General features: G+C 38.4%; 2 protein-coding genes across 3 annotated transcripts in view; one reads left to right on the forward strand and one right to left on the reverse strand.

Annotated features, from left to right (window-relative positions):
* Nucleotides 1-4,629: 4,629 nt before the first annotated feature.
* LOC134535646 (nephrin) lies at nucleotides 4,630-362,547 on the forward strand. Its single transcript, XM_063374832.1, has 13 exons — nucleotides 4,630-5,281; nucleotides 127,987-128,116; nucleotides 175,348-175,559; nucleotides 180,188-180,298; nucleotides 183,449-183,652; nucleotides 205,984-206,135; nucleotides 207,412-207,556; nucleotides 224,904-225,034; nucleotides 274,378-274,537; nucleotides 299,288-299,590; nucleotides 324,872-325,279; nucleotides 335,849-336,265; nucleotides 361,314-362,547. Exons 1-13 carry the CDS (start codon nucleotides 5,188-5,190, stop codon nucleotides 361,379-361,381), a joined length of 2,535 nt encoding a protein of 844 aa, XP_063230902.1. The 5' UTR covers nucleotides 4,630-5,187; the 3' UTR covers nucleotides 361,382-362,547.
* A 14,764-nt stretch (nucleotides 362,548-377,311) lies between these two features.
* The window catches only part of LOC134535946 (nephrin-like), a 325,160-nt gene continuing 125,755 nt past the window's right edge, over nucleotides 377,312-576,716 (reverse strand). The window contains exons 2-14 of one of the 2 annotated variants that reach the window (XM_063375364.1): nucleotides 522,469-522,601; nucleotides 494,571-494,779; nucleotides 458,335-458,445; nucleotides 457,322-457,525; nucleotides 440,753-440,904; nucleotides 435,437-435,581; nucleotides 432,688-432,818; nucleotides 429,763-429,922; nucleotides 425,942-426,235; nucleotides 408,267-408,569; nucleotides 399,713-399,997; nucleotides 391,014-391,156; nucleotides 377,312-377,653 (exon numbers count right to left, since the gene is read on the reverse strand). In XM_063375364.1, coding sequence (XP_063231434.1) covers nucleotides 377,498-377,653; nucleotides 391,014-391,156; nucleotides 399,713-399,997; nucleotides 408,267-408,569; nucleotides 425,942-426,235; nucleotides 429,763-429,922; nucleotides 432,688-432,818; nucleotides 435,437-435,581; nucleotides 440,753-440,904; nucleotides 457,322-457,525; nucleotides 458,335-458,445; nucleotides 494,571-494,779; nucleotides 522,469-522,601 — 2,426 coding nt within the window. In that variant the 3' untranslated portion in view covers nucleotides 377,312-377,497. Of the gene's footprint in view, nucleotides 377,654-391,013; nucleotides 391,157-399,712; nucleotides 400,001-408,266; nucleotides 408,570-425,941; nucleotides 426,236-429,762; nucleotides 429,923-432,687; nucleotides 432,819-435,436; nucleotides 435,582-440,752; nucleotides 440,905-457,321; nucleotides 457,526-458,334; nucleotides 458,446-494,570; nucleotides 494,780-522,468; nucleotides 522,602-576,716 lie in introns of both variants that reach the window. The other variant, XM_063375362.1, reaches the window with a different exon arrangement.

Consider the following 576,716-nt stretch of genomic DNA (forward strand, 5'->3'; position numbering starts at 1 on the left):
CACTAGCTCCCGACAACTCAAACACCACGTCCGAAATAACTACACCCCTCGCGACTTAACCGCTCACGAACCGGGGTATTTACCTATCCTCTTTTGAAGTGAAAATTATTTGGGCGTGATTAGAGTGAAATTCGAAGCCCGATTTTTAATTCAACGTTTTCGCGAAATATTGCCGTTAAACGTTTCTGACGCGAAAAGAACAGCGAATAGGTACTTGGTCAGATATTTAAAGAGAGCACTGTACGTATTTTTTTTTTCACGATAACTCTCTTTGATTTGCAATTAGCTCTCTGGTTATGTCTCAGTATGTTTGACATTATTTGGCAAGCTGTAAAACTATAAGAAAGTTATAACGTTTGCTCGGTATTTACACATATTATATTACATTTCCAATCTGTGTTATTCTGTTAAGGATAAGACGATGATAGGAAAAGTAGGAAACGAATGGGAGTGTTTCAATTTTAATGTGCCTCGAAAAAGTCAAATCGATGGTTGTTCCAATCGAGTGGAAGAGAGATATATGCGGCGCAAGCGTACAATGAGCGTAACGGGACACAGTGTAACGGGACAATGTGCGTAACGGGACACTTTTTAGTGCGTGCAGCCGGCGTTCATCGATTTATTAGACGTTGTCACGTCAAAAAAAAAAACAATGGGTAGAGACCGAAAAAATTTGCGGATTCATTTCGTGGTATGCTAAAATTCGAATAATTGTACCTTTGTGCTAGTTCTGCTATTGGTTTACTGTTAGTCTGGCGGAATCTTGATAAATTAGAGATCCTCAGTCCAAGAAGTATCGAGACGCCCCACAAGTCAGCAGCCAACGAACAAGCGTCGTTTGACCGAGTATGCAGCGGTACGCGGAGGTAATTGAATCAGCTCATTTTTCCAGACCCACATACCCGTGGCATATGTGAGACCGAGCCATAATGGAACAGTTTTCAAATTCTTCCCCACCGATAATTGGCGGTGGTTTTTGCAGCTTTGTACTCGGAGCGATATGGTTTGAAAAAAAGTCACAAAAGCCTGCGATGGCCGAGTGTGTAGTTCATTCCCAAAGCTGCACACTCGTGTGCGTTATTTCGGTCGGTGGAATTCCAAACTAAAACAACAGGAAAATAGCTGACATAAAAATAATTTGCCATTGGAAAATGTTTATGAGTTTGGTATAAACTACAGTTATTGAAGGGGAGGGTTTTCAAGCTGACACCACTTCAGCGCTAGGCGGCAAAATTACAAATATAAGTAATATAAGGACTGCTAATTTTAACCAGCATTATCAGTACTGTAAATGCAGGAAAAAAAACCACTGTTAAATTGATAAAATTCTATTCTAAATACAGAAAAAAAATCAGCACAAGTAGAGGACTTTATGAAAGAACAGCTCTGTCTCGTCAAGGACTTATTTTTAACGTCACAAATTATGTATAATTAGGTGTTATTAACTGCATCGAGACACATTGCAGAATACAATCAAGGAATGTCTTTACAGTAATAACCTACACCATAATTCAAAATATTTATGATTTCAATTGTAAATGAATGTATTGACTGTCAGATAAAAATATGTAACTCTGAAGCAGTGAAATAAAGTGGTAAATAAAGCGTGTCTCATGTAAACATTACAGTTCTGTAAAGTAGTACTAGTGGTACCCAGTTCTCATGTACAAAAATACTTATAGCTTCTTGTTTTGTTTATGAGCTCTGAAAACCAAATTAAGTTGTCCACAAACAATTTTTAAGAATAAAAGTGGCAGAAGGACACCGGTTAGTGATTGCTCACAATGTAAAAAATTTAAAGTAACTAAGCGATAAATAGTGTTAAAGGGGGGAAGGAGGAATTATCTTCAATATCCTCAGGCTTAGTTACATAATAATAATACTGTAAGAGTTGAACTGACACATACGTTCAAAATAACGACACTGTTAACCTTACAATTGTTTGGCATCCTGATATTTTAAAAATCTACATGGTTAAAAATACCGCATGTTATACGACACGTTAAGGAAAAAATGTACATATTTGAAAACACAATTCATGTACTATATTTATCACACTAGACATTAGTTTAAAGAATTCTAGGTTAAATTTCGTGTCCGAATTTCGTGTTGTAAGTGTATTTGCAACACGAATGTGCTCATTACCGTCGTTAGATTTTACATATTTCTGTCGAGTACTGAAAGACTTGCCCACATTTTTTTTGGAGGGGGTTACCCGTCCATTTAAGCAGAACATGCTCGGGTATCATGTACGGAGATGAGTGGCGAGAAATCCCCCCTTCTTTTTTTTCCAAACAAAGAAAGAAGAAGAAAGGCACTTGAATGAAAAGGAAGATACACTCCGGCCACCGAGTATGTGGCAGCGACCTGCAGATGAATGGAGAATGGGGTACAATGTTTTCCCTGATCTGACAAGCAACACGGCCCTATCAATGACGAGAGCAAAAAAAAAAAAGGGGGGGGGAGGGGGGGGGTGTTTAGGGGATTGAAGCGGTCACTCACATCCTCCCCACCCCAAACTCGAAGGCTCGTTAGACGCCCGTTTATATTCTAGGTCAAGCAGAGCTTCAGCTCATATTTAATTTTTCACGAGGGAAAAATAATTTCCTCTACGAATTTTCACGTTAACAATTACTGACCATTCATTCAATGTTTACACCTGAATGCTTTATTACTAGAAACATGCATAATTAAGTTTTATTTTATATCCCCAGGTTAGAATCAATATTCTTCAAACAAATCATGACTGCGTAACATTTTTTTGCAAGTTTTTTTTTTGGCTTTTTGTACTTTGCAGAACAAACGATTCAATTAAGAAGGGATGTTGAAATATCACACAACAACACAAATCCATTGAAAATTTGTCACCAGGTCAAGCATTGTTATGGAATTGTGGTAAATTACATTAATTTTATCGTTACTTTCATCGAGCCATCATGACATGGATACAATTCGATTGCGAAATGACTCGATGAATGTAAAAACAACAAACTTAATGATCCCTTGGTATGTACTACGCTCGCTTGAGCAAGTTCGAGATATTCGATTACCTCACCTCTCTTTGTGACTCGTGGGTGTTCTTAACTTCACAGTGGAAACCTTTATTTATTTAAATAGTTAATACTACCACAGCATAGGCTCTGGGATAGGAAACAAGTCAAGTTACTTACATAATACATGCACACTGTAAGAAATTACAGTAAATTTACGGACTTTTAAAATATGTAGAATAAATTAACCTCAACTAAAAGAAGAGTTCTTCGTAATTTAAAATAACTGAATCTTCTTAGAAACTGTTGGATGTTTCTTTTCTAAACAAGGATAAACTAGCACGTGGACAAAAGAAGAGTGTTCTTACCAAGTTTTTTTTTAAAGGTTTGTTAATACAATACCAAGAATGTTCTTTTGGATTCATATTCAAAGAAAGTGATCTCAGTGTCCGTAAATTTATGAAGATATTTGCATAATATGTAACCAGAGTTCTTAATAAATTATAGCTGAAAATGTTTTAATAGTGTAAAAGTTAATTTTCTTTTAACACAAACTTAGCTTAAAATTTGATATAAAAATAAAAATCACAAAGTAACAGATTTAACAAACTTAGCTCAGCAATAATAATGTAGGTAGTTCATATTAACACATCTAATTTAATGGATATTAATATATGTTATGATGTATAAGAAAGGAAATATAAATAAAAGTACCACATAACGTAGGTACAGATCCAATTCATATCGTACTAATGAAATACAACTAATTTATTTAATTAGTTTCAATGACTTCGTGACCTCTCGTTCATTAAGCGATAGTTTTAATAACTTTCTACACAGTGACGTCATGGAATAAAACTGTTTTTTTTTTACGAAAGCTTCGGGAAAGAACGACACATTTTATCTTAACGATAAAATTAGAAATACCCGCAAATGCATTTCATTGAAAGTGTGTCGCCTTAAAAGTCAGTAAAATACATTCGCCTCATGACACGAAAGTTACGAACGGAAGTTCACGATTGGCAGGTCAGTCTGCTATCCAACCGCTGCGCCGCTGAAAACATTAACTCGTCACATTTCCCGCACTGCTACTCAAGCTTTCCGCTAATGTATCGCGCTTCTTTTTTTTCTACTTCCCGCTATTAGTTTAAACTGGCGCTCTTCCGAGAAACTGTCATGTACCACGATACCATCCCAGCTCCCTCCCTTCCCAAAACATACTCCCAGAACCATCTCCTGGTCAGGACTACAAGTCCTCGCCGTAGTGTATAAGCGCGCAAGCACACAAACACGTGTGTGAGAGTTAAGGAGGAAAAAAAGTTAAGAGAGAGAGAGAGAGAGAGAGAGAGAGAGAGAGAGAGAGAGAGGGTCAGAGATGTGGCGACGGAAGAGAGGACGGAGGAAAGAAGCGAAATAAATAAAAAAAAGCAGAGGACAACTTCCCGAGTCGTAGAAGACTGTGTGCTCTCCTAGAGGAATAAAGTAGGGAGCGGGCGTGGGCTTGCTTTTTCCGAAAATAGTCCCCGCGGCAGGGAAAAGTTCTTCTGCCCGGCAGGCCGAGGGGGGAAGGGGGGGGGGAGGTAGAGAAACAAGATCGGCCGGCGACGCAGCCTTTAGTCGCGTCCCGGCCCGCGTCGAGGTGAAACGCGCGCGTCGCGCTGCTGGAAGAGAGAGCCTGGGTTCACGCGCGGGGGGAAGTTCGACGGGGCGCGACGAAAAAGGCCCCCTTCCTCCTCCGTCGCGGTGGTCCGGGGTGGGGGGGAGAACCCTTCGTTCCATCTGCCGGATCCAGCTTTCGGTCCTGATCGGGCCGAACGACGCGTCCAAAATTTTTTGAAACAGTGGGGGAATAACCGCTGTTGGAATTCCGTAAGTGATTACAGCAGCATGTTCGGCTTGGGAGCGTGGATTCTCGCGGTGCGATCTGGCGTGTCTCTCGGCGACGTCGCGGCTTAGTTTCCCGGCGGAGCGTGTGTGACCGTAGGGGAAAAGAAGGAGGAGGGGGGGGGGGAGGAGGTTCTGCAACTTCTCGGTTGTGCGGAGCTGCTGCGTCTTGTGTTCGTCGCGGAAGACCTTGGTCGGCGAACCTCCGCGCGCCGCGGGCTGGTCCCTGCGCCTCCCACTGCCGGGACATGAGCCCGGCGCTCGACGGGCCGCCGCGAGCAGCACCCGGGGACAGCCCCGACGCGCCGCAGCCATGGCCGCCCCGCTGCCGACCTGCCTCATGGCCGCGCTGACCTGCCTCCTCGCCGCGGCCGCCGCCGACGACTCGTCCGCCTTCCAGAGCCAGCGTGAGTCTTGTTTCTTGTCCCGCGCACAGCTACACAGGTTGTCTGTAAAGTATCGGTTTACGGACGACAGTTTAACGTGACAACGTCATAACAAAACATTGATGAAATGATTGCATACTTTTATGAATAAAATTGAATCATTTTTATTGAATTATCACTATTTTGTATGGATACAAAGAAGGAGTGAAAAGAAATCTACAATTTAAATGATAAATTTTACTTTTATTTGTACTCATTTATTCAAATATGTTTATTACTTTAACGAAGAGATTATTTTAACTATAACTTTTATACATGTTTTGCTATTTAACTTCTTACAATCTGTGTTATTCTGTTAAGGATAGGACGATGATAGGAAAAGTAGGAAACGAATGGGATTGTTTCAAGTTTAATGTGCCTCGAAAAAGTCAAATCGATGGTTGTTCCAATCGAGTGGAAGAGAGATAGATGCGGCGCAAGCGTACAATGACAGTAACGGGACACAACGTAACGGGACACAGCGTATCGGGACACTTTTTCGTGCATGCAGCCGGCGTTCATCTATTAAATAGACGTTGTCACGTCAAAAAAAAAACTGCTCAAGATATCCGAGCGGTGTGCGCTTAAGAAAAGCACTTAAGAAAACGCCGAGGGCAGTTGAGTAGTTATGTTCACATAACAATTTTTTTTAGAAGAGTGAAACTGGTGTAAACGCGTGTTACAGAGTCTTGAAAACATTCAGGGGCCTTGAACTACAACTTTATCTTCATTTCACCTCCATGTAATTTCATGGTTACCGCTCAAATCTCATGGCTGCACGACGAGAAGACTGCGCGCCAGTTCAGAGCCTTGCGCCTAGAGGCGACAGCGCACTAGAAGCACCAGCAAACGTCTCACTTATCATCTTGGCTCAATAACTCTAGGCAGGCTCCTTAAGGCGAAGCGAACTTGTTAAAGGTTAAAGCGAGCTGTATTGTACACTATAGGCCTACTACACGACCCTGGAGCGAGGCCGTATGTTCTACTTAGGGTCACATACGGGGGACCACATTTTACACAAAATTATATGACGTTCCTAAATATTAATAAATATTTTGAATATCTCTTTACGAAATAAATAATATTGATTTAATAAAGCATTAAAAAAATTTTGATCAAGTTATATATTGCAATTTAAAAAATATTTATCTATCTGGCACATGTGTGTACGACTAGGATGTAAATTGAGCTAACGTTTCGGGGTAGATATTGTTATTGTCTAATGTGCAAATTGGTTTTGGTAATGATAAAATGGATTTGTTCAAATGATGTTAAGCTTAAACTGTTAGACAACATTACTAGAGAAGCCTCAGCATTTTATTTAGCCAAGACTTAGGAATACTTAATTCATATCAATATTATTATTCTTTGGGTAAATGAAAAATAATTTTAACATTTATATTACGGAAAAGACGCTAAACTTGAAATTTACTATTTTTAGTCGTACTCTTGTAGACAGCGAGGTCATTCGAAACGGTAAATGCACAACACACACGGAGAAAAAAATTTTCTGTACTTTTTTAAAAATTTCTTTGGAAATCAGTTGCCAAGACATAGTTTGTAAGCCTACATACAATAAAAAATATTGTAACTTTATACAACACATGGCTATGGTTATTTTTTCATATATGAAATAATACCGAGTATTAAATACAAAGATTGGCGCATATTTTTTTATATTTTAATTGAAGTTTCATTCAACCATATTTTTTCTAAACATGGAAAAAAAAACGAGTATTCAATATTTGGACTTTATTTCGTTTTATTACGCTTATTGATTTGTGCAGGTATTATTGGAAAGCTATTCAGGGAACGGCTTTTCAAATAAAGGTAGCCGGGCTAGAATACGAACCCAGATTGCTGCGAACTCTTTATTTTGCAACGACACAGTTTGTTTTCATGTAAATGTTTCGAATTTAAAAATACCTGTAAATTTTACAAGAACATTTCTGTTCCATTAACAAAAAAAAAAAAAAAAAACAGTGCACGGAAAACAAAAGTGAGAATGATTGAACAGGTAGCGGCACACAAACTGTGGCATGCAAGTCCACTGTCTTACCACTGACGCACCACTTGCAAGCAGTCCCGAGTGCAGGTACTGAGGGCGATATGACGACTAGCGCGTAAGGGCTGCGCGGTAACACGCGCGCATGTGCGTCCCCAGCCTATCACGGCTCCTCCTTGGTTTTTTTTTTTTTCGCGAAAAGATCCGAGTTCCCGTTACGCTGTAGAAGGCAATGCCCACGCCAGTCGTTCCTTACTTGTGATCGGCGGCCTTTCTGCAAGTAAAGCAAAGCCACTGCCCTGTTTGATATCGCGGAGGCTTCCGCAAAAAACGGCCGTGATTTGTGTGCCGACGGCTGACGCGTTCCTGAGGGAAAACTCAAAACCAGCCACGAAACACAGACAACGCAAAAAAGAAAAGTTTTACCACATAGCTACACTGTAATAAATTTTCGTGTAAATTGAACAGAAATATCAATGTAAAATTACAGATATTTACAATTGTTTACATTTACATGAAAACGACTGTATCACTACAAACTAGTGTTCGGAGTAAAACTGTTGTTCGGATTCTTACAGACATTTATGCTTTGTGTTGTCCCAGTACTTTCAATAGTTTCAGTTATTTGTAAATAGTTCCCCGGATAGCTTTCTAGTATTAATGAAGCACATTAATAAGAATAAGAAAATAAATTAAAGTCCAATTATTGAATGTATTCGATTTTCTTTTCCACGGTTTAAAAAAATACATATAAACGTTATCGAATCACGGGCAACACAGTTGAGATGTCTCACAAGTAAGTAGCCAACGAACAGGTAATATGTGATCGAGTATGCATGTGACACTGGAGGATATCCTACAGATCACTGAAAACGCTAGATTTTCCGGTCTCTAGTTAAAACTACTTACTACAAAAAGTTGATTTTCATTCAAACAAATATCTCAGACATTACATCCTCAACTTAGTTACATTTTCAACAATTCTCTTGCCAAATGATGCGTGTTAGGGTTATGGTTACAAAAAAAAAACAATAAAAAAGGAATTAAAAATAACAATTCTTTGTGGTTGATAACTTGTTAATTTGACTAATATTTTTTTTTCCATGGCCGTAACATTTTAAGTATCATGGTTCCTTATTAGTTTCTTTATACAAAGAGCAATTTAACTTAGGTTTTAAGAACTTTAGGTAAAAGCAAAGTAGGAAACATTTCGATGAGACATTTAGAATTCCGGATTACTTACTTCTCTCTCCATTATTTTCCTATGAGTGTAAAAAAAAAGAAAGAAAATTTTGATTGTCAGTTAAAAGTAGAAAAAAGTATTTTACTCTATCAGAAACTAAAACATATATGCATCAGATGCGGTTTTCAGCGTAACTTTCGACAGAACCCGACAGCTGAATTTTTGTGGGACGACTAATTACGTCTCTCTCCGAGCTCGTGTTGACTGTTGAATAGAAGCCATCAGATACTTCCTCTTTATCTTCCCTTCTCCCCAGGAAGCTTAATATTCACTAAGCCTCGATCCGTTCCCTACTTATTTAAGTTCTCTTCTCGCTCGTGCAAGTTCACGGCAGGGATTAAAAAATATATATTATTTTTTAAGTAATGCATACACCTTCACTATATTAAAGTATTTCAAATGTCACTTACCTAACCACACTTTCATAATGGTTATATCACCTGATGTTGAAAAACCTATCATTCCTAAAAATATATGTATATATAGACGAACAAATTTATCAAGAAATTTAATAATTAAGAAATCATTTTAAGTATTATTTATGTGACTGACATAACCTAAGAACCTTTCATTTTAGCTAACGATACCTAGACGTGCGAAAACATCCGCTCCCGAAAAAATTACAGAACGAGCTTTTGAGAGTTTTTAATTTTTGCAACAGACCTAACCTAACCAAACTCTTACATTTAAAACAGTAAAAAAAATTAGAAATAGAAAAATGAGAGAGCTCAAAATGGACGAACACGGATTATTCGGGTGTCTGACTTGGGGTCAATGAACCTCAGGTTTTTCCTACCCCGGCCCTCACTATCTCCCCCACTCTTTTTTTTTCTTCACACCCAACGGCATCGAAGCCGCGTGTCAAATGCAGCAACCATTAACAAGCAGCTATAGAATTATCTTCTATTCAACGTACAAAAAAGTGAGCTTCTTTTTTTGTACTTGTGCAAATTTATTTATATTTTACTAGCTAATTACTAGCATGCGTTGCAAGGCCTCGTTATTTTTTTTTTGTAAATTGTTTCAAGTAGGTACACACATACAAAGCATCTTTATTTCTCTAATTATGTATATATCTGCATATCAATTTCAATATCTCTTTTCATTTCTATCTCTCTACATCTCTCTACATGTATATCTACCTATCTCTATCTCTCTATATCTCCCACTATATCTCTACATTTCTACTCTATATACCCATACCTCTATATCTTTCTGCATATCCCTCTACATCTCTACATATGTGTCTATATATATATCTCATTTTGTATACTCTCTCTCTCTCTATATATATATATGTATATATATTTATTGTGTGTAGCAACACCTGCAATAAGCGCAGTGCGGAAACTCGTTACTGACCGAGATGGCTTCACTCCGTGGCCAGGAAAGCAGGACGCAGCCAATATCGGCGGCATTCACACGGCTAACCGCCTGGATATTAAAGCGTCGTGCTCAGTTTCAGTTAAAATCAGTTTTAGAAGATTACTTTTAAATGCTGATTGCCAAAGAGGATATTTTTTTTTGGTATATTGTTCGAGATTGAAATTCTTGGTGGGTTTAATCGGCTTAATATCCATAACTATTGTTTACATGATTACGAAACATTATCAATGAAAAAAAAAAGAACGAAAATTCCCTTGTATGTATGCGAAGAAAGATAGTTACGTTAAAAAAAATAATAGTTCAACACCCCCCCCCCCCCCCCCAAATGAAGGGTGAATTCGTCTAAAACTTATGTGTATATATAATAGGCTGTATACACTCTCGCTTGTATTGTTAGTATATTGCTGTACGGCATTAGTCTCTAGTGTATTTGGTTGTATAGCGATACAGCGCCAAAGCGGACTCTACCTATTTCTAAAGACGAAAAAAAATTACTCATCCATACCAAAAATAAGTTTAGGAAGGTGGTCACACTGGTGCAAGGCGATAGCTTAACACGCAGTTAGTAGTGTCGAGGTAAATGTCACTATGTACCTCACCATCACCACAATGTATTTTTTTTTGTAAATTGAACAGAAATATTCACGTAAAATAACAGATATTTTTTTAATTTGTGCATTTACATGAAAACAACTGTGTCACTACAGAATAGTGTTCGCAGCTGTACTGGGTTTGGATCATTACCTGGGAATTTATTTTTCGCGTTGTCTCAGTACCTCCAATATTAAAGTTATTTGCGAACCGTTCCCGAAAAAGCTTTCCAGTATTAACTGGGTACATTCATAAGCATGGTTAAATAAAATACAGTGGAATTGTTAGATATTCGATTATTTTTCCATGGATAAAAAACAATTGTGCTAGAATGAAATATCAATTAAAACAAAAAAAAAACTATCTGCCAATATTCGTAATAAATACTCAATATTACCTCTAAAACCGTATTTTACACACGCAAAAATAACCAGAGCCACGTGTTGTAAAAAGTTACAATATCTATACTGTAATATTAACAACTATTTCGTGGCAACTGGTACACAAAATAATCTTTTGTAAGAGTAAATATTTTTTTTTCCTGTATGTCGACTGAAACTTTAGGGATTGGTTTTTCCCCATCAGAAAATGGCGACGGAATTTCTGCGAACTTCATTTAAAGCTGCAAAAACTTACGGACTTTCTAATGCCAACATGACGGAAAGATCAAACGCACTGCTCTACCATACTCACTTCTATAAAAATTTCACTAGCGACAATTTGTTTGAAGGTCGTGGACTGTATACAGCTTTAAGCACGTTGCCGTTCTCTTCGGAAAACTGGTTCCGAATACCGATTAGAAATAATTTATAAAGCGCGTTTTCTGTTCACAGTACGTCTTGCTGCATGAGTTACGGGTATTTCGGGAATATCGATTTTCTTATAGGCTATCTTCGCTCTGTGAATATAGCTCCGTGTTCAGACGAAAATAAAAGTCAATTACGATAATATTCTTCTCAGGTGCACAAATAGTTAGAAATTACAGTAAATTTACAGACTTTTCAAAGAAAAATATATCTTTAATAAACGAAGGGTTCTTTAAGTTTTTCATGACTCGATTCCTGTAGAAACTACGCCGATTTTGAATTTCAAAGTTCTTTGTTCCTTTAAAATCAGAGAAAACAGGCGTGTGATAAGAAGAAAAATCAATTTGCTGTGGATTTGATAAATTTATAAATTTGATAAATTTACAAAAATTATTCTAAACTGTTGATGTTTAAAGGGGGCGACGGAAGACTACCATACTGGAAAACTACCATAATGACAGTATTACACCTGGCCTCTTCGAAAAAGGCGGAATGTACCATAACTGAAAACTGCCATGATTTTAAAGGACGAGGCGGAATATTTTCTTATACATTCCATGGAATGAGTACAGCTACGTTTCTCTCGAAGTAGTGAGAAGAATACATCGCTAGGTAGCGCTGTAAACCCCCTAGTTGTTTGCTTAGGTTAACTAAAAAAGTTACACATAGCGCTTCTGACGGCGACTTTCTGTAGTTCCAGTCATAAATTAACTCAACAGATCGCGCACTTATATAAACAAATGTTTCCAAAAATGCGTTTTAGGAAGCTGCATTGTATACATATAACTACGATCTGTAAAAATAAAAATATGGTAGCTTTAAATTATGGCAAATTTCCTCCTGTTTTGACAGGGGTCGACGGAAGACTGTCATAATGGAAGACTGCCATACTGAAACACTACCATAATCGAAGAATTCTGCCGGGGGCGACGGAAAAATGCCCTAATGTAAAACTACCATAAGTTAAAACGCGACCATACAGTCGTAATACTCGAACGACATGATAATAGGTAAATTAATTCAGGATGTAGTTTCGGACATACACTATTACTCATTAAACTGTGTGTCATGAGAAACCTCAGTCTGTTTGTGCCTTAAGAAGGGAACAGATCTCTCTCCAGAAACGTCGCAACTGTTGTCTTGGGAATAACATACTGTGTTATTCTGTGCTACCATCGTTGTGGTTTTCAAAATATCTGTTTTTTTTCTCTCAACTGTGTCTTACGGTGTTCGTCTTTGCTGTCGTCGCTGTTTTGTAACATCGCCGGGTTCACCTGTGCGTCTTTGTTAGCCAATGTTTTTTTTTTTAATTTTTATCTGTTAATTTTCATCGTTTGGTTATTTATTCTGTTTGCCGTTGTGCACCTTAAATTTTCTTTTTAAATGGAACAGTACTTCATGTAAACTTACATATTTGTTAATTTGTACAGTTACATGAAAATAACTGAATCATTACAAAATAGTGTTACCATTTATGTTTTGTGGTACCCCACTACCTCCAATATTTAACAGTTATTTGTAAAGCCTTGTTTGAATAGCTTTCCAGTATTAACTGCGCATATTAAGCACGACAAAACAAAAAAAGCCAAAAGTGAAATAACAAGGTTAACTTTACTGTGGCTTTAAAACCAAATAAAGAAAATATTATACAATAACTTCATGCTTGTAAGCACACCCATATTTTAACTAACACACTATTTTAATATCTTATATTCATTTCAAAATAACTTTACCATCGACTGTGAAAGCTCTTTACATATTTTTTTACTAGTCTATATTTCTATATGATTACTGTACAGCGTAACTGTAAGTTTTTTTTTTGCAGAAAATCAACTAAAAAATTGTCAGACTAGTTATATAAATTGTATTTCACTGTTATGAAATTACACAATTCATGTTGAACGAAGAACATAAAAATAGATTAATTTGTTTTTTACCGAGGTTAGATGTTACTATACTTACTGCACGTGTTGACACACGAAACTATAGTAACCTCGTGGAATAACATCATGTCAGTGTTAAGAAGACTGCAAGTATCCGCTCTACCACTCTGGTTCTGGGGTAGAGCGCCTGCCTTGTGACTTGTAGGACCCGGGTTCGCGCCCCGGCTCCTCCAAGGCGGATTGCCCAGACAAAATGGTGGCATTTTCTCTGGTAGGAATACAATCCTTTGTAACAAGTCAGGCTACCAAAGAAACGGTGGGTGGAACAGAAAAAAACCTTCCAGGTGGCTTCCGAATGGGGAGCCCGTTTCGTTTCTTGGCTCCCCATGCGGTGGCCATTCCGGGGGTTTCTCCGGGGGAACGGAGTTTTGCAAAAAAATTTTTTTTTTGTTTTGTAGCGTTTTAGTTTTTAGTAACTGTAGCATTATCATTTCGCCATGTTATAAATAAAGCTCAAACCAACATATTTATTTTCTATTGTACATACATAAATATTTGAATAAAGTGTGTATCAGTCAGTGAGTGGTTGTATACCGATGGTGTGTGTTCAACCATTTATTGGTATATATTTTCTTGGAGTATTATTGATAGTTTAATTTTAGTCACAAACTATTGACCAATACCTCTGTTATGTAGTATTTGAGACGTTTTTGACGAAAAAAATATTTATAGGCGCATGAATGTTATTCCTAAAAATATTATTTTTGAAAATCAATCAGGAAGATCGTCTTTAACACACACAGTATTATGTGTGTAGATATATATGTTTTAATTATCTTACAAAAATACAAAAATTGGTTGTCTGTAAAGTCGGTTTACGGACGATAGTTTAACGTGAGAACGTCATAACAAAACATTGATGAAATGATTGCATACTTTTATAAATAAAATGGAATAATTTTTATCTTAATAATAAATGAATAAATACTTGATATTATACTAGTAATCAGATTTTTAAAATGCAAGAATAATTAACCTTTATTGCCGAAATTGTTGTTGTAATAAGCAATGAAAACCACATTAACTTTTCACTTCACTTTATAAACAGTCGACGAATCAGTTCACGTGTAGATGACTTGTAATTAATTTTAATAACTGGCGTTTAGCTATAAAGTTTAAATATAATTATGAACAATTTTTCATATAAATAAACTGTAATCAAATATCTATCATCAATTATATGAATCACCATAATTTTTTAGTCAATTGTAACATAACATATTATTACTGCACTCGCCGACAGCGTGACGGAACAATGAGCGTAACAGGACACAGCGTAACGGGACACAGAGTAACGGATCAATGTGTGTAACGGCGTTAATCGATTTATTAGACGTCACGTCATAAATAAAAAAGAGTTACGTATACTTTTGTAAAATGCGTATTTGAAACATTATTGAAAACAAATTTCGCGCACTCTCACACCAGCCACTTAAAAAAACAACTCCAGGATTAAAATTAAATTATTTACAATATTTTAGGTTATTTATCTTTCCTTTAAGCCTTGGACGGTGGCAGTTCTAAACGTCGTGTCAAATAGAGGACGATGTTTCAAATTATTTAGTAAACGTCGTCTGGAGTTCTCTGGGTATTGCATAATGTGGAAATTTCAAACATTTGAAAATTCAATACTTAAAGGAAAATTATTTATTTTTAAGTAGCATAAACACTCTATCGTAAAAGAAGCATAAGTACCACAATTCTTGAATTTTACTGTGTGGTAAGGCATTTACCAAATAATTAACTATCTGTGATTGTAAATTAAACGAGGCGTACCAACCCTCATAACTATATTCTTATTTATAGTTGTTTACCTTGGCACTCGCTACTCCGCGAACGCGTTAACTCTGCCCGCCAATATTTTCCAGCGGAGTTGATTTTTAGCCTTCCCCAAGGACGTAGAAGCCTATACATTACATCTTCTTCAACATTCGCGGACGTCTCTCTTTGCCGCCTGAGCGTTCACGACTTCCTGAAGGAGCAAAATAATATTTTTAAAAAAACTTCTCCTTTTCGAGGCGTTGGAAGTCGGCAAACAATTCCGGCCCCCATGTGCCGGAGACGCCAGCGAAGCGAACAGTAATAAAAGTGGCAGCTAGTAGGGCCAAGTTAGGCGAGGACCTAGGCGTGTCTCAGGCTCAAAGCCTACACAACACCCTATCTCGCGGGAAAGATCACGTGCAAACACGAGAGTTCAGGCACTTTCGTGTTGATGCGATCTCCCTCTTCACTTGCCGCTGTGGTTGTAGGTAGCGGAGCGGTTCCAGACCCGTATAATTGTTTGGTCTCTACATATTGTGTCAACCAAAAAAAAAAATAGTTCTTAATATTTTATTTTGCAATATATATAAAATTCATAAGAAATATTTACATCAATTACAAACGAAAGGTGCTGTGATTGAGTGGGTTCGGCCTACGTAGCGTACAGTAAATGGGCTCTGGGTTCGAATCCCGGGTAAAACATAATCTGTTAACGAAGTTTAAAAAAAAAAAAAAACGTGCCAGAACAACGAATAAAATTAAATTTGGTTTTACGAAACTCCCACTAAACCCAATGTCAAGATTGGACTAAGCTACTACTAGCGCCGTTAGTTCGCAAGTTGCCGCGAGCTCCACTAAGCGGAGTCACGCCAAGGATAGCAATTTGCCAGAACTATCTATATGACCATGTCCTAGGGGAAGCAAGGTCTGCAACTATATCCTTGCTTGAAGTATCAATGTGTACAGCAGTCGCACTTACGGTTTTATAAGTACGCAAAACGTTGTGTACTTAACAAATGAGATTTGTAATCATTCTTGATGATAGTAGCACTAGCTCTCAACCTCTCAAATATTCTGTTTTTTTTTATGTGTAGGTAATCTTAGCTCAAGGTATACGTCATTAGGTAGGAGTAATCTTGTGAATAGAACGGAAGTCTATTGCAACGGAAATGTGTAATCAATCTCTGAAATCTTGAAAAGATGGTGGACTCGCGTGATTCATCAGTATATATTGCTTTCATGAACATCGCAGAATTCATACTAAGCATGGATATTAAAAAATAAAACTCTATAAAGGTATAACTATTCTTTAATACTTTATGTTATAATTTATAGTCATAAACTGAAATAATGACAACCCTTAAAAAACTGAAAAGTTAAGATAGCTCAGCTTTCATCATATTGTAGAGACACAAGAAATTGTTAGCCTATATATTTTTGATGCCATGAAAAATAAAAGAATTTTGTAGTGAAATTGTTCTGTTAAATCTTAAATGTTGAATCAGCTCAATAAGTTAAAGGTTTGTTTAAAGGAAGTATTTATAGTCTGATTTCTGTCGTTTAAGAAAAAAATAAATATACAAACGTATACTTAGTGTTATAGTATGAGTTTTTTTAAATGTTTATAGTAAATATTTAGTAATGCCCAAAAAGTATAAGTTCTAACGTATGTACCTAAGTACACACTTACTTTTTTGACACCAAAAAGTTCAATTATAACACATACTTTCAATCTTAACTATAAATTAGTAATGTTCTAAATTTTTGAATATGTATGATTTTCATAACTCAAGGACATTTTAACTATTTTAAAAAAAACTCTACGTTAATTTTCGTATCTCCGTTTCGTATTAAAAGTTGTAATTGCAACACGAGAACACATAAATTTCCTCGTTACTGAGGTTAGAATACACATCTCTAGTGAGTACTAAAATACTTGTTCACATTTTTAAAGCTTTCAAAATTTGGCTGAACACGTTTCTACAGGAATATCTGTAATTTTTTTCTTTTGTATAACTGTGGTTTCAACCGCATACTTACCTAACATATAACTGTACTTACCGAAACGTGGTTAAAAAAAAAAACATTCGTTGTTCTTAGTGTAAAGCATAATATGAGTTTAGCATTGTTTTTCCAGTGTGTTCAACCGGCCGAAATGTTACTAGTTAATACACGGAAATATCTTTTATTTTTAAGCGCACGCAAATGTTGTTACTTTTATTTTTTAGTGTGCTGGGTTTTTATTACGGCCGTGTTTGTTTACTCGTGGGATAACTGGCAGGATGCCACGGCGATGGGCACAGAATCTGCCCCGCACAGAGTCTGTGTCCGGGACCCGCGACCTTATTCTGCGGCGATCCCCGGCTTCGTGACATCTGACGCGCAGACTGGATGCCGCACGTCTGCTTGCGCCTGCCGCAGTCTGTGGCGCGTTCAGGGCTCACGTCCCGTTATATTTACCTTCTGCAACGTTAAACCTGCTCACTTTATGAGATGCCCAACTTTCACAAGATAATTGGTTGTCTGTAAAGTCGGTTTACGGACGATAGTTTGACGTGACAACGTCATAACAAAACATTGATGAAATGATTGCATAGTTTTATGAATAAAATTGAATCATTTTTATTGAATTATCACTATTTTGTATGGATACAAAGAAGGAGTGAAATGAAATCTACAATTTAATTGATAAATTTACTTTTATTTGCACTCATTCATTCAAATATGTTTATTACTTTAACGAAGAGATTATTTTAACTATAACTTTTATACATGTTTGCTATTTAACTTCTTCCGATCTGTGTGTGATAGGAAAAGAAGGAAACGAATGGGAGTGTGTCAAGTTTAATGTGCCTAGAAAAAGTCAAATCGATGGTTGTTCCAATCGAGTGGAAGAGAGATAGATGCGGCGCAAGCGTACAATGAGTGTAACGGGACACAGGGTAACGGGACAATGTGCGTAACGGAACACTTTTTCGTGCGTGCAGCCGGCGTTCATCGATTTATTAGACGTTGTCACGTCAAAAAACCAAAAAATTATATCACATACTTTTTCGCACGGTGTGGATGGCCATAAGGTCGATCCGACAGTACATCCTCGCCTCTGTGGCCGGGTGCAGACCTACAGCTGTGTAGCGGTACCGTCTGGTCGGTGGGTGACGGCGGAGTTTAGAGATACAGTTTGATCGCAACAGTAACGCAGGGGGCGTGTGTCCTAGGTTTTCATAGACGCTTTAATAACTTGGCAAAGTTGCATTTTTGACGTGACAACGTCTAATAAATCGATGAACGCAGCTGCACGCATGAAAAAGTGTCCCGTAACGCACATTGTCCCACTACGGATGTGTCCTGTTATGCTTATTGTACGCTTGCGCCGCATCCCTCTTCCACGCGATTGGAACAACCATCGATTTGACTTTTCAATCATGTTTTCGTCGTTTGAATTATTAATATTATATAATAATTTAACGATCGTCCACAGATTTTCAGCACAATCGGTACGGTTATTTAAAAGTATTGTTGAATTTTCAAATACGTTTTTAACCATTTTAATTCAAATTACACCCGGGATCTTTGCACAATGTTTTAAAAAATATTGTAACACATTATAAATAAGTTTGGTGTATTTGAGATTCGTATTTGTTATAAAATCGTATTATAAAAACAAAATAATATTATTCCCCTACGGTGTAGTTATCTACGGTGACGGACGCGAACCGAACGAATCGCGCTATCTATCTGCTTCTGCGGCAACCAGGCACTCGTTAATACATATTTTCCTTTGTTTATCGCGAGGGGCGTTATTATTAATGAATTATAAATAAAATTTCGTGCCCGGGGCCACAATTGCATATCATTTTGAGCACTGAAAGACATAAAAACGTAAAATATTTTTGACGAATTTTGATATGTGGTTTTCATTCCTTATTACAACAACAATTTCGGCAAAAAGGTTAATTATTCTTGCATTTTAAAAATCTGATTACTAGTACAATTTCAAGTATTTATTCTTTTATTAACAGACCGTTGTGAGTCAAACTCTATTTATTTCGCATTAGACAGTTCTCCAAAGTAGTGCCAACGGTCTACGTTCCCCGTGCCACTGTTGAGATGCAAACTGTGTTTGTAAACGACTTTATATGGTTGTCGGTCTTCGTGAATAAGCATCATGGAATGCCTTGCAAGAGATATTTGTGAAATGGGTAACCACTCTTACTACACAGAAAAGAAAAGTTCTGTACGTTTACATAAGATTCCGTCGGAAACCAGTTGCCAAGAAATAGTTTGCCATATTACAAGAAAGATATTGTTACTTTGTACAACACATTGCTATAGTTATTTTTGCATATTAAACAGACTTTTTGGAAATATTACTGTGTATTTCTTAGGAAAAAGGGGGCATGATTTTATATTTGAATCGATGTTTCATTCAAGCATAATTTTTTAAACCAAGGAAAAAAAAATAATTTTTAACAATTTTACTTAATTTTTTGATAATGCTTATTATGAGCGCAGTTAATACTGGAAGACTATTCAGATAACTTTTTAAATTAACTTTAACTATTTGAGGTACAGGGACAACACAAAGTATAAATGCTCGGGCAACAATCCGAACCCAGTACTACTGCGAACCACTATTTTGTACGCTAATGTACAAATTTACAAATTTCTAAGTTTACATGAATATTTCTGTTCCATTTACAAAAAAAAAAAAGTGCAAACGCCTCGAATGTGGCCAATTCTTGGAATTTCGCCCGTTCATGGGTACGGTGGAACAAATAATTCAAGGCATTACTTATTTGGTAACCAAATTATGTATTTATGTTATTCTGTTATTTTTTAAAATTTTATTTCTATTACTTCTCTGACTAATCTGCGGCTACATCATTTCCATCCGGTTGTGGCCCATACACAGAAGCCAAAACAAAGAAGTAACGACAAATTACTAGGGACCGGAAAAATTCGCGGATTCAATGACCTCTAGGATAGCCTCCATTATCTTCTGCATTTCTCAAGTAAACACGCGTGTTAATTGGGTGCTAAATTGTGAGGCGTCTACACTGGGTAGCTTGTGATTCGACGCTTCTTTGGTCGATAGTCTCTCATAGGCCCAGAGAGCTCCAGTTAAAATGCGAGCCAATAGCAAAACCAGCAGAATTGTACAAGAGTTTGAATTTCAGCGTATCACGAAATGAATCCGCGAATTTTTCCGATCTCTACAAATTACAGATGTATAAAAAAATAAAACACCGAAGGACCCGTTTCCAGACTGTCGTTTATTGAACGAACGGCTTCGAGGCAGCGGTAGATGGGACAAGGTGGTTCAAGTGTGTCGCGAAGGCATCTTCGCCCGCGGTAGGAGGGTGAAAGGGAATTACTATATTAGTTTTTTTTATTTGCTGGAACCCTCTGCGGTCTGAGGGCCTCTGGTGGAACTGGCAGCGGCCCGAACATGTGCGAGCGTCACGAGGTGGCGCGACGACCGAGGAGTTGAGCATGTGCGGAGTTGTTTTGTGGACTCGCTCGTCGGAGCATCTGGCCCCGGCGACGGTGGTGGGGAGGGGTGGCCACGTCTCCATGGTTACGTGGTCACGTTTTTTCGACGTGACAACGTCTAATGAATCGATGAACGCCGGCTGCACGCACTAAAAAGTGTCCCGTTACACTGTGTCCTGTTCCGCTCATTGTACGCTTGCGCTGCATCTATCTCTCTTCCACTCGATTGGAACAACCATCGATTTGACTTTTTCGAGGCACATTAAACTTGAAAAACTCCCATTCGTTTCCTACTTTTCCTATCATCGATCTATCCTTAACAGAATAAAACAGATTGGAAGAACTTAAATAGCAAACATGTATAAAAGTTATAGTTAAAATAATCTCTTCGTTAAAGTAATAAACATATTTGAATTAATGAGTGCAAATAAAAGTAAATTTATCAATTAGATTGTAGATTTCATTTCACTCCTTCTTTGTATCTATACAAAATAGTGATAATTCAATAAAAATTATTCAATTTTATTCATAAAAGTATGCAATCATTTTATCAATGTTTTGTTATGACGTTGTCACGTTAAACTATCGTCCGTAAACCGACTTTACAGACAACCAATTTTTTTTTAAAATTTTCTTCAGCTAATTGTTGCGCCATATTACTAGCCTGGATAGCTAACAGAGGTTGGATAGGCCTCCACCGGACCACGGGTTCACTGGGTGTTTTGAGGGGTCCCGGTGTGATGTGAAAGATCGGGGAAGGCTCCAGGACTCAGCCAACTGTCCGGTTAGCTGAGTGTGGTAGAGGGGCTGAGGCGGCGACTATGCTGGGTTGGTGGCCGCAGCCGCTGGTCGGTGCCGAAGCTGTAACACCCGATCAAACATCAGGGAGAGATCCCTAACAGTTTTTTTTAAGAATGCTCTGGAATGTATATGGAAAGCGAACTGGAACGCTACTCCCACCCGACCCTATTAGGGCGCATATGTGGGAGGGGAACGTGAGGATGCCGGCCGTAAGGTCGGAATAATCCGTTGCGCCATATTGGTTACACGCCCAAAAACAACAGCTGAAATGTAGTGTTTGCACTATGGCAACACTTTAAATGACTTTCTTTTTTTTATGGGAGTGACTTTTAAACGACGGAGATTCGGATTCGTACTTACTAACCATCACCAGACGTGGTCAAGCACCGTTCCGGGCAATTTTTTTTTTTTGTTTTGGACGGGAAATTATGGCGATAGTGAGGTTCAACTACGTCACAGCATGATGTCTCCTGAAAATTCCTAACTCAAAAAACTTTTCAACACATCGATATATCGGTCTTTCGATTCGTCGCTTGAATTATATCAATACCAGTAAAGTATCGGCCTGGAAAATATCAATATTTTTGATACATGATCTGTTATAATATAAAAACTTTACCCATGCTTTACTTATTATAAAATTATTTTAAGTATATGGTATATTGAGTTCTTGGTACATCTAAGCTAATGTAAAGGAATTACCTAATACAATGCGAATATAATTATAATTTTTTTTAATTTTTGTAGTTATTTTTCTTCCGACGCATTGTGAAATATATGATAAAAGTGAATTTTTATGATGCGCGCACACCATGCAATAAAATTTTCATGGGATTTAAAAAGCCTCTATACAAATAAAAATTATACATATGCATTCAAATATTATACTTTAGTGATTGATATTGAATACTAGTCCATATCACTAATAACATTAATTTGTGTGATTCAATAATACCTTATCTATATGTTTCGATAGCTTTTTGCTCAGGTGTATTTTAATTTTTAAGTAATTTTTGTGGATTGTTATTAATTTAGACTTCTGAAGGTTTTAAGAGTAAAATAACCCAACAAACATGTAAAAAAGAGATTAATTAGTAAAATAAAAATGAAAAATTACCTATTTGTATATAATTTCGCTTTTTTTCCTGCTTTAAAATATTAATTTGGTTATTTCCAAAGCCTTAGATTCACCATTTAATTATTTTTTTGCCAAATTTATTAACACATAATTTTAATAATTTTGTTTACTTGAAATATATTATTTTATTCAAATTCGATATTATAGAAAAAATATCGATATCAAAATAATATCGGCACTTAAATATTTACAGCAAATTATTGATATTTTGAACTTTAAATAGCGATATTATCGATATATCATTGTCATCCCTACATTAGATGCCGGTGCTTGAGCGGTGAGCTTAGTTCCACAGTGGCAGAGTGAGCCTATTTTATACCATGCGCTTTTTGCTGTCGCTCGCTCAGCAAAACAATATAAACTACCGTTAGTAAAGCAATAAACGGATTACAAACAACAATCACGAAAACTATGTACACGTTCGCGTTGATCCCGCGCTTGCTATTCCATACCACAAGACTGTAAATAATTGGTTGTGTACGGTATTTGCGCGCTCATAAAATACTCTCTCACCTAGTTTACAAACGATACTGCACGGTTAAAAATTTTCACCTTCAATTTACGAAGAAAAATGGTTTAAAATTATCCAGGAATCTTCGTATACTTACGTTTATCTTCGTTAATTTACCGACACTGAGACCACTTTCTTTGAAAATGAATCCAAGAGAATATTCTTGGTATATTAAGAAATCTTTTAAAACCTATTAAGAACACACTTCTATTGTCCACGTGTTAGTTTATCTTTGTTTAGAACGAAACATGCAACTCGGAAATCAAAATACTGCGTGGTTTCTAAGAAAATTCAGTTATTTGAAATTACGAAGAAATCTTCGTTTATTTGAGATTAATTCTTCGTTGTAAAGTCCGTAAATTTACTGTAATTTTTAACAGTGTGGCACTCGACTAACAGTTTCTCTCTTTCAAGGAGCAAGACAAGAAAGCAAAAGCGAGAGAAAAATATGTCATATTGGTTCCAAGAAATGTTGTGGCATAACAATTTTTTTGTCGCTTGATATTTGAAATTTGCCTTCGTTAAGGCAGATATCAAGCAATAAGTTATTTTCAAAGACCACAACACCGTGACCTCTCACGGTATCATTACCTACTAAAAGCTAATGAATTTACAGGAAAAAATTGTTTTATCAACCAGTGACTTTCAACTTTAGGCTTCCTTCTAAATAACATACTATGATCAATGAAGCCAAATGTGCAATACAAACACGCTACAATGATTTTTGGGGGAAAGAAATGTTTAAAAAAATGAAGGCATTTTTAGGTTTTCGGTTGCTATCCCTCATTTTTACACTAGACAAAGAAAACTTGATTATAAAATGGTAGAGTGGTTTTACACTCCATCCTCTGCCAGTTTTTGACGTGACAACGTCTAATAAATCGATGAACGCCGGCTGCACGCACTAAAAAGTGTCCCGTTACGCGCATTGTCCCGTTACGCTCATTGTACGCTTGCGCCGCATCTACCTCTCTTACACTCGATTGGAACAACCATAGATTTGACTTTTTCGAGGCACATTAAACTTGAAACACTCCCATTCGTTTCCTAATTTTCCTATCATCGTCCTATCCTTAACAGAGTAACACAGGTTGGAAGAAGTTAAATAGCAAACATGTATAAAAGTTATAGTTAAAATAATCTATTCGTTAAAGTAATAAACATATTTGAATTAATGAGTTCAAATAAAAGTAAATTTATCAATTAAATTGTAGATTTAATTTCACTCCTCCTTTGTATCCATAAAAATAGTGATAATTCAATAAAAATGATTCAATTTTATTCATAAAAGTATGCAATCATTTCATCAATGTTTTGTTATGACGTTGTCACGTTAAACTATCGTCCGTAAACCGACTTTACAGACAACCAATTTTTTAAATTTAATTTAGGGGGGACGAGTAGTATGTAACAGTAGATCCTGCTACTGGTGTCGGGGTGAGGTCCCTGGTGCCGATCCGCCATCTTGTATTGTAACACCATGGCGGCCATCTTAGATGACCTGGACCTTTGATCTTATAAGTTTGCCCAAAATTATTCCGGAAATTCCAATTATTAGGAAGAAAATTCCGCCAAAAAATTTACTAAAAAATATAAATTTCCTATTTAGAGGGAAATATTCCCGTTCTGAGGGAAAATTTACCGTTTTAGTCTTAAAAAATGCTAGAGGTTTGAATAATTTATTGTTTGAAATAATACAGGTACATGAATGCAACATCATGCGCAAAGTAAGAAAAGAGTTAAACTGAATTTAAATCAAATAAATTTCTGATCACGTATACGAGGCGTGGCTAATGAAACCGAAACCACTGTACTGTGATTGAAGTTACATCGAGCGTAATGCAAACCACCATTTAAATAAACAAGTCGGTATAGCGCACGTTAAAATATCTGACATGAATTTCGAAACCTGCGCGTCATTAACATATTCAGCCGTTGATAAAATAAACAAATGTAAATTAATAGTTATGATAATTATCGTACACGGGCATGCACCAGAGAAGACGTAAACGCGAAGAGCAGCATTGATTATTTAAATCAGAGAAGCAGGCGGTGGCTTTACCGTACAAATTGTTTGAAATGTTGCTATGTATTCGTGTGCTGTCAGTAAGTTTGATGAATGTTCCTTTCTACATAGGTAGGGACCGGAAAAATTCGCGGGTACAATGACCTCCAGGATGAATTCCATAGTTCTGCGTACAATCGGTCAAATGTCACCCACTCATTGGCTGCTGTCTTTTGAGACGTCCCAACGTAGCAGCCTGTGATTAGATAAAGCTTTGGTTGGGTGTTTCTCATTGGCCCAGCGTCATCCAGGTGAGTTGTGAGCCAATATCAGAGGCAGCACTGAGGTATAACTATTTGTATTTTAGCCTATCGCGAAATGAATTCGCGAATTTTTCCGGTCTCTATACGTAGGTAGCGTTAACATTTTGCTGACCCCTGTTCAGCCTCTTTTAATTTTTTTTCCAATTTGACCGTTTACGGTTTCTGCTGGCTAGCTTAGATTCCCTAAACAGCTCAGTAATGTGCTGCAACTGATTCTTTAAGATCCACAGAACTTCACAGTAAATTATAAGAGTTCACCGTTAATTCGGTAAAACTTTCATCTGAACAGTGACTTTCATCGAGGTCCCTCAGAATTTTTATGAGCTTCGCAGTAAAAAATGTTCTTGAATGTAAGCAAATTACAGTACTATCTGAATCTAAGAATAATTTTAAATGTTTTTTGTATGTATAATACATAAAGATACCAGGCTATATAGTTGAGCATAAAACCTTGTTTTCAATTTATTTTTTAGTCAACTCCTGCCGACTAGGTTTCCTCTAAAAATTAATTTAATCTAATGTCAATATTATATGAAGGTTAAAATACAATTTTTGTGGGGGATATGTTGATAACTATGACGATACAATTTTTGAGGGTACGATTTTCAGATATATTTATAACTAGGGACCGGAAAAATTCGCGGATTCAATGACCTCTAGGATAGCCTCCATTATCCTCTGCACTTCTCAAGTAAACAGGCGTGTTCATTGGGTACTAAATTGTAAGTCGTCTCCACTGGGTAGCTTGTGATTCGACGCTTCTTTGATCGATAGTCTCTCATTGGCCCAAAGAGCTCCAGTTAACCCGCGATCCAATAGAAGAACCAGCAGAATTATACACATGTTTGAATTTCAGCCTATCACGAAATGAATGCGCGAATTTTTCCGGTCTCTATTTATAACACTTTATCATTAAAAAATAAATAACTAAATTAATGAGCCGCGTATGTAACGCATATATGGATGAACTGACTTGAGAGATTGCTATTGAGAAACAGAATGCAAACACACATGTATTCAGTAAAATTGAATGATCTATTTTAACATTATCCGCCATGTTAGAGTTTGATGTGTAGGTATATCTTAGCTCTCGTTATACGGCATTTGGCAGGGGTAAATTCGTGAATGGAACGGAAGGTGAATGAAAGGAAAGATCCACGGTGCTGCCAACTGTGGCGGATAACATAGAAATCTTAAAAAGATGGCCGACCCGCATGATTCATTAGTAAATATTGCTTTCGTGAACATAGCAGAATTTACACAACGTATGACAATTAAAAAATATAACTTTATAATAGTACAACTATCGTTTAATACTTAATGTTATAATTTATAGTCATAAAAATAAATAATGACAACTTAAAAAAATACGCATTACAGTTTTTATAACCCTTAGTAAACACTGAAATGTAGAGATAGCTCAGCGTTCATCATACTGTAGACACACAAGAAATTGTTAGCCGACTTGTATTTGACGTCATGAAAAATAAAAGAATTTCGTGATGAAATTGTTACAGTTAAATCTTACATGTTGAATCAGCTCAGCAAGTTTAAAGTCCGTTTGCAGGAAGTATTAATAGACTGATTTCTGTCTTTTAAACAAAAACAAAAATATTCAAGTATATACTTAGTGTTATAGTATTTGTTTTAAAATGATTCAAGTCAATATTTTTCATTAAATAATTCTACGTTAAATGTTTGCGTCTGTGTTTCGTATTATAAGTGTACTTGCAACAAGGGAAAACGTGAATTTTTCAAGACTTTTTCGATTCTATCCGAGCCATTTCGTTGTATTGTTTAAAATTTCGCTCTGCAAAATGAATTATTCGATAGTCAACGTAGCTGAACCGGTAGAGAATTCTAGAGGCGAGCGCGGAAACTACGTCAAGAAATGTAGCTGAAATAACTGCATTTTTCTATGTTATTCACGCTCGGCATTATTTGAAAAGACTTTTAACGTTAAATTTAGTGTCCGAGTTTCGTATTATAAGTGTATTTACAACATAAGGACACATGATTTGCTCGCTACTGAGGTCAGATGTAACACATCTCTGGAAGGTACAATGTTTTTTTTCTTGTACACCTCAGTTTCAGCAGCACTCACGGGGTACCCAAACGAGATTTCCCGGAAACGTAAAATGTGATTATGACGTCAGTCAACTCGGAAATTGGCTCCTTGCCTTGAAAACCTATCAAACTTTCTGCTTCGCTCCATAGTGCACTCTGTTTCCGTGAGGAGTTGAAAATGAAATTACGGCTTTCGCGTCGTGCGCACATGTACTACACACGAGATGCTAGGTTAATTTCCTATTCCAGCCATTTACGTCAAACGTTAAATTTACGCTTGCAATTTATTTTACATTTCCGCTTTATTAAAATGAATCAGCAGCACCAAACTTTCGTATCAGAGATATCCGGTCGAATTTTTCTTTTTGATTCAACGTGGACGTGATGAAATATTTTTTAATGCATGGGTGTTATATGTCACGAAATTCTGTCTTACCTATCCGAAAATTGACCATTCCAGATGGTCTTTACTTACTGACTCTACAGAAACGCGAGAATTAAGTGCAATATCGTTATGTATATTTAAACTATCCACATATAATTAAAAGCTATGGTTTTTGTCTCTAAAAATTTTTTCTATTCCCAAGAATTTATTTACCTGGGTAAAGTTTAACAGGATATTTGTTGAAATTATTTTTTGATAGTATTAAATAACTTGCTGTTTACTGGCCACATCTTTCGGAGATAAACAGGCATTTAATGGTTGGCTTTTGTCCATAGCACTGTGAGAGGTGGAAGATTGAGTTGTTGAAGGTCTACTAGGTAGCACTGCATTGCAGAGGGCGAAGGAAGGGAAATAAGCTCTATCGGACCAAGGTTACGAGACTTTCGGTTCACGACAGCACATAGAAAAATAAAAATTCGGCAATTTAACAAAACATTCATTTGTAAGCCAGTTCCCAAGAAATAGTTTGTTATATTACAAGAAATATATCGCAACCTCGCACAACACATTGCTGTGGTTATTTTTGCATGTATGCAATAAGTTTTACGAGATAATACGAAATATTTCTTACTAAAATTGGCGTATAATTATATATATATATATATATATATATATATATATATATATATATATATATTTGATGTTTGATTCAAGCTGAATTTTTTTTCAAACCACGGAAAATACAATTAAACACAAAACAATTTGACTTTATTTTGTTTTGCAATATATATTATTGTACGCGGCTAAAACTGGAAAGGGTAACGGTTTACAAATATCTTTAACTATTGTTCTGGTTTGGAAATTTTGAATTTACTAGCTCTGGGAATAAACAAAACAATGTGAGCTAGTTTTTCAGTACTCGCCAGAAATGAGTAACAACCAACCTCGGTAATAAACGAATTCTTTTTTTTAATGTTGAAAATACACTTGTAATACCAAACTCGGCCTCGAAATATAACGTAGAATCATTCAAATAATTTCGAGCGTGATGGATGTACACAAATTGTATTTTAAACTTTATTATGGACGCGCATTACACTATTCTATGCACCCGTCGCTAGGATTCGTTGTCAGGAGCAGCTACTCCAACTGTTGAATCACATGACTAGCACACCGAAATTTTAAACTATATAATGAAACGGTTCCGATAAAAACTAAATAGACTTAAAAAAATACTAAACCCCGGCTTTGGACTTGATTTCGACAAAGCGTTTTAATAAACTACTGCCCCTCGTGTTAAAATTAACCAAACAGTTAACACTGTAAAGTTTTTTTTTGTCGTTGTGAACTTCCGTTCGTGCCATCCGCCACAGATGGCAGCACCGTGGTTATTACACATTTCCGTCCCTTGACTTCCGTCGCACTCACGATATCACTCCAACCAAATGCCGCGTAGCCCTACCGATAGCTAAAATGTTACACATCAATAATCTACTAATAAAACATCAATCACCTCACCTGAAAGCTTGAAAATGGGGAAGGTAAGTTGGGCCGAGCCTCTGTATCAGCCACTCATACTGCGTGCGTATCAGTAATTCAGTTATATTACACACTAGCTGCAGTACCCAGCGTTGCCCGGGCTGAACACAGGGTGAAGAGGAACTGTTTAGAGATCAGATGAAGGTAGTAATTGTCTTCTTAATTTTAATGTCAAGTGTGCAAAATAATTTTTATCACTTTCAGATCCCGACACACGTTGTTCTGCCAGTTTATAGTTATTTACCTGGTCTGTATGTAATCTAGACTCTATAAAGCAATATAGAAAAAAAAAACTGAAAAATAAAGGATTACTAATATTGAAAAGATTCCATTATCTAGCTAATGCTAGGCATGCATTGCAATGCCTCACTCAGTTTTGTTTTGTTATATGTTTGAAGTAGTTACACATATACAAATAATCTATCCATGTCTCTAAATATATATTTATCTCTATCTACATCTATAGTACTATATATCTATGTATCTCTCTATCTGTATTTATCTTTTTATATCTACATATATACCTCACACTATCTCTATGTATTCTATATGAGGGTACTGATTGCTTCGTTGTTAATATCACACGGTTTTTTTACTTGTATGGGAAAATTAAGAATGATAAGGCATCTAGTGCGTGGCAACTTCTAGCGCCTGCGGCATTGTCAACACACACTTCGTACGTGTACTGCATGTTGTATCTAACCCCCTCCAACGCATTTGATTCTAAATTGGACTTTTAGTAAGGATCCCTAATGTTATTGATAATATAATATAGCCTATAGCCTTCCTCGATAAATGTACTATCCAACACTGAAAGAATTTTTCAAATCGGACCAGTGGTTCCTGAGATTAGCGCGTTTAAACAAACAAACAAACAAACTCTTCAGATTTATAATATTAGTATAGATTCAACGAAAAGATTTTTTCTCCTTACGTGTCTCTTATTATAGAAAATCAGAATGGTATTATAGTAATTTATTTAGCTGCTATAATTCCCGTACAAATTATTTAAAGTTCTTAAGTGATATTAATATATATGTATATACATATTTCACGTAAGAAAGCAGTAAAACTGTAATCATTTGTTCAGAACTATACTTAACTAATGTATGAGCATAATGAAAAATTACGAACGGTAAAGATTTTTCCAATGAATCCAATTTGTTATTCCAAAATATGCTTGGAAACACGTTAAAAGCGTACGAAATTCACATTACAATAACTAGGCTAGTAACTACCATAATATATATATATATATATAGATTGCGAAGAGATTTCGGCACGTCCGGCACACCAATCACAACAATTAAGCGTGTAAGCAAACGCCTCCTGAATGGCCAGGTCAAATAAGGCGGTTGCAGACGACCGCCAAGCACAAGAAAGAAACAACCGGTGCGGACACACAATACCTACTGCAGTATCGTGGGTGATAGGATTTTTTTTCCGCGTAAAATGCAAACATCTAAAAATAGGCTATACTTAGGCTTACCACCAAAACGGACAAGTCAGGCAGTATCTTTGATTATTTGGCTTCTATAATTTGAAGTCATTGCACAAGCTTATAAATAAATTCTAGTATAATTACCATTATTTATTTATAAATTATTTCACAAATGTAGTGAGAGGTCACTTTAAATTTCCACCCTAGCATTAACTAATATCATTAAAATGCGTTGTTTACAGTTTTATTATAACCAATCATCTGTAGCATTTGTCGTAAAGTATTTTTATTTCATCACATCATTTATTAAGAATTACAAAAGATTTACAAAAATAATAAGAATGGCTGCAAACAAAATGTTATTTCATAATATTGTAGATCACACGCTTTCATTTTCTCAATTCATGCTAGGAGTGAAATTTAAGGTTTTTAAATACAAATAAAATGTCTAAATTTAATATAAAATTTTAATAAACAACAAAAGGTAGCTATATTACAACTTATTAACAATCATAGGAAAATTTCGTAACTAGCCTGTGTGTGTGTGTGGGCAAAATAATTTAGGATACCACCGTTTAATTCCTCGCATCTGGCTGCTACACGTATAAGACCGCGAGTCATTTCCTTCCCCCACCCTCCTTACCGCCCGACGGTTCTAAACCTTGTGGCAACAGGTGCTGCTGCTCTCTCTCTCTCTCTCTCTCTCTCTCTCTCTCTCTCTCTCTGTGGGTGGTTTGTAAACTCTGCGGCCAGGAGCTGCGTGTCATCAGCGGTTTGATGTCTGCATCTCGTCAAGACCTCTCGCCTCCGCAAACATGGCGGCTGCTGTAGCGAACAGTGGCCGGGATGCCGCCCCGAACCCCACGAGACAGCAGAAGCGCACAAACATGGCACTATACTCGAGCAGTATATAAAAGGGGCTACGAGCTCAGGGTTCAAGGAGAGGAACCGCGGAGTCGTCCGCCATCATGGATTGTAAAGTCACGGTGGACATCTTAGATGACCTTGATCTTTGAAATTTAACTTCAAGAATTGCCAAAATTGCCAAAAATGAATAGAAATTTGCCCAAAATCCACCAAAATTTCCGGTGTATTATTATTATTATTTTAGAAAAACAATTCTTACAAAATCTCGAATAGTGTGAAAACACCCGTTTTGAGGGGAAATTCCTCATTTTAGTCCTCAAAAATGCCAGTGGCTTAAAAAGTCCACAAAGGGGCTTCAAGTCTGCATATACAAGCTGCCGTAAGCCGCCGAGGTCATGACCTCGACCATTAGGACGATACATATGGACACCATTTTACCTAGAATAAACATTTTTGGTTGGAGCAAGGATTGAACCAAGATCTGTAATCGACCGGGTTGATTATTATTTTAACAAGTAACTTTTTTGATGAATTTTTGGAATCTTTTTTGAATTTCTAGCTAAAAAAACTACAGATGTTCAAGATGTCAGAACCCAAGATGGTGGAGGCTGTGGCAATAAATGATAACTGCACTCTAGCAGGTAAAAAATCAAACTAATATGTCGGTGGCGCTCTCTAGCAGACGTAAACAATATGTCGAATCCAATATGGTGGCCTTCAGCAGGCGAAAACAAGATGGCGGGAATGACGAATGACATCATACTAGCTGGCAGTATATATAGGCCTACCTTGGCATTAGTAGTGGACTCCTAGCTCCATGAAATAATTGCGATTTGTAAGAAAAAAATGCTATTAAAATTGTATTTAAATATTTTTTTTATTAAATTTAAATTATTGATTTTTAAGATGGTGGCCGTCTCATCATAATCCAAGATAGCATAATGTTTTTTATTAAAATTTTAATTAATTGTTTAAATTAATTCTCATATTAATTTTATTATTTTTATCGAATTTATAGCATAATATTTACGGATTTTCAAGGTGACGGGTACATAAAAATTTCAAAATGGTGGCCATGGCATCCTAATTGTCAATGTCATGACCTCAGCGGCCAATGGCGGCTTGTAGATGCGGATTTTAAGCCACTTTGCGGACGTTTTAATCCACTGGAATTTTGAGGACTATAACAGGGGTTTTTTTCCCCTTAAAAACAGGAATTTAATCCTTCGAAATAGGGAAATGTTTATTTTTACGATTTTTGGAATTATTTGTCAGGATATTCTTCCCTATAAACTGGAAATTTTGGTGGATTTTGGCGAGTTTTTGTCAAATTTTGAGTAATTTTTGGCAATTTTTGAAGGTCAAGGTCAAAAAACAAAGTTATCCAATATGGTTGCCGTGACGCCTTAATCCAAGATGGCGGTTGGCTTCTCGGCTCCTCTCCTGGAACCTTGGATTCAGAACCTCTATTATATACTACTTCCATGGTTAAAAATTACAAATAATAATAATAAACAACGGATTCTTACTTATAAAATGAGTGCTGTTGTATACAGGTTAAACGAAAGCAAATGGAAAGAACAATTATCTACATTCCTTATGGTCTCATCGAGCTGTTAAATTAATCCCTAGTAATTCGAAAAAGTGTTTGTCCGTTTGTTTCTCACGCAGCAACGGAGCAACATGATTTTTTGCACACAATTTATGGGCCAGAGAGTGACAAAGACTACATATTATAATTATGAAAAAGGGCTAACTTCAGTTCTACAATAGAAAATCATAGGCGGTAGTTTATAGACACACATACAGAGAGTTTGTCATTTCTCTATGTCCGCCGCACGGTCATATATTGGGGTCTGGCAACTTTGTGTGCTTCTCCTTGGCGAAACCCACCCGCTTAGTGAAGCTCGCGGCTGCCAGAAAATTAAAGGCGCTATTAGCAGTTTAGTTCAGAACTTCGTCAGTAGAATGCGTTGCCCTGAATTTGTAACGCGCTATCGTTTTATGTGTCCGTCACGTCTTAACTAGGGGTTACCTGCCTTCCCACAAAATGAAGCTGAAGATTGGCGTCTAGGTTTTGCAGACGCGTAGCCTTGAAGCACCGAGACTGTGCGATCGATGGGATTTTTATAATCAAAATTTCTCGTTTTTCATTTGTATGTCCTACAGAATTGTCTCGGTGGTGAAGTTCCTTATATTTCCACGTGTTTAGCCCGGGCAACACCGGGTACGTTAGCTAGTAAATTAAAAAAAAAAAAATACCTTTGTTATAAAATGTACAGTTTTTTTTACTTGTAACATTAAAATAAAATACTTTGGCAGAAATTCACCAAAAATTTTCTTTGTAATGTGTACACGTACAAATTGTTTTCCTCGCTGTGATTCGCAAATGCTCCGGCACGGTGTCGCCGCACAAGGGAGCAGATCGAACCGCGGGCGGCGATGTAATATTCAACGTGTCCGCAGCGCGCAGCTAACCGGGCCATGATTACAAGAGGGGGAGGGGGGCAGTACTTTAGCGAGCTCGTTGGTCGCTGACCGCAGCGACGGACCGACTTCCAACCCTCCCCCCCCCTTCCCCTATTCCAGCCTGCCGAGAGACCAAGTTTCATTTTACTATGGGCTACAACGTCCCCGTACACACAGGAAAAAAATAATTTTGGTTAAGTTCACAAAAGATTCCTTCCGAAATAAGTTGCCAAGAAATAGTTTTCAACACTACAAGAAAGATTTTGTAATTTTGAACAACACATGGCTATGGTTATTTTTTCATATATAAAATTTTCGAAATAATACTCAGTATTTCTTATGAGAATTGGCGCATATTTTTATATGAATTGATATTTTATCCAACCATAATTTTTAAACAAAAGAAAAGATAAATAATGGATTATTCTATAATTGTACTTCATTTTGTTTTATTGTGCTTATTAATGTGAAGCAGTTAATACTGGAATACTATTCAGGGAACGGTTTATAAATAACTTTAACTGTTGGAGGTACTGGGATAACAAAAAGCATACGTGCCCGGATAAGAATTAAAGTGTAGGGAGCTGCAAGCGTAAAAATAACGAAGTAGGTGAGAATAAGGAAAAAAATTTTTTTTTTTTTGGTCACAGGTCACGGGCAAGGAACCATCCTTCATTTGCTTGGAGTGAAGTATCCTCATACAGAATACAAGATGGCCGGGAGCTTGAATCGAACCCAGTTACTCCCGAGTGTAAGTCCAGTGTTATACCATTGCACCACCTCGACAAATACAAGCACCCTTTTATGAACGAAAAACTAGGTAACTTTCAGTACACAAATAAACATCCTACTTTCCGGGCTTGTGTGGTTTATTTGCTGGAAACCCCTATATTGTGGTCCAATCATAAAAGCAATGCCCGTGGCTTCACAAGAGTATGACTCGGAAGATGATTCCGTGGGTGTCAACTACTGTCTCCCTTTAAGTATGGAGGTGAAGGGACAATACAGGACAGTACTAAGGTAATTTTTTTCTTCAAAAAATTAAAATCCATGACCCCGGGCGGAATTCTACCTTGGATCTTTGGCTCGATATTTGGAAGCTCTAATAACATAACCAACAGGGCAGACAACAAAAAAATAATAAAAAAGATTTAGATTTTAGCTTATAGTATAGGACTGTGAAATTTGCAGTTTACCCAGCGGCCAAAACAATCCGAAACATTTCTGTGTCCCTACACTCTTAAAAATTACATTAGAATTACGGACTTTTCTACAAATAAATTCGCCTCAAATAAAAGATGAGTTCTTCGCGATTTCAGACGGCTGGATCTTCGTATAGCTACACTACGCCGTATTTCGACTTCCAAGTTCTGTTTACGAGTGGTTTTGTAGGAGACTTAACCGGTTTTCGACTGTTTTCATATTATCACAGGATTATTCTTGTGGATTCATGTTCAGAGTAAGTAAACATGGCACCCGTAATTTAACGAAGATTCCTGTAAATTTATGAAATACCCTGGACGATTTGTGCATCAGCGTTCTCCGTATCTTTGAGGAGAAAATCTTTTGAAGGTGCAGGTACACAGAGAAAAAGGTTTGTTTGAATCAAACAAATATTTGTTTATATATGGCGAAACAAATATTTACATGGTGGAACAAAATATTTCGTTAGCTTAACCAAACTCGGTTTTGAGTTGACAAAATCATTTTGTTGGGTCAACAGAATCTTTCCTACTACACAATATTTGTTTGAATTAACAAAATATATTTATTTCGCCATATACCTACAAACGAATATTTTGTTGAGGCAAACAAACCGGTGTATAGTACACGGTTTCTGGACTTTTCTGCAGTCGGTGGATCTCTAGGAGGTTGTGGACTCCCGCGAGAGGTGGGTGGTGTGTTTCTGGGGCAGGGGGGGGTAGTGAGGGAGGGGGGAGGTGTCAAACAAGACGCGTCTGCCTCGGACGTCCCGTCATGGGCCCCCAGACGTGTTTACTCCCCGGACGCCGCGCACAAACAGCGACCGGGCCCTGACACCGCGGCGTAAACCCGCGGGGGGCGACTGCTGCGAATCGCGGCCTCTGAAGTCCGACAGCTTGATTATTTTATCGTGTCCGGCTCCGAGTGAAAGAGAGAGAGAGGGGGGAGGAAAAAAAAATGTCTTGCCGCGGTACCGCCGGCTATATGGAATGTTGACGTCGTGATGGTAGCACGTTTCGTATTATACAGTTTCTCCTTCGCCAGAATTCTCATTGCATTCAAATTGGGAAGCATACGCTTGGGCATGAGTATGGGTTTGAATTTTTCGCGAAAAAATTCTAAACACTCATTAGATTGCTATGACGTATGCCTGTGCCAGAGGTTTGTGGTGTGTTATTGATGGCCGTCTGCAAGATAAGACATTACTAGGAGTAGTATGATAATGTACCTCCGAGGGCAGTGGATCGTGGATCCGGATTTTTGATCCGTTACCTTTGACCTCTAACGTCACCGTTTTCCCGGAAATTCCCCTATTTTCCCAAAATTTTATAGAAAATTCCCGTTTTTTCCCTTAAAATCTCCCATTTCCCCCAACATTTCCCATTTTCTCTCAAAATTTCCTTACAAAATTTAATGTATCACACAATTTTCTAAGGAGGCAATCATTTCCCCGTAGTGGTATAGTATCACCTTACCAACCACCCAACAACCCACTTAGGGGAATGGAAAATGCTTTCTGATTGGTTGGTTCATGCATTAAATATTTGTTTCAAAGGTGTCCATCGTATTGGTTAGTATTAATTTAATTGTAAATATTAGATTTATGGTTTTGTATATCCCTGAACTGCTATATTGAACGAAAATCGGTCGTGATCTTGTATTATGCCATTCCGTCCACCATCTTGTTTCAACTTTCTCATGCTCTATCATTCAACTTATTTTGCAGCCATCTTGGATTAAATAATTTCCGTCCATCATATTGGTTTATGTCATTTTATGCCGCCCTATTGTATTACATTATTTTATATAGCCATTTTTTTATAGAACCTTCCACTATTTTGAATTCTATAAATTTCTGACAGTTTTAAAAAATTAATAACACCCATCATATCGCAATCGAGTGTCCCTCTCCTATTTGTTGCACATTTCGTTACAATGACATCATCAAGCACCCAAACTCGTGTGCATTGCAATTTTTCGTTATGTGGTTATACAGCACGCTCTAGAGGAATCCCCACTGCCGATGGGTGGAAGCGGTGAGCGGCGAAACAGTCCCCGGCACTAGTCTAAAAAGCAAGTAGAGGTTGGATGCACCTCGGCCAGATCACAGGCTCTCTGGGTTTACTGAAGGGTCCCAGAGATGTGTTAGGCCTGGACAAACGCTTTCCAGTACTCTTAGGCCGTCTTATACACAGTCGTGACTTGAGTCAAAGTTAAGTATTTCTACATTTGATTAACCTGCCAATTTTTTTTCCCCTTAGATTTTCCTTACCCGTCTCTTGGGATAGGGTTGTCCTTTGGAGTCAACCACAGGTTAGCCGAATGGGTTTCAATGATGCTGGGATGGGTCACCTTCACCTAACACCTACAGTCACGATTAAATGGCGAGTCAGTTTAGTTTCCCATTACCAGGGAAGTGTATACTGGCCCTGCCAGGTATTTGTGATTCGCGTGTACTGAATTTTGGAACAGGGAAATCGCGCGGGTGATCTGTCGTTTTCGGGAAGCAACACATCATGTTTGTACACGAGCACAAGACTGCCGCAATGTCGTGACGCGGAAGGTTGAATACGACGAGACGAGGGACGCCGGGAGAGCGACGCACATCCGCGGGGTTCGCGTCCAAGTGGCGTGCTTCGGAGCGGTCGTCTCCCCCTCCATCCCTCGTGAACCGCACGACCCACGTTCACGTCTTCAGCTGAGCTCCTGCCCCATCGAACGACACACACACGCAGGCTCCACGCCTCGCCCCGTCCATTAGCAGGGACCCTGGGGGAGTAATTAGCGGCACTCGCCACCCGTGGGTGCCACACCACGCCGATATCTCGTGGTCCCAGCTTGCGCGCGCATCCTCTGCTGACACACATCGAGCAAGGACCCCCTTTGCCCCCTGCCCGCCATGCATTGTATGTCATGGAAACGTAGAATCGCACCGAGGGAAACATTTGTTTACCTCTCGTTGTCTTCGGCTTCCCGGGGCACGAAATTGTGGTCGCCTGGTGTTCCTGTACAAACATCTCGAAAAGTGACAGATTACTCACGCAGTTTCCCCGTGCAAATTTGCTACATGCCAATCACAGAGACCTTGCGGGACCAGTATATACTTCCATAGCAATGGGAAATTGATACGCCATTTTTTTTATATATATAATTTTGGAATCTTTTCGCGAAAAGAAAGACGTGAACCTAGGTATGAGTGGAGACTTGTGAAATTCGCGCGATTTTATGGCTCCGGGTTAGACTCCGTACATATATGTGTGATACCAAGTCGATTCCGTGAGACCCGTCTTCGTTTACGTGTCGTTGCTGAATGAGCCTGAGTCTTGTGTACATAACCTACGCAAAGATCGCAAAGACCACAAGTGCGAACAACGGTCGATTATAACGCATTACGCTACACGTTACCACCGTCGCAATACGTTACCATTAATTTCTTTGAATGACTGTTGCAAATGAGAAAATATTTCAGAACATTATTATTTTGTTCATACGTCATTGCTAGTATGTAGGTATAGAGGAAACCTGAAGAACAGACAAAGCGAGATGGATATAAAAACACACATTAAACAAGCTAAAAAAAGTCCGTCGAATTATAAATGCATATACAGTATAGCGAATCCCGTGGAGGCAATTACCCAGAACAATATCACAGCACAGAACACAGTGGGCTGGAAACAACGCGACAGTCTGTATTCACTGTTTTTGAAGTTATACTTCTTTAGGCGAGTTATGAAAAATGATGAGAGTGAAATTTTAAGAAGCGCGCGCATCACCGTAACACAAAATTATCAGGTTGAAGCTTCCCGCTGAACAGCTCATTAAGTCTCGAAAAAAAGCTACCAACAAAATAGAAATAGAACCTCTATTAGTCGCGTATGTTGGCACGCTCGTCGCCTCTGATCACTGTTTTCATATTTATAATATTTATCCACATGTTTCTAGTTTCTACATTCAAAACAAGTGTTTTAGTTTCATACACGTGTGAATTATATATGTGCTAATAACTTATATTAAGTAGTGATTTAAATTGAATATTTTGATTAATATTATTTATTATTCGTAAATATTAGTAAAAAATTGTGCCTTTATACTTTTTCAAGTGATCCAATATAATTGGGGTTAACTATCCGTATGTATGTATTATTTATTGATATAAATTATAATATTATTATTTAATATAATTAATAATAAATATTATTAAATTATTAATGTTCAATATTTATTAATGATTATTTGATATTTACAAAATAAATAAATAAATTTAATGAAAAATTTAGTAAAATATTTGTGATGAAAATTAAAATCAAACATCAAATAAAAAATTATATATAATATTTATTATTAAATTGAATAAATAATAAATATTTATAAAAATAAATGAACAAATTTAATAAAAACTTTTTGATAAAAATAAAAAGTGAATATTAAATTGAGAAAATAATAAATATCTAAAAAATGAATAAATTTATATTAAATTTTTGAATTTATTATTCAAATTATTTATTTTCTTTTAAAATCTTAAACAATCAATAATATATATTTAAAATTAAGAATGTTATAATATTTAGTATAAATTATGTCACTATTTATTATTCTCTAAATTTTATTTATTTAATTTTTCAAATTTAATATGAACTTTATTGACTGTGTTGACTATCTTTTCCCAGCCCTTTTATTATTTTATTGTAATTAATTAATTGCATGCAATTAAAAACTATTTTTAAATGATGCCAAAGAAGTATAACTTCTCACGCGTGAACATAAGTACACGCACCCATTTTTTTAAATTTTTTTTTGGCATTGTCAAGCCGGCAGTGTACATTTGTGCTGTGATATTGTTCTGGCTGATTCATTCCACCAAATCCTCTGTGCTGTCTTTACGCTTAACATTTACATCGGCTGATTATGGCACATTTTCTGTGTTATTTGTATTCATCTTTCTTTCGTCCGTTTTTATGATTTTTCTTTCTATGACATACAATGCATACTAGAAATGGCGTATGTCTAAAATAGTGATTTTAATCAATCTTCCTCGCTGCAAGAATCATTAAAAGGTATATATATACATACACACAACTACTACAAAATTAACTTGCTCTAAAGATGCTTCTTAAGTTCCAGCCCACTGCCACAGAAACAGACAAATATTCACCTCACTATGGTCACATAAATTGCTTATGCGTTACTTTGCTTCCACCAAAAACTATTAAATCGTTAGATCCTTTTATAAATCCTCATTAATTATGTCTCAATAATTTTAATACGCTTTCATGAATTTTTTCCCCTTGTTATTTGACCGTCATAAATGTAGGTATGCAGCAGGTAAGGCAGCCTGGGTGACTGTCGGAGGGGGGGGGGGGCAGGAATGGGTATCCTCTCGTCAAAGGGAATAAAGTGATGCTGCTCTGACAACTCTATAAACCCTTAGAAGAACCTAAGTTGCTTATTATTATGATTATTAGTATTTAATTTTAGTGATATTTATATTATTATCTACAGGTGATATACTAGGAATGCATTTTAATCATGTATTACTTCGTAAATAATATAATTTTAGTAATAGGTAATTTATGTATTCATTATTTTCATCTTAAAGTAAAATTTTTTTTGTAATGTTTTGTGGCTGATAGCTTGTATATCCGCTTCTATCCTTCACATTTGTTTCCATTCTCATTTTCTTTCTATGTTTATGTTGTTTGTCTATGTACCTGGGTTTTATATTTGTATAGTGCCAAACTTTTTTTTGGATTATGTATGTTTGCTTACGCTTGGTAAAAAAATACATATACATAAATTACATTATACTATCGCATATTTCAAGGACTCACGTTTTAATTTTTACAATTTTTGAATTAACTTGATCTACCCACGATTAATGTGCGTAATTTTTTAGTGGTTAGGCCTAAAGAATATTGATATTAAAATTTTCATTATATCTGACTGTAAAAATATGTTTTCTCAAATATCTCGTAGATCAGACAACGTGCCCGACAAGGCGGGTCTCTTAATTTAAATTGAACAGTAAAATCGGAAACGCGCTATATGAGCATGTCTCAGCGTTCGTTACCGGAAATGGCGCTTCTTTCCCCTTTTGCCATAAAAAAAGGCTTCGCGAAATATCCTCCTTACCGCCTTTTCGCTTCCCCAATCCTTCTCCATCGGCAATAAATTCTGTACCGATTTTCCATATCCTTGATCCTCTGCCTCGCCATACCCCTCCTCTCTCTCTCTCTGTTTTTACCTCCTTCCCATATACCTTCTCGCCTCGTAAGTGTCGGTCGACGCGAATTTACGATCTTCCGCGGCAAAGGCGAAAAATGTATATATATACATATACATACATGGCACAGCTTCTGCACGTTCAAGTCCGTCGTAGTATACATAAACGCGCACACGCTTATGGTGATTCACGTGCAAAACACGCCCAGGTTAACTCATTACTAGAATCGTTTAACGATGTAATTACACGCACGTAATATCTAACTATGAAGGATGAGTGTGAATTCGACCTACAAACTTCGGATGCAGCTGATCCCGACAAAACAAATTGAAAACATCTGTACGACTTGATATAAAGTGTATCCTAAGGCTAGCACACGTCTTTGGAGTTGTGGCTGAACAACATATTCATTGTAAACTATCTAATGCCCAGCATGCGTTGCAATGCCTCAATCATTTTTTTTGTAATTTGTTTGAAGTAGCATCTCTCTATCTCTCTATCTCTCTTATTCTCTGTCTCTCTGTATATATATATATCTCTGTGTAACTCTCTGTCTCTATATCTCTATCTCTAACTATATATTCATATCTCTTTGTATATCTCTATCTCATTCCACTATATATATCTATACACCTCTTTATACATTTATACATGTCACTCTATAGCGATGAAAATATTAAAAATCTATGTTTTTACCTATATATATAACCTGTCACATATGTGAAATAGATATATAAAACACGGACGTATTCGGATGCAACGTTGTGAAAATTTGAAAGCAATCGGTGAATAACTTTCAGAGATTTAAGATTTTGAACGAACGAACATTTATTTTTTTATTTATATAGATAATACAGAAAGTATTTATGATAGACCACTGATCGTCTGGATTTTTTTGAATTAAACACATTTCTACAATCACCGCATAGTTTGTTGCTGTTGCAAGATTATTTCATTGAAATAATTGAGAGTTAGTAACACGTTTCAAAAGCATGTGAACAATAAAGGGGTTACTCCCTATTATTTTGACGAAATATTTTAAAGAAAACTGTACAATTTGAGATAAAGTTACGTGACATAGATTATATTCGAGCTATGTAGTGCCTTCTTGTTATATATTTCTTAATTGCTGTTACTCTGCCACTTGTCAAAGTATTTTTAAAAAATTACAATGTTTTTGTTAACAAAAATTCTAACAATATATTTATTTCCAAATGCGTTAGATGTTTAACATTTTAAGTAGCTCATCTAATTGAGCACTAATGGATACGCTGAACTTCAACTTGAATATTTTAGTTACTTTGGTAAAAACTCATTATTTTGTTCCAAAATCTTAATGTAATTAATATTTTGAAAACATTTTTGTTCTAATCTGTATGCTACAGTCAAAATATGTTACCTATAAATGGTTATTTTTTAAATAGCTGAGGAAAAATCCTAAACTATACATGACATTTGTCCTCATATATTGATTGGGGAAAGGCTAATATCAGAATGAAAACTTCTTTTAAGTGAAAAAAAAATTTAATTTTTGAAATTGTTTGGATTCCAGAAACATTAAAGTAAGTTTTCTGGTAAAAAACATTTTTCATTAAAAAAAAATAAGCTAGCTTGCGACAAGACAAAAGGAAATGAAACCTTATCACTATGCCCCACATAAGTATTTCACTTGCTAGGTGATCCCTTAAATAAAACGTTTCTTCTATAACACGTGCACGCAAATGCGAATGTTTTAAAGATATGTATACTGTTAATACAAAATTGAATTAGTTCGACGGTTGAAAATTATTAGTATTGCTGTGCTGGGAGTTAGCTTTATGAAATCTCCAGTTTCTAGTCTTCTCGCAACGATACATTTTTTTTTTTTCATTAAAAAAATATCCATTTCGTATTTGCACCCATGTCAGTGAGAATTTTACGGGCGAAAATTTTATTCCAGTCAGTTTACGGTTTCGGTTTTACGGTTGTGAAATACATAAAAAAATATACACTCCCGGGTTGGACCGTTTCTAGTCGCAGATTTCACGAACTGGCTTGGTGAACTTAACACGTACATAACTCATAATAAACGCGGACTGATTTCAGCACTTGGTAGGATCAAATCAGCCTTCGGACTGGTGTTCACACCACATATTTTATAGACGTATCACCTACATAGCATAACGTAAATATATACATAAATTACTTAATCCTTTCAGTCACACTTTACAATGTCCTAACCTAAAATTAAAAAAAAAAAATAAACAAGATGTATTTTATTTTTCATATTTAAATATTTATAAAATATAATAACAAACAAAACAATACTATCATGATATGAATAATAATAAAACACTCTCATAGCAGTAAAGTATGTTGTAGAGTCTCACCCACGAAAGTGTGAGAAGTAGCAGCGTAAGTAAACTACATATGTCTCCGATTAAGATATAGTGAAACCAGCTTAGCACACAGCAAAAATGTCAATCTCGTCAGTGATTGACAGTAGTAGTCACGTTATCGGAAATTGGGCGCCATTGCAGACCCTTGATACTATTTAATATTAACAAAATTAATTTACTCAGAAGGAAATGAAGTTAATATAATTCGTTCAGTAAACAACAGCTTTATGATTTTCAATCTAAATCTGCACAGAACTGACATTAATTTACACAAAAGAAAATTGAGTTATAAACTACCTATTAAAAATATGGGATTATGTACTAGATAAATATAGCTAACATTCAAATGATATACTATTGCAGTGGCGCAATTGATGAGACAGTTACCAATAACAGAGTGTTTAAATATTAACGTTAAATATCAGTTAGTCTACAAAATCCTTTACTTCAAACACTTGAATATCAACATTTAAAAATTATTCGTCTTAGGAAAGTCGATGAAGACGTTATTCAATAATAATGTTACGGATGACATGCACATACCATCATTATGCCTACATCTGTGTAAAATTATCTGTCAATTATTCCATTAAATGTCTATGAAGAATTATTTACACATAATATGGCAATTTTGATTGCTGTCACATAGTAAAACACGTTTTTACAACTACTCGTGTAAATTAGATTAATATTTAGTGGTACATAATAGCTATGAGTTAAGCTCCTAAGACATTACATACATGTATTTACACATGTATGCAAATTTTAAAAACTACATAGAGATAGTTCAGTTAGTGAACCATCGCATAAGCCGGAAGACATCGCATAAAAAATCGAACTGCGTAAAAATATGCCAGTTAGGTTGGGTCTGAAAAAATAAAGATTTTTTTTTTGGAACAGACAATCGACCTGTTTATTTTGTTCATTTTATGGTTCAATAAAGTTAAGTTGGTATGAACCTTATTAATATATTATATTCGTCAATTTCTATAAACTTTAAGTGTTATGTGTAACCAGAAAATAAAAACTTTTTTTTTTAATTTTACCTTGTTTTACTTCTTACTTAGAAATATTGTCCGAACTCTCTAAAAAGTATTTGCCTGGACCATACTATTCATCTTTGATCAACTAAATGAACGAATTAAACTACATTTTGACACTGTTGCGTGTTTTATGTTTCACCGAATATTTAATTATGACTAATAATTCTAGTTCTGCTCGCGTCCATTGCTTAAAGAGGTCTCAAACGCAGGGTACAAGTTAAACAGCACTTGAAAGTAGAGCGACACGTAGTTTGTTTTCATTAGAAAAAGAACCTTTCTTTATTTAAAAGCAATCTAAAGAACCCGCCGCCTACAGCGACTACAAAGGCGTAAAACATTTCTCCATTAGGAGCGTGTTTGTGATTGCAGGGTGGGAGACGGCTTTTCAGACTTCAAAGGGTAAACTTACAAGACGAAAATAGAAGGACCAAACGTAGCTTTGATACTTTTTTAAGGTGTGATTTATACTTAACCATCATGCTGAGTGTATGTGCACACACACACACACACATATATATACACTTATCATCCTCCTTTATTTATTTAATTATGTTTCGGATACTACAGATAAATCACTATCTTATGTCACGGAAGATCCTCAGCTCTTACGTATCTCGTATGGTGTACAGCTGCGTATTTTTCGTTCCTTAGTATAAGAGTAATTTAAGCTTCATGTGTAAATATCCACACGAAAAATCCACATATATTATAGAAAGGATTTATTAGGGAGTATTTCACAAAAAATAACCACGCAAAATAAAAATATCTTTAGCAAAATTGTATTTTTATTTTGATACAATGCTAACAGATGTATTTATACTTTATACATACTAGTTGTAGGAAATTTTGTAGGCAAATAAAATTTTTCGCCCAAGTTCTTTGCAGGTCCACTCTTCGGCTAATATTTCATATCCTTTTAACAAGCACATTTTGCATGTGTTACAATCTACGTTTTATGTTATTTTTTTTTCAATATCTATAGTTTTATTTACCTTAATATTGTTTCCTGAGTTTCAAATAAACTAAACAATACAGATGTAAAAATATTTGAAGAGTCAATCTTTTTTACTTCACCCAACATCACTCCAAACTTTTGGCCTTCGTTATCTTTCTAAGATTTCCTTTTTTATAGACGTTTAAAGGTGTTTCCAGAACTCAGCGTTAGCAGAAAGCAGTTGTTAGGCAAATTAATGACTGCTCTGCATGTAAAATAAAACTAAAAACATTTCGTAGTTTTTGAGGTGTGTTTATTTCGTAAGTTTGAAAATGCCTATCCTGTTAAAATTTATTACATTCTGAGCCTACACAATCTTGAATAACCATGCGATAAATAATTCAAAATAAAAAAAAACATTTTAATAGGGTGAATTTAACTATTAGTACTGTAAAAAATGTTCACTGCTAACTTGGCAAGTTATTTCAAAAGTTTGCTCATTTAACCAAGATTTCAAAATACTACAACACTGGCCAATTCTATTTAAAATGGGCTAGATGCGTCAAAGAATCACACAGATAAATAATTTCTGTACTTTTACAAAAGACTCCTTTGGAAACCAGTTGCAAAGAAATAGTTTGTATTACTACAAGAAAGCTAATATGCTATTTATTTTCCCTTTGTTTTGACCATTAAATTTTATATTATGGCCTAATCAACAAACCGCTGAAATATTACAGCAAGAAAATAACGGATCATTATAGTCTCAGTCTAAAAAATTAACTGCTACAGTACCAAAATTTAACATATTTAAGACAAATAAACGTAAGTGATTTACCTCACTTTCTGACACAATAATTTAACACACTAACAAAGAAATATGACATTTCGTATGAAGTGTAGATAGAAGTGGTACGCGTGTCTACAGATATTAATTATCAGCTTTCAGGCAAATAATCATGAACGAATTTAATTCTAAGAAGAATACTTACTGGCTCTTAGGATCTAGTATGTAAGTTATGACATATCTATCCTCTTAATGATAATGTTACCTAGAGTAAAATAACAGACACCGTGAAAAAAAATGAAAACGAATCGGTATTCCTTAATGATAGAAATTTACTAAATAAGCTGACAAACACTTAACAACACAGTTAAGTTTGAATAATTAATTTTAACAGTGAATGATCTATAATGTACATGTCAATTACTGAAAATCATTATGTTTACGTATTTTTTTTATCACAAAACTGCACAGAAATTGCGAATAATTTCAAAAGAACCAGATTTGCAAATAATACATAAGCACCACAAGTATTCCACACAAGTAATCAAGACATTGTGTGGTCAACGACACAACGGAAGCGCATATCAGAGCCGTGTAGGCCGGGAGCCAGCTAATAATCAGCTTCCAGAGCGTTGTTCGCTGCCGCTGATTAATACGCGCAATCTCTCGCGCGGTGGTAGGTACGTGTTACAGACGAATTTACGACCCCGCCGACCCGCGGTCGAATTGGGTTCCGAACGGCAAAACTTCCGCAACGGACACTCGCCAACTGCTTCCGAGACTTGTTTCCTGCGCCATTCGATGCCGGAGGCGGCGGTGTTCTGCGCAGGAGGTGTCGTGGAGGGGGAAAAGGCATGGCCTATATTGGTTTTAGTGAATGGCAGCATGGGCGTTTATCCCTCCGGGAAGGGGGGGGGGGGGGTGGCTGGGGAGTAGATGGGCAGGGGGCCCGGGCGCCCCCCCCCCCCCCCCCGGAATTAAAAAGCCCCTCACAGAGGGGACCCGCTTGGAAAATCGTGACAGTGAAACGGGTTTTTATGTCAAAACTATGCCTTACGAAAAACTTGCTATGTATTTTAAAGTTCCCTTCTCATTAAATTCACATAGGCCAAGTATGGGCAGTATATACAACATACAAGCACCACATCCAAAGATAACTCGTGTCGGTTAAGACCCACGCACAAAACTCTCGGGTCTATGCGGGGTCCCCTTGCGAATCACGCAGATTCGCGCCCCTGACTGGCAGGGTTGAGCGACAGTGCCCTCACTCACTTTTGCAAAAAGAACATAAGGAACCTAAGTGTTTCAGTCCCATACATTGATTGAATGCGAGTGTTTACCACCATTTTTTTTCCCAACATAAACAATGGACTTGCATTTTACTTGTCCACGCCTCACATATAATTTGTCAGTATGCGCATGATTATTTTGTCATTGCAGGTTGGACAGGTCTGTCCCTCGGGTAGGGCAGCCGGCTCACGTGAGTGTCAGCGCCATGGATTCCATCCATGCAGACCTCAGCGCTGTGGCGTTCAAATGCTCTGGTGGAAGCAGGCGACGTATTTGGGAGAAAGATCCTAGTTTCAGGCAGTCGTTGATTAAGTTGTTAGGTTTTCCTATTCGGTACACGTCTTTTGTGAAAGCGCCCTTTGGCAAATGCGCACTACTCCTGATGCATTTTTTTTCTCGACTGGACATTCATCATTCACACATCTGACATCTCTGCAAATGCAAAGTCTGTCGTGCTATTGGTGTTTATCAAATCTGTAATCACAACATCGTGCTCACTAACAGTAAACACTGCGCTAATCACACAAGGCCAAACATGCGGACGTACCCCGACCGACCATCCACTGTGCTGTACACCAGACTACTGGTTTCTTGTGCATCTGAATAACTCTAGACGTCTGCAACCAGCTCGTAGCCTATGGTTCACGTGGAGTGTTTGAACCCTCTCTTCGCTGCGATCGCCCGTCCTCTCAGCCAATGGAGTAGTTCCCTCGAACCCCCGCCAAATTCAAAATTTGCGTGCTAATCTTTGCGTCTAGAATTTAGTAGGGTTTCGTTTCCAGGCATGTGCTCCTGAACATAAATGCTTGTTTTGGCATTCCCTCCCACACATTAAATTTATCCTTCCCTAATTTGTGAACACTTTATATATATATACACTACCATCAAAAAACTTACGTTATACTGTCTATGTTTATTAATTATTATTAATTTTAATTCTATATTATTTTCTCTTCTTTATTTCATGTATCAGTTAAGGAATTACTACAATGTGTCATTATCTTAAATTTTCTTGAAGCGGCCCTGTAAACATTGAGACATGTTTACATGTTCAGAATTGTTTTTGTCTCATAGTTTTATGTTTACTTCGTCATATATATAATCGTAAGACAGATATGGCCAGGGGAGAACTTAGACATACTTACGTCGGCAAATAGCAAGTCAATTTTGCAGGCCCTGTGAGTATAAGACAAGGATCAGAAATGGACCTAGTCATATCATTAGACTGTGAATGGAAATATAACCCCTCACCCCCCCACCAACACTCCTCATTGACGAAGGAAGGAACAGAAGGCAGCAGGAGGTCCCGAGGCGGACGGCGAATACAGTCGGCGTGGCACCGCGCGTTGCGTGATGAGAGGGCCGGTGGAGGTAGTGAAATGTGGTGGAGGGGAGTAGATGCAGAGAGAGAGAGAGAGAACGACCGGTCGACCGCCATTAATCTGCGAGATCGTGAACAATAGCGCGGCTAACGACGACGTGCGGCGATATTAATGGACCGCTAGGCGCCGGCACCACTGTTTACGTCACTCCGGTCCTGAAGAAACATCCATTGTGCCTCCCCCTTTCCCCTCCCCTTACCCACCTGCTCATTCTCCTTCCCCGCTCCCCTCTTCCAACCCTTATCACGGACGAGGCCAAAGTGAATAATAAATTGAAAACATGAAGGATTCCGTGCAAGGGGGGGGGGGGGGGGGGGAGAGGTGCTACAACCCCATGTCGCGAAGCGTGCGAAAAGGTACGGCGGGAGATTGAGAAGGGTTGTCGAGGCATCACGCGATTGAGCAATTACAAACGCTGCGGGGGAAGGGGGAGGGGCGGGCCTGGATCGGACACGCGAGTCTCGAACCTCGAACCTGCGAAAGGCTTAAGGATGCATTGTTTCCGTCGGACGACCCCCGCACCGTCTGACGCCATTGTGCCGAAAGAGGTGTGCCGGCCGAACGAGCGAACGAGATACCATTGGTATAGCCCTTTGCCAATTCGATTGTCTAAAGTTCTATAGTTGCCGGTGGTACATATTTCCAAACCGTCGTCGCTTGCGCAATGCAACACATGGTGTACGTTTACGAGTAATTACGACCCATTGGAACAACTTCTGAGAACTTTGAAAATTTCCAGGCAATATAACTTGAACCAGACTATATTGCGTTAAATTTAGCCCCATCAACGAGAAAGAACAAATGTCCGAAACACGTCTTCTTTGCCTGGCCTCTTTTTGACGACCCACAATGAGCGAGCGAAGTACAACACAATCGGCTTTCATGACTACCTGGATCAGATGATTCACTGACAACTAGAAAGAGATTGTCCTGTATATTTTCCAGTTCGTTCGTCTGGTCTGATTTCCAATCAATTATTTTTCCTGTAGGATGTTCACGTCCCAAAATCTTGTTTACAAGACATCTGTCAATGTGCTGGAAGAGGAGTGGTTTTTTGATGTGTAACATCTTAGCTCTCGGTATACTGTGTCTGGTGTAATTCCGTGAATGCAACGGAATTAGGATGAAAAGGGAAATGTGTAACCAGCTGTTGACATCTGTGGAGGATGGCGCGTATTAAGGTTCACAAAGCCAAAGAAAAACTTCAAAGTATTAATTGTTCAATGAATTTTAGCAACGTGGGCAGTATGATAAGAAAATTCCTTCTCGAAAATTGCATCCAAATAATGGTTTTAGTATTTTTTTCACGTCTTTTTCGTTTTCATCGGAGCCGTTTCGTTATATAGTTTAAAAATTTGGCCTGCAAAATCAAATGATTCGATAGTCTACGAAGCTACTACAGCAACGAATTAAAGTGTCTGGTGCGGAATATATGTGTGATTCGCGTCAATAAATGTAGTTGAAAACACAATTTGCTTGTATTTATTACGTTTGGCATTATTTTGAAGAATTTTATAATAACTTTCATGTCCGATTTTTTTAGTATAAGTAGATTTGCGACATGAAAACACATGAATTCGTTCGTTACCAATGTTAGAAGTTTACATATCATTGGCGAGTACTGAAAGAGTTGCTCAAATATTTTTTTTGGCAAGAATCCTAAAATGAAATAAATTGTTCGGAAATGTTCCATACTTATGTGCGGGCATAATAACTAAATCCGAACTGTAAAGATAGTCCTCACGAATGCATGGTAGCTAGGTGGAGCAATGATAAAGCACTGGTATCGCATCCTGAAAGACTCGTGATCGAAGCTTGGTTCGTAACTAATTATTTCTGGTACCTACCCCTCGGTTTCCCAAACATCCTCCCAGGCAAATTCCAAAATTGTCCCTGCAAAAAAACTATGAGCTGAGTTCCCTCATGTGTGTGTGTGTGTGTGTGTGTGTATGGTTTTTATGTATTCGTACGTGACGACCTCTTTGTTGAAGACACGTAGCTTAAAATAGATAAATATTAATAGCCGCAAATTTGAAGAACATAAAAGAAAGTGCTGGTTGGCTTTCGACAGCAATTCGCGGTTGGTTTACACAGCCAACCATTTCCGGCGGAAGAACATAAACCGTTATACGGCGACTAAATACCGTTTTAAACGAGTTCTTTTTTTTTGTGAAAAGCCTAGGTAGGAAAGGGGGGGGGGGGAAGTGAAGGAGTAGCCTAGCGACCGGGCATGCAAAGGGAAGGAGGGAAGGGGGACCACATAAAAAAAATATATATCCTGCAAGCCGTATAGCAGAGCTGTGCAGTTGAAAATAGTGCAAAGAGGGTAAGGTTTGTTAGACGTACTATTATCAAGATACTTAAACCATAATGGACTTTCCTTTACCATATGTCACATGGTACCACCTTTTATATTAGAATGTCGTGGGTTTTACTAAGGACATAGGAAAACCCTAACAAGGAAGAAAAGGGACGTTTGCGGGTGGTTATGAAATTAGTTGCTAAGTTAAATTCGATCCAATAACAATTTATTGACAAACTTAATAACACCAAAAGGAATTGTATGGATTCTCAAACTGACATTACACTTAAACAAGTCGGGTTCTCGTGAAGACGAACTGCTGATGCAAATTCGCTCTAGAACACAAAACGTACGAATTAACGCTAAGTGATCGCTTCCAGAACAATTAAAACAAAACAATACCCTTAATTGTGGCGAGCCTTGACCTCGTCACAGCTAACGATCTAAAAGCTGTCAATTTCAACTACTAAGGCTATACCATTTACAAAGTTACAAGGACCATACCTAATCTTAATATTACTGAATGTTACACGTAACACAAATACAGATAGTTACTGCCAGAGGTTATAATTATATACACGCTGTCAAAGTTTATAGGTTGGTTTTAGTTACTCTTCCCCCGGTACCATGTGAAGCTCTCTCCGCATTCTCGTAGTAACGCATAAGTCCGTTATCTTGTTCACTGTCTCTTGTGGCTACGATTCTGCGTTACCGGCGGTAGAGTTAGTGTCCAAACTGTGTAGCGATCTGGTCGCGATAGTGTCCTGATAGTGTCGTGATTGTGTCAATACTTCCGCTCGCTCGGCCCTCACGGAGTTTGCTAATGCCCGCCGTCTTTGCCCGTGTGGCTGAACCGTCGTTTTTAGTTAATGTTCGTTCTGAAAGATTTTATGCTTACTCCAGCGACGCTTCCACTTGAACTGTCTATATCCTGGGTTAAAACTCGGAGAGGTCTCACCCAGTCGATGTCTTGTCGGTCCTCGGGCGGCAGCAACTCCGCGGCGATTGACGGTGTAGGCCGGCGAGCGGTGTCGGAGCAGCGAGGCAGCCTGCTGGCTGGATGTCCCAGTTGTTCTGCTTATCGATAGATTTCTTTTTTTTCCCCTAACCTAAATTAAAACTAAGTGTGTTTGGGAGGGGTCTGGATTAGGGACAGACCCTAAGTGCGTCTCAGGCCAAAGCCTATACGCTCTAATCATGCAGGGGTTAGCCATGCGGGAGAGGGTGCATGCATCGTGTGCTAGGAGGGGATTGGCCAGCCATGGCAGCGATTGGCGCCATGACTAACTCCCCTCACTGACTATTCTAGACTAAAACTAGATAAGTTGGGCCCAGGTAAAACCTGCATAGACACAGGGAAAACCCTGGGCACTTACATGCGGGATGCAAAATTTCATGCATTAATTACATGCGGGTTGGCTACGGGAATAGAAGGATGGCTCAGGAAGAAGAGTTGGAAGAGTAGAAAATATCTACTAAGCAAGGGCGGGCACTTGGACATTTTTGTCCGCATTTGGGGGTTTGGGCATGACTGGTTTTTAGGGGGCGACTTTCGTCGTTTCCCGCCAGGCTGCCAGCCAGCCATTATCGATGGTCCGGGCGCATGCCCTTTTATACTCGCAGGCTTCCCTGACGAGCTGGAAGAAGAATAGTCTCGTCTATTCGGGGGAAGCCTGCCCAGCTCACTGTGTTGCAGGTGGTATGCCGTGAAAAGTCAGGGGTACAATACTTTGCGTGTGTACGCAGGTACACACGTTACAAGAATGTTAATAAAATATTCCTATCCGTACAGCCTACATGCGCAGGTAGCTTTCGTAGTTCATATTTCTTCTGGAAATATCCTGGTGACTTCTATAAACTTTTGGAACATTTTAAGAACTAAATGTACATAAATCATACATCTCCAATATTTCAAAACTATCGATTGAACATTTTCTTATATTCCATGCAGTGAAAATGTTTGGAATTTTTTTAACTAAATGCATCCAGCATTGTGCTTGGAACTTATTTGATGTTATGCATTTTTTGAACTTAATCATTACTTTTCATCCCTTGCACTAATACGTGGTGGCATTAAAATTTACAAGGTTTAAGATGATATTACGAATTGTTAGATATATATTCGAACGAATTTGATGGTAAGTAAGTATTGATTTTTTTTATTGCAACCCTTGTTTTTACGGTAAAAGTTTTCCTCAAAAAATGGTTTCAGCCAATGGTTTCAGAAACTATAAATTATTTCAAAAACAAATTATAACGGGTTTGATAGTATACCTACTAAATTTATTTACCAAAAGTTTCCCTTTGGCTTTGTGAACTTTGGTTCGTGCCGTCCTCCACGGATGGCAGCACACTGGCTGCACATTTCCGTTCCGTGCGTCTTCCGTCTCGTTCACAAATAATGTCGTGCGCGCGAGAGCTAAGGTGTCACGCGTGGGAAACAAACGTCAAAAAAAATGTATCCTCGACGGAGGCGTCCCAACGTGAGTTGCCGTTGTGCGTCCGTCCGTCTGGGACGTGTGTGTCGTGTCCGCGCCGGGAAGGCTGGTCGCGGAGGGAAGCAGTTGGCGGGACCGACCCGGGTTGTTTCACTGCTTTTACAGCGAGCCTGACGGCCAGCGGCGCGCGTGAATCACCCCGCCGTAAAACAAGAGGCCCCCCCCCCACCCCGGCCAGCCCCTCACTAAAACCCCGGTCGACGTGTCGGCTGTTGCGGGGAAGATCCCGAACAAAGAGGAGGAGGAGGAGAGAGGTACAAGAAGCGCGCCGAAGAGCAGCACTCTCCCTTTCCGCCACACTCTGTCATTTCTTCAGTCATCCTTTAATTTCACTTATCTTTAACTAAAGCGATTTTTTAAAAAAAATATATTTAACGTAGCAGTAATCCTGTTGAATGACCAAAAAAAATAAAATTGTAACTCCCTTAGTAGGCAAACTATCAAATCCGTTCAAATTGTTTTTAAACCTTGTCAATTTTAATCCATAACCTTGGTCTGAAACAATTTTTGATAAGGCGAACCATTACTGCAAGGGGTTGAATAAACGTATGAACAAAACTTCCATATTATGTACACTATCGAACCTGTTGTTATTTTCTTTAACGTCATAATTTTATCTAAAACTTTTGAATAAAGTAAATTTTTATGTAACCAACCATTACTACAAGGGGCGAAAATAACAAGGTTTGAAAAAAAAAAAACACTTTCTTTTAGTAGATACACTATCAAATCCGTCATAATTTACTGTAAAAATCCTATAATTTATCTAAAAATTTTATATGAAACTAACTATTTGAGTAAATACTTGGGAGGGGGGGGGGAAGGGAAGGTTGCATTTAAAAAAAATTTCAAACTTTTTTACTATCAAATTTGTTCGAATTTATTTTAATAAACCATGTTAATACTATCCTAAGACTTAATCCACAGTAAGGGATAAAAAAATATGCGTTTAAGGTCCAAAAATCACGACTACCTTAGTTCTAATCTATTCAATGCTGGATGCATTGAATAAAAAAAACATTCGAAACATTTTTGCTGCATGGAATATGAGAAGTTGTTTGATCGGTCATTTTGGTATATTGGAGAACATTGTAATGTACATTATGTTAACATGTTCCAGAAGTTTATAAAAGTTTTTAGAACGTTTCCAGTAGGTACTTTGGAATCTACCTACGCCTGTAGGCTGTGCCGAAAAGTTTATTTTTTATTTATTTTTATTTTATGTTGGGGACGCTCGTTGTTAAGCAACGTGAGCGCTTCATGCAATCCCTACGGACGCTACAAGATGCCTTCCAAGATCACACGCTCTCGAAACAGCCGGCCGTTTCGTATATCTAGTTCTGCCGATGTGGCGACGAGTTGGCTGTTGTTTTCTCCGGCTCCCTCTGGCGCCGTAACAATCCTCCGTGTTGTTCCTTTCTCCATGGCGAATATATATATCGCCTCCAACGCGTCGGTAGCCTAAACGCGAATTCACAACTGGAACAATAACAGTAGCATGAAACATGGGCCATGGGGAAGCCTACAGTTCACAGGGATGTGAGACACACCCGAACAGTTTCGAAGTTCTCCGAAATTTGCCGATCGCTCGTGAAAAAAAAAAAAAAACACCATAATGCAGTGATTTATATATTTTACGGTCATAGAGTATTTTAAATAACTCTAAGCCACCCTAACTAACCTTTCATTTTAATCACGATAACCTAACCTAACATAACCCACCCTCCCCGAAAAAAAAGAACTATTTTTATTACACTGACTGAACCTAACTTCACCTAACGTTTTACTTCGGTAAACTTCGGAACTGTTCAATTGTGTTTGTGGCATTCATCACTGTGTACTGTAGGCTGTCCTGGGTCGTGTGTACATGATTTGACCGCCATTACTTCTAATTTACTACACATAATAAGGTAATGCGCATAGGAAGAAGGTCTTCCGTACAGAAGGAAAATGGCTGTATTTTATTTCTGTCGCGGATGCATGGAGCAACAGCCAATGAGAGTAGCGTAGGAGAGCATTTTGGTGGGAGGTTTTGCGGCAAGCAATTGTCAAGATATTGCATTTTTAAAATAATTTCAGCTTCGAAAATATATTATTGTGATTATTATATAAGTGACTCGTAAAACGTAGTAAAACATTTATTTTTTACTTCCCAAAATAATGTTTACCAAATCTTTTGCAAAATATTGTTAACCTAATATACATAATTTATGAGTTGGAATAAAGTGTCTATTGTATGATGCTCAGCTGTGGTGGGAGGACCATACTTTAAGGGGATTGGTGCAGGACAAAAAACAGTCATTCGTCAGAATTTGTTGGAAATGAGCTTAAGTGTTTCATAAATGCTTGTTTATTACTACTGTACGGCCAGCCAGCACGTATATAAGCTAGCGGGTGAGATTTGGCAAGTTAGTGGCGAGAGAGCTTCCGTGAGGGGAGGTTGTCGAAGACTGCAGCTCTGAGGCCTGCCATCTAGCGGGAATCTTTCGAAGGTCTTCCACAATATCGCCTTTCTCTCTCTCTCTCTCTCTCTCCCTCTCTCTCCCTCCAACACGGACACCCAACCAGCTCTTATCTTCGCTTCCCATCTCGCCCTATCCTTCATTCTCGGATCAGGTAGCCGCCCTTCCCCGCGTAGACTTTCGTGTTACTCCAGGAAACCAAGACAACCTGTGAAAAATTTGTCCAAAGCTGAATTTTTGTACTGTGGTAGAGTTGACTATGCTTAATAACATACCGAAAGTTTACCGCTGTAGACCTTGTGCGTTATCACCGAAAATTTGCATTTAAGTCCTAGGTGACAGCAACTTGCATCAGTCCATTAAAATACTACCCATTTATACAGTTTTTAATTTTGACTGTCCGTAAACTTACCAAAATAATCTAGAAACTGTAATACACCCATTAATGTTAGAAAAAATTTAAATATTTAATATTTAAGATATGATATAAAGCGATTAATTCACGACATATATTTTTTTATATTTGCCAACCAGATAAAAATACGATTTACACCGATTTGAAGAGCCCAATGCGAAAAAATGTCTAAATAAATGTTTTTAATTATACTTTTAGCTTTAAGATAGTATATTTATAAAGAGTCTAGCATAATTAGTTGCCTCATTAAAGCTGCCCGAGCGTTGCAGTGTACTGCAGCCCTACTGATGTTTCACGGCCGGCGGGCTTTGAAACACGCTGCGTATTGCGACACTCAATAAACTTGGTCTTATTTAAGGATTACTTAAAATATATTTAATGCATATGATAGGGTGTATTCATGTTACATCTATTGAGATATACATATTCTTTTTTCTTATATGAATGATTTTTGATACAATAAAATTAACAATAAACAATTTCTGCTTGGAACTTGTAAATCAAAATTCTAGAGGACCTCTGGTTTTATATATGTGTGTTCGTATTTTGTTACAAAAATTTTATTATTAAGAATTATTTTAATACCAAAAAATATAATTATTTTTTTATTTCTAATACATTATATTATTTTAGATCAGAACTGTGCAAAATTTTAATGTAGCCTATATTATAATATATATATATTTAACTGTATGAAATTAATTTACTACATAACAATTGAAGAAAACGATACACCGTAAATGTGCTTATTGAGTTTTGTCACTTTTATAACATAATTCGTATGATAATATTTTTCTTCCAGAAAATAAATAAAACATAAATTGTGTTGTAAAATGTATTGATAGAATTACATATTTAGTATTTTTTTCTAAGTTAATTCATTGGAGTGCTGCGCCTAGCTTACTTCGTTGAATTGCTAGTGACAAAGAGCAGTGGTGGATGTTTTTGCAAGAGTTTGACCGTATTTTATAACCCCAGCTGTGAGAGGATGTTCGTCCCAGAAATTCTAACGGTCAAGGAAAATAGCCTTTCTCTGTAGTCACGTACGGGTCTGCTACTCGCGTAATATCGTCAGTTCATCACAACTTTCCGGGAAGTTTTATTGTTTTTATTTATTTATAATTTATAAATTAAAGAGTCGATCATACTAACATTTTTACCTAAGCAAATCGCATCCTGGAAGATTTTTATCTACGTTTGCAGCAAAAATCACTTGCAGTTTGGAAACTTTTATTCTTTCAGTCTGGAATTACCATACATTAAAAACCTTAGTTTTCTGGAGCAAAAAACGTCCCAGCACGAGCGACTTTAACACTGCTGCACACACACTACGAAGCTTGAAATACATCAGTGGTCAGACTATTATACCAGACACTCAAAATATATACATTTAAACCTTACAAAAAAAACACAGACAATATTTATGAAGTGATTTTGACGCTACGCTCAACATATTTATGTAACATGCAGTCAAATTTCTATAAAAAAAATATATATTTCTTACCTTTTATTATTAAAATTACCAATTTTAATAATAGCACGTTTAAACATTGAGGTGTTTATCACAGTTTCCATGTAGGACATTCTTTTATATTACTTTGGTGCCATAATGATAACCGGCTTAAAAAAGTATTAAAGTTATTAAATTTACGAAACATTTTTGTGGATCATTGTAGAACTTATCATTAAGGACTCAACTGCTCATTATTGGTGTGATCACAAGTTTTCATCGGTAAACTTTTGACGTGTTACTAACAAATGTTCATTCTACTACTGTACAAAATTTTTGCTTTGGGATAATTTTCCATGTATTAAAATTTTTTGTTTCCTTACAGCGAAATTTGTCCCGACCCGAGCCTACTTCGACAACCTCGCAGTAGTATACACTACGCGGCTCGGATCGCTTTAGTGGTCAGACTAATTGTATGAGACACTTAAAAAATATACCAATTTAAAGATGAATAAATATGCAACAACGTTTACTCTAAACGATTTCCACGTTGGGCTCTTTAAGTTTATGTAAGATGTATTTATATTTCCTTAAAATTGAATGAAAGTGAATTAGTTAACTTTAATGATTTAAAAGGTCTATTTCATAGAAACATGTTTAAACTTTGTGCTTTTTATCACTATCCTCAGATAGGGCAATGTTTCTAGATTATTTTGGGTTCCATACTGACGGTCTACTCCATAAACTGCATTTTCAATATCCATTATTGTGGATCGTTGCAAAAAATTGTCATTTTGGACTTAACTGCTCGTTTTTGGTGTGACGCACAAGGTTTGCGCCAATACTTAAACTTTTGACGTGTTACTAAGAAATTTTCATTCTACTACTGTACAAATTTTCGGCTTTGGGATAGTTTTCCATGTATTAAAAACCTTTGTTTCTTCACAGCGAAATTCGTCCCGACCCGAGCCTACTTCGGCAACCTCGCAGTAGTATACACTACGCGGCTCGGGTCGCTTTAGTGGTCAGACACATTGTACCAGGCTCTCAACAAATAAACTAATTTAAAATTTAAGAACTAAATCGTGATCGTAATGTGGCCGCCATGGTGATTTGCGAATTTATGGAGAAATAAAAGCAGCTAAAATCTTATGTAGTTTCCAAGAGACATTATTACATCACCAATCAACTAAAGTAACAGGTTTGCAAAATTTCAACATATTCAGTAACTAGTCAGTTTTTCAAATGTGTTAGTATTAACAATCTGGACCATATCTAGTCGGTGAGGTCTGTATTGTTACAGACTATCTGTATTCTGGTATTTGGATTTTGAAGCTACTTAATGATTCGCTTTCAATGTCTATTAAAATATACCTAATGCTAATTGCAGGAATATTTCTACTCGATTTAAAAATTATAATTCCTGAACATTTGTAGCGGACACATTTCAATGTAACACTAACTGATTTTCGAGTTATGTTGAGGTTTCACATGCCACTTCGTGTACACGAGATGGCCCCTGCTCTGGTAATAATGAGTCATCACAACCGGTGCCGTCTGTACGAGCGTCTTCACAAGTTATCCTGAAATATGTTCTTAAATATTAATTCAAGTGAATTCTTAAAATCCTACACACCTTATCTTAAGTTTCGTAAATGAATCGTTATATTTTGTAAATCCATATAATATAGGAGCCAACATGGCGCGAAGCGATGGACGCGATACGAATAATATTTTTTTTTACCAACCACTACATCAGTAAATATTTGTGGTTTCCATTCGCTATGAATTCAAGCATGTAACATGTGTACTGCTTCTTCAATTCGGCCACAGTTAAATGGGAGGCTCTGAATCACTGAAAACTCCTCAACAAAATCAACGATGAATCACAGGCATTACAACAAACAGTTGTCACAAGTCAAGTAGCCAATGAGCAGGTGACATTTTTCGAGTCCGTAGAGGATTGTTGAGACTATCCTACAGGTCAATGGCAACGTGCCCTTACGCGCATGGTTAATACCCCGCATGAGTAGAGTGTAAAGGCGTAAGCCTGAGACACATCTAGGTCCTCATCTAACCGCGCACACTTAGATTGAACTCAGGATAGGGTGAAAAATATTTACTAATTTTGCAGTCCTAACAGTCACCAACGAATAGTCAGCAAAATACATAAATAAGCTCACGAATATTGTTCGTGAATGAAGGCGAAGCTGATACTTTGTAAACGTTACCAGCAGATATTAAATAATGTTTAACTATTATTTACGTAGCTTACTTCTAAAAACTGCATTCATGTAAACAGATTTTGTGTGAGACTATGTTGAGTGTTTTCTGCTACACTTAGTTTTCTGATAAAAGTCTATTGTGGCTTAATAAACTTGTTAACATTGATGCCTGTCATAAAAAAAATTCAAACGTAATTATACGGATACATGTTGAGTATAGTTTATGAATGGTTCACGCATTGCTGAAAAAAAAAACATGTTTACAATTTTACACATCTTTTTGTTGTCACATCGGGTCCATCGCGTTGTACATACGCAACTCTGAAAAATAAATATATGGTAAAAAAAGCTATAATAAAATAATCTCTTATCTTACGCTTACAACAAAAAACATCTAGCTAAATCACTGTGCTAAATAATAACAGAGAATAACCATTCAATTATACGCTGAGCTCGACCAAACACGTTCTCTTATCTACTGAAATTGAGTACGTTGATCTTCATATCAGTTTCCCGCGAAATCCCGTCTCCCCTTCGTAAAAGGCAGACAGCTGTGGCAGGGTGGCAACGAGCTGCAAAAAGTTTGGAAAACTGTCGCAAGGTGTCACTACTGTCCAGCGCGCTCTATAATTCCTCGTATCCGAGCTTGCACGCTGCTCAAATTTCTACAGCTACGTTTTTACTTTAGGTCCGACTACAATAAGCTAAAGATTAAAATAAAGTCAATCATTCAGCCGACATATATGTAGGAGTTTGAATTACAAATGAAAACGCGAATGTTATTAAATTCGCAAATGAATATCACGCAATTTCGTAGCAGCTCATTTATTAAAATTCAAATTGTAAATACGTTAAATTAATAATGATTACAGATAAAAAAATGGTCACAGTCATATCTCCCGTGTCTGAAAATTTATCTGCGAAAGTTTTACCACTGATTTCTTTATAGTTTTTTAATAAAGCTTGAACTTAAAAAATTCCCGAAAATCAGCAATAACTTAATTAAAATAAAAAAATAAAAAAATAAATTTTTCACCAGAATGGTTCAAATCTTCTCTAGCAGCTGAATCATTAACAAATATATTGTTTTTTTTAATACGATGCTGGTGCACCAATCCCCTTAAGTATTTATTTACTAACACTACCAACTAAGCTAGATTCTTAGCGAAATTTAATCGGCTTAAATAAGCGCATAAAATTCGCACAGGTGGCAAGTACAGTCATGTGTATGCTCTCTCTCTCTCTCTCTCTCTCTCTCTTTTTTTTTTTTTTTTTAAGTTTGGAACCTAGCTAAGATTCACAAGCCCTCAGATACTCGCCCGACATCTATAGTTTTAAAACCCCACTTCCCCTGCTTCCCCCCTCCCCAAAGTTCACAGCCCCACCATCCCAAGCCATCCGGTGGCCAATAGACTAGGAGATAATAACTAAAGTGAATAAATATTCAGGTTAGGTCAACCGCAAATAAAATAGGCAAAATTCGCTCTGTTTCCCCCCCCCCCCCCCCCTCACAAGTGAGCGCGAATCCGAAGTTGGCGGACGTGTGCGTAACTTGGGTGCATGACTGAAGTTCTGTGAATCTTATGCTTTCTCCATTGCGATGGCATTCGTGCCAAGAAAATGCTCATTGATAGAAATCACAGTATTTTCGGTGGGCTTTTCAACTTTGAATTAATGAAGGGTTCTTCAGAGTTCCACACAACTGGATCCTCATACTGATTCCGACTTGTGAGTTCTATGTTCTCTTGTAAACAGATTAAACGTGCACTTGGAATGAAGAGTTTTTTATTTTTTGGTGTGTAAACGTCTTAGCTCTTGGTATTCAGCATTTAGTAGGAGTAATTTCATGAAATGTTTCAACGCAGTAGTTTGCATGAGTAGGCTAAGATGTATTTGTTGTATGTTTGAATATAATCTTAACAGAAACAGCATGATAGAGAAGAAACTTCCGAGGACAGGAACATTGAAAAAAAAAAAAGGGGTGGAGGGGGTAACAATAGACACGACCAAGCGTAAGCGAAAGAGAAAGAAGGAAAATAAACTCCTGGCAAGATTTCAAAGTGGATTAAAAAAAAAGGTTCGATAAATAACGAAACACTCGATTCAGTCCCTACTGAAAGATTTGGCCTCCTTTTCATCCTCATAGAATTGAATGAATGAAAGGGGAACTTTTGTCAGAGGCAGCTGACTCCAAAAATCACTGTCTTCAAGTATTAATTAGGACGAACAAATGATAAATGTATGCGTTTTTAGCAATGTCGTGCTCATAATTAACTGCTGCGCAAAAAAAAAAAAAAAAAAATGGCGTTGCCGTAAATTTGTTTCGGGAATATTTTGCCCAGACTTCCAAAGATACATTCATCTGTCTTCGAATGCTTCGGAAAGCTTTTCAAACCGCATAATAAATTACGGCAAATCGCCACTCTTCTGTGTGTATTGAAAGAAAGCTCCGTCAGTACATTGGTACCACGGTGGTTGGTTGGGAAGATCATACGTCTCCCACCTATACTCCGTCGGTTTACCGAACCTCAGAATTTTAGTCGCAATTTGTAAACGTTCGGTCGTTGTCTCAGCAGGTTTTTTTTTTTTTTTTTCCAGCGGTGCTCCTATCTCTGATATCGTCTCGTCAGGGACGCCACTCTAAAAGATTTTTTTGTACTTTTACAAAAGATTGCTTTGGAAACAAGTTAAAGAAATAGTTTGTAATATTACAAAACATATATATATATATATATATATATATATATATATAGTAACTTTGCACAACACATGGCAATGGTTTATTTTTTGCAGGTATGTTAAACGTATTTCGAGATAACAGTACTTCTTACGAAAATCAGCGCATAATTATAAATTTTAATTGATGTCTCATTCAGGCATAATTTTTTTTAACCATGGAATAGATAATCAATATCCGTCGATTTGACTTTATGCGTAGCATACCTTATTACAAATACCTCCCATTATTTAAGGTTATTTGATAAAATCGCATCTTTATTTGCAATGTAAAGTACGGATATCCAATTTATTATCCAACGTTTTTATTAGTTGATTCTTAATTTGATTAGTATTACTTAAACCAAATCCTCAATATTTTTTACTCCTCTTGTCTTTTCCCATACGGATTCAAATTTAAATATTCAAAACTAAGTTAACATGGCAATATACGTTCGCAAAAAAAAAAAAAAAATCAAACTAATCCCATTTTTTCTTTTAACCACAGATTTGAACTCCAAAATAATTATAATAAACTTATGTAATTTTGATTTTAATTTTATCTGACCAATAATGATTTAATAGATTTAATAATTTTTTTATACATAATAGTAACCCTTGATAAAACGGAAGAGGTAATAAACTAACTTTAAAATAATTCACCTTTCAAAAAGTAGCACTTCACCAAACTGTAAAAAAATAGTTGGTAGATTTTGCAAGTTTATAAATCAAACCACATATCTTACATCTTGCTTGATTAGCTTTAGATATACAACTTTTATAATAAAATATTTTATCGTATTTTCACCACTTTTGCAGTCGAATACAAAAAAAAAATGGCGACAGTTAAAGCGTAATATTAAATCAAAATTTTGTATGTTATTCTTGTTCAGTTTTATACCTTCACTTAATTTGATGGATATTATTAATTACTACAAATACAAACGTTCCCACGTTCCACTGCCTTTGGGATCGCACATAGAAAAATGGTACTCTACGTAATTATTTACTTACGTTATTCATGCTAAGTATATTACATCCACCTTTATTTGCTATGGATATATGAATCTTTTAGGAAAATACAAAAATTACTTTTCACACCCTAAAAGACAAAATCCGGAAAACTGAAAAAAAAAAAAAATAATCGTAACTCTACATGCTTGTTTTTCATTCTTAATTTCTAACCTTTACATTTAATAGATTCCGGAATTATGCATTTTTTTCTTTAAACAAAATCTAAACCCATTACTCGCAAATTAGTAAAAGAAAAATGTAGTTTATTATTTTTACAATTTAATTTACGTCTTACTTAATTAGTTGATGAGATACGAATTTTTAAAATCAATCAAAATTTGTCCTGTTTTCACCCTCATTTATAAACGCAAAATTTTTAATAAAAGTCAAAAAAGCACTCCATCAATCTAGATGCAAGTATTTTATGGTTTATTCTTCTAATTCTAATTAATTGGAAGTGTTTGTTTATTGTTTTAAAAACACACCCACCTCATTAACCAAGATTAGAGTATGAATTTCGCAAGATGGTAAAATTTTAGATGGCAGTTTTCATATGTTCATAATTGTTACTCTTTTTTATTATTTTGCTTGATTTATTTCAAAGTTAAAATTATTTATCTAAAAACCATATACATCCTTTTTTCACATCTTACGGCTAGAATTTTAGAAAAATGTAAAATTGGTTTTGCTGTTTTTTTGTGTGTCTATTATTGGTCCCTAGTATTTTTTATTTATTCTTGGTTAGCTTCGGAGGAATATTTAAATATCTTCAAACCATATTTACATCTTTTCACCCCTAGGGGTTGAATTTTATAAAATGGTAAAATTGTAGTTGGTTATTTTCATATGTTTATTATTGTACCCAAATTAATTTATTATGTTAACTTTTAATTTGAAGATATAATTATTAATACTCACACAGTACTTATAATTTTTCACCCCGTAGGAGTTGCATTTCGCAAAATGTTAAAATTGTGGTAGGTAGTTTTCTTATGTTTGTTATTGGTACCCAATACCATTTATTACGCTTTATTTAAGTCAGATATAGGTATAGTTAAAATCATAAAACAAACTAAACACTTTTTCTTACCTTAGAAGTTTAATTAATTTTTAGTTGGTAGTTAAATTCGAATATGAAATTATTAATCAAAAAAATACATACCATTTTTCAATCCTTAGAAATTGAATTGCGCAGATAATAAAAATATTGGTTGGTAGTTTTCCTATATTTATTATCGGTACTTCGTTACATTAAATAATCTTGATTACATTTGGAGATATAATTATTATTCTTATAAACATTTTTAACCCTTTTTCATCCTTTATGTTATGAATTTCACAAAATATAAAAATGGTGGTTGGTAGTTTTCAAACATTATTGGTACACAATATCATTTAATATGGTGGATTAAATTTGTAGAATGATATATTTATTAATCTTATCCCTTTTTCACCCTTTAGGGGATGAATTTCACAAAAACATAAAATATTGTTTGGTATTTTTCGTATCTTTATTATTGGTACCCAATATCATTTATTACGCGTAATTAAACTTGGAGATATAATTTGTAATACTTAAAAAATATTCACCTCTTTGAACCCCTTATGGGTCGATATCTTTAAATTAAAAAAACTTAGGTTAGTAGTTATCATATGTTTATTAATTAATGATACCCAAAATAATATATTACGCTTAATAAAAATTTGAATATATAATTATTTATTTTAAAAACATACTTACCCCTTTTTCAACTCTTACGAAATGAATTTCGCATAGTATAAAAATTGTGGTTGGTAGCTTGCCTATGTTTTTATTGGAACTAAGTATATTTTCTAATACTTTATTTATTAATTTTAGAGATATAATAAATTATTTATATTTCCTCCTTTTCACCCCAATAGGGGTGGATTTTTGTAATTATGTATAGACTGGTTTTTAAGTTAGCTAAAGACCTACCTAATCAAAAAAAAATCATCAAAATCCGTCCAATAGTTTATGATAGATGCTCGAACAAATGACAAACAGACAACATTTAAAATATATATATATTTTTTTGAGTTCTTAATAATGTAAATAGCCATTTGCAAAAGTTTTTACTGTCATTTAATCCACAGTTTTTTTTGTCTTGAACAGTTGCAAAATAATTGCGTAATTAGTTGTCGAGCAGCAGTAATAATGAGAAATCTTTTTATGTTTAAATGCGATGCTATTGGATAGTTCGTGCTGTTTTTTTTAAAATTTCTTTCAGGAAAATTTACTTAAATCACCCAGGCTTCAAACATTCTCTTAATTGCAACATGAAATAAACAAAAAAAATCCGAAATAATATATTATGAAGCAGCCTTTAGCGCATTTAAAATATAAAAGGTTTTTATTCTGTAATTTCAATATTATTCTTCTAATCGCGACTGCACAAAAACGTAAAAAAATTCTTTGGTTGATGATTATGCAGTTTTGAAAAATACTGTAAATATATACATCTTAAATTAAATACAAAATAGCGTGAACGTGATAAATGTCTTACACATTTTCTCGTTATTTATTTCCCTTTCATGGTCACTCATTTAAAATATTTTCCCGTGTGTCCACAGCTGTGACACATAGCATCTTTGATATCATTAAAAATATATACCTCAAAAAATCCTAGAATCAGCAAGAGTCTTGGGTAAAGGAATTATTTACTTAACGTATGGTTTAAACCTAATTTACTTTTACAACGGAGGACTCATTGACTTAAAGAAACATTACATCTTAAAATTATTTTCTGGAAATGTTAAGAGATAAAATTAAATTCTGCGCAAACAGTTTCATAACTTCTTCTTGCCTAAAGCGAAGAACGTATTTTAGAATTTGTCGATGCCTTCTCCCTTTGTAGGAATGATATCCAATATTGGGCAGAAACAAATTACGTCCGCAACAATACGACGACAAAAATCTAATGGGAAGAACATTTTATCTTCAGCATTCTTTTCGGTGAAATCTTAAACTCTAAATCCCAATACGCCATTTTTTCTAACTTTTTTTTTTAACCCCAACGAACATTTTGGTCGTCGACAGGCCCCAGAAGACCGATTACTCTTTCCCACAAGAAAGTCAAACAATCTCTCTCTCCTCATTCTCCACGCTGTTTCCTTCTTAAGGCTTCAGGGAGAGGACGAAGGGGTAGTTTTTTCTATCATCCCCTGCGGAGATTTCCCAATAAAGGATTTAATAAATGATGTGCATTTTCGACGGCGGGGGAACAGCGATGAAGTTGTGAGGGGGAGGCGAGGCAGGTTGTAAGACCTCATCTGGAGGACATTCACCCCCTTACTCCGCGAGGGACGGAAGAAAAATATTTAAGCCATTGCACCCTTGGAAAGAATGGGGGAGAGAAAAAAAAAGGATTGGCAGTTTGGTGAAGCTGGAGAGACGCAGGAACGATATTCGGGACGGAGAAATGAGAATTGAAGTGAAAGGGGACAAGAGAAAAAGAAAAAAAGGACCATAAAGAAGAGAAAGCAATGACCATTGAACGTTTCCTAGATGAATAAGGGTGGCCCACAAAAGTGGCGGGCACACTTTGTCCCTTCTTGATCTTTCCTTTTGTTCGTTTGGAGGGTTATTTCTTCCATCCCGTGATAACCGTACCTGTTTTTTTTTCTTCCTGCGTCAACCAATCTTCAAGGTCCTCATTCCGACCTGTCTCCCTGGTCGGCGGAAAAGAATTGGCGTCCGGGTACACGCGTGTCGGCTTGCAAGACGCCAACGGTAGCAATCGGCCACACAACTCGCGGCCTTCCTCCACGAAGTAGTGATCGTTTAATTTCAAACCCTTCAGGGTTGGCTTTCGGGCATTGCCTTGATGAGATATTAGACGTGTCGCGTTAGGGCCGGGTCTCACAAGGGGCTGGTGAGAGAGAGAGAGAGACAGAGAGAGAGAGAGAGATAGAGAGAGAAGGGATGGGGAGAAACACCCCGCTCCCCTGCTCCGACGAGGGAAGAGACGCGATGTTACGACCAGCCCGATGGGAACCTCGGGGCAGATTAACTCGTAATTCTGCCGCCAGACCGCACTCTGCGAAATTGTGCAACAGCCCCCCCCCCCCCCCCCCCATGGGAGGTGGTGCCAGTACAACCCGCGACCACCAGGGGCGCATGCGCCCGCGGGCAGTGGCGTTAACTAGAAATATTTGGGGGGGGAAGGGGGGAATGGGGTTAAGGAGGAAGGATATAAAAACCCAGAACGACTTTACATCCGATGATGCGAAACAGCGCAAGAAGTTACTGTTACCAAAACCTGTAAATTTCCCATTCAACCCCTCCTATCGTTAAAATGAAAGAAAAACTAAAATTGTAAGCGTTTGGCCGTTTAGTTCAGTGTTCAAGAATTTCCATTGGTGAATTAAAGGGCCCTGTTCTGATTCTCTGCCACGTCGGGATTATTTTTCTTTTAAAATTTTGGAAACAGCTTCTCTGCAATTTAAATACATCAATTATTTTCCTGACTTAACATAAAGCTAAAGTATAATAATTTTTTAAAAGATGAGTCCCGGTTAGGGAAGGACTTAAGTACGTCTAAGGCCTTAAGCCTATACGTATAATCATCCTGGGTATCAGCCATGCAGGAAAGATCACGTGCAATATTTTGTGCTTCGTTTGGGGACTGGCCAGCCATGACAGCGATTGTCATCCTGAACCAACTCCACTGTATTAACTCTAGATTAAAACTAGTCTGATTGTAAACCGGCATAGACACAGGTAAACCTCTGAAACCCTGGACTCAGTCGTACGATGTGGCAGTATGTCATGCGTTAAAGAAAGCAGAATAAATACAGGACAGGAAGATAGTACCGTAGAAAAGTTGGACGGTCAGAGAAAATGTACCATGCACTGACCATTTGGGCCAGCATTAAATTTCTCTCCACGCTCGATTAAGCAACCTGGATTGCTGTTATGAAATATTTCTTCCGACCACAACAGTTAGACGAAGTTTCAGTGTTTAGCTAACTTTCTATGCATGAAATATTCTTGTGATGGATCTTTGTCTCTACCCGTTGCACGTTTCAAGCAAATTAGTATTTCAAATACAGGACAGGTAAAATACAAGTAAACAACGTTTCAAACATCTTGAAAAGGGATAGCCTATGAGGTACGGGGTACTACCCTATTGGGTGAACTAATTAAATATACGTGTGTATATATATAATATTTGGGTCACAGTAAAAGTGGATGATGATATTTTGAATAGCATTATTTTCTAATAAATATACACTGGAGAAGAATACCCATACGCTATCTTTTCAGTGTAAGGTCACTGCAATTAAGCAATAAAAAGTCTAAGAATTACAACGCAATTCAATTACACACAAGCGTAACAATCCCCCAATAAAATTAAAATTCAAAATTTCTTAAATTATTTACCAATATTCTTTTTATTGATTTTTTATGTGCCCAGAATTGTCATTTTCATTGCCATAAAAGAGAAACTACAAATATAGTACCTTCAAGATCAAACTTTATAACACGTATTATACACTAACATAATTAAACATTTTTTGTTCACATTCGTATTGGTTTCACAAATGTAAAATATTTATGTATAAATATGCGTAACAGTTCCAACGTTTTTCAACACGGTTTGAATATACATATTTTAACAGCATGCTGATCCGAAAAAAATACACCAAAGCTGTTGATGCCAAGTTATGCGGTTTTCATACTGAAAGTTTACGGTGATAATAAATTGGCAACATAAGTGACTCACTTGGCAGATATATTTATAGTTCGTTTCAGCTCCCAGAAAGATAATTTGATGAAAATAATCTACAGAGAAAGAGAAACTAAGATCTGGAAAGCAAGTCACTACTCAAACGCGGGACGAAATTGGCACGTGTAGTTTTGTTAAACGATACCATTAAAACAAAAGGAAAGAATGGTAACTCTTGGTTTACACAATGTTCCGCCTGTGAAGATAAACATTAGTCAACTAAATGTTTTATTACTCATCGTTGTACCTGCTGGTTCAGGGGTTAGAAATTCTGACTGTTTAACCAAGGATCCCAAGTTAGATTATTGGGCGGAAAATTTAATTTTTGGGTTCAGGTTGTGCGTTGTGAGAAGCACCGCAGTATGACCTAGTCTAATTCTCCCCATTCACGCCATGGCAACATCTCAGTGGAGATACCTGGGGATAAAATAGATAAACCCACGAACATTACAACTCATCAGTAGAGACCTCCAAAATTCGCGGATTCATTTCAATTCAAATAATTATACCTCAGCGCTGCTTCTACCACTGGTTCACTGTTAATCTGGAGTAATGAGGGCCAATTAGAGACCCTCGCTCAAAGAAGTGTCGAATCACAGGCTGCCCAGTCGAGACGACTCACAAGTCAGCAGCCAATGAACAGGTGGCATTTGCCCGAGTGTGTAGAGTGTATTAGAGTCTATCCTGGAGGTCACTGAATCCGCAAATTTTGCAGGTCTCTACTCATCAGTAAGGCTTATCATTATTCGCGAAAAGATGTAACGAATAGCTGTACGTTAAAACACTAAAGCATTTATTTAAAACGTATTTATTGTATACATATGACATCGCAGTTCACCCTGAAATGTCATAGAGAAACATAAACAACGAACAAAATATATGATTACTCAAACACACAGAAAACCAACGACTGTAAGCCGATGTCATGGTTAAAAGCTTAGACAGTACAGAGAATTAATTCCGTGGAATGAATAAGCCAGAAAAAAATGTCAGCACAGACGAACAAAGTGAACTGACAACGACGAGACAGTTACAACAAGAACAGTATATAAAGAGAAAAAAAAAACGGCCTTTGACAACACAGCGATGATATTCTGGACGTCACAACGACGACAGAACAAATGAACACCGCATGCTTCCTAAGAACAAAAATAAAGTTGCCGAGCGTGGTAAATAATATATATATACAAATTTATTGTGTTTTCAACTACATTTCTTGACGCGAATCATACGTAGTTTTCGCACCCGCTGCTAGAATTCGTTGCCGAAGCAGATATGTCGACTATCGAATCATTCGGTTTGCCGAGCAAAAAAAATTAAACCATATAATAAAACGGCTCCGATAGTAGCGAAAAAGACTTGAAAAAATACTATACCTCGGCTATGGATCTGATTTTCAGCAAATAATTTTACTAAAACACTGCCTATATGGTTAAAAATCATTAAACAGTTAATACTCTATAGTTTCCCTTTGGCTTTGTTAAATTTGGTTCGCGCCATCAGCCACAGATAGCAGCACCTTGGTTACACATTGCTGTTCCATGCGACTTCCGTTCCATGTACGAAATTACTCCTACCAAATACCGTATACCGAGAGTTAAGATGTCACACATAGAAAAATAAAACAAAAATATATAATTTTGTTCTTTCATTTATTATTGTGTATTCTTGTATGACACCTAGGACCCTTCTCGAACAGGAAAGAGGTTTTATTCCAAAAATGCCCCCCTTCTTTCCTTTTAGCTAGATACGCCTTTGATCACTTAGTTGTATTAAATCGTGAACCAAGAAGTTAACTTTTTCAAATATAATTGTTTTTGTAAATAATATATTTCGTTGGTACTTTACGAATATAAAACAAAACAAAACTATCTACAAGTAGGCACTATTGAATCACAAACCCTGGTTTAAAACACTTGAAGAAAACTTTATAAGAGTATTTGGGCATATTAAGTCCACGCGTGATTTTGTTGTCAGATGTTTTTGTGTTAGATGGTAGCGAGAGGAGTTAGCTCTCCACACCCTTGCCTGTGAATTCTTAAAAAAATAATGACACAAATGTAGGATAGCTACCGCCCATGTTTTTCACTGTTGAATAGGGGGTAGCAACACGTAATGCAAACACATTAATAATCTTCTTTGTGGCTTCTTTCCTTTTTAAAAAATGCCGCTCTCTTATATTTTGCTTCGCTCGCCCCTTTTACGCCTTTTGTTGGTAACATCAGGAGCCAGCCTCTCTGAACTTTCCTGTTTCATTCTTTACCAAATGTGTGTTTTTTTACAAGTTATTTCCTTTCCAAAATATGAAACACCAGAAAACATTAACCACCAGAAAATATGTTTCGGGAGTGTATGCAGAAAGGAAATTTCTTTCTAAGGTATTTTTTTTCGTAAAAATTTTAGTATCTTATCTTAATGCGCATAAAAAAATATTACAACCACGAATGGAAATTTATTTAGCATGTATTACCATGGTTACCTTCACGTGGCTTAAAATTGGAGGACATGATTATTTTAGCTATTCTTGGTACTTTTATAATATAAGGCGGAGCTTGCATAATTCTACTGATATATAAATGTGTAATTTTGGATGTTTGTTACTCAATGATGCCTTGAATATAAAATAAAATAGCGTAAACGTTTACGCAACTATGATGATATCCATATTGCAGTGATTTCAGCGACTTACCAGAACTAAACCAGTATGCATTGATGTCACGTATCTGAAACGATTACAAAATATTTATACTACACGTATACTGTCTCTACTCCAAAACTGTAGTTGATTCACTTGCAACCCTCCCGCAAAAAATATAATTTCGCAGATATATTAGATTACCTTAGTAGTGTTATTTTTTTCATATACTGGCTTTCTCGAACATGGCTATAATGATTTCGTTTAAATTTACATTACAGTTGTTTCCGGGGGTCACAGATAAACGAAAGAAAACATCCTTTTTTAGGTATATTTTTAAAATTGAAAGACGTAAACACAACAATAAAATTTATAAATCCATGAATGAAAATAAATACGTTACCAAAAATGACAGTAGTAGTATAAATAGGAGAGAGGAAGCTATCAATGCGCTGCGATTATTGTTCACAAACGATTGCCTTATTCCAACATCAGATTTTTATTCATACTGAAAGCTGATACATGATTAGTATTTACTAATGTGATTCGTAAACAATCTTTTATTTTAATTTCTTAATTAGAATAGTGTAACTCGTACAGCGTTTTAGTGCTGAGACAATCATATTAAAAGTGTTTTAAAATAAAGGTGCAAATTAAATTTTTTTTACATAATCAGATTTGGGTACCTGTTTATTTAAATCATCGTGCAAGTTCGTTTGATTCTGTACGTGTCTGTCTAATGTATTTATAATTATAAATATAATTAACTATTAAAAATGTGTAGCACTTCAAAGGTTAAGTTATTTGAAGATCTCGGTAAACATATAAGTTCAAAAATACAAACATTTATGTTGACTTTGTATTCCTATGCGTTTGTTTAAATGTAACAGTTGATTCGTTTAAAGTAATAGTAAATAAAATATTATATATATAATATATATATTTGCGGTATTCGTAACCACTAATTTAAAAGAAATCCAATTTATATATATTATATTAGATGGACATTAAATTCCTGACAAATGGTTAACCTGACATTGTTACTAAACATAATTAACGAAAAACATTAATTATCTAATAAAACTTAATGAAAATCCTTCCTCTTTTCTTTAATATCATTTAAAATTACAAAGTATTATTTAAAACGTAAAATAATTATTTCAGTGACCTATATCATTAATGTAAATAAATAACATAATTATAAATACTATAAATAAAATGTATTATTTATATACAATGCCTATAAACTGAGCCTAAGGAATTCTGTGAACTGCCTAGATCCTGATAGCGTTCGGGACAAAACTACATTCCTTTAATTATATGCCGTGTGCTTGGTAATGTATAAATCGCTTAAAGCTTTTTTCAGGGGGGAAAAAATCATTTGGTTCAACCTGGAAGTGAAATATCTGTTTACTTTTAAGGACCTTGCTTGGAAACAAGCACAAGTACAAATGCCACACCATATAGATTTATATATAACTAGCTGCCCGACCCGGCTTCGCACGGCTTTACTAATGGAAAAAAATTAAGCCACATCTCCCATTTACAGTAATGGTAAATAAAAAAAAATCAGTGAAAATTTATTACAATGCTGTATAATGTACCGGAGAGAAAATGAATGGCACCGATGGTTTCCCGACTCGTGCACGCAACGTACAACTGATGTACCCGTACTTCGCTACAGCAGTCTACAGGCAGATCACTCTTGCGCCGCTCATTATAAATGCCCCTCCTTGTGGGTACGCCACTGCCGCGCGATGCCCGTTGCCATGGAGACACAGAAGGCATGAACAATGCAAACTCGTGTTCTCATGCAGACAAAGTACCCACTGTTGCCTGGTTTTAACCACCCATGGGATATAATTTTCGGAAAATATCATCCTACGTAACATAAGGAACATTACTGGGAAGTTTCAAGTCTGTAAAATATATATACTTGAAAAAAAGGGCAATAAAAAAATAAATTAAACACACAGGAAAAAAAAACAATAGTTTAGGTTGGCGATTTAAAGTGATGAAAAGTATTTAAATACTAATTGAACTCTTATGAGGGTACTGATTGCTTCGTTGTTAATATCACACGGGTGTTTTTTACTTGTATGGGAAAATTAAGAATAATAAGGCATCTAGTGCGTGGCAACAATGTTAATAGGCAATAGGAAATAAACTTCTAGCGCCTGCGGCATTGTCAACACACACTTCGTACGTGTACTGCATGTTGTATCTAACCCCCTCCAAAGCATTTGATTCTTAATTGGACTTTTAGTAAGGATCCCTAATGTTATTGATAATATAATATAGCCTATAGCCTTCCTCGATAAATGTACTATCCAACACTGAAAGAATTTTTAAAATCGGACCAGTGGTTCCTGAGATTAGCGCGTTTAAACAAACAAACAAACAAACTCTTCAGGTTTATAATATTAGTATGGATAGAAAATAGAAGTTTAAAAGTAGACAAACCATTGATATACACAATGGAACTCAAATTTACTTGCAGCCACGCTGTCTGTACTGTTAGTATGTGGGCTATGGATATATTTGTTTTTTATACTACATAACAGTTTTTTAATGTTGTCGACTGGTGATGAAGGTGTTTTTATGGATTTAGTTTCATAATGCAATTTCATGAAAACAAACCTTTAAAAAAAATACATGGAAGTGATATATCTAAAGCAAGTTTATTATAATGATTTTTCTTTATTTTTTAGTGTGTTCACATAATTATAGTTAATGATCATCACTTCTTACTGTGCAAAACAATTTAAGTAGTAGCCGGTTTAGTTAAATCTTTCGTATAAACTAATTAAAAAAAACATGCCATCAAATAAAATAACATTTGAAATCGCTAAAACAACTTTTTGTGGTTGATTATTGTGTCATTTTTTATCTTCATCACACTACAATCGCGTATGCCCTAATATTCTCGATACCGACGCGTAATTTTCTTCAAGCCAAAATAGTATAATATAAATGTACATCCTAGGACAGGGTGCAGGGTGTGGATTGTCGGTCCACCAGCTTGGATTATGACGTCAAGGTTGCCATATTGGATGAACTTGACATTTGACCTTACCTGGACCTCGGCGGCCATCTTGGACACCACTGTATTGGATATAATTTGAAATTGTGGACATTTGCAACTCAATTATGTCTCTCACATTGAAACTATTTTTATTAATTAAAAAAAAAAAGATTTTGTACTCATAGTGATCAAAACCAGGGTAAATTTAGTTCAGAAAGGAAACTGCCGTTCTCCAGCGAACATGCATTAAAATCCATTTACTTAGATAAACAAGGGTGTCACAGGCGATAGCAATAGGCAATAGCTTACTACCCATGTTTAAAGTTTTAATAAACATTTAGTTTGCAATACTATTTTGTTGAGATTCTATGATAAAAAAAAATCCAAAAGATTTAATTTTTGATTACTACTATACGTTGATCATAGAATGGTTGTCAATTTTTTTTGCCTTAAAAAAATATCACAATGCATTTCTTGATGCAGCTCACGCGTAGTTTACGCACCCGTCGCTAGAATTCGCTGCCGAGCAGCTTCGTCAACTATCGAATCATTTGATTTTTAAACTATATAACGAAACGGCTCCGACAAAAGCGAAAAAGACTTTAATAAATACTTAACCTCGTATTTGGACCTGATTTTCGACAAATAATTTTATTAAAATCCATCAAACAGTTAATACTATAACGTTTCCTTTGTCTTTGTGAACTCTGGTGCGCGCCTTCCGCCATAGATGGCATCACTTTGGTTACACATTTCCGTCCCATGCGACCTCACGCTTTCACTCCTACCAAATGCCGTATACCGGAAGCTATGATGTTACATACATAAAAAAAAAGCAATATTTTGTGGTTTCATTGGCTCAAGTGACATTTTATTTAAAAACCTCACTTTTCCAGACCCTAATACTGCCCACCCGTTTATTTGATTTTGGCCACGGAACTCAGCCTAACGGAATAATTATCATTAATTTTAAATAAAATTAACCTCCCAATTTTTTGAGTAGCCGTCTTCAAACCGGTGAAAATATCGAAAATTGGAGTACGCGTGAGCTTGCAAGCCACTTTTCATAATGACGCTCTGCCGTCAACTCATTATAAATCGTTTCCGTCACGCAACGGCAGAATGCCAGTTATATCTGCCCAGGTGTGGAGCTCTAATATATTGCGCCGTAATCCACATAACAGCCTTTGCACCGTAAAAGACCAGCTCGTAGCTGACTGGTCGAACGACAGCGAATTGTGGGCAGGTGTGTGTGTGCATGTGTGCATGAACTGCGTTCAAGCTCGAGCTACTGTTGCATGCATCCGCGTCGGGGGTTGTCACCAACCAATCGTCGGGCGTGGGGCTGTTCCAAGTAATCAACTTTGCGCAAAAATTTCCTATCGACTCGGGTTCAATACTAGTATACTTTTTTTTAACGAATTTAATCGTTAACGTGAAAATTTATATTTATTTATTGAAAATTATATATTTTTTTCTTTTTTTTTACTACAAATGTTTAACTGCTAGGGTTAAAGTAATATGAAAGAAGCAAAACACCGTCAATGTAAAACATAATAGGTATATGTTTCAAACACATACCAAAGTGTGACAATATTTACATATCGCTGTCACAATCATTTTCTACAGATTTTGTGCACATTTGTAGGTGATCCTTATCATAAAAACACGCACATAAATGGATAACTCAGAAACGTTTTTTTTTTAACAAATGCAGGAGGCTACCTGATATTAGTCCAACACCTGATTTCCCTATTTTTTTAATTAGAAATACAAAGCTTTTTCTATATTTACTGAATTTTTTTCTAATTAAGTACAGTTTGTTTTTTGATAATCTTCCATTGCCAATACACCTTCCCCATTTTCCTTTAAGATTGAGCTTAAAAGGAGACTATAAGATAAAAAAGACGATGTTTTCAAAATGTCTCAAATAAAAATCTAAAAGTAGGCACTGCAACGTATAAGCAAATTATTTTGGATCCCTGTTTACCGTAGTTTCTGACACGACACGTACTTTCAAACGAAGAGGCACGTAAAATTCAAATGATATGACTAGTTCCACATAAATTTTATCTCGTATTATTTGCATTGCGCTCTTCAGTTTTGTGTATATTGTATTTTTATCTGGGTGGCAGTAATAAAAATAAGTTATTTAATAATAATAATCAATGCATATTTTATTGTTACGATTTATTAATTTGGGGAGGACTGGGTTTGTAATGGATAGCCCAATTAAGATTTATTACAGTTTTATTGACTACCAATATTTACACTGAACACAAATCACTGACACTTAAAAACGTTCATCAAGTCACTCAATGTTCGGAAGTTCCGCAGTTCGCACTCCTCACGGCACTCGCCACTGTGGGACTCTTCGCGGGACTCACGCGGCACCTGTCGCCAAACTCCGTCACCGAACTCCGTCGCCCAGTCAAACTCCGCGTCACACCATTCTCAATGGCGGGGGATGTGGGTGGGGGAGGGTCATCTCACCCTCTTCGCCGCTGTTGCACTTCCCTCCGCTCGGAATCCGCTCGGAACTGTCACGGAGGCCGGCGTCGCGGCTCTAGTACCCCAGGGTAGCCCTTCTCGAACCGACGAGAGCATCTGTGACGAGTCGCGTCATCCCGGGCCGACCCGACTCCCGAACAGTCGAGAAGGGCGTAGTTAGCTCACGCGACGGCCCGCGGAATTCCCAAGGCCGCTCAGCGACAGCTAGCGGCGCCGAGGCAGGATGATGCGCGGGGAGCGGAGGGGGGTGGGTGGGTAGCGACGACCCTTGTTATCCGGTCAGGAATGCGTGGCATGCCTTACGTCAGTGGAGACCACGTGACACGCGCCTGACGCCAGCCAGCTCTGAACCCGGCCCGCTCTCGTGTCCGTAACATTATCTTTAAAATAAATACTTGTGATATTTTTCAACATAAATGTTGTAGATTATTTTGGTAAGTTTATGTAGAGACTACGTTAAAAATTGCATTATTGGAAAGCATGTTAACTGGACTGCTGTAACTGTAAGTCGCTGTCATCTAGGACTTAACTGCACTTTTTTTGGTGATACACACAAGACATACAGCGGTAAATGTTTTTAAGCATAGTCGACTCTATCCATGTGAAAAATTTCAGCTTCGAACAAGATTTTCACAGGTTTTGGTGCCTTTTTAAGTCTTCGTTTTCTGGACTGAACAAAGAGGCTACACCGGCGAGGGAAAAGTGTGTTTGTGTGACAAGTGAGTGGCAAGCGCTGGAACTACGGGAGAAGGTTTATCTACTCTCTCTCTCTCTCTCTCTCTCTCTCTCTCTCTCTCTCTCTCCCGCTCTTGTTTTTAACCCCTGTCCGCAGGTCTTTGTTTAGTAGCGGAGCGGCGGAGGGAGACAAGGCGCGCGCTTGTTCGGCGCCGCAGGGGCGCCAACGTAAACACCGCACCCCCCCAGCCCCCTCAGAGCGTCAATCGCGCGGTTTTAAGTGGCCACGGCGAGGTTGGCAACCTTGCGAAGACTCGCGCCGTCGACGCTAGCCTACAACTCACGTAGTTTCGGTTCCCTACCACGTTCGTGCAACTTCGGATTTCTCTCAAAAATTGAAATAAAAAAAATCGAAGGGTTAGGTTAGGTTAGGTCAGTCACAACATGCTTGTTTTCATTGGAAACTTCTGATTTAGCGGCTGAAGTGGTGTTAATACCAAAACGCAAAACTTCGGAAATCTTCGGAAATTCTTGCAGGGAACCGAAACTATGTGAGTTGTAGGCTTCCCCGCCGTCGAAGCTGCAGTTGGAAAACTCTACCTGGTGCGCTAGAAGTCAAGCTGGCGTCAAATCAGGCAAAATATCGCAATGCTTTTTGCATATAATTTTTATTCTACGAATTAAGAACTTTTTACACCTTGTTTTAAAATTCCATCCTAAAGAAATTTTAATTAAAATCATTTAAGTTTTTTTTCTGCCAAAATAATAATATACGCAACATTAATTTCATACTGTACAATATAAGTAAAGCAAACTAAAGCAATCGTAAGAGCAAAAAAAATACTTGAGATAATTTTATTTTTAAGAAGCATCACTGAAGTAATCTACTTGAGATCAGGAGTACAATTTTCATTAGATTTTAAAATAAATGGATAGGTAATAAAAATTGCTGGAATTTCTCGCGATTAGGTAATCACACCCTTATTATGTAACTAGCTAATAACCCGCGGCTTCGCTCGTATAATTTCTGAGCATTGTTAAAATCTTACCATTAAAAAACGCTATGTGATTAATTCCAAACATTTTTACTGAATAAATAGACAAAATAAATTGTCAGATGCATAAAATATTTATTTTATAACGTAACAGTTTAAGAATGATATTATTGGAGTAGTTATGCGCAGGCCCTTTTTTTAAGTACCTATAGATTAATTGTCTGACTTTGAAACTTCTGTTTCAGAGTGTTCGAAGATGATGAAATCACACTTGCCTCCTTTTCATTTCATAAAATAGACCATTAAATTTTTGTTTTAAACTAGTACCTAAATTATTTAAACAAAGTTTATGCCATGGTTAGAGATATTCTTAGAACCATTAAATAATTGTACCTTATTATATATACTTCCCATTATTTAAGGACATCTGATACAATCACATCTTTATTTGAAATATAAAATACAGACATGAATTTACTATACAACATATTAGTTGACTCTTAGTTTAGTTTGTATTACTTAAACAAAATCCCTAAATAATTTACCTCTCACCTCATTTACCACAGGGATACCAATGTAAAAATTAAGAACTAAGTAAATATGGCAATATCTATCAACAAAACATAAACCAAACTCAACCATTTTATTTATTTGATCGCATATGTGAACTCCAAAACGATTATATATATTTTGCCAATACTTATTTTAATATATACCGTATTTTTTTTAAAAATAATATTAACCCCTTTACAACTTTAGATGGAATATTTCGGGAAATGTTAAATAAGAAAATGTAAGAGAGTAGGTTAAGGAATGTTTATTATAATACATATATATTATTGGTACCCAAAATTATTCATTAAGTTTAATTAATTTCGGAGAAATAATTTTTAACTTTTCAACATACTTACCCATTTTTTACCCCTTAAAGGTTGAATATCACTAAATAAAAAAAAATAGTATGAAAGTTTTCGTATGGTATTTATTGGTACCCAAAATCACTCATTTTGCCTAAACAAAATCGGATCTTTTAAAACATACTTACCCCCTTTTCACGCCTTAGGGGTTTTAATTCACAAAATATATAATTGTGGTGGGTAGTTTCCAATTTTTAATTATTGGTACCCATTATCGTTTATTAAGCTTAATTATTTTCAGAGATATAATAATTAATTCTCTTAAAAACATATTTACCCCCTTTTTTAAACCCTTAGGCGTGGAATTCTATATTTATACATTACTTAGTTTCTAAGTTTTCAAAAGAGCTTTTCATTAAAAAAACCTTAATCAAAATTTGTCCAGAAGTTTTCGATTGATGCTCAAACAAAGAGACAGACAAACAGACAGACAAACAGAGAACAGACAAAAAATTTTAAAAACTATATTTATTGGGTTCTCAATAATGTTATTAGCCATTTGCAATAGCTTCTACATCATTTCATCCTATGTACAGACTTTTTGCCTCGAACATTTTTAATTATTAGTGTAGATTGTAGCAGTAATGTCAGTTTCTTTACTTTGATAATGATAACGTTAATGGTTGGATGCTCGGCAGGTATTGCTAAACGCATCTCAAACTTAGCTGTTTTTTTTCTTCACGGAAACTAAACTTAAATATTAACTTTACGACAAACTAATTGCTCATTTATAAATAAATACCATTAAAGCAACGACTGACTTTCACGGTAACTACCTGTATATCATAAATGATCTGACATTTAAATTTTCGCAGTGAACACTAGAAAAAAAGTTGTAATTTTACAAGGAATATCCGTGGAAACTCAGTTGCCAAACAATATCACGTATAAAACTGCATGTCAGAGCTTTGTACCATTTAATTTGGTGTAAAGCTCTGTCTTGCAGTTTCAATGTTATAACGTTGACAACTGAGAGAACCCAAGGATATTCCTTGTAAAAGTACAAAAATAATTCAGTGAAGTAATGACATTACCAACTATACTTTTATTGGTTTTTACAACCTTTCTTTGACCAAAAACTATCTAGAAAAAAAGGATTTACGTCCTTTTTCTGATATTGTTTTGTCAAAAAAATCGTTTGTAATTATTTTTTAAATATATCTGTAGCAAACTATAGTTACATTATATAACACTAAGCTAAATACAGCTTGTATATTCAATATCAGATTTGTCTTCAAAAACATAGTTTTTTCAAAACAATAACAATCATAAGTAGCTTGGCTTCTGGGTTGTACGACACGGCTACAACCCAAGAACACGGCTAGAACCCAGAAGCCAAGCTACTTCAGACCATGGCCGTGAAATTCTGCGAACATTATTAATAACCATAATTTATTTTACGCTTTAAACAACATAAATCACTTAAGGATAGCTAATAATGAGAATACAGCAAAAAATGGCTAAGAATAAAGTTAAGAGAATTAGCTTTAAAATACCGCAGGTGATTTGGTTGTCTGTTCACAGTTCACAAACAGAAAACAATTTATGACTGAATTCGCTGTAAAGAAGTTTTAAAAATATACGTTTGAAGTATTAATTCGTTATTTTGAGTAATGCACGAGAAGCTTTGGTAGTTTGCGTAGCAGCACTTAACTTTGTCGAGAGTTGCGCACACATATTTCCAGGGTCGAGCAATCTCTTTTGTCGGAGAAAATGACAGTCAGGACGGCCAACGAAAAAAAAAAAAAATCCGTACCTGCGGTGACAAAAAAAACAAAAACAGATGAACTTCGTCTGTTTCGATTACACGAGGCGAGAACATCGATACACTGTCGCTTCGAAACGCAACAGCACATTGCACTCAAATCGAATATGTTCCCATGTCAGTCGCCTCGAAGAATCGAATTGAATCATCCCGTTGCAAGAGCCCGTTGCAGCTGGTCGGGTGTGCAACGCAGGCTGTTCGTTCACGTCGAACCAACTTCTGTGGAGTTCCATACGTGCATCGCTTTTATCGGCGAGGACCGATGTCACCGCGTCCCTGCTGAGGCTTAGCATTCTCAACTCTCGGTATACGTAGAGACCGGAAAAATTCGCAGATTCATTTAGCGATAGTCTGAAATTCATATACGTATAGCTACCTTTAGGCTGCTTTTGCTATTGGCTCACCGTTCGTCTGGGCGACTCATGGCCAATGAGAAACTCTCAACCAAAGAAGTAACGAATCACGGGCAAACCAGTCGAGACGACTCACAAGTCAGCAGCCAATGGACTGGCGTTATTTGCCCGAGTGTACAGAGGACTGTGTAGACCATGGGCGCAAATCTGTAGGATTTCCAGGGGGGGCCCGTGAATTCTGTGGTTTAAGAATTTTGCGCTAGAGGTCAACCGAAACAAGTCTTCTCTGGATGATAAGCTCGTATGTTATACACTTTATTTTTACGTAAGTGATATTAACAATAAAGCAGAGCAACATATGTTTTAGTAATTATTAATTAATGACTATAAGAAATGATCTCTCAATCATGTTTGTATAATTTGCTAACCTAAATACATAAAATATCCATGAAAAAATCTATTAAAATAATATACGTGAATATAACGCTGTCCGTCCGTCTGTCTGTCCGTCTGCCACCAGGCTGTATCTCATGAACCGTGATAGTTAGACACAAATACTAAAAACATAGTAAAATAAATATTTAAGGAGGCTCCCATGCAACCAACGTGATTTTTTGTTCGTTTTTGCTTGATATTGAAAACGGCAACAGGTAGACGCTTGAAATATTCACAGAATATTTAGTTATATATTCACTTTAAAATAAATGATTAAATTAAAATAAAACAAATTTTTAAGGGGGATCCCATACAACAAACGTGAAAACAGAATAAAATTTCACAAATGATGTATTTCTGTTGCCGCTATAACAAGAAATTCTAAAACAGAATAAAATAAATATTTAAGAGGGGCTCCCAATCCCATACAACAGACATGATTTTTTTTGCCGTTTTTATAGATAATGGTACGGAACCCTTCGTGCGCGAGTTCGACTCGCACTTTGTCGGGTTTTTTATGCCACATCACATAATTACTGCGATTCAAATGCTGTTCGTGAAATTCTTTGTTCACAGTTTTTGATGCGCCGTAAAAACCCAAAGCTCCAAAGCTAATAAACGGATCAACATCAAATGAACGATCGAATCATATTAAAACCCTTAAAGACTCTTTTATTTAGTAAAGGCATCAACCAGGTAAAAAAGAAAAAAAAACTTAATGACACAAATGAAAAATCTCGTAGATAGAACTATGAAATTTATCCTACAGCTAATTGAACCACATACATTTCTCGGCTTATTTTTAGTATAATCAGTATTTTGGCAGTGAATATTATTTAGTTAAAATATACCGCTTGATTAGTTATTAAAGAGACGCGTTTGCTTCCTTATTAACTTAAATACGGATGTGTAACGTTTAAATACTTCTTTCTCAATCTTACTTTTGTTTACTCGTGCAGTGTTGCAGTTATCAAATAACAAATGTTATAAAGTGATTATCGGCCATGAATTGTGAAAATTATCGTTTGATAATAAAAGGGAAGTGATTTTAAATTCCATATTGACGAGGAAAAAAATTATTCCCTGTATATTCACATGTAACGTACAGAGCAGCTAGCCTTACAGAATGGAGATGAGCTAAAAAAAAATTCAGTAATGGTATATAAGTTTCAGTTCGTAAATAAACTAAATTCTGCTATAATTACTGTTAAAGTATTAAGTTGTTTATTTACTGGAAAAAATAACGTTACATAATCACTTAAATAAAATATATTACCTAAATAATAGTCACTACTTATAAAACAATCAAGCTTACCAGGTGAGAATCAGATTCTGTTTTCCGTTTCTTCCGCGTCACGAAATTATCCATGTTGATGTTTGCCAAGAAAGCAGAAGACTGGCGCACACGAGAGCAAAACCACTTTAAAAACAGACTACCTGAAACCTATAATACTGTCGTTTCAGAGGACAAGGTAGTGTGGGTATCAATGGGGAGGAAATGCTAACGGAACCCTACCCTAGCTTCGTCCTTTGGAATGAACGGTTTCTAGGAATTAAGGGTTTCAAAGTTCTCACTGGAAAACTCCATACCATGGCTTTCGCAGAAGAGTAGGGGAAAATAACTACGGAACTCGAAGTTAGGAATGTAAAGCATGTCAAAGTGTCTGTCGTCGTTGTAAATAATAATCTGATATATATGTTGTGTACACCATTAACTTTAAAATCACGAAGTGGGCCCCCCCAAGGAGGGGCCCATTAATTCCAGGGGGGCCCGGGCCCCCCTGGCCCCCCCGGGATCTACGCCCATGGTGTAGACTATCCCTGAAGGTCATCGAAACCGCAAATTTTTCAGGTCCCTAGGTATACGGCATTTGGTGGGAGTAATCTCGTGAATGCGACTGAAGCCAAGGAACGGAAATGTGTTACAATAACGGTGCTGCCATGTGTGGCAGATGGCGCGAAAGAAAAGCTCACAAAGACAAAGGGAAACGTTTCAGTATTAGCTAACGGTTTGATGAATTTGAACAATATAGGCAGTATTTTGATATGTTTCCGTGTCGAAAATCATGTTCAAAGCTGGGGTTAAAAAAAATTTTCTTCAATTATTTTTCGATTTTATCGGAGCCGTTTCGGTATATAGTTTAAAATTTGGGTCTGCTAATAAAATGATTCAATTATCGACATAGCTGATCCGACAGCGAATCCTAGCTGCCGGTTCGGAAACTTACGTGTGATACGATTAAAAAAATGCCTTTCAAGCAGTTTACCTTTATTACTGATAACTTTTTACCTACTTTGAAATACTTCAACATTGCGTCCAGAAATGTAGTTTAAAACATTTAATATGCATATATCTATCACTCTTGGAATTATTTTTTAAAGTGAAACTTCATTGCAGCCGGTTGTGTAATTAGAGACGATGACGTAAGCGTAACGTTCAGAGGGAAAAGGTAAGTGCAGCGATCAGGAATGGGAAATTCGATAACGCAAAGAAGGAGGAGAGCTCAGACGTGGGGACTCGATTGCATATTTGCATTATAACATCCTTTAAATATTTGAGCACTCGCAACCTTTAAACATTCTTACGTTCGTGAGTAGTATATAATAGGGGCGCCGAGCGCACGGGTTCTGGGTGTAGATTGTGATTGTCGGTCCGCCATATTGGATTGTGTCGTCACGGCGGCCATCTTGGAGGAGTGTAACGGGACACAGCGTAACGGGACATAACGTAACGGGACAAGTAGATCACGGCGGCCATCTTGGATCCGCCATTTTGGATGACGTAATTGTGTTCTCGAAAATTCCGGCATTGTGTTTTCCGCCATTTTGGATGATGACGTCACCGTTACAATTTTCGTTACGTCCACCATCTTTAACTTTTTTATTTATTATCCGATTTTAACGAATTTTTTTTTTTTAAATTTATAAAAAATTCAAATAATAAAATTTTAATAAAAAATATTTAAAAAATAAACTTTTACGACACGGAGTTCGGAGTCCTCGGTTCGAACCCGGTGAGGGCAAAAAAATTAAAAAAATGGCGACCGATCCTTCCCTCACAGTGACTGCAGGCATACTGACTCCCACCACTTTTTTCATAGCATATATATCATCCGGCAGTATGACGTCATGTACGCCATCTTGAAATTTGGACGCCATCTTGAAAATCTTTATTTATTATCCGATTTTAATGAAAAAAATTCCAAAATTCATCAAAAAATTAACGTATTTAAATTCTGTTTGATTATATCGATGTACGTCCTTGGTTCGATTCCCGGCGAGAGTAAACGGTCGATCCTTCCTCCATGAAAGCTACCTAGACTGATCTACCACCAACAATACCAAGGTATATATCGTCAACTGGTATGACATCATGTCCGCCATCTTGTCTTCATCCGCTGGAGACCACCATCTTGTTTTCGTCCGCTAGAGTGTGCCGATACCATGTAGTATAATTATATGGTCACCATACTTGTGTCCTCAACTGTTGACATTGAACATTGACCTTTACCTTGAACCTTGACCTTGAAAATTGACCCTGACCTTGAAATTTTACCTTGACCTTGAAATTTGACCTTGACCTTGAAATTTGACCTTGACCTTGAAATTTGGCCTTGACCTTGAAATTTGACTTTGTCCTGGAAATTTGACTTTGCCTTGTCGACCATCATGGATCCGACATTTTATGTTCAGTACATGCTACCAGAGGATACCACCTGCTGGAGTACGCCATCTTGTGTGTGTACTTGTATTATAGAGTACATTTCCATCTGGATAATTTTATTCTAACCCGCTACAGTGCAGTAATCATTTATTACCGAGGTGCCCCCGCCATCATGAAATTCGACCACCATCCTGAAATCATGTAATAATGTAGCTAGAAAAGCGGGAAAAAATCCAAAATTCATTAAATAAATCACTCTTTAACTTACATATCGATTCGATCCGCTCCAGTCCTTGGCTCTATCCTCGATCGATGCAAAACATTTAATTTTATGAAAAAAAATAATAATTCCAATAAACCATGTTCAACATTCGTAAAGAGACTTTAAATCCTCTACTACCATCATCATATCAGACGACAAGACTACCATATTGAAAATTCGTAATTGTAATGCTAGAGATTCGGGAAAAAGTTCAAAACTCATTAAATAAATTTGTAATCTATATACTGATTGATTAGATCGACTAAGGTCCTTGGTTCGATCCCTTGTCGATACAAAACAACTTTAATTTTAAAAAAGTACCAGAAAAGTGTAAGGTTCGAGGAATAAAACACCTAAAAGTCTTTTACAAACATAATATTTATTACACAATTTCTATCCTACTACAGAATCACTTGCGAAAGCCAGCAATCTTATAAAAATTTAGCCCTGCATAGACGTACAACGACTACTTCTTAGCTCCAAATGGCTCCAAATGCTCCAAAAGACTCCAAATGGCTCCAAAAGCTCCAACAGCCTCCAAATGCTTAACACAGTTCCAAATGGCTCCAAATGCTCCAAACGGTCTCCAAATGCTTGACAGCTCCAAATGTTTCCAGCAGCTCCAAATGCTCCAAATGCTTGACAGCTCCAACAGCTCCAACAGCCTCCAAATGCTTGACAGCTCCAAATGTTTCCAGCAGCTCCAAATGCTCCAAATTCTTGACAGCTCCAAATGCTTCAAAAGGCTCCAAATGCTCCAAATGACTCCAAAAGGCTCCAAATGCTCCAACAGCTCCAAAAAAAAGGCTCCAAATGCTCCAACAGCCTCCAATGCATAACACAGCTCCAAATGGCTCCAAATGTTCCAAACGGCCTCCAAATGGCTCCAACAGCCTCCAAATGCTTAACACAGCTCTAAATGGCTCCAAATGCTCCAAACGGCCTCCAAATGCTTGACAGCTCCAAATGTCTCCAGCAGCTCCAAATGCTCCAACAGCTCCAAAAAAAGGCTCCAAATGCTCCAACAGCCTCCAAATGCTTAACACAGCTCCAAATGGCTCCAAATGTTCCAAACGGCCTCCAAATGCTTGACAGCTCCAAATGTCTCCAGCAGCTCCAAATTCTCCAACAGCTCCAAAAAAGGCTCCAAATGCTCCAACAGCCTACAAATGCTTAACACAGCTCCAAATGGCTCCAAATGCTTGGCAGCTCCAAATGCTTCAAAAGGCTCCAAATGCTCCAAATGGCTCCAACAGCTCCAAAAGACTCCAAATGCTTCAAAAGGCTCCAATTGCTCCAAGAGCTCCATCTTCAATTGGTTCCAACTGATTCCTATTACTTTTATCGAACTTGGCATGATTACTAACATGTCTTTATCAGTATACATTTTGACTGGCAGTGGTAACGTTTTTTACACCTTTAAGTTATAAGTTTTATTTAGAAATCAGATTTCGATAAATGATAGCTTCCATCTGGAAAGAAAATATATTAATTTATCTTCAAGTTTATACGCATACATTTAATTTAATCCATTATTGTATGTAGCCAGCTTCCCTCAGTTCTTTGAGTATGAAGGATATTTCTTTAATGTTCGAATAGTTTCCTGCACAAAGCGATCCATGTAGTAGTCGTAGCCTGTTAACCAATATGTTAGGATCTTCCCATGAGGTATAATCAATCTCTTCTGCTGCCTTCATCATCCTTGCATGTTTATAATAAATATTATCTCTGGTGTCTATCGTTTTAACACCAACCACAAGGTCACTTTCGTCATCTTGCCAGTGATTATCACAAGCTTGATCAGGATAATTTATTTTATTACGTCGTTTCCATCGTTTTGGTCTCAAACCACCATCACAGTCTTCGCTCTTGCATGCTTTTGGTGCTTCAGTACAGTACTCAATCATGTCAGCCTCAGATGTGTCACCACAATCTTCAATCATGCCAGCTTCTGATGTGTCACCACAGTCTTCAATCATGTCAGCACCACAAACTTGATCAGGATAATTTATTTTATTACGTCGTTTCCATCGTTTTGGTCTCAGACTGCCATCACAGTCTTCGATCTTGCCTGCTTTAGGTGTTTCAGTACAGTACTCAATCATGTCAGCCTCAGATGTGTCACCACAATCTTCAATCATGCCAGCTTCTGATGTGTCACCACAGTCTTCAATCATGTCAGCACCACAAACTTGATCAGGATAATTTATTTTATTACGTCGTTTCCATCGTTTTGGTCTCAGACTGCCATCACAGTCTTCGATCTTGCCTGCTTTAGGTGTTTCAGTACAGTACTCAATCATGTCAGCCTCAGATGTGTCACCACAATCTTCAATCATGCCAGCCTCAGATGATTCATCAAAGTCTTCGACCTTGTAAGCTTCAGGTGGTTCTCCATCTTTCACATTTTCATGGAGACGACTAGATATTGGAGTAAATATATTTTCATTTCTAATGTGGTTACAACTTCCTTCGTTTGTTTTAAATTTTAAATTATTATCTTGATCTAGATCAGTAATTTTAGCATTAGCTTTTTCGCCTTCGTTCCTCTTCCGCGATGTTGTAGCCCAGTCTTCGTTATCTTTATTCATCTTAATTGTACAGGTCTTGTAATGTCTATCCAAGTAATATCTTCTACCAAAGGATTTCTGACACTGACTGCAATGAAATGGTTTTTGACAAGGACCCAAATTACACTCGCTTCTCTCATGTCGTTTAGCATTCTTTCTCAAGGTAAACACCTTGCTACAGTATCTACAGTGATGACGTTTTGATACAGCAACAAATCCCGTTTCAGGATTCATATTAGTTATTGAGACTAATGCCAGATGCAAACTAAGAGTTTTAAATTAGATATATTACTTAAATAAAATTTTTTAATTATTTCATCAGCGAGAATTAATTTATCTCATTCAAAGGTACTTGTTGCAAGTAGTTCTGCTTTTCAACAACAGATGTCGCCACATGTTACTTGCAGGTAAATAATATTTAGTTCTTTTATGCGGGATGCGGGATGCTCACTAACGATCGCAAAAGAAGGATGGCTTCGCTAGACTCCAAGGAGAAGGAAGTTCGTCCATCCTGTTAGTGCTTCTTAGATTTCTCAGAGATTATTTGACTCAGTGATGATATTTTTTTTTTTTTTAAATTTCCACCTGATAAAAATATTACAAGTGCTGATTTATTGGCAGAATTTCAATAATTAAATGCAACCTTGAATAAAAAAAATGACATGACTCATTAAGTAAAAAATTCTTCATGCAGAGATAAATTCCTCATCAGTAACCAGAAGCACTCGGAGAAAACCATCAGATGTCTAGTCAGGAATAATCAGAAGCACCCAGAGAAAACCATCATAATATTGTCAAGAATAAACGGGAGCACACGGAGAAATCCACCATAATATTGACAAGAATAATCAGGAGCACACGGAGAAAACCACCGCAAGTTTTCTTTGATATCATACAATTTCAGGGGAAAAAAAATAATAAAAAATAAAAATAAATTAATAAAAAATTAAAAAAAAAATAAAATAAAAAATACATAAAATTCTGGCTTGTACTAGAACTCTATCTAGCACTCGGAGAAAACCATCAGATGTCTAGTCAGGAATAATCAGAAGCACCCAGAGAAAACCATCATAATATTGTCAAGAATAAACGGGAGCACACGGAGAAATCCACCATAATATTGACAAGAATAATCAGGAGCACACGGAGAAAACCACAGCAAGTTTTCTTTGATATCATACAATATCAGGGGGAAAAAAAAATAAAAATAAAAATAAATTAATAAAAAATTAAAAAAAAAATAAAATAAAAAATACATAAAATTCTGGCTTGTACTAGAACTCTATCTTTGTTCAACAATGAGAAGTTCACAAGCTAGCAGAATATATTTATGTATTTTTTATTTTATTTTTTTTTTAATTTTTTATTAATTTATTTTTATTTTTTATTATTTTTTTTTCCCTGAAATTGTATGATATCAAAGAAAACTTGCGGTGGTTTTCTCCGTGTGCTCCTGATTATTCTTGTCAATATTATGGTGGATTTCTCCGTGTGCTCCCGTTTATTCTTGACAATATTATGATGGTTTTCTCTGGGTGCTTCTGATTATTCCTGACTAGACATCTGATGGTTTTCTCCGAGTGCTACATAGAGTTCTAGTACAAGCCAGAATTTTATGTATTTTTTATTTTATTTTTTTTTAAATTTTTTATTAATTTATTTTTATTTTTTATTATTTTTTTCCCCCTGAAATTGTATGATATCAAAGAAAACTTGCGGTGGTTTTCTCCGTGTGCTCCTGATTATTCTTGTCAATATTATGGTGGATTTCTCCGTGTGCTCCCGTTTATTCTTGACAATATTATGATGGTTTTCTCTGGGTGCTTCTGATTATTCCTGACTAGACATCTGATGGTTTTCTCCGAGTGCTTCTGGTTACTGATGAGGAATTTATCTCTGCATGAAGAATTTTTTACTTAATGAGTCATGTCATTTTTTTTATTCAAGGTTGCATTTAATTATTGAAATTCTGCCAATAAATCAGCACTTGTAATATTTTTATCAGGTGGAAATTTAAAAAAAAAAATATCATTACTCAGTCAAATAATCTCTGAGAAATCTAAGAAGCACTAACAGGATGGACGAACTTCCTTCTCCTTGGAGTCTAGCGCCATCCTTCTTTTGCGATCGTTAGTGAGCATCCCGCATCCCGCATAAAAGAACTAAATATTATTTACCTGCAAGTAACATGTGGCGACATCTGTTGTTGAAAAGCAGAACTACTTGCAACAAGTACCTTTGAATGAGATAAATTAATTCTCGCTGATGAAATAATTAAAAAATTCTATTTAAGTAATATATCTAATTTAAAACTCTTAGTTTGCATCTGGCATTAGTCTCAATAACTAATATGAATCCTGAAACGGGATTTGTTGCTGTATCAAAACGTCATCACTGTAGATACTGTAGCAAGGTGTTTACCTTGAGAAAGAATGCTAAACGACATGAGAGAAGCGAGTGTAATTTGGGTCCTTGTCAAAAACCATTTCATTGCAGTCAGTGTCAGAAATCCTTTGGTAGAAGATATTACTTGGATAGACATTATAAGACCTGTACAATTAAGATGAATAAAGATAACGAAGACTGGGCTACAACATCGCGGAAGAGGAACGAAGGCGAAAAAGCTAATGCTAAAATTACTGATCTAGATCAAGATAATAATTTAAAATTTAAAACAAACGAAGGAAGTTGTAACCACATTAGAAATGAAAATATATTTACTCCAATATCTAGTCGTCTCCATGAAAATGTGAAAGATGGAGAACCACCTGAAGCTTACAAGGTCGAAGACTTTGATGAATCATCTGAGGCTGGCATGATTGAAGATTGTGGTGACACATCTGAGGCTGACATGATTGAGTACTGTACTGAAACACCTAAAGCAGGCAAGATCGAAGACTGTGATGGCAGTCTGAGACCAAAACGATGGAAACGACGTAATAAAATAAATTATCCTGATCAAGTTTGTGGTGCTGACATGATTGAAGACTGTGGTGACACATCAGAAGCTGGCATGATTGAAGATTGTGGTGACACATCTGAGGCTGACATGATTGAGTACTGTACTGAAGCACCAAAAGCATGCAAGAGCGAAGACTGTGATGGTGGTTTGAGACCAAAACGATGGAAACGACGTAATAAAATAAATTATCCTGATCAAGCTTGTGATAATCACTGGCAAGATGACGAAAGTGACCTTGTGGTTGGTGTTAAAACGATAGACACCAGAGATAATATTTATTATAAACATGCAAGGATGATGAAGGCAGCAGAAGAGATTGATTATACCTCATGGGAAGATCCTAACATATTGGTTAACAGGCTACGACTACTACATGGATCGCTTTGTGCAGGAAACTATTCGAACATTAAAGAAATATCCTTCATACTCAAAGAACTGAGGGAAGCTGGCTACATACAATAATGGATTAAATTAAATGTATGCGTATAAACTTGAAGATAAATTAATATATTTTCTTTCCAGATGGAAGCTATCATTTATCGAAATCTGATTTCTAAATAAAACTTATAACTTAAAGGTGTAAAAAACGTTACCACTGCCAGTCAAAATGTATACTGATAAAGACATGTTAGTAATCATGCCAAGTTCGATAAAAGTAATAGGAATCAGTTGGAACCAATTGAAGATGGAGCTCTTGGAGCAATTGGAGCCTTTTGAAGCATTTGGAGTCTTTTGGAGCTGTTGGAGCCATTTGGAGCATTTGGAGCCTTTTGAAGCATTTGGAGCTGCCAAGCATTTGGAGCCATTTGGAGCTGTGTTAAGCATTTGTAGGCTGTTGGAGCATTTGGAGCCTTTTTTGGAGCTGTTGGAGAATTTGGAGCTGCTGGAGACATTTGGAGCTGTCAAGCATTTGGAGGCCGTTTGGAACATTTGGAGCCATTTGGAGCTGTGTTATGCATTTGGAGCTGTCAAGAATTTGGAGCCATTTGGAGCTGTGTTAAGCATTTGGAGGCTGTTGGAGCATTTGGAGCCTTTTTTTGGAGCTGTTGGAGCATTTGGAGCTGCTGGAGACATTTGGAGCTGTCAAGCATTTGGAGGCCGTTTGGAGCATTTGGAGCCATTTAGAGCTGTGTTAAGCATTTGGAGGCTGTTGGAGCCATTTGGAGGCCGTTTGGAACATTTGGAGCCATTTGGAGCTGTGTTATGCATTGGAGGCTGTTGGAGCATTTGGAGCCTTTTTTTTGGAGCTGTTGGAGCATTTGGAGCCTTTTGGAGTCATTTGGAGCATTTGGAGCCTTTTGAAGCATTTGGAGCTGTCAAGAATTTGGAGCATTTGGAGCTGCTGGAAACATTTGGAGCTGTCAAGCATTTGGAGGCTGTTGGAGCTGTTGGAGCTGTCAAGCATTTGGAGCATTTGGAGCTGCTGGAAACATTTGGAGCTGTCAAGCATTTGGAGACCGTTTGGAGCATTTGGAGCCATTTGGAACTGTGTTAAGCATTTGGAGGCTGTTGGAGCTTTTGGAGCCATTTGGAGTCTTTTGGAGCATTTGGAGCCATTTGGAGCTAAGAAGTAGTCGTTGTACGTCTATGCAGGGCTAAATTTTTATAAGATTGCTGGCTTTCGCAAGTGATTCTGTAGTAGGATAGAAATTGTGTAATAAATATTATGTTTGTAAAAGACTTTTAGGTGTTTTATTCCTCGAACCTTACACTTTTCTGGTACTTTTTTAAAATTAAAGTTGTTTTGTATCGACAAGGGATCGAACCAAGGACCTTAGTCGATCTAATCAATCAGTATATAGATTACAAATTTATTTAATGAGTTTTGAACTTTTTCCCGAATCTCTAGCATTACAATTACGAATTTTCAATATGGTAGTCTTGTCGTCTGATATGATGATGGTAGTAGAGGATTTAAAGTCTCTTTACGAATGTTGAACATGGTTTATTGGAATTATTATTTTTTTTCATAAAATTAAATGTTTTGCATCGATCGAGGATAGAGCCAAGGACTGGAGCGGATCGAATCGATATGTAAGTTAATGAGTGATTTATTTAATGAATTTTGGATTTTTTTCCCGCTTTTATAGCTACATTATTACATGATTTCAGGATGGTGGTCGAATTTCATGATGGCGGGGGCACCTCGGTAATAAATGATTACTGCACTGTAGCGGGTTAGAATAAAATTATCCAGATGGAAATGTACTCTATAATACAAGTACACACACAAGATGGCGTACTCCAGCAGGTGGTATCCTCTGGTAGCATGTACTGAACATAAAATGTCGGATCCATGATGGTCGACAAGGCAAAGTGAAATTTCCAGGACAAAGTCAAATTTCAAGGTCAAGGCCAAATTTCAAGGTCAAGGTCAAATTTCAAGGTCAAGGTCAAATTTCAAGGTCAGGGTCAATTTTCAAGGTCAAGGTTCAAGGTAAAGGTCAATGTTCAATGTCAACAGTTGAGGACACAAGTATGGTGACCAGATAATTATACTACATGGTATCGGCATACTCTAGCGGACGAAAACAAGATGGTGGTCTCCAGCGGATGAAGACAAGATGGCGGACATGATGTCATACCAGTTGACGATATATACCTTGGTATTGTTGGTGGTAGATCAGTCTAGGTAGCTTTCATGGAGGAAGGATCGACCGTTTACTCTCGCCGGGAATCGAACCAAGGACGTACATCGATATAATCAAACAGAATTCAAATACGTTAATTTTTTGATGAATTTTGGAATTTTTTTCATTAAAATCGGATAATAAATAAAGATTTTCAAGATGGCGTCCAAATTTCAAGATGGCGTACATGACGTCATACTGCCGGATGATATATATGCTATGAAAAAAGTGGTGGGAGTCAGTATGCCTGCAGTCACTGTGAGGGAAGGATCGGTCGCCATTTTTTAATTTTTTTGCCCTCACCGGGTTCGAACCGAGGACTCCGAACTCCGTGTCGTAAAAGTTTATTTTTTAAATATTTTTTATTAAAATTTTATTATTTGAATTTTTTATAAATTTAAAAAAAAAATTCGTTAAAATCGGATAATAAATAAAAAAGTTAAAGATGGTGGACGTAACGAAAATTGTAACGGTGACGTCATCATCCAAAATGGCGGAAAACACAATGCCGGAATTTTCGAGAACACAATTACGTCATCCAAAATGGCGGATCCAAGATGGCCGCCGTGATCTACTTGTCCCGTTATGTTATGTCCCGTTACGTTATGTCCCGTTACGCTGTGTCCCGTTACACTCCTCCAAGATGGCCGCCGTGACGACACAATCCAATATGGCGGACCGACAATCACAATCTACACCCAGAACCCGTGCGCTCGGCGCCCCTATTATATACTACTTTCGTGTACCTCTATCTGTACTGTTTCACTTAGGCCTACATCGCACGTTGCAGCCACGCACCAATGTGATTTTATTTTGGCATAACGTCTAGTAGAGAGCGAAGTCTTTAGAAACGGCCACACACAATAACGTAAGCCGGATCTTTCAGAAAGAAATCGTCCATGGCCTACATAATGAGGAACCATCCTAGCATTCACCTGGAATGATTCCTGGAAACCAACGAAGCCACGCATAGATGGATTGGGATTTCAGCCCGGTCCCTTGGAATCCGAATCCAGTGCATTATAATACTATATTATTTTTTGAATTGAAACTTCTTTGAGCGCGTAGGAAGTAAAATTTCAAGGCCGAATTTTAGTGGAACGTTTTCGTGAAACATTACTGTGAAACGTTTCAGATGTGAAAAATACAGAGAAACGGTAGGTACTTGTTTATAACCATTGTGAAAAATGGCATTTCAATATTTTAAGTATTTTACAAAACATTAAGAGTTTAATGACTTGTTTAGGTTAGGTAAATGACATTAAAAATACTATGGATGCAAACTCTCAGATAGGTTAGGTTAGCTACGTTAAAAATATTGTAAAAAACGCGTGAACGGTTGCTTACGTACTTTTCATATTCTAGTTACCATAAGCTGTAACATCAACTTAGTGTAAATATCGAGGAAATAATTTCAGTTTTTCAAATATCTTTATGTTTAATTTTTTTACAGCTTTCTCAAAAATATAGCAAGTATACAAATACATTACATATTATTATATATAACCTACATGAGGTGAAAAAACTTTACTCTTTAACCGTTTAAAATTTCACTTCACCGACAGAGTACATGGATATAGTTCAGAAAACAATTAATTGTTACAATCATGGAAGCTGTCGGCAATATTCCGCAGCGGCATTTAGGATTCGGGATTAATTTAAGTTTGCTCTCCAAAACCATGCAGATTTGATTCGCGGTTGTAGCTGTGAGCAAAGCCCCCAAAAGTTGACTCCATTAAAACAAAAGGGGTTTTAGTCGCAAACAGCACGCTAAAAAGTAAACTAGCCATAAATAATTTGGGGAAAGAAATGAAGCTATAGTTTCCTCTTTTTATAAACAAGACTAAATAAAATGCATTTCAATGCCATTAAAATCTGCATTCAATTGCGACAGTCGAACAGTGTTTTTGCAGGTATCATCAAGCAGATTAATCTGAACATAAAGATTTAGCGTTTGGAATTAATACTGCCCTTTGTCATTGAAAATTTAGATAAACCACGACAGAAAGAAATGAGAATAAGAGACTTATATGACCATTAGTTATATTTTCTACGAGACCAAAAATCATACGGTTTCTATCATTATACTTTTTTGAGTGCATACACCTTAAAAAATTGACTTCAGTTGCACTGTCAGCGCACTCAAAGCTGACAGCAAAACTTCTTACGGAAAAAAAATGAAGGTATTAATCAATTATCGGGTAAATGTTTTGAAGACACTCTGGTTAAAACAACCGTAGTTGTATTTTGGCTAGTAATGGAAGTTTATTTAATACCTTCGAAGGAAGAATCGTAAAAATTCCATCAATACATGGACAAGGAATTCGAACCATGGTAAAGGCTACAATATATGTAGTCTTTCTTCGAAATTTACCGTAAAAAAAACTCCAGCCAATAGTTATGTCTGGTGTGAGCAACCAGGCCGGGTGTTGAACTCGGTAACTCGGATCGCTTCGGGGGACAGAATGATGCGGGGGATGGTGGGTGATGCGTCAACATAACGCCGAGTACTGACGTGGAGTGAGAGCAATCCTTCCCGGCGGACAGAACAGGCCGGAATGACGAAGGGGGGGGGGGGAAGCACTTTCCCTCCCCCCCCCCCCTAACTGAGCCACCCAGTCGAGGTGACGCACGGCCAAGATAACCAATCCACTTCTCCAACCTCTAGCTTGTCCCGCCCACCTCCCACGAAAATGTATGCGCTGAACCAGCTCTTCGGAGTTTCTCCCTGTCTGTACAGGCCTAGTTCACTTAGAAAACCTAATTTCTTTTTCCATTATATATATATATATATTTTTTAAATTCGAGCCCCTGAAAAGACCAATGTTCTGCAAACACTACACACACACACACACACACATACATGACAAGTCAAGGCGTTGCAATCGCGTGACCTCTCAGCCACTGGATTGACGCCTGGATGCGCACAAAATTTCAGATTTTCGCGCTGGCGTTCACACCTGTAACTCTGTAGGATTGCGTTCCCAGACATATGTTCCGTAACAAAACCTCTTGTTTCAGCATTTCCTGCCACTGGATTTGCTTGGCTTGGATTCTGGGTTGTAGCCACGTCGAAGGCGAAGATATCACCGACGTTTCGGTTTTCGTTGCAGTCGCCATCATTAGGGAGCAGTTACCTTCTGAGGTTATTATGATTTCATCTGCCTTTTTAATACTCACGCCTGAGAGGGGAGTGTTTCCCGATTGACTGCAGCCGTGAGCCAATTAGAGTCTTCCTTTCTCCTGGTTGGCCAGTTGGTTTGGCCAATCGGAGCAGCACTCCCAGCGAATCATAGAAGCAATGATGGCAACTGCAATGTCGACCGAAATGTCAGTTGTACCTTCGCCTTCAACGCGGCTACAACCCAGAATCCAAGCAACTCCAGACAGTGGCCGCGAAAACCTGCGATCTTTATTTCCTGCCACTAATTTAAATTTATGCCCAGAGATTTTTCGATCGGCTTGTATATGGCAAAACCAACCTTACATTGTCATAATTATTTACTCTATAATTAAAACCGCGCAGAAACTTTATTTATGGCTAAGTTAAATACTTTTTAGATAAATAAAAAACTTATAAATTAAAATATTTTACTAGCAGATTATCTTGTAGCTTTATAGAAAATAATCATATTATAGATTATGTATGTTTACTTAAAGACTACTCTGGATATAATCCTTTTTATAAGGTTTGCAAGAGTAGTTTATTTATATTTATTGCACACATGATTATATTTTTAACACACATATATATATATATTATATAATATAATACAGTTTATATTATATAATAATTCATATCCTTTTAGCTTGCTTATACAGGTTTCCAGGGCGTTATTCTGTCATAATTCTTATTCTTATTTTCAAAGAGAGATCTGGTGTATATTTTTAATTCTCTTATTCTTAATTAATTCTTTTCAGTTCATTTATCTAATTTGATATAATATTCCGACTGTTCGATTACACTATACACAAGAAGAACAGCCAAAGAAACTTGTGTAGGAGATTCAAAGAGTTATTTTATTTTTCTGTAGTAAGTTATTCCGTATCGGAAAGCAGATCTTCCATCAGAGATTGTTCGTGCATCCAACTATCGAAACGCTCCAGTCTCTTGGATACTTCAAAGGTGTAATTTCTCCATATGTCATAAGTCTTCTTATCTCTCACAATTTGATTAATATCCTTAATATCAACATCCTCCATAGCCATCTTCCTTGTGTACTTGTTTCGTATGTCTTCTATTTTAACGCAATCATTTAGAACATGCTCTACTGTGTCTTCTTCCATGCACACAGGGCACATAGGGCTTTCCACTAAGTTAAAAGAGTTTAATTTGTGTTTAAAATTCCCGTGACCTGTTAGGAATTGTGAAGTGTAGTGGTCAGTACTTATCCATGAAAATTTCATCCGTTCTTCTATTGAAGGGAATATATTGTGTGTATGCCTTCCCTTGTCAGAGTTTCGCCACCTTTCTTGCCAGATTTCAATATTTTCTATGTGAATTCTGCGATATTTTGAAGCAGTGTATTCCTTGTTCATCTTTAATATCACAACTTTTGCTCTTTCTTGTATTAGTAGGTCTATAGGTAAGGCTCCAGCGATAACCTGCAGTGCTTCTAAAGACGTAGTTCTGTAGCTTTTTGTTACAGCAATTAGAGCTGTTCGTTGGGATGAGTTTAACCTTCTTCTTACATGTGAATTGCGTAGTAGTTCATACCAGACTGAGCAAGCATAGGTAAGTATGCCCAGGTATACTCCATTGTACAGTGTTGTCATAGTATTAGTGCTCAATCCTACATTTGTAGGTTTATGACTCCTTATTTTTTGCATTAACAGTAGGGCCTTTTGTGATGCTTCTTGTATGTGTTCTTGGTATCCTGTTCCCGTTGTGATTTGTACCCCTAGATACTTAACTTTTTGTTTTATCTTCACTATTCGTTCTTGAAATCTTATTAAAGGTGGTCTGTCTTTATGTAATTTTCCCTTTAGTAATACGCCTTCAGTTTTTTCAGATGATATAAGAAGTCGGACACTGCTTGCCCAGGTGTTGATAGAGCGTAGAATAATTTCTGCTGTCTGCTCTAATTCGTAGCGTGAAGTAGCGGGTATAATGAGCAAGCCATCATCTGCATAGCCATATATAATGTTATTTACTGGTAACTCAATTTTCAGAAGCTCATCAAATATTATATTCCATAGTAGCGGACCAAGGACTGAACCCTGAGGACAGCCCATGGAGAGCTTCTTTTCCACAACTATGTGGCCCAATCGACATTCACACTTTCTATCTTGCAGAAAGCCCCTTATGGCGGCATACAGGTTCTTAGGTGTGTTAAGATTCTTTAAGCGCCATAATACTTGAGGCCACCAAGCGTGGTCGAATGCTCCTGCTATATCTATCGTCACTCCAAGCACATATTTTTCTTGTAGGTTTTTAATATATTGATTTACATCGTATAGCGCTTTTTCTGTACTATACCCTCTTCTGAAGCCATACTGCTGTTTATCTATTCCCTGTATTACTTCCAAATAAGCTGTTAGTCTTGCATTAATGAGCCGCTCATAAATTTTTCCCATGTTAGGCAGCATAGTTAAAGGCCGGTATGACTTAGTTAATTTCGGGTCCTTAGCATTTCCCTTGTATATGATTTTGAGAACTCCTTCCTTCCATATTTTTGGAAATGTTCCTGAAGATAAGCATAAATTATACAGATGTAACAGTACTTCCTTGATTCGAGGGTAAGCTCGCCAAATTAACTCAGTTGTTATATTATCTTTACCTGGTGCTTTTCGTGGTTTTAACTCTTTAATGATCTTGTCAAGCTCTTGGATGGTGAAAGAAACTGTGTCTTCTGTATCAGGCAGTTCTTTCATCGCTTCTCTCTTCATCTTTTGAATATTCGTATCTTCATCTGGGTTGTCATTAGGTAGTAAATCATGTAGAATAGTTTCCAAATTTTCTGTAATGTCAGTAATTTGTCTATTTGCCATCATCATCCCAGGGATTTCAAAAGAACTTCGTACTTTGCCAGCCATCACCTTGTACACATATCCCCAAGGGTCCATATTCCCCTTGTTAAGGACAAGTTTTTCCCAGTATACCTTCTTCTTTAATAAAATATCTTTCTTATATTTCTTTCTCCTTATTCTGTACTGTTGTAAAATTAAAAGTTTATAAAATCCATTTGCCGCTCTCTTCATGATTCTTCTTAGTCTTTCCAGATCTCTTCTAGTTTCTTCTAATTCAACATCCCACCAGGGATTTCCAGGAATAATTTTCGTTTGTTTCCTAAAGCATTTCTCACAGATATTCTGTAATATAATTGTTAATCTCATGGCGAGTGCTTCTGCGGAGTTATATACATCTTCTTCATGTGATAATTCATTTATTTTGCTTGTTATTAATTCATCAAACTTCTTCCAATCCGCGTTCTTATGTATGTACCGTGGACTTATTATTATGGGAGGCATCTCAGTTCTTTGCAATTGGATTTCATAAGTCATCAATCTGTGGTCACTTGAACTGTCCAGATGAATCTTCCATTCATTGACTCTTTCTTTCATGTTGTTATCAGTCAATGTCACATCAATGAAAGTCTCAGTATTAGTTGCTGGTGATAGATATGTTCCTGTTAATGGATCATCATTAATAACATATAGATCTCTTTCCATGATAAAAACGTTCATGATCTCACCTTTTTCGTCATTCACTGGTGAATTCCAAAAAGAAGATTTTGCATTTGTGTCTGCACCAATTATTATATTTTCATGTCCAATTGTATCCAATATTGAATTAAGCTTATCAATATGTACTTCAATAGGATCTGAGAATTGAAAATAGGATGAGATAACGTATATTTTCATCATCCTCATCTGCATGATCATGCAAACATGATGTTCATTAGAAATGCCGGAGAGTAACATCGTAGTTAGAGTTTCATTTCTAATCCAAATTGCCGATTTCGGATTATCTCCTATTGCATATATTAAACCATGGATTCCTGCAACTTGCCCACGTAATACATAGGGTTCTTGTAATAAGATCACATCAAGCTTCATTTTTTCTGCAATCTTATTTAATTCAGCACTGACAACAGCTGAACGTTGTGCGTTTAGTTGCCCTATTTTTATGTTATTTTCATATTTCACCATAATTAGTTCTTTCTATTTCTCTTTCGTAAGCTCTCTTATAGGCAGGGCAATCAGTGCTATCTACCCTATGCTCGTGTGGTTTATTCTCTCGTCTGCAATTTGCACACTTATTTCCTTCATTTTTCTTACTACATTCTGTATACTTATGCCCATCAAGTCCACATATAGAGCAGATAGTTTTGCTTTTACATTTATGTGCGGGGTGTCCGTAATTCTGACAGTTGAAACATCTAGTTATTGACACAAAATCCCTAATTTTACATGCAGAAAAGCCAATATACATATGTGTTCTGCTTAGCAATTATGTTTTTAAATATAACTGATTTGATATTAGAATTGTTAATTTGAAGTTATAATTCTTTAAGATATAATTTTTTTTTCGTTCGCCACTAAGCAACTAGCTTTAGAGTCCATTGATGATATAGGGTTCAGGCAACATCCAGGAGATGTCCAGTGATAGTCTCAGGGTATTCAGCAAGGTTCCAGGCAGTGTCCATTGTGTGTGTGTGTGTTTGTTGATTGTCTTAGCATGTTCGCGTCTTCTTGTTTTGGAGGACAGCACGTGATAGCAGAAAGGACGGAGGGGGCAGAGTTATCGACAGGAATTGTGATGAAAGGTGGAAGACATGGTGGAAATGAGAGGGAGATAGAGAGTTGTGGCTGAGTTACGTGTCAATATTCGGGCGCACACTTCGCAGTGGTGATGAGGGGATGTGGTGTCTTGGCCTCCGGCCACGTCCCAGGAACCTCCACGTGTTCTTGGCAGAGCACGCACCACCTATCCGGCCCCGGTGGTGGCACCCGAGCACCACGCAGCACCAAGGCCCGCTTACACCGTCAAGGTAACACGAGCTTAGCATAAACCTTGCAGATTAATCAAATTTGAGAAATAATTTACTTTGCCTGAAGACACAACTGTGGAAGTTTGCTTAAAGGTCCCGTCTAGTCATGGGTGTATTTGTGTTAATTATTAAAATATCGTTAACACTATTTCCGATAAAAAAAATTAATAAACAGTCTCAGGACGCAGCTGTGCAGAAAAAGAGACTCAAATATCTGGCAAGAAAGTGATGGCACTGGCAAAACTTTGAGGACACAGGTGTTATCGTTGGCATTGTGCACCAGTTGTGTTACATCACGAAGTTAAATCCCGAGTGGCAAATTTACATTTTCCGTCACTGAATCTTTACTACAGTTAATTTATTTATCCTTGTTGGAACACTGTTAAAAAAATCTCCACGTTTAAATTTTTGAAGGAAACAAGTCAAAAGTATCCAGGGATTTTCGTAAACCCTCTGATATCATTAAACTTATAGGAACTACAAAATGACAAATATAAAGCAAAAAAAAAACACTTCATCTTCCTCCCACGTGCCTTTTTAACCTATAAACAACGGAAAAATGAGTGGTAAAGTGGCGTAGTTTCTAAGGAGAATCAGTTTTCTGGAACCAAGAACAATGATTAGAGACTGGAAAATTTCGTGGATTGATTTTGTGAAAATATCAAATTCAAACTAATATACACTTGTGCTGCTTCTCCTATTGGTTAACTGTTGCTTTGGAGGAGTATTTGTCAGTTAGACACCCTCAAAGAAGTGTCGAATGACAAGCTACCCAGCTGAGTACCTCACAAGCCAGCAGCCAATTGAGGGGTTGACAATGAAAAGGAGGTAAGTGCCATATTTCACCACACGGTCGTTTCCCGAGGAAAAGAAGGATCTACTGAAGATGCGAAAGTGAACATGAACCAAAAGTACCACACATTTTATCATAATACAACAAAATAATTCAATGGTTGTGTATTTATACTCCTCAATTAGTTTTTCTTTTCCTGAAAAAAAAAAAAACCCGCATTAATGGGAATTGCCTCCATTTCATTGTTAACGCCTCAATTAACTGGCGACTTTTTTTTCCTACAAGTATGCAGAGATCGTGGAGTCTATTTTGGAGGTCATTGAAAGCGGGAATTATTTCTGTCACTAAAAATGGTTCATTTGTTCATGGTGCATTCTACATTTAAAAAAATCTGTAATTTTACTGTAACTTCTAACAGCAGAAGTACTTAAAACGGTGCGTGTTTTTGGTATTAAAAAATAAGGGTAGGGTACAACCCATAGAGTGTCAGAATTCTTAAATTCAGGCACGAAATCGTTTTCTGCTCTCCGAATGTCTTTCGTAACCTGTGCTTGGAACTAGAGCGCTGTGGTGGTGAACTGCTAGGTTAAGCACGTTTTCAAACGCAAATTTTACAGCAAGCGATGAATGCGCTCAAACGTACGCGCAATAGCGAGGTGGGAGGATCAAAACTTTTCGGATGGTGCGTACGCAGGGCTAATGTACCTCCAAAGTTATTAATACACGCACCTGCTTCTGGCGAAACACACTCGCGCGCCTTGGAGGGCGGCAGCATCGTTTGGCCAGAAAAATGTTATTTTTTTTTCCCTATCCTGGGGGGTAAAACATGGTAGAGAAAGTGAACTTTAAACATGTTTTATTTTATACGAAGCAGTTGTACACATTGAAACAAGGAAGGCGAGGGCTGTAATAGAAATGTGGAAGAGGAAACAACATTAATGTTATGAACTCAAGTCTTGTGTATTTTAAATGGAAAGCAACGTGGAAATATTTGCCGTGGGAAAATAGTTACATAAACCAAAATAATATATACTATTTGTGTATCATTTTTTTCGAAACAAACTATCTCGTTTTAAATAAATTTCAGTATGTGAAGGAATATTGCTGATAATTCTGGTGACTTAATCAACATTCTCAACTGTAGACATAATAATATAACAGTGCATTGTAAATTAGTATTAGATTTTTTTTTGTAAAACTACAAGTAAAAAAAAAGGTTCTTTTTTCATACAAGTTACTGTTTAAACCTCATAATTAATAAATAATTTTGTAATTCCTATTTGTTTAATTAGCTTGCTGTCGTCACTTAGAAACACACAAATTGGAATTGTCATAACTTAGAAACACATAAGATAGAATTTTCTAAGTTATGCCTGTTTCAAGTTTTGTGGTTCTAAGTTATGACGATTCTAAGTTGTGTGGTTAGGCGTTGTGTGTTTCTAAGTTTTGACAGTTATAACTAATGTGTTTGTAAGTTGTGATACTTATAAATTGTGTTTTTCTACATTTTACTGATTTTTGCACGTGAAACTTGCATTATATGTGTCTTTAGGCGGAGGGACCCAAGACACCATATTGGTTTCAAGAGTTTTTCAAATTGTTTCAGTTAATATAGAATATTTTCATTGTTCGCTCGCTAAGCGGGTTTTAAAAAATGTATTTTGGTTTAATAATAAAATATTCATGTCCTTGAATCTATTTTAACAGTATAAAATACATAGGTCAAGATAACTACACAAAAATACATCTTTTGTATGACTATTTAATTTATTTTTTATTCTTATTATAGAAAAATGAAGTTATATTTGTTTTATAAAATCATACTTCAGAATACACTTAAGCAGGAAGTAATAGATTAGGCACTAGGATCTCAATTAAAAATTCAGGACAATTTATATTAAAAAAAGAACTAAACTTTTTACCCCGGAATTAGTAAATACAGGCATAAGTTTGGCTTTGTTAGAGCAACGGATATCACTCTATATCTATTCCAAAGATGTACTTGTGACTTTATATATATTTATCAAACAAAAAATAAAATTAGCAAATTTTTACTTCACCCCAGAGGTTGAAATGTTTGAGATATTTGTCTCTTTCGGTTCAAGAACGTCGCTGAAGTCCCATAAGTACCCAGACTTTGTTTGATAACTCTGGTTTGCACTAAAATGTTCAAAAATTGAATCTGATTTTTAAATAAAAATTGAAATGTTTTGGTTTTATTAATTATTTGTGTGTAGTAGCATCAAATAACCAGGATATTTAAACGTTTGCATGATTTACATTCAAAAGTAATATGGCGTGTTTTATCAATTTCCCAATCGCGTTTCATAGCGGAGTTACTCAAGTTATGTACTTTTTCGAGTGTACTGAAAAGAAATATTATAAATCTGCAAATATATCAAACATTAAAATTAAAAACGGCAATATACATCCACTTTTAATTTTTTTTTTTCAAAATATTACTGACGTCTTGCTGACATTTCACTGCGTCTATTGCGTTTCATAGGATTTAATTAATTAATCACATTATGTCTACTTTCTTCCAGTGTTACAATATTAGTACATCAATCATCATCAGTCATCAACAATCACACTAATAATCATAAATTATCATTATTCACCAACAATCATCAGTCATCAACATTCATACTAGTACATCAATCATCATCCGTCATCAACAATCACACTAAGAATCATAAATTATCATAATTCATCAACAATCTTCAGTCATCAACAATCATCAGTCATCAACATTCATACTCAATCATCATCAATTATCATTAGTCAACATCAATCATCATGCATGTGCGAAGCCGCAGGTGGTAAGTTAGTCATGAATAAATGTACGTATCAGGCCCTGATTATTCGCCTCTGGGCAGATTATGTCAAGATTCAAGGAGAAAGCTTTTCCCCCCCCTGCGGAATTCCTGAGTCCCGAGTCACATGGGAATGTTAATGGGCGCACCAGGCGCACCGCCTATTCCCGCCGATCAGCTGTCACCGAGGTATCCGAGCGACTATCTGCCTTTCAGCCACGCGCTATTTCCGACACGCGCTGGAAGTGTTGTCCTTGGCGCGATGTTTGTGTGTGAGACATCGACCCTGGGGACACACCGCGAATGTTTTTTTATTTTATTAAATCTTGACAGTGGTTTGTCATTTACGTGCATTCTGATGTAGTTTCATGTTAATGGAACTTCTCTACAGCACATGAAAAACAACAACAATAAAAAAAATGTACAGAAAATTATAGCTTCTTCAGCTTTAACCGCTACTGCAGAATGACAAGATTCGAAAAAAAAATCAACTAAAAATAAATGTTATTTTTTTTTTTTGGCATGCACAACTTTATAAAGCAACAACGCGGTGTGTATTGATAAAAACAGTATTTTTCGTAACTTAGCATTATTTACACATGCCATTCTACTACCTTAATTTAGAGGAAAAAATGTGTTAGTCAGGACTTTAATTATATTAATATATATGACTACTTCCAATTTATACAAAAATATTTCATGGAGAAAACACGTTATTTTGATTCAGTAGTACAATTATCTGTATTTTTAGTTGCACATGGAATATTATACTTTTAAAATAAATTGTTTATGGTCATATGACCTTTATGTTATTATACGCGAATTATTTGTCGTAAGATGTCCACACATATTTCTTTCCTAGACTGTTTTTTTCACAGTTTATTGTCAAAATCAAGATCTTTATGTTATTGTGTGGTACGAAGACAAAGATGTTAACTTATTATAAAACTGAAACATTGTCTTAAATGTACTAAAATTGGCAATCCACAAACAAACGTTGCAATATATATTTTAAATTTTTTTAAGATGATCTTAATAAAAACCGTAGTGCGAATAAAATATTGCCTAAATATGTATATAAATCAATCTGAGTATCTTTCAGTTGATGACAACTATAATTTTCAGTAAAAAATACATTTTGACAAGAGTTCTGGTTGTTTTTATAAGTTTGAAAACATTTTTTTAATATATAATTGTCATTATTGATTTTAATTTCATTCATAACATACTAGTTTCCTTTTTGAGGCTTCACTTTCGGACAACGAAAAATATCAATTGAAGATAACTCTTAAGATATATTTTTAATAATGGTGGAAAAAACTTGTATAAAATAGATGATACATGTCGAATACAGCGTTTCTATGTGTTGTGTGACGTTATATATATATACATATTTATTTAAAATTTAGTTTGGAAACGTCTGAAACCTTAAAAAATATATTTGTTTTATTATTTTATTTTTTATTGTAAAATATATATTTTCGAACCAAGAGACGGAAGATAAAAACCTTTTTGTTTCTCTATTATAAAATATTTAAGACTAAAATCAAAGTCTTGTTTGAGTAGCTTAACTTGCTCTTGACGGTTTTTGCCGAGAATTGAATATATGGTTGTGATATGAAAATAGCATGAACCTACACACGCGCGCGCGCGCATACACGATGATGCCTTCTCCCTTCCCCTCTTTCTAACACAGTACGCACGAACTAATAATAGCCCATTAGCGGTGCCCATGTGTCTGTCTGCTCATGTGTCCCTCCCAACTTGTGAACGAATTCACATTTAACAAATCTAGTACACTAAGCTTTGCAAAAAAAAAAAAAAATAAACGCATCTTTAAATGTTGATATTACGTTTTCGTGGACATAAATTTGAAATAATTTTATTTTTTATTTTTATTTTTGGGTAAAGACCACGTCTAATAAAATATTTAAGTGATTTTTTTTTTTTAAATTTTTATCCCTAACCTAACTAAAACTAAGTGTATTTTGTAAGAGGGGTCCGCCCTAGTAGACGTTATCAACTTTTGTAGTATATTCCAGCTAGATGTCCTCAGTATTAATGTTTTATATTCTTTGACGTCATTTCTGCACGTCTCTTCTTGCAATACCCGGAAATGTGTACAATGACATAAAATATATTAAATTTTAATACTCTCACATTCAGTGTTTTCATATCACCTAGTAGTTACTAATTTGAAGAAACTACGTAGTTACTAAAATATTTTCTATAGTTTCAGAGTTTTCAAATGTAAGTGCATTCCTGATTTATTTAAGTAAAATTAACATTAAAATGATGCCAGTGAATAATTGCACCAGAAATGTTCTGGAAAATCTGTCCTGAGAATGTTAGGACGTTGCTTAATATTTATATTGGCCTTTCTACTATTTTCCGCGAGAAGAGATGAATATTTTAAAATAAAATATCTTCAGTACAACAAAGTAAAGCCACATCTACCGGGACTAAAATGATGAAATTCCTAGCCAACGATAAGTTGTCCGTTTCCTATAGTACAACATTTTTAAATAATGGTACAGCGACTTAAAGTATGGCATGTTTCTGACAAATCTTAATAAATTATTACGTTAACATTAATTCTTGAATAGGTAATTGTCGAATAAAGATAAGATGTCAGTAAGTAAATACATTTTGTGCTGGATTATGTAGTAAGGAAAATTAAAAAAGTTTTTATGTATTTACTTAGGCCTTCTTGAAGTAGGTATTATCCATATTATTTAAATCGCATTAGAAAAACACATTTAAGTACATTCATTTACACTGCTGGCAAATTATGATACAGTTGCCTACCATGACTGCTTACTCGATTATGGTTCAACGTTAAAGGTATATTGTCATGTAAAACAAAACTTATTATGAGCATACGGAATTACTTTTGCAGGATCGCTTTCCGTAGTGCGTTTCGCATGTCATTTTCCAATTTGCCCGCAAGGCCCTTCTGTTTTTGCGGCTATTCATATTCCTGAACATCCCAAGGGCCTTCGTGGGGAGGAAAAAAAAGAGGAAAATGAGAAGAAGGTAAAAAAAAAAAAATTCAGCTCGCGGTTATAGCCACCGTTAGGCGGGGAGGGTTGAAGGAAGCTATGTATAGCGCGGTGGATGCCAGCATACTGGATGTCACCTTGCCGGCTAAGTATAGGCCGCGGCCATTTCACGAGAGATACACGCGCAGTTTGAGTGTGGGCGACAGCCAGCAGATATCCTTTCCCCTCTCTCCCCTCCCAGGCAACTTGTACCCATTCCCCCTTCTTCCAAGAGTTACTCTCCCCCCTCCTCCTTCTACACAAATGCTCGGAGGTGCCCGAGATGCACTAAGAGACTAATACCAGACAGATTCGTGATTTAAGTGTGACACAACTACTGTTTTTGTCTCTCTAGTTCGATATATGGCAGAACATATGCGCAGTACTGACATTGTATTTGTTTAAAATGTACGATACCAACTTTACTACTTTACTTTTCTCTCAGAAAACTGATTTTTATCGGTGTAAAAATATTATGTGTCTATAAACAACCAGTGCTTAACATTTTCTTATAGAATGGAAAAAAATGTTAATCGCTTGAAGTATAATATATTAGTTAATTACTTAATAATGAAAAGTTAATGTAGTGACATTCCATACCACCAGTTTTTTTCCCTTCACAATCTCGCCTGTGTTGCTAGTATAGGGCCATCGGGTATTAGTCTTTAGTTTATCTGGAAGTACACTCTTAAGCGCTCCTGCTTTCTTTTAATGGAAATTCTTTACGGACGGTTTGGTAAGCGGAGGCGATGACTCATCACAACGAAACAAAGAAGAAAAATTGCAACTCTCAGAAGTGTGGCGATCGATGCCATGGAAGGGAGAAGTAGGAAGAATATTGAGTAAACGAGAGAGCCAGAGAGCTACAAGGCTCTGAAGATTTCCCGTTACCATGTTTGTGACGATTGTGAGCATCCATTGTGAAACTGTATTATTTACTTTATTCTTCGTTTTATATCTGTCAAGTGATTCCGATGGCTGCAACAACGCATGCCAAAACGTCACAATATCATTTCCAGAAGCCAAGAAAATGTAGGTAAGCGATTATTAACAATCACCAGTTTTACGTCTCGGTTATGCTCCCTTATATGCAGATGACACGTTATTCACCTAATGCTTGCACGAATACATGCTATATATAAATAAACAACGAAGTGTAGCATAAGGAACATTGTATGTCTGCTTAAGGCCCCCACACACGTTCAGTCCGAACTGTCAATACATTTCGGACTGATCAGTCGTAACTTATCAGTCGGAACTGCTGTGTGTGAGCAGGGACGGTGGACTATGGCTTTCCGTCAAATTGGACTGTGGGCTCAAATTTAACCCAAAAACTATTCCCTGTATTCGAATCATTGTAGTGACTCATTAATTTATTCGAAATAAATAAATAATTCTGACTTTTTTTTTCTAACAGAGGAAAATTTTCCCCAATATGTAGCTCTACCAATATCAGCTTGCAAACATACACTAACTAGAATACACATTGTTTCCGCAACTGCCACTAAAATTCGCTACCGGAGCAGCTACGTCAACTATCGAATCATTTGATTTGCAGGGCGAAAGGTTAAACTATACAATGAAACTGCTCCGATAAAAAGCAAAAACACTTGGCTTTGGACCAGTGTTTCGACAAGGAATTTTATTAAAATACCAATCTTTTTAAAATTCATTAAACAGTTAATACTTTAACGGTTTTTTTTGTCATATGAATTCTGGTTCGCTCAATCCGCCACAGAGTGCAGCACCTTGGTTATGCAGTTCCGTTCCAAATTCCGAATACTGAGAGCTAAGACGTTTACACATCATTAAAATCCACATGGCGCGTGAGATTAAATATTAACATCTCACCTACAGCGAGATCATTAAAGACGGTAACACACGGTGACTGACACATACGTACCTGGAACCAACTACCCGAGTCAATCAGACTTCAAAATTACCTTTTCATGTTAAAAAAAAGACATTATTCAGGTACTTGCTAAATTCCAATGATGAGGTTAGCTGTGGTGTTAGCAATGTGGGCCTGAATATGCATGAATGTGTATGGATTATTATAAAAAATTAATTTGTATTTATAAAATTAAAATAATATATTTTAATATATCTATCATAACATATTTTAAAACCGTTCATACTATCGATAGCATTAAATAGAATTAAAAAAAACAATCTTTAACATCTTATACTTATAGTAAATAATGTTTCTTTTAAGTGCTATTTTTTTGTTATTTTATATTTGCTAGTGATGTTATTAATTTAGTTTTTATTTTTTATATTTGTGAGTACTTTGGTTTTTCTAAGCTATAGTTTTTACTAAGCTTAACTTGCATGTACCTACTTAGTGAATCTGTATGTGGTAATGTGTAAGACAAGGCGGCCTACCGTAACTTCTCAACTTAAAATAAAACAATAAGAAAAAAAATAGGTGATGGGTTGCCATGAGGAACCGAGGCAGCACTTTGACTGGGTGTTGGCTGTCTCTCGGGCTGCAAGCTTGCCCATGTGGACTGTGGGACCGCCCAAGGCCAGCGGTGCCTGGGTGATTCAAGAAGACCATCCGGGGGTGACTCGACTCGGCAGTGCCCCCATCAGCTGCCAGCGGCGTGACTTAGAGTGTCCAGCAGCAGTCCGCGGACCGCTCGCAGACCTGGTCGGGCGTCGTCGGCAGCGAGAGACAGTCCGTGTGAAGACCCTTCTCGGGAAAACCACGAATAACTTCCTGAATGAATCAGAATGGCCGGACCAGTATTCGTAACCGGGTCCCCTCATGATTGCTAGTCCGGTGTCTTTACATTGCACCATCTTACCCCATAATCAATCGCCCATCGACCGTTTTTATTATTACAGACTTTACCAACTAAACTCGCCCGTTGGTGGGAGCAGCTTTGATTTTGGAAAATGGGAAAATATGGGGGTTCGGGTTACTTGAAGCTTTCAGGTGTTTAACCTCACAGTTAAATTACAAAGTTTTGAAAAAAAAAAATTGTAAAACATTATAAAACCATTAGAAACACATTTGTTATGTCTTGAAACGTCATCATTAAAACCATGGGATATATATATATATATTTAATTTTTGGTTCTATGGGGGATTGTGGGGGAAATGGGAAGTATCGCCCTCGTGTGATCTCTCACAGCATCGCTGCTGAACTCACCCGACAACAAAAACAGCGCGTGCCCATAAATCGGCGTGGCGAGACACTCCACATACCCCCCCCCCCCCACCCCCCCCCCCCCCCCCCCCCCGGAGCCGCTCGATCGGAGAAACTCCCGAAAGCACTGTTCAACCCTCTACACGCCGGAACCCTGACCACGCCTATTGTTCGGCGCTACCGAGTGGATTCCGAACAGAGATAATAACTCCCCTTCCGCAAAGCACGTCAATGCACGCGCTTGGTGTGCCCCGGAGTTAGGCCACGGCGTGTGTCGAGTATAGAGAACCGCACGTCCCTTCCTTTCGAACACTATGCCCTCCGCTTCCCCGGAAAGGAATTCCTACCGGCGGGCGTGTGTGTGTATCGGAGACTTTGGGTGCTTCCGCGAACGGCCATGTCGAAAAGTCCCTTCCTACGTCCACGGGACTTCCTCCGTTTCACTGATGTTTCACAACTCCTTTTCAAGGACTTAATTAACTACCAGCATCCCTTTCTCTCTCCCCTCTTCCATTTTGCGGGCTTCCCAACAACAACCACCGCAGATTCACGCACCAATACTCCACCATCGTGATTACGGCTCCGCGATTGACTCCATGAACATTTCTACGAGATAAGCCCGCGAGCTGATTTCGCGTTGACGTAGTTCGACGACAGAGGTCCTGCCAAGCGTGAACCAAAACGACGAGCTATTGTATTTTGGGCACAGCGCGGCTTTGTGACGAACTCCTGGGGTCTGACGCTCCTGCACACGAGCTTTGAATCGGAGGATGATTCACTACCCGCCGGTGTTTGTTTTGAATGGCTGTCACGCGCTTCACTATCATCCCAAACATCTGGGAAAATAATAATACAAAATACATAAATTTATGGACACCATAGCGAAGTCACGCAGCACACGAATAATTTTAAGTAAGGAACTTTAAAGCAAACGTGTAGGTATAAGCGCTAGAATTTTTGTGGAAATAAATTAATACATCTTAAATTATTTCTCGATCTCACACACCATTTTATTTAATTTTTTTTATTTGGGACAGAAAACTATTTTCCAATACTTTTACAAGAGTTTCATTTGGAAATCAGTTGCCATAAAATTGTTTGTTGTACTAAAAGAAAATTTTTGTAAATTTGTTAAACGCATGGCTATGGTTATTTTTGCATATAGGATGAAGTACGTTTTCAAGATAATAATAAACATTTCTTACTATAAATGGAGCATAATTGTATATTTTAATTGGTGATTAAAGCATGATTATTTTAACTACTGAAAAGATAATCTATATCCAATAATTGGACTTTTTTTATTATTTTTATTAATGTGCACAGTTAATTCTGGAATTCTATTCTGGGAACGGTTAAGAAATAACTTTTAACTTTTGGAGGTACTGGGATAACACAATGCATAAATGCCCGGGCAATAATCCGAACCCAGTATTACTGCGAACACTATTTTGTAGTGATAAGAGTTATTTTCGTGTACATGTACAAAATACAAATATCTGTAAGTTGATGGCCGCTGTGACGACAGAGTCCAAGATGACGGCTGACAATCTCCATCCTCACTGCTACTCCTGCCGCCGGACATACCAATATATACTATTAGTATTTTATAAATTTTAAATCTGAGCATCGAACTTAACTCACCACACATTTAGGAGATTAGAGTTCAGTAGTCAACGAAGGCCATACCCGAATGTTTTGCAAATACCAAGCTTGACGACGCTTTCTGTCGATACTGTACCTGCCCCCCTCCTCCGATAAACCACTATTGAAATTTATCACGAAAAGACAACCATTAATTCCTTCAGTTAATCTGGAGTCCTGTAAAAGGAATACAAAAATATATATATTATTTTATATATTCAACGGTTGTATAGTTACCGCGAACTCGGTACGCCTGTGTTTTTTTTCCTATGTATAGATGGGCAAAACTATGATTTCCAAATATTGACCTGTTACCGTTATTGTTACTGATCCCTACCTGTTCTATGTACCTGCCATTTTTAACATAATATTGTAATCGGAATGATTTCACAATTTAAAATGTTAAGATCTTATCATTCCCATAAAAAATATATATTTCAATATTAAAAAAAATAAAAATGAAAAACAAATTGACTAAAATATGAGCTCGTTTAGTGTTAGTATTTAGATGAAAGGATTTTTTCGAGCTCGAAATTCGCAATTCTGTAGTTCTCATCAAAATTGTTTGTGCACTTTTCAATCAAGAATTCATAACTACATGAAATTATCATATTACAAACATCTAGTAGTTTTTGGCACACATTTGTGAAACTATGAAACAAAAAAGTCGTCCATTTAATAAAATTTTACAATACCCCTGTTGTAGACACTAGGTAATGGACGAGTATTAAGTATTACATTGCCCTGTTCGTGTTACTTTCTACTTCACGATGTAGAGAGTAGCTGTTTGGTTGGGTTTGGTGGGTGAGGAGGGGGGGGGGGAAATAGGCAAAGTTGCACTGTTCTCTTAAGGAACAACATTTAGATACTTGCGATTTCTTCTTATAGCACGTGGCTACTGCCACTTCCACGTAAATGCTAAAATATAACGGGTTCGATACCTCGCGGTTCCATCTCCGAAATCTGCGTTACGGTAGAAAGTTGCGTCACGTTGTGCGGTTCGAAGTCACAGACCATTAAACTGCACCGCAAGATGGTGGTCGAGCTGCGGTTCATGGGTGATCCGCGCAATGGGGTTGGGAAGGATGGCGGCCATGACAAATTAATCCAATCAGTATCGAGATACGCGACGAGTGGACCGCGCCGCTGACCGCTGTGTGTTTTGACCGCGACCCCGTAACGAACACACGGTGATTATTATTCCATCTCCGTCGGGGAGTCGTCGCTGGCTGTGCCTGCCCAGGCGTCAACTCCGAGTGCGGAGAGTATTGCGGACTGAATCGCCGGCTCCCGACATACCTGTGCGCAGGAAAAAAAATTGGTTGTCTGTAAACTCGGTTTACGGACGATAGTTTAACGTGACAACGTCATGACAAAACATTGATGGAAATCATTGCATACTTTTATGAATAAAATTGAATCATTTTTTATTGAATTATCTCTATTTCGTATGGATACAAAGAAGGAGTGAAATGAAATCTACAATTTAATTGATTAATTTACTTTTATTTGCACTCATTAATTCAAATATGTTTATTACTTTAACGAAGAGATTATTTTAACTATAACTGTTATAAGTACATGTTTGCTATTTAACTTCTTCCAATCTGTGTTATTCTGTTAAGGATGGGACGATGAATGGAAAAATAGAAATGAATGTTTCAAGTTTAATGTGCCTCGAAAAAGTCAAATCGATGGTTGTTCCAATCGTGTGGAAGAGAGATAGATGCGGTGCAAGCGTAAAATGAGCGTAACGGGACACAGCGTAACGGGGCAATGTGCGTAACGGGACTTTTTTTTCGTGCGTGAAGCCGACGTTCATCGATTTATTAGACGTTGTCACTTCAAAAATCTTTGGGTACTTATGCACAAGATTCCTTTGGAAACCATTTGCCAAGAAATAGTTTGAAATATTAAATGAATATATTGTATCTTTTTACAACACATGACTAGGGTTAATAATGTTCGCAGGCTTTTACGGCCATTGTCTTGAAGTAGCTTGGCTTCTGGGCTGTAGCCGTGTCCTTGGCGATAAATTCACCGACGTTTCGGTTGACGCTGCAGTCGCCACATCATCAGTAGGCAACACTACCCTGATGATGACGACTGCAGTGTCGACCGAAACGTCGGTGAATTTATCGCCAAGGACACGGTTACAACCCAGAAGCCAAGCTACTTCACATGACTAGGGTTATTCTTGTATATCTGAAATACCTTTTTTCGAGATAATACTGTGTATTTCTTACAAAAATTGGCACATAATTTTATATTTTAATAGATATTTAATTCAAGCATATTTTTTTAAAATCCAAACCATGGAAAATATAATCGAATAAATTCAATAATTTGACTTTATTTCGTTTTCTTATGTTTATTAATGTGCTCCGTTCATACTGGAAAGCAATTCAGGGAACGATTTACACACGACTTTAACTATTGGAGGTAATGTGACAAAACAAGGATAAATGTCCGGGTAAGAATCCGAGCACAGTATTACTGCAAACACTTTTTTTTGTAGTGATACAGTTGTTTTCATGTAAGTGTAGTACAGATTTACAAATATCCGTAATATTTACATGAATATTATTGTTCCGTTTATAAAAAAAATTACAGTGTGCATTGTCAGAAAATGCGTTAAGTGTGTGGAAAAATGATGAGAGGTACATATGTATAAGGGAGTGAGGAGGTGGAGGGATGATAAAATGAGTAAGATTAGGACATGTTTTTTTTTTTTGGGTTGGGAATCCCCGTGGAAGCTCTTTCCAGGACGTGACGTGCGCATGACCCGGCCGATATTGTTTTCCCGCCTCGCGCCTGGGTGGCACGTATCAGATGACGGGGCCCCCGCGTAATTAACGGGCGGCGAAATGTTGTTGATGGGGAGTGGTAGAGAGAGAGAGAGAGAGAGAGAGACAGAGAGAGAGAGAGAGAGAGAGAGAGAGAGAGAGAGAGAGAGAGAGAGAGAGAGAGAGAGAGAGAGAGAGAGAGAGAGAGAGAGAGAGAGAGAGAGAGAGAGAGAGAGAGAGAGAGAGAGAGAGAGAGAGAGAGAGAGAGAGAGAGAGATATCTCGGCGGATGTGCGTCTGGTGTGCGTTCGCTCCAGCGACGCAGCGTCGGCGCCGCCTTCGACCATTGTTCGCGAGAGCGTGATCCTCGCGGGACTCATGCCTCAACCAACTCCCACCCCCCACACTTCCCACTCCCCCGCCGACAGAAGGGTGTGAGACAAGAAAAAAAGAGAAGGGAAGGAAGGGTGCGTAAGAGGAAGGGAGGGCTGCAGGAATGAAACTTTAACTGGCAATCAGCGTGGAGATACACAGCCGGATGTTGGGACGGGACGTCTTCCTCCTACGCTGTTACGCGCGAAGAAAGAGCGCGCCCCGTGGCGGCGACGGAGCAACGAGCCGGAGGTTTCTGGAAGCGAACTCCTTCCCTGCAACTCCCCCTACCACCCTCTTTAACCCACCTTCCTGCTCAACGCAGAACAAGAACTTCTGCGAGACACTCGCCCCGGCCGCCTACAGATCTCAATTTCGCCTTCGCGACAGATACGTCTTGTGCTAAAGCCTGGGGAGACGAACTCCCCCCCTTCCCCTCCACACCCCCTCTCAACATCATCACCGGATACGCGACCTCCTTATCCGACATGCAGCCCCCGTGGAGAAGGCGTGAAGGGAAAAAGGGATGAGAGGAGAGGGTTGTTTAATTATAGAACAAACGAATTTCACGCCCTGAAAACCTCTTCCTCCATATTCCCCCCCCCCCTCACCCTCCCGCTCCTTAGTACAGTATCTCGCGAGGTTTGGTGGGTCTTTACCAACGCGTATAGACCGGCTTCACGAGCAGAAAGGCGGGTATCGTTCTCAATCTGGTTAAGTGATTCGGATACGTGCTAACGAGCTGTTTGTTACTGAATAGTGAAGCACTGGCAATAGACTGGTAATACTGTGTTTATACTAAGGATATAGTTACCATCACCACTGTAGGTGTCAAAGACTACCCTGTTTATATTAAAATAAACTATTAAAAATGTTTATATCTGCCATCTGCTACAATGTTCTGTGATTTTTTTTAATAGATCAGGGAAAATATTTTATTAAAATATTAATTTGTTTATATCCTAAAACTCAAGAATTAATTTTTTATTATTTTTAAATTAAACGTTTCATGAGTTGAATGATTCTACAAAACTTATTTCCTTCAGTATTTTTCACATATATAATTTTATTTCAGATTCTTGAGATCTAGATTCAGACTCGAACAACTCTTTTAAGAATCGAAACCTAGGTTTCTATTCTATTCGAACTTTTGTGACATAGATTCTGATTCGAGGAACTCTTTTGAGAATCGAATAAGAGGTTTCCATTCTATCGAACTATTTTAAGAATCTACTTGATGTAAGTTTTTGGACATACGCCATTGCTAAGCACTTTTTCTGTAGAAGAAAACTTAAAAATAAAAAATAAATAAATACAAATACCCAAAAGACAAAAAACACAACATAAGCAAAAATTGCTGTTGTCAACAGGATATAAACACCACAAAATATTCCGTAACAGGAATATGGTCAACAAACAAAGAAAAACGTACTAAGAGAACGAAAAAAAAACAACACAAATGATGACGACACAAAAATATTGAACCGTTGTGCTGAATTTTTTTGGGTTCAATATTTTTGTGTCGTCATTATTTGTGTGTTTTTTTTTTTCGTTTTCTTAGTACATTTTTCTTTGTTTTTCTTTGTTTGTTGACCATATTCCTGTTACGGAATATTTTTTGGTGTTTATATCCTGTTGACAACAGCAATTTTTGCTTATTTTGTGTTTTTTGTCTTTTGGGTATTTGTATTTATTTATTTTTTAGTTTTTAGTTTTCTTCTACAGAAAAAGTGCTTAGCAATGGCGTATGTCCAAAAACATACATCAAGTCATGCACTCCCATTGCACAAATCTTTCAAAGTTAAGAATATAAGTCGTTGTTTTCATTATATGCGAGTGGAAACCTCGAATTCTATTCTTAAAAGGTCTAGATCTCAAGAGTCAGAAATAAAACTAAACACGTTGTGTAAAAATAATAAAAAAATAAGTTTTAAAGAAACGTTTAACTAATTAAGCGTTCAATTAAAAAACCAGAATATTTACGTTTTACGACATAAATCATTTAAATTTTTTCATCACAAATGTTATTTGAAGTGTTAAGAAAAATATTCCTAGAGCATTGTATCAGGTGGCAGACACAACAATTTTTAATAGCTACTTTAAAGATAAATAGGGTAGTCCTTGACAACATAAATAGAGCTGGTAGTTATTATTTCTCAAATGTAAATTCTTATTGAAACTTAAAAATTGACGGTATTTGAAAATTGGTTTGACCCATAATTAATACTTATCAGTTATAGTCATTCAAGGAAAATCAAATAAAATTAATAAGTATAATCTTATCTAAAAGACTTTTTACTATTCACAATTTAAACTAATAATAATCATATTGGTTTGGTTCAGAAATAAATAATAAATGAAATTTTTATTGTTGCATAGGGAGAAACATCAACGTAAATGAAAAATTGTATTTTGATTGAATTATTTTGGGCAGAATTGAGAGTTTAATGAGAATGAATTGCTATTCAACAAATAGTTGACTAGAAGACACCTGAAAATATTTGCACTATTTAAAACTATAAGTTATCACATTGACGCAAGAAATGTTAGCCATTTTAAACTGTGTAGATTAATAATATCGAGGAATACTTTACTTGTCTACGAGTTGAGCCGGCCAAAGATTGCCGCCAGAAACAGGTACGTGTGTGTGTATTTCTGGTGTTCTACGTTCGGCAATTGTGGTCCAAGACTACCAACCTCTGGAAAGAAAATTTTGGTGAGTAGGCATCAAATTTTAAATTATCTAAAGGATACTTTCAAAAAACCCATAAAATGCAACATCAATTAAAGAATTAGTTATTAAAAACTAATTTTCATTGCTTAAAACAAGGATTATAAATTTAATAATATAATCGTTCCGATCTAAACTTAAATAGGGCCAACAGAAAACTGTATTTACCACTAGGGGGAAAAATTATTCGTATTAAAGTTTGAATTATGAGGTGGTTATTAAGGAAATAAACTTGGCGTGGTGTTCTAGAAACACTACATAAACCCCTTAAACAAAAATTTTATTTTTGTGGCAGTTTGAACGATAATACATTAAATTTACGTATTTGATGATACCAATAAAGACGTCAATCCAACCGTAAGTGCTTGCTTACATCGAGATTCAGAACACTAATACAAATATATCTGCTAAAAATTATAAATTTTATTTTACTTATATGTATATACACATAAAAACATCAAAAACAAAGTTGTTTTTTTTAAATTTCCAGTAGATTTATATAAAAAGTGCAAGCACCTAAATAAAATTCATTGATTCGTATGGCCTCAATTTAGAATTCTAAGTCATAGGTGTGCTCAACGCAATGTTTTTTGCTTCCCCATCGGTTGATTTCGTAGCGAGAATATTTTTAAACTTGTTAATTGACACTACCCGATTCTCTTACTTCTCTGGGCATCGTTGGCTCACGGTCATAGAGGGGCGTGTCCAAATAACTGCGATCCAATCATGAAAAAAGTGCGAGAGTGCGAAGGTTTTCTTGCATTCTAACTTGCGACTTAATGAATGCGCGAAATTTCCGTATCCCTGACCATGGATTTCGAACAACGCGTTAACATTAAGTTTTGTTTGTTGAACAGAGAACAGGAAGATGGGTCGTACTAAAAGGGAAATGTTTTGACTCCATTCCCGATATTCAGAGGGCCATGACGGAGCAGCTGAAAGCCCTTTTCAGAAATGCTTCCAGTCATGGAGTCAACATTGTGATGGTGCGCATCGCTAGACAGGGAGATATTTTTAAGGAAATTAGTTCAAATTTTATGCAAGCTTATTACTTTGCTCGTAATAAAATTATTCACCGTATTTTTCTGATTACACCTCGTATTTTTCGCGAGACAATCTGGCCGCTCACCAGACATCAATAAGATATGTCCCAGTAATTTCCGTATTGCTAAGTATAAGTACGCCATGAGTAGGGACCTGCAAATTTCGCGGTTTTGATTACCTACATGACAGTCTACACAATCCTCTATGTACGCTCGGGCGAATTACGCCAGTTCATCGGCTGCTGAAACTTGCGAGACGTCTCAAAACTGTTTTTTTTTTTTTGCCTGTGATTCGATACTTCGACGGGCGAGGAATTCCCATCGGGGCCAGAGTCGTCCGGATGAGCGATGAGCCATGGTGCATATGCGTATTTGACTGTCGGCCGATCGCGAGACGAATCCGCGGAAATTTCCCCGGTCTCTGGACACGAGCCGAACGTAAAAGAGGTTGGCCACCCTGGTTCCAGACCACCCACAATGCAACACACAGCCCACCGCTCCTCGAGTTCCCGAAAAGGCGTCCATCAGTACGTCCGGGATGCGCGTTTGCCTGCAGCGTCCAGGCCTAGGGTCCGGTGACGTCACGCCGACAGCACCGTCTTCGGGGCGGGTGGAAGCGCCGGGCCAGGGGCGAGGAAAGGGTGAGGATCAGACGGGATGACATAATTGGTGAAGGGAAGGGGGGCGGGCCGCGCGGAAGCAGCTAATTTGTGTTATGCCCCACCCGGAGCCGGGGATACTTATTCCGTCGTGTTAGAGCTTATTAGGCTCTGAGCCGGGGACTCCGTAACCTGGCTGGGACGGGCCCAAGGGGGGGTGAGTGTTGCATGGTGATGTTAGCTCCCCTGGCGGCGGATCACCGAAGCTGAGTTTACATCGTCCGTCCGTCCGTCGGCGAGGCAAGCGATATAAAACCCTTCATTTACCAAACACTACTACATGAATTATTAAAACTGCAGAAAATATTTTCTTCGTCGGACTTATTTTCACATAGATACAAAACTTAATATTTTGATTTAAAACGTCATTTCCCGTCGCTGAACGACATGCATATGATAAAAATAAATTGGCAGCCTTCTATACTCATTACATATCTATCTTTAAAATTTTTTCGGAACAATTCTCTTGTACGTCCGGCTTGGTTTTTATATAGGTTTTTGTTACTAGCGTCTTTTTTTTGTTGCGTTCTTTCGTTTCTTCCGTAGTTTACAAACCCGACTTATGGCCTCCAAGTTAAAGGTGGGCTTCGGAACACACAGCAAAAAAATAAATGTATTACATTTAGTGTAAAATTCTAGTTGCTATGGACGGGTATATTGGTGTACTTTTACTCTGTTATGTAAATTTACAACGGCATATGTTAATTTATTACAACTGCAAGTTAATTTTACTGCAATTTTACTAAATTTTCACCAATAACGAACATGTTTATTTATACCTGTCCCTAGAATTATTTATTTTTTGAAGCATGTAGTGGTTACTGAACAATGTGTACCTTGCTACGAAAAGAAACAACACACAAATTTATGAAAACAAAAAAAAAATTGCAACCACAGTACCAAACCAAGCTCTGGAACTTTCGCTACACAACTACAGTAGATGTCCTAAAATAATGTGAAAAACTTTAAGAACTGAACCATTCGACAATAAGAAAATTTATCTTCAGAGAATCACAGTCTAGGTAAATTTAATTATTCTCTATATTGTACGTAAATGTTCACTACCATTGTTCATAAGAAAAGTAACATCAAATAAAATTATCTTCCAAGTAGATTAATTTATAGAATTGTAATTTTTGGAAATTATAAGATTTTTTCTCAGATAGCACTTGTTATGAAAGATAAAGGAAAAATTGTCTCATATCTGTGATGACTTGAGTTATTAGTTTTAGAAGCAGATTGCTGGAATAGCTCTAGTTAAAATAAATAATAAACGCGAGATTTCCTCTAACATGATATGGTTTTACTTAACGTCTCGTTAAAGGTTTAGTGCCAAAATTACTTTTCAAGCTGTGGCAAGTAATAGTAAAATTTTTTAAGAAGACTGGTATATGTGATTATTACGCTCCTTTCAAAAATTGGCATTCGCTCGAAACAGTAATGTTTTTCTTAGTCAGAAGTTTTTTTTCCTCTGGGCTAGCCACGTTCGCTGAAAGGAATACATTAATACTTGTTACTCGGGCGAAGCCCAGTTTCCCGTGCTGCAAAAACCGCGCGCGACTTAGCGCTCGGAAGCCGGCAAAACTAAGGGTTTTGTTAGTCGGGTCTTCATGGAGTGGTGTTAGGATGTGGTCCGAGAGTGGGGTGGCGGGGAGAGGGGCATAATTAGGGGCCTCGTCCGCTCATAAATAGCCAGCAACTCGTGTGCAAGGAATTATGGGTGGAAGGGTTAAAACCACGTGGTACTCGGCCGCCGCCGCCTTCTCTCTAATTTCACACGCATAGTATGAATTTGAAATTACAGAAATAAATATAGTCGGTTGGGAGAAAGTTCTAAATTAAAACAATCGAGGATCTACTAATTTTCGTCCTTAAAGCCACCATTAAATTAAATTTAAGTACACCGAAAAGTAAGTGGTTTAGCGTAGATGTAGGCTGTTATTTTAAGAAATGGTATTTTTTTCCGAACTGAAACTAACTCACTCCATAGAAATTGACCTTCTTGTAATAAGCAGCATGACAAAAGAGTCTTTTAAAAAAATTGAACTAAATTTAAACATGGTCTTTATTGTGATTGAAATTACCCTTAAATTTATCACGATAACTTACTTCATGCATTCTGTATTTCGTCAGAATTTTCGTCGTCAGATAACTCAGTACATTTATTAATAGTGGTAAAATGTCACGCAATAGTTTATTAACTATACCACCTGTATGGCATTTTACAGCTTGCAGATAAAATCTAGTAATATCCAAACAATTACATTTGTGACGAAACATAAATTTTTAAGTTGCTATTGTGACATTTTAAGGAATACCTCGTAGATAATAGTAATGACAAAATTATACAACCAACATGGAGAGACATATAAGTATTATTTTTACGGTGTGTATGCACACGTTTATAGTGTTATTTTTATATAAAATGGGAATATATTTTGATGTAAAATGGTATGAATATAATAAATAAAGTTACAGCTTTGATATTTGCCAACTTATACAGAATAATAAGTACAAAATTTCTAATAATTTAATTTTTATGAACAAACAAACCTAAAACATTATGACGATTAGCAGAAAAAGGAATTAATTTATCAGTATTAATAGCCAAAATTTAAGAATCGATTATGAAATTCAAAGGGAACTAAAAATTATCTAAATAAATTTTGGGAAAAATACTGTCCCGGAGATTTTTTATATTTTGTGATTTTTTACTCTTACCCTTATCATTACAGATATACAGAGGCTACAAAAATCCGATTGCATATATGAATATACATAACATATTATATATAACCCCCTCCCTCCAGTGTGGCTCATTGACTTAATGACTCACTGATTGACAGACTTATCTAGGATACAAATTCTGACCAAATTCTATGAGTGTCAGAAATTTGAATTACAACTAACTATTTGTTTGGGAATATTTAATAACACGTGAAGAAAATCGTCTGCAGAAATGTTAGATGAATTCGGCTAGGATTGAGTCAAAAGTATTATTTGGTCTGTTTTTTTGACTTGTGCTACATGACTTCATGAGTTCAATTAAAAATAATTGATATGAACAGTGGATTTAATGTGCTACTATACAGTTATGTCAATATTTTTTGGTTTTCTCCTGGTGCTTCTGTTGGATTTATCCCTGTGGTCCTGGATATTACTGGCGAGACTTCTGCTGCTATTCTCAAAGTGCTTTTGGTTATTCCAGAGAAAATAATTCCTGTATTAAATATTTTTTTATATGATACATGCAATTTTATTCAGAGTTAGGTTTAATTTATGAATTTATGTTACCAAAACAGCACTTACAATATAGTTTTTATCAGGTGGAATTCAGATAAAAATAGATTTATTTCTCAGGTGAATACTTTGACTTAAAACAGCAGAGAATCACTATCATGCAAAATAAAAAAAAAAACTTATTTCTCCTTGATGTCTAGCGAAGCCTTTCTTCCGATCGTGAGTGAGCATCTCGCATCCCGCATAAAAACAGTGACTGTCTGTACTTCACATCAAATAAAAGATTCATTTCTGAGTCGATTACAATGTCTTGAGACAGATGAGAAAAGCTATCATGCAAGACGAACTTCCTTCTCCTTGATGTCTAGCGAAGTACTCTATCTCTTGCGGTTGTGAGTGAGCATTCTTAATCCCACATTAAAAATAAATAATTGTTACCCAAACATAATATGCTGCGAAAACTTTTGATAAGAATTGGAACTACTTGTGAAAAATTTTTTGTAAGAGATAATTTAACTCTCGCTGCTGAATAGAGCTATTGTAGCCATTTGGATCCTTGTAGCCTAGTAACCTCGTAGCTTCGTAGTTTAGTAGTCTTGTAGTTTTGCAGTCCTGTAGCCTCGCAGTCTTGTAGTTATGTTGCCTCGTAGCCTTGCAGTCCCGTACCCTCGTAGTCCTGTAGCCTCGTGGTCACGTAGCCTTGTAGACTTGTAACCATATAGTCCTGTAGCCTTTTAGTCTTGTAGCATTGTAGCCTTGTAGTATTGTAGCCTCGTAGCCATGTAGCTTCGTAGACTTGTAGTCCCGTAGCCATGTAGTCTTTGAGCATTTGGAACCATTTGAAGTCAAAGACTGTAGGAGCATTTGGAGCCAAAGACAGTTGAGCATTTGGAGCCAAATACTGTTGGAGCATTTAGAGTCAAAGAGCATTGGAACCATATCCTATCGTATCCTGCGACTGATCGTATCCTACTAACAGGGACGTATCCTACTGAGTTTATTGTTCGTGTTAATGTACGTTATTTTCGTTTAATGCGCGTACTCAAGTCTGTAGTATCGTGTCCTACTGATGGGATCGTATCATTGTGACGAGATAGTATCCCTGTGACGAGGTCGTATCTCTTTGATGAAATCGTATAATATCAAATTGAATTTTTGTTCATATGTGCATACTTTTCATTAAATGTGCTTCTTTTTTGATGAATGTGCTTCCTTCTTGTCAAATGTGCTTCCAAATGTACTTTTCTAAAAATTTGCTCTACAAATTCATGTAATTTTCGTTTATGGTGCATCGTAAAGTCTGTAACCAGATAATGACTGGTCTCGTGGTTCGACATCTTACTTGGCCTGTTTAAAATGTTCGCCGAGTATCGAAAAATTAGACCCTTTGGCTGCTGACTGTATGAATGTGCCTGACCACCAAATGGACATGTCTGACCAATCTACTAGATATGCCTGGAAAACTTGTTAAATTTGTTTGTCCAACCTATCTGACGTGCCTGGCCACCGGCTGGGCGTATCTTCCACTGACTGGATGTGCCTGGCCAACAACTGGATGTGTCTGACCACCAACATGGACGTATCTAGCCAACAACTGGTCTTGCCTGGCCACCGATTACGTGCCTGGCTACTGAATAGACATGCTTAGCTACCAACTGGAATGCTTCTTGTCACCTACTCGATGTGTGTTCATGGACACATGTCTAGACCGACTGGGGTGTACCTTGCCACAACTGGCCAACTGGCCAACCGAATGGACGCACGTGTCTGGACAACCTATCTGACGTTCCTAGACAACCAATCGGATGTGGCTGGCCACCAACGGTATGTGCCTGGCCACTTATTGGACTTGCCTTGTTATGGTAGGAAATCCCTACCTAACGAGAATTCTCTAAAAGGCAGGACAACAGCAATACACAGGAGTCTAAGAGGTTGCATAACTCCTAAGCCCCAGGAAACCCGGGATTCACAGGCAGAGCCGACCTGAGGCTCACAGGCGACCGAGCCCTTAGCAACAACGTGACAGAGCGACTCGAACAGAGTTGCCAAGGGAGATAACTGTCTTGTAACCTCCTAGTTGTTAATAAGAAGATTTGTAGATTTTTTTGTTTTTGAAATGGACCGCTGGTGTGGAGAGGGTGTAGAGTTTTTTGTTGCGTTGTGTTGGCAGTTCCCGAGGAGGTGGTGTGGGCGGTGAGCGGCCGGGACGCCGAGCTGCCCTGCGACCTGACCCCTGACCCCGGGGACAGCGTCAACATGGTGCTGTGGTTCAAGGACGCGTCCGGCATACCGCTCTACAGGTCAGCCGCGAGCGCTTTCATCTCCCGTCGCCAATCCAAGCCCCGCTCCCACAGGCAATACGAGGTGTGATCAGAAAAATAAAATGTGAGCGAGTCTTTCGGTACTAGCCAGACATCTGTAACATCCAACCGGGTCGTTTCCACAACGCCGAAATACCACAACGCCGAACGTACAATAACGCCAATACCATAACGCCCAAATTGACCGCAACGCCGACAGCTAGAAAACTGCTGTGTACCACAACGCCGAAATACAGTAACGCCGAAAAATGTACCACAACCTAACCTAACATAGGCTAGCCTAACCTAGCCTAACCTAACCTAACCTAACCTAACCTTACCTTACCTTACCTAACCTAACCTTTGTGGCAGTCCTGCAATGACATTTTTCGGCGTTAATGTATTACGTCGTTGTGGTAATTCGGCGTTGTGGTACACAGCAGTTTTCTAGCTGTTGGCGTTTTAGTCGATTTGGCATTCAGGGTTATGGTTTTTGGCATTGTTGTACGTTCGGCGTTGAGGTATTTCGGCGTTGTGGTGCGTCCCCCATCCAACCTCCTTAACGATAACATTAACGTGTTCGCATATTGACAAACACACGAAATTCGGACACGAAACTTAACGTATAGTTATTTTAAATAATGCCGAGCGTTATAAATATGCGCTGATTGTGTTTTCAACTACATTTCTGGACGCGAATCACACGTAGGTTTTCCGCACCCGCCACTAGAATTCGCTGCCGGAGAAGCTACGTTGACTGTTCAATCATTCCTTTTTGCGAAGAGAAAGGTTAAACTATATAATGAAACTACTCCGATAAAAATTTAAAGAAGACTTAAAAAAAAAATCAACCAAGGTTTTGGACCTTATTTTCGAAAAAAAAAATAGTTATTAAAATACTGCCCGTCTTGTTAAAATGCTATACAGTTGATACTGCAAAGTTTCCTTTAGGCTTTGTGAACTTTGGTTCGCGCCATCTGCCACAGATGGCAGCACCGTGGTTACACATTTCCGTTCCATGCAAGTTCCGTTCCACTCATGAAATGACTCCTACCAAATGCCGTATACCGAGAGCTAACATGTTACACATCACTAAGGTGAATACATTTTGATAGCAGCAACTGCTGAGGCTACACACATTTGAAGCAATAAGCCCGCTAGCCTGATCCGTCGTGGAAGTTACTGCCAAGTTTAAACAAGTTGTGACTTGTCAGAGTCGGCTTCCAGAACCGGAAGAGCGAGGTGGTGATTACCGTGTCTTTCGCGTATCATGGATAGAGAGACCCGAAAAATTCGTGGATACGTATGGCCTCAGGGTATAATTCGAAGTCATCGGTATGTTAAACCCATTTATTGGTTTCACATTGCTTGATTTCTTAGCGAGAATATTTTTATTCTTGTTAATTGTCATTACCTGATTCGCTTACTTCTCTCCTAGCTGGGCATCGTTGGCTCACGGTCGTAGAGGGGCGAGTACAAATAACTTCGGTCCAATAATGAACACAGTGCGAGAGTGGGAAAGTTTTCATTCTAACTTGCGACTAAAATAATGCGGAGAATTTCTGTATCTCTAATCATGGATTTCAAACCACGCATTATTATTAATTTTTGTTTGCGAAACGGAGACCGGTAAAATAGATCGTGCCGAAATGACACAGTTGTCTCGTACAAACGGTTTTTATTTATATCAATATTGACAGCTTATATTATTTATACAATTTTTCTTCTATCATTATTTTGTTCTAGATGGTATACGTGTCTATTACACTGAAGACTCTATGCCTACACGTAGTTCTGCAACAGTTCAATGGTATAGACCCCTCTTTTACTATCTCAAAAATGCACTCCTTAATACAGAGTATTGCAATTTCAAACGATTGTATTTTTAAATTGATAGTTTTTGGGATGTTTACAGTTTAGTTGTTATGCCTGAGTTCTGTTCTGCTACGACTGGTAATCTTTATGAGCGTACCAGTCAACCAATGGGAGGACCGCATTTTGAAACAACGTTAATTTAGATTAACTTAAATAAAGAACCTTTGGAGTAGTAAGTGATGCCATCGAAAAAGATCATTATGAGGACAGGTATTGTGAGGAATTTTTATTTTATTAATGCAATTATATATATATATATGATACCATTATAAGGCACTAAAAACAATGCTCCACTTTAAAACATACATATTATTTTTTTAAATATGTTCAATTCGTCGATATTAAATCCTTGAAGTTTAAACTGAGAAAAAATGTTTTAATCTGATTAAAGAAGTTCGCAGCTTTCGAATTAAAACAAACTGTTAAAACAAGCTGGAATCGTTAAAATAACTTAAAAAAAGCTTAGGGTAATATTGACATAAGATTTAAATTTTTTATTTATTCGTTATACGGACATTTGAAAATAACATAGTAATGACGGGCGACTAGCATACAACATGCAATATACAACTGTGCAATACTGTGTGTTACGCGGAAGGCTTTATGGTGTAAAATAAAATGCGGAAGGGGAAAATTGCGCCAGTGTGCGTAAATGAAAACGTACCGTGTGCTCCGACCTCGTAGCTCCTTTTATTGGGCCCCAGCTGCCTGTGAGCTGGCGAGCATATTTCTGCGGACCCTCAGCCGCGCACCCCCACACACGAGCTGAAGTCGTGTGCACCATTCACACAGCCACCCGAGGATGCGTGCGTAGTTCTCCGGGCTCCCGCCTGGCACCGCTCTCCTCTGCTCTCGCTTCCCTTCATCGCCTTGCTGTCTCTCTTTCTCCGTCTCTCGCGCACTCTCCCAGCCAGCGAGGCATCGCGAAGCTGAAGCCTGCCGTTTTGGTTTCGGGGAGCATTCGACCATTTTCAATTTAATAACACACCAAGTTGTATGTGAAAATAACGTAATTACTAGGAGCATACGTAGGACAACCAAAATTAATCCAAACGGAAGTCCACAAACGCATGATCTGTGATTGAACATTCATGATTATGCTTATGAACTAATTTATATGTATTACCTATGCATTTGGTTTCATAAGGGAGCCTGGTGCAACTTCAGGAAAATGTTACCTCTAGTTTTTCGTTTCGTGGTACCTTGACCCCCCCCCAAAAAAAAAACCTTTCGTCCGCAAGAATTTCCTCTAAGTCACGAACCGTCAGTAGTTTGTTTGTTTACTTTTGTTGTATTTTGATGACCAATCACAATTAAACATGATCCATATGCAATTCATCACAAATGGTTTAAATTCACGCTGGTATTTCAGTGAATGAATACCCAGTTTCGGCTCTCGCTTATGTTTGTCAAATTAATTTTAAATTATTATTTTGCTATTTACCTTTCTTTTTTTATAGAAATCATTGTTACAGCTGTTAAAAAAGTATAAAAGTGATCGACGTGTCTAGTGGATGTTTTGTTTTGTTGTTACTAAATTACTTAAGTATTTCGTATCTTTATCATAATTTACTATAGAGATTGCTACTTATACATGAAATTTGCACAACTATTATGCTTATGGTCATTTACATTATTTTTCGGCTATTTTCTCGTCGGAATTTTTCACCACGCACTTTTATAGTTCTAGCAGCCATCAATCGTCGCTTCTCATTAACGATTTATTTCTCTTTTAATTCCGGGCCAAACTTTGGTAGCGTTTTTTTGTATGTTTTATACAACTTGGGAAATTAACTTCATTTCACCTATTCAAATGGACTGGATTATCGCCGTCTACACTTTAATTAATTTTTATAAACGGAACAGAAAGATTCATGTAAAATTACAGATGATAATTAGTAAATTTATACACTTATATAGCTACAAATTAGTGTTCGCAGTAAGACTGGGTACGGCTTCTTACCCGGGCATTTATGCATTGTGTTATCCCAGTACCTACATGATTAAAGATATTTGTAAACTGTTCCCTGAATAATTTACTGCGCTCATTAATTAATTTTAACTTCACACATTATTTTTCATGGTTTAAAAAAATTATGCTTCAAAGAAACATTAATTATAAATTGAAACTATGCGCCACTTTTTATAAGAAATACTCAATACTATGTCGTAAAACCCTGTTTCATAAATGAGAAAATAACCATAGCCATGTCTTGTACACAGTAGAACTAAAAACTATTTCTTGGCAAATGGTTTCCAAGGAATCTTTTGTTAAAGTACAGAAAATTTGTTTGTGGACACTCTTGACTCTAGAGTGAAAGTGCAAGGCACAGGGTTTTGAACGAGATTTCTTACTGTAGCCTGTCAGTTTCTCTTTTAAAATTTACGAAGAACACAGTTTGCAAATTATCCAGGGATATTCTTAGTCACGGATTATTCGTAAATAAATAATTATGACATGGACTTGTGTTGAACATGAACTCTCGAGAATATTACTCGTGTTTTAATGAAACCTTCGAAAGCTTGTTAATCCCTCCCTCTGTGTGCATAATCGTACTGTTTACAACGGAAAAAAACAGAACTCGAAAGTCGGGACACGGTATATTTTCTACGAAGCGACTAAAAAGGTGTTAAGGGGGGAGAGGGGTGGATTAGAGGAATGCTGGATGGGTCCAAAAATATTTTGTATACTACAAAAAAAATTAAATGAAAGGCGACTATATGTACCTTGGAGGCATAAGACACTATGTGACAAAACCGTATTTTTCACGAGAGCAGTTTAAAGAATTTTAAATAGTGCCTCACTTATTTACCCAACTATTTTCTGCATGAAATATGTGAAGTGTTGACATAACGTAGATCGTAGTGTTTTTATGCCACTAGAAATAACGTCAAACGGTGGTCAAGTTTAAGGTTAAAAGTGTATTTGGCCCAAAAGTTGACATAGTGTTTTATGCCAATGAGGTACATATATAATTTACTAATATTTTGATTTTACTCATTATCAGTAACCATGTTTTCAGTTGAGAAGTTGAATGAAATCTAAATTAAATGTACACAGTTACAAAAACCATTATGCCTGGTATGATCATTTCTTTAGGGAAGAGAGAGGGCTTTAATCACAATTTCAGCCTCGGGTGAATGAAAGCCTAGAGCTGACCCTGAGGTACTGTTATTTCGAACTTCTTGAAGTGTATTCTTCACTGAAAAATATTTTTTCATTACTTAAATGTCTAACAGTGTATAATCATGCATTTTGAGAACTACTAATCGTGCAGTGTTTACACTTTCTGTGAACAACTTGGCATCTAACATTCATCTTCATAAAAATAGCTTTCTCGCTAGCGTAAACATATTTTGCCTTGGAGCACTGCCACTTCCTGTTCAGGGTGAATGGGTGGGGAGGGGGGGGGGGTTGTGTTCCGGTGGTCGAGATCATATTTACTTGGCGAGGCTGTCGGATCCTAACGGAACCTTCAAGCACGAAATCGAGTCCTCTAACTTCCACAGTTTTTCTTTTATACTTCCTGTTACGTCCTGGAACAGATACAAAGCTACTTATGTAAATTTTTTTCTAAAGAAGTTTAGAAAGTAGTTAATTTAGTCTGTGTCATATCTGTTTTTCATAATTGGCATTAAATAAATCATAAGAATTTTAAATTTAGCCGTGATTATAAACACGTACTTATAAAATTAGGGCTACGTATAGCAACTGGTGGATATAAATTAAAAATCTTGACTACCCTAACAAGAACACAAATATTTCTTTGAAAAACATGAATTGTTTACAAAGAATTTTACACTGGCACTCACGCAGCTAAAATATTAAAAATTAATCCAACCAATGTGTGGAACATGGATAGCGCTGATTCATTTGCTTTTAAAACACAAGTTCTCTTTCTTTTGCGTTAGTCTTTACTGACCTGCCATAGAGAATTCAAATCATCAAAATAATATTTTTTACCTTGCTCATGTTTGAGAGTTTTTAATTTAAATTATCTCAGCAGTATGATTTTCATTAAAAATAAAAAACAAACATAACAGAGTAACGAACATGATTAATAATAACCTGAAAGTCATTGCTAGGCGTCACATATGTCGTTTCAAATAAAATTAGTTCAAATAAAGTACAAATGAAGTCCTGAGCCATACTTTTATAAAAAATAATTTTTTTCACGAGTGTGGAATATTTCAAAACGGTGATGGCCCTTCTGATATCTCTTGAAATCTAAACTCAGACATATAAAAATAGTCATATAAAATATATATAAAATAAAACGATAGACATATAAAAACGAAATATATTAAAAAATAATTGACCTTTGACAAGACACATTATTTTGAAACTTTAGCGGTGACAGTCAAAGAGAATTCTAAGAAAAACTTACAAAGAACTATTCAGTGTGGCTTTGTTTGGATCATAATCTTTCGTGACCAGAGCCACAACACGTATCTTGGCCAATGGATTGGAGGCGACGTCTGTATACCATTTATCCCTGACTGTTTGGCCTGCTCTATTGCACACATTTTTAAAGGTAGACTGACACTTGATGATTTTTCAGTGTCGATTGAGCAAGATTGTCCTGGTTTACTGTCGAAATTTGATCAGTCTGGAAGAAATTTAAAGTTGTTTCAGTGCGTTGCCACGTGCAAGCCAGGTTCCAACAGTAATATACAGTGATCCCGCAATCTGGGGACCACATCCATACAGGATGAGCGTTTTTGCCGGATTTTCGAACACCACAAAAGTTTTTACGTGGAATTAATAGAGTAATTAATTTACAGCACAATGTGAATTATGTTTATTTTATTAATGCAATTATACCTTCATATTGTTGATGCCAATATAAGACAATAAATAAAATAATGTACCTACTACCTTAAAATATACGTATTTTTTTTAATAGTCTTTAATTCATCAGAATTATTTCCTTGAAGTTTTAAATGAGAAAAAAAAATGTTATAAGTCCGATTAAATAAGTTCGCAGCTTTCCAATTAAAACAAACGTAATTGCGAAAACAAGCAGGGCTCATTAAAATAATAAAAAAAAAGCTTAGAGCAATATTGGCATAAGATTTAACAGTTCACAGCTCCAGAACAGGACAAGCCGGGAAACTGCCCAGAGACCCACGCCATCTCTATTACTATTTCGACGCACCTGTAAAGGAATGTCTTAACCAGGGGAGGGGGGGGGGGGTTAGGTGTTCTAACCCCCCCCCCCCCCTTTAGCCCCCATTTTTTCTTATCTGAAAGCAGGTTAGCTAAAAGCCTGGGTGTCTTACTGCTATCGCTGGCCACTGCACTGGAGGGGAAGAGTAAGCGAGCCCTACCGATTCTCCTTCTCTTCCCCTACCCCTGTCGCGAGCAGGAGTTATAAGGTTGTGACGCCGTGACGGGTCCCAAGTTTTCAAATATATTACACCTATTGTATTTAACCAGCGCGGTAATTATAAGGAGGTGGTGACTGGGTATTCCAGCTAAAGCTAATTGTTTCCAGGAATAGGCCAGTTCTGCCGAAACCCAACCATTTTTATTCATTTTTTTTACTGTCGAGTTTTGAGCATGATTTATGATTTTGAGTGGACGTGGACAAGGCACTTGGATTGATTAAAATATCTTTAATTAATTTTTTACTTCATCACTGAAAATGTTTTTTTAGTAAAAAATTAATTATATTTTTACCATTACAGTATTTAAAGTTAAGTACCGTAAACTGCTCAAATAGCACTATTTTACATCTTAAAATCCAAAATTTTCCGGAGGAGGACCACCGGACCCCCCGCTTTAATAGGGGGGGGGGACCATGCTTCTTAACCCCCCCCCCCCCCCACAATTCACAAATCCTGGATACGCTACTGCTGTAAAGTACAGTTTGTCCATAAAAGAATGTCCCAGTTATATAATTTTATAATATCAAGTGTGAGCGTTGTAGAGTGTTGATTCAAGAGCACAACTAAATAGTAGGTAACTCAAGACAGTTTTAGGTAAGAATACGAGTAAAATACAGCTTTGTTGTTTTCTTGTTTGTTGCAACGCGAAAGAATGGCGCTTTCCCCAATTGCCAGAGGGCGGACCTGTAAACTTTATTTTGCAACAATGTGGAGCCCCTTCCCCCGTTGGAATCTCTTTGTACTAAAGTGGTTGAACGTTGAATCCCATGACCGTTGGATTGGTCGTAATGGTCGAGAGCTCTTTTTCGCTGGACTCCACGTGCACCTGACATTACGTCAAGCGATTATTTTTCCTTTGGGGCTTTATAAAAGATCGTGTCTACGTTCCGCCGCTGCATAATAATTTGCCAGAGTTGAGACACAGAATTGAAGATACTATTTTTTCCATTACTCTGAACGTGTTAACTAAAGTGTGGGAAGAATTGGACTTTAGAGTGAATGTGTGCCATATAACTAAACTTGCACATATTGATTATTTGTAAAATAAACTACGTTCGCTATCTTAAGTATAGGTATTTTTTTTTTGTAAATAGTCTAAATGAAACTGCTATAATATATCATTGAAGCTGGGACTTTTTTTATGGAAAACATAAAAATTGTTCGTTATTGAATTGCAGAATCATATTAAATACATTGAGTAAACATAATTTTTTATTAATTTGTTTTTAATTAATTTTTGTACTTTAGACGCACAAATAAATTAGAAAAATCATCGCAAAAAAATTTAAGCCAATGGTTGGCGTAAAAACTGGATTTAAAGAGTTTATTTTAAAAAAGTATTTCTGGGATTACCCTGTTTTCTCGTAGGCTTTAACAATAACCAAAAAGTGGTCGGGGGGGAGTGCACTTAGGTAAAGCCACTCTCCAAAATATTAGAGCCCCGCAAAAGTGCCCTGGGGCCTTGCAAAGTCTCTGGCAATTTTAAAGCAGCTGTAGTTAGCTACTCTATGGACTGAAAAAAAATACAGAGGATCGTTGGTATACTTAAAAAAAATTGAGGTTAAATAACCGTAAGATTTATCCCGCTAGAAATCAGCAAACGCACAACCGAAATTATTAATACCGAACAGCAACGCCACACTCTTAAGCGTGCTAAAAACGCAGGCGACGAATTAATGCGATCTGGTGGTCAAGGTCCCGGAAAAAAAATATATGATCGATTTGTGCCGGATCACGGAATGCTCCAAACCACAGAAAGCCGAATTAAAGACCTTTCACCACTTTGACCATTAGGAGGGGGGGAGGGAGGGGGGAGCGTGATGTAAAACCAGGAGCTGGGTCTCTTCGTAAAGGCTGGTGAGACCGATACTTCCGAGCACGTACCGGCGATGAAAACTCCCCTCCGCTCCTCCCCACCTCTCCCCCCTTCATGGATACCCCTGCGGTGCCGAGCCAACCAGCGAGCGGGACGAGTCCAGGCGACCAATCACCGCGGCGGAGCCAGGTGCCGCTTCGGCCAGGTCAGCCAACAACGGTCGGCACTGCTGCCAACGTTGCCTGCAAACAGATTGTGCATTGCGATCACTTTAGACGTAAGGTATTAGCTGTATCAGAGAACTAGCCTAATGGATCCCTTACCTAAGGGATTCACTACAAGTGCATCGTAGTGGAAGCGGCCATCTCTTTGAGTTACTTCCGAATTCTCACAAGGGATGGATGCCAGTGCATCCCTTCATGCGTCTACTAAATCAAGATTTCTAAGATTGCGACACTTCGCATCCACTAATGCGCCCCTACGTCCATTAGCTTCGGAATCACGTTTTATTTAGTTTTTATGTAATATTAGTTATTTTTTGGCATAATATTTGTTTAAAACGCAATAACCGCAAGTGATAACTCAAACAGGGACAAATGAAAACGTCAGTAAAAATTACCGAAAGTTAAACATTATACTTATAGGTGTATTTTAATGCTCATTTTAAGTACTTTTTACTAATTTGGAATTCATAAAAAAAACATTTTCGTTTTTATCGTTAACATTTCTAACCACTACGCTATATATATATATATTTTAATTGGTCGTTGTTATTTACGTTTTGCTGAATATATGTATAAATCACGACTAGAAATGACTACGTGTACATTAGTACGACCAACTGTAAACAGATGCTGCTAGCAGAAAAAGTATTCTGATGCTATCCATCCATTATAAATGTGTCATTCACATTGTGGCTGCATTTGCTAAGGGAATGTAGGGATGTGTTGAGTTTTGGACGCATCCCTCTGTATTCGGATACAGCTATTATCTACCATCCGACGTACCCGTGCAGAAAAACGCTTTCCCTGTTTGATATAGACATATACCTCGTTTCCTTGGAGTTGCCAATTTTTTTAAATTTTTATTTTGCTATAACAAGGCGTTCAATAAAACTCACAAACATATTTTCTGACTTCGTCAGCCTTTTATAAGTTTTTTCCTGGTCAAAAAAAGTAATGTTTACATAGCAAAAAACCAATCTTTATTTTTTTCAACTCTTCCTAAAACTGCAAAATAATCACAATGTACTAACGGATACCTAAATGGCTTGGCAAAACTGTTCATGACAGCCTGTAAACAAACCACATCCTGATCCTAATTTACATTTGTTCGTTGACTATTCCTCGATTTCTCCTGAAATTTAAAATTCCCCGACCACTTCACTGTTTTCTCTGTTTTCCTGGTGCACGTAACTAAAAAAAAACACTAAAATGATAAAAAAAACCGTCAGTGGCGAAAGAAACATTTATGAGCTCATGTGTTATTTTACTTTTGGTTTGAATTTTCACATTTTGTAATACAATATTATCTAACTAAATTTTACAAAATTTAATTTTTTTGTAAAAATTACTGAAAAAGCTTAAAAAATTGTTTTTTAAACTTCTTACTAACAGACGATTTATATTACGTTTTTAAGTTAAGAGTAAAAAAAGTCTAGCAAAAACACTCTAATTGTACACATACAGAAAAATATTAATGAAAAAAATTAATAAGGGCTTAACATTTCATTGGAGACGATGAAGGGCGAGGAGAATAAAATTGAGCCTTTAGTGTAATGTATTATCCTGGGAAACGGGAGTGTCCGAAAAACTGTAACGTTTCACAGCAAACTTCCCAACTCTCCCCGATTGCAAAATAAAATATATATACTGTTTTTATTCACCCCTTCTCCTTCCAAGAAGCGAACACGTGTTTCCTTTGTAGAAGGCGAGTAATCTGACCAATCAACCACTGTGGCATCTATAGCTGATAATTGAACGAGATGAAGAATTACAGATGACATCAGCAATTTGCTTTGTTAAAGTATAGTTTAAAATTAAATGCAGAAAATATTTGTGACTGCTATTACTAGAGACCGGAAAAATTCGCGGATTCCCTTCGAGACAGGCTGGAATCCAAACTCGTTTAGCTTAATGCTGCGTCAGTGATTGGACCGCAATTTCCTGAAGGACTCTGAGCCAATGGCAAACACTCAACAAAATAAGTATCGAATCATAAGAATCGCAGTAAACAGGTGTCCCGAGTCGGTAGCCAATGATCAGGTGATAGTTGCCCGAGTACATAGAGAATCGTGGAGTCTATCCTAGTGGTCATTGAAACCGCGAATTTTTCCAGTCCCTAGCTATTACAAATATGTTTCCCCCTTCTCCATGGAAGTCACTGCCCTTTAGCATTAAATGAAATTTTTTTTATAGTTAGTGCAACTGTAATAATAATACTGTCAGGAGACACTATGCTATGGTATATGAACATCTCTCACTGTGTGATATCTGCATTAACCATGCCATATTTTAAATACTCAATGATATATCATTGTTATGGAACGAAAACACAACTGAAACCAATACAACGTCTTTCGGTTATTATTTCTCTCCCTTAAGCATTTTAAAATAAATCGTGTAACACCAAAACCAGAATCTGCACGTCAAAGGCAAAATAAACCATTTAAAATACATTTAATCTGCAATAACTATGCTGTAAGATTAAATATATCCACGTATCCTCAATTAGAGTATGGTTTAGTGTTATTCATTTCGCGCTACGAAATCACTATTTTATAACATAAAATTTTTAATTAAGGCCTTTTTTTTTTTATCAAATGTGTACCTTGCCTCCTCCCCTTTTTCTCTTATGTATCATTTGAGTGTAGTTTTTCAGGTCAAATCACGCCTCCGAACACGAGTTGACAATGAATCATAAATGGCTGTAGAATTATATGAAACATTATCAAAAGTCAAATGTTTATAGACTAACTTTAGATGGTAAATAACTACGTACAATTAACTGTAGGACCGATTCAAGTGGTTCGAAAAGTATTTTTTACCCGTGGTACATTTACAAAAGACATTTTCATTTAATTGCAGTAACTAAATGTCGAACATTTGTTTGTTTTAAAGAAACTACACCTGAATATCCATTTTTTTGTACAAATAAATCAATTGACTCGTGTAAAGTGCTGTTAAAAACTTCGGATAAAAAGGTTTTTTTTTTTCAAAGTAAAAATACTATTGCGAAGACTAAATAGTAATGCAGTGAAAATTTAGAGTTCTATAACGGATTCTATTCACTCCATATTTATTCGAGGTTTAGCTAATGGTAACAAATATTTGCTAAATTTAATACATAATTAATTTTAGTTTAACATGTTTTGCATGGTTCGAGTAATTTTAAAAATGAACGATATCTTATATTTCCTGCGCTGTATGGTTGTTAAATCATATTTTAATCAAACTATTATTACGTGGCATACCTAAAAACATAACATTGCACGTTTTTTTTTATAAAATAGTAAATTGGAACGGGATGCAACATATAGAAAAGAACAGTCAATTATTATTTTTGCATAGTAATTTACAGTAAATAAAAAACACGCGCAATTTATGGGGCTTTGTAGCAAAGTCTTGAAAACTAATTCATATAATTTACACGACGAGTAATTGGTTGAGAATGGGAAAATTCGCGAATTCATTTAGAGATATGCTTAAATTCAAATAATTATACTTAATTTTTGCTGCTTCTTCTATTGGTTCACTGTTAAATCTTGAGGACTTTTGGCCAATTAGAGACATTCAGTCAAAGAAGTATCGAATTAAAGTCAAGCAGTTGAGACGCCTCACCAGTCAGCAGCCAATGAACGAGCGCCGTTTGCCTGAGTATGCAGATGATCGGGAGAGTCTATCCTGGAGGTCACTGACCCCCCAAAATTTTTTTCCCCAGTGCCTAGTTCTCGGCTATGATGATAGCTAGCGTGGTGAGGGTCAAGAGTTCGATCTTTACAGACACAAATGGCTCAAATTTAGGGTCACAGAGTGTGCAAAAAAGTTGTTCGCAGGGAGGGTAGAAATTGGGGAATACCCCACGCTCCCCTTAAATTAAATTCTGTTTCTCTCCCTTGTTAGGAACTTACCATATACTTAGAGCCCTCATTGCCGTAATAGGGGAGATATGTATAGGATTCAAGGTACGCCATCTTGGTTTCAACAGATTATAGTTCATAACAATTTTCCATATTTCGATTTTAAAAAAATGGCTTTGTTAAAACATGGTTTATAATTAAATGCAGAAAATATTTGTGGCTGCTGTTACAAATACTCCCCCCCCCCCCGGGGGAAGTCACTGGCCTTTAGCATTAAATTAAATTTTTTTAGAATTAGTGCAAATATAATAATAATGTCAGGAGACACTATGGTGTTGTATATGAAAATCTCTCAATGTGTGATATCTGCATTAACTGGGTCATATTGTAAATACTCAACTATATACTATTGTTATGGAAAGAAAACACTACTGAAACCAATACAACGTCTTTTGGTTATTATTTATCTCCCTTAAGCATTTTGAAATAAATCGTGTTACGCCAAAACCAGAATCTGCACGCCAAAGGCAAAATAAACCATTTAAAATCCATTTAATCTGCAATAAATATGCTGAAAGATTAAATATATCCATGTATCCTTCATTAGAATATGGTTTAGTGTTATTCGTTTCGCGCTACGAAATCACTATTTTATAACATAAAATTTTTAATTAAGGCCATTTTTTTTTTAGTGTACCTTGCCTCCTCCCCTTTTCTCGGGCAGAAAAATAATCTTACTTCATATTTCCGCCGTGTGAAGTAAGTACCGTCACGCCAGACGCGGGATGGTGGACCGGCGAGCAAAACCAAGCAGTAACTTTCTCTGAGGTATAAAATTTGTCCACTCGGGAAGTTCAGTGCGTCTCTTTACTGCTGTTCAGGACGGCCGTGTGCAGGCCTACACATAGCCGACGGCAGCGCTGAATCTCCGACCACGGCTGCGGAAATTACCCAAGACGTAGATCCGTACTCCTGAAACTGATATCCGAACGGTCCACGATCAAAAATAAAATATCTCACTGTAATTTCATTGAGATAGTTATATTATTATCTACATCGTGCGGTACGTGCATCGCAAACATGCCACTTATATTACAGAGTTAAGGCCGTATAAAACAAAAATTACCACGTGCGGGAATATCACGTTCTATCGTTTTCCATATTCATTACTCAAACCGAACATTTTCATCGCTTTAAATATTATATTGAATGGATTTTTTTTATGTAGCTAGTCGCGAAAAGATTTCGAGACTGCCTGGGAGTTTATAAACCCTGTGAAATGGTAAATGTTTATTGATCGGTCGAGTTTATTTCAACTGATAGAACACCAAGCACGCTGAATGGCGCAGTCAAATAATGCAATGGCTTCTCTTGCTGACCTATTAGGTACATACAAGGTAGTTTAGTGGAAAGATGTAACAAATGATATCACCGTTTCACAGTCACGATTTTGCAAGCGCAAGTGGGCACCCTCAGTGAGGGGCTTCTGAAACCCAGGGGGGGGGGGCGGACCCTCCTACCCCCACTGGGATCTATGCAAATGGAGGGAGGTATGCCGTAAAACATAAATCTGAAGCTTTCGAAGACCTTGAGTTAAGGAATTCTAAAAGACTGGCTAACGATCGATCTATATTATCAAGGTAATCGATTCTGGGAATACAACATACGCTGTATATAATACCTGGACCTGTATGAGAGATATGTCATGGATTCCATTGTTTTCCTAAACAATTTGAGATTGGGTAAAATGACTGCCAATCAAGGCAACTTCTAAACTTCTATGTGAAAGGTGAAGAGTGCCTTTGTGCGGAGAAATATCCTGGGAATACGCTAGCATATCATTTTTCATACTGTATTGCCAACTACAATTACATTTTAAGTTTTTAGTTATTTGGAGCTTATTTCGTTATATCCAAATGTTGTTTTGAATTAACTGCTTCAAAACACATGTGTGAAATGCAGCATTCGAATATAATGTAACCTTTTCTTTATAAACTATAGCTAAAAGCTGTCATAAATTCAATGATTAATAAATTAATTTTACTGAAGAAGGTTATCCTAAAAGTTAAATGAAAGAAATGTTATGAAAAAATTCTAGAAATTTAAATAAGTTTGTGCACGGACAGGTTTGACACTCAAATTACCATTTTAATTATAGCAAAAAATTAAGAAAACTTCCGTTAAATTTACGCAGCGTTTTAGGATTTGTTTAATCAGCATGTTACTCTTAGCAGCATAGAGATGCGATGTTCATTGAAATGGGCAAAATATTCCTTATAATATCATTTGTTATCCTCTAGCACTTTTCCAGTGAATAATTCTACGCATTCGAGACAGAAAACATTCATAGCGCGTCGTTTTTAGAGCCCTAATAGGACATTAAAAAACCGAAACGAAAATAGCTTTGAGTTCGCCCTTTTCTTCGGTCGTGCAGATGTTAAAAAAAAAGGAAGCCATTTGCGTGCCAAAATAAAACTCCGTTCTAAAAGAGCACAGAAACGTAAATCATCTCCTTGGCATTGTTTCAATAGTGCAACAATTTTCTGGGAATATGCTCGCATGCCATTTTTCATGCTATACTGCCAAGAGCAATTAAATTTTAATTTCTCAGTTATTTGGTGCTTATTTCGTTATGTATAATTCTACCGAACCACGGGGAATAGTAATACTGTAAAATGAGAGACAATCAGTTACCGAGGTGTAGTGGTGTAGTGATGCTGGAACTGAGCTCCGGAATTGGCAATGAACATACGAGGCGTGTCCGGAAAGTTAATACCGTTTAGTCATAAAATTAAACTCATGAAAAAAAGTTTTTATTGAAAGTTTCATTTTAATACATATTACATAACATTTCCTCATATTCGCCATTCAGTTACAAACACTTTTCGCAACGTTCTACCAGTTTATTTAACCCCTCTTCATTGAAGTTCGCAGCCTGTGAATGGAACGGACGCCTCGGCCGTAGGCATCATGGACTTCGAATACATAATGCGTGTAGCCTAAGTACAGGCGCTTAGTAAACATCTCCGGAAAAAGTAAAAAAAAAAAAAAAAATTCTGTACTCGAGTAGAAACATGATGATTGATACTTTTTTTTTAGGTAGAAAAGGGATTAATTTTGATTGATTTAATGAGACATAAGTAAACAATTAAAACAAAATGTACCAAATTACGATTTTCAACTGGTTTAATTTACAGGCTGCGAACTTATATGCAGAGCGGTTAAATAAACTGGTAGAGCTTTGCGCAAAGTGCTTGGAATTGAATGGAGACTATGTGAAAATGTGATGTAGATATGTAGTAACCAAAAACTTCCAATAAAACCTTTTTTTGTGAGTTTATTTTTTTTAAGGACCAAACGGTACTTTATTTTCGGACACGCTTCGTAAAAATTATCACAAAATGCTAAGGGAAACTCGTTAAGCAGAATATACAAACAGACTTGTGTGGCGTTTCCGCCACATTATTTTCCCTACTTATGTTTTTAAGAAGATCATAATTTTTTGTATTGATTATTTTGTTTCAGAATAGTTTGTATCGATTTTAATTATTTTAAGTTAAGTGGTTTTTACGGTTTTTATTCCTGGTTGGTCGATAGGCTCTGGCCGAAGGCCACCGCTTCCAGAAAGTTTTAGTTGCCTCTAGAAAGTTGAGTCAAGTTTAAGGGAAGCCTTCATTTCACAGACGAGAGAGCCACACCCGAAGTTCCCCGAAGTTCATGCTCGCTTTATTTCCCGTACCACAACAGATGTATTTATTTGGGATGTAGCTTACTCATACGTCATACGCCGTTCTATTTCATTGTATAAACCGGTGTGGCATTAAATTTTGCGGTCGATTAGGATATACTAGCTACATTATAAATACTTTAAAACATTGTGGATGGTTGGTTAAATTAGGTAAGTATAGCTACATTAAAAATACTGTAAAATCATTTTATGGTTGCTTAACAAATAACTTTTTAATATGTAGCTATCCAGGGCTAGGAAACCGTTTACATGATTTCACAGTATCTTTAATGTAGCTAACCTAACCTAATTGACCATTAGTTATCTTGAGTTGTTCAAATAAACATTCACGGACACACGGCAAATGAAAAATACGGCGGCGTACAAATAAATACCGTTGCCTGGTTTATGATCTTTCCTTTTATCAACACCGCCATATTTATTTACAATGAACAAAAAAAAACCGAAGATGCACGATCGGGCGTTTGGCTCTCTCGTCTGTGAAAAGAAGGCTTCCCCAAGTTTAAGCTTGTAATATATAAAATGTTGACAGTAATTTTTATGAAGTTTTTAGTGAATTTTTATATGTAATTTTGTGCTACGTATATATTAGGGATAAAAATATTTGGACTGTTACGAGAAATGAATCGGGCTCAGAACTTTGAGTGTGTCGATGGCCGTTAGAGGGCGTGACGTCAGCGGCGGTTGACCGCGGCAGTGCAGACAGTGATGGCTGGGTCGGCTAGCTGGACGCATTAGGCGCGCTGTTGCGCGTGCGTTTCGGGCACCGGGTTTACAACAGTGGCGCATAACATGAAACACTTTCAGTCGCGTTGCGTCCACGTGCGTTGTGCTATGCTTAGAGACCTGAAAAAATCGCGGATTCCATTCGCGATATGCTAAAATTCAAACAGTTATACACCAATGCTGCTTCTGCCATTGGCTCACAACTCATCTTCAGGACTCTGGGCCGATAAGAAACACTCAACCAAATCTGTAACGAATCACAAGGCTACTACGTTGGTGACGTCTCACACGACAGCAGCCAATGAGCGGGTGACATTTGACCGAGTATACATAGAGCTGTGGAGTTCATCCTAGCGGTCATTGAACCCGCGAATTTTTCCGGTCCCTAGCTATGCTTGATAAATAATTCCGTGGACGATCGAGTGAGAGAAGGGTGCTACGCCATGCAAGTTGTGAACTGTTGCGCGGATATCTGCGCGCAGATGCTTCGCTCAGGTGAGAGGCAGAACCGAGGACGACATGTAAGTGTGGCCACGGACTTACATATGGTTTTGAATGGTTGTTTGGAACCCGGGATCGGTAGCGCGGTGATTAAAATAAACCGATTTAACAAGTAGCGGTGCGCTGATGTGTGTTTGGATCCTGTCAAAAAAAACCTCGCAGTCGAAACCCGTAGGCGTAATGAAAAGATTTGAAGACTTAGCACGAGTGTATTGCGTGCATTGATAAAGTTGTGGAGTTAGTGACGTCACGGCTCTTTTGAACTGGTTGGCAGTGCGCTTAACGAACTTAGACTTTGCCCGGCACAGAACTGTTGTCAGGTTTTTTTTAAAGAGAAAATAAAATTTGTAATTTTTCTTAGCACTGTAAATTACGTCAGTAGCAAGACGTCTTGCGGTATTAAAGTAGGGAGCTCCCAGAATGTTGAGATTATTCCTTAGTAAATTTTTATATGAATATTTATAAATATTTTATCGTAATATAATTTTAGTATGAAATGGAAGCAAGGCCAAGTTGTAATATAGTTAACGTGAATATAGCAGATAATATTTGATATGCTACGAGCCTTGTTATCATAGCCTTTACTTACCATTTTAATATATATTTTATATATATTTTTATGAATGTTTACGTATATATATATTTTTTGGGAAACTGTCTCACGGTCTGATATTTCTGCATTTGAAAATAAGTGCTTCTAATGATTTCAGAGTTTGTAAAAAATATACGAAATCAGTCCATAAAATAAAGTGGAAAAAAGTCATTAATCTTTTGTAGAATACTGCTTCAAAAAAAACAACTTGCCTTTTTTCGAAAGTAATTTTTTTAAGTAATTTTAAACGGTATATGTTTTTCATTAATTTTGCCTACACCCTGATATGATGGGTTTTGTGTCAGAATTTTTGCACGATTTAAATAATTTTAGGTATCAGCAATGTTGTGCAAAATAGACGCAAACTCAGGCCGGGTGTGGGAGTAGTCTCCCTTTATTCTGGAGCGGAGAAAAGGGGACACTTGGTAGCTATGACAAGTGTCGAGATGGAAGTCAAACAACATAAAAACATGCTCCAAACGTAATTTAAAACAAATTAATATTACTCTTAGAGCTAGAAAACAAGTGTTATAATTTTCTAGCATTCATCAGGTGTAACTAGGTATAATCTTTGAATATATATACTGTATAGAAGTCGCGAGTGGATAGGATTTACTCTACGTTTTTCAGGAGCGTATGATGAGCAGCTTGGGAACTTCACCGCTGCAGTGCGCTGCCGTAACGCCCTGTATCGTCTTAGTTGTTATTTGCACGTTAGAGCGCAGCACTGTCGCCCGCTGTCATTCCCCGCACCCCCCATCCATCATTCACTGCTGTTCAAGGTCGTTCAGCGGGAGGGGAAGGGGTGTTTGAAAAGTTCGACACTTCTCCGCTAGGGACCACCACAAGTCGATGCCCTAGAGATGGTGGCGATTGCGGCGGTGAATTAACCAACTACCTCAAACCGTATTAGAAATTTTAACCTGGGCTGGCGACATCTATACAGTATATATATTCAAAGGTATAATGGAAAACTAAAATCCCACAATTCAAGTTAAACTGTTTAAGAGGGGCATCCTGAGTGTACCACTTATTTACAGAATGACTATGCGGGCTTTTGAAGAGATCCCGCCAAGTCAGGGCTGTATTCGTGTTAGTGAGGCGGAATGTCAAGATAGCGCTGTATTCATTTCTAAGCTCAAGGCCGTGGACTAACGCGCAGTATTCTCGTCGTGCAAAAGGAAACATTGAGATTCGAGCGGTAACCGTAGCATGATATGGCACAGATGTTACGACGTTCCGCGGTGTTCGGAAACAGGCGAAGCGGCCGCCTAAGTGGACGGCTGAGGAGGAGTGAGCGAATCTTGAAGCGGCCTATCTGTAGGCGAGGAGTCAGAACCAACAGCTGCTTAAAACGCGCGCGTCACACGGGAAGCCTACAACTCATGTAGTTTCGGTGCCCTACCACGTTCGTGCAACTTCGGATTTCTCTCAAAAATTGAAATTAAAAAAAAATCGAAGGGTTAGGTTAGGTTAGGTCAGTCACAAAATGCTTCTTTTCATTGGAAACTTCTGATTTAGCGGCTGAAGTGGCGTTAGTACCATAACACAAAACTTGGGAAATCTTCGGAAATTATTGCAGGGAACCGAAACTACGTGAGTTGTAGGCTTTCCGCGTCACACAGCTTTTTTTTAAGTGAAACTTCTTTGCTGAGTGTTAGGAAAATTCAGATCGCACGAGGAGAACGGTTAGGTACGTGGTGGGGAGGAGGAGAGTGCGTCAGCGGCGACGCCACTCCAATGCATGAGCTAGCGGTCGAATGGGGCTACGGCAGGGGAGAGGTAGAAATGACGCAGCAGTGATGCTACGGAATTCTCGTAACGCTGCTTGTCTTTTGTCTACTCTTCAGTTTTTATAACGACTAACGACTGACGCTACCCCATTGCTTTTATTTTATTTAAACTATCTACTAACTACGTGGAAAAGAGTTATTTTTTGTGCAAATCTTTATACATATATTTCTTGTGTGCGTGTGTATGTCACTGAACTCCTCCTAGACGGCTGGACCGATTTTGATGAAATTTTTTGTGTGAGTTCACGGGGATTCGAGGATGGTTTAGATTCACAATTGGATATTTTATCTCGATTCTGAGTTAAGAAAAAACTAAAAAAACACGCTTTAAAAGCAAAAAAACTAAGCATTGTTGATAATTAGCCTCCATGGCAACGGGCTTTTGCATTGTTGTTGCCTTCTGCGTAACCATGGGAAAGGTTTTTGGTAACGGCAGTGGCGTGTCCAAGAGGAGGGGTATGTATAAATGTCCAGCGTAGAAATACTTACCGCCATATCCATATCTCACAAAAAGTACATTTGGGCAGGACAATGTCTGTCGGGTCCGCTAGAAAGATATATAGAGATATATATGTAGAAAGATATATAGAGAGATAGAGATATAAATAGAAAGATAGAGAGAGTTATAGAGATATACATAGAGGGATAGAGAATTAGAGAGATTAAGAGAGATGCTTAGTATACGTTTAAAAAGTTACAAAAAAAATTGATTGAGGCATTGCAACGCATGCCGGGCATTATCTAGTAACTTTATAAGTATCATTCATTTTTATGTGAATAGTGTGATTTCAAATGTAAAAAAAATTATCTCTACACCTAATAAGAAAGAAGTTTTACTTCTGTCGCGCGTAGACACCACGCGCACAAATTTTTAATGTGTAACATATTACCTCTCGGTATACAGCAATTGGTAGGAGTGATTTCGTGAATGGAATGGAAGTCCCATGGAACGGGAATGTGTAACCACGGTGCTTTCAAACAAAGAAAAAAAAAATGGTTGTCTGTAAAGTCAGTTTACGGACGATAGTTTAACGTGACGTCATAACAAAACATTGATGAAATGATCGCATACTTTTATGGATAAAATTGAATAATTTTTATTTTAAAATAAAAGAATAAATACTTGAAATTATACTAGTAATCAGATTTTTAAAATGCAAGAATAATTAACCTTTATTGCCGAATTGTTGTTGTAATAAGCAATGAAAACTACATTAACGTTTCACTTCACTTTATAAACAGTCGAGTGGAAGAGAGATAGATGCGGCGCAAGCGTACAATGAGCGTAACGGAACAATGTGCGTAACGGGACACTTTTTCGTGCGTGCAGCCGGCGTTCATCGATTTATTAGACGTTGTCACGTCAAAAAACTTTGTACTATTTTATTTGTCCCACAGAGATGGAGCTAATGGCACGTATAAAATTTGTCACGTGCTCAGTTCAAATTCTTTTCTTCCCACGAAACGTCAGTACGTCATCACGTTGCACCAGGCAGTAGATCTTGGTGGGAAAAAAAGGGGGAAGGGAGAAAGGGTGGCGAAGAGGGGATGATGATTTCCTCAGCACTCATTTGTCTTCCGTTGCTGACAAATAACTCTCTTGCCTCACACCCTCACCCCGCTACCCTTCGGTTGCCAGTTTCTATTTAGGCTGGTGTAGCCTGTGTCGCATGGCTGGTCTCAAATATGACAATTCTCAAAAACGTATTTTCAGTGGTGTACGTATCATTCGGCCACTGTTGTATCAAATAGTTCTTGTGGATGATTTGAAGTGATTGTCAATTTCTGTTAAGTTTTGAGCAAGGCTACTTGTCACAGACTATGCTTACGCCACCCCTTTTTCCAGAAGTTGGTAATATGGCTGGTATTTTACTTTACTTCTGTTGAAATGACGTCAAAAATTCGTTGAAATACACTTTAATATGACCAAACATGAATCTTAAGCCCATCACATCCGTCAGGTATTCGTATTACAATTGAAACGTTCCGCCAGATTTGTGCAGATTGTTCGTGCACGGAAACCAACAAACCGATTTCATGTTAGTGTTGGATTATTATTAAAAAAAAAAGAAAGAGGTTTTCTAATAATTGCAAATGCAGTATTGCAAAATCGTCAACAGCCAAGTGAAACGGAACGATTCTCGTTCGACTGGTAACGCGGCGTATATCAACGAGCGAGAGACGGATTAACGGCACGCAGCCACAGATTTAACGTTTGCCACAATAAAATATATGTATATACATATATATTTTAGCATATCTATAAATTCGCCCGGGTGAGAGCGCAGGCCAGTTAATCATAAACCCCCCCCCCCTCTTTTTCCTCTTTTCACCCATCATGAACGCAATGTACACCCCACCCCGTGGACCGGCCGCGTTAACGTAATAACGCCATGAATTTATAATTAGACGTGTTGATTCACCGACGAATAGCACCGGCGGGCCAGCCCGTACTCCAAAAACCAGCCCACCTCCCCTACTCTACTAACGCCACCGCAGTTCCCCACAATCCGTCCGTCTATTAGCAACTGTTTAAACTGCGCGCCATTTACATATCGGCGCGGCGCGGCGCAATAATTAGTTTAATAATATATTCCACAGGATCGGCCGACTGCGGCGGGGAATCTTGTTTGTGTGGGGGTTGGGGGGGGGGCGGTTGTCGGCCGGGGCTCATTATCGACTGATCACCGCTGCTACCCCCCTCCCCATCACTGTCAAAACACACACGCACACACATGTATCCTTTTCCAAATCACAACAATCCCCCTCCTACTTTCCCACCGGGAGACACGTCAGATTCGCGAAGTCAGATCACGTCAGTTCATCGGTGGGGGGAGGTTTTCTTTTTTTAGCCCGTAACGCCAACGGTAAGAGATAACTCGGCCGAGTGGCGTAACACGTTTTCTGTGAGATCGATATTTTACAAAGACGGCTGTGGTAATTCTTACAGTAAAGTTACCAATTTATGTATGTATGCATTTTTCACGTGACGACGTCTAATAAATCGATGAACGCCGGCTACACGCACGAAAAAGTGTCCCGTCACGCACATTGTCCCGTTACGCTGTGTCCCGTTACGCTCATTGTACGCTTGCGCCACATCTATCTCTCTTCCACTCGATTGGAACAACTATCGATTTGACTTTTTCGAAGCACATTAAACTTGAAACACTCCCATTCGTTTCCTACTTTTCCTATCATCGTCTTATCCTTAACAGAATAACACAGATTGAAAGAAGTTAATTAGCAAACATGTATAAAAGTTATAGTTAAAATAATCTCTTCGTTAAAGAAATAAACATATTTGAATTAATGAGTGCAAATAAAAGTAAATTTATGAATTAAATTGTAGATTTCATTACACTCATTCTTTGTATCCATACAAAATAGTGATAATTCAATAAAAATGAATCAATTTTATTCATAAAAGTATGCAATCATTTCATCAATGTTTTGTTATGACGTCACGTTAAACTATCGTCCGTAAACTGACTTTACAGACAACCAATTTTTTATCAAGACTAATCTTTTCATTTTTATTTAGTTATTTAGTAAAACGTAACGTAAAGTAAACATTTAGAAAATTTCCAACAAGCAGAATACTGAAAAACGTATGAAGCCCAATTCAAATTAGTCTGCCTATACAATGCCTTATATTTTCACACTTTTAACTCAAATTCACGTAACTTTAAATCCTGTTCTGTGACATTTTCTAGGAGTAATTAATTCAACGACAGAGGAGCGACAAGAAAGTAAATTTATGAAAACCGTTGTTGAATCATTTGATGCCGTGAGGATATAAGTCTATGGTTTTGATGTCTGTTCTAGAATAGATGCCGCTGTGGTTAGCAATTGTTTGGCAAAAAAAAAAAAAAAAAAACACTAGCGGTGTACTAACTTGAAAGTAACTCAATAGTAAGAAGTGTAAAAATGCGATCATGAAGTGTATGTTCACATCATCATGATAATTTTAACTATATAACAAAAATTGTGATTTTATATCTTGAAGGGAAAAAGAGGGTTGAGTCGTTCCTTAATTGCTTAAGGTATTAATACGTCAAAGATTGCACCATCTACTACTTAAACTTATATTTGATAGTTAAAACAACATATTTAATATTTTAGCACGTTTTTTTATTAGGTACTAGCCAATACATCGCAGCTTCGGTCGCGCAATTCAGGGTATTGCTGGTATCTTACCATTGGAAGGAAAGTATGCGATTAATTCCAAACATTTTTAATAAAGAAATAGACACACTAAAACCTCAGGTGCATAATTTAATTAATAGATAACCCGTTTAAGAATTATAATTTTTAAGTGGTTATTCGTAGACCTTTATTTTTTTGTATAACTTTAGTACCTATCTGATTTTATAGCATGATTTTTTTCTGTGTGGACTTCAGGATTGGACCCAGAGAGGAATGAATAAAGAGTTAATTTAAATTATATAAAAAAAAGATATGAGAGTGATTTGTAATCCATTTTTGCGTTTAGTTGACATGGTAGAGTCGCGAAATTTATATTGTTTCTCACTCTTAAATTTATTCCAATATATTTTTGTAGACACCATTATATGATTTATTATTTCCCGCAAGTATATATATATATAAGTTTTGGGCATTCGACACTCTTAAACAACCACCATAGAGCTGACCATGTCTGCATCAAAGTTACGCAGCAGCTAAACCGGGACGCCAAGATTCAGCTCTAGTTTCAGGGAAGGCGGAAGTGACGGAAGCACCAAACAGAGATACACTCACTGTTTGTATTGCACTTGGGTAAGCAATTTAGGCACGAATAGGTAATTACAGAATTACCCTCTAGATATATCTCACAGAAACGTGCACTTTTCCGGAATAAAAAGTAGCCTATGTCTTTCTCTGGCCCATAAACTATCTCTATAAAAAAAACTATGTAGATCCATTGCTATGTTGCTGCGTGAAAAAAAGTACAAACCAACAAACACACTTTCACATTTATTATATTAGTAGGGATATTGAAAGTATTCAATTTACAGCATGGGCGGAATCTTTACCAACCACGATAATTTAAATACATAATTTAAGGCTGAAATGAAAGTGCGAGGCTGAAAAATAGAGACAAAAATGGGATAGGTCTATTTCTAAGGCACTTGAGCGTATGAGACAAAAATTTCAGCTAACCATTTTTATTGAGTGATGCTGATTTACGAAAGCCGATTTAGTAAAAAAAAAAAAATAATAATAATAATAATCTGAGAGTCAAATTTCCTTGTATAAAGTTCTGAAGAAATGATTACTGCTTATGACATTATTTTAGAAAGTAGTTATTTATGGTACCGTGTGATGGACCCATATACCGGAAATATATGTTTTTAAAATATGTTTATTTTAACAGAATTTTTAAACGTTCTTTTAAGAGGCAAAAAACCCATACCAAAATGCTACCTGCATTGAAACGCTTCCAGTAGTAGCCCACGGATAAAAAATAATATAAAAGTACCAAAAATAAAAGTACCAAAAAAAAAGTACCAAACACCATTCAAAAAATATAAAAAATCTCTCCATTGATAAACTTGGAAAAAACCTTTAATTTGTAAAGAGGATGAGGAATCGAAAAAGTCCATAAAAATGTAAGGGTGGAAGGTTTGTTTTGGGGAAAGGGAAAAGGGGAAATTTAGAATTTTTTGAAACTGAAAAATTAATTTTGGTACAACAAAAGGCAAGTAAAGCATGATTTTTTTTAATATTATTTTTTGACGCTGGATCGAATTTAAACAAAAACAGGACGATAAATACACCCTAGAAAAGATTAGATTCATTTTTATAGACGGAAATACAGGTAAAAAGTGAGGAACGGTAAGAAGAAAAGGGTGAAATGCGCCAGAGAAACTGAGATTTCTTTCAAACAACCAATATCAGTGCACCCTATTTTATTTTCCCGTTTTCATTTTTATAGAATGTGTTATACTTCGTGAACCCGACTATGTCTGGAATAGAAGAGCCAATTGTTACAATAGTTCTCAACCAGCCGATATTGCACTCAATGAAATACATTTAAACTATAGATACTACAGTCTTTATGTTTATCTGTTTAAAATCTTGAGCAATTGTTATGTTACGTTACTTGTCGAAACTTATGAACTGACATTGTCACGATGATACATATATGGTTGGCAAGTTTAGAAATCTCCTGGATGGTACTTTTTTTTTTGTTTTGGAAAATTAGGTACTGCAAAAGGTTTTTGTCACTTTTGACTTTCTTTTTCATGATCGCTGTTGATGTGATTGTCTGTTCCACCTGATTCACCATTCAAGAAAGTGATTCCAAGATTAGGATGTTTCCATATAATCGTCATTTTGACGAACCATACAAAATTGCTGACAGTGGCTTGCATGAGTTATTATCAGTAATTTATACTGGAAACTCAGTGAAGCACACCTACGCACGAGCAAAACGTACTCATAACCTCGTGTCTACTGGTCTCAGTTGGTTGATCTTCAAAAATGTCAGTATTACTGAAAAAGAAGTTGCAATTGTATAGAATTTACATTGGAGTATAAAAAAATGCTTTAAAACTTTCTGTGTAAGACGATGTTGTTCAGTTACGTGGACTAACATCGTCATAGAGCAGACAATTTTTTTTTATTTTGCGAATTTTTACTCGCCTTGAATACAATTTACATTAACAAAAATAAAGACATCATAACAAAAAATTATTGGCATTTAGTTAAAGTGTGTTTCGTCACAACCAGTTTGAACTATTTTTACACAAAATCCGTCTAAAATATGAGAAACACACATTTTAATGAACCATTTTATCTCGAAACATGATCATTCAAATAGGTTTTGCGATTTCAAAGGTAAAAAAAAATGGATAAATTTTAATAGCACCATTAATTTCAAACATTGATCCCACACAAAGCATGTTTTTTCCCCCTTATTTTATTTAGATTTATGAGCCTATTTCACTACATGTTGTACATAAGAATGTATGCACCAAAGTATTTCGTATAAAGTAATACATAAAAATAAATATTATAGCCATTTAGTTTGGCGTTAGCATATGATAATAATTTTAGCTCTTAAGCTGGAAATCAGGATAGCTCGACGAGCACGACGCGAATGAAATTATTTCCCAGCCAATCAACGTTCGAAGCTTCCTTTAAGTCAGCGCGAAAAAAAAAATTCGTGAACGCTACAGGTTTTTCGATTAGAAAGATATTCTGTTTTCTTCGTGTTGCGGACGCTATGATACATAAATGTTGGTTCAACTGGTGCCTTAGTAATACAATTTTCTATTGCTAGCATCTACTAAATAACACTCTAAACACTCACTGACTGACAGACAACGTACAGCTTAAACCGGAGACTCTAGAAGCAAGAAAGTATTTTTTTTAAAATTCATCTCTTAAGGGAGTTAAATGGGGGATGAAATTTTTTATGAAGCGAAATACCACCTACTAACACACTCATCACGAATTCTCCGGAACTATAAGACTTACAGATTTGAAATTTTTGCGCGTATAGCTATTCATTTTGCTACATAGAAATTCGATAAGTATATGATTTTGGGTTGCGGGGTCGTTAAAGATCAAAATATCCCTTTTTATCAATGATATTGCATTGTTAGTGCTTTCTTCGTCTCCATTGAAATGGCTTCCTTCTACGTCTACTGGCGATGTCTTTTACATTTTAATTCTTTACTAACTTTCAGATATCAATCAGATCACCTATCAAGGCGGGTTGCGAAGGCGTTTAAGATTAAAAATTTCCTATATTTCAAGTATATGTCCAACAGACTTGACCTGATGTGTAATGAATGATGTGCAAATCCCGGGCAGTACCGGCATGATGTGTAATGAATGATGTGCCGGGCACTTCAGCTAGTTTTTAAAAAATATAAATTTGTTTTCTAAATTGTCTGCGAAATACAATTAAATACGTGCACGCCAAAATTATATTTCTACTCAACATAGAATTTGGATTCAACCAACTTTTCTCAATCAGGCCAGTTAAAACCAAACTATAAACATTCATGCCGGTCGTGTATGTGGTGCGAGTGCAATGGCAAGGTAAATTTTATGCCTTAGTTGTTGGTTTCAGTACTGTCGCGTGGTTGAAAACTTAATGTTCATACTAATCTAATATTTTGCTGTCGCATCGCATCCTTTGCGTTACCTGCAACATGCTATCTTATTATTTAAAACCATTAACACAGACAATTTTATTATTTTGTAAATTACGTGACTGCAACATTTTAGTAATTTTTTAAAAAATAATAATTTATATTTTTTTTCTCTGTGACGTGCAAGGTTATTTCCACGCAGACACTGTAAATGTTGGTAATTTTTTTATTACCAAACAAGCTGTCCTCACCACAAACCACGAGCCCAGGAGTTGGCTGCAACGACCCCCTGCCTTACGTCACTGACTGAAGACCATATTTTAGCGCTCATCCGTGCTTAATATGGGCATAGATTTTGCCCCGATGATATATGCACCCGTGGAAACTCGCTGCACATGACAGGGAAAATTGATATTACACCCCCTCCACACCCACCCCTTTCTAGCCGAGGATCGCTCTTCGCCGTGAAACTTCTGCTTCGGCACTCTTCCTCGGCCAAAACTTTATCCGAAAATTGATCAGACAGACGTCTTAACCATCAAGAGCCAGAATATTCATTTAGTCCGAACAATTCATCCACCAAACTCACATCTTACGTTGACATATTCCTGCAACTTGCAGTGATACGCTTATCTTTTTAGAGATTTTTATTGCTTCTAACTGTAAATTTTGTTTTAAGTGAAACTTATATTCAACCGTTAGGATAAGTCGAGGCCATGACGTCATCAAGGCGTAACGGAAAGTTTGTAAAGGAAAGAGTAGGTAACGAAAAGCGTAGGCAACGAAAAATGTAGGTAAAGAAAATTTTAAGTAGCGAAAATTGTAGGTAAAGAAAAGTGTAGGTAACTAGCAGTGCATATAAAGAAAATTGTAGGTAACGAAAAGTGTGGGTAACGAAAATTGTAGGTAACGAAAATTGTAGGTAACGAAATTTGAAGGTAACGAAAATTGTTGGTAACGAAATTTGAAGGTAACGAAAAATATAGGTAAAGAAAATAGCAGGAAAAGAAAAGTGCGTGTAACAAAAATTGTAGGTAACGAAAAGTGCAGGTAACGAAAACTTTATTAACAAAAAATTGTAGATAACGCAAAGTGTAACGATCTGAATGGCTCGATGGCATGTTTGCGTAGTGACACATTTGAAGCTTGAATACTTACGCACTTGAGTACTTACGAACTTGCATTTTTGCGCACTTGTATACTTGCTAACTTGCTCAATCGCATACTTGTTCACTCGCGTACTTGCATACAATCGTATACCTTTGTGTATAAAGTTTTACTTCCAACGCGAGTGACAGCCCCGAACTCATGTGTTTCTACTTCTTTAAAATATACTTACTTGCAATAATATATTTACTCGCATTGCGTGGAATACTAATGAACTTTCTAGACTAAATACTTGAATCACCAATGTACGTTTGATGAGTTTTTCTGTGTAACAACTGCCCGTTTGAACAGTAAAGAACTTATCGATCTATTGCAAGTTTAACAAAAAGGATGAAATCATGTGAACATATTATTACTACTTACCAATTTTTTTTAACACTCTGTGGCGCTCTTAGAAATAAAAGACTCTAAGTAAAAGTTAAAGGACTAAAAAAATCTCATTATGAAAACAAAAAAGTTTAATCGTGTTCATATTGTAAAATAAATACCACCTCGTTACTTATAAACACGCAGTAAAAACCCTCCAAATTTCCTAGTTTCTTACAACAATTAAAGATACCCTAGCACCTAAAATATGCATTCATACTATAGTAGGAAAAGGATAAATTAATATAATTTTCTGGTAGAAGGAAGATTCCAGGCAAAATCCGCCCATTAAATTTACATAGTGGAGTATAAACAATAAATAAACAGGTAGAAAATATCTGGCATACAAAATCGTCAGTTGTTGCTGGTTCTGGCACGTAAATATTTTTTTTAAGTCAAAGTTTACATTGACAAATCTTACTTTATTCTTTCTGTAATTTAATCAAGCGTTAATTTGTTCTCTGAAAAATAAATCTAATCAAAACACAGCGTAAGAAAGCAGAAAACAAATATCTGACAGAACGCAAAAGGGTATGAAAAATAAATATATATTCTGTGAATTACAGTCTTTTTTGGATTAATAAATTATATTCAAAACGTGTGAATATTGTTCATTGATTAAACTTCTTTCATCACATCATGCTGACAGCAAGAAGAAGGAAAAAAAACACGATGTTTCGTATCCAGAATAAGCTACATTTTGATTCACGGCGCACGCCTATGCACAGATTCCTAAGCCGTAGAAACCTTCAAGATTATAGTCGACTCTGAACCATTCGGCCACTCTGTGTTCACGAATTTATGTGTTACGATCTTTACGCAGCAGCTATCACGACCTCCAAAGTTCAGTGCTCTCACAGGAAGGACAATAGTAGAAAGGACGTGTGGTTACTTGAAAAATTTGGTAACAAACGTAAAGAAGAACAAAATTTTTTTGTCAACAAAAAAGAAAAGAACTGTACTTGTCAGATTAGTTAAAGTCTAAAACACCTACAATTAATACTGTTTTCTCTTCCATGCCCAGAAACAATTTTCATTTCCTCAGATATCACAAAACTACTTTATTTCAAGTCCAGTCAAGGTAAGAAACTGGATGTAACCAACTTTTCCCAATAACCGTATGATATTTACTTTTATAGAGATCTCGGGCTTTTTTCTATTGACCAGAGAACCCATTAAGTATTTCACACCGTGTTTTAGACGAAATAAGACATGCGTACATTTCTTTCTTTTGGGCCAGTATGCCATCGAAAACGCGGCATGCTCTGAGCCAATTAAAAAAAATTAATTACTTGCGACGGTAAGTCGAAAAAGAAGTCTGAAGGACTTCTGAGAGATGCAGCAGACAAATGCGTTCATGTTGACTCTTTGTTTAAATAATCGTACGACTATTGACGCCAGGGTGTTAGCAGTAACACGCATAAATCATATCATGTTCACCCGTGACAGAAACTTGAAAGTGCTCATTGCTTTAGAAATTTATGAAACATCGTTGACTGTCGTTAGTATCCAGCGAGACACTTATTAAATTGTGTAGGTGTTTGTTGATGTGAAACCAAGACTGGTGTTTTATTTGCAAATATCGCGAGACGAAACGTTTGGCCCATCGTAACAGTGTAATTTCGAGCAATTTAAGACAGTTTCCTTACAGCGACGAAGTTTGACCCAGAACTTGCAGTAATCATAATGAACGCAGTTGAAACTTTAATTGCAAACTTCTCAGATTTAAGGCGTCTTTACTTCGCATCGTGCACCGAGAGAGGATACCACCTTGGTGGTTCGTAAAGGGTCACACGGTTGCCCATCAATAATCGGGAAACTTTGGTTTATGCACCAAGTAGTAGGCCATTGGAGCTTCTCGGAGAAGAGACACTGTTCGTGCACACACCTTCAGCAGCGGCGGGACTCTGCGAGGAGTTTTCCCTCCCAGCTCTGAAGAAAGGGAACTTTTGTTATCAAAGTACGACGTCGGAAATGGAACAAGGAGTCGGTGTAAGGGGACGGAACGGGGTGGTTATGATAAATTTCGCCCCGGCCGAAATTTGTGGCGGGATAAAGGCGGATGAAGTTGGACGGGGAGAGAGGGGTTGCAAGAGTCATAAGACCTTAACTGCAAGAGTGGAAGAAAGGGGTGGAAATTGGCCATGGAGGGTTGGGAGGGGGTGGGCAGTCCGCGGAAGAAGTTACGGCAGTTTTCACATTTCTTCCCGCACGGGCGCAAACTCTAAAGCGACTCCTTTCGTCCACCGAGCGCCCTTATTCGCGGAAGTAAAATGATGTGGACTAATTTCTCGAGAAAAAAAATCATTCGGGTATTCACTTAACTATCATGCTTAGGTGTACTGGTGGTATCAGTAATGTGCGATTAAATATGCATGCATGATTATTAGAGAATTAGTTAGTCTTTTAGGTATAGTTATGTCTCTGATAATTTTTTTTAAATTTACAATATAAACATGTTTAACCAAGGTAGATATTAAAGTATTACGTTGCATTTAAACTTTTTTCTGATATGAAAATTGAAATAGTCTGTAATAATATATCAGTTTTTTTAAATTCAGATATTATTTTCTTAGTGACTTGCAAATATATTTTTTATTATGTTCTAACAAATATGTTTTAGTTAACTTTATAGTAATTTGTTTATTTAGTTCGTATCGTACCGTAATCATCGACAAGTTTTTTTTTCATATTCGTTGTAATTTTTTTCATTGAGGTTAGCTTAGTAGGTAGCTATAATATAAGGTGAGAAGCCTGAACTATGCCCCCCCCCCCCTTCCCAACTTTTAATTCCTTCCCCTGAGGGACTTCCAGTTTGTATGGTTGGCACTACTGCTGTAACAATGGTCGAATGCGAGGCGGCATGTAAGTACTTGTGAGAATTTTTTTTTGCGTGTATGACATGTGGTTATGTGGGCACCATATATTCATAGATAAATATTTTATTCGTGTAAAACAGTGTGCTACAGTTCATTCTTATGGTTTAATTAGTGACATTATATTGATTTGAAGTGAGTTGTAAGCGTGGTTAACTGTATCAGGAATTAAAATTTATCAAAGAATATTCGTAGTTTTATCACAAATTTCCAAATTTTGTTCCGGGAGAAATTCGGAACTAATAATACTGATTATTTATAGATGGTAGAATGTAAACAGTGGTATAATGAATCTACGAAGATTGTGACTGACGCTGTAAAGAAAAACATAAAAGTACTATAAATGTGCAAATCCTTTAGTTTTTCTAACGTATCTTTAAAACTTTTTATCAAATAAGGGCAAAGGTTTCACAGTTGAAGAATCGGTGGATAATGAAATCAGGAGAAATCCAGTTTTTCTATATACCATAAATAATCTTTTTTTTTAATTACTTGATAACCGTAAAGTAAAATATTTGTGTGAACCCAAAATTCAGTGATCACTGGGTTTTACTGGTAAATTTTAAATCAGTCTGCTAAAATATTTTTTATTATGTTAGTCTTTTTGCTGGTGATGCAAAATCAAAAATTAATTTCTAGCAAAACATTGAAACGTCATAAAATGCAGGTATTGTAACTGCACAAAATTCAGACGATACTGGTTTTCATCGAATAAAACTACACCCATGGCGCAGACGAGAGCTTCAGAATTTAGGTTCTGAGGCTACAAGGATTTGAACTCTGTTCCTTTAAAAGGTACAAAGGTTGAATGTGATTTCATGTAATACTAGCTGTTCTCGTGAAATAAATTGCATGGAAGGAATAATTCACACATATTATTAGGTAGAAAATATGGACGCTTTTTGTTTATTAATGTGTAAAATAAAGTTCAAGTTAACATTGCATATTTCGGTTAAATGTTCAATAGAAGCATAAATAATTTAATCGAATCACTTAATCTTAAACTTGCAACGTATATCTAGTCATTACCATACGTAATTAATTTTTGACAAAACTGAACTAGTTTTATAAACCACTTATGATAATTAAGAAAAAAAATATTGAAGTTTTTTTTCGGGGTTTACTAATAAAATTGCATATATATTTTTTTTTTGTTTTTGAAAAAAATATTTATCTATCAAATTGCGTACTAACATTTTTACTTTACAATAAATATATAATACCTATTTGTTATTAATTTTTAAAATAATAAATGTCATAACATCGGAACCGTTTGATATAGGTATAAAAATAAAAATAAAATAAAGTAAAAATTAATCATAAATAAAAAGGTACAGAAGTTTTTATGTTAAATTATTTCGTATCTATAAACAAACAAAAAAAATTGCGTTATATTTCGTTTATGTTTTGATTTGCAACAGGTAAAACATATAATTCTAATTCTAAAATCATTAACATACATTTAATTTTATTTATTCGTAAGAATGATAATGGTTACATGAAGTATTTCAAGCTGGTAATGTTTTAATGAACAAAGATGCAGCATTTAGAAAAAAGATTTGGTATTGTATTTAAAAGACGCTATTTTTCCCGAACTACGATTACATATATTAGTAACTTTACTTTGTAATAAAATTATTGCACTTCTCTATAGTTTTTTTTTTTGTTTTCGGAGTGAAGTAGGATGTTTTCCACGTGTTAAACAAAAATAAAGCATTCGACTGAAACTAACTTAGAAAAACTTAACTAGTGTTTTTGTTACTGAAATTATGAAATAGCTTTCGTAAATATTAATAACAAATAAATTATAAAAATTATGTAATAAATTGTTGAAATGAAATTCTAAAGATATAGACACACGGAAAAATATAGAAGTCTACTTGTTTAGATTAAACTTAGCTAAAAGTAAATCAACTTTATAAAAAACAAATTTACGGTCTCTTAAAAATAATGATGATAAAAACTTATACCTATATATTTGAAAACTCTCAAATTGGTATGCATTTAGAATATTATGGTACTATTAAATTCTTTACCTTTCTTTGTTTTGTGTTGTATTTTACAAGAGACGCATAAAAACAAATTTCATTTGATATCTTTGGAATTTAATTGTAGGCATTCCAGCGTTTTCTATTGCTTTGAAAAAAAGAAAAAAGATGGGCGTAATGAGAACAATCGCTGAAACACGCAAAATATAATCAAAAGAAGAGTCAAGCAACATAATACAATACGAGTGAAAGGAAAAATTAAAAATTATTCAGAAAAATAAACTCTACTGAAAGACAGATTGGAGAGACGGATACAGCGAGTTTCCGTTATTTCCATATAGATTATCACTAAAGAATTGAAAATATCCACAAAAATACATTTACGAAAAAATAAACTGAATAATTTATGGAAATCGTGTTTACAATAAATTGGATTAGTAAAAAACGTAACTATTAAATTGTACTCTCAGTACAAAATATTTACTACAGTATTGGAAAAAAATTGTACAATTATGGTTGTGACTGTGTGTATGTGAGTGGTATGTATTTGGTTAAAATGACTCGCGTAAATCTAGCAACTGATGCGTTCATTATAATTGTAGGGAGAGCTCTGGGTAACTCAGATCGATACTCTGGGTACTATCTTTAGCCTTCTAGCGACCTCCAGGTAAGTAAAGAAAGAGAGAGAACGAGATACAGAGAGTTCATTAATTTCACTAAAAACACGGGTTTCATGTATATAGCCCTACTTCTGTCCACAACTGCCAGTTGATTAACGTTTATAATAAAAGTGCTTTAGTTGTAAAATTTTATTATATTGTAAATAATTCAGATTTTAAAAATCTTTTTATTAACTTTAAGATAAAAATTTGGCTAATTATTTTAAAACTTTACGCCCTGAATCGCTTGAAACAAAGACCAAGATTTGTACGAACAAAAGAAGATATTCGTAAACCTCTCTGTATTTCAACCATAATGCTTACAAACTTATTGAAAATGAAATTTTTTTAGCTTGTTCGGTAACATTATTTGACGTTAATAATTCCTCTCACACAGTCACGCATTCATAACACTTTTGTGACGAGTTTTTAAGTGATGAGTTACTGAATTTAGAAAGAGCAAAGGAAGCCAATGAAACTGTATGGTTATTTAGTTGGAACAATTTTCTCCTAGAATTTTTAAGTTATTGCATCCAAAAATTCAAAATCAGGTGAAAGGGGAGTGAAAAATAAAAACATCATAGTTAGCTAACGGCAAGAAATTTACGTTGGAATAAAAATAGAATAAAAAATTCTGGAAAAGGCCTAGAAATGAATTTATTACAAATAATTCAGAGTTTCACGCAAACAGAGAGAAAAAAAAATAAGGAGAAGAAGAAAGGTGGCACACATGAAAAATTGAAGTAGGTAACTTTCCAACAACCAAATGGAGTGTCGAGACAAATGATTGTCGCGACCTGTGACAGTCGATACTTTCCAACTCGATCATTGCCCATTAAAAGTCTTCAACCCTACGTGTATCCCATTCGTTTTTGTTTTCCACACTCCTGGATAAGGATGGAGGATTTTTACGTTGAGTTTTTTTATTGCTTTTTTTTTTTTTTTTTTTTTTTTTTTGCGTTTTCCGCAGCGACGGCAAACAAACGGCATTCCGCCCCGTTTGCTCCCGCGAGGCGCGCACGCCAGCCAATGAGAGAGCGCTATGCGATCCACCGCTGACTCGAATGGCGTATCGAAGCGAGCCACCCCTGTCCCCCCTCTCCGGGTATATTTTTATTCATTCGCGGGTCGATGAGTGCGGGTGCTTTTTTTTTCTTTCTGTTTCGCTTAGTTTTGTCTAGTGGCAAAAGGTTTCAATGCGGCTACCTACCGTTCGAAAGTTATATATATATGTGTGTGTGTGTGTGTGTGTAAAAGTTTCTGTTTGATGCAGCCCAGTCACTAATGAAACCACAAAAAAAATCAAGTAGAAACAAGTATGTGTACCTATTCACACACAAACTCAAGAGAAAATATTTTTCAATAAAAATTACAGGATACCGACAACGTCCGACACGTGAACGAGAGAAAAACAATTTTACCATTTTTTTTACCTAAAGTGACTTAACGCCTCAAAAAAAAATTAGTTTTGCTTTATAGGGAAATATCAGAAACTACCTACAGATAAGCATCTAAAATGCGAATAATGCTTCTAATAACGGAATTTTTACATATGTAACAACAAAGTCTGCAGTTTTATTCATTATCATTAATTATACGACAGTGCTTACCACTCATATTTTTGCATGACGCAAAATTTTAACGCTAAACTGTAATCAATTGTTCATGCAATATTGTTTAAACACAATATTGAAACTTAGAAAAATAATTGTAATTTTGTTTTACAGGAACTTTTATTTTTGGTAAAATTAACATATAATATACTTATGTGAGAATCACTTGTTGTAGATCGCGTTTTCGGTGTTGTTCTTAAACGGGTTGCATAAACATTAATAATTTTTGAGCTTATGTAAAATCACATTATGGAACCTCTAAGTTCTGCGTTATAGTAAACATAGACTCATTAAATATACAGCTCTATAGAATTTTGTAGTTATAACGTAGTCTTAAACCCAAAACTACAATCATGATTTCACTTTTTTATAATATACATCCATCAAAATTTTAGAGTATTTTGGCACTAAGACCACTTACGGCTAATTTAATTGGGCTGTTTCCTTTCTAATGCATTAACAACGGAGTATACGTTTGTTTGAGATGTGTTTAAATATAAAATATAAATTATTAGAATTATTTACTTATCGTTTTCCGAATCCCTTTAAGCTGGCGTGTTCATAAATGTAGAATAATTTATGGACGTTATAAAATACGATTTGAGTTCTTTTATTCGCGGTGGCGCAGCTAATGCTTGTTACATCATATTTTGCAGCTAAATGCTATGCGCGCTGTTGGAACACAGTTCACAGAATAACTATTTAACTTAACTAAAAGCTTGTTACATAAATATTACCTTATTGAATAACTTCACTGTAGAATGTACTCCTCTATTTTTCTTCATATTGATACGAATCCTGCAATCTAATAGTGCCTAAACTATAAAAAAGACATTAAAAACGAAGAATATATGGAATACTGCTGTTGAGAAAATAAAGAATTATATATTCAGTATCGATGTAACTAATAATACTTATCACTGAGGGAAAAACTTCAGTGTTATCCCCTGCTTCCTAGCAGCTACACCGGTACATTTATTTTGGTCTCATTTTGTTACAGAATTCACATTATAATTAAATAGATCACTTAAAAATAATTGCTTTCACGAAATTATGAACGTTTTATTTTATGAGTGTTGATTACATTGGGCAATTAATTTTTTTTCCAGATCATAAAACAATATAATCTTTTAACGTCCTTAATATTGACTCTGAAAATAAATCGTGACTGAAAACAAACTGTAATTTAAAAAAAGACCGAGAGTTTTATTTAACTTACAATTTTTTAAGCCGTAGTGTTAAACGCACGATGAATTACCTCGAAACTTCAGATAATTTAATAAAAAATCGGGGGAGTCTTTCCAATAAGAAAGTAGCATCTGTTTTTTTGTAAGTTGCAGTGCAGGTAACGTCACTTAAATTCTTCTGTAAACACAATTCATATTCATTTCCCTTACGAAACCAAATTAAATTATATCCTTCAAATTTATATAAAAAAATTATTTTAGATATTTACGAGCCAGATAAAGCGTTTCCCAAAGTTTTTCTCGTTACCAACTTTTTGAGTAGAAAGTTTGCGGCAACTACGAATAATTGGCTGGCTTCCAGAAACGATAGTCGTCCGTCTTATAAATTTATTCTTAATGCTACTAAAGAGTAAGGAACGAGGAAATGCTTATTTCAGAATCTGGAAACAAATTTAAATGAACTATAACGAGTGTTCTTACGACTGTAAAGTATCAAACAGGATAATTCGACCGCTCTCAGACAAACTTACAAGGGCAGGTCAAGCAATACAGAGCCATATAATTTTTTCCAATAGAAATTAGGGTTGCAAAAGCAAAGAGAGTTATAAAGATAGTGAGCTGAGACTTTTCACTGCAGGACCATTCAAGACGCGAACGTTTCCCATGTACGAATGGAAAGTTACGGTCATAGGTTGGTATGGAAGCATTTAAAGTATATGGAAGCAAAAGGAAATGAACGTACAGCCAAGTGTCATCAGTCAGCAAGAGATGCATTCATAAGAGAATTGCATTTGCGAACTCGTGATAAACTGTATAAATTGCCGAAATACGAAACTCTGACACGATATTTAACTTAGAATTCTTTTGAAGAAATACTGATTGTGATAAATATACGCAAATTGTGTTTTCAACTACATTTATAGACGCTAGTCACACGTAGTTTCCACACCCGCCGCTAGAATTCGCTGCCGGAGCAACTACGTTGACTAAGTATGTAATCGTTCTATTTTCCAACTGAAATTTTAAACTATATAGTGAAACGGGACCCATCTTGTTAAAATTCATTAAACATTTAACACTATAAAGTGTGCATTTGGCTTTGCGGACTTTAGTTAATGCCATCCGCCATAGATAGCAACATGGTTCTTTTACTTCCGTCGCATTAACGTTTCCTGATAGCTAAAATGTTACACATCAATATATTCTATTCTGTGTTAATACAATATCAATGCTTATTTTGTAATTTATTTTGATTGTTTAGATCACACGCGAATTGTATTTTTCAGGATGGCATATTAATGTGTAAAGACAAAGTGATTAAAAAATATATAATTTGCCGAAATATAGTCCTGATTGAACTCCTGGTAAGTGTGTCTTGATTTTCTGTATATTCATGTAGGAGGGTTGATAAGCATTCTGAAGACAGTAAATGGATATTGTGAAATTTCAGTGTGAGTATATGTACGATGGTTTTGAAAACAAGATTAAAGTCGGAAAACGAATCAAAAATCAATAAATTGAAAGGTATTTAAACTAACCCGTTCAGGATTATTAATTTTGCCGGAATATCTTAAGTCAATGTATTTTTTGAGAATTACTCCTCTTATAAAATTTTTATATTTTGCAATAATATTTAAAACAAGTTGTTTTAAGCTGCTGCGTAGAAAGAAAAAAATAATGGGTGCGTGTACTTATGCACGAGCGTTATAGTTTATGTTTACATGGTGTAGTTAAAAAACAATTAATTTTGCTTCCAAATAATTAATATAAATAAAATAATAAAAGTACTGGAGTGATATTATAAATACATCTGGTGAAGTATAAATACAATCAAATTATTTTTTTTTAAATAAATGCACAGTTTTATTATTCATATAAACATGTATATAAAATAAAACATTAATTAAAAATAATTTTAATTATTTTTATTTAATAATAAAAACAATAAATATGCTGAATGTTATTTATAATTTAATAATTTTAATTATTTATTAAATTATAATGTAATAATGATTAATTTTTAATGCAAATAAATTTTATGTACCTGAACATACCTTACTTATTTAAATATAATTGAAAACTAACTTCAAAAAATTTATAAACACAATTTCTATCACTAATATAAAAACATAGTTTTTATATGGACCAGTATTCAATATAAAACACTAAAGTAAATAATTTAAAAGCACAAATATATTTTTTAATTTTACGTATCTTTTTTTGTATGTAGCCTTTTATTCATCCTGTAAAAAATTCGCAGCATAGTGCGCGCGTATTTTAAAAATTAACACTCATAATTTTTTTCAATATGTGCCTAAATAAGTATAACTTCTAAAGTACACATGAGAATTTGTCTCCTTCAACATATCATTACGGATATGTACCCTTGAAATGTAAAATGTAAACCATTATTAAATAGGAAACACTACAGTAAAATGAAACTCGATATAAACGACTAACTCTCAGAGAACTAATACGCTGGCAGCGCTCCAATGAGATCTGGCAACAAAGGTTCAACAAAAATCAACGCAAGTGGCTAGATTTGTGGCGGATTAAAGACTGTGCCGAACCATATAATGATGAATTAAAGTTTATTCACTGTTAAGAATTTTCGCTTTTGCAGGATAACTTTTTAATCCGCTATGCGACGACGGGGTTCCAATGAAATGGTTTATTGCAACAGATTAAAGAAGGGTTGTTTTGATTAAAATCTTATATTGTAGCATACATTTTCCTACACGTGGCTATAAAATAATTTAAAATCAAATGGTTTTTACTAAAATTTAATATGTCTGTAACTCGGAGGAATTATACATTATGTCACAAAAAAACTTATTATTCAAGAAGGTGTTTTAAAGAATTCCAAATAGTGCTTCACTTACATGCTCAACTATTTTCTACCCAAAATATGTAAATTTTTGACTTACTGGAGAACTTAGTGTTGCATAGCATTGAAAGAACTTCAAACGGTGGTCAAGTAGGTATATGGTTAAAATTACATTTTGTCCAAAAGTAGACATAGTGCCTTATGCCTCTGAGGTGCATATATACATACATAGCATAGTGTCATGCATTGCCTCTTTTTTTTTTCTGAGAAAACTTGCTCGTTTTTAATTGCGAAAAATCTCAAGTCTAGGTACGAGTTAATTTGTTAAGCTCACATTTGGAAAATGGTCCACAGTTCACTGAGCGTTGAAGGCCACACGCACGTGCATGGCAGTGGAAATATCTTCGCAAAGATTGTGATTCCATGGAGGCGGTGTCGGATGTGACGTTGGTACACCTGGAATGGCGCAGCCTCGCCATAGAAGAAGCGCATGCAGAGAATTCTTTGGCCTCACGCTACAGGCAACGTGGGTTGGGAAAGCTGGATATGAAGAAAGCCAGCAGGGGAAATATTACGAGTGGCGGCGGCGCAATGGAAGCGGTACGCCTGCAAAGGGAGAGAGAAAAGGAAAATGTTAAAGCAAGAGGGATGAACTTAATAAAGGAGAGAGCGCTGTTTTCCTACTATAAAGAATAAGAGTTTTCCTCGCCTGTTTTTGTGTGGAGGAAAAAAAAAGTCGTGAGTATGTTGTAGGGGAAAAAATGTAATATTGAAGAGAAAATATGAATTAATAACGGAACGACCCACAAGTGTGACAGAAAAAAAAAATGTATTTATACATGCAGCTTCTTCTTCAAAGTTTTTTTTATTTTACTTTTCAGCACGTTTGTCGAAACAGCAGTTGGATTCGTCGTAAGCCAAATGCTGCTCGTTTAATTATTCGCTTTTCAATTTCATCCTGCATATCGCCCCGCAGCGAAAAAGTAGTCACCCCTTTATAACATCCTATTGATCAAGATTCTCCTCAGAATTTCATAATATCTTACACTCCACTGGCGTTCTTCTATCTATCTAAATGAAGAGTGTATCAAAAATGATTTCTGAAATTAACTAAACGTGTCCACTATTAAATTAATTGTTCAAAAGCACTCTCTGTGTGGAGGTAATAAATGATAATTTCATTTTAACACAATTATTTTGGTTATACATAACTAATAAGCAATCTTTTAATAATTTAAAAAGATTTTCTCATAAAGAGAAAATACTCAAGAGTTAATGAGTGAATTGAAAACCAATCTTTCATTGTCATCAGGGCCCAAAAATACGAATTAAAGTAACAACAAGCATCAACATCCTGTTGATGTCAGCTGTAAGCTGCAGCGAAAGGTCGGCTAAATTCAACATCACCTCACAACTTTGACACAAAAGCGAAAACTGCCATGACATGAGAGTTTTTCAACCTAGAACATGTGCTATCTGCATCTCTTAGACAAGTGGTTTTTGAAAATTATCCTTGTAAATAAGATTTTCAATATATGAGCTTCAAACTTGTTACTGAGCAGGATGAAGATGAGAATGATGATTATTATAAGTGTGGGGATGACTTGGATTATGATCGATATGATATTCAGTATAATATACATAATACCAAAATGAATAAGATGGTTTTAAGAATTATGTAGGTGGTGAACACGATAGAGATAATCTTTAGAATGAAGTAGATTATGTCAATTTTGGTTTATATGATGTTGGAAATTAAGTAAATGCTGAAATTATGTCAAGCATGAATGAGATTTGTGTTAATGATTGTGTGAACGATAAGGGCGAAAGTGATAAGAACAATAATGAGAAGTATGAGAACGATGCTGGTAAGAATGATAATGAGGATAAAGATAGTGATGATGGGATTATGGTGGTGAGGATGTTAGAAATGATAATGAATGTGAGATACTGTTGAGAATGCTTTAGATGATGTTGAATACGAATGAGATTGTGTTGACGATGACTTGAATAATGAGAGTGATGTGGGTGAGAGTGACAAGAAGGCTATCACAACGAAGCTGGTGAGAGTGACGAGAGTGAGGACAGTGAAAAAAACGAGCACAAAGATGATGGGATTATGGTGGTGAGGATGATTAAGTGAGATGTTGTTGGGAATGATGGAGATGTGTTGACGATGATGTGAATGACGAGCGTGACTAGGGTGAGAACGAAACTGGTGTGAGTGACGCTAGTGAGGACAGTGAAAATAAAACGAGTACAAAGATGATGGGATAAAGTGGTGAGGATGATTGAGTGAGATGTTGTTGAGGATGATGGAGATGTCGTGTTGACGATGACGTGAATGACGAGCGTGACTAGTATGACAACGAAGCTGGCGAGAGTGACGACAGTGTCAAGAACGAGTACAAATATGATGGGAATATGGTGGTGAGGGTGAATGAGTGAGATGTCGTGAATGTCGGGCGTGACGAGAGTAAGAAGGGAAGCAGGCGAGAGTGTCGAGAGTGAGGACAGTGTCAAGAACGAGCACAAAGATGATGGGAATATGGTGGTGAGGATGATTGAGTGAGATGTTGTCGTAAATGTCGGGCGTGACGAGGGTGAGAAGGGAAGCTGGCGAGAGTGTCGAGAGTGAGGACAGTGTCAAGAACGAGCACAAAGATGGTGGTGAGGATGATCGAGTGAGATGTTGTCGTGAATGTCGGGCGTGACGAGGGTGAGAAGGGAAGCTGGCGAGAGTGTCGAGAGTGAGGACAGTGTCAAGAACGAGCACAAAGATGATGGGAATATGGTGGTGAGGATGATTGAGTGAGATGTTGTCGTGAATGTCGGGCGTGACGAGGGTGAGAAGGGAAGCTGGCGAGAGTGACGAGAGTGAGCACAGTGTCAAGAACGAGCACAAAGATGATGGGAATATGGTGGTGAGGGTGATTGAGTGAGATGTTGTCGTGAATGTCGGGCGTGACGAGGGTGAGAAGGGAAGCTGGCGAGAGTGACGAGAGTGAGCACAGTGTCAAGAACGAGCACAAAGATGATGGGAATATGGTGGTGAGGGTGATTGAGTGAGATGTTGTCGTTAATGTCGGGCGTGACGAGGGTAAGAAGGGAAGCTGGCGAGAGTGTCGAGAGTGAGGACAGTGTCAAGAACGAGCACAAAGATGATGGGAATATGGTGGTGAGGATGATTGAGTGAGATGTTGTCGTGAATGTCGGGCGTGACGAGGGTGAGAAGGGAAGCTGGCGAGAGTGACGAGAGTGAGGACAGTGTCAAGAACGAGCACAAAGATGGTGGTGAGGATGATCGAGTGAGATGTTGTCGTGAATGTCGGGCGTGACGAGGGTGAGAAGGGAAGCTGGCGAGAGTGTCGAGAGTGAGGACAGTGTCAAGAACGAGCACAAAGATGGTGGTGAGGATGATCGAGTGAGATGTTGTCGTGAATGTCGGGCGTGACGAGGGTGAGAAGGGAAGCTGGCGAGAGTGACGAGAGTGAGCACAGTGTCAAGAACGAGCACAAAGATGATGGGAATATGGTGGTGAGGGTGATTGAGTGAGATGTTATCGTGAATGTCGGGCGTGACGAGGGTGAGAAGGGAAGCTGGCGAGAGTGACGAGAGTGAGCACAGTGTCAAGAACGAGCACAAAGATGATGGGAATATGGTGGTGAGGGTGATTGAGTGAGATGTTGTCGTGAATGTCGGGCGTGACGAGGGTGAGAAGGGAAGCTGGCGAGAGTGACGAGAGTGAGCACAGTGTCAAGAACGAGCACAAAGATGATGGGAATATGGTGGTGAGGGTGATTGAGTGAGATGTTGTCGTGAATGTCGGGCGTGACGAGGGTGAGAAGGGAAGCTGGCGAGAGTAACGAGAGTGAGGACAGTGTCAAGAACGAGCACAAAGATGATGGGAATATAGTGGTGAGGGTGATTGAGTGAGATGTTGTCGTGAATGTCGAGCGTGACGAGGGTGAGAAGGGAAGCTGACGAGAGTGACGAGAGTGAGCACAGTGTCAAGAACGAGCACAAAGATGGTGGTGAGGATGATCGAGTGAGATGTTGTCGTGAATGTCGGGCGTGACGAGGGTGAGAAGGGAAGCTGGCGAGAGTGTCGAGAGTGAGGACAGTGTCAAGAACGAGCACAAAGATGGTGGTGAGGATGATCGAGTGAGATGTTGTCGTGAATGTCGGGCGTGACGAGGGTGAGAAGGGAAGCTGGCGAGAGTGTCGAGAGTGAGGACAGTGTCAAGAACGAGCACAAAGATGATGGGAATATAGTGGTGAGGGTGATTGAGTGAGATGTTGTCGTGAATGTCGGGCGTGACGAGGGTGAGAAGGGAAGCTGGCGAGAGTGACGAGAGTGAGCACAGTGTCAAGAACGAGCACAAAGATGGTGGTGAGGATGATCGAGTGAGATGTTGTCGTGAATGTCGGGCGTGACGAGGGTGAGAAGGGAAGCTGGCGAGAGTGTCGAGAGTGAGCACAGTGTCAAGAACGAGCACAAAGATGGTGGTGAGGATGATCGAGTGAGATGTTGTCGTGAATGTCGGGCGTGACGAGGGTGAGAAGGGAAGCTGGCGAGAGTGTCGAGAGTGAGCACAGTGTCAAGAACGAGCACAAAGATGGTGGTGAGGATGATCGAGTGAGATGTTGTCGTGGATGTCGGGCGTGAAGAGGGTGAGAAGGGAAGCTGGCGAGAGTGTCGAGAGTGAGGACAGTGTCAAGAACGAGCACAAAGATGGTGGTGAGGATGATCGAGTGAGATGTTGTCGTGAATGTCGGGCGTGACGAGGGTGAGAAGGGAAGCTGGCGAGAGTGTCGAGAGTGAGGACAGTGTCAAGAACGAGCACAAAGATGATGGGAATATGGTGGTGAGGGTGATTGAGTGAGATGTTGTCGTGAATGTCGGGCGTGACGAGGGTGAGAAGGGAAGCTGGCGAGAGTGACGAGAGTGAGCACAGTGTCAAGAACGAGCACAAAGATGGTGGTGAGGATGATCGAGTGAGATGTTGTCGTGAATGTCGGGCGTGACGAGGGTGAGAAGGGAAGCTGGCGAGAGTGTCGAGAGTGAGCACAGTGTCAAGAACGAGCACAAAGATGGTGGTGAGGATGATCGAGTGAGATGTTGTCGTGAATGTCGGGCGTGACGAGGGTGAGAAGGGAAGCTGGCGAGAGTGTCGAGAGTGAGCACAGTGTCAAGAACGAGCACAAAGATGGTGGTGAGGATGATCGAGTGAGATGTTGTCGTGAATGTCGGGCGTGACGAGGGTGAGAAGGGAAGCTGGCGAGAGTGTCGAGAGTGAGCACAGTGTCAAGAACGAGCACAAAGATGGTGGTGAGGATGATCGAGTGAGATGTTGTCGTGAATGTCGGGCGTGACGAGGGTGAGAAGGGAAGCTGGCGAGAGTGTCGAGAGTGAGGACAGTGTCAAGAACGAGCACAAAGATGATGGGAATATGGTGGTGAGGGTGATTGAGTGAGATGTTGTCGTGAATGTCGGGCGTGACGAGGGTGAGAAGGGAAGCTGGCGAGAGTGACGAGAGTGAGCACAGTGTCAAGAACGAGCACAAAGATGGTGGTGAGGATGATCGAGTGAGATGTTGTCGTGAATGTCGGGCGTGACGAGGGTGAGAAGGGAAGCTGGCGAGAGTGTCGAGAGTGAGGACAGTGTCAAGAACGAGCACTGAGATGGTGGTGAGGATGATCGAGTGAGATGTTGTCGTGAATGTCGGGCGTGACGAGGGTGAGAAGGGAAGCTGGCGAGAGTGTCGAGAGTGAGGACAGTGTCAAGAACGAGCACTGAGATGGTGGTGAGGATGATCGAGTGAGATGTTGTCGTGGATGTCGGGCGTGAAGAGGGTGAGAAGGGAAGCTGGCGAGAGTGACGAGCACGAGCGCGAGGCTGCCCTGGTCTCTGCCGCAGCGTGGACAACCGGGGCGGCGACCTGCGGCGCGCCAACCACTCGTACATCTCGAGGGACATCGGCGCGCGCACTTTCTTCCAGACGGTGGGCGCGCGGCCGGCGCGGCTGCGCGTCAAGAGCGTCGGCCTGGCGGACGAGGGCGTCTTCCGCTGCCGCATCGACTTCCTCAACTCGCCCACCAGGAACTACCGCGTCAACCTCACCATCGTCGGTGAGTCCCGGGCCTCCGCCGCTTCCCCTTCGAGTCCCCACAACAACGAGGTCTTCACTGACCGGCATATGCAACATACCCTACCTTTCCAAAGATTTTGACGTGACAACGTCTAATAAATCGATGAACGCCTTCTGCACGCACGAAAAAATGTGTCCCGTGACGCACGTTGTCCCGTCACGCTCATCGTACGCTTGCGCCGCATCTATCTCTCTTCCACTCGATTGGAACAACCATCGTATTTGACTTTTTCGAGGCACATTAAACTTCAAACACTCCCGTTCGTTTCCTACTTTTCCTATCATCGTCCTATCCTTAACAGAATAAACACAGATTGGAAGAAGTTAAATAGCAAACATGTATAAAAATTATAGTTAAAATAATCTCTTCCTTAAAGTAATAAACGTATTTGAATTTATGAGTGCAAATAAAAGTAAATTTATCAATTAAATTGTAGATTTAATTTCACTCCTTCTTTTTATCCATAAAAATAGTGATGATTCAATAAAAATGATTCAATTTTATACATAAAAGTATTAAATCATTTCATCAATGTTTTGTTATGACGTCACGTTAAAATATCGTCCGTAAACCGACTTTACAGACAACCAACTTTTTTATTGATTGTACAGTTACTACTATGTGTAAAAGTAAAAATTAGTCAAATTATACAGCTCATATGTATCCTACTTGGCATAAACTAAACATAATTTACTTTTTTTGCTCTTCATCTCAAAACAATCTCACAGAGATTTTTTATCATTTTGCTTCAGAAAATGGTAAAACTGAAAGTGATGTTTAGTTAAAAAATATATCAATCTATATTTGGATAATTTAACTGATGTGTAATTTAGTTGATAATTAAGATTTTTTTCTTTTTTCTCCGGTAGCTTAAGTTTATTTATTTATATTTTAATATTAATTTTAAGTTTTATATGATTTGAATCAATATTTCACTTCATACTTAAGTTACAACCATTGTATTTATTTAAATATGTAGCTTTTTGAATAGTTAATTTAATCTTAAATGTTTTGTTGCTATTTGGTATGCTTGATGAAATTGATGGTTGAATCTGAAAAAAAAAAAAAATAATGTTTGTCAGTGTTCCAAAACGTTCGGGTAAGGTATCAAATAAGCACTGCCTTGTTGGGACACAACCGTAACCCAACTCGCGAGCCGTATTCCAGATTGTGTCCAAACCGTATACCAGCAAGGTAACATATAAGCAACTGTTTTAACAAACGGTGCCCTGCGCGAGGCTAGAAACTGGTTACAATGCATTCTAGCGGACGTTTAAAAACCATTGATACAATTGTTACGGCAAAAATACTAGAGATTGCAGCACCATCGCGAAAAATAGAACTGCCTTTCTAATTTCTCAAGTACTTTTTATTTTACGATTAGCTTATTTCTTGTTATGACCATTAAGTGTACAGAATGTATTTCAGGATAGTTTCGCTATCATAAAATTTCTTTTGGCACACCAACACGCATGTTACGTCTCCCTATTATCATAAAAATGACTATATACCAGTTAAATGCCAGACGCGGATGAAATCAACGAAAAAGTGAGCTCTGCGCATGTGAGGAATTTGGACAACAGCTCGGCAACGGATAAGATACCAAAATACTTTCATTAAAAATAAGGAACTTGGCCGTTCCTATTGTGCGTTAAGAATACGGTTTGGGTACAGGTGTGGCATACTCAACAACTAAACTTTTTTTTTGTTATCTTAGAATACCGGCCTAATATTTCTATAACTTAATAATAATGTCCGCCAAAATAAAGGGTAAAACGCGAAACTAACGTAATTTTAAAGCAGCGTTAATTCATTAAATAACTTTCAAAACTGTGTAGCTTGATCTTAAGAAAATAAAACGACAAACATAATTTAAAAATTAATTAAGTATTATAATTACCTTTGAATGTTTTTTTATGTATAAAAATTCTAAGTTTTCTCTGTTGTAACTCACTCCGTGTAGTGCTAAAAAATGTTAGAAACAAAGTGACGTTTATACTACGTAAAACTTTCATCCAAGACTTTGGTGCTGTTCTATCTGTAAAAAATTTTTTTGCTTATGGCATATGCCTTAATCATTACAGTAGCAATATTATACTTTAACTTCACACTCCTCCTGTACTCCATTTTCCCACGCCAAACATTGCGACGATTTAGAATGCATTGTGTCATAAATTACGCAGTGATCTTTCCATGTAGGATCCCAAATAGGATTTTTAAGTTGTTGTTATTGTGCTTTCAATTTTTCATAGGCACTCAGAATGTTGCAACATCTACAGTATTCACGTTGTGCTCTGATCACTTCGACATTGAACGTTTTTTTTATTTTGGAGAGACATAAGCCAACGATTAATTTAAGGGACGATTAATTTTTAACAGGTTTATCGCTGTCTCTGTTGTTATCATATTGTGTGTAAGCTAGCTAAAGAGTACAAATTTACGATTTTTTTTTACTTTACGAGTGAAGTTAACTTTGTACCAGGGAGCAGAGACTGAAAGTGAACACATGTAGTATGAATTTAAAAAAAAAAATATTTTTTTCTTAAATTCTGCTAAACTTGAACTGGTGGATCTGATCCAAGGTAAACGATGATTGGGGTTTGCTTGTTAAAATGTTATAAACATATTTTGTGAAGCATTAGTGATTTGCAATAACTATTGGTTATAGATAATGTCTTGAAAATCGGCTAAACTGAGCAATGATATATAAAACGCAGACTTCCACAGTTTTCAAAGATTCGGTTTATACTGTTATACTGCTAGCCAAAATATATACGGATTCAGATCTATTAATAAATATTAAGATCAAAAGTTTTAGGAAAAGTTGTATTATATTTAACGTCAATGACTTATTAATTAAGTGAAACAGAAAGTTCGTTTCTAGGAAATTAATTTATTAATGTAAGGCATTAAATTTCAGTGGCTTATTAATTTTAATAGTCTCGAAGAAAAAGAAAACATATTGCTGAGATTTAAACTGTAAAAATTGTCTCCTAAGGCAGCGAATTACAGAATTAAACTTCAGGGGTGAACATTGATGTAACTCATTGGTATAAATTCGATATTTTCTTTTGGTTATGTACGATTGAAAAATTATATATTTAGGTACGGTTTAACATTGACTTATTTCTCCTGCTTGTTTGTTATTAAATTTAGATACGGTTTTTTTTTGCCACATGATACCTATGGCTTCAGTGACGTATATTGCTAATATTATATCATATAACATGGACAAATGTTTGTGTGAAGCCTACAAGTTGGGTTCTGAGCAGAATGCAATTAGTGCACTTCTATATTCTTGATCCACCGTTAATGTGGTTTAGTTAAATCTCCACGACTCTTAATAAATATCTCGTAGGCTCTCTCAGTTTGGTGTTTGGAACGTTTTTTTCACGACAGAACCTCACAGGGAGAAATCCATATGTGTGAAGTCTGGCAAACGTGGAGGCCATTTGTAAAACTATTTAAGAATTATTTATTTCTAGAGACGAGTTTTTTATTTCGTTGTCTAAATAAGGCATTGACGTAATACGATAATTATATGATTTCTGAAAATTTCTGAGATCTTGATCGTAATTACCAGTGTAAATTGAATGATTGAAAATTGTGGAAGCGTGCGGATTGTATCATTGCCCAGTTTTGCAAGTTTGAAAGTTGTTTCTAGTTACTAGCGGCTAAATAGAATACTATCTAATAAATAATTGTTATTGTAATCAGGCACTGATTATTGATGTTGCTGGATTACGCATGCATGAGAAAAACCGAAACCCGTATAAATAATTTAATACATGCAACAGGAGAATATTATATATTTATAACTCTGTACGAAGCTCTAGTCTATCCTAGATAGTTCAATTATTACTGGGGTTTATTAAAGCCCTTCCAATTGTATCCCAATATAATAACGTGGAATACATAATGTTGACTTACGTATTACATTTAGCTCTCACTGCATTGTATTGCAGTCATAGTTTCTTGTAGTATTATAGGATACTTTTGTGCATGTTCATACTACGTTAATTCCAAAACCATAGGATTAAAGCAAACACTTTCATACATACACAAATTAAGGCTAGTGTACTATTTAATACCAAGGAATTAATAGTAAAATTTAGTACTATCCTTAAAATAAGACTCTTTGTTTGCGAGTGCAATGTTTATGATTGTCTTTAACGGGAGTGAGCTACAATCACAAACCATTACACTTGTATACACAAAGTTATATTTTTGGTACAGTACATTTTTAGGATGTGCTCCTTTCCGTAACATCTCAATATTCATGAACTCTAACTGTAAAACTTTAAGTTGTTAATTATAAACATGCATTTAATGCCATTTTTTAAATGATGGATGTTGAGGTTTTTGGCTTGTGGGCTTTAACAATTTTTCGTTAGACACTAGTCACTATCATCAGGATAACATTCTCCTGGTGAATAAATTATTATTACGCTGATGATAGCGACTGAAATTTCAACAGAAACGTTCGTGAACTCTGTATGTTTGACATATCTAAAACCCACTAATAAAAATACCTCAGATACTAAATCATTCGATCCTTATTTCCATATTTAAGAGCTAATGTGATATTCTTTTTTGACTTGTTGCAGTGCCTCCTTCAGAGCCTGTCATATATGACCACAAAGACAAGGAAATAACAGGAGTGGCTGGACCATTCCTGGAAGGATACAATCTTTACCTCGGGTGTAAAGTCACTGGTGGTAAGTTCAGCTGCTTTACGTTCATCGTACTCCTTCCCGTAACATCCTCAGATTCGTGAACTCTAATTTATAAGACATTTATGCTGATACAGTATTTATTTAAAATGAAAAATTGTTCACAATGTCCAAAACTGTACACTGCTCAAGGACGTATTCATATACGTAGTGGCAGGCAAGTAATATATTTTGTACATGTAGGGATTTATTATTAAATTTTCCAAATTTTTAATACAAAAAAGCATGCCCAATATATATCCAGAGCATAGCACACAATTTTGCTCTGGTTTTTTTTACCAATTATTTTGGATAGAGTTAGCATATTGGACTCACATTCCAGAGAACACGGATTCGAATGCCTGCTGGTCATCCTGGTTTAAGTTTTCCATGGTGTTCTAAAACCACTCAATGAAAATACTGGATGATTTTCCTACTATTTATAAGCTATGACAGATTTATTTCACAATATCCCTGGCCAGTGTCATTGACTGTTACCATCTCTAATGACGAGAATTTATTAACAACGAAAGTAATTTGCGCGTTTGTCATAATGCAACTATAAAGCTGTTGGTCTGAACAGCATAATTGAAAATAACACTTGAGTGCCTTGGTGAAATACATGCGATCATATTAGACACGTAAAGATCGCAACAGATCAAGTCAAACGTTTGTTACCAGTTACCAGTTCGTTGTTGAAGGAGAATTCACTCGAGATCGTTTTCCTTCCCACGCCAGACGAAAGCAAACAGAACTGGAAGTATTTATTTTTTCAGACATTATCTTCTTGGCAGGCGATGCCCTGAACAGTCTCCCGGCGAAAGCAAGGGCAAGGCGACTGGATGTATTTCAAGCCAAAGTCGCGGGATGGACAACCCTGAGAGTCAGGACATCGCTGGGGCCAGGGTGACCAAAGGCATCGGTCCCTGATTTGGCTTCGCTCCAGTACGCCAGGAGGCGAGTCGCAATGTCGAAAAAATTTTTCCCTGGGTTGGACCAGCCAGGAGAGAGGGAGATGCACTATTTTCACAGAACTTTTCTGCTCAGCCTGCAGGAGGAGACAAATGACATATTTTATTCGCCCCCTAAAAAACTGCAATCTGTAAATTTAAAGTTAACATTAGAACGTTTTTCAAAACCACTAGGATAAATTTAAACTGGTCAAAATAATAAAGAGATCAAAAAAATTATTACACGATTAATACCAGAGCCTTGCTGGGTTGTTTCTGTTTTCTAAATACCCTCCAGATGAAGACACGTGGATTATCAGGTTCCTCAATGAATTGCGGCTCTTTGGAGAACATGACGGATCTTCCATTCGGGGTGTCTTCCCATACTCGATGTTCCTCCGCCCAGTTTACACGGGCTATACGGTGCTATCTTGTTAGTGGGTCACACAAATTGGACCTAAGTGCATAGAGCGTCCTGTTGCTGTTTGCAACGCATGCTGCAGTAGCGTTACATTCTGCCCCCCTGTTCCGTCAGGTTGTCAATACTCTGCTTGTAGCTCATGCGGCTGTTGAGAACACATCTTGTGTGATCCCCTAATTCTAGAATCTTGTGATTTTGTAATAAGCAAGGCAAGGCAAATGATTTTTGTTTCCCGATTATTTAATATTATTATGGATGTTTATGACATTTAGACATTTTAGTAAGTACAAAGTTGTCTCATTATTGACAGAAAAATACTTGGGAACTACTCTTTCTATTTTTTCTCCAACATTTCTCTTTAGGAAATATCTAATGTATTAATTTATTATATTTGATGTATTAAAATTTATTGCTTGGTCTACTATTCTTAGTTTTAACTGGTAGACGAAAGGTTTCGATTCGGGAATGGTTCACTAAATATTCCCGGGTTAAGGATCGGGATTTGTGTTGTCCCTTTACCGCCAAACTGCGGAAAGCAATGGCCCACGACGGCAGGATCACACAGCCGTGTTAGCCTAAGCACATTGCTGCGACTTACACCACAGCGATTGTAATTGAGCAGCAAAGACTCATTATCAAACAAATATTAATTCCTCAGTTCATGTAAAAAGAAAACATTTATCAAAATATTTTCCCCCTCGCCAATTTTATAACCCAGCACAGGATCTGTATTAATGGTTTTTATTTTCTTCTCGAGCTAAGTTTCGTCGACAGCGAGGTCGTAAAAGTTAGTGGTAACAGTCAGCACAAATAAATAAATTGGCAATGGCTTATATCTGAACCTCAGAGGTATAAGAAACTATGTCCACTTATGTGCAAATTGCACTTTTAACCATAAACATAACCATTATTCTTTCTAGTGGCATACAACACTAAGCTCTACGATGTGTCAACAATTCATTTTTTTTTGGGTAAAAAATACTTAAGTACATAAGTGAGACACTATTTAAAATTCTTTTTACTGCTCTCTTGAAAAGTATGTTTTTTTTGACATAGTGTATTTTGGACAACCCAACGACGACAGCGCAGACAAACACATTCGAACTTAATATATCAGACAGCACAAAGTTCCCTGGAAAGAATACCTGTTTAGGTTCATAGTTGGGTCTTTCTGTTTGACAAAAGCTGATTTAGGTTTGTTTTATGTGGGTTTTATTTTTTAATTTTTATTTATTATTATACATTTATTAATTTTTTCCATGACAAACAATGCAAAACTGCAACGGCGTTTGTTCAAGAAATTGTATTAAATCAAAATTTCCCAGTGTAAGAATCATTTAAAGAACACAACTGTGTATTACCAATTGTTTTATTTAACCAATGTACTCTTTGTTAATTTTTTTGGTATTCCAGTTGTAATTATATTGACATGGGTAGCCTATAATTCACGCGGATGGGAGCCACACCCCTACAGTTCCAAAAATTCACCGAAATTTGCCGATCTCTCACAAAAAAATAACCATATTGCAAGGATTAATACCTACATTTCATGGTCATAGAGTATTTAAAAAAATGCTAACCTAACCATCCTTTAATTTTAGTTACGATAACCTAACCTAACCTATCCTCCCGGAAAAAATAAAGAACTGTTATTTTGTTACACTGACCGAACCTAACCTAACCTACTATCTTGTGAGTTCTGTTCCGAACGAAAGTGGGCAGAGATAAGTTGTTGTTGATGCAGGTGTGGAATGTTCGGGGAATGTAGCGCGGGTGTTCGCGCAGGCCGGCCGGCGCCCCAGGTGAGCTGGTGGCTGGGGGACCGCCTGCTCGACTCCGCGGTGGAGTCCGCCGGCGACGGCTGGACCGTCAACCAGCTGTTCCTGCCGAGCGTGGCTCGGGGCTTCCACGGCCGCCGCCTCGAGTGCCGCGCCACCTCGTCTGAGCACCTGGCGCCCCGGGCGCGCTCCGTGCCGCTCGACGTCTACCGTGAGTTGCCACCCTTACTCCCCTCCCTCCCTTCCGTGTGTATCTGTCCTCACCCGCTCGACGTCTACCGTGAGTTGCCGCCCTCCGGGTGTCTCTGTCCTCACCCGCTCGAGGTCTACCGTGAGTTGCCACCCTCCCTCCCTTCCGTGTGTCTCTGTCCTCACACGCTCGAGGTCTACATTCAGTTGCCACCCTCCCTCCCTCCCTCCCTTCCGTGTGTCTCTGTCCTCACCCGCTCGAGGTCTACCGTGAGTTGCCACCCTCCCTCCCTTCCGTGTGTCTCTGTCCTCACACGCTCGAGGTCTACATTCAGTTGCCACCCTCCCTCCCTCCCTCCCTTCCGTGTGTCTCTGTCCTCACCCGCTCGAGGTCTACCGTGAGTTGCCACTCTCACCCCCCTCCCTCCATTACGTGTGTCTCTGTCCTCACCCGCTCGAGGTCTACCGTGAGTTGCCACCCTCACACCCCTCCCTCCCTTCCGTGTGTATCTGTCCTCACCCGCTCGAGGTCTACCGTGAGTTGCCACCCTCCCTCCTTCCCTTCCGTTTGTCTCTGTCCTCACACGCTCGAAGTCTACCGTGAGTTGCCACTCTCACCCCCCTCCCTCCATTACGTGTGTCTCTGTCCTCACCCGCTCGAGGTCTACCGTGAGTTGCCACCCTCACACCCCTCCCTCCCTTCCGTGTGTATCTGTCCTCACCCGCTCGAGGTCTACCGTGAGTTGCCACCCTCCCTCCTTCCCTTCCGTTTGTCTCTGTCCTCACACGCTCGAAGTCTACCGTGAGTTGCCACTCTCACCCCCCTCCCTCCATTACGTGTGTCTCTGTCCTCACCCGCTCGAGGTCTACCGTGAGTTGCCACCCTCCCTCCCTTCCGTGTGTCTCTGTCCTCACACGCTCGAGGTCTACATTCAGTTGCCACCCTCCCTCCCTCCCTCCCTTCCGTGTGTCTCTGTCCTCACCCGCTCGAGGTCTACCGTTGAGTTGCCACCCTCCATCCTTTCCGTGTGTCTCTGTCCTCACCCGCTCGAGGTCTACCGTGAGTTGCCGCCCTCCGGGTGTCTCTGTCCTCGCCCGCTCGAGGTCTACCGTGAGTTGCCACCCTCCCTCCCTCCCTCCCTTCCGTGTGTCTCTGTCCTCACCCGCTCGAGGTCTACCGTTGAGTTGCCACCCTCCATCCCTTCCGTGTGTCTCTGTCCTCACACGCTCGAGGTCTACCGTTGAGTTGCCACCCTCCCTCCCTTCCGTGTGTCTCTGTCCTCACACGCTCGAGGTCTACCGTTGAGTTGCCACCCTCCATCCCTTCCGTGTGTCTCTGTCCTCACCCGCTCGAGGTCTACCGTTGAGTTGCCACCCTCCATCCCTTCCGTGTGTCTCTGTCCTCACCCGCTCGAGGTCTACCGTGAGTTGCCACCCTCACACCCCTCCCTCCCTTCCGTGTGTCTCCGTCCTCACCCGCTCGAGGTCTACCGTTGAGTTGCCACCCTCCATCCCTTCCGTGTGTCTCTGTCCTCACCCGCTCGAGGTCTACCGTGAGTTGCCACCCTCACACCCCTCCCTCCCTTCCGTGTGTCTCTGTCCTCACCCGCTCGAGGTCTACCGTGAGTTGCCACCCTCCATCCCTTCCGTGTGTCTCTGTCCTCACCCGCTCGAGGTCTACCGTGAGTTGCCGCCCTCCGGGTGTCTCTGTCCTCGCCCGCTCGAGGTCTACCGTGAGTTGCCACCCTCCCTCCCTCCCTCCCTTCCGTGTGTCTCTGTCCTCACCCGCTCGAGGTCTACCGTGAGTTGCCACCCTCACACCCCTCCCTCCCTTCCGTGTGTCTCTGTCCTCACCCGCTCGAGGTCTACCGTGAGTTACCACCCTCCCTCCCTTCCGTGTGTCTCTGTCCTCACACGCTCGAGGTCTACATTCAGTTGCCACCCTCCCTCCCTCCCTCCCTTCCGTGTGTCTCTGTCCTCACACGCTCGAGGTCTACATTCAGTTGCCACCCTCCCTCCCTCCCTCCCTTCCGTGTGTCTCTGTCCTCACCCGCTCGAGGTCTACCGTTGAGTTGCCACCCTCCATCCCTTCCGTGTGTCTCTGTCCTCACACGCTCGAGGTCTACCGTTGAGTTGCCACCCTCCCTCCCTTCCGTGTGTCTCTGTCCTCACACGCTCGAGGTCTACCGTTGAGTTGCCACCCTCCATCCCTTCCGTGTGTCTCTGTCCTCACCCGCTCGAGGTCTACCGTTGAGTTGCCACCCTCCATCCCTTCCGTGTGTCTCTGTCCTCACACGCTCGAGGTCTACCGTTGAGTTGCCACCCTCCCTCCCTTCCGTGTGTCTCTGTCCTCACACGCTCGAGGTCTACATTCAGTTGCCACCCTCCCTCCCTCCCTCCCTTCCGTGTGTCTCTGTCCTCACACGCTCGAGGTCTACATTCAGTTGCCACCCTCCCTCCCTCCCTCCCTTCCGTGTGTCTCTGTCCTCACCCGCTCGAGGTCTACCGTTGAGTTGCCACCCTCCCTCCCTTCCGTGTGTCTCTGTCCTCACACGCTCGAGGTCTACCGTTGAGTTGCCACCCTCCATCCCTTCCGTGTGTCTCTGTCCTCACCCGCTCGAGGTCTACCGTTGAGTTGCCACCCTCCATCCCTTCCGTGTGTCTCTGTCCTCACCCGCTCGAGGTCTACCGTGAGTTGCCACCCTCACACCCCTCCCTCCCTTCCGTGTGTCTCTGTCCTCACCCGCTCGAGGTCTACCGTTGAGTTGCCACCCTCCATCCCTTCCGTGTGTCTCTGTCCTCACCCGCTCGAGGTCTACCGTGAGTTGCCACCCTCACACCCCTCCCTCCCTTCCGTGTGTCTCTGTCCTCACCCGCTCGAGGTCTACCGTGAGTTGCCACCCTCCATCCCTTCCGTGTGTCTCTGTCCTCACCCGCTCGAGGTCTACCGTGAGTTGCCGCCCTCCGGGTGTCTCTGTCCTCGCCCGCTCGAGGTCTACCGTGAGTTGCCACCCTCCCTCCCTCCCTCCCTTCCGTGTGTCTCTGTCCTCACCCGCTCGAGGTCTACCGTGAGTTGCCACCCTCACACCCCTCCCTCCCTTCCGTGTGTCTCTGTCCTCACCCGCTCGAGGTCTACCGTGAGTTGCCACCCTCCCTCCCTTCCGTGTGTCTCTGTCCTCACACGCTCGAGGTCTACATTCAGTTGCCACCCTCCCTCCCTCCCTCCCTTCCGTGTGTCTCTGTCCTCACCCGCTCGAGGTCTACCGTTGAGTTGCCACCCTCCATCCCTTCCGTGTGTCTCTGTCCTCACCCGCTCGAGGTCTACCGTGAGTTGCCGCCCTCCGGGTGTCTCTGTCCTCGCCCGCTCGAGGTCTACCGTGAGTTGCCACCCTCCCTCCCTTCCTCCCTTCCGTGTGTCTCTGTCCTCACCCGCTCGAGGTCTACCGTGAGTTGCCACCCTCCCTCCCTTCCGTGTGTCTCTGTCCTCACACGCTCGAGGTCTACATTCAGTTGCCACCCTCCCTCCCTCCCTCCCTTCCGTGTGTCTCTGTCCTCACCCGCTCGAGGTCTACCGTTGAGTTGCCACCCTCCATCCCTTCCGTGTGTCTCTGTCCTCACCCGCTCGAGGTCTACCGTGAGTTGCCGCCCTCCGGGTGTCTCTGTCCTCACACGCTCGAGGTCTACCGTTGAGTTGCCACCCTCCATCCCTTCCGTGTGTCTCTGTCCTCACCCGCTCGAGGTCTACCGTTGAGTTGCCACCCTCCATCCCTTCCGTGTGTCTCTGTCCTCACCCGCTCGAGGTCTACCGTGAGTTGCCACCCTCACACCCCTCCCTCCCTTCCGTGTGTCTCTGTCCTCACCCGCTCGAGGTCTACCGTGAGTTGCCACCCTCCCTCCCTCCCTCCCTTCCGTGTGTCTCTGTCCTCACCCGCTCGAGGTCTACCGTTGAGTTGCCACCATCCATCCCTTCCGTGTGTCTCTGTCCTCACCCGCTCGAGGTCTACCGTGAGTTGCCACCCTCACACCCCTCCCTCCCTTCCGTGTGTCTCTGTCCTCACCCGCTCGAGGTCTACCGTGAGTTGCCACCCTCCCTCCCTCCCTCCCTTCCGTGTGTCTCTGTCCTCACCCGCTCGAGGTCTACCGTTGAGTTGCCACTCTCACCCCCCTCCCTCCATTACGTGTGTCTCTGTCCTCACCCGCTCGAGGTCTACCGTGAGTTGCCACCCTCCCTCCCTCCCTCCCTTCCGTGTGTCTCTGTCCTCACCCGCTCGAGGTCTACCGTGAGTTGCCGCCCTCCGGGTGTCTCTGTCCTCACCCGCTCGAGGTCTACCGTGAGTTGCCACCCTCCCTCCCTCCCTCCCTTCCGTGTGTCTCTGTCCTCACCCGCTCGAGGTCTACCGTGAGTTGCCACCCTCCCTCCCTTCCGTGTGTCTCTGTCCTCACACGCTCGAGGTCTACATTCAGTTGCCACCCTCCCTCCCTCCCTCCCTTCCGGGTGTCTCTGTCCTCACCCGCTCGAGGTCTACCGTGAGTTGCCACCCTCCCTCCCTTCCGTGTGTCTCTGTCCTCACACGCTCGAGGTCTACATTCAGTTGCCACCCTCCCTCCCTCCCTCCCTTCCGTGTGTCTCTGTCCTCACCCGCTCGAGGTCTACCGTGAGTTGCCACCCTCCCTCCCTCCCTCCCTTCCGTGTGTCTCTGTCCTCACCCGCTCGAGGTCTACCGTGAGTTGCCACCCTCCCTCCCTTCCGTGTGTCTCTGTCCTCACACGCTCGAGGTCTACATTCAGTTGCCACCCTCCCTCCCTCCCTCCCTTCCGTGTGTCTCTGTCCTCACCCGCTCGAGGTCTACCGTGAGTTGCCACCCTCCCTCCCTTCCGTGTGTCTCTGTCCTCACACGCTCGAGGTCTACATTCAGTTGCCACCCTCCCTCCCTCCCTCCCTTCCGTGTGTCTCTGTCCTCACACGCTCGAGGTCTACATTCAGTTGCCACCCTCCCTCCCTCCCTCCCTTCCGTGTGTCTCTGTCCTCACCCGCTCGAGGTCTACCGTGAGTTGCCACCCTCCCTCCCTTCCGTGTGTCTCTGTCCTCACCCGCTCGAGGTCTACCGTGAGTTGCCACCCTCCCTCCCTTCCGTGTGTCTCTGTCCTCACACGCTCGAGGTCTACATTCAGTTGCCACCCTCCCTCCCTCCCTCCCTTCCGTGTGTCTCTGTCCTCACCCGCTCGAGGTCTACCGTGAGTTGCCACCCTCCCTCCCTTCCGTGTGTCTCTGTCCTCACACGCTCGAGGTCTACATTCAGTTGCCACCCTCCCTCCCTCCCTCCCTTCCGTGTGTCTCTGTCCTCACCCGCTCGAGGTCTACCGTGAGTTGCCACCCTCCCTCCCTTCCGTGTGTCTCTGTCCTCACACGCTCGAGGTCTACATTCAGTTGCCACCCTCCCTCCCTCCCTCCCTTCCGTGTGTCTCTGTCCTCACCCGCTCGAGGTCTACCGTGAGTTGCCACCCTCCCTCCCTTCCGTGTGTCTCTGTCCTCACACGCTCGAGGTCTACATTCAGTTGCCACCCTCCCTCCCTCCCTCCCTTCCGGGTGTCTCTGTCCTCACCCGCTCGAGGTCTACCGTGAGTTGCCACCCTCCCTCCCTTCCGTGTGTCTCTGTCCTCACCCGCTCGAGGTCTACCGTGAGTTGCCACTCTCACCCCCCTCCCTCCATTACGTGTGTCTCTGTCCTCACCCGCTCGAGGTCTACCGTGAGTTGCCACCCTCACACCCCTCCCTCCCTTCCGTGTGTATCTGTCCTCACCCGCTTGAGGTCTACCGTGAGTTGCCACCCTCCCTCCTTCCCTTCCGTTTGTCTCTGTCCTCACACGCTCGAGGTCTACCGTGAGTTGCCACCCTCACACCCCTCCCTCCATTACGTGTGTCTCTGTCCTCACCCGCTCGAGGTCTACCGTGAGTTGCCACCCTCACACCCCTCCCTCCCTTCCGTGTGTATCTGTCCTCACCCGCTCGAGGTCTACCGTGAGTTGCCACCCTCCCTCCTTCCCTTCCGTTTGTCTCTGTCCTCACACGCTCGAGGTCTACCGTGAGTTGCCACCCTCACACCCCTCCCTCCCTTCCGTGTGTATCTGTCCTCACCCGCTCGAGGTCTACCGTGAGTTGCCACCCTCACACCCCTCCCTCCATTACGTGTGTCTCTGTCCTCACCCGCTCGAGGTCTACCGTGAGTTGCCACCCTCACACCCCTCCCTCCCTTCCGTGTGTATCTGTCCTCACCCGCTCGAGGTCTACCGTGAGTTGCCACCCTCACACCCCTCCCTCCATTACGTGTGTCTCTGTCCTCACCCGCTCGAGGTCTACCGTGAGTTGCCACCCTCACACCCCTCTCTCCCTTCCGTGTGTATCTGTCCTCACCCGCTCGAGGTCTACCGTGAGTTGCCACCCTCCCTCCTTCCCTTCCGTTTGTCTCTGTCCTCACACGCTCGAGGTCTACCGTGAGTTGCCACTCTCACACCCCTCCCTCCCTTCCGTGTGTATCTGTCCTCACCCGCTCGAGGTCTACCGTGAGTTGCCACCCTCACACCCCTCCCTCCATTACGTGTGTCTCTGTCCTCACCCGCTCGAGGTCTACCGTGAGTTGCCACCCTCACACCCCTCCCTCCCTTCCGTGTGTATCTGTCCTCACCCGCTCGAGGTCTACCGTGAGTTGCCACCCTCCCTCCTTCCCTTCCGTTTGTCTCTGTCCTCACACGCTCGAGGTCTACCGTGAGTTGCCACCCTCACACCCCTCCCTCCCTTCCGTGTGTATCTGTCCTCACCCGCTCGAGGTCTACCGTGAGTTGCCACCCTCACACCCCTCCCTCCATTACGTGTGTCTCTGTCCTCACCCGCTCGAGGTCTACCGTGAGTTGCCACCCTCACACCCCTCCCTCCCTTCCGTGTGTATCTGTCCTCACCCGCTCGAGGTCTACCGTGAGTTGCCACCCTCACACCCCTCCCTCCATTACGTGTGTCTCTGTCCTCACTCGCTCGAGGTCTACCGTGAGTTGCCACCCTCACACCCCTCCCTCCCTTCCGTGTGTATCTGTCCTCACCCGCTCGAGGTCTACCGTGAGTTGCCACCCTCCCTCCTTCCCTTCCGTTTGTCTCTGTCCTCACACGCTCGAGGTCTACCGTGAGTTGCCACCCTCACACCCCTCCCTCCATTACGTGTGTCTCTGTCCTCACCCGCTCGAGGTCTACCGTGAGTTGCCACCCTCACACCCCTCCCTCCATTACGTGTGTCTCTGTCCTCACCCGCTCGAGGTCTACCGTGAGTTGCCACCCTCACACCCCTCTCTCCCTTCCGTGTGTATCTGTCCTCACCCGCTCGAGGTCTACCGTGAGTTGCCACCCTCCCTCCTTCCCTTCCGTTTGTTTCTGTCCTCACACGCTCGAGGTCTACCGTGAGTTGCCACCCTCACACCCCTCCCTCCATTACGTGTGTCTCTGTCCTCACCCGCTCGAGGTCTACCGTGAGTTGCCACCCTCACACCCCTCCCTCCATTACGTGTGTCTCTGTCCTCACCCGCTCGAGGTCTACCGTGAGTTGCCACCCTCACACCCCTCCCTCCCTTCCGTGTGTATCTGTCCTCACCCGCTCGAGGTCTACCGTGAGTTGCCACCCTCCCTCCTTCCCTTCCGTTTGTCTCTGTCCTCACACGCTCGAGGTCTACCGTGAGTTGCCACCCTCACACCCCTCCCTCCCTTCCGTGTGTATCTGTCCTCACCCGCTCGAGGTCTACCGTGAGTTGCCACCCTCCCTCCTTCCCTTCCGTTTGTCTCTGTCCTCACACGCTCGAGGTCTACCGTGAGTTGCCACCCTCCGGGTGTCTCTGTCCTCACCCGCTCGAGGTCTACCGTGAGTTGCCACCCTCCCTCCCTCCCTTCCGTGTGTCTCTGTCCTCACCCGCTCGAGGTCTACCGTGAGTTGCCACCCTCACACCCCTCCCTCCCTTCCGTGTGTCTCTGTCCTCACCCTAGCGCTCCCCCTCCCCTACCTGGCGCATCGCTCCCCGAACACCGCACTCATCCACGCAACCAGACTCCAGAATCATTTACATCCAAACACATAAAAAAAGGAAGGTTGTCTGTAAAGTCTGTTTACGGACGATAATTTTACGTGATAACGTCATGAGAAAAAAAATTGATGAAAAATTGCATACTTTATTATTTTCAATTATTATTTACAGTTTTTGCAAATTTAATTTAAATAATTTGTTTAAATATAATCACGTACAATTAGTTTAAAGAGCCCGCCTTAACCTGTTTGATTTTATAAAAGATTTTCTCGCACGATGGTTGGCCGGTTTTTGCACGCTCGGCTCAGGTGGAACGTGACAATGAGTCATGCTTTTTCGTGCGTGCAGCCGGCGTTTTCGATTTATAAGACGTTATCATGTCATAAAAGGTACACACAGACACAAGACAAGAGGTGATGTGCGGCACCCCGCGAGCCCCCCTGGTTCGATGCCACAGACAGGCACAGACAGGCACAGACAGGCACAGACAGGCACAGACAGGCACAGACAGGCATGCGGACCGGGCAGCTATCCACCGGCAGTGATGACAGCGACGCACTGGTCGCTGACTGTGCTGTCCGCATCAGCAACTGATCCGAGCAAAGTCACACTAGCGATCTTCCTCTCCGCGTGACAGTGAACTGCACATGCATAACCAAATCCAAAAATTATGAAACTATTAAAATAAATTACCTAAAACTAAATTTTAAAATACCATGATTTGACAAAATTAAGTAGGTTCACGCGCGTAAATAAACCGTACCCTACCATCTCCTATAAAAAATAGGTATCTATCTTTCCAACAAAAAAATATATTCTCATCAAATGGTAACTAGCATTACCAACTGATGCCGAACATCATCACGAAGTTTCATCGGCTGAATTCAACGATAGGATTTCAATTGGGAACCCATTCTGCACTGGTGGTGTGCACAGACGTGTGGATGGCCTGATGTAGACTTGTGAACCCATGCTTAAACTACGGCCACACAGGGCGATATGCTCGCCGTGTTCGCGATGTTCGCTAATATATGTTCTTTTCTCTTCCGTGCGCTTATTCTCTTTCCCATGCACACTATCGTCACATGCGCAAGGAATAATAAATGTTTTTTTTATTACCGTGTAATTCAAAGTTGCTGCTCGATACATTTTGGTTTCAATTATTTTTCCTTGAATTCGTAATAGAAAAACTTCCAAAGATTTTATTTTCACGTACACCTAATGACGCGATTTCACTTATTTTGACATTTGGTATTTATAAAACTTACCCATTTATAATTTATCAGGAAAGAATAAGAAAATTTATTAAACGAAATTATCGCCGAAATTTTAGTTAGTTTTTGGTTTAAAAATTTTGTATTTATTTATTTATTTATTTATTTTTCAATTTTACATGAAGGTCTTCCTAATATCACTATTATCTGGGGGGAGGGGGTGTAATACCATACCTCCAGCCCCCCCTTCCTTTTCCAAATAAGGTCCCTTCCCAAATATTAAGGTATCGCAGAAGTGATTGCCCCAGGTCCACTGAATGTACAACGGTATGCATTCCAGCCTGTTTCCAAATAACAACGGGGAATCAGCAGGCATAGTTGTAACTAACCAATGACGCGCCAAGGAAGGCTTGGAGGAAGGTGAAGGAACTCGATGGTCTGCAGTGACACCAAGAGTCGGTCCCTCGAGGTGAGTCTCTCTGCGAATTTCGGTTTCGGGAGAGAACATTATCCGGGGAAGAGTTCAGAGACCTGGGAGAAAGTGTTAGGGAGTGTTTTCGTTTGTCCCTCGGGATTGTTAAGCTGGCAGGAAGGAAAGGGTGGTGATGGCTGGGGGATGGGGGGGGGGGGGGGAAGGGGGGGGGGGAGGATTGGCGATCGGAAAGGGGGCACGGTAGAAATTTTAATCAGTGAATTCCCGGGGCGTCGCGTCGGTCGGGTCGGCAAGTTCACCGACGGTGCCAGACCGGCGCCAGAACTTAAACCGGCGCGGCGTGAACAAGGTGGTTGGAGAAAGTGTTTGTGGAGGATTGGGGGTGGTTGGGGGGGGGGGGAGGGGATCTCAGGACCGTAACTCACGAACTTTCAAGGGACCTTTACCTCACCCCCCCCCCCCTTGACCGGACAATCCCTCGCCATCCCCCTAATACCCCCCCACCCCTTCCAACCTTCCCCGCAATTAAAGTTACATCTTCTTCTACTTTCTGCAGAAATATCGATCACCCGGTAGAGCAGTCCGTCTACCCTGCACCCATCTCTGCTCGTTATCCGACATCAGTCCGAGAGTTGTGTGACGAGCGAACATTTAAAGTTAAAGTTAAAGTCACCAGAGAGATAAGTATTTCATTTTTAAGGCCTACTCGTAAAGATAATTAAATAAATGACAGAACCTGTAATATTTCAGATTCAAAGTCAGCTATTTTTGTCTACTTCGTTACATAAAAATAAATTCTCGAATCTAAATATAATTAGCCTTATTATAAAATCAAGGTATTAAAGGGATTTCAGAAATAAAATATAGGTACTTAATTGTATTTTTTTAGAAATAAATTAATACATCGATAATTCAAAGCGTCTCAAACTGTAAGTCAAGAGTTTCTGAGGGTTACTGATCCAAGCTATTTGTTATTAGGTAACCTATATTACTTTACATCATTTTTTATCACACGTTATATAAAAAATGTTTGACAGTGTTGGTTTGGTTCAAGGTAATACTACCCTTGGTGTAGAAAGTAAACGCCTGTATCTTTATACCAACTTGGAAAGTTATATCAAGAGCGCGGAAGTTGCTTCATCATTCCTTCAGCGGACTTAAGTTTGGATATGGGGAAGAAAAAAATAAATAAACTGTCGACGGCTAAGAAGCCCCGCGTGAGAGCTTGCTCCAAGTGACTCAAGTGGAAGCCCACCCGCATCTCCGCGAGACTGGAACTTGTCAGAGATCTCTTCAACACCGCTCCTCCCCTCCTGTCTACACCCCGTCGACGAACCTCCCAGCGGGCAGTCGCGTCTCCGATGAACTGCGAGGAATGGGGTCGCTGGGTGGTCGGCGGCAGAACTGCTTCTCAGGCGCGGCAAAGTTACGAGAGATGGAGGTAAAGAAGGGGGAAAAAAAACTTTTCCTTATTAGTCCTGAAGCGGCGGCGGACATGAGCAGGAACATCGAGCGAGTACATAACGAGAAGAAACAACTTCAGTACATCACAACAGGATAAGGTATCTTACGTTTCGTACGGAAAACTTTTTTTTCTAAGTTCCCAAGAACAGGACCGAAAGAGGTTACTAAGAATTGCTAGAAAAAAGAGGGGAAAAAATACGGAATCAAGTTTCAAAATTTTTAAAATTATATATCAAGCTTTTTTTTATCATTCACGTAAAGATAATACGGATTTGTATGCACGTGAAACGTAAATAATGATGTTGGTTTGATCCGTTCAGCCATCGTCGCAGCGTGATTGGATGCCTGATGATTCTGCGGTGGTTCTAGATTGCCTCCCGCAAGTGCGGAGGTGAAGGTACAACACTCAACGAACGAAAATTTACATTTTATTTATAGAAACCAAAAACATAACATCAACGATGATAAGCTTAAGAACACCAACACATTGAAAAAGCAAAAGTCAAGTCGTTAAAAAAACTAAAATTGCGGTAACAGTGCTGCATTGTAAAAATAAGTTTCCTGATTTTACTCAGAATATATGTGGCAGCAAACAGTGTCTCCATATCTACCGGCGACGTTAGTGGGATTTCACACCTTCACGTGTTGGCTTATTTTTACTCTTGCGCTCAAGTTAACCACTATATAACTCAGCGATGGCCAGCGACATGTCGTATGGCCCTCTTAAGTAATCCTTCAACAAAGCAATATATCAATATTTATTTTGTTTGCATATGTAGAATAAGTTATGAAGCCATCATATATATAAAATTTATTTTTGAACATGATGCAATGTGTAATGGTTATTTTTCTTTTTATTCGATTAATTTTTTTTGTAAATACATGAGAATTTTTTTTTTCATTCATAACTTACCTCGTATTACATTAATTGGTAGCTCAACAGAAAAATACGGAATTAAAAATTTGTCGTAAGGCATTCCATATTAATTAAAGTGTATGTGGTCATCAGATAAGTTTTAAAAAATGATATCTGACTCTCGAAAATAGTGATTTAGGTAACGTCCCTGGACGGAATGATTAGGGGATCAAGCAAAAATAATTAGATGATTTATACGGAAAAACCTTGCCGGGTTGTTCCATGTTACACGCTCCCTCCAGACGAGAGCACGTGGATTACCTTCTATTTTGGAATCGCGACTCATCGGAGAACAGAGTGGATCTCCACTCGCTGTGCCGCAATCCACGATGTTTCTCCGACCAGTTGCTGCTGGCCGTGCGTTGCTCTATTTGTCACTGGGACACGCGCCGCGGGCATACGTCACAGAGGCCACTGCGGGAAGATGGTCACGGACAGTTCCAGAACTCCCTGTGTCCTGTTGCTGTTTGCAAGCCACGTCGCAGTAGCTTTGCGTTCTTCCCTTATGTTCCGACGGGCTATCAATAGACGCTTCTTGTAGCTCAAAACACATTTTTGTCTGATACCCTAATATATCATTTTTCTGAATCCATAATTTTTTTTATTCGATACCCTAATTATTTTAATAATCTATATTACAGCGTTGGTGTTTACTTCACTCCGTTGCATGGAACGCGCATTAGATAATTTACCACACTGCCAGTAAATTTACACAAATCGCGAACATGAAAACTGGTAGGTACTACTTCCAAACACAAAAATTTTTTTGTATGTAAGATCTACATGAAGGGATTTTTTTTTATTAATTTATTTTATATACATTTAATGATCCAGAAAACTGTTCTAACAGTCTGAGGGAAATAGCGGATTATCCAAAACTCTTAGTTGGTCTTCAACCATGTACACTGTAGATGCCCCGCTGCAATGCGGAGCGAAACGTCGGTACGCACATCAACTGCGACGTGTGGTTCTGCCTCCGAAAAAAACCAAGATGGTATTTGAAACTCAAGTATTTTTTTTTTTTTTTTAATAATTGAAATGCTCGTGTGGGGGGCGGAGCGAACACCGGGGTAAGGTTTATCCTCGGAGTGGACCGCATCTGGCCGCGTCGTGCTGTATTCTCCTCCCCCACCCCCCTCCTCGTCAGTGCGGCGGTCCCGTGAGCCTCTCTGTTATTGCGGATAATATAACCAACCGCCGCCCTGCCGGGGAGGTGCTACTAGAAGGGGTGAAGGGAGGGGGCTCCGGAGGTTCGCGCGAGGCAGTGCGGAAGGCGACGCACGGCGCCCGTTTGTCTTGCGCGACAGTTCCCCTGAGGGGTGGGGCGGGCCTGGGGTGGTCTGAAAGGCCAACTCTCCCAGGGTGGCGGGGGGGGGGGGGGGGAACTGAAACTGCGCGCGGCCGTAGTTCCTCGCCGAGAAACCGCAAGTCCCTCTGGAGCCAGCCGACACCCTGTCCCTCCTCCTGCTAGCCGAATCTCTCTCTCTTCCCCCCCCCTTCCCCCTCATTCTACCCCTTTCGCTCGTACGGCAAACTCCCGGGTGAAACTCTCTCTTCCCCTCCACCCTTCCCCTCCCCAACCCCCCAACACATCTTCCTCAATTCCGAAAATTTTCTGCCACCTCCCCATCGCCACCCTGAAGTGCTCCGGTGAACATCTTACTGGTGTTGGCCGACCACGGAGACCCACCCGCAGCTTTCTGCACTGACGCCACGCTGCTAATTCCCCCTCCCTTCCCCCCCCCGGCGAGTTGTAACACGCTCTAATTAACTAAGGCGGCGAGGAGGGCCCAGGGAATAACCTCTCAAAACTCTACGCCTCGCTGACAGCTACGGACGACAATCGAAGCAAGCCTTACTTAATTCCCGTCAAGAATTTAAACTTCGAAAGTGAAATTTCTTGATGGGACGGTAGGATGGGTCGAAATAAGTTGCGGAACGAAGGACGAAAAGTGCGACGATCAGGGAAAGGGGGTTCTTTATAACGGGGATGGGAACAGGTTTAGTAAAAAAAAAAAAAAAAAAATTCATGAGTCGGACAACTCTTATCAAGTTTTTCTTCGCCATGCTTCGTGCAATTGTAAACATCCAGCGCGAATATTTACTACCATCAAATTGAATGTCAAAAAAAAAAAAAATTGATGGCAGTAGCAGCGCTCGATGACACGTGTTGCATTGTATCGCATACTTGCTCACCTGCATACTTCAGCACTAGAATAGTTGCATGCATTCTAATACACTCGCATATACGTACACTCAGCTGTCCGCTTGTGTACTTTCTTTAACACCTGTACATGTGTTTCAAATATTTGTGTGCCCATTTTTTTTATGTGTTAACATCTTAGCTCTTGGTATACGGCATTTGGTGGGAGTAATTAAGTGAATGGATATGGTAGTAACTGTTCATTGAATTTTAACAAGACGGGCAGTATTTTGATAAAATTCCTTGTAGAAAATCAACCTAACGCCGGTGTTTTCTATTTTTATTTTTAAGTCTTTTTCCCTTTTTTTTCGAAGACGTTTCATTATATAATTTAACCTTTCGCTATTAAAATCGAGTAATTCGATAGTCGACGTAGCTGCTCCAGCAACTAATTCTAGCGGCGGGTGTGGAAACTAACGTTCATATATTAATCATGCTCGGCATTATTTTAAAGAATTCTAAGTTAATTGCCGTGCCTGAGTTTCGTATCATAAGTGGTTTTGCAACATGAGAACATTAATTTGCTCGATACCGAGGTTATATGTTGCACACAATGTTATTACATTAGTAGGTAATTAACTAAATATAGTATTTTGTTTTCATAGGGAATTAATTTTATTTCCTTATCAACTGTAAAAAGCCATAGTTAAACTTGGCAATGATAAAAAATTAAATTAACAAATATGGAAAGTAAGTTATTGATTGTAAATTAATTTTTCTTATTTTATATTTAAAAGGCAATTTTTATTATTTTACGATTAATATTTCGAGAATTTCACCCACGTATATTAAATTATATATGTATGAATATGGAAGTACATCTTTTCCATAGCTAATTCCTTCTTACTTAAGTCATATTTAAATTAAGTTGAAAAATCTTATAATTATTGATGACATAAAGAAGATAACCACAGATGATGTCGAATCTGAAAATCTATTAGCTATTGTAGGAAGTTATAAATACATTTAAAAATATACATGATTTAGTCATAATCTATTTTGTTTAACACAATCGTTGAATAGTGTTAGTGTCATTAATAATGTTAGTTGCCCTGAAAACTCTTTCTCCAGCGATGCCCCTTGTATACCCTGCGTATGTGACCCGCCTAACATTCTTGCTACGCAATTTGCAGCGTTCCGATTCTGGAGGAGCATACAATTAACCTACTTCATATCGTACGGGAAATCCAAATTAATTCAGAAAACTAACAAGTGATATTCTTGCCATCGCGCAAGACTCCTCTCGGATCAAGCTGGAATGGTTGCCGCAAAAAAAGATAAGCTCTGCGGAACTTTAAAATAGTAATCCCGTGCGAGATGAACTTTATATAAAACTAGCTGATGCGCCTCTGCTTCACTACGTCAGTCTACAGGTAGAACACTCCCGCCCATTACATTAAGTGCGACGACAGCCATCGCCCTCGTTAACATGAACCGACAACGTAACTGATACTTATGTCCTATTAATTACACTCAAATTTTCCCTATCTCCTAGTCTAAACTTAACCACCACCAAATTTATCATCGAACAACTCAGTTCTGATATTTGTTTTATGTATATTAATTAAATAACTTAGTCATAAAACTATTATTAAGGGTTATCCTTACTTCTGACATCAAATGTTACGAGTGGGAAAAATAGGAAACGGATTTTTTTATTAGCTAATGTTTCAACTATGAAATAAATTATAACAATCTTAATATCAGTCCACCGATTGATCACACCTTTGTAGGTTCGCTTGCTACTCTCTCCACTGGAGCTCGGCTCGACAGTGGTTTCCTATGCTTTTCGTCTCTTGCCGAGCTCCTCGGTCCCAACAAACTGGCGCGCAGTGCTCGCTAGTTCGCCGCGCCGTCTCTCGATGCTCTGATCCTCGTTGATCCGATCTTCGCACATGAAAGCCCGTCGTTCGTCACCCGCTATCGCTCGCCAAGGCGGTCTCTCGCCCTCTTCACTTCACTGTCTTTGCAGCTCATCTTTTTGTTTTGTTTATATACATCTCAGCTCCGCCCTGGAAAGTTTTCGTAGCCGTCCGGAGTGTCACGCCATCAGAATTCCCAGATTAACACCCGAAGCTGCAAGAACAATGACGTGCTAGTTACGACGCTAAACGCAGAAAGGCTCTGGGAACTTGCCGAACCCTCGAGGGAGGTAGATTTGCGCCGCGCCAATCGGTTTGCCGCAGAGGCGCGGGCGCTACCTGCATCGCCCCCCTCCCGCAGGCGGTTACAATTATGGTATAGTGCCCGTCAGAACGTCATAGAGATGGGCTTCACAGTTCGATGGAATCTATTTGCTCGGAGCGAACTGGGCTGAGCGTATTGGAACCGATTAGAGCCGACTCGGCACAGACTGTCCTGAAAACATGAATCATAGTAATGACGCTGGTGCATCTATCTGTGTATCGCTCGCTATGTGAACATATTGTTACGAGGCTGCTGGTGATGAGACAGGCCAGCTAGCTGGTGCGCCAGCCTGCGGGAGGAGCTCGATGCAGGTAGCGCCTGTCAATCCCCTTCTGGCTGCACGCCTAATCCTAATGGCGGCCTTCCCAAAGAGTCCGCAGCACCTCAATAATTTCTTGCCTGGAGGATTCTGCGGGCTGCCATAGCCCGCGTGAAGTGGTGTAAATAGGACGCCATTGTTCTAGCACCTTCGAGTGTTGTTGGGGATTATGATGAAGGGCTAACGAGGGATTCGAAGGGCTACGAGACCTTTCCAGGGCGGGACTGAGCATGCATACCTGAGTGAGAGAGAGTGTGTGTGTGTGTATGGGTGTGAGAGAGATCGGCTGGTAGCGACACAAGAAGCATCAGGGAGTGAAGAGCACGAGTGATCCCTTGGCGAGCGATAGCGGGTGACGAGCGGGTTTCGTGCACGAAGGTTGCTGCATCCGGGAAGGTGTCGCGGCGCAGCAGTGCGAGTAGTGCGAGGCAGTGTGCTGTGACAGAGCTGCGAGGTAAGAGACCGACCGTAGAGGGAGCGACTGTCGAACCGAGCTCCAGTGGGAGAATGAACAGTGGACCTATGAAGGGGTGAGAAATTCGCGGACAGACATTGACATTGTTTTAATTTCAATTAATAGTGTAAAAATAGCTTATAAAACTGCAATTATTTAATTGATCTTTCCGGACCTGTTTTTCCCCAAATGTAACAATATTTTGAGCAGATATGGCACATGAATAATACAACATTGCCCAAAAATATTTTTCAAATAACTTGGCTGTGCCCCACTGATGTATTCCTTTTCCCTACTTCTCCTTCACTTACCTCTTACACATCTCACCCCTGAGCTGAAAGCTCGCAAGAATTTTGGCGTATATAATATGTATGCTGTGTTATGCTTTTACTAAAACAATTCTTTGATGGCTTGAGTATGAATTTCACTCTTGTTTTAATTACGATGACTCATTTCTTCAGCTTTTTTGTAATATCAAAATTTTTCTTAATGCTCTTTTCATTTACTGTTGCCCTTTTTAAACATGTGTGCAGAAAATAATATGGGTGCCTAAATTATGTATATTTCCTGTTTTATATTTGGACTTAAAGTCCAAAAAATGTTTCTTTTTTTTTTAGTTATAGGCGCGACCACCCAAGTTTCAACTCTTTTAATATTAGTCTTAATTTGCGACGGTCGTTTGTTGTTCATCAAAGTAATTCATGGTATTTGGGATGAATTTCATAGACGCGAAGACCGAATCTGAGGATGAAAAAAAATTAAGGGATGACGTCCGAAAAAATGGGGTATTTTAAAACACAAGTAGCGAGTGGGGAACCGGACTTCGACGGTGGTCCCGACGCAAGTGAATGGTCTCTGGGAAGAAGTCTCCCTCCTCTGCCCTTGCCAGCTCGAGAGTGGAAAAGGGGGGGGGGGGAGAGTTGATGAAGATAACCGCCGGTGGGGTGATTTATTGCTTCACACTTCGTTAGTCTCCGGCGCTGGACCCCAAGAGGATCGGTCGCTGGGAGGGGGGAAGCGTTGGAGGGGGGAGAAGGGTCAGGAAATTCAGTTTACAAGGTGATCCGGTCCCGTGGACGCGAGCTGCTACCCTTGGAGCCGGCGGGGAACACCCCCTCCCCTCTCGTCCCATTTACCCCCCAAGATGGCGTCGTTCGCACCCCCTTTGCAAGTCGACCCCGTCTTCTGACGCCTCTCGCTCGAATAACCGGCGCGTTGATGGGCCGGCTTCGCCTAATTAAAAAACCCCGCGGTGATAAAATGGAATCCTCCAGACGTCGCAGAGATAACTATTTCCTCATCTTCGGAGTGCTTCGCCCTTCATTAAGTAATTACACTACATAACGTTTTGTACGTGGACTTCAAGAAGTTTTTTTTGAAAAACATTTTTAAAACCTGAATTAATCAAAGGAATAAGTAAATAAATTAATGTTTTTAAAGTTATTTACTCAATTTACTAATATCAAATATCAAATTTTTGAGCGACCACTGTTTCAGAACTTAGTGGTTGTTCAATATTATATAAACACATACCAGGTTCATAATGAGGATTAGTTTTTTTTTAAACCTTTTACAAGTCTGTTGCCATATTGTTTGCAAAGGTTTATAATGAATACAAGTTGTTTTACAACGCATTGTTATAAAAATAATGAAGATATGATTGTATATATATTAATGTACAAGTATTATAATATATAAAATAATGAGATTTTAAATATATTCGGGGTCACTAAAAATATTGCAACATATGAGCTTTAAACCTACAAGTAGGTTAGCAGTTTCAACCCGTGCGATTTATTTACATGTTAATAAGTGAGCACTGATTTAGCATTGACCTATTCAAGCGTAAAAAAAAAAAAGGCTAATGCTTGCGTTTTAATGCATCTTTATTTTATAAACATTTATTTAAAAAATATCCGTTATTTAATGTTTTGCGTACTGAAAATTCTTGTGCTCTTATGTTTCTTAGGCAGTTTTTAAACCTGGCATAAGCGTGATGCTTACAGTTATTGAGCAGTCACTTATTTTGTTTTTTTCTAAAATCTTTAAATTCAAGCAATGGAATAAATATTTCTGCATCTCTTAAAAAAGCTGTGACTGGTTCACACATAAATGATCAAGTTCTGCCTTACAAAAGCTTGGAGATCATTGTGTGTCTTTTTGTTTACGTGTGCGTGAACTCGACCTTCACGAAATAAGAGCGGCGGCAACATGTGCCGCTTTCTTCCGACCAAAACTTCTGCTCAATGGAAAAAAAAGGAACCAGGCTAAGAGCTTTCCGGGTGTAAACATTTGAAAGCAGTGAAGGATAACTTCTTTCTCTCTCGCGCTCTTTCTCTCTTACTCTCTCAAATAGCGGCCTCGCCATACGATGTCTCAAGAAATTTGAGCAAAGCTTCCTCCAGAGGAATGTAAGCTCGTTTTTGCGGTGGAAGGAAGATTGCTGGTCCCCCGCCTTCCCCCCATCCTTCGTACGCCATATTTTTCTACCTTCTCCAGAACTCTCGGTCGTTCTCGTATGTTCGTACCTCCTCTCTTTATGGGTAGTTTGCCGCAATGGGTGTATTACTGGCTGATGAGCTTGCAAAAGGGAGGGGACGGGGAAGAAAGTAGGGATAAACGGTGACTGGGGACAGACAGTATCCACCCCCCCCCCCGAACTGGTGCGAGCGTTCTCGTCCCGGTGTTGGGCTCGGTACGAAGGGAAAGGAAAATAAAAAAACCTCGCTGCTCCCGAACCCACCATAATCCTCTACTCTACCTCTCTTTCCAGGGCCTCGCGCGGTTACTCCGCGCGACCAACGCCAGATTTTTATACGCGGATCGGGAGGTTACGCCCGCGAATCGACGCGGAAGATGAAAAGGAATGGAAGCGGGAGGAAACCCTGGAGGGAATTCGGTTTCCTTTCCGTCCCCAAACTCCAAACCCTACCCCCCCCCCCCCCCTCTCTACTCTCACCCATCACTGGAAAAAATTTTGCTCTCTGCAGAATTTTTACCCTGAAAGTACCCGCGTGACAGGCATCTTAACGTCGTAGTCGAGAACTCAAACAGGTTTCTTTCTGGGTAAGTTCTAGATGTTTCACAATGGCGTCTAGCAAATGAACCGAAACAATTTCGAATCCTTACTTAGTACATTTTTTTTTGTGCTTGATAATGAATCTCGTTGAAAACCTGAAGCAGATATTTTTTTTTATAAGTAGCCACTCAAGAAATTTATAATAGGCTTACGCCTGTACTGGAATGTTTTGTTAAAAAATGAGGGACTCGGGAATACGCAAAAAAAAAGTTTATTTTGAGAGTTATTATTAACTGAATAATTTAAACATGTTCTGAAAAGTAGGCTTACACATTAATTTAAAACAAAAACAAAATATAACGAAATTATTTTCATCTTCACTCCATTTTTAAAAATTGAAAATATGAATATTATTCTTGTTACGGTGAGTTTAATCATCTTATTTATTCATAAGTGATACCAAATTGAGATAAAATTAAGCTTTTATGAAAATAACAATGATGTCGAAAATGTAAATTTCGTTATTATAGGTAAGGTGGAAAAGTGCTACGTTAATTTTTACATTGGCTGATCTGTGAGGTGTGGTGAACTGTAGCCTCGTTTAGAACTTACTTGGATGTTACGTATGCACTGAAGAAGTGACTGAAATAAATAATCCAGCAAGAAAAATGGTAATTTTCATTCATCATGATAATGAAAAATAATCAAAAGTCTTTCAAATACGGACTCACTGTATTTGAATCTGTCACATTGTAAAGCATGCGTAAAATGGCCACAGAAAACGTGTTCACAAAAATCGTCAAAGGAAATTAGTAATTTAAAACACTGTACATTTAAACAACCATTTAAATCCACAATAATGAAATTTGAAAGGAAACTTATAGAAATTAAACCTTAACAATGCCTAACCATGGAGGTAGTTAATTAGCAGTTGTATGCAATGTTTGCCACTATAATAACCGCGGTCACACGGTACACCTAAATACTTCAGGTGAACACGTTTCAGTAAACATGTTTTGAAATGATAAAGTGTACGGTTACACGTCAGTTGGTTTAAAGTGTCTTCAACTCCAAAAATGACTGTCTTCTGTCATCGAATGAATGTAGGTACTTTGAATCCTATTTTTTGAGCAAGTGTATCTCTGTAACAGGTTTACAGTCAGCATCAATTTTAAAATGATAAAATATTTAATTGTTCTATCTTTTTTTGTTGCTGTAAGTAAAATATTACCCGAATTTGTGCCAGAAACATGTTCAAACTGTGTGTAACCGCACGCCGAATTTCAACACGTTTACCTAAAGTAATTCAGAGTCCTGTGTAACTGCGCCCTAAATTAGAAAACCCCCAACCAATTTGCTACATGGCTGTATTGTAGTATTACAAATAATTTATTGGCTACTGATTTGCAAAAAAAATAAATAAATAAAAACTTTTGTGAAAGAACAAAAAAAAAATTGTGCGTATTACTTATGTACGCGCGTTAGAAATTATACTTACTCGGCGTAATGAAAAACTAACTTTGAATTTGCATGAAAATATTTAATATAAATAAAATAATAACATTACTGGAGTGATATATATACTGTTGGTAAATTCGAAAATCAATCAAATTAAAAAAAAAATGAAATCAATAATCAGGATTTAATATTACTACAAACACGGTATAACATTATTATTTTTAGTTAAATATTTAGGATAAAATTAAATTCATAATTGTATGTTATTCTAATTTATTAATTTTAATTGTTTATTAACGAAATAAATAATAATTTATAATTCCAATAAATTGTTCATACGAGAACTTAACCTATATTATAAAAAAAACTTTATATTGCAAATGTTCACAAAAATATATAATTTTTTTAAAATTTTATGGATCAGTATTTAATATCAATCACTAAAGTATAAAAGCACATATATAAAATTTATTTGCATGTACTTTTTTTTTGTATGTAGCTTTTTTTTTTTTCATCCTGTGAAAATTTCGTCGCATGGTGCGCGCACATGGACAAAAATTCACTCTCCTCATTTAGAAGTGACGCGCCCGAGGAAGTGTGTACAGGTTGCGGTGCGTGGCTGTCGTAGTGAAGCCGCTATCCGTGCTGATAACCACCCCGGGAGACCTGCTGTCGGCGGGCAGGCTGCACTCGGTGCAGTGCGTCTCCTCGGGGTCGTATCCCTCCGCGAGGCTCACGTGGCTGCTGGACGGCGAGCCAATCAGGAGCGCCGCGACCACGGTGAGCGCCCGCCGACCAACAGACGTGATGGGAAGCCTTCTTTTTCCACAGACGAGAGAGCCAAAAACCCGAAGTTACCCGAAGTTCATCCTCGCCTTTTTTTCTTTTCTTCTTCCCGTATCTTTAACGTAGCTTTCCTAACCAAATCAACCGTCCACGATGTTCCAAAGTATTTATAATGTGGCTAACCTAACCTAATTGACCATTAGTATCCTTTTATCAACACATTTACAATGAACCAAAAAAAAAAAAAAAAAAACGAAGATGCACGATCGGACGTTTGGCTCTCTCGTCTGTGAAAAGAAGGTTTCCCAAAAAAACGTGTTCTGCAGTCGCCCGGGCCTTCTTTCTGGGTTGCAGCCGCGCGCGTCCAAGGCGAACATTCACGCCTTTGAAAAATTTAAGCGAAGTTTATATACTAGTTAAGTTTCACTCTGGTCATCGGCGCAGTGGCCTAGTTGGTAACTATTATTGTTATCCAAAAATTTTTATTTTATCTTTGAAAGAATGAATCATTGCAATAAATTAACCATTTCAGTGTATTCGTCAACTGAAGTAGACAATTTATTGTATCTAAGTGATACGTTTCCGGCTGACCTCGCAGTCGCCATCGTAAACAGTACACCGTTGAAAATTTTTTCTCCTTCAACTTACAAATAACGCTGGTTACAAATCATCCAGGGATATTAGTAAATTTACGGCTATCTTTGTAAACTTACGGACACTGGGTTCACTTACTTTGAGCATGATTTTTTTTAAAAAATAAAAAAAATACCATCGGTATATTATCAAAACGTTTAAAAAATGGTTATGTCTTTTGATCACCTCTTCCTTGTCCACGTGTTGAGAACGTAACATACAACTCTAATATAAAAATAATACGGCGTAGTTTCCACAAAGATTCATTTACTTGAAATAACGAACAACTCTTCATTTGTTTGAGTTAAATTTTATGTTGAAATATCCGTAAATTTTGTAGCAGTTACCTACTTTGCCCTGATGATGGCGAATACAAGGTCGACCGAAACGTTGGTGAAACTGAAACGTTGGTGAAACTTTTGACACGACTGCAACCCAGAGTTTAACAGAGTAATTGACGGAAATACTAGTTTGTTGTGATTTGTTTTTGTTGACACAACATTATTACGAAATATATAAATTAGTAAGGGTTGACGGACGATGGCTTCTCTTGCCGACGCAGACCCTACTTAAACACTTGTTTTGCCAACTCGAGCTCCTTGCAGACAGACTTAACACCTCGGTGATGTGTTCTCAGATGCTGGAGGGCAGGAACACGACCACCAGTTCGCTGACCTTCCAGCCGGCGTCCGGAGACGACGGCAAGGAGCTGGCCTGCCGCGCCGAGAACCCCCACTTCCCCGGGGGCATCCTGGAGGACCGCCGGCGACTGCGGGTCGCCTGTAGGTGCACGCCCTCCTCTTCCTCCTCTTCCTCCTCATCCTCCTCTTCCTCCTCGTCCTCCTCCTCCTCTTTCTCCTCTTCCTCCTCTTCCTCATCTTCCTTTTTTCCCTCTTTTTCCTCTTTTTCCTCTTCTTCCTCCTCTTCCTCTTCTTCCTCCTATTCCTCCTCTTCCTCCTCTTCCTCCTCTTCCTCCTCTTCCTCCTCTACCTCCTCTTCCCCCACTTCCCCGGGGGCATTCCTGGAGGACCGCTGACATCTGCGAGTCGCCTGTGGGTGCACGCCCCCCGCCCCGTTATCCTCCTCTTCCTCTTCATCCTCTTCTACTTCCTCTTCCTCCTCTTCCTCCTCTTCCTCCTCTTTCTCCTCGTCCTCCTCTTCCTCCTCTTCCTCCTCGTCCTCCTCTTCCTCCTCTTCCTCCTCTTTCTCTTCTTCCTCTACTTCTTCCTCCTCTTCCTCTTCTTCCTCCTCTTCCACTTCTTTCTCTTCTTCCTCCTCTTGCTTTTCATCCTCTTCTACCTCCTCTTCCTCCTCTTACTCTTCTTCCTCCTCTTTCTCCTCTTCCTCCTCTTCCTCCTCTTCCCCCACTTCCCCGGGGGCATCCTGAAGGACCGCCGGCGTCTGCGAGTCGCCTGTGGGTGCACGCCCCCCGCCGCGTCATCCTCCTCTTGCTCTTCTTCCCATTTTTCCTCTTCTTCCTCCTCTTCCTCGTCTTCCCCCACTTCCCCGGGGGCATCCTGGAGGACCGCCGGCGTCTGCGAGTCGCCTGTGGGTGCACGCCCCCCCGCCTCGTCATCCTCCTCTTCCTCTTCTTCCTCTTATTCCTCCTCTTCCTCTTATTCCTCCTCTTCCTCTTATTCCTCCTCTTCCTCTTATTCCTCCTCTTCCTCTTCTTCCTCTTCTTCCTCCTCTTTCTCCTCTTCCTTCTCTTCCTCCTCTTCCTCCTCTCGCCACGTATTTCGTCCTGAAAGTAATTGGACTGGCACTGGCAAAGACAACATGACTTACGTTTCAAAAACTTTCAAAGTAGGACCTTAAGTGGAGTCATACAGCGCTGGCAACTTTCTGCTCGTTGCTCGTACGCCGGCCGCTTGGAACTCCTTCTCCGAGATGCTGCGGTTTCCCTCGTCGTGGCGTCTTGGACGATTGAACCCTCAGGATCGCCGACAGCTGTCTCCTCTAACCTAGCGACCAGGGAGTGTTTGGCCGACCTGCGTAAAACTTAGCCCTGTCTCCGTGCGACCTTTTATTTCCCCTGTCCCCCCCCCCCCCCCCAGGGCTGAATGATAGGACACCATTTTAGACCGTTACAGTCATTCAAGACGACACGACGAGGTACCTCCGGAGCATTTCAGAGAAAGAAGTTCCAGGTGGAGTACGAGCAACAGGAAGAGAGTTGCCAGCGCTGTGTGACTTCACTTAAGGTCCTACTTTGAAAGTTATTTTAAAACGTAAGTCATGTTGTCTGTAATAAATTGTCTTTGCCAATATCAATTACTTTCAACCCTGTACACCTTTAGATATTCCACCCTCCAAGTAAAACAGCACTGGCTGGCCAATTCCGAAAAAACACGCCTTTGAAAATTTTAGCAATGTTTATAATACTACTCTCTGTTCATCGGCACAGTGGCCTAGATGGTAACTATTATTATTACAAAATTGGTATTTTGTCTTTCAAATATTGAATCATTACGAATCGTCAAATTAAGTGGACAATTTATATCTTAATGATACACGGATTAATTAAACTTTGAATGTGTGGGGCGTGGTGTAGCCTAACCTAAATTATAGTCGACATCATTCTTTAGAGCATTGGAAAAAAATTTAAAAAAAATTTATTATGCTGTAATATAAAATTTATGTTTAAGTGTGTATTAAAATTTGAGATAAAATTATTATTACTACATGAAATATAAAAATTTGTATAGTTAAAATAAAAAAAATATATTATCTTATAAAATGACAAGGTGTGAAAGAAACGGTCAGATATCACGTAATATATAATAAATAAAATTGTACTGAATAGAATGGAATAATTTATATTTAAAAAGTTATATTTGTCAACAATAGATTGACTAAAAAAATAATAAGCAAGAAGCAAGAATCGAAACACGTGCAAGTGCCGCTGAGCCACTGATCAGTACGAAACGTAACTAGTGAATATACTGTTCTTAAATTTTCAAAGCCTTTTTTTTCTCTGGAGTTGGCTGGCCAGCGTGATTTATTATTTTAAGGCGTGAAAACCCTAAAGGTAAACTACTGATACACCAAGTCTCGTCCCAAAGAGGATTTACCAAGTCGTACGCTGTCATAGTCAGTGTTTATATGTAGCTTCGGGCACGGGGTGGCAGCTCAGACCAGAGCCGGTATTCCAGGACACAGAAATAAGGGTTTTAATTTGGAATATGCTACAACTGCACCCTAAACGTATTCCTAGTGCACTATGGGTACGGCCAGTCCCTGATTTTCAGGCAACCGATTTCGGTGCCCTGTCTGTTGCCGTTCTGCTGACTAAATCACGCTCATGCGCAGAACTCACTTTTTAGTCGATTTAGTCCAGATGGCTGAATAGCACCTGGCGCCGTCAACTCGTATATAGTGTCAAGCGTTTTTGGTGTGCCAAATTAATTTTTATGTTTGCGAAACTATTCTGGAATACATTTTGTACACTTCAATGGTCATAAAAACCAATAATTGCAACTTGGACACGTTCGGGAATACGGTCTGCGAAGTCAGGTTCCAGTTATATCCCAACATTGTAGTGCTTATTCGCTACATTACCCGAATGCCTTAGAATACCGCTCTTAGGACTTGTTTCTTGGTAGGCCACACCGCTGCAAGAGCGTGTGGGCTGCGACTGTACTGTCATCACAGACACGTGACAACCGACTGACACAACAGGGTATCGAACCACGGAGTCGCGGATTACTGTCCCGCTTCCCCTGTTCACACGGTTAGCAAACTAGGTTTTGATAGAGATTTTAATAGAGGACGTGGGAATGGCTTCGAGGTGTGTTTGAGTTCAATGAATATGAGCTCGAGCCCAAGCCATAGCGATAGCAAAGTGTGGGAGATAAACAAATAAATAAATAAATGTGATTCGAGAGCACGGGTTCGAATCCCGCTGGTAGGTACCTGCAGCAGAATGCCAGATTCGAGAGGTTGATTGTCGACTTGAGTTCAGATTGGTTGCGTGGATTAATTATGCAGCATGTTTGTGTATTTGAGTAAATGAGTAAATTTTTAATTGTGAAAATGGGTGATTATATTTATTAAGAAACCCGGCATGTGGGAGTAATAGACCACGCCCTTCAAAGCACCAGTTAGCATTGGAATACAAGTTTGGAATCTGGCCAAGGATGGAAAACACAAAGGATTGTTTAGTTCGATCAGTTTTTTTATTTTATTTTATGTGTAACATCTTAGATCTCCGCATACGGCGTTTGGTGGGAGTAATTTCGTGAATGGAACGAAAGTCAGATGGAACGGAAATGTGTAATCACGGTGCCGCCATCTGTGGCGGATGGCGTGAACCAAAGTTCACAAAGCCAAAGGGAAATGTATAGTAAAATGTTTAAAACATTTCAAAATGACGGGCAGTAATGTGATAAAATTCCTTGACGAATATCAGCCCAAAGCTTGGTATTTTTTCAAGCCTTTTTCGTTTTTATAGGAGCATTTCGTTATATAGTTTAAAAATTCGTCGCAGTAACTGCTCCGTCAGCGAACTCTAGCGCGAATACGGAAACTACGTGTGATTCGTGTCATGAAATGTAGTTGAAAATTTATCACGCTTGGTATAATAATTTTCAATAAACCTACGTTAAATTTGGTTGTCCAAGTTCCGTATTATAATTATTGTATTTGCAACATGAGAACACGTGAATTTTCTTGTTACCGAGGTTAGATGTTACGCATCTCTGGCGAATACTGAAAAACTCGTGTATGTATATATGTATATATATACGCACACACATATATCAGGGTGCTCTTTCGCGTTTTACCTGCCGGAAACCGCATGGTGACTGCGAAAGTAGGGCGTTTGGTTGCGTTGGCAACGCCCGAAGTCCAGTGTATGTAGATTCAACCGTATGGAAAACCGAAATCGAAATTTGAGTCTGATGAGTCATGTGGAATAAATAGTGTAGTTTGCACTGTGCCTCCCTGCACCAAAATGGGGAGGTATAAAATTCACCTGAATTTTAACATTAGAGGAAAATATCCGAATTTTTTTTAAATTAAATATTATTCCAAAATGTAAAGAAGTATTTTCCGTTTGTTTAAATTGGTGATATACTATTCTGAGGTGAATTACATACACGGCCAGGAGACTACTAAGCCACCACAGACAATTCCTGCCAGTGAAAATGGAAGCTTATAAGCAACCCTATACGAACGGGAACATACATTACTTATATAAAAATACACTTGAAAAGTTCACAAACTCAATTTCTATTACTAATATTCACAATAAATAAATATTTTTTAAATTATGTAGACCAGAATTCAAAATCATAAATTTACACATGTGTTCACGACTGTAATTTGAATGTTTACCACCGATACCTCCAAGACTGGCTCGGCATTGACTGGCGTCAACTTCATTAACAACTGCTCCCAGGCACTAGCCAGCCTGCTCCTCAGCCTATCCAGTCACGCGCGCATCCTGCCGACACGTAATTAAGGCCTCTGCTCGAGAAATCCATCTTACTCCCGACTCCCCTTTGGGAAGGTTTGAAGCTAAAGTCTGATTTATGTGCTGTGCGAATTGGCACAAATGCGTACGTATTTGTTTTTGGGAATTTGTCGACGATTCGGGTACAGCGGTAAAAAAAAAAAAAAAAAAAAAATGGACACAAGCGTGAATCCAAAAACTTCTAAAACCCCAAATTAATTTCTAACTAAGTTTCATTAATGATAACAAAAAATTTGGCACATGTAATGCATTATAGAGTTATTGAAGACAAAACATGAAAGATAAACAAAACAAAAATTTGTTTCGGGAAACGTTACGTCAGCGTACTAAATTTTTTTTGTCAAATACCATGGTTCATTAGGAGTTGAAATTTGACCTCACGTAAAATACATAAGTTTTAAATTTCTTTAATTTTTTATAATACAAATCATGTCAAGAAAATATATAATTATCAAATAAACATTATGACATTAAAAAACACCGTTTATTTTTATTTATTTTTGAAGTTATACTTCTATAGAAGCGTTATGAAAAGAAATTGATGAGAATTAATTTTTACGATGCGCTCACACGATGTAAAGAAATTTTAAAAGGATAAAAAATGCCACATAAAAAAGCCAAAATATAAAAATTATATACGTTCTTTAAATTATGTACCTTAATGATTGATATTGAACATTGGTCCATATCTTTAAAAAAATTTATTTATTGTAAATATAAGTGATAAAAATTGTGTTTATAAATATTTTGAATTGTATTTATAATTGTGGTTAGGTTACACTTCTTTACGGGCGTTATAAAAAATTATGAGTATGAATTTTTACGATTTGCGTGCAGCATACAACAAAAATTGTCAGGATTTTTAAAAAATCTACATACAAATAAAAATTTTATATCTACTTTTTAATTACATAATTTAGTAATTGAATTTTGAATTCTGGTCTATATAATTTTAAAAAATATTTATTTATTGTGAATATTAGGGATATAAATTGTATTTTGATTGTATTGTATTGTATTGTGATTGAAAGTGCCTTTTTTTTATAAGTAAATTTATGTTCCCGTACGTATAACGATATCAGGTTGCTTGTAAGCTTCCATTTTCACTGGCAGGAATATTGTCTGTGGTGGCTTAGTAAGTAGTCTCCTGGCCGTTTTCATGGGAGAGTTTGTGAGGTTATTTTCCTGCATGTATAATTTACTGGCATTATTAATTTTAAATTAACTTAATTATTATTTAATAAAACAATTAAAATTAATAAATCAGAATAAAAATCCCATATGTTTATTGATTTTCATTAGTAGTTAAAATTTATCTCTATTATTTTACTAAATTAAATAAATAATTTTATACATGTGTTTATATTAATATTTAATACTGAGACTTTATTCAAATTTTTTCATTTGGTTGATTTTCATTTTTACCAACCCTGTTAATAATATAATTCCTGTCCTTTTAATATTTTATTTTTATTAATTTTTTCATGCAAAAATAAAGTTAGTTGTTTGTTATATCAAGTAAATGTAACTTCTAAAGGGCGAACATAAGTACACGAACCTTTTTTTCCTAATTTGATTCTCTTGGAAATAAATCTATGTTTTTATGATTATTTATTCTCTGTTCAGTCATTGCTGATGGGGTTACAATAGCTGTTTATAATGCATTGGAACATAATCTTTCAGGAGAAGGACTAGGGAAAAACGAATAAATCCAACAATAAATCATTGTCATAGTGTTCTTATATTTTGCCTGTTTTTTTAGGGCTTTCCGAAACCGTACAGAAACAAAACAGACCACGCCAAAACAGACTGCACTGACAAAAAAAAATCAACCCTCATTACGAAACTGTAATCGTCCTTCAGGTGGCCATATAGTGTTCTTAGAAGCACCTGCTCTGTGAAAACCCTTTAATAATCGGCGCACGTAGGTTCATTAAAACATCTCCAACCACCTTCCCGAGATTTTTTTCTCTCCTTTCCTCTCTATAGCATGTCTCATCTGTAGTGTGCAGTGTGCATTTTAATGGGGATTTACTTAATTTTTTTTCGATGTGCTCATTGAATTTATTTCGTAAAAAAAATAATTGGAATGAAAATTTGGGAAATACATTTTCTTGTTGAATTTTCTCAAGAGCATAAACTCAGAATATTCAATTTTTACTTCTAAAGAAACGTAACTGATTGATGCCATCTTGGTTTCAATCAATTTTATAAACAAATAGTTTTATATTGTATAATATGTAAAATGTTTGCGCGTTTGAACATAGAACACAATTTAATAGAACACATTGTTATTAATAGTGACCGACTAATACAAAATTTTTTGTGTGAAATAATGATTGGTGTTTAGATTTGATATATTTTCTTTCAGAATAAATACAACTGTAATAAAACTGCCAAGACTCTATTTTACGGTCTTAGAAAAATAACAAATAGTAAAAATTAAAAAAAAAGTGAGCAAGACTCTCGGTACTAACTACTGATGTGTTCCATATAACCTCGGTAAAAAGAAAATTCGTGTGTTCTCATGTTGCAAATAATCTGGTTAGACGAAACTCGGCCACGAAATTCAATGTAGAATTATTTTAAATAATGCCAAGCGTTATAAATATACGCAATTTGTGTTTTTAACTACATGTCTTGACGCGAATCACACGTAGTTTCCGCACCCGCCACTAGATTTCGTTGCCGGAGCAACTATGCCGACTACTGAATCATTCGTTTTTCAGAGGGAAAGGATAAAATATACAATGAAACGGCACCAATAAAAATAAAAAAGTGCTAATAAAAAAATCCTGGCTTTAGACCTAATTTTCGACAAAGAAATTTTATTAAACTACTGTCCATCTTGTTAAATTTCATTAAACATTTAATTCTACAAAGTTTCTCTTTGGCTTTGTGAACTTTGGCTTGCACCATCCGCCACAGACAGCAGCACCGTGGTTACACATTTCCGTTTCATGCACGATAGTACTCCTACCAAATGCCGTATACGTGAGCTAAGTTGTTACACAACAACAAAATTAATACTAATTCAAATTAATGATGATATACGAGGCATGTCAATAAAATAAATACCGTTTGTCATTAAAAAATAAACTCATGAAAAAAAGTTTAATTGCAATTTTTTGTTTACTAAATATCTGCATTACATTTTCAAGGATTCGCCATTCAATTCCAAGCACTTTCCGCAACTCTCAAGTTTATTTAACCGCTCCGTGTAGAAGTTCGCCTCCTGGAAATTAAACCAGTTGAATAATCGTAATTTTGTACATTTTGCTGTATTTGTTAACACACGTTTCATTAAATCAACCAAAATGAAGCCCTTTTCGCCATAAAAAGAAAAGGTAACCTTAATTTTTCAACTTGAGTACGGAGATTTATTAACTTTTCCCGGAGATGTTTACAAAGCGCCTGTGCTTAGGCTACACGCATTGCGTATTCGAAGTCCATGATGCCTATAGCGTAGGCGTCCGTTCCATTCCCAGGCGGCGAACTTCTATGCAGAGCGTTTAATAAACAAGTAAAACGTTGCGAAATATGCTTGGAACTGAATGGCGACTATGTGAAAATGTGATGTAAATATGTAGTAAGCTAAAACTGTCAATAAAATCTTTTTTTCATGAATTTATTTTTTTAAAATAAAATGGTATTTACTTTATATATGTAGTAAACTAAAAATTCAAATCAAACTTTTTTTATGAGTTTATATTTGTTAATGACCAAACGGTACTTACTTTCTGGAAACGCCTCGTACGAAATAAGATATTAAAAGTTTAACATATTGGGTGGTGCCAATTTGACAACAGCGGGGGTGTCATTTGCTCTGTACTGTCTGTACTGCAATCTAAACGTGAGGCAGCCTGAAGCTTATTCGACCTGCCCCAGCAACGAGTGCATGACAAGGAGCCAGGCGGCGGCAAGAGACAGAAAAGTGTCTGTGCGAGGTCGAGTTTGTTATTCCAACTTGTTTACAGTTCGAGAAAGTGGCTTCCGCCGCCGGATAGCAACACTCTTCACGCTCAGACACACACACAAAAAAGAAACGAGTATACAAATAAAACTTAACCCCTTCCTCTCATTTCTTTCCTTTTTTTTACTCTCCCTCCGGAGAGGTAATACGTCTTCAGAATACAAACTGCTCCATTAAAAACAGATATATGCGAGCCACGTTTCCCGAAAGCCAGACGCCAGATATCTCCGTGGTTGTTTCGCGCCTTCTAGCGGATAAGCTACGATGTTCGCTATCAGCGGAACTGCTTTTCCGTGCGCGATCCCATGCGTTGGTGGTGAGATTTTTTAATAATTTAAATTTAATTTTATTCTCTATGGCAACACGGGTTAGGTCAATGGGATTTAAGTTTGAAGGTAAAATTTTCACAAAATAATAAAAAAAATCATTTCTATGTAACATGTATTAATTTAAAATATTGCCAATTATTTAACCTTTTTTGTTTGCATTTTATATTTTATCGAAAAGCTGAGAAAAGAAGATGCTTTCCGTTGATTCTTCTTTTTGAAACACCGATCTGGCGCGAGGGTAAAACTTCCATTTCTTCCAGTAAAAGATTTCTGATTTCGGTTTTATCAAGGTTTTCCATAAGTCACGCCAGGAAAATGCTCGGATATTTTTTTTTACTGTAGGGCTTTACCGCGTTGTAGACCAAAATGTAAATCAAAATAATAATAAATGTCTTGACATATAGAAACATTACTCAGTAGTTGGTACAAACCGATGAAAAGTTAGATTCGCGTAACTTCGTGCTTCGCAGGTTGGTATCTTTCAACTGAAATTTGATGTCTAACGTATCTTATTATGAAAGGAAACGGAAAGAAATATCTCCTGAAACAATCTATTTTTTAAAAAATGCCTTGTAAGCGTTTTGGTAACTGGTAACTGTAAAAATATTTGTGGAACCTCGTGTTTATATTCTTAACGTAGATTTGTTGTTTCATACTGTATCATAGTTGTCCACCTGTGTCTTAATTGCAACTGCAGGTAGAACTGTGACATATATATGGAAGATAATATTTATTAATCCAACTTACTTTTGCGATGCTTAAGAAATCGTTGTTCTAGATGCTAAGCAGCTGGTAAATTAATCACATTTCTAACAGATAATGTTCTAATCTGAATTATTTCTGTTAATGGAAATATGCTTTGACCACTATTATGCGCTGAAGGGAACATACAGTTAGGGGAACGCGGAGTAACTGCACGCACTTAACTTTGACACATTATATTTATGTTAATAAAGTTTAAAAAGCAATGTAATTAATTTGTATCAAAGCGACATTAAGTCAGTTTAAATATAGCCGAGTATTAGTACATTGTTTAAAAGGGAAGTGTGGTTTTTTACATAAATTATTAAAATATGTATTGCGTACGATTACCCGACTTGAGTGGGTAATCGTACGCACTATATTTATGTTGCCTACTATTACCCTCTATGTCAATTCTGGTGCATAAAAATTTTCCCTAATATTCCCTGAATGGAAATATATATTTTTTTAAATATGACAATGTACCTAAATAACAAAATACACTTTTTGTACTATACTGGGGACATAAAATTTTTTTTTTTTCAAATTAAAAACATACATGATTTGATATTTATCTACAGTTTTTTTTTTAATTTTTCATAGCCTCTAATTCAAGTTAAGTATTTTAAAAATATTTTTGTAGGTACTTGAATGAAATTATATATAGTTTAGAACGTAGCTTACTGATTATTTGCATTGTTAATGAACAAATAGGGAGAGCTAACACAAAAAAACACCCTTACACACTGACAAACCATAGTTGAAAATATATGGAAAAATTAAATTTTCATCAAAATAACTCATCACAGTTTTTTATTTGACAAAGGAGTAGACTATTTCAGCATTAAAGTTATTGAAATAATTATACTTTCACTTGAAAATCGCATACAAAATTTGAATGATTTTCTGCAGCACTACAGTCTGAATGGACCCAGCCCGAACACCTGCCACAGCGGTACCACAGTTCTCTGTACTTACCAAGCTCTCCACAAAACATACAGATCTCATTAGTACTATTTTTGTTGGAAAAAGAAGCCACCATATCCCAATCTTCAATGTCATCATCTTGACAAAGATCTTTTGTATATCCTTTGTTTTTGCAAGAAAAAACGGACGATTCGCTGATAATATTTTTATTTGTTTTCTTCTTTTTAATTTTTTTAGCTTCCCTGTATCATGTTCAGCTTGTGTTTCCTTTTATTTTTCCTCTTTGTTTCCACTTCTTCCAGCACTATTTTTTTCTTGGAATGGCTGTTAGAATTTCTGAACGCCGTTTTCGTGTCGGCGCCTTCCTGATCCCTGCAGTCCTTGATGTCGATGGTTTTGTAACTGGGGAAATTAGTATACATATTTGTTTGTTATTTTCATAATGTACAAAACCATTAATATGATCCATTTAAACATAACAGTTACCAAATTTCGCACGGGTGAATGAAACGCAGATGGGGAACTGGTACGCATCCCTGCGTACGAATACCCCAAACGACGCCATGTCAGTTTACTGACAGTCACAGTTGAAACGATCACAAAGTACAAGCCCTTACCGCGTTAAATTATAGCAAAAGCACCACTAATTATTTATAAACATCTAAAATTCTACAAAAGTACACAGTTTTTCCCTTACCTCGAATGCAATTAATGCAGGATTTTATTGGAAAAATCTCAGATTTAAAAAAACACGTATATCCGACACAACTTCAGCCGCACGCCATCGCCACTCGACTAGAACGAAGTTACTCCTTTCGCCGCATAGTAGTGCCAGTACTCCTGCGTGCGTCTCCTCTTCTTTAGACAGATACTGACGTGCGTACCATTACCCACTGCGTCCAGTTACCCCGCCTTCCCCTACTCCAGTTACATGTAAAAAAAGTCAAGATGTTTGCTATTCCTCGGTGTAAATAAGCAGTAGTTTCTGCTACAAATGTTTTCCGAATATTTTTCTTGTAAGGTGAAATTATCAATTCTAAAATACGCTCAAGAGGTGGGGGAGAAATCTTATAGGAAAATAAAATAACTTAATTTTTAATCTTCACAATTTAAATATTACATAAAATGATTTTCGTGGTAAACCATAACTATTTAAAAATATATTTTTTAAACTAAATTAAAATATAAATATTTTACCAGGAAAATTATGTACTATAACTTAATGTGTAATACCTTGAAGTAAAATTATTATGATATTTAATTTTTATAGCTTATATTATGGTGAATAATAATATACTATTGTAGACATTTTCTGGGATATGTGTACCTATATGTAAACTTCATTGTAAGAATGAATTAAATTCGTTATAAATCAAGTACATAGCTTTTACGTAAAATTAATAGTACATAATTGTCTAGCTAGAAAAATATAACACTTTTCAGTAGCAAAGATCAAAGTGTTAAATACATCTAATTACAGTATCAATACAGTAAAAATTATTTTTATTAATAAAATACTATTCCTTGAGTGGTTGCTGAAAAACACGAACGTTGGGGTTTTCCTATTCGATAATGTTAAAAATCCTTGACAAGAGTTATGAACCGAAATAAATGCATATCATAGTGCACAAATGGACACACAGTCCGCGTAATAGTACCTGGATACATGCATGTAATGAAACTGTAACATAGTTGTGTCTGTACATGGAGTATAGGCCTATTGTCAAAATATTGGTAGATTTGTTAATAAAAGAAATTACAAAATTAAAAAAATTAAAATTTAACCGATATGTTATTTTTGTTACAGGAATTCGCAACAAAAAAAAACTAGGCCTATTCAATAGATTTTGATCAAATTTTCCCTTACAAAAGTTTATGGCGTGAAGTAACATTAAGGGGCCCGCCTCGTTAGGGGTGTATCTGTGTTAGTGAGGCGGGTTGATAAGCGCGACGCCCGCTGGTGATTCTGACGCGGTGTCGCCTCTAAGCGCAAGGCTGTGGACTGGTGCGCAGTCTTCTCGTCGTCACAGGATAACTGTGAAATTTGAGTGGTGACCGTAACGTTATGTGGTATAAAAATGAAGATACAGGTGTAATGCAAGTCCCTTAAGTGCTTTTAATAATCTGTACCGGATGTTTTACGCCTAAAAATTACTCTGAAAACATGCGTTTTAGCCATTTTAACTCTTCTTAAAATATAGTTTAAAAACTTAATCCAAAATCGAACGTACTTTTTGGTCCTCAGCGAACTCTTAAATGCTTTTCGTAAGCAGAGTCCACTCGGATATCTCGAGTAGTTTTCAAATCGCGTTGTTTACCTGAAGCTCTGCGCACCGTATGTGTGCCCGGGTAGGCGGAGCCCTTAAGGACAGTTTTCATCCCGCAGAACGTATGCCCCCTTTTTTTTTTTTTTTTTGCGCGCAAGGCTTTTAACATTATTCCACGCGAACGAACTCGCGGACGCAGCCAGTGAATGAATATTGATCGCACAGCATTGCGTTTATATTTCATCGCCTGCTTCATCGGACGGACGATCAGGGGGAAAATAAAAAAAAAATAGGCGCATGCGTGTATGATGCACGGTGAGTTATTCCCCGTCCTCTGGCGGGGGGGGGGGGGGGGTGGGGGGCGGGGGTTTTGGTTTGCGACTACTGCAGAGCACTGTAAACCGCGGTCTGGTAGCGTCAAGCTCACTCTCACTCTCACTCTCTCACACGCACGCTCTCTCTCTCTTCCTGCGCTCACATCCGACGTGATCCCGCACCGCTGCAGATCAATAGCGCTTCATCGGCCGACGGCTAAACTCTTGGAAGCCGCCGCAACAACCGACGATACAAGCTGCGAACGTTTGTTCTAGCCCGGCGGGAGAGGGCCAATAGCAACTCCGCAGGCGAAAGAAAAAAAAAATTTAAACGCAGGCCACATGCACAGCAAAAAAAAAATTGGTTGTCTGTAAAGTCTGTTTACGGACGATAGTTTAACGTGACAATGTCATAACAAAACATTGATGAAATGATTGCATACTTTTATGAATAAAATTGAATCATTTTTATTGAATTATCACTATTTTGTATGGATACAAAGCAGGAGTGAAATGAAATCTACAATTTAATTAATAAATTTACTTTTATTCGCACTAATTAATTCAAATATGTTTATTACTTTAACGAAGAGATTATTTTAACTATAACTTTTATACATTTTGCTATTTAACTTCTTCCAATCTGTGTTATTCTGTTAAGGATAGGACGATGATAGGAAAAGTAGGAAACGAATGGGAGTGTTTGAAGTTTAATGTGCCTCGAAAAAGTCAAATCGATGGTTGTTCCAATCGAGTGGAAAAGAGATAGATGCGGCGCAAGCGTACAATGAGCATAACGGGATAATGTGGGTAACGGGACACTTTTTCGTGCGTGCAGCCGGCGTTCATCAATTTATTAGACGTTGTCACGTCAAAAAAAATTGTGCAGCACACATGGCTATGGTTATTATTGCGAACATGAAATACGTTCTTCTAGATAATACTGAGGATTTGTTTTTTTTAGAAAAATTCGCACATAATTTTATATTTTGATGTTTCATTCAAGTATAAGTTTTCTATATCACGTCGAACATAATCTAATATTAAAAAATTGGATTTTATTCTTTGTTTTGTTATGCTTATTAATGTTCGCAGTTAATATTTAAAAAATATTCAAGGAACTGTTTACAAAATACTTTAACTATTGTTGGTACTGGGACAACACAAAAGGTTAGTGTCCGGGTAAGAAAACGAACCCAGTATTACTGCGAACACTTTTTTTAGTAACGATAAAGTTGTTTTCATGTAATTAAAAAAATACAATTATATCTGTAAATTTACAAAAATATTTCTGTTCCAATTACAAATAAAACAACAAAATTTGACCCAAGCTCAGCAGCTCCTGGTATGGTTGACCTTTTCTGCCCCAACTAACTGTTTACTGGACCATCCTCTTGTTCTGTGCGCTGTTATAAATTAGAGTTATATTTACTGTTTTTTCAACCAAAAAAACACCTTAAAAACACGATGAGTTCTTCTTAGTTTCAGGTAACTTAATCTTCGTAAAACTTATACAGTATCTTAATTGCTCACAATGAGAAAAGTGGTTTCAACCAACGGGTTTTTATACAAGATAAGAAGAACTACCAATATTTGTAAACTATTTTTGTAACTTTATTTTATGAGTAAAAAACTAATTTAATACACTCAGCAAAAAAATACAGCTGAGGGGACGAAATTTCGTTTATTGGGAAACAAAACTTTGCGACAAATAAATTTGTATTTAGTCAAATCTGCATGTTTGTATGGCCGTAATAAATATTTTACTTTTTGGCAAACAAAGATTTTTCTCGGTGTGCGAGGAATATTTTATTTATTTTTTGTGCCTGTTTCGTAGTACATGCTACTGCACCCAAAGAAAGTTACATATTGATGTGTCAGCTTATCTCACTCCGTTAAAAAAAAACATGAGTTCTATGTCATCTTAAAGAGTTATGACCGGGAAAAGGCAAATACTTGAGAAAGATATGAAGCCTTAAATGCCTGAACGGCTTCCACAGACGAATCTCACGAAGTTGGGAACAAAAACGTACTTTTTATTCTAGGTTATGTTCCGCTTGTTTCTGTCTCCAGTGCACTCCTGGAAGTTTCATGCCAGTGTTTATGGTTTTCTTTCCGACGGATGATCCGAGAATTTTATCGCTAGCAAAATGCCCGTTCCGGGTTTATGATCCATAAATCCGAGCGGAATAGAGATATCAAACATTAAAAGGTTTTATTAGTTCCTTAAAAATAATAAAAATAAAATTGATTACATTTGACGCACCCACAATGAAAAATGCAAGATAATCAGTGCTACGGTAAACTGTTTACAATATCTCGTAGTATTTATAAGTTAAAAATATTAATCATTTTGTTTAGTTATATAAATAGGTTAAAAAACACTCTTCGGGCAACAAATAACAAGTGTATACAATACGTATTCGGGCATTTTATACGTAGGTATAACATGTGCATATCAAATCTCCACACCAAAATTTATAAAAAAAAATTTTTTTGTGTTTAAGTAAAAACTTTTTTTTTTTAACTTCATGAATTTCTATCAAGGGAGTGGATACGCCGTAAGATTTGCATTTTGTAAATAATCATAAGAATAGTAAACCTATTAAAAATACAATGATATTTTTACGCTTTTCCAAAAATCTTCCCCCAAGAAGAAGAAAATAGGGTATGTTAAACTATACCTAAAAATAAATATACAATTAATTCTACTAAGAAGGAAGTTTAGTAACTAAGAATGCACTGAATACTTCTAATTGTCGTAGTTGTCCTCTTTAAATTTTTTGACATTCTACTGCTTGTTGAGTGTAAAAAGCTGTAAGTTTGTATTTATAATATCAAAACATATTTCCTAAGATAATCAGTGAAAGTTAAAATACAACACAACACTAAAATGGGAAATACGAAAGTGGTGTAGTAATGTACATTAAGAAAGAGGTTTGTGTACATTAAAACTTTTGAAGTATCAACTGAAAATGGTTTAGTATATATACATATAATTAACCAACATCTAGTGTGTATATATATATATACACACACACTAAACATTTAATTGCATATATTTCTTTACTTAAGGATTTTGTAACTTGACACATACTTTTCATACAATGCTACAATATAAGCACTATCACGATATCTGTGCAAGCTAAGCCACGCATGGTTAGCTAGTATAACTAAGAGAAAGCATTGTCACGATGATACACAACGTTTAATCGCATTCGAACGTCAAACCGATTAGGTCAAAACTAACTTAATTTATACACAGTGAAGTAGCTTTAACCTCAACAGATAAAACTTTAATCCAAATAATACGAAAAAAAACATAATAATAAGAATATAAGTCAACTTATGGAAAGTTCACATCTTCACAAATTTTTTTTCTAAGTAGCAGAAAAAAAACTTTCTTACTTTTATGTATGTGTGTACTTTTCATGATGTAAGTGAATTTTTTTCTAAAACAAAAAAAAATTGTCAAAAAGTCGGTATACGGACGATAGTTTAACGTGACAACGTCATACTAGAACATTAATGAAATGATTGCACAATTTTATGAATAAAATTGAAACATTTTTTATTGAATTATCGCTATTTTGTATGGGTAAAAAGAAGGAGTGAAATGAAATCTAGAATTTAATTGATAAATTTACTGTTATTTGCACTCATTAATACAAATATGTTTATTACTTTAACGAACAGATTATTTTAACTATAACTCTTTTACATGTTTGATATTTAACTAATTCCAATCTGTGTTTATTCTGTTAAGGATAGGAAAAGTAGGAAACGAATGGGAGTGTTTCAACTTTAATGTGCCTCGAAAAAGTCAAATAGATGGTTGTTCCAATCGAGTGGAAGAGAGATAGATGCGGTGCAAGCGTACAATGAGCGTAACGGGACAATGAGTCATCCTTTTTCGTGCGTGCAGCCGGCGTTCATCGATTTATTAGACGTTGTCACGTCAAAAGAAAAATGTACCGAGACTAGTTCTCGGTGGTGGTTGTCGTTGAGGGCACTCTTGCACGGTCGATGGAAGTGCAGCGCGTGTCTGTGGCCTGGGACGGAGCGACACTCAGGCCTCGGTGGTGGTCGGTGTTGCCTGCAGACCCGCCCGTGGCCGAGGTGCGCCTGGAGGAGCGCCGGCAGCTGGGTCCGCTCAAGGAGGGCGACGAGGTGCGCATGACGTGCGAGGTGCGCGCCAGCCCGCCCGCCGGCGCCGTCGCCTGGTACCACGGGGTGAGTGTGCCTGCTGGCGGTCCTCACGATCAGGGTCTTCCGACTGTGATGGTCCCGGCAACTGTGACCACGACGACTATGATGATGTTCGTCCTGACGATGATAATCCATACAATGTTCTTCCTGACGACTATAATCCTGACGATGGTGGTTTTGACTATGGTGTGCCTCACGTTGATGGTCTTCTGACTGTGATGGTCCCGGCAACTGTGATCACGACGACGATGATGCTCTTGACAATCATGATGTTCGTCCTGACGATGATAATCCATACAATGTTCATCCTGACGACTATGATACTGACGATGATGGTTTTGACTATGGTGGTCCTCACATTGATGGTTCTCTGACTATAATGATCCTGACAACTATGATCACGACGATGATGATACTGATGATGATACTTTCAACAATGATGCTCTTGACAATTATGATGTTCGTCCTGACGATGATAATCCATACAATTATTCATCCTGACGATAATAATCCACACAGTGTTCATCCTGACGACTATGATCCTGACGATGATGGTTTTCACTATGATGGTCCCAATGATTATACTACTGACGATGATGATCCTGACAATTTTTCTACTGAAGACTATGATCCTGGAGATGATTTTTAATGATCATTATGTTGATCTTGTTTGAAAAGTAAAGTTTTATTGTGTGTCAATATTTTCGTACTGATGGTGAGGATACTGATAATCATCCTGAAGGTGATCCTGATGACCATGATCTTGGGCTTGATTCGGATCATAAAAATTATGTTTATTGTTTTAATGATTAACAATATGAACATCCTGGTCAAATGATCATCCTGAAGATCATGATGTTTAGGAGTACTTGTTGTCTCTGCTGTTCATCGTGCTTTCACAATTGCATACGTTTTAAGAAGAAAGTTTCCCTACTATATCTAATTACCTCGCCAACAAGATATTAAGCCCTAAACTGCTATCACACTTGCTGAAACAGAAGGTATAGGTCAGGTGGGGTCTGATTTTTGTTTGAATGAACTCTTCTTAAAGGCAAATAATAGTTAACAAATCATTTGTTGGATATTAATCAGCTAACTTAACATTATGGCCTTCTGGTCAATAAATCTAAAATGGTTTAAAACCCCTTCTTTTCTGATTTCTGTTTCCAACAACTGTCCACGAGAAGTAAATCAAACTAAAATAATTTATCTGGCTCATAGAAATGGAATTATCAAACACGTCCTCATAAGGCGTAGATAGTCAACGAATAATACAGTCAATTGTAGCTGAAATACGTGAGAATTAAAAATTTGGCTAAAATAAGAACTAAACTAGGTGTTTAGGATAACTTGTTTTAACCTACATCAAGGTTCAGAAACACAAGTTGTTGTTTTATAAATCCTTCAACGTTAACATAACTCTTCGATGTGCACAATCCAAACAATTTAATTTTGCTAAGAGGAACCTTGAATTTTAAGTAGACTTCGGAGAAATAATTTATTGTGTTGTAGCCGTTACCGTAGTGCATCTTCCGGAAAACATTTATATAGTCCTAAAACCATCGTCAACTCAAACGTTTATATATATATATCACATTTTAATGGATCCGATAACTGCTGTATTTTTTTTACAAATCACTTACAAGCTGATACATAAAATGTAGTAATGGAAAATCTAGGTCGAGTTCGTTAACGGTCAATATCCGATCAAACGGGTAGAAATAAGAAAGGGTTTTTGAAAAACCTATAAACCGCTATAACTCGTATAATATTAAAAATATTTCATCGTAGGATAAATATCAACTACCTTTGTTTAAATAAATTTTTTATTCGACCAACCGTAACTTCAAGGAATGGAAAAAAAACAAGGGTTGGAGGACAAAAATATCATAACTCCCTTCGTAGTCACACCATCGAGTCTGTTCAAATTGTTTATAAATCTTACGATTTGTATCTAAAACGTTTTTCACCAACCATTGCTGCAAAGGATGGATAAAAAGGAGTTAAAATTCAAAAATAAATTCAAAACTACTGCAGAAATCACACCATAAAATCCGTTAAAATTGTTTGTAAATCTTGTAATTTTTAGCTAAAACTTTTGTCTGAAACAGTTTTTACTAAGATGAGCCATTTATGCAGGGGGTTGTAAAAAGCAGGGGTAGAATTTTAAAAAGTATCATATTTTCCGTATCATGTCATTATTAAATTCGTTATATTTTTTTTATAAAACCATAAATTATTATCTACAACTTTCGTCTGAAATAATTTTAATATGACCTACCATCTCTGCAAGGGGTGGAATAATCAGGGGTTGAATGACAAATAAATTCTGAAATCCTACAAATATTATATAAAACTTATATCTGAAAATTTTTTTGATAAAACCAACTACCGCAAAGGGACAATAAAGAGGGGTTAAAATAATAATAAAAATCTTCCTAACCCCCTTAGTAGGCACAGCATCAAATCCATTCGAACTGTTTGTATATCGAAGAATTTTATCTCAAACTTTTCCCTGAAAGATTTTTTGATAATACATACCATTATTGCAAGGGGTTGTAAAATCCTGGTGTTGAAATAAGGGAATAAATGAAACTTTTCTACCATGTACACTTTCGAAACCGTTCATACTTTTGTTTAACTTTCTAAATATTGTCTAAAAGTGTTGTAAAAATGTATTTTTATATAACCTACCATTTTTGCAATTGGTGCATATAACAAGGATTGATAGTAAAGAAAAATCATTACAAGGGATTAAAAATTGTGTTTTAAGGTCAAAAAATTGATTAACATCCTTAGTTCGCATAATATTAAATGGGTTTTAAACAGTTTAATGCTTGATGTAATTAGTTAAACACATTCATAACATTTTCGCTGCTTAGAAAATGAGAAAATGTTTAATCGATTATTTTGTTTTATTGGAGAACATATAGATGTTATGCACACGAAGTTCTTAATATGTTCCAGAAGTTTATAGATGTTTTCAAAATATTTCCAGGAGAAAAAGTTATTCGTAATCGACCTACGGCTGTAGGCTGTGCCGAAAGGGATTTTTTTCTTTCTTCAAACATGTCATGCTTAACAATGCTGTACAGGAAGATGTAAAAAAAAAAAATTCACTAAAGCATTATTTTCACCAGTGAAATTTTCATTGAACCTAATTCCGTGAAAACCACGCCATCCCCTTTAGCAAAAATTAATTAAAACTGTCTTGGAGGGGAGGTGTCGCCGTGTTTTACACGGCGATTGCGAGACATTTACGACCGCTGGGGACGCGAAGCTAAATAATGGCGGAATGGTGGGGGCGGCAAACGAAAGGGGAGAGGGGAGGGTGTAAATCGAGGCCACGAGAGGAATAGAAGTCACCACATTTGGCGACAAGAGCGGGAGAGCCAACCCGAGTTCCATCTGGTTCCCCGCTATCATCCCTGCTGGGGTAGGGAAAAAGGGGGTAGGATTGGGTGAGCCGTGGAAGGAGGGGGGGGGGGGGCAAATACAACCAGCCAGCAGCTTCACGGCTGGGGAAATTCAAATACCGGCGCCATTTATTCAACGTGTAAAGAAGGGTCGGGAGGTGGTTGGTGGGCGGACTTTCCGGCGAGGGGTAGCGAAAGGGGTCGGGCTGGGATGATGAAGCTTATTACGTATGCGACCAGAGGAGTAGGAGTGGGCGAGAGACAGCAGTGTGTGAGGGGGGAGGGGAGGGTAAGACGGGGTAGTAGCAGACGAAAGAAGAAAAAAAAATAGATACATATTACGAGAAGGGGTAGCCGCGAGGAGAAACATAACAGATAGCATTTTTATTCACTACAAGCCAGCGGGGCCCTGGGTCGGATGAGTACCAGGAAGGGTTGGTAGAGGGATGAGGGTTTCGGAAGACGGGCAGGCTGAGAGCGATGGATTGCGAGCGTGAACAGGACGTAGTGGAAAAAGGGAGGGGGGCAGTTGAAAAGGGGAAGTGGGAGTAAGGAATTCGCGACGGGGCACGCTCAAACACAACTGCTGAATAAACAAATTTCCCTGGAGCAGAAGAAAGGAAGAGAAACGAAAGGAAAAAAAAAATAACTTTTACAGATTAAAAAGAAAAAAAGCGAAATTGAATTGAAAATTCAGTGAGAAGAGATCCTTTCTTTCATTTAATATATTTTCATATTGCTAATATTATTATTATTATTTTTTACTCCGTGGCGAACGCATTGTCTGTTTCCATTCCCGTGGTTCGGGGCCGTATCTTGTTCTCCATTACGACGAGAAGGACCCGCGCTCCGGCGGGAAACGAAGTAACGCGACGTTGCTTCGGCCGCAAAGCTGCGGAACATTGGCTCTGCGTCTTTCAGCGGTCGAGGAAGCTTGCTCCATCTTTATTCTTTCCCCCAATAACAGTCTCGTGCCGCGAACCTCCGACACTGAACGTCTGGAGCGAAGGCACCGAACAACACACTCAGGAGAACAGTTGCGCATTCGACTTCCGAGAAGAGAAGTACCCGGTAATACGATGGCGTGTAAATAAGTAACGCACGCACATGTCAATTTTTTGACGTGACAACGTCTAATAAATCGATGAACGCCGGCTGCACGCACGAAAAAGTTTCCCGTTACGCACATTGTTCCGTTACGTTATGTCCCGTTACGCACATTGTTCCGTTACGCTGTTTCCCGTTACGCTCATTGTACGCTTGCGCCTCATCTATCTCTCTTCCACTCGACTGTTTATAAAGTGAAGTGAAAAGTTAATGTGGTATTCATTGCTTATTATAACAATTTCGGCAATAAAGGTTAATTATTCTTGCATTTTAAAAAACTGATTACTAGTATAATTTCAAGTATTTATTCTTTTATTATTAAAATTAAAATGATTCAATTTTATTCATTAAGTATGCAATCATTACATCAATGTTTTGTTATGACGTTGTCACGTTAAACTATCGTCCGTAAACCGACTTTACAGACAACCAATTTTTTTAAGTAGGAAAATGATTAGTTAAATTTAAATTGTTTACTAATACCAAAACTGGAGGGCGCAATGCATGTTATTGTGATTCCACGCACATAGGTAGCGTTCGTCAGTCGCCGGTGAATTGGCGTTAGTGATTACTTACGTCGTCAACTGTTGAGGAGCAGCGTGCTGCGTTAAGATTTCTTTGTGGAACGGAAAGAAATTTGGAAAGTTCCATTCGAAGATGGCGCAAGTTTACGGCAAAGACAGTGTGTCTCACCCGGTTCGTGAATAATTTCAGGGATACGTTTGTGACGATTTGGAGCACCCAGCCCACAGTCTGGATCTGGCACCATCCGATTTGCATCCGTTCCAACTACGAAGACGTTCCTCAGCGGCGAGAAGTTCAACTCCGATGACGAATCACAAACGGGCTGAGCGAATGCGGCTCTTTTCGCAGCCAATGGTGTTCTATGAGACCGGGATTTTCGAACTGATTCATCGTTGGGACAAATGTTCTAAAATGCATGGAAGTTATACGGAAAAATTATAAATGGGTGATAATTTCAATCGGGTTTCATATCGTCATTAATTTATTTATTCCTTATTTTTCTTTTTTTACATTATGTGCATTACTTATTGATACGTCCTCGTATTATTCAAATTTCAATATTTGATGTATTTAGGTATACATCGTAATTACCATGCTCATGATATAATAACTATTCGAAAGTTTAATCCCTGTGTTATTTTTTGACTGTTACTACCCTGGTTGGTTTTAAAATTTAAAGTAATAGGTAATCTAAAACCTAATTTAAAATTTAAAATTCCAAGAATAAAAAAGAGATTTGATAAACGTTCTTAATTCACTTGAAAAAATTTTAAACTCAATAAAATCTTAACTCAATAAAAAATTTCATTAATGCACATTTATTGTACAATTGCTTATGCTGGCACAAACATTTACAATATCATAAAGAATATCTAAATAAAAAATAACATAATAATTAAAATTAAATGCTACAAAAATTAAATGTTGTGTTACCATGGCAATAAACTAATTTTTATAAGTTTAAATAACTATTTTTAGACTGTTAGATATGCGACAGCAGCCACTGTAAACAGTAGTATAGTTTTTATTTATTTGTTTGTTTGATCGTGTTTTACGTCATATGCTTGTGCAGAGACTTAAGTGGGTAGTTTCCTAAATTGTTTTTTATTCTAAAGATGAAAGTTATATTCTTAATACAATGATATTTTAATGTATGTAAGAGCTTTAACAAAGAAATAAGTGCCTCTTTTTGGTTAAAAGATCCTTAAAAATAATTGTTTTTGAAACCCTAGTATGAACTAAGAGTCTGAAATCAGGCCATTTTCATTTTTAAATTAACCACTGGTAGGTTGCCTTTGTGGTAAAATTCTTCAGATTTAGACCACCATTCATAAATCTTTAAAATTGTTGTTTTCCCAAAACATTTTTTTTTCAGTATTGAAGATATCCTGAACTTAAAGATTTATCTGGCAAAGGTTACATAAAAACAGTTAATTCATAACTGTATACCACACGATTGCGTGCAATCAGTTTACTAGATTTGAAATTTTATTTGATATTTGAGGTTATTAAAATAATTAAATGATCACTTATTTAATGGGCGAAACCATTTATTAACAGGAGATATTATTTTTAATGTCAGTTATATCTTACAACCATAAAATTATTAAAATATAATTATTAAGAAGAAGGCATCCCGGAACACGTGGTTTTCTACCGAACCTGTGCTTATACAATTTGTGTGAAACCGGGGTTTTTTGGACTCTAACCCACGACACTTTGGCCACAATTAGCGAGGCGCGTCATCGACCAGACACAGGGCCGGATTTAGAGGTCTGGAGGCCTCGGGGCAACAGAGGAGCGGAGGCCCCCTGGCCCCAAATTATTTTCCAAACAAAATGAACAATTTTTTTCAGTCGAGTTTTCCAATAAATAATTTATTGTGAAATCAAGTAGATTCTCTTAGTATTTAAAAAAAAACATACATAAATATAATCGGAGACAAGAATTATATGAAATTAAATTTTAGTGTTAATGAATATTTCTGTTAATATTTCACAATAATATAATCATGTATGTACAAAGTACTGTAGGTAAAGGTAAAACAGCGAAAAAAGAATATCAAAGGAAAATATGTTTACTAGTGTTTACTTGTCGGAATTTGAAAGATCTTTTTTTCCGAAGTCTCTATTGTGGGGGCCCTCCGTTTGTGGAGGCCCCGGGGCTTTCGCCCCGGTTGCCCTCCCCTAAATCCGGCCCTGGCCAGACCTACATTCAGTAATTTCAACTAGTCCAATAATGTCCGCTGGAGTGTCGTTTTGTGAACGAGGAGATGATGATTATTTGGAAGTCGGATTGCCGGGCAACCGTCGACACCACGCGCAGAAACACAAAGAGTCCTCCTCCTCGTGTGTGCCTTGTTGGCCTGAGCGCTCGCCGCGACTCCGGGACGTGTAAAGTTGCCGAGCGAGCAAGTACGCGCAGTCCCTCGCTGCAGCCCACGCGGAAACCAGCAGGCTGTTTGCGTTCCTTTGCCCCCCCCCCCCCTTGTTGCTATGGCAACACAGGTCTCTGTCTCTGTCTCTTTCCGAGTCTCGTCCCCGGGGATGCTGCATGCCGCACACACGCGGACCCAACAGCGAGAAAGTCGGCGGTCATAATCCCAAGACTAGCCACGTCTCTCCCCATTTTCTTGTCATTCCAGTAACTATGCTCAACACCAGAAAAAAAAATTCTTTTTTCTGTTCTTTTTTTTACAAAAAGATTCCTTTGAAAACAAGTTGCCAAGAAATGGCTTGTAATACTACAAGAAAATTATTGTAACTTTGTACAACACATGACTATGGTTGTTTCTGCGTATATGAAAATACTTTTTTTATTTTCGACATACATAATACTGAGCTTTTCTTACGAAAATTGGCGCAAATGTTTATATTTTAATTGAAGCATAACTTTTTAAACCATTGAAAAGGTAATCAAACATTAAAATAATTTTACTTTATTTAGTTTTATTATGCTTATTGACAGTGGTTTTCATGCACATGTACAAATATACAAATATATGTTGTTTGACATGAATATTTCTGAAAATAATATTACTGAAAATAATTTACAGTGAACAGTGGCCGTCACTGCTGCTAGTCAATGTGTTGCTATATCAACCAGTAAAAATACAACTGTGGCCAGTAAAAGTGTGTAACATTAATCTTTCTTCAGCCATTAACGTCCAAGAAGAAAACACTCGCATCCGCGACAAGCCCTCCTATTGTTATATCACATGCTTGGTCGTAAGTCCCGCGACAGATTGGGTTCTAATAACTAAGGGTTGAAATCAGCCGGCTGGTCTTTCACTATTTTTTTTTTTTTTGCATTTTAAAGGTTAAAAAAAAGTTTCTGTTACAGGCTGTGTGAAAGTATGTGTAAAAATGTGTGTTAAAAGCTGTGTTAAAGGCTGTATAAAAGTGTATATTAAAGGCTGTGTTGAAGCCTGTGTAAAAGTGTGTGTTAAAGGCTGTGTTAAAGTGTGTGTAAAAGTGTGGGTTAAAGGCTGTGTTAAAGACTATGTAAAAGTGTGTGTAAAAGTGCTTGTTAAAGGCTGCGTAAAAGTGCGTGTGTAAAAGTGTATATTAAAGGCTGTGTTAAAGCCCGTGTAAAAGTGTGTGTTAAAAGTGAGTGTTAAAGCCTGTGTGTGTGTAAATGTGTGTGTGAAAGTGTGGTTAATGCCGTCTCCTCCTCTTCCGGTTCCCCCACCACGTACCTATTTTTCCTCTCCTCTCCCAATTCCCTCACCACATGTGATCGGATAATTTCCGTAACGCTCGAAAATTGTTACCCCTCAGCAAAGAAGTTTCACTTCAAAAATGCTAAAGAGAAATAAATATGTGCCCGATGATTAAGACTGTATGACCAATCGACGCATACGTCAAATATCTTGCAATTTTAATATTCTTGCTTATATTATGATGCAAGTTTTCTCTTAAAAGTAATGGTTATTTTAGAAATAGAAATACCACATATATTTGTAGTGTTTTCTTTTCCAACAAAAGTCAAAATTCTGTTGTCAAGCTTTGTATTTTAGATATTCTTTCCTACATGTTGTATGCTAATATATATATTTCTCCAATAGGTTTACAGTAACATGCGAAAAGATTGATAGTAATATAAAAATGTAATATTTATATAGGTTATAAAAACATAATGGATCAAAAATTTATTTTACTGTCCTGTCATGCTTATAGCATTAATGAGAATACATAGATAAGAGAATTTATTAAAAAAACAAAATTGATCAGTCAGACGTCACTGAAGTCATTGTCAGGTATAGTTGTGCCCAATATGTTTGAAACCTGAGTGCATATAAATCAAAGAACCTCACTCTGATAAACAAACCAGCTGTTAGATAATGTTTTATTTGCAGTTAATGTGGAGAAAACTCATCCAAGTGCCCATTCCACAAAAGTACAAATGTGTAACTAAGAAGAAAAATTGTACAAGTTTGTTAAAATATACTGTTACAAGTGTTTTACCAAGCATTCTTGTAACCTTTATGTGACAAGCGATGTACTTGTAGGCTACCCAAAAAAACTGTGGTTTATTGACAATAATTTTTTTACTAACTAAACTGTAGTTTACGTCTGTTATCTACTACTGAATTTCTCCGTACCTTAACTGGTACCTTGGTTACATTTACAAGTTTAGGCCCACTAATAATTTTAATAGAAAAATGATGTCTAGTTTTTCCCATACTGAGTTAAAATAAAAAAAGGACAGGTGGAATACAATCACAAACCAATTTGCGCCACAACTAAACAATAATAACTTTTACCAGTACACTAGATTAGGCTATGTTGCCAAATCTTCCTAGGTTGCAAGTGTACCATCTACTACACTTGTTACACACTCACACACACACCTACACACACACAAAAACCTTTACGTGTTTGTAACAACTTTAGAAATTCTATTTTAAATGCCTGGTCGTAACATCTTGTAATTACAAGTGTTGAATTCAAATATTTTTTACTTACCAGACTTGTGCCTTTTTGAAATGGGCCCCTCAAGTCCAACGCTGTTTTCAGAACACGTTATCGCGCACTGCTACACAAGAAACAGTCTCTGCCACATCAACAGAGGATGCGTTCTGTAAGTTTAGCTCTACCAAGTCAACAATACCTAGATGCGGCATAATGTATAGCTATTAACTTCTAAGTAGGTTTTTTAAGTATAAGAACTGATTTATTTTATCTATGGAATGGTTTGTACTACATTTTTTTCTCTCATCAGATTTCTTAATTGGTTTTAATTGAACTGATATTTTACTTTTTGTACTGCGTAAGTACACGAGAAAATTGTCAACCAGCCCAAGTGCTGTATTTTTTTCGTGTATAAATAAATATGTAAATAAATTAATAAGACTTACTTGTGATTCGAGACGCCGCATTGTGTACCACTCTAAGAAACAACCGCGGGGAAAATCAACTGCAACCTCCCACGCAGAATCACGCAAAATGTTTTCCCCGAACGCCAGGTTTATTTCAGTTTCGCTTGCAAACTTTCCAAAGGCGAGCAACTTCAAAATCATTTCTTCCCCTCCCTCCCTCCCCCTCCCAAATGAAACTTAGTCAGGGCCCCTTTTACTCGCAAGCACAGACCAGTAAGTTCTCCACGTCAGCACGTTGACTCGAACCGACGTTAAATTATTTTCGCGTAAAGTTTTAATGGTTGGCGCCATCTTAATTTAGCCGGGGTTAAAAGAGCAGGGACTCCCCTCTTCAGACCAAGGGGAACCCTAGGTGAAAGCAGTAGATATCTGTAACAAAACAGAATCGCAAAACAAGCAGAGTCGTTAGGAGTTGAGGAATTCCCACGCGATATAGTACCCATCGAATTGAATCATTTCATGTCAATGTACTGATTTCGAAGACATGCGTTAATGCACTTAGAAGATGGAATTTAATAAACATTGAAAACTTTTATTACATGCATAGTACATACTACAAAGTACATACTTAAACTGTGTGGTTTAGTAAACTAACATTTTTTTTATTCTAAAAGATGATTTATTTCTGCTTATTTCTGGATATGAAATGCATTGAAACACATAAAAAATATTATGTTAAAAATTTAAAAATACTTTATCTTTTTTTGGTCGAATATACTTAAAATTATTTCTGTAAATATACATAATTGTTTACGAGACACGTGAAAATTGCCGCAAAAAAAGTTTATTATAAAATTATATTAAAATTTGGACAAATTCCACATTAAAGAAAATTTATTAAATGGGTGACAATGAGTACGATGTTTTAGTGACGTCATGTGCCAGTCAAGGGATTTAATCGGATGAAAATTTAATTTTCCTTGAAACAACATCTCGCCGTGTGAATCATCCTTTAGATTTAGTCTCTTATGAACTCAATTCAGTGGGAATGTGTACAAGGTCGTCCGACAAGCTTTTACCAAGCGCATCCTAGCATATGTGGCTGTCGAGACCACACTTTGTGACCTTGAAGCGATAAAAGTTTTTAATCGATCTGTTGGAGCAGAGCAAAGAATAATCTTTGTTTCAGATTTCATAGTTCAATGCTTACTGTTCCCAACTGAAGATTTGAAATTGTTTGAAAATACTTTCTTGATTCATTTTTTAAATAAAACATAGTTTCAACAATAGTTTTTGAAAAACAATTTTCTTGAGGAAACTTGTACAAATTATTTCAATAAACTAGTTTTTAGTTTAATTAAATATAAATCCTTGGCTCGAGTAAATGCATAGGTTTTAAATTTATCACTTAATATTAAAAATCATTTTGAGAAACATAATTTTGAAACTACAGTTGCTTCAAACGCACGTAATTTTTTCAACGGCGTTAAAAAATCTTGATTGGATTTATTTTCTACCAATGTGAATATTTATGCTAACTGAAATAATAGATCTTACACTGGAACAACATAAAATAAACTACGGAAACAAAACAAGCATCGCTTTTAGAAAATGTTTGTCATCATTTTTACTAGTAGAGAATTTTACGATAGTACAATGGTAATTGGTTCAATCAATTAATTATTTGCTATAGGCCTCTGTAGATTCAACTTCTCTGTGATAAGAGCCCTTCTTTGTGTACTGATTTTATTTTAAAAGAGCCAAACAGTATTATGATTAAATTTTTACTTCTTAGTAAAATCGAAGACAACTTTTACAATATTTAGAAAAAGTGTAAAGTTAGCAAATATAATTTTTTTTAATCTACGTTGTTTTAATTAAATCATTTAGACCGGTTTCAAAAGAAAAAAAATACTGTACACTTTAGAATATGAAATATTAATACTTTTATTTATTAGAATATTCTTTGTAAAATTATATATATTATTTACATTTAGTCAAATATAGAAACAAAAAAATATATAATCCGATTTAGTGGTCTAACGTGCGGCTAGCGGCACGCTTGTATCTACTGTTTGCGATAAAACTGAAACACTGTGTATTAACGAAATGTTATTGTTGTAACAAGATGTGTTCGTTTAGATTATCTATTTTTTGAAGGAAAGCTTGGTTAATAATAACCCAAAAAATTAATTATCGAAATAAAATAACTAACAAGCTTTAAAGGTGGCGTCAGATAAGACTGTTTTACTGTTAACGAGAAGATAAGTCGTGGTTTAGCAACGAAACATTCATATTTTCGAAGGTTGCTTTGTCCTGGTTAGTGACTTGCAAGATGTGCACATACGGATACAACTCTTAATTTTTTTAATGAAAGTAATAACCTAGATATTATTAAAATTTATTTCAGTTAATTATTAGATTGATAAAAAATTTAAGGGTAATGAACAGGATTTTTTTTAAAATTATATAACTATTTTTAATAGAATTTTATATTCTGGTCCTTAAATACATGATCCATGGAGACATACGTGTAACTTGTTTAGGACTGCTGGCATTGGTAAACCTTGACATATTAAATAGTATGAAAAATTAATAGAAAATAATTATTTCAGTGTAATTAATGGTTTTTCTCACCTTCCGCGTGTCATTTTTTTCCACCCGAGCTGCGAATCCAAGAATCGCTCACTTAACTTATAAATCCACTTAAACACCTTTATAAGAATTATAGTAGGTCTTGAAATATAGTTTAAAAAAAGTGTTATATGACTATGCGAGTGCAACTGTACATACTGAATCAATGCAATTTTACGTATCAGGTGATTGAAATTTGGTTTCTTGATATGATTTTCATGTAGTGAACGATCACCAAATTTCGTATAAAAATAACTTCGATCTAGGAAGAGAGTGTGTGTTGCAAATACGAGATTTTTTAAGTGAAACTCTTGTACAGCCGGTAGAGTATGTCGGAAAAATAATTCATCAAGGCGTAACAAAAAGTGCAATATCGGAGTGGGACGCTCGATGGTGGTGAAGGCGAGGGAAGGAGAAAAGACAAGACAATTTGCAGATTTTTCTACGCCATGTTTGTCACAATTTTGAACTGTGTCTGTAAACTTATATTGTATACTTTATTGTTAAGTTTCACCATTCTAGTGAAATTTTGAATATTTTATTTTCTCGTTCAAATACATTATGAAAGTATAAAATTTCACTTTCAGCGCGCGTGGTATTCCCACACCATATTTTCCTTGAATATTTGGCCAGACTGTATGTATTTTTTTTTTGTAATTCGAGCAGAAATATTCATTTAAATGACAGATATTTGTAAATTTGTAGATTTACATAAACACCACTGTATCACTACAAAATAGTGTTGGTAGTAATACTGGGTTCGGATTCTTGCCTGGGCATTTATTCTTTGTGTTGTCCCAGTACCTCCCAATAGTTAAAGTTATTTGTAAACCGTTCCCTTAATAGCTTTCCAGCATTAACTGCGCTCATTAATATGCATAATAAAATAAAATATAGTTTATTATTGATTTTTCTATTGATTTTTTATTATTTAAAATAAATTATGCTTGAATACAACAATTAAAGTATAAATTATGAGCTAATATGCGTAAGAAATACTCAGTATTATTTCAAACTATTCCTCGGCAACTGGTTTTCAAAGAAATCTTTGCTGAATGAACAGAAACAAATTTTATGTGCGTAGTAGGTATATGCAGGATATGTGGTAGGAATATGTAAAACTACAAATAAAGTAATTTTCATTTTATTTTTTAAGAGTTTTACGAACCTTCATAGTCTGATTGCAATTTTCATTGACTCTACTTGCTTTCCTTTCATGTCTGCGGTGGTTAACCCCGTCTGCGCCCTTCTTTCTCGGATTCGAATTCCGGCCAATAATGGCCCGAAGCGCAGAACACACCAGACATTGTTGGAGTGGGCAGGTTTCAGGTAGGAAAAAAAAACTTATGCCAAAAAAATACGGAGAGGGAAAAAATATTTTCCTCCCCCCGCCCCCCCCCCCCTCCAACCCGTTTTTCGTACGTGTGTACTTGTTACACGTTTATATCGCACCCTGAACGTGCGCGTTTGGTCACGTATCTGCCCAACGTACGTTTATGCGATAAAGAAGACGAAAAAATAGGATGGTGTCTGGAAGCTTTTGGGGCAAAGATAGCGTTTGGAGAGAGAATGATAAAGAGAAAAACAAATGTACAAAAAAAATATGGGCTATGCTGACGAGAAATAAATTATATATATATATATATATATATATATATATATATTAGATAGGTCCGAATTATAATGAAAAACTTCAACTACTTTTCATCATGAAATAATAACTTGAAAACATAATTCGACTTATGGACTGAAGTGCTTCAATGGCTAGTATAAGCCTTGGAAATTGAAGCTGAAGGGAAATGTTTAATTGCATATCATAAAAGTATTTGGGATGTAAACTAAGTGAACAAATATCTACAACTACAGAAAAACGTGTCGCTGAACTTAAATAATTTAATTAAAATAATAGAGGTAAAATCATTATTTACATACTTCAATCCCTTTCTAAAGATTTCAAAGAAATCATTTTACGACACTATAAAGTTTTGCGATGGTTGTAAAACTTTGTTCAATGAAACATTATCCAGAATCTTAAGGAGTGATTCAGTTTTAATATTTTATTTTATTTTAAATAAACCAGTTGATCACCTCCAACTTAAATAGCCTTGGGAACCACGTTAGGACATATGTATTATAAGGTTTGGATTATTTTTATTTTCACGATGAACCTGATGCCCGTAATTTCTCGGTAAAATTTTAACTCACACTGTATGTACATTAGTTTCGTACTAGTCTGTTCTGTCTAGCCAGCTGCTGTGATAAGTATTCTGTAATGATGAAGTGTTCCTTTTTTAGTCCTTTCTGGCTTCGCTTAGGCGTGCGACGAACAATGGACACACGCAGCTTATCATTGATACGCGGAGGACGGGGGATAAAAAGAAAAGTAAGTACAAAGAAAGGGAAAAAAAAAAAAAAAAAATTGCGACATCACGTAGAAAAAAGAATGGCTGCTCTGTGAAAAAAATAAAAATACCACACGGGTAAAATTTTTTCTCCAATCTCTAACGCGGCATTATTCATGTTATGAATGTTTAGTAGGACGTTATGTTGAATTATTTTTTTAACTAATTTAGACTAAGGCAAATCTAAAATTTGTGATGCATATTCTTTGGTTTACTGAAACTAATGAAAGTTAATTTTGACGTTTTGGGTTTAATTTTCAACAATATTATAAGAAAATAATGAATACAAATCGAGTAAGGGAAATGACTTTGAATCGCAGAAAGGAATAAACAATACAATGCTCTGGAATAACTTCTGGTAACATTAAAATAAAAATAAAAACATTGGATGGCATTGACGGTTAGTTCAAAATCTCATCTCAACAAATAAACATAATATCAGCTTATTTCAGCTTTTTGCCTTGTCAGTTTAGGCCATATGCCACTTTGATAATATAGACCTAACTGTTCAAATAGTCTCATCCACAACTAACCATGCCGTAGCTTATGAATAATTACTAATAATAGTTTAAGCTAACATTGTAGAAATCATAAGATATATCGTATGTCTACTGCATGGAAGTTATTAAAATAATATCATCTGAGAATATCGAAACTTATTTTAAGTTGTGATAGTTTTTATAAATAGGCAACAACGTTGAAAAAGCTATGCTACGTTCAAGAATGTATTTTCTTAACTTTATTGAGTGATTTCGTTTTACGTTTCTTAAGATAAGCGAGAAACTATCAAATATGGTTTTAAGTGCTTCGCTTTCTTGTAGCCCTGGATTTATTTTATTCGTCTCTTTTTAAATGTTTACTAATCAATATCAAAGTGTCTTATCTATTTTTTAGTGTTTTAATTATTTAATAAAAATAAACAATTACATTAGTAAATATTATTATACTAAATGTGCTCGTTCACTTTTTTTCCTCAATATTTCGCCGAAATTGAATTTTAAATTCGTAAATATGGTCTCCATTAAGTCCAGCAAATCGAGAAAATTAACGAGAAGTTAGTTTCATTTTTTTTTTTCACTTCTTGCCGTGGAAAATGAGTTTACATTCTGATTGAAAATAAAAGGGCTGACTTTAGAATAACGCGTTTAAATTACTCATCTTGCAGCCAATTAGCGCACGATGATGTCTCTCAAGTCTTCACTCCTTCGCTTTCCTACACCCCTTGCCCCTTGCTGCCTCATTTCTTTTTCCGTCCTATCCGGCGAGAGAAGCTAATTTATATTGTTTTCGTAAATTTTCAACTCTTCCTTGCATCATGTCTACGCGGGCGGATGGAGACAGATGGAAAGAAAGAGAGAGAGAGAAAGAAAGAACATCTCTAGCTCGCGGGCACAGAGTTCAACCGAGAAACTGGAATCACTATTCGAGGCGGCAGGGGAAAAGAAACCTTTCCTGCGCGGCGAGATTCCGTATTCACAAACGATATTGAGAAGGTTGTCGCCAGTCGAAAGGAGTACGAGGAAGGAAAAGGAAGGGGGAAGGGTAGGATAGTAGAGACGAGCCCAAGAAACGGAGTGTGCGTAATAACAGAAAAATTGCAAGAAGAAGGGAGTTAAAAAAAAAAAAAACAGCGTCATAGACACACATATAGAAATGAATTCGCGGCGTGATAATAAAGGTGCAATTTTTTTTTCCGAAAGGAAAAAAAAAAAGAATGGAAAGGCACTTGGAGAAGCGACTGGGAATAAAAAAAATGGCACCGGCAGAGGAGATAAAAGGAACTCTGCAAAAAAAAAAAATCTTCCTTCTTTTCGAAATTAAAATAACGGTACCATTAAATTGGACCCGGCGTCTTTTGTGTCGGCGACCTTGACGACTGATGAAGGGGTACAGCCCTTGGGGATCTTAGGAAAAAATAAATTGGGGGGGGGGGAGGGGGGTGTTGTGTGAGAGAGATTCCAGATGCAAATAGAGACCCAAAGTTCACCTTATTCCTTGTGCAATTGCAGAGGAGGGGGGTGGGGTGGGGTGGGGTGAAAGGAGGATCAGGGCTTGTTGCTCGACAGTGTATTGTCTAGTTACCCCCATACTGTTAGGGGGGGGAGGGGTGTTGCTACCACCTCCCTTTCCCCAGCCATCCCCGCATGTCGCCAGAACTCCCGATATCAAATGAAGGAGGAGAAGAAGAAGAAGACCGTTTGGCACCATCTGCGATTCTTCTCGCGAATCCACCAGATACAGCCGACGCTCTGGGAACATCGTGGGAAGTTGGGAAGAAGAGGAAAGAAGAAAGAAGAAGAAGAAAAAGGGGTTGAATTGGACGCGGGAATGGTTCGACGAGAAATATTAACTAGGAACGAAAAAAATAAAAAATAAAAAAAGGATTTCATGAACCATTTCCAGTCGGCGATGAGAGGGGTCCGGTTCTTCTGGAAGCAGCGCGACGCTCGCCAAAGATAAATATCATCGCGCGGAAGACTTCATTAGAGGAAGGAAGCTCCATTAAGCGCCTATGTTTCTTGAGGGCTGTGGGAACTGCATTAAACTTGGGAGTTTTCAAGATGTTTTCAGGAAATGGAAGTAAAGTCCCCCCCCCCCCCCTGGACTCAGATATTGTTTTTTTTTGTTTGGGGGGGAGGGGTAAAAACCTGCTACAGTACTTTATTAACGGTCCTGCGCTTGAAAATAATAATAAAAGAAATAGTTTCGTGACCACGAACAAAACATTTTCGTCTGTAAAAACTATACCAAGTATTTCGAGGAGACAGCGAAATTATTTGTAACATCCTCAGAGTGGAATGTTATAGTGAGATAAAACCTTTTTCCACTACGTCAATCACGCTTAAATTGTAGTACACAGTAAATGGTGCCTACCATTGCCAAATTAACACTATCCGACGTGTTAACGTTAGAAATCTTTTTTTATACCATCGTTAATTATATGTTTTATTTTTAAATTTTGTATAGGTTAATTTATATTAGATCATAAACTAGTGTCTATTAACACTATTACTGCAATAGTAGTCATTAAAAAATTAATATTCATTGATAATAATTAATTATTATTTTACATGGAAGAACCTATTTTTATCAGTCGGTCACGATTAATAACAAGGCATTCCATTAAGTCATGTTCTATGTCCAAACAGAACAAAAATTTTTAGATATTAAATGAATAAAAAAAATGGTTAACGTAAATGGTTTAAACCAAGATGTCATTCAGTTACGTAACCTTATTATAAAATGATGATGTTTATGTAATACAACAATAAAGTTTTTTCCAAAATTCTCATTCCAAATATTTCTTTTTTTTTCAGCTTTATTTACATAAAAAGTTCACTTTATTATGGTGCTCTATGGCTTATACTTCCATTTGGGTGATTGCATTTTCACGATATTAGTTCCGTCTACGGACAATTGCTTCGCGCTTATCAACATACAAGCTCCGCAATTTTTTTTGCAAAAATATTTGCAATGTATACGCTAAGCGTTATTTTATATTTAAAGTAATTTGAGCAATTAAAGCTAGTAATTTAAAAAAAAAAATCCTGTTAACAAGTTTCGTCACGTTCACTCTCAGCAGTTGGATATTATACATCTCCACAGTTGAGCACTTCATGTTATTTAAAAAAACATATTTCTTTATATATTTTTTCAAACAGCATACAACTAAAAATATATATACAATGTTGCAACCGAGCCTCAAAACTAATGGTTTTATAGAACCCCAAGACAAAAAAAAAAAAAACAATGTTTGAGGTTGGAATGCTCTAGAATTATACGGGTGGAAATTATTTCACCACAGTCGTACCCGTCTGTGGAACGTCATCATTCCGACGGACAACATTCAACATGTTGCCGACTTGTTGAGGGCGGGCCAAGCGGCGCGCGAACAAAGGAAACTCATGACGCGGCTGGCTGTGAGCACTCGTTCGTGGAACGAGTTCGTTAAAAAATCCAAAAGCTGAAATAAAAAAAAGTGTAAAAAACACATGAAAAGACCCCGTAGTGCATCGGGCGCCAATTAATTATTTTTTTAAAATTTCATATGATTGTAAATTGGCGTGTGTTTGTATGTTTTTTTTTTGGAGTACACTCAAACATTCTACCGCCTTTTAGATACATCCGAGAGATAAAAAAAAAATTGTCTTCTTTTAAAGCAAATATTTTTTTCTGAATCGGATTTTTTTTTTTGCCACGTGTGTCTGCCAGGATCGTTTAGAGCGTCAATGAACAAATAAAAAATTTATGTTTGATATAAAAAAAACATCCTTGTGGAAATGGTACCAGAAGTAAAATTTTAATTCTTGATTGAATGTTTACCGTGTTGGTTAAAGTGGTGTTCAAATTGACATTACCATCGAGTGCTCTTATGCTCTGAGATTCTAAATGATGTTTTCCCTCGAATCAACTGTCTTACCAGGAAATTACCGGAGCTGCTTAGTAAGATCCAAACCTAACTATTGAAAATTTGAGTAAATTTACGGATTTTTGACGTGATAACGTCTTATAAATCGATGAACGCCGGTTGCACGCACGAAAAATTGACACGTTCCACCTGAGCCGAGCGTGCAAGATCCGGCCAACCACAGTGCGAGAAAATCTTCTATAATATCAAACAGGTTAAGGCAGGATTTTTAAACAATTTTTCGTGATTATATTCGAACAAATTATTTAAATTAAATTTGCAAAAACTGCAAATCATATTTGAAAATTAAAAAGTTTGCAATTTTTCATCAATGTTTTCTTATGACGTTATCGCGTAAAATTATTGTCCGTAAACCGACTTTACAGACAACCCCCTTTTTTGTTATTTGATTCGAAAAAACACACACTGTGTTCTTGTGCAAAATGCCTACTATTTTGTGTAGTGTTACACCAAAAGTAGATATATGTTATAAAAACTCAACATTTGTGTAAAAAAAAACATAGTTGTCGTGTAAATAAACGATTCTTATGGTAGTTTTACACCCCCGATGTCCTAGTAAAATTTTATCAACATTAAGTAACATAACACGTTATGTTATGATAATACGCCAACGGGTTGTGTATCATTTTACACAAACTGTTTACATTTTAAAACATTATTAGCAAGAGTAAATTTACTTACTTTTTTCCCTGTGTGCCATTCAAGAAACATTCCTTGTGCAAAATTACCACACCATCATGTAGGTTGATATTCCAAAACTTAAGATTGATGTAAATTATGTTTAGTTTACCACGTTTTCAAAATAGATGTAAAAGTACAAAATAATTTCTCCTAGCCCCATACAGATTTATAAACCCATACAGATTCATAATCCCATATCGATTTCGTTGAAAATATTATGCCAACTTGCGAGGATATTAAACAGTATAACAACCCTCCCCCCTAATGTTATTTGATGGCCGGGCTGACCTTAAATTTTCGCCGCGTAATTCGTTTGCTCAGATTACTATTTTTTTTGAGCTTAGCATTCATAACTATATTTTTAATCGTTATCAATAGCACCATTATTCAGGATTGCGTTAAAAAAAATTAGAACAGTAGGCTATAATATGGAAACATGTAAGTAGAGTATTAAATAAATTGGAGCATATTGGGGATTTGAAAAATTTTTGAAAAATAAATATCACACGTTTTTTCTTTGTAATTTTGATTCAAAAACTTAATTATTTACTTATCAACTGTTCTGGCTTGACGTTGGGTTGTGAGACACGATCTTTATACCATTCCACTTAAAGTGACACCATGTCATTATCGTAACTGCGTACAAAAGAAAGAAACAAAAACATCACAGTGATGTGCTTTGCCAGTGGGGTGAAAAAAAAATTGCCCTGGCATGCCATAGAGTAACGACCTGTATCTGCGCGAAAAAACAAAAATAAATTGTGGTTGCTGTGATAGTTTATTGGCATTGTTGACACCAAGCATAGAATCACATGTTGTATATTTTCTTAAAAATTTCGCTACTCCACCTTTAAGGTGTGAAAAAGAGGTAAGTTTAGTTTTTTATAAAAAAATCCTACCTTCATAGCAAATCAAGTGGGGTGTAAGAAATTGAGCACGAATCACTTATATGATTTACCTTACATGTTTTTGTATTCTCTCGAAATAATACCGCAGAGGGTAAAACTGGGGTAAGTTATTTTTTATAGTATTACTACATATGTCCAAGCACATTAAGTGGGAGGTAAGAAACTAAGAAAGAATAACGTACATTATATGGTTTAGTGTCATATTTTTACCTTCACCATTGTTATAAATTCGACCGCAAAAGAAGTGAAAATGCGGTCAGTTTTATTTTTTATTTGCTATAAAAGTAACATCTCTGAAGCTAATGAAGCGAGATGAGAGTTTTGTGGTAAAATTTATAAACATACACAATTTACCAACTCGCTTTTACTACTTGCTGAAATTCTACTTCTATTGGATGAAAGTGTTATAAATGTGATTTTAACTTCAAGATAATATCTACTGTTTCAATAAAACTTAATTTTAGATACCAGAAATGATTAATGAACTTACCTGAAACTACATTATATTATTCAACGTATTTACAAACATCACCTCAATTTTGTAACAGGAAAGAGGTGAATAGTGAAAAAATTGGAAATTTTGTTTAAGTAGGCTTACCTAACATAACTACTAATCAGAATAACTTCTAGTCAACTTCTACGTTAAATAATATATTTGATACCTGTATTCTACACGTCAAATAATGTAGGTATCTGTAATGAGTTGAAAATATTTATTTTTATGACTATATATATATATATATATATATATATATATATATATATATATATATATACATGCATACATCGAAAATAAAAGAAAGTGTAGGTGAAAATGATGGCATAATATTACTTGAGCTTAAAAAGACGCGTGTTTCACTATTTGTTTTAATTTGCTACATCATAACATGGAAAGGAGGTAAGTGTGATTTAATCAAGGTAAAATCTTTCCTCCCGTGTATGCTAAAGCGGGCGTTCTAAATTTGAATACGTAATCTAAATCTATACTACAAATTAAACAGGCTTACGCATTTCCAATGTAGAAGATATAATATTCTTAAACATTATTTTTATAAATTAAATCTTATCTACATCAGACATTTTAATGTGTCTATTTATTTAGTAGAATTATTTGAAATTACTTTCATTAAATTAGTACAATATCAGAAATACCCTGAAATTTGCGCGAAAAAAGCCACGGCTTATAAAAGAGTGTTTAAATAAAACATAGTTAAATGAAACATAATTATTTGTTTGACGCTTAGCGTTTCAAAATTTAAAGATTTTTTTTGTCTGAGATTTAGTATAGAAAAAGATTTTTTTTTTTAAATAAATGACAATAATTCATAATTCACAGTGATTCGTGTGCTTTAAAAAAGAAAACTGTTTTACGTAGAATATGCTCCACAATTCAATGAATAGTACACATTAATATGCAATTTTTTTTACTGAAAATGTGGTATAAAAACGAGTAATCAAGGAAAACAAAGCGAATTAAAGCAATTTTTCTTAACACCAACATAAGGGTGGTAATTTTTTTTTAACTCAAGTAATATTTTTAAGAGGATGATAAAGAGAGAGGCCCAAAAAAAAAAGATTAAAAAAATGTTGCTACGTGGCCGCCTCGAAATTAGGCGTCTGATGATTAACAAAACAAGGCCTTATTGCAAATGGCTAGCCAAAACTTAAAAAAAAAAAAAAAATCGCATGAGCGTATAAACGCGAGGCGAACGTTCTTGTTTGCGTCTCCGCTACGCGGAGCGAATTTCGTTGAAAATATTATGCCAACTTGCGAGGATATTAAACAGTATAACACCCCTTCCCTCCTAATGTTATTTGATGGCCGGGGGAACAAAGGGTGTAAGGAGGGGGGGGAATGTTCGCCCCACCCTAAAACCACCCACGCGTATCCGCCCATGCACCGCTGCTGTGAAGCCGACCCCGAGATGAACGCTGTGTGAAGAGACTTGATAATTGCCACTCGCCCGCAGAAACCGCTCGCAGCTATAATTGGAACGGTTCGCCGCTCCTCTCCACCATTCGGCAAACTCCTTTTTTCCCTGTACCGTCGCGTTTTCCCTGTATATATCCCCTCCCCCCTTACTGTCCTACAACCTCCGGGCGAGCCGCTGCGCTCTTAGGTATTACAGGGGACTGGACTAATTGCGCTGAGCGGCCATTACTGCGTGCTAGGTCACTCGGCGGTATGCGACATACAGGCCGACATCCTTCCCCCTCTCTCCCTACTAAACATTCGTCATCTTCTTCCCCCTCTTCTTCGTCCTCGTCTATGCCTCCCAAGCGTCTTCTTACAACGTCTGGCACGAACCCCCTTCTCCACGCTCGTCAAGGGGTGCATTTGAGGCGGGATGATAAGCTTCTAGCGCGGTTTCGCCTCTGGAGCTGGCGCGCAGTCTTCTCGTCGTTCATAGCCCAAGTATGATCCTTTCAGGCATAACCACAACATTATTTGGCGCAGAAATGAAGACAAAGGTGTGATGTAATTCCCTTGAGAGTTTTCAAGAATGTGTAGCCTGTGTTGCATGCCTAAACACGTGTTTAAGCAATTTTTCGAAAACTTAAAAAAAAATAATACATTTTTAAAAAAAATTGGTTGTCTGTAAAGTCGGTTTACGGACGATAGTTTAACGTCACAACGTCATAACAAAACATTGATGAAATGATTGATCCCGAAGAAAAGGAAATATCATATTCGGCCTGAGACTGAGCCGTAATAGGTTTTTGCAACCAAACCATTTAGGCATTAGAAATATTATATTCTTCAAGGAAGAATTTTTTTTTAATTTTTCTATCTTTTGTATGATAAAATCTACCTCTGCATACTTTTCTGAATACAATTGAATCATTTTTATTGAATTATCACTATTTTGTATGGATACAAAGAATGAGTGAAATGAAATGTACAATTTAATTAATAAATTTACTTTTATTTGCATTCATTAATTCAAATATTTTCGTGCGTGCAGCCAGTGTTCATCGATTTATTAGACGTTGTCACGTCAATAAACTCAATACGGGAAACAGAACCATACATCCTCGTATAGACACCACTCTTATACCTTGAACAGTTTTCAAATCGCATGGGTTTTTCTGAAGCTCTGTACGTGTGCCCGTGTGGGCGGGGCCCATGAGGAATGAGACTACCCAGAAGAAACTATAGCCGTTTGGAAAGCCACAAGAAAACGCTAAGGGCGAAAATTGCCTACGTGTCAAGTGGCCAGTCGTCCCTACGCCCCTGCGTCTTCACGCCGTCTTGGCTGAGGGCATTGGCTGCCCTACACTTTGTTGGGAAAAGGGGGGGGGGGGGGGGGGGCTGGTCCATTTATTTTACGGAGGCACACTATTTTGGAAAGTGGTATTTCAAGGTGGCCAGGAGGGTGAGGTATGGCACTCAGGCCTTCGCCTTAAAACACAGAAGATTAATTTTTTCAATAAACTTTTAAAATTAAAGTTAACTATGAAAAATATTGTTTATCTAGTCAGCTATGAACACACTATAATTAAGTAAAAAAAGGATATGCACACTACGGCATGCCTTTGTGACAAATTGTTTACACTCGCGCATGCAACCACATCAGACATTCTGCTTGCAACGAAGTTGGAGCAGTCTTTCGATGTTGTCGCCTCGTGTCTGATCGGAACTGTTTTGTGGCTTCGTGACGCGTTTGATTCTATGTGCGTGGTTTTTTTTAATGTAAATGCATGCACGGCAACTACTGTCAGACGAAATGTCGCGTCGCGACGCGTCGTGTTGTGCCTCATCCTGTGTGTGCCCGGCCTCATTAAAGAAGGGTTCTTCGAAGTTTTGGATCACCGTTTATCCATAGTAACTACGCTGGCTTCGGACTTGCAAATTCTGCGTGGTTTTGTGAACGGGGTAAACATGGACCTAAATTTAAAAATTTTATCGGAGGTTTTTTTAACACTTGGTTGTTTTTGACGTGACAACGTCTAATAAATCGATTAACGCCGGCTGCACGCACGAAAAAGGATGACTCATTGTCCCGTTACGCGCATTGTCCCGTTACGCTTTGTCCCGTTACGCTTTGTCCCGTTACGCACATTGTACGCTTGCACCGCATCTATCTCTCTTCCACTCGATTGGAACAACCATCGATTTGACTTTTTCGAGGCACATTAAACTTGAAACACTCCCATTCGTTTCCTACTTTTCCTATCATCGTCCTATCCTTAACAGAATAACACAGATTGGAAGAAGTTAAATAGCAAACATGTATAAAAGTTATAGTTAAAATAATCTGTTCGTTAAAGTAATAAACATATTTGAATTAATGAGTGCAAATAAAAGTAAATTTATAAATTAAATTGTAGATTTCATTTCACTCCTTTGTATCCATAAAAAATAGTAATAATTCAATAAAAATGATTCAAATTTATTCATAAAAGTATGCAATAATTATTCAATGTTTTGTTTTGTTATGACGTTGTCACATTATACTATCGTCCGTAAACCGACTTTACAGACAACCAATTTTATTTTTAAAATGTGGATATACTCATAAACCTCCTACCACCCCTCCCCAACTCCCTTCTTCTACGAAGAATACGTGAAATGACTAAAGTTCCTGGATAATATGTAGGTAACTATCATTCTTCGTTAATTTAAGGTGATAATTTTCAAAAGTAGGATGAATACATCCAGCCCGCTCAGTTAGCAATATGTACTTCGTAACGTCCTAGGTTGTACCCAGCTCAAAATTCAAGGGAGGACATTTTTCAAAAATTAACCTCTTTCTTGGGAGATGATGAACTGTCCAGGATGTCATAAAATAATTAACAATAACAAAAGGATGCACAGCATAAAAAATTAACGTAAGTTTTTTAAGGTTTAGATAACAATATAGCTCCTTTATCTTTTTTTTTTTTCACTTCGGAAATGGTTTTGGGGGGTGGGCAACTAACCCCTTTTGACCTACTCTATATTTGACTTGGGAACGTCCTGAAGTATCTAGCTACGGGGTCGGTTGCCCACTTTTATAGGAGAAAAAGGCATATTCCTTTGTGATATTCTCTGGAGCAGCAGCGTCGCATGAATATATGGATGCAACAGAATTTTTGCAAAATCTCGCATCTGCGTGTCAAAAGTTTTGGGGGACAGTTCCCTTAAAATTTTTTAACCACGCTGATATTCGACGGATCTGGGATCTTTCCGAGTATTTTACGGCTTTTAGGTTTCTTTTTCTATTTCAATTTTCTCTCGCGAGAGACTTTTCGTCTCCGTTTAGCTTTGAGTTTTCTCCACCTGCCACCATTCTACTTACCACAAATAAAAAAGATTTCTTCAGAAACTTTTGTAATAAAATAGCTGCAGTATCATCCGAGGGTTGAGATGGCGGCTTTTCTGTGTCCATTGTGATGGTGATGAATCTCTGCTTATTTTTTTTCTCCTTCAACGCCCGCTTGTTCACGAGGGGGTTTACGTATTTATTCTTTTCTCGATTTCTGTTTCGTTCGGAGCTTTCGCACAATGGAAACGTACGTTGGCGAGCTAAAGTACAAATTTCAAGGAGAAAGAAGGAAAGCGGATGAAAAGAGATAGCATTAAGATAAAGAAATGAATTCAAGTTATTTACATCGAGAATCCAGGGTATAAGCGGGCAGTAATATTGTTTTCGTTTGTTTCAGTTGATCTAAATGGAATCTAAATAGTTGCTTGGTTATAATCTTTCAGTCGACAATGCGTACAAATAATACAAAACGCTGTAACCGATCCGGACACACCAGGTCGGCTACAACCACTAAGCGGACATATCACCCTTATACACTTCACAAGTGAAACACTAGTTCGGCAAGCACGGTAAGTGTGAGTTAAAGACGTAATGGGGCTGACCCTAACGAACAGACTTAATACAAGAGGTACCAAAATATATATTTTATTTTATAACAATTCAGAACAATATCATCACAAATAACAAATGTATAAGATATTTATATAGTGGAAATAGATACATTCATATAAAACAAATTTATGTTAACGCCCATGTCTATATGAGTTGCGCTACAATTACGGGCGCACAGTCACATACGAATTACAAATGCAACACACAATATATGGCTGCAAAATCTGATTTACTTCCTCTAGACCGTAGCCTTAATAACCTTAGTAATACGATAAGTTAGAGCGCATATACAGATCAACGCACTTGTACAAACAGTACATGCCTTAAACGCATACTTATGTACGCCATTCAAGTGTTTGGTAGGTAAGTAAATTATCATGAACAAATATAAATATACCCGTATAAATATCTGTAATTAATAACTCTTAATACACAACACGAATAAAACAGAATGCATCTCCTACTAAAGTTAGATGAGCCTAACAGCCCCTAGCAAATTTAAGAACGTAAGGAGGCACTATACCCGAAATTACAATAGAAACACCGGACATGTGTAGCACAAGGACCGTCAAAGACAGACACCGAAAAACGGAAAGTCCAAGTACAACCTCAAACTAAAAAACACCTAATGAAAACGCACCCGAAGAAAACCGCACATCCCGAACACAGACCACTGCTGTGTAAACAAAAGGAAAAGGGCGCAGCTAATAAAGCGTAGTTAATAAAGACGCAGCTCTATGTTCAAACATAGTAATGCCCTACAACCACTGCCATAAGGGCGATCAAGGAGTCGACGGGCATAGTAACGGTGTCAGAACGAGCTCGTAGTGCACATGTCGGTGGACAGCCTTGCTCAGAGGGAGCGAGGACTGCGAGGAATAGCCTCAGGCCAGGGGCTTAAATACCAGCAAAAACTAAGCCGATAGAGGCGCTAAAATCGCGGTACACAGGGGAAAGGAGGAGAAAAGAGGGGAAGGAGGGGCGGCATTGCTGGACTAGAGGTGGGGAGGACAAGTTTAAGAAGGGGAGGGCGGGGAAAGTATTGGCGGGCCGCCGGGGCTTGCAGAAATTGGCTACAACTCATTATTTTAATATTCTTTCAGATGAAATAAGTATGATGATCAGCTATTTCTAGCTTAGTTATTATGTATCTATTGACAAGCATGATTGACATGATTTGATTCCAAAACTTTTAGATAAACTTGTATGCTTATACAAAATAAATTAATATTAACCATACGGCCATATTACCTGTCAAAATAACGATAATTAATAGTGATCAATAAAATTTACTGTCGAAAATGTTTATATTTGCCATATTAACATCAGCACACATGAAAATGTTAGTTACCAATGTTAGATGTTTACACGTCACTTGCGAGCAATGAAAGACTCACTCTAATGGCAGCGTAAATCGTCAGCCGTTACGAAAACTGAGTAGTAGACAAACACAAGCAGCGTTACAAGAATTCCGTAGCATCGCTGCTGCGTCATTTCTACCTCTCCCCTGTCGTCTCCCCTTCAGGCCGTTACACCTAGCATATAGCATGCTCTGCTACGTACCTATCCCATCCTCCCCCCCCCCCCCTCCGTTTTGCCGTCTTCCTATTCGTCCGCTAGTGCATGAGTTGGAGTGGCGACACCGCTGATGCACTCTCCTCCACTACCGGTTCCCCCACCACGTACCTAACTATTCCCCTCGTACGATCGGAATTTTCGCCACGCTCGAAAATTGTTACCTCCTCAGCAAAAAGGTTTGACAAAAAAAAATTTAAAAACTGTAAAAGTTACCGTAGCCGTAAGTGTAAAGGATATCTGTGTTGTTGCATTACTTGTAATCTTTCCTGTGAATTCTTTAAACAATAGATTTGTAGTTCGCGTATTTTAGAGGTAAACGCAAGCATTGAAATAATTTCGGAACTCATTTGTTGGCTCCCTTGTGTCCGTGCCCCAGGATTCTCCCCTCCTTTTTTTCCCTGTTCCTTTGCGACTGGCTCGGGAACGCAACATTAGGTCGAAAATCACTAGACCAAAAAACTTAAAAACAAAAAAAAAAAAACAATCGCTGGGAATATGTCTTAACTCTGATTACATGCAGTTGACCGAAATGCACTAGACCGAAAAAATTCAAAATTTATCTCGCTGGGAATGTGTCTTAGTTCTGGTAACAGGCAGTATCCCGAAAGGCACTAGATCGAAAAATTCAAAATTTATCTCGCTGGGAATATGTCTTAGCTCTGGTAAGAAGCAGTTGCCCGAAATGCATTATACCGAAAAATTCGAAAATTGTCTCTCAGGGAATATGTCTTAGCTCTGGTAAGAGGCAGTTGCCCGAAATGCATGATACCGAAAAATTCAAAAATTATCTCTCAGGGAATATGTCTTAGTTCTGGCGACATGCAGTTGACCGAAGGACACGAGACCGAACAGGCACTAGACCGAATGTAATTTCTCCGAAATTTCGGTCCAATGACTTTCGGTCCAGTGCCTACTACACGAACTACGCGGTCTTCAGTGTCGGGTTCGACCAGGGGTGAGGAGGAAATCGACCTGGCAGTCAGCGGAAACGAGCAGGAACAGGAAGAGAAAAGAGGGGGGGGGGGGAAGGGAGGGTTTTGTGGTGGTCATCGTGTACTTCCGACAGACGCGACGCCGGGCTGCAGTTGTTTGCGAGCTTTGCTTCTTCAGTCTTTCTTCTTTCTTCTTTTTTCTTTTTTGTAGATCGAGGACGGACCGCCCTTCCGGAATGGCGCAGCGCTCTCGTAGGGAAGTCGATAACCGGCTCGTCGCTAACTCGACCTCCAGCTCCCACCACACCCCACACCCCCTCCTTTTCTCCAGACCGGATTGTTGTTCCAGTTCTCCGTGTTCATGGTGGGAGGCCCTGGTCGGGCCGACAAACAACGCGCAGAGCTCCGGTTGTTAAGAAAAACCCCACCATTTACGAAACTGGTCAAGGTGTTTCTTAAACTCGTCCGATTACGAATGGCATACAGGAGCAAATACACTTGCCAATACAACTTTTGACTGTGGTTTCCATTTTAATAAGTACCTTAATTTTTTTTTTAAAGTTTTAAGAGATAAAAATTAATTTGTTTATTTTCACATACGGTTTTAGGAATGTTTAGATATGGCAAATCGATGGGCAGTATAGTTTATTTAAATTACGATTGTACCTACTGTTAAAATATTTCCTATTATAATTTTTTTTTTGCAGGAAACTCCATGATGTAGTAAACTAACATGGTTACCAAGATTGAACAAGGATATAATACAAAATGAAAATTTTTATATGGATTCATAAAAAAGTTAACATTTTTTGTTAATTTTACAGTAAATATTTTAACATTTTTTTTATTTTGGCAAAATACATATATAAGAAACATTTTTAAGATACATAACATTATTCTGAGTAATATGAAAGTATAAATATAATTATAATTTTACATTCATTTTGCACCACTACTCTTTTAGCCTTTCATCCCACGTGAAAAGGCGGAGTCATAATCGAATTACTCCATTTCATTTCAATAGTTTTTTTTCTTTCAAAATACATATTTTACTTTTTTTTAATTTTGCTTTGTTGAAGCAGCTTATACAATTTAAAGGAGTGGTTGAAGTTAATAGTTACTGGTTACCAAATATAGTTTTCCCTGTTTAGTTGTTGGTATGTTATATTGAATTAATTTTTGAGAATTTACATAAAAGTAATATATAATACTCTGTTCGACGCTGTGATATAGTCTTTGGTAATAATCAAATATGGGATTTCGAAGTAAACAAAAACAACATTTTAATATTATTCAATAAAAAATTATATGGCATTAAATATAATATTTGTTTTTCATTTTTCAAACCCTCCTCTTATATAGATAAAAAAAATTCCTATGTAATAACTTCCCGTGGTCTTTAAAATCAGGCCCTTGAATATCATGAATTTCAAATACTTTAAACACCTAAAAATAGAATATCGTTACAAATATTAAAATGAGAATTATTTTTAAGAAATAAATAATATTCAATCAAAAAACTTGTTTTTAATACTATGGAAATAAAATTTTGATGAAACGACCCAGAGCCAAACACATAATATAAAAAAGCAAAAAAAGAATCCTTTTTGGCACACTCTACAGGCGTAGCTAGATTTGAAGTACCTATTTCTTCTGGAAATATTTTGGAAACTTCTATAAACTCCTGGAACATTTTAAGAACTTAATGTAGCCTACATAACATCATATATGTTCGCCAATATTAAAAAAAGATCGTGATTTAACATTTTTTCATATTCCATGCAGCGAAAATATTTTGAATATTTTTAACTTAATTCATCCAGTATTGAATATCTTAACGAATATGCCTACTAAGGTAGTTATGCAATTTTTTTTGATCTTCAAACACTATTGTTCATCCCTATCAATAATACGTGATCATATAAATTTTTTTGGACAAAGGTTTAAGGTAACATTAAGATGGTTAAAAATAAATTCCTACGAATTTGATACTAAGAATTGTTTTTCAACTCCTGTTTTTACAGTAATAGTAAGTTTTATGAAAAATTATTTCAGACGAAAGTTGTTGATTTAAGGTTTTACAATAAAATAGAAAGGTTTTAACAGTGTACATGGTACGTAAATTATGAATCGTTTTTTAAAATTCTACCCCTTTATTTTTTCAACCCTCTGCAACAGTGGTTCGTGTTATCAAAAATTGTTTCAGACAGAAGTTTTATATAAAAATTATAAGATTTACAAACAATTTGAACGGATTTGGTAGTGTACATACTAAGGTAGTAACGTATTTTTTTTCTTCAAATTGTACCCCTCACTTTTTCAGCACCTTGCAGCAATGGTTCGTCCAATTAAAAATTGTTTCAGACAAAAGTTTCAGATAAAAATTATAACCTTGACAAAATATCCAAACGAATTCGATGTTATCCCTACGAAGAGAGTTATGATTTTTTTCCCCTCTAAGCCTTGTTTATTGTACCCCTTGCAGTAATGTTTGGTCGTATAAAAAACGTGTTTAGACAAAGTAGTTTGGTATCACTCCTATGAGTTATATTACGTTCAAATAAATGTGATATTTTCCATATTATGGGAGTTACAGCGATTTTTCTGTTTATCAAAAAACCTTCCCTATTTCTACCCCGTTGGTAGAATATTGCCCATTAACAAGCTCTACCACGATTTTCCACTACTAGATTTTATATATCAGTTTGGAAGTGATCTGTGAAAAATTGCGACAGTTATCGTGAACTAACGATGGTTTTGGGGTCTATGAACCACGAAACGAAAACTATTAAAAAAAAAGTTAGTCGCGTCATGGTAGTGGCTATAATATGTAATATATCTTTGATATCTAACTTAAAAATAAGTAACAGTGATCTGGTAGCTTGCCTCAGAAAACAATTATCATTTTATTTTTTCTCGTTTCTTCTTCAAACCGGTGAGTTCTTTCCTCGGATATCGAACATCCCTGTTGTTGATACAGCAAAGTAACGCCGCTGTTTGACGAAGTAAACAGCACCATAAAAGCAACGGGACGTCGGGAGAAAACGGAAAAGACCAGGAGAAGAAAGTAAAAAAAAAAAGCGCACGAGAGTTAAGGGGGAGAAATGTTTGCTCGCTGGAAGCCCGGAGACCCAATAAGAGCCCCCGATGACCATCCAATGGTGATTAGGACCACCGACGCAGTAGTTCCTCGCGGGTTCAACGTTATTAAGCGCGAGCAAGCGAGAGAAACAATTCGATGAGAAGCAATAAAACCCTAGGTTACATTGTCAAAGTTACGCCCCCTGAACTACACCTTACAAGTTTTTTTTAATGGTTCTTACTATGATAAAGAATAATTTAAAACATTTCTGTGGACGTACACAATTGCTAGTATACACGGTATGTCAATGGACGAAAAAAAAAAAAAGATTAATATACAAACACATTGAAAATAAGATAAAAACAGTTACGGCAAATGTCGGATTTGATTTCTCTTAGAAATCCTACTGTAATCGCCCATGCTGTCGTCATTGTATTGTCCAGACTATCTGTTTAGTTTCATAGCTGGGTTCGCTTGTCCAGCTCTATGCTACCGTTTTGTTTTCTAGATTGTATGTTCAGTGTGAATTTTAGGTTCATCTGTTTTCGCTTGGGTTGTCCAAGAATGTTGTTTGTCCATATTTACTGTTATTTTTGTAACTGTCACGTTGTTAGTCCACGGTGTTCGTCTGTGCTGTGATATTTTCCTTCCACGGTATTCTCTGTGCTGTCTGTACATTTAACATAGTCTGATTTTAGCTTTTTTTTTCCTGTGTGTTTGTGTATTCATATATTTTTGTCTGTTCTTGAGGTTTCTCTACGACATAAAGTGTAATCCAGCAATGGATTATGTCCACAAAAAAAAATTTTAAATCACGTTCCAATAAAGTTTGTCAAATAATTTTGGTGGGCTTGACCTTCGGGTTAGGAATCATCAGGAGATGGCTTGGTGTGACGTGATTGAAGTGACTTTCTGTAATACTATGTCCAAATTGCAACCCTTAAGCGTTGCGGAAATGTTACCTGATAACGCCCGATTATGGTTAATAAGCATGAATTATTATTAACGTCATTAAACACAGTCGCTTTCATAAAACATATTATTTACAACTTTTCCCACAATGCCAGCACTTAAATTCAACCAATCTTTTTGGGAATCCGGCAAATTTTGTGCAGACCATTAGCTGGACGAAAATAGACTCCACACAGTTACATACAGTAATGCATGCATAACCACCAAACTGTTTGTAACTACACCAAACACGTTACTAGCGCAGCTGTATTTCTCTGACTAGTTGGATGGTTTGAATTTCTGACAAAGTTTTCTACATAAGTCTGGTTATAAATTATATCGGATGTTTGACGGAATCAGCCAATCAGAACCGTGCTTGGCTTAAACGGTACTGTCAAACGTTTTCATCGCAATGAATCTTTAAATTTTCTAAGTACACGTCTGATATTGAAAAAATATATATGTATGCAGGGAAAAAAATATGTTAAGGTTTATTGACGTAAGTATATCAATCCACCTTTAAAAACAAATAATATGTCTATAAATTTTGAGAGATGCAGAAAACTGAGTTTTATATAAAACGGGTAACAATAATATTTAGAGTTAGTTTAAAAAAAAAATTAAATTACATAAAAACCATAAAATTTTGAATTTCTTTTTAGCTATGTGATACGCTACATAAAATTTAAAAGAAGTTTAAATTTGAAGAGTTTGAACTTAATATCACCGCAAGTATCATTTTCGTAAAAGTTTACTACTGTCTCCGAAGAATGATCTCTGACAGAGCTGTCGACGAGTTATCGCCTTCAAGACCTCGTGGGCTGCTAGTCCTTGAACGACTTTGGGAACAGCTTCTAGTGTTAAGTATTTCACAAATTGTATTACAAAGAACGTAAAACGCTAGGGCTCAGGAAGACAGCGGTTTCTGAGGCAAGCTATAAATAACAAAGAAGGGGTTCGGAAGGGGTTGTCGAGAGAGAGAGAGAGAGAGAGAGAGAGAGAGAGATAAAGAGCAATGTTGCAGACGACTTTTTTTCTCTCCTTCCGTGATAAACTACCCCAAGGTAAATCACGTTACGTGAAAAGGGGTCTGCGGTAAAAAAGGGGAGGGGGATAGGGTAGTAGTAATTGCAGGTTACGGTAACCTCAGAGCTGCGCGATCTGGTGTTATTTTGTTAATGATAGCCGTAATTACGAGCGTTCGCCAAAAGAAAATACCTCGCTCCCCCTTCAAACAGGTAGCCTCTTGCATCAACGTCACATAAATATTTGCCCCTGTGGGGCGGCTAGAGTGTAATCCCTTGCAACCTGCGCCCAACAAGGAAAAAAAACGAAGTGAACCGGCAATAAGAAACCGATTTGATAAAAAAAATAAGTGAACAAATTTTCAGTTCTCGCCAGAGATGTGTAGCATCTAACCTCGGCAAAGAGCAAATTCATGTGTTCTCACGTTGCAAATACATTTATAATATGCACTCTGACACGAAATTTAACGTATGATTCTTTAAATAAAAAAAACATGTATACTTCTATGCACAAAGTGTCTGCGTGTTTAAAAGTTTTCGAACACAACTCACTTTCAACATGGACGTCGAAAACGCAAGCCAAAACTTAAGGAAGTTGGAATTTGAACAATATTTGCGTTATTGCGCCTTGCATATTATATAAACCGGTACTCTAAAATTTGGTTGCTGAACCTTTTTGTGTCTTGCGTTTCTTGCATTATTGAGTTTCTCGAATAGTTTATGATCCCGGCCTTAGAAAAGCCACAGGTCAGTGTATCGCGCTTATCAATGCCAAGATTGATAAATATTAGCAAAATATATTTTCAAGCACCAACATTTCTGGACACGATTCACACACGTACTTTCTACACCCGCCGCAAGAATTCTCTGTCTGAATCGTAAACGTGGCTTACCAACATCAGGCACAGATAGCAGCGCGAAACATCGAAACTTTGTATTAAAAAGACAGAAATTTTGAACTATTATAAATGGCTCTGATAAAAACGAAATAGACATGAAAAAATTTGAAACCCCGGTTTTGGATCTGTTTCTCGACCAGTAATTTTCCAATCATTTTGTTAAATTTCAATAAAAAGTTAATACTATGACGTTTTCTTTTGGCTGCGTGAACTGTGGTGGGTGTACGCGAATCTCACGTAGTTTCTGCACCCGCCGCTAGAATTCGTTGCCCGAGCAGCTACGCCCACTATTGAATCATTAATGTTAGCAGACCGAAATCTTAAACTATTTAACGAAACGGCTCCGAAAAAGCTTTAAAAAAAAGAAGAAGAAATACTAAAGCCCGGCTTTGGACCTGATTTCCGACAAATAATTTTTTTTTTTTTAAATTCTGCCTATCTTGTTAAACTTCACTAAACAGTTAAGCCCATCCCACACGATGCCCAATTTCTGCTGTGCATTGTTATACCCATCGGTATAAAAGTGGGCATAAAATTTGGTTTAGTAGAAGAGAATAAATAATGCATTACTTGACTAGAATTCTAACAGAAAACCAGCCAACGCAGTTGCCGATTAAAGCAAGCATATCGGGTTAGCATAAACATACTGCTGTCTATTTAAAGAAAAAATACCTTATAAATATTTATATGAAGAATGCAGCTGTTTATTTTAAAAATTATGTAACCTTGTGTATTATTATTTTATATTTTATCTTCAAACACTTTACTTTCAAAACATATATAGCAAAGTTAAGTACTTAAATCTTAAGTGATTAACAACCATCTCGCATTTATTATTTAGGCTAAAGGGTATGGAGTTTTGCTATGAAGTTTTAGTGCATTCATTAATAATTCATGAAAATCTATTTGATAATAAACTAGGATGTTTTAATTAGAGAATTAACTTTTTTATTTAAATTACTTGAGAAAATTTTAATTTATTAAATAAAAGTAAAGGATAAAGTCCTACTTAGTATGAATTAATCAATACAATGGACTGAGCAATGAAATTAATAATATAATAGCAATAATTAAACAAATATAAATGCATTAATACATATTTTCTTAAAGTTAGATTTGTATATCCAATAATTTGTTGTGAAAATAAATTGCAGTGGTGAGGTTTGAATCATGTCACGAATTACCCCGTGTACTTTTCAACCACGCACTCTGAGCCGCGCTACTGAGACTACGAAAATAGACTGTTTATTATAAACATTTCAATGCCACTTTCCTTTCTCTTTTTTAACTAGTGATCTTTTTACTATGACTATTTTAGTTCACTAAATATCTTACGGGGTATTTTCACTATCACAAAGTTTTTTTGGCTCTCCAATAGGTTTGTTATGTCCCCTTATGTTTACGAAAGTGACAATAAACAGTTTTATATTGCTACACGTTAGTCTGCCATCTTGAAGACTTCGGCACTGTGTTTAAACATTTAAGTTCCATGTGATTTCCGTTTCATTCACGAAACTACTCCCACCAAATGACGTGTACCGAGTGCTTAGATGTTACACATCAGTAAAGTTGAAATATATTATTTATGGATTGGACGAGGGTAAAAGAGAATAACGAATGAGGTTTTAGAACACTCTTGTTATAATTGTGAAAATCCAGTGCGAACTTCAATTGTGTTCTTATTTAATAACTTTTTCGTTTAATTTGATAATTCAATATTTGAATTGTTAACATACAGAAGACACTCTCTATAACATGTCCCAAATTGTGGTAGCCAAATTGTTCTGTACTATCATGAGCATAAAATAAAAAATATATATAATGGGTTTGGGCGCCTGGTATTATGGTTAACATAACCTAGTGATCATTAGTTGAAACACCAAATGGTAGTTAGTCATAACAATAAAATAAAAACATTTATTTTTAAAGAATACTCGACAAGTGTAATATACATGAACTTTGTAACAGATTTCTCGAATAGGACCAAAATAAAACAATTATTTCCAAATCTATGTTCCGTTGCGGTGGGCACATGTGTAAAAGTCTATTAATTTTCAAAAGTCTATTTATTATTTGCCTCCAGCTAGTCAGACACGAAACCCTGACTACTAGGACCACTGGACCTGTGTGTGACAGTTTGTTAATATAGTTCGTTATATCCAATAAAATTATTGAAAACACGTTAATCTCTTATTATGTGCGAGATATAATAATGTTCTCTGAGACGGAGCTATCGACGTACGACGTTAACGTCACTAAATGTTGGAGCAACCGGCCATACCTGAATCCTGGTACAAGGAAACTTCTCAACCTTATAATTCGCGGCAAAGTCGTTACCGCGCGCTGCCTGCATTTGCTGACGTACGGAGTAATTAGTTCTCGCGTTTAACTACCACTTCGTAGCTACACGCGACGCTGATCTGCTACAAACGTCCGAATTCCTCACGGGAATTATCGCCGAATCATTCCATCTTCCCGGCGTCAGAATCACTTTTTTTCCCCTTTATATTTAAATTTTGCATTGTCAGTAATAGCCAACCAATCCAAACGTCGACGCTAGGCGTCTTTATTATAAGCGACCAATCATAATGATATGGTTTCGAACGCGGCGGAATGTTGTTGATTTGATGCGTCGTCATGGCAACGTCCGAGGCCGCTGACGCTCGTGACCACGCCAAACAAAACACTGCCGAAAGTCCGGGAAACGAAACAAAAACAAAACTAATGAGCATCAAAAACAGTTGCAGTGAACCTGTAAATACCGTAGTATTACAGAATTATTTGTTCGATTGGATTATCGAAGTGTGAAGTTTCACTACTAAAACAGAAATTGCTTAAAGGTAAAAATGAGACAGCAGTAAAATTGGGAATTAGTAAACTGTATGAAAACTCTTAAAAAAAACAATCCAAGTTAGGTTTACACGGATAAAGGAGACGGAAAAAAGTTCTAGTGTACAGAAATATTTGAAACACATGTAGATGAGCATTGAAAAAAAAATATTTTATTTATTTAAAAAAAAAACTACCACTGTAATAAATGTATCTACAAAATTACTCAATACTAATTTTATTTAATTTTTTTAACGAGATAACCTTTATTTAGTTTCCAGCTTAGCGAAAATTTCAGCACTGTAGCGTCACTTAACCGCTTGCCCCAGAGCGGGGAATGAGAGGGGGGCACTCAATATCCACCCTTCCCTTTTCTTTCGCCATATCACACTCAACTTTGGAGCGCTGAAATGTGTGTTACTCTCTGAGGAGTCGTCACCTCGTCTTATATTACCGTTTGTAAAGAGATTTTATTTATTATCTTTGAAAGATTTGTGAAATGGGAGTGCATGGTTTGATGTAAGCTTTTGGACATACCCCATTTCTAAAGCACATGTATGTCTGTAGAAGAAAACTACAAAAAAAACACAAAAGACAAAAAACACAAATTAAGCAAACAACAGCAATTTTTTTTTGCCTAATTTGTGTTTTTGTCTTCTGTGTTTTTTGTAGTTTTCTTCTACAGGCATATCTACATGTGCTTTAGCAATGGCGTATGTCCAAAAGCTTACATCAAGTGAGATTTTATTTATTAAAATAGTGTAAATTAGAGATGAAATTTGAACGGAAGGGGAAAAGGAGAAGAAAAAAAAGTGTGTGTGTGAAATTGTTTAGCTGCTGTCAGTCTAGGAACTAGGAAACTGGGGCTTTCTGCACGAACCAGCCTCTCCAGTGATGTTAACACACTCCCTGGCGAGCCTAAACAAACAAACCTCTCTCGCGCGAGCGTACACGCCTGATTCCTCAGCCGCGCAGCCGGCCGCGAGGCCACGCGAAGTTCCCGCCGCTCTAGAAGCGTGTTAACGTAACGTTAGCGTAAGCACTCTGCTTTCCGAAACAACCGGAGGACCGCTCGGAGAACGGCTTTTGCAAGCTGTTCCAGAACTCAGCGTCAGGACTAAAACTGCGTTTATGGTGGTGAGATACGGAAAATTATTTGAAAACATTGTTAATTAAAAAAAACACTTTTAAATATTATTAAAAAATATAATTGTCAGTACTATAGATTTTTTTTTACTGGCCCTCATTTAAATTGACTTGCTAAGTTAGCATAGTACATTTATTTGACAGCATGTAAATAGCCTAAAATATCCGATTAAATATTTTTTTTTCAAATAAGTCGTGCAGGTGACAGGTTAAAAATAGTTTCCTTGAAATAAATAACATGGTTGCCTGGCCACCACGCACGTTAGGAGTGAAACTTCTATTTCCTTCCAGGATTTCCAGGGTTCTCTAACATTTGAAACACGCGTACTCTTGCATTTAAAATTGAACTTTATTGACTAGTATCTGTCCATGTCTCCAATGGAATCCAAGAATGAATCAATGGGTGTTTTATACATATCTCTGTTGGTAATGTCCATACAAGTTGTCACAATTCCAATGCTGACACCAGATCCAAACTCAGAAAAATACGAGTTGCGAAAAAAAAGTAGGCAAAAGTAGACAGAATTATGAAAACGTATGCAATAGTTTGCAGAAGTATGCTGCAGTATGAAAAAGTATGTAAACGTGTACAGAAGTATTGGAAAGTATACGAAATCATGCTCTGCTGTTGCCATCTGTAACCGGCCTACAAATGTTTCAATAAAACATTTTTTTTTTTTTTAACTCTGTGCCATCAAGCAATATTCGTTACATACTTTAACTCAGTAACCTACTCACTTCCGTTACCTTTTGATTTTTAAATTGTTTTACAGGCTGTAAAAAAAATTCACTTTAAAAGAATAAATATTGGTTTGACTTTGGTCCTTAGATTTGACGATAAAGGGCATGCGTTGGTCTCTCAAGGCTTCCAAACATGATCAGTCCAGCTCCCAGTTCGGGACTACTCAGCCCTAACTGGCAGAATAGATTGAATTGAGGCCCTTTGAAGACACGATCAGTCCAGTTGCTCAGCTCGGACTGAATTGAAGCGTTCCCCTTCACACGATCAATCTTGCGGTTGCTATTGCTGTTGGATTAATCTTTTCATCGTAGAATATGGAAGAAACTTGGGATGCTACGATTGCATTTGCCCTTTTATTTAGAAAAGGTAAAATAGGGTTTTAAAAAAAAGATGTCTGCCACGACACTCAGCTGATGGACTGATGGACTGATTGTTTGGACTGGAAGTTTGGACTGAGTGCTCTAGAGCCTACTGTCCGTTGTGATGGGAACACAATCAGTCCATCAGTTTCGACTGATCAGTCCACCGTCCTGGCGCGCACACGGCAGTTCCGACTGTTAACTTCCGACTGATCGTATGTGAGGCTCTCTAGTCTTCAGGGTTCCGTACCCAGCTACTACACGGATAACTATCGCAACGACGACTATTGCGCGAACCAAATGTTTTGCGAGGTGTCAGCTTGGGTGAGATGCGTGAAGGGTATAAGCGGGACGAAAGAGAAAGCAGGAAAAGGGAATACGTATTATAATATTTTACCGTGCGGTGTTTAGCGACCGATGGAAAACTTGGAAAATAGGCGACTGCTCCAACCAACCAGGCAGTTAGAAAGAAGCCCATATGAAGCCCGAATACATATTCAATAACCTATTGGAACTGATACTTTACACGGTCATCTCAACAGGCATAAAAACCACTTAAGAGTTCTAGCACATAGGAGTACAGTTTAAAGAAAAATAATTTGCGTACACTACCAACCAAATATTTCCATTAAGAGTATTATTTCATAAGTGCAATGGAAATGGAATTTAGGTTAGTTATGGTATAAATTTATATATAGCTGTTTCAAATATTTTGTTTTTATTTATTGCAATATTACTTAAAAGATCAATGATGACTGATGTTTTATAGCTTTCGATGTGTAACTGGACCGTGTCGAAACATCACTATTTGGTCCTGTAGGTATCGGTCTACTATTGGGCTCTGATGGTCCCTTACAAGCAACGGGTTTCCCTGGGACCATGGAGCTCAGCTCGCGAGAAGTTCGGTCCGCAACATCTGTTTGTCCGTCGAGATACTACAAGCCTTTTTTTCTTTTAAATGGCACGAGACAGACAGCTATCATTTCAACATAATAAGTTCTTTTTACCTAAAAATATTAATATAGAGTACAGGTGCAGTAGCAGCTGGGCTGGAGAGTGATTTCTTTTGTGGTCGTAATTTATGAGGGTGATGCATGAGGACTGGAAAAATTCGCGGATTCAGTGACCTTCAGGGTACATTACACAGTCCTCTGTATACTCGGGCAAATAACGCCAGTTCTTTTGTTGCTGAACTGTGAGCGGTCTCAACTGGGTTGTCTGTAATTGAATACTTTTTAGGTCGAGGATTTCTCATTAGTCGACAGTCCTTCAGGTAAACAGTGAGCCAATAGTGAAAAACAGGTCAAAGGTATATATTTATTTGAATTTTGGCCTATCGCGAAATCAATCAAGAATTTATCCAGTCTCCAGTGATGCATATATACACTTAACTTATTGTTTTAACCATTGGCGTCAACACATAGCGTAAGTTTAACAGTCGAATGTTGATACAGGTTGTTAATAAAAATATTAATTTATTCCAAAATAAATATATTGTTTAAACTTGTAAGGATCGGTTTGACACATCATGTAGATTATATATATATATATATAAAGTCATTAGTGTGAATTAAGGTATATTGCTTTAATGATGTCTCGAGAGATCTCCTGCAATTTTATTAAACTGTCATGCAAGTAAACATAATTAATAATTCATGTGAGACTTTTTACCGCTATTGTAAAACACTCATTAAATTTCTAGAGTCACAAATGCAAGAGAGTTATCCATAAAAAAATTAACAGCAATAGAGAATAAATATAAGCAATTACAAACAAAAATGAAAATAACTATCAAATTGATCGATACCGAAAAAAAAGTAAGATACGAAGCAAGGATTGGTTCTAATAGTTTTACAGGTAAATGCATCCTTTTTTTTTCTTTTTGTACAAAAAAAAACAGCACCGTTTACGTCGGCGGCTCATCAGATGATTGGCTCTCCATTTGAATATTCATGGTAAACCGAATTAACAATCAAATTTCCAGTCGGGGATGGGGAGAGAAAAAAAAAACAATAATTGATGGGCGGCGGTTGGCCCCGTGGGCCGAAGGGCAGAACAATTGGGAGTGCGGATGCGCGGATGCGCGGATGCGGCGGTAGGTGGGACTGCTCAGCCTGGACACCAGCGTGCCAGCTCAATGGGGCCTTAACACCGTGTCGACGAGAGATTGATTTACTGGCCGTGCCCGCCGCGAGAGCACCGCCGTCGGCAGGCTCTGGTCTCGACAAGAGATGCTTCCCTCCCACCCCTACCCTGCCCCCTACCATCCGCCTCCCCCTCACCACGTCAACCCAACACATCAACAAATCCATTGTCCAGATCCTGCAATACACGTTTGGCCTCACCACACCCCGGATTTTGGTCAAGCGACGTCATCGGAAAAATAATAAAAAAAAAAGAAACGTTCAATAGAGACAATGAGACAAAAAAAAAAGGTTTACCCACACATGTTTTTTTTTTTTTTTTTTTTTCGCGGGAGGGGATGACCTAATTTAATCACGGCCATTACACATAGTCCTTTTCCATGTTCTTGTTGCTCGCGAACTAATTTACAAGCTGCGGGGGTGGCGTCGATATCGAGTCGTTTTGCAGCCTCCGCTCGAGTGTTGTGAACCTTGGGGAGCTTTCACGATTCAGTACAGGATACCAGTGTTTTTACAGCAAATAATATTCGACAAATAACTGTAATGCTATTGGGATGGATACAAACCTATACTTGCGATATTATTTCAAAATATTTTATGACGTAATGTCTTTATTGTTCATTATTGGAAATTTTCTCTCTTTAAGGAGTAGCTAATATGTTATCGGATTTTTTTTTTTTAATTAGCGCGAAGCTAGCTGGTGCTTTTACTGCAGTATCGCCTCTAAGCGCAAGGCTCTGAACTGGTGCGCAGAGCAAAGAGAAACTATGATATTTGAGTGGTAACCATAAAATATGACGTAGAAATGAAGATAAATGTGTAATGCAAGCCCCTTTAAGTTCTTTCAAGGATATATATACCGGTTGTTTTATGCCCAAAATTTACTCTGAAAACACGCCTTTTACCATTTTATGACGTGACAACGTCTAATAAATCGATGAACGCCAGCTGCCCCCACGAAAAAGTGTCCCGTTACGCACATTGTTCCGTTACGCTGTGTCCCGTTACGCTCATTGTACGCTTGCGCCGAATTTATCTCTCTTCCACTCGACTGTTTATAAAGTGAAGTGAAAAGTTAATGTGGTTTTCATTGCTTGTTACAACAACAATTTCGGCAATAAAGGTTAATTATTCTTGCATTTTGAAAATCTGATTACTAGCATAATTTCAAGTATTTATTCTTTTATTATTAAAATAAAAATTATTCAATTCTATTCATAAAGTATGCAATAATTTCATCAATGTTTTGTTATGACGATGTCACGTTAAACTATCGTCCGTAAACCGACTTTACAGACAACCAATTTTTTTTTTTTTTAACTATTCTTAAAATGCAGTTTTAAAACTTAACCCAGGAAACAAAAACTATGTAAATATCGTCCCTCGGCGAATTCTTAAATGCTTTTTTTTCGTAAACGGACACCACTCGGACATCTTGAGAAGTTCTCGAATCGGGTGGTTAATCCTGAAGCTCTGCGCACCGCGTGTGTGGGGGGGCGGGGGAGGGGGGGGGGGCTTAACTTCACGTCGGTGAAGGAGGCGGTCAGGAACCGGAAGTGCGGGTCCGGACAACTTCCTGTCTCGCGGTCTCTGATAGCAGGAAGTGTCTGCTCACTGGACTACAAGGAAACCCCACCGATTCTTCCGACACGCCTTTTTTTATTCTTCTTCTTTTCTTTTTTTTCGTGCGATCGTCGCGTGCACCAGAGAAGACGCCTTTAATAATTTTTTTTTTTTTTTTCACTTTCGCGTTTGCTCATCTTTTGTGGGGGAGGGGTGCGGTTAGGGGTAGGAACGGGTGCGGAAGGAAAGTGATGGTTATCTCTTTAAGACGCGCGGAGATTACGTTGATGGATTGCCCGGCTGGAGTTTTCTCCTCCCCGAACGCTCCTTCACACCTCGTCGCTTCCCGTTGAAGGGGTTTGGTGGCTGCAGGAGTTGATAAGGGTGCGGCAAGGGGGGGGGGGCGGTTGTAGTGACGTGGTGGGGTCTTTGATTGGAAGCGGCGAGGAGGGTGGAGAAGGCTCACCTTCCACCTAAAACCCCATACTCACCGTGCTCTCTCTCTCTCTCTCTCTTGCAAAACCCACGCTTCACCGCGGTTTTATAGCGGTTTAACGCGCTGACGAGGAAGAAAACACGCATAATGAGGGTGGCTTTCCCTCGGGTGTTATAGCTGATACCCTCCCACCCCTCTACCGCGAACCCCCAACCACGACTGTGACCGAGAATTCCTCCAGCTTATCTCCTCGGGAAGAAAAATATGGAACGGACAAAAAAAAATACTGGAAAGGGAGAAGGGGAAAAAAAAGGTAAAAACATTCAATTTCGTGAGGCGTGAAAAGAGAAGAATAAGAGGAAGCGATAAAGAGAGGTATCTTCTTTTTTTTTTTTCCCCATCCTCTTGTTTTAAGACTGTCGTAGAATTCTTCGCCCTGTCTGAAAAAAGGGTTTTCGCCAGCCCGCTCTCTCTGTTCCATTAGCGTCGATGTCAGAGAAATGCGACGCCATGTCTAAGGGTTCTTAATTTTTTAATACTTGATATTTCCCTGAAGCTTCGGCAAATTATCTCTGATATTCTCAGAGCTTTTTGCTCACAGTCAGAGACAAAGTTCGAATAAACTAAGTTTGTTTCAACTTTAGATAGAGTGATATCATCCGTTACGGTATTGGCACCAAAAAGTGGTGTTTACATACGTATTTATAAAAATTTATTGAGAAAACAATGTATTAACGTAATGCTAAAATAAGCTACTTTTTTATAACTTGTATTTTTTTTAAATAATTAAAAAAATTATATACCTACCTAGTGTAAAATAACCAAATTAAGCTATGTTTAAGAAGTTATTTTAAAAATTATTTGAAAAATAATGTAATTTTCTGTATATTTAGTGATTATATGCAATAGTAAGTTCAATAACAAATTTAAAGGTTTTTTAATAATTAAGGTTGAACCCGGGAATTTTTATTCCAGAACTACACATTTTGCACTGAATTAATTTGCCACGATTGAAATAAGGAAAGAATATATTGTAATAAAGTCATTACCTAGACTTACAATATGACGTATTTCATAATTTTAATATTTTTGTGAGTATTTAAAGTTTGTAAATGTATTTAAGAATTGCTTTGCTATCACAAAGATTTATTTTTTCACGACGATACGTTTGATAAATCGCTGATGTTCACGAAAGCCATTATAAACAGGTTAATGCCACACGCAGCGGCTATATGGACGACTTCCTACTAAATCAAGGTTCAAGGACAAACGCGCATGCGCTTTAGCCTTCGTCATGTTAAACTTCTGAACGCGTTGCGCGCGTAGTTCATTGCAATTTCACTGCTTGCTAAAATTTCATCCTCAATGCACCTAAGGAAGTATAACTTCAGAAATAGTTTTATTTTGTTTGGTCATGCTTCGATTAATGAATTGTTTGGTGTGTGGTAAATTTTGCAAGCCGTTTAGGTGCCTGGAGATCTATTTTTTACTGTACAGCGCGATTGTATCCTAGAACATGCTTATTTTGTATATTTTGTAATGAAAAGTTGGAAATGTGTGATATATCGCACTCCATATTATATATATTTTGGGGTTATTTAATAGTATTTAGTTGTCACCTTCGTTGAATAATTGTTATGAATGAACATTATTATAAAAATTAAAACAATAACATAGAAATATCTTGTTTTAAAAACGAGATTGGTTTCTTATTAAGATAATAAAATCTGGACTTGCGGTACAATGTGACGAAGTAATGGGTTGATTGCGGTGATATTAAGGGAAAGAACAACCGAATGATGCCATCTTGGTTTCAAACAATTTAAGGTAGGTCGTTAATTGATAATTTTGCTTAGTTAAAGAGTATTATATTACCGACTGGCTGCTAAAAATAGTTTCTCAGAAAATCTTATATACCCTTTGCCTTAAAGAAATAAAATATTCTAGTTTAAACGTTAAATAATTATTGTTAAGGTCAAATAATTCTTAAAAACCAAGATGGTGGCTTTAGGGTTCCCTTCTGTCCCCGCCTCACTGGGTGCAATATATCTGAAATTGCGGGGTCGCTAAAGGTGACATTTGTTTGTGCTTCACATGCCTTTTCACCTCTACGTGCCAGGCACCAAACTGGCGTGCCTTCTTCTGCGTAACTTCACGGGTACATCCTGAAGGTTTAAGCTGGATCATTACAGACACGCGTTCTCTGCACGTACCCATAAAATTAACAAAATTGTGTAACAAATTTTTAATACCTAAAAACGCGTGTTAAATTATATATTTCAACATTTTTCACCGTAAAGAAAAATACATTTTGGAGTTCAAACCATACAACGAAACTTGTATAGGCTAGTGCAATAGCTCTTGAATACAATTCGTAATCAGATACGTGTAAAAATGTGTGCGTGAAGTCCACGTAGATTGACTTAAGTATATTTTATAGATTTAACTCAACGGGTGACGGCGTTCACAATTGTAATAGTTAGGAGTAAATTGAAGTGGAACTGAAGTTAATGTCTAGACCTTATTTTATAACCCCTTAATCCCTTCAAGCCCCATTAGAGAGAGAAGGTAATGAGGCTTTCCTTAGGAGAGATCTCGCCATAACAACGTGCGAACTATTTGCTTATTAGGTATGAATGTAGATAAATTACTAGTATTTTTTTATTGAACAAGAAACCATAATTGATAATAGTAATGATGTGGCTATGATCTAAAAAAAAAAGTTCATTTTTCGCGTCCGTACTCTCATATCCGTTCACTGGACTTTTATGGCACCACTTTTGGTGGTTTATTTTCACGTTATATTTTGTAATACCTCTTATCTGCTTCTGCCTTCTTATTATATAACATGAAGTTAAATCACGACGTACAGCTGAATAAAATGAAAGTACAAAAAAAACACTCAAATCTAACTTTTATAAAACCTATAAAGTCTATCCCAAAAGTCTATACGTTCTTTTGACATTTCAAATCACAGTGTTCACATATCAAATATAAATTACACTTTTAAAGCTATTGGCTTAAGTCTATACGTCGTTTTTACATTTTCAATCACAATAGCTATGCACATAAAAATGAATTATGCTTATAACGTTAATTGCACAAATCAATAGCTCTTTTCCATACTAATATATACATCGTAGATACTTTAAATAAAATAAAATAAATACGGTAGCGTTAATCGTTAGCCATTACGAAAACTGAGGGGTAGACAATCACAAGCTGATGTACGATGATTCCGTAGCATCACTGCTGCGTCATTTCTACCTCTCCCCCGCCGTTTAATCAGCAAATTGTGTTTTTTAAACTACATTTATTGACGCGAATTTCGTGTAGTTACCGCATCCGCCGCTAGGATTCGTTGCCGAATCAGCTACGTCGACTATCGAATCATTTAATTTGCAGACCGAATTTGAAACTATATAATGAAACGTCTCCGATAAAAAAAAAAACTCGGCTTTTGAATTTTCTTAAATGAAGTTTTTCTTTTGGGTTTTGTAGTGAATGTTGGTTGGTTCCCAATCATGGAACGACTGTCGCCAGATGCCGCGAGAGGGTGAGGGGAGAAGGCGGGAAGCCTTCTTTTCACAGACGAGAGAGCCAAAACCCGAAGTTCCCCGAAGTTCATGCTTTTTTTTCCCCGTATCTTTAATGTAGCTATCCTAACCAAATCAACCGTCCACGATGTTTTAAAGTATTTATAATGTAGCTAACCTAACCTAATTGACCATTAGTAGAGACCTGCAAAATTCGGGGATTCATTCGGTGATAGGCTAGAATTAAAACACATATTCCTCTTAGATAATTTTGCTATTGGCTCACTGTTCATCTGGACGAATCTCAACCAGTTATAAAACCCTCAACCAAAGAAGGATCGAATCACAGACAAACCAGCTGAGACGGCAACCAATCAACTTGCGTTATTTGCCCGAGTGTACAGGGGTATGTGCAGTTTATCCTGAAGGCCATCGAAACCGCGAATATTGCAGGTCTCTAGCCATTAGTAGAGACCCGTGAATTTCGTGGATTCATTGACCTCCAGGATAGACCCCAATATCCTCTACACACTCGGGCAAATGCCAACTGTTCATTGGCTGCTGTCTTGTGAGTCGTCTCGACTGAGTGGCCTGTGATTCGACACTTCAATGAGTGAGGGTCTCTAATTGGCCCTCAGTCCTCCAGAAGCAGCACTAAGGTATAATTATTTGAATTTTAGCATAACACGGAATGAACCCGCGAATTTTTCGGGTCTCTAACCATTGGTATCCTTTTATCAACACCGCCATATTTATTTGCAAAGAACAAAGAAGAAACCCCCGAAGATGCGCGACCGGGAGTTTGGCTCTCTCGTGTGCGAGAAGAAGGCCGCGTGGCGACTCAGGACGTGTGTGTGCGCAGGACCGGCGGCTGAGCTGGGACGAGGCAGCGGGCGTGTTCCCGGCGGGCTCCAGCCTCAGGCTGAGGCCTCTGACCAAGGAGTCGGCGGGCGAGTACTCCTGCGCCGCGCGCAACGATGAGGCGGAGGTCCGCAGCAACCCGGCGACCGTGCGCGTCCAGTGTGAGTACTGCTACATCACTGTAGCGACCGGAGAAATTCGCGGATTCAATGACCTCTAGGATAGCCTCCATTATCCTCTGCAAGTCTCAAGTAAACACGCGTGTTCGTTGGTTACTAAATATTGTGAGTCGTCGTCCACTGGGTAGCTGGTGATTCGACGCTACTTTGGTCGATAGTCTCTCTCATTCGCCCGGAGAGCTCCAGTTAAACCGCGAGCCAATAGCAGAACCAGCAGAACTATACACATGTTTGAATTTCAGTCTATCACGAAATGAATCCGCGAATTTTTCCGGTCTCCATACATCAGTCACCCCCACAGGCACACATCCGCACCCCCTCTCCAATCCTCCGTCCCTGATATCAAGAAGTCTTTCGTCGACGGGGGCCTGTCTGCACTTGCTGAAGCGTGACTTAGAGAAGGGTTCCATGTCAAAACTACTTCGTATGGAAAAAAAAAACTTTCCGTATGTTTTAAAGTTTTCTGCTTGTCGTGTGCATGTACGCCAAAATATGTTCGGTATCCAACTGTAATGCCTACAGGCATTAGGACGGGGTGGAACGCCATAGCATGGCAAGGATTGAGAACGGGTATTTGTAACACTACGACAACATTAACAGTAATAAAGTTTTAATAAAGCCAAACAAAAATAAATAACAAGGTGATCATTTACGTAACAAAAAAACCAATATGGTTTTTTAAAGTGCTTATCACACGCAGAAAAAGTGAACGAGCCATTATCAAGGCCACAAAAAAGGCGAGAGTTTACGCTGGCGCAACGTGGTACAAAACATGCGCGGTGCCATTAAGGGCCATAAAAAGGGACGTCACAAGGTAGACGCATTGAAACTGCTAAATTACAACATTGTCAATATAGAGGGAAAACCCACTACATTATGCGCATTACGTGCGTTACAAAAGCAAGTTACATTTTCTTAAAATGAATTATTTACGTTACGTTTTACGTACGTCGACGGCTCAGGGGAGAACAGTTACCAACAAAGTGAAGTGAAGTTAAACATGAAAACCAAACGTAAATTTTCCAGGTGGCGATCGGAAGGGAATTTAGACAAAATACACAAAATTTAACAAACGTTTACATTATGGCAAGGGCCACCGCCTCACTCCAACTTACATTTTCTTTCCCCCGAGGACGCGCACGTCCTACAAAGTTAAAGCCTAACTGACTGACTACATGCTGGCCAACAACTACTCGAGCTCTCGAAAGAGACTAAAACGAGATCAGACGAGCTAGTAGATACAAGACGAACAAGACCGAATAATTCGAACTCTCCAGGTTTTATAACATAAGTGCCGCGCAGCGCGCATGCGCCGAACGGAGGAGGAGAGGGGAGGGGAGAAGCAAGCAGGCACACACTTGGAGGGGGAAGGAAGCAGGGGGCGACGTGCCGCCGCCCGCGCAGACGCGCGGATTTTGAAAGAAGCGGCGATCATACAACATACAAGCACCGGACGTGTCGTGTTAACCCCGCATGCAGAACCCTTGGGCAGCACCCGTTCCTCCCCTCCCCTCCGGAAATTTCTGCGGATCCGACAGTTTTGAGCCCTTGGTCCGAACTATCAGTTGGAACTCAACAGACGGAACGGCCGCGCGCGTGTGTTTGTTCAAGGACGGTGCACCGACCAATCGGAACAGATGAACTGACGAACTGGTGGTTTTCCACCAAATCGGACCTTGGTCTCGCTCGAGAACCCTTCAGTTCGAACTGCCGTGTGTGGCATTTTTTGACGTGACAACGTCTAATAAATCGATGAAAGCCGGCTGCACGCACGAAAAAAGATGACTCATTGTCCCGTTACGCTCACTGTCCCGTTACGCTCATTGTACGCTTGCGCTGCATCTATCTCTCTTCCACTCGATTGGAACAACCATCGATTTTACTTTTTCGAGGCACATTCAACTTGAAACACTCCCATTCGTTTCCTACTTTTCCTATCATCGTCCTATCCTTAACCGAATAACACAGATTGGAAGAAGTTAAATAGCAAACATGTACAAAAGTTATAGTTAGAATAATCTCTTCGTTAAAGTAATAAACATATTTTAATTAATGAGTGCAAATAAAAGTAAATTAATTAATTAAATTGTAGATTTCATTTCACTCCTTCTTTGTATCATACAAAATAGTGATAATTCAATAAAAATGATCCAATTTTATTCATAAAAGTTTGCAATGATTTCATCAATGTTTTGCTATGACGTTGTCACGTTAAACTATCGTCCGTAAACCGACTTTACAGACAACCAGTTTTTTAATACCCTTTTTTTGTTGATTTGCTATTTTTTCCCCTTTTATCTGGCTATAAGTGCAACTGTAATTCCAATATCCAAAGTTCCTTCCACAAGATTGGTCGTGTTTGGGGGGGGGGGGGGGGGGGGGGTAAAGACTCCAGTTCGTTCCGAACTGGGCGCCTGGGCTGATGGTGTGTGCACGGGGCCACACAGTTCAGTCCGATCCGCGAGCTGGAGTGATGGCGTGGGCACACACAGTCACGCCAGTCAGTGGCCCGAACATGTGCGAACTTGGTCGGCTTTTGTGCGTCGACAGCATGATCTCTGCACGCGGCGCCGTCTGGTGCGACTGCTTCTGGCTTTTAGCTGAAAACACGGCGCATATACTCCTACAGAACCTCAGCAAATGCAGGCACAAGGCTAAGAACGCAATTTCCAAAGGGATGGATAGTATCCGAATACTTTCACTGCTAGCACCGCGTTTTGACAGTATTAACGAATGTGTATGTAAAAATTCATTAGCAAGACGGGAATGCATTTGCGTAAAATAACACAAAGCAGGAACGTATTTAAAACACAATTTTACAGCGGGTAAAGTACGTTGGTTACCTATAGGTAGACTCTTAGTGATGAATTTAGATTATGAGTCCTACTTCCAGCTTTCGACGCCGAGTAGAATTGCGCCCAAAGTGAAATGTGCAAAATATGTCTTTATCATAAGTAACAAGCAGCAAATCCAGATCGCTCCACATGCAAACTTTAAAGTGGTCCACCTGGTCAGGAGCCTAATTTGTGTGAGGTGGAGTGATAAGGTCGACACTCGCGTGTGCGTTCAGCGCGGTTTCGCCTCTAAGCGTAATGCTGTGGACTGCCGCGAGCGTAGTCTTCTCGTTCTGCATAAGGCAAATATTATATTGAGCGGTGACCATTAAGGTAAATGCGGGATAGATGCCACAGCGGGAGTGATGCCACACTCAGCGTAGTTCTCAGTTCACTTACTATATGGTGCGGTCATTGCTTCCATAGTATCCCGACATATGGCACAGTAATCCTCTCGCAGTTAGAGGCGCTTCTGTGAACGAGTAAGAACTGCGCTGGCGTTTATTCACTCGTAAGTATTGTTTCTAGCTTTGAAATATTTTATTATCTAATCATTATTTTGCATTTACTAAACAAAAATTAAAATATATCTCAATATTATAGTTGTATGTGTTTGTTCCGTTGTTGGAACATACTATGGTAGTATATATTGATATATCATCACTGTTAACACACTTTGTTGTAGTATGGCGTATTTCCTTAGATTTTGGGAGAGATGCCACAGCTTGTTTTGGGGAGAGATGCCACATCGGCTATATAAAATCACGCCTAGGGAGGGATGCCACATTTTTTATATCACTTAATATTCTATGGAAAGAAGTCATGGTTAGTCAAAATTTGATGGATAAGCCTCAAAATATTTTCAACATAAATGAAAGTGGTATCCAGTTGACAAACAAACCAGGGAATGATTTGACAATGAAAGGTGCCAAGGATATCCACATTTTGACTCCTCGTGAGAGAGGCGAAAACATAACTGTAATTGCATGTTGCAATGCAGAAGGAGTATTTCTACCACCAGTTATTTTGATGAAAGGAGTGAATAAGAAAAAAGAATTCGTAGATGGACTCCCTCATTGATCAGATGTTTACATGAACCCAAAGTCGTCGTTCATAACCACAGAATTGTTTTTCAAATGGTTTGATGAGCATTTCCTACCCCGGAAACCTCCTGCTAAGACTGTTTTAATTTTGGATGGCCATGCATCACATTACAATGGATTCGACATGTTGAGTCTGGCTGACAAGAATGATGTGATCATAGTATGTTTGCCTAGTCACACAACACAGGCTCTCCAGCCACTGGATCGTTCATTTTTTGGTCCGCTTAAGGTCTATTACAACAACGAGGACAAAGTGTGGATGCAACATCATAAGGACATAAATATCGCTAGATATCTCATTGGCAAAGCCTGGGAGAAGGCAGCATCAGTTGGTAATGCAGTTGCGGGGTTCAAAGCAACAGGAATATATCCCCTTAATCCCGACATTGTACCAGAGCACTTTTATGCAATATCTGATGCATCTGTTTCCACATTGACAACTATCAACACGCCACTTACTTCTAGCAGCCCTGTTTCATCAGCTTCCACAACTCATTCTACAGCACTTTCAGCTGCCATTCCTTCAACATTTAGAGCCTCAAATCCAACCCCATCAGGATCTTCCACATTTGTTTCGACAACTTTAACCCCTGAAAGTGAATCTCTCCATACACCAACGAAATATCTTCATGAGGTTAGTCCCGTGCCAACTGCTCCAGTTTCGCGCAGCAAGAAAAGAAAACAATCTGCAGCAGTTTTGACATCGTCAGAACACATTAAGAAATGCAAAGATTCCAAAGAGAAGAAGCAAAAGAAACTAGAAAGAAAGCTCAACACCAATAAATGTAAGAAGAAAGTACCAAAGAAGAAAAGTAAACATGCGAAAGTCGAAGAAGCAAGTGATGTTTACAAATTTGGTATCTACGAGACACTTGCTACAAGTAAAGATGATGTGAGTACCAACAATTGTGTATAATGCTGGGAAAATTACTAAACCACCAAAGAGAAGGCAGACTGGATTCTGTGCAAGTTGTGCCACAAGTGGCTCCACGAGTCATGTACGATGTATGGGCCCATGTGCAACACTTGCGGAAGAGAAGTTAAGAGACAGGACGTGAATAAAGTAAAAAAAAATCAAGTGAGGCATCTCTCCCGATTTCGGTGGCATCTCTCCCTTAGCCTGTGGGAGAGATGCCCAAAAATAACTTTCATTGTTATTTTTTATTGGGTTTTTTAATTATGTTATTATCTTGTAATATTTTATCACATTTCTCTGACATTATTTGAGAATTTTTTTTAACGTATTAAAAATAATTTTATAGAATTTGTGATTTGTTTTCAAAATGTGTGGCATCTCTCCCGCAATTACCCTATACGGCGGTCAAATTAAAATAAAGGAGTAATGAAAGTTCAATAATCTGAAACCAGCTATTTCATGTACAAATAACATACTGAAAGCACGAGTTTGGGCTATTTGTACTCATATAAAAATACAGTAAAAAACGAAGTACGGAAACAGAACTAATATCTGTTAAATTTTAAACCACATGTTTTTTTTCTGAACCGTATTTATGCGCAGGTAGGCGGGGCCATTAATGTTTCAACCAAGGTAAGGGTCGTTAACGAAGTATATTCTAGAGACTTTTCAACATGGGTTGGGGTGGCTCTTAACTTCCTTGCCAGCGCATAAGTATGACGGAGTGCTCTTTACTTACAGGTCGTCTCAGCGGGCTTTCAGAGGCCTGTTTTACCCATAACCCACCGACACGCCTTGGTGTAAATCAACACACATTCACACAAACACAAAAAAAACTACGTCTTGCCTCTCCGAACAATTCTCCGGGGATTTTTACACTGATGGCCGGGCAAGCTGGGAATAAATGTCACTCACTCTTCGCAACCACTTCCTACTCGTGGCAAAGTCTCGCAACAGCACCGTGGATCGATTTATCTCGAAAGTTAAGCGTCAGCAGTTAAGCAGTTACATTGGCCGAGCTTGGTAGCCACTCGTCAGCTTTTTTTTTTTTTTTTTAACCTTTTCAGTTTGTAAGACGTGTGTGTCGAGTACACAGGGAAACCAAACGTCGCATACTTACTCACTAACCATTTCCACATGGAGTTATATTTTAATTAGTTAATCACATTGATATTAATTTTTTTTATCCAAACCTAACTAAGACATAAAAATTGTTCCAACAGTTAAGTATTTAAACTCTTTACTAAGACTTTTAACCAACAATCAAACCTCAGTTTACCAGCAAAGTAGATTGGATTTCAACTTCACTATCTAGAGATAAATAAATGGTGGGCTAGCGAGTCACCGTTTTTGCACTGAGCAAGTTCGTTCATAAATAGTGGATTCGGAGACGATTATCTAGTGAAATTGCTCAGTGTAATCTACACTTTACTCAAAGAACGCGTAACGCACATACATACAGATTGCTGAGTAATGAACCAGAGCAGAGAAGGACTGTTTAGATTTGACCAGATATGACACAAATCAGAATACTTCAATACTGAAAACTAACTCAATACGGTGAAATAATGCATCACTAATCGAAACAAAAAAATATAAACATAAGTTCATTACAAGCCCATTAAAATAAGAAAAAAGTGAAATTTGTAAGAACACATTATGGACAAGTTATTTCTTTTGAATGTCTGAATCCTTAAAGCACCCATAATACCTGAATTGGGACTCAAATCGAAAGCATCCTCAATTTTCCTATTCTTCCCCTACCCCCTTCCCAAACGCTGGGGAATATTTTCTTTCGAAGAGTTCCTTTTAAAGCGTTTGAAAATTCCATTCTGATTTTCGGCTCATAAATTATTCATTGCATGACTCACTGAGAATTAGGAATATTCTCCTACTTTAACAGCTACCATTTAAGAGAGCTTCAAATGGCTATAAGGTTTAATAAGGTTTATTTATTTGGTTCCCTTTCAGTGTTTTAGCTATAGCGTACGAAAATTTATGTATTTAATACTAATCACAATTCTTGCTAGTATCTGAAGAAGATAGTGGACAACACACACCACAGTACAAGTTCATCTCCATATTGTAAATATTAGGAATGAAGTAAAATTTTGTACTAAATTGGATTTATTTATGCATTCATTTTCTGAAAAGTACTGAAATAAATGAGCATGTGAAAACAAATGTTTTATTTTAATTTCTAATGCTGCTATGAATAATTTTTTTTGCAAACAATGAACTTTTACAAGAGAGATGGAAAAAAAAATATGATTATATATATATATATAATATTGTGGAAGTTCGCCACTCAAAAATACCTGGAATGGGACATAATCCCCAAGCAGTGGAAAAGTAATGTGATGTTATTTTCGCATGTTTTACACTATTGAGATAATTTTGTGATATTACTAAAGGAACTCAGAATATTAAGTTACTGAGCACACTGCATGGTATACAAGTCCTTCTACACTAGTGGCTAGCATACTTGGTGGCCGTTCACGCGACACAAGGTAGTTTAAAAAATTAGTCTTGGATAGTTAAAAATTTATGAGTGAGCCGCGGGTTTCAATAATATTTCAAAAAGCTTATCCTTTTCCGGGCGACGTTTTCTTGTATTACTTAAGCGGGTAGTATTCTAAATTATTTTGCTTTCTAATATTTCATGTCTTTTCACATGATTTTAAATATATTCATAACATTATCACAGTTTCTACTAAACAAGTACTTGTTTAATGTTTTTGATTAACTTGAAAGCCAAATATTAATGTCGGTCCTAGAATACACTGAAAACAAGGAATCATATTTTGGGGAAACCGATCGTATGTAACCTTTGGCTTCAAAGACTATATATATATATCTTTATATATATTTATATAGAAGTTTATATTTTTAGTATATAATAACCATATACAAAAAATATTTTGTTGTCGCAAACAAAGATTTCTTTCAGTGAACAATCACTTCAAACTGGATGGTCTTTTATTGGTTCTTACACTAAGAAATATTGATATAAGTGTTTTTTTGGACATATGCCTATGCTGGTTACACAGTATGCCATAAGAAACTTTAATAACTGAAACAAATATAAATTTGCAAACACATATAAAACAAGATATAGTCCGCTATCAAAATGACTAATTGATTCCACTGAATTTTCTTTGCTTTAATAGGTAGGTATGTCTTTAGTTTTTTGACATCGGCTTATTTTGGCATAATTTCTGCGCGTATCCATATTCATCTTTTGTGTCCGTTACTGAAGTTTCTTGTGACGTATAGTGTAATCAGCATTAGCTATGTCAAAAAAAAATTAATATCACTTCGAACCCTTCTGTGGAAAAATCTTGCGTTGAGGAACTTATTTTCTTCCAATCTTTTGACTCAAATGTGAAAGCAGTGTGGATACAAATTACTGTGTAAAAAAAATTGATGCGCCACTACTGATTTATTTAAAACTGAATGTGATGCGTACAATAGGCCACGTATAGAAAGCGAGAACTTGACGTCCATATATTTTTTTTTTTACCCAATTCGTGCGCTTAGAAGCTCCCGCGCTTCAGAGCCTTTTTTGGCGAACGTGTGAAGGCGGAACCTCGCGCACTTAAAAACCAAACGTAAATTATTACTGAAACCGGGCACCAAGCACACGCTTCGTTCGGGATTACATCCCCTGGATCCCGCCAAGCGTAAGCTGATTTGTAACAACGACGTCAATGCAACAGTTCTCCACTGAATTAATTATGTTCATCCCTGCAATGAACAGGGCTCCTGCTATAGTCGCTTCTCGAATCGATTATTTTCTCGTTTCGTTGCCTCAAAGCCGACACAGTAATGTGCACAGTTTGCATTAACCGATGGAGGTTTAGTGTTTTTTTTTTCCACCGACATCAGTAAGTGGCTTATAATAAAAGGCTTAAGTGATTTTCTTTTACCCTTACAATGAGATTCGTACATCGGAGCCTTCTGTACAATTTTGGAAGTCTTAACAAGGCATAAGTCAAGTTTTAACGATATACATTTTAACAAGTGATGAGTGAAATTACAATTTTCTCGAATCCTAATCTTAAATTTGAATCCCAAAGATGACTTAAAATACACCCCTAGAATACAAATCTAGGTCTCAAGTGTCAAAAATACAATAATGTACAAGTGATAAAAAATACTAACTATGGTGATGGAACATTTAACCTTTTAAATGTTTTAATCATAAAATATCGAATACTAAGGAATTTGATGGTATTTGAGGAATTTTTTTAGCCCATCCTTAATTTTAACATTTACTTGACATCCGCATGCATAATAATATGCTTAGCATACATCTGTTAAAAATATACGTATGCATAAAAGTATATAGCTATGTAAGGAAAATTATTATTATATTAAATATGTAAGAATATAACCAAAAGTAATCACTGTGCTGGATTTTCAAAACTTCATTTGGTGTTCTCCGTGTGCTCCTGGCTATTTCTGGGATAGAATCTGCTGGTGCTCTCAGGTTATTTCTGAGAAAACAATCGCTGTATTTTTTTTTTCGAAATGAGACATGCAATATTTGTATTCAGATTTTTGTTTGATTGACGATTTCCTGTTACCAAATCAACACTTACAATTTTTTTATCATTTGATATTCAAACGAATTAGTTTACATTACTGAGTCAATTATTGTGCCTTGAGACAGCTGAGAAATACTATCGTGCAAGACGAACTTCCTTATTCTTGATATCTAGCGAAGCTCTCCTCTTTCGTCCGTGAGAGCCTCCCGCAGCCCACAAAAAAAAAGTATTTATCTTGACACAACACGTGGCACCAACTATTGGAACGAATAGGAACTACTTGCAAAAAGTTTCTTGTATCAGATAAATTAAATCTCTCTGACTAAATATTAAAAATTCTCTTTACTAAAAATTCAATTATAAAATCCTCAGTATGTATCTTATATAAATCAAAGAAGCTAACATGGACCCCGGTTCGATGCCTGTAGCATTATCAAAAGTTCACCGCTGTAGATACTGCAGCAAGTATAGTTTACCTTGAGAAAGAATGCTAAACGTCGTGAGAGTACCGAGTGTATTTTGGGTGTTTGCCAAAAACCATTTTGTTGCAGTCAGTGTCAGAAACCCTTTGTTTGAAGCAATTGGATCATTTGGAGCGCTTGGGACTTTGGAACACTTGGATCAATTGGAGCTTTGGAGAATTTGGAGAACTTTGAGCTTTTGGAGAAATTGGAGCATTGGAGCACTTGTATCAATTGGTGTATTGATGCAATTTGAGCTTTGGAGCATTGGTGCAGTTTGAGAAGTTGGAGCAGTTGGAGCGATTGGAGTACATTCGTCCGTTTTGTTGATTGTGCATCATCAAGTCTGTAGTCAGGTCATGATTGGCCTCGTGGTTTGGAGACGCCTCGTCTTTACGTTTGACATCTTTCATGGCCTGTTTATAATGTATGCTAAGTATCGAAAATAAGGCATCTTGGCTACTGATACCTAACCACCAACGGAATGTGGCTAGCTATCAACTGGCGGTGTTAGGCACACCAAGTGGCCGTGTTAGCCTCACCAAGTGGCTGGTCGGGTCTAGTCATCTATCTGGATTTGCCTTGTTTCTGACTGGGAGTGTCTGGTTAACCAACTGTCATGCAGAACTATCCTAAAAAACACATGCAAATTACTCGCTTTGCCTTGTAAGAAGACAACAGAAATGGAGAAACACTAGTAATTACTTTGTTTATTGTACTTGAGGAATTTACGTAAAAATCTTGTGATGTTTTATTTCTTGAACCTGTCGCTATTTATATTAATTTTAAGTGATATTAAATTTAATTCAATTATCTTGCAAGTGTCAAGGATCGAACCAAGGATAGGAATCGATCTAAACAATCAGTAAATTAACGAGTGATTATTTTTTTAAAAAAAAATTGGGATTTATTTTCAATTTCTAGCTAAATAATTGCAGAATTTCAAGAAGTTGGTCAGTATCAGCTTACTGGAAGATGGCAGATGAATTTAATCCTCTTTTAGAATTTTTCACCATATTAAATTGCATGAATATTTTTTACCTAGAATAAACATTTTGGATCGAGCAAGGATCGAACCAAGCACTGTAATCGACCGAATAAATAAGTTAATTAATTGCTGTTTTATGAATTTTGGAATTTTTTCAGTATTTCTAGGTCAATAATTACGAATTTTCAATATGACGGCCACGACGGTCGACAAGATGGCGGATGTCAAGGTAATAAATAATAATATCAATCTAGTGGGTAAAAAATCAGTATCGCAGCAGCACACTCTAGCAAACACATATGTAGAACGTGACACTAGCGCTCCTTGTATAGATTACTGAAAACAAAAGGTCGGCAGCACTCTCTTGCATATGATAAGTGTTAACTAGTGCTCCTGGTTACCTACACATATTTAAAATAAAGATGGCGACAACGTCCTATGACAGGTGGTGCTATTATTCCTTCAAACCAAAAAATTATAATTCCGAATGTGCGTGTTATTTTTTTATACATAATTAATTCTCGGTCTGGTAAATTTCTCGATGGCCGTGCAATAAAAGGTGTTTGTTTTAATTTCAACTATGTTTTGTTAATTGTAAAAAGAAAAATGAATAAATATTATAAGTAAAATTTGCCAAAAGAGTTTTCAATGATGGAACGTCTCTGCAATAAAGGGTGCATACATGTTAGTAAAATCTATTGAATTGAGTTGAATTCAAACTCAGAGGTCCAAGCTATCGTGGTTCAAATCACTGCGGTTCCAAAATATTTTATATAAAAAAATTTAATTTCATATGTTGATGAGGACCACGATAGTTTAGACATGGAGTGAAAAATGGGTAAATTTAGTTTTATAATAAAAAAATCATAGGTGGTAGGTCATACACAAAAACAGTGAGTTTGTGTCATTTCTGTATGTTCGTCACACGGTCATATAGTAAGGTATGGCAACTTCCTATACTTCTCCTTGGAAAAACTCATACGCTTAGTTAATGAAGCACGCGGCTGCTAGCGAACTAAGATGGCGGACATGTTCCAAGATGGCGGGCGTCCTGTAAATAAATGATTACCATGACGGTTCAGTTTTGAACCTCGTCAATAGATGGCGTTGCCTTGAATTTGTAAAGTGCTATCGTTTGTTTCGTCCGTCACGTCTTGCATAAGGGTTACTTATTTCCCACAAAATAATCTGAAGATTGGCATCCCTGTTTTGTTTATGAGTAGCCTTGTTGCGCCGAGATTGTGCAATCAATGGGACATAAAAATCAAATTTTTCCGTTTTTCAAGTGTATGTCCTACATACTTGTAACTCGGTAGTGATGTTCCTTATATTTATGATGTTTTAACCCGGGGAACGCCGGGTTCTTCAGCTAGTAATACATGGGCACACGGAGAACAAACCAATGATCAGCTGATGTCGAATGTTACATGCCTAGACAGCACGGATCTGTTTGGGTATTCATCTTTTGTTTGTCCGTTATTGAGGGAGTTTTTAGTTTTATAATAACCAGTGCTAAAAAAAAAAACAACGGCGTATGCCAGCGTAATTTTAAAGCAGGAACAAAAACACGAAAGAGGACATCGCAGGGAATGACGGACCGAGCCACCATCCGCTGGTTTCGGCTCGGCTCCTGAATTCGTCTGAACGCAATGTCCTTTTCGCAAAGAGCGCACCGCCTGAATATCCCACGCGATGCGACGTCCTAACGCAGCGATCGCCCGTCGCACCTCATTCGTCGTCCCACCTTGACAGCAGGGAAGAGGGGGTGGAAGGGTTTCCGAGAGAAGGGGAGAAAAGGGATTTCCCGCTGAGGAATAGTTGGCGTGGGGGGATGGCAGGGGCTATTAAAAATTCACCCCGTGTTCCCCCTTTCCTGCTCAGAGGAATTTCGCAGTGCTGGCTCCGAACATTATTAAACGGACGGGGGGGGGGCGCTGGTTCGTTTCTTCGGTCGCGTGCAAGATTTACGAGCACCCCCTTCCCCCTCCTCCCTTCGACGTCGTAGTCACCTCCCTCGCCTCCCTCGCCGGAGGAAACTTTGGGGGTAAGGTTTCTGGGAGTGGCGGTGTCGGGGCTGGAACTTGGTAGTGCCCTGGCGGCACGGGGGTAGGAGTTCGTCACTCAAGCCACGAGAGATCCCCGCGTCTATGGATCGCTCTGTGCTATTCGCGCATCGGCTGCGGTTTCAGAACCAGCCAATGGGATGTCCGCTAGACGTCGGAGACACCGCGAGCGCTGCCGAACCAAGGCTGATCCCTCCGCCGTAGAATTCCCCATCGAAAGATCTGGTTCCGGTGAACAATCGGCAAAGACATTTTTAGCAACCTTCCAGAGAAGATAAACCCCAAATTTTTGAAGTGCATCATCTTAGTTCTTGCTTTACGAAATTTTGAGAATGCGACGGAAGTGATGGAACGGAAATGTGTAACAACGGGACTGCCTTCTATGCCGTATGGCGCAAACCAAAGTTCACCAAGCCAAAGGGAAACGTTGTAGTAATAACCATTTAGTGAATTTCAACAAGATGGCCAGTATTTTGATAAAATACCTGGTAAAAATCATGCCCAAAGCCGATGTTTAGCATAGTCATTTTCGTTTTTATAGGAGTCGTTTCATAATAAGTTTACCTTTCGCTCTGCGAATAGAATGATTCGATAGCGTAAGTAGCTGCAGCGACAACAAATTCTGCCGGATGGTTTGGGTTATTACCACCTTGTTAAAGAGTATTATAGTTAGGTTTTAAAAATAAATTATATGCGTATATTTATCACGCTCGGCATTACTTTAAAGAGTTCTAGGTCAAATTCTGTGTCCGAGTTTCGTATTAAAAGTTTATTTGCAACATGAGCATACGCGAATTTACTCGTTTACTGGCGTTTACTGGCGAGTATTAAAAGTATATATATATATTTATATATATGGAGGGTGGGGTTCGCTTTGACTTGCATTAAATTATATTTTACACGGCGTGAAATTCCAAACGTTCCAGGAGTAACGGATAAATAGGACCACCGCCACTGTCTGTCTGTGCGCGCGTCCAGAAGACTTGGGGAATGCTTTCACTGGGACGTAGCCTCCATTTCAATACTAGCATCATTATTGTTATTAGCTTCTTCTCTTCTTTCCCCCCTCCTTCGTGTTGCGTGCGGGCGGCATTCCTGGGGTTGTACGGACGAGCTGAAGCAGGCCGTTATTGTGTGCGATATAAAATGGAAACGATGGCTCGGAAGGCAAAAAAGGTTGGGGTGGGGGGTTCAGGGGTTAAGACCACGAGGAGGAAAGAAAGGTTGAGGAGTTAGAGCCTCTCTGGAATATTGAACGATGAGACCATTTTGTCTGATCAATTGCAGGGGGGGGGGGTATCCTGACTGTCCCCCCTATCCCCCTGTTTCTTCCACGCGTACCACGACCGCTCTCTGCTTCAACTTTCGCGAGAGGGACGAACCTTGGGGTGGAAGGAGGAGGGGGAAATCGATGTCCTGGTGGTTTTAGGAGGAGAAGAAAGCGTTTCAACTCCTTAGAAGGAGGATAGAAAAGGGGGGAATGGGCATCTTCTTTCATGGCTTGCGCGTCTTTCATTTCGAAGGGGGCGCGGGCGAAGCAGGTCTAAAAGCGAGGCGGCGGTAAGGAGCCGCGTAGAAGATACAGAACGTATCAAAAGGAGAAGGATCAAACGTTCCAACCCCTCGGATTTGGACCAAGTAATTAAGGAAATCGTTTCACATTTTATATGCCAAAGTAAATATTCTTCTTGTTTCAATATATCTGAAGCTGGAAGTTGATATATAAATAAATATCTTATTTTGGGTTGAAAATAGATGACTGAATAAATGAGGTACAATTTAAAATTCTTTAAACGGCTCTTATAAAAAAAATATGGTTTATGTGACAACAACTGTTATCTCCTTAATGTTCACTTTATTAGTAGAGGCCGAAAATACTTGAAGGTGGCCTTTGCAGGAGTACGAAGAGAATAAGGGAATTTTTTCTGGAAGTTAATGAACCCACGACCTTTATCAGTCCATATTATTTGAATTACAAACTAATTGGTACATATTTCAATTAATTGTAAACATTTACTATTACTGCCGTACAAAATCAACAGCATCTTCCTTACCTTAAAAATAAATTGGAAATATATTTTAACATACAATAAAACGGTTTCGATTAAAGTGAAAACGACTTGAAGAAAAATACTAAACCCTGGATTGGACCTGATTTTCAACAAGTAATTTGATTACACTTTTCCGTTCATTGTCTTCCTTCGCACTATCCTCGAAATTTTCCCCACCAAATGCCGTATACTGAGAGCTAAAATGTTACACATAAAAAAAAACTATACACAGCAATAACTTTTCAGACGATACATATTGAGTTATTAATGTTTAAAAAACTGTATCAAATATAACTACAGGTAGACACACGATGATTTCGTGGCTTCATCGGGCAGTGAATTAGGCTTAAAGCCTAATATAATATCTGCTTCACGTTTATGACTGGACTATAGTGCTATTGACACGCCCTAGACGACAAAGAGAGGTAGTGGTTTAACCCATTCACGTGCAGCCCGCGAAAGTACCTATATGACCTTGTTATCGACCCATGAGAGTTCTAAAAATTAGTGATTATATATAGGCAAGGTGGGTCTAGCCTGGAGTAATGTGAATCCAAGAAATTATAGTCGATCTAACTGCTGCGAATATAAATATGAAAACCAGAGTTGGCGGCAAGTATTGATCATCTCAACCATATCTGGTTCTCCCGATCTCTGCTGGTTATTAGTTTAATGATAGATTTGAAGCGGTTCTTTGATACGCCTCACAACATATGTTCACTAATTTTTGTCATATAATCTCTGTGTCGCCCAATTACAATAATTGAGCCGTAAATAGAACGAATACTAGTAGATTTCAGGAGAAGCGTACGTTATGATTTTCAACGTAAGTTGAGAAAAATGAGCAGTAGAAAAAAAAACATTTTACCATGTATTTCATTATTTATCTAAATTTATGTTTGGAAACGTCTGCGTATCAACACGTGTTAATTAAAAGAGAAACCACATTAATTTATTTCATTTAAAATATGAACACTTTATGAACGTATAGCCTTCATGAAACTTGATCTGGTAGAACATGTATATCATAGCTAAAGAAAAAAACTGGCTGCAATACAAAAAACAATCCCTTTTGATGCAGCCTACAGGCATAGGTAGATTTTTTCTGGATATGTTCTCAACATTTCTATAAACTTCTGGAACAATGTAAGAACTAAATGCATATGACATCCCACATTTTGTCTAATATTCCAAAATGATTGATAAAACATTTTTTTCATGTGCCATGCAGGGAAATTGTTTTAAATGTATTTAACTTAATACATCCGGCATTGAATAGCTTAGAACAAGTTTCATATTATGCCTACCACGGTAGTTATAAATTTTTGACCTTCAAATATATATTTTTTCCCTTGCACTAATATGTCGACATATAAAAATTTATTTTAGCCAAGGATTAAATATTATTAAGATGGCTTGAAATGTAGTCGAACGACATTTTGGTAAGGAAATATCTATTTATTAGTATTATTTTAACCCCAGTTTTTACAGTAATAAGTAATTTATTACATCAAAAACAATTAAGGTGAAGGTTGTAGATAATGTTTAGAATCTTACAATGAATTATAACATATTCGTAATAAACCTACTAAACAAGTTATGATATATATTTTTTGTTTTTCAAGCCTACTTAATTCCACCACTTGCTGTAATTATTGGTTACATAAAAATTTACTTAAAACAAATGTTTTAGACAGTAATTAACAAGGTTTAAAATAAACAGGAATGGATTAGATAGTGCACATGGTACAGAAGTTCTATTTATATTTTTATTCCAACCCCTGTTTTTTTAACCCCTTGTAATAATACGTCTTATCAAAAATTGTTTCAGACTAAAGATTTAGATCATTATTAGAAGATTTACAATTAATAAGGGAGTTTTTTTGTTTATTTCGTCTTTAGCAGCAATTGTTGTTTGTATCATAAATTGTTTCAGAAAAACGTTTTAAATTATATGTTTAAGGTTTACAAACAGTTTAAACGGATATAATCGTGTACTTACTAAGGGAGATGTTATTTTTTTGTCTTTCAACCCCTGTTATTTTCCACCACTTGCAGTAACGGTTGGGCGTATTAAACATTATTTCGGACGGAATTTGTAGATAATATTTGAAGGTTTTTGCAGTATAGGTATAATAACGGATTCAATAGTGTAAAAGTTACGGATATTATGAATTTTTTTTAAATTCTTCCCCCTGTTTTTTCAACCATCTGCAGCAATGGTTCGTCTTATTAAAATTGTTTCAGACTTAAGTTTTAGATAACAATTACAAGATTTACAAACAATTTAAACCGAATTGACTGAGTCCTACTAAGAAGTTAAAATTTTTTGTCCACCAGCCCTTGTTTTTTCACCTCTTGCTGTTATCGTTAATTTTATCAAAACTGTATTAGGACACATATTTTGGTATTACTCCTACGATTTATAATACGTTCAAACGAAAACGTTATTTGACATATTATGGAAGTTTTAACGATTTTTGACGTGACTTACGCATGCGTGGCATCTCTGGTATATTGCGGACGGTACAGAGAACTCGGCCGGCACGTGGCGGCAAACCGAGGTTATTGTTGAGCACCGCGCCACGGGAGTATATTCGCAAGGAAATGGCGTTCTTTCAAGTACGTATTATTTTAATTACTAGTGTAAATCAGTATATTTAAACAGTGTTGTATGAGTATTGTTTGGGCTGTGTAACTAAATATTTATTGCTGGTATGATACTTTTCACGCTTTAGTTTGACATTGGTAATTACTTGTCATGAGTTATTATTTGATCAACTAAATCACACACCGTATTATAGTTATGAGCCCACGAGCGTGTAAATATTTCGAGTCCAACAGAGAATATGCTAGTTAAAAGAAATTCAAACAAATATCGTGCGTGGAATATTATTAATATATAACATCTGAAACAATTGTTCCCAATATGGCCTCGTGGCTGTGCGTTTAGCAACGCTGATTACCAATCGACAGGTTGACAGATGAAATCTCGGCGAATGTTTTTTTTTATACTTGTAAAAATAAATACGGCGCACACGACACTTCAAAAGTAATAAATATTTTTGAATTAATGAATGCAAATAAAAGTAACTTTATTAATTAAATTGTAGATTTCATTTCACTCCTTCTTTGTATCCATACAAAATAGTGATAATTCAATAACAATTATTCAATTTTATTCATAAAAGTATGCAGAGGTAGATTTTATCATACAAAAGATAGAAAAAATTTCTTCCTCAAAGAATATAATATTTTTAATGCCTAAATGGTTTGGTTGCAAAAACCTATTACGGCTCAGTCTCAGGCCGAAAATGATATTTCCTTTTCTTCTGGATCAATAATATCATCAATGTTTTGTTATGACGTTGTTACGTTAAACTTTCGTCCGTAAACCGACTTTACAGACAACCAATTTTTTTTTTTAACTTCACCATTTCTACACTTGTGGTAGGATTTTGTCCAGTTACGAACGACGGAGATTTTCAATAACTTAATTTTATGTATGAGTTTGGAAGTGATTGGTACAAATTTACGAAAGTTATCGAGTCCATAAAAATGTGATATATTTAAATAAACATTTGAATTGACTATTGTTTTGGAGTCTATAAACCATGAAACGAAAAACTATATAAAAATTTTCCGGAAGTCTCACCATGTAACGGTGAGAATAGATAGTTTTTATTCGAAATCTACTTTAAAAAAACAGTAATTTTTGGACAAAATCTGGCTGGTTATAAGCATAGAGTCAGAACTCTACAGAAAATCATAGGCTGCGAATGCGTCACGAAAAATTATATTAAAAACATGTGTACGACTCATGGTTGAAATTGATCTCCAAGGCTTTCTTACGGCTTTGAAATTGGATCTGAAAGACTGTTTATTATTGCATGCACGCAAGAAGGAACTATGAGAGTATGAATTATTTTTAATTGAAAACACTTATACAGCCACTACAAAACTTGCGGCTTTCCCAAATTATTTCATTGAAATTAAATGTGGGTAGCAACACTTCAGAAAAATTAAAGGCACATAAAGGTGTTTACCAGTAATTATTATTTCAATTTAATTTATTTAGCGTCAGCAACAAGTTTTGAGGTGTAATTGGAACTTTATTTAATTAAAGGTTATTCAGACCCTCAGTGTTTTCCATCGTAAATATTTTCTCTTTTTCGCAGTAAAAAGTTTTCATCTCCAGCTTTAAACCATTAGTAGTTTATACGTTTTTAACTTATTTTTTCGTGGTAAATTTGCAGCCGAATTTTTTTTAGGTTTGAATTATGACTCTACCTGCATAGTCGTTAAGTTCACTCTAACCCTGAGTGTACAAGTAAACAAGCTAAAGTCAATTTTACTGGCTGTTATGTGCTATGGTTTAATTTCATTCAGAAAAAAATATTTAATTTTAGTTAGCCTTTGAAAATCATCGAAATTTTTATGATTTTTAAAGGTAAAATAATTTTTTTTAAGGAATTTCGAACCATACCACGCAGTAAACACCAGCATTTCCTTTTAAACATAATATTTTCACTTATTTATTCGATTTGGTTCTCCTAATACTCACTGCACAAAAATGTTAGAAATTCAACTTCGCCAGCTAATTATGTCAAACGTATGTGCTATATATACTTTTCTTTTTTAATTTTGTTTAAGTTCGGGCATTAAAACAGTCTGCAAGTGTAACCACATAAACGTAAAAATAAAATAATGACCTGTAGCGGCACATACCCTTATATTCATCCCACTTTCAAAAAGTAAGTAAAGCATTCCTTCATACCCTAAAGCTGATTGAGATACTTCCTAAATCAATCAGATTCATTATTGTACGTTGTATTTGCATTACCTCTACACGCGTAAAGAAATAATAAATCTATTTAAGCTCTAAAACTGAACTATGACAATAATTAAACCAAGCAATTTTTACTAATTACCATTACTGGAATGGGAATAGGAACCAAAATACACAGAACATTTTATGACATAAAAGGATTAACTTTAAATATGCTTCCATTAAAGCAACATATATAACTTAATGAACTTCTTGAAGTTATACGTGAACGGCTTCTACAAAACCCTATGATGCGATTTGCATTTGGCAGTGATATAAATTATGGGAATAATACTGTCAAAAGACCCTATGTATTGTCTATGTAAATTTCTTAATGTGAGATTTTTGCCTTAACCAAATAATGCAATTTAATTTTTAATGTTAAATTAATTATATTGTTAATACACGAAAAAAATCGTTAAAAATAATGTGTTTTAGTTACCTACACTATATTTCATCCTTGATTAAAACTAATCTTGAACTTATCGTCCTTAGAGCTTCCAAAGAGAGAGAAGTTAAGTTAGGTAGTGAACTCTATGACTGAATCCTTACGTTACAACTCACACTATTTAAGCAAATTAGTGACACATGTTGTGCCGTTCGTTTTAACTAGTTTCGAATCGTTTCTGCGTCATTTAATTTGTCTAAAATTTGGCAGTTTTCAAAAGTAATACCAATGCTTTATGTATCCTTATGCCACAGTGTTTCTGTTTCTAGTGTTCTTAACCAAGGTAATCGTTCTTATTGCGTACCGAGTTTATATAAAAAAAATTTGAAATCAAATTAATTTTGTTTATAGTAAATTACAATTGGATATGTTACGCAGAACCATTGCTCCGGGAACACTGGTCCTCAAAGTCTTAAACATAATTTCAAAATTAATCATATTTCGGTAACTTTACAGCTTTGCATCTCGAATTTTTTTTTATATATTATGTTTAAATACAACTGGCTACGCAATAAGGAACAATTACTTTAAACTACCATCATGCCGTTGTGACAGCAGTTGAGGAATGTATACTTCTGGCAGGGTACTGCTTTAAGGAGTGGTATAATTTTGAGACAAGTTGCATGACACAGAACATACACTTACAACCTTTACAACGCTGCATTTTTTTTTACCAAGGGTTTCCTGGAACGAATGCTGAAAAAAAAAAATGCTTGCCATTCGAGCCGGATTTCATTCGCGACGAAGCGAACCTTTCTCGTGCCGTGAGATTTTTCCAGTGTCCACGAAAACGCCGGGCGGGTTTTCCCCGACAATGGAAAATTCCACGTCCGTTCCTCCCTGCGCCTTCGTCGCGTAGTCGTTTATTCCAGAAGAATCCGTCGCGAATTATTCGCTCGCCAGGCGACGAGATAACGGGCCGGACAGGACAATTCCTCTCTCCTCCAGGAATCCAAACGTTTTTAATTAGAAACTTTTTAATATTATATATTCACATGAATGCGTTATATTTTTTTATTTTCACGCGAAACTTTTTTTGCAGTGTCTTTCGCGAGGACGAACGAACAAAAAAAAAAAAACGAGGAAAAACGAGTTCACGTTCCACGCAATTTCGCTTAGAGTTTTTTTTAAATGTCTTGTAACAAGATAACAAATATTTTTTTTTCTCGCTCGCTCTTAGTAGTGTTTTCCCTTCAAGAAAATGAAGGAACGGAGATGAGCATCTTTCTTGTTTCTGTTTTTTTTTTTTCCACGCTATTATTCTAACCGTAACTGGGAAGAGTTTCTCATCCCCCACCCCTTATTCTCCTGTGTCAAGGTTAGCCGCGCGAATTCAACGCACATAAATTACTCGTTTCTTCCCTCTTACTACAATTTATACTATTTTTTTTTGTCCCATCCTTAGCCAGCTAGTCTCGGCACTGTCGCGGCAACGAAAGGGACAGAATGAATTCGCAAAGAGAGAGGCGGGGAAGTTAGTGAAGAGGTGGAAGAGGGGAAGATGGGCAATATTATTTCCTCCCCTTCTTCTTGGACCTTCTGCCCTAAGTAGAAAATAATTACATGCTTCCCGGGAGCATCGCATTTACGCGCACCTGGCGATGTAATTTCAGATTCGTAACGGCTTGGGAGAAACTCGAGATTAATTTCTGCTGCTGTGTCCAACAGTTCAGGTGGGTAAGGGAGTCTCGGAAACGAGATGGCTCTAAATATGTCAAAGAAAAAAAATTTAAAAAAAGACGATAAATGAATTTCAAGTGGACTCTCTGGAATTGGAGTGAGGAGATGATTTTCTTCCTTCTAATTATGACGTAATTTGATCACTTAAGATTTTGAACCTTCCAGTGCTTTTTTTTTTCGTATCATTTTTATAATTTAAATTTTGTACTTCGGAACGTGCTGATGTTAGATGCGTGACATGTTACTTAACAAAAAGGGAGTGCTCACATGTACAAACAAAGCGTTGTACGTGTACATATGTACAAGAAATGTGAAAACAACAAAGACTGGAAAAAGAGATTAACTTTAGGTCTGCAAACAGCTACACTATGATTAGTGAACTAAATTTAAAAATAACCATATGGCGTGGAGATAATAGTTTTTTAACTGCAGGTTGTTTATCCAGCATGATGACTCTTGTCATTACGACACGCCATATAAGTCCAATGGTCAGGACACTTGGTATTATGGGAAAAAAATACGTATCTATTGTTTGATTACCCGAGGAGATCTTGGGTAATGTGTTGTCCTTCACCTCTGTACTACAAAATGTGAAGGTAAACCGCTGCAGACTCATCCTTCCGAAAGAAAAAAAAAATTGACAGCACCGCGACTTTTTTTGCCATCCAGTTCAAAAAAATAAAAGCATAAATAATTTAACTAAGGATTGATGTCTCGTTGACATCGGGTCTTTAGCTACGATAAGTGATTACGTACGCGAATGGAGCATTAATGGAATTATCTGAGGGAATACGGGAATAACCCGAGAACCCGCATGCCAATAAAGTACATCCATTTAAGAATGTCCCAGTTATAAATTTTAATACTAACAACTGTAAGCGTTGGAGTTTTTTGGTTCAAGGTCGCCATTTAAGAGTAACTCGAATAGTTTCAGATAAAGCGCATGCGCGAGTACTGCTTTGTTGATTTTCTCGCTTGCAGCGGCACCTATGCAAAATGGCGACTCCTGCGAGTAAAGCGGTTTGAGTTCTGCAGTTTGCTAAGAGTGAATATTTGATTTCAGTTCAACGAACGCTTCTTTTTAAGCTTAATTGTGATCTTCATGTGGCAAAAACTTTCGCCAATGGTATAGGCAATTCGAGACGACATAAATCTTTTTTCGCTGGCATCTACGTTCACCTGACATAACGCCATGCAATTTGTTTTACTTTAGGGCTTAATAAAAGATCGTTTCTACGTTCCGCCGCTACGTAATGATTTGCTAGAGTTTAGATACAGAACTGAAAGGGTTATTGCTTCCACTTCTCGGGAATTGTTAACCAAAGTGTGGGATGAATTTGACTTTAGGTTGTATGTGTGATTTTTTTTTTGTAATTTGATGTATGATTTGTTTAAAATAATCTAAATAAAACTGTTACAATATACTGGAAAATTATTTTATGGGAAACCTGTATTTCGGGGTTGACAAGTAGGCAATCAGCCCCAGATAGTCTTAAAAAAGCTCAGAATCGAGGAGTAACAACTCATCATTAGATAACTGCAAAATTGTGTTAATATTCGGTGACACTCTAGAACACAGCAGTGTTTACATTCAAATTACGCTTGTCATTGGATGCCGGGGGATATTTACCACCGCACTAAGCGACTAACAGGCAAATACTAGAGCCATGTACGTTCAGAGAAAAAGATTTTCAGACCAGCTGCGTGTCAAAACTTTGTACAATTTTCTGTGCTTCGTGGGTGGCTATGTTTTATTTCAAGTACATGCCCACTTGACAACACACCATTCTAAGCCATCCATTGCGGAAGAAAATGCATCCCAGCCAATTAGTGTTATGGCTTCTCTTGCAGACGGTCGCAAATAAAGAAACAATCCCTAGCACAGGCACATCTTACACATGTCGGTTTTAATTACAAGGGACTGGAAAAATTCGTGGTTTTGATGACCTCTAGGATAGACTCCACGATCCACTGTATTCTTGGGCAAAAGTCGCCGGTTATTTGGCTGCTGACTGGTGAAGTGTGTCTCATCTGGGTAACTTGTGATTCGATACTTCTTAGATTGTGGTTGTCTAACTGTAAAATGCTCCTTCAAAGTAACAGTAAACCAATAAAAGAAGCAGCACAACAGTTTATTAATTTGAATTTTAGCATTTCACGATACGAATCCGCAAATGTTGCGGTCTCAACATCTACAAAAACATCTGATCGTATCATTTTCGAACAAGAGAGGTGGTGGAATGTTGCATCAGTCAATGAGCACATGATAACGACTTGACAATGCAAACGATTGAATGCAGAAAAACAAAATTATGTATGTTCAAAAGATTCCTATAGAATCCATTTGCCAAGAAATAGAAATAGTTTGTAATACTAAAAGAAAAATATTGTAAATTTTTGTACAATATATGGCTAAATACATTTTCTGAGATAATGCATAGTTATATACCATAATTCATGTTTCATTCAAGTATAATTTTTTTTTGTCCATGGTAAATGTAATTTAAAATTTAGTAATTTGACGTTATTTTTGTTTTACTCTGCTCTTTAATGTGAGCAGTTAATATGGTAAAGCCAGTCAAGGAACGTTTAACTAATAACTTTTAACTATTTGCCCAACTGGGACAATGCAAAGAATAAATGCCCGAGTAAGAATCCACGCCCAGTATTATTTAGTGATACGTTTGTTCTAAAGTAAGTATTCAAAATTTAAAAATAAATGTATGTTACGTGGATATTTCTGTTCCATTTCCCGCCCAAAAAAGAGAGTATTGTGGTCCCTGATCAACATGAATACCGATGGTTCGCAGACGCGCCGAGGTGCCGGACCGGGTTCGAGTCCCAGCGCGTGGGCGCCATGCTGGACGACCCGGTGACGGTGCGCTGCGAGGTGGACGCCGACCCGGCCGACCAGGACCTCAAGTTCAGCTGGACCTACAACCGGTCGCGGGACTTCCTGCACGTGCCCGTCGCCAACGTCAGGAGCTCCGGGCCCGTCAGCCGGCTCGACTACACGCCCGCCGCCGAGGAGGACTTCGGCACGCTGGCGTGCTGGGCCAGCAACAGCGTGGGGCGCCAGAAGGTGCCCTGCCTGGTGCACGTGGTTCCGGCTAGTGAGTATCACCGTGTGCTGCTAGAGACAGGGATGAAGCACATCTGCACGAGCTCCCAAAAGCAATCGCGATTTGCCGGCAGTAAAGGACAAGTCCGTACCAAAAGGCCGAGGCAACACGTCTCAGCATTAGCACCCCACCTGCCCAAACCCTTCACGTGCTGCTAGAGACAGTTGCGCATGTACTCCGTTAGGGATGAAGCACATCGGCACGAGATCCCAAAAGTCATCGCGATTTGGCGGCAGTAAAGGACAAGTCCGTACCGAGAAGCCGAGGCAACACGTCTCAGCATTAGCATCCCACTTGCCCAAACCCTTCACGTGCTGCTAGAGACAGTTTCGCATGTACTCCGTTAGGGATGAAGCACATCTGCACGAGATCCCAAAAGCCATCGCGATTTTGCGGCAGTTAAGTACAAGTCTGTACCGAGAAGCCGAGGCAACATGTCTCAGCATTAGCACCCCACCTTCCCAAACCCTTCACGACCTGCTAGAGACAGTTGCGCATGTACTCCGTTAGGGATGAAGCACATCTGCACGAGCTCCCAAAAGCCATCGCGATTTGGCGGCAGTTAAGTACAAGTCTGTACCGAGAAGCCGAGGCAACATGTCTCAGCATTAGCACCCCACCTTCCCAAACACTTCACGTGCTGCTAAGATAGTTGCGCATGTACTCCATTAGGGATGAAGCACATCGGAACGAGCTCCCAAAAGTCATCGCGATTTGTTGGCAGTGAAGGACAAGTCCGTACCGAGAAGCCGAGGCAACACGTCTCAGCATTAGTACCCTTGCATACCCATTCAGCCAACCAGCAGTTGGAGTAGATGAAGTCCCCTCAACTAGCGACTGACTGGCGCCTTCCAGATCTATCACTCTCAACCTGGAACTAATCAGTCACCCAGATCACATAGCCCTCCTCCATCAGCTGTCCCAGCCTAGTACCCGAACTGTTACGCGATTTCATCAAAGGGATGTGCGATCATTTACACAGTTTTCTTCCGGAGGGAGTACGACCGCCAGTGCGAGTCCTACGCAAGTCTGGCCAGGCCGGAGAGAACCTGGGCGAATGAGGAACCATCCCGCATTACTACTAATTTCTCATTATCATAGCACTTGTAGGCTGCCCGGACCAGTAGCTTTAAACAAGTGCCATCCTGCGCCTAATGTACTCCCCTAATCGCCTTGGCAAACCTCAGAGTTTCTACCACCTCCAAGTACCATGGCCCAGGGAGGTTGCAGAGGATTGGCCCTGTTGGACTCGGATCCAGAGTAAAAGGACAGAATCTTGTCTTCGCTTATACTACATACTGGGCTTCTACGCAAAGCTGATTTTTTTTTTGGATACCAGATAGATATAAGCCGCATCTGCTGTAGCCCACAGATTCTTTCCCTTTCAACATCTTTGATACCCTTTAATACAAATGAGGATGCATGTGGCCAGGGTGCTACCGAAGGAGCCCTCTTTGGTACCACGAGGAGACAAGAGAGTCGCCATAGGTGTCGATAGACTACATTAGCTTCAGTCACCCTTTCTGTGGACTGATTGGATTTTTGTATTTTGTCTCGGATACAAGAACTGGCAACTATTCCGACCCCTCAAGACACAGGCGCATTCTTCCTAAGGAGTACAGCCCAAACCCAGGCATTACAAACACACAGGTAGCACTCGCAGACCATCCACTGGCTGATTCTCTACATGCTGTTGTTGTTATATTCCTTATCTCGCTGGAACAGCAATGCCAGATGCATGTGGTGACTTCTAGTGAGTATCAGGAGCATATGATAAACACAGAGGTAGCACTTGTGAACCGCCGACCACTGGTTGACCTACATGCTGTTATGTTCTCTATAGAATAGTTGTTTATCTTTTCCATGATTTAAATAAAATATGCTTGAATTAATCGTCAAATAAAGAATATAATTTTATGCCCCGTTTTTCTTAAGTAATACTCAGTATTATCTCGAAAAATGTATTCATAAATTCACAAATAACCATAGTTATGTATTTTTAGTAAGTTACAATAACTTTCTTGTAGTATTAAAAACTATTTTTTGGCAACTAGTTGCCGTTGCCAAAGGAATATTTTATAAAAGTACAGAATTTTTTTTTCTGTGTAGATTAATATATTTCATTTCCTCACATTCACGAACTGGACGAGAACAATTTACAGGCCGAGAATTCCATTTACATGATGTGCCTGTGGTCACTCACGACTTCAACAATTCACCTTGCAGTGGTGTGATTGTCAGATGATAAAAACATGTATGGGTACAAAATCAATATTTATATCATATTATACTTCAGTATTTTCGTCTGATTGTGGTACAAAGTCAGCGCAGGGATATTACTTTTTGCCACGTGACCAAATATTCATCGTAACATATTCAGGAATATTTTGGCGCTAGAAGAACACTTTAGTTTTACTCGCGTTTCGTTTGATTTTCTTCCGTTGAAATTTGATTTTCGTGCGTACATTTCCTGTTGTTATTATTATTCGTATCCAGAATTGTGTCTTTTTTTCAAACCAAAGGATAATTTATGACGGGATCATGGACATTCTTCCCGGAACAGGAAGCACACAATCCCTATCGGGCATGCGATCTTGGCAGCGTGCGACAAGAGATTTTATTTCTCTTTTTTTTCTTTTTCTTTTTCAAAATGCCCCATTGAGCCTCCTTTCATTTCTGGCCCAGAAACTGGTGCTGAATCATAGATGACTGCAGTCGGCGGGGTCACGTGGAAGAAGGTAGCAGAGCTTCTAACTCCGCGCCGGTTGTCCAGGTAACTTCCGCGCGCGCGTACTTATACAGTGCATCCCAGCAAGCCTGAACGCTTTCGGAATACGAATATGTATTTTTTTTTTTTTTTCACTCAGGAAGATGGAATGAAGAAAATTAAGAAATGCGCAGTTCGTGTCCGTGGCGTGGATTTTTTTTCCGTGAAATCGTCGGGATGGAATAGTAACAAGTGTTTCGTATTGACACGTCATCTGATTATCAATCATAACAATGACGCATGCGCCTACACTGGTACGATGACGTCACAGGCGAAACAAACACAGCGCGACAAACACGTACAGACACGAATCCATCCGTTTCGGGCTCAATCATTGTTGATGCATTATTGGTTTTTTTTTTTTTGTTCTCTTATTTTTCGACGATGCAGTAGCTCTCGCATTCGCTCGACGCTGGACTTTTTAGGCTTTTTTTGGATTCCTTTCGAAGCGAGCTTTCCTCTGACTTGGGTGTGGTACAAATTCAGCGCATATTTACTAGTCATATTAGACGACGTATTTAATTATTTTGTGGTTTTCTTTTTAATACCCATTTTCACTTATATTCCGACGAATATTTATATCATCTCGCTTTGGGTCCTAGTAGTGCTCAGCAAGCTCTTCACAATGACACCCGAATCAATGTCCTGACTGAACGCGTTTCCAAGCTACATCAGTTTATAACTTTACACAAAGCTAATTCCTAACAATCACTCGCATTCACTTACCCAGGCATTTATGTTTTGTGTTTCTACTAGTACGTCCAATAGTTAAAGTTATTTGTAAACTGTTCCATGAATAGCTATTTGGTATTAACTGCGCACATTAATAAACACAATAAAACAAAATAAAGTCAAATAGTTGAATATTCGATTATCTTTCACATGATCTTAAAAAAAATTTGCTTGAATAAAACTTAAATTAAAACGCAAAATCATGCACAAATTTTTTTAAGAAAATTAAGAAATACTAAAAAAAAAAAAACGTTTTTCATATATGCACAAATAACCATAGCCATTTGGTGTACAAAGTTACATCTTTCTTGGCAACTGTTTTCCTGAGGAATCCTTGGTAGAAGTACAGAATTTTTATTTCTGCGCAGTATCCCTTCGGCGGATGTATTAACAGAAGGGTATAGCTACATGGGGAAAGGGCGAAGTATAAAAAAAATGTTTGCGATGGGGTTTGAGTGGCGGTGTACCCAGAAATATCACGGTCCACTCGTAAGGGAGTGCTGGGTCGTACACGTGTGTGTGTGTGCGCGCGCGCATACGAACATGCTCAAGACGAGGAAGGTTATGAAATTTAAAGCAGATGCGATTCGTATGGAAATAAGAATGTTCGACAAGGGTGGGTTGGGGGGGAAAAAAAAGATTGGTGAGGGTTGTGGTGCTGTCATGTTTAGAATGCGGCCCGCATTTTTTTTCGGCATCATTTTCGTGTGTGTGTGTGTGTACGTTTGGCGCTCAGGAATCTCACACTCTCGAAGGGAAAGGGTTTTTCGGTGAAGGGGCTAGCAGGCAGGCGAGTGAGAGGGAGTGAGAAGGATGGTAAAGGCAGGGCCTATAACTCAATCCCCGACGGCGGGCCTGCGAGAAGGGTAAGAGTCGGCCCGGCTGTATCCGAGCAGACAGACGTGTTTCGGTAGCATGTTACGCCCCGCGAGAGCATCTCCAAAGTGAACTGCTTTCCACCCCGACGCGTTACCAAACCTCTCCCTCGCAACATCTTTTTTTTAAACCCCCCTCTCCCCACTCGTTCGAATCGACGTGTTCATCGATCACGGAGTGAAAACGACGTCGCCATATTTCAAATTGGCGCGCCGTGGCACCGCCACTCCAGAGATGTCTACCGTGTCTCATCTTCACACACCGCCTCTCCCCTCCTCGAAACCCAAACTTTCAACGCCCGTTCCGTAATCCACAGGGTTGCGCGCGTATTCCAACCTCAGCTGGCGATATTTGTGTTTACAACTGAATCGCTGCCTTCACGTTCTACAAAATTTTATTTAAAGTGAAATCCAGGCATTCGTGGCCTTTCTTCTCGTAGTTCGTCTTGGTATTTGGCGTTTATTTCATTTATTTTTTTAAATTTATTTTCTTTAACGTCTTGCCGACAGCAAAGTTATTATAGAGACTTGTAACTAACAACGACACACGACCAGAGAATCGTGAAAAGTATCAACCATGGATTATAGGGAGAAACAATCTTGGCATTGGCCTGTGGAGTGATCTGGAAAACCATGGGAAACGGAAAATTAAGGGCGCGTTTACGCACAGTCTGAACATGTTTCGTTCGAGGCCATTTCTCATTTAACCCAAATATGTTGTGAGAGTATTTCAGAACGACATCTCCTCTACTAGTCCTCTGATTTGCTGTTAATTGTTGAGAGTATAATCGGTTCTCTGCGGAAGATGCAATATGGAGAACATTCCTGGTAGAAGTTCGTTTAATATTTTACCGACTGCAACGAAAATTACTTTAGTAAAAAAATTGAATGAAAAAATGCTGCTACGCATAAATCAGAGTATGTTATTTACAATATAACTGGAATAAATATTAATAGTGCAATTTATTATAATTTTTTGCACAACATTTTGACCATGTTTATCAAAGTAAAAAGTTAAAACTACAGATATTTATCTAAATTTCTACTTTAATATTTATGATTTTTTTATTTCCCAATTTTATTTACTTATTTCACATAAACGTTAGTTGCCCGTTAGTTTGCTCTGGTGAACTTCAAGAAATTGTTGGCATGTTTTCACGGCACGAAAATTTTCAATAAGTCAATGTTGGCTGCTTTATTTTATGCAACGTAAAAAATAGTTCGCTAATTATGGATGACCGTCACCAGTGACCAGGTCTAGAAAGGGATTTTTTTTCAAGTGACTTTCAGCATTCAGCTCAACAGCTAATCCCAATGGAGGTTTCACACATTCGCCTAACGGTATCGGAATTTTTTTTTCTTTCGCGTCACGGACACGTCGCCAAACGGCTACTTCTCTCTGAACTCAGTGTAAAGAAGGGGGGGCGGAATATCACTTGATTGACGTGGCAGATTATGTGAGAAGTGCTCCTCACAGCAGCTGCAGCCGCGCAAATCTCTCTCTCTCTCACACTCACTCTCTCTCTCTCTTTGCCTCTCGACGGAGATGTTTGTCAATAAACGTTCCCACCAACCCCCTCCTTTTCCCCTTCCTTCGTCATGTCACCAATTTTCCCGTAAAGCAATGTCAACCTCAGGAAAGGAAACATTTCAGGCGGTGACGCACAAATAAATAGGCGGTACATGTTTAGTCCCCTAAATTATTTTGGTATTACAATTTCAACCTTTTGCTTATGTTTTTTTTTAAATAAATTATAACATGACATTAGTTGATTTTTAATATATCCTACATTGTAATTATGAGTTCATGTGCATAAGTAAGAATTTATACGCAGAACATCTTTAAAAACCACTTCATATATAAACATATTTATGTACTTATTCGTACTGGAATAACATGTACGCGGCTGGAAATTTAAATTTGTTAAACCATAAAATAAGCATAACACACTATAGAATGTAGATCGTGGGGTTGAAAGTAATATTTAAAAGTATATAAATAAAAGGCCATATCGATTATTTCTGTAAACATCTAGTACTATGCACATCTGGAAGATTGTAAAACTTATTTTAAGTTTTTCATGTCGTTTTATTATTATTAATATTATTACTAGACGTCAATCTTTCGAACTACAGCTGTTAAAAAATGTAAATATTTTTCGACAGACTCCAGCGTTCACGTGTAGCACGAGACTGCAGCGGCGCTGCCTGTGTCTAGGTGTGTAAAATTTAAAAACCAAAGATTGTGGAATGTTTTTTTTTTTTTTTTAACAAAATTTTCTTTGCCTATAAATTTCAATTATTTTTAGTGTTGTAAATCATTTTTTTACTACGAGTATTAAAGTTAACAACGTTTATTCCAGGATAACTCCACTGTCATGGCGTTTAGCACACCAGCACGCTTAGTCCCTACGTACCATGACGTTCACGAAAGCGAATAAGTACGGGTTTTTTTTTTGCTGCCGCACGCCTGTTCGCTGTCTTAATGACTACGGCTAAATAAAACACAACATAAATACTATTGTAAAACATTGTTGAGAATTTACTCCAAAACTTCAGCAATGAAACATCGATAAAAGTTTGATGTAGTTAGTGCACATCGGGCGAAATCGCGGCACGCAAGTTCAGAGAGCTCTTGACTAGGTTACCATGACGCGCTGCCGAAAATTGTGTGTCCGGTTTGAACACAAATGCGTTTATTGCGCATTTCGTTGCGCACTAAAAATTTCGCCCTCGTCGCTATCCAAGGAAGTAGAACTTGAGAAGTGCCACTCGGGAGTGCGGTGAGGGTAAATGGCTGCGTGTGTGTGTGTGTGTGTGTGTGTGTGTGTGTGTGTGTGTGTGTGTCGGGAGAGGTGGTTTTGCGCGGTTCAACGGCCGGAAACCATTCAGGGAAGACTCGAGGTCTCCCGCGACTGCCGGGGCCGCCGGCGAAGAAGACTCCGCTTCGCCCGCACGTCGGCAGAAAGGATAACGGCGAAGGCAGAAGGTAAAAGGCAAAAGATGCAGGAATTAAGGGTGCACGTCCGTTTTACTTTGAACACGATTTATTTGTAGACATTTGAGGGGTCGAACTTCAAAAAAATAATTTTAAAATATTATGTAAGCTTATACAGTGATTTGCGTGATTAGATGGCAAAGTTTAATTTTTAACCTTTTTTGTGCAGTATGGGTTAAGAGAACCAAATGGAATAAATAACTGAAATTTTTTTTGGTTTTAAATGCAAGGCTGGTGTCTACTGCGTGGTATAGTTTAAAAAAAATTCATAAAAAGTATTTAATTTTATTTACCTATTTTAAAATCATAGAAACTGGTGATTAAAAAAAGCCAAATATAATTAAATAATTTTTTTATGAAATAAATTAAACAAAATCACATAGTAACCATTAGAATTGACCTTAAACCTAAAAAATTTTAGATTTATATTCCATTTTACTCTCCTATCAATGCTGCAGTTTTCGCTTTAATGCGCAATGACTACACAATAAAGAGCAATCACATCGTCACAAACCACCATTATGTATTTTAAACCGTGTGTGATGAATGGGCTATACGAACAACGGCCTACGCTGTCAAAACTTTCCACTTTGAATTTAGTATGAATTCTAGCTACAGATTATCCTGGGATGTTTCTAAATTTCCGTTTTTTTTTTTGTTTTTTTTAGTTAATTCATAGATACTGAGTTGAATCACCGTGGATATGAACTCATGCAAATAACCTTTGAATATTAATGAAAGATTAAAAGGTTTCTTAGGTCTGCAGCCTAAAAAAAATAATATATAATACTTTTCTTAAATTCACCAGCATGTTTTGCTCAGTTATTAACAAGACTCTGAAGTCGAAGAACCAGTAATCTGGAAGTACGATGACCTCTTCGCTTGTTAGAGGGGCATATTTCGTTGAAAAAGTCCAAGAATTTAGTATAATTTATAACAAAAGATGTCTCTAACTCGCGTGGGTCACACGTGCTAAGTTTGGTTTCCGAATGTCAGTCCTCGCAACATTTTTTGGCGATGCGTACCGGGGTCGAAACGCCCTTAGCTCTTCACCCACATACGGCCGCAGCACACGGAGAAAATGTCCCACCCCTAGCCTCCACCCCCACCCACCGAGGGAAAAAAAAAAAACATTTTCTCTTCGGAGAGCTATCGCCGATTCGAAGCACGGCGGTCGGAAGTGAAGTATGGTCGAACAGTTCCCTGGCAGTTCACTCACTACCCGCTGCGCTGCGCTGCCCGCGTGGGGAGGCTCTGGCCTCTACACAACCCTCCCCCTCTACAGTGCACACCCCTCCCATCCACCCTCTAGCAGCACCGCGGGGTCACGACCGATTCGCAGCACGTCTTATCCCCCCCTCCCCCCTCCTCCCTCAACACACATACCAACTCCCCATCGCGTTCCAACCCTTCCGGCCCTCGCCCCGCTGAATATCAATCAGCCCGAGAATTGTGGCTGGCTTTGTAGTCGAGTCGATACATCGCCGGCGGCGGCGGCCCGCTCGAGATATCGAACTCTCGAACACAGCGCCTCCTGGTCGACCGGGGTCGAGTCAAAGGACATCCCCTCGCGCTCCGCGGGAGAACTCACGCACGATCGCGTCTCGATCTTCTAAACTGTTCGAAATCTCTCCGCGCTAGGAGAAAAAAAAAGGTCGTGATTTTTGGAAATTGTGGAAAAAATAAAGGAGGAGGAGTCCAGAAAGTTTCTTACGAGAGGTTTGTCAGGGCAGAAGTGCATAGGTCAAAATAATCAGGGGATCAAACAAAAAATTATCAGGGTATCAGGCAAAAATTATAAGAGGATTTATGCCATATCCTGAACGGAGACTAGTTACAAACAGGATGCACTGACGGATACAGAAGGACATGCCTAATGTTGGCACGAGACAGGATACGGCGTCAGCCGAACAGCACACAAAACAAGACACCAACACGAGTTCCTGCACCCGATCTCATACCCATGTTTGACCACCGGAAACAAAGGAACACTGTGCCCAATGGAATTCTCTGGTGGCTCACAAGGGCCGGAAACACATACGGAACCGCCTAGTACAGTAATCATTAGCCTTCCGGCTCAGGAACTCTTAAAAAATTATCGTTTTCTCTCAGAGGGGGATACTGCCTTAGAGGCTTTCAGACGTAATCCCTCCAACAAAAGCCAGTACCGCTAAACACCTGCTGTTGGAGGACAAGTTGCCACTCTGCCATGAGTTGTGGGAGGAGCTGGTCCATCTGCAATGCTAATGCATCCCTGATGCGCTCAGAAGGATGGAACTTTTATTTTCGGGGCATTAGACGCTGCTGATAGCTCATACTGCTGCTGCACATACATAATGTCTGATAACATAATTATTTTTGTCTGATCTTTTAACTATGTGTGTCTGATGCCCTTATCATGCCCTTTTTGTAATTTAAATTTTGCTACATGGAGGAATCCTCTCCTCCCCAAGGTAGGTGAATGGAAAATTCTGGGTTCGATTATCGCCGTGGGTAAAAATCACAAATATTTTTATTCCTGTGAGCAGGAAACGTGGCGGTCGTTAATGTGAGCCGACACTCGGAGGTCGGTGCATTCTGTCGTTGCTCCCGTCTCTGCCGTATCCGCTAGGAAAAAAACTCGTCATGCGGGAAGAAATAAAGTCTGGCCAATGAAGTCTCAGGAAGTTGAGAATACGAAATTTGAAACATCCGTAACTTTTCACTGTGCGACCAATATGACGAGACAGAAAAGCAACGGGACTATGTGTACAACACTTGTATTTATTTAAAAGCAAAAAAAATAATATTAACTCTTTCCGTATTGCAAATTCAACCCATTATTATATATACATATCTTCACTATGGAGGAAATAAATAATTTATTTGTAAGTTAAATAATGCCTTAGAACTTGCTACTTAGGCTACGTGTTCCCAATTTCAGAAACATCACATAACTTAACGCTTTCATAAAATATTTGCTCAAACCTGATATTTGTATTATTCACTGGCTAGTTTTAAAGATACAAATTCACGCGGGAAGTTTTTTTTGAGAAAAAGACCTGGAAAGATAAAAACATTTTAAAATGTTATTAGTTTTACAAGAAAGAAATCTTCATTGTAGTTAAAAGCAGCATAAATGGTTTTTATGGCCAATTACTTCCCTAAGAATAGGGGGGGGGGTGAAGAAACGACGGAGCTTTAATAAACAAAAGTGAACATGAATTAGTTTATAATATTATTATCAAACTTAAGCATGATTATTAAAGGCAAGAAAGAAAGTCTGATGTTAATAACTGGGTTTCTTATACTTGAACTTCTTTAAACAAAAGATAGCCCACTCTTCAGATATCGAAGAGAAGGAGAGCTATTCTTTACAAGAAATATATTACAAAGTTTCAATAATTACTTTATCCGGAAGAAAACTGTAAGACATCTAGAAGAAATTTACTTGGCTTTACTTTGAAAACTTTTCTTTCGACTCTCCTCTTTCGTAAGAGGCCTGCAGGAAGGAGCTATGAACAATAAAAGTTTTACGTATTTCAGCTACAGATCTGGAAGGGGAGTGGGGATCCGGAGAAGTTAGGGTTTCCTCCAAACAGAAATGAAGTCCTCCCCCTTATTGATAATCGCATTTCCTAATAACTTAGGGGGTTGTTTCAGAACCAAGAGTGGAAACGCATTCTCTATAGGTTGTTCCGTAGGGTTGTTATGAGTCGTGTATATAAGGCCATGGTTACGCGGCATTTTGAACCACTTCACTTGATTACCTATGTTAAACTTAGCAACTGGTTACGTATATTTTTAACATTTTCTGATCTCAGTCATGTCTCATTAAAACTTAAAAGGTTTTTTTAGTTAATTCAGAACGACATATATTATATAGTTTCTTGTGATTGGCTGGTAATATGTCAAAAAAACTATACATAGATTAAAAAAAAGGCTGATGGCAATTCGTGCAACAGCGTAAAATTGAACAGGTGAAAAAAAATATGTGGACTCATTTGTTTTGTATAAGTAAATGGTAATATAGAATAGCTGTATGTTATGACAGCTTTAAGCATGCATGAAGACAAGCATGCTCTAAATTAATAAATATATATATGCTGGTTTTTGTCGGAAAATTTGTGATTAGATTTCAAACGACCTCGTATCGCTAAATTACGTGTCTTGTTAAAGACGATGGTCAAAACACCAGTGTGTTAAATCAATTGAAACACGCTTCACACAGTTCCTAGTTAACGATATGAAGAGTTTTTGCACACCACTCAGTGAATGAATAAAACATTGCACTGACAAACACAACGCTGACAGAAACTAGTTATTTCATAAATTTTCCTTTTTCATTCCCTAAATTTATGAATATTTAAAATTTTTAATCATAGCATTAACTATTAAAAAAAATTATATTCAAATATAAAATAAGTGTTTTTAAATCAACTTGAATGAAAATACTTTAGTTAAAATAAGTCCTTCTTGTCCGAAAGTTGAGTATTTTGCAAAACACGATTTGTAACAAAGTTATGTAAATGTGACTATAGTTCATATGCTAATCTTAGCTTAGAATTTTTTACGACCTTTTCAATCTGCCATTTATGTATATATTGCCAATATTTATAAACGATAAATATTCCTAAGACGTTGTATTTAAAAATTAAATGAAATTACTAAGAACGAAGGGAGGCAAGCTACAATTATCAGCAGTGGCTTCCTACCTAGTATTAGTAAAATTCTTGATATTAACCGTATTCCACTAAGACCGTTGGAAAACACGTCGCAGAAGTTAGGAAAAAAATCCCTCTAATTATAATTAGTTACAGATGTTCATACTTTACACATTAACAAGCATTATAAAATCAAAATAAAGTCAAATTATTGAATAGTCGATCATCTTTTCCATGGTTTAAACAAAAATATTGTTGCAAGAAACGTCAATTAAAATATAAAATTATGCACCAATTTTCGTAATAAATGCTCACTATTACTTGGAAAATCGTATTTCATACATGCAAAAATTTGCACAGCTATGTGTTGTACAAATTTACAATACCTTTCTGGTAGTTTTGAAAACTGTTTCTTGGCAAATTGGTTTTCAAAAGGAATCTTTTGTGTAAAAGTAAAGAAAAATATTTTTCTGCGTGAAAATCGCCGTCCATCATACATGCGCAGTGAGATCAATTCGCTCTGAGCTGTGATTTATTCGTGTTGCAGTGAAATGTTAAGCGCGACCCGCGAAATTATTCAACACGTCTATACTCGCCGATATCAAATATTTACCACTGCCAGGCGTGGCATTCCTGTGATTTACACCGAAAGCATCCGGTAAAAAAAAAAAAAAATCGATATTCGATAACCTCTGGAAGCTGCAATAGATGTTCGGGAAACACCGAAGTCTGGTAGGGGTTGGAAGGGGGGAATAAAAAGTTTTCGCTTAAAGCGCGCATGTTGTGTGTGTTTGTGAGTGTGTGTGTGTGTTTGGTGCTGTCGAATTGTTGAGACAATAGCTAGCGCGCTGTTTCCTCCCTGCTGACGTCACACGCTGCTGTGTCGTCAATGGGAGACCGCGTGCAGCCTCAAAGCGAACCCGGATGAAAGAACTCGACACGAGCGGTCGTTGTAACGAGAGCAGGAATTACTTTTTTTTATATATATACCCTCCCCATCGCGTCGCTTTGAAATCGTACCCTTTACAATGCTCGATCCTGAATCGAGTCGTTCACCGCATACACTTCGATCATATCCTTTCATTCTGGTAGACGATTTTTGTCTTGGAAAAATTTTTTTTTTTTACTTCGTCATCGCAGTGATACGCGTTGAAAATGCAAGTATAATCAATTTTATTTTCCCACGCACCACTTCAGACTATTGATTGCATTTAAAACGCATGAGTAATGTTATAATGTTTTTAAATTTTAATGAAATAAATGCTGATCGATGAAACTCGCAGAATGAAATACCGCTTTCACCTTATTTATGACAACTTTATCGTTAATTCTTTGACTTCCGAAAGTGTGTGTATATGTATATACATATTTATAAACTCCTTGTTTTTTTTTAACTTCTGTTATCGAAGCAGCAGTTTGTCAAATTAGATTCAATGGTTGGTTTTCCCCGAAGTCACAAAGATTTCTAAACCTGATTCAGAAATGATGTTTTTATTCTTTCACAAATGACAGACTCCTACTCTTGGAAATTTGTTTCATGCCCTAAATTTACTAACAGGTGATATATCATGTAAAAAAATGGTGTCTGTTTTATCACGTCCGAATCCAACCCTCAAGTTGAGAAAGGGGGGAAGGTGGGTGATATTTACGATGTTTACAGCACCACCAAAAGAAAATAGAGAAGCGATAAGGTTTAAAAGAGATTTTTTTTCCTTTCTTTCAGAAAAGTTGAAATTCCATTTATTTTGTCCTCTCCTTCTTCCGAATTTCCTTGCACTCATTACACAAAAAAACCTTTAGATAAACGCACATAGAATCATTCTGAAGAAGAGAGGTGAAAGTAAAAATTGTATTTTTACAATTTAATTTTTTTTTCAGTTATCTTTATAATGGAACGCGCCATGTGGCGTTAGTAGTATAGGATAGCCGGTCCGAGGACTGGGTTCTGGGTGTGGAGCCGAGAGCCGGCTCCGCCATATTGTATTGTGACGTCACGGCGGCCATCTTGGATGGTTGTGACCTTGACCTTTGACCTTGACCTTGAATTTGATCCTCAAAATGTGTCAAAATCCGCCAAAATTGGGCAAAATTTGTCCAAAATTCCTCAAAAATCGCCAAAATTTCAATTTCTGTGAAAAAAAATTCCGCCAAAAAATCTCAAAAAATTCCACAATTCAAAAATTCCCGTTTTCGAGAGAAAAATTCCCGTTTCGAGGGAAAATTTCCCGTTTTTAGTCCTTAAAAATCCCAGCGGCTAGAAATGTCCATATGTAGGCTTAAGCATCCATGTCTACAGCCTACGATAAGCCTCTGACGTCATCATGGATTATGACGTCACCGTTGTAATTTCCGTTACGACCGCCATCTTTAACTTTTTTATTTATTATCCGATTTTAATGAAATTTTTTTTAAAATTATAAAAATATTCATTTAATAAAATTTCAATAAAATTTTTTTAAAAATCATACATTAACGACACGGAGCTCGGAGTCCTCGGTTCAAACCCGACGAGTGCAAAAAAAATAAAAATGGCGACCGATCCTTCCCCCCGCGGTGGCTGCAGGCATACTGACTCCCACCACTTTTTTTCAAAGCATATATATCGTCAGGTAGTATGACGTCATGTCCGCCATCTTGTCCTCGTCTGCTGGAAGCCATCATCAGTGTATCGTCGGCGAGAGTGCGCTCACGCCATGTTAGTTTAATTCTTATCCGCTAGAGTGCAGTAATCATTTATTATTGCTGTGACACCCGACATCTTGTCATTTGGCCGCCATCTTGAAAATCCGTAATTATTTAGCTAGAAATTCGGGAAAAATTCCAAAATTCATTAAATAAATTTGTAATCTATATACTGATTGATTAGGTCGACTAAGGTCCTTGGTACGATCTAGGACGATGCAAAAAAAAAGGAAATATAACATCAATTTAACATAATAGTAACATGTTCGAAAATAAAAACACTGCAAGTTCTTTTACAAACATAATATTTTATTACATAATTTCTATTTTACTACAGGATCACCTGCGAAGGTTAGCAATCTTACAAACATTTAGGTCCGCATAGGCGTGAAATGACTAATTCTTAGCTCCAATCGGTTTATACAAGACAGAGTCCAGCCAGATCCTTTACAGACATAGTCCTCCTCTTCTTGACAGAGTTTCTGGATACCTTGTTTAACAGTTTGCTTGATATCGTTAGAACTGTAAATTACTGCAGCCGATGTCTTGAATGCACACTTCTTCACTTTGTCATCGAACGGATAAGGCTTTCCATATATACAGTCCAACCACAAGTTATATTTCAAAGGTCCGTTTGTTGCTACGTCATCAGTAAGCTGATTGATTATGTCCTGTCTGATATCATCAAGAAAATTACAAATGTCCTTTGACTCACTTAACGTACTTGGATAATAGTAGTCTTTCAATGTTCCACGAAATGCAGACTGCGCCAAGTAGAAGCCATTATCGTTCACTTGTAATGCTCCGATCACAGTCTTATGTTTATTTTCATGTTCAGATGCCACAGCAATCGGTTGCTGCACATCAGTTTTTTTACTTGTACGCTCACGAGTCACCAATCTAAACTCAGGAGTCGTAATTGCTGCAGGTAGTTCAGCAGTAGGCGCACTGACTTCACCTTTACAGTTTATCGAATGTTGGCGCAAATTATCAATTCGAGTAAACCATTTATGACACTCGTCACAGCGAAACTTCATGCGAGAAGGATTCTTCGTACATTTACTCCTCTCATGTCTCCGTACATCATGTGCAAATGCAAACGTCATGTCGCAGTAGCCACAAGGATGCCTAGTTGAAGACAAACCCGAACCAGATGTCGCTGTTACTGCAACTGAATCATTTCCAGGCATACTCTTATGCACATCAATGCATCGCTGTTGTATAGAAACCTTTACTTTCTGCCGCACTGCAGGTCCTTTACATGTCTCCAAGTGATGCTTCAAATTAGCATTTCTTGTAAATTGCTTGCGACACTTAATACAACCAAACATTTTACGATAAGGGTTCTTGGCACATTCTCTCTTCTCGTGTCGACGAGCATTGCTGATGTTTGAGAAAATCTTGTCACAGTAACGACATCGATGTTCGTTAGTTGACGATTCGCCATCCATTAAAGTCTCCATCGAGGGCGAAACAGCGTTCGTCGAGGTTTCCTGTACAGTCAGCACTACCGGCATTAAAGTCTCTTCTGCTGGTGGTATCACATCTGTTGAAATCCCCTCCAATGTTGACGTCATCGTTACCAACGGGATCTGCTCCTTCTCCGTCGTAGCTGTCGATAAGGTTCCCGTAGTCGATGGTACAACCTCCGAGTTCAACGTTAAAGACGGTAAAGATGCCATCGAGTTCGCAAGAACAGGTAATTACGCGATTTATGCACCAGATTAAACAATCTAGGTGATCCTTACACCGCCGTCGTCAGAAACAAACTGAGCGTCCTGCTGTCTAGGACTCGCTTATATACATGCACCGGATGGAATAATACGCTAGTCAAATCAAGAACAATTTATTATAATACTAGAGTCAAAACAACATTAAAAAAATAGAAGCACCATCAAAAAAAAAAAGGAAGCACACTTGGAAGCACCGACAACGAAAAGGCAGCACATTTGGAAGCACCGACAACGAAAAGGCAGCACATTTGGAAGCACCGACAACGAAAAAGGCAGCACCATCATCGAAAAGGCCGCACATTTGTCATTGGCTCCAATATTCATTGGCTCCAATATTCATTGGCTCCAATATTCATTGGTTCCATCAGTCTATTGATTCTATCAGTCTAGTGACTCCAACAGTCATTGACACCAACGGCCCTTTTCTTCATCAGCTCCAATGATATTTGGCTAGAATGCTACGAGTCTAAGAGACCATGAGACTACAATTCTACGAGTGTACAAGACTCCTCCAACTACCTTCAAGTGTATAAAGCTCCAAATGCTCCAACAGCTCCAACACGCAATGTACGCGCAATACATGCAATTTACACGCAATAAATGTAATGATTACACAGTACACACACACACACAGGAAACGGAACGTACACACAGTACACACAGGAAACGGAACGTACACACAGTACACACAGGAAATGGAACGTACACACAGTACACACACAGGGAACGGAACGTACACACAGTACACACAGGAAACGGAACGTACACACAGTACACACAGGGAACGGAACGTACACACAGTACACACAGGAAACGGAACGTACACACAGTACACACAGGAAACGGAACGTACACACAGTACACACAGGAAACGGAACGAACACGTAATATTCATGCAATTGACACACAGTACACGCAGAGTACACGCAATTTACGCAAAGTACACCCAATGTACGCAATGTACGCAATATATTTGTAATGTACACACAATGACTACGCTTCGTTCGCGCAGGACAAGCATTTAATGAAAACGAAGCACGTTTGGACGGAAATTCTATAAAACGAAAGCTCATTTAACGAAAAGGAGGCGCATTCTCTCGTTCATTCAACTTGGTAGGATACGATCTTCAATGATAAGTTAGGATATAATCTCTCCAACAGTCTATGAATCCAACAGTTTATATTTCCATTAGCCATCGACTCCAACAGTCATTGGCTCCAACAGTCATTGGCTCCAACAGTCATTGCCTCCAACAGACATTGTCTCCAACGGCCTTTTGGTTCATCAGCTCCAATGATATTTGGTTAGAATGCTACGACTCTAAGAGACTATGGGACTACAATTCTACGAGTGTACAAGACTCCTCCAACTACCTTCAAGCGTACAAAGCTCCCACTACTTCAGCAGCATTATGTTATAATAGTACAAGGCTACTTGACTACGAAGCTACAAGTCTACATGGCTCCAATTGCGGCATCTGTCTTCGTCTGAATTTTCTCTTTGACTCCAACTCCGCCCGCCAGCATCTCTTCGATCTGCACCTCGATTATGTTATAATAGTACAAGGCTACTTGACTACGAAGCTACAAGTCTACATGGCTCCAATTACGGCATCTGTCTTCGACTGAATTTTCTCTTTGGCTCCAACTGCTACAGCAGCATTATGTTATAATAGTACAAGGCTACTTGACTACGAAGCTACACATCTACAAGGCTCCAATTATCACATCTGTCTTCGTCAGCATTTTCTCTTTTGCTCCCACTGCTCCAACAGCATTATGTTATATGATTCCATGGATACTTTGTTACATAGCTACAGGTCTACGAGGTTCCAATGCATCATGTTTACGAAGCTTCCAGAACACAGGGTTACGAGACTGCGAGGCTACAGGACTACGAAGCTTCCAGGACACAAGGCTACATGGCTACGAGACTACATGACTCTAACTGATTACAATAGCACCACTCAGTGGTGAGAGTTAGGTTATCTCATGCAAAAGTACTTTATGCAAGTAGTTCTGCTTTTCAACAACAGATGTCGCCACATGTTGCTTGCAGGTAAATAATATTTAGTTCTTTTATGCGGGATGCGGGATGCTCACTAACGATCGCAAAAGAAGGATGGCTTCGCTAGACTCCAAGGAAAAGGAAGTTCGTCTTACATGTTGGTGCTCCACAGATGTCTCATGGCGTAATATTAATTTGATTGAGTAATGATATTTGTCAATTCCACCTGATAAAAATATTGCAAGTTTTGATTTAGTAGCAGAAATTATCGAATTAAATGTAACTCCAATTAAAATGACATGTCTCAATAGACAAAAAAAAATCCATGCAGAGAGTGGTTCCTCAGAATAGTCAGAAACACTTGAAGAAACCACAGGAATGATTGCAAGAACACGGGAAAAACCATCAAATTATTGACATTAATAATCAGGAGCACACGGAGAAAACCATCATAATATTGGCAAGAATAATCAGGAGCACACGGAGAAAACCATCATAATATTGACCAGATTAATCAGAAGTACTCGGAGAAAACCACCACATGTTTTCCTTGATATCATAAAATTACAGGAAAAAAATATTTTAAAAAAAATAAAAATTAATAAAAAAATTAAAAAAAATAAAAAAAATCATAAACAGTTTCTGCTAGCTTGTAAACTTATCATTGTTGAGCAAAGATAGAGTTCTTGTACAAGCCAGAAATTTATGCATTTTTTTATTTTTTTTTATTTTTTTATTAATTTTTATTTTTTTTAAATATTTTTTTCCTGTAATTTTATGATATCAAGGAAAACATGTGGTGGTTTTCTCCGAGTACTTCTGATTAATCTGGTCAATATTATGATGGTTTTTCCCGTGTTCTTGCAATCATTCCTGTGGTTTCTTCAAGTGTTTCTGACTATTCTGAGGAACCACTCTCTGCATGGATTTTTTTTGTCTATTGAGACATGTCATTTTAATTGGAGTTACATTTAATTCGATAATTTCTGCTACTAAATCAAAACTTGCAATATTTTTATCAGGTGGAATTGACAAATATCATTACTCAGTCAAATTAATATTACGCCATGAGACATCTGTGGAGCACCAACATGTAAGACGAACTTCCTTTTCCTTGGAGTCTAGCGAAGCCATCCTTCTTTTGCGATCGTTAGTGAGCATCCCGCATCCCGCATAAAAGAACTAAATATTATTTACCTGCAAGCAACATGTGGCGACATCTGTTGTTGAAAAGCAGAACTACTTGCATAAAGTACTTTTGCATGAGATAACCTAACTCTCACCACTGAGTGGTGCTATTGTAATCAGTTAGAGTCATGTAGTCTCGTAGCCATGTAGCCTTGTGTCCTGGAAGCTTCGTAGTCCTGTAGCCTCGCAGTCTCGTAACCCTGTGTTCTGGAAGCTTCGTAAACATGATGCATTGGAACCTCGTAGACCTGTAGCTATGTAACAAAGTATCCATGGAATCATATAACATAATGCTGTTGGAGCAGTGGGAGCAAAAGAGAAAATGCTGACGAAGACAGATGTGATAATTGGAGCCTTGTAGATGTGTAGCTTCGTAGTCAAGTAGCCTTGTACTATTATAACATAATGCTGCTGTAGCAGTTGGAGCCAAAGAGAAAATTCAGTCGAAGACAGATGCCGTAATTGGAGCCATGTAGACTTGTAGCTTCGTAGTCAAGTAGCCTTGTACTATTATAACATAATCGAGGTGCAGATCGAAGAGATGCTGGCGGGCGGAGTTGGAGTCAAAGAGAAAATTCAGACGAAGACAGATGCCGCAATTGGAGCCATGTAGACTTGTAGCTTCGTAGTCAAGTAGCCTTGTACTATTATAACATAATGCTGCTGAAGTAGTTGGAGCTTTGTACGCTTGAAGGTAGTTGGAGGAGTCTTGTACACTCGTAGAATTGTAGTCCCATAGTCTCTTAGAGTCGTAGCATTCTAACCAAATATCATTGGAGCTGATGAACCAAAAGGCCGTTGGAGACAATGTCTGTTGGAGGCAATGACTGTTGGAGCCAATGACTGTTGGAGCCAATGACTGTTGGAGTCGATGGCTAATGGAAATATAAACTGTTGGATTCATAGACTGTTGGAGAGATTATATCCTAACTTATCATTGAAGATCGTATCCTACCAAGTTGAATGAACGAGAGAATGCGCCTCCTTTTCGTTAAATGAGCTTTCGTTTTATAGAATTTCCGTCCAAACGTGCTTCGTTTTCATTAAATGCTTGTCCTGCGCGAACGAAGCGTAGTCATTGTGTGTACATTACATATATATTGCGTACATTGCGTACATTGGGTGTACTTTGCGTAAATTGCGTGTACTCTGCGTGTACTGTGTGTCAATTGCATGAATATTACGTGTTCGTTCCGTTTCCTGTGTGTACTGTGTGTACGTTCCGTTTCCTGTGTGTACTGTGTGTACGTTCCGTTTCCTGTGTGTACTGTGTGTACGTTCCGTTCCCTGTGTGTGTACTGTGTGTACGTTCCATTTCCTGTGTGTACTGTGTGTACGTTCCGTTTCCTGTGTGTACTGTGTGTACGTTCCGTTTCCTGTGTGTGTGTGTGTACTGTGTAATCATTACATTTATTGCGTGTAAATTGCATGTATTGCGCGTACATTGCGTGTTGGAGCTGTTGGAGCATTTGGAGCTTTATACACTTGAAGGTAGTTGGAGGAGTCTTGTACACTCGTAGAATTGTAGTCTCATGGTCTCTTAGACTCGTAGCATTCTAGCCAAATATCATTGGAGCTGATGAAGAAAAGGGCCGTTGGTGTCAATGACTGTTGGAGTCACTAGACTGATAGAATCAATAGACTGATGGAACCAATGAATATTGGAGCCAATGAATATTGGAGCCAATGAATATTGGAGCCAATGAATATTGGAGCCAATGACAAATGTGCGGCCTTTTCGATGATGGTGCTGCCTTTTTCGTTGTCGGTGCTTCCAAATGTGCTGCCTTTTCGTTGTCGGTGCTTCCAAATGTGCTGCCTTTTCGTTGTCGGTGCTTCCAAGTGTGCTTCCTTTTTTTTTTGATGGTGCTTCTATTTTTTTAATGTTGTTTTGACTCTAGTATTATAATAAATTGTTCTTGATTTGACTAGCGTATTATTCCATCCGGTGCATGTATATAAGCGAGTCCTAGACAGCAGGACGCTCAGTTTGTTTCTGACGACGGCGGTGTAAGGATCACCTAGATTGTTTAATCTGGTGCATAAATCGCGTAATTACCTGTTCTTGCGAACTCGATGGCATCTTTACCGTCTTTAACGTTGAACTCGGAGGTTGTACCATCGACTACGGGAACCTTATCGACAGCTACGACGGAGAAGGAGCAGATCCCGTTGGTAACGATGACGTCAACATTGGAGGGGATTTCAACAGATGTGATACCACCAGCAGAAGAGACTTTAATGCCGGTAGTGCTGACTGTACAGGAAACCTCGACGAACGCTGTTTCGCCCTCGATGGAGACTTCAATGGATGGCGAATCGTCAACTAACGAACATCGATGTCGTTACTGTGACAAGATTTTCTCAAACATCAGCAATGCTCGTCGACACGAGAAGAGAGAATGTGCCAAGAACCCTTATCGTAAAATGTTTGGTTGTATTAAGTGTCGCAAGCAATTTACAAGAAATGCTAATTTGAAGCATCACTTGGAGACATGTAAAGGACCTGCAGTGCGGCAGAAAGTAAAGGTTTCTATACAACAGCGATGCATTGATGTGCATAAGAGTATGCCTGGAAATGATTCAGTTGCAGTAACAGCGACATCTGGTTCGGGTTTGTCTTCAACTAGGCATCCTTGTGGCTACTGCGACATGACGTTTGCATTTGCACATGATGTACGGAGACATGAGAGGAGTAAATGTACGAAGAATCCTTCTCGCATGAAGTTTCGCTGTGACGAGTGTCATAAATGGTTTACTCGAATTGATAATTTGCGCCAACATTCGATAAACTGTAAAGGTGAAGTCAGTGCGCCTACTGCTGAACTACCTGCAGCAATTACGACTCCTGAGTTTAGATTGGTGACTCGTGAGCGTACAAGTAAAAAAACTGATGTGCAGCAACCGATTGCTGTGGCATCTGAACATGAAAATAAACATAAGACTGTGATCGGAGCATTACAAGTGAACGATAATGGCTTCTACTTGGCGCAGTCTGCATTTCGTGGAACATTGAAAGACTACTATTATCCAAGTACGTTAAGTGAGTCAAAGGACATTTGTAATTTTCTTGATGATATCAGACAGGACATAATCAATCAGCTTACTGATGACGTAGCAACAAACGGACCTTTGAAATATAACTTGTGGTTGGACTGTATATATGGAAAGCCTTATCCGTTCGATGACAAAGTGAAGAAGTGTGCATTCAAGACATCGGCTGCAGTAATTTACAGTTCTAACGATATCAAGCAAACTGTTAAACAAGGTATCCAGAAACTCTGTCAAGAAGAGGAGGACTATGTCTGTAAAGGATCTGGCTGGACTCTGTCTTGTATAAACCGATTGGAGCTAAGAATTAGTCATTTCACGCCTATGCGGACCTAAATGTTTGTAAGATTGCTAACCTTCGCAGGTGATCCTGTAGTAAAATAGAAATTATGTAATAAAATATTATGTTTGTAAAAGAACTTGCAGTGTTTTTATTTTCGAACATGTTACTATTATGTTAAATTGATGTTATATTTCCTTTTTTTTTGCATCGTCCTAGATCGTACCAAGGAACTTAGTCGACCTAATCAATCAGTATATAGATTACAAATTTATTTAATGAATTTTGGAATTTTTCCCGAATTTCTAGCTAAATAATTACGGATTTTCAAGATGGCGGCCAAATGACAAGATGTCGGGTGTCACAGCAATAATAAATGATTACTGCACTCTAGCGGATAAGAATTAAACTAACATGGCGTCAGCGCACTCTCGCCGACGATACACTGATGATGGCTTCCAGCAGACGAGGACAAGATGGCGGACATGACGTCATACTACCTGACGATATATATGCTTTGAAAAAAAGTGGTGGGAGTCAGTATGCCTGCAGCCACCGCGGGGGGAAGGATCGGTCGCCATTTTTATTTTTTTTGCACTCGTCGGGTTTGAACCGAAGACTCCGAGCTCCGTGTCGTTAATGTATGATTTTTAAAAAAATTTTATTGAAATTTTATTAAATGAATATTTTTATAATTTAAAAAAAAAATTTCATTAAAATCGGATAATAAATAAAAAAGTTAAAGATGGCAGTCGTAACGGAAATTACAACGGTGACGTCATAATCCATGATGACGTCAGAGGCTTATCGTAGGCTGTAGACATGGATGCTTAAGCCTACATATGGACATTTCTAGCCGCTGGGATTTTTAAGGACTAAAAACGGGAAAATTTCCCTCGAAACGGGAATTTTTCTCTCGAAAACGGGAATTTTTGAATTGTGGAATTTTTTGAGATTTTTTGGCGGAATTTTTTTTCACAGAAATTGAAATTTTGGCGATTTTTGAGGAATTTTGGACAAATTTTGCCCAATTTTGGCGGATTTTGACACATTTTGAGGATCAAATTCAAGGTCAAGGTCAAAGGTCAAGGTCACAACCATCCAAGATGGCCGCCGTGACGTCACAATACAATATGGCGGAGCCGGCTCTCGGCTCCACACCCAGAACCCAGTCCTCGGACCGGCTATCCTATACTACTGGCGTTCTATTACTTTCCTTAGGATTCGGTCATATAGCCAGATTAGGTTGTACCTAGATATTGATTTTGATTAGATAGTGTGTCACGATTAGCAAAAAGGTCGAAAAAAAACGGGGCTTCCAAGATGGTTGTGCGACAATTCCGACCACAGATGATTCCGGAAATGGGAAAAATTCGCGACAATTCCGGCCGCTGACTCGCCAAGCTTTTCCAATTTGTACACAGTCAGTGACAATTGCGGACATGTGCACCTGTTGTTGGTTTGTTGACGCACTACAAACCTCTCCCCTCCCGAATCAATAAACCAAGCGTGAAGTCTGTTATATCAATCCGTCAGTCTACGCTGCTCTTTCTTTGTTGACGCACCGCAACGTTGTGATGGAAGCTCTTGAAACGGAGAAAGGGAAGTTTGCAGTGCTTGTGCATGCTGCAGGCATGTGAGATGCAGTTAAGTGGGCCCTTGTTCATCCATGGTTACCGCCCTTAAGAATGTCACAACGACACCCTGACCACTTAAACAGTTCGGAGTGTATGCATGATGTGAAATGTGTTTAGCCTTAAGCACGCATACACCCTTACTGCTAATGCTGTGTTTTGGTGTTTTAAGTTAACTTCATGTTTATATACTGGATGTTACCTTTCGCAATAATTATGTGCTAGTATTATTTTTAACTAAATTTGGGTTAAATATTTTTTTTTTTGCTTAAAGTGGTATTTTAAACAAAATATCAATGTCAATCTCAACCTTGCTGTAGACACCATATCTATAGCCTGAGATCTACTGTTCCAACAGAACTACGCACTGCTCTGTGATTGGTCCCAACCCAGGAGTCGTAACTTTCAAGTATTCGTGCGAGCTTGAACTTCCTGATTGATTAAATGGTGGACATGCCTACCGAAAGAAGCGTGTCGATGTTGACGGTGCCGTTGACGTGGGTTTCGCTTGCGAGACGGGACTTGAAAAACTGCAAGGGAAGATTAGTTGGGGGAAATGTGGAGGTTTTGAATGTGTCACATCGCGAATTGTGTTTGGCGGAGAAAACTTTGTTGGTTTGAGTGTTCGTGTTTGCTTCTGCTGAGAGAGTGGAGTGTGGAGCTGTGATGGACTGTCCGCAGGCCTGCCCGAGCCGCCGCGCGACTGCTCGCTGCTCAACGACACGGGAGAGGGCGAGGTCGAGGTCGAGGGCGAGGGAGAGGTGTTCGAGGCCCGGCTGGCCGTGCGCTGCGAGCCCGGCCACGACGGCTACCTCCCTCAGCACTTCCTGCTCGAGGTGACCGAGTCTCCTCAGGACCCTCCTCCTCCTCCTGCCCCACGAGTGGCGGGTCACCGCGAGCAAGGCGACCAGCCGCGAGGCGCGCGCGAGTTCCGCGAGGCGCTGCCGACCTTCTCGCTGCGCCACCTGGAGCCGGGGCGCCGCTACCAGCTCGCCGTGCACGCCGTCAACGCCCTGGGCCGCAGCTACCCGCCCGTACTCATCAGCGGCGTCAAGGTCGCCGCCGGCACGGAGCGGCTGCTCGGCGTGGGTGAGCGTCAACCGACGGAGAGACAGCACCCATGGGTGTCGCAACTGGGGGGGGGGGGGGGACACGTCCCCCCTCCCCCCCCCCCCGATAATAAAAGTCTTCAATTTCGTCCCCTCCAATAATACTTATATTTAGGTTCGTAGTTTCGTAGTTTTGTGTGGATATAGCACCAGCAGATATGTTAACTGTGCTTTTACAAATTTGTTCTCTGAAAATATTTTTTTTATAACAAATAAATTATATATTGCAACCAACTATAGTTAGAATATTTAGGAAAGAAAACATCCTTAAAAAAAACACCTCTTTGCACCTTCAAACCCCAAATTTTTCCGGGAGGCCCCCCCCCGCTTTTTTCCCAGTGGATGGATATTCCTCAAATAACTAAATCAATTGAAGTCCCCCCCCCCCCCCCCCCCCCAAAAATATATCCTTACGACGCCCATGCAGCACCTGCGGGCTAGTGAAGCCTATGATGTACATAAATAATATAATATAATTTACAACAATAATATAAATTTGTACGTCTTGTGTGTAACGTGCCAGTTGTGAGTGTCGGCTCTCAGACATTTCCTCCAGCTTCCCACGAGCTAGCCGTGGAGCTAGTAGAATGTTAGCCCTCTCACATTTTTTTTTTTTTCCACTTCCAGAGAGCTGGCTGAAGAACTATATGTATTCCTCGCTTGATTGGCTCTTTTTCAGCTTTGTCTGTCCCTGCCCGAACACGCCTGAATATTCACCTTCGGCCAACCTCGGGTTTATATATATATATATATATATATATATATATATATATATATCTGTTTATTTTAATGCAGCTACACTAACCCAACTAACCGTCCATAGTGTTTTAAAGTGTTTTCATGTAGCTAACCTAACCGACCACTTTTAATATTTGAATTCATTTTTTTCCTGCGCAAAAATGAAACAAATCCCGAGGTTGGCCGAAGGTGAATATTCGGGCGTGTTCGGGCAGGGACAGAAGTTGATGTACATCTTAAGGCTTCTCTACGGGAAACTGTGGGCGATCCACCGCAGTGCTTTCACTCCGCGCCGCTAGGTGCCGCCACACGTTGTGGAGTACATACACCCCGCACCGCCAGGTTCGCTGACATCACTCGTCTCGCGCATTTCTTAAGGGGGTGCCTCCCATTTCAGGTCATGATTTCATATATATATATATATATATATATATATATATATATATATATATATATATATATATATATATCATTGATCGACTTTTAGAAATTTTCAATTGTTCAACTTTCACGAAATGAAAAATATATATAGCGCATACTTTTTGCATAATTAGCTGCCAAAGTTTACATTTTTAACGTTTTTTTGGTTGTACAAATAAGGAGAATTTTAATTTATTGCAGAACTAAAACTTTTTAGGTTTAACCGCAATGCCGCTGACTACTTCATGATATGGTTTTAATATCTACCACAAAAACTCATTTCATGTTTCTTGACTGTCAAAATCGTAACAAATTTGAGAATTTTGAAATACCAGGAAGAATTAATTAATATTTTCTGAAAGAAATTGAAACCATTTCTTGAAGTAGCCAGTGGCAATGCAGTTAAACCTGAAAATTTTCAGTTCTGCAATAAATTAAATTATCCTTATTTGTACAACCCAAAAAACTTAAAATTGTAATTTTGGCAGCTAATTATGCGAAAAGTATGTGCTGTATATATTTTTCATTTCGTTAAAGTTAAACAATTGAAAACGTCTACAAGTTTATCTGTAATTACTGTAAATATAAAATCTTGACCTGAAATGGGACCTTTGTAGGTAAGCCCTGGCTGACAGAAACCGCCTCCAACTTTCATATGACAGCCATATTTTCTTGTGGTATTAGTATATACTGGTTTTCTCAGCAACCTGGTGTAGCTAAGGCAACATATAGTTTCCCGCGGGGGAAAAAAAACTGCATTCTCTCAATCATATTCCGACATACTTAATATTTATTTATAGTGACTGCAAACGATAACTTCTCAGGAATGATGTATCCTTTTAAATCTAAATGGTAAATCTTGTGTTTGGGCGTCGTCGGAATGCGAGGTATTAGTACCGTTTGCCCAAATGCTGGCCCAGTCGAAAATCTAGCTGCTATGACATTGTGTCTAAGAAATTTCACTTGAAGTCTCGTTCCGTTACATAAATTTGGTGATCTAAGGTTAAGTAATAAAATAATTGGAATGCCAATTTTTTATTTTAACGAATGTGGGGATAGCCCACACGGATTCAATGAATTTAAAAATTATTGAGGGTAATGTAAGATGTCTTCTTGATCCATGACGGTATCAATGGCAAGGTGGTATACGATATCGCTTGGTAGTTTAGACATTATTTTGTCGTTGATGGATCAACTCTTATATTCCTAGCAGTTAAAATTAACCTCTCGCACATCCATTTATCATTTTTTTCCGGGATATTTGCCACATACGGAAAGACTGTAGAAATAAGTTTTTTCAATGTTGGTCACGATCTCACCAAGGTCTTTATCAATGGCAATTTTTTTGTCTGATTCAGGTAATTTTACGTCACCAATCAAAAGGAGCTGTTTTAGGAAATCTGTGCTTCCTCCACCTAAGTGACTCCTGAAGTAAGGATTCAACAGTCCTTCAGTACTCGCTAGTGTTATTATTAAAAGGGGTAAAAAATTTCCTGTGAATATATATATACTTGCTTAAGGCGAAGTTCGCTGTTTTCGACATGTGCCCTTGCAGACATTTTCGAAGATACAATTTGTGTTGCTTGAAATCATGCTCGGCGTGTGGGGACTGAGTGGCTATTTTTCCAGTTGGGTAGATTTTATTGATGAAGGGGTCTAGTTAGTCAACATAATTTTCTTGACCGTTTATGTATATGGCCGAAAACCGTGTTTCAGATGTTATTTCATCTATAACTAATTTCTCTGCTGAAACTTCAAGAAGCAAATATTGCATATAAATGACCACAGCCCAGAAGCCAAATAATACAAAGTCTACTTTGGTGAAAGAACTTACGCACGTGGCATCAGTACACTTTTGAAAGACACGATTTTTTAAATAACTGGACATAAAACGGCGAGCTCCCGTACCTAGGCATCGTGAAGCGGACATGCACGAATGTGCCCGAAGATCCACGAGTGACAAGCAACAAAACTTGAGGCCCATAAGAAATATATTAGGCCAGAATCGGGACGATTACACTGTTACACAAATAACATTACCGGCAATATCTCCGAAATAAAATGTAGCTTTACGGCAAAAAAAAAATGGGACTCAAAACTAGATTATCTTCTTCCCTTTTTGCTCGCGTTGACACTGCAGAGCCGTTGGATTATCATTAACTACATTCGAATAGGGGAAGGGAAAAAAACAGACGTCTCTGGTCGTTAAACTTCCCCGAGAGTGCCTAAGAAGGAGGGGGTTGGAAAAATAATGGAGGAGGGTTCGTTGCGAAATGGTTTCAGGTCAAGCGGTGGAGGGCAGTGTCACGTGATACGCTCGTTAGCTCGGGGAGAGGGTTCTGAGACTTGGTTGAGGGTTTTTGGGGTAGGAGGAGGGGAAGCAACACCGGGGTTAGGCATCGGTCCGGCGTGACGGGTGCCACAGAAGAGATAGTTGCGGGCAGTGACTGCCCGGGACCCCTTTCTGTTTCGTCGTCGTCGTTAAATAATTCAGCGCCCGCCTGACAGAGGTCGACCAACCACGAAGGCCAGACGCCTCCCCTTTTGCCCGCTGTCCAGTGACCCTTCCCCCCCCCCTTCACCACACGTACCCCCGCCCCTTAAAGGATGCTGCATGGTTTCCCCGGCGCTCGGAATACTCCACGGCCCCTGGACCTCAACTGATTGGCGGCGTTTTCGCACGAACCTCCTCTCGCACGTCGTCCTGGGAGCTCGCTTCACGCGCGGAGGAAGGGGAGGAACAATACAAGTTTTCTGGCACACCACACACAGAAGCAGTAGGAGAGACGCCACGCTTGATCCAACTCCGATTGGCCGAAAAACGAATGAAAAGAGGCCATGCGTGATTTGCCGATAGAGTAGCCAATGGCAGGAGAGACATCCTGTGATTGGCTGGCATCAGAGCCAATAAGAGGGGCCCTCTCGCCAACCTCATGGTTTCGTCGACGAATAAGAACTAAATCTAGCCTGGCAAGTCATAATTACGCATAAGATGCAAACATTTTATTGTCGAAATTAGTAGCATTTTGGTTGGATGAATAAACTGTATCTAAAATCAACTTTTTTGCAAGGAAACTTTCGACTTTCTACTTGTTTTTATTTGACTGCCATGCAACAAATATAATTTTCAAACATGTTTAATGTATCTGGTGCATTAAATTTTTGCTGGTATTTGTATTTAAAAACTAAAAAGAAATCACCAAAATAATTTAAGTTAAGTGTTTTTTTTTTTAATTTCAAAATTATTTTTAATGATTTTATACCGCTTCTGACTTGATAAATATCACCATGGTTTCACTTGTACAAACTAGGGCCATTAGGCATACACAAACAATTAAAGAAAACATATCTTATAGAGCGCAGGTTGAACTTTGAATACCAGATGAAATAAAGTTAGTATTCTACTTTGAATAGAACATGTGAAATAATTCAACAAAACAAGTTTTCTAGTGGTATCATTCATGTGTATGGTTTTCTTTCCTTTTGGGTAGCAAACAAAACAGATTCTCTAAAGACGTAATATTTTAGTCATTTTTATTTTGACGAATGTGAGGCAGCATATTTTTATAAAAAATGTTTTCGAATATTATTTTTCTTTCTAAACGTTTATTAGTCTGCATCAGTAAAATTACGATACACAGAATGTGTAAAAGATGTCAAATAATATCAACATTGAAATGTTTGTTTGATAAAAATTATATTGTCAAGCAGTTCGAAACCAAATTAGAATTGGTTTTGCGTAGTAAATATATTTTACAATAAATACTATGTTAGACTTACTCAGTAAATGGTATATACACTAGCCTATACACATATTTTATTTAAGCTAAGGAAGCTTTTAGTACAGGAATGTGGAAGCGTTAATATTTAATTTTGATGGTGAAGAAGTATCAGCTGGGCTGGACGGTGCACAGACATCAGTGTTCAATAAAACCATACTATTCGACTTAACCACATTCTCCCGCCACTAACCTCCTCCGCACTCCCTTTCACCAAAATAACTCCCTCCATTTACATTTTAGTTTGGCAGACCACGCTACGTCATTCTCACGTCAGGGTCGAAGAAACTTCCAACCTACACCCTCGCACAGAGCTTGCAGTACCTACAGTGTCTATCATTACATTTTAATGGCTTCCGTGATGATGCAAGTCTTCATTTTTCTTCACGTAACTCAAGATAAAATATTCATGATCGTGCAAATTTACATCATCAATGCAACATCCAAAATTAAGTCACACTATAATCACTTCATATTTCCATACACTGAATTTTTTTTTTTTTGTAAATGGAACAGAAACATTCATGTAAAATTAATGATATTTGCACTTTTTTACATTTATATGAAAATAACTATATTATTACAAAATTGTTTTTGCAGTAATACTGTGTTCGAATTTTTACCCAGGAATTTATGCTTAGTGTTGTCCCAGTACCTCCCATAGTTAAAGTTATTTGTAAACCGTTCCCTGAATAGATTATCAGTATTAACTGCGCACATAATAATCATCGTAAAACAAAATGAAGTATAATTATTAAATATTATACTTTAATGAAACATCAATTAAAATATAAAATCATGCAACATGTTTCTTAAAAAATACTCAGTATTATTTTAAAAAAAAATATTTAATATATGCAAAAATAAGAGCAGTCATTAAATGTACAATGTTAAATTATATTTCTTGAGGTTAAACAAAACATTTCTTGGCAAATGGTTTCCAAAGGAATCATTTTTAAAAGTACAGAATTATTTTTCTTTTGGAATAAATTTTTTTTAAATTTTATTTAAATTTTTTATGGTATGATGTGTAAATTCCCTTTACACTATATAGAAATTTTATTTATATTGCATTTAATGTTCTTTAACAAATATTTTCAACATGAATTCGTAATTGTAGTATCGTTGTTGTAAAAAATGTGCAAGTGTTCGTAATTATTATCACTATTGGGACTATTTACACGCATTATATTGCACTTGGTAAATATATGTTGGAAATATTTGTTAGAGAACAACAAATGCATCGGAGGTACTGGTTAAAGTTTATTTCAGAAACAGCCCTTGATTAATAGTATTGATAGATAATGAAAAATTGTACACGGCGTGTGAAAAAGATCTTCCAAGTGTATAGAATGCTGCCTTTTTTATTTTTATTGCAAGCAACAAGTTTTCATTTCTAAATTTTCTTGCACTGTAAAAATGTGTCCCATTTAAAACAAATTAATAATATATTTCAGGGTTTTTCGTGATAAACATGAACTATCAAAAGAAGCCCGAGAAAAAATTATTCCATCAGTTTTTTTTAATGTTAGGCAGTTTTATAGAAAAGACAAACAAAGGATGAATACAAAAACACATACACCAAAACAAGAAAAAATCAGCCGATTTCAAATGTCAAATGCATAGACAGCACGGAGACTTCCATGGAAAGGAATAAGTCAGAACAATGTCACAGAGCAGACGAACCCAGTTGGCTGACAACGACGAGGCGGTTGGGACAAGAACAGTAAATACAGACAAACAACAACTTTGGAAAACACAGCGACAGAAAACCTAAGGAACCCAACGATGATTAAAAAAACAGACAACCTGGGCAGGATAATGAACAACAAATATTCTAGCGACACAACGACGACAGCGCAGACGATTACATTATGTGCGAAATGTCGGGATCTAAGATCTGTTCTCGTCATGAGCGACGCTGGCGCTCTCTAGGAACAAATAACAGAAACAAAGTCGACGGTATCCAAGATGGCGGCCTCCAGCGGAACAGAAAAATAATCGATATGGCGGCCGTGACGAAAATTTCATCATGAGTGAGTGGGGCACTCGATTTAAAGATTGCGGATCCAATATGGCGGAATGGTGATACTGTAGCCATTTGGAACCATGTATCATCTAAGCCACGTAGCCTTGTGTTGCATTTTAGAATGCTTTTATCGTTTGGAATTAAAAATGAAACATCCATTATTCAGTAAAATAATATGCCATGCGACATCTGGGAAGCACTAACATGCAAGAAGAACTGTGACACGCGGTGTAAACTGTCAATGGCGTATGTCCAAAGTGATGCTTTAAATCATTATTTAAACAATAATCATTCAAAGAAAGTGTTCATGACGTGTCTCACGAATTTCCCGCGCTTTTATAGACGAGAGTTGTTGACTTGGCGTTGGTTACGTGTAGCGCTCTTCTGTTCCTTGTGGAGTTTGCAAACAAGGTCTCAGAAAGGCAGATTAATCCAAATTAAAAAGGCTTTCTATATTCTACTAGCTGTTAGAGCCAAACCCTGAGGTGAGTATGCTAGGCATTTAATATTCAATTTGGCTGTTATCTCTCATACATATAAGGGCCAAAGCAGGGGAGGGGTTATGGTGGTTTTAACCCCCCATTAAAAGTTATGAAAAATTAAAAAAATAATATCAGTGAAGACAATATTTTAATGTGTGAGAAGCCCTTTTACCTACGCTACTACTGTAGGTCCATATTTGAGTGTGTTAATAGCAAAAGTAATGAGAGTTTTTTTTAGATTACACGTCTTCAAACTTTTAATATAATTTCTATTTTTTTTAATCCTTCCCCCCTTATAAACATTCCTGTAGCCACCACTGCTCACATACACAACATAATGATAATATTATAAATACTTAAAAATTTATGTTTTTTGGTTGCCCGTTGTTATTGTATTAGCATTCTTGACATTTATCGTTCCTATCCGATATGTGATATTTATTTGTCTGCTGCCATCGTTCACCTTTTTAAAATCTCATCATTATCCATATTCTCAAGACCCTGTCACACTGTTAAACTTTCGCTTCCAACACCTCCCAATATGTTTTACCAAATAAAGTTGGACGTTTATGACACCACCGTAAACGTCAAAAGCACATCACTTATTTTGCATATAGAACTGGTTCTAAAATATGTTAGAGGTTGGATGCAATCCGCCAATCAAAATCGTTTCTAGCGGAAACTGAAATTACGTCCGTTTCCATCGCAGCAAATCCTTGAAATCACAAAAAAAAAAAAAAAAAAAAAAAAAAAAGACCGATTAAAAAGGGTTGTTAGGGTGAAATAACTAAAATAATTTTAATATTATTAATTGTCGTATGAAAAACGCAAATTAGGCGTAAATTTTTTAAAAATATCACTGAAGTTTTTTTTTATATAGTTAAGCACAAAAACGTATAATAAGTAAAACATTTAATACAACACTTTTATGCATCATTTAATTTCAAATTGGGATTAAAAATGGAAAGTATGAGATAACTTAGTCTAAACACAAATTTTAATACTTAGTGTGACATGATTTAAAACATACTCAAGCTAATCTGCACAACTTTGTTTACTGGAGAAGATTGCCTCTTGAACGCTATTGTCAAATGTAGTTGAAGAAAACAATTGGCCAGATTATCTTGAAGCTTATAGAATAATTTATATATTGTAGGTTATATATATTTGTTTAAAGCTACTCTTGATATAATCCTTTTTTAAGGTTTGCAAGAGTAGTATGTTATATTTATTGCACACAGATTATAATATTAACACACACAATAATATATATATATATAATATAATATAATACTGTTTATATTATATAATAATTCATTTCCTTTTAACTTGCTTATACAATTTTCCGGGGAGTAGATTTTGTCATCATTTTATTAATTTTATCAGAGAGAGATCTGGTGTATATTATTTGTTCTCTTTTCCTTACTTAGTTCTTTTTAAGTGCAAGTGTTTTATTCAATATCCGGCCGTTCGATTACACATACACAAGAAGAACAACCAAGAAACTTGTGTAGGAAATTCGAAGAGTTATTTTCCATAATTATTCTGTGTCGGAGAGCAAGTCTTCCATCAAAGATATTTCATGCATCCAGCTATCAAAACGTTCTAGTCTCTTGGATACTTCAAAGGTATAACTTCTCCATATTTCATAAGTCTTCTTGTTTCTTACAATTCGATTGATGTCCTTAATGTCTACATCTTCCATGGCCATCTTCCTGGTGTATGTGTCTCGAATGTCTTCTATTTTAATACAAACATTTAGAACATGTTCTGCTGTATCTTCTTCCATGCATACAGGGCACATAGGACTTTCCACTAAATTAAAAGAATCTAATTTATATTTAAAATTTCCGTGACCTGTTAAAAATTGTGAGGTATAGTGGTCAGTGGAGATCCACGAGTATTTCATCCTTTCTTCTATTAAAGGGAATATGTTATATGTATACCTTCCCTTGTTTGAGTTTCGCCACCTTTCTTGCCAAATTGCAATATTTTCTGAATGAATTCTACGATTTTTTGGAGGCAGTGTATTCCTTGTTCATCTTCAAAATTGCTACATTTGCTCTTTCTTGAATTAATAGATCTATAGGTAAAGTTCCAGATACAACTTGCAATGCTTCTAATGATGTTGTTCTGTAACTTTTGGTGATTGCTATTAGGACCGTTCGTTGATATGCACATAGTTTTCTTCATACGTGTTGATTGCGTAATAAATCATACCATACAGTGCACGCATAGGTAAGTATACCCAAGTATACTCCATTGTACAAGGTAATCATAGTATTGGTGTTCAAACCCACTGATGTAGGTTTATGACTCCTTATTTTCTGAAAAACCAATAGGGCCTTTTGAAATGATTCTTGTATATGTGATTGATATCCTGTTCCAGTCGTTATCAGTACCCCTAGATATTTAACTTTTTGTTTTATCTTGACTATGCGTTCACAAAATCTTATTAAAGGTGGTCTATCTTTATGTAATTTGCCCTTGAGAAGTACACCTTCTGTCTTTTCAGTTGAGATATGTAGTCGAACACTGCTTGCCCAGATGTCAATAGTACGTAGAATTGCTTCTGTTGTCTGCTCTAATTCGTAACGTGAAGTGGAAAGTATAATAAGCAGGCCATCATCTGCATAACCATAAAAAATACAATTACCCGGTAATTCGATTTTTAGTAGTTCATCAAATATAATATTCCACAGCAGTGGACCGAGCACTGATCCCTGTGGACAACCCATGGAGAGCATCTTTTCCACCACTATGTGGCCCAATCTGCATTCACACTTCCTTTCTTGCAGGAAGCCCTTTATGGCAGTATACAAGTTCTTGGGTACATTCAGATTCTTCAAACGCCATAATACCTGGGGCCACCACGCGTGGTCAAACGCTCCTGCTGTGTCAATTGTCACACCAAGCACATATTTTTCTTCTAAATTTTCAATATATCTCTTTAGATCATATAGTGCTTTTCCTGTGCTGTACCCTCGTCTAAAACCATACTGCTGTTTGTCTATGCCATGTGTAGAGTCCAGGTAAGCCGTTAATCTTACATTGATAAGCCGCTCAAAAATTGGCCAGTGTGACGATGTGTTGTCCGGCAGACTCGGAGGAGGCGGAGGACGCGGCGATGAAGCAGCCGATGAACATCGCGCTGGCGGCGCTCGCCGCCGTCGCATTCGTCGTCCTGGGCGGCGTCGTGTTCACGGCGGCCACCGTGATCTGCCGGAGGCGGCCGGCGCCCTTCCCGCCCCCGGCTCCGCCGCTACCGCAGCCGCCGCCGCCGTCCAAGGCGCCGCTCTTCCACGACGAGCTGCTCAACGTGATGGTGGCGGTCCCGGTGGCGGTTGCGGCGGCGGCGGAGGCGGCGGGCGGCCGCCCCCAGCCGCGCGTCAGGTTCCAGGACGAGCTCTGCGCCGACGACGAAGGGGGCTTCGAGTTGGCGTCGCGGCCGCCGTCCAGGGTCGACCGGCCTGCCGACTCCGGCGCCGAGACGCGAGGCCACGGACGGGCTCTCAACGGTAAGACGCGCCGCTCCGCCCGCTCCGCGTCACACGTCTGCACACTGGAACAATTCCGGTGCCTCGTTTCCCTACGGACTCAAATTTAAATACCTACTTTTACATGGAAATAAAATATTTCCATTCCCATTTACTAAACCAATAACTCACGCGCTTACAGTTAGAGACCCGAAAAATTCGCGGGTTCATTACGTGTCGTGGTGAAATTCAAATGATTATATACTACCTTGGTGCTGCTTCTGTCGTTGGTTCACTGTCAGTCTGGAGGACTGAAGGGCCAATTGGAGACCCTCACTCATAGAAGTGTCGAATCACAGGCCCACCCAGTCGAGACGACTCACAAGTCAGCAGCCAATGAACAGTTTCGCATTTGCCCGAGTGTGTAGAGGATATTGGAGTCCATCCTGGAGGTCATTGAACCCGCGAATTTTTCGGGTCTCTACTTATAGACAATACTATCCTATATAAGTAAAAAAAAATATGATAATAAACAATTTGTAACGAATTTTACGTTTAAAGTTAATGATTATCTTCAAATTTATCGCTTGGGACATAGTGAGGGAATGGTTTTTCAGGGTACTTTCTTGGACATATCTTTTTTTGTTTATCATATAAAAAAATAAATTTGTTTCATACATTCGTACATCTAGTACAGTAGTTTTATTTAAAAAAATCTTTTCATAATTGACGATCCTGGTTTATAGAAATCATTAAGGACATCCATTTCGATTATTTATTTTTTTTGAGAATCAGTCATATCGCATTTATGCTTCGTGTTGTCTCAGTAGCTCCAATAGTTTAAGTTACTTGTAAATCATTCCCTGAATATTTCCAGTATTAAATGCGCACGTAATAAGCATGATGCAACAAAACAAAGTCAGGTTGTTGAATACTCGATTATCTTTCCCATGGTTTAAAAATTTTTTTGCTCGAATGAAACTTCAATTAAAATACATAACAATGAGCCAATTTTCGTAGAAAATACTTAGTATTATCTCGGAAAACATGCAATAATAACCATATTAATGTGTTGTATAAAGTTACAATATGTTTTTTGTAGTGTTACAAACTATTACTTTGCAATTGGTTTCAAAAGGAATCTTTTGTAAAGGTACAAAAAATATTTTTTCTGTGTAGCCTACTGTTTTTTGTGTTCTCACAGTTAATGCGGACGACTCTGGGCCAATGAGAAACCCTAAACCAGATAACTGTCGAATCAAAGACTAACAAGTCACCCGCCAATCAGCTAGTGAATTTGCCCGAGTGTGCAGAGGACTGTGGAGTCAGAGGTCACTGAACCCGCGAAATTTTCCAATCCCTTCACTTGGACACCTTTGAACTTGTCCCTTAAGAGTGTTCAACAGGATAATTCTGAACTCTATCGAGAAACTTCGTCTGTGGTTACACCAGGGGAAAAAAGTTCAAACCATATCTGTACTTCGGGGACAAAAGCCATTATAAGCGTATTATCCAGTTCATTATTTTATATTTACGTTCCACATGGTTGAACTTGCCGACTTCTTGAATGGCTGAACGTTCACAAAACTAAAACATGTATATGTATCGCACACATTTCGCATAATTAGCTGGAACATTTTCATTTTTAACGTTTTTGTGCATTATGGGTAAAGAGAATGAAATAGAATACACCTAAAACTGGATTTTTTTAGTTTTAAAGTCGATTTTACTGGCTGCTGTGTTTAATTTATTTCAAAAAATATTTTATTTAACTTGACCTTTTAAAATCATAAAAATCTTTATAATCTTAAAAGTCAAAGACAAAAAAAATCATTAAATTGTTCTGATATAACTTTAAACTATAAAACGCAGTTGCCCCCAACATTGCCTTTAAATCCAAAAATTTTCAGTTAGTTATTCAATTTGGTTCCCCTTATCCATAGTTGTATGCCTATAGAAAGAACATCAAATGGTGGTCAAGCCTATGGTTAAAAGTGAATTTTGCCCAAAAGTGGACATAGTGTATTATGCCACTGAGGTTCAAATATACATTTTTGGTCTAAATTGCTTCCCAAGACTTGCATATACGCCTTTGAAGTTGGAACTGAACAATGTGGTTTAATAACAATGGAATGGTTTAATAACAATAAAACAAAAGAGACGTATAAACGATGCAATACGCAACGTCTGAATAATGTTTAACGGAGCAAAGTCTACAACCACTGCAAAATTGGTCACTCTTATAAAGAACAATTTCATCAAAACACACAATATTTTTCCTTATCACAGTTTTTAAACCATAAGTTTATGCATATTTTCAATTTGTGTGTATACTGATACATATTTATATATATATATATATTATATACACACAAATATATTCGTATTGAACATGCAACCAATGTTTTTCTGTCGAATAAAGACCAATCAACTCGAAGTTGGCTTTCCAGCGGGTGGACTTAGTTTTCTAAGTTTATTTGCTGGAGGTGTCCTGGTTAGGGATTTAGATGTAGAAAAACTTTAAAAAAATAATCATGTATGTATTTAATTTGTGTGTTCCTAAGTTTTCACAGCAATCCCTGCCAGCGTATATTTCGTTACAGCGGGGCGGACACCCTTCGTTACCCGCGTCATAGCATGCCTTAAGCTCCGGCTTTCTCACGTGAAAGCTGCCTCCCAACCGAAGGGTCGTTACCACAACGCCGAACGTACAATAACGCCGAATGCCAAATTGACCGCAACGCCGACAGCTAGAAAACTGCTGTGTACCACAACGCCGAAATACAGTAACGCCGAAAAATATTGCTGCGGAGAGGGGGGGGGGGGGGGGGCACAGGAGAAAAATGAAAAACAACGGAATGAATTTGTGTGCTAACCTTGCCTATCCTAACCTTTGTGGCAGTCCTGCAATGACATTTTTCGGCGTTGATGTATTTCGGCTTTGTGGTAATTCGGCGTTGTGGTACACAGCAGTTTTCTAGCTGTTGGCGTTGTAGTCAATTTGGCATTCGGTGTTATGGTTTTCGGCGTTATTGTACGTTCGGCGTTGTGGTATTTCGGCGTTATGGTGCGTCCCCGCAACCGAACACATAGCTAAGGTTTATAATGCAATTCTGTTCGCTGCGCTTGTAATATACACCACCGATAATTTGGCAGCCGTTCGATCTGCCTTTTAAGTTTTTAAATATTCTAAGTTTCCTTGTCTTTATTATTTCGGGTTTTTGCATTTATTTTAATTAATTCATAACATGCCTAAATTTGGTAAATTATTTATATTTTTTAAATTTAACAAGGGCTGACAGAATTATTAGGCAAAACACAAAAAGACTGATTTATATTTCAACCCCAGCTTTAACTAAGATATGCAATCGTGTGGTATTCAGTTTTTAATTAATCAATCGTAAAAATATTTATGATAATTTAATATTTAATAAATAGTTTATGTTTACAAAACCCTGAAAAGCCACGTTTTTATAAACTTTGGAAAATATTAAATATCCACGTATTAAGGCTAAATTAAGAATTAAAATAATTCCAATATAAAAGAGAACATTAGTTACTTTCAGAGACCATTTAATTATTATTATTTTAATAAACAAATCTTTTGTTGCACATTTCTGTAGAAAAAACCGTCAGATAATTATTTTTACTTTTATTTTTTTTGGACCCCAAGCTGGTGAGAGATCAATTGTGTTATATATAACGTGGAAATATAAAGAGTTCAAAAATAATAATTTAACTGTTATTGATTGTGCAGGAGGGAAAAAAAAATATTGCAACCGCGCCAGCACTAGGAGTAAAAAAAAAATGTGGCAAAAAAAGTTTCCTTCACTGTAGCAGGAAAGTTTAGAAGTCAGAATGTTTCTTCTCCCTCATCTATTGCCAGTCGAGGGTGAAATGTTTACTTCGTGGGGAGGGATCGACTCCCGTCTGCATATTTGTTCACGGATTGGATCGCGCGCGTCAATACCGTATCTGCGGATTCGATTCCGCCGGTACAAAGGTCTGAACGTACACGAACCCCGTGCCTGCATCAGAGACTGTTTGGCTTCCGGCCTATTATAATTGAAAAAGTTAACTTTAAAAAAAAATAACATTTCAGTGATGTATAAACACTCTGTCGAGTATTTTTTTTAACCATAAACACTCGAAGGATACTGTTGACGAGCTACGCAGAAATCTTTGTAAATATTTACAGTTACCGTTGTAAATTGACGGCCACTAAGTTTACATGCTGTAACTATATACACATTGTGAATATTTTTTTTGTAGCCATCCACCAATAGAGGTGCACAGGCCCCTGGTTAAAATAATCTAATAATCTCTATGAGGATAACATGTAAAAGCGTTTTCCAGCCCCTACTCAGTCACACTTGTGTTTTCGTACCATGTGCGTCTCTGCATGAGGACGGGAGCAGATAGCAGTTACCGAAACGTCGCTTGTTTCTGTTTTGGAAAACTATTGTGTTTGTTTCGTCTATTCGTTTTGTTGTGTTTTTGTCTCGTTTCAACTGTTGTGCTGAATTTTTTTTGGGGTTCAATTCATCATTTGTGGGGATTTTTTTTTAGTTCTCTTAGTCCATTTTTCTTTGTTTTTCTTTGTTCGTTGACCACATTCCTGTTATGGAATGTTATGTGGTGTATATATCCGGTTGAAAACAGCAATTTTTTCTTATTTTGTGTTTTTTGTCTTTTGTTTTTTTATAGTTTTCTTCTACAGACATACATGTGCTTAGCAATGGCGTATGTCCAAAAACTTACATCATGTAAAAGTGAACCTAGCGTCCGAGTGCCCAAACCCCGCATGGCAGATTCTTTTGCTACCCCGACTATCTCTTCTCTTGGATCATCCTCTCAGTCGCTGCCATGGCTGGCCATCCCCGTGCCAGCACTCAATGCATCCGACCCTCTCCCTGATTGGCTAATCCCTAACACGACTAGGAGTATCGGCTTCGGCCAGAGACGCACCTAGGTCCATCCCAAACCCGGACCACTCCTGCAAAATATGCTTGATTTTAGTTTGGTTACGAAATAAAAAAAAAATTGGTTGTCTGTAAAATCGGTTTACGGACGATAGTTTAACGTGAAAACGTCATGAAAAAACATTGATGAAATGATTGCATACTTTTATGAATAAAATTGAATCATTTTTATTGAATTATCACTATTTTATATGGATACAAAGAAGGAGTGAAATGAAATCTACAATTTAATTGATAAATTTACTTTTATTTGCACTCATTAATTCAAATATGTTTATTACTTTATCGAAGAGATTATTTTAACTATAACTTTTATACATGTTTGCTATTTAACTTCTTCCAATCTGTGTTATTCTGTTAAGGATAGGACGATGATAGGAAAAGTAGGAAACAAATGGGAGTGTTGGAAGTTTAATGTGCCTCGAAAAAGTCAAATCGATTGGAAGAGAGATAGATGCGGCGCAAGCGTACAATTAGCGTAACGGGACAAGCGTAACGGGACAATGTGCGTAATGGGACACTTTTTCGTGCGTGCAGCCGGCGTTCATCGATTTATTAGACGTTGTCACGTCAAAAAGAAAAAAAAACATTCCCAAAACATTTTTTCTTGAGGTTGATTTAACCTTCAAATATATGTTATTCTTAAAACAAAAATACATTTTTTTTCATTACACGTTATAGTTTACTCTGTCCGTCTACGTCGCTCCGTGCGACCAATAGAAGCCGAGTACTTGGCTGCTGTGGTATCCATGTTTGTTTATGTTTGTAAAAACGTTAAAAATTGTTTCAAGGAGAAGAATAATAATTTAATAATAATTTCATACTTCATAACCTTGAAATTTGTTGCCATTTGTAACGTTACTGTATTTTTTTAAGAAGCAGCAGACGCGATAGCGAAATTTGTTCCGGAAGATCCGTCTTTGTTTACGTGATCCGTCTCCGTTTACTTGTCATTATAGAACGGACTATAATCATAATCCAGCGTAATTTCTACGAATATGCAGTTTTTTAGAACTACGAATGAATCTTTGTTTATTTGTAGTTCATTCTGCGTTTTATTTAATTTCTAACAAGGCACAATTGTTCTTCTTTATGCTTTGATTTCAGTCACCAGAAATTTGTATTACTAATTGTAACAACAGGAATTATATTAAAGCAGATTACTAAACCCAGACGTATTTTGGGCGGATGTTCGCGAGGTGACAAATGGGCCCAGTTCACGAAAACACGCCATAGAAGTGATGCCAAGATATTCCAACAACTCAAACAAAGTATGTTTACTGCACTGCGCTAGAGTTTTGGCACAGGCAGAGGCATATTCTATTCGCCGCAGGTTAACAACGATATACCAACCAGTAATGTCGTACCTCTGAAAACGTAGAAAATAAAGAATATTGTACAAGTCATTCACGTTTTTACCCATTTTTTTCGGTTTGTTTGTAAGAAGTAAGCTCTAAAACTACTGGATCAATTCCGAAACTTCTTTCATAGTTATACATCTACATTATTCAAAAATTTTGAGGGCTGAGTTTTATTTTGAAATAATAATTTTCTCTAAGATACAGAAATTTTTGTAAATGAAACCGGTGGAAAGTTAGAAAACATCGTACATTAAAAAAATTCTTTATTGCTTTGGATTATTAATTACATTACTGAATAAAAATAATCCTTTGATACCACTCTCTTTTCAATGTGTCTGGGTACATGCTTTTCTCTGGGTACATGCTATTAACATAAATAATGCTTAATAATTTTCTATGTAAATTCATATGTGGGATTTGTAAAGATTCAAGTTTGTTCTTTTGTATGTTCGATGAAAATAATTAAAATTTAATGCAGAAAAAAATATATTTTTAATAAACCATATACATAAACGATGCTTTTCCGAAAAATACATCATGTAGGTACTATTTAAATAAAACATGATATTATATAAAGCCTTTTTTAGAACCAATTTAACCATTTAGAAGTTTAAGTATAATTTTACGTCTCTTGATACTTTACATCGCAAGGGGAGGGGTTACACGAATGCAAGTACTTGGGTGTGTATTAAAGGATTTGTGAATCTTAAGATTCCCGCGAATTAGCCCACGTTGTTAGGAATTGTCAAGAGACAATGGCCGAAGTCCCTATCGCCAAATATAACAACTCCCATATAATTGCGGGAATGTTTGCCTTGACCAAGCCCGAGGATGGTCAGTAAGTACCTACGAACCGGGGGAAGTCCGACGTCGAACACGGTCCAACAGCCATACCGTATACGGTCCTTTTTTTTTAGAACTGTTTCCACAAGTAGTGTTAACGGACGTTTACGCAGATCGTCGAACTGGAAATGAACAAAAAAAAATAGAGCAGCGGGTGTTTCTCGTGGGGTGTCCGTGTATACAGTCTTGCGCACTTGGCCACCCACTGAATCATCCGATAGGATAGCAACTCGAGCAGACGCTCAGACGCGATATGTGCGCGTTGTTTTCTTGCTCGACGGGGTCGTCCGTATAGGAGGATTTATGCCCTTGCGACCTCGCCCTGGCGCAGGGTGCCGCGGTGGTTGGCGGTGGTTAAGGGGTGGGGGGAGTGGTTCGGGAGAGTCTGCGTCGGCCTCCGTCGACGTCGAAGACTTACGGAAAGGAGGGAGGAGAGGGACACAAGGCTGTTCGCCCGCACGACCCAGTTCTTGCGGCGCCGCGGCGCTCGCTGCCCCCTGGAGGGTCCTCACCGCACCTCTTGTTTGGACGCCTTCCAGGCGCCCCGCGAGACCTCCCGCGGTCGGGCACCCGTCGACGTCTGGCGCGCCCTCGCACTCACAAACACGCAGGCGTCCGTCGCCCTTTGTTTGCGTGGTCGTCGTCGGCGGCGGTTGCGGTTCTGGCCTGGCAGCCGAGCTCGCCTCTCACCGTCTACCCGGGGGACCAATAACTTGAAACTAAGTTTATTTGCAGGCGGTGCCCTGGTCAGGGAGGGACTTAGGTGCGTCTCGGGCCGAAGCCTTTAAGCTTAGTCATGCAATGCAGGGAGAGGGTCGCATGCATCGTGTGCTCTGCTCGGGGTTTTTGGCCAGCCATGGCAGCGATTGGCGCCATGACTAACTCCTCTATCTTAGACGTATATTGAAACTACGTTAAATTGGGCCCAGGTAAAACCTGCATGGACACAGGGAAAACCCTGTGGCTCCAATGGACATGAATCAATTGTGTCTGAGCATACAGGATGAAGTGGATGGTTCGGACTATGAGTTGGTCGGCGTCAGGAAAGCGTCTACCACGCGGGGGTTGGAGCAATTGGACGCAAGGTCTACTTTCCTGGACATCGGAGGAAAGTTCTAGATTAGACGAAACGATGCGAGCTGAACTCAAATTTTTTTTCGGATAGACACCACACTGATGTACCGGCCGGGATAAATAAATCGTGAATTCTTAAAGATTTTTTCCAATAAATCCATAGTATGTATCTCTCTCTGTAAAGGTTCCGAGCCTTCCTGATACCACCATTTCTGGTACCAATTATGAATGCCCGATCAAGTTTCTGACGCCACCAGAGTAACCCCTGGAAGGAAGGCGAAGGGGAGTAAAAAGGGCACTGGGTAGTGAGAAGGGCGGGATTGTATCGGCCTGGATTCGGTATCTTCGATTTGCCTTAGACCGGGAAGTCACAAGGCGTACTCAAGTATTACTTCATACTCGTTATGTTTTTTAACTCTCAATTCATTGTCTTTGCTTGGATCTTTGATGGTTAAATTGGTTTTTAAAAACATGCTTTATATAATATCATTTTTTAATTTAAATAGTGCATTATGTATTTTTCGGGAAAAAAACCCATCGTATATGTATATGATTAATTTAAAATATGTAATATTTTCCGCGTGAAATTTTAATTATTTTCATCAATCATACAAAAGTACAAACTTGTAATTTAAAAATCCCTGATATGAAGTTTATAGGTATGATCGCTGCGTGCCTCTACAATCGGACACTCCCCAAAGTATGCGCCGTACATCCTCACTGTCGGACGTGCAACCCGGTCTCCACTTCGTTTGTCATCTACCACTCTCCTATTTTCCAGTATACGTCCCTAAGCACTTCCCGACGGAACCAAACACGTCTCTAGGTACTCGCGCTCTCGCTTGAACCGCAAACCTGTCTCGTTCCCGGTTCACGCTGTCCCGTTACTCGTGCACGAGTCCACCCAGGTGACCTCCCGCCATCTCCACGCGCAGGGGCGCAACAACTTAATTTCCAAGGGGGGGGGGGGGGGAAATATTCCTTTTTATAAAGAATCATCGATCCCCCTATTGAAGCGAGGGGTCCGGGGGTCCTCTCCCGGGAAAATTTGTATTTCAAGGTGGAAAATGGTGCTATTTAAGCAGTTTTATTATCTAAACATTGATTACGCAGCACACTTTCTTTGCCTCCGTTTGCCCCCACTTCAAGGTTTCAGAGGCGGGGGGGGGGGGGGGCAAAATACCCTTGCCCCCCCCCCGCCCGTGGGGTTGGCAGGCCACTCCTCTACAGTAGAAGCGGAGCTGCTGGCTACAAACACGCCTCATTCGGCGCCCGACGGGGGTTTCTCCGGGGGAACGGAGTGTTGCAAAATTATTTTTTTGTAGTTTTGTAGCGTTTTAGTTTTTAGTAACTGTACAACTATCATTCCAACATGTTATAAATGAAGCTCAAACAAACATTTAAAACATTTAAAAAAAATTTGCTTTTGTACAAAAATATTTTAATTAAGTGTGTATTCAACCATTTATCGGTATATATTTTCTTGAAGTATTAATGACGGTTAGATTCTAGTCAGAAACTTTTGTTTTGTAGTATTTTAACAGTTTTTGACGAAAAATATTTATAGGCACATGAAATTTTATTTCTAAAAATATTATTTCTGTAAAACCACATAGTTTTCAATCAGGAACATCGTCTGTAACACACACACTGACGAGGAAACAGCGCACACTCGCTCCTCCAACACTACCTCACAATAAAATACAACATTAATTTCCCTTACAACTCCTATATTTGCTGGAAACAACTTAAATTAAAAGTAAATTATATATGTCTCCTTAAAGAAGTATAAAAATGGATACAAGCTGGGTGCCAAAGCTGTGCAGTAAAAATGTTTTTCGAGTCCATTAGTGAACGGCTTATTTGTCAGTAAAACTATGAACTTAGTTTTTCGTAGTGAACTTCGTTAAGGTCATGGAATCATTTATTACTTTGGTTTAGTTTTCATGCAGTTGGAAATTTGATTTTCATTACTGTAGAATGTTAATATGTTCTGCTTCTAATTACTACTAATTAAAACCAATTTCATGGACATACGCCAATGCTGGCAATGAAAAACCTCAAGATTGAATGGCAAAGAGGAATACAAAATTCACACGAAGAACGATCCAAAATGTTAAATGCCTAGTGCGTTGTCCAGATTATCTGATTTGTTTCATCAATGGGTTCTTATATTTGTCCCTGTGTTGTTCAAGAATGTTGCTTTTTTTCTGAAATTGCTGTTCTCGTTGCAATTGTCTCGTAGTTTCAGCCCATTGTGTTCGTCTGTGTTGTAAATTATTTATAGGTTTAATTTTTTTTCTGACAAAATTCATTTAAAGTAATTTTCCGTGTGTTTGTGTATTTATCTTTGTTGTCCGGTTTTGAAGTTTTAGGTATACTATTACGTCCAGTGTAAACCAGAAATAGTACATGTTCATGAATGAGGGAAGGCAGGTAGGTAACCCCTAGGTAAGACGTGACGGATGCAACAAATGATAGCGCGTTATAAATTCAAGTCAACGCCATCTATTGACGACGTTCTAAACTAAAAATGTTATTAACGCCTTTAGTTCGCTAGCAGCTGCGAGCTTCACTAAGCGGATGTGTTTCGCCAAGGAGGAGATATGAAGTTGCCATAACTTACTATATGACCGTGTGGCGAACATACAGAAATGACACAAACTCACTAATTGTTTGTCTATGACGTACTTCATATGATTGTCTATCGTAAAACTATATTTACCTCTTCTTCACTTTCTTAGGGATGGAATTTCGTAATTTTATGTAGTCTATATCACTCTCCGGCCCATGCAAAACATCATGTCAATCCGTTTCTCCGTTGCTGCGTGAATGAAGTACAAAGAGACAAACACACTTACACATTTATAATATTAATTTATTATTAGGTTTTTGACGTGACGTCTAATAAATCGATGAACGCCGGTTGCACGCACGAAAAAGTGTCCCGTTACGCACATTCTCCCGTTACGCTGTGTCCCGTTACGCTCATTGTACGCTTGCGCCGCATCTGTCTCTCTTCCACTCGATTGGAACAACCATCGTTTTGACTTTTTCGAGGCACATTAAACTTGAAACACTCCCATTCGTTTCCTACTTTTCCTATCATCGTCCTATCCTTAACAGAATAACATAGATTGGAAGAAGTCAAATAGGTAACATGTATAAAAGTTATAGTTAAAATAATCTGTTTGTTAAAGTAATAAACATATTTGAATTAATGAGTGCAAATAAAAGTAAATTTATCAATTAAATTGTAGATTTAATTTCACTCCTTTGTATCCATACAAAATAGTGATAATTAAATAAAAATGATTCAATTTTATTCATAAAAGTATGCAATCTTTTCATCAATGTTTTGTTATGACGTTGTCACGTTAAACTATCGTCCGTAAACCGACTTTACAGACAACCAATTTTTTTTTGTGTGTGTGACTAAGTTTTCTGCCAGCAGCGTCAACGGAGCAAGCCTATCGCGGTCGGACAGTAGTCGTGGGGGATGCTCTTCTTACCTCGGCGGGCCGCGGCACATAGTACCCGAGCGACGGTTATCGACGACTGTCTTCTGTCAGTTTTTTCTTTTCTTATTCCTCAGCCGACCCTTACACGAACCGCCTCGACTCCCCGCCTAACCACTCTTCTCCCGTGACGTTTATTGGGATGAGGCCCGGGGAATGCTGGCTCCGCAGAAACCGCTGTTCTTGGTCGTGTGTGGGAGGAATGGAAAGGAAAGGGAAGGTGGATCCTCATCGTTTCACGTCTTTAAATCCGACATGCATAAACCACCCGTGAGCCAATTGGAAGCTGAGGCATCCCGCAGAAGCGCAAACGTATTGAGCATTAATCTGGGAAGAGTAACAGTAGGTTGTGTGCACAATATTTGACTGCCATGTTTTCGAACCTGCTAAAACACAACCACGCATAGGACCCCTCAGCAAAAAAAAAATGTTTTACTTCAAAAAATATTCTCCCTGAAATTATAAAATTACTTTCAGTTTTGGAGTGCCTTTTGAAAACAAGCGTGCATGTCATCGTTTACAGAAAGTTTTTTTTTCTTTCTTTTTTTTCTTTTTGTAATGTTCTATTGTTAGGGACCGGAAAAATTCGCGGATTCAATGACTTCTAGGATAGCCTCCATTATCCTCTGCATTTCTCAAGTAAACACGCGTGTTCATTGGGTACTAAATTGTGAGGCGTCTCCATGGGTAGCTCGTGATTCGACGCTTCTTCGATCGATAGTCTCTCTCATTGGCCCAGAGAGTTCCAGTTAAACTGCGAGCCAATAGCAGAACCAGCAGAAATGTACACAAGTTTGAATTTCAGCCTATCACGAAATGAATCCGCGAATTTAAGCCCATATAGCTGCCTACATCGCACGCAGAATAAAAGAGTCGGTTTGTCTGCGATCTGAAGATACGATACAAACTAAAGATCGGTCTCATCGTCGTCGTTCAGAACCGGGAATTCCCGGGAATTTTTGATCTAGTAAAATAACCAGGAATTTGAAAGCTCGATTACTCGGTTCTTTCGGTAACCTTCGTAACTCGACATCGGCAGCATCGAAATTTCTTTTTTTTATTGCGCGCTAAGGTTATTTTTAATCCGATGCTCTCCTCTGGCGAGGCGATCGATGCCCGGAGGGGATTTGAATGGGGGTTGAGGGGAGGGTGTCTGCCAGCCATGCGCTTCTCAGTCTGCAGTCGGTGTCAGGCCTTCTGTGTGCGCCTGTGGTTGTCGAGCCAATGTTATTTTAAATAACGATTGTTTTAAAAGCTTGTTATGAAAAGAATAAATGTTGAAGTATAGCTTGGCTTCTGGGTTGTAGCCAGCGTCCATGACGAACCCAGAAGCCAAGCTACTTCAAACAATGGCCATTTGAAAGCCTGCGAACATTAATAATAAATGTTATTTTAGTTTAAAAAAATAACTGTGATTTTGCATGCTTTAAAACGATTATTTGTTTAAATATCCCCCCCCCCCAAATTTAAAGATTAAGAGTAAGACTGAGAATTAAAGTGATTTGCTTTACGTTAGTAGATACATTTTTGCAAGACAAATTTGTAACACAAGTGTTCGTCCTTTTTCTTTTACTTTTGGTCAATAAAACTTGTTTGATAGTTCAAAACTAACTGTTACTACTTTAATCACCGACTGCTGAATAATTATTTAAAAAAAAAAAAATTGGTTGTCTGTAAAGTCTGTTTACGGACGATAGTTTAACGTGACAACGTCATAATAAAACATTGATGAAATGATTGCATACTTTTATGAATAAAATTGAATCATTTTTATTGAATTATCACTATTTTTTATGGATACAAAGAATGAGTGAAATGAAATCTACAATTTAATTGATAAATTTGCTTTTATTTGCACTCATTAATTCAACTATGTTTATTACTTTAACGAAGAGATTATTTTAACTATAACTTTTATACATGTTTGCTATTTAACTTCTTCCAATCTGTGTTATTCTGTTAAGGATAGGACGATGCTAGGAAAAGTAGAAAAAGGAATGGGAGTGTTTCAAGATTAATGTGCCTCGAAAAAGTCAAATACGATGGTTGTTCAAATCGAGTGGAAGAGAGATAGATGCGGCGCAAGCGTACAATGAGCGTAACGGGACACAGCGTAACGGGTCAATGTGCGTAACGGGACACTTTTTTGTGCGTGCACCCGGCGTTCATCGATTTATTAGACGTTGTACACGTCAAAAAAAAAAAAAAACTGCGTAGTGCCGAAAGTACTGGGAATTCTCGGTTTCGTTCTGAAAATCGGTTACGGTTGCAAACACCCTGCCGGGAACCGAAACTTCAACTTCTTCCCGCAACGCGACATTCCTGTCTCGCCCCAGCGTTCAGGATAGTGGGCGCCGGGGTTTTCCCGGGCCTTATTCATGAGCTTGCGGGGGGGCGGGTTACCCCCTCCACTTCCGACGCTTCGTCCCCCATTGAGGGAACCCCTCCTTCTCCAGGAAAGACCTCGGCGAGTGCCCGTCGGCAGAATTCCTGCTTTGGGGGGGGGGGGGGGGGCATCCGACCCACCCCCCGCGCCAGCCCAGCCCGTGTTGCGATCCGCGCGGATGTATCGGCTCATCAGATACTCATCATTGCGGAATTCTCATGATATCGGATAGTTGGAAAAAAAGTAAACGTGCGTTTGAATTTGAATAATTAAAAAAAAAGTGTCTGTGCACAGAAAAACATTTTCTGTACTTTCACAAAAGATTCCTTTGTAAAACAGTTACTTCTTTTTAATGTAAATATATATATTTTTTTGCCAAATTCAACGTTTTAAATTTCGTCATATTGGACTAAATTTAATCATTGACCTAAAGAAAAAACCAAACTCCCTTTTTTTCTGTTTTAAACTCTCATAGGTTACTGATAGTAAAAATTTTTATCTTCCGTGTATTTTACGTGCCTACATAGATACGCATAGACTTAATGAAACCAAGCTCGTGAAATTCTCTCCCTTTCCCCCCTTTTTTTTTACATAATGGTACTATTGAAAAAAAAGAAGTTCGTCTTTATGATATTTGTAAAATAAACATGTAAAAATTTACAGCTATTGATTTTGTAGATTCGGTAATACTCGTTTCTCTTATAAGACCAAACTGAGTCAGTTTTTACCAACCAAAGTATTTACAGACTGATTTCAGTTGTTTGTGCAAAAAAAAAACAATTATAGAACCATATACTTAGTGTTATAATATGGTTTTAAAATGTTTGAAGTTAATATTTTAGTTATGCCATAGAATTATAACCTCTGAAGTGTGCGAAAACTATATAGTATTAACGGTTTAATGAATTTTAACAAGATGAACAGTATTTTAATAAAGTTATTTGTCAAAAATCAGGTTTAAAGCCGGGGTTTAGAATTTTTTCAAGTCTTATCGGAGTTGTGCTGCTATCTGTGCATGATGGTGGCAATCAACGTTTACGATTCAGGCAGATAGTAAGTGCGTCTATAAATTTTGTTTTTTACTAGAAAAGTGAATGTTTATGTTTATCAGTAGATACATTTATCACGCTCAGCCATATTTTAAAGAATTTTACTTTAAATTTCGTGGTCGAGTTTTGTTTTATAAATTTATTTGCAGCATGAGAACACGCGTATTCGCTCTTTACCGATGTTAGATGATCACACATCACTGGCGAGTGCTGAAAGACTCACTCACGTCCATGATCATCACTGCACAAGGCCAACCATATTTAGCAACTTACTTAGAACATGGCATTCAAGTGTGTTCACACGACTGTCTGTGTACCTTGTCTGTCGACGTGTCTATAGACAACCCCTCTGCAAGTCTATAGAAAATCGCTCGACTTCGTACGCGAGTGCGTGTACAAGGTTTTGTAATTTTGGATCCGCGTCCGAATGTTCGCTCAAATTTCTAACCAAATCTTCTCACCCTCCAGTTTTCTACCCAACCCCACTCCACCTCATTCCCCCTCCCGTCCTCGTAACCGGTTCAGACCGCGCACCCCCATACGAATTCTGGTCCTCATACCTTTCCCACCAAACCCCGTAATCCGACCCCTAACCTTACCAGCCTCCTCATGAGGACAAATCGCCCCCAACATTTGCATCTCATACATTTTCCTCCGCCGTCCTTCATATATATATATATATATATATATATATATATATATATATATATATATATATATATATACTCCCTACACTCCTCCTCCAGTGTTTTGCGCGGCGCCTCTGTATACGTGGAAAAACAACATCGCTTGTTCACTTTAAAGTAAACGTACGGGAACAGAAAAAAGAGATGGTAGGGGGGGGGGGGGAGAGGTAATATTCTCTTCTACCTCAAGGCCGCAAGGGCCAAGGACGCAAATATACAAAAAAAAAGTACAAGCTTTTGGTGACTGGGCTTCTACGCGTGTTCTCGGTGATGGTATAAAGAGGGATGTATCCCCCTGAATACATGACATATATGCGAGATCTCAGTGAAGGTACTATGTAGCTTTGCGTGATGTAAGGTGAGATGTTACAACAACTGTAAAAAATAACAACAAAGACAGCTCGGCATTTTGAGAATGATCGTGATAGTGACCAAACCCCTTGTTATTGAATTAAGTTTCTGAAAACCAATTTTTGAATGCGCCACTGATCCTTACTCAGTTGAGGAGAAAACTTCAAATCTGGACATGTCCGCTTTAGAAAATTTTACGGGAAATTATTTTAAGAGTAAAATCATGGCTATGAAATTGAAATTAAAGCACCTGTGATATTTAACAGAATAAAATAGTCATGGTTGTCCTCGTTTGAATGATTTTATTTTGTATGTGACACGGAAATGGAATTTCTACTTCTATTTGTAAAAAGTAAAATTTAGTTATAAATCTACATTAACAGTGATTTATTTATTAGAAAATAAAGCATAATTTATTTCCCATAATGCCCATAATGTTGTATACATTCACAGACTTTTTAATCAATAAATTGTTTGTAACAGTTTATATATTAATTCATGCTTAAATTTATCCTTCAAATACACGCAAATGCTCATCATCAACAATATTTTAATTTTTATAAGACCTCCCTGCAGTGAAATTTTAAATGTATTGTGCCACTTCAAATTCTAATATAAAATGGCAATCTCCTGAGCTGTAAGAAGTAATGTGACTTACGACATTATTCCTTTCTTTAAAAATGTTATGCATAAAAAATATTTCAGTCATTATTGAGAAAAAAATTAAACGCTCTTATACATCCTTTGAAGGCTATGTTTTAGGTTTACATTTCAATGAATCATGGATCTAAGACTTATAAGGACACCAAACTTAATGTTTCCTGAATTTTTCTCCAAAAAAATTTGCAATCTCTTATATTAGGAACCAATGTAAAACGTTTAGTATATCTTTTGCACTGTATAGTTTTCAGTATTTTCATATTAGGCCACTAAGCAATTTTTATATTTTTAAATAAATTGATTTGCAATCTAACTTAAATTTTGTAGTTGATTTGAATTTTTCGAATTTTGCTTAGCAGTTTTCCCCTCTAACAAATACCTACACTATTTACGTGTCTGGATTTGAATGAAAACGAAGACTAAGCGCAGTATGCATTACTTAATTATAAGACCAGTAAGTTGGTATCTATTTTCTACCGTTTAAATCCTCTATATTTAACTATTTATCACAAAGAATATATCAAAGTTGGTTCAAGTGAAATTTTCGCTAGATAGTTTAATCACATGTAATTTAATAAAATATTTGCTTGTATATTTTTTAATCCTGAAATAATTTTTCAAATCACGTATAACAAGCTAAGTTTAATTAAAATTTATTTAATTATGTAGCGTGTTTCACTTGAACTCAGAATATTATAATTTTTATTTAAAAACCTTTATATTTTTACATTTCGTCTCAGAAACACTTTTAAAGCGAAGTACTTAATAGCTAAAATGGTTTGCAATAGAATGAAATTATACCTTAGGTGAAATCTTGTCATTTTTATAGAAATTATACTTATTTGATGCTTTCTCGTTTTTTTATGAACGGAATCAGCGATTCATGAGTGTTTGGTTTCGACATTGTTTAAAAAGAAAGTAATTACCGATTAGAAAAATAACAGTACACCAGCTCCGAACACGTGGTTTCTACTGTGAATGTGATGTTTCGATTTCACCACACGAAGTTCATTAAACAAATAACAGTAATGGAGACTGAATTCATTATCATTGCAGCTTTTTTGAACTGCAGCTCCAACAATACTTAAAACTATCATGTGGAATGGAACGATATAAAAGCAGACCAATCTAGTGTATGTGTGTGTATATATGTATGTATATATATATAGTTATACAACCCATTTCCGTGCATTTAAATCAGTGTTGTACTGCGTTAAAAAACCAACATGTCTGTGTATCCATTGTGTAATTATTTCTGTAAACGTTACGTGGATGATCTGCATGCAGGAGTGGCTATTGCGGAAAACAACAATTCTTTGTGTGGTCACATACGAGCCGGGCAGAGGATTAGACTAAACATTCCAATCCCAGTTGAGTATTAACTCGATCCGCACCTCGTATTTATTTCATGAAAAAATAAAGCTGCAGTTTAAAAAATAATCCTCGGTTGCTTATAGAATACTAAAAATTTTCAACGAGATCTCAATCTACTTATTAAATATTTACTGGGTTTATTAAATGCGTATATAAAAACTTTTTTTTTCAACTTTAAAAAAATATATATATATTAGTGATTGAGTGGATGTATGGATGCTATGTGGTATAGAGTAAACATTTTGTTTTGGTACTTACTATTGACAGAAGTTTAATTTTAGTTATAAGTTACGGGGGAGTGGGCAAAGAAATGTTCATCATGCAATTACATGAATTGTATACTGTGTGTCCATTGCTTTTTCATTGCATGTCTAGTGTGTACTGCGTGTCCTGTATATGTACTGTGTGTCCATTACGTGCTAAGTGTGTATTTTGTGTCTTCATTGCGTGTCAATTGTGTTTATTGCGTATCCGTTGCGTGTCCAGTGTGTGTATTTTGTGTTCATTGCGTGTCCCGTGTGAGTTTTACGTGTCCCTTGTGGGTATTCCGTGTCCATTGCGAGTCCCGTGTGTGTATTGCGTGCCCAGTGTGTGTATTGTGTGTTAATTGCGTGTCAAGTGTGTGTATTGTGTGTTCATTGCGTGTCAAGTGTATGTATTGCGTGTCAATTGTGTTTATTGTGTGTTAATTGCGTGTCCAGTGTGTGTATTGTGTGTTCTTTTATTTTGTTGAATGTTTGTAGTTTCGTTAAATGTGCGTATTCAAGACTGTAGTCAGGTCAAGAGTGACCTTGTTGTTTGGATATGCCTGGTCTCTACGTCTGACATTGAACATGACCTGCTTAAAATGTTCGTCAAACATTGTCGAAAAATAACTGTTGGTTCGAAGACGCTTGGCTAGCATGAAGATTTGTTTTTCTCTTATTATATACAGTAAGAATTTTATTGATTTTTGTATAGAATAAATCAATGAAGTTAATGCAGACAAATTAAAGATATAAACGTAAGTCATTCAGCCTATTTTTAGCCAGTGCATTATCGGTCTAGGCCAGTAATCTTCATCATGCTATACAGAATATTCATACAAAATATCTACATTCTAGAAGAGCCAGACTTTTACGTAAAATGGAAAATGAAGAGTTATTTAAACCAATCAAAAATCGCCTTTACAAAATTAAAAAGAAAGAAGATTCACAATCACTTTTAAGGCAGAAGTTAATGAAAAGGTTCCAACTACAAAAAAGAGGAAATATCAATCATCTTGAGAAGAAGAGGATTTTACTAATACTGAGTTTATGCAAAAGATAAAAATTACAGAAACGTGGACACCAAGTTAAAGTAATGGTCCAGCCATACCTAGATCTTTCTCTAATCGGAATAATAACACAAATTATGGAGTGTATAGAAAACATAGTAGCTAAATGGTTCCTTGGCGCTAAAGAAATTGACTTATTAACAGGAAATATTATATGTGTAGTGAATTACACAACACACGGGACTCCAGGTCTGTACGAATTGTTGTTTTGCAAAGAACCTAAAGGCTTTTACCACGAGGATTTACAAGACTTCAAAAAACTGCTAGAGCTAACTCACGCACATTGATACGATAACCATCCAGAAAGCGGCATATATAAGGACGAATATCATGAAAAAATTGACATTCTCGCTAATCCGTTCAGTGAACTTGCAGAACATGATGAATGTTTAGAATAGGCTTTAAAGTTTCTCAGAAGTTTAACTATGTGTGTTGGAAAGACTCAAATGAATTGGTTTATTGTCTGAGACAACTGCTGGCTTCTGTTAGGAAACTATTCCCACACCAACGAAATAGTCTCCATACTAGAAGAACTGATAGAAGCCGTCTATTGTACTATGAGTCGAACCGAAATCGAATGTAAACATCCCGCTCCTGTAAGATGGACATACCTTTGATGCAAAGTTTTAGTGAATGGACTTGATGATTTGTTCCAGGCGGACCTTGCTGAAATGATACCATATTCCCGAATGAATAGAGGCTTCAAAAACATGTTGACGGTCATCAACATGTATTGCAATTTCGTTTGGGCTAGACCTGTGAAACCGAAGAACGCGACTGATGTGACCAAGGCCAAGACAGAAATTTTGCTCGATGGGCGTGCACCGTCGCACCTGAAAACGCATCTCGGCAAATAATTATAAAGTGCATCTTTTAAGGCTTTGATGAAGAAATTTGGCATCAAGCACTATTCACCATTTAGTAATATCAAAGCCTCTTTAGTAGAGAGGTTTAACAGTACTTTACACGCCAAGATGTGGTGTAATTTCATGGCTAACTGAACTTACACGTGGCTGGATATCTTGACAAAACTATTAAGTAAATACAATAAAATGGTGCATTTTAGATAATTTTCATTTATAGTTTAATAATTACAGATTTATAATATGGCACCCAAAGTGGTCGAAAAGATGGCGGATAGTATTACAGATTCCTATATGGTAATTGACACTATTGTACTCTACTTGGTATAAAAAATTACCTATATAGCACACCTTAGCAGATGAAAACAAAATGGTGGATTCAAGATGGCTGTCATGACGTCATGATGATAGACTCAATATATATTCCTTGTCTTCAGTTGTGGGGGGTCAGTCTGCTGGTAGACTTCATGGAGGAAGGTATTATATTTATGTTTCCCCTCGCCTGGTTCGAAACCAGTCTTCAATGTCCTTGACGTAAGTGCGTGTTTTACTAAATGTAATTAAAATTGTATTTATTCGTTATAGTTTTTTTTATAATAGTTACTTATTTTCAATATGACGAGTGTGACTTTATGATTCAAGATAGCGCAAAAAGTTTTACAATACAAATGATGGACTTACTGTCATAATTCAAAAAGGTGGAATCCAAGTTGGGGGCCAGGGTCAAATTCAAACAAGATGGCCACCATTGTGAAGGTTAATATCAAAGGTCAAGATCAATGTCATCCAAGATGGAGACCATGACATCACTATCCTAAATGGCGGTCGGCACCAGCACCATGACTTGATGTAGGCTTTTGGACATACGCCATTGCTAAGCAATGGCGTATGTCCAAAAGCCTACATAAATTCATGCACTCCCATTGCACAAATCTTTCAAAGATAATACCAGCACCATACCTAGCACTCAGAGCCAGTAAATACATTTGTATACTACTATCGTTTTAATGAACACATGAGTGGTATTTTAAACTTACAAGATATTTTGTTTAAAACTAAAAAAAAAAAAAATTCAAAAGAGAAATAAAACGCAAAATATTTTTCTTGACACAAAAGGAACTCAAATAATGGCATTGAAATAAAATTAAATCATCTTTGTGGTATTTGAGACCAAGCTTTAAGGGGTTAGCCTAGCCAGGGGTGTGTCTGTGTTAGATGGGATGATAAGTGCGACGCTCGCTGGTGCTTCTAGCGCGGTGTATCCTCTAAGCGCAATGCTGTGGAATGGTACACAGTCTTCTCTTCATACATTGGACAACTTTGAAATTTGAGCAGAGACCATAACATTAGTTGGCAGAGAAATGAATATAGGCACTCCAGTGACTTCAAGAATCTGTACCAGGCGTTTCTCATCTATAACTATTCTAGAAACACGTTTTTAGCCTCTTTCACTGTCCTAAAAATACAGTTCCAAAACGAAATAGGGTTACAGGACTACCCATCGGCCTTCAGCGTATTCTTTACTGTTTTTCATAAGCAGAATCGTGGTGTCTTCTGAACTCTGCACATTGAACGCGTTTCCAATTAGGCAGGACCTTGTTCCGGGTTCAACGTACTCGGGTGGTTGGTTATGGGGCTTTTCAACGGAGAGATAATGGTTTCGACGTCGCTTGATATTCCAAGGTCGGCCAACCTGACCGTCCAAAATTCCCGGACGCTTTCGCGTTCCCCATCCGCCGATACTGTCTGGACGAGAATGAAGTTGTTACGCTCCGGCGGGGGGCATCCGTAGTTTCGGAAGGCACCACGAGCCCCGTTCACGCTTCCCTTCCCTTCCCCCGCGGAACGGCTCTGCCATAACGTGCGCTTCAGGGGGGGGGGGAAATAGGGAGTGCTGGGGGGTTAAATGGGCCTCTCCCCTCGAACCCCATCGTGCTCCGCATTGGTCAGGTGGTCCTGGGCCGCACGTGAGGGCTATTTCTGGTTCCTGGGGGAACGAGGCCGGGAGTTTGCGCCGTTCGTTTGGCAGCCCTGGGTCAGCGGTCCTTCCGGATGGCGCCGCCAGCCCGTCATTACTCGAACGCAAATAGGAAACACAAAATGGCCGACATTAACCTTTCATCGGGCTGGCGCCAAAACGCACTGAGAATGGCCCCGGTTACGTTATCGGTTCCCATCGGGTTCATCTCCACCCCCTCCCCCCCCTTCCCCCAATTATTCCTAAAAAAATATATCTTGTTTCCGAGACGATAATGGGGCGTGACTTCCTGAATGGACAAAGGGATTAATAACGTATCATCGAAACTGAGTTCATTGACGACGAATTGTTGAAGCAGCGACGGCATATATTCCTTATATTTGTGTGGAAGTACCCAAAAAAAGCGATTCAGATGGCTCACGGTAATGTCCGCCACGTGTTACGCTGGTACAAAATTAGTAATTAACCCCACCTGGAATCGAACTTGGATCACCTGTGTGGACAGCGATAGATTTTTCTACGTCAACCACCTTGACGGAGCAGTGACTTAACACACGACCAGCTCTCAGAAGGAATTTACGTACCGTTCAGAGCCCAATTTGAGTCGTTACGAGTTTATTTTGAAATTTATTACCTGCTTACTCGTATTTTAAAACGTAAAACTCAATACTTGTTACTATTATTAGCTTTTTCATTTATAAAATATATAAATGAAAATAACGCAAATTTCTTTCTCTTTCTGAACTTCCTGTTATACGATCATTCCGGATATTTTGTAAACGCAATGCTCCTTAGGAGTTAGTATATGTTTTAAAACATTATTTTCCTATGCAAATATATATATATATATATATATATATATATATTAATAGAGTACTTTGCTGTTTGGTCAGCAATAGTATGCTAAATTACTCTTAAAATTGTTATAGTGCGACGTGGTTAAAGAATCAGAATATAAATTGTTAGTGTGCCATTAGAATGAAGTAAAGATTTTGACGTGAAAACGTCTAATAAATCGATGAACGCCGGCTGCACGCACGAAAAAGTGTCCCGATACGCACATTGTCCCGTTACGCTGTGTCCCGTTACGCTCATTGTACGCTTGCGCCGCATCTATCTCTCTTCCACTCGATTGGAACAACCATCGTTTTGACTTTTTCGAGGCACATTAAACTTGAAACACTCCCATTAGTTTCCTACTTTTCCTATCATTGTCCTATCCTTAACAGAATAACACAGATTGGAAGAAGTTAAATAGCAAACATGTATAAAAGTTATAGTTAAAATAATCTGTTCGTTAAAGTAATAAACATATTTGAATTCATGAGTGCAAATAAAAGTAAATTTATCAATGAAATTGTAGATTTCATTTCACTCCTTCATTGTATCCATACAAAATAGTGATAATTCAATAAAAATGATTCAATTTTATTCATTAAAGTATGCAATCATTTCATCAATTTTTTGTTATGACGTTGTCACGTTAAACTATCGTCCGTAAACCAACTTTACAGACAACCAATTTTTTTTTTAATATAATGAATGATTCTAAATTTTTTAATGTTTTTATTAAATATGCATTTTATTTAAATTTTACTATGGGCGTAATTACAGTTTAATCACTTTGTTTTGAAGTAAGTTGTTGCATTATGTGTAATTAAACACCAGCAAAATTGACGATGTTTTAAATCATTTAAAAGTTAGTTTCTCGAAACACCATGTATTTTCTTTTCTATTTTGTGGCTAGTATAATAAAAAATTTTATTGTCAAGGGTTACTTTCAAGAAAACGATGTGCATTCGAACGCTATAATTGTCATAAATGTGTTTGTCGTTATGATGATATTGTCATTCACATAACAGAAAATTTGTAAATAATTAACGAGGAATTAAAGTGAATCACGTAACCTCAAACTTCACGAGTTATGTAAATAGACAAGGTGTACTATAACTTGATCAAATTTTGTGATTACATCCTGTTGGCAGAAGGTGAAATTATTCCGCAATTTATTAGTGTGTTGAGATTAACATAATGTTTTGTAAAACGGTAAAATTATTACTTTATGTTATAAAATTAATTATTATATTGTATATTGAGAAAATATTTCAGTGGGGAAATTTTTTGACGTGATAACGTCTTATAAATCGATGAAAGCCGGCTGCACGCCCGAAAAATTGTCACGTTCCGCCTGAGCCGAGCGTGCAAGAACCGGCCAACCACCGTGCGAGAAAATCTTCTATAATATCAAACAGGTTAAGGCGGGCTTTTTAACTAATGGTTCGTGATTATATTTAAACAAATTGTTTAAATTAAATTTGCAAAAACTGTAAAAAATATTTTAAAATTAAAAAGTATGTAATTTTTCATCAATGTTTCTTATGACGTTATCACGTAAAATTATCGTCCGTAAACCGACTTTACAGACAACCCCCTTTTCTTTTTTTAGTGCATTTCTTCTATACACGAACGAGAGACGTAAATAAAAGATTCTCTTTAGCTGGAGTCATCACTTAGGCACTAAATAAATTTATTTTACCATCATGTCAGCTCTATTACAAACCTATAAAACGGTTATTGTACGATTATTTTGAAAGATTTCTTTTTCGGCGGGGTTTCATTTTTTTACTATTTGGTTGTGTTTTGTTTCCAGAGCCGGACCTGATTGCATCACGAGCAGAAGTATTAGTGCACCCTGCCAGATGTGCCTCTCCAGTGTGAAGAAGTTCAGTGGCATTATCGCGCACCGTAAAGACAAAAAAAAAGAGGTTTGGTGCCTTTTTAGTATTCTTGCACTTTGTCATTTTTATGGGACAGTTACATATAACAGGGACGAAGTAGCAAGACGTTTGTTACACTGGCTTCCATTCTTTGACTAGAATAAGAAGTTCACGTAAAATGTGTTTACAGAATCACATATGTTCTGGACCGCTATGAGTTAACCCCAACTTCTGAGCGTGTCGAACGAACACGGCATTGCAGTAAATAAAAAAGATAAATTAATAAAAAAAAAACATTCTCCCTTTTTTTTTTTTTTTGAGCTCTCATACCATCGAAGAGAGAAATATTTTACCCAACGTGTTTGGGAGTCACAAAAATGAAGAGCCATTCAAATAAATTGTAAATATTGTGACGTCTACCTCAGAGAACTTAGTGCCATTACGTAGCTTAGCGTGTGCAAAATGGACGGTGTTAACATAGGTTTATCTTGGAACCAATTGTTATCATAAACGTTTATGTGATATTTTGGAATAATTGTATATTTTTACTATAAATTACTCAGTTTCAACGAATTTTTGGTAGTTTTTCTCATTGAACTACTTTTTGTTGGCTCTTTTCCTCGCAGTCATAGTAAATATTTTTAATGTACTTTTATGTTACTCTCTATGAAAAAAATACTAGCTGTTTGTGGTGACTACCAACTTCATAATACTGGAACATTTACATCATCGTAAAAAATTCAACACACAGGTAAACTTAAATTCGTATTTAAGAAAATTAACACTCACTTCATGTATGTTATTTTGGCTAAACAAATATAAACCGTCAGTTGCAAGAATATATGGTGATACATTTATTTTCAGTCAATAATACATTATATTGCAATAGTGATTAAAGCTTAAAAACCAGTTTATATTGTCCAAGCTCTACAACACGCCTACATGAAGATATTTTAAGGTATTAATAAGGCTTTTTAATTTTAAGTTGTGCAAATAAATTCCAGTCAAAATATTTATTAATGTAAAACAGATTTTCAAATGTTTTATATACTTGTGTACAAAAAATTTGTATATTGGAAAATTTTCAAGTGCATTTAAATTTGTTTATGTCGAAAAATTTTTTATACACATTTGTAACAATAAATTTCTTTCTCATACATTCTAAAATAGTTCTGATAATTTTTTTCTCATCCCATTAATTTTGTAAAAAAAAAAAAAAAAAAACCTCTGCCATACGCCCAGAAAATAAAAAGTCAAAACTATCAAAATATCAGATTATATTAACACACAAGCACGATTTTTTTCTTCTTCGAAATAATTGAAAACTTACTGTGGACAATTCTGGAAAACTAAATTTAGAAATATTCACTGTGAATTCTCAAACCAAAAAAGAGCAAAATATGATTTTTATTTTTATCTTATTAGAAAGTCAAAACTTGCTGGATTCCACAATTCAAGCAGAGTAATAAGGCATACCTTAGCGTAGTGCAAAATAACCATAGGAACAGAACGTGAAAAAAAAAACTGTTAAAATTACCAAAAAACATGTTTAAGTTCAAAGCGTTACATGCGAAAGCACCTTAAGGTACTATACATAACAGGTAATGATTTTCGTTGTTTCGGCGAAGCTTTGAGCAAGGTTGGAGGTCGGAGATTGGCCGCAGAGGAAGTTAGCAGCCACGAACGAAGGTCTTCCGGTAGAGAGCAAGTGTTGCCGCAGGAACATCCCTCCCCCCCTTTCCTCTTTGCCACTTAATTCCCCGATGCAATGCCGTGAGCTGCAACTTCCGTCTCCCTCCTTTAAGGGCGCGGTGCTGAAGCGACCGCAACACGTGCTGGTCCGGTAACGACCCTCCCTCCCTCCCCAACACAATCCATCCACCCCACCTCTCCACTAAACTGCCTGAACTCCTGGGGAGACACTAGGGCGTGTTATGCCCACCACGTGGTATTTAGCGTTGGGCTACCGGCGATGAAGGTGGGCGCCAGGTGTGTTTGCTTGGTCATCACACTTCTGACCAACAGACCCCAACGAAGGGAAGCATGATTTAAAAAAAAAAAAAAACAAATACTGGGCATGATAACCTATTATTCAGTCGTTTATAACGTGGTTCACTCTTAAATATAAAAGACACAACTTGTAAACAGTCATAACTTGTAACTTTGAAAAAAATAATCCACAACATATAAAACTGTCTTAAGTAAAGACAATCATAACTTAGAAACGAACACGTTAGAACAATCGTAATTAAGAAACACGCAACTTATAATTGACATGGCTACGAAACACTTAAATTATATTAAAAAAAAAGTTAATTTTTTTGTAACTTAAAACCACATAAAAATCCCCTATATATGTCACTACTTGAAGAACTCTTTTGTAAGCAACCTTAAATATATTAAAATCCTCTTACAAAAATATTTACAAGTGATTCTTAAGGCTCAAATTAACCCACTTTTATCGTGTCATTTCTTTATTTTCAGAGGATACCGCCTCACAATACAGAATTGGTCAGTCAGATTTTGACCGAAAACATCTGCTGCAGATACCTCACGTAAAATTAAGTTTGAAAAATATATACGCCTTACGGTCTAATGTGCTTCTCAAGACTGGTAAACGTCTTTGAAGTTCGAGCTGAACTATGTTTTTTTATTGGCAATAATAAAGAATGTATTTAAGATGAACAATAAGGGTCGGGAAAATCTTTATCTAAGTTATACCTTTATTTTCCACGCATTTTGTGATCAGTTGTAATACAATCCTCAATCATTAAGAGGACTTGATTTAACAACATCAAATTTTGCGGTGGTTGTAGGATTTCGTTCAATTAAATAGTATTTATGTGCCCATTGTTTGGTCTGTAATACTTTTTTAATATTATTTGCTATAAAAAAACCATCTTTAACTTCAAAGGCGTTACCAACCTTGGAAAAAAATCTTAGACCTAAGTCGTAGACGTTTTTCGGTTGAATACTGACTTAATCCGTATTAAGTATTTGGAGTTACATATTTCATACAAATTTTGTTGCCAAATATCTGCCACATATTATTTGCATATACCAGTACAACTAAAGAGTTTCAGTTTGTGTCCTGGTCTGTTTTCCACTGCTTGATGTTTAACTTAGGTAATATCGTTTTCTTCATAGCCTATTTATTCTTCAGTACTAGTAAAAAAATCAAATTCTACCCAGGTAGGCAAATCCTCCAACAAAAATTACATTTCTTTCCTTGCAGGTCAAGTATTTCCTAGTAAAACGTTATGAATTAAATAGGAATTATATTATTTCTGATATAACATAAAAAATTTCCGAAATATTAAAAATAACATCAATACTTCGCACACCACATTTTTTTTTAATTCTGAGCTATTTTCCTTGCCATACCACAGCCTATTTCAGTAGAAGTAACAATACGAAATTAGTACTCTACAACGAGTAGTACCAAGGATCAAGCAACTCAGACCTGGCTAAATATATACCACGTAGAGCATCTAATCACCCCTACGACACGAGTAACCAACGCCTAGGATACAATAAACTGATGATCACGTGTCATCCACTAAACAGAGATCAATGAAACAGTACAATAAAATACGTGCTTCCTCAGCTGAATATTGAAAATCATCAAAAGGTAAGAAAATGTTACAAAAGGGGCGATGGTTAAAATTTAGCGGATCACGGATTAGAAGGTAATGTAAAATGCACCTTGGTTGAAGAGTGAATGTCAGCCTAGAAATGAAGCGTGGAGGTCAGCCAAGGAAAAGGAAGTCAAGACAAATGTGTTGTTTACTCGTGTCAGTATTCAGGGAGATTAAAAACGCTGTGAAATACACAAACTGAGATATAGAAACCAAAAGACGCTATTTTGATCCAAACAGTATTTTTTTAGACCATAATTTAATTTCTATCTTTTGATTTTCAAAATTCGGCTTTGCTAAATCATAAAATATATTTTTATGGAATACCCTAAGTTACAGTGTATTTGGTGGTTAATATTGAAATAAATTTTGTGAATAGTTACAATTATTGTAATAATGTTGCTGAAATTTTATATGCTCTGATCTTTGAAAATCTCTAAATGTGTGATCAACGCCTAAGATAAAAAAATTATTATTAAAGGATAAACAATTTTTTAAATAGAAAATGTTATAAAAATACGGCCGTCTTCCATTTAAAACTCCCCCCTTAAATCTACGTTGCGCACTAATTTGTCCCTCAAGGCGTAGGATTTGCCGGCCTTTTGTAAAAAAGGTGCAACAGGTACAATCGAGACGACAGAGCTCTTTTTCGCTGGCCTCCACTTTCATCTGACATAACGCCATGCCGCCCCTCCCTAATGATTTTCCAGATTTGAGATACATACTTGAAGAGGCTATTGTTTCCATTATTCCGAAATTGTTAACCAAAGTGTGGGATAAATTGGATTTTGGGTTGGATGTGTGCCGTATAACATAAGGTGCACATATTGAACGTTTGTAAGAAAAACTATATTAGTTTACATATAATTTGATTTATGATTTGTGGTAAATAGTCTAAATTAAACTGTAATAGTATACTATTAATTTTATCTGTGACATTATTTTATGGACTGCCTATATACTAATTGAGGACATTGTTATTACAGTCGAAAAATGAGCCGCAGGTCATGACAGGTGTCATAGGGTGACGCCAAGGTCGGCTTGCATTGTCGTGACTTGAGTCGAAGTAAATAACTGGTCCATTTGATTAAACTGCAAAGTTTTTTCTTAGATTTTACTCACCTTCCTCTGCAAATGGCTCCCAGCGTCGTAGAATGATAGTCGTACTTTCGTGTAACTTGAGTAGAGATCCCATTTTTTACTGTTATAACAATACAGTTAGCATTGAGTACATGCCATAATAATAAATACTATACACATGTAGACTAGGTGAAAGAAATCAGGTCTCTCATTTAATTTATTACATAAGTTTTGCAAATGTCCGTAGTATGAATATCTGAAAATGCTCTCTTCTAATTTTACATAGTCTTTACTTGATTGTGATTGGTTGCTCCACGATAGAAGTTTCCTTGCAAGGTATTCCATGGTAGCTTATATGGATGGTTCTGAGGAAGAATTTTCAGAGAGCTGGCCGTTTTTATGGAAAGTTTTCTAATCGGCCGTGTTTGAATTTCTGTGGTAGTTTTCGTAAAAGGTGGAAATTTTATCCGATCAGAATGATGTAGTATGCCCCTATTGTTAAAATTGGTAATTTATTTTGGAAGGATTGAAAACTTTTTGATTACTGATTTTAACAAATTAAAGTGAACATTTGGTCTGTTAAAGCAGTTACAGCGTTATGCTATAGTTATGAGAAATATATATTTTTAGACAACACGAGAATTATTAACAGTCGCATCATTTCCACTCTTTCGTAATAATTATTGCTGCCGCACTTTAAAGTAATTTATGTCGAGTATCCCACACAGTTCAGAATTTGTTTACAATCCCATCTCGCACAAGCTACAAGCTAGACCCATACCGGCCACAATTCTACGTTTATCCCACAGAAACTTTGTGGCCAGGGGCAATGCCGCAAAAAAATATTTTAGTTTACGTTACTCTGCGTATTTTAGGCTGTAATTGGTTTTATTGTACGTTTTAATTTTTATTTACGGCAGCTCAAATAGATACGTAAATGTAAGCTTTTATTTGTACGTAACAAACGCATAAGTTTGTAAATTTTATTTTAAAATTAATGGTAAGTAATTAGGAATTCAAGCAATCTGCTGTGGTGAACACTAGAAAAAAAAACAATTTAGCGTGAGCTTGGAGACAGCGCCGATTAGCGCAGCGATATTTTCCGTGCTGTTTGTGAAGTAGTGCAACTGTGGCCCGGTAGATGGTGATAGTGTGGTCTAAGAACAAAGAAGTAAAAAAATATCCACGTGCGAGTGAACCAGGCGTGTGGGTCCGAGCGGCGAGCAGTTGAATGCGGGCCGGGCAGTTGTGTACTTGGCGGGCGACGAGCAAGTAATTCGCCGGCGAACTGAGTAGCGGTGGCTTAGTGTGTGTGGCGACGTCTTCAGCCATCACCACGACGTGCAAGGCTGTGGTGTTCGTCGCCTTTCCAACATCCGGGGTAATGCGTTGACTGGACGTAACGCATTTCAGAAGAGAAACTGTAAGTTACAATATTTCAAATTTATTTTGCTCGCCCTCAACTTTATCCCGGACCCGATGGACGTCACAGCAACAGGTGGGACGTCGAACTATGCCCCATCTGAATCCGTGGTGAAGCAGGGGAATTGCCGTGATGGAAATAACGTCAGCGTTTCAAATTTAAAATTGCGGTGCAATTTTAGACTATTGCGATTTGTTATTTTGGCTCCCCGCGCAATTCTCCTTAGATTGAAGAAGTTTTTTTTTTGTAAATGTTTTGTATTGTGTTTCCAAGTATATTCCTTGATCGTAATGACATGATCCTGAATACATTGATACTGTGGTACATGATACTTGCTGTTTTAATGTCGTATATCGAACGATCCTGAGAATAACAAAAATTGTGATGTAACAATGAATTATGACAGCATTATCAAATCAAATAAAAATCCGAAAATTGTTATTTTTTTCGTTTCTTAACATTGTTTGTGCTGTAATATTATTATTTACAGGATCTTTCGACGTACTAAATGAAAACAGCAAGCAAAATGTACTACAGGATCATACAAGATCATGCCAGAGGATCCCAATTTTATGAATTATATTGCCTTCTTAACATTTAACATACCACTAAAGACTCATAAAAGTTCCATATCGCATAGTCTTTGCTACCAACTTTTATTTTTATATATAAAATATTCATCTTCGGTGAGCTAAACAAATTTTTAAAATTGCTAATGCACAAAAATAACTCACAAAAATTATAAATACGTTTATCTCACATAATACGTAGTATATTTTATATATAGAGAGCTGAGAAAATCTGTATGAAATCTCGCCCTATAAAATAGAAATCAAAAATTTCAATTTTCTTAATTTAAAACCAATTGTTTACAATAATCTTCCAAAAAGTAAAACAATAAAATAAAAAAGGATATATTTTATAGCCAAAAATATAGTCCAACTTATATTTATTTGTAAACTACGTACATAATAATTGTATACATGTGATGGTGACCTTTTATTCCTTCTCTCGTAATATTCGACATAATGCATTGTCATTTATAGAGGCGTGGTGTACAACTACTATTATAATGCCGAGATGTAAGTCGGGTTGCGTAGCGAGTCGGCCTCCGTGGCGCAGTCGATAACGCACCGGGCTACGGTGTGGGGGCTCTGGGTTCGAATCCCGGGTAAGACATGGATGTAATTTGTGTTGTCTTAATACGCCAACAATCACAACTGCAAGTTCACAATGACGCGGGGTGACATAACAATACAACGTTAAGGGGGGGGGGAGATGATTGGCAAACTGGTGACTGTCAAAACTTGCCTGTGTGCCACAATTTTTTTTATTTTTTTTTATTTATTTTTTTTATTTAAATAAGTAGCGTTGTGGATAGCGCATAAGACTGGTGAGCGTTAGTTACTATGATCGGATCCCGAGTGGTACAATGTTTCGTTTATTATTTTTTGGTATTTGAGTCACATTGAATTATTTTATTATATCGTCGGCTTACTTCTAAAACCTCGTAAGTCCAGTTTTTCCCAGTTTTATATTCCGGATGTGTTTGGTGTATTTTTTAATTTTTTTACAGTGCATATGCTGATAAAACCTCGTAAGTCAACTCTACTTAGTCTCTTTTTTATTCACAAATTATAAAACCTCGTTATCTTTGTCAGTCGAAACCGTGCTCCAAAAGTTCATAAGTTCTCCTGTAAAATTGACTGAAATGTAGTTACGAGGTTTTAGAAGTAAGCCATGTTTATAATTTATTAATAATTATGATTTCATAACAACAATTATCTTAACAATACTCGAGTCCTTTTTTTAAGTTATTTATGACTAATTTTTCACTTCTGTTGACAGTACCCATGACTGGCTATTATTTTTTATTGCAAATCACATGGCTGTATCTCTGTATAGGTATCGGACAGTGAATATTATAGGGAACCACACTCTAGCATTTCAGGAACGCGTGGAAAACTAAAATGTTCATGGATGTATCGGCATTCGTGCCCAACTCCTCCAATGAGAGTTCAGCGTTACACGGTTCCAAACATTCGTTCGGTACATTTTAAAGTTAAATTATCTTTAAATAGCTTTATGCTAATATGCTATTTCTTAAATATCAAGTAAATACGTTTCACAGCTATATACAATAATACTTTGTTAACCTAATATTTAATTATGTATGTATAATTGTCTTTTTTTTTTGTTTCGTTTAGTACCAACTCTAAAATAGCCGACAACTGAAATTAGCCGTAAATAAATAAATATTTAAATACACCATTTTTCTTATATTTATATATCTCTGAAGGAAAGAACAAAAACAAACCAACGTGACGTTTGCAACCGAGAATTGACACGTTCAAGACAAGCAAACTATGCAATGATTGTTGTGACTTATATTTTCCATCGTTTTATAAAAAAAAAAATTATTTCTTAGTTAATATTTATTTATGCATGTTAATTCGCTACATAATTGCAATGCGTCAACTCAGCTTTTTTTTCCTTTCCAGTCATGTGTTACAAAACACGTCTTAAAAATATTCATCAATCGTATGCGTTCCGGACAATTGTATTTAATATAAAAATAAATAATGTTTATGTATGCACGTCTTACGAGTGTTGACAACATACTGAAATAAATCTGCGCTCGTATCATGTATGTGAATCATCTTGAAAATATTAAAACAAATATAATACATTAAATCATTGTAGAGCATACTTAAACCATGTCTCAATTCACCTAAAGAACATACTTTATATACTAGCCCCCGTAAGTAACATGATCACTTTTCAGTAAATTTTGAGAAAAAAAAAATAATAATTTTGCCTTATATATAATAAAATTGTTAAATTATTTAAATGGTCTTCAACTTATTTTCACTTTATTTTATAACGAAAAATGGTAGTTACATGAGCGCATGTACACATAACTTACGTAACAAAGGTAGGCTAAACAAGTAAGTTGCAGTAAAATTGTGTGTCAGTAATGAATCGTGCTATATTAATAATTTAAGTAAGTATAACAATTAGGTTGAAATTAAATTTATTTACTGAAGGTTTTTTTTATGTTAACGACTTGTATGGCTGGCTAATGGTAACAAGAACCGCACTCTCGCAGAACGCTCAAGTTCACAACAGAGGCAAGAGCAGAACGCAAGGCATAGCAGTTCCCGGCGCCATATACCGTCCTGTTCCAAGCCGCGCGAAACACTAACTGCCAACACACGATCAGTCCGAAATGAACGGTCTGGACTGCAGCGTGTGTTTGGTTTTGTGTGTGTGTGTGTGTGTGTGTTTTTTTTGGTGGTATTTGTTTTTTGGTGTGTGTGTGTTTGTTTTTTTTTGTTTTTGGTGTGTTTGTTTTTAGTGTGTTTGTTTCTTGAGTGTGATTGTGTGTGTGTGTGTGTGTGTGTGTGTGTGTGTGTGTGTGTGTGTTCCTGCCCGTAACGCACTGATATTTAACATCACTGTTTTTTGATAACAGCACGCTCGTTGGAGAACCACAGGATCATGTTGCAGCTAGTATCAAGCATACAGTAGGGAGGCGGCAACAGAATCAGGGATATCTCTCATTGGAAATAGTCTGTGATACACCTTTAAAGCACAACAGAAATTTGAGTCGCGGCACACGTATATTACAGGTAATATTTACAACAATTTTACAACAACCCTTAACCTGAAATACTAATTTTTGACGTGTGGTTGGAATTGTAGAATTCAAAGTTTACCTACTTACCCCCCACCCCTCATATTTTTTTTTTTTTTAACCCTTCAAGGATGAATTTTAAAATCTCACACATGGGCCTTAGCAGTAGAGACAATATTACATTTAAACTATAAATATGTTGTCACACTGTTATGAGAGTGTATGTGATTTTTTGTAGTAAAGAACATGGCAATATTTATTTTTCATTCTTTTTTTTTTTGTGTGTATGCACCTGAATGACACCCGGAATGAGTACTTCTCGTAACAGAAAGTACCCGAATGTAGAGGTGAGTGTACCCGAATTGTGGATGCTATGGCTGGCAACACTCGCCGGGACAGATGGACTGGCGAACTGGTGGCTTTCTGTCAAGGGAAGCCTAAGATGTACATCAAGTTCTGTCCCTGCCCGAACACGCCCGAACATTCACCTTCGGCCAACCTCGGGTTTATTTATATATATATATATTTATATTTCTCTGTTTATTTTAACGTAGCTATACTAACCTAACTAACCGTCCATAGTGTTTTAAAGTGTTATAATGTAGCTAACCGAACCGACCACTTTTAATATTTGAATTCATTTTTCCTGCGCAAAAATAAAACAAATCCCGAGGTTGGCCGAAGGTGAATATTCGGGCGTGTTCGGGCAGGGACAGAACTTGATGGACATCTTAGGCTTCCGTTCTGTCAAATCGGACCGTTGGCTCGGGAACCCTCAGTCCGAACTGCCGTTGTGTGGTGACAATATGGAGTTAGGAATCGCCAGGATAAGGCTATAATCGCCTGATTATTTCACTCAAAACATTGCGGAGATGATGCGTGATAACGCCTGATGATAGTAAGTATGAATAAGAATCTCTGTCGTTAAAAACAGTCACTTTCATTACAAGAAAAAAAAATTAAATATTGAGCTAGTTTTTCAGTACTCGCCAGAGAGAGTATGTGTGAGAGAGTATGTGTGAGAGAGTATGTGTGAGAGAGTATGTGTGAGAGAGTATGTGTGAGAGAGTGTATGTGAGAGTGTGTGAGTGTGTGAGAAAGTGTGTGTGAGAGTATGTGAGTTTGCGTGTGCGTGTGTGAGAGAGATTCACGTCAAGAAATTTTTTTTATTTGAAAATCTCTCTCACACTCTTTCTCATTCTCCCTCATTCTCTCACACTCTCTTACACTCTCTCACTCTCTCTCTCTCACTTACTCTCACTCACTCTCTCTCACTCACTCTCTCTCACTCTCTCTCACTCACTCTCTCTCTTTCACTCTCTCCCACTCTCTTTCACTCTCTCCCACTCTCTTTCACTCTCTCCCACTCTATTTCACTCTCTCCCACTCTCTTTCACTCTCTACCACTCTCTTTCACTCTCTACCACTCTCTTTCACTCTCTTTCACTCTCTCTCACTCTCTCTCACTCTCTTTCACTCTCTCTCACTCTTTCACTCTCTCTCACTCTCTCTCACTCTCTTTCACTCTCTCACTCTCTTTCACTCTCTCTCACTCTCTTTCACTCTCTCTCACTCTCTTTCACTCTCTTTCACTCTCTCTCACTCTCTTTCACTCTCTCTCACTCTTTCACTCTCTTTCACTCTCTCACTCTCTTTCACTCTCTCTCACTCTCTTTCACTCTCTCTCACTCTCTTTCATTCTCTCTCTCACTCTCTTTCACTCTCTCTCTCACTCTCTTTCACTCTCTCTCACTCTCTTTCACTCTCTCTCTCACTCTCTCACACTCTCTCACTCACACACCGCTAGAATAGTAAACGTTCTTTACCAATATTAAACCCAGATGGCAGCTAGGTACGAGCGAAATAAATCCAATACCAGTTATGGTTCCAATTGAATATCTGGTTATTTAGATGGTTAACTATATCATATATTGGGCATGAAGGTCCGTTTTGAATCATTCACTATCCCAATTTTAAAGAGCGAGTGAAAATTATTACAGCTATCAAAATTATGGCGTAATGTTTACACTGGCAATCGTTATGTTTTTATCATTCAAAAGAAAAGATTATTTAGTCGTGGTTGAAAATGTATTTATGACATATTTATTTTCATAATTACGAAGAAATTTCTACTGACAGAATTTCTACTGACATATTTGATTTAATTAAAATCGTATTCCATTTAACTTTAACGTGACAACTTTTTAGCCTAAAATTAAAATACTGCACATCTTGTTAAAATTCACTAAACAGGTCATACTTTAAAGTTTCCGCACACGTTGCTGGTTATATACTTCTATGTCCTATCATAAAATATTAACATAAAATATTTTAGAACACACATTATAATACACAGTAGGCCTATATGTTTATATATTTGTATTTGCTTAGACTGAAGTCAGTCACTAAGTACTTATTACAAAGAAAATTTAACCTTACAGAGCTGATTCAAAATTATTGTTACATAATATTATATTATTTAAAACAGTAAAAAAAAATCCAGAAACGAGATTTGAACCACGCCCCTAGAGGAAACCAAGTGCGCGATTTACCACTGTGCTAGTAAATCTCTTCGAAGTTTAGAAGGAGAACATGTGTTATAATTATTGTAATGCCGGTTTTATTAAATATTTTAAAACTAGATTACTTTTTATTATGACTATTTTATTTTTAACAATCCAGGGTAATTTCGCTACCATAAAGTTTCATTTGGTAAACCAATACGTTTGGTATGTCCTCTAATGTTTACGAAAGTGACTATATACGGGTTTATGTTGCTAAACATTGACCACCATCTTTGTGGTCACATTTCCGTTCATCGAATGCCATTCAATTTTCTTAAAAAGTATTCTGTGCATATGTATATATATGATTAAATACGATGGGCCTCTCTTGAACTGCCAATCTGAAATATAAATTATTTACTACTTGACAGCTTGTGTACACATGAACTAGTGTGCGACTATGTAGAGAATATCTATTATCTCAGTAACGACTAGCAAGTGTAGGTTAATAAATTCAGTTGGATTATGACCCACTATAAATAAATAAGCACTATAAAATATGCTTTTCACTATTGAAACAGATAGCACGAAAAATCAGTGCAATTTGTACACTGTTGGTTTTACACAACGTATACACTTAAATATCATTAGTTCATAAAACTTATTGGCTAGCTCAGAAAATTGTTTACAATTTATGTTATCAGTTACGGTACAGAGTTTTGTCATAATACTGAATAAATGAGCCAGCTGAGTTAGTTAACGGTTCCTGACTGTTAACGGTGGGCATAAAACCTAAGAAAAGTCTCATTGAGCCAAGTATTTTCATTAATTTTAGAACGCTTAACACTGTTTAAAGTTTCTCTGATTCAGTTTAATTTTATGGGCCCAGACTTACTCAAATCAGTGGTATCCAAACATAATTATTTTGTAAGTCCACTGGGATGACGAACGCTCTTCTTGTTTTTAAGTTCACTATTGTAGTCGATTTCGGAATATTACGTAGAAATAGAATGTTGCTTTTGGTAATAAAAGAATTTACAGTGGGTTTTAAACATATTTTATAATAACGACGAATAGTAGGTATTTCTTAAGTTTAAGTTTTTTCTGGAGCAATTTCCCTTAGAGGAGTCCCGTCTATTGAGACATCAAACCGTCTCTAGACACCATTGAGCGTACTTACTACAGAAAGATAGTTTTTGAAGTGAAATTCTTTGCTGAGGGGACTACAATTTTCGAGTTTTACGAAAATTCCGATCCCACGAGGGGAATAGTTAGGTACGTGGTGGGAAAACCGGTAGAGGAGGAGAGTGCGTCAGAGGCGACGCCACTCTAACGCATGTGCTAGCGGTCGAATGGGAAGTTGGCAAAAAAAAAGGGGGGGATAGGTACGTAGCGTAGCTTGCTGTATGCTAGTTGTAACGGCCGGAAGAGGAGACGGCAGGGGAGAGGTAGAGATGACGCAGCAGTGATGCTGTGGAATTCTCGTAACGCTGTTTTTTTTTATCTTCTCAGTTTTTGTAACGACTAACTATTGATGCTACCTTATTTCTTTTAATTTAATTTAAAGTATCGACAATTTATTTACTTGTATATAAAAGTTACTTATTTTTGCAATTAACGTTGTAAGTATAATTCATTTTCATGTTAGTAGTGTGATTGAAAATGTAAAAAAAAAAAAAAAAAAAAAAAAAAAAAAAAAACTTTATAAGAGTAATTTATGTTTGGTATGTGAACACTGTGATTTTGAATGTCAAAAGAACGTATAAACTTGTGAAATAGAATATAAGTTTTATTTAAGTTCAATTTGAGTGTTATTTTTGTTATTGTTTTGATTTCATTCAGCTTGGGTTTCATGATTTAACATAATGCCTAAGAATAATAAAAAGACAGCAGATGAGATATATTATCAAAGGCAACGTAGGAATAAATATTACATCTTGTTCATTGTAAAATGGGTATAATTTCTCTATCTATAAGTTTTAAGTATGAAGTTTCACTTCTGTCGCATGTGGACTCCATGAACACATTTTTTTATAATTATTTTTGAAAAATAAAAATTAGTAGGTGACTGTTTCATCCTCATTGGTTCTGTATGAGTCTGGGATTGGAGGATCTGGGAAGGTACAGCCTGCCTGTAGTTGCTGTTACGGGCCAGTACAATGGTTGGTGCTGGCTGGAGATTTGTTCAGCAAAATTTTGGTGGGGGGAGGAGGAGGGGCACTTTTGACGTCAATGAAGGATGTCCCCAGCGCCTGACAGTTGAAGCCGGTACTCAGTTTCTTCAAATAAATAAAATAAGAAAAGGTGCTGGTCTGTTAAAATGACTGGTGTTAACCCAGTTTCGACTAGATGGCGCACAACTGGGGTCCAGTTCTGTTAATCACAGCGGGGCAAATATAGCCCGATGTCATATCTGTTCCCAAGTCGCTTCGTTTAGCAATATGTTCTAGCAAGCTGTACGAAGGCTGATGTTTGAAGTTTATTTTATGGCTTGGAAGTAATTCGCCAGGACGATGGTTAGAAAAAAATATATATATATCATGAGGCGAAAGGTGTTAGAACAAATATGCTGACAACAGAGCAGCAAGGAATCAGCATTGAACTTCATTATGACCAAGTATGTTTTGCTCACAAGGTGGGAAAGAAGTGTTAATTTTTACAGAGGCAAAGATTTCAGACATCCAGTCATAAGACGTACATAACCCTTCACGAATTAAACTATGGAAAAATCACTTATTTATACTGAATTTAAAGTTGGGTGTTAGTTAAAGCTTCGGTGACTAACCGAAAAGCACAAGATTAACTCGTGTACCTAGACGAAGCACATGGTAACCTGCACGTGGAAAATGGGTGTATTCCTCAGAATACTAATAGTGTTTTGGCCCACAACAGCTGTTTCTTCGCAGCTCTGAGCTCATGTCGTCCACACCTCGTTATATATTCTTGATAACGGCTTCTCTCTCTGTTCGTCCATCGGGCAAGGTCACTATTCTTCAGATACACGCAGGACCCTTTATCACATTCCACGCGTCCTGAGGTTGGTCATCGGTACAGTGATTTAAAGGCTGGAGTGTTACCTAGTGTAGGTGCCATCACACGAGTTTGCCTCGATGTCTTTTTAACTCAAATGATAGTCACTTAAGATTTTTTATTTAAAACTCAATGAGGATTCCCCAAATAATCATGTATAATAACTGAAATATGTCTATTTGTTTTACCGACAGATAATATATTGGAAAAATTCGCGCATTCGTTTCGTGATATGCTAAAATTAAAAAAAAGTTATACCTTGGTGCTTCATCACATATTGATTTGCTGTTCATTTCCAATTATACTGGGCAATTATAGACCTTCAATCAAAGAAGTATCTAATCACGAAGTTACCTTGTTGAGACGCCTTACAAGTTCGCAACCAATGAGCAGGCGTCGTTTGTCCCAAAGCATGCGGAGCGAATCGCGAATATTTTCAGTCGTTATGTGTTTTTTTTTATCTATGGAGGTCATATGAAATTCATCCATGTATAATTTTTTTTAATGCTAACAGGAATCAAAACTTAATCTAGGAATTTCTGTAAAAAATATGGTGAGGACTGTGGAACTATTTTGGGTAGGTTATGTGTGTTTGGGTTGAATAAAAAATCACTATGCACACAATTTATGTTAAATTTTATTAGTTTTCAATTAATTTTTTCATCCCTTGCTCCGCCCCTGCGACCGAGAGCGCCACACGAGCGCCGGCAGGATGGCTGGGGAGGCGGTCCATGCACAGTACAAACGAGGGGTCGTGTGGGGGTGAGAGCTGCGGTGCGGGGGGGATGGACACCCCCTCCCCCACTCAGATGCAGCTCTCCTGGATGCGTCGAGACGTGGTCACGACCTCGGCGCCCGGGCGCGCCTGCAGCACGCACGCGGTGGACGCCGGCAGCGCGCTCGTGGGGCTGGACGCCGTGACGCCCTTGCTGACGCGCTTCGCCGTCGGCGCCGTCGTCACCTGCGGCAATTCCAGAGCACGGCGTCGGTTCGGAGACGCACCACAACGCCGAAATACCACAACGCCGAAATGCCAAATTGACCACAACGCAGACAGCTAGGAAACTGCTGTGTACCACAACGCCGAAATACACTAACGCCGAAAAGGTCATTGCCGGGGGGTTTATTCTAAGTTTCCAGCGTTTTCTATCGGAACATTTCGATATCGATTCCGACATATAGCTCTTTGGCCGATCGGCAAGAAACGGTTCCGAACGATCGTAATCGAAAGGTACTGAAATTGCTATTCTAAGTGCGGTATCGTTACGAGGCCTAACTATATCGGCAAAGTTCGGGTTACGATTTCCCCCTCTACAATTTTTCTGGCAGCGAAGATGAGATTTGAAAACAGCAACATAACAACAAAAAACACTTCATATTTCTAACAAATTTATAAATATAAAACACTGAGTTTATAAGACAATATACTTTCCATATGTTTCAATGTTGATAAAAGTATTTATAAAAATCTTAAGTAATTTTAAAAGTGCTCGTGCAAGCGAAAACATGTTTATTTCTTAAATTATTTTTACGGGATATTTGGTGGGAAATGTTTAGAGTTGTTTGCACGTGGTCGGTCATTGTATTATTGAAATAATAATGGCTGCTCGGCGATCTCATGTGAGTGAGGCAAATTAAAATGTTGCTTTATTTTATGGAGGAGCACCCCGAATTCTTGCGGAGAAAATTTTCATCCAATTTTACGACTGCAACAAAATATACACGCTGATTTATTGTTTAAACTTTTGATATCTAAAACAGGCGAATAATTTATGAATATGTAATTTGAAAGTTGGGTTATTTTTCAATTTACTTGCATAAAATCTTTGTTATAATATTGTTACTATAGAAAGAACGTCTTTACATTCCCACTTAGTTATTATGTATCTGGAGCACTACATACTTACATTATGTAATTTTTTTCAGTTTCTTTGATTGTAACTTAAAGCGGTAACCATGGTAAGGATTCATCCGAAAGAAGGCAAAACTAAAAAAAAAAAAAAAAAAAAGGAATACATTTATTTTACTTATAAGCGTCATATCAAATCATTCTATAAAACGGCATTGTGATATGTATATGGATAGAAGTCGCTTCCATATTCAGCAAAAACTTTCGTGATGATGGGGCTCTATTCAAGTAGTTGGCCTAACAGTCACGAGATGGTAGTGCTTGCGGAAATGCGAGGCAGTAGCGCGCAGCGGCCGGTAGGACTACTACAACACTTTATCGGAATTAAGTTTCGCGTCCGTTACCTTTTTCTGAGTGGTAACAGTAATTACTGAAGATATTTGTACATGTATTATGGAGCAATATTTTATACATAATAAATGTACAAATATCTTCAGTAATTACTGTTACCACTGGGGAAACGCTAATGAACGCGAAACTTAATTCCGATAAAGTGTTGTAGTAGTCCTACCGGCCGCTGCGAGCTACTGCCTCGCACTCCCGCAAGCCCTACTGCCCTCTCGTAACTATTAGGTTAACTACTTGAATAAAACCCCAAAATCATAAATATTCAATGCTACCGGGAAAACATTTCCTTTTACAAAATATTAAACACAATTGACACCTACGTAAAATATCGTAAAAATAGATCACGCCCAAAAATGTACTATTTTCGACAATGTTTAACTATTTGTGTAAACATAAATCGTGCATCCGCCATGATTTCAACTGGCTGCTAATTCCCGATCGGCAAAGGTTTTTCGACAGCAATTGTATACTCGAAACATACCGATCGTAAGCTTACGAGAATCGAATGGTTCCGAGTTGATGAAAGTAACTTAGAATACCATTTTGTAGAAAGCTTCTGATAATCGTGGCATCACGATCGGGAACTCTTTTCGAGAAACTTAGAATAAACTACCAGGACTGCCACAAAGGTTAGGTTAGACTAGGTTAGGATAGACTAGGTTAGGATGTACTAGGTTAGGATAGACTAGGTTAGGTTAGACTAGGTTAGGTTAGACTAGGTTAAGTTAGACTAGGTTAGGTTAGACTAGGTTAGGTTAGACTAGGTTAGGTTAGACTAGGTTAGGTTAGACTAGGTTAGGTTAGACTAGGTTAGGTTAGACTAGGTTAGGTTAGACTAGGTTAGGTTAGACTAGGTTAGGTTAGACTAGGTTAGGTTAGACAAGGTTAGGTTAGGCTAGGATAGGCTAGGCTAGGATAGGCTAGGTTAGGTTATATTACGCTAGGTTAGGTTAGGTTAGGTTAGGTTAGGTTAGGTTAGGTTAGGTTAGGTTAGGTTAGGTAAGGTAAGGTAAGGTTAGGTTTTGTTGTGGTATTTCGGCGTTAAGGTACATTTAAGAAACGCACACAAATTCATTCAGTTGTTATTTCGGCGTTGTGGTACACAGCAGTTTTATAGCTGTAGGCGTTGTGGTCAATTTTGACATTCGGCGTTGTGGTAACGACCCTGTCGGTTCGACTGCCGAGGTCCGTCTGCCGAGGTCCGTCTTAAGGCACACGTGTGGGGAAGGAGGCGGGTGGTTTACCAAACACCGTCACGGTGACAATACGGGGAACTGGTTAAGAAGTACCGTGAGGCAAGTGATTGCAGCGAACCTGGTGGCGTGGAGTGTACCTACGTTTTTAAACACGCAACACCAGTTGCATCTAGCGGTGTGGAGTGTGAAACAGCTTGGAAGCAAATGCAATTTAAAAGTGTCTTCGCGCTTCGCCAATGCTGTTTGGCCAGGGTTTCCCAATTTTTTCGTATTACGATGTTTTGGTTTTTGAGAACCTCTCCCGGTCCCAACAACACAAACTCACAAACACAACACAGCAATACTAACAATAAATGCAGCAACTTTTCCAAGCAAACCAAGTAATGAAATCAATAAATGTCGTTGGCCGACCTCCCAGTCGCCATCGCCAGGGTAGCACATTTACCTACTGAGGTTCTTGGAATTATTCCTACCTCTGTGGAATTATAGCCACAGCACTGAATTCGGGTAATTTAACACCAGAGTCAATACCCCGCGAAACCAAAAAATATACATTCCGGAAGCAGTAGCAATGTTTAAAACGAAGTTAAAACTTGTACACAAATAAAGAGAAATATGGGAACCACTTAAAACCAAGCTCGTTATCCAACAAAAGACAGATCGGCTCTGACTGGCCAGCTGCCGAAACAAATCGGAGAGGCCTAGCTCCAAATGACCAAACCAACAGCTAACTAGAAGAAAGGAAGCCTCTGATAAGGCCCACAGTTGCAGCCAATCAGGAAACACTCCCCACAGAGGTGAGTGTTTAAAGGCAGGAGAATTTCCAAGATCCTCAGTAGCTATTTGCTACCCTGATGATGGCGACTGCCAGGTCAACCGAAATGTCGGTGAAATATTCGCCTTCGACTTGGTTACGAACCAGAAATCAAGCCACTTCATGTATTAAATACATGATCTTTTTTTACAATGTAACTTAAACCGAAATTGTTATTTTAATAACTGAGCAGCCACGGACAAATACTCAGATGAATACTCCCATGAACTTTATTTTAACTTCCAACATTTTTTTCAAACACATTTTTTTTTAGTCAATGCCCACACATTAAGTATTTGCAATAAAGCATCTTTGCTACATAGTGTCCTTTAAAAAATTATAAACCGCTTAGAAACTAATTATTTAACTTTAAAACTAGACGTTGTGGTACTGGTTCTACCTGCTAAGCCTCGGTATTCGGTATTGTGACGGAATAATTAATACAAAATAGGTATCTGTTGAAATCTACAGAAATAGTTCTACATAATAGAGTAATGACTAGACTCATGTATTTTTCGCGAAAAGATTTCCAGACTGGCCGTGAGTTAAAACTTCAGCATACCAATCATAGCCATCCAGCGAGGAAGAAAACGCTGCCTAAATGGCCCCAGCCTCAGACAATTAGGGAAATGGCTTCTCTCGCAGACGGCTGACAAAAACATGAGAAAAAATGGGTGCGTGTGCTTACGTACGTGCGTTAGAAGTTATACTTACTTCGCGTAATAAAAAACTATATTTAATTTTGCATGCAAATAAATATAAATAATATTAATAAAAGGACTGGAGTTATATTATAAATACATTTGGTTAAGTATAAATGCAATAAAATTAAAAACCTTAAACGAATACACAGTATCAAATATTAATACAAATAAGGAAATAAAATAAAAAAAATTTATTTAGTAAAATAATGAAGGTAATTTTTAATTAATAATAAAAATCATTAAATATGCTAAATGTTTATTCTAATTCATTGAGTGTAAGTCATTATTAAAAAAAATATTGTAATAAGTTGAATATTATGACTCAAATAAATTATACATACCAGAATATAACCTTACGTGCATTTATATAACACTATTTATTTCACTAATATTCTCAATACGTAAATTGTTTTAATTCATAGACCAATATTTAATATCAATCACTAAAGTATAAGATTTACAAGCACATATATAATTTTTATTTGAATTTAGCTTTTTTTTTCATCCTGTAAATTTTTACTGTCATTTTTTTTCCATAAAGCGCATAAAGATGTATGTATAACTACGAAAAAAAATTAGTATGTTGTACGTGACGCACTCCAGTAAGAACGGAAAGCAGCGGAATTCAGCCGTGTCGTTTCAGTTCGTGTTGGGGCGTAAGACTCACCTCGCACGTGTGTGCTGTCTTGTTGTAGGCTCCCCGGAGATTTATAAGGCCGACGGGGATGTAAGGGCCTATACACCTCCACCCTCTCTCTCTCTGTCTTTCTCTGTCTCTTTGTCTCTCTCTCGGTCTCTGTCTCTACTCTATCTCCGTCTCTATCTCCGTCTCTATCTCTGTCTCCGTCTCTATCTCTGTCTCCGTCTCTATCTCTGTCTCCGTCTCTATCTCTGTCTCCGTCTCTATCTCTGTCTCCGTCTCTCTGTCTCCGTCTCTCTGTCTCCGTCTCTCTGTCTCCGTCTCTCTGTCTCCGTCTCTCTGTCTCCGTCTCTCTATCTCCGTATCTCTGTCTCTATCTCCGTCTCTATCTCCGTCTCTATCTCCGTCTCTATCTCCGTCTCTATCTCTGTCTGTATCTCCGTCTCTCTCTCTCTGTATCTCCGTCTCTATCTCTGTCTCCGTCTCTATCTCTGTCTCCGTCTCTCTGTCTCCGTCTCTCTGTCTCCGTCTCTCTGTCTCCGTCTCTCTGTCTCCGTCTCTCTGTCTCCGTCTCTCTGTCTCCGTCTCTCTATCTCCGTATCTCTGTCTCTATCTCCGTCTCTATCTCCGTCTCTATCTCCGTCTCTATCTCCGTCTCTATCTCCGTCTCTATCTCCGTCTGTATCTCCGTCTCTCTCTCTCTGTATCTCCGTCTCTCTCTGTATCTCCGTCTCTCTCTCTCTGTATCTCCGTCTCTCTGTCTCTGTATCTCCGTCTCTCTGTTTCTGTCTCTCCGTCTCTCTGTCTCGGTCTCTCTGTCTCGGTCTCTCTCTCGGTCTCTCTCTCGGTCTCTCTCTCGGTCTCTCTCTATTTCTCTCTATTTCTCTCTATTTCTCTATCTCTCTCTATCTCTCTCTATCTCTCTCTATCTCTCTCTATCTCTCTCGGTCTCTCTCTATTTCTCTCTATCTCTCTCTCTGTCTATCTCTCTCTATCTCTCTCTATCCAAGGTGCGATCGCAGCGCTCCTCGCAGGCGGTTAGGCGGCAAAGTGGCGCGAACGACGAATCGGGACGGTTTGTGGGCTCCGCCCGCGGGCATCAGCGGGGAGGGGGGGTTCGCGCCCGGCCTGACCGCAGTCGCTAACTGCAGGAGCGTCGAGAACGCGCGTCCAAGAGGGACTCCGTGGTCGGTCCCGGGGCTGGAAGAAGTGAGAGTGGAGGAGGAGGAGCGATGGTTGCAGAGTCGCTGCAAGGTCTCTTCCCTGGAATAAAGCCGGCTCTGCAGTGGCACGGAACATTTGCACCATCGCGTCTCAAGCTTCCACAACGTACATACGGCAAACGTAACAAATGGCAACCAACGAAATTACATTCATCTTAAGATAACGAAATATTATTTTTATTGAAAAAAAAAATGCTTCTAAACCACAGTACGGGCAGAACACCAGATATTCTTGGGTTTGAAACCAATTTTTACCATATTTAGTACACGAACGAACATGGCTCGGCTTCTGTTGGTCGCAACGGAGCAACGTAAAAAGGAAGAGCTAATCCGTACGGGGCCGTCTACATCTGCGTGCCGTTGTGGAAACTTTATTCCGTGAGATTCGTCTCCCGTTTCTGTGTTATTGCGTAACGTGCCTAAAACATGCAATCCTTCCGTTCCCGTGATTCCGTTTTACTTTCTTCCCTCCCACCGTGAACCCGCTGGCTCGCGCCGTAGTCCCTTCTTCCTCGCGGATGCCTCGCCTCCATTTGTCTTCCCTTCGCCCGCCCTGGCCGCAACTTTGTTCACCCCTTTCTCTCCACCTGGAACACCCCACGTTGGTGTTTTCGCCTGCATTCACAGCATCCTTCTTCGGGTAGCCTAACGCACGCGTTGCGGTGAAACTTCTACGAAAACAAAAACACTTTGGTTGGATCCTGCTGCTTACAGTGTTTACTGGAGTGCTTTAATGACTGATGTTATGTTTGTTTCAAAAGTGTTTAGTCAATAACAATTTACTTGTCATTTAACTTTTTAAATTTGTCTTCCTAAGTTATTTTGATTTTGCAAATAATGAAATAAATCCATAGTATAGCCGTATTTAAGTGTTCATAAAAATTTTTTTTTTTCCTACTGAACAGTTCATTATTCAATGGATTTTATGAACTAAGGAACATTTTTATGTCAGTCCTGGCAAGTACTGAAATAGTTTTATCATGTAGTGCACAGTTTTTGATTAACAGTTTGTATGTAGCCTTCGTCTTAGGAATTCTTTATTTTTATATCATTCATTAAATCAATGAAAATTCTCCAAAAATATAGATATCTGAGTTGCCTTTAAGATCATAAAGTTACTGGATAGGAATTTTTTTTAGTACAAAAACCTTTCATAAATAATTAAATGTTATATTATGAATGTATTTAAAATCATCTGCAAAAAGAACACGACGTGCAAGTAAATTAAAAGCAAAATAATTAATAGTAATACCCCCAAAAGGCACTGTTTATCATTAAATCGAACTTCTAAGTTTATGGCTGGCTGCTACAAATAGTTTACGCTTGTCATTAATAATTTAATTTACACTGTCATTAACAGTTTAGCTTGGCATTAAGCACTGAATTCATTTTTTAGAATAATAACTTCTGTATTAATCCTATATATTTACCCATAATTAAAAAAAACTGTGTTAATTTCTCGTTGTGTGATCATTTCATTAACGAAGCCAATAAATTTTTCTTTCGTTGGACATTTAAAATAAACTTGATTTGCAAAGTTTACTTGGTGGAAACTTTACTCGACATGGCCGAGCACAGAGCACGTGACCTTTGACCTAACACACTAGCTAGGACAACACTTAGGCCGGTATTCCAAGACTCAAAAATAAGGGTTTATGTGTACACCTGCACTCTAACCGTATTCCTAGTGCACGATAGGACACGGCCAGTTTTTATGGAACGGATATTGGTGTCTTATCCTTCCTTTGCCGATCTCTTGCCCAAATTCCGCGCATGCGCAGATCTCAATTTTTGTTGAATTCATCCAGGTGGCTGAATCGCATCTGACGCCATTAAATCGTACCTATATAATTACTTCTGCGATCATCGGTGGACGTTTCAAGCGTGTTGGTGTACCAAATGAAATGTCAAGGGATACATTTTATACACTTTAATAGCCATAATAAGAAGTTATCGCAACATAAAAATTACTTGAGACAGTTAGAAAGGCTGTTTTATTTTTGTGCGATGGTGCTGCTATCTATAGTTTTTTTTTGTCGTAACAATTGTATCGATGGTTGCAAAAATTTCCACTAGAATGTTTTTTTTAACCAGTTTCTAGCCTCGGGTAGGGCACCGTTCATTAAAACGGTTGCCGATTTTGTTTTCTTACTGTAATTCGGTTTGTACACGTTCTGAAATAAGACCCGAGAGTAAGGTTACGGTCGTATCCCAACAATGCAGTGTTTATTCGCTACCTTCACGCGGACGTCTTGAAATACTGTCCTAAGACAACATATACTTGAGAACACCAATACAATTTTTAGAACTGCTGCTGTAAAAAATTCAGCCATTCTGTACCTATCCAAATTAACATTTAAGTTGAGAAAATCCTCAAGTTGTCTCAGAGAAGTTTACCTTACTACAAAATGTTTGTTAAAATACTATATAAATTTATGTTTCGTGATTTAAGAAAAGTAGTTTCTATGGTTTTTACGTTTTCTAGTGGTGGATCCAGTTGATGTATTTTTTATCTATTTTACAAGCCATAGCGTGCGTCTGTCAAGTAAAGATAACTGTATTGTTTTCGTTGAGAAGCGCTTTTCTACGTATGTGAAATCCCTTTCTTCTGTCAACCATTTTATTTGTCTCGGGGAAAGAAATAAAACACGCGTTTTTATCATCACGGGTTTTTTTATGAGTTGCTACCCGTCTTCGTACAGAGACTTACATTGGTCGCTTCTTGTAAAATCGCTTCAAATGCCATCTCCCCAGGGGCGCGCGATAAATCAAATGCCGTGCCCGTAGGGAAACATCTTTTCTCTAACCCCGTCTCCCTTACATCACAACAGTCTACTCTAGCTGGAAGTGAAGGGCATGTTGGACAAAGAAGATTTCACTCGAGCATAAAAATTCTTGCAATTGGAGAGGAGTTGGGAGAGAATTCGTAGAACTGAGCTCTAAGTCGATATTCAAAGATTGCGAGGACAAAATAACAGTGTGTAGAACTGGAACAAGAGCCTTTTTTTTTTTTTCAAAATGATATATCTGTACTTTCATTATTTTCAATTTAAATATGTTTGAGCACAAATGCAGTCAGAATGCAAAAATATTTGCATTCGTGAAAAATTATTTGATGTGGCTGATATATGAATTAAGAATTAGGGAGTCATGTGTATATTTTAATTCAATTATCTCTAAATTACTCGAACGTTTGATATCTTTGAAGTGAAGTATTTTGTATGATAACATTATTTAATGTAGTATTCGTATAATAACAATTTTAATCCAGTATTGCAGATAAATATTAAAATATTTCTCTGATTAGGTGGTGGAAATCATTACCATGATTTATATTATTCGTTTTTATTTGAAACTCACCGTTGAATTCGTAGTCGATATTGATCAAAAATTAAACTTGTATGACTAAAACCGCTCTAGTGTCGTCGTCCAACGTATAGCACCCTCGTAGTTACAGGTCGTTGGTCATCAGAATTGGCACGTTTTTTCGCTGCTAACATTCGTGACGACACGGGTGTGTACAGACTGTTAAGAAAACATTTACAGAACATTACGTGGAGCGTTAGTATCCCGCTGCGACGTTGGATTTGCCTGGCAAATTTTCAACCGTCGATACTTTTGGCAAGGAGAATTCAAAGTACCCTGAATATTCTTGTTTTTTTTAATTTTTGAATACACTATATTTTAAAAAATCTCCATTATAAATTTATTATTGTTTTATTTTATTATTTTAGTACGAACACCTCATTTTGTTAGGGAGCATGGTAAAAGAAAGGATTGAGATCTGAGAGAAATATTGTGTAGCGTAGGTTGATGAAATAATTAATGAAAATGCCGGTTTTTATCAAATCCGCAGTATGCCTACATATGGTAATTCAAAATTTGGTTTAAAAGTATTTTTTTTTTGTAAACATAACTTAAAGTACGTGAGGATAAACTAATCTAACTAGCGTTGCCCGGGCTGAATAGAGGGTGAAGGAGAACTTTTTGAAATAGTGTATAGTGTGCGAAATCCCATCAAGAGTTGCCCAAATTCTGATTCAAGGTGTAAAAATGGGTGATGTGTTAAAGAGAGGGAAAGAGTTGGAGGAAGAAGTATACCCAAGTTTCATGTATTTATTTAACTTTTTTGTTAAATGTAGATAGTGATTTTATTTTTAACGTCAAGTGTGCAAAATGCTTTGGGAGTTGGAAAGGAAAATGGGTTGTTTTCGTTATCTCACGTTCTCAGTGAACTTTTTTTTCTTTTCTTTGATTGGATGTTGACGATAAATTTCACTGTTTATGTACGTAAACTGTTCAAAATTTCACCAAGGAGAACCAAAAATATGTTTTAAGGGGTAATAAGATGGAATGTGGGAAGTTATTTAACTTCTTGTGGCCAGGAAAAGGGTAGGTTTAACAGTAATTTTAATTTTATTTTTAACATAAAAGTGTGAAAAATTTCACCACGGAGTGAAAAATTCTCCTTAATGGGATTTGAAAGATAGATGGGGTAATTTTTTTTAGTATAGTGTATTCAATAAACTTTTTTTAAGAAAATCATATGTAAATAGTAATTTCCCTCCCCCTTTGAACTTCAAGTGTGCACTATGTTATCAAGTTGTACCAGTACTATACTTTAAAGTAGTGGGAAAGGTAAATTAGAGTAGATATTCGAAATCTCGTAGAGATGATTGGATGGGGATAAAATTTAATTAAAAGTAGACAGTTAATTTCCTTTTAACTTCGACGTAAAGTTTGCCAAATTTCACCAAGAAGTGCCATAATACTGCTATATGGTTAGTAAAATAAATAAGGGTTGGTTTTTTTTAAATCTCCTGTAGACAGGGGGATGTGAGAATTTCTTTTTGAAATCGGACATACAGTAATATTCCTCTTACTTTAACGCAAAGAGTGCAAATTTCATCAAAAAGTAAAACAATTCTGTTTTAGGGGCGGAGAATGGGATGATTTTTCTTTCTTTTTTTTTATGAAGACTGTTACTTGCCTCATTTTTATAAATTAATTTAACAGTAATTGTCCTTTATTTTGAATGCTAAGTCAACATAATTTCCTCAATAGTGCCAAAGTTCTGTTTTAAGTGGTAGTTTTTTGAATTTCACCTATATGGTGACCCTCGTGTATCAAAGAAAATAAGTGTGCAAATTTTTATTGCAATCAGATAAATGGTTTAGGAACGCATAAGGGAAAAACAAACTTTAATTTATATATTTATGTACAAATTAATAATATACATACATATTTATGATTTACTGGGACTCAAGCTTATAACAGTTAATTGGTCACTAAATTTAGGTACCGAATTAAGAAAAAACTAAAACTAAAAGGTTTCGTAGATTTTTAACTACACTCATTTTAAAAAATTTTAAATCTTCATCCTGCATCAAATCATTTGAGGCTGTAACAATTTTTTTTACATCACAGATAGTCAATGTAACGCGATTAAAGAATCTTGCCGCATAAATCGTGCAAAAAAAAATTATTTTTCCCCATAAGTACTATATTTTATTTAGAATAGTTTTCAATAGATAGGTTTTCTATGGTTGCGTAGATTTTTATTCAGATTATCGAGTAATTTGGTGCAGGGTAGGGATATTAAAACTTAAAAAAAAATACCTATAGCTCAAACTACAAACTTTATTTTAATTTTCAATTTTTTTATTCAGAACCGTAATTAATACATATATCAGCTGTTCTCGGAATAGACGTTGAGTTATGGAACATCCTGTACATATCAGGCGAGAGTTTATGGATCAGTGGCTGGGGGCTTTTTGCTTTGGATTAGCCAAATGTTCCGTTTTTTTTTTTCCATTTCCGGCCAGATCGGAGAATTTTTTTTTTTTTCACTCGTGTTGTCGCTTCACCTCTCTGTGGAAGGCATTGACGAACCACCGCAGAATCATTCGGTTTTGTCCACCCCGTGGTTATGTCATGCCCGCCCTTTTTTTTTTATTTTAACCGGGCCGATACACCATTCGTCGTAGTCTTATTTAGTCTAAAATATCGACATGAAGTTTCCGCTGACACTCATTGGAGCCGACTGGCCTTGCCCGAGGGACAAACCTTTAAAAAAAAAACACTAGGTGGTGGAATGTTTTTTTGTTTGGGGGGGGGGGGGGTGCAACATTCACAGGCAACGTCCGTCACGTTTTCCACCTGCAAAAAATTTTAATTCGACCTCGCTGGAAATCTGGGCCCGAATCGCTTTGTTGGAGGACAGGTTTTCTAACCTATCAACCACATCGTAACCACCACTCCCCGCACACTCAATCATATGTTGTATTATGAAATTCATTCTAAAGTACGGCACTATTAAATTTAAAAAAAAAAAAAGTTTTTTTTACAGGAGTGTAATGTCTCGTCGACAGCGTGTTCATTAGGAATACAGAACACTACACGGAGATCCGCTCCTCACCGCATGGTTTTTTTTGAAGTGAAACTTCTTCGGGGAAGACGAGAGTAAAATTTCAAGGCCGAATTGTAATGCAACGTTTTCGTGGAACAATGCTGTAAAACGTTCCTGACGCTAAAAAGACAAGATAATAGGTACGGCCAAGTAGATATAAAGAGAACACTATGCTAGATACGTTGCTGGGCTCGTTTTTGTTCTCCTCTTTGTTGCGATTATTCGTTCCCTAACCCCCCCAAAAAAATAGAACCGAGAGAGATAGACGAACCAAAGCATAAGACAGAGAATGTGCGATGCGTTGGATTCAGAAAATACAGTCAGCTGTAAATGTCTTGAATTTTATATTTGCTACCAGCGCGCTCGCGTTCCTCCTTGTTCAACCAGCAGCTTAGGCAACGCTGTTGAGACAGTCCCTGCATTTCCTGCCTAGATAGCGCTACCTGTTATGCATATCATATTTCGTTGTGAGATTTGGCGTGTTACAAGTGGAAGAATTGTTTGAAGATACATTAACACTCACAGTTTTTCTTTAAGCAGTATTTCAACTTTTAGTAATATTTGTTGTTAGTTAATAATTATTTTTTTCAAAAACTATTGATATTTGGTGGTGTATAATAATTGTGTTAATTTTTGTTTATTAATTTATTTTTATTTTAATCAAATTTCTAATAAAAAACTAAAATGGTCGGATTCTTTAATACTTGAACAGAAATTAAGGTCAAAAAACCCAGCGATGTGTTATTTTTAGGAAATTGTCTTTCTCGCTTTCTCTCTTTCTCGCTTTTACACTCGCTTTCTCTCTCGCTTTCTCTCTCGCTTTCTCTCTCGCTTTCACTCTCACTTTCACTCTCGCTTTCACTCTCGCTTTCACTCTCGCTTTCACTCTCGCTTTCTCTCTCGCTTTCTCTCTCGCTTTCTCTCTCGCTTTCTCTCTCGCTCTCTCTCTCGCTGCCATTTTTCCCCTTACGATGTACTTACGAGTAGAGGTTTGTATTACCAAAGTAGTTAAACTTCTATCACGTGCGCTGAGATACACGCGCTCTGCGGTAGTAGTTGTCGTCGGGTACTCACTCACCTTCGGCGTGGTCCGGCCCGCCTCGGCCACGCTCGGCGCCTCCGCCTCCTCCAGCCCGTTCTGGCCGCGGGCGTCCTTTTTCCTGCGGCGCCGCTGCGGCGGCGTCTTGTAGATCTTCATGAAGCCCTTGAGCGGACGCCTCTCTGTCGACAGCACAGACGCCGCTAAGCATCAGCGCCTTCCTTCACAGACTGGACGTGGTCACATTCACCGGCTCGCAACTTATATTCTGTTCTTACGAAACCTCTCTCAAAAGTAGCACAAACTTGTTTCCTTAAAAAATAATAATATTTGCACACAGCAAAATAATTTTTTATACAAACATATTTTTTGACGAACAAGAAGGAATTTAAAACTGACATAACCTTATACAAACTATAAAATGTATACCTCCGCGAAAGTAGATCTATAGGTGAAGGAGTGGGGGTAAATACACCACAAAAAGAAAGGAGATGAGTGGGGCAGCAAGGGGACTGGTTTAACATGGGTGGAAGTGGGAGGGGAGGGAACACTCGGGGCTAAATGACAGAAAATTGAAGATAGCCGAAGCACGGAAAATACGTAACAATTGCAGTTCACTGCAGGTTTAAATTTAAAAAAAACAATTAAACTCTTTTAGTATCAGAATTTATTAATAACCATATTAATGTCACCTTAAACCTTTGTCAAAAAAAATTATACGAACACTGATTAGCGCAAGGAATGAAAAATAGTGTTAGGAGATCAAAAACAATTACTAACTACCTTAGTAGGCATAGTATGAAATTAGTTAAAACATACAATGCTGGATGCATTATGTAAAAAAAAAAAACACTCAAAATATTTTCGCTGCATGGAATATGAGAAAATTTAAAGCGATATTTTTTTAATATTGGCGAACATATAAGATGTTGTGTAGGCTACATTAAGTTCTTAAAATGTCCCAAGAGTTTCTAGAATTTTCCAAAATAATTCCAGAAGAAATAGTTACTTCGAAATCTACCTACCCCTGTAGGCTGTGCCGAAAGGGATTTTGTTTGTTACTCCATTCTTTATCAACCCAATCGTTAAACCATTCTGCTACTTCATTATACCATCCCATGTAACTCAAAGTTGCCCGAATCAAAAATATGTACCTTTGGAAGCGTTGCTGAATATGTTCATACGAATGGCGGTGAGCGACTACAAACTAATCCATCGGATTCCAAACCTGCGGGAAGTAGGCCTACGTTTCGGAAATGCGTGCAACTGTGGCGTTGGGATGCAAATGACCTGAAGAGATATTCGTTGAACATTCGACGTCGTCCTTTGCAAACGTAACGCGAAGTCTGATGGTTCATTCCGCTCGTTTAGAACAAAAAAAAATACGCTCCCGCCGATGAAACTCCGGCAAGACGTTGTCGACTTCCGAGCGACACGTGCGAACGGGGAACTCGACGAACGCCGAAAGGCGTTGGCGGTGTCGGCGTGGCCCGCGCCGGGGTGCGAACTGAAAACGGCTTCAAGTGCAGTCCCTGGTGTAACCTTTGGTGTTCAGTTGAGTCTGTTAAGGTTTGGCGTTTTTTTTTTTTATGGAAATGAGGTTGGAGCATTTTTAGAAGAGTTAAAATGCCTAAAACGCATGTTTTCAGAGAATTTTTTTTAGGCGTAAAACAACCGGTACAGATACTTGAAAGCACTTAAGGGACTTGCATTACACCTTTATCTTAATTTCTCCGCAATATAATGTTACGGTTACAGCTCAAATTTCACAGTTATCCTGTGACTACGAGAAGACTGCGCGCCAGTTCAGATGCTATGCCGTGCTAGAATCACCAGCGAGCGTCGCACACACACACACACACCTGACGAGGCGGGCCCCTTAACCGGAATGCTCGTCACCACACCGCGTGCTGGTCACAGAACAAGGAGGTAGATACATAAGTGCAACTTTCAGTGACAGTAAACAGTGCGAGCTGTATAGATTGCTCACAGGAGTGTACAGAATGTCGAATAATTCGGTGTACATATTGTTACTACAGAGTCCTATTCAAAAAATAAATAAGGGACTCTATACACTACTTATTCACTGAAATAACAAAAACGTTTTTATGTCCACTACAAAAAAAATTATCAATACGGGCCCTGTCAAATGTTTTGTGGTGATAAAAAGTGATTTGATAGTGATTTCTGGCTATGCGTATGTTTAGCACGTGACTGTCTGATGGGGGGACCCGCAACTACCAGCAAAAAATCTCGATTGGGAAGTTTAAATACAAAGTGTTAGCTATATAATGATAATTTGTATACTTGATAACTAATTGCGCAGTATGACATTCACTGTGGAATACAAAAATCAATACTGGTTTGTAACATAAAAGAAAAAGCATTTTCTATAGAAATGTTTAGTAGATGCAGTATTCTGGTATGTGGCTACCAAAATAAAAGTGAACTAATTTCTCAGTGGTTTGTTTGCCCGATAATAAGATGAATTATTTACCACAATCAATGCAGCTATTTTAGTAATATATTATGAAAGCTGCAGTCTAGCGGATGGGCCCAAAACTACCTCTCGGTCTCGGCCTTTAGATTGGTGCTAGCTGCTTCGACGGGTAAACGCGCCAGGCCCTAGTAGTTGTAAGCCTCTGACGCTAGCTCTGCGGGCGTACATGAGCTTTTGTACGCAGAATTCCCCAGACGCCGTGAATCGAACACTAAAGACCCAGAAGGAAGAGAATATAAAATTTATTTAGTGTAGAAGAATATGGTATCCGAATGTGTGTACTCAACATTTGATTCACCAAGACTGGCAATATGTAAATAAAATAAAAAAGCTGGGACTGATTTAGGTTTATTTACAATTTTCTATCAAAGATTTTTACGGAAACGGTTGTCTATAGAGCGTTTAAAATTTGCATGGAATTGTAAACCAAGAGAATATTCCCCGAAAATAGCAGTTTTCAGAAAAATTGTAATTCAATGTCGAATTAATTTTTCAATGCTGTCTGTGAGTTAAGTGGTGTGAAAGTTGGAGTAACTATTCTAACTCTACAAATTACATGGCGGAGTTAGTATTGAAATGTAAAAGTAGGTGTATTATGTTTTTTAAAGTAATTTCTTGGTTGTTAACAATAAATGTTACTGCACCTAAGTCATTTATCATGTTTAATAATTAAAACAAACAGAAACAGTGCCTTAAATTCTACCCTGTTTCATTTCCTAATCTTCCCGTTACAGCTTTCTGCCTGAAGACGAAAATATGGATCATTGAGCAGTAAACTCTTGGTGTAAATTCTACACATAATATCGAATACGTTTTTTAGTGAGTAAATTAGAGGTAGAAAACATATAAAGCAAAATTAAATATAATTAGTGAGTTTTGCATTTGGTACATATGTGGATGTCCCTTTTTATAATATGTATGAAAAAAAAAACTTTATTAGAATTTTCAATGAGGTTCAGCTTACTAATCTGTATATTTTTGCTCAAATTAAATCAGATTAATATAAATTCAGTTTTTCTTTGTGTGTCTAAAGTACCAGCTGAAAAATTTATATATATTAGTTAATGTAGGCCTAAATCTGTTTTGACGAATGGTAAAAATACTTTATACGCACGGGAATGATTTAAAAAATAAAAGGATAGAAAAGAAACAATAATTTAACAAAAGAGATTTTTTTATTACTTTTATGCAGATAACTTCTTGGAATGACAAATTTCAATTTACAAGGGAGAGCTCAAAAAAAATAACATTACTAATAATGGCGGTCTTATTCTTGTTGACATCACCGCTGCTCAACCCAATAAACCAGACAGACATTTATGAATTTTCTCGGAGCTCGGATGCTATGATCCAGAGAGAGAAATAAGAGAGAAAACTTGAGCGGCAGAGATGGAAAACTTCTTTTTTTTTTTTTAGGGAGTTCGGGGTTGAAGTGGTAAAGAATAGATGATTACGTCTTCCAGCGTGAAAAAAGTGTTATAAGGCTCCAGATGTTTGTTGAACGTGAGAGAGAAAAGGGAAAAGGCCTCGGATGGAGCTGCAGGTACGAGAGATGATAGGAAAGAGAGGAGTAAAAAGAAAGTGGGGAAGAGGAAATAACCTATTCGCTTGCGTTATGATTCGGAAGGAAAACACAGTTGCGGTGAAATAATAGGTGGTGGTTGGTCGAAGATGTGGGAATAATTGTTCGGTCAGCACTACCTTGGAGTAAGATTGCGAAAAGGGGGAAGCAAGATAACGGAGATTTCGTGCGGAAAACATCTGGCTTGGTTCCCTTAGGGCCCTTAGGCCTTGTGTTTATTTTACAGTCGATTCAACCCATAATTGATACTTTCACAAGGGACCCCCAGCGTAAGCTACCCAAGGGGAAAAAGGAAAGGTAGCTATATGACCGTAAGGATGACAACTAAATCTAACGCACGTATTCTTTCAAACAAATTCTACGTGGCATCGAATCCATAAAGAGAGACTGTAAAAGAGTGAAGTTTCCAGGAGTCTTGAAGAAAGTAAATGTGGCACATATAATTTACTTGCACTGTTCTGCTGTGAGAGTATTATCAAAATATTCGGCAATAGCTCTTGTCTCACTGACTCGTACATTCTTAGTGAACACCGTGAACAAATTAATAAAAACATGTAGTTACTCATTAAATGAAATACAAACCACACGGTTTTTAATTTATGTAAATATTGATCAACTCTTACTGGTTCTTTTTCGATTGTTGTAACCCAATTTCAAACGTAACTCAAAATTCTGGGACATAGCCTAAACCAGCTGGATAGACGGGTAAAAATTACTTCGTTATTCTTACTCGTATTATTACGTTGCAGTTCTCTTTAATTACAACCTAGCTAGGGAAACAGTTACAACTTAAGTGCACAGAACGAAATGAAAGATAATTAAGTTCTTGTGGTTTACGTGTCTGTGAAATATATAACAACAATAATAATAGATACAATAATTAATGTTACATTCTTATAAAATGATGTTAAAAAAAACTACTTGATTTTAACTACACACAATTTCTTTCCTTATTTGAAGAGTCCAGAAATAAAAGGACAAGGGTCAATTTTTTTTAACCTGAAATTGGGATAGCTGGAGTTTTAAACTGGTTGAGGTATTTAGAATCCCACAGAAGTTAAAATTGTGTTGCACTGAGATAGAAAGATAAGGGTCTCTGTGGTGGAAGGGGAAAAAGTCGTATGAGCGAATGCAATATGCAACAAAACGATTGAGGTTATGTAGCCACGAAACAGTTGAGGATTGTCATTGCAAAAAGCAAGAATATTTCAAATTACAAGTGATGAGAGAAAATTTTTTTTTATAAATGTTATGGATTAACGTCATACGACGAACAATCACTCTATCCGTGAATTGATTACATTCAAGATAGTTCAACGTCATCGTCAAAGAAAAGCAGAGGAATAGGCGAATTTCTATTCCTTTTCATACTCGTATAGTATGCGAGTTTCCAGAAATAACTACTTATGTAAAGTGCCTGTTTGCTACAAAGAGATTTATAGTTACGTGGAATCACATCAAAACATCTGCAAACTTTTTCAAAGTGGACTTAAGAAAAAAGGTTCAGCTGCTTGAGATGAGAGAGGAAAACATGGTAAAAAGTCTGACAAACATTCAGAAGAGACGTAAGCGTATTGCGAATCCATCCACTGATTCAAAAGTAGGCTTTTTTCTGTAGGCATTAAACACACAGAAAAAAAATATTTACCTAAGGTGCTTTATGTGACAAAAATGCACACCACGTATCTGAAAAACATTTCCCAATAAAAAGTGTTTTATTGGAAGTATTGAGCGATCTTCCACACTTAAGTTCAACGTTGCGTTCGGCTATCAGGGGTGTGACGTGTAGTACCTACATGCGATTAACTGGTGGTGAAATTGAAAGTATTCAACAGAAGCAAAAATAATCGATCAACACCCCGGTATCATCAGAATTACGAAGTATAAATTTAAAAAAAGATTCATATCTAGAATATAGTCACCTTTTACAAGGGTTAAAATGCAGTAAGAATCTTATCACAAAACTTTGGATCAATGAAGCGATCGGCATGGATTGGGGGGGGGGGGGGGGGAATATGCGTGTCCCTAACATAATAACGATGTATATGTCCTCTATACATATAATTAAATTTAATACACTTATGCAGACGTGTATGGGAAGAAAGTAGCCAATGACGTTTGCTAAATCTTATGGGATTTTAGTTTCAACCACATGGACCCAGATATTAAAAAACTGGCAATATTCTATGATTCATGCTGTTGTCCTAATAAGAACTTCAGTCATTATAATGCTGCACTACATTGTACATTTAGTAGGAAAAAAACTAACCAAAATTAAAGTCATTCTTTAAGAATTCGCTGTCAATCTTTTTTGTAATGAGACCATAATATGGGTCTACTGAATCAAAAAAGTCACTTTGAGCTACCTTATGAATGAAACAGTTTTTTTTTTTTTTTTTAATTCTAGGGTAAAGCTTCGCCGTTTATAGTCGTTTCTTGTGAAAACCAATATATTTTCAAATCGTATACCAAATTCCTCTTTATGTATATACATATATATATACACACACATACATACATAAAGGCCTAAGTTTCCCTCAAATAAGGCCAGTGAAATAAATGCTTGTAGTCAAAACTGTACATGAATTATGTTTCAACCTGCAATTGTCTATATCTTAAGGCTGTGGTTATACGACCAAAAGGAAAACAACATTCTCTGCCAGAAGGCAACTTTCGACTATGGCATTCGTGTATCCAACAGATCAAAATACAATGATCTACGACAGCTCAAGAGTTTTGTTCTACTTCCCAAACACACACGTAACACACGCGACATGTGATGGCGAGGGTGAATGGAATGTGTAACTAAAAGGCATAAAAATTATTAGCCGAATACTGTCTTTCTAGACTACAATAATATACCCTCATCTTTCTTGCTTACTATGTTACTATTAAAATTAATTATATTTTTTTAAGTGTGACTTAAACTAATCTGTGTTATTAAAAATACCCTATTTAGTAATGAATTTGACATTAATAAGGCATTTCGCCAAAAACATAATAAAGTTTACTAAATAGTGTTTAAAGTTGAAGTGATTGTCTTAGCATTTATAATTTTATGAACCCTCATCCTTTTCTTCTTGTAAACTTAATTTATTGTTTACGCAAACTTTTTTTGTAAAACATTGTTTAATGACACGTAAAGTAAGTTTCTTTCTAAAATAAGGACAAAAACTCACCGCTTTGTTCTGTTTGAATCAGTTTTAAGATCTGTGATTTATAATACGACTAGCTTTCAATTTATTGTTATTTCACGGTACCATGTTACATTTATAATATATTAAATACTCATGGGGCATTGGACCCCAATATTTTATATATGTGTACCTCGGAGGCATGAGACACTGCCTACTTTTGGATAAAATGACCTTTTAATCATAAAATTGACCACCGTGTGACGTTCTTTCAATTGGAGTACAACACTAAGTTCTACGATATGGCAGAAAGTCATAACTTTCTGACAGGAAATAATAGAGGATATAAGCAATGCACTATCTAAAAATCTTAAAAATGTTCTCTTGACAAACGTAATGTCTCCAAGGTAGGTACATATTGGTAAGTATTTTTTTCGTAATCAACTATTATTTCTAGTTATTATTAGCAAGATAGAGTAATATTTTTTACTTTCTGAAGCATTCAAACATACTATAATATTAAGATGTTAATAAAAATTTGTCAAACTATTACAAAATCAGCGAGATTTTACTGCACAGCAACTGCTTCTCCGGCATGAGGAAGAACGGGGCACGAGGAAGAAAGAACGAGGTACGAGGAGGAACAAACGAGGCACGAGGAAGAACGAACGGGGCACGAGGAAGAACGAACGGGGCCACGAGGAAGAACGAACGGGGCACGAGGAAGAAGGAACGGGGCACGAGGAAGAACGAACGGGGCACGAGGAAGAACGAACGGGGCACGAGGAAGAAGGAACGGGGCCACGAGGAAGAACGAACGGGGCCACGAGGAAGAAGGAACGGGGCCACGAGGAAGAAGGAACGGGGCCACGAGGAAGAACGAACGGGGCACAAGGAAGAAGGAACGGGGCCACGAGGAAGAACGAACGGGGCCACGAGGAAGAAGGAACGGGGCCACGAGGAAGAAGGAACGGGGCCACGAGGAAGAAGGAACGGGGCACGAGGAAGAACGAACGGGGCACGAGGAAGAAGGAACGGGGACACGAGGAAGAACGAACGGGGCCACGAGGAAGAACGAACGGGGCCACGAGGAAGAAGGAACGGAGCACGAGGAAGAACGAACGGGGCACGAGGAAGAACGAACGGGGCCACGAGGAAGAACGAACGGGGCACGAGGAAGAAGGAACGGGGCACGAGGAAGAAGGAACGGGGCACGAGGAAGAAGGAACGGGGCACGAGGAAGAAGGAACGGGGCACGAGGAAGAAGGAACGGGGCACGAGGAAGAAGGAACGGGGCACGAGGAAGAAGGAACGGGGCCACGAGGAAGAACGAACGGGGACACGAGGAAGAAGGAACGGGGCCACGAGGAAGAAGGAACGGGGCCACGAGGAAGAAGGAACGGGGCCACGAGGAAGAAGGAACGGGGCCACGAGGAAGAACGAACGGGGCCACGAGGAAGAACGAACGGGGCCACGAGGAAGAACGAACGGGGCCACGAGGAGGAACGGGGCAGACACTCACCGTACTTGCTGGGGATGATGTCGGGGTCGGCGTCGTCCGCCGCCACGATCGCCGCCGCCGCTCCGGGGGCGGCGGCGGGGTTGAGCGGCGCGCTGTGGTCCGCCCCCCAGGCGCAGCCGTCCTCGGCGCCCGCCGCCCCCGGGGGCTTGGCGCGCGGCGGCCGGCGCAGGCTGTGGCGGCGGCGGTACAGCGCCGCCCCCGCCGCGCACACCAGCAGCGAGAGGGCGGCGGCGGCGGCGGCCAGGGCTGCCAGCAAGGGACTCACCGGCATCGGCGAGGAAGGCCCTGCTGGAAACCAGCAAACAAACCAAAATATACACTTCGCAGGCTTTCGCGAACATTGACTGGTATTGTTTAGCTTATGGGTTCCAAACTGTTTAAAGTTTCAGGAAATATACTGACTTTTCAATGAAGAATGTCCTTCAAATATACGATTCACAATCCCAGGTAACTTCCAAATTATATGTTTCGGTACGATGAGGGTAAACGCATACGAGGAAAAATTACTTTTTTTTTTTTTTTAAATTAGTCCTGACTAGTTTTCCAAAGTTATTTTTTCCCTCTTATACCAAGAATATGATTGTGGAATTGTATTCAATGTGAACTTTCCACCCATAAATTTACGAACATAACGTTTGATTTATGAAGATCCCTCGATATATTTATCTGCGTTCTTAGTAATTTTAATATGAAAACTTTTAACACTGGGATTATTTATTCATTCTTTTTGCGTAACATTTCGTCAATTGTTAAGACAAAAAATCTCTGTGATGTAGCAAAAGGATGAATGCAAAAAATCAAATAAATTTGAACGATTCACTAGCTACTTGTCTACTTGTTCACTAGTTGCAAAGAAACGTGTTTAGAACAATCACGTTTAATTCGTTATTGGCACTTTGCTTCTTCAGCGAGTTAGGTTAGTGACTTATACTTTTCCCGCTACTCACTCTACTGTGCTTTGATTGGCCGTTAAAATTTTGATCAATATTTTAAGATTATAAACGATTAAAAATAACTGAAATCACAAGGATTTAATTTAGTTAAAAAAACATTCAAAATTTTTAAAAATTTGATTAAAATCTCTCAAGAAAATATTTTGCGAGTGAGAGTTTAACTCGCCCTGTGGTGTTTACATTCGCTTAGTTAGTGACAAAACTCTCCTTACAAGAACAAAATGTTTCTCGCTCTTGATGGGGTATGTCCTGTTTCAGGTCATTATTTCATATTTACTTTTCAAACGGTTAAGCGTGCCATCTTGAATAAAATTTAGAAAATTATTCTGAAAGAATTTTAAACCATATAACGAAGTAGTCATTTCTAGAGTATCTGAACTGTCACAAAACAAAACAAAAAAAATATCACACACTTATTGCATAGTTATCTGGCAAAATTGTATTTTTAAGGTTTTCGTGCGATATAGATAAGAAAAATGCAACGAAATATAAAACTGGAAGTTTTTATTTTTAAAGTAAATTTTTCTGGAAGCTATGTGATGTGGTTTAATTTCTTTAAGGAAAAAAATTAATTACACATTGCTCTTTAAAAATATCAGAATATTTGTGATTTTTAAAGATATGATAAAATTAAATAAATTATTCGGAAAGAATTTTCAACTACATAACAGTTGCCACAAGCTATGCCTTTTAACCCAAAAATGTTATTTTATCCACTTGTTTCTCCTTATAAATACTGCACAAAAACGGAAATAATTCAAATTTGCCAGCTAATTACGCAAACAGTATGCAATATATATATATATATATAATATTAGATTCGTTAAAGTTTGGCCACTCAAAAAGTCTAAAAGTTTCACCGTGCTAAACGTAAAAAATAAAACAATGATATGGAACGGGATATACACCCTTAAGGTGTGGCATCAGCGAGTAATATTGAGCCGGTTTCGCCTGTGAGGGTGGACTTATAATTTTCTTGTTGCGAATTGGCAACCCTCGCCTTTCACCGGGGCAGGTTTGTTTGACCTCGGAGTCCCCCGCGGCCCCTAAAAGTCGCCGAAAGGTGTGACGAACTTCGGTAAAGCATTTTAATCACTCTAGATGATATTAAATTTTATCTCTTTATTCTCCATTAATCCACATCAAAAGTTTAACGAACCGCTTCGGGCTATTAGCATCATGCAACCTATATTAAAAGCACTCCTCGTTTCAAGATTTTTTCAAAATAAAAGATATCTCGGGCAATTTAAAATTAGATTTTTAAGGGGAAAGTAAAAAGGATGCTTCCCCTCTAGCTTTAACAAAGCATATTTTTGTCCGCATGTTACTATTTGCAATAATTGCCTGGTTAACTTTTATCTTATTCATCAATTAAGCACTACGTCAAGTTTCCGACTTGTGATTATTTTTTTTTTCTTTTTCTGAAGTCTGAATTTATAGTAACAAGCAGTCAATAGGCAAAAAAAAAATATCTCTATTGACACAATACTATCGATAGTTGCTTAAAACCAAAATATCTTATATAAGTTAAGGATCTATAAGGTTTTTTTTCCAAGTTAATTTAATGTAAAATTAGAAGTATTCAAATTTCAAGTAGACAATATATTGTTTATTTTCGGCCCACTATGCCATAGAGTAGGATGTCCGTGAAGAAGAGCGGTGTAGTTTGATCCCAGGAAAAATGGCCGACCACTCAAGGGACAGAGAACTTTCGACACTCGGAAGTGAAACCTTTCAGCAGCGGTGGCACTCTTGAGTCACTCGCGTGTGGGCGCGGAGGGATTACAACTTCCTTAACAACTGAGTGCCAACTTCCCCCTTAAATAAAAGTTGTCTGTCCTTCCGCCAAGGTGTCGAAAGCATTGGCGAGCTTAGGTCGAGGCAGGCCTTAAGGAGCTTGTTAAAAACGTTTCGGACAGGGCAAAGTTAAAAAAATACATACTCCCGTAAAATACGTTCTCGCATAGTGACTATCTGTCGGCTCAATGTACGTTTGATTAATCCTCGCTTTAGAATATTTAGCGTGCTGCAGCAGTTGGCAGTATTTTGTCATCATTAACCCAATTATTTTCGGGGTGTATTGAAGTACGTTAATAGCTCTGTTGATCAGTTACCATCTTAAGTTGTGTTTATGTTACCTTCTTGCTACTACGTTTGGACAAAAACGACCATAAATTAATAACTTTGAGGTTTATATTTTTGAATGAAAACTCTTCGAGATTCGGACCATAATTAAAACAAACTTTCCGAGATATATATTACGTTATGATTCTTTGGAATCGTAATATTTACATATAAAAATAGAATTCGCTAACGGAGCAGCTACGTGGACTATCAAATCATTCGATTTGCAGTGCGAAAGGTTTGAACTATATAATGAAACGTCTTTGATAAAAACAAAATAGACTTGAAAAAATACCAAGCTTCGATTTTGACCTGATTTTGACAAGGAATTTTATTAAAATACTGCTCTCCTTGTTAAATTGTTTCCGCACACGTTAGATGACTATAAATTATTAAGAATTAACGGACATTTTCACTATAATATTAGTTTTTTATTACCTTTGCGAATTCGTGTACATTCATTTCCTAACAAACGTAATTAATTTAATATAACTTTAAGAATAAATAGAGGTTATAGACCTACATTGTAGAAATAATCAATCCAATGGATGAGCTATGCATTTAATAATATGACAGTTGTACGATGAATAAATAAAATGTATGTATAAACGTTTTCTTAGAGCATAATTTGTTTAATCCAGTGATCTATATTTTAAAAATAAAGAGTAAATCCTTTTTCCACAGCAGAGTTTTGACCCACGTACTTTTAGCCTATTACCTGTGCTCTATAATCACTGCGCTAAGAGGTGTGTCGTCTGTCACGAGATTGTATGGAGAATATGATTATTTTGAGAATAAAATTATATGGAGAATATGGTTGTTGTAATACTAGTATCAACTAGATTTTAAAAACAATTACTCTTAATTATGACTATTTTAGTTTACCAAAATAATATTCCAGGGTAATTTCACTTAATATAAAGTTTCATTTGGCATACCAATACGTTTGGTATGTCATTTAATTTTTATGAAAATTCTATATATGATTTTATGTCCATACACGTGGGATCTTCCTGTGAAAATTTCGTATCTGGTGCGTGCTTCGTAAAAATTCACTCGTCTTTTTACCATAACGCGCCTTAAGAAGTATAACTTCTAAAATGTGATAACTATTTTGAGTTTTCTGCGTACATACTAGGAATTTTTTTTAAAGGCTCGTGGCTGAAGTTCGTGAGTTAACGGGTCAAGAGTAACAAAATATACATAATGGTTTTTTAGGATGGTGTTAATTGATATTGACTATATAACTACAGAAAAAATCATCGTGCTAGTAATACACATGCTCGAATGGTAAATGTTATTTATTCTGAACTGAGGAAAGAGACAATTAAAAAAATTAAAAAAAAAAAAGAATATTCATACTTGTTACACAAATAAACCTATTTATCAGTAATACTGTAAAGCCTGTTTCTTTTTTAAAAAATTTCATACCTAGCTAGTAAAATACTTTTTCATCTTTTTTTCTCGATAGTACAAAGAGAGCGAAGCTTTCAATGAAACGCTTTTATGATTTATAAGGTGATAAAACAAAAGTTGATAAAACATAAGCTGATAAAATAAAAAAAAGTAATATCAATTACGCTTGGTTTAAACAAAATTGGATACATTTAAGCTGAACTTTTGGAAATGGGCTAATGAGGTAACAGAATTGAAAACCAGAAAGACTGCAAAAACACACGCAGTCATGAATGTGTACAAACAGCTTATATTTTCATATACAGCAGTATCCTTAAAAATCTTCAGAAATGTATAACATTCTTCCACACAAGGAAGCGAGGTTGTAAAAAAATCTAAGCCTGCGCGGATAGCAAGGGCGATCGCTGGAAAAGCATATTTGCCGAAGTTCTTTGAAACTTCGAGATTCCTTCATCCAGCGAGGGATTCCATTATGTACCTAGACGGACGTGGGAATAAAAGCGCACGGGAAGGGTGGAAAACAGCGATGTAAGCCTTTTCTGAAAATGTTTTATTCATGATTCTTCCCTTCGAGAGGAATTGTTTTTAAACCTATAAATACACCAGCACAACGTCACGTTCGAGAAATAAGTTTACGGAAGACGGCGTCTTCCTTCTTCCAGAGACACTGGAAACAACATTTCAGTGTCATCAGTATAATTATTGCTCCGCATCATTACCAAAACTGCAATAGTAACGATCGCGTTTTGCGAAATAAAAAAAACAACTGAATTTGTTGATTTATAACATTTAGAAAATTATATTCGTAAAAATATTGTAACAAAACACTTAGTAAATTAATACTAAGACCTTTAGTTACACGTCATTTAGAACTAGTTTATTAAAAACTTTTAACTCTGCAACTTGTTACGTATGTCCTGAACATGATCAAAGTGGATTTAATACTCGTCCAAACTGAACAGGTTTTGCAAGTCCTTCTGAACAACTACCTAATTCTCTACGTTTACTCGTGATTGGTCGGTTTGACGTTAACCAACCACAGCTAATGCAAATCGCCGAGCAAGAGTCGAGCAGCGGCAGAAATAATAAAAATAATTTATGGAAGTCAATGACAATACGGAATAATTGTGTGGTACGAAAGCTTTAAGCATTGCGATCAAAACAAGAAAAGGTTTTCAAACATGGCTACATATTCACTTATATTAGTGTAGCTGCGCCGCACCGTTCTCTAAGTGGTCGCTAAGGTTTCTAGTGTAAATGGCTACAACACGCTCATAGGACAGCTGTTGTTGTAAAAAAAAGTTTCATGAATATACTGGGGCTATTTTATAAACTAAAAGGCGAAGCATATCGCAGCAATCTTCAAAGTTTATGGAAAGTAGTTTTTCGATCCCTGTCCACCAAATTATCGGCAGCTCAGAAAGACGTTCACGACCAAGGCTCGGCGGGGATCCAATCATAGGGCGAGACGTTACGAAGTTGTGGTGGGACGCGCTGGTATTCTCTAGGACGTTGAAGTCGGGGCCGTCAGCAGGCTAAGAATCAAGGTGACTCGAATGACGTCAACAGAGCGGGTCAACCCTCGCTTAGCGCCTGCGAACATCCGTGCATACTGTGCCGCGCACCACAACTGTTGAGCGGTTTGTCGCTTTCGCCTGCCTTCTAAATGTACCGTATGTCCATAAAACAATGTTCTTCATTAAAATTTAATACTATCAACTGTAAGCATTGTAGAGTTTTGAATCAAAATCAAAATTAAAGAGTAACTCTAACAGTTTCAAATAAGAGCATGCGTGAGTACTGCTTCGTGGTTTTCTCGCTCGCATTTCCACCTACGCCAAAATGGCGACTTCCGAGCGTAAAGCATTTTTTGTTCTGCAATTTGCTAAGAGTGAATTTGTAATTTCAGCCCTCGACATTGGAATCTTTTTTGTACGAGTATGATTGAAAGTTTAAGTCCCTGGCCGTTGGATTGTTCGTGATGACAGAGCTCTTTTTCGCTGGCCTCCGCGTTCACTTGACATAACACAGAACGATTTTTTTTTGGAGCTTTGTAAAAGATAGTGTCTACGTTCCGCCGCTGCAAAATGATTTGCTAGAGTTGAGACACAGAATTGAAGAGGCGCTTGCTTCCATTACTCCAGACGTTTTAACCAAAGCGTGGGAAAATTGGTCTTAAGTTTGGATGTGTGCCATATAAATTAAGGTGCACGTATTGGACAGTTGTAAGAAAAAGTAGGTTAGTTTACCTATAATTTTATGTGTGGGTTTTTGTAAATATTCTAAATTAAACTTTTATAATACCCCACTGAAACTAGGACGATCTTTTACGGGCACGCTGTATTTTCAACAGATGAGGTTTTTTTATTCTAGGAGCGTTTCCAGGGATTGTTCTCCAGCAATCATCGCTGTACAATTGTCGCGGTGGACTGCTGTTCATTTGCTTTGTATTTCTCTATTTTATTCCGAGCGTTGGTCGCTGCGTCACTAGCGTCTGTCGCAGATCCGGCGTTCATGTCTGCTCTCGGACCAGAAAAAGACGCCAGTAGCTAGCATCTGTTCAAATAGTAAAGCATACGCTCCGAAAAAAAGTCTTCGAAAGAAACGTTCTCTTTTTTCTCCAGAAAAAGAATATATACCCATTAAAGACATAATAATTTATCCTGCTCTGTATGGTTCATCACACAAGAATTACACAGATAATTTATTTTTACATGGGAATAGATTGGCCAATGCATTGATAGATCTGGCAGGTGCTATATACCGTGAGAAAAAAATATACAAAAATATTTTTGTGTCTGTTAAATGATGTATTTTTAATTTATTTTTAATAACGTTGAGCCTAAACCTGAAAATTTTTGGAGATCGTTACACAAAATGACTTTTGTCAAGAGAATCTGCGTCCGGAGGGAGTGCAACATCTGAGTGACCTTCCTGTGACGTGTAACAGCACAAGCCATTAACGGCAGGTCTCATAAACTAGGGGTGGTGGGTTAACCTGTTGATTTCTTGTGACATGTTCCACTGCTCCAGTTCCTGAGTGATGACCATTATTGAAATGATACTAACGCCTTTGTAGAAATGAAGCATTTATGGTTTATATTTCCTCCATTAAAATGCTGTAGAATTTATAGCGTTTATTATTACTTCAACAAAAAAAAATTCTTGAAAACTGGTTTTCAGAATAAGTTCACCGTTACAATTTTTTAATCAGCACTGCAAGAAATTATTAAAAGAAGGTGTACGTTAGGCACAGTTGTACAAGAGTGTATGTCCCGTTTCAGGTCAATTTTTTTATTTTTTTAACACAGTTAGACTTGTAGACTTTAGGATTGGACTAACTTTAACAAAAGACTATATTTTGGTTAGGTATACTATTTATTAATTAGTGGTCAAAGTTGAATTCTTAAAATTTTTGTGGAGTATGTATAATTAGAAGCAAATGGAAAAAAAAAACTGAAAATTTTTGGGTGTAAAATCAATGCTGGTCGCTAGTGCGTGGTATAGTTTCGAATTATTTCAGCAATTTTGTTATAGTTTTGTTTATCCTGGTAAAATTTAAATATTGTTTTTATGGAAAAAAAAATATCAAACCTTATCTCATAGCACTCAGTAAAATTTACTTTAAGCATAAAAATTTCCTGTTTTATATTGCATTTCATTCTTTTTATTTATACTGCACAGAAATGTTGAAAATTCAACTTTGCCAGCTAATCACGCAAACAAGGAATGCGTAGAGACCTGCAAAATTCGCGAATTATTCGGTGATAGGCTAGAATTCAAACACATATATCTCTTAGATAACTTGGCTTACTGTTCATCTGGACGAATCTCAACCAGTTATAAACCCCCAACCGAAGAAGGATCGAATGACAGACAAACCAGCTGAGACGACTTTACAAGTCGGCAGCCGATGAACTCGCGTTATTTTCCCGAGTGTGCTGGGGTATGTGGAGTCTGTCCTGAAGGCCATCGAAACCGCGAAATTTTGCAGGTCTCTAGGAATGCAATGTGTATTTTACCGTTGTGAGTAATTGTCGAGAGTCGGCGACGGGACTCACCCAGGAACTTGGCCACGCCCTTGAAGGTGACCGGCTCGATGAGGAAGGCCTCGCTGCGGCCCTTGGCGTTGACGGCGTACAGTCGCAGCCGGTAGCTGGCCCCGGGCTCGGTGCCCGACACGTCGAACACGGGCGGCCCGCGCGACACCGTCAGGTTCAGCCGCTGCCTCAGCGCGGGCAGCTCCAGCAGCTCCAGGAAGAAGCTCTGCGGCAGGCCGCCGTCGAAGCCCTCCACGCACTCCACGTGCAGCGAGTCGGTGGTCTGGTTCCCCACCGAGCAGTTGGCCAGCGGGAACGGCCGCCCTGCGGGTCAGTGGCCCCCCGACGCGCTTACCCACCGTCCACGCCGGATACGCTCACCCGCCGTCCGCACCGGACGCGCTCACCCGCCGTCCGCACCGGACACGCTCACCCGCCGTCCGCACCGGACACGCGCTTACCCGCCGTCCGCACCGGACGCGCGCTCACCCGCCGTCCGCACCGGACGCGCTCACCCGCCGTCCGCACCGGACACGCGCTTACCCGCCGTCCGCACCGGACGCGCGCTCACCCGCCGTCCGCACCGGACGCGCGCTCACCCGCCGTCCACGCCGGACGCGGTCACCCGCCGTCCACGACGGATGCGCGCTCACCCGCCGTCCACGCCGGACGCGCGCTCACCCGCCGTCCACGCCGGACGCGCGCTCACCCGCCGTCCACGCCGGACGCGCGCTCACCCGCCGTCCACGCCGGACGCGCGCTCACCCGCCGTCCACACCGGACGCGCTTACCCGCCGTCCACACCGGACGCGCTTACCCGCCGTCCGCACCGGACGCGCTTACCCGCCGTCCGCACCGGACGCGCTTACCCGCCGTCCGCACCGGACGCGCTTACCCGCCGTCCGCACCGGACGCGCTTGCCCGCCGTCCGCACCGGACGCGCTTACCCGCCGTCCGCACCGGACGCGCTTGCTCGCCGTCCGCACCGGACGCGCTTACCCGCCGTCCGCACCGGACGCGCTTGCCCGCCGTCCGCACCGGACGCGCTTACCCGCCGTCCGCACCGGACGCGCTTACCCGCCGTCCGCACCGGACGCGCTTACCCGCCGTCCGCACCGGACGCGCTTACCCGCCGTCCGCACCGGACGCGCTGTTCCAGTCGCCCACCTTCAGTCCACGAAGAACATCTACGGACATTGAGCTCAATTTCTTTGAACACGCGTTAGAAACTATACTCTTGGTATTGGTCAAGTCCACATTAAGAACAACCCCATAGTCGAAACACTAAGTGGTTCCTAAGAATATTCAGTACTTTGAAACTACGGAGAATCAAAAGTCCTAAATTACTGTTATTTCAGACGGTGCATCTTCGGGCTTCTGCACCGACGCCTTCGAGTGGAACACGGTGTGGCTGCTGCTCTCATCATAACTTCAACACCCCGCCGGGAGTAACGTTTAAGTGTCCAAATAAATTCTTAAAGCGTATTAAATACTTATTCAAACCACACTGAATTAAAACTACGCTCTCTCACAAAATATATGTCCGAAAATTAAAGTTAACGAAGGGGCAAAATAAGGTAACCAGAATTTAAATTTACAATTTTTTTTAAACTGCGAAACAAATTATAAACCCATTAAATTTTATTTGACTCAACCGGCCACGAGATGGCGTTATAGTAAAATTTACTTGAATTATCGAAAATACTAAGCAAAGAAACACACAAAACAGAAGATTGCGCGCCGAATAAACCACAACAAATTGACGAGTTAAATGCTACATTGAAAGTTGGACCAGTGATTTTTTTTTTCCGCGAAAAGATTTAGAGACAAGCTGTCTGTTAACACGCTGAATATTCGCCTGTGGTTCGTGACTGGTTGAGTTTCTTTTAAGGCGCATGCCAGGTATCACAGCAATTCTGCGCAGAGCCAAACGCGTTCTTAATTACCTGGCCCGATTAGGCAATGGCTTATCTTGCAAACTGCCGCCAATCACAAAGCAGAAGAAATAGACGCATAAAACCCGTATTGCAGTCTAGTATGCGAACAGACAGTTTCGCGAAAAATCACGGCATCTGCGAATAAGTAAATCACGGCAAAGAAGTTTTCAACGATGCCACGCATAGGGGAAAACTGAATGGTTCTCGCAATAGAGAATATTGATATAAGATTATTTTTTAAGACATATGCATATGCTGGTTATTAGTACTGTATATTATGTGAAACCTCAAAAAACCGAAGGAAAAAAATATGAACGTGCAGACATGTTTCCTGTGTGCTTGTATTCATAATTTTTTTCCGTTATTGAGTTTTCTTATGACATACAGTGTAATCAGTAATGGAGTATGTCCAAAAAAATAATCATAAATTTACCGGATAACAATCGTCTCTTTTGTTTACGCTGCTTAAGGTACCAACAAAATAAGAGAATATGGCCGCAGGGGTAGCCATGATAAATTACGTTTTGAAAAAATTGCGTTTAAAATTATTTAAAGTACAATAATATAACATATGATCTAAATCATACCTCTAGTTGACGAATATTTATACTATAAATGTCAATCCCGAACGTTTGGTGTTCTCTACTATAAAATACTGTTGATAATTTTTTTTTCTAACCGAGATATTTCTGTATTCTTGGTATACTACGTTTTTGTGCATTGTGCAATAAGTAGGTAGATTGCGAAACGTAAGTATCTTGTTTTTCCACGATCCGCTTCCGTTTTTTTTACGTTTATGCGTCATTGTAGAACGGGTCTGATTAAAAAAAACTATACGAACGTAAATTTTCTGTGTGGCAACTATAGTAAGCACAATATATTAATATATATTATTTAAATTAGTAAAAGAATAGTTGAATTTTAATTAATAATAAAAATCAATAAATATGCTAATGTCATTTGTATTATTTTTAAATAAAGTAACAATTTATAATTCATTATACAAATAAATTATACGTACGGGGATATAACAGCTTACATAAATACAATTGTAAATACAGTTGACAAAGTTTATGAAAACAAATTATATCACTAACAATCACAGAAAAAAAATATATGGTCCAGTATTCAATATTACCACTAAACTATATTATTTAAAAGCACATGTATAATTTTTAAAATATGTAGCCTTTTTTTATGTAGCCTTTAACCGTCCCGTGAAAGTTTCGTTGCATATTGCGGACGTATCGTAAAAATTCACTCTCCTCCCTTTTTTTTAAAGCCCCTAAAGAAAAGTATAACTTAAAAAAAAATTTAATAGATAATTATGTGTCTTTGCAGCGTAACGAAAAAAAATCATCTTTGCAGCGTCACTTCATTAAAACTTGCCTGAGGAGAGTAAATGTGCTATCAATATTCCACTTCCCACTCTTCGCTATCGAGGGCTCCACTCATGGGCTCAAACACTTTTCGTTACACTTTACGTTTCTGACGAGTCATTGCCTCGATTTACCCTATCAGCTATAAATATGTTTCATTTCAAAAATATCTGCGTCACAACTGTTCTAAGAACAATATATTTTTATAGTTAACAGAATGTGCAGTAAGTCATGAATAATCTAAGAAGAAAACTAATATAATGGTAGGTGTATATTTGGATAAAGTATAGCAATTAAAATATAATTACCATTAAATCTGAATAAGCAGGGTTTGTTCTTTTGCTGATACGGATATCAGATACCCGTGCAAGCTGTGTTATTTAACGGCTCAATTGCCAATAAACTGTAAAACTGTAACACTGTAAAAAAAATGTTTCATTGCGGACGGCTGGAAGTGCGGTGCTGAGACTGTAAAATTTCCTTACACTTTGAATGTTCGAGTTTCACCGCTGTGGCAATTTAATACTCTCTGTATCAAATAAGTAACTTAAATTTTTATAAAAATCAAGAAAAGCCACGTGTATATTGATGTACCGTTAGCAAACTAACCCACTTGGCTAGGTTTAATTTAGCTCGTACGTATAAAATGGCTTCGAGTGCAAAATATATATGAATCAGTCAGGAGCATAAGCAGAATTGTTTTTTAATTTTTATTATATTTATCGTTTATATTATCTTTGAACCATTTCGTACCATGTGCGTCTATGCCTGAGGACGGCAGTTCCCGAAACGTCGCTTGTTTCTGTTTTGGAAAACTATTGTGTTTGTTTCGTCTTTTCGTTTTGTCGTGTTTTTGTCTCGTTTCAACTGTTCAGTTGATTTTTTTTTTGGTTCAATATTTTTGTGCTGTCATCATTTGTGGGGGTTTTTCGTTCTCTTCTGTTTTGGAAAACTATTGCGTTTGTTTCGTCTTTTCGTTTTGTCGTGTTTTTGTCTCGTTTCAACTGTTGTGCTGAATTTTTTTGGGGTTCAATATTTTTGTGCTGTCATCATTTGTGAGGGTTTTTTTCGTTCTGTTAGTCCGTTTTTCTTTGTTTGTTGACCATATTCCTGTTATGGAATATAATGTGGTGTTTATATCCTGTTGACAACAGCAATTTTTTTCTTAATTTGTGTTTTTGTCTTTTGGGTTTTTTGTAGTTTTCTTCTACAGACAAACATGCGCTTAGCAATGGCGTATGTCCAAAAGCTTACATCAAGTCATTTATCGTTTATATTGGTGGCTAAGTTAAGGCAATTCGCCTTATCTTACACTTAACCACACTTTTGTTTTGCACTAGAATCACTTTCCCTTTTGGTTTTCAAATTCTCGCTATTTGTTGGTGCGAACGATCAATATTTTAGGATGTTGGAGAGAGAGGCAGAAATCCCCCCCCCCCATTTTTCCCTTTCTGCGTTCTTTCATGGAATAAGTCTATAATAGGCTTTATATTTAGTGTGTGTAAAAAAATATGCATTCATGCGACAACGATTCTTCAAAGATCCTAAAACTGAATATTTGACGGCCCTGTCTGCAAAGGAACCAACACTGAAAGAAATTACAGTATATTTACGTTATTATAAGTAGATTATGAAGAAATATTATCTACCTACATAGTTTTTTTTATTCGTGGTCCATACATCCTAAAACCATCTTCATCTCACCAGTTTGTACGCATATTCATAAAAATAAAAGCGACCGATGGAAAAATAGTAAGAGAATTTGGAGGCGATGAGTGAAATGGAACGCCAGCGTCAGTCTATTTCGCCCAGTGTAGCTGGTGCTGCAGCAGCACAAAGCGCAAGTTGAATTTAGAGTTTGAACAGTAAGTGAAGTTAAGTGAAATAAATATGTATATGACATAGCAATGCTACATGTAGCAGGTGAATTTGCTGATAACACCTTGTAGCGGGTTTCCAAGACATATAGGTAAGGTAGCGAATAAGCACTGCCTTGTTGGGATACAATCGTACCTAACTCGTGGGCCGTATTTCAGAACGTGTCCAAACCGAATCCCAGCAAGGAAACAAACCGGCAAACGTTTTAATAAACGGTGACCTGCGCGAGGCTAGAAACTGGTTTCAAAGCATTCTAGTGGACGTTGCGCAACCATAGATACAATTTTTACGGCAAAAAATACTAGAGATTGCAGAACCATCGCACAAGAATAGAACGGCCAATCTAATTTTCTGAAGTACTTTTTTAAGTTGCGATTATGTATTGTTATGGCCAATAAGGTTTAAAAAAATGTATTACAGGATAGTTTCGCTGTCGTAAAGATTCATTTGGCACAGCACCACGCTTGGCACGTCCCCCGATGAACACAAAAATGACTATAAGAGTTAAAGGACACCAGATACGTGGACACGCATCTGGACAACCAACGGAAAAGTGAGTTCTGCGCATGCGCGGAATTTTCGAAATGTAACGGTGACGGAAATGACGACAAATACCGTTCCCTAAAAGTAAGGGACTGGCCGTTTTCTATCGTGCACTAGGAATACGGTTAGGGTACAGGTGTAGCATATTAGACACCTTAAAACTTATTTTTGTGTCTTGGAATACCGGCCTTGATTTCAAATTAATAGCCGTGTGGGATGTAAAAGCTTGGGGGTTAATAACTTCTCGCCTTGTGCCTCACCTTCTTTGTGGGCATCTTCCGTGACAAGAAGACATTCATCGGAGGCCGCGCCAGCCGGTAACTTTCAACTGCGGATATTAAGGTCACTTCCTTCGCCTTGGGCTCCGTTTCAACCTCGGAGTAACAAGTAGTTAGCCGGTGGGCGCGGAGGTGGCGCTGATTTCTGCCATTACGCCGAACTTCGTGGGAAATGCCGCACGCGTTGCTTTCAGAAGTCGAGCCGAAGCAGGGTTGCCACCACCTCTCCCTCTCATTTCCTTCCAGAAATAACAACGAAACTTTAGTTTTTTTTTTCCCCTGCCCGGTTCGCACGGATGCTCGCACGAAAACACTATAAAGTGCATCCTCCGCGAAAAACCGTTTCCCTTGCGTCACGAGTTTGTGAGTTCGGAACAGTAGGTTAAGCTCAGGCTACTATCCCTATACGGCACAGTTGCACAAACGTCGGAGCAACATTCGCAAACATCACAACGGTTTGAAACTTTTCTAATTCTCCCCCCCTCATAATTTACTTCATTGAATATTCTCATTTTCAGCATTTCTTTACGTGAATCCAACAATATGTAATCCGCTGTCCTGTTTTAACGACTAAGAATGATAAACTACAAAGCGTTTTTGCCGTATATAAAGACCACTTTAAAATTATTTTCACTCTTAACTTTGGAAATGCACATATAACCATTGTTAGCTACCCTAAGCCGCTGACGTAAAGCATGCTGTTTGCCTGCGAACAGAAACTGCCGTACGGCACAGAGGCAAATTAGAGGTTCAATCGTCGTTCGCGTGCTGCGGACAATGTAACACAGCCTTTACGGAGCTGCTAAAATACACACCCTTAGTCTTTACGTTTTTAAAAACGGAGGACGGACGTTCTCCAAAAAGCCTCTCTGATAATGATATTTTTACAAGTATAATTGTTGGTGTCACGAGAGACTTTTTTCTCGCTCGTCCGTTCCAACTAGCTACACACCTTAGTAAAGATCGCAGGCTTTAGCGGCCACTATCTGAAGTTGCTTGTCTTCTGGGTTGTAGTCTCGTCGAAGGCGAAGATATCACAGACTTTTCGGCCGACGTTGCAGGAGCCATCATCAGGGTAGCAGATACCTTCTGTAGGTAGTAGCAGTCTTGCAATACTATAGCCTAAGTGTGTAACATTTGACATCAACTGATATCGGCCTGTTCTCCGCGTGTTTTATGTATTCTTTTTTTCCTCTAGACCATTTGCGGTTTTTCTATTACATCCAGTGCAAATCAAAAGAGGCGCATGTCCATTAAATTTTAATTGGTAAATATTACCCATAGCAAGAAGTCAGATGGACAAAGTACCCACGGTAAGTGGAGAAATTTCTTGCATCTGCCGTGGAAGTGACGTAATAAAAAGTCGGAGTCCGTCATTCGGTGCCCTGATTTCGCGCTAGTGTAAACATCACGAGAAAGTGATGTTTGCATCCTCTCTCGACATCGGGTTTTGTCGTATTAGAATATACGCGAGTCCAGAAAATGTTTGCGAAGTGTGTTTGTCTAAGGGTTATTCAAAATGTCGTTTGGAGTTATTCCGAGTAAAATTCGTAGAATATTTTGTTTTACCAAGCTTTCAAGCTTCCCCCAACAGTCTTCAAAAATATAAATATTTATTCATAATGATTTTATTTAATTCAATTTCAAATTTCGGCAACCATCCATCTTGGAATCCACTATTTTGAAAATTATTATTTATTAAGATATAAATTCGGATAAAAATATCTATATTCATAAAAAAACACATTAATTTACTGCATGATTAAATATACTTATGTCCTTGGTTTGATCCTTCTTAGTAATAAAAAATAATTTAAGGTAAAAAACCATTTATTTAATAAAACATAGTGAAAATTCCTAAAAGCTACTTAATTTCCTCATACACCAACTGTCAGTAAGCTGCCGATGTCATCATGGCCGCCAAAATTAATTTAGAAAGACGGAAAAAATTCTAAAAATCCTAAAAAAAATCCTAAATTAATAAACTGATTGATTAAATAAATTTCCGTCTTAGGTTCGATCCCGGAAGGATGCAGAAATGTTAATTTTAGGTAAAAATATTTATTTAATATTGAAATGACGGTTTAAGGAAAAAAAATTACAAATGAAAAATTTATTACCTAAATTCTAAAAGCCTACAAACAAGGAAATTACAAGCATTTCTCGATTTCTAAAGTCGCCAGGTGCGTCCGGTCGGTGGCTACATGGCTACAAGTCTCAAGTCTACTACGAAGTAGAGTAAAAAAAGGTACCGATGACTGAAAATAAAATGTAATATGACTATCATGTTGTGTTATCGCAATACTTATGGAGTTGTGTTGTGAGGGGGGGGGGGGGGGGACGCACCAATGTGAAGCGCGCATGTTCGCATCTTATCCTTAGATTGCAGTGTGCATTAAAAAAAAACATTCACTTTCTCTTTTATTCATTTTAATTTGTCTGATTGACGACGTATCTGAGCCCTGAGCTTGTCACGGCTAGCAAGAGAGCAATTTTGTTATAATTAATAACTGCAAGGGATACAAATCTTCCTAAAAAAAAAAAAGTATTGCAGGATTTTATTCTTCTCGGTTTTCAATAGTCGATACTCGGACTGAGAGATGAAAAGGTTGACTAATTACTGAGCGAAGCGTCAGTTACGCTTGTCACGAATAATTTATTGCTCTTCTTGCGTTCGATATTTGAAGCTGATAATGCATTGACATAAATATTGTACAGTATTTTTTTTGTTGCTGCGCAGCTTGTACAACCCAAAAACTTACACATTATTTTAATAAGAAAAATACTTTTAATATTATGTTATGATAGTTTATGATCCCTTAATATATTGATAAACTAATGAGTTAGTACACATCAACACTAATATACATTGTCGCTGTAATGGAATCCCGACTTTGAAATAATTATTACGCCTCCAGTAAGTTTAGAGATTAAAGTATTATATTTTTGTAGTAAATTTAATTATTTTAAACTTTTGTTACTGCTTACATAAATTTAAAAATTACAATGGTAACATGAATCAGTAAATAGCATTTTTTAACCAAAATTTTATATATTGCAGTAAATATTACCTATATATATTATAACATAGATAAATTCATATTTTTATTGTACTTAAAATTGTACATGTACATGATATTTATTAATTCACTTAGGTTTATTTTCTCGCCATTTACCAAAGATTTCTAAGCAAAATCATTTGTCAGTTCTTGAGTCATGACAATTGAAAAAAATCAATTGCACATTCACTATTCTCGAAACGTCTTTGGCTAGAGTTAGCCTCGCGGTGCTTATTGTATTTAACCACATCGCCCAATTCTCATTCACTTGATTTCCGCCAAAGTAGGAAAGTGTCTGTTCTTTCTGTTTTAAGTATATTATCACAAATTTAATACGTGAGCCCACTTTGTCATAAGGGCAAAGTGCATGTGATTAAAACATTCTTTAGGGTCGAAAAACGTTTTCACTTAGCTATTAAATTATTTTTATCAACTAGGAGCTCGTATACGTGCAATAGGTTACACAGAGTATAATTAACACAGTTTCGGCCATTATTTGCCAAATGAATAGTTTTGGTTAAGTTTGGTTCAGTGATTAAAGCTTACATATTCCCAAACTATTTGTTAAATTGTACTAGCCTACTTAAAATTGTAAGTGGAAATTATAAAAAAATATTGGTTTTTATAGGCATACATATATTTCGATGATTTATAAAGCTGTGATTGGATTATTAGCAATTAGAAAGTAACAAAAACTAACACAAATTATTATTTGTGTCTAAGCTCGTCCTTGAACTAAGAACTCCCGCATCGTAGAGCCAAAGATTTCAGCTCTATAGAATAACCAGCCAGACAGACTGACACACGACACAGTAAACTGGTAACCCATGTCATCGACAATAATCTATATCATAAATCCCCCCTCCCCCCCAAACAAATGTGAAATACTCTGGAATTTCAGAAGGCTATAAATATGAAATCCCAGTATTGGTCACTTCATCATGCGTGAAATGGGCCTCATCTGTGAAACGATTTAACAATTGACACGAGGATATTTATTCCCTAGGCCGTGGGGGAAAAAAATCGGATTGCTACCATTGCAAGAGTTGAATCAACATCAGATTTTTTAATTTTAAATAAAAACTAAACGGACTTAATTATAAACTGGGTAGTACTACTTTTAACCAATTTTAACATAATTTTATTTCTAGGGTTATGTTACAATAAAGTCTTCAAATTGTTATGATATCAATTTTTTGTTTGTATTTAAAACATTTTGTCTTAGGTACGTACTTACTAACATAAGTAAATTTTTATTTTTGAAACAGAAGCAGAAATGTGCTATAGGCGGCACCCGTGTGTTTATCGAGTGATCTATCGGAACATTATACAATTTACATTTTAAAACTGGTATATACTGTAGGATAGTTCTTTATAAGAATTCAAACTAAATTGGAGGATAGTTTTAACCCCTGATTACTTGTTTTCCTGACTTGCTGAACAAGGTGAAATGTATACATAAGCTTAATCCTTAAGGATTTTACTGCCAACATTGTGAATAATTTTTTTTATCACTTTACAGAACGACATGAAACTCGAATATTCTGCCCTAAATTTCTTGTTCTTTTCCCCGTGGTTATTGTGATTTTATTTTATTTAATGTAATACACTTGGTCATTAAACTTTCTAAATGTTCACTGCTTGTTCGGTACACATCTCACAAGTTACTACCAGGAAGTACCACAAAATCGCGTTTATTTTGATTTATTTAAAACTCCTAACTTCAGTGGCAAATGGCGGTGGATTTTATTTGACCACATTCCTTATAATTTCTTTTTAGTTTTTCGTTTATGTGTTTTTTTTTTCTCTCTTCCCCCTCGTTTATTCCGATCGTAAAAGACTCTGGTTGTCTTAATTGTAAAGTATAAAAAAGTGTAAAAAAATAATAACTCGCAGTTTCTTTTTATTTTTTCGCAGAATCATAGCAGAAAATTTTTAAATTGGTGGTAGGGGGGATATATATCCATGAAAGGCATACTGTTTTTTTTTTCTCTTTCACCCTCTTTGTGTGTGTGTGTGTGTCTCTCTCTTTCTCTCTCTAGCGCTGGAAAGACCAGCCAACGCTAAAATCCCACGGCCCTGATCCACGGAATTGCGCCTGGCGCGAACGTAATTTTCCCAGGGCGAGAAGCCGGCTTTGACTAGCCGATTACGAGCCTGGCAAGCACCTGTGACCAGGCCTTTTGCCCCTTCCTCCCTCCCTTATTCATCCAACCCTCTCTCTCTTCCTCTCTTCCTCCACGGCCCACGGCTGCTCCAACAGCATCCTGCACCATTTCCCATATCCCCATCCCCTTCCCTACTCTGTACGTACGTACTTTTTTTACCGCCCACAGCTCGCTGACAATAAACGACGCGAATTCTCGACGGCAAACATTTACCCGGGTCGTCTAAGAGCCCGACCGTTTAGGACTCCGGGACCCGTCCTCTTCGAATCAGTCGAATAGCTACCACGTAGCAGGTAGATTTAGATCTAAGACCATCCTGGTGCGACATCCGGACAATATTTCTTACTGGCCCGATATGTATCGTGGCCCCTGTTAAATTTAATGAACATGAGTTGAATGTTCGTCCAAAGCTGCGTCCTTGTCGTTAAATGCATGCAGTGAATCTATCATCAAGACTATAATATTTAATACAAAAAAACCTCTTGGTCTTGTAGTAGATTGTATTGGTACAATGGTCTGACAGGACTCTTTGCTTGAAAAAAAAACCATTACTTGTTTGAAAGTAATATCAAGTATAGAAAACATAAGTCATATTTTTATTTGTTTAAACTTGGCCTATGCGCCTCACAGTGTACATGACCTGTTTAAAATGTTCGCCGAGTATCGAAAAATTAGACCTTTTTGCTACCTACTTTTGTGCCTGACCACCAAATATGTCTGACAAATCTACTAGTTGTGCCGGGCTAACCTGTCAGATGTCTCTGTCTAACCTATCTGACCTGCCTGGCATCTGACAGAATGTGCCTGGCCACTGACTGAATTTGTTATCCTGACCGCTGTCTGGATTTGTTAGCCTGGCCGCTGACTGGATTTGTTAGCCTGACCGCTGACTGGATGAGTTAGCCTGATCACTGACTGGATTTGTTAGCCTGATCAATGACTGGATTTGTTAGCCTGACCGCTGACTGGATTTGTTAGCCTGACCGCTGACTGGATTTGTTAGCCTGACCGCTGACTGGATTTGTTAGCCTGACCACTGACTGGATTTGTTAGCCTGACCACTGACTGGATTTGTTAGCCTGACCACTGACTGGATTTGTTAGCCTGATCACTGACTGGATTTGTTAGCCTGACCGCTGACTGGATTTGTTAGCCTGACCGCTGACTGGATTTGTTAGCCTGACCGCTGACTGGATTTGTTAGCCTGACCGCTGACTGGATTTGTTAGCCTGACCGCTGACTGGATTTGTTAGCCTGACCGCTGACTGGATTTGTTAGCCTGACCGCTGACTGGATTTGTTAGCCTGACCGCTGACTGGATTTGTTAGCCTGACCGCTGACTGGATTTGTTAGCCTGACCGCTGACTGAATTTGTTAGCCTGACCGCTGACTGAATTTGTTAGCCTGATCACTGACTGAATTTGTTAGCCTGACCGCTGACTGGATTTGTTAGCCTGACCGCTGACTGGATTTGTTAGCCTGACCGCTGACTGGATTTGTTAGCCTGACCGCTGACTGGATTTGTTAGCCTGACCGCTGACTGGATTTGTTAGCCTGACTGCTGACTGGATTTGTTAGCCTGACCGCTGACTGGATTTGTTAGCCTGACCGCTGACTGGATTTGTTAGCCTGACCGCTGACTGGATTTGTTAGCCTGACCGCTGACTGGATTTGTTAGCCTGATCGCTGACTGGATTTGTTAGCCTGACCGCTGACTGGATTTGTTAGCCTGACCGCCGACTGGATTTGTTAGCCTGACCACCGACTGGATGAGTTAGCCTGATCACCGACTGTATGAGTTAGCCTGATCACCGACTGGATTTGTTAGCCTGATCAATGACTGAATTTGTTAGCCTGACCACTGACTGGATTTGTTAGCCTGACCACTGACTGGATTTGTTAGCCTGACCACTGACTGGATTTGTTAGCCTGACCACTGACTGGATTTGTTAGCCTGACCACTGACTGGATTTGTTAGCCTGATCACTGACTGGATTTGTTAGCCTGACCGCTGACTGGATTTGTTAGCCTGACCGCTGACTGGATTTGTTAGCCTGACCGCTGACTGGATTTGTTAGCCTGACCGCTGACTGGATTTGTTAGTCTGACCGCTGACTGGATTTGTTAGCCTGACCGCTGACTGGATTTGTTAGCCTGACCGCTGACTGGATTTGTTAGCCTGACCGCTGACTGGATTTGTTAGCCTGACCGCTGACTGGATTTGTTAGCCTGACCGCTGACTGAATTTGTTAGCCTGACCGCTGACTGAATTTGTTAGCCTGATCACTGACTGAATTTGTTAGCCTGACCGCTGACTGGATTTGTTAGCCTGACCGCTGACTGGATTTGTTAGCCTGACCGCTGACTGGATTTGTTAGCCTGACCGCTGACTGGATTTGTTAGCCTGACTGCTGACTGGATTTGTTAGCCTGACCGCTGACTGGATTTGTTAGCCTGACCGCTGACTGGATTTGTTAGCCTGACCGCTGACTGGATTTGTTAGCCTGACCGCTGACTGGATTTGTTAGCCTGATCGCTGACTGGATTTGTTAGCCTGACCGCTGACTGGATTTGTTAGCCTGACCGCCGACTGGATTTGTTAGCCTGACCACCGACTGGATGAGTTAGCCTGATCACCGACTGTATGAGTTAGCCTGATCACCGACTGGATTTGTTAGCCTGATCAATGACTGAATTTGTTAGCCTGACCACTGACTGGATTTGTTAGCCTGACCACTGACTGGATTTGTTAGCCTGACCACTGACTGGATTTGTTAGGCTGACCACTGACTGGATTTGTTAGGCTGACCACTGACTGGATTTGTTAGCCTGACCACAAACTGGTCGTGTCTGGTTAATCGACTGTCATGTAGACATGCCCTGAAACACATGTCAAGGCATGTAAAGGACTAGCTTCGCCTTCTAAGTAGACTGTAGGAATCGAGAAACACTAGTTATTTATTGTTTTTGTTCTTGTGGTAGAGTAAAAATTTTTTTTTTGTAAATTATTTTTTTTCAGAACCTGCTATTATTTTAGTAATTTTTAATGAAACCATTTTTTGCATCATCACTGTGTGCAATGGAATCATATGTTTATTTAATTTTTTTTTTATATTCCCGAATTTGTAGCTAAAATTTTACTGATTTTCAATATAGCTGCCAAGAGGACCGACAAGATGCGAGCGTCCTGGCAATAAACAATCACTGCATTCTAGCTGCGAAAAATTAATTTGGCGGGGATACACTATAGCAGACGAAAAACACATGTTGGAACCAAGATGGCGGCCTCCAGCAGAATCAAACAATATGGCTGTCATGACGTCATACTGACTGACGTAATTCCTAGCTTGGAAGTTAGTGGTGGGAGGTCAGTCTGCCGGTGGCTTCCGTGAAGGACGGATACGTCACTATTTTTAATCGAATTACCTCGTCGAGTTCTAATTGCGGACTCAATGACATAGGTTTTTTTTATTTAATTTTGATTACATAATTTTTATGTATTTTAAAATTTTTCCCGACTGTTAAGCTAAAAAAATTTTTTTTTAATATGTCCCACAGTTTTCAAAATGTCGGAATCCAAGATGGTGGGTGCAACGTAGGAAGGTTTTATTTAAAATGTAATTAAGAAAATTTTAATTTTTTTAACTGAAAAATTACGTTTATTCTCACCGGGAATATAAATGAGGACTTAAATGGTTGAATTAACTAAATATTTTTCCTACAATTCTGGATAATTTTTGGAAATTTTTGGTCTAAAATTAAAGATTTATAGTTTACGGTAAAGTTCATGACCCAGAGGCTTGTTTTTTTTTTTTTTTTTTTTTTTTTTAGTTTTAGAAATTTAAGCCTCCCAGAGGTAAGTTAGAACTCCCTGACGAAATTTACTTCTGAGGATAATTAAGATTTTTTTGAGAAAAGAAATGGGATTTTTTTTTTCTCAAAACGGGAATTTTTTCCCTCAAAATAGGGAATTTATTAGGAATTTTGAGAAATTTGGGGTAATTTTTAAGGAATTTTTAGGAAATTTGACACCAAGATGGCGGCCGTTACGTTAAAATCCAAGATGGCTGCCGTTACGTTACAATCCAAGATGGCGGGATGACACACTCTCCGCACCCAGAACCCACGCGCAGGACCTACTATTTATTATATACTACTGTTTATTAGTTTAATTATAACGCTTGGCATTATATTAAATAATTAATCTATGTCTCCTTACAATTCCAACTCCGTGGTTAAAACTCACGTCCAAACAATTCATTCACGTCTCTGAATTTTTCCGAGGATATGCTGATACTGTACGTACAAAAACACAACAAGAATAGCAAATATCATCCATACAAATCCTTGAGGTAAACATATGGATCATCGGCAGAACTGATTTGGGATAATATTTTTGACGGACGGATGAAGTGATGCGGCGAATCGCTTGGCTGGATGCGTGGCGTTGACGGACGAAGCAGTGACGGATGGACGGATGTCGTACGGAAGCGACGGGCTATTGCAAGACCGGGTTTATAAACTGCGCAAGGAATGAAACGACGCAATCGATCCAAAACAATCATGGTCGCTTAAGTTGCACGACGTCACCAACCCAACAACTTATAAAATTATAAACCGGTATAAAACGAATTTGTTCCCTGGGCTTCTCTTGTTAATGTATGTTTATCATGGAAACAAATGAAATTAATAATATGATTAAATGGTGATAATTTCTTTGACTGCGGGATTGTGTTACAACTGAACGTAATGTTCATAATAACGTGTTCGCCTATTAACATAAATTCATAGTTATTTAAAAGTTTTCTGAAGACTTCACTTTCAATATGACCGTCGGAAACACAAGCCAAAACAAGAAAGCTAGAAGTTGAACAATACTTACTTTGCGTTATTCCTCGAGTATTTTATAAACCAGTAATTTAAAATGAGATCACTGAATTTTTTTGGTCTTTGTTTATTGCGTATTTTTTTTAATCCGGCACTGCAATAGCACGTCCGTCCGTCACTCCTTTACTAAATTTAATATTTTAACAACATTCAACCAATTTGTTTTATTAAATAAACATTTTATCACAAGTGAGGTGAAAATAAAGCTAACGCTAATGATGGAATCACAACCGCGCGACGGGAAGCAACACAATGGAAACTATGCCAATAAAATAAAAACCTAGTCATACAATGCACATTCCGATCAGACAATGTAAACTATGCATTGGTAATACAACCACTATTCCATGATTTATTTAAAATTTGTTTTTGAAATATTTTTAGCTCGTTCAAATAGGTACTATTACGATTTTTTTCCTAACGAAATGTTAAATTTTCCTCGAGCAGGTTTATTGAAATGAGATGCGTCGAGGGAAATGGTAGACATATAGACTTTTCGGGTGACATCGTAATCTTCAATAAACGGTCTGCCAACCTGAAAATGGTGACTGCGGAGTTACTTTTGACGTGACAACGTCTAATACATCGATGAACGCCGGCTTCACGCACGAAAAAGTGTCCCGTTACGCTGTGTCCCGTTACGCTATTTGTACGCTTGCGCCGCATCTATCTCTCGTCCACTCGATTGGAACAACCATCGTTTTGACTTTTTCGAGGCACATTAAACATGAAACACTCCCATTTGTTTCCTACTTTTCATATCATCGTCCTATCCTTAACAGAATAAACACAGATTGGAAGAAGTTAAAAATAGCAAACATGTATAAAAGTTATAGTTAAAATAATCTCTTCGTTAAAGTAACAAACATATTTGAATTAATGAGGGCAAATAAAAGTAAATTTATCAATTGAATTGTAGAAAAAATGTGATAATTCAATAAAAAATTATTCAATTTTATACATAAAAATGTATGCAATCATTTCATCAAATCTTTTGTTACGACGTTGTCACGTTAAACTATCGTCCGTAAACCGACTTTACAGACAACCATTTCTTTTTTTTTTAGTTCAGTGCGGACGTGTAGGTGCGTGGAGTACCGTCGCTCGGTCGCCGTGACCTTTGAATATATATACTGTATAGAAGTCGCCAGCCCAGGTTAAAATTTCTAATACGGTTTTGAGGTAGTTGGTTAATTCACCGCCGCAATCGCCACCATCTCTAGAGCATCGACTTGTGGTGGACCCTAGCGGACAAGTGTCGAACTCTTCAAACACCCCTTCCCCCTCCCGTTGAACGACCTTGAGCTGCAATGAATGATGGATGGGGGGTGCGGGGGAATGACAGCGGGGGACAGTGCTGCGCTCTAACGTGTAAATAACAACTAAGACGATACAGGGCGTTAACGGCAGCGCACTGCAGCGGTGAAAGTTCCCAAGCTGCTGTATCATACGCTCCTGAAAAACGAAGAGTAAATCCTATCCACTCGCGACTTCTATACAGTTTATATATTTTCAAAGCCGTGACCCCCGTGCGGGTGTGTGGAGGTTTGGGAGGTGTTGAGTTTACCTGCGGCCACTACCTGAAAGACGCACGGGGCGCGCTGCGGCCCCACGGAGTTGCTGGCCCAGCAGGCCAGAGTGCCGTAGTCCAGGTCGGAGGCCGGGGTGTAGTTGAGGCGAGACACGGCGCCCGAGCTGTGGTAGCGCGCCGGCGGCACCTCCGACTGGTCGCCGGAGTTGTTGAAGGTCCAGTGGAAGCCGAGCGGCGGCGGGTTCGCGTCCACCTCGCAGCGCAGCGCCACCGTCTCGTGCTTCAGCGCCCCCAGCAGCTCCTCGCGGTCCTCGCGGCACGTGGGCGCGTCTGCGGGGCACAGAGTCCCGCGGTCCGTAGACAAGACCCCTCTGGACGCTTATTACATAGTCCCGCGTACGTAGACGACACACTCTCCGACCAACCATGTACAAGCTTTTCTGGACGCTTATTGCATAGAGTCCCGCGGTCCGTGGATGACCCCCTCCTCCGACCGAGCATGTACAAGCTTGTCTGGACGCTTATTGCATAGAGTCCCGCGGTCCGTATACGACCCCCTCCTCCGACCAACCATGTACAAGCTTGTCTGGACGCTTATTGCATAGAGTCCCGTGGTCCGTAGACGACCCCTCCTGCGACCAACCATGTACAAGCTTTTCTGGACGCTTATTGCATAGAGTCCCGTGGTCCGTAGACGACCCCTCCTCCGACCAACCATGTACAAGCTTTTCTGGACGCTTATTGCATAGAGTCCCGCGATCCGTATACGACCCCCTCCTCCGACCGAGCATGTACAAGCTTTTCTGGACGCTTATTGCATAGAGTCCCCTGGTCCGTAGACGACCCCCTCCTCCGACCGAGCATGTACAAGCTTTTCTGGATGCTTATTGCATAGAGTCCCCTGGTCCGTAGACGACCCCCTCCTCCGACCGAGCATGCACAAGCTTTTCTGGACGCTTATTACATAGAGTCCCGTGTCCGTAGACGACACCTTCTCCAGCCGAGCATGCGCAAACTTTTCCAACTGGATGGCAGCTAATGTGTGGTGTTACATCTTTGTTAAAAAAATAATCCCTCTATGGAGTGATTTCAACTTTACAACAGATGCTTACTTTATGAACCTATACCAGGTAAACTTAAGACTAATACCTACCAGTCAGCTTCATTTCTATCTAAATAATTACAGAATTTCAAATTGGTGGCCAGTATATCATCTGCTTTTTCGAGGCTGGTATTAGAGTGATTAAAGCCTCTTTTAGGACTTTCCGCCAGATATTATTGAAATTACTTTATTTTACATAAAATTAAATTTTTGCATCGATCGAGTATCGAACTGAGGACATTAATATATCGAATCAATCAGTACAATTATAGGTAAATATTTTAAAAGAATTTTGGAATTTTTCCCGAATTTCTGACAAAATAGATATTAATTACCAAAATGGCGGCCAAGACGACTGACAAGATGGTGGGCGCCTTGGCAATAAATTCTAATGCACGTTAGTGGGTAAAATTAAACCAATATGGTGACAGTGGACTTTGGAAGACCACATGACACTAGTGATCCTGGTAGCAAGTACTGAAAAAATAAATATGACTGCCTCCAGCAGAAGAAAACTATATGACGAATCTGATTTCATAAACCAAGATGACAGCCTCCAGCAGACGAAAACAATATGGCTTCTGTGATGTCATAAACCAATATGGCAGCCTCTAGCAGATGGCAGAAGTGACGTCATACTAGCTGCCGTAATATATTCATTGGTATTAGTGGTGGGAGGTCTATCTTTGTTGGTGGCCCTCGTAGAGGAAGGATCCATCGCCATTTTTTTGCCCTCTCACGCTTCTAACTGAGGACTCCAAGCTCCAAGATGTAAATCCGTTTTTTAGTTGAAATTTTATTAAAAATGTATTTAAATATTTTTTTTATAAATTTATAATTCTTCCAGATTTTCTAGAAATTTTACGGATTGTCAATATGGCGGACATGACGTCATAATTTTAAATTGGCAAAACGTTTTTTATTAATTTTTCTATAAAAAATTATTTTAAAATTTCCCGAATTTCTATCTTCATATTTTCGGACTTCGTAGGTGGCGGCCGTAACTAAAAGTGCAACGATGTAATCACAATTCAAAATGGTAGTCTTCAACAAATAACAAGATGGCTGACTTGACCTCGGCGACTTAGGGCGGTTATACGCTTGGCAATTCACGCTGCTATGAGGAAATTGCGTTTTATCAAAGGCAAAAAAACTTTTGAGACGTTTAGAAATTATTTTTTTAAATTGTTTGTGTTTTCCCCTTCGAAATTGAAATTTTTAAATTTTCATTTTTTAAAGATTTCTTTGCGGAATTTTTCATTTAAAAAAAGAAATTTTGGCGAATTTTGACACTTTTTGAGTAATTTTTTGGTAAATGTTTATAATTTCTTAAGTTCAAGGTCAAAGGTCAAGGTAAGAGTAAAATGTCAAGGTCACCCAATACGGCCGCCATGACGTCACAATCCAAGATGGTGGTCCCCGACACACACACCACACCCGAATCCAGTCCCAGGAGAAACATTTATATACTGCTGTGGAAAATATTTTCGAATACTCAGTAATTGGGCTCTATTTTGTTTTATTATGCTTATTAATGTGCGCAGTTAATACTGGAAAGGTTTTTAGGTAACGTTCGACAAATAACTACTAGCTATTAGAGGTTACTGGGACAACACAATTCATAAACGTCCCTGGTAAGAATTGGAACCCAGGATTACATCGTACACTATTTTGTAGCGATACAGTTGTTTTCATGTAAATGTACAAATTCACAGCGTGGGTATAACCAGGGCCGGCGCGTCCATATAGGCGAACTAGGCAACCGCCTAGGGCACCAAGTAGCTGGGGGCGGCGCAGCACGACACATAACAGCTGATATAATATGTTTTAACGATTATTGAAACTAAATGAAAATGGAAGTTTTGCAACGGTTTGGAATGATTATATTGATATAAGTAATTATTTAAAGTCCACGGTGACCTTTTTATGATTTGTAATAAGTAAAAAAGTAAAAAAAAAGAACACAAGCCAGCTTACATTTGATTGTTGACAAAATGTTAGGCTTACGTGATGTATTTTGATGCAAGGAAAAAAAATTTTGGTGTGTCCGGCCCGGGGGGGGCGGAGGGTGGAATTAAGGTTTTTCGCCTAGGGCACCAATTTACATTGCACCGGCCCTGGGTAAAACTCAGACGTTCAGACTGTAAGGTGAGGAACCCGGACGTAGCTCCACCTGGGGATTTCAGCCTCCAGGTTCCTGTGAAGCCACTCTTCTAGCCCAGCGGGTGCTGTAGTGGTGGAGGGGACATGTTTTCTGGATCTGGTAGCTTCAGTAAGGCTAGGCTCTGGACTATACAGATCTGCAAGCAGACTCCCAATCTACCCTTAAAGGGCGCTCATTTGGGAGGGGCGGAAGGCGGGCGCGTTGGCCTTCGGGCCTCCGAAAACATGTAAGGTGAGGCCCGCAGAGGGGGCTGGCTCTGTAGGAGGTCTGGGGGTTTAACGGCGGAGCTGGGGGCGGGTCGGTGGGGCGCGAAGTTGGGACGGGTCTCCTCAACCTCTCGACCTAGCCGGGCGCTCGCCAGTAACATATGCCGCGTTTGGAAATGGCGAATCTATTTCCCCGGTTCTCGGAACCCATGTCAAGGCACCGGTAACAGTGTCTGGCATGTAAAAGACCCATCTTTTCTCCTAACCAGGACCACGCCCTAACGGGATTATACGCCTTGGGGAAGTACCGATGCTAATTTGAGGTGTGAACCTAATGTACATGTAAGATGAGGAATGTTGGCGTAGCCTATGAGGCGGAACTCACACAGGACGCGCAGGACGACCGGGTTGCTGGAGCCCTTGCCCTCCGTGTTGGCGGCCAGGCACATGTACTCGCCGGCGGTGTGGCGCGTCACGCCCTGCAGCACCAGGCTGTGGTCGCTGAGGATCACGCCCGCCGTCACGTTGTGGTGCAGCTCCTGGCCCTGCAAGGGCAGGTCCGTCAGGCTTCCAGGCATCTGCAGGGTCGCCAGCCTCCGGTTACAGGCATTTACAGGGTCACCAGCCTCCAGGTACGTGCAGAAGTAGGCATTTAAGGATTACCAACCTCCAGGTACAGGCATTTACATGGTCACCAGCCTCCAGGTACAGGCATTTTACAGGGTCACCGGCCTCCAAGTACAGGCATTTACAGTGTCACCAGCCTCCAGGTACGCGCAGCAACAAGCATTTACAGTGTCACCAGCCTCCAGATGCGTACAGCAACAGGCATTTACAGTGTCACCAGCCTCCAGATGCGTACAGCAACAGGCATTTACAGTGTCACCAGCCTCCAGGTGCGTACAGCAACAGGCATTTACAGTGTCACCAGCCTCCAGGTGCGTTCAGCAACAGGCATCTACAGTGTCACCAGCCTCCGGGTACGCGCAGTAACAGGCATCTACAGTGTCACCAGCCTCCAGGTGCGTGCAGCAACAGGCATCTACAGTGTCACCAGCCTCCGGGTACGCGCAGCAACAGGCATTTACAGCGTCACCAGCCTCCAGGTACGCGCAGCAACGGGCATTTACAGCGTCACCAGCCTCCAGGTACGCGCAGCAACGGGCATTTACAGTGTCACAAGCCTCCAGGTACAGGCATTTACAGTGTCACCAGCCTCCAGGTGCGTGCAGCAGCAGGCATTTACAGTGTCACCAGCCTCCAGGTGCGTGCAGCAACATGCATTTACAGTGTCACCAGCCTCCAGGTACGCGCAGCAACAGGCATTTACAGGGTCACTAACCTCCAGGTACGCATAGCAGCTGGCATTTACAGGGTTATCTACATTTTTCGAAACATTTCCAATTCCAGTTGTGAGTTAAGACACTGTAGCATTGTCTGTGTTAGGTGGTTGGCGGAGTTTATCACAGCATTATTTCTACTGTCAGCACACCAATCACAGCCAATAAATGAAGAATAAAAATTGTCCTGAATGGTCCGGTCCAATATGTCATGGCTTCCTTTGCAGACGGCCGCCAATTGCAAGGAAGCAATCACTAACGCGGGCAAAACCTTACTTCAGTCTAATGAGCGGTAATATTATTTCGTGAGAAGTACATGGCCTTAGGTATTTACCATGAAAACATGATGCATTATGTAGGGACACGCATTAAAAAAAAGATGTATTTAATGAACGTCTATTAGACTGCAAATACTAGAGACCGGAAAAATTCGCGGTTTCTTTTCACGGTAGGCTAGAATCCATTGATTTTAATTTTTGCTGCTTCAGTATTGGATCACGGTTTACCTGGAGGACTCTGTAGCCAATGAATAAACCTTCGAAAAAGAATATCGAATCACAATCCTCCCAGATAACAAGGTATCACCAGGCAGTAGCCAATGAGCTGATGTAATTTTTCCCAAGTACAAAGAGCGAGTTTTTTCCAGTCCCTTGCAATAAGAAATTCCTGCATAAGCGGTTTCCTTCCTTATTATTGGCGGCCGTCTGCAAGAGAATCCATTGCCTTGTTTTACTTGAGCCATTTAGGATGCGTTTGCTGAATGGATTTCTGCGTCTACTGTATACATGTACAAGGGAAATAAAACTTAACCAATCTCGAAACACATGCCCGGCCAAGTGGGGAATGTCTTTGCTTGCAGACAGAGCTGATGTTACTGAATGGTGCCTAGCTGTGAGGGTATTTGATTTGCTATTTTTTGTGTTCAATTAATTTTTTTAATAAAAAATTTCCACGCAGTTATTATTAAATACTTTCTTGTTATTGCTGACAATAAATGCTTATTTTTCTATTTTCCTTTTTATTGGGTGTTCTCCCTGTATGAGTGGAGTAGCATTGTCCCAAAGTATTTTGTTATTATCGTGTCCCAGGCATGTTTGCAAGTCTAGATTTTTTTATTTTTAGTTGGAGTTAATTTTTCGATAGAATGGCTACAGTGTTTTAAATCAAAACTACGTGGTAATGAAATCTTTCTTCCAATAATACATGCATCTAGGTATTCGTAACCAACATATGCACAGCTCAACAAAAAAATATATATATACATATACATATACATATATATACACACACAGTGATTATTAACCTCTGTTCCTTTATCTTTTGTTTGATTCACATTCACAAAACTTTTATATCATTTGCATATGCGTTTATACATGACATGACAGCTTCAATTTTTTTTAAATAAATATATTTTAAATAAATTATGACTACTAAAAGATAGCATTCCTGAGAAATATCAATTAATAAAAATGATACGCTGATTGCAAATATTTTTTTAATGTTTAATATACAATCTCGTTTTGGTTTTCACAATACGAAAAGCCCCTAAAAGCACATTAAGCTTGCAGCAAGCCTGTAAGGTTGATTAGATTATTTATAGGGTTACACGTCACACGCCATTTTGAGTTTTTAATTTTTTTTGTAAACACTTTTATGTAAAGGCTATTTATAAAATTTCAAATCGATATCTTCCTTGCATTTGTTAATGTGCCACAAATATTGTCAACAGATATCCACTTACTGTAATATTATGGGGTGTATAAATGTGCGCAAGTCTTCGTTAACTATCATCACTTGCAAGACTTTACACTGAGCGAAAAATTGTTATATGTATTTGTAGTAGAAAAATAATTTTATCGTTTTAACGACATAGTTTTCTTTTGACAAAAGAACCGATTGAACAGATAATGAAATCTTGTAATAGAAATATATTAAGTTTAAAAAATGCAGCTAATTTAGGAGTGACTTACGTTGTGGAACCAGGCCAGCCGATACGCCTTCGGATTGGCCCTGATGTTGCACTCGAAGTAAACATCATCGCCTTCCTTGATGTCGTCCGGGTTAAGGCTAGAGCCCATCTTGAGAGAAACCACGGGCATATCTAGAACAGAAAGTTATACAGTCAGTTATATTTTTGTTATGTGAGGTCAAGCTATCGCAAATTGTAATAAAAGATATATATATATATATATTGTAAAGAATATACATTATCATTTATAAGGATCGAAAGAATTCGCAGCCATTGCATGAAGTTTCTTGGCTTGTGGGTTTTATCCACGTCAAAAGTGAATATTTCCCAAACGTTTCGTTTGGAATTGCATTCGCCATCATCAGGATGACACACTCCTCCTGAGGGTCTTCGCTGCCGATCCATGATTTTACATCCGGGGAATTTAGTGTGTGCTAGGACCCATAACTATCCCGACACTTGCTGGAAATTCGGAAAAAATTTCAAAATTCATGAAATAAATCCTTATTAAAAATGATTGATTCGATCCATATACATCTCGGGTTCGATCTTTGACTGATGCAAAAATTTTATTTAATTAAGTATCACATAAATTTACAAAAAAATACAGGTTCGAGAAAAGACAAATTACAAATAAAAAAGGTAATTTCTACAGTCTTGTTAAAAGACAAAGCGAGTCCTTTGTATGTGTTTTCAGGGCAGTTCTACTTTAAAGTGGGTGTGAAGGCACTTACAGTTTGTGGTGAATCTAACACGTCCCTTTGGTAGTCAGACAAATCCAGTTGGTGGCCAGACACATACAATCAGTAGCCAAGAGGTCTAATTTTTCGATACTCGGCGATAAATTTAAACAGCTCATGTACAATGTCAGGCGTATAGACCAGGCGTCTCCGAACCACGAAGTCAATCATGTCATGATTACAGACTTAACGATCCACAGTAAAAAAAAACACATTTGGAAAAACACTAAAAGAAGCACATTTGTAATCACACTATACAAAAGGAAGCACATTTGGCAGCAAATTCAACTCGATAGGATACAGTAGGATAAGTCTCGTCTAAGGGATAATTTCTCGTCGGAGGGATACGCTCTTCTCGTCGGAGGGATACGCTCTTCTCGTCGGAGGGATACACTCTCGTCGGAGGGATACCTTCTCGTCGGAGGGATAAGTTCTCGTCGGAGGGATACGCTCTCGTCGGAGGGATATGTTCTCGTCGGAGGAATAAGTTCTCGTCGGAGGGCTAAGTTCTCGTCGGAGGGCTAAGTTCTCGTCGGAGGGATAAGTTCTCGTCGGAGGGATAAGTTCTCGTCGGAGGGATAAGTTCTCGTCGGAGGGATAAGTTCTCGTCGGAGGGATAAGTTCTCGTCGGAGGGATAAGTTCTCGTCGGAGGGATACGCTCTTCTCGTCGGAGGGATGCGCTCTCGTCGGAGGGATACGTTCTCGTCGGAGGGATAAGTTCTCGTCGGATGGATACGCTCTTTTCGTCGGAGGGATACGCTCTTCTCGTCGGAGGGATGCGCTCTCGTCGGAGGGATAAGTTCTCGTCGGAGGGATACGCTCTTCTCGTCGGAGGGATACGCTCTTCTCGTCGGAGGGTCGCGCTCTCGTCGGAGGGATACGTTCTCGTCGGAGGGATAAGTTCTCGTCGGAGGGATACGCTCTTCTCGTCGGAGGGATGCGCTCTCGTCGGAGGGATACGTTCTCGTCGGAGGGATAAGTTCTCGTCGGAGGGATACGCTCTTCTCGTCGGAGGGATGTGCTCTCGTCGGAGGGATACGTTCTCGTCGGAGGGATAAGTTCTCGTCGGAGGGATAAGATCTCGTCGGAGGGATACGCTCTTCTCGTCGGAGGGATGCGCTCTCGTCGGAGGGATACGTTCTCGTCGGAGGGATAAGTTCTCGTCGGAGGGATACGCTCTTCTCGTCGGAGGGATGCGCTCTCGTCGGAGGGATACGTTCTCGTCGGAGGGATAACTTCTCCTCGGAGGGATACGCTCTTCTCGTCGGAGGAATGCGCTCTCGTCGGAGGGATACGTTCTCGTCGGAGGGATACGCTCTTCTCGTCGGAGGGATGCGCTCTCGTTGGAGGGATGCGCTCTCGTTGGAGTGATGCGTTCTCGTCGGAGAGATAAGTTCTCGTCGGAGGGATACGCTCTTCTCGTCGGAGGGATGCGCTCTCGTCGGAGGGATACGTTCTCGTCGGAGGGATACGTTCTCGTCGGAGGGATACGTTCTCGTCGGAGGGATACGTTCTCGTCGGAGGGATAAGTTCTTCTCATCGGAGGGATACGCTCTTCTCGTCGGAGGGATGCGCTTTCCTCGTCGGAGGGATGCGCTCTCCTCGTCGGAGGGATAAGTTCTCGTCGGAGGGATACGCTCTTCTCGTCGGAGGGATACGCTCTTCTCGTCGGAGGGATACGCTCTTCTCGTCGGAGGGATACGCTCTCGTCGGAGGGATACGTTCTCGTCGGAGGGATAAGTTCTCGTCGGAGGGATACGCTCTCGTCGGAGGGATACGTTCTCGTCGGAGGAATAAGTTCTCGTCGGAGGGATAAGTTCTCGTCGGAGGGATAAGTTCTCGTCGGAGGGATAAGTTCTCGTCGGAGGGATAAGTTCTCGTCGGAGGGATAAGTTCTCGTCGGAGGGATAAGTTCTCGTCGGAGGGATACGCTCTTCTCGTCGGAGGGATGCGCTCTCGTCGGAGGGATACACTCATTGGAGGGATACTCTCTCGTCGCAGGGACTCACACTGCACGTTGAGGTGCCACTTGTCCTCGAGCGCGCTGTCAGGGATGGCCGGGTTCTCGGCGCGGCACGTCAGGTACTTGCCGTCGTCGTCGATGCCCGGCACGAAGCTCAGGATGCTGAGGTTGTGGTCTCCGTCCTCCGAGAACTGCACACACAGCCACACACACACTCTCTCTCTCTAGCTCTCTCTCTCTCTAGCTCTCTCTCTCTCTAGTTCTCTCTCTCTCTAGCGCTCTCTCTCTCTAGCACTCTCTCTCTCTCTAGCGCTCTCTCTCTCTAGCTCTCTCTCTCTCTAGCTCTCTCTCTCTCTAGCTCTCTCTCTAGCTCTCTCTCTCTAGCTCTCTCTCTCTCTAGCTCTCTCTCTAGCTATCTCTCTCTAGCTCTCTCTCTAGCTCTCTCTCTATCTAGCTCTCTCTCTATCTAGCTCTCTCTCTCTCTAGCTCTCTCTCTATCTAGCTCTCTCTCTATCTAGCTCTCTCTCTCTAGTTCTCTCTCTCTCTAGTTCTCTCTCTCTCTAGCGCTCTCTCTCTCTAGCACTCTCTCTCTCTCTAGCGCTCTCTCTCTCTAGCTCTCTCTCTCTCTAGCTCTCTCTCTAGCTCTCTCTCTCTAGCTCTCTCTCTCTAGCTCTCTCTCTAGCTCTCTCTCTCTAGCTCTCTCTCTAGCTCTCTCTCTAGCTCTCTCTCTAGCTCTCTCTCTAGCTCTCTCTCTAGCTCTCTCTCTAGCTCTCTCTCTAGCTCTCTCTCTAGCTCTCTCTCTCTAGCTCTCTCTCTCTCTAGCGCTCTCTCTCTCTAGCTCTCTCTCTCTCTCTAGCTCTCTCTCTAGCTCTCTCTCTCTAGCTCTCTCTCTCTAGCTCTCTCTCTCTAGCTCTCTCTCTAGCTCTCTCTCTAGCTCTCTCTCTCTCTCTAGCTCTCTCTCTCTCTAGCTCTGTCTCTCTCTAGCTCTCTCTCTCTAGCTCGCTCTCTCTCTCTAGCTCGCTCTCTCTCTCTAGCTCTCTCTCTCTAGCTCTCTCTCTCTAGCTCTCTCTCTAGCTCTCTCTCTATTTCTCTCTCTCTAGCTCTCTCTCTAGCTCTCTCTCTAGCTCTCTCTCTAGCTCTCTCTCTCTAGCTCTCTCTCTAGCTCTCTCTCTAGCTCTCTCTCTAGCTCACTCTCTAGCTCTCTCTCTCTAGCTCTCTCGCTATCTCTAGCTCTCTCGCTAGCTCTCTCGCTATCTCTAGCTCTCTCTCTAGCTCTCTCTCTTTCTAGTTCTCTCTCTCTCTAGTTCTCTCTCTCTAGCTCTCTCTTTCTAGCTCTCTCTCTCTCGCTCTCTCTCTCTCTCACGCTCTCTCTCTCTCTCGCTCTCTCTCTCTCTAGCTCTCTCTCTCTCTAGCTCTCTCTCTCTCTAGCTCTCTCTCTCTCTAGCTCTCTCTCTCTCTAGCTCTCTCTCTCTAGCTCTCTCTCTCTAGCTCTCTCTCTCTAGCTCTCTCTAGCTCTCTCTCTCTCTAGCTCTCTCTCTCTAGCTCTCTCTCTAGCTCTCTCTCTAGCTCTCTCTCTCTAGCTCTCTCTCTAGCTCTCTCTCTAGCTCTCTCTCTAGCTCTCTCTCTCTCTCTAGCTCTCTCTCTCTAGCTCTCTCTCTAGCTCTCTCTCTAGCTCTCTCTCTAGCTCTCTCTCTAGCTCTCTCGCTAGCTCTCTCGCTATCTCTAGCTCTCTCTCTAGCTCTCTCTCTCTAGCTCTCACTCCAGCTCTCTCTCTCTCTAGTTCTCTCTCTCTCTAGTTCTCTCTCTCTAGCTAGCTATCTCTAGCTCTCTCTCTAGCTCTCTCTCTCTCTAGCTCTCTCTCTCTCTAGCTCTCTCTCTCTCTAGCTCTCTCTCTCTCTAGCTCTCTCTCTCTCTAGCTCTCTCTCTCTCTAGCTCTCTCTCTCTCTAGCTCTCTCTCTCTAGCTCTCTCTCTCTCTAGCTCTCTCTCTCTCTAGCTCTCTCTCTCTCTAGCTCTCTCTCTCTCTAGCTCTCTCTCTCTCTAGCTCTCTCTCTCTAGCTCTCTCTCTCTCTAGCTCTCTCTCTCTCTAGCTCTCTCTCTCTCTAGCTCTCTCTCTCTCTAGCTCTCTCTCTCTCTAGCTCTCTCTCTCTCTAGCTCTCTCTCTCTCTAGCTCTCTCTCTCTCTAGCTCTCTCTCTCTCTAGCTCTCTCTCTCTCTAGCTCTCTCTCTCTCTAGCTCTCTCTCTCTCTAGCTCTCTCTCTCTCTAGCTCTCTCTCTCTCTAGCTCTCTCTCTCTAGCTCTCTCTCTCTAGCTCTCTCTCTCTCTAGCTCTCTCTCTCTCTAGCTCTCTCTCTCTCTAGCTCTCTCTCTCTCTAGCTCTCTCTCTCTAGCTCTCTCTCTCTAGCTCTCTCTCTCTCTAGCTCTCTCTCTCTAGCTCTCTCTCTCTCTAGCTCTCTCTCTCTAGCTCTCTCTCTCTCTAGCTCTCTCTCTCTCTAGCTCTCTCTCTCTCTAGCTCTCTCTCTCTAGCTCTCTCTCTCTCTAGCTCTCTCTCTCTCTAGCTCTCTCTCTCTCTAGCTCTCTCTCTCTCTAGCTCTCTCTCTCTCTAGCTCTCTCTCTCTCTAGCTCTCTCTCTCTCTAGCTCTCTCTCTCTCTAGCTCTCTCTCTCTAGCTCTCTCTCTCTCTAGCTCTCTCTCTCTCTAGCTCTCTCTCTCTCTAGCTCTCTCTCTCTCTAGCTCTCTCTCTCTCTAGCTCTCTCTCTCTCTAGCTCTCTCTCTCTCTAGCTCTCTCTCTCTAGCTCTCTCTCTCTCTAGCTCTCTCTCTCTCTAGCTCTCTCTCTCTCTAGCTCTCTTACTCTAGCTCTCTCTCTCTAGCTCTCTCTCTCTCTAGCTCTCTCTCTCTAGCTCTCTCTCTCTCTAGCTCTCTCTCTAGCTCTCTCTCTAGCTCTTTCTCTAGCTCTCTCTCTCTAGCTCTCTCTCTCTAGCTCTCTCTCTAGCTCTCTCTAGCTCTTTCCTTCTAGCTCTCTCTCTCTCTAGCTCTCTCTCTACAACATGAAACCAGAAATAACACACAATAAACCCGCCAGACGGGTGGTAATTGGCGGAGAAAATAAACAACTAGGGTTAAGCTTTTTTTTTTTGCGAAATAATCTGATCGCTAATTACACTGTAAATCATTTTTGTAATTAGAACCGAAATATGAGTGTGAAATTACATCGGATTATTATTACCCGGGCATTTATGATTTGTGCTGTTCCATTATCTATATTAGTTAAAGTTATTTGTAAACCGTTTCCTGAATAGCTTTCCTGTATTAACTACGTCACATTATAAAAAAAATTCCAACTGTTGAATATAATATTATTTTTTCCGTGATTCAAATAATTATGCTTGAATGGAACATCATTTAATATATAAAGTTATGCACCAAATGTCGTGATGAATAGTCAGTATTATCTCGAAATATCTGTTTTCACGTGCAAAGGATGTGTTGAAAAAATATATACCACATCTTTCTCGTGGTGTTAAAAACACTCGTCCTGACGAGCCTGATCAAAGTTGGCAATGGCTCCTCCTACAGACGGCCATTAGTTACAACGAAGAGACAGCTGGCGCGGGAAAACCTTAGTGTAGTCCAACGAGCGCTCAGATTTTTTTTCGAGAAAATTACATGCCCCTAGTTACTGCTAGACACACCTGTACCCGACGAATACTTTTTATGTCAAAAGGTTTTGTTAACAAAACACTGTAGCTTTGTTTTAGAGTTATTGGATGTAGTCGGTGAGAGATGTTTCCCCGCAATTGACGGAGCCAATGAGAATGTGGGCACTGTACTGCTGCACGTCCACAATTCTCCATAACTAGAGACCAAAATATTCTCAGATTCATTTCGCGATAGGCTGGACTCCTAACTTGTTCACCATCACGTTGCTTCAGTGATTGGACACCGTTTACCAGAAGGACCACGAGCCAGCGAAAAATTCCCCCAGCAGAAGAAGAATCAAATCGCAAACATCCCAGTTAACAGATGTCACGAGTCAGTATCCAACAAGCAGGTGTATTTTCCATAGTACGTGGAGGATTGTGGAATCTATCCTAGAAGGCCATTGAAGCCGCGAATTTTTCTTGTCTCTTTCCATAACACTTAAAAAAATCTACAGTGTTTTGTGAAATACTTTGAGAGGAAATTTACTGGCGAAATATATTTGCCCCTAGTTATTGCGTTTCTCGCCTAGTAAGAACAAACATCCTGGTATTTATGTACACAAATTCTGCGACTTGAAAAGTTCGCGAAAAGATTTAGCAACAAGCTGAAAGTAAAAATACCGTTGCATTGTCTGTAGTTCGTTATTTTGATGAGTTTCTTTCAGGTACATGTCGATTGTTACAACACCACACACAGTGATTCAGTGCGGAAGCGAACTCGTCCTGAGTGGCTCGGTCAAAAAAAAAGGCGACGACTTCTTTCGCAGACGGCCACCAATCAATCGTGCGAGTATACCTTGTTGCATTCTAACAGGCTTTAATTTTTTTTTTCGCGAAAAATTGCCTGCCCCTAGGAATGCGGAAAACGCAAGCCGAAACGAAAGGAGTTGAAAGATGACTGTTGCTTGCGGTGGTTGTTATTTATTTATTTTGTGAATTGCTAGGAAAAGGATATTTTTGCGGGGGAAAAAAAATTTGAACACCCATAATACTGCAATAAGGTGACCCTCTGCACCTCTGGTTTGTTACTCATCTGCAGGAGGACCTCATTTTACCGGGCCATTCAGGACGCGTGTCTGAAATGAACTCGACCAATTGTGAAACACGGGCCTTAATTTCTTTTTTTTCCAACTGCCAGCTAGTCTTAAAAAAATTGGTTGCCTGTAAAGTCGGTTTACGGACGATAGTTCAACGTGACAACGTCATAACAAAACATTGATGAAATGATTGCATACTTCTATGAATAAAATTGAATCATTTTTTTAATTTTAATAATAAAAGAATAAATACTTGAAATTATACTAGTAATCAGATTCATTTTCTTACGTACATTTGACGTAGAAATTATTTCATATTACACATTTATGAACAAAGTTTTAAGTTTTAACTTCTGTCGGTGCGGCGCGGTGCAAGCGTACAATGAGCGTAACGGAACAATGAGCGTAACGGGACACAGCGTAACGGAAAAATGTGCGTAACGGGACACTTTTTTCGTGCTTGCAGCCGGCGTTAGTCTATTTATTAGACGTTGTCACGTCAAAAAAAATCTTTACATGGAAATATTCGTGGGGTCCCGGTTGTTGGGGGGTTTCCCCGAGTTTGTCTCGCTCGCCCGGACCGACACTTGCGCCTGGTGCCGGGATGGTGGTGGGGTGGTGGTCTCACCTTCTCGGAGTGGTGCTTGACCTGGCGACTGCCCTTCCACCAGGTGATGATGGCCTCGGGGCGCGACCCGGAGCTGCGGCACTCCACCTCGTACTTGCGCTCCGCCGACACCTGCCGCTCCTTCGTCAGGATCAGCACGGAGGTGGGCTTCACTGCAGGCAGAGCGCTCGGTTCACGTCGGGCCTCGCACAGCAGGAAAACAAAAATAATTGGTTGTCTCTAAAGTCGGTTCACGGACGATAGTTTAACGTGACAACGTCATAAAAAAAAATTGATGAAATTATTGATCCAGAAGAAAATGAAATATCATATTCGGCCTGAGACTGGGCCGTAATAGGTTTTTGCAACCAAACCATTTAGGCATTAAAAATATTATATTCTTTGAGGAAGAAATTTTTTTTTAAATTTTTCTATCTTTTGTACGATAAATTCTACCTCTGCATACTTTTATGAATAAAATTGAATCATTTTTATTAAATTATCACTATTTTGTATGGATACAAAGGAGGAGTGAAATTAAATCTACAATTTAATTGATAAAATTACTTTTATTTGCATTCATTAATTCAAATATATTTATTACTTTTGTAGTGTCGCGCGCGCCGTATTTATTTTTACAAGTACAAAAATGAAAATATTGCAGCGGCCGGGATTCGATCCATAACCGTTTGGATTGGTAGTCAGCGATGCTTACCGCACGGCCACGAGGCCATATTGGAAACAATTGTTTCAGATGTTATATATATATATATATATAAATTTTGTTTTGTAGTGTGGAAGTTTTAAAAAGTATGTAGTCCGCCATGTTTATTTCTTATAGTGGTAGGCGGGAAATTAATAACCGTACCGATTGTGCTGAAAATCGGTGGACATCGTTAAATTACATAATATTAATCATTCAAACAACGAAAATATGATTGAAAAGTCAAATCGATGGTTGATCCAATCGAGTGGAAGAGAGATGCCACGCATGCGTACAATGAGCATAACAGGACACATCCGTAGTGGGACATCCGTAGTGGGACAATGTGCGTTACTGGACACTTTTTCGTGCGTGCAGCCGGCTTTCATCGATTTATTAGACGTTGTCACGTCAAAAAATATTCCTTCGGAAACCCTTTGCCACATAAAACTTACGAAATTTGGCGTTAAAGCATAATTATTTTGAACAATGTAAAATATAATCGAATGTTCCATAATTTGAACATATGTTATGCTATCAATGTGCGCAGTTAATATTAGAAAGCTATTCAGTGAACGGTTTACAAATAAATTTTATTGGAGGCACTGGGATCACACAAAGCATAAATGTCCTTGGTAGGAATCCGAACCCAGTATCACTGCAAACACAATTTTGTGATGATGCAGATGTTTTCATGCAAACTTATATGAATATTAATGTTAAATTTACAACAAAAAAAAATACAGTGCACAAAGAACGTTGATTTCTTTTTTGGAATTAACTTTTTTAAGGTTATTTAAAACAATTTTAACTCTACACTTTCCTTGGATTTTTGGTTCTCCCGCAAATATTTTCAACAGATATTCACTTATTGGCGAGTTCAGACGTGATCTCTTTTCAATAACTGGTTTTATCTTGGTTCGACCGCATTTCATGTTGCACAATATTGTGTTTTGAGCGCTGAGCGAAGTACATTTGGAACTTTGAGCTGAACCGACCGTTGAGTTATTTAATTGACAATGAGCTCCAATCGATACAGTGCGAAATGTCGTGTCCGGAATTAGCTCTGAATTTATGGATATTGTTTATTGTTTAATCGGGCGTAAAAAATAGAGAATAATTATTAAATGTCAGATTGTATAAATAATGTGCCGCCAACTGGTATTTTTGGCACAATAATTATAAATTTGATTTTTTTAAAAATTCTGTCACCACTCATTTTATTTATTATTATTTTTTTTGCTGTAAGAACTTAAACTTTTTCCGTCTCCTGTACACTCCCGTTTAATCTTTGTCAGACCTGTCTTCCCAATCTTTCCCAGCATAAATATAATTTGGCAACAATCTGATGACCCAGCAAGGACTATCGTCTTATCCCCGCCTTGGTGCATGAACGTCGCCTGAAATTCGCCTCCGTTTCTAAGTGAAGTGTGACAAAAGGATAACATAAATTTAGTTTACTCTGTTATAACCAAAGTATAACAATAATAAACATACAAAAAAAGATTTTTTTTTTCAAGCGTTAAGATCACATTTTACATTGAAACCTCTATTTTAAGTGTTTGTAATGCAAGTTACATTATTTTAACGATTTAATAATGGTTTTTATTTCGTTTGAAATACTTTTACATTAAAAAGAGGCCTTTTTTCTTAGAAAAATCTATTTATATGTTAACTGTTTGTTTTAGCAAGAACTTCTAATTACAGGTACGTGTTTTTCATAAGAGATTAGGCAATGAGCACATGCTATCTTGTGTCGACATTATCAACCATTTGCATGACACAATAGTTTGCAGCGACTTCATATCGTTCCAGCCCGCCAATAGAAATGCTCATGCCATTCCTTTGACATGTTGCCGTCTGTTGCCGCAGATTGAAAACGTTTGAACTTCGGTTCACGCAAGGGGAGTTCGTTTAGTGCCAGTATGTATTGGAGCAACGTCTAGAGCAATGATCGTTGTATCGTTCTTGGGCGAAAATCATAGGATCGTGGATCGAAGAGCAGAATGGTGAAGCTGGCCAACAGTGCAATACCATGAGTGTAAAAAAAGGCACGCATGTGTTAATTACGAAGACCTATGCACATTTTTACAACCATGATGTTACACTTAGTGATTAATCGCTATACTTCCATTCTTTTTTTCCAAGCAAATATTTGCTTGCAAAAAAAATTGACATTTATATGACGTATGATTACATTTAAGACATTTTGCGTCTCTTAAAAATTAATTTGAAACACTTCAACGTAACCAAATGATCATTTTTATATTGTTATATCTTTAAAAAAAATTATAATTTACTTTATATGAAACTATCCTAGATTTCTGCTATGAAATTTGATACAGACATACTAAACGTCAAACAGAATTTCAACTTATTTGTAATTTCATAGATCATTGTGGGAACAAAAATCTACCAATCGGGAGAGACTTTGGAGATGGACTGGAATGCTAACCGCGTGACTACAGGACTATGATAAAAAAAATTTTAGCTGTGATTACTGATTGTGCTAGAATTATTAAATATAAGTATTATCATTATTACCGAGTGCCAGTAACGTATGTTTTGCCACATCACAAAACATGCCAGGTGCTGGAAAAACATGTATTCCTGCGTTGTACGTCGCTTACGTAACAGGCTACATACGCTGGAGGGGGAAAAAAAATCATTTAAGCCCCGTCGAATCTTGTTAGTTCTTCGGGAATCAAGCTATGATACGACTTCGGCGGGATCCAATTTATTCGCAGCTGGCTTTCAACGGGGAGTTCAATTCGCTCCGAGCCTAGCCGGTTGTTGTTTGCGCGCGAGGTCTGTGCGAAAATGTCAATTACCGGCCTTTTATGCGCATTTATTTGACACGGGGAGAAATTTCCGCATGATTTTTTTTTTTTCGATATTCACAGCGACACAATACTCGCACATCGCCGCACATGATTTCGTACTTTTGATGCTTCCGGTTGGCTCCATTTAACTGTGCTGTTGAAAAGTGTGACAACTCTCCCCCCCCCCCTTACCAATTTTACAAACACCAACCAATTCCCCCCTCACACACAAACACACACACACACACACAACTCGATAATGAGCGATGTGTGAAAACACGTATATGAAGGGACGGGCGCTCGCAGCTAGCAGCAGCGTAAATAAATCTACGCGCCGGTTCACTTCAATGAATATCGAATTCCAGTGCAAAAAAAATAAAGCTCTTTACCGAGTATCCAAACGTGATGATTCTCACGAATTCCGATCGTCGGCAGCGGAAATGAAAACATGCAAAATAACATTTTATTTTTTTTTAATGAGCAACGAGAAAATGTGTCACCCGGTTAATGTTTTGCGATTCCCTATTTATAACGCAATTTTTTTTTTTAAAACGTTCATTAAATCTTCAAACAACGTTAGGTTTGTCTGTGGTAACGCTATACTCTTTTTATCCCAGATTTATTTATTTTTATTCACTCATTACTAAAAATATTCAGATGGCTCAGTTGTAAATGAACAAATTCTGGGAATATGTTGTGCAGTTCAAAAGCTACCAAAAAAAAATTAATTATAATTTTTAATCCTTTGTTTAGTATTAAATTTACATATGTTTTTTTTATTTTTTTACTAAAATACTATAAAATAAACATTTTGTACATATAATGGAATTAAATAAATACCTAATTTTATGTATTGGCAAGTTTTTCTTAGTTCTCTTTCCTTCTCAATAAAATTGAAATCCAAACAACGTTATGTAACATTCAATTATTATTTAATAACCCTACTGAAACATATTTTTGTATCTGCTCATATCAATGTGAAGTCCGATACATGAAGTTTTTGATAATTTGGACAACTTGTATGTAATATTTTAATCGATTCAATGCTCAAGATTCTTCACAATCAAAATTTGTTTGGAATTTTCAAAAATTTTAATTGATATTGGTATAAATTTTAACTTAATTTATACATTGAAAAATACATAATATCTAACTCTCTTTCGATTAATGCAATCAGATATGTAGAAGTCTGAGTATATCTGTGTCTAAAACTATAAAAGGGAAACAAAACTGATAAACATCTCGCAAGAGAAACATTAATAAAAAAAATTTCTATGAAACATCTTTATTTTTCCCCCTTTAAACTGTACAACGTATCACAAAAAGGCTGGCCATCAAGAAATTGAGATTCCCATGTAGCCTTCGCAAACCAGAAAATAAGATTTTGATATGTTTGGTTTGTTCGTACGGCTTGGTTTTTTTGCGTAATGGAACGAAATAATTAAGTCGTATTTTTTTATCATGAGTGTACAGGACGTCTGTTCATCTAAGGTCGTTGGTTATCTCTCCGCGGGTCCGAGAAAAAAAATATATATATACATAAATATAGTCAGAGATGAAGGATAATTTATCGGATTGAAGCGCTAAGGAAATGTTACGCCGACAGAACTGACCGCCGGTAAAACCAAAAGCTGTTTTCCGTCACGCCCCTTACGAACCTCCTCATATTATTATTATTATTATTTTACCCCACCCCTCCTCCGCACACTCGTGCCGTCTTCCGTATCAGATCCGGCCGCGGGCTAATGTAATTGGCTGGGCACTAACATACGCGTTTTTTTCCCCCCTTCTGTTCTGGCGCCGTGGCACTTGCGAAGACAAAGCCACCGCCAAAAATTTAATCAGTCACGGCACGCGCCCTCCTCTCTCTCTCTCTCTCTCTCTCTCTCTCTCTCCCCCTCTCCCTCTCCCCCCCCCAACTCTTTATCAAACGGCCAACCCTGCTCCCATTAACCCCTACCTCCCCGTCCTATGTTCGTTCTTTACTGTCCGGCCAGCGCCGCTCCGTGTAGGGGCATACCCACACCTTGGCTAGAACAGCGCCTCCTACATGGAACGCTATCCTGCACTAGCCTACACGGGGAAAAAATAAAATCCTTACTTTTACAGAAGATTACTTAGGAAACCAGTTGAATAAAAACACTTTTTTTATTTCCCGAGGTATATACTGAGTATTTCTTACGGAAATTTGCGCATGATTTTATATTTTAATTAATGTTTGATTCAAGCATAATTATGGAAAAGATAATTAAACACTAAAAATTTAACTTTATTTTGTTTAACTATGCTTATTATTTTGCGCAGTTAATACTGAAAAGCTTTTCATGGAACTGTTCACAAATGACTAACTATTGGAGCTACTGGGACAGCACAAACTTAAATGCCCAGGTAAGAATCTGTACCAAGTGTTACTGAGAAACAGTATTTTGTAGATGTACAAACTTACAAATATCTGTAATTTTACATGACTATTAATGTATCACTGAAAAAAAAAAGTGTACGGGTGGAATAAGTGTGAGCTACTATGCAATATGTATCCCCATGTGTTCGTTTCCAATTTATACATTAAGGACACTTATAACCATAATTATAAAATGCGCTTATATGTCTTCTAACGGTTATTTTCTCCAATAGGGTGTACTTACGTTATTGTTAATTCCACTTACATCCAATATGGCTAACAATGTACAGATACTTTTAAAGTATACAACCCGGAAAATTACAACACCTCGTGGGTGTATAAAAAATACATACACACACCTCGTATGTATTTATAGACCTACCTATAAATACATCCAAGGTATATATGTATATATACGAGGTGTATATATACATACGAGGTGTTGTAATTTTGGATCTTTAGATCGTTATCAGCTGACAGAAAAGTTTAAACGTGTGTTGGTAACATCAGCGATTTGTTATTTTATTTAAAAACATTTATCGCAGAATTGGCATTAAATGTTGCTAAAAGAACGGAGTGAAGTGTAGCAATGGTATAGAAATGTTAAATGCGGTTTCGCAACAGGAACACTCAGCTTCAGACGAGGGCTACGCAAGTCAGAGAAGCGAACTCAGCGTCACTCGCCAGCAAGCGTGGCTACCTGCATAATGTCAGCGCGCGGTGGGAAGTCGCCACCAGGTTTTTGCGATGAATCCTCTGATTTTTTCTCACCGACAATCAAACCTGGTTCTATTTGGTGGGAGACCAATTATCTGAGATACACCGACTCAAAATTGGTGGCTTTAAACGGCATCAATATATAAATTGATACTTTTAAGTTGTATTTTTAATTATTATAATTAAATAGATTCAAACATAATAATGACAATCATCGAAAAAAATTATATTGCTTTACTTAAATTACATTTTTTTTTTAAATTAAAATTGACGTCAAACCGTTTCATGGAAATTTTAATGTCTAAAATAATGTTTATCAAGGTTAAATTATGGAACGGTAGTAAGTTGTCGCGGTCTGGACGTTTGCCGAACGCACCTGTCTGGGTGTGCGGGATGCTGTGACCGGAGAGACCGCTTCTTGCCAACAGGTGGACATGATTGAGTCTCGGAACCGTCCCCTCCCCCGCCCCACACCTCCCCATCAATCATCCCTTTCCGCTTTAGCAGGAGATGGTAGCCGTTGGCGACCGGGGGGCATTGCCGGGCCGATGTGGACAGCGCTTGGCTTTGACCTCCCCCCAGAGGGGGGGGGGGGGCTAGGTATTGTGCGCGTGTCTGTGAGTGATTGTCCTGAGGGTGTCTGCGCTTCCTCCCCTTTCCCCCCCCCCTCTCCCGCTTTTCATCCAAGCAGCGCAGCTGTGGCACAGAACAACTAGACGTCCAGCGGTCAAACCACCAAAATGGCCGAATGGTAATGCGTCGAGCCCGTAGTCAATATAGGAGGGCTGTTTCTTTTTCAACCTCCAGCGTGCTATTAAAAAAAAATTGGTTGTCTGTAAAGTCGGTTTACGGACGATAGTTTAACGTGACAACGTCATAACAAAACATTGATGAAATGATTGCATACTTTTATGAATAAAATTGAATCATTTTTATTGAATTATAACTATTTTGTATGGATACAAAGGAGTGAAATTAAATCTACAATTTAATTGATAATTTTACTTTTATTTGCACTCATTAATTCAAATATGTTTATTACTTTAACGAACAGATTGTTTAAACTCTAACTTTTATGTTTGCTATTTAACTTCTTCCAAACTGTGTTATTCTGTTCAGGATAGGAAGATGATAGGAAAAGTAGGAAACGAATGGGAGTGTTTCAAGTTTAAAGTGCCTCTAAAAAAACAAATCGATGGTTGTTCCAATCGAGTGGAAGAGAGATAGATGCGGCGCAAGCGTACAATGAGTGTAACGGGACACAGCGTAACGGGACAATGTGCGTAACGGGACACTTTTTCGTGCGTGCAGCCGGTGTTCATCGATTTATTAGACGTCACGTCAAAATACAAAATTCATATAATATTATAATTTTACCACCAAACGTTCAGCAGGGTCTTACTTATTTTTCTGCATAATCGTCAAAACGATCCCAACATTTGTCATGCCGTGACGCAAGCTTCTCGATGGCTTCTTCGAAGAAGTTAGCCGCCAGTGAAATAGAGATACATGGCCAGCCCCTGGATCTCCTCCTCCCTCACAACGCCGCTGCGAGGCGGAATGACTAATGACTGGCTCTCGCGTCGGGAATTATCGCGAGATTTGCGAATAGTGGGCCAGAATGCGCCGCGATATTAGGCCCTGTATCTCTATTTCAGTGGCGGCTAACTTCTTCGAAGAATGCATCGAGAAGCTTGTATTAGGATATGACAAAACCTCAGTCGTTTTGGCGATTATGTATAAAAGTAAGATCCTGCTGTACTTTTGATGATAGAATTATTATGTTATGTAAATTTGTATTTTTTATATCACATAGTAGTTGGAAAATAAATAGACCTCATAGTTATAGAGCAAGTTAAATATTTTCCGCAACGTACCATAGTATAAGTTTAGGTTTTCTTTTCTAGTTTAAAAATTTCTAAAACTAGATTTGTGAAATATTTTGTACGTTTAATTTTTTTTTTTTTTTTACCTTGGTTAGGGAAAGGAGGAATCTTAAATCCCAGGCTTCACACACGTGTATGGTAAAGTTTTTTCACCTTTCGTACCATTAACCTTGAGCGAAAAAAAATATCGGTTTCCTTATTAGTTTCTTATTACTTACAAATTGGTCAAGCCGAGCGTGTTTGTAAGTGCCGTGTATTTTTACCAAAAAAAAAAAGCAAATCATCCTCTTGACGCATCTCTGTTGACCACAATATGACTACAGGGAGGATTCACATTTTGAACGCAAGTTAATGCGGTCGTTGGGGCACAGCTACAGGCACGTGATTGGCGGGCAGCCGCGGTCACGTGGTCACAGCCCCTCCCCCCCCCCCCCCCACCAATACTAACTCTGGAGGAAGGGAGAGGAAGGGGGTGAAGGTTAGTCTTCACCCGCCATTTAACACGGGGGGGAGGGGGGGGGGGTTATTCGCGCCCCGTTGGAAGCCGCAGATCGCGCTGTGGTCTGGTGGCCGCCTGCCCATTTTAACGCCTGAAATTAATTTCGGTAATTGCCCGCAGCCAGCCGCACTTTGTTCACTTGAACGTACACAGGGTGAGTCAGGTTTCGACCGACAAACATGAAATGCAGGTTCATTACTTAAAAAAAATAGTTGAAACGTCTTATGGTCTAAAGTGTTCCCCAAAACTGATATAAGTCTTACAATTTGGAGCTAAACAACCGTTTTTTTTTTTTGCAAATAATAGAGAAGTTATTAATTATGGAAAACTACGCATATTGAAAATGTTAATTTGGACAAAAATTTTTACAACCATCGCAAAACCTGTTGCTCAGTAAGTTTTTTTCATTAAAATAATTCTTTCCGTGCATTTTTTATGAATTCTTGTTTCAAACTCCAATTGTTTTAATTATATCATTTAAACGACACTGACTAGTATTTTTTTGTGATGGTTGTAAACAATTATTCAATTAAACAGTGTTCCATCTTCAACACTTTCTTTGATTTTTGCTGTATACAAGTTCTTCATCTTCAAACTTGAGAAGCACTTTAAAACATAAGTCGTTAGTTTGTTTTCACAATAATTTTTCGTGATAAATCTGAAGCTGAAGTTTGTCGAATTCTGATTCAGCCTTTATATGTTATTTTATTTAGCGTGGCCCTTTTCAGCCAATAATCAAAAGTGGAAATTCGCTTTTTTTATCTTTCTTATTAAATTGGTTTTAACTTCCAATAACGGGTATGTAATTTTTTTGTGCAATTGAATCTTGCTTTGATCGGTGATTTTAATTTTTTTACGCCTCATTAGGCCATTGTATGATTTAAAATGCATTTAATTCCGCTGAATTTTGAAATTTTGTGAAGAAACGAGTCACAGCAGTCAATGCAAAACTGTTTATTTACATTTTAATAATAATGGAACATTTCTTTTTAGGTCATGGAAAATTTTAAAAAGTGAGGAATAAAACATTCTTCTGAGACTGGACGATTTTGACCACAGACGTGGCAAAATATATGAATATATATAATCGTGTATGTCTAGTTCTCGTAAGCAATCTATATTTTAAATTATTGATTTAGTCAATTTGAACCTAGCAAAGTGTTTTGAACTATGTCAACCCCACAAGGAGTTGTAAACTAGCAGTGTGCACTGTATGCAAATCAGCAGAAAGTGTTTTGTAATTTTCTGTCATCATTTACTGTAAGAATATTTAAATACACCAAGTGCATGAGATAGTAAATCTACTGCCTAAAACGTATTTTTACGTATGGACTTAGTGGTCAAATACTGATTCACACTGATTTATCAGTGTTATTATATATCGTCGAAAATAATCAACGTTTATATGCGCATTATAACTTCAAGTTAATTTTACTTTCCTTCCTAGTGGTCCAGGTGTTTTGTGACTATTGTCCGACTAGTATAGAATCAAGGTGACACAAGTAACATATCACATACTTGTTAATCAAATTAATAGTTAATTAATATAGATGTATTAATACCATTATAGAGACACATTTATCCAATTTTGTGTATTTTTAGTATCAGTGAAAGTGTAGAAACTGGGAACGGAACTCTTGTGTTTTATTTGTGCCTGACATACATTTTCAGACAAGTAGCAAGAGTTATGCTAAGCTTTATTTGTTTTTAAAGTAAACACATTCTTTATTTAAACCAGTATCTAAAAATTACTGTTTAAGGTGTATGTGTGTTCATGTGTGCCACACATTTTAACTGTAAATACACCTTGTCCAGCAATCGCTATGCTATTTTGCTGTACCATTTCTTATGTTTACAGCTGAAATTTTTAATCCGCTACATTTTACTGACATTAAAAAATATTCACGTCTTTGTTTTATCTGGCTATCAATACTCATCCTACTGCGCTGTGATGATAGTAAACAATCAAGGCGCCCATAAAAAAAATGTATTGTTATTATTGCCATTATCACATGTACGTGTACACAAAAGTAACTGTACATAAAAATTGGCTACGAACGTGAATTCATTTGTACAGTGAGCATGTACAATTTTATTGTATAAATCCGCTGGATAAGATGAAATGATAGCTACACGGCTGCTTGTGCAAATAACGTGGTATCGTTTCCATGCGCAAGGCTTTGAACTAGCACACAGTTTTCTTAGTCATGCATAGAGATAGGTACTATTTATACCTATAATGGTGACCTTAACAATGCAACACGTAGATATAAATAGGTTGATGTAAAATTAAAGTCCCTATAGTGCTTCAAAATACGGTTTTGTAATATTCATACCTTAAATGTATGTTGTAAACACGTGTTTTGACCAATTTCACTAACTCTTATTGGCTAAATGTGAGAACTTTTGACCCCATTTTGTTTACGTAGCCAAGAATTCAGAAAATTTTCGTGTTCTTGTGAAGATCTACACATCGGTTTTCAGTCGAGCTGTGCAGGCGCTTAAGAACTACTTAAACTACGAAAATCTCTATATTGTATATGAAAGTGTTCTAAAAACTTATAGCATAATAATTATTTATTTTTTCTAACAGTATAAACATCTGAAATTGTACGTGTGACCTCGTATAATAACACTCTTGATTTAAATATGATCGTACCAAACTTGGTGAGTACCTACACTTCATTTTATCACTCTTGGACTTGCTTACCAAACTGTTAACTTGCGGTTCATTCCAGTACATTTTGAATATTTGTAAGTGCCTTCTGAAAGTCAAGGTTATCATTAAATTAACTAAATTTATTTTTAATACAACAATAAAATTAGTTATTTGGAAAATAGCTTTCAAAATATCTTCTAGTATATCCACAAATACAACAGTGTACATTTTTAAATATATTCCCCTGGTACTTATGCTATATTACCTACTTATAGTTTACATGAGTAAGCTTAAATTTTATTTTGCCAAATTATAATAAACATGAAGCTACATGAAATGTTTTTGTACGTCCTAAAAATGTATCAAAAATTGCATACTAGCAATTGCATAATAGCAACAAGGTTACATTATTGGCAACTACTATTTTTTTTAAGATATTCCTTCTAAAACCTTTTTCTAATTATCTAATTTGATTAATTCCTGACTGCAAAAGCGCCCTAAACGAGCCAGGTTTTTTTTCCGCTAGACCGAAAGCCACTTGTCCGAAATGACGGGGAAACGGCATTCGGTCAAACGTCTTGTCAAAATCAAATGACGTAAACTGCCATTACTAATTTTGGTTAAACGACTTTAGTTCTATTTCTGGTCGGTCAACTGCTTCTTGGCAACAGTTGGAAAAGTTTTCCCGGCGAGATAAATTTCCGGACGACGGTGAACGACGTTCGGCAAAGGCCGCTTTCGATCTCCGGCTCCCGTGATTTCAAGTTGTTCTCGCGTCGTGAGTTTCTGGCGAGCCACCGACGAGAGCGTGATCGTAGCTGGAGTCACGGTGTCTTTGTCACCCGGGTCACGAGCACTCGTCTGCTGTTCGGCCCCCGAGTGACTTGGGGAGCATTGTCGGCGAGACAATGCGACCAGAGACGAGGAACTCTCCCTGGCTGTGAGGGTTGTGTCGGTGGAGCTGGTTGGTAGGTAGACGTTCCAGGGAACAGCTCCGTCCCGCGACGGAACTTACACATAACTTGCGAGGAGAGGAGGAAACTTGTAGGTGGGGGGGGGAGGAGGGAGAGAGAGAGAGAGAGGGAACACCGGGGTCATTTCCAAAACTTGAGGTGGAGCCTTACAACACTTGTCCTCTCCCCAACCTCCCTCCTGCCCTACGTGTGTACAACCCTTCACTGTGCCTCTGCCCCATTCCCCCCGTTGAGGTCTCCGTAACCCACTGCCGCGTATACCTTCAGTCTCCCTGCGGCGTCTTCGGGCGGCAAAGGAGCTTGCCAACTTCCGCCTCCCCCAAAATTTAGCGCGACGACCTCTGGTGCGGGAAGCCTTCTTTTCACAGACGAGAGAGCCAAACGCCCGATCGTACATCTTCAGGTTTTTTTTTGTTCATGGTACTAATGATAACTAATGGTCAATTAGGTTAGGATAGCTACATTATAAATACTTTAAAACATTGTTGATTTGGTTAGGACAGCTACATTAAAGATACATGTGAAATCATGTAAACAAAAAAAAAAGCGAGCAAGAACTTCGGGGAACTTCGGGTGTGGCTGTCTCGTCTGTGAAATGAAGGCTTCCCCTCTGGTGTGCTCCCGGCGTCCATCCAGCACAACCTCTCCCTTCTGTCGCGCTGCGGCGACCCATTACTAGGACCGTGCACTTTCCGCGAAAAAGTTTCCCGACCAACTGTGCACCGTATTTTTTGACGTGACAAAGTCTAATAAATCGACGAACGCCGGCTGCACGCACGAAAAAGTGTCCCGTAACGCACATTGCCCCGTTACGCCGTGTCCCGTTACGCTCATTGCACGCTTGCGCCTCATCTATCTCTCTTCCACTCGATTGGAACAACCATCGATTTGACTTTTTCCAGGCACATTAAACTTGAAACACTCCCATTCGTTTCCTACTTTTCCTATCATCGTCCTATCCTTCACAGAATAACACAGATTGGAAGAAGTTAAATAGCAAACATGTATAAAAGTTAGAGTTAAAATAATCTGTTCATTTAAGTAATAAACATATTTGAATTAATGAGTGCAATTAAAAGTAAATATATCAATAAAATGGTAGATTTCATTTCACTCCTTCTTTTTATCCATACAAAATAGTGATATTTCAATAAAAATGATTCAATTTTATTCATAAAAGTATGCAATCATTTCATCAATGTTTTGTTATGACGTTGTCACGTTAAACTATCGTCCGTAAACCGACTTTACAGACAACCAATTTTTTTTGTAAACGTAACAAAACCATTCATGTAAAAACTACATATATAGGTAAATTTGTACATCTAAACGGAAAAAAAACTATATCACTACAAAAAAAAGTGTTCAATGTTAAACTGCGTTCGGATTCTTAAACGGGCATTATTTATGCTTTGTAATTTCCCAGTACCTCCAATAATTCAAGTTTTTCACAATCCGTTCCCTGCTTAGCTTCCCAACTATTAATAAGTGCACATTAATAAGCAAAATAAAACCAAATAAAGTCAAATTATTGAAAATTCGTTCATATTTCCTATTTGAAAAATTATGCTTGGTTGGGGGAAATGATTTATTTATACTCAAAAAGTTTTTTAAAATATTTTTATAACAATTGTTAGATATGTATTTTGATCCATTTTCGAAGTGAGTTAACTTAAGATAACCAAGAATTAACGAAGATCCCTGAATAATTTGTAAGCAGCGTTCATCGTAAATTTAAGGTGAAAATTTCTAACAGTGTATAAGATCAAAATATTTAACATTGTGCTTGCACGTGTTTATATTTATATATTTGCAAATACCACAAACGTAGTAAATCACAACTCTACACTTTCAATATTAACATATTAAAACAACTGCAAAGAAGTGAAATCTCCTAAGAATGTTGTTCTAATTGCTTCAAAAAGATTTTAAAAAATTAACCTGGTATAAAAAAATTTCAATTAAATTATGCTCTAATTCGTAAAAAATTCAAGCAGTTTCATATTAACAGAGAAACAAATTAATTGTTCTACATACACGCAATAATTCGATCAGCTCTTGAATAAACGCGTAACGGTTTTGTTGGTGGTGGCTTCCGTTATCAACTCAATAGCGAGCGCTGAAGGATGATTGTGAAGTGTTTCTCATTTCACTTAGGACCTTGCTTCGATCGCAAAGCAGCTCTGCACAGGCGTGGCGAGCCGGCTTGACGAGAAACAAACAGTTCCGAGAAAACAACGAGAAAGGCCACGCCTTCCGAGCGATCGATTAAAATTTAACGAGCGACAGATAAAGCCGGGGATTGCGATAATTTCCCTACGAGCCTCTCGCCTGATAAGAATGGCTGGCTGACAAGACGATTCGCTGTAGAATGTGCACAGAAGCGACGATAAACTGATAAGCATGACATTCAGAAGCTCTTATTAGTCATTTTTTAAACTACATTGTGATGTAATATTTAAAAAAACACTAAAATAAATTAGCATAAAACACTGAGGCCGTGTCAAATTCACCCGGAAGAGACATTACACTATTAAAAAAAATTCCTTAAAATACGAATAACGCTGTTAAAAAAATATCCAAGGATCTTCGTAAATCTACGGGTAAAAAGTTTTACTTAATTCGAAAATGAATCCACAATAATATTCATGGTATATAATTAAAAAAAAAATTCAAAAACTGATCAGGACTCGTGCAAAAACACACTCATTTCTTCCACATAAGCGTTTGCCCCCTTTTTTTTTAGCCGAAAACAGAATTCGTATGTTGATACACAGAGTAATTCATACGAAGATACGGTTATCTGGAATTACGAAGAACTCTTCATTTAAATGAGGTGAATTCTTCTTTGAAAAGTCCGTCAATTTACTGTAATTTATAATTGTTTACCAGCGCTGTCCACATCAGAAAGTAAGGAAGATAAAGAGTAGCAACTCAATGATATAGCTAACAACACTCTTATATTCTTTGGAAATAAGTGAACTGTGCGGTATTTTTCGGTAACCTAACAACCTAAAATTCGTTAACATTTTTAAAGAAAATATTGGCTACCTTGATTTTTTTTTGTCGTTCGTTTCTTGGAATATACACTAAATGTTTCAGATTATCAATTTTCCAATACGAAACGATCAAAAACACTATGTAAAAGTGCTTTATCTTTTGTTTCAAAGCTTTAAAAACTGCATAGGCGCAAAGTATGAGTGACGTAAATCATAATTTTTGATTTCGATAGCAAAAAAAAATACATACGAGCACACGCCTGGACACGTGCACATGGCAGCCATGCTTATTTCATTGCTATCAAGATAATTCAACACTGTCAAAAAAATTCCATACTATTATAGTTTGCAATTATACCCAATAAGCGACTCCGTTTGGACACCATTCCATAAGTTCTGAACTAATAATGTATGTAAATTTACTATTTTTATGTCGTATAAGTTATTTTATATTTAAAACTAAATTACTGATGTAGGCATTTCTCAATCGCATTTTTTTGTGGCCATATTCCACCACCCTGGTACATACTGTAATTTTATTTTAATGGAACACAGCACAAATGATCCGTGGTTAATCAGAATGGGACGTCGGGAAAGAAAAATTGCCCCAAGAAGTGAGCGCAAGGGTTCTCAAGGTTGATGATCCAGCTTGGGAGATGTTTCGGAACGCTGCCCACACGACCTGTTGGTTGACGCGGATTTTAAGTTGGAGAAGGGGCGAAAAGGCACTCACGGTTGACGCCCCAACTTGGGAGATGTTTCGGAACGCAGCCCGGACGACCTGTTGGTTGACGTGGATTATAGGTTGGAGAAGGCGCGAAGGGTACCAACGGTTGACGCTCCAACTTGGGAGATGTTTCGGAACGCAACCCGGACGACCTGTTGGTTGACGTGGATTATAGGTTGGAGAAGGGGGCGAAGTGCACTCACGGTTGATGTCGAGGCTGACGGACTTGGAGGCCGGCGCCGTGAGGTGCGTGTTGGACGCCTGGCAGACGAGCCGCGAGTGCAGGTGCTGGCGGCCGATGTTGGGGAACGTCAGGTGGTTGACGGTCACTCCGTCGCCGCGGTGCTCGTAAGAGTCGTCCACCACGGAGTTCTCCAGGAACCACACGACCTTGGGTCGTGGCCGTCCTTCCGAGGGCGAAACAAGCACACACACACGTGGGTTCAAGCTTATCCCTCCAAAGAGAAAACTGAGCATGAAAAACACTACGCTTCAGTTTCTTTTATGAATTCCCAAAGTAAAAGTAATAAAACATAATTACCAGCCTACCAGAAATATATAATTACCTGTAAAATTGTTTTCAAACCAATATGATTTTTTATAATCCCCTTTTTTTTACCACTGCTAAGATTGGTTGCTGCATATTAAATAATGGGGCAGATGTTTTCTTTTCCCCTAGTGGGGTTGTTTTCTCGGGATACTCCAGTGTTGCTGCATTATAACCTAAGCCCACGTCTTTCATTCATCACGTTGGGTAGAAAATATCAGGTGTCTTACATAAAGCTGGTAGCTACATTTAAAAGCCAAGCCCCTTTCACTATCCTTGCGGATATGCGAAACTGCAAACTCTGTACCTCAGAGCCATGCGAACCTGAGCCACAGGAACGTGATAAAATTGCTCTTTCAATGATGCTGTGTTTACCAACAAAATGCACGTTCGTGTGGCTGGCAAGAAGGAACTAATGATTAAATCTCCTCCAAAAGGAGAACTTTTACCAACAGCCACAAGTATTTAACTTTGTAACTGGAATTAATTTTTGTTTGGCCGAACTAAAGGGTTTGATTTTGGCTCTAAATGGTTTAGAAATAATTTCGTTTGAGTTATCGGCGCAGTGGTTCGACAGAAAACTAGCTTTCAAAGACATGCATTGCAAACAAAACCAAATATTCTTAAGCATGTTGGCAATCTGTCGCAGCAGCATTCATGCCGACTTACCTCCCGAGACCTCGCATATCAGGTTCACGTCACTGCCCTCGTTGTACGGCTCCAGAATCTTGGTCTGGTCCCTACGCTTCGCGTCGTATATGATTGGTTTCTCGGGCGGAACTGCAACAGAAGGCAGCACTAGGCATTTAGGATGGAGTACGAACTCGCCCACACTATGTGTATACCCTCATTGGCATTACGACATCTTTGTTTAAAAACACATCTACTTAAAAAAAAAAAAACACCGACTGCCTGAGAGACAACGCACATCTTAAACAAGTGGGTCTATAATCATGAAATTTTTCCATAGGAGTTCCTTATACAACAAAAGTGAGTACAAAGGAAGGATTTCTAAAAAATTAATCCCCCTTGTGGGATTAAAGATTGGGAGATTCCTTCGAGCATACGGCTGGTACATTCATAAAACATCCAACACGAAAATATGTTTAAAATGTTTGGAGATACTGCTGCATTATTTACAGGGAATTTCCTTCTCATATTATGAATAGTGTTGGAAAGAGTAATTTCTTCGTAGTGAAAAATCTACTGTATTATATTGCATTCCACACAGGAAATATTATGGATTCAATACTTTTTACAACACTTTTTTAAAAGTTTTTTTTATCGATATTTTAAACTTCATTAATGTGTAACTCATTTTAAATAAATATCGTTAGCTTAAAATGGCTTTAGGCTTGGCGAGCTTGGTCTGAAATATGCCATTAATCGCGTCGTGAAATAGAAACACGTGCTATTCGAGATGAATCGGAGAAACTCGAGCATTCCTGTCAAGTGTCGGTAAATCGGAAATAAACCCTTCACTTCGGTAACTGACTGGAAAGAAATCCCTTTACTTCGGTTTCTGGTTTGTGGTTTTCAACACTGTCAACTGTGGGCTATTCAACTTCATCCTTGGCTAGAGCGGACTAAACAGTACAGATACTATAATGTACAATCCATAGAAATGTTGACGGATATAGGATGCTGAGTGCATCAGAAAGTTTTGCGAAGAAGTGGGAATCTAAATAGCCGAGAACCATAGATAGTACCGGAAGATATTATTTGTGCATCTATGTCCTGTCTTACCAAAAACTGTGGATAAATATTAAAATAAACAAAATAATTAAAGTAAAACGATATTCGGAAATACAATGTGGTGAGGACTTATCACCATTAATACTAGACATGAGAGAAGCCATTTCGTGCGTCGCTGATGATCCTAGCCGTCAAGGAGAAACGGCCGGTTGGGCTCTTGCGCGATTCAAACGTCCGAATAGGTCGTTATTTCTCTGTAAGCTGGTTTACGGGCAGCCCCGTAGGATGGGCAGGGCTTAGTGTTTACAGCGGCTGGAGAGAATTCAGTTTAATTGGCAACGCCGCGTTTATTGGCTTTCGGATAACAGGGCCATGGGAAGGGAGGAGTTATTCCTAGTTCCTAGCCTGAACATGGATGCTCGTGCAAAAAAAATGACACAAAAACTTCATAACCGTGAGTTAAAACCTGTAAATTCACAGTCCCATCGCAAGACGTATCTTCACGACCGATGTCTACAAACGCTATTGACGTTTTCCAGCTTATCTAGATATGCATTAAAACTTCCCAAACCAAGCTTAAAATAAATGTAATGTGATGACATCAGTAATTAAAAAAAATACTCTCATATTATTTCCTATTGTTCTAATGAAACAACGAAGCTTCGAAAAAAGAGCTGTAATTTCCTAATTTACTACATCGTGTAGCGCTGACAAGTGTCTTTCGTAGTCGTAATTTGAACTCGGTAGTAGTTTCTGTATCAACAAAAGGTTAAATAATTTCATTAAATTAGTTGACTGAGAAAAAAATATTCTATAAATTCGGGGGGGGGGGGGGGGGTTGTGAATTCGATTCAAGATCCAGAAGTACGATGTTGTGACATCCTGATTCATCTGGGCTGTCCAGGTCCATTGCTTCTGTATCCGATGCGTTATCGCCGGATTGTGCCGATGCAGACGGCTGCAGTGCTAGAGACGTCGTGTTCGGACGCGCGCTCGCCACTTTGGGGCGCCTGGGCGGAGTCCGTTGCCTTCTTGCAGGGCTTCTTTCTTTCTCAGTCGATGGAGCAGACATCTCTCTGCATCGGGAAGTCCTGATGGTCGGTTGGATTTGGATGTAACTCACTGCTTCTTCGATTTCTTCACACTTTTGGTTTGGGCATTATTCTTTGCTGCTTGTGTATAAAAAAATATAATGCATGAAATATTATTTTTTTTACAAAAAGTAGTTTATACACGCTTCTGCGTAGTTTCGTCATTCTGGTGGACGCGGGGAGGGGGTGTGCGTTGGCGACAGCTTTTCCCGTTGTCGTCAGAGTGGGCTTTACGACGGTACAGCTATTATCCTCGAGTGTATAGTTCGGCCGCGGTGGGCGTTTTCAAAGTATCCTATTTTCGTGTCGCCATGTCACGACCCCCACGTACGAAACGTAAGACCTTCATTCAATTCACGTCAAAAATTTTAGAATCCAACGTCCTTTTGATATATTTTATGAAAGTACAATTTAATATATACATTTTACGAAAGTATTAATTATATCCCATGGAAATAAAACGTTAAGGATTTGGGTATGTGTAATATTTTCCATTAGAGAAAAAATTTATTTTTATATTTATGTAATGAAATTCAACGCTAGAGCTTTGTTAATGTGCTGTAAAAATCGCTGTACAACAAAACTCATTTCATGATGGCATTTTTGTGGTCAGTTTAAGCGAGTTCCTTTCAAGCTATTGAACAGACTCATATCATTATCCTTTGAGCTACGGTTTGCTTGCTGACCAATTGCTAAACCTAGTGACTACAAATTTAGACCAGGCACCCACCACACAGACTAAACCACCCTTGTTTCGACCTCTGTTTAAAATGGATAGCTAAATTTTAAAAAAATATATATTTTTTTATTATAACCTTCGTGTAATATTATGACATAGTACAATATCTCTAACAAAACCTTTTGGACGTTTCTTTTTCAACATGAAAACGTTTTCAAAGAGGCTTTCACACTAAGGCCTCGCCAGAGTTGGTGATGAAACGCTTTTGTTGCCACTAAACAAATTTTAATATCTCCTGACTCGAAGGTTTTATCAAGTGTTCTATATATTTGGAACTAGACCACTGTATGTTGTATGTTATAAGCACGGTGGCATAAGTGCACTAAGTCATTGATCGGGTTAATTAGAGCATCGAAGTTCACCCTGCGCGATCAAAGAATTAGTCTCACAGCTCCGCAACGGAAAGTGTTAAGCGAGTTACTTGTGCGTCGTGCTATGGATGTTGAGGTGCTCTGAAAGGTTAGCTAAGCAGGAAAAAAAAATAGCTGTCGAGTGAACAGATGTGTGCCCGGGTGACAGTTTACAAAACGTTCTAAAACTGCTTGCATCAGGCAACGCCGCGCTGTCACAGAAGCGTTCAGCGCCAGAGGCGGCGGGACAGGGCTAGGGCGTTCGGGCCGGTTCGTGCCGAATGAAACGAGCGCCAGAACTCAACCAACAGAGAGAGAGAGAGAGAGAGAGAGAGAGAGAGAGAGAGAGAGAGAGGCGCCTCGTGTGCGCCGCGGACTGGAAGCGTCGACCAGTACAGAGGTCAGGGTGGCTGAACTCGTACTGTGAAGACTCGATACAGATAGGACTTTTATCGTTGAAAGATTTGTGCCATGGAAGTGCATGACTTGATGTAAGCCATACGCCATTGCTTAAAGCTTTAGCAATGGTGTATGTCCAAAAGCTTACATCAAGTCACAGATGGGACGATGACGAAGTAAGCGAAACCCCGTTTCAAATGTTTTAAAGGTGAATTAAATATTTATTTACACTTGATAAATGCAAAAAATTAATTTTAAGATCAATCGGGAAAACAATATTAACATATACATTCATAGAAAGGTGAGTTTCATTTCTTTTTCTCTTTAATTATACCTGATGGTCCACGAGAAACGCTTTCACGTAAAAAAATAAATATATACGGTAGTGTAGAGATACTAACCACCCCGATTTTTTTCCCCCTTTTTTTTCCCCCGTCTCGACATTCGTGCAGTGTGCGATTGGAACCTTTTTGTCCGGAAAAAGTTGTGTGGCTTCTCCGCCCGACGGTGCACACAAAGCAATCCATTAGTATTGTTTGAGCGATTGCGTCGGTCGGACCGGTTGAGTTTTTTTTATATTTTTTCTCCTCGCCCCCGTTCTTTCTGTCTGTACCGAGTTCAGTCTTTCGCCCTCCCGCTACCCCCTCCCACCACCGTTCCAAGACAAAACTCCCCAGGAATAAAAATAAATAAATAAATAAATAAATACAAAAAATATCAAGGCTCAATCCGGTAGCGCGAAAAGAGAATGACGGCGCCGCTGGGAGTGGCAAAGAGGAGAGGAGTGAAAGGAGAAAGACGGAGTGAAAGAGGAGGAGGAGAGAATGTATTTTTCCTCCGGGTTTGAAACATATATCCGCGTCCCACGACCACCTTACGACGACGGCTAACGCCTCCGCAGCAGTGGTCGGATGAGAAGTTCCATTGTAGGCGGATAGCTTTGTGCGCGGCTAGAAGTGCCGAAAAAGGGAGATGGTGGGGGGAAGAGAAGAAGTATGAAACACAAAAAAAAAAAAAACATGAAAGTGAAATTCTTCCTCCAATGTTTTTTTTAAGAATTTATTTTTTTTTTTTCTCCGCGGACTGCACGCGGAGAAGGAAATCATGCCAGCGAGCCTTCGTCCTTATATTGTTTAGTAGAGGTACACGCGCGAAAAAAAAAGGTTATCCGAGTAAAATGCAGCGATTCACGTAACTTGAATTTGCTTAGGAAATATCTACGATTTCGATTGTAAAATTATTTAACGAACGGTAACGGTTATTTTAAAAGAAGGTGTAAGACGCCAGAAGATTAGATTTCACCGAGAAAAAAAATCCTCCAGGTTAAGACTTCCATCCAGTGAATTCCAGTTGAAAAATGTGTTTTATGTTTAAAAATGGTGTTTTAAATCTCTTGTCAAATCAGCTTTATAAAGAAATAATATACGTATATTGCCACAGAATAGCATACCGAATAAATATTTTTTTTTAATATTTATTGATATTCTATTCTTTGTTATCTATTTGGTATATATCGATGAAAACCAATCAATAATACGTTCCCGCTATTTTACAGGAAAAATAATCTATAAGTTCTACGAAATTGCTTTTAGAAAAATGACTAGTCATTTTTACTCTTAACAGATATAAAGTTTACGTCATAACACTGAATAACACTACTGGCTCATTTGAAGCCTGGCAAAATTTTCAGGAAAACATGCAAGCGGTTAAAAAAGGTGTTCTGGAATGTCCCGCCAAATTTTTTAACGTGTGGAGGAACAGCTATATTGACAAAATAAGTATGGATCTATGTGTGATTTAGAAAGCCTCAAACAGCAACCACTTAAGATAATTAAGAGAATGCTTCTGAGAGTACGAAAATAGAAAGTTAAAGTTCATTCAACAAGAGTCATTAGCTAGATATCAATTTTTCTTTCTTTAACGACTAAAATTTCTAAGGAATTCTAACCATACATGCTGCGATGATAACCCCATGAATCTCGAAAGTAAATCTTTTCTTAAACATATCGACCAAGATAAAAATCAAAAAATTGTCATATTATTTACTAACCAACGCTCTCAGACTATCTTAATGCATAGAATAGCTTAGCAATAAGAATCTTTAGTTAGTATTGATATATGCGAAACTACGCCATGGAGTCTGCAATCTTTATGTTATTGCTGTCCATCTGTGTAGCAAAATGTGTTTTGCTTGTAATTAAATTTAACTCTAGTTATTCTGACTGTATTTTTAACGTGTGGCGTTTTTACAGTTATTCCAAGCGAGATTTCTTTTCAAACTATAAAACAAACTTCTGGCAATAGCCGTCACACAGCTACTATTTGCTATGCCAACAAATTTCTAACCAGAGTGACTTCAGCTTTATTGTGACAGACACATTCCATACATTTATACCTCCACGACCTAACGCAAACTTTTAACCGTATAGTGGGCAAAATAATGAAACAACTACGTAGCCCATCAAAACCACGTTTTCATAAGAAATTTCTGAATAGAAGTTCAAGTTTGTCAATGCATTTGGACCAGGGAGATTTGGACCTCTGTCCACGTAACCCAACACGTCAGAGGGTCACGTGGACCTATCAGATATCTGTTTCCGTTGGACACACTTTGGGACTTTGCTATTGTAGACGGGCCTTGAAACGCACAAACAATTTTAAAAGATTCTAATCTTACTTAAGGTATACAGTATCCACCACAGACTATCGTTGCTCTTCTTTATCTTCTTTTTTTGTTGACCCATTTTATTCCGTCCTCTTAAGACTTCAAAGAAGTTCTTTTGAGAACACGTGCCTGCTCGTCGGTCAGACTAGACCGTGCTTGAGCCTGGGTTCTGAGCGAATTCAGGTCACCGCCGCCCGCCGTTTGGAAAACCAAGAAATCCTTCAAAGGAAAACACTGACATAAAATACGGTATGAATCTGACAACGTTGTAGAAGACTTGTCTGGTAAGGTCGCAGCTTAAATCCAATAAAAGCAAATTGAAAGAAAATATTTTTATAAAAGTTTTTTTATGAACATCTAAAGCGTTATATCCACGTGCAGAGGGAGAAAAAAATGTTTTCAAGTGTTGTCTTTTTACGAAAATACCAACTATAAGAACTATATATTAAAGAAAAAGTTTGAGTGTTGTTATCCACGCACGCTATAAGTTAAAATTATTTTGATAGTATACACTAAGCCATTTGGAAATTAATAGTTATAATTAACTTAACTTCAGATATTTTAAAATACACACCAAAATCTAATACAATTTATGTCACCAAAAAATATTTTACAATTTAATGGTTATAGAGATCTTATATATATACATATAATTGAAGTACTCGGTGCAGCCTGGACATATCCCAGTGTGAAAAGACTTCATTGTTTTGAGAGTAAAAAATTTACTTTTCAAATTAATAAATTTTAACAACTGGTGGATGGGTGATTGGAGTTTTCTTTTTACGTCAGATGTAGACAGTAAATATTCCTTTTATTTCGATCAAGAATTGTTCAAAATTTCATCAAAAAGTATTCCGACGTGCTTTAGAAGTAGGAAAGGAAGAATTTGAAGGGGGTTATTTTTCGAGATTTCCTCTTATTTTTTATGTCAAGTGTGCAAAGTTTCATGAAACTTGAATAAAATACAGGGTTGTATAAATACAAGCAAAGAAATAAATTTCTTATTTTTTTTCTAACCTAACTAAAACTAAGTGTATTTTGGAGGGGTCCGGGTTAAGGAGGGACCTAGGTGCGTCTCAGGCCGAAGCCCATACGCCTAGTCGTTCTGGGATTAGCCATGCAGGAGGGGATTGGCCAGCCATGGCAACGATTGGCGCCATGGCTAACTCCCCTCACTCTTAAATCTATGCTATAACTAGAGATAGGTTGGGCCCAGGTAAAACCTGCATAGACACAGGGAAAACCCTGGGCACATTCATGCGGGATGCAAATTGGCATGCATTACGGTTAGGAATTTACAGGAGACAGAGGATGGTCTGGATGAAGTGTTGGACAGAGTAGAAAAGAGTCTACCATGCGGGGGTTGGGCACTTGGACTCGTGGTCCGCTTTGCTATTTGTCCAGTACTGGATTTAGTGACCAGGGACGCAAGCGCCCCTGGTGGTGAGTGGTTGCACTGACCACTTACTCCGCCGCCAGTCAGCACTAAGTCGCATGCATCATGTGCTAGGAGAACCCGAGTCGCCCCGAGTCGCCCCGAGTCGCCCCGAGTCGCCCCGAGTCGCCCCGAGTCGCCCCGAGTCGCCCCGAGTCGCCCCGAGTCGCCCCGTTCTCACGAAGCGAGGCGTGACGAACTTCAGACAAGGCTGGCGAAGCCACACATTTTTGGAACAAGGTTTATGGACCCCGCCTACCCGGACACACACTCGGTGTGACGAGCTCCAGAAGGAACCACGCGATTTGAAAACTACCCAAGATATGAGAGTTATGTCTGTATGCGCTAATGACTACTTTGTTTCCATATTTCGATTCCAAAATGTATTTTAAATGAAAACTGCAAAACTCATGTTTTCAGAATCATTTTTAAGCATAAGTATTGAGTACAGATTATTGAAAGCACTCGAGGGACTTGCATTACAACTTTATCTTCATTTCTCCACCATATAATTTTATAGTTGCCACGCAAATGCCATAGTTTCTTCATGCCCGACGATAAGACTGCGCGCCAGTTCAGAGCCTTCGCCTAAAGGCTAAAGCACCAGCGGGTGTCGCATGTATCAATCCGCCTCACAAACAAAAATACACCCACAACTGGGCGGGTCCCTTTACACGAAATTCTAATACAAATTAACTTCATAAGAATTTCCCCAAAAGTAAAATGATGACTTAAAAAATGTATTTACTCGACGTAGAGGCAAGATACCGAGTCCTAATATGATGTTATTAAGGTTTCAAGGCAGTAAAGAAAAGAATGGGAGCAATAATTCCGACTCTATATTGCGTTCCGTGTTTTGGATACTTACAATCCGTTTATTTTCTCTTAGAAGGATCCCAACAGAAAATATCGGGTTATCATCGGCCGGAGCTAAGATATTTTTAAGTGAGGGGGACCGAGGAGATTTATAAGAATATACTTATTTTAGATAGACCCATTTCGTTTTAGGGGGCTTGAGTGTTATGGAATGCCTCCCCGGGAAATGTTTTAAAAATATGGTGCTTGAAAACTTATTTTAAAGATATCTAATTACCCTTCAGTTTTTTTCTCAAATGTTGTTATTTGATAATAAAAAATGTTCAGTATTAAGTGTAGATTTTTACACTATGTCCACTTGCTTATGATTTGAGGACATGACTACTCGCATTTTGCCCGATTAGTGGCTAAAAATGAGTACATACATACATACATAAAAAAATAGTAAAAAATTCCTAAACATTCTGTCTTGTACTAGAACTCTATCCTTGCTCAAACAAAGGAGAAGTTCACAAGCTGGCAGAAGCTGTTTTTGTATTTTTTTATTTCTTCATTATTTCCTGTAATTTTCTGATATTAATGAAAACGTTCGTTAGTTTTATCCGCGTGCTCCTGGTTATTCCTGACAATATTTTGATGGTTTTCTCCATGTGCTCCTGATTATTCTTGACAATATTTTGATGTTTTTCTCCATGTGTTCCTGATAATTATTGTGGTTTCTCCAAGTGCTTCTGGTCATTCCTGTGGTTTTTCTACGTGATTTTGGTCATTCCTGTGGTAACTCCACATGCCTCTGGTTATTTCTGAGAAATCGATTATCATTATTGAAAAATTATTATTTAAATATCATATCTGGCTTTAGAGGCCATGGCCCCATCCTGCCGCTCCCTGACTACGCCCTTGTGCGTTATGTTATTTTATCTACCTTAAACCCATTGCCTTGAGGTAACTCGTGCATTAAGTTCAAAATCGGGTGTTGCGATACCTGGCACGTAGGAAACACGCAAACAAACTTCGATTTGATAAGAGCGTCGCATTGCGGGGTGGCACAGTCGTACGTGCGCTGCGAAATGAATTACACATGAGACGTAACGTTTGCGGCAGTGCAGGTTGTATTGGCTCCACACATACATCCACACATAACGTTCGCATCCCGCTACACACATACACACAGCCTGCATCTAGGATTCAGGGCACAGTCGAATAGATCCCGCGGGTCGGGAAGATAATTGCACCTGTACTCTGCAAGTTTCTGATCTGTGAGTCAATGTGTGAGCAAGTGGGTCAAAGAGTCAAACCACTGTCGTTGCGTTGATGGTTTGATGTACACGCGAAAGTCGCTGGAATGCGATATTTCACTCTAAAAATTCACTATTGCAAACAATGAGCGTAGAACCCTGGAAAGATTTTACGAAAGTACACCAATGTATAAGGGAAGCCTACGATTGAATGATTCCAATAAGTTTCTAAACACATCCCAAGTTCATCGCTCGCTCGTGTAACTTTGCGATAAAAAAAAAATTACCATTTGGCGGGATTTCATACATTATCACTATTTTACATAATTTTAAATGTGTGTGATGATGCGGGGGCAGTGAATAATAGTTTTCCTGACGTTAGGCATTTGCCTAACGCACAGATCCAAAACATAAATAAAATGTTATTAATGCAAAGAACTCTATTTTTGTCTTTTGGAAACAGCTATTGGTTGCTTGTGTTCTTATTTACACATTTTATCACGCAATCTTGGGTTTTATGCGACAGGCAAATGTATCAGTCGCGAACCACCAAGGTCGCATGCACCAATAGTTCGCCAAATGATATTTATATTGACATCAAGGTTCAAGTTCCCGTCCCCTGCAAGGTAGATACTTTCATGCTCAGACCAACTCTTCATCCGAACCATCCTCTTATCTAGTATTTACCTCTCCAGCTTAATTCTCGCGTATTGAACGCCCTCATGTCTGTGCCCAAGGTTCTCCCAGTGCCTGTTCAGGTTTTTACCTGGGCCCAAATTAGCAAGTTATGCTCTAGAGCTAAGATAGGGCAATTAGTCATGAAACTAATCGCTGTCATGGCCGGCCAATCGCCTAATAAAACCACACGATGTATGCGATCCTCTCTCTGGCCTGAAACGCACTTAAAGCCTTCTCTAAGACAGTTTAAATTAGATTAGAAAAACCAATCAAATTATCAACAATGTCGTACTCCTATTGCAACAAGATTTTAAATATCACGCCATACGCAGTTCCGGTAAAAAAAAAAAAATTGAGTTTTCATTTTAAAATGACCCGGATTTGTATCTTTGTCCATTCATCCTGATTTCAGTTTCTTTTAAGAGAATCTCTCCAGGGAAATGCTGGGAAAGTATCTCAACATTGGCCATGGCTAATTCATCTTCATCATCGTGAAATTGTATGGATAATAGGGAGTAGCCGTGTGGTGACCGGGTGAAGCCTTTTTTTTATCCAGCTCATGGTCTGTGCCATGTTGGTTGGACGTCCGAAACATTGGCTGAAGTGTAGTTTTTGCATTGTGGAAACAATTTAAAAAGCCTGTGTTTTATGAAAGTGACAGTGGTTTACGTTGGAGATTCCAAATCATACTTAATAACCATCATCAGATGTGGTCAAGCACTTTTTTTTTCCGCGATGGTACGTGCGTGACTACAAGACGATGGCAAGGTTAGAAAGTGACTTCAACTACGTCACATCTTTCCATCTCCTGGCAATTGCCAACTCTTATGATATAGGTCTTCATACATCTACGATATGTCTCGCTATCAATTTGCTATTCAGTTGAATTAAACATCAGAACAAACACCAACTGCATAGAATAAACCATGGTCGATAACCACTTCTTATTAACTGAAGTACAATAATCATCGTGAAGCAAACGTATACGTGCGTCCGGTATAATTTGCTTCCCAATGAATCCATGAAATAATGGTTCTTCTCGTAGGAAAATACCATGGTTTTTATTATTTTCGAAAAATTATGTCAAGACTACCCTGTTAAAAAAAATCTTTAATGTATGAAGAAAGTTGTTTAAAATTTTCGTAATTTTACTGATATCTTCGCGACATTTAAAATTCTTTCAACATGAATACACAAGAATAATCTTGGTATCCTAACAAAACATTCAATAACTTGAGACTTTGAGACTAGTGAAAACAACTAACTGCATAGACTAATACTTTCATGGTTTCAAATTTACGAACTTCTTACGAAGAATTCACCTGCAACAAAAGATAAGCTTCTTCATAATTTCAAATAGCTGAATCTTCATGTAACCTCACAGGATTCTATCTACCGAGTTATGAGTTTAGACGTAAAAATGTTAGACACACTCGTGGAAGGAAAATATAGTGTTTTCACTAGTCTCAAAGTCTCGAGTTATTGAGTGTTTTGTTAGGATACCAAGATTATTCTTGTGTATTCATGTTGAAAGATTTTTAAATGTCGCGAAGATATCAGTAAAATTACGAAAATACCAGGTTCATTTTAAACAACTTTCTTCATACGTTAAAGATTTCTTTTTAACAGGGTAGTCTTGACATAATTTTTCGAAAAGAATAAAAACCATGGTATTTTCCTACGAGAAGAACCATTATTTCATGGATTCATTGGGAAGCAAATTATACCGGAAGCACTTATACGTTTGCTTCACGATGATTATTGTACTTCAGTTAATAAGAAGTGGTTATCGACCATGGTTTATTCTTGTTTATCAACCAATGAAAATTAAAAACAAAAAGTTTATAAAGAGAGACCAGAGAAATTCGCGAATTTATTTCATGATAAGCTCAAATCCGAATAATTAAAATGTTGCGCTGCTTCATCTATTGGTTCGCTATAAATACAGAGGAGTATTGGCCACTTCTAAAAACTCAATCAAAAAAGTATAGAATCACAAGTTACCCAGTTAAGACGGCTCGGAAGTCAGCATCCATTGTACAGGCAGCGACTGCCTCAAGTCTATCCTGGAGGTCAATTAACACACGCGAAATTTTCCAATACCTTACATATTTTTGTGTGTGTACGCTACGGGTAATGCTAAAAGGACTACCCCAAAGTTCAAGGGTAAAGTCAGAATAATCACTGGTGGTTTACCTGTGTACACCTAGGTATGCCCAACGCTGGCTGTGACATTAGGTATTGCGTCATTTTTGAGAACGTTAGGTTAGGTTTGGTTATTTTAGATTTAGTTAGTTAAGGTATCAATAACTAAAAGTTATCATTTTGGTAAACGCCGATTAAAAATTTATTTCAGTTATTATTCGAACTTTATCCAACAAGACTTGTATAATGCTAAGTTAACCCGGGAAAACTAAGGTTTAAATTGGAATTATCAGTAGCATATATACAGTAGCGGATCCAGAGGGGGGGGGGGGCTAAGGGGCTCAAGCCCCCTCCAAAAGCATCTGGGTCCACTATTGTTTTAGTGTTTGCCTTGATAAAGCCCAGCCTCAGCTGGGTCAAGCCCCTCCCAAACCAAAATCCTGGATCCACCAATGCATATATACAAACATGCACGTGTCCACATCGGAGAGAAAAATTAATCCGCACAATAATCTTCGTTCTAGGGGAGTTGGTTTTGCAAGGTGAAGTACCTCTACTCGGAGAGCTATCCTTCTGCGGCCGCGAGCATGAACCTGCCAGTCCGGCCATCACAGTCGGTTGAGGGTGGTTGGGGTGTGATGGGGGGGACAGGAGGTGGAAGCTCGCGTCCGAAAGGGCGTGTTCCATCGAGGATAGACGCCGCACGCGAAGAGGATGGAACCGCCTAATGAGTTAAAGGGGGTTGTCCGACGGGGCTGTTGGCTGCTGCGGGGGTCTGTGTAGTGAGAGGAGGGGGGTTGGTTAGCGGCGTTCTTATCAGCGGGAAGAGCCACCAACAGCTAAACAGGCAACCCCCCCTTCATCCCCCCCCCAATCCTCCCGCGAGCACAAAAGCCTCTCTCTCCTCCGCACCCCCGCGACGGCCAAAGGTCAGCCTGTAATTATTCATTAATTAGCGACGCCGCGCTAACTCGCACAGGCCCAACAAGGGCATTAAGTGGCCGCGGAGTTGTTGGGTTCGCGACGGGGTGGGGGGGGGTGAGGGGTGTGGGGGCGGGTTTGGAGAGCAAACAGCCACGGCTGATGATGGCGGTGGGTGGGAACAAACACAAACACACACACACACACACACACGAGCTGGAGCCAGGTAATTGTTGGACCACCACAAATAAAATTAGCCTCGCTTTCTCCACCGGATAACCAGCTCTCTCGTGCTCTCTCTCTCTCTTTCTCCGTCTCTACCTCCCCCTCTCTCTCTCTCTCTATCTCTATCTAGAGAAACCGTAGCAAGCAACAATATTTTTTTTTGTTTCTAGGTAGGTACGGTATAGGAGCTCGTTACCGTTTCCCCGGAAAGCTATTTGGCGACGACAGCATTTTGCACAGACCGCAATAAAAAGGATTTTCTTTTTAAACTGTCCCTTATGTTTGCATTTTAAAAAAAACACGCCACTAGCAACTTGCAGTTCCAAGCGTGTGATCGTGTGCTCATTTAATGAGGGAATGGATGTACAAAAAATATATATGATTAGATTTTGGTAAGTTACAAAAAAATTTTAAACCCGTGTCTTCTGTTCAGTTTCAAGAATAGTGACAGAAATATTACAAAAGCAATGTGAAAGCGCCGTTCATATCTTCGGAACAAGTGATGTGTACTTACAGCAGGTCATTCATCGCTAGCAACAATTCCTCCTACTTGGAGAGATGTTGCAAGCAGGGTGGTTTCTGGGAAAATTACATCAGGGTGGGCCCCGTATACATACATGTGTATATATTTTGTGTACGTACCTATACGTATACACGTGTGTATGAAATCTCTTGTCTTAGCTTTGTGTACTAAAATAAATCACCAGAAGAGGAATATCTGTCGGTTTTTTTTTGTTTGGGAACGTTAAAGAAATTTAAAGAAATGTAAAAATTTTACTGCAGTTTAACAGTACTTTTACAAAACATTTATTGGTAACTGGTTTCCGAATGAAAGAAAAAATGTCGGCGAGTTTTTCAGTTGTGGTCACATCTAACTTCAAAAACGAGCAAATTTATGTGTACTCATGTTACAAATACACTTAAAATGAGAAACTCAGACACGAAATTTAACATATAATTATTTAAAATAATGCTGAGCGTGTGATAAATAAAAGCAACTTGTGTTTACAAAAAACATTTCTGCATGGGAATAACACGCTGTTTCCGCACCCACGGAACATCTACGTTGACTATTGAATCTGTACAGCAGACAGAAACATTTAAACTATATAATAAAAAGGCTCTGATAAAAGCGAAAAAGTATTGAAAAAAATACTAAAACTCTGCTTTGGACCTTATTTTTGACAAGTGATTTTATTAAAATACTGCCCATAACTAAACAGTTAATAATATAAAAGTTTCCCTTTGGCTTTGTGAACTTTGGTTCTCGCCATCCACCACAGATGGCAGCAATGTAGTTGTTACACTTTTCCGTTTCTTGACATCCGTCGCATTCACGAAATAACTCCCAAAAATATGCCATATACAGAGAGCCGAGATGTTAAAATTCAAATTTAAAAAAATTTATTGTGTTCTATATAGCAGTTATTGTGCTATTTATTTGCAGAACTTGAGTCGTCACAGGCAAAGGAGTTGAATTCAGTGCTTGGAAGGAAATCACGCTTGTGCCGATAGCGGTGGAGGGCGTGTTACCACTAGTCGTCCCCTCGACCGACCAGGCTAAGGGCCGTGATCTGTGCCGTTTCTACGGAAGTGCGCTTCGATTCCTGTCTGGACCCGCACCACGGATCTGCCTGTGACGCCCGCCAACAGTATGCCGTAGGAAGAGCGCCTCAGACACATACTTCCAGCAACCCTCCCCCCCCCCCCCCCCCCAAAAAAAATCTTCGAACACCCCCCCCCCCCCCCCCAACCCTCAACCACCGCGCACGGCTGTGGCCAGGCCAGAGGGATGATAACGAACACGCATGCTGCGTTGAACGACGGTAAGCCTTGTCTTTTCAAAGACGAGAGAGCCAAACGACCGATCGTGCATCTTCGGGTGTTTTTTTTTTTCATTGTAACTCATGATAACTAATGGTCAATTAGGTTAGGTTAGCTACATTATAAATACTTTAAAACATTGTGGACAGTTGATTTGGTTAGGATAGCTACATTAAAGATACTGTGAAATCATGTAAACTGTTTCCTAGTCCTGGATAGCTGCATATTAAAAAGTTATTTGCTAAGCAACCATAAAATGATTTTACAGTATTTTTAATGTAGCTATACTTGCCTCATATAACCAACCATCCACAATGTTTTAGTATTTATAATGTAGCTAACCTATCATAATCGAACGCAAAATTTAATGCCACACCGGTTTATACAATGAGATAGAACGGAAAAAAAAAATGCGAGCGTGAACTTCGGGGAACTTCGGGTGTGGCTCTCCCGTCTGTGAACGACTGGGAAAACAGCGAACGTCGTGAATATCTCCACAGAAATAAGCTAAATGAGTACGATCACTGCATTATTTTTTTTGTGTGTGTGTGTTATCTTGGCTCTCGGTATACGGCATTTGGTGGGAGTAATTTCGTGTAGTCGCATGGAAAATGAAATTAAGTAATCACAGTGCTGCCATCTGTAGCGGATTGCTCAAATAGTTTACAAAGCCAAAGGGAAACTAAAATATTAATTTTAAATTAATTTTTACCAAATTGATATTAAATTAATAAAATTTCTTGTCGAAAATAAGGTCAAAAGCCGGGAGTTAAGTTTTTTTTTTCAGGTCTTTTTTGGTTTTTTCCGAAGCCGTTTCATTATATAGTATAAAATTTCGGCCTGCAAATAGAACGATTTGATATTCGACGTAGCTGCTTCGGCAACGAATTCTAGCGACGAGTGTGGAAACTATGTGTCGTTAGATTTAGTTGAAAACACAATTTGAGCAATTATTTATCACGCTTGGCATTATTTTTAAAGAATTCTACGTTAAATTTTGTGTCAGATTTTCATTATTATAAGTGTGTTTGCAACATGAGAACACATGAATTTGCACGATATCGAGGTTAGAAGTTACACATCTCTGGCAAGTACCAAAAGACTCGCTCACATTTTTTTTTGTTCTGATGTATGGGAGTCAAAGTAATACAGTTGTAGTGTACATAAATAAGTGATATTAGTTTAAACATACATACAACTTTTGAGTTGACTGGGGTTTTCGTGTTTAGGGACCATGAAACGTAAAACTAGTTATAAATTTTTCAGCGGTTGCACCATTGTAACGACTGCAATTGGTAGTCTTTCTTAAAACCTACCTGTAACACCCAACATTTAAGTACTTTGCGCACAAAGACATATGTATAAGGTCTGGAAAACCTTCGTGTGGTCATTGATCTCAAGGACGTACTCAAGGTTTTTCTTATACTTGTGAAAATGTCAGTCAACTCATAGGCCGATGTCTTGTGACACGTCTCAACGTAGCAGCCTGTGATTCGATAAAGCTTTTGGTTTAGGGGTATCTCATTGGCCCAGTTGTGAGCCCATAGCAGTAGCAGCACGTTGTGACGTTGTCCGGTCTCCACCTATGCGACTACCGCCAGGCGAGACTCTCGGAGAGAAAGTAATGCGTCCGTGATGCGGCCGGCCCTTTGGCCCCAAAAGGCTGGGCACGCAATGCCATCAGCGTCGCTGCGCGTGAAATTTCCCCAGCGGGGTGTCGTTATTTTCTCGCGGGTGCCGAGGAAGGGGTGGTTCCGGCCGTGGCAGCGGCGCGAGTAATCAGCCTCCAGCCCCGGGGGTGGACTGGGGAAATGGGGGGGGGGGGGTATAGGGGAGGGTAGGTTTGTGAGGGGGCTGGTTCGGCAACCAGCGGCCTTCGGCACACCCTAGGATCTTCGATCTCGCGGGTTCGCGTGGCACAAGGCGTCACAAGGCGTCACGCAACAGCTGGAGGATATCGCATGCTTCGTTTCTTTAGGACATTACGATTTCGAGTACTTTCTGAAGACACTGTCGTTCCTACAAGAAGCTCTCCGTGTATTTTCGGGAGTAGGTTGCTGAGGTACCTACAAACCTATCGTGGGGTCGGTTTTTTAGGAACACTGTGATAACTATGGAGAGCTATTTGGGTACGTTTTCAAGGAGGTTGCTTTGGTTCCCACGGAAAACCCACTGGGTCATTTCTGGAGGAGGTGGCTGTGGTTACTATAAAAGCTCTTCGGGTGCTTTTTGGAGGACACTGCGGCCTTCTATTGGGAGCTCCTCGGGTACTTTTTAAATAAATGCGCTGTTACAATGAAAAGCTCTTCAGGTACTTTTCGAGGGAGTTTGCTGTGGTTCCTATGAAAACTTTTCGGCTAATTGTTTTAAGGAAGAGACACTGTCCTATGGAAAGCACTTCAGGTACTTTTTGTAGGAGGATACTGCAACTCCTATGGGAAACTCTTTCATCCTATGTATACTACTACACACCGTGAAGAAAATTCTGGGGTGGGAGTGCGCTCGTAATCTGTACAGTGGCAAATTTGTGATTTCCAATAATTTAGTTTTTATAAGCCGATTCCATGCCGTATGCAGATGGCACAATACAGCACTTGGCATGTTCGAGTTCATTGCTAAACTGGTTGATGGCTCATGAACAGAACACTTAAAAGAGCACATACGGGAACACACACAAGTGCACTGGTTTCCATTAAATTAGCCTGATATATGTTGGCAAACAATTTGCCAGCGATGTACACATACAAACAAGATATATGTCAGTTTACCTCATAATTCATCTATGTCCCTTTCTCCAAATTATTAGTTGTATCTACTGCTTTAAGTAGAAAGGGACCATTGTTGTTATATCTTTCGACTGTTAGATGGAAAAAATATTTCAATTTAACCCCATTTTATGTTCATTGACACTCTTGAAAGAACAGGATGGACGAATGTATTTAGTATGGAAATTTATTGCTGATGCACGAAAAATTCTGTCCTCCGTGATTTTGTTTATTTTAATAACGCATCGAATTCCTCCTCTGTCTATTTAGCGCAATTTATCATGTCAAGTAACAAGTTTTTTTTTACCCAGGAAAATCCAATTTCTACTCCGTCCTTTAGTAACCTTAAACAACTTCTTCATTAAAATAGGTATTATGGAAACATGAAGAGATATTGGCGTAATAGCTTAGAACAAGGGAGGCGAGAGCAGAAGTTGCTTTGATGAAAGTCGTCGCACGAAGCAGCTAAAATTTGCGAGCGGGTTGGAGGTAGGAAAATATGTGTAATCTCGCGTTTCGCGTTTGATTTACGGCAAGGTTACGAAGAAATGGTCTCCGCTCTTGCGACACTCCCTCTACACAGAAACTGACTTGAAGAATTCTTCAACCAAGGGGCAATTCTGTCTGGGACGCAAAACGTTGTGCACATTATCAGAAACAAGTATTTTCTCAAAAAATATATATTGGGTCTATTTACTAAAATCGTTTTAATAATACGTTTACATCTTAAAATCAGTTATTTTTATTAATCACATCTGCCCTCAAAAATATAGTTTCTGGAGAATTAGAATGTACATATATACATATATATGTACATATATATACACACACACACCCTAGCAGTGGCTCACACTTGACGGGGCTTCTGCGGATATAGTTCCCATCCATAATTTCCATAAACATAAGGAGAAAGAGTCCGAAACTTAGTGCGAAATTATTCATTAAGAATGTTATTTACTCAAAATGCTACCTATTAATTATTTTTAAGTGCACATTTTGAATTATTCAAAATTTTGCCAGTTCTTAATAGCCCCAACGCCCAATTATCTCAAGAGTAACAATTCAACTAGTATTAGAATAGTTCCCCATCATCTCCTCCATAACTAAAAAGAATGTATGTGTGCATTTTATCCTAGAGACTTTCGTTACATCTTTTATGTAACAACGAATACACAAGAAACTGATACCATACAGCTATATGCTGTTAACACAGATTAGTATGTGGAAAATAATATATTAGCACTAAAAAACATATATAACACAAAAAACATTTTTTATGAATAAATAGGTAAATAATGTATTGCATTATCTGCCAATAAACATTTTCCCCTCTTTATTAGGAAATATCAGACCCTGGAGTTTAATTTTTATAATGATTAAAACATGTTTACTAATTGAAAATTTACATACATAATGTTGTTAGAATCGTAGATTTTAAGCGAATACAATGTAAATAGTAGACATATTGTCATATATTTTATACTAGCATTTTTGCACAAAACATATTGAAGTTGTATTGTATTTGTCTCCAATGTATTTGATACTGATAACCCAAAGGTTTATTGAATCCCAACTCAAATACTTGTAGTTTTTGCAATGCACAACGGATATATTATCTTGCTCTTGGAGACGATACTATTTTTTTTTTTTTTTGCAAAAGAGCATTTCTCCTCACCAACACAAATACACGAATATAGCTTAGCAGTACACTTCATTTAAAGTCAATGTTGTAGTTACTGATTTAACTTCATAGCGCACAATCAAGAGTAAAGTTATGGTAATCATTTGTACACGAAGTGCGGTTGTACCCAGTTGCTTTAAGTTTAGCTGGCCATGTTTTAAAAATGTTTGTGTGACTGTTAAGATATTCATTAGTTTAAGCGATTTTTTTTTTCATTTTAATTTGTTTACACATTGCAAAATAATATTGTTACGATTTAATAATGTGGGAAGAACTGGGTTCGTAAGGGATAGCCCAATAAAGTTTTACAATCATAGTTTTATTGATTACTAATATTTACATCAATAATAAAAAAAACTTAAGGTTTATTCTCAGGTCACTCAATTTCCGTCAAGTTCCGCAGTCCGCACTCCTCACTGGAGCTAGGCTCGTGGTTCGCCCCCTTACCACGCGCCTATCCACACACACACACACACACACACGCAGTCTCGCGCCACTCTCGAGGGGGTCTCTCACCCTCTTAGCCGATGTTGCACTTCCCCCTCGCTCGCGGAAGTCTCGGAACTCCGGAACTGTCGCCGAACTCCTCGGGGAAGTCTGTTGACCAAAAACTCCGTTGCCGAACTACTTCGCCGCACCCGTGGCATTCACGGCAGGCACTCGCCGTCACCCCGAAAACGGTCGCGTAGGGGCCGGCGTCGCTGCTTAAGTAGTCTGTGATGCTCTTCTAGAACCTTCGCGTCATCCCGGGTCGACCCGACGCCCGAACACTCGAGAAGGGTGGCGTCTATTATCGCCACTCCGCGCGGCGGCTTGCGGAATTCCCAAGGCCGCTCAGCGATAGATAACGGCGCCGAGGCGGGAGGCGGGGACGAGGGGACGAGGGGACGAGGGGACGGGGGTAGCGACGACCCTTGTAATCCGGCCAGGCGCGCGTGGCGTGCCTTACGTCAGCGGGTCGCACGTGGCCGAGCGTGGCCGCCAGCCAGCTCCGAAATTGGCATCGCGGTCTAGTCTCTTGCGTTCGTAACAATATTTAATTTCAATTTTTACAGAAACAAGGAAAATATAATGTATCATAAATTTCCGCCTGTATCTTCACTTTTTTTTATCACATTTGCAAGGGGAGCAAGTATACGTAAAGTCAATATCCAACAAACCAAACCACGGATAGAATCCGAATTTTTTGTACAAATTCACCAACAACCATGAACCTAATGCGTCGATATTAACCCTTGTGTTGACTTCAACTGATTGCATTAACTTTCACTCATTAGAAAAAAAAGCTGCCTTTGCTCATTCCGTGAAGTAACGCTCACTGATTGGCTCCCTAATGAGCGCCGATTAGAGCACGATAGCAAAACTGCTGATTTTTGATAGCCGTGTATGTAAATAAGACACGCATAGATTTCGGTGTTGCATACGTAATAGGTTAATTTTTTTTGTCTTTGACAAGGGTGGGGGTGTAGGTAGGGCTTTACGTGATCACGAATCTCCCAAGATTAGGCTAATTGGTCGTCCATTCCCTTGGGTACTAACTCGGTGCTCGTTGACATGAGTCATGCTCAAAAATTGGTTGTCTGTAAAGTCGGTTTACGGACGATAGTTTAACGTGAAAACGTCATAACAAAACATTGATGAAATGATTGCATACTTTTATGAATAAAATTGAATCATTTTTATTTTAATAATAAAATAATAAATACTTGAAATTATACTAGTAATCAGATTTTTAAAATGCAAGAATAATTAACCTTTATTGCCGAAATTATTGTTGTAATAAGCAATGAAAACCACATTAATTTTCACTTCACTTTATAAACAGTCGACGAAACAGTTCACGTGTAGATGACATGTAATTAATTTTAATAACTGGCGTTCAGCTATAAAGTTTAAATATAATTATGAACACGTTTTCATATAAATAAACTGTAATCAAATATCTATCATCAATTATGTGAATCAGCATAATTTTTTAGTCAATTGTAACATAACCTATTATTACTGCACTCGCTGACAGCGTAACGGAACACAGCGTAACGGAACCATGTGCGTAACGGGACACTTCTTCGTGCGTGCAACCGGCGTTCATCGATTTATTAGACGTTGTCACGTCAAAGAAAGGATGGTGGTAACGAACCCACGACCATCACTACACGTTCAGAGATCACGGACGGGTGATGCTCCGGGAAGCGGGTGTGTTAGAGGATTCCTTGGTGGAGTGAGGGAGGGCTGGACTATCTAAGGGGAAGGACAGGGGGCAGAAGACACGTGTCATGTGGGCGTCGAACCATAGGGAAGCCTTCTCTTCACAGACGAGAGAGCCAAACTCCCGACCATGCATCTTCGGGTATTTTTTTTTTTAATTTTAACTCATGATAACTAATGGTCAATTAGGTTAGGTTAGCTACATTATAAATACTTTAAAACATTGTGGGCGGTTGATTTGGTTAGGTTAGCTACATTAAAGATACTGTGAAATATTGCAAACGGTTTCCTAGCCCTGGATAGCTACATATTAAAAAGTTATTTGCTAAGCAACCATAAAACGATTTTACAGGTATTTTTAATGTAGCTATACTTACCTAATATAACCAACCATCCACAATGTTTTAAAGTATTTATAATGTAGCTAACCTATCCTAATCGACCGCAAAATTTAATGCCACACCGGTTTATACAATGAGATAGAACGGGGGAAAAAAAAGCTAGCGTGAACTTCGGGTGCGGCTCTCTCGTCTGTGAAATAGAGGATTCCCTCGAGCCATATTGGTTGGACGCCCCGAAAAAAAAAATCCTGCCTTTTTTCGCCTTGGTTAAAGACCAATTTTTATAAATAAACAAGTCGTGGAAGAGAACAAGAGAAGCTTGTCTGAGAGGCTGGTGGATCCGGGATATCTCCCGGCTCGTCCTCTCGAAAGAAGAGTTCTCCCAACACAACTGAGTGGTCCGCCGGTGCCCTCGATGGGAGACTTGCAGCGCTTGGGCGATTGCCGCGGACGGCGCTGGAAAACTCCAGGGCGAAGAGGCAGGACTCTGGAGCGAAGCAGGAGTCGGAGGAGGGGAGAACAAGATGAAGGACCAAAAAAAAAAAAAAGAGGCGGCGGCAGAGATTATTTTTCAGTCCTCGCCAGCGGCGAAGGCGGTGCGTTAAGAGCTTCTGCCGCTGACAGATGTCACACCTCGAATTGCACTACCTCGCCTCCCTTATATATATATATTTTTTTTTATCTCCCTCCTCACACTTTTTTCTCTCTGCCTCCGGCGACAATTCAACTCCTTGCCGAACCTCAACTGGCAGCCCCCTAGAGGGACAAGTTGCCTAAAACGGGAGGATATTCCCGTCTCCTGGACTTCAAACCGAAATCTGAAGGGTGCAAAAAAACACCTCCAAGACACATCATGGTCAAGATAAATCACAACCGCGCCATCTTGGGGCCAAAAAGCTTTTAATACGTGAAAAAAACTAATTTCCTGTCATAATTAAAAATTCGTTTGAGCTGAAGCATATGCACGCCCTCATAGAGGTTCGCCTCAAATTTACGTAGATAGCTTGTTACCAATTATTATCTGCTGACATGTTCTTTAAAGTGTAGGATATCTTCGTACATTAATAAATTTACTTACTCTGACATGAACTCGAAAGTTTTGTCCTGGAGCGTTAGCAGAACCTTTTAAAGAAATGTTAGGTCTTCAGCAGACACGCACTTATTTCTTCTGAATGACTTAACTCCGTTGTCGGCGGTACAACTTTGCAGCATGCGTAGTTCCTACGAACATTTATTTGTCTTGAACTACAAAGAACCCTTCGAATATTTTTTTGTGGTCCGAAATCTAATGTATAAAATTTATTAATGTTCGTGTGTTCGTATTATATGCGTTCGCACATCATTCATCCGACTGAGTTGAAACTTTGTTCAGTTTTTGTTGGCACTTTTGCGAAAGTGTTTTACATATTACCATCAACCTACAATAGGTGGCGCGCTAATATTATAGAACAACCTATAAAAATAAAAATAAAAATGTTCGTTCTTTCAAAATCTTAAATCCCCGAAAGTTCTTTGACGATTCCTTTGACATTTTTACATAATGGTACATTCGAATACAAACTTGTCACACCTGTGACAAGTAAAAATATAAATAATATAGATAGGTAAATCTATAGACATATGAATGTTTGTGGGTTAGTCTTATTTTGGAAATATATAAATAGATATAGAGAGGTATAGAGACATACAGTGCTATATAGTGAGATATAAAGATATAGAGAGATAAGCATATATAGAGAGACAAACATATATAGAGAGATAAACATAGAGAGATAAACATATACAGAGAGATCAACATATAGAGAGAGAGATAAACATATATAGAGAGATAAACATATATAGAGAGATAAACATATATAGAGATATATAAACATATATAAATAGATAAACAGAATATATAGATAGATATACAGATATAGATAGATATACAGATTAAGATAGATAGATTTAGAGAGAGAAAGAGATATATTGATAGAGCGGTATAAACGTAGCAAAATACAGAGGGATTTAAAGAGGGACGTTAAAAGTGAGATAGACAGATGCATTGTTTGTGTAACTACTTCTAACAAATTACAAAAAAAAATCGAAAGAGGCATAGAAATGCATGCCAAGCATTAGCTAGTAAATAAAATAAATTTTGTTATTGCAATTTAGAACTTTATTTTTATCCATGGTAACGGGCTAATGCATTGTTGATTCCTTCTGCGTGTCCATGACATTGGACATAACATCCATGGAGTTACGGATTGTCAGGAGATTGCATGCTGTGACATCGCCATCGCCATATTTTTTCCGCCCAAAAGAATTGCGGTAATGGTTTTTGATTAAGTTTGATAATGGTTAGAAAGAACGAATTGGTATCTCCGTCTCATTGAAATGGTCGTTTAAAAACTCTTTCCGCAATGCAAAACCCTACATTTAAGCCACTTGCATTTGGGCGTCCAACACGTGGCCATCCCCAGATTGCATCGTAGGTTTTTTTTCCGAGGTGTGGCCATTAACTGTAGGTGTTTTCTACGTGTAGACTGCGGTGGCAAAGCAATGGTACATGCATCGGCTGGTTATTAATAATAAAAAAATGGTTGTCTGTAAAGTGGGTATACGGACGATAATTACGTGACGTCATAACAAAAAATTGATGAAATGATTGCTTACTTTTATGAATAAAATTGAATCATTTTTATTGAATTATCACTATTTTGTATGGATACAAAGAAGGAGTGAAATGAAATCTACAATTTAATTGATAAATTTACTTTTATTTGCATAGATTAATTCTAATATTTTTATTACTTTAACGAAGAGATTATTCTAACTATAACTTTTATACATGTCTGCTATTTAACTTCTTCCAATCTGTGGTATTCTGTTAAGGATAGGACGATGATAGGAAAAGCAGGAAAAGAATGGGAGTTGTTTCAAGTTTAATGTGCCTCGAAAAAGTCAAATCGATGGTTGTTCCAATCGAGTGGAAGAGAGATAGATGCGGCGCAAGCGTACAATGAGCGTAACGGGACACAGCGTAACGGGACAATGTGCTTAACGGGACACTTTTTCGTGCGTGCAGCCGGCGTTCATCGATTTATTAGACGTTGTGACGTCAAAAAAAAACCGAAGCGCATAAAACTGGAAAAATTATTATCAAAACGACCGTTGATTTAATTGTATTTGTTTATCGCGATAGCTCGCAGTCTTAACTCCTGTTGCTCAGAGCCACGCCAAATGGGGATTGAAGAGGGGTTTGAAGAGTAGGAGGGGGATCGTTAAACCCACTAATTAAACTCTGAGAAACGCGCGCGCGCCCGTCGTCGTTAGAGTTTGCTGGGCCGCTAGGGAGAATGAGGCAGGGGTGAAGGGCGGAGGGGGCAATAGAACGACCAGCAAACGTTAATAAACACTCGTAAATTAATTGGTTGTGAAAATCCTCTGGAGGCTGCGCCGAGAGGTCGCGGCGCCACAACCCTTTTGTCCACGGCTTCCCCATTAGTCGTGTCTCGGATCTCCTGGGATTAGCGTTTCGGTACCACGGCATTCAGCTCACCCGGCCGCGGGTCACTGATTCAGGACGTATTTACGCTAACGGATGAATTTTAAGAAACACTCTTGCGTTTTTGTTCGATTTCGGACAGTGGATCTAAAAAAAAAAACTGAAGAGAATTTTCTCTGCCAAACCCCAAATTTGATGTCGCATGGAACGTAAAAGTGTAATCACGGTTCTGAACATCTGGGTCGGATGGCGTGAACCAAAAAAGACAAAGGAAAACTTTATTAAATCGACTGTTTAATGAATTTTAACAAGATGGGCAGTGCTTGGATAAAAATTATTTGTCAAAAAAAATGGCATTCCACCCGGTATGCAGGGGTGCTGTACCAGTATCCCCCCACCCCACTGATCCAGCCAATGGCGTGTGTGACTGGCCTGGCCCGGTGACGAACTGAACACCACCGAGACTCGTGACAGCAGATTGTAGCGTACAACAGTGGCAGCCCTTCGGGTCTTTGCATCTCTTAAGTACTGCAGCATTCACGTCGGCGCCTGCGAAGCGAACAGTGGCGGGCGAATTTGAATTTGGCGGGCTTCAGGGGACTGACTTGATGTAAGCTTTTGGACATACACCATTGCTAAGCACATGTATGTCTGTAGAGGAAAACTACAAAAAACCCCAAAAGACAAAAACACCAATCAAGCAAAAAATTTCTGTTGTCGACAGGATATAGCAAACACCACCTAATATTCCAAAACAGGAATATGGTCAACAAACAAAGAAAAACAAATAAAAATGGACTAAGATAACGAAAAAAAACCACAAATGATGACAGCACAAAAATATTAAACCCAACAAAAAAATTCAGCACAACAGTTGAAACGAGACAAAAACACGACAAAACGAAAAGACGAAACAAACACAATGGTTTCTGTTTTCCAAAACAGGCGTATGTCCAAAAGCTTACAACAAGTCATGCACTCCCATTGCACAAATCTCTCAAAGATAATTTCAGGGGACTGCTTGCACTGGCTCGAAGGACGCGCAGTGACGTTCAAACGCTCCGTGGGAATCAGGCGATGACCTAGGTTTGAACGTTAAATAGTTGTCGCGTGACGCATTATGTAGGTTTTTCTTGCCCTGTTTTTTTTTTTTTTTTACATCCCGCTAGATTTGCTTCGGAGATAGAATTTTTTAAACATTTAACATCACAATCATCTTTTGAATACCCATGAATATCGAAATTTGAAAATGAAAAAATCAGTACATAGCATTATATTCTTTTTTATTCTAATTATCTTTCCTAGTCATTTCTTTAAATGTGAGATATTATTTTTTTCTATAAAGACTGTCTTTTAACGCCCCTTAGAGGCATAGTTTTCCAACATAAAATACGGAGTTATTAATTTTGGTATTTTTATTGTTTATGCTCAGAATATTATGCTAAATAAGCTTCGGAGATATGTTTATTAATTGCACAACAATATAGATGCCATTTTCACCCCTAACGGATAAGAATGAAAAAAAAATCAAACATACTATGTAATTATACATATAACCGAATAATATAACTATCTAATAATGGTAGTAAATAAAAACGTTTTATCAACAACAGCTTAGTAGTTAATGAGTTATGTCGGGATATTAGCCTAACAAGCAGCCAAACATACTCAAGTTTCATAATTTGTGTTCCAAATTACTTTAATAGCCTTTTCCAGTGTACTTTTTTCTTTTATAATGGACAGATATTTAACACCAAGCAGTTTAATAATTAGTAGATTTATATTGATTTCATTAGAAAGGAACACGGCTGCCGCTGGGAGAATTGACGATGATTACGAAGCAGTGGGAGTATTTACATTTCAGGAAAGTTTACATTTGATTGTTCAGGACTCGGTGCTTCCAAAACACGCAAAGAGAACGACCAAACGGCTCACAAAAATAGTTACTTAGTTGGCCTGGAAACCCGCTACACCCCTTCACCAGGGAAGATGTCTGGATGTGACTGGAGACCAATATTTTGAACTGAACGAGGTATCACAATTTTTTTACGCGAGACTTCCAGCGACACATTACAAATAAACCTTGTTTTTTGTCTCATTGTCAGCCGATCTCTGCGGCCTAGTCGGATGCCGCCGTCTTTTGGTTCTGGGTTCGAGTCTCGGGTATGGCACGGGCGTCAATAAGTATTTGTCCAAAGAGGTGACAAAAAAAATTTTCTTAAGTCAGCGAAACTGTCAAACTGCCATTAACAATTCATAACCAAACAACCTAGAATTCATTGAAATACACATAAACAACATTAAATTTAACAAAACTAATAAATATAAAATTTTAAAATGTGGTTAAAGGTTCTGAATGATGTGTCAAAAGCCCCTCCCCCCACCCCCCCGGCAAGTTCGATTGCCAGCCAGATCCGGGGGGATTTTTCCACTTTTGAAATATTTTCCTTCTCGGATTCGGGATTGGATATTGTGTTGTCCCTCAACCTCCATACTGAAAAAGGCAATAGAAAGCCACTGCAGAATTATCTTGCCACGAGGACCTAAATGTCGTCGCGGTTTCCACCCCTACGGCGTTATCTGTGGCCAACATTCTCATAAATACACATCAGAGCTCTTCAACATCATGCGTTGAGTTGTAGGACATCCTACACAAATAGAAAACATCTAACTACTGCATAGATGTAGCAGGTCTTAGTAACTAAAAAGTTTAAAAAAAAAATTTTTTTTTTTTTTTTTTTTCAATGTACGTTTTAGAATTCCGAGCAAGGAACTACTGAGAACACGTTTTATTTCACCAACATATATTTAATTCTAAAAAACCATATGTATAATTAATTAGTCAACAGTATTTGATTCCATTCTTTTTGTAGATGTTAAAAATAAAAATGTATATGTACATATTTTTTCTGCTAAACTGTTTTTTTATATATCCTTATCGGCGTATGAAATAAAATTTTACAAAACCAAAATTTTTGAAGGAATTCGACAAATAAGTTAATAATAGATCAAAATGGCTGTGAAGACATGATGTGAAAAAAAATTGAAATCGATAAAATATTACGGAAATTTCAAACTTACTGTGTTCTTGTCAAAGGGCATTTGATAAACGTTCATCCTGTGGCCACTTCACAAATTTAGTGCTTTGAATATCATTAATTATCGCCATAGATAACCTATGTGGGTAGAATATGGATGTCACAAAAACGATCATTTTAACTGCTTGCCTGATATCAATTATTTCACGGCCCTTCGTAAAAAATGTTTGATGTAGTACCCTTCACAAGAAAACAGCGGCTACATTTAACGAGTGATAGTATGTGGCTTACACCCACGAATCCAACTACACACGAAAGGATATTTCTGATTGGCTAGGATTAGTATCTGGAGTCAATTAGCATTGGAAACTAATATGATTTGGACTTCAATTAAAACTTCATGAATAATTTCTCTTTAAAATTGAAGCTAGAAGAGCATAAACCAGATTCATTGTGTGGCAACCACAGTGAAAAACGATATCGAATAAAAAATCCCATAAATAATATAGTGTCGAGTGTCTGTACATATATTTATGAGGGAGTATAATCACAAATTTTCAAAACATCCTTTAATTAATTGTAAGCTTTCAGGGATATGGCTTACACAGAAACACACATAACAAATAAGATTAGTCATTGTAGAAATGACTCTAAATAATGTGCAACGTTTCTGATTTAAAGTTATTACTCCAAAAACTACAAGACCACATAACCATATGTCCCTCCCTACTCTCCAAATTCGTGCTTGTTAGGTTCGACGATATTTTAAAAGTTTAATTTATTACATTTTTAATCAGGCACTGTTACATTTATGGACAATTGTAAGCAATGCTCTTTTTTTTCAGGAAAATTTTCCTGCATGATTGCCAATTAAATTCACTAATTGCTGGTTATTGTGCTGTACCAGTAATAAGGGCTAACACACTTAGTAATCTGGGATAAACGTTTTAACGCAATCAATTAAAAACACCCCTGCATGAAGGGATGAAACCCTTATTTGAAGTTTCAAACCACGCATTGCGAAAAGTTAATATCCTCCCTTAGTTTATATATATATACATATATATACATATATACATACACACACACACGCTAGTTGTAGGGCACCTAAGGCGACCATTCAAACGTTATGAATATAACAAGCAATTAAATTTAATATACACGAAATATTCATCAAAAATTCAAAAACTCTTTTCATGTGTCTTGGCTGTCAAAATCGTAACAAATTTGAGAATTTTGAAATGCCAGGAATATTTTCTGAAATTAAATTCAAACCTTTTCTTGAAGTAGCCAGTGGCATTGCAATTAAAACCTAAAATAGTTTCAGTTCTGCAATAGATTAAATTATCCTTATTTGTACAATCCAAAAACGTTAAAAAAAAAAAAAAAGTAACTTTGGCAGCTAATTATGCACAAAAAGTATGCGCTATATATATTTATATATATATATTAATTTCGTGAACGTTAAACAATTGGGAAAAGTCTGCAAGTTAATCTGTAATTACTGTAAATATGAAATCTTGACCAGAAATGTGCCATTGTGTCCCGACACAGACCGTGAGTAGAGATATATGCCGAGTTGACTTGAGTGACTGACGAGAAGACCAGCCAGCGAACAGTGGCTCGAGCAGGCGGCAGACGGCTGCCTCTGGGGTGAGGTCTGGTGGTGACCCGAGGGGTGAGGGGTGGATCCGGCGCACCCCCAGGTCTTTGTGCGCTGCGCGCCGATAGCGCCTGCCAGCCAATTAACTGTCGTGTTGCCGGCGGCACCCCGCGGTGCGGTCTAGTCAGGAGGAGGGGGTAGGGGGGGTAGTAGTTCCTGTGGAAAGGCGAGGCCCCGGGCTCCTTTGTCTCGGAAAAGGGGGGGAAGGTTTCGGAGCCGCAACACGCCCTTAATTAACGGGCGTTTTCGCGATTAACAAGTCGCCGGCAAGCCCTCGACACAGCCGACAAGACTTTGAGCCGTGCTCGAGTTGGTCAATTCGTAAAGACCGGGGGTTGGCGGGGAAAACAGATAAAGGCGCAGTTCGTGTGTTTCGTATTAATAATTAAACACCATCACTGTTTTATGTATTGCCTTCCAGCGACACCTGCACATGATCCGTAGACGTCTGGACTGCAGCTGGCCGCTGTATGCCCGATGGGACCACTACGTAATAGCTTTGGGTCTTTTTTTTTAATTTCCTTTTTGAGGCTTCCGTAGCTCTCGCATTCACTTGGCACTGGATTTTTTTAGGCTTTATTATTTGTTATATTCCTTTTGACTTTAACTCTCCTCTGAATTGCGTTTTATAAAATTCCGAGCATCCTTAATATGCGTTATAATTTTTTAATACTAGAAAAGATTTTTGAGACAAGTACAGCGACTAACTTAAATAATTTATAGTATCAATCGGAAACTTAATGCCTAAATTATGATTTTAAAGTTAGTCAACAACACCAACAATACAAACTCATAAATAGGTGTTTGATAATGTAATTATTTTTGTTACACATAAAATACGAAAATAAATTTATGGAATATGTCACACGTTTAGTACAAAGCTATTGGAAATCCAAAGCCTTATTAATGCAACACCTCACGCCGCACAGTGGGAGATTTGCCCGAAAACGTGGTCAAAAATACAAAAACCAATGTTATGTCATACAAACTTCATAATAGGGGTTTTCGAGGTCGCTGATTACGAATTTAATGTTAAAATCAATTAGTTAATGGCCGTTCATCTTATAGAGACTAAATTAACAAAAAATGCATTTAATTTGTAGTCTATAATATGCATATTAAATGTTTGTAATTTTATTGAAAATTGCTCATCATGGTAAATAACATTTTGTATGTAACATATATTTCATTCCCATTTATTGTTACAGTCAGTGGAACAAGTGATTCAATTTGCTGCTCGATATAGTTTTTTTCTCTTACAATGTATTCAGTGTTTTCATGGAGAAACTGCAGTCTGATTGGCCTACAAAACCTGGGAGATGAAGGCCTCGGATTCTTCCATATGACAATTTCGTCCCGAGATTTCAGTTCAGAAGAAACAAGTTGCAATGGTACAAAAGACGTTAAGAACACATTTGCATCTGAATCAGAATCGTTGTTGAATCTTTGCTTGTACTCACTGTGTCCCGAGCTCCCACCACATTCCCATTTACAAATTAAACTTAATGCACGCACATCGTCGGGATGTAAACTTTGTATCACTTATTCTTGGACTAGTAAAATACGTTGACAGGTGTGATCTAACAGACTTTGAAACTTTACTTCTGCACTTTTCTCAGTAACTATGATACTCGTACGCGGTGCACAACACCTCGATTTCGCTTCCCTTACTGCTTCATAACTGGGATACAATTTGCAGTTGTGTTTTCGCGCTGTTGATCTAATTACACTGTATTGATGCCTACTCAATTTAGCTTCAACCATTGTAGACAAAGCCTCATCTGCAGATATTGTCTTCTCGACTTGCATACTATATAACGCTTCCGATATTTCGAAGCTCTTGTTGGTGTAGTTGTGGTTATGTCTTTTACTATGTTGGCAGCAACTATATTACCAAACGAACGAAGGCTCATCTGAGTGGCATAAGACAACATCGACATGTCTACATTTTTACGTAGTTGCTCTGTTCTCCTTCGTTTCGTTCGTTCATTACTTGAACAAAATTCCACGGAAGGGCATCCACGTTTCTTTGCCGACTCTCCAGAACTGGGATTACTTACCGGAATACAAATGTTCTTGCTGAGCCATGCTTGATTTTTATTCAGAAAATAGTCAATGTTTCTTGAAGATTCTTTCCATTTAGTGTTTAGCTTAGAAAAAAAGTGGACAAAGCAGTCCTTTGCACTCGCAGGTATTGTTATAATGCAACCCCGTTTCTCGGACAACACTTTCTGTAGGTGTTCCAGACAAGTTCTTATATCTGAAGTTAAGAAGCCCTTCAGCATCAAGAATAGCTCCCTTCTAGAATAGGCCAGTTATTCTTCTCCTGATCCTAAAATGAAAATGTTGCATGACTGCAATGCAATGGCACTTATTAAAATCATTGGGCGGGTAAAAAAAAGGTTCAGATCGGGGAAAGAGGGAAATTGGTTTGCAGTAATGGAGTCCTTTCTTGGATTATTTTCTGTATGAATAGAGTAACATAGATTAAAAACAATTTGGAATATTAATAACATAATGTTCACAAATTATTAATACCATTTTGTTGAATATAATTACAATAGTGTAATAAAATGCACTGATATTATTATGCCATTCTGTTATAGTGAAAAAAGAAAATACCAAAGAAATAGTCAACAAAATTCTACCATAATTAAGATGTCGAAAATTGTTCATTACATTGTGCTGTTTTTTGTGAATCCGTTTACAAGTTCTTTGTTCAGTGCTCATTTGCGTTCGCAACAGTAGACCCTTAGGAATAATGTCTTATTCGCGGGATTCATTCTTGGTTATGGTCGATCCGGAATTTCTTAAGGGGGGAAATGTAACTGACTTGGCCCTAGAAGAGCTAGTTTTCTCGGAGTGCTTCCCATTTCACTGTTGTATTCCATTCATGCTTCGATTCTACCCAAATCACAGTCACTGGCACTGAAGACCTAGGCTGTTTAATTTCGCTCAAATTTCTCAATTGTTGCCATTTATTCCATCCCATCATTCCATACAGTCTCATAAACTAATTTAGGAAGTTTCTTCATCTCATTAGATAACAATCATTGAATTGTAAAACAACACAAGACATAAACTTAATAAATTCCTTATGGGTTTGTGTGTACCCACCCATCATTATATGGTTATTTTACAGCTGGAAAATCCAAAACCATTGTCCTTCTTAGTGAACAACTTTGAAGGACTTTAGATTTGTTTCTTACCAGTAGTAAAAAATTCCGTATCAATAAAAAATCGCACTATACCAACACTACATGTGGTTTTCATCAAAGATTTCTGAAAGGCTAGACCACCACTAGTAAACTTCTCCAGACTTTAACAGACCTCGATGACGATGTCGAGAATGAACTGACAATTAGTGAAGCTTATTAATGAATAAGAAAAAAGGCATGTGGTATTAGACGGGCTATGCACATTGTCGACAATGATGGGTCGGCTTAGACCCGTCATAGCCTCAGGGAGTCGCCACCAGTGCAGCAATGAAGGAAAAAATATCGTACACAAAGGGTAGCACATATTAGCAGCTAGTTATTGTAAATTCGTATTACTAAAACAATAAACTAAACGCTCTATTTCGAAAGAAAGGTGCATGATGTGGCATACCCAACTAAAAGCCTCGATGTAATATGATAAAACTAAATTTTCATTATGTTCACAAAGTAGCTTTAGAAAATAAAACAAAAAAACATTACAGCTTTATATATAACAACATAAGGCAGCGATATAGACGCCATAACTCCAGGAATTGCATGAATTTTTCAGAACTCAAAAATATCAATTTTTACGGCCGCGACATTCACTTTAGTACAGCATGGAATTATCTTCAACATAGTTAGGTCCGCCCAACGCACTCGACTCTCACTTGTCAACTGCCGTGAAACCTCAGGATATGAGAATTTCTCATTGCCATATCCGGTTTCCCATGCAGGGATGATCTAACATTACTACCACATCGCCAGTTTGGTCGAGATTTTAAGTTCGCATTTGCATTTTGACCACGTTTTCGGGCAAATCTCCCACTGTGCGCCGTCCATAAATAATCGTGACTCCAAGAAAGAAAGGTGCAGGAGGATGATTAACCGATGATGGTGGCATAAAAGGTAAAATGTGCGGGGTGACACAAAGAAGATAAATGCGCAGGGTTGCTCATCGGTGATAGTGTGCAGAGAAAGATGTAAGTTACGAGGTGACTCATAGAAGATAATTGAAGTGATCGGAGAAATGCGCAGGGTGATTCACCGATAACGGTTTATAGCTATGCTCTAAGTGTCGACACACACCAGGAGCACATTCACAAAAAACGGTAGAGCTATAGGAGAAACGTGCATGTCGACATGCCCAGATGGTGTTGTAATAGGTAAAATGTTCAGGGTGACTCGGTACGTAAAGAGTGATAGGAGAAACGTGCATGTCGACTCGCCGACACGGTGTTGTAGTAGGTAAAATGTTCGGGGTGATAGGAGAAACGTGCCGAAATGGTGTTGCAGTGGGTAAAGTGCTCGGGGTGACGAGAGAGGCAGGAGAAAGGCTGATGGCCGGTGTTGCAGTAGGTAAAGTGCCCGGGGTGACGAGAGTGGCGAGAGAAAGGCTGATGGCCGGTGTTGCAGTAGGTAAAGTGCCCGGGGTGACGAGAGTGGCGAGAGAAAGGCTGATGGCCGGTGTTGCAGTAGGTAAAGTGTCCGGGGTGACGAGAGTGGCAGGAGAAAGGCTGATGGCCGGTGTTGCAGTAGGTAAAGTGCCCGGGGTGACGAGAGTGGCGAGAGAAAGGCTGATGGCCGGTGTTGCAGTAGGTAAAGTGCTCGGGGTGACGAGAGTGGCGAGAGAAAGGCTGATGGCCGGTGTTGCAGTAGGTAAAGTGCCCGGGGTGACGAGAGTGGCGAGAGAAAGGCTGATGGCCGGTGTTGCAGTAGGTAAAGTGCCCGGGGTGACGAGAGTGGCGAGAGAAAGGCTGATGGCCGGTGTTGCAGTAGGTAAAGTGTCCGGGGTGACGAGAGTGGCAGGAGAAAGGCTGATGGCCGGTGTTGCAGTAGGTAAAGTGTCCGGGGTGACGAGAGTGGCGAGAGAAAGGCTGATGGCCGGTGTTGCAGTAGGTAAAGTGCCCGGGGTGACGAGAGTGGCGAGAGAAAGGCTGATGGCCGGTGTTGCAGTAGGTAAAGTGCTCGGGGTGACGAGAGTGGCGAGAGAAAGGCTGATGGCCGGTGTTGCAGTAGGTAAAGTGTCCGGGGTGACGAGAGTGGCGAGAGAAAGGCTGATGGCCGGTGTTGCAGTAGGTAAAGTGCCCGGGGTGACGAGAGTGGCGAGAGAAAGGCTGATGGCCGGTGTTGCAGTAGGTAAAGTGCTCGGGGTGACGAGAGTGGCGAGAGAAAGGCTGATGGCCGGTGTTGCAGTAGGTAAAGTGCTCGGGGTGACGAGAGTGGCGAGAGAAAGGCTGATGGCCGGTGTTGCAGTAGGTAAAGTGCCCGGGGTGGCAGGAGAAAGGTCGACAGCCGACTCACCGATGACGGTCAGGTTGACGTTGAGGTTGCGCGTGGGCGAGTTGCGGAAGTCGACGCGGCAGCGGTAGACGCCCTCGTCGCCCAGCCTCAAGTCGTCCACCAGAAGCTGAGCCGGGGTGGACGCGGTGCGGAAGTAGGCGCGCTGGCCGAACGCCGCCGGCGACGACCACAGCTTCGCCTTGCCGAAGTTGCGTCCGCGCACGTCGAAGCTGCAAGGGTACACACGCCCGCGCTCAGTTCCCACTTGGCGCTGCACAAGTATCACACATCCAGTGGCGTAGCCAGGATTTGTGTATGGGGGGTGTTAAGAAGCATGCCCCTCCCCCCGCCTGTATTAAAGGGGTGGTTCCGGGGGGTCCTCCCCCGGGAAAATTTGGATTTTAATGTGTAAAATAGTGCTAATTTAGCAGTTTTCGGAACTTAAATTTAAATTATGGTAATGGTAAAATTTTTATTAATATCAATATGAAATTTGTTTGAGTGATGAATAAGAATTTAATTAAATATTTGGTGCTAAGGGGGGGGGGGGGGGGGTTGTACCCCTAACCCCCCCCCCTGGCTACGCCTCTGCACACATATACGTGTCTGTATCACTGTAGGCCTACGAAACAAGTGTTCGCAGTAAGTATAAGCATTTACGCTTGCCCCAATACCTCCAACAGTTAAAAGTTATTTGTAGAGACTGGAAAAAAATTCGTTATTTCAATGACCTGTAGGATAGACTCCCATGATCCTCTATGTACGCGGGAAAATTACTTTTGCTCATTGGCTACTGACTCGCGACACAACTGGGACGCTTGTGATTCGATACTATTTTTGTTGAAAGTTTCTCATTGGCAGAGTGTCATCCAGATAAACTGTGGCCCAATCACTGATGCAGTAAAAAGGCAAACGTATTTTGATTCTAGCCTATCACGAAATGAATCCGCGAATTTTTCAGGTGTCTCGTTATTTGTAAACCCCTCCCTGAATAGCTTTTCACGATTAATAAGCATGATAAAACAAAATAAAGCACAATTGTTGAATATTCAATTATATTTTCCATATGCATTTGTTTGTCATACTGCACTGCAATGACGTATGTCCAAAAAAAACTAAATTAAAACGAAATTCCAGATTGTTTGAATCATCAAAGGAACGTATTTATTCCATAGTTTAAAAAACTTATGCTTTAGTAAAACATCAAATAAAAATACAAAATTGTGCGCCAATAATCATAATAAATAATCAATATTATCTAGAAAACCACATATGTGAAAATAACCATAAATTTACAAATTTATAATATATTTCTTGTAGTACATATTACAAACTATTTCTTGGCAACTTGTTTCCAAAGGAATCTACTTGAAAATGTACAGAATTTTATTTATGTTTAGTGGTTAGTTATTTTTTTATTAAATTATGGTAACAAAAATAAAGCTTTGATAAAGAATCTTCATACCACATATTCAACATGATCACTTCGCGGCTTGCATACTGCATGAATCTGCAAGTGAACGTGTGTGTGACTTTGTGTTAATGTAATGCCATTTCCTAGTTTTTGCTTTGTGTTTCCTTACACTGGCAACGTGTGATATTTTCCCCCTAATTTAAACGCAGCGGTTGTATGCCTATACTTAAACTTATATTTATATGTACATTAGTTGTTGTTTTTTTTAGTTTTTAGTGTTAATTTATTTATTTTTAATTTAACTAGTACTGAATTTGGGTTTCCATCATGTTAACTTACCTATTTAAAATTCAACTCCAACATTTTCTATGTAAAATTGTTTATTTTTAATAGCTAGTGCGATGGAAGTAATTTTCTAAAAAAAATTATAAAAGATGAGGCATATCGCCTTAAATTCGCCAAGTACAAGGATACGTGTATATATAATTATAATTATAATTATAAAATAACACATATAGCCCCTACACACACAAGTTATATCGACAAAGACAAACATATAATTTAAGTAAACTACTTTTTTTTATTTTTTGTGCGAGAAAAGGTTGTTCATTTGTTTGTTTTCAATTTATTTTTGACTTCGGAATGTTCCAAGTCAGCCTGAATTCAGCGCACTCTCGCTAGAACTTTCCCCGTCTGCAACAACTCACTGGGCCTCCACTGAGTGCTGGTTCCTTGGCGAGGCGTGCCAAACGCTAGACTCCCACACCCTTCCCCCTTCAACCCCTCCGCAACCCAACTCCTTATGCCAATCGGGCTGGCCGCGATCCAGACCTTTTCTCCCTGCCTCGTCAGCAGAGCCGCCCAGGGCGGGACAACAGCGCGCCAATCAGCAAGCGAGGATGCCCGCAGATATTTCAACCTTTTTTTTTCTATTTTTTTTTTATCCTTCTTCCGTTCCGACGTGAAACTCTCCGATCTCACGCCAACGGCACAAAATTGTGGACGACAAGCAGGAAACAAATCCACAAGCAGGAAATGGACAAAGAAAATAAGTCATCCAAGTGCGAAAATTTGTTTGGACACACCCAAAAAAAAAAAATTAAAAAAAAAAACATTTTTCTAGGTGCTGTCGGTGTGGTGCGACCTTCATTGATTGTATTTTAAAGTGTGAACGAAACAAAAATAGTTATTTTTTAATTTTAAAATTCTGAAATAAATGTTGGGTCTTACTCAACGCTTTGGGAGATTAAGATAGTATCTGTAGATCAGTGCTTAGAGCTATATTATGAGTTGGTAAGATTTAACTTGTATTCCAAATATTTATAATTTATACAGTAATAAATTTGAATAGTAATTTATTTGGGCCAGTCCCGGGAATTTATTTTTAAAATATTGGTATGTATGGAAATAAAAGCGATACTTCGGCCGAAACATCAAATTTTAAAATTTATATCTGTACGTTAATTTGTTTAAGCATTGCAATAAAAAAAATGTATCCTGTGGCTTTGGATAAAATTTAGGACGTTGATAATATGAGATGCCTTGAATTAACATTTGGAACAATTTCCAATCCGGAAAATTACATAGTTCCCGCTGAACGCACATATTTGATTTTGCACGCTTCCTACTACAACTATTGTATGCAAACACAGTCGCCTCCACGATGCAGCGTAGGGTACGTACAGTTTTAACGTTTCGTAAAAAATAAAACTGATGATCCTAAGTCTGGCACTTCATGAGGGTGTCTCTCCACCTTAAAGAGGGATGATAAGTGCTATGCCCGCTGGTGCTTCCAATGCGGTGTGGCCTCTAAGCGCAGTCTTCTCGTCGTGCATAGGACAACTGTGAAATTTGAGTGATGACCGTAACATTATTTGGCATATAAATGAAGGTAAAGGTATAATGCAAGTCCCTTAAGTGCTTTCAAAAATCTGTACCGGTTTTTTATGCCTAAAAATTACTCAGAAAACACGCGTTTTAGCCATTTACACTCTTCTAAAAACTACATTTTTAAAACTTAGTCCGAAATCACATGTACTTTTTGGCCCTCGGCGAACTCTTGAATGCTTTTTGTAAACAGACAGCACACGTGTATGGAGTAGTTTTTTTAAATCTCGTTGTTTTTCCTGAAGCTCTGAGCAACGTGTGTGTGTGCCCGGGTAGGCGGGGGCCTTAAGGGGCACGCCTGGTCAGGGGTTTGTCTGTGACAGTGAGGCGGAATGATAAGTGCGACGTTCGCTGGTGCCTCTAGCGCGGTGTCACCCATAAGCGCAAGGCTCTGAACTCGACGTGCCTAGGACAACTAGGAAATTTCAGCGGTGACCGTAACATTTGATGGCAGAGAAATAAAGGTTTAAGGGGCCTCCAAAGAAATTTTTTTTTTACTGCACTGGGTTTACTGCCCACGTGCTGCAGCGAGTGGACAGACTGAGCGAAATATCTGAGCTTTTGGAGGAGGGAGCTTGCTTCTCGAAAGTGTTTAACAACTAGAAAAAAAATTAAATTGGTTTTGCGTTCCAGACTACATCCATGAATTGCAAACATAATTTACTAATAATTCCTAATCGATAGAGCTTGCATCGTGCAGTCTAGGCGGCCGGTTAGAAATGGGTGTCACTCGTTGCTTATTCGGTTTCTTCACACTTTTTGGTTAGGGCATTGTTTACTGCTGCTTGCGTCTAAAAATACTGTGCGCGAAATATTAATTTTTTTTGTATTGTTTACGAAACTTATTTTACACTCCATCGTAAGAATAAACCGACAAAGTACTTTCGCTGGTTGCTCGCTTGCGACCGAACCGTAGCCGCGCCTACCTACGTTTTTTTTTTTTTTTTTTTTTTTTTTTTAGCGTTCGCTGTCTCGCCGGTGGTGGTGTCTAGGAGGGGGGGGGGGGGAGAACGAGGAGAGAGAGCTTTGGTGCAAGCGTTTCCCGTCGCCGTCAGAGCGGGCTTTACGATGGTATAGTTATGATTAGCCTCGAGTGTACAGTTTGGCCGTGGTGGGCGTTTTCAAAGTATCCTATGTTCGTGTCGCCATGTCACGACCCCCACGTAACGAAACTTAAGACGTTCATCGAGTTCACAGCGTAGTCGTCGCTGAAGGCGCGCTCTGGAACGAGCGCTAGTAAGTATTGTTTACTGCCGCCGACCAACAACGGGGCCCGCATGTCTCAAGATTGGATTCCAGAATCCCGCCCGATAATTAGGCCTCTAGGGTAAGGGGGAAGGGAGGAAAGGAGATCGTTTACGCTTTTCTCCGACTCATTATCCTCGCGCTGCGCCGCGCAACTCCACTAATAATCGCCCCGGCCCATTATACGTGTTTATTTACTGCTGTTGTTCACGACTCAATGAGCGAGGGAGAAGCGGGGTGGAAATAATTAACAGGAACGTAAATTTCAGATCTCTTTATTCCTCCCCCCCCCTCCCCTACCACCGTCCTTTGTTTCTTTTCTGGAGGGATTCCTTGCGCGCCCTACCCTCACAACCGGTGCCACGCGATTTTAATTAACTGTTAACTAGAGCGCCCGGGAACTACTATGTTAAAACAGAGCCGAGCATGATAACTCGTTCGTAAGCGTCAGGGTACAGTCGAAATCTATTCCCCCCTTACTAGAAACAATAATATTTAAATATATGGGCACCCAATCTTTATTCTCGCCACATCTTCGTCGCGTTTGACGGTCTTGCCTACTATAAGCTTTGAATATATATACTGTATAGAAGTCGCCAGCCCAGGTTAAAATTTCTAATACGGTTTTGAGGTAGTTGGTTAATTCACCGCCGCAATCGCCACCATCTCTAGGGCATCGACTTGTGGTGGTCCCTAGCGGAGAAGTGTCGAACTCTTCAAACAACCCCTTGTTTGCCGTGAGCTGCAGTGAATGATGGGTGGGGGGTGCTGGGTATGACAGCGGGCGACAGAGCTGCGCTCTAACGGGTAAATAACAACTAAGACGATACAGGGCGCTACGGCAGCGCACTGCAGCGGTGAAGTTCCCAAGCTGCTCATCTTACGCTTTTGAAAAACGTAGAGTAAATCCTATCCACTCACGACTTCTATACAGTACATATATTCAAAGCTATAAGATACCCGTAGTCCTGGCCTTGAGTATTAAACGTTAAGGGGGGATAGGTACAGAAAGATGACAATATTTTTCCAAAAGTTTTCATGCTAAATATTTTATTTTAACATTTTATGTTGAAATTTTTAGGGCATAGTTTGAAACATTCGGAGTTTTTCAAATATCTTAACATAATGTCTATTGCCAGTATTTTGGCACAGTTGGAGTATTCGGATCTAAAAACTAATTACTTCGCAGGGGAAAATCTTCGAAGCAGCTAGTCACTATTAACTTCAGTCATCCCGAAACTGTTGGCGTCACAACGCATAATAATACACTTATGTTGATAGGTTTTAAAAAAAATCAAAAGGTTTGTTAACAAACCGAATGCAGCAAAATAGTAATTACTTCACAGGAAATAAAATGAAACTAAAAGCTGTTTTAAATTAATGATGCCCCATTTGTGTTAATCACTTAAAATTAAATAAAACTGATTATATGTATATACACATGGACATAAAATAAATCTTTTCCCATATTTTTATGTAGTCGTGCCAAATTTATTTAAGTAATTATTTTTAAAAATTGAAATAAGAAACTTCCAAACCATGTTCGGAGTGTGTTCCGGAGGATCGCGCCCCACCGCTACTGTCGCAGGTATCGAACGTAGGCACTTGTACAGTTCTTGCTCGCAAGTTCCTTTCAGGCCCTTTCACAGTTCATATATGTGCAGTATGTGATTCTGAACAACTGCTGAACATAGTGACTTCGGCTTGAAAATAAGTCCGCTCCGTGTCAAGAACTGATGTGGAATCTACGTGAAACATTGTTCAGAATGTTCAACATCGTTTTCAGTTATTGTCGAAGAAAAATATATAGTTCTTAAAAATGTTAAATTGTCAACCTTTCTTTATCTCCACTCACCAGTTTGAGGCCTCTGACAGACGTACAAAATCAAAGTGTGACAGCAATTCAGTTCCGTATGGTTGGGGATCCTGACGAAGAGCAACTTCACAACCTGAATTTATTCTCAACACGAACGGTATATGTATATATATTTTTTTAAGGATTTCACTATAATTCTATTGGAGTAATTTTATTTCGTCGGAAAATATGTAAGAACAATATAAAATTCCATAACCGAATTGAGACGTAAGATAATTTAAAAAATATATACTTATATGTGAAAATTTTTGGCATGTGTAAATTTCCTTTCATTCACACGGTGTTCAGCTCATCGTGAGCGTAAGCCGAGTTGGAGAGGAAAGTAATAATATACTCGAAGGTGTAACTCGATATCCCGATCGAGCTATCGATTGCCCTTTCGCGGCGTCGGGAGCTCGCAGCATAGGAAACCAATGAAACCGCGCGATCACGTGACAGCGTGCGGCGGGCAGAACGAAGCGGGAAAGGCCGTTCCAAAAATGTTCGTTCCACTGTAGGAGGGGGGGGAAAAAAAGTAGCAAGAGTTTTCAAACACGCGCGGTTCAGCGATGAAAATTTTACCTTTGGGATAATGACGCTGTGCGCTCCTGCGAGAGAAGTCGAGATATCTCGTTTCCGGGAGACGAAGCATGACGGGAAGATAACGAAATATTCTCCCGACGAAAGCTATTTTTTTTAACATACTTCTTTAAATTACACCAGAACTACCTTCCGTTATCTGTTTTTTTTTTTTCAGCGTCTGTGTGGAGAACAGCTTATAAATGACTTTGCTTGAGCTAGAGAATGCATTTACTTTTAAAGTGTTATCCCTAATGGTGTATTACGAGGTGCTTAGTCGAGTTGGATAGTTAGAATTTTCTAAATAAATTAAACGATTTAATTAAAAATCATCTGAACTACAATTATCATGCTGGTGACACAATTAGTTACTGAATTTTACAATCAAGGTTTGAAATACACACAATTTGGTATTACAAGAAAATCACGGCAACCACAAGAAAATTAAGGCCCTTTTTCAAAAACAAATTTGTGTGTTTTGAAAAAATTTAAAATTTAAAATTATTTATTAATTTACTGTGTATAAAAAATTATTTTTAGAATCAATTAAAACAGTATAAAAACATCTTACACAGTATCATATGTTGGTATTAGTCAATTTTGACGTGTATGAGAATTTGTCGTTATGTTTAATGCTCAGTTGGTGGTACTGATTTGTGTATTACCTGGAAGAAGTGATATTGCAATAAACGTAGTCTTGGTGAAAGTTACACGTCGTCTGCATGTCTGTTTTGTGCTCCGACTTTCCCATAACATCATATAACTATACGATAATTTAAGAATTAGGTACTATGAAATTGGAGACTTCTCGAAGGAAGGAAAAAAAATATTAATAATCGTGATAATTGCAGTGAATGTGTCTGTACGTTCCTCATCTACCAATTAGCTGCTCGTAGAACGTTAAGTCGATTACTGGCACTTGGCCCCAGCCTTTTAAGGGTTTCCGGAGTCTGTTCGTTCCAACTTGGGGCGTCGAGGCTGGCTGAGTGCGCCCGCCCTAAGAGGATATGTGCGCTCGGAAGTCGGTGCAAACCCACTAAGTGCGCGCTGTGATGTGGTCCTTTGCCGACTTACCTACGTCAACCAAGGAGAATTAATTATCCGAGCAGCGCGGGAGGGAAATCGCACAGCCGCCAAAATAAACAAGCCAACTTCTGCACAAAAGAAATATCAAGCGCTTCTACGCTGGAGAACAATGATGGAAAACTCTGCGCTAAAATCACGTGTAAACATCTAACCACAGTTGAGACAATTCATGTGTTCTCATGTTGTTCATTTTGCAAATAAAACTTATAATACGAATCTCTGACAAGAAATTTAAAACATAGTTCTTTGAAATAATTCCGAGCGAGATCAATATATTAATAAAAAAAATAATCGCTTCTCAAGTGCATACCGAAAGTTCTAGATGCGAATCACACATTTACTTTCTTTTCTGCACCCGCCGCTATAATTCACTGTCTGAATCGTAAACGTTGCGCTTGCTGAAATTTTTTATCTATCATGAACTGGTCCGATAAAAGAGAAAAAGAGTTGATAAAATCCTGAACCCCGTTTGTTAACCTGATTTTCGACAAGGAATTTTATTAAAATACTGTCCATGTTGTTGAAATTAATATAACAATTTATAATATAATGTTTCCGCACAAGTAAGAAGTTATACTTCGATGAAATTACTAAAATATTAACCTGAAATATTTTTAACCGCATATTATAACACTCTACACTGTTTGATACCAAGGTTCTTAAATAACACTAATGTTGCCTTTTTATTTAAATTTTTTTATTAAAATATAGTGTATTTACTCAATTTATCCTAGAACTCTACTTTCAAAATCTCTATTTAGGTGTTAATTTCAAATCATCAACTTGGATTGGAAATTGAGATTCACAGAATTAAATTAAATTTGCACATATTTCTCTATTTCCAATTTTAAAACAAGGAAAATCAGTAAGAAGTTTTGAGAAACATAATTTAGGTACATAAAGCTTTAACTACCAGACAATAATTGTAATTATTATGTTCGTGCGCTTCGTTAGGAAGATAAACTGGAGTGTACAGGAGGAGGAACAAGTTAAGTTCTTGCAGCAAGAAAATGAAATGACGCGACAGAATTTTTCAAAAATTCAAATTTAAAATTGTGCTAAAAATACTAGTTGGCGGCACAACGCGATTTACTGCAATGAACAAAAATCGCACCAACGTTTTATTCTTACGTTCATCTAGAGAAATTCGCTATTTTTGAGTGCCAAATATCAAGTTTTTTAAACTTATGCGAAGGGAAGATACACGTGAATTAAAATGAAGGTTTAAATATGTTTACGTGTTATGCACAATGGAGAAATAAATTTCATATGTGGCCTTCGATTAAGTGACGAAAAATAGGTCTTTTAAAAAAAAATTTCAGAAAATAAAAATCTTAAAATTGAGAAAAAAAGAGGTATGAAACTATACAATTAGTACATAAATATAAATAACGTTTTTGAGTATTTCTGTGCTAGTACTTTGGCTTCTGAATACTGGCATTTGTCAATTTATTCTTAATTCGCACAAAAAAATGGCAGTTAAACACAAAAGTATGCATATAATATTTTTAGAATCATTCTTTAGGCGGACCGTGTGAAATTACGTATGTATCTGGCTGGATCTGAAACGCCATTATTTGTCTTGTATGTATTTTTTTTTATTCTCGACAACAAATGCATATTTTCTTTAATTCGAATAATATTATACTAAGTACTTACTTAAACTACTAATTATGTATTTTAAATCACAAAGTTATATCTACATTCAGTGAAAAATATCATTTAAAAATGTAAATATTTCAAAAAAAAAATTATTTTGATTTCAATTTCTTTAGCAGTAGAGTAATGAGCTAATGTAGGTAGGAAGTACGTTAGCCGCCATTGATAGAGGATAACCGTTTTCTCGAGTCAACGTAATTCTTAGTTCCATATATAATTAGAAACTGTTTGATATATATATATATCGCTAACCTTGCGTTGAAGCTTCATCTTAATTCGATGTTTTTCTCGTGAGCGTATCTTTTAGTCACTCAATATGCTTTTTGCTTGAATATTCTTGACTGCAGCAATATAAATGTTAATGCTTGTTAATTTTAAACTATTCAGTAACCGATAGGGAGCAAAAATAAAAAATAAAAATATTTCTTCAAATAAATTATATATTTACATAAATACATACAGAATGTCCCAGAATCAGTCACGCCAAAAACAGATGATATACCAAACAATAAAAGTTCTGAATTTAAAAAAAAAAAAGACTTAGTTTTTGTGTTGGACATTTTTTCGAAAGTTTTAAAATCACCATCCTTGCACCAAATTATTAGATAATGTGTCTAAAGAAATTTGATACGCAATCCTGAATAACCTTAATATTGATAACTAATAGAATAAAATCAAACAAACTATATTTTGTAAATAAATAAATAATTTGAATAACACGCGTATTCAAAAATTTTACTAGTGTAACTTTGACTATTCAGACTGTACAAAATTAATTTTCTATCTTAGCAAGTAATTTTAAAAGATGGGTCGTTTGAGTAAAAGCTCGCAAAGTTAGCATAGTAAAATATTTAAAGTACGGTAAAAGTTCTCCAACCAAAAATTATTGCCGCATAAGTCGTACAAAGAATTATCTTTTACCAAAAGTATAGAACGTTTGATTTTATTTTAATTTTTTTTAAGAGTTGAGGTATTCATGATTGCGTAATATAAATGTGTATTTTCAGAATGAAATAGTTTTATGCAGGCTGGCAATTCTGAAAATTTTAAAAATAAATGCCATTAACTTAAAAACTACAACAGTTTTTAAAATTAATTTTGGGATTTTTTTTTGTTGTTGATAACCTTAATTGATCTGCTTGACGTTGAGTTTTGGCACTAGCTGTATATATAGTGCTGCATTTACAAGTTACATATTTTGTGTTAAATAACACGGAGTTATTTCTTTCCGCTCAGGTGTAAGTTATGCTCAGTCTTTCCCTGTCGTAAGTGGAATGGACGGGAAAGGTGTTGGAAGGAAAGAAGTCCTGACACGCGAAAAAACGATCCTTAATGCGCGCGTCGGTTAGCCAGCGCACGGATCGCATTACACAAGGACATTCCTCGGGCGTTCAACTCGCCCCACAGCATTGCCAACCTAGCGAATTTCCCACTGGTTTGAGCTGATTTAAAAATTGCTGAGAAGAGAAATTTTCCTTTTGGCGGGCGGCAGGAAGTTTTTTGGCTGTGATCTGCTTATTTTAAGGAAATTCTTCACAAGAATATATTTTACCCAAACATGTAGACACCTAAATGCTCAACCGCCATTTTTGTTGTTATTTATTTTAATTAATCTCAATTACAGTCTTTAAAGACTAAGCCAAACATAGAAGCACAAATTTAAATACTTTCCCCGCTTGATTGCTAGCTGCAAATATCATACGAAATGTTAAAATATAAATATATTAATGCCTCGCTCTAGTAAGTAAAAAAAAAGTAAAAATAGCTAAGGAACATGATTTACGTACTTTACGTATTTTAAGGCTTTTGTAGTTTTAACGCTTCAAAACATTAAAACTTATCCAATTTATAAAAATACATGTCACATAACAAACCGAAGTTATGCTATATTACATAAAAACTTTTATTTTCTGTAGGATCTAATATTTTGTTGTTTTATGTAACAAATATAAGATCAAATATAACTCGGTTATATATATATATATATATATATATATAGCGGGCGTAGGGGAGGAATCATCGCACAAAAAGGAGAACGAAAACGATCCCAGCAACGTACGTATCATACTGCTCTCTTTATATCTATCTGGCCAAGCGGCTATTCTCTGTACTTTTTCGCATCAGAAACGTTTCACAACAATGTTCCGCGGAAAAAGGTTTCAACAAAATGTTCCACGGAAAACGTTTCAACACAATGTTCCACGTAAAACGTTTCAACACAATGTTCCACGGAAAACGTCTCACAACAATGTTCCACGGAAAACGTCTCACAACAATGTTCCACGGAAAACGTCTCACAACAATGTTCCACGGAAAACGTCTCACAACAATGTTCCACGGAAAACGTCTCACAACAATGTTCCACGGAAAACGTCTCACAACAATGTTCCACGGAAAACGTCTCACAACAATGTTCCGCGGAAAACGTTTAAACACAATGTTCCACGGAAAACGTTTCTCAACAATTTTCCACGGAAAACGTTTAAACACAATGTTCCACGGAAAACGTTTCTCAACAATTTTCCACGGAAAACTTTTCATTAAATTTCAATCTCATCGCGCCTAAAAGAGGTTTCTCTTCAGTAAATGGCAGACTGTGTTACGCTGTTGAACAGTTAATCCTCGGTGGATCCAGGGCCAGTGGATCGAAGGCTAGGAACCAGCACGAAGTGCGACGGGCCACGGAGCCCGGGATGTAAGGGGAATCTTGTGGTGGGGGATGGGGTTTAGCACCCAGTGTCACCCCCCACCGCTTGTCAGGTGGCTTGGCGGTTTATCGGGTGTAGTTCATGCGTCTGGGAAGGGGCCTTGTATCCGGAGGTGGGGGAAGTAATCGGTATCAGTTCCCCAGCCGGCTTCCAAGCGAGGTGGTGTTGTAGCAGACCACACACAGTATCGTGGGAGCGGGGCGGAACAGATTCGGTGCAGAAAGTGTCTCTCAGCCTGTGTTCCGAAGCCACGTTACAACAATTCTGAGCTGCAATGACTCAACGATAAAAAAAATAGTTTTAAATACCCTATTAGACACATTTGGTAACGCTACAGTTTCTGTTATTGCTAGAGCCACGAATGTTTCACGCATTTATTTCTCCCCAAGAACAACTCAAATGACACTACACACACACACACATGTATATATTTACATGTAATCTCACTAGAAACACATGACGTCTAAATACACAACTTAGAAACGTCGCGTTACTTAGAAAATCATACTTACAACTACCATAATTTATAAACACAGAACTTAGAACTGTCGTGACTTACAAACACTCAACGCCAAACCACATGAATTAGAAATATCATACAGAAACACGTAACTAAGAAACTCACAACGCTGAACCACACAACTTAGAATGGCCATAACTTGAACTTAGAACAGCTACAACTAAGTAAATTCTGCCTTGGTTTTTGACGTGACGTCTAATAAATCGATGAACACCGACTGCACGCACGAAAAAGTGTCCCGTTACGCACATTATTCCGTTACGCTGTGTCCCGTTACGCTCATTGTACGCTTGCGCCGCATTTATCTCTCTTCCACTCGACTGTTTATAAAGTGAAGTGAAAAGTTAATGTGGTTTTCATTGCTTATTACAACAACAATAAAGGTTAATTATTCTTGCATTTTAAAAATCTGATTACTAGTATAATTTCAAGTACTTATTCTTTTATTATAAAATAAATTTATTCAATTTTATTCATAAAAGTATGCAATCATTTCATCAATGTTTTGTTAAGACGTTGTCACGTTAAACTATCGTCCGTAAACCGACTTTACAGACAACCAAAAATTTTTTCTAAGCTATGTTTTTCCGAGTTGTGTGTTTCTAAGTTGTGGCAGCACCCGCAACGGGCGCTTTGTGAGGTAACGGAATACAGCCTTGACTCCGAGAGGGGTGGAAGGTTATACGCTCCGTGGAAAGAGGGGAAAGAGGGGAAGGGCTTGTCTGAGAGGGCGCTGTGGTAATGCTGAGACCCTAGCTCCTAATGGGGAGGAGTCTTGTGGAGGATTTACCCTCGTGCACGAGCAATGCATTAATAACTCTACGGTGGTTGGGAGATTATATATATATATATATATATATTATATATATATATATATATATATATATATAAAATAGCGGGAAGGAAAACGGGAACAGATATGTTCTCGATCCCCGCTCGCGACGCCGCCTCGCGACAAAGGGCGAATAAATCGCCCGGCGAAGTGTCGGCAGGGGTGTCAGATATTCGCGCATATGCCTATAATGTCCACGTGAGCCGTCAGAGGGCAGACGCAGGACCCAGTGTGGATCCTCTGAACGCGTGTAGCGCTGCCGGCAATCTCCTGGGACTCCCTTGCAGGACATCACCACTTCACTGTTGAATGGACCTTAATAAAAAAAAAAGATAACCGTCTTGCGAGAAAAAAAAATCCTAATTGTAAAGTACGCTTTCACACTGAATATAGAGGAGAGTTGAGTTTTTTACTGGTATAATTCTAAGTTTCATGTAATCACGTTTTATCAAAAGCCAAATTAAATTTTAAAAAATCAAGTGTAAAAATTGTTGACATCATAAAACTACCGTACTAGGAACCATATAACCTACTAGATTTATTTTTTTTAAAATAATATAATTGAGTTTTCTCCCTTTTTTCAATGTATTAACTATATTATTCTCAGTGTCATATATGTATATCTAAATTTTCTTTAACGTCTTAATTTCTCTCCTACCGCGGAATTCAATAATTGTTCCGATAGCTCGCCTTACACCAGCTCAGTTTTCCCGGTTTGATTCCCTTCGAAGTCTTCCTCGTTTTTTTTTTTTTCGGAAGTGGGAAACCTGTTGGGCATTGCTTCCCCTTATGCTTTCCGGTTCTCACACGACCACTACTCACAATCTGAAACTAAACGTTTAAGTGAAGCCATATTTAATTATTTCTGATTTACAATAGTGGTGGCCCTGTTTTTTCCCACCTGAACCATCATGGCCTCGGAGGTGAACTGCGCGTGGATTTTAACTTTAATGCCTGCACTCTTTAAACACGACTAGTTGTATACAGGCTGAGGCAGAACTACACCGACAAACTTTGGCTGCTGATTTATCACGAGAAAATTAAAATTAAAATTTAGTAATACTTCCCAAGACTGGCTTTTGAAGTTGGAGCTGTACAACTGATTTACTACAAATTAATAATAGATAACGTACTTTTAAATCTGGATTGAACCGAATGAACAAAAATGTTTTGTGTTTCCGCCCTTCTTTGAACCTCACCTTTTTCGAGAAGTGCAAGAATGAATTTTTGAATTAAAAATTGCAACTCCTGGTAGACTGGTAGTTACGCAACACGCAAGAGCTATAATCGATTGTTGAGTGTGGCAAACACCAATTAGGTTATTTTTAGGAAAATATTTCACCCACAATCAAAGTTAGTTTTGACGTTCATATTAATTCGGCTTTTAAAAACCACATTTCTATCTTGCATCACAAAAAATAAATTATGGGAAGTATTTTTTTCAGTTATTTCTCTTAAATCATTTTACGAAGCAACGTATTTTGCGGTGGTCAAATTACTTTTTTTTCGATGAAAGGTATTCATATACTTAGTGTTTTATTTTTAAAATTTAAAGCGCGTATACCAGTCTTGTTGGAAAGGAACTTCGAACCATATGTGCACATTTATTTATTTTTTGTTTTTGGTAATTCTAGAGCTGAAGATAGTCGAATTCTTGTATTAAATGAATTCGACTGGTTGAATCCGTCGGCTGGCTTGCTCCGAGCTATCCTGCAAGCGGCGGTAGACGAGACGTGGTGCGGTCGCGTTATCTCGTGCCCCAAGCTCGCTCTCATGCCTGCCTGCCTGCCTGTCTGCCTGCCTTCGGGCCATGCATCGCTCCTGTCTCGCGGAACTTTGCTCTTAGCTCGCTTCCCCCCCCCCCCCTGCTACTCCCCCCATTTCACTTTGCAAGTCTCTTCCTCGACGGGTGCCTCCTCGTAGCGCCAGGAATGCAGCGCTGGGTGCATCTAGCGGAGTCGTCGCTTAAAGGGGAACCAAAATACGACGCCAGCTGCTACAAGTCTGTAGCTGGAGGCGAGGTATTACGGCGAACAGCGACGAAACCAGAATACTAGCGAAATTAATGGCGTGCCTCCCATTTTATGTCATGATTTTATATTTATATTAATCACTGATAAACTTTTGGACTTTTTTTAATTGTTTAACTTTCACGAAATGAAACATTTATGCAACGCATACTTTTTGCATAATTAGCTGCCAAAGTTACATTTTTAACGTTTCTGGGTTGTACAAATAAGGAGAATTTAATTTATTGCAGAACTGAAACTTTTTAGGTTTAACTGCAATGCCACTGGCTACTTCCAGTATATGATTTGCATTTCTATCACAAAAACTCAAAATCGTAACAAAATTGAGAATTTTGAAATGCCAGGTAAAATTAATTAATATTTTCTGTAAGAAATTCAAACCATTTCCTGAAGTAGCCAGTGGCATTGCAGTTAAACATAAAAAGTTTCATTTTTTCAATAAATTAAATTCTCCTTATTTGTACAACCCAAAAACGTTATAAATGTAACTTTGGCAGCTAATTATGCAAAAAGTATGCGCTGAAAATATTTTTCATTTCGTGAAAGTTAAACAATTGAAAAAGTCTCTACGTTTATCTGTAATTACTGTAAATATAAAATGTGAACCTGAAATGGGAGGCACGCTCTTAAGTCGATAACACCGCCAAACACCGAAATGAAGTCAATAACACTGCGTAACACACGAAATGCTGCAAAATTCACCTCAATTACCTCATTATAGCTATTAAAAAATGAAATTTTTTTAGTTTAGGTTTTTTAATTTTAAAACCTAAAAAGTTATGTATGAAGTAAAAATCATTTCATATCCATTTTTTTTCAAACTAAAATAGCTGATAGCATATTGTCAAAGGTACCTATAGCGAAACATCACAATAAAATGTACATGTAGAACGATTTTGAGCTTTTGACATTGCACATTGATTTTTTTGGTAATTGAATGTTACAGCTGCATATTTTTTTTTTGTTTAACACTTTCTCTCGGCAATAGCAGTGGTATTGTTTATTGTACACGATTTGTTTAAGCACTTGATCAATGTTGTAATTATTATTAAACGTGTTTTAATTTTTTAATTTAATTACAATCTTTAATGATGAAATTTGCTGTTTTATAACACCATAAAAACTTGGCTCTATCTCAAGCAGAAGACACGATCGTTCTGTAGCGCTTTATGAAAGCCATATTACCTCTAATTTACCCCTCGAAACCGAATATAGATGTCAAGTGTCAAAAATAAAAATAATGTAAGATACCTGAAAAATATTAACTATGGCGTTGAAACAGTCCAATCTTTAAATGATTGTTTCAGGAACTAAGTTTCTACAATCAACGCATATTGAAAATTTATTTATATAATTACTTGTTACAATTACATAATATCTTGGAGAATTGTAACAGGATAGGCATTAAGGAAAAAAAATTGATATAGTAAACTTCAGAAGTTATCAGTGTTGAATTTTTTTTATTAATTTTTATATACTTACTCTAATAATTTTTCCACGAATATCGAAATGGTATTTGAGGGATTTGATTGGCCCATCCCTATTTATAATCTTAATGTCTAGCTCTTGGATAATTCGTGCGATTGTAATGTCTTGGCAATGCGTCTTGCAAACTCAAGAAGTGGGAAACTGCATTAAGCAAGCGCATTTCGTGTGCGGGGAAACAAACCCCTCACCCCCCCCCCCCCTTAATTTCACGTGCTGAATTATCCAAGCGCGCCCGAAGGCCTGAAGCAGACACACCCTCCCCCCCCCCCCACTCCCCTGCGGCTACCCAATGACCAACCTTGACACGCGAAAAAAATTTAAAAAAAGATGCAAAAAGAAAACTTCCCCGCGTGAATAATTCGCGGTGTTCGCGGTGCGGGAGCTGTATACGCGACGGAACGCTACGGAAGAAGGGCAGGGCAACGCGGCAAATTACAAGCTCCCACCGCGCCTACCCTCTCCCCCCTTATCAACCCCCGACGAACTTTCACTAACTCCCTCCCCCCACCACTCCCCCGCATGAACGAGCATCAGCGGCGGACGGCTTCGAATCCAAAGTCGGTGCAATTCTCGCTCTGCTTCGGGCGAGTGGGAACGTCACGCAGCAACAAGCAAAGAGCGTGATTTAAGGAACCTACGTGCGCAAAAAAAATATATTTCAGTCCGTGCAAAATAATTCAAATGCGCCCTGGTGTGGGAATTCGTTTCATGATATATTTTTTGACGTGACGTCTAATAAATCAATGAACGCCGGCTGATAGCACGAAAAAGGATGACTCATTGTCCCGTTACGCTCATTGTCCCGTTACGCTGTGTCCCGTTACGCTGTGTCCCGTTACGCTCATTGTACGCTTGCGCCGCATCTATCTCTCTTCCACTCGATTGGAACAATCATCGATTTGACTTTTTCGAGGCACATTAAACTTGAAACACTCCCATTCGTTTCCTACTTTTCCTATCATCGTCCTATAAAAGTTATAGTTAAAATAATCTCTTCGTTAAAGTAATAAACATATTTGAATTAATGAGTGCTAATAAGAGTAAATTTATCAATTAAATTGTAGATTTCATTTCACGCCTTCTTTGTATCCATACAAAATAGTGATAATTCAATAAAAACTGATTTAATTTTATTCATAAAAGTATGCAATCATTTCATCAATGTTTAGTTATGACGTTGTCACGTTAAACTATCGTCTGTAAACCGACTTTACAGACAACCAATTTTTTTATGATCATCTGGATCCACCGCGCTGATTTACTCCACGTGGCTACGTTCAATCGTCGTTGGTTTCGTTTGTTCGTCGCTGTGCTGTCTGCGGTCGGTGTTTCGTTTCCGTTGAAAACGTCTCGTCGTTTCCGAACCCACTGTATTCGTCTGTGTTGTGACACGTTTCCGATTATTTACTTCAACGGAATTCTGTGTGCGGTCATTGCATGCAAGTTTCGAAATCTGGTGACTTTGGCTCGTTTTCTCTGTGTTTTTGTATTCGCCCTTTTTTTTGTCCGTTCTTGAGGTTTATCTATGACATGCAGTGTAGCCAGCGAAGGCGTTTGCCAGAGAAATAATAATTTTACATGGCTATGTAAGAAATATATTTACTGTGTGTGTTTGTGAGTGTTTTTAAAGGTTTAGTTCTATAAAATTTTTAGAAACACAAACTTAGTAACACCTTTTTCTCGTAATTTTTAAAGCGAAACTTATTTGCAGACGGTAAGGTAGGTCAAGGCGATGACGTCATCAGAGTGTTCAGAAAAATTAAACACTCAGAGGGCAACGAAAACTGCAACGATCACGAGTGGGGCACTCGATGGCAGAGAGTGAAGAGGATGTTCAAGAGTGGAGCATCATAGCACACTGAGATTTCTGTAATATTTAAATAAGGTTTTATTCACTGTAATAATTTACGTAATTGTACTTCTTTGTATTATAAAATACAACAATTAATATTTATAGAGAGATTTTCTTAAAATTAATATATTATGTATTCAATTTAACTTCTCTTTTTTAACTTTAAACTTTATAAAACTTATGTAAAATTTCTTAAGTTATTTTTATTTATTTATTTGTCAATTGTTACAATTTTTAAAATGTTTACATTATTCAAAATACCACACGTAGATAAAAGTGACTAGTGATTAAGTGAGTGCTAAATTACCTTTTTTTAAGTGTATTTTAATCAAAGTGTAAAAGAAGGATGAAATAAATAATATTATTATAACTTGCATATTTGCGCACTCGCGTACTTTCTCACTCGCGTACTTTCTCACTCGCGTACTTTCTCACTCGCGTACTTTCTCACTCGCTTACATGCTCACTCGCTTACTTGCTCACTCGCTTACTTGCTCACTCGTTTACTTGCTCACATTTTTATACTTGCATCTATGAAATTTGACTTCTAATGCGCATGGCGACCTCGCACCCATGTGTTTGTTTATACGTGCACAGCTTTGTTCTTCTCAATCAGTGGCGGTTATTGCATTAGAGCACACTCGCACGTGAACCCCCTCGCCTCATTTAAATAAGCGCCTACTGTGATACTTAAATATAATACACATCGAATAATAAATAAATGCATCCCATTTGGTCTTATAACCATTAGCAATATTTTCCAAAACCACCGCTATAGAGTAAGCGCAGCTAAGCTGGGAACGCACGTGTGATGGTAGCTAGGCGGGCGACGGCGCGCCGCTCGGCTCGGAGCGACGTGGTGGGGGTAGCTCCCCATAAGCCAGCCTAGGAGCACAGTCCAGTCGTGCGCAACACTATCCTGTGCGCGGCGCGACATTTCTTGTCCTGTTTCTCCCATTTTTGCTCGCTCTTCAAGGATGATGACGGCGCTGTTTGTCATGTGTTATTGTTTTACTTTAGTGCGTTTAGTGCGACGTTTAAAAAGTTTGTTTTAATTACTAAGTTAAGTTATTTGTTATGGCCTTGAGTAAGTTAACAGTCTCGGACATAAAAACACTGGTGTTTCTAATTTGTCATTGGAAAGGAAAATACACCAAAAAATAAATTTCATGTGCAAGTTTTGTTTCAGTGATTGCAGACAAAACGACAGACATATCTTTATTTCAATTGGTTATAGTTTTTCGCAATGTGTTACCTAACGGACAAGCAGTAGAACGATTCTGGCAGTTAGTAAATCCTCCAGGACATGTGCTGCGTCAATCGCAGAATGTATTCGCATTGTTTTGGAAAGTATTGTTGACAATCCCGAGAAATTGATATCTCAGAGTTATGATGGGGCTAGTGAAATGAGTGGGCATTACAATGGTGTTCAGGCCATTATTCAAGTAAATTATATATATGCACATTACGTGCATTGTTATGCGCATCAGTTTAATTTAATTGTGGCACAATCTACAAGCCAAAACCAACAAGTCCGTGTATTCTTTTCCAATTTCAGTGATATAACTTTCTTCTTTAGCCACTCACCACAGAGAATTGCTGTTCTTGATGGCGTTGTTGGCAGGAGAATTCCTCGTGTTTCGTTTACAAGATGGAATTTTAAGAGTCGTACTGTTAACACGGTGTACGAGTACAGAAAACAACTGATTGAATGCATGAACGAAATTGAGTCGTCATGCAAGCAGTCAACAACAACCAACCAGTCGTCGGGAGCTATTCGGCGCATGTTGAATGATACAGTGTTTGTATTTTTGCTGACAGTTTTTTACAATATAATGCCGCACGTAGACATTTTGTTTAATCAGCTACAAAAAAGGAGCATCGATGACGATAAAGTCAGGAAACATGTTGACAGTTTTCGACTTTTATTTGAGAAGGAAAGAGAGAATATGGATAAAGTGAGAATGCGAACTGAAATGTCGGTGCCAGAGCAGCATTCTAAAAAAAGGAAAATGGAAGATGTTCATGTAAATAGAACTGTTGCAGCCAAGGAAGTATGTGATGTGATTACTAATCAAGTAAAGGAGAGGTTTTCTTTCACAACATATTATTCTGCGGTATGCCTTTTTGATTCCGAAAACTTCCAGGAATATGGTAAGAAATTTCCTGTTCATCTTCTTGAACAAACAACCAAAACTTATCCTTTCTTAGATAAGGCTCGTTTGAAAACTGAGCTAGCAGTAATTTACAAGCGACACGACTTCGAGATATGGATAGATCAGCTAGTCTTCTGCAGTTTGTCCTTGAAAACAATTTACAGACCATGTTTACGGAAACACACAAATTGTTACTTATTATTTCAACTGTTCCGATAACTACAGCTGAAGCTGATGAACGATGTTTCTCAACCCTTAAGATGATAAAAAACATTTTTAAGAAGTACAATGTGTGAAGACAGACTCAGTGCGTTAGCCATGCTTTCAATAGAAAAAGACATGACAAACCAAATACCAAATTTTATTGTCATGGTCATTGAATTATTTTCTTCTAAAAAACATAGAATGTTAGATTTAGTTTATAATAACTGCACTTAAGCATTTCAATTTCAATAATATTCTAAATAATATCCTCACATTATGTTTTCCTATGTTGTTAAAACCAGAGTTCGTAAATTGTTCAACTTCATTTTTAGGCGAAATGAATTGTTCAGCTAATTTTACAGTGAATTGTTCAGATTCGTTTCAAGTTAAGATGTATATAGTGATGCTCAAAGAATGTTCTCTCAAAGGAAAACATTAAAAACTAAATTAAATTTGTGAATACCATATGTTTATATTACTATTGTACTACTGTAATTATATTTTAGTGCTTAAGGAAAGTAAGTTCAAAGGAAAAGTATAAACTATCGGTAATTCAAATTTTGTAAGTCAATGCTGTATTTAAATATTGTAAATGTAATGCTGTTGTAAATACAATATATCTATTTATATATAATTATTAACAAAACAATGGATAAAATGATAGACCTTATTTAAAACTGGTTACATGAATAACACTCTTGCTAGCAAACTGTATCAGAATTTTGTGTACTTTATATTTTATGGTAATCATTTGTATTTATTTTAAAAAGACTTCACACTGCATGATTTAACATTTGCTATATTATCAGTGTGAGCGGCATATCCGTAGGCTATTTTGTAGGTAAAAACATCACTTTCGCCCCACAATAACTTGGAAAAAATTGTTGGTATTTATGTGATTTAAAATGTCCAAAAGGCACCATTTTACATCTTAAAATCCAATTTTTTCCAGGGGGAGGCCCCCGGACCCGCCGCTTTAAAAGGGAGGGGGGTCGGTGATTCTTTATATAAAGAGCCCAATGCTGTAAACCCCCATTTTCAAAAGGCACCAGCCGCCACTGTTCTCAATGCAAAGCAGTTTTTTTTAGTTTGAAAGCGGTGTTTTGAAAAATGCTGATTAGCACCTAACAATATTTAACATACAAAATTATTTTTCGGGGAACGGCTGATATCCTGGTAGGCAAGCCGAATAACAGCTTGTTTTTAAGCACTTTAGTTTTCCTAAACTTGGGCAGTCACCGAGTTGAATAAACTGACTCGTTTAGTTCCATAATACCGAATTTCTTAGGATCGATATCTTAACCCTGTTGGCCCTTCTGCGATTAAAACAGAAATTATTTCCATTTCCTTGTGTCACACATTTGGGTCAAAACACTTAAACTAAATTTGGCGCGTAAGCCGTAACTATTCGTAGGTGTCCAAAGCGTCAGAAGGTTATAAGATGATTTCCTTTCGCGAGAACGCACAACGTGGTGTTTGTCGCTTACCACTTCTAATGACATGGCGTTTTCTTTCTTCCTTTGTGCTAGTATTAAATTTAAAGCAATCGCACAGATGAAGACTCAAGGTAACGGCCCATTATTGCAAAACCAACCTTTCAAAAGACTCGTGGTAATGCGTAAAAAAAAGAACAAGTCATGCCGGAGATTAGACTCATTAACACTATCCAGTGAAAGGAAGAGATCAGGGAAAAGAATGACGAAACGGTCGTCCATTATGTTCACAAGCTAACAGCAATTGAAAATAAGTACCTTTGAAAAGATTAAGTGTTGCAATTTATCAAACTCTAGTTAGTGTAAACCGTTTACTACACCTTCACTCCTGGTGGATGATTACCAAGTACCAAAACACTCTTGGAACACCGCAGGAGAAGATTTTTCGGTTCCAGTTTTTTTCTACCTTTTTGGTTCGGTCAAACAGGCAAGTAACCAACTATATCATGGAACTGAGTCGTGGCATTTGTGTAGGCAAACTCCGGAAGGACCGACCTACCGGCTGCTGTGAGCACCATAACCACTTTAGGACTGCAAGCCAACGCGGTGCTTTACGTTTAACGATCGCGACGATGTGGCCCTTAACAATTACGTGTGTCTGTGTGTGTGTGTGGCTGGCTTATACATTTTATGTGATAAGTTAATTAGCTAAATATTTATGGGGAAATAATTAATATTTTGTTTTTGTTTTTAAGTAATATTACTTTATATAAATGCATTGTAAATGATAGCTTTTGTACTTGTTCATCTGTCTTTTTATTAAAATTTTATATTTTTTTTTCTCTGTAAAAATTTAGACCAATACTGAAGAGCACACATTGAAAAAAATATTTTTTTTTTCCATAATCGTTTTTTAAGTGATCACTTCTTTGTTTACTAAAAAAGTTTTTTTTAATCTGTACATAATTGAAAGATAGCCTTAACTTCGCCACGTGTAAAAATAAGACGAATAAATGAAATCCCTTCTTAAATAACAAATGCGAAAGTGTGTTTGTCTGTTTGTCCTTCTTTCACGCGGAAATGGAGCAACGAATCGACATGGTTTTTTTTAGCATATAGAAAGTTTATGGGTCAGAGTTTCATAGACTACTTATAAGTATGGAATACCATCCCTGAGGGAGTGAAAAAGAGGAGAAATTAGGTTTTATGATAGAAAATAATAAACACAAACAGTGGGATTGTGTCATTTCTCTATGTCCGCCACACGGTCATACAGTAACGTCTGGCAACTTCCCATCCTTCTCCTTGCCGAAACCCATCCGCTTTGTGAAGCTTGCAGCTGCAAACGAACTAAAGGCGCTAATAACAGTTTAGTTTAGAACCTCATTAATAGTTGGCCTTGCCTTGAATGTGTTTGGTGCGTCCGTCACGTCTTATCTGAGATTACGAAGAAATCTTCGTTCCTTTAAGGTGAATTCTTCGTAGTAAAGTTTGTACATTTACTGCAATTTCTAACAGTACAGACTGTAACACCCAAAACATTGATATGATGCTTGATTACGCCTGATGACGGGATTTTAATAGCTCTGAATTATAATTTCTGTCGTTAAACACAATTACTTCAAAGAAATGCAGGCCTTTAAAACTTTTTTCACAACGCAAACACTTTACTTCGCCAATAAAAGTTCCGTATCATGTATCCAAGTTAATCCCTTAGTCCCAATGGCATTTTCCTGTATACATTTCTTTTGTCTCTATTACCTTGATTCACTCCATCCGCCACATATACAACACAGTTTGTTACATACCTGTATTTCCGTTAAAATCGACTTCCGTTCCATTTACGAAATCACTCCTACCGAATACCGTATACCAAGAGCTAAGATGTTACACACAAAATAAATGTGCCAATTTTTACCTCATTTGGGGGGGGGGGGGGAATGTTATGGTTGAATTTCACTCGTTTAAGCCGAGTATAAAAAATACCGAAAAAGGAAAGAGTAACTTCAGCCTTGCCAAAAGATAAAAATCGTAGCCAAATGACAGGGCATCTATTGATCATACCACACATTAACATTTTGATATGAACAGCGGAAATAACTGCAGATATTTTTAAAGTCCGCGTGGGCTATATATAGATGTGTGTCGAACATACACATTATGAGTTTGAAATGTTCAAATTACGGACAAGAGTGGATGGTAATATAACACTGAGCTTGTGAATTATAAATTTACAGTGAAAATAATTCACATTTCATTAGCTCTCCGTAATTATTCCACTTTTTACCATTTTAAGTCTATTTGGCTTTTTATCTACCGTGTTAATGACAAGTATAAAAGGTTTCTTCTTCACAATATTACATTTTTAAGATTTTATATAGGATTGTCAAAAATCTAAAAAAAATATATTCAGTTGAAATCATATTTTTTTAAAAATATTTTAGAGGAAAAAATTGTTAAGTTAGAAACTCACCTTCTATTAATATCATTTAATTTTTGATTAAATGAATTTTTTGTATTTTAAAATTAATTCCTTTTTCATTAAATTTTTAAACTATATATTAGTTTTAATTGATTTTAAAATTAACATTAAATTTTTGTGTAAAATATTTAGTGTGTTGCGATTTTTGTTAATTTCATAGAACTCGAATGGAGGAAATGTTAAAATGATATTAATTGTTACGAAATCACTTATCAAATACTGCAGGTATCCAATTCATAAATACGGTTAAAATGGCCAGTAATGTCTTCATCACCATCATCATCATTGGCCATTTCTGAGTTAACTACCCTAAGAATCGCCGGCCGCAAACCGTAGTGCAGTGCAGCTGGGCGGGTGGTCTGCCCACAGGCGTTACCCATTCACATCACCACGTGGTATTGCTTCCGTGTGCCTTTCAGAACTCGTGCGACCGGCTTGGTGATTCGCACGATATTTGACTACCCAGGACATAATGTCATAATCTCCCTTTCACCTGTGCCGAGCCCAAAGAATGAAGACTTGCTAAAATGCACGTTAATTGTTGGTACCAGGTTGCCATATTTCTTGTAAATATTCACAACAGTTACCACTTGCACGCAACTGGGTCCGTATACGCTGCAAAATGTTTGTAGAATTTCAGTACTCCAGTTCGTGTCTTAGTGCCCGTGATCCAGTGATAGTCCAATCAGATAACCATTATAACCAAGCCACTATGAATCAAAACAAACTATATTTTTTCAAATTTGTCCATTACATTTAAGACACCAACGAATTGGGAAAAATTATGGTTTTTTTTAACAATATACATAATATTCTCAGTACACAGAAAAAATGTTTTTTCTTTAACAAAAGATTCCTTGGGAAACAAGTAGCCAAGAAACAGTTTGTAATACTACAAGAAATATATTGTAACTTTGTACAACACATGGCTATGGTTATTCCTTCATAAATAAAATACTTTTTTGGAGATAATTCTAAGCATTTTTTTACGTGAATTGGCACTAGATATTATATTTTAATTTATGTATAATTCAAAAACAATTTTTTTTTAAATTATGGGAAAGATAATCGAATATTCAAAAAGTGTACTTTATTCTATTTAATCGTGATTATTTAGTGCTCATTTAATACTGAAAAGCTTTTCAAAAATCGTTCAGAAAATAACTTTAACTATTGGAGGTAGTGAGCATAAAGCACAGAGAAGAATCCGAATTCAGTATCGCTTGAACACTATTTTGTAGTGATAGTTGTTTTCATGTAAGAATACAAATTTACAAAATATTTGTAATTTTTAATGTGTAAGGACGATAGTTCCTAAACTGTTTCCACATCTTGGCAGAAGATGTAAAAATTAAAAAAAAAAATTGGTTGTCTGTAAAGTCGTTTTACGGACGATAGTTTAACGTGACAACGTCATAAAAAAACATCGATGAAATGATTGCATGCTTTTATGAATAAAATGGAATCATTTTTATTGAATTATCACTATTTTGTATGGATAAAAAGAAGGCGTGAAATGAAATCCACAATTTAATTGATAAATTTAATGTTTAATGGGCCTCGAAAAAGTCAAATCGATGGTTGTTCCAATCGAGTGGAAGAGAGAGAGAGAGAGAGAGAGAGAGAGATGCGGCGCAAGCGTACAATGAGCGTAACGGGACACAGCGTAACGGGACAATGTGCGTAGCGGGACACTTTTTCGTGCGTGCAGCCGGCGTTCATCGATTTATTAGACGTTGTCACGTCAAAAATGACTTTCGGCTGTTAATAACGCGCTAGGGTGCAGCCACTTGTCTGGTCAGCTGAGTGAGGTAGGGGGGGCTGTGGTGGTGTCTATGCTGGGATGGGTAGCCTCAGTCTCTGGGCATAGCCGCACCTCTAACGCCTTTCCATTTTGCGTATACGGCGTATCCGTATCCGTGCCCATGGGGACCCCAGCCTGGAAATCCTTATAGGATATGAAGGCTGGGTTATCAATAAGGAGGAGAGATCCTCATGACTTGTTAATAACACGTGTTTGGCAGGTCCCTGCCGAATGATCGCCATGTATGTGGACTTTGAATATATATACTGTATAGAAGTCGCGAGTGGATAGGATTTACTCTACGTTTTTCAGGAGCGTATGATGAGCAGCTTGGGAACTTCACCGCTGCAGTGCGCTGCCGTAACGCCCTGTATCGTCTTAGTTGTTATTTACACGTTAGAGCGCAGCGCTGTCGCCCGCTGTCATTCCCCGCACCCCTCATCCATCATTCACTGCAGCTCAACGTCGTTAAACGGGAGGGGGAAGCGGTGTTTGAAGAGTTCGACACTTGTCCGCCAGGGACCACTACAAGTTGATGCCCTAGAGGTGGTGGCGATTGCGGCGGTGAATTAACCAACTACCTCAAAACCGTACTAGAAATTTTAACCTGGGCTAGCGACTTCTATACAGTATATATATTCAAAGATGTGGATGAGCTCGGTGCGATGCGCTGCGGCTGGCCTACCTGTAGAGGGGCTCGCCGTCCGCTTCCTTGAACCACAGCACCATGTAGACGGCGTCGTCGCGGTCCCTGGGGTTGATGTCGCACGGCAGCATCGTCTTGCGACCCAGCACGCCTTCCACGTCCGTCACGGGGACTGCGGACACGACAGGGAACGTACCCGTCAGCGCCGACTATCCCACACACACACACACACACACACAAGAACACAACACACACACACACACAAGAACACAACACACACAACACACAAGAACACAACACACACAACACACAAGAACACAACACACATACAAGAACACAACACACACACAAGAACACAACACACATCTAGACTCACGCCTAGACTCGCACCTAGGCACACAAACACACAAGAACACAACACACACACAAGAACACAACACACACAACACACAAGAACACAACACACACAACACACACAACACACAACACACACAACACACAAGAACACAACACACAAGAACACAACACACAAGAACACAACACACACAAGAACACAACACACACCTAGGCTCACGTCTAGACTCGCACCTAGGCGCACACACCTAGGTACACACACCTAGACGCACGCGACAATGCGCACGCGAAAATGCGCACACGGCAATGCGCCCGCGGCAATAGGCACACAGACACCAAAACACACGCAACGATACACGACCACTGTGTCACGAACTGCAGAAAATTTTTTTCAGTATTGCGTTTACACATCCGCGCTTGTAGTTCGACTCGACATACACGAGTGGCATTTTTGTCCCCGCAACGCAAACGACCATTCACTCCAGTGGTTATCACACATTTGAAGTCCTTTTTTAAAAAAACGTAGCAATAATTGTAGGTGTACAAATACAATATATATTTTAATTTAATAGAGTAATTTTTGATAAATTATTATTGTAATAGTCTAATTTTACAGAAAAACCAGCGATAAAAAAAAATAAAAAATAATGTAATATAGTCTTTCATTTCTCGCCATAGATGTGTAACATCTAACCTCGGTAACAAGCAAATTCATGTGTTTTCATGTTGCAAATACACTCATAATAAGAAACTCGGGACACGAAAATTAAAAAAATTCTTTAAAATAATGCCTAGCAGGATAAGTATATATGCAAATAGTGTTTTAAGCTGCATTTGTTGACGCGAATAACACGTAGTTTCCGCACCCGCCGCTAGAATTCCTTTTCCGGAGCAGCTACGTCACTTGGAATCATCTTATTAGCAGACAGAAAGTTTAAACTCTATAATGTAAGGCCTCGATAAAAGCGAATAACGCTCGATATAAATATTAAACCCTGGCTTTGGAACTGATTTTCCAATTTTATTAACATATTGCCCATCTTGTTCAAATTCATGAAACAGTTAATACAATTAAGTTCTTTCTTTGGTTTTGTGAACTTCGGTTGGCAGCAGCGTAGTAACGCATTCCCGTTCCACGTGACTTCCGTTCCATTCGCGAAACTACTTACACCAAATGCCGTATGCCGAGAGTTAACATGTTACACTTTAGTAAAATGAAACGAGCCTTTAAAGTTAATTCTTTATTGCGTTATTTACTAGAAACACGAGCCTGCAGAGTTCAAATAACACGTAATAACGCAGTGTCAACAAAAAGAGCGGTACATCAGTGAGTAAATGGTGTAAAGGAGTAACTATGTTCATTTTGACGTGATATCGTCTAATAAATCGATGAACGCCGGCTGCACGCACTAAAAAGGATGACTCATTGTCCCGTTACGCACATTATCCCGTTACGCTCATTGTACGCTTGCGCCGCATCTATCTCTCTTCCACTCGATTGGAACAACCATCGATTTGACTTTTTCGAGGCACATTAAACTTCAACACTCCCATTCGTTTCCTACTTTTCCTATCATCGTCCTATCCTTAACAGAATAACACAGATTGGAAGAAGTTAAATAGCAAACATGTATAAAAGTTATAGTTAAAATAATCAGCATATTTGTATTAATGAGTGCAAATAAAAGTAAATTTATCAATTAAATTGTATATTTCATTCCACTCCTTCTTTGTATCCATACAAAATAGTGATAATTCAATAAAAAATATTCAATTTTATTCATAAAAGTATGCAATAATTTCATCAATGTTTTGTTATGACGTTGTCACGTTAAACTATCGTCCGTAAACCGACATTACAGACAAACAATTTTTTTATATCTGCTTGCGTATTTCACTGGAATACCACAAGGCGCGCTCGGAACTCGTCCACGGCGCACACTTCAGGAACCACTATTCTAAGAGACCAGTGTCCACGTTCTGTTTGAGCCTGACGACGGGAACATGTGTCAGTTCCCGAAACGTCGCAACTGTCGTCATTGGAAATCTTCTGTGTTCCGTCAGTGCTATCGTCGTTGTGTTGACCATAGTACTTGTTTATTTTCACCATTGTCTTGATGTAAGTTTTTGGACATACGCCATTGCTAAAAACTTTTTCTGTTGAAGAAAAATCAAAAAATAAAAATAATGAAATATATAAATAAAACCCAAAACGTTTTGGTAAATATATTGTGTTCGTTTCGTCTTTTCCGTTTTGTCGTGTTTTTGTCTCGTTTCAACTGTTGTGCTGAATTCTTTTGGGTTCAATATTTTTGTTCTGTCATAATTTGTGGGGGTTTTTTATAGTTCTATTCTGTTTTGGAAAACTATTGTGTTTGTTTCGTATTTTCGTTTTGTCGTGTTTTGTTTCGTTTCAACCGTTGTGCTGAATTTTTTTGGGTTCAATATTTCTGTGTCGTCATCATTTGTGGTTTTTTTTTCGTTCTCTTAGTACATTTTTCTTTGTTTTTCTTTGTTTTGTTGACCATATTCCTGTCACGGAATATTTTGTGGTGTTTATACCCTTGTTGACAACAGCAATTTTTCGCTTATTTTTGTGTCTTTTTTTTTTGTCTTTTTTTGGGGTTTTTATTTATATATTTATTTATTTTAGTTTTTAGTTTTTCCTCAACAGAAAAAGTTTTTAGCAATGGCGTATGTCCAAAAACTTACATCAAGTCATGCACTCCCATTGCACAAATCTTTCAAAGATAACTTCATCGTTGTGTTTGTATGTTTGCTGCGTGGTCCAGGTTTGTTGTCAGCCTGAATTTAATCTGTCTCGTCTGTTTTTAGCTCACTGTGTTCGTCTGTGTTGTAATTTTTTTTTTCATGACTAAGTTCCTTCAACGGAATTCTTGTGCTGTATGATATTTAGAGGCTGAACATTTTTTTTGTCTGTGCTGTCGTCGTTGTGTTGTCCTTAATACTTGTTTAGTTTGATCATTGGTTCTGTTTGTCCGACATCAGCTGATACAGTCTTGTTTTCTCTGAATTTTTTAATTAATTTTTTGAAGTGAAAACTTCTATAGGAAGGTTTGGATAGGGAGTAAATTCATGTAAGTCGTCATCGACATGGTCACGTCACGAGTTAACGATAACACTATATCTGTTCCTATTAGTATAACTTATTGCGCTTTTAAATCTTCAGTATACGATTACTGTGCAGTAAAAAGTGACTATAAAATATATTAATATTCTTATATTGATATATAGTTAGAATAACGAAGGAAACTGAGACTTTGTAGCAATATAACCTAAAAAATTAAGATCATCGTTATTTATTTATTTAATACCCACAATTACTATGCAATGCTTATTTTATAGTAATTTAGGAGTTATTTTACTAACGTGATAAAACAAATTTGTTGTGTTATAATATTTTTTTCCTAAAAATTGCGAAAAGTTTTCACTTCTGTCAGCAGTCCTCATGACTGCTTTGAATTTTTTTTTTTTTTCAGAATTATTTTTCCATGAAAAACAGTGCAAAACCGCAATGGTGTATTTACAAGGAAACTGCATTAGACCAGTGTCCAGTTGACCGAGTCGAGGAGGAAGTTGCAGCGGTTGTGTCAGAGTTTAACGTGACAACGAAATAACAAAACATTGATGAAATGATTGCATACTTTTATGAATAAAATTGAATCATTTTTATTGAATTATCAATATTTAGTATGGATACAAAGAAGGAGTGAAATGAAATCTATAATTTAATTGATAAATTTACTTTTATTTGCACTCATTAATTCAAATATGTTTATTACTTTAACGAACAGATTATTTTAACTAAAACTTTTATACATGTTTGCTAATTAACTTCTTCCAATCTGTGTTATTCTGTTAAGGATAGGACGATGATAGGAAAAGTAGGAAACGAATGGGAGTTTTTCAAGTTTAATGTGCCTCGAAAAAGTCAAATCGATGGTTGTTCCAATCGAGTGGAAGAGAGATAGATGCGGCGCAAGCGTACAATGAGCGTAACGGGATAATGTGCGTAACGGGACAATGAGTCATCCTTTTTCGTGCGTGCAGCCGGCGTTCATCGATTTATTAGACGTCACGTCAAAAATAATAATAAAGAGACACGTGTCCGTAGAGCTCTCGTTGCGAACTCAACAGCGTGACTGTGTAACCAACGAGTTCGCCATTCGCGTCCTCCAGCCTTTGACTCGCCCAAAAAAAAAAAACACTCTCTTTGCGAGCGTTGCGAGAGACGAAGCGAAGAACGACCACACATTTGCCTCGCCACTCGGGTTTCGATTCGACTTCAAATTCGAGCGAATGTAAGTGTGTAGCTTAAGGTGGATCTATCTCTTGGCTAGGCGCGCGAGCACTGAAATCGGAGAGACCCTACACCGTAAAAAAAATTGTAAATGTAACAATCATGTCAAATTACAGTTATATCTTAAAATTGTTTAAAATTACATTAAAGCAACTATATCTCTACAAAAAAAATTCGCAGTGGATCTGAGTTTGGATACTTTCACGGGCATTTACCTAAGCTGTGTGTTGCCCCAGTACCTACATTTGTTAAATTTGTTGTAAGCCGTTCCGTGAACAGATTCCCAGTATTAACCTTGCACATAAACAAAAATAGTAAAACAAACAAAAGGTCCAGATTGTTTTATATGTGATTATATTTTCCATGGTTTGAAAAATTTTATACTTGTACAAAACACGGATCAAATTTAAAAGTTAGGGGCCAATATTCGTATGCACCACAGTCAAAAATTAGTAGTTTTCAAAAAACATTATTTCGTATTAAGAGAATATAACCAAAACAATATGTTTTATAATACAATATGTATCTTGTAATATTACAAACTATTCCTTGGTAACTACATAGTTCCCAAAAGAAATATTTTATTTAAGTAAAAAAAAATTGTATGTAAGGACGACACTGGCTCTCGCATGACACACTTCTTCGCCTCTACGCGCCAGCCACCGAACTGGAACGCTGTCTTCAATCTAATTTGTTTTATTACACTTATGAATGTGCGTAGTTAATACTGTAAAGCTATTCTGGAACGGTTTACAAATAACTTTCACAATTGTAAGTGCTGGGACAACACAAAGCATACATGCCCGGGTAAGAATCCGAACCCAGTGGCACTGTTGTTTTCACGGAAAAAGTACAAGTGTACAGATATCTGTAATTTTAACATGAATATGTCTGTACCATTTTCAAAAAAAATGAATAGTGGTAAGCGTATCAACGCAGACATCCGCGAGTTTACGAATATGTGATATTCGTAAATATAAGGTGGGAAATTCGTTTTTAACAGCGTGTGAAAGTCTGCCAGACTGCGCCCGAAAGCGGAACAGTTCAATTTCTGCTGAAAGTCCGGGAGGGACTCTGGAAAATTCCGAAGGCCCGCCGGGAACGAAGTATTCAGGTCGTAAAAAAAGTTGGGGGGGGGGGGGAAATAACCGTAAAGTATCGGGGACGGTGTGTTTACCGATAATCGGCCCGCCTGCAGACCACAGCGGAAACTGCAGAGGCAGCAGCGGAAAGAAGAACCGCAGACCTCGCGCCGATATTTCTTCCTTCGTCGGCCGCGCAGTTCCGACCGAGGCGAGACGTTCCGCTACGCCCCCCGGAGCGCACCAAAGCGCACCGAAGCGCCGTGAAACACGTTCCGTTCCGTAGCGCAAATGCAAACATCACAATTTTTTTTTTACTCAAACGAGTTGTCATCCAGTTGCCGAGAAATAGTTTGTGATACTACAAGAAATATATTGTATCTTTGGACAACACACGTGCATATACATGAAATACGTTTTTCGAGATAATACTTAGTATTTCTTACGAAAATTGGCGCATAATTTTATATTATAACTGATCTTTCAATGAAGCATAATGTTTTTATAACATGAAAAAAAAGATAATCGATCTTTTAATAATTTGATTTTTTTATTTTGTTTTATTATGCTTATTAATGTAAGAGATTAGTATTGGGGAGCTACTCAGGAAACTGTTTACCAGTAACTTTAACTATTGGAGATACTGGGTAAACAAAAAGAATAAATGCCCGAGTAGGAATCCGAACTCAGCATTACTGCAGACACTATATTGTAGCGAAACGGTTGTATTCATATAATTTTGAACAAACTTCTAAAATATATGTAATATTACATAAATAACTTTGTTCCATGTACCAAAAAAAAACTATGAACTCGCTTAAAGTTTTTGTACATTAAATGTAAGAAAAAGTACTGATTACCCATTATTTAAGTACTTTCGTGACTTTACGGACGGTTATGTAAATTTGTTTATCTGGGAATAAATTCATAGGACTATCGGAGTGTTTACAAAAAAATCTTTTTAATCTACAGACAAAAATATTGTTCTTACTTTCACTTGATTTTTTATTTTTTTACAACAGAACACAGTGGAAATATAACGTATTTTATACTGGAACCACTTTATTTGAGCAAAACGTCATTGGTTTAAATGTCCGTATATTTACTATATTTCTAACAGCGTGTACCACGAATGGATTGTACACTAATTGCCAATTCAATCGTCTTTTTTGAACTCCCAATAGTTGTATTATTCAAATGTAATTCCCTTATTACTTAAACTAATCAAAGCAGGAAGTAATATTACGATAATACACCAACAGAGTACATAAATATAAAAAAAATTTACACAATGCACCTAGACGTTAGTAACTTTAATGGTTTTGTTTTATTAATAACAACGACCCTTTATTCCGTGCTTTAAAGCCCCATGATACTTCTTTATTAAAGTTTCTACATCACTTTTAATGAAACGTTATGTGGTCAAATATTTTTAGGGGGTGGGAATTTTTAATTTTCGCACGTTTCTGTCCTCATAATGAAACAAAATGCCCGTCCATGAACGACGACCGTACGGCTAGACGAACGCGTAAGCAAGTTTAAACAAAAAAAAAATAAAAGACTTACAAAAAAACACGTAGAATATAACAGTGAAAATAATTTAATTGCATTTTTTTTTCATGGATGTATTGATGGGAATGGGAAAGGGTATTATTTTACAATTCGATTGTTAACTATTCTTCAAGCTGAAGTCATTCATTTATCGTCTCATTTCTCCAGATAGGACTTATTCGTTTCTAAATAAGAAATAATTCCCATACCTTCACATTTTGGGAATGCGTCAGGCCGACAGTAGTAAAACCGTGCGATTTTGCAAAATTAGTAGAGTATAGCACTGTGCAGTTTATGCTGGAGGCTATTTACCCGCGTGCCAATTTATTTCTCAAAACACTGCATAATCATTTATTACGAGGCGTAGGATTTTTTTTTTGTAGTCCATGATAAAATTTAAATGATACAACCGTATCCTTATTGGCCGAGGCGGTATGGGCTTTCCTCGTCTGTCGAGGCCAACAAAGAAAGTAAATTTGCAAACATAACAGAGTGTTATGAAGTCTATCTGGCAGTCTGTTTTTTTTTCTTTCCACAAAATACAAATACTGTTCACTGGACGGGCGTGCAGAATTTATTCGAGAACTTGTGAGCAGGGGCGTAACTAGACTAGTTTCCACCCGGGGCGAGAAATCATCTTGGCGGCCCCTCTTTTTTTTTTTCAAAACCATCCAAACTAAAACCTTTCTCAGCTATCACACATCGCCATCATATATGTATTCCACTATTCCGAATATTTGATATTTCAACTTAGATGGTAAATTAACACGTTTATTTTCAGTCGTTTCATTTTAAATGATTTGCAAGTTGAATAAAGCACGTGAAAAATATCCGTCTTTAAATATCTTTCAATACAAATAATTAAGTTCATCTTCCCCCCCCCCCCACCCTAAAAAATTTTTTGGTTGTTTTCAACACTACGACATTCAAGTAAATATCTATAGTAAAAATTATTCTGCAAGTTTCGAACCCCCTTTCTCTTTGAATGATTCTTGCAATGGGAGAAATTAATTCAAATCAGTATTTTGGTCATACGACGTTGCTAGGCTGACTTGTATGTCATTGAAGAAAAAGAAAAAGAACGGTCAAAGATAGATGAATACACACACAGAAAACAAGCTAAAAATTAGCCGATGTCAAATGTTAAATGCCAGTAGGGCTGAAAGAATTCCTTGAAAGTAATTAGAACAGCATCACAAAACAGACGAACATAGCGGGCTGATAACGAGGAGACAGTTGAGACATAAACAGTAAATACATACAGACAATAAGCCTGGACGAAACAGTGAACGGCAGAGGAACCCCAATGATGATACTAAACACGTAATTTCTACAACACACCGACAAAACAGCGACGCGCATGCGAACCCAGCGATGAAATTAGACAAGCAGTCTGTCAAAACGATAACGACAGCATAAACGAACAAAGATAGGCTTTGCAAGAAAACATTTGACATGGGTTTTTTTTTTTTTTTTTTTTGCTTTTTTTCTGTGTGTTTGTGTATTCATCTTTCTTGGTACGTTCTTCGCGTTTTCTGAACGACACATATTTCAAACTGTAACGTATGTACAAAATAATGACTTCAATGAAAAAAAAGGTGGTTTGCAAGCTTTTGCAACACTTTTTATCATTGTGTGCAGTAATGTTTGACACCAACATATGAAAGTGAACGCATTGCACTGGATTAGCCAATTGACTGGATTATCAAACTTAAATATACTGTTACGATTTACCTGCGGGTTCGTAAAGGATAGCCCAATTAATAGATTTTATTTCACACACACAGCTTTATTTATTACTACTACTTGTCACTTACAAATAATCTTCTAAATAATTAACTACACTTAAAGAAATGTCAATTCCCCAGTCACTCGTTTCACACACCTCGCTGGGCCGCACTTCCGGCGCAACTCTCGCCGCAGCACCCCTTGTGGGTCTCCTAGGCGGGACTCCGTCGCCGCACTCCGCCGCCGCTGTCACACCCTTCGCCGAGATCCCACACGACGACTCGCTCGCGACTTCACTCGGGACTCCGCCGCGCCCGCGACTCTATCGCCCGGAAACTCCCGACTCCACTCACTCCCTCAGACTCTCTGCCCTGGAACCTTCGTCCAAGGACTTCGCCACTCTGCCGCACCCGCGGCACTATCGCCCGGAAACTCCGCTGCGGGAGAACTCCCCACTGAACTCCTCACTCAGACTCTCTGCCCTGGAACCTTCGTCCAAGGACTTCGCCACTCTGCCGCACCCGCGGCACTATCGCCCGGAAACTCCGCAGCGGGAGAACTCCCCACTCACTCTGACTGACTCGAAGGTCGGCCCAACCTCCTTAAATATCCCTTGGGTTCCCGTCCAGAACAATCGGGCATGTCTCCGAGATATCGCGCGACCTTCGTCGTCGAAATGCCCAGAAACGCGTCGTGAGTCCTCGAAGGACGCGGCGGCTGCTCAAAGAACGCCGATAAACTCAACAAGCATCGGGTTCCCACAAAACACACCGATAAACATGTCTGAGTCCCTCCATTCCGCAGTGCGGCCTCCCTTAAGTAACTCGATCTGAGGCAGGTGCGCGCCGCGACAGTCAGGATGTCGCGAGATAGTATGGCACGAGATACCAGGGAGAGGATACAGGTGGAAGGGGGCGCAGACAGGCCGAACGAGCGCGGCGACGCCAAGCACTGCAGCCAAGCGCGATCGTAACATTGCCCCCTCCTTAAACCTGTTCGTCCCGAACAGGTAATGCATCTCCTCCTGGAGGTCCCCATGCTACTCGAAGTTTAGGCCTCCTGCCTTTTCTCCATCGCGGGCTGTACAGTCTCACCAGGTAACCCTCTCTCGCAGTAGATGTTGCTTCTCTCGTCACCCAGTGACACTTCTGCGTTGCTGATGACCAATGTCGTTCAGTCAGCTGCCCGAGACGGGCCGACCGTTGCCTTGGACGGACCCGATTCTCTTGAGAGCATTGCTCGTTGCCTCCCAATGGTTCGCTTGTTTCTTCCCTTTTTCTCTCTGTTTGTTCTCTCGTAGCTACTTGTTCACAGAGCATTTCTTCCCGGCTCTTCTTCATCTCTTCTTGGTTACTCGTGCCCTCTTGGTTCTTCTGTGTCTCACCTGGACTGCACTTAGTTTCTCCTTGTACCCTCTTCATGACTCCTTGTGTTCTTATTTTCTCTTCTCGGTCTTTCTTCCCCTGTTCTTGGTCTTTCTTCACCTCTTCTTGGTCTTCCTGAGTCTCTTCTTGGTCTTTCTTCGTTTCTTCTTTGCACTTCTCTATCTCTTCTTGACTCTCTTCTCGGCTTTTCTTCAGCTTTTCTTGGCATTTTCCCCTCTCTCTTTCGTCTTTCTTCGTTTCTTCTTTGCACTTCTCTATCTCTTCTTGACTCTCTTCTCGGCTTTTCTTCAGCTTTTCTTGGCATTTTCCTCTCTCTCTTTCGTTTATCTTCATTTCTTCTTTTTCAATGTTCCTTACTTTGTAACTCATCTTCACCACTTCTGTTCTTTTCTTCAGCTCTTCTTTCATCTTCATGTCCTGGCTAATTTCCTCTTCGCTGTTCTCTTCGCTGTTCCCCTCTAGGCTGGTCTCCTCTTCGCTGGTCTTCTCTTCACTGGTCTTCTCTTCGCTGGTCTTCTCTTGGCTGGTCTCCTCTTGGCTGGTCTCCTCTCCGCTGGTCTTCTCTTGGCTGGTCTCCTCTTTGCTGGTCTTCTCTTCACTGGTCTCCTCTTCGCTGGTCTTCTCTTCACTGGTCTTCTCTTCGCTGGTCTTCTCTTGGCTGGTCTCCTCTTGGCTGGTCTCCTCTCCGCTGGTCTTCTCTTGGCTGGTCTCCTCTTTGCTGGTCTTCTCTTGGCTGGTCTTCTCTTCGCTGGTCTTCTCTTCGCTGGTCTTCTCTTGGCTGGTCTCCTCTTGGCTGTTCTTCTCTTGGCTGTTCTCTTCCCGGTTTATCTTCATTTCGGTCTTCTTTTCATTCTTCATTTCTTCCTGGCCATTCTTCATTTCATTCTGATCCTTCTTCATTTCCTCTAGGCTATTGTTTGACCCGCTCTTCGTTTCTTCAAGATGGTCCTTACCCACATTATTTTCACTATTCACTTCTTTCGCAGAGTTCTTCATACTGGTTATCCATGCCCTCATGTCATTCACCATTTCTTCCAGGATAACCCTTATCTTCCTGATATCTTCTACATTTAACTCTTCAGCAGCCATCTCTTTCTAAAGCATTTACTAATTAATCAACCTAAATAATTTTTTTCTAATACTGTTCTTAATTTTAAATGACCTAGCCGAACCTTATTAAACTAAAAATATCTCTCTTACATTCAAAACTAACACTGACTACAGTACACTCAAACTAACTCTAGAAAATTTCAAATTCACTAAAGTTCTAAACACTAACTATATCCTCGTAAACTAAATTCTATCCTTAACTTTTATTCTAATACTCTAACTGAATCCTAAATCTAATAAATAGGGCTATCCCACTTCTGACACCAAAATGTTACGATTTACCTGCGGGTTCGTAAAGGATAGCCCAATTAATAGATTTTATTTCACACACACAGCTTTATTTATTACTACTACTTGTCACTTACAAATAATCTTCTAAATAATTAACTACACTTAAAGAAATGTCAATTCCCCAGTCACTCGTTTCACACACCTCGCTGGGCCGCACTTCCGGCGCAACTCTCGCCACAGCACCCCTCGTGGGTCTCCGCCGCGGGACTCCGTCGCCGCACTCCGCCGCCGCTGTCACACCCTTCGCCGAGATCCCACACGACGACTCGCTCGCAACTTCACTAGGGACTCCGCCGCGCCCGCGACTCTATCGCCCGGAAACTCCCGACTCCACTCACTCCCTCAGACTCTCTGCCCTGGAACCTTCGTCCAAGGACTTCGCCACTCTGCCGCACCCGTGGCACTATCGCCCGGAAACTCCGCTGCGGGAGAACTCCCCACTGAACTCCTCACTCAGACTCTCTGCCCTGGAACCTTCGTCCAAGGACTTCGCCACTCTGCCGCACCCGCGGCACTATCGCCCGGAAACTCCGCTGCGGGAGAACTCCCCACTGAACTCCTCACTCAGACTCTCTGCCCTGGAACCTTCGTCCAAGGACTTCGCCACTCTGCCGCACCCGCGGCACTATCGCCCGGAAACTCCGCAGCGGGAGAACTCCCCACTCACTCTGACTGACTCGAAGGTCGGCCCAACCTCCTTAAATATCCCTTGGGTTCCCGTCCAGAACAATCGGGCATGTCTCCGAGATATCGCGCGACCTTCGTCGTCGAAATGCCCAGAAACGCGTCGTGAGTCCTCGAAGGACGCGGCGGCTGCTCAAAGAACGCCGATAAACTCAACAAGCATCGGGTTCCCACAAAACACACCGATAAACATGTCTGAGTCCCTCCATTCCGCAGTGCGGCCTCCCTTAAGTAACTCGATCTGAGGCAGGTGCGCGCCGCGACAGTCAGGATGTCGCGAGATAGTATGGCACGAGATACCAGGGAGAGGATACAGGTGGAAGGGGGCGCAGACAGGCCGAACGAGCGCGGCGACGCCAAGCACTGCAGCCAAGCGCGATCGTAACATTACTTTGAACCGGTATGCCGAATAATAATAGATATAGCCTACAGTACAATTACATTCTAAACCAGTTTTAACAAATTCACATGCACTGTGATTTATTTTATGCATGGAACAGAAATATTCATGTAAAATTACATACATTAAAATTTTGTACATTTACATAAAAACAACTGTATCGCTACGAAATAGTGTTCGCGGCAATAGTGGGTTCGGATTCCTACCAGGGAATTTATGCTTTGTTTGGTTTAAGTACCTCTAATAGTAAAAATTAATTTAGCTTTCAGGTATTAACTGCGCACATTATATAACCATATACAACAAAATCAAGTCAAATTGTTTAATATTCTATTATTTTTTTTATGGTTAAAACAATTTTATTTGAATGAAACATCGATTACGATAAATGATTCGCCAATTTTCGTAAGAAATACTTGGTATTATCTCGAAAAAAAAGTTGTAGTATTACAAACTATTTCGAGGCAAACGGTTTCCAAAGAAATCTTTTGCAAATGTAGATTTTTTTTTTCCTTCTGTGTATACCTCACGGTCCAACGAGGACCAAGTTAGTAGAAGTTTTCGGGCGGTCGCGCGGCATGTTCAAGCCTTGACGACGCGACTTCTGCTTGTCACTACGAATCAGCCGAGGGCATCGGAAAGTTTTAACAAAAGTCGTGGTTTTGCGATCCGGGGACGACGAAGAACGGGCGACTCGAGGTGTTTCTGCAGCTGGAGCTACTCTCTCTCTCTCTCCCGAGAAGCAGCTGAAGGCGTGATCCGGTAATCCGGCGGCGGATTGCTCCGTGGGACAAAGAAAACTGCCCGCTCACGTCGCGTCTGCTCGCCGGCTCGGAGGTGAAATTTTTCTCCCGTCCCTGACGCGCCTTTAATTTCCTCTCCTCCTTCAAACATTTTTTTTTTTTTTCTAATTCCAGTTTTGGCTCGTCACGGAAAAGTGGCGAGTCAACTGTTCGGATTACATTTCGTCAAGGCCGTCGACCGCTGGGGGGAAGCTTCGCGACCTCTTCCTCGCCCGCCGAGGGGAAACTCCGTCAGTTACCTAGCTACTCCTTTGTTCCCAAGGCCACGACGGTACGCTGTCAAAAACCAAACTCCCTAGTTCTACAAGCTGTATTCTTGTAGTCCCTTGATACAACAGCATGAATGGTAGAAACCATTTTTTTTTTAAGTGAAACTTCTAATGCGACTTCCAACAAGGTTGCGTTAACCGTTTAACGCTACCATGGAGGGGGTATGAAAGCACTGTTGCGTTACACGTTCAGCGCTCCTGGGGAGGGGGAATAGAAAGAGACAGAGCGAGAGTGAATGCGTGGCACTCGAATAAATTTTTGTCTTAAAGAAACAATATGAGTTCATTAAAAATCAATTTCTACCCCTTCCTATTTTCGTTTTCACATTACGAAGTTTCACTTCTTCCGCCCGGTGGGACTCCACGCACTATTTTTGAAGTGAAACTTCTAATGCGACTTCCAACAAGGTTGCGTTAAACGTTTATCGCTACCATGGAGAAAAACAAAGAAACAATATGAGTTCGCTAAAAATCAATTTCTACCTCTTCCTATTTTCATTTTCACATTACGAAGTTTTACTTCCGCGGGGAGGGACTCCAAGCACTATTTTTTTTTTCCTTCTGTGCTACAAAACAAAGCTGTCGGTTAACCTGATAAAAAAAAATCCCTGGGTGGTGGGCGAATGGTTACACAATGAAAACCAAAAAAATTCTGTCCTTTTACAAAAAGATTCCTTTTGGAAACCAGTTGCTAAGAAACAGTTTGTAACACTACGCTACACTTAGATATAATACTGAGTGTTTTTAACGTGCTTTTATTCATGTCGCCAAATCTTGTAAGTCGATTTTAAACTACTTATAATTGTATGGATTTGAAACTTTGCAAGTATATTTTATCTCGATGACAATACAATAATTTCATGACTACATGTCCCGAAGAGAGAAGGGTGTAAGGGTATAGGGGCAAAAAAACCTTCGTGCTGTGGGCAATAATTTTTGCATATCCACGAGTACGGAACATGGTGGCAAATGTGCCTGAAGTCAAAAACACAAAATTCCTAAAATTTCAAGAAATTATTCTCCGATTTCGAGTTTTTTCCGAGCCATTCGGGGTCTTAAACCTCCCCTTCCCCCCCCCCCCCCTTATGTGGAGAGTTTATTGCTCCCCGATTTTTTTTGTAAGTCAGGACAATTAATGTAAGTTAATTTTGACGTGCTTCCGGGGCCTTCGGGCACCAACGGACCTCCTTGGCATGGGGTGGGGGGGGGGGAGGAGGGGGAGGTGGGTTGAGCAATTGCCCCCGAAATTTTTCGGGACTTAGAAAATTGTTTTTTTAGTGCTTTTCAAAGAATTCAAATTTAATTCTATATGAACTGAAAGTATAAAATAAAATTATGTTCAAAAACCAAAAAACCACGCTTTAAATGTTTTATGAACTAAAATATTAAAAGAATAATATTTAAATTGAAGTAATTTGTTAAACAGGGACACAATTAACTACAACTGTGTACAGCGAATTTTTTTAATACATAAGTATAAAATAAGAACAATGTAATAAAAAAATTTTCAAAAAATATGGGGTGCTAGATACCAGTTGTCTTATTCTACCACTAACGTATATTAGTTAGGACAGGGTCATTGTGAAAATTAAATAAGAGAGCCCCCTCTCTTTTTAATTAAAATTGTGTTGTTTATTACTTGATTCTTATTTTAAGCTTGCTTTAAGTATTAAGTACCTACTCTTTTTTGCAAAAAGGTAATGATGCTATTTTGATAATTTCCACTTTTTCCTGACCCCGCTTGACTCTCTTAATAACTTTGAAAAAAGACACTGCTGTTTGTAACAACTATGTTGAATACCTACACACGGAGTTGAGAGAGGAGATTTATGAGGAATATTTCTTTTTTTGACGTGACAACGTCTAATAAATCGATGAACGCCGGCTGCACGCACGAAAAAGTGTCCCGTTACGCACATTGTCCCGTCACGCTGTGTCCCGTTACGCTCATTGTACGCTTGCGCCGCATCTATCTCTCTTCCACTCGATTGGAACAACCATCTATTTGACTTTTTCGAGGCACATTAAACTTCAAACACTCCCATTCGTTTCCTACTTTTCCTATCATCGTCCTATCCTTAACAGAATAACACAGATTGGAAGAAGTTAAATAGCAAACATGTATAAAAGTCATAGTTAAAATAATCTCTTCGTTAAAGTAATAAACATATTTGAACTAATGAGTGCAAATAAAAGTAAATTTATCAATTAAATTATAGATTTAATTTCACTCCTTCTTTGTATCCATACAAAATAGTGACAATTCAATAAAAATTATTCAATTTCATTCATAAAAGTATGCAATCATTTCATCAATGTTTTGTTATGACGTCACGTTAAACTATCGTCCGTAAACCGACTATACAGACAACCAATTTTTTTTTTCAATCTAAGTGATTCTCGCATTTTTTTGAAAAGTTTAGATAACGGCCCCTCTGTGGAAGGATTGTCAGCTCTGACCTCGGTGGAAGAGGTCAGGGCCATGACAAACACATGTGCCACTCTGCTCAGAGCAGCCAAATGGGGCCGCGAACATCGCACCTGTTTCTCACGATCATGGCTGTCAGCTGGTTGTATAATTTAAACAAGGAAGGGCTGGCGATGGATGAATTTGGAATCACCCGGAGTACAATTTAATCCCGAGGATAACATGGATAACTTGCGACGTCAATTGTTTTAAGCAGATAAAATTTGGCCAAGCAGGAGTTATTGATTCTACTGTGAAAATTAAATCGGATAATCAGAAGAACAAAAAATTGGTGTTGGTTTTAGAAGGAAAATTGCGTATGAAAACTTTGTCACATTCCTAATGTACGTGGTGGCCAATCATATGAAATCATAACACTTTTGTTTTGAAGTTGATAAAATTAAAGAGTTAAAGGTGTTTTAAGTGATCCTCGCCTTTTTTTGAAGAGTTCAGATTTTGGCCTCTCTCAGCAACGAGTATGTGGGAGGTTTGTTAGCTTTGACCTCGGTGGTAGAGGTCAGTGTCTTGACAGCAGTATTTCAAAACAGTCCTCTAGTGAAGAAAAAAAACAATAAGGAACAATCAATTAGTAATACGGAGTGTAACGAAAGAATAATGAAAATAACGTGTTACTTATTTGATAATCGAATTGCATTTTGAAGTAATTTTTTTTTTACAGCTGGTATAGTAATATCAAAATCAAAGGGCAACGGAAGTGAGTAGGTAAAGGAGTTAACGTTTGTAACGTATGTAACGAATATTTCTCTAAGGCACGGGGTTTGAAGAGGAAAAAAAAAGGCGGCACAGCAATTGAAGTAGAGGGTAGGAGAAATACTTATAAAAGATATCCGTTGCCATTTCTGTCGCATTTATGAACATTCAGTTACTTTATTGAATAATTTCATCGTTCACGTGTATTATTGAATATTTTTTATAAGAAACCTCTTCGCAGTCGGTAACCCATATAGAAGTGGTGTTAAATTTAGTGAGTGCCATTTTGAATTCTATAGAAGTTGTTAACAACGAGCAACGACAGGAAGAATAAAAAAAAGTATGACTGTGTTAATGTTTTAAACGGTAAAATAAATATTTTAAAATTACTTGCAATCCTTTTTTTTTTTTTTTTACAAAATATTGTCGCTAGATGGGAGAGGTTGCATAGTGTATGAGTGACGATAATATAAAAAACAATAATAGCATCTGAAATACTTGACAGAATTCGATGGGGATGGTTTTGTCGGCTAGATATTTTCACTGCGGAGACTCTAATGTACATAAATAGTAATTACAAACGATTTTCAAGAAACTAAGGGCTTGAAACCAAAATATAAACAAGTATGAAGAAGAATTTCCTGTAAAATTATTAAACCACTTAATAAAAAACTTTTAATCAAATCTTAGTAACGAAATAATTTGAATGTTAAGCTAATTTTAACTTATTTAAACATTATATTGTAATATTGTAAGAGGAAATCATTGAAATATATTTCATTCTGAGATTTGGTTACCATATAGGTTTTTATTCTGTGATTCGAGTAATTTTACAGTCAATTCTTTCATATATGTTTATTTGTTTAGTTTAAGCCCTCATTTTATGAACAACAGTTTGAACGGTTTCTTATTATACGCTCTATACACTGTCAAAAGTATATCATAATTGGTTAAAGGGCCCGCCTAATCAGGGGTGTATTTTTGTTAGTAATGCGGGATGATAAGTGCGAACCTCACTGATGCTTCTATCCCGGTATCACCTTTAAGCGCAAAGCTATGGACTGGCGCGCAGTCTTCTCGTCATGCATAGGACAACTATGAGATTTTTTGAACTGCAATTATAGCAATATATGGCAGAGAAATTAAGATAAATGAGTAATGCAATTCCCTAGAGTATTTTCAAATTTTTGTATCGGAGGGGGGGGGGGGCATTAAGAAGTGAAAGGTAAGATACTGCAGCTACGGAATGCGTGATGAAAAGGAGGGAATACGCCGAGAAAATCTGACCTGATAAAACAACGTTAGCCACGTTTCCTCTATAGAAAAAAAAAATTCCCCGGGTTTGACACCGCGCGGGTCTCAAACCCAATTCTCCTTGGCGGAAGAACGTGTGGAACGAGGACTCATTCCTAGTTTATCGTTACTGTAAAATGTGTCGTTACATATCGATTATTATCGGTCATTCTCGAAAGTTTCGTATTCACAGTTTTTTTTTTTTTTTTTTCCTTGACTTCACTTCGTCGAAATTCGTTTAAAAACCGGTCGTTTCTGAACAAGGGGGCGAGGATCCATCAAATCGATTGAAAAATTTTATTTGTGTTTTATAATTAGGAAAGTAATTGAAATATTTTTTTTTTACATTATGCGTCTATTGTAAAGTTAACGATGCTCGCGCCATGGGAAGGAAAAATGTCGCGCTAGATTCCCAGAAAACATTTAATCCCTGTGGGAAAAAAAAATTCTGAACTCAAATATCATAACGTAAAATCCCCTTTGAGCAGAACTTTATTAAGTGTAAACAGATATTATTTGTTTTGAGAAGCATTGTCTCAGGTGAGATACACAGTAAGTATAAAGACTGAAGATAAAACATCAATTTAAAAAACCCACGAATATGTTAAGTGTTTAAATTAATTACTGGTAAATGACCATATGTGTTTTGACATTAATTTGTGAGATTTTTCTTGAAAAATGACCGTTTCATAATTAAATTTTTGTGATTTAGTATCATACATCATTATATTTTATAATACCGAAATAGTAATATACTTGGTAGTATATGTTGGTATATATTAGGTACCTACATACAAACATATAATTACTTTTTATTTAGTTTTGCTTTTAATGTTCAGTAACAAAAGTAAAACTTATAGATTGTATATTTTGCGCATGATGTAAGTATTGATAATTTGTTTCACTTATTCGAGCGTATATTCAATTTTACAGCTAAGACTTTATCCCGATCAGGGTTGGCTCTGTGAACTCAGTCAAGTTGTTGGAAACAGAAACGCCAAAACACGTTAATATTTCACCGCGTCAGCCTCTGGAGCTAGAAAGCGAGGCAGCCCTTTCAGTGTAGGTTAAAGCGGAATCGGAATAGAAGCTTCAAGCGCCTACCGCGAGGAAACAGTTTTAAATAGATTCTCCATAGCAAGCTAATGCAAGGATGAGCTTACGTTTTGAACTCACATGCCATGTTTTTATTTTTTTCGTTAATACTTTTTAAGGGCTATACCTAAAATTTAAACTCTACGCCTCCCTTCAATTTGTTTTTCTGACACAAATATTTTTAACAAAAATTTACTCAGTGTAATGATCATGGGTAATAAAGAGTCGTACAATCGTGGTGACAATCACGAAGATTTGTGCGCATTTTTTAAACCAATGATATTACATTAAGTAAATATCTGTAAAGCATGTTTTTAAAAAGAACACCAATTACAAGGCAAAAATAACAAAATAACAAAAATCATTTTTAATAAAAGTAACGCCGAAAAAATGAAAAAAAAAAAAAAGTGTGAGCCCTAGCTTTAAGACAACACAATTTGTAAAGGATTTAGAACCACCTTGAAAAGAGCTAGGTGACCATTAAATACCGCAAGTCACGCCGCCAAATCGGTAGTCCGTGATTCTGAGTCAGCTACACTGTTCAGGAGGAACACATCACATAACGCTAATGGGCCATAACCAATTCAAGCGACGCAAAACACTATCAAACTAACAAAACATAAACCATTCTGGGAAATTGGTCAATTTCCTTGCCACATAAGCCAAGCGTGACGTTGTTAACACAAACGATAAGACCCTTCTAGTTTCACTGTTAAAAAAAATTGTTACCCTCAATTTACGAAGCCAACTTGTTACGAATGATCTAGGTATATTTGAAATCGTACGGACATCATCGTAAATTTAAGGATACTGCGCTTTTTTTTAAACACAAAGCCACGTGACTCATCTTGGATTGCCAACACACAAATCTTCAAATACGCCGTAAAGTCTACAGAAGACAAAACACCTTCATCCCTTGCAAGTGAGTATTTTTAACAGCTGAACCCTATCATTGAATTTTATTTCTTAATTATTGCACTTATTTCCTGATTATTTTACTAGCATCAGTATTATTTAATTACACACAACATTTCGTTTATTCACGTTGCGTGTTAATTTAATTTGATTTACTTTTTGGCGACGACTGGAAATACTGCAATGAGCAATAAGCTAGGGAAAAAAAGACGTTTTATTTTAGTTTCAGTCAATTGTTAACATTTTATGTAACTTTTAAATGGTTATGTTGATTAAATATATTTTTTGAAGGGGAGGGGGGAGCTTAGACACTTTTAAGAATTTATTCTTATTTATATTTGTATTTACGTGTGCTGATATAAATTGTAGAAAGTTCGAGTACTTTTGCCGCAAGCGCGCGCAACTTTGGCACGAGTCGGGGCAAGGGAGAGAGAGAGGGAGTGTGTGTGTGTGTGTGTGGGTGGTTTTGAGTGTGGGTGGGTGTTGTGTGTGGGTGGGTGGTTTGTAGTGTGGGTGGGTGTTGTGTGTGTGTGTGTGTGTGTGTGTGTGTGTGTGTGTGTGTGTGTGTCTGTCCAGTCTGACAGTCTTGTCAAATTAATTATACCTACAGGCACGATGGTGACAGCACTTCAATATGACATACTCATGCGCTATTTGAAGACGCTACTCGTGGAGTAATGGGCCATGATGTGGCGAGGAAATGACCGCCAGCACGACCGAATATGCAAAGGACTATATCGGGATCGCACCGTGAGCAACATCATTATATTTTACCGTCAGTTTTATCAACATCGCCTCCGGACTACTCACAGTGCCTTCCCCCGATCATTTACGTAGACTTGGAGTCCAGGACCCGCCTGCCTGCGGTTGTGACAGCGTTTTGGTTTATATTTATCATTTGTTGTTTTGAGGGGAAGCCTAATATGTACATCAAGTCCTGTCCCTGCCCGAACACGCCCGAATATTCACCTTCGGCCAACCTCGGGTTTATTTATCTTTATATATATATTTCTTGTGTGCGTGTGTATGTCACTGAACTCCTCCTAGACGGCTGGACCGATTTTGATGAAATTTTGTGTGTGAGTTCACGGGGATTCGAGGATGGTTTAGATTCACAATTTGATATTTTATCTCGATTCTGAGTTAAGAAAAACTAAAAAAAAACACGCTTTAAAAGCAAAAATTGCAACGCATTATTAGAAGCCATTAAGTTTTGCTATTGTAAGGAACTAAGTAGAGTAAGAAAAAAATAAAGATCCTGACAGTTTATAGCGTCGCCATATTTGTTTCAATTTTCAATACCCTTTTTGTATATTACAATTTAAATTGCAGAAAAAAAATCATGTTTCATAGCCACACAAATAGTGAGGATGGTTTAGATTCACAATTGGATATTTTATCTCGATTCTGAGTTAATAAAAACTAAAAAAAACACGCTTTAAAAGCAAAAATTGCAACGCATTATTAGAAGCCATTAAGTTTTGCTATTGTAAGGAACTAAGTAGAGAGTAAGAAAAAAATAAAGATCCTGACAGTTTATAGTGTCGCCATATTTGTTTCAATTTTCAATACCCTTTTTGTATATTACAATTTAAATTGCAGAAAAAAATCATGTTTCATAGCCACACAAATAGTGAGTGTGTGTCATTTCTCTATGTCCACGAGGTCTCGCCGCGTCAATTTTCTCCTTGGAGCGAACCCGTCCGCTTAATTAAATAAACAGCTTTTATCGTTGAATGATTTCATGATTTATTTAATGAAAATATGCTCTCATAAAAAAATTAGTTAGATAGACATTCAATAGGTGTCTTTCTCTCACTCTCTCTCTCTCTGAAATGTATGTAGCTTGCTCGCGGGTCAGTAATGCAGACAATCTTTACATTCTAGCTCGAGACGGAAAAAACAGTAAATGTGGTTTACAAAGACATTTTAAGAAGTGTCTTCCTGTCATTACATTTGAAAGTAGAAACATATTTACTCAAAATTTAGGTAGTAACATATTTTTATTGCAAAGACTGAAATAGAGGTGAGAAAAATTATCATTTGTGAACATAAGAAAACCACTACAACTGTATCAACTGTTATGTTATAATGTTTAAATTTCTAAATGGTGCAAGATAATACAAAATTCCATGCGGAAAAAGTCGTGGGGAACAGATACGTATAGTTATAGGTGTGGGGCTATGCATGCTGATTTTTCATATACTGCATGGATGCGAACATGTAAGAATAATCTATCTATCTTACTATAATCAAACAGTACTTTTTCTGTCTGTCTGTACGCGATTTTGATGAAATTTTGTGTGTGAGTTCACGGGGATTCGAGGATGGTTTAGATTCACAATTGGATATTTTATCTCGATTCTGAGTTAAGAAAAACTAAAAATACACGCTTTAAAAGCAAAAAAACTAAGCATTGTTGATAATTAGCCTCCATGGCAACGGGCTTTTGCATTGTTGTTGCCTTCTGCATAACCATGGGAAAGGTTTTTGGTAACGGCAGTGGCGTGCCCAAGAGGAGGGGTATGTATAATGAGAAGATACAAAATGTCCAGCGTAGAAATACTTACCGCCATATCCATATCTCACAAAAAGTACATTTGGGCAGGACAATGTCTGTCGGGTTCGCTAGAAAGATATATAGAGAGATAGAGATATAAATAGAAAGATAGAGAGAGTTATAGAGATATACATAGAGAGATAGAGAATTAGAGAGATAAAGAGAGATGCTTAGTATATGTTTAAAAAATTACAAAAAAAAATTGATTGAGGCATTGCAACGCATGCCGGGCATTATCTAGTATATATATATATATATATATATATATATATATATATATTTCTCTGTTTATTTTAATGTAGCTACACTAACCTAACTAACCGTCCATAGTGTTTTAAAGTGATTTAATGTAGCTAACCTAACCGACCGCTTATAATATTTGAATTAATTTTTCCTGCGCAAAAATAAAACAAATCCCGAGGTTGGCCGAAGGTCAATATTCGGGCGTGCTCGGGCAAGGACAGAGCTTGATGTACATCTTAGGCTTCTCTGTTTTGAGTGTCCTACTGTGTCCTGTCCGAACATAACCTGTGCACAGAATTGGGTGCTCTTGGTTTGCATTTTCCACTTGGGTATACCTCAACTATCTTCCGGTCCACCCATGAGGTCTGTATAGTACACACTGCTTATTTCTCAGAAAACGACATCCATATTTGATTGATGACTTTTCCTTGGGACCCCCGTCCATGGCGGCAGGTTCTGCGCGCCGATGATCCCGCTCCATGGCCTATTCTACAATTGGTTGACGGGCCTCGACCACCGAGATAGGTAGTCGTTAGTTCCTGTCACTCTTCCGGTAAAATAGCGTGATCCGCCCAGTGCTCGTTGCTCAGTCGTGACCCCTTTCAGTTGGAATGATAAGTGTTTTGTTTGAAGACTCGGGTTGTGTTAGCTCATCGTCGCGCAGTTCGCTACAGCGTCGTCGACCTTGTGTGCATCTAGTGCTGGTCGCGGACGGAAGCCAATATCCGTTCAACCAATTAAAAAAAAAAAAAATAGTCTAGGCCAACGTTTGTGGCCAGTCGAGCGAGCCGCGGTTTTCGAATGCCTGTGACGAACTTGACAGCAGGATGTTTGACCATGTGACGTTCTTGTACTTTACGAGTTGCGCGAGCAAGATTCCCGTGTCGAAATGTGAAGCGGATGTTCGCCAGCGGCATCGTGCAAACAACCACGTTCAAGTGGTACGTGGGAAGCTGACGGTGAAACCTTATCCCGAATATTTAAGGACTTTTTTTGCGACCTTTGTACCTTCTGCAACTTGAGGCGTGAGCTAACCTCGCTTAGGGGTCAATTTTTAACCCCCCCCTCCCCCCTAGTGATTTGTGGTGAGGTTTCAGACAAACACCCCCCCCCCTTCCCCCCCCCCAATAAATCACGTGTATTTTTTGGTGCAAAATATTTTTAAAAATTTCGGAATATTATCTTTAAATATAGGTATAATCTAATTTAATTCTGGAAAATTAAGCACAGTGATAAAAATGTCCAGACACACATTTAGGTTGCAGGTTTATTCTCACTGGCATAAAAATAATAAAGGAAAGGCTTATCATGTTATTTACGCATGTATTTGGCGCCAAAATCACAGTCTTACTAGCGACTGGCAAGCCGAGCCGGGTGGTTCATGTTGCGGCGGGCGGGGATATTGTTGCCTGGCTACGGCGAGTCAAGGTCACGCATCGCTTTTCGGTTTAGTAGAAATCGGGCGAAAAAAAAATACACGTGATATCTCTCTACACCCCCCTCCCCCCTTGTGATATTTCGTGATTTTTCCCGACCCCCTCCCCCCCCCCCCCCACCCTTTACGAGCCTCACGTGATTAATGGACGATCCCTTACACCAATTTTGTTCCAAACTGGACTTCCTGCAATCAGAAGCTGACTTACAGGCCATTCGAAACCCGAACAAGACCGTTGTGGTGTGTTCTAAGTCACCGATAACTGTGAAGTTTGAGACGTTTTGGCACACGAGATGAGTAGCGATGGATTACATTTTTTACGTTGATTATACCGGCATTTCTTTTTAATAAACGTTTTGCTAGGACCTTTTCGTTTAGCCAATAGTTTAATTTTTTTAATATCCCCAAATTACTTTGTATCTACAAAAAAATTTAATAATTTTAGAAAATATTTTTATGGTACTTTTAAGTGTCTAAATAATTTGTACTTTTAGTCTTAGTTGGCAGAATTTTTCTAGTTTGCCTATTAATAGAAAGGTACACAAATAACTTTATAATAGTATTATTCCTTGGTGTTGCACGATTAAATGTTAGTTGGTAAACTTTTATGATAAATTCATTTTAAAAGTAATTTTAACTTGTTGCCATTGGATTTGTTTGCCTCGTTTGTTTATATCTTATGTCTATTAAATGTTTAGCAACGTTTTTAGTGAGTCTAAATTATGTTTATTACAATCCCGCATCCTAAACGTTTTGCTTTCTTTTGAGTTACTTACCAGTAATCTGCTGGTATGTTTGCTTTGGGCCTAGACGCTGTTGTGGTAGGAGCCGCGGTAAATGGCCAGGCGGTGTTTTCAGAGAATTTTATTAATGTTAAATGTTGAATGAAGCCGCTGACGGGCGCAGTCCCAACTCGGGAAATGGGTACGGAATTTGGTCGCTGCAAGATACAACACTTGACTTTCACTACGAAGATATTGTTGATTGAACCGCGAAGAATTCTTCGTTTGTTTCAATGTGAATTAATCGTTCGAAAAGTATGTAATGTGACATTAATTTCTAACAGTGTGGGAGTGTTGCATTCAACGTGCAAACCACACTGTAAACAAGAAGACTTTTTTTTGGTCACACAAAAAAAAAGTCACTTTGAGAACTTTTTAAAATAATTTGGGGTTTCGCAACAAAACATGTGGTATGGTGTATATAAACAAAATAATTTCTTGTGATCACAAATCTTTTTTTTTATCGTACATCTATCAAACACACGCTACGTATGGCAAACGCGTTGAAGCTACGGCATCTATTTTCGGTGTGGTCAAACTTGGGATTACTTGCTAGTGGAAACGTGGGGGATGTTAGTCTAAGCCGGCAGAGTTTCCTCTGGGTAGTCCTTTTTCCTGCCTCCCCTCCCTTGCATGCCTTCGCCGCTCTGTTCAAATCGTGATGTCCATTGTCCTTATTCACTTATTCATGCATCCTTAGTCTTACTCGCGTTTGTATTAACGTTTCAAGAGCCTCATGTTGTATTCTTTGAAGGCACGTATAAGTAGAAATTTTATTTACTCGTGTTCCCACAATTGGCTTACGATTTACCAGTAGAATAAGTACCAAACCTAGTTCTAAATAACGACAGTAGCATATGTTTAACTTTGTCATCCCAACAGATGTGTTTTATTTTTATTCAGTGAGATTTTCACTTTAATATTGCACAATATTTTTTTTTTTGTAAATGTGACATAAAAAATAATGTATATTAGAGATTTGTCAATTTCTACATTTACATGAAAACAACAGTATCAATACCAAATAGTGTTCACAATAATACTGGGTTCGGATTCTTTTATGCTTTGTGTTGTCCCAGTACCTCCAATAGTTAAAGTTATTCGTAAACCGTTCCCTGAATAGCTTTCCAATATTAACTGCGCACATTAATAAGGGCAATAGTTAAAAATTCGATTTATTTTCCCATCGATGCATTGAAAAAAAAGATTGTATTTAACACAAATCAATATTTAACAATTTTCTTAAGCGTACTTAAATAAATTTAGTATTTTATTCTCACAAATGCAAAAATAACCACAGCAATGTGTTGTAAAAATTTACAGTAGTTTTCTTGTATTATGTTATTACGAATTATTTCTTGGAAACCGATTTCTGAACCAATATTTTGTAAAAGTACAAAAATTTACTTCTGTGTGCTAGCTATCAACCATATAAATTTACACACAATGGTTTCTGAGTACGTAGCATATAAGTAGAAACTCCACGCAATGACGTTTACGATGTCTGGACCACGAATAAAAATAAAGTATAATAAATTTTAACACCTGTAAAACAAATTCCATTACACTTACTTTCTCAAATTTCATTTCCCATTTTGGTCGATTTACCAAGAAAAGAAGTCCCCACAAAAGTTTGAAATCTTTTTTGATAAACCCATTAATAAGTTGGCTTCTATAAGTGAAATTGTTGAGAAAAGAAAAAAAAAGTAAATGCAAACCCTTAATCCATCATGCTTTTAAGCAGCAACAGGTATTATAATATAATGCATTCAATATGTAACGTAATAACATGTGGTTTATGCAGCTATATTTAACCTTATGATACATGATGTGCAAAAATATAAATTTTGTAGCTCCTCTGTGTGTGTGTATGTACAAATTTAGATTTTATTCATGAGTAACCGTTTTCGTTGTGGACTGTAAATATTTGTCCTAACTGAAAAAAAAATGTTCCAGAGGTGTGGTGGGCTGTATTTAAACACGCTATTAAGTAGTGGTATTAGAAAGCGTGACAAACTACCCGAGACTTTCCCGGAACCTTTGACTCGGCCGCTGCGGGAGGTAGATGCCAATCCGTCTTAATTGAGACTAACCGAGCAGGTTCCAGTTTAAGACTCATTCCCGCACATTAAATCGTAAACTGCCCACGCGCGCCGGCCCTGTTCCCAAACAAAATTTGTATGAATAAAACAGCGAGACCGAAATTGGTCGGGCAGAGTAATTTTTTACGTGGCCGCTGAAATTCTTTGAACGGAATGTTGACGTGTTAATGGTTCCGGAAAGTATGCTTCTTACCACGTGCACGCCAGTCTACCAGTGTGGAAAAAAAAAATTGATATATTCATATTCAGATAAGCGACGATTATTATAAAGGTAAAGAGTTAATAACGCTAGGTCCATTATTTGTGCGCCGCTCCTAAGCGGAAACACTCATAAAACAATTTTTTTTATGGACTTTACGTCGTGTGATATTTATTTTTTTTTTATCGGTGAGCATTCACACAGGGCTTGTAAAGAAAACTATTTGATACCAAGACACGCCTTTCGCTCCTTTGAAAGCAAAACTAATTAAAGGCGATGTTCGTAGTAATGGGTAGCTGTATCATGAAGGGGCATCTTCTTGGTTTACTGAGGGTCGACGGGAGATATTTTCCTTCTCCTTTGATTTTTTTTTTTACACACCAGCCGCCACCCAATAAATCTTTCCTTCTCAAGGAGTTTGTGTTTCGATGCACCCCGTATCTTCCACGTCCACCGATCCCACCCCCCCCCCCCCTCCCATCAAAATTTTTCTTTCTCTCTCTCTCTCTTCTCCATGGCATGCTTTGACCACGCCCAGTTCGGAGATAGCTACGGCTGCTTCCGGATAAGGAAAGAGGTGGGGGATATGATAGTTGGGTGGGAGGAAGCCGATTAAAGATAAGCGACACCAATTTAGATTTAAAAAAAACATTTCAGGCGAAGCACCAATGCGACGCCTTCGTGTGGACGCGATTTCCAAGAGTGAAGGGGAAGCAGGAATGGGATAACACAATCAGGTTGAGATCTTATGATGGATTTCACAAGCAAAAACATACTTTTTTTTATTTCGTGGGAGTGGCTCATAGTGATAGGATTCAAGAGTTGGAACAAAAAATCATGAAGGAATTTCGTCCTGCACTGAGAGAAAGGTTTGTTCGTCTCAAAATATTTGCTTGAATATGTCGAAAATAATAGATTTTGTTAATTCAAACAAATATTTTGTAGTAGGAAAGATTCTGTTGACCCAACAAAATGATTTTGTCCACTCAAATTTATATTTGGTTAGGTGTAACAAATCATTTTTGTTACTAACCGAGTTTGGTTAAGCTAACAAAATATTTTGTTCCACCAAGTAAATATTTGTTTCGCCATATATAATCAAATATTTGTTTGATTCAAACAAACCTTTTTCTCTGTGTGCCACGTCTTGTTAAGGAATGTTTTTACTTAATTGTAAATGTAACTGTAAATAAAAAAACTGTTGACTTGAGTCCTTTCAGAATTGATAGAATAGCGCTATATATGCGGGTAATGCAGGGACTGTCTCAACAGCGCCCTCTACGCTGCTGGTTGAACAAGGAGGAACGTGAGCGCGCTGGTAGCAAATACAAAATTCAAGGCATTCACAGCTGACTGTATAGGATACCTATATCTATTTTTTTTTAAACAAGCGCATGCGCACACTATGTCTTATACTTTCGTCATATCTCTCTCGTTTATATTTTTTGGGGGGGGTGGGGGAGTAATCGTCGCACAAAAAGGAGAATTAAACGAGCCCAGCAACATATATAGCATAGTACTCTCTTCATATATCTTCGGAAAAGTACCTATTCTCTGTCCTTTTCGCGTCAGAAACGTTTCACAACAATGTTTCACGTAAATTTTCATTAAATTTCGGCCTTTAAATGTTACTCTCAACGTCCCTCAAGAAGTTTCAATTCCAAAATACCGAAGTGCCTAACTGTGCATTCAAACGCAAGCGTCAAACCTTTGCCATGGATGTATGTTAGTAGTACGTTACGTGCGATTCATGTAATACCTACTTTCTTACGTTAGGTTTACGTGATATCACGCGTAACGTGAAAGTGTGTTGTGACTGTAATGAAATAAGACAATAGACGTTTCCATAACTTTACTGTTTCAACACCACAATATAACTGAACGCCCAGCAGGCCATTCTTTTACAAAACAACAAATACGCAACACGGCGAATTAACACCAACTTTACAATACTAAAAACACACTTACCAACTGTAACATATACAACACTGTGTTGTTTTTTTTTTTTTTGTTTCCGTGAATAGAGCCAGGGAAACCTGCTTTAGGGAGGCGCCTCGCATTTCGTGCATGCACATGAAAGTATTTTGAAAAAAAACTCGGGGAATCATATCCCGGCTTCACCCCCGATTTGCAGGGTCGCGTACCCCGCTCGCTGAACGCCCCGTACGCTTACAATTCACCCGTGGTGCAAGGGGGGGAAAAGTCCCTACGCGACAGTAACCACTCATTGGCGCGGAACGGTCGCGGGTCCACTAGGCCGTGGCTAACATCACTCGCTAGCGTGGTCATCCCTCTAACCCCCTCCCCGATTAATCATTAGGCACATGGGACTATCTCTCTCTCTCTCTCTCTCTCTCTCGACTGTTGGTTTAAGTTGGTATCTCTCACGCCATTCCCCCTCCCCCTTTGCAATTTTTCTTCAGGTCTATTTCTGTACATTTAACACTAAGGGCCGCTTGCAGAGTCAGCTGAGCCAAGTCAGAGAAAAAACTTGGCAGGTTTATCAAATGGAAGAATACTCCACTTCGTCTCACGTCACGACTGTGCAAGCCGGCCTAAACCTCTCTTTGTATTTGTTGTTCTGTCACAAATATTTTCAACGTATGTTCAGTGCAATAAAATGGGTGGAAAAAGTCGTGCAGTTGACGATAATTTCCACGCACTTGTGCGACTTAACCCTTTGTATAACACTTATTACACTTCTTAGATAATACAGTAAATTTGCAGACTTTTCAACTAAGAATTTACCCGAATTTTGGGTTTCGGATTCTCACCCGGGCATTTATGCTTTGTGTTGATCCAGTACCTCCAGTACTGAATAGCTTTCCAGAATTAACTGCCCGCATAATAAGCACAAAACTAAAATAATAAAGTTTTAATGTTGGATTATCTTTTCCATGGTTCAAAAACATTATGTTTGAGTTACACATCAATAAAAATACAAATAATGGATATGCGCCAAATTTCGTAAAAGAAAATAAGCTACTCAGTATTATCTCTAAAAACGTATTTAATGTATGCGAAAATAAACATGTTAATGTGTTGTTCAAAATTACAATATCTCTCTTGTAGTATTACAAGTTATTTCTTGGCAACTGGTTTAAAAAATGAATCTTTTGTGAACGTGCAGAAAAATATTTTTCTACGTAGAGGAACGATGATTTTTGAGTGGTAGCCATAACATTTTATAGCTGATAAGCTAAAGCTGTAACGCATGTCCCTTTAGTGCTTTCAAGAATTTATACATGCCTAAATATTATTCTGAAAACACGTGTTTTGGACATTTTCACTCTCCTAAAAATACTGTTTTAAAAAAATACGCAATCAGGGTGTACTTACTCTACCTTTCGTAAAGAAACCATTAAGAGGGTTTTTTTTGTAGTGAAACTTCTTTGCTGAGTGGGCTAAAAATTTTGAGCGTTACGGAAATTCCGATCGGACGAGGGGAATCTCTCTCTGGGTAACCATAAGAGGAGGGGAATAGTTAGGTACATGGTGGGGGAACCGATAGAGGAGGAGACGGCAGGGGAGATGTAGAAATGACGCAGCATACTTGCACACTTGATTTCTTGCACACTTGCATACTTGCATTCTTGCGAAATAGTATAATTTATAGCACGCTTACTTAAAAAAATATATAATATAGGATGTTGGTATGTACGTATGACGTCGATAAACTCGGACAACGTTTGACCGATCGCCATTAAAGTTGGCACATCGAAGTCTTTTTTTCATGGAGAAGGTTTTTATGCTATCAATTTATTTTTGTAACTCACTGCTAGATGGCGCTGCAGCGCATCAAATTCTAAACCTTTCAACCGATCGCCATGGGTAAACAGAAATGCATAGGTCATAGACATACTAACAGCAACTGTGTGTCATTTCTCTATGTCCACCACACTGCCACATATAGCGCTATCCACTTTGCTTTGACTCGCGGGACAATGTATCATCCTGTGTTCAGCCCGGGCAATGCCGGGTACTGCAGCTAGTCGTAATATCATAAGCAAGAAGTTTCACTTCGTATCCGTGGAGTCCACACTCGACAGGTTTTTTTTATTATTTATTATTATTTTCCTGAAGCTCTGTGCACTTTGTGTTTTTCCGAGTAGACCCGTGGTTTGGGGGGGAGGCCCCTTAATTCGTTACGTCATCGCGGGTGACGTATTGGCCTCGAGACGATTTCGCTGAAGTGTTGATCGTGGTGGAGGAGAAGAAGGGGAAGGGAGGTGGGGTCATTCGACGCGAGGTTAGAAGACACGCCGGCTGGACAGATCGGGTGGGGAATCCTTCATTTCACAGACGAGAGAGCCAAACGCCCGATCGTGCATCTTCGGTTTTTTTTTTTCTGTTCATTGTAAATAAATAAGGCGGTGTTGATAAAAGGATAATAATTGTCAATTAGTTAGTTTAGCTACATGATAAATACTTTAAAACATTGTGGACGGTTGATTTGGTTAGGATAGCTACATAAAAGATACGGGGGGAAAAAAGCATGAACTTCGGGGAACTTCGGGTTTTGGCTCTCTCGTCTGTGAAAAGAAGGCTTCCCGCACGGGTGTGACGTGTGCCCAGCACGCGGGGACGAGCACAGGTCGACCCATCGAACTGATCGATACCGCCCGCCCCGGACCACGCGGTAGAGGGCTCTCCAACGGTGACGTCTGTCCCTATGCGCTGGAACTACTTCACAGCCGGTGGGATTAAGGGAAGCCTACGATTCACTCGTCCTTCTGGACACACCCGAATACTCACGTTGGCAAGCCTTCTTTTCACAGACGAGAGAGCCAAAACCCGAAGTTCCCCGAAGTTCATGCTAGCTTTTTTTTTTCCGTACCACAACAGGTGTATTTATCTGGGGGAAACCGTTTACATGATTTCAAAGTATCTTTAATGTAGCTATCCTAACCAAATCAACCGTCCACAATGTTTTAAAGTATTTATAATGTAGCTTACGTAACCTAATTGACCATTAGTTATCAAGAGTTGTATATTTATTTACAATGAACAAAAAAAAAAAAAGATGATGAACGATCGGGCGTTTTGCTCTCTCGTCTGTTGAAAGAAGGCTTGCCAACGTGAGTATTCGGGTATGTCCAGAAGGACGAGTGAATCGTAGGCTTCCCTGGGGATTAAGGCTCAAATCTCCCGCGCCATGTTTATTTTTGATGATGTGTAACATCTTAGCCCTCGGTATACGACAATTGGCTGGAGTCCTTCCGTGAATGGAAGGAACGGAAATATCTGACAACCACGGTGCTGCCATCTGTTGCGGATGGTGCGAACAAAAGGGTTCACAAAGACAAAGAGAAAACTTTATGGTATTAACAGTTTATTGAATTTTAACAAGATGAAAAATATTTTAATAAAATTGATTGTCTAACATCAGGTACGAAGCCGGGGTTTAGTAATTTTTTTTTCAAGTCTTTTTTTCGCTTTCATCTGATTTGTTTAATTATATAGTTTCAAATTTATAGCTGCTAATCAAATTATTCGATAGTCAACGCGACGTAGCTGTTACAGAAGCGAATTCATGCGGTGGGTGTGGAAACTAACGTATGATTCGCGTCTAGAAATGAAGTCGAAAACACAATTTGCACATACATATATATATTCAAAAATTCTACGTTAAAATTCGTGTCTATGTTTTGTATCGTAAGTGTATTTGAAACATCAAAAACGCATGAATTTGCTTGTTATTAAGGTTTTGTGTTACACGCATCACCGACGAGTATTGAAAGACTCACTCTTTTTTTTTTCTAAGCGTACCGCTCGGCTTGATCGCACATTAATAACTACTTGGTCAACGTGTTTCGAACGCGTACAGCACTCGGAAAAGAAATGTCTCGCACGAAGATACTTTGCAACCTCCTTGGCCGCGTCTCAAAGATATGCTTCCCCTTACGTACCTCCGCTTCCGGTCCACTTTACCCTCCAATTTCCCCTCGCCAGCTCGCTGTCTGATAGCAAGACTTTCGTCCCGCACTATGTACATAATGGAATCGTATTATTTGACTATAACCACGCCGCGCCGTGAACAATCACTGGAGAATAACAATTTCCTCTGTTCCGATAGCTAATAAATGCACATCATATCGCTTCTAGAGTCACATTTTGAAAACTATATCTTTATAAAATTCAGGAATATGATGTGATTTACCAAAATTCCGAAGTGGTGTGTAAGTTTAAGACTCAACTTTCAGGAACCGATCTAGCTGGTTTCCATTAGGCTGTGAACAGCTCGGTATAGAAGTTTTGAGCCAAAAATAAATAAAACATGTAATAATTTACAAAAAATAATCAAGCCCTCGGTCGTAAAATTCTTATCCATGCATTGAACGGAAAACATTCTAAACATTTCGACTGCATGTATTATCTAAGTAAATATATGGAACGCTTTATACTTTAAGTTTTTTTATGCTGTCATGGAATTTTATAGAATATCCAAGAAGTTTCCGGAATCGTTTAAAAGAAATATGAGCTTCGAAATAGGGCATGTAGGCTAAGCCGAAAAGGATATTTCTGATGCACAGTAGCTACTACCATATATATATAATAGTTTTTTAAGTACTGTATGCATATAAATTCGTTCAGGTAGCTAATTTCAGCATTAACTTTTAATCTTTTATTTGTGAACAGTACCTTTGTCATTTTAGTCTAAAGCATTGGTGAAATCATTTTCTCCAGAATTTCATTATAGGTTTTTTTTTAATGTTTCTTAAATTAGGGTACTCTTAGGGCTTACAACGAACATTATTTTTTTTTCCATTACTAGTTAACATAAAAATTTCATATAAAGTTTAATGGTTCACCTGGAGGAAAAATGTGATGAAAGCATTTCCTTTAATGTATTTTTCTGTCTTAAATTTCAGTCACGCAGAATGCTGTTTGGATTTCTTTTATTTTTTTATTTTTGTGTGGTTAAAAAAAATAACTCAAATAATTTAGTTTGGGGGCGGAAGGGGAACGTTCATGCTTGTAAGGTATTAATCTAATAAATTATCTCTGAAATTGTCAGAACTTTTCCCTCGCACTATCCGTATCAATTTTAAAAACTTTCTGCGAAGTTCACCCAGTAATTCAGAGCCAGACAGACAGACAGAGAGAGAGAGAGAGAGAGAGAGAGAGAGAGACAGCATAAAGAACAAAACGAGTATTTTGCGGGATTTTCGAACAATTCCAAGCTCATCAGTGGTTCGGCTAATGTGAAATTCCGAGTCGTGGTTCCGTAGAAGATGTGTAAGTAAAAGGTTATTGCTACGTGCAGGGCTTCTTTAACGAGTGCTTGTAATGTAATGTATGCACATCGTCCCCTGGTGATGGCAGTAGGAAATTATAAAATGAAATAAAAATAAATAACCTATAAACTACTCCCCAGTGAGTTAAACTATACCCCGAAGGAAGGCGCTGTTTCTTCTGGAACAATTCCTCGTTTTACTTTGCCCTTGAGGCAGAACTTTTAAACTTCTTTTGAACTTCAACTGTGTGAGGAAATATTTGTAGGTATAGTAGCCTACTTCTTGTTACTTGGTCTACCCGTATCGGAGCCAAAACTACAAATTAAAAATATATTTTATTCGATTTTACAACAGCAATTATTAGACACTGCTGCATTTCAATGGCTCACAGTTGGTTGGATCGTTTCACTCTTAATTTTTTTCACCTTGAATTAACGAATAACTATGGTTACGAATTTTTCACGGATCCTCTGAGAAAAAAAAATGGATGTCGCCTGACTAAATTTTTCCAGTACAAATATTTCTTACTTTGAACACTAAATAAGAAATAATCACCAGCTAGTGTTTTAAAAAAAGTGAGTGAGTCTTTCAGTACTCGATAGTAATGTGTTAGCGTCTAACCTCGGTAAAGAGCAAATTCATGTGTTCTTATGTTGAAAATACACTTAGAAATTTTTAACTTGGGCCACACGCGTGTAATTTAACGTAAAATTATTTAAAAAATAATGCCGAGCGTGCTAAATACACGCAAAATGTGTTTTCGAATAAGTTTCTGGGCTCAAATCACGTGTAATTTCCACACTCGCCACTAAAATTCGCTGCCGGAATCGTAAAAGAGGCTATGTCGATTGTCGAACCATTCAATTAGCAGATATAAATTTTAAACTATTATGAAACTGATCCGATAACCGCAAAAAAGACTTGGAAAAATACTAAATCCCTTTTGCTTTGTACCTCATTTTTGACAAGGAATTTAATTAAAATACTACCTATCGTGTTAAAATTCATTAAACCATTAATACTGTTAAGTTTCCCTTGGTCTTTGTGACCATGGATGGCGCCATCCATCATAGATGGCATCATCGTAGCTCTCTACTTCTTGTTAAACATTCAAATCGCATTCACGAAATTACTCCCACGAAATGCCATATACCGAGAGATAATCGAATCTATAGCAGAAACACTTCATACTTCCTTACGCGAGCATGTTTACAACTCAACACTCGGAATTCACAGTAGTTTTTACTAAATTTCAGTTACCTAAACTCTTCGTTTATTCGAGGCACATTCTCCGTTGAAAAATCTGTAAATTTACTAAAAATGTATAGCTGTAAGGAGTACCATTCTCGATCCGAGATCGATAGGGATCGATAAACAAAAAAATTGCAACAATCGAAATGACCGCATGACCTGAGATCAACGTTAGATTATTATTTGGAACTACACCCGTTTTTTTTTCTTAATGGTTCGAAAATTCTTACCGAGATCCAATGAGTTTCAATAATTATTAAAGTAATTTCAGTCAATACGACCATCACAACTTTAAAGTCACTGGTGAATTAATCAACTAACAATTATTATAAAGTCATCGGCGTGAATAAAAAATATATATAAAAAGGTTATGTGCTCAGAAAGACTTTTTAGCGAATCAAATAAATGGCAAGGACAAGGACTTAACGTAGAGTAAGATGGGGCAAAAATCCGCGTGGGGCAAAGGTCCTATCTTGGAATATTTTGTATAAATGAAAACTCTTGGCAACATTGACACAGTTAATAAAAGTGTCGCCATTGTGGTCGTTTATTGCCATGTGTGTCGTGCCAGTGTATAACACCTAGCGAACATAATGAGGTAATAACTAATTTACTATAATCTGATGTAAATTTGCAGCAATACAAAACAATGTATGTTGCCGGGAACAACGATCGGGATGGATTTATGAAACCACAGTAAGAAAATGTGCTTCTTTATGGTTACTGTGCATTGGTAGTAGTAGAGATTGTCAAACACAGGTAGCAGCAGGAGTCGCGCACAGGCCAGACTGCGCTCTGTGGCAAGCATCCGCAACTAGTGACGGGGTAAAGATCCGCACTACGTGTTTCATGCGGATCTTTGCCCCTCGCTCGTGTATGTCTAACATACATAAATTAAATTGTTTAAAATAATGTTTTAATTTGAAGTCTTAGCCTCTCTAATGCTCAATATTTTTCTTTGGGTTTAGGCACTTGGTGGAAAATGTTTTGGCAATGTAAATGGTCATTGCATTCATTTGCTGACACTTCCACCCCACAGTAGCCACGAAATGCAACCACTTGAAAAAAGGTTTTTTTCGGATCACTGAAAGCTTTCTATGCTGATGAATGCAACAAATGGTTAGTGACACATCCTGGAAGAAATATAACTCCCTACCAGTTTTGTGAATTGTTCGGTAAAGCTTATGAAAGGTGTGCAACATTAGAGAAAGCAGGAAATGCTTTTAGAGCATGTGGGATCTGACCTATCAATTCTGATGTATTCACGGACGAAGACTTTCTTCCTTCTAGTGTCACTTATTTCGCACAAAATAGTGAACGTTGTAGTGAAGAACGTGGAGATAACAGAGCAGAATCTTCTCAAGTGGACAAAGAAGTTGACTCAGAACAGTCAACGTGTCAAACAACTCAAGATATTCGTAGGTCAGTTCCTAATGTGGACGATCCTAATCCTGTGACTCCTCCCTACACATGTGAACCATCAATAGTCTTAGACATAAACAAGCCAGGTTGCTCAGGCGCAAAATCTAGAACTCCAGTTTCACCAAAAGAAATCCTTCCAATGCCAAAGAGGTCTGAGAAAACAAAACGGAATAAAAGAAGCGAACATTCTGAAATGATATCCAGTTCGCCATACAAAAATAAATTGCTTGAAGATCTGAAAGAAAAGGAGAAAAAATGGCTGATAAAGACGAGCAAAGGAAAAAACGATTTGGAGTAAAGAAAGGAGGTGTTAAACAAGTAAAATCAGCCATTCAGTCAGACAAAATACAGTGCCCAGGCTGTGAGGCATTGTATGAAGACCCATCTAACGAGGACTGAATCCAGTGTACTTCATGTGAGGCATGGTGGCACGAAAACTGTAGGGCATATGAGGACACACTAAACTTTGTGTGTGATTTGTGTCAGTGAAGCTCCAGAATTGAACCTGTCTGTAAACTACTAGATAAATGTTGTATTTGTCCCTTCACTATGTCAATGCTGTTACTGCATCTGTTCAATTTTTTATTTTATTTTATGCCAAGGCATAAATGAGAGAAAAAAATGATATTTTGCATACATTGTGTAAGTTGAAGTTATCTAATTTCTACTATGTTTACTATCGTTTGTCTATTGCCATTGGGTTTCTCTAACTTTTCACTGGTTTATTTAATTTCAAATTCGTAGAGCTAGAATATTTTTAATTTTCTATTTAAATATATATTTTAAGAAAGTTAGAATTTTATTTTTAAATTTTTTATTTTAAATTTTTTAATTTGACATTGTTTTATGTATGTTTAAGCAATATTTTCAAATTTATGAATTATTTTGTCTATTTAGATTTTTAGACTCTTCGTGTGATTTTGTAATTTCCTGTTTAAAACTACCAATGTGGTGATATTTTACAATAAGCATATTATAATAAATATAATGTTTTCCTGTAGATAATAAGTTAGTGTTGATCGCTGTGGGTTTAGATGTTGAAAGGTGCGGGTATTTTCCCCACTCAATTCGGATCTTTGCCCCACTAGTGGGGTAAAGATCCGGATTTGCACATCTATCGATACTTGTAACTTATGAAATAATGCACTTGTTTTCCTACAGTTGTGAATATAACTGAATTGCAGTAATGTTTGTGTATTCCGTACATGAAGAGAAAAAAATCATCCTGCTATTTGGACAGTCAGAATATCAATTTAAACCTTAAGTGCGGAGCTTTGCCCCATCTTACTCTACATAAAATAACACGCGGACGATGTGAATATTTTTTTAGATGAATTTCAGGTATACTAATGATCTGCAGACAGATGGTTCTGTTGGCAGTACTGAAGTTTGATTAAGGATACCTTGAAACCCACTGCGGAAGTGTCCTGTGTGAACACTTTAAAACGTCAAAACATCCTTTTCCTAACCGAAGGATTGTGGAACTCCCTTTCCTCCCAATTATCTTCGCTCCTGGGTCCTTCCTTTCAACTGCGTTCCCGCGACCAGTGGAAATATCCGCGGCCAGGTAAAACGTTTCCTCGGCCAACTGCGGAGATCGTTCCTCCCGTTCAGGAAAGCGGTCGGCTGTTAGGGCGAGGAACCTCCCGCCTTGACGTCTGGAAGTGCGGGCTGCCACACGAGACACGCGCGTCGCCGGCCCAGGGAGTCCAATCGGGCGGAGTGGTCTCCGACGAACACGACTCGGTGAGGCGCGGTGGCTCTAAGGGCGACAATGGCTCGCGCATCGCGCGCCGCTCCCCGCCTCTATAGCTACGCGCCAGGCAGGGAACTGGCGCGCAGTTTTCGCCTCTGTGGGACTTGTACCGGTGACTCTTGACCATTTCATGACGACTCCCTATACCACTTACAATACTTCGTGTTGATTTTTTTCATTCCTGAAAACACCAGCTTTTTTTCACTGTCCGTAAAAGACACTTTATAAACGAAACAATGGAACGAAACTTGTATAGAAACATGCACTGGCTGTTAAATGTCATTAATTCCCGTCTGTGTATGTGTGTTAGTGAGGCGGGATGATAAGCGCGACGCTCGCTGGTGCTTCTAGCGCGGCGTCTAGGCTGTGAACTGGCGCGCAGTCTTCTCGTCGTGCATAGAGCAACTGTTAAATTTGAGCGCTGGCCGTAGCATTATACGACATACAAATTAAGGTAAATGTGTAATGTAAGTTCCTTAAGTGCTTTCAAGTTGTTTTACGTTTAAAAATTACTCTGAAAATCACACCTTTTAGACATTTTAGCTCTCTTCGAAAACTTAATCCGAAATCAAAAGGACTTTCCGACCCTCAGCGAATTCTCAAAAGCTTTACGTAAACAGACCCCACTTGGATAGCTCGAGTAGTTTTTAAATAGAGTTGTTTTGCCTGAAGCTCTGCACACCTAAGCAGTGTAAAGCTTCAGAAGAAACAAAACTATTTGAAATCTGCTCGAGATATAAGAGTGGTGTCTGTTTACGAAAAGCATTTAAGAATACGCTGAGAGCAAATTAGTAGATCTGTTCAGTATTTCGTTTGTGAACTGTGTTTTTAAGAGTAAAAATGGCTAAAACGCGTGTTTTTTTTTTTTTCAGGAAACATTCGGTGCAGATTCATGAAAGCACTCAGGGGCATTGCATTAAACTTTTATCTTTTTTGTTCCGCCATATAGTGTTATGGTCACCACTATGATCTCATAGTTTCTTTATGCACGAAGAGAAGACTGCGCGCCAGTTCAGAGCCTTGCGCATAGAGGCTTTACCGCGCTAGAAGCACCAGCGAGCGTCGCACTTATCAACCAGCCTCACCGACACAAATAAACCCCTGACTAGGTAGGTCCCTTCAGCCTCAAATTCACCCGTAATGTTAAGTTGTTGTATTTCAATGACATTATTTTAATTCAGGACAATTTCCTCTGATCATCAACTACAATAGCGTTGTATGTTGTTCCGTAACAAATTTTAACGTTATAAATTCATACGTTACATGCTGTCTCCCATTTTTAAAAAGGCACTAAAAATTTATATTTAGTTCTTTTTGGGCCTAAATCTTTCTTTGTCACATACTAGAGGTTTATTTTATGGGTTACAACAGCTGGTTAACACAAAACAAAAATTTAATTTTATAGTCTCCATTTTGTAATGCGTATTTAAAGGAATCCTGGAATTAGTAAAATATATATATTCATTCCACGATAGTGTGACCTAGTGTCCTCTTGTTCACTCTCTAATTTTTAAGATTGTTTTTATATTTTGATGTATTTAATTTTTTTATTGTATTTCACGTAATTTTATATAGATACGTTTTGTGAGGAATTATTTAATTTATACGTTTTTTACGTTTTGGCATTTAACCTTTCCTTACACACATTCTTTGTATAACTGGTGAGAGACACTCTGGAACGATCTAGCAAGTTTTACATGAAAGTTTAGTAATATTAATATTATATCTTTATATTATGAAAGTTAGGAGACTGTAACATATTTCCATACATAATTATATTTGTGTAGTATGTTTATAAATAAACCTTTTTAAGTGAAGTATTAAGTGAGGAAACAAGTTGATCTTGCATTTGATCACCGTGGTCAGTGACGTGTGACTCCGCAGCTCCAGAGAGCCGTTGTCGGGGGAAGGGGGATTTCAAGTCGAGCAGCCGTGGCGATCGGACGTGTGACGTGTTTGTGTTAGTGTGTTTGTGTTAGTGTGTTTTTGTTTATGCGTTTTTGTTTGTGCGTTTTTGTTTGTGCGTTTTTTGTGCGTACGTTTTAGAAGCGTGTTTTTGAGCGATTGTTTTTTGAGCGAGTGTTTTTTGAGCGAGTGTTTTTTTGAGCGAGTCTTTTTTGAGCGAGTGTTTTTTGAGCGAGTGTTTTTTTGAGCGAGTGTTTTTTTGAGCGAGTGTTTTTTGAGCGAGTGTTTTTTTAGTGAGTGTTTTTTTTTTTGAGCGAGTGTTTTTTTTTTTGAGCGAGTGTTTTTTTTGAGCGAATGTTTTTTTTGAGCGAGTGTTTTTTTTGAGCGAGTGTTTTTTTGAGCGAGTGTTTTTTTTGAGCGAGTGTTTTTTTTTTGAGCGAGTGTTTTTTTTTGAGCGAGTGTTTTTTTTTGAGCGAGTGTTTTTTTTTGAGCGAGTGTTTTTTTTTTGAGCGAGTGTTTTTTTTAGCGGGTGTTTTTTGTCGTGTGTTTTTGTGTGTGTTTTTGGGGAGAGGTGTATTTTGGGGGTATGTGTATGTTTTTTTGTCCGTGGGTTTTTGTGTGTGTTTTTTGGGGTATGAGGATTTTTTTGGGTGTGTGTTTTTTTTTTTTCGGTGTGTGTGTGAACGGAGTAATGCGCGCGACGAAAGTATGGTTTCGCCCGCCGAGCGTCCGCGATGCGGGATTTCGCGTGAATTGGCCGGAATAATATTTTCGTGACCGTGGCCTTTCCATTGAAATTGCGAATTTGCGTGGAAACTGTTCCGGCTTAACACAGAATAGTTACTGCTGCAAGTTGCTCTGGCGCGGCCCGGGAGTGATAGGACGCGGCGGGAGAACCGTGTCGCCACTTCGTTGCGAGCGGCTACCGAGTGGAGGCCGCCAACTCCTGACTCCGCCTGTGTGGTCCGAGCGTGCAAGAGCTCGGGTCGTGGCCGGCCGGGAGGAAATCGCCGACCAGCAAAAATACAAGTAAGTCTCAGCGTGGCCGGCGCTCATGGCCAATTCGACTGTGAACTTAGTTTCCAACCCAATGACAGGTCAAGCGTAGTTAAGCCACCGCGGAAGAACGAAAAATCCGTGAAAGGAATTGTTTACCTACTACGTGTTTGCATAATCATAATTTTTTTCCGTTATTAAGGTTTAAAATGACATGCACCGTAATCGGCCATTGCATGTGTTAGAATGAACATTTAAAATACACCTTCTCCACTGCAATACCCGTTTAAAGAAAGTATCTATCTTTTACTGCTCGAAAATTTGTGATCAAACCGCTATTGGAATAAATCAACAGAAAAATCCCTTAATGAGTAGAAATTTGAAGGTAAGTAAATAACCGAAACTGCGTGTAAGACAAGCCTTAAATGCGCAAAGAAAACTAGTTACTTTTTTACCACAGGAATCTTAATAAACGTATTGATAATTTCGTTAATGAATGGGTAATGAGTTAACCTTATTTAAAACAAGATATAAAAGTATTATGTTGAAGTATAAACCGAGCATTCAAAAAGTTTTAAGCCTACAACAAAATTTTATTCATTATACTATATTGTTAACTTTGTTTACAAAGGAGCTAAGTAAGCCTGAATACGTCGTAGTTTATGCGGAGATTTAGTTGTCTAAATTTATATTTTTAAAAGGTGTACGAGTCTTTCAGTACTCGCCAGAGATGAGTAACATCTAACCTCGGTAACGAGCGAATTCATGTGTTCCCATGTTGAGAATATACTTATAATACGAACATTTGGCACTAAATTTAAAGTAGAATTTTATACAATAATGCAGAGCGTGATGGATATTAACGCATATTGTGTTTTTAAACTACAATTCTCGACGCGATTCGCACGTTGTTTCCGCACCCGCCGCCAGAATTCGTTGTCGGTACAGGTCCTTAGACAATTAAATCACATTGTTTGTAAAGCGAAAAGTACAAATTTTATGAAACGACTCCAATAAAAGCGAAAATGGTTTTTTGAAATGCTACTAAACCTCAGCTTTGGACCTGATTTTCAACAAGAATTCTTTTTAAATAATGTCTATCTTGTTAAAATTCACTAAACAGATAATTGTTTAAAGATTGCCTTTGGCTTTGTGGACTTTTGTTCACTAACATCTACCACAGAAAGGCAGAATAGTGGTTGTTAACACATTTTCGTTCCATGCGACTTCCATTTCATTCACGAACTTACTCCTGCCGAATGCAGTATTCCGAAACCTAAGATGTTACACATCAAAAACAAAAACCCTTAGTTTATTTACATTCCTAGTTTAAAATCCCGTACGTATGCCGTATCGCAGTTCATAACAGTGCAGGGATCCACGAAATGGCCCAGCAAACAAGGTTCTGGCCATCGGTTCACAAAAAGCTGCTTCACACGGTATCCGTTTAGTAATGCATGCATAGCCACCTCCTGCAAAAACCATCAGTTAAACTGTCCCTGCATATTTAGCAGTCCAAACGCGTGGTGGGCACCGAAATATGGTTGCTACAACCAAACAATTTTTTTTGTCTAAGCGGGAAAAGTTATCTGCCCGTGACTCACGAAAGAGCAAAAAAAAATGTCGAGGAAAAGTTAACTAAATGCTGTGGATGCACTGTTAAAAATTACCACCTCAAATTCGCGAAGAACGTTGGTTACAGGTTATCCATGGATCTTCTTTAAGTTCACCGCTTTCTTCGTAAATTTACGGACGCTGAGTTCAATCACTTTTAAAGTAAAATCAAAAGAGTATTCTTGGTATATATCAACCAGACAATAAACATCTGGTTAGGTTTTCAGTATGAACACTCTTTAAGTTGTCTGCGGGCGTGTGTATGTGTGTGTGTTTCACCTGTGTTATAACGTGCATACAACTCTGCCGTCGAAGTACGGATGTAGTTTCTACGAATGTTCAGTTACAGTAGAACCCCTCATATCCGACCTTCCCACAACCAACTCCACCGGATATCCGACCTAGTCTCCGTGGTTGGCGAGCCTGTTCAGACTTGAAAAAGTGACGCATCTACATGTCTTCGTGTCGCAAACTGTCAGTTCAGCCGTGATTGTTGGTGCAGAATGTGCCCCTACTATAATCTTGTACGGTACTGTGTTTTTTTTTAAACGTAACGTAATGTATTGTGGGTAGAAAAAGTGGAGGGACACTTCCGCAAAATCAAGATTTGGCAAAACTGAAACAAAAATGCATTACTGAATTCTTTAAATAAGGTATGCTTACATTGTATTCATCTTCTCATTTATAATTTAACAAAAGTAAATGTTTGAAATTTATACAGCAACATTTTTACAAATAAAACTGTACATATAGCTGGGAAAGGCGTTTTTTTTTTTTTTTTGCTCCTACGGATATCCGACCTTTTGGCCTTTCCGACCATGGCCCGGTCCCGTGAGGTTCTGCTGTATTTGGAAACTACGAAGATCTCTTCGTTTATTTGGCCTTGATTCTCCGTTGGAAGGCCCCGTGAATCCACTGTTGTTTCCAAACGGCGCGCTTCTGCTGCCACTGAGCACGAGCGGTTGAACACGTCATCACCGGTCTCGCACGACGTTAACGTCGCGTCGTGGAAGCGCCCAGGTGCGCATGCGCCGGTTAACCATTTCCGCGCGATTAATCTCCAGCACGACGAGGGAAAACGGGGGCGACGGGGCACGACATTAAATTAATCCCATCCCTCAGCGACACGATTTCGGATGTTGTAGTTGGGGGGGAGGGGGTTGAAACTGCTCTTAGCCTCGCAGGTCAATATTGGTCAGTAATTCGAACCCCCGTATTTCCCCTTCTATGCTTTCGCGTGGAGTAAAGGAGGCCGCCATTGGAGGATGGCGGAGGATCGGAGGAGAGAGCACAAACACGAGGATGATTAACGAGAACACAGGGCCCCGGTCGCGCACTCCTGCTGGATGTGATCGCAAATGCGGCTTGATTGATGACAATTTTGGAGGATGGCTCCGAGGGAATTAACATCCCCCCCTCCAATTTACCCCCCGCCCCCCACAAAATTTTGCTGTCACATAACCAAGCATGAGCCTACTTGGTAGCACGTGGCATCAGGACAGAGCAGGAAAAGTCCCCCCCCCTTTCCCTTGATCAAATACAAGAAGAATCTTCGCGACGAACGGCGAATACACTTTCCCGATCGCGAGTTCCCATAGACCAGCTGTGAGTCCAAACTTTGTCTGTATTCCGTGGTTGACCGAGTTTGTTTCAGGCGCATGTCTACTGCCAGCAAACCAATCACAGTCATCCAGTGCGGAGGCAAACGCGTCCTGAATGGCCCTGGCCAAAAAGGGGCAATGGCTTCTCTTGCAGACGGCCGCCAGTCGCAAGGAAACCATCGTTAGCAGTCTAATGAGCGATTAGATTATTTCGCGAAAAATAAATGCCCCTAATAATTTGCGCTATTTTTTGGCAAATGTCTGCATTGCTGTTTTACGTTTTAATGTACTCAATCGTCGTATCACGGGCAATATATACATGCCCTGGATGAATAGATGTTAATAAAAGTCACGTACACGCAGGACAGAAAGCATAGTGAGGAACGACCAATATAAAGTTGGCTTTGTCCTGAATATGTACGTTGATATGTAGTGTGCCATGGTATCAGAAATATTGCGAATTTTGCAGGTCAAATTCTATCATTGTTAGGGACACGAATATTTCTCTATTTCGTTTGACGAGTTTAACTCTGCAGTCACTATTTGGGCCACAGTTTTTTGGACACACCCTTTAGAAGTCTAGACCAAAAACAAAATAAGAGACCGAACGGTGCAATCACACTCTCTGGGGCATTCAAGAAAATATAATATTTCCTACAGAGCAGCAGTCGATGAACAAATGGCGGAGGCGAGAGTAAACACAGCACCGTCAAAACTAATAACCCGCGAAATATCTCGATCTTTTATCACTAAAAAGAGGGTTATTCGTCAATCCTTGGAATGGCTGGGGACCAATAAAACCTCACAAAATAAAAGTCTGTGCAACCAGGACAAATGGTAGAACAGGACAACAGCCGCTTTGCAAATGACACCGCCACTGTCACGTAGTAGCACGTAGGGTCTACCCTTGAGCCAGAATGTAGAACGAACTACGCAGGTCTCTACTCATTGAAATTTAACGTTAACCTCATCAAAACTTGTCATTCTAAATTGTTTTGTTGTCACTTTGAAACATCCTTATGCGTATAAAAAAACAGGAAGGTTATTTACTTATCTTTTCACCCATGTTTCATATTTCAAAGAATATATCCAACAAGCATGTCAACTTCGCCTTAGTACCGTATCTACCATAAATGAGTCCACGTTACGACAAATTCACTTGAGGTATTAATATATTACTCGTGGAAAATAACACAGTTTAAAATTAATGTATTTAGTTTCTCCAAATATGATAGGCAAAAATTTACCAGATTTTTTCCTTAGCAATAATAAAATTATTCCTGTCGTACAGAAAACGTCAATAAGATACCTATTGGAAAATTGCACTTATGAGAAATATACTTTGGCTAAAAACACGTACAAACTTTGTCATTGCTCCCCGCTAGGGCGCATTGACAAACATTTGAATTCGTCTTTAGCGTGAGGTCATTTTACTGATATTAGTAATTTTTTTTTTTTTTTAATTTTTCACGGTTGTTTATAAAGCACGCGTGTTGCAAGAAGTCACCAGCCCTAGAACTTAAAAATTTAAAAAAAATCTACCATGAAATTCTTTTCATCATTCATATGTATCCCTTAACACAAAAAAAAGTCAATAATTTGATTTAGGTGTTAATTTATTTCACTGTCACTGTATTTCACTTTCAAGTGTAAACGTGATGTATATAATTTTAAAAAATATATTGGGGGCTTCTATCCATGTTACATATAAAGCCTGCGTCTTAGAAATATTTCAAAACACTTCTCGTCAAATATGTCCGTCGGAAACGCAGACTAAAACGCTAGAAGCTTGAAGTTGTCAGATGCTTGCGTTGCATTTTTCCGTCTTGCGTAGTTTATAAACGGATATTGGAAGAAATCGTAATTGAATTTCTTGCGTCCTGTATTTATTGCGTGGTTTCTAAACCCGGTCTAACGCTTTCCGCATATATAAGATTCCAAAACCCAAGGCATGACATAAATATATGAGCACCGTTATGAAAATGAAATGAGAATGAATTTTTTTGATGCGCGCGCAAATTGCAACAAAATTGACATAATGAAAAAAGTCTCTAAACGTGTAGAAATTATTTGTGTGCTTTTAAATTATATACTTTAGCGATTGATATTGAAAACTGGCCCATAAAACTAAAAACATTTATTGTAAATATTAATGACCAAAATTTTGTTTATAAACTTTTTCAAGTGTATTTATATAAGTTATGTTGCATTATAAGTTACTAAATATATTATTTAATAAATATAATATATAAATTAAAATGCATTCATAATTATTAATATTCGTGATTAGTAGTATAGGTTAGCCGGAACTGGGACAGGCGCCAGGCGGAGGATTGAAGATTGTTTACATTGTGACGTCACGGCGGCCATCTTGGAGGAGTGTAACGGGACACAGCGTAACGGGACAAGTTTGACCTTGACCTTTGACCCTCAAAATTCGTCAAAATTGGGCAAAAAATGCCCAAAATTCCTCAAAATTCGTCAAAATTTACATTTCTGTGGAAAAAAATTCCGCCAAAAAATCTCAAAAAATTCCACAATTCAAAAATCAGGATTTCGAAAATCCTCAAAAGTCGTTTTGCCCTAGAAAGAATCCAAATTCCTAAAAGCGGCTTAAAACTCCTAAGAGCTAGCCGCTCTAAGCCGCCGAGGTCATGACCTTGAAAACTAGGATGCCATGACAGCCATATTGGATGATGACGTCACCGTTGCAATTTCCGTTACGGCCGCCATCTTTAACTTTTTTATTTATTATCCGATTATAATGAAATTTTTTTTAAAAATTATAAAAAAATTAAATAATAAAATTTTAATAAATTATTTATAAAAATCATACATTAACGACACGGAGCTCGGAGTCCTCAGTTCGAACCCGACTAGTGCAAAAAAAAATAAAAATGGCGACCGATCCTTCCCCCGTGGTGACTTTTGGCAGACTGACTCCCACCACTTTTCTTAAAGCATATATATCGTCACCTAGTATGACGTCATGTCCGCCATCTTGTCTACGTTGCTGGAGACCACCATCTTGTTTTCGTCGGCGAGAGTGCGCTGACGCCATGTTAGTTTAGTTCTTATCCGCTAGAGTGCAGTAATCATTTATTACTGTGACACCCGCCATCTTGAAATTTGGACACCATCTTGAAAATCCGTAATTATTTAGCTAGAAATTCGGGAAAAGTTCCAAAATTCATTAAATAAAGCACTCATTAATTTACATATTGATTCGATCCGCTCCTGTCCTTGGTTCGATACCCGATCGATGCAATAATGGTTAATCTTATTTAAAAAATAATAATTTCAATAAACCATGTTCAACATTCGTAAAGAGACTCTAAATCCTCTACGACCACCATCCTATCAGACGTCAAGACCACCATATTGGAAATGTGTAATTTTAATGCTAGAGATTCGAGAAAAAGTTCAAAATTCATTAAATAAATTTGTAATCCATTTAATGATTGATTAGATCGACTAAGATCCTTGGTTCGATCCCTGGCCGATACAAAACAACTTTAATTTAAAAAAATACTAAAAAAGTGTTAGGTTTGAGAAAATAAAAACACCACAAGTTCTTTTAAAAAAATTTATTACATAAATTCAATACACTACTACAAGTACAAAAAAAACACTTACAAATACCAAAGCCTTTTGGATTCCTCGTTTCAAACAGTCTTCTTATTGTACGGACTAAGCCTTTTACATGACTTTAAATGTCTATCCGATCCGTTCATTACCGCAGCCAGAGACGGACTGAAGTTCATATCACTTATATAGTCTCATTAGCCGGTACAACACATGAGTCAAATCAATAACCATGTTCATTATACGTCTCGGAGCATTTTTTATAATGAAGATGTAAGCTATCAAGACGTGAAATTAGTTTTTTGCATTTATTGCACTTAGATTGTATTCTTTTAACATTATTAGAACAACTGCTTCTTTCATGTCTGCGAGCATTTGAGGTGATAGTAAATGATGCGTCACAGTATTTGCACTGACGCAATGTACGCTCTTCATTAATTGAAGTATTCAATGCTGATGAAACTTCGGATGATGGTGGAACAGCACATATCGAAGTCTCCTCCAGTGTTGTCAGAGGCGTTGCCAACGGGATCTGCTCCAACATCGTCGGCGCCGACGTCATGGTTCCCGTAGTCGATGGTACATCCTCCATCGAGTACGACGTTAAAGTCGGCAAAGATGCCATCGAAGTCTCAAGAACAAGCAATTACACGTCTTATGCACCAGAAGAAACAAACTAGGTGATCCGTACACCGTCGACGTCAGTAACAAAACTGAGCGTCCTGCTGTCTAGGACTCGCTTATATACATGCACGGTATGGAATAATACGCTAGTCAAACCAAGAACATTTTACTAAAATACTAGAGTCAAAACAACATTAAAAAAATAGAAGCACCATCAAAAAAAAAAGGAAGCACCCTTGGAAGCACCTTCAAAAAAGGAAAAAAAAAATTGGAAGCACCATCAAAAAAAGAAAGCACACTTGGAAGCACCTTCAAAAAAGGAAAGAAAAAAATTGGAAGCACCGACTACGAAAAGGCAGCACACTTGGAAGCACCTTCAAAAAAGGAAAAAAAAAAAAATTGGAAGCACCGACTACGAAAAGGCAGCACATTTGGAAGCACCGCCTACGAAAAGGCAGCACATTTGGCAGCACCGACAACGAAAAGGCAGCACATTTGGCAGCACCGACAACGAAAAGGCAGCACATTTGGAAGCACCGACTACGAAAAGGCAGCACATTTGGAAGCACCGCCTACGAAAAGGCAGCACATTTGACAGCACCGACAACGAAAAGGCAGCACATTTGGAAGCACCGCCTACGAAAAGGCAGCACATTTGGAAGCACCGCCTACGAAAAGGCAGCACATTTGGAAGCACCGACAACGAAAAGGCAGCACATTTGGAAGCACCGACTACGAAAAGTCAGCACATTTGGAAGCACCGACAACGAAAAGGCAGCACATTTGCAAGCACCGACAACGAAAAGGCAGCACATTTGGAAGCACCATCATCGAAAAGGCAGCACATTTGGAAGCACCGACAACGAAAAGGCAGCACATTTGGAAGCACCGACTACGAAAAGGCAGCACATTTGGAAGCACCATCATCGAAAAGGCAGCACATTTGGAAGCACCGACTACGAAAAGGCAGCACATTTGGAAGCACCGACAACGAAAAGACAGCACATTTGGAAGCACCGACAACGAAAAGGCAGTACATTTGGAAGCACCGACAACGAAAAGGCAGCACATTTGGAAGCACCATCATCGAAAAGGCAGCACATTTGGAAGCTCCATCAACAAAACAAAAGGCAAAAAGGAAGCACAAGTTACGAGATCTAAGTCTTAGAAATCAGAATACAAGAAATAAAAACATTAAATTCTTATAATTTAAATTGTTTATTTTATTGCTTTACATTATACAAATGCAAGTAAAACAAGCCATTATTGTATGTAGCCAGCATTCCTCAGTTCCTTGAGTATGAAGGATATTTCTTTGATGCACGAATAGTTTCCTGCACAAAGCGAACCATGTAGAAGTCTTAACCGGTCAACCAATATGTTTGGATCATTCCATGATGTGTAATCAATCTCTTCTACCACCATCTTCCTTGCACCTTTATAAATATTATGATCTCTGGTGTCTTCCGTTTTACCACCAACCTCATTGTAACTTTCATGTTTGAGACGGTGATCATCACAAGCTTGATCAGATTTATTTAATATATCACGTCGTTTCCACCGTTTCGGTCTCAGGACACCGCCACATTCTTCGATCTTGGCAGCTTTAGGTGCTTCATCATAGTCTATGTCTTTGTCAACAGCCTCAGAGTCACTGTAACAATCACCGTAGAAGGAATCGTCTTCACCCAATTTTCCGTAATATTTCGATGTTGATGATGTTGAAGCGTCTTCATCGCCTTCATGCTTCCTTTTTAGGAGGCCATCATTTTTACAAAGTAGGAAAGATCTACTTGAATTCGGCTGGAATATATTCTCACTTTTCACGTTAAGGATTCTTCCATTGTCTTCATTCTTCCGTAAATCATCAACCTCCTTCAATTTAAGTTCTTTGTCGAGATCGGAAGAGCCAAGAAAATTATTGTGGTAATGCAGATCACTCTTCCTTAGGATGGTAGATTCATCGTTGTCCTCTAGCTTGTACGCAGGCTTGGCGCTACAAGTTCTTCCATGTCTTTTTAGGCTCTCTCTCCGCGTAAACGACTTGCTACATCGAACACAACTTATCATATTGCGCAGTGGATTTTTAACACAGTCATTCTTCTCGTGTTGTCTTTTATTCTTTCTCAAGATAAAATCTTTACTGAAAAACTTACACCTATGTTCTTTCGATACAGCGTCAGATCCCAAATCAGAATTCATATTAGTTACTGAGACTAATGCCAGATACCAATTGAGTGTTTTAAATTAGATTCAATACTTAAATAGAAATTTTTTCATATTTCATCAGCGAGAATTAATATATCTCCTGCAAAAGTACTTTATGCATGTAGTTCTGCTTTTCAACAACAGATGTCGCCACATGTTGCTTGCAGGTAAATAATATTTTGTTATTTTATGCGGGATGCGGGATGCTCACTAACGATCGCAAAAGAAGGATGGCTTCGCTAGACTCCAAGGAAAAGGAAGTTCGTCTTGCATGTTGGTGCTCCACAGATGTCTCATGGCATAATATTAATTTGACTGAGTAATGATATGTGTTAATTCCACCTTATAAAAATATTGCAAGTTTTGATTTAGTAGCAGAAATTATCGAATTAAATGTAACTCCAAATAAAATGACATGTCTCATTAGACAAAAAAAAATCCATGCAGAGAGCGGTTTCTCAGAATAGTCAGAAACACTTGAAGAAACCACAGGAATGATTGCAAGAACACGAGAAAACCATCAAAATATTGACAAGAATATTCAGGAGCACACGGAGAAAACCACCATAATATTGACAAGAATAATCGGAAGCACACGGAGAAAACCGCCACAAGTTTTCTTTGTTATCATAAAATTACAGAAAAAAATCAAAAATAAAAAACACAACAAATTCAAAAACTGATTCTGGCTTGGACTAGAACTCTATCTTTGCTCAACAATGAGAAGTTCACAAGCTAGCATAATCAGTTTTTGAATTTGTTGTGTTTTTTTATTTTTGATTTTTTTCTGTAATTTTATGATAACAAAGAAAACTTGTGGCGGTTTTCTCCGTGTGCTTCCGATTATTCTTGTCAATATTATGGTGGTTTTCTCCGTGTGCTCCTGAATATTCTTGTCAATATTTTGATGGTTTTCTCGTGTTCTTGCAATCATTCCTGTGGTTTCTTCAAGTGTTTCTGACTATTCTGAGAAACCGCTCTCTGCATGGATTTTTTTTTGTCTAATGAGACATGTCATTTTATTTGGAGTTACATTTAATTCGATAATTTCTGCTACTAAATCAAAACTTGCAATATTTTTATAAGGTGGAATTAACACATATCATTACTCAGTCAAATTAATATTATGCCATGAGACATCTGTGGAGCACCAACATGCAAGACGAACTTCCTTTTCCTTGGAGTCTAGCGAAGCCATCCTTCTTTTGCGATCGTTAGTGAGCATCCCGCATCCCGCATAAAATAACAAAATATTATTTACCTGCAAGCAACATGTGGCGACATCTGTTGTTGAAAAGCAGAACTACATGCATAAAGTACTTTTGCAGGAGATATATTAATTCTCGCTGATGAAATATGAAAAAATTTCTATTTAAGTATTGAATCTAATTTAAAACACTCAATTGGTATCTGGCATTAGTCTCAGTAACTAATATGAATTCTGATTTGGGATCTGACGCTGTATCGAAAGAACATAGGTGTAAGTTTTGCAGTAAAGATTTTATCTTGAGAAAGAATAAAAGACAACACGAGAAGAATGACTGTGTTAAAAATCCACTGCGCAATATGATAAGTTGTGTTCGATGTAGCAAGTCGTTTACGCGGAGAGAGAGCCTAAAAAGACATGGAAGAACTTGTAGCGCCAAGCCTGCGTACAAGCTAGAGGACAACGATGAATCTACCATCCTAAGGAAGAGTGATCTGCATTACCACAATAATTTTCTTGGCTCTTCCGATCTCGACAAAGAACTTAAATTGAAGGAGGTTGATGATTTACGGAAGAATGAAGACAATGGAAGAATCCTTAACGTGAAAAGTGAGAATATATTCCAGCCGAATTCAAGTAGATCTTTCCTACTTTGTAAAAATGATGGACTCCTAAAAAGGAAGCATGAAGGCGATGAAGACGCTTCAACATCATCAACATCGAAATATTACGGAAAATTGGGTGAAGACGATTCCTTCTACGGTGATTGTTACAGTGACTCTGAGGCTGTTGACAAAGATATAGACTATGATGAAGCACCTAAAGCTGCCAAGATCGAAGAATGTGGCGGTGTCCTGAAACCGAAACGGTGGAAACGACGTGATATATTAAATAAATCTGATCAAGCTTGTGATGATCACCGTCTCAAACATGAAAGTTACCCTGAGTTTGGTGGTAAAACGGAAGACACCAGAGATCATAATATTTATAAAGGTGCAAGGAAGATGGTGGTAGAAGAGATTGATTACACATCATGGAATGATCCAAACATATTGGTTGACCGGTTAAGACTTCTACATGGTTCGCTTTGTGCAGGAAAC

Source organism: Bacillus rossius, chromosome 10, assembly GCF_032445375.1.
Source record: "Bacillus rossius redtenbacheri isolate Brsri chromosome 10, Brsri_v3, whole genome shotgun sequence".
NCBI lineage: Eukaryota > Metazoa > Arthropoda > Insecta > Phasmatodea > Bacillidae > Bacillus > Bacillus rossius.

Coding starts and splice junctions, on each gene's coding strand:
- LOC134535646 (XM_063374832.1), top strand. CDS start 5,188: ATGGCCGCCCCGCTGCCGACCTGCCTCATGGCCGCGCTGACCTGCCTC. Junction 180,299..183,448: donor CGGGTGTAAAGTCACTGGTG/GTAAGTTCAGCT, acceptor GTGTTCGCGCAG/GCCGGCCGGCGCCCCAGGTG. Junction 336,266..361,313: donor CCACGGACGGGCTCTCAACG/GTAAGACGCGCC, acceptor TTTTGTTTCCAG/AGCCGGACCTGATTGCATCA.